A 576,716-nucleotide genomic window follows, 5' to 3' on the forward strand; every position below is an offset into this window, starting at 1 on the left:
GCAGAGGTTGATGCCGACAAATTGAGTGGTATGGTATCTCTGTGATGCTGGGATTTCCTTAGTGGTCTATTTCTGGTTCATTTCCAAAAATATGGGGTTTGATAGGGTTCCAATGACAACCATAGATTCAGTGTTAGATAGAAGGAATGCAGAAATGGTACCTTCTGGTGTTGCAGGAAGCAACATAGTAAAAGGTTTGGGTGAACAATATTGGGGTTGGGTGGGAGGGGGGGAATTACCTGGCATTTTAGCTGACTCGAAATGGGAGTACCTGTCAGAAATGCACAGGAATGTTGAGGTCCCTGAGTACATGCTCAGTGATAGTTATCATGGAGATGCTGAACATTCATGGCATGTAATGTTACACATTTAGTGGTGTTGCTAAAGAGGTCCCTTTGAGTTGAACTTGCAGTGAAACAGAATTTCGCAGCATTTCACAATATATCCTGAAATTGCTTTTTGCAAGGTTTCTTAGTTTTCCTGCGTTCAGTGTCCCAGTTTTCAGTATTTCCTCATGCCCGCTTTTCCTTGGCTGTTTTATGTGTGTCAAGATCGTGGCATAAAGAGGGAACACATGTTCCAACAAGGCAGCTAGACGTGTTGGACATGGTATTGACTGGGTGGTGGCACCATACCTAGAGGCCTACATGATGTCTAATTAACATACCAGTTATATTTGTAGAGCAAACAATTCACCTACATGGGGACTGTTTAATGCTATAGACGGTTTACAAATGTTTGTTACTAAACCCAATGGTGCTGCTCCAACAATGTAAATTACAATGCAAATGTTTGATTGGTAATGCACAGATGTGCCTAACCTCATGGCTTCTATGATTTTGGCATTGGGGGTGCCCTGACTTGCATTATTTGACCCAAGAGGACATAGGCAGTATGTAGGTGCTAAGAAATCACTGTTTTTTTTGGCTGAACTATAGTAAAGGCCATATATGATGTCGGGTTGCTCGTACCACACCCTGGAAGTGTATGTTTATCGCTCCATGGGCAGTTAATTTTACTTGTGTTGGTACCAGGAAAGACCTGTCTTATTTCAGCAGTGGGTGGAATACTCCTGCAGCCAAGTGGTGAAGTCAAGCCTGTCTGAAGTAGACATTTTCCTAACAATAACATATTTTTTTTATTTCTATAAGATACAATATAGCAAACTTGTGTGTTTGTTTCACTTATTTGTTTAATGGTTATTCTATATTACAACAATACAAAAATCCCCAAGTCCCCCATCAAATCCCCACCCTTTCCTGCCGCACGGCAGATCGATTACTAATGTTAAACAGGCATGCAAGACAATTTTCCAGTTTATGCAATACCCAGCAGGCATAGGTTCTTCAATCAGAAACACGGGCCAAGCAATGGAGCAACTTTTGCCCTAGATATTGAAAATATCATTATGGCCGACTTTGAATCAAAATCTGTCTACCCTTTGGTTCATAAATTATCAATTGGCATCGTTATTTAGACAATGTTTTCACGTTATTTAGACAATGTGTTCATGGTCTGGAGAGGTGATGATAACATCCTTGCATCCTTTCTAACCTGGTTGAATTCAATAAATCCTTATATCAGATTCACCATTGATTTCGATTACAACAGCATGGCCTTTTTTGATTTATTGCTAAACGAATCAACAGAAGGAACACTTGAAACCTCATTATTCAGAAAATCAACTGATAAGAACACTGTTGAGATATAATAGCTTCCATCCACTGTGTTTAAGAAATAACTTACCAGTGGGACAATTCTTAAGCATCCGCAGGAACTGTACCTACACAGCAAAGATCTGTGCTCCCATTTGAAACAGAGAGGTTATCCTCCTCCATTCGGAATACACGCAAACGAGCACACCATACCCCTCTGGAGACATGTCTCACCCCACGACAGGAAACCAACTTAGATAAACTTGCACATGTCACTACATTTAGCCCTTTAAGTAATCATCTCAGGAAATTGATCCTTAAAATTTGGCAGATGATACAAACACCAGAATTCATGCCCACCAAACCGAGGTTTTCTTTTAAGAGACAATGTAACCTACGAGATATGCTGGTGCACACCTATGGCGATCCAAGGAGCATCCATGAGAAAGCAACGCAGAGAACTCTGTGGGCACTTCCTCCAGTCACAGGTCATTATACATTTTGAAATTGTTCGGTATGTAACCCAACACAGAATATGAAAGAGATAGATCTTTACGGACTGCACTGGCATTTCAATTCTTTTACCAATTGCAGATCCCAATGGCTGATATATGGTATCAAATGTTCATGTGGACTGATATTACACGGCCACAGTAGTGGCCGTGTAGTTATGGTTAAGTTGCTAATCCCATTGGAAGAGCACCTTTTGGGTGGCTTATAACTTCGCTCTCCCTGGACGAATCCTCACCAAACTTTGCAAAAAAAAGTATATGGCCCACTCTGAATTGTTTTGCAAAGTTTGGTGATGTTTGGTCCAGGGGGGGAAAAGCCATAGGGGGGTCCCAAAACATCTTTTTTTCCCCATAGACTGAATGGGGGTAAAACTTTACGTAAGCCTACAGCCCAAACCGCTGGACGGATTTTCACCAAATTTGTGGCAGGAGCAGGAGCTTGGTCCCAAAAGCGTGCATTTGTAAATTTGGTGCCAATCCGTTCAGTAGTTTTCTTTAAATTGACCAAAAAGTGTCTCAAAAAATTAGTGATATCTATGTCCGCTCCGTGGTCACACTTCCCTGTTCGCTTCACGGACAAAATACCGATTGGCTAATCCGTAGCATCATGTCCGCGGACATGTGACGCGTTCACTGATTGGATGTTGAAGAGCGTGAAGTGCGTCAGATTGTTTCGATGCGCCCGCCATCTTTCATCCGTGTTTTGGTGTACGCGGACATCGCAGCTAAAACATATAATACAACACAACATTGCACTTGTTAAACTTATGAAATACTGTCTCGGAAGGTGAGGGTTAATGAGGCTGGGATGGTATGTGGCAGCAGGAAGTGAAAAAGTGGTGTTTTCTTGTCATCAAAGTCATACGGTAAATTGGAAGTTGCTGCTCAATATAGTGTCCGTAAAGTACAGGCGAAGAATTACTGTGTGTTAAAATGTATTTAAAATAATATTGCAGTCAAACTGGCGCCCTAGAGTTTGAAATCTGAGGCAGCCACCTGCAGTGTTTGATGGAAACAGCCGGTCTGCAAGTGTATGGGAGTACCACTTCTCATGAATGCGCTGAGACAGGTTGTTGAAAAGTCAGAATGTATTTGCATTCTGAGCTAAGGTCACTTGCTTTGCTTTTTGGTTGCGAGCTCAGTAGGCCCACGCATCCGACTGAACCCATAAGGGTCAATTATTTTTTGACCTTGATCGAGAGGGAAAATTCAGTAAGAATGCAGGGAGTGAAAGTTTGCAAAAAATACCATTTGATAAGGTTATGTATTCAAAAAGTTTGTAAGGCACATGTAATATCAGTTCAAGAAGATTCTTTGGTGCAAGTGCATTGCTTTCTGAGTTTCACGTAGACAATGGAGACGGTGAATATTGTGTAAGTTTACTTTTTACGACTCTACACTGGAAGGAGATTTCATTTTTTATTACCTGAACATTAATTTTGCCAATGTAACTGAAGTACTATCTTTCTGTGTAGTTGTAATTTTTTTTTAGTTATGGAGAGTGCAGATTCTCAGCGTTTGTAGGGTATCACTAGATTCACCCATGTTCAACGCTAATATTTCTTTAAAATGTCATGTATGACCACATCGATTTGTGTATCAGTTTCCACGTTCTTTTTTTCTTTTCTGAAATTGCTTGCTAAAGGTTGGGTATTGATACGTATTTTCTGTTATGTTTTCCGAACAGCTACATCCTGCCTTACTGTGATTGCCATGGATTCCAGATGCCAATTGACGTTTTTTTCGCACGCCAGATGTACGTACTCGTGACCGGCTGCCTGACCGTGACTGTTTTGTGGGACGATCGCGGAAGACCTATTTGTCCGTACGCTGCAGTGGCCATTAGGAGTAACATAGCATCTTTAATCGTGGTGTAGGCTGAAGTTCATGCCGACGTCTTGGAATTCATTGTGCGACCGAAGCAGTTGCTTTATCGAAAATGAATACTTTGTGTATGGGAAAAGAACAACGTGTGCCTCACGATCAACATTTTCGATGACGACCGAAGAAACAAAGTTACTATTTGAGTGAACATGTAAATAGTCCGATGGTCTTGGACAGTTTATTGTGAAATAAAAGTACTTTACAAATTGTAAAGTGTTAATGTTTTCTTTTAAAAAACAGTTTATTATTTCAAAATGTGATGTGCTACGTTGTACGTCTGTGTGTTCATTTTCAGGTTCTGTGTCACGGCACGTAGGTGCTTATGGGCGCATTTGGCTACGCTGGAGAGGAACGTCATCCAAAAAAGGTGTAGAATATCATTAGGGTTGGTTATGTGACGAGATGTGGGAGTGTTTTCGTATTTGAAAAGTGTCGTAATGTAGTTAAAAAAAATAGCGGTATACCTTTACTGACTGAGGGGTAGGCTGTAGCCATGGGGAGTGGGCAGAATGTCGGGGTCATGGTATAAGGTCATGATCCGCACAATGTGGCTACTGCCCATGACCATAAGGGAGAAAAGATAGGATTAAAGTGGCCATTTCCACCTGGGACTGTCTTTGTGGTAAAGTTGTTCGACATTAGGATACATTTGAAAGGGAAGAAAAAAGTGCTTGTGGTAATATGTTAACAGAGTTTCCTTTTTGCAGGCTGCCATGGGAAGCGAAGAGGGGCGCTGTATGGAACACCCACCTTCCCTTTCTATGGTGGCCATATTGGAAAAGGATTTTGTTTTCTTGTGGCGTCCCGGATTAGGACGAACAATCCTCTTTTTTAGTAGCACGGGTTACTGCTTTGGAAATCTAGATTGTTAATGGCATTAATCCCCCATTTTAAGGGTTGAAGGGGGGGGGGTAATGATCCAGAGATCGCGTTATGCACTCTCGCTTCGATTGGGCTGATAACTTGGCCTGCTGGCCCTTTATTCACCGTTCCAGTCCCTGGAACGGAGGACGAACGCTACAATATTCCCATTAGCATAACACAAACTGCAAATGGAAATGTTGGAAAATCTTATTATGTACTTTACTGAGAAATATATGTGATTTTTTAAATTTATTTTTTTAAACTGTGAAAGGTGGTTCTTAAAGGAACATTTAATTTGTTTACGGATGGCTTTTTATTTTTGGAAGGACAGCTAAGAAGGAAAGTTGCGGACGGAAATGAGCTAAGAGGCACCAAACAGTAATATGGAGGGGCAGGTGGACGGGGGAAAATGTTGTGCGTGTGTTATTTGTAAGGTAGGGGCAGTGTTTCTCATGCTCCTTCATTACAGCAGTGGTGCTGTTTCTTGGGGAGGAGGGATGGCCTTTGCTCATGTCGTTTTCAGATAAATAGTACTTTTGCTAAAAGTATGTACTGTGTACTACATTGTTAACGGCCGAGTATGAATAGGTGTTGGAGCTGTACAAGGGAAATGTTGAAGTTGAAAGTTCCTACATCAGTAAAAAATGTAGTTACACGCTGTCCACGAGGCATAGATCTTATTGTTAAGTGTGTACGAATTCTCGTGCGCCAGCATATGGTCATGTGGCATTCTCTGGAAGGTGTGGAATGAAGTCAGATGTTCGTTTACATTATGGTTACGTGCCACTACTAGAAACCTATGAACTTTAGTTAAAAAACTTTGTTAAAGGGACGTTATGGTTCCAAGTAAAACCGAAAAACCCTTGAAATTCGCCAGTTATGGTAAGCTAGCCAACCATTACTCACGCCACCACTGTGCACTGCTAAGACTAACACCCAGGACATCAAAGATGACATCACAAATGTCATTGATGACATCACTGATGACATCACATGTGCATTTACTATTCATGAAAACTCTGCACAAGGTATTCTTATTATAATGTTGACCAAAAAGTGTCACGGATCATTGGAATAAATATGAAGTGCTAATTAGTGCATTAAGCAATGCATTGATATAAATAGCATTCGATTATGAAGTTCCATCCAGTATACTAAGGTACTCATGTAGAAACATAGGCATTGCGTGCAGCATATATGATGGAGGTGCAATATTCATAAGCTTGCCATGTTAAATAGTGAAATGATAACTGTTTTCTTATTGTTTTGCGTACTGTGAAACATGTGATACGTAGGTAATGAAACCCACTTACTACATAATTGCATTATTATAGACAAAACACAAGGAGACAACAACACATACAAATATGAGTATATACAAGGAAATTGAAGTAAGAAAAAAAAGCAGCAGTAGTAGCAGAAAGTTTTCATAACCTAACTGATTACCTTTATGCAGAGACATGATTGCTCTGTTTCGAAGCTGCTACTTACCCTATGTATTTGTATCACATGATTTGACTGGACCCTAAGGGAATTACTGTAAGAACATACTTGAAGGATAAGTCTACAAATATAGTACCTTTTCAACTTTTAATTCCTGACTGTTACTGAAGAAAACCATGTGGCCTAGATATGTCAGTAAAGGAAAAAAGGGAGAGCCAGACTTGTGATGTCATCAGTGATGTCATCAATGACATTTGTGATGTCATCTTTGATGTCCTGGGTGTTAGTCTTAGCAGTGCACAGTGGTGGCGCGAGTAATGGTTGCTTAGCTTACCATAACTGGGGAATTTCAAGGGTTTTTCGGTTTTACTTGGAACCATAACGTCCCGTTAAAGATTTTTTAGTGAATTTCGTAGGTTTTTAGTAGCGCAACCTAACCATAATGACCCTTTAACCAAGTTCTTTTTACTGAATATATATATATATATATAGAAGACCAAGCGAGAGATTCAACATTCTTACAGAGACATGGTTCACGCCCAGATCTGTCACAAATTTTGACACTCTCCTTCCTGATGGCTACAAGATCCTCTCTGCTCCCAGATCCAACGTCCCGGTGGGGGTGTAGCTTTGATCTTCCCGGAGTGGGTCCCTGCCGCTACCATTCCTATGCAGGTCTTCTCCTCCTCCTTTGAATGTCTGCTCTGCAGGCTCTCTCTCTCTCTCTCTCTCTCTCTCTCTCCTGGCCGCTCTCTCAATGTGGCTACTATCTACCGGCCACCTGGTCAGGTAACCTCCTTCCTCTCAGAGTGGGCAGACCTCTCCTCCTCCCTTCTGGCTTCGACCACTCAACTCCTCCTCGGAGACCTCAACATCCACCTGGATGCTTCCTGTCCTTCTATGGACTCTTTTGCAACCTCTGTGATTCTCTTTCTCTCTCTATTCTTCCCTCTGGCCCGACTCACTCTGCAGGGGACACACTGGATGTTCTGATCTCCTCAGACCTGCCCCTCTCACCAATCCTCTCTCCTGGAGTGACCACTTTCTCCTCTCCTCTCTCTACCCCTCAGGCCGAGCCAACCCCAGCACTGCCACCCAACTTGTCGCTCATCCGACCCATGAAGCGTGTGTCAACAGAGGCTTTCACCGCCACTTTCTCTCCCCCTCCTGCACCTCTGGCTGACTCGCATCCTGATAGCACTTTCCAACCTCCATTCTTCTATCTCTGACACTCTTGATGTACTTGCCCCTGACATGAGGATCTGCTTGAAGCCCAAAGCCAGTGCAACTCTTGGTACGACTCAGACCTCATCACACTTAAACGCAAGTGTAGGGTGGTTGAGAGGAAATGGCGGGCACCTTGTGCACCCTCTAACAAACTGGCCTGCCGCCTGCTCCAAAGGCAGTATCGATTCTCTGTCCACACTAAGAGCTCACATCCAAACCCATGTCTCTGCGGCATCTAACAACTCAGCCAAACACATTAAAATCTGCAAGGAGCTGGCCAATCCTGCTGCAGTCTCTACCTCTACTGTCCCCTTCCAGGCCCTCTGCACAGCCTTGGCTTCACAATTTATCTAAAATAAAACAGGACATCCTGTCCACAATCTCTTCCTCTCCTCCTTCTTGCTCTTCCTCCTCTACCTCTGGCCTTCCTGCGGCCGCCTCTCCCTCCCATTCTCTTCCTTTCCTTTGCTCACCCCTGACGAAGTTTCTAGACAAGTCCGATCTATGAAAGTCATCAAAACAGGTTCTTCCCTGTTCATCCAAAACCCTCAACGGCCATATTGACACCCTCACTCCAGCCTTGGCCAACTTCTGCAACCACCCTTTCACCACTGGAACCTTCCCTTCCCCCCTAAAGCAAACTCTTGTGCACCCTCTTCTTAAGAAACCCTCAGCCGACCCCTCCTGTCTGGCTAACTATCGCCGGATCTCCATTACTCCTTTTCTGGGCAAACTCTTGGAAAAGCTGGCTATCTCCTAAATTAACCTTCACACTGAATCTGTTGGTTGTCTCCATGACCATCAGTCTGGCTTCAGAACGGCCAGAAGCAGGGAAACTGCTCTCCTGAACATCTGTTTAAGCCTGCTCTCAAACCTTGATACCAACCACCCTTTTGTCCTCATCCTATAAAATCTCTCTCCTGTCTTTGACACTGTCAACAATGCCATCCTGCTCAACCAGCTCCGTGATAATCTGGGCTTTACTGATCAGGCCCTGGCCTGGCTGACCTCCTTTCTCGCTTACCGACCCTCCCAGGTCCAACTTAGGTCCTTCCTCTCCTCTCTCTCTCTACCTGTGATGTTCCCCAGGGGTCTAGTTTTACGCCCTGCCTTTTCAACCAATACCTGACACCGCTCACCCATCGCATAGCTGCTCTCTGCTCCAACTTTCAGTGCTATGCGGATGACACTCAGCTTGCTTTCAGGCTCCTCCCAGCCACCTCTTCTCCCTCTCTCATCCCAGATTGTCTGTCCACAATCCAGGAGTGGTGTGCCGCCAATGAACTCTGCCTTAATGCCAGTAAGACAGAGATCCTCCTCATCGGCTCACCAGCACCTTCCTTTCCTGTCACTCTCTAGCCGCTCACTCTGGGCCCTCTTCCTGCTCCAACCTGTGAGGCTAAGAACCTTGGGTCATCTTCGTCTCCACACTCTCCTTCTCTCCTCACATGTCTGACATCTCTAAGAAGTCTAACTACCAGCTCCACCTCCCTAGGCTGGACTACTGCAACAGTCTCTTTGTAAATCTACCTGCCTCTACTCTCCATCCTCTACAACTCATCCAGAACAGGACTGTGAGCCTTGTCCTTGGCTTCAAGCCCAGGGATTGTATCTCTCCAGCTCTAAAATCTCTCCATTGGCTCCCAGTGGCTGCAAGGATCAAGTTCACGGCCCTCTGCATCGTCCACAAAGCTTTCTTGGGCCTGGGACTGCAATATCATCCTGCTAGAGCTCTTCGCTCCTCCACCTCCAACTCCTTGAGGGTCAGTCACTTCTCCAAGCAACGAGTTGGGGACAGATCTTTCTTCGGCTAGTGCATCCCTCTGGAACAGCCTCCCTGCCTCTCTGAAACTTGAACAGAACCATCCCCAGTTCCGGAATCACCTCAAGACCTTCCTCTTTGCTTTTGCCTTCTCTCTTCCTCTCCCCTGCTGATCTCCTGTCTGAAACATATTCTGGTCCCCTGGCTACCCTCTGAATTCGGGCCCAGGTCCCTTGCCTGGTCAGCTGCATACCGCACTGCCTCCTGGCACCCTCTGCACTTGTGGTCTTTATCTGTACAGTCCCCTTTCCTGCACTTATTAGACTCCTGTTGTCTGCACATCTAACACCCGCACTTGCCACCTGTTGGCTGCACTACTTATTGTGTTGATTCATTGTCCTGCACTTGTCCATCCTCCCACCCCCTCTCCCCTGGCACTTCTCCCCTCCCCTGGCACTTCTCCCCTCCCCGCCCCCCTGCATTTGCAAAATCTCAATGTCACTAGGCCTAGTAAGATCATAGTTTTTTTTTGTCCTCCCTCTGTTTCCACGCCCTTGTCTTGTCGTGCTTTGAAACACTTGTGTATAGGTGCGTTATAAATGCCATATCATATCTGTGACCATCACTCTTGCCTTAAGAATAAAGTAGGTGACAAACTCTTGGTGGCTCACTTCACCCAGCACAAGCATAAACCAACTGATATATTGTTGTTCGTGATTCACAGTGAAAGCAGCCCCTAGAGCTGGGGACCGAGATTTGATGCTGAGGAAGCTTGAACAAAAATGGATCTACAGATTAGACTGTGTATTTTTAGTATTTTTCTTTGTATTTTTGTTTTATTTGTATAGCGCAGCCAGGCCCGAAGCCAATCAGGCGCATATCTTAACAGTACGTTACAGCAATGGCATATAATCACAGTCGAAACAACATTTGTGGCAGAGTTACAGTTGACGTTACAGATATCAAAAGCAACGACGAGAGCAGTAATGTGTGGGAGCAATACAGGGTCCCAGCAGGCACGCAAAGGGTCAAGTTATGCATAATCAAGAGGATAGTTGTTAGCGTGAGGTAGCTAACCAGAGCTTAGCTTTGTGTTTGAATAGGTTGAATGTAGGTAGATTTCTGATGGTGAGTGGTAGGGTGTTCCAGAGCTTGGCCGCAAGGACTGGGAAACTAACACCACCAGCTATTTGGAGCTTGTATCTGGGGATCACAAGACCTTGAATTTGTGCGGATCTAAGTGCCCGCGAAGGGATGTGATAAGTGAATCGAGAGGCTAGATAAATGGGGGCCTGATTGTTTACGCATTTGTAGGTGAGGGCCAGTGCTTTCAGAGAGATCCTTTGGGAGACAGAGCCAGTTAAGGTTCTTCCTAGTTTCTGATATGAGGGCTGATCTGGAGATGTTGAGGGCAGCTCTAATGGCATTGTTTTGGGTAATCTGAAGTTTGTTGAGGTTACCCTGGTTAGTGCCTTGATACATTGCATTACAATAGTCCAGTTTGGACATAACCAGGGTCCTAGCCAAGGTGATGCAGTTCTGGATAGTGAGGAATGGGCGACAGGCTGTGATCAGCTTGCAAGTGTAGGCTGAAGCGGCAACCACTGCATTGGTTTGTCTAGTGAGGGTGAGTGTGGAGTCGAGGTAAATTCCTAAGGTTTTGGTATCTTTGGATACTTTAATTGAGTTACTGTCAATATTGAAGGAGCTGAACGATGGGTTCAGTTTGCTAAGTCTCTGTTGCGTACCCAAGATGAGAAGCTATGTCTTGTCATCGTTAAGGCACAACTCGTGCTGGGCCATCCAGGCTTGTGAAGAATGACCTGAACACTAGTATCGAATGGGGTCTGTTCATGTACAAGCGATACTTTTTCAAGTCGAGCGATTAGTCATTTTCCAATGCGGAGGCATGGATTATAAACATAGCTACCCATGTGGGTCTGTGACTGTTTTGCAACATGCTGATCAGTTGCAGATGGTCACTCTGTTGGTGACACTATAAGTGTATGTCATCCACTCTACCGTGAAAGCCATTCTTGAGTCCATGAACACAGCCAAGACTAAGGGCATACTGCCTGAAGCCCTGTGTCTTGATGATTTGGACTCACCCAGTCTTGTTTCATTTTTGATTCGTTTTGATACTGTTTTCATCCCCGACATATCCAGACCAATCCACAGATCACAACCTCTTGTTTTCTTTGTGGTAATAATTGGGTGTCAAAAGTATCTGTTTCGTTGCTAATAAGATCATCCAGCCATAACGTGTTTTTACAAATGTACTCAAATGTGTTCTACAAATATATTGGTTTAATTTGTCACAAATAATGAACTAAAAGCCCCTTTAGAAAATCATGGGATGGTAGAACGCTCACTTACTCTGAGCCTACATTCGCGTGAAAGCGAGTCGTGGCTGCATTGCCAGTGTGCCCAGAGCCTCGTTGTCATAATGAGGCTTGGACACAAACAGCAATACGCAAGGACCACTCGCTCAGTTATCAGCACAACGTGAGCAATGCCACGATTAAGGCTCCATCCTTCAAACAGCAGGTTGGTGATGCTCAGCCACCTTCGTGTGGTAAGTGCAACTGTTTACTCATACCGCTTCACAGCTTAAGCTTAAGGCAAGATAATAAGAAGGGGGTATGGTCTCGCCCGTGCTGTCCCTGTACATGGGGTGAGACTGGCCTTAGGCACACACAGTATGGTAACATGTGCAAAATAGATTAAAAGATTTCCTTTTACCTCTGCTTACGCAGCACTGATCCCTTTGGTGTTGTTTCTCCCGTTTTGCCATTTCTTAGGTTAACACAGGAATAACCAAGATTGATGTTCTGTTTCCAACTACCACTTCTCACTGTACAAGTAGTGCAGGTCAGTGAATTTTATCTTCTATGAAGCCATCATGAATGCACTGAGATATTATGAATATGAAGGAATACAAACAGGAACCTTGACTCTAATTGTTCCTTGTTTTTTCTTGTAGAGAGTGAAGTGATGACAGTACTCCCCTGGGGCTACTACGACCCAGACGTCCAAATTATTAGATCCTAGCCCAACCTGGACCACATATCCAGGTTATCGCACCTCTCTTACCTGCTAGTTTAAATGCCCACATGAGAATGGAGCAGTATCAAGAGTGACATTTTCCCTTTATAATTTGTTTTGTGTTTCTAGCATTTTTTAACTCAATATTGGGGTTCTCTTTTGCTCCTTCACCAAGTCCACGTCCCGATGAGGCCTGACCAATAAACGAAGCGAGCGCTAAGGGAGTAAGCGTCGTATACCTAAAGGCCGAAACATGTGTCAGTGATTTTCATAAGACTGACTTGTGCCATAAGAGATACTGTATATTAATTATACAATCAATCTCACTGAAGTATTGGGGTGTTGAAAACATCAATGTGATGCCATCAGCTTTTTGTGCACAAGTCACCCTTTACTAACCATCAGTCACTTTGAATAACACAATGCAGAGTGTATATTTGGAGTTATCCTGTCTCATGATTGTATGCTGAAGTTTTTATAATTGTTTGGAATAAAATAGGATATTTTTGTATAAACATTTTTGTCGCTCTATGATTTTGTTGACCAAATAAAGTCATTCCGAGGTTCGTAGGGTGCGCACACACACAGGTGGTAAGTGCAAAGGAAGGGGTAACCAGTTTTCTATCTTGTTTCATAGGTTCTGAGGGCACATGGATTCTCTGTAGTCATTATGTAAAAAGGTCATTACCAGACCCCAGTCTGATCGGAAATGTGCCTGGTCCCCTTGGGCTATGTAGCTCATGCATTCCAGGGCAGCAAATTGCCAAACTTTCCCCATCCAGTGCTGTTCCTCAGGGGGACCAGCCTTTTCCACCTTTGGGCTATTTGCAGTAGTACAGCTAGCGAGACCACTGTATATGCCTTCTGCTGTTGGCATGACAGCCCCTCCTGCTGTGAATCTCCCACTCCCAGTAGACAGTCTACCATTTCCCTCCTAAGCTGCGCCCGAAATATCTCCTACATCTTAGCATTGATCACCTTCCAGAATGGTGTGATCTTGGAGAAGTGCCACCAAATATGGGTCCAATCCCCCGTACCCCTACTACATCTCCAGCAGCATTTTGGAACTTCTGCATTAAATCTGTGAAATGTTTATGGAGTGAATTGCCATTTTACCATCATTTTAAGCCAGATTTCCCTCACTTGCATAGCCCCCGTAAGTTTCGGAGTGCTCCCCCAATAGCTGTTCCCACCAATCCCTTGGAAGGGAGTTTTGCAGCGATTTTACCCACCGTTTCATATATGGCCAAGTGGGTAAAGGGGAACGCTCTGTGAACATTTTATAGAGTATAGCTATCCTATTACTCTCCCCTGAATGCGTAGTGATCTATTTCTTTAGGTGGGTTAGTGGTCTAATTGCTGCTACTTTATTGATCAGGGTAGTGAGTCAATGGCTTAATTGAAGATATCGAAGATGTTCTCTTTCCCATTGCTCAAAGGGCTTCATTTCGTTATCCTGAAACATATCCCTCAACCGCCAACACCCTGCCCTCCTCCAGGGAGCATATGCCCCACGCTCAATGCCCGTTGTAAATTGGGGGATCTGATGTAGTGGTGTGAATGATATACCATGGTGTGGTATATGACATGCAAAAGGGTTAATGAATGGTATACATACAATAGAACAGGCTATTTGAGCCATATAGGTTCTCAGTACAGGGGCTACCACATCTTTTGTAAACTTAACATACAGAAAGACATTTCAAATTCACTCATGTGAGCCATTCTCCTCAGAACAGTCCCCTCTTTTCTGTTCCAAGGCCTTGCAAGAGAACTGAATTTGAACTGTTAGTAGGAAAAACCAAATCCTAACCATCGTCTTGCCCCCCCTCCTGGGCAACCATGCACCGGTCTAGACAATCTTAGGCAACCTCCTGGGGGTTATGGATCACTATTGCCCCCCCCGCTGCATTTGTATCTCAGGCCCTATGTTACTCCTAGATTACTGCTAACAAATTACCAACATACTCCTATCTTACTACTGTGGACACAAATAACATAAGCCACAACACAAAGAAAACACATGAAGCTAACACATGAATCGATTCAATTATAACAATGGAATACATTTATTTATGATCACACAGCTAAACATAATGCAGGCAATCCTAATGCAGACAATCCTAATATTATTGTGAATGTCTAATTTGCACCTTTTAAACTTCTGGTGCAAAGCAAATCTACCATGTAATAACTATAAGCCTTACAGGTTTCTAATGCAAGCCTGTGATGCAAGCCTGTGATGCTAATGCAGTCTAAATGTAAACGTCAGCATCCATCTCCTTCATGCAGGATCAAATCCACACCAATCCTTCACACTCTCTCTCTAAACAATCCCTGTCTGATTTCCGCTTCTATCAAACCCAAGGCAGTCAGTTTAGTCTAGGCCATAGACCATACTTCCCATTTGCTTCCCTTGGTCTCCAGCTCGGTTTGCCAGGGCTCTCCTCTATGCACGACTCTGCAATCAGCCAATCAGTGGCAGGCCTCAAGATCTGGTAACTGCCAACTACCAAGCTCTGCCAAGCTCTCTCTCTGGCTCATCAGGTTCTGCTGCACCAAGACACTTCTCTCTCATCGCATCTCGTACTCCATCTTGCACCATCTCCAACCAGCAGCCAACAACCTCAGCAACTAACTCCAGCAACTCCCCGCAACTAACCGCAACTCTCCTCTCTCCCCTTGGTTATACGCTTCAAATGACGCACTCATCTCTCCATGGTTACTCACATTCTTAGAATGTCTGTTTGTCAGCGTTTAACAAATGCCTGTCAGTCTGTGTTGTGTTCTTGTCACGTTCTGGTCACGACATGTGCTGTGTCAAAGTGTGTCAAAGTGACATTGGACATCATATCTCTTTCATGGCCATCTGTGTGCAGTGGAAAACACCATCTAATTCCATCTATTTCCCCAATCACTTCACTGTTAGCATCACAAAATGCTCTCTCTGTCCAGAAAATAGGCCATCTCTCTCTCATGCAAAACGCACTTCTCCCATCTCCCCATGTCGCTCATGGCGCAGCCCCAACCATTTTGCTGTCTCTGCGGCTCAAACTGATTAGCCTCCTTCCCTCTCTCCACTCGGACAAGGGTTCTTGTTATCTGCGGTGTCTGCCAAGCAAATGTTTACAAATTCCTTCTTTCACAGTGTTAACCATAACATCTTCGCGCTGAGCCAGTGCAAACAACTTCTGTGTGTCTCCATCAGAAATGGCTCATAGGCCTCGTGCTAAATGCTTCCTAGCGTTTACGCTATTCTTCTCGCAATGCAAGCGCTACATAATGCAAACTCATTCTAATTACACACTCTACATACATACATGTGTGTGAAACATATCTCTAAACGCATAAAGACTGTCATCATACTAAATGGCTCTCCATGTCATTTCAAATGTGACAGTGTGTCATTTTCAGGCCTCATTCGTTCTCTCTCCTGCAAACAATACATTTCTCTCTCAGCCTAAGCGCTATAATGCATACATAGATGCATAGCAAATCATTCTCTACATATCAAAAATACTGTGTCTCTAAAGCACTACATGGCACTTCAAAATACATGCGTCATTCTATTGCAAATGGCAAAGTGGCAGTCTAATATATGGATACTATAATGATGCTACTTCTGCAATGTACAATGGATAGCTAAACAGGATGCAATCTTTCTTAAAGGGATAATACTGGGTAACAATGAGTAATGGTTCTCTAACAATGGGCACTAATGGGTATTGGTTCTGTAACAAGGAGTACTGATTCTCTCCAATGAGTCTTATGATTCTCTAATGATAACAATCCAGGCATCTCATTTTATCAGGTTTCACAGAACTTTCATTCACCTTATTCCAGCATATATTCTAGCAACCTCCAAAGGGGGAGGAGGAGATTAACGGAGGAATCATTAAAATACAAGGGTTGTAAATTCCACGTTACCAACAATTAACAGGCAATCTAACGTGCCATACAAACACTCCAACGTGGAAGTTAAAAGGATTGCATGATTCCTAGACCTTGAATGATTTCTTGAACAACCATCCAGAATTGAAGGGTAGTTCAAATTCAGGTCTCAGGTGTGAAGTTTGCGTATCCCAATTTGCAGACTGTCCCATCATAAGCGTTCTCCCACCACATCCTAGTCTTTTGTACAAGGTGAGTAATGGCTTTAGACGAGGCAAAGTAATATGGAGCTTTGTCATTCCTCTAAACTGTATCGAGAAATAAATATAATCCTGAATCGTCAAGTTATATATTTATAAATATGTGCTGCTTTTTTTTCAAGTGGCGCACAGTAAACAGACCATTGTAGGTAAAAATAGCAAATGCAAGGAAAACAGAGCAAAATGTGAAATTAACATTATGGCAGTAAAAGAATCAAATTAGGAGGGGTAAAGAAATAAGGGTTGTGAAAGGGTTATGTGGAATGCCGCGAGTGCCTGTTATAAAGGAATCCATGTGGACAGGCAAACATTTTTCATATGGCAAACACAGGGCTGACTCACTTGCATATTTAAGTAAGTTTTATATTGAAGAAGTGTAATTTGGTGCATACAATCCTTATATAAGCGACGTTGGAAGCCTCCACACACAACCCCACCGGTCAGTAGGTCTCGCTATGCCTTTGGCATATACCTTCTTGCATGGGAAGTTAGCCAGCTATGTTCCATTACTAAGATGTGCCCCGATGCAGCATACTTGCTGTTTTACGAGAACACCTTACGAATTCTATCTTGGGTCGTAATTTTTTCACTTTCATTTTTCTTCTGTTTTCTTTTAGTCAATTCAGATCGATCAGCCTGATTAGCATCTACTGCTCTTCCACCCAGGCAATCCTGCCTTATTGGCTGTGGTCAGCAGCATTGAAGCGCCTTATTACCCAGCAGCGTCAATTCCATGCTTTCTAAACCCTTCATTGTTTTCCTTTGACTAGTTTTATATTCAACACAGCCCCATTGTCAGCCCACATGCACTCTATGTCCATCTAGTGACGCTTTGGACTCCTGGCCCATTGATTCCACATAATCCAAGGTTGGGCTTTTTTGAGTTCTTCATCTATCCATTAATTAATTTCTTCCCTATAGCGCTCCCCTCCCTCTTCATTCTTTCTTTTATGGTTGGTACTGGCTGTGCTGAATGGGGCTTGCAGGTGCGGTGGTGACAGTGTGGGGCTCACAGCTCAAAGGTGATGGGTCCCCCACACTCTTCTGTGTCTTTCCACACTTGGGTTAGCTAGTAAAGGTTTATGTCTGTTAGCTTGAGTTCTTATGCTCACGTTTTGTCTCTACAGGGTCCACAATTGTCGTTGGTCCTGAAGAAGGTGGGCATCATTTGCCTACACAGCGGAAATGCCTCTATGATTTTGGTTTTTTGGAGTTGACCCCTGACAATTATTATTAGAATTCATGTCTGTTGTACATACTGCGTTATTGTTTGTCTTTCACACAAATGTGCTTTAAGTGTCCAAGTAGTCAACATGCATCCAAGTAGGAGCATTTATGTCAAAATTAGTTTTTCCACATTTGGACTCAAGTATTCATGTTCAGGAAACATTTATGTTTTGACCAATTAATTTGATTGTACACAATAAAAACACTTTTTTAAATATAAGTTTATTCATATGTATCGGGTGTGTATCATTATCATTCAGTGTGGAATACTGCACACACTCCTACACTCTGAAAAGTGTCCAAATGTCCAGTTAATGTCAGGATTCAGTCCTGCTTTGCATGTTTCATGCAAACAAGTGTTTATTTACTGATTTTTGTGTATAGAACCAGCTCTGATCGGAACACTTCTGTTTAGTTACTTAGTTTCTCCAGCTCCCATCATAGTGGAGACTTTCTCCCTTTTGGATTACTACAATCCCCTTTTTCTTTTTACATTCTTTATTGATTTTATTTCAACAAACAACCAACCGAAATTGCAGTACTTGTTACAATTTCCGATATACAATTTACACAGTGTCTACTGCATCCCCCACTCCCTCCCTCCCTTGCTTACTCTTCTTCATGGCTTGTTTCTGCTTCCTGCGAGGAGGTTTCATGTTCTATAATTTGTTGGGTCCTGATCGCTCGACCAGTCTTGGACGGGTCCAAACAAAGTGGCAGTTAAGTGTTTCCAGGCTGTCGAGGTTTCTGCGTCCTCCACCCCTCCCGTATTGCTGGTTTCCTGCCATACTGTAGTTTCAGCTTCCCCCCTTTCTGGAGATCTTTCCACCATACTTCTATCCTTGGTCTGTGGCATGCCTTCCATCCCATAGCAATCCTACGCTTTGTGAGTATATATGCCAGTTTCTTTAATTTACTTACATGTTTAAGCTTTCGTGATTTGGGAAAACCTCCTACTAGACATGCCCACGCTGTATCAACATTTAGCTTAACCCCTAATTTCCCAACCTCTGGGCATGCCCAGAACATATGCGTCATTCCGGCATTATCCTCGCCACATTTGGGGCAAGCTTGAAATTCTACATTTTTCAATTTAGCTATCCTCTGGGGTGTCATATAGGCCCTGTGGGTTATATACAGTTGTATTTGCTGTATGCTGTAGTCTTACATTCCTTGACACATTTTTATGGTACCCTTGTGCTCGTACCCACATCCCATCACTCATGGGGACACCCACTTCTTCCTCCCAATCAGGTCTCAATTGTGCCACCTCCTTCCCCACTTTGGACATCACCAGCTCATATTCTGGATATGGATTACTACAATCCTCATATACAAAAGGTTCCCACATTAACATTTCATTAATATAATAATTTCATCCACACCATTAATAGTGCTATACTTTACTTAATTCAAATATACTTTCCACCAAAATAAATGTTTTATCCAGTAAGTGACAATCAAAATTATTTTCCAAACTATGCAAGATAATCTATTCACTGAAGAATTATCTAGAAGATTGCTCAGTAACCTCCAACAATTTTGTTATATAATTGTACAAAGCTAAAGCTGCAATAACCAACTGCTTTACCTTGTATAATCTCTATGAAAGGTCCCCCCCCCAAGTTTAAAACACCCTTGTTTTAAAAACAACCTAATATCTCAACTGAATATTGTGGAGACCGAACAACATAGTCTGGTGTCTTTTTGTCGATATTCCATGTCTAATAAAACTAAGGTTGCACATCAAGGTCCAAAAACAACTCATCCAGAATACAAATCGTAGAAGACGACAGGCCCTACCAATTAGAAGAAAAACAACAAAGAAGGAGGATGGAGCAATAGCCTCAGTCTTCGGCTGTTGCATGGCCCAATCACTTGAATTTATTTTCCTTATGTACAAAGTGTGGCAATGTTCCAAAACACAGTTCACAGCCTCTCTGGTTCCATTGTCAAAAGTTAATATCTTTCATACGGTTTCCTCTTCCTCTGGAAAATGAAGGTTTTTCTCATACAATTTCCGCAGATTCAGCTAGGTGCGTGAAACCCTCCAGTTTCTCTTTCTCTGCAGTTTTCCTCAATGAACTGTGTGGTTCCGGACTCTCCAAAGTCCTCTGACACGTTCGCTTTTTCCTGGTCTCGATGGGGCCTAAGCCAATTCAGGTTTGCTTGGGTCCCACATCTCGATGGCTCTTCCAGCCTCAAATGTTACAGTCCATTTGTTTCTTAGGGGCCCCCCAAAATCCTCCGGCTTACTATTACACTTGTTGCAATTTGGTTTAAATAGAGTGAATGAGCTCGGGTTCAAAGGCTTGTGTAACCTCATCAGCTTCCCCAGTCTTGAATGTCAGTGTTCATATCCATCAATTGGGTTCTCTCCTCAGAGCGAGCACTTCCCTTCTGTTGCTTGTCTCAGAGGTAAATGCACTTTTCGTGCAGAGCTGAGGGATTTGGGCTCTCCTCTGTAGTCTTGTCTCTGCTCACAACAGCTTCTTTGTGGCCATGCCACCAGATGAGATGGTTGCATTTCCTCCACCATCTCTTTCCCACCCTTGGCTTTTCAGTCAGTTAGGACACCAGCTTCTGGCATCCAGCTAGCGATTTGCTCGCTTTCCAGGCTACCGCCAGCTCTGCAGTCTAGGGTTACTACACCCCTGCAGGGTGTCTCCTCATGAAAGGTTCACCTCTCCATAGGAGTCTTCCTCCTCCCTGCGTAGGAGTTTCTCTCCGATTCAAAGTTCCTCTTGGTTTTATTTAAGTCATGACAAATAAAAATGGTGGGCCCTTCTTTGTTCAGGTGAGATCCAGCTTTACCTGAAGCCAAAGAGATTGAAGAAAGGTCAGTATTCAGTGGATTCAAAACAGAATGTACGCTGGACCAGGAGTTCATTATCAGAATGTGAAACCTTGTCCCTGAGAGGAGTCACTACCAGTGAGGCCTCACTTGCCCAGACACCTAGGGAGGGTCTTACTGAGCAGGCTCAACTCCCTACCCTAAAAGGAGATGGCTCCCCTCTGGGGAGAAGGGACGAAATGTCCAGATTCGTCACGCCTCCTAGATTTTTGGATCGTTGCTCCTTTTTCAAACACCTTTCTGTTAAGTGTTGCCTCCCAACCCCTTCTAGCTCAAGTGCCTAAGGGTGGGGAGTTTGCATGGTCTGGAAGTCTAGTGACTTGCTGCCCCACCTCATCTCTGTTTCAGGACATTATAGGTGGTTTCTGACAATGCCACTGTGGGGCCATTTCTTGCTGGCTGGTTGTCTTCCCTTTCCCCTCCCGGAGCAGTCCTGGAACCTCGGTGGAGTCACTCTGTACTCCTGTCAACGTCTTTATGGATGTTGCCTCCTCTGTGGGTCGTCTTCTCAAGTGTCCAGTTGCTACTTTGGGTTTCTGGGATCCTCACTGGGTCATGGGTTCCTTTCAATCGGAGGTACAAACCAGGACTAGAGTGACCTAACTTGTGTGCCCAAACTCATGTTTCTCCCACCATTTGCGGGCCAGATTTTCCACATCCATCACCAAATCAAGCACTGCGAGTACTTGCCAACCCGGTCATGAGATTGATATATTATTTGGTTTCTTCATTAGGTGTCCTCCTCGTCTTGTAGAAGAGGGGTTTTTGGTCCAAAACATCTACTGCAATTTCCATTGACTGAAGTGGGGTTGTGCACTCTCTGCAACCACCTCTTCCTGACCTGTTTGTTATCGAACCATAGATGGAAACTGTCCTTTGTAGTCCCATCAGTGTTCCTTCTAGCTTGTTGTCCCTTCCGCTGAACCTGTGGGGTAGAAAGAGAAAGTACCTTGCTTTATTCAATAATATGGCAAAGCCTATTGGTCTTGTCCCGTTCTCTATGGGAAATTGTTTGTGAACTCTGGAAACTTGCCTAAAGCGCCCAACAGGTCCTGGATAGTAACATTTTCCCCTAGGTCCCATTTGGGCCCTCAAATTTCCACCACACTATATTTTTAGAAGGTACCAGTGATTTTATATTAATTTCGGAATAATAAATCACTACAGCTCACTCTTAGTCTTTGAGTAAAATCATACTATATAATAAAAGGCCATATGTATGTTTGTCCAAAGCCGTGCTGCCCACTTCGCCTGTTATAACTGCTAGAGGGAGCTGTTGCCTTACACATACAACAAAAGACTTCAAGTTCATCTTCCAGGCACAAAAAATGTGTATTTCAACAATGATAATACACAATTAGCTGCAGAAAATGCCCAAGACAGGGATGCTGTCATGATGCCTACCCCCGGGAAGATGGACCAAGCCCATCCGCCCCGGAAGCAGGCATCAGGACGTTTGTTTAAACCTCAGAAGCCCCGGGCAGGGGCTATCTGGGTTCAGTCCTGGCGCCTTAGGTGCCAGGCTCTTAGTAGGAATCAGTCCTGGCGCCTAAGGCGCCAGGCTCATTGTCATCACTTACCTCAGGCAGACCATGCTGCACATGCATCCAGGCCAACATGAGATCTGGAAGGGACTATTTTTTCCACAAGGACTACTTTTCACTCGGGTGTGGTTCTAGGGACTTCTTACCTGGGACTACTTTCGAAGCGATTTAAGTCACGCCCGATCTACAACACACGCTTCGCGTTATTCTGCATTTAGCAGCGTAACGCTCACCGTGCCTGCAAACCTGCATCCAATCTTCTGCCACGCCTGCCTCGATACCGGAGCCCCTAGAAGAGAAAGGAAAATAGGAGAAGAGGTTAGATTACAGACTTTAGTCTGATTCCTTACCTGATTTCGGATCTTGCATCACTCGAAGCCTGAAGGGACAATCTTCCGACACGCGTCGCATCCCAGCTGCAGCGCTGCTCCATTTTCACCAGCCCACAGCATTTCCGACTCGCCGCTGCCTCCGTCACTTTTTTGGGTGAATTTCAACATCTGGGGAAAAGACAAGAAATAGCAAGGTAAGCCTAAAAAGACAATCACTTGTATTACAAGACTTACCTGATTATCACCGGAGGCTTTATCCTTCAATTCGCCACATCTTCTTATGCCGCATCTAGGAAAAAAGGGAAAAGACAATGAGCTAAACTCACACAACTTTACAGGATAGTTTGGGTGATACAGACACTTACCTGAATGCCGCCAGCAACCTCCAGACAGAATTTGTCGCCGCAAATCAACAGGGAAGTGCAAGAGTGAACATTGGACATTTGAACTCTTTAAACTTGGCAAAATCCGGACTCAATAATCATCCAGAACTCCAGCACCTAAAACCAGTGAAGTAACTGGTATCTACGCGCCCCTGCATGCCACGCAGGATGGAGAGCTCACCAATCAAAAACATAAGGCGAGGACACCGACTGGGAATATCGGAGGTGGCAAGTGGGGAGAGCGGGAGCAGGGAGGGGGGTCTGCATTCACACCCACGGGGCTAAATACCTTTCTCCATCTACAAGAGAATATTTCTACGAGTCAAGCTTACAAGACTAAGGGGGTCCGTCCAGACGGTCATCTTTGCCCTACTCTTCACGCTGGTGGAGGCCGCAGCTGTCCGGGTTCGATCTACGCCCCTGTGGGAACCAGGTGTGCGTACCAGATACCACTTTAACAGCATACTTCAAGTTGCATATACTAAAGAAAATATACATTTAAAAACAAACAAACAGAAAATAATTTGATTAAGAACTATTTCTCTAACAAAAGTTATTTGTTTTTTTACTGAATTTAATTATGTAATTTTTCATTGTAATATTTCTTGGTATGTATTATATCAATAATATTCTTGATGTACATTTCAAACTTCTACTTCAATTTTTTTTTAATGATCTCATGTCTACTTCGAATCATGCTGCACATGAATTGTATTACTCCGACATCCCTCAACATTATATATTTCAGTCCAAAACTTGTAAGTCGAATCTAAGACAATGAGGAGCAGATATGATTGGCCGTATGTACCATGTTGAACTTTCAACAGATTTTGTTTGAGGTTACTACTCCTTCACCTAAATGGAACAAGATCCTTTGCAAACACTTTTTTTTCTGTTAACATAAATTACGGTAAAATACACCACATAATATATGTACACTCTGAAATGTCTTCCTTTACGCACATTAGGCTGTCTAGACAGGATTTTCCACTAGTTGTGAATAATGTATCATTTGTATCACTTGTGCTCTGTATGGGTTTCTGAGCACACCAGGACGAGGTATGGCCCAGTTTTGTGCAACCTGCTTTTTAAGGACCGGCCATATGGTCTGCCCATGTATTCTAACCCATTTGTCCTCCCTCTTATACCAGCTGTGTGGTAATAATTCCTGGTTAGGTTTGTTTGGACAGTATATGTATACTAGGAAGAGGACCCAGTTCATCCTTTGTTTTGGCTATAATTTCATGACCTTGTTTTGGATATTATCTTACCTGTATCCCCCTGTGTCACCCTTTAACCTTACAAGGTGTAGGGTATTTTGCCACCAGTTAATTAGCCTGATAATTGCTTTGGGGGTGGGAAGGATATTATCCATATCGCTTTACTGTTTTTATAATATGCTGCGTATAACTTGTTTAAACGTAATGTTGCTTAAGTGTAAATCTATAATAAAGTGTGTATTTATTTTTCACTAGATCGGCATACTGTTGTCTCTTATGCAATCATGTGTAATCTATTGGGCAAACCATTATCTAGCCTCCAGCCAACCCCTCCTAAGAGTGAATCCTGTCTGCTCTTCTATGTTGCCAGTTGAGAAAATGTTGGTCTAACTTGGTGAGCACCCAGCCATTTCTCCCCTCCCCTATGTGCCATTTGAAGAAATGGTGCCTATGTGCCTCTGTACATTGATGATTTACCATCCTTTGAAGGACTTGGGGCTAGTGGCCATTTCAATTACACTATTGGCATGTGTCATCAAGGGTTTGTGTCATGCCCAATTGTGGTGGTGGGACTATGTTCCTGCCATGGCTCTTTGGATATGTGTGGCTACTCAGGGGGTCAGGCCCTACCACCTATGTGATGTGGGGGCTGTAGGTGGTATGGAGACGGTCCCCTGATCACCCTGCAACACATGTTTGTGCAAGCAAGGGATGATCGCATTAACCATGCAAGCCATTTACAACAGGACTGGGAAAGGTCTACTGTTACCTGTGGGACTGCGGTATCACCATTATTATCCCTAGTACAAATACCACAGTAATCAATTGCACATCCAAAACATGCTTACCATATACCTCAAGGGGATGAGGGGAGTCTTACTGACTCTGCTCGCCAAGCCTGTAGTTTGCACAGCAATATGCTTGCACAAGTCGAGTCTACATATTCCAAGATGAGGGACCATCCTCTATAGACTCTGTTCATGGCACTCGGCAGAGTGAAAACAATCTAGCACACCTGAAATAATACAATGCCGACCAGCCAGCAAATTTCCAAAACGGAAAAATCAGGACAAGCATTTGTCCCGCATTGACTCAGACATGTCCCAAATAGAGTAGGGAAAGAAAATTATCAAAGCCTGGGCAATGAAAAATAGTAGGTGCGTGGGAACTTGGAGTAGTGGAGCATGGGTGGAAGAAGTTGAAGCTGCATGAGGAATTGGCGTTGCAGGAGGAGGTGAACATCAAGGACAGGAAAAAGCAGGAGAAGTTGGAGATAAAGAAGTAGAAAGATTGGGAGGGATAAACCATGTGGAGAGAGGAATGCAGAGAAGCTGAAAGGAGAAATGAACAGTAGTTTGAGGAGAGAAAAAGCAGAACCCAACGGAAAAGGACAGCAGGACGACCCTTGGAGGTGTAGGGACGTGACAGCCAGACCCCAGAAGAGTATCTTGTCTGGGAGATTGGGGGCTTATAGAGTATGTTTTGGAATGTCACGGTGGTTAGATGACAGCCAGGTTGAGGGTTAATGGTGAGGCTGATCGACCAGCCCCTGGGCATGGGTGAGCATTGGCTCAATGAGGAGGGCCGTAAAATGGTTTGGTTGCAGGTTCAGAACCAGAGACCGGTAAGTGAGCCGGCACCTCACAGAGCACCTAGAAGCCCTCTCAAACTGGGGAAAACACAGTAGAACCTACTTAAGAAAAGCCTTAAGCTTCAAAAGAGTGCATGGAACACCTTGGTGACGCTACCAAACAAGCAGCCTATTGTGACAAGCCACTCACCCACCAGATTACCAAACAACCCCTGTTGCTAGGCTAGAGGGAAGGTTTAATGAGGGTCCCAAAGAACTTACAAGAACATGAGATGGAAACTAGCAATTTTACAGGAAGGGAGTCCTGCAAGAGACTTAAATGCAATCCGTACTATAGACTTTTCTACTTACTAAGATAGCACGGCTGATAAGAAAAGGCACCCATTTGTGGATGAAATAATCCACAGGGAGACTAATCATTTGTTTTGTTTTAGTTTATGACTCGGCCTTAAAGAGATAATTTCAATTTTTTCCTATGCCTATTTCTGACATAGCAGATCTGAACCCTGTCTGACAAACGGAAAGCAGTTTTCGGGCCCTGTACCAAAGCTTTGCAAACATTTGAGATGATGCATCCAGTAAGAGCAAATCACCTAGAATTACAAGGATCTTCTCTACATGCAGTGAGATCCATAAACCTATTCTACAATTGCAGAATTTGTCCCACCCTAGTTACCACCATGAAGAGTTAATTTTCAGATTCAGGCAAACTGAGTAGGTGACATTTTCAGGATCGCACTGCAAGGACATTTTGGCCCAGGAGGTCTAGACTATTTCGCAATGCATGAATTGACTTCTGCTAAAGGTGCCTTAAATTCCTACGTAAAGGACGATACAAAAACAATTTGTACTCCACATTGCCCCAATTACTAAGCGACAAACATGTATTACCCATTAATCATCTTCTGTGGTTTGTACCTGCTTAGCATCACATGTTTTGCATATGCCACCATCTACTACTTGGCTCAGAGTTTTTCAAGTTCAAAAAAGAGGCGTCAACAGGGGATTTATTTTGTTAATAATAATACATTTCTTATATAGCGCTACACACCCATAGGTCACAGACCGCTGAATTTAACATGCCTTTTCAGACAGTTAGTTAGATTGAGCGGTCACTGTGTCACTCCTTCCCTAATACAATTCCCAATTTTCTTTAATATTGTTACTTGAAATAATGCAGGCATTTCATTACATTTCATTGAAAAGATTTACACTATGCGAAATGTACACCATTTCCTGCTGGACTGTTTACACTATGAATTTTTGTCTGAATGGAAATATCCTGTTGGTTTGTTATACCACAGATTGTTCTCCTCAATTCAATTTTGTGACTTTGTACAACAAAATAATTTGTATTGGTTGTATTGTCTGAAAGCCTAACCATCAAGTTATCATGAATTGCCATTAGGTTACATAGCACTACCCCACTAGTCTCAAATCTATCATTAAATATTGAGACAAATACACTTGCAAGTTTCTATGGACAGTGTGTTTTGCAAATTATACAATGTCATAAAGTATGCTTTTTCTGTGAAGAATAAGTGTGTTTTAATGTGAATAAACTGGTTTGATAAAAACGTACCAGACCAGAGGTGTATTTGTTTCCCTGGTTTACCAGTGTTTCATAGACAGGAATACCTCCACATACATACATGTGCTCCTACTCCAATTTACCTGTACTCTACCCCAGTTTGGTTTTTACACCTTGGACCAATTTATTGACTTGTATCTTGTTTCTCTGCGACCATTGGTTCTCTTTTCGTCGGATTCACATTTCATTATCAGAACATGAAAGCTGCTGAATAAAACCTTATGGAGTCACAGGAATTTACTAGCATGCGTTATGAGGCAGACAGCAATCCTGTTTTCTGTTCAGAGGGAGTTTTCCAGAAGAATTGAGGTCAGGTGATAAATGAGTAAGAGACAACTGCATTGACGAAAGACTCATCTGCCCATCTTTATGAACTGCAAATTAACAAGGGGGTCTTGGGAGTCCCTCTGCCAGACATTAGTCCTGGTTACGAGAGACTTACCCAGAGTCTTTAGCTCACTATCTTTCACAGAGAAGAAATATCCCAAACACATCAGTCTTTGTCCTGCCCTGGGGCAGTCCAGCACCGAAATGCTAGGCAATTCTCCTCTGAACAAGAGTACCAACAGAAACCCCAGACACGTGTTTCGGTCTAGTTGGACCTCATCAGCAGGGTGGATCTGTGCCTCTCTAAGAATAGTGAGCAATGGGTCCACGTCTGGATTCGCCTAGTAATTTAGGGTGAGACCCAAAGTTACTTAAATATGCAAATTGACAAGGGGGTCCTGGTAGTCCCTCTGCCATCTCTCTTTCCACTGAACACCACAACCATATAACATTCAATGCATCCTTTTCACCCAGGGGAACACCTCTCCCATTACTTACCCTAGACCAACCTCTTCTAGCCCCAGCTCCTTCAGTCTGCAGGCAATTCCAACCCTGCCACAAAACAAAGACTTATTTGTTCTAATGGAGGATTTCTTTTTTTACTAAACATTTTAGCTTCCCAATGAATTCTTTTAAATACTGTGGATACACAAACTGTCGATATGCAAATAAAGAAAAAGGAGCTAAAGCTTTTCTGTTCATCTAAAAAGGAGAAACCTTTACTACAACGACTGATAATTAGTAAACTGCACCTATAATTGTTTCAAAGTAATTGTACGAAAAACTAATGAACAAAATGCTAACTTTTAGATTAAATAAACTGGACTCACGTTTTGTGGTAAGTTACTCTTTGTATGGTCATTTTTAGAAGTTGAATTGAGAACAGCTTAGCTTTTTTGATGCGTTGGTTTAAATAATTACCAGCGCCAAACACCATTTTAGCGAACACAGTAAGAATTGTTTAATAAAGGCGGATCTGAACCGTGGAAGTTGGCTCCATTATACTACAGTGGAGAACAGAGTTTGGCTGCAACATTTCATAGGAAGGGACATCATGCCCAGTGCTTATGAAGCTGCAGACATCAACATCGTTGGTCGCTTCCAGGCTGTTCTCAAGTCTGGGGCACTTTTCATCGAGAGGAGGATTTGTATCCAAGAAAGTCTATTTGGGTGGTACGAGCAAAGCAATTTAGGCATAATCCTCAATTCCAATGTCCGGATCAGATAATGGTGGTTGCCCCTAGCTTGCAAGTTGCAGAGGACCAATTCACTGACGTTTTTGTTAAAAAAACGAGGGTTCTCTCAAAAGGTGTCAGCATAAGATTCAAGTGAAGAATAGGAGCAGTGAAGGTAGAAGCGAGGAATGTGCAAATTAGTCAGAGAAGAGCTTTCAGCGGAACTGATGAAATTAGAGCAGATGACCATGATAGAACCAGTAGAGGAGTTAACAGTGTGTCTCTGCAGTTGTGGCCAGATAAGAGTGTGCATTGATCTGAGGACATTTAAGAATGTGGCAGTTGACAGTTATCCTCGCTGAACATTGGAAAGTTGGTTAGACAGATTGGACAGGTGAGTGTTTTTTTAACACTGTGGATCTAGCTTCTGCTTACCAACGGGTGAAGCTACAACCACACTGCAGAGATATTATAACGCCTCAATTGATGTTTAGGTACAACTGGTGAGAGCCGGATTGCTGTCAACCACATCAGTTTTCCAAAGAACTATGCATTCCCTGTTGGAAAGGCTTACATCTTGCTCACATTGAGGTGCTTGAATTATCATTTAGAATGTACAGATGTGACAGATAGCAGCAATACTGGGCTTGGGGCGGTGTTACTTCAGAACAAAAGGAGAAATGAAAAAGATGACTGCCTTTTCTTCTAGAATGCTTAAAGGGGCAAAATGTCAATATTCTGTGATTGAGTTGGAGGCTCTAAGCTGTGTATGGGCAGTAAGCATGTACCACACGTTTTTTTTGCAGTGAAGGAAGATCACAATGAGCCCTCATTCTGGATAAGGTGTTCACTGCCAAGGGACTAGGAGCATCAATGAGAATTGGAGATGGGCTACCTCCATGCATAGACAGTGCATGTTCATGCAAGAAACAATGTGGAGGCAGACATGTAACAAAGGAAGGCACTTATGCTTCAAGGAGATGACAGTAAATATGGTGAAACAGAGGAGGTTTCATTATAATTCTGAATCAGTCATTAGTATGGAAGCAAGCAATGGGGTCGGAGGGGAGGATTATGCCTTCAAAGGTAGTCGTGTCATTGGTGCAGAATGGATGGAAGGGCGATTGTACAGGGAGGCAGGAAGCCTTCAAGAGTTACTACAAAGGTGGGATGAGTGGAGCACATATGGCCGTATTTGTGTGGAAGAGAAATAGGTCATCTCCCCATATGGTGTGAGATCAAGATACTACAAATTTGACACGAGGGTCCTTTGGGGATGGAAGGATGTGGAGGGCTTCTGGTGGCCATGGGTTGACAGCAATGTAGAGCAACTTGCAAAGCATTGCACGCCTTTGTCAGGAGTGTGACAAAATAATCAGGTCATAAGGTCAGTCTTTGAGGCCAATGAAAAGACTGAAGCTGCCCTGAGAATGTGTTGCTCTGGATATGTTGGGGCCAATTAGGGCTAAAACTGGTCAAAGGAAGTTCATCTTGGTTCTGATGGATATATATTCCAAGTGCATAGAGATTGTAAGGTTGACACTAGAGTGATCATACACTTCCCTCTGAAATGTTACCTATGAAGAGTATCCCCAGTAAAACCCTCATTTATAACAGGGTCCAAATAACAAATGTGCCCAGGTAAGACTCTCGTGGGAGTGTGGAATAGGGCATTATACCATCCTGAGAGAAATGTTGGAACTGTTCACTGGGACTTTAATGGACGCATTGAACATGGTGGATGCAACAGGCGAAGATTGCTAATAAGAGATAGCCAATAGGGATGTGACTTAAAGATTCTCTCCACATGGTACAACGGGGTTGATTCCTTTTGAGTTGCTATACAGTAGAAAAAGTAACACCAAGACATATCCCAAGTGGTTGGGACAGGTACATGGGATTGACTGAGATGAGGACAACTTCAGAGACAAAGTTAACAAGGGGAAGATAGTTATGGCAGGCTGAAAGGGAATAAAGAAGTGAATGTGAATCTGGGCAATTTTTTGAGGGTAATAAAAATGGGATATGTACCCAAAGGGGGCTCAGTTTTTGGGTGCCCGAGAGAGTGAGGAGTGATGAGCTTTGCTAGACGCAGTTGTTAGGGCTGACAGAAAGACCCAGTTAATCGATTTCTTGTGGCACTGTAAAGGTGGGAGGAAGGAATGTACTTCTGTGAATGCATTATTAATAGAACACTGGTTGCCTTTTATTGCCCAGTTCTCTCTTTTCATACTTTCCTTTTTTTCTAGTAAAATTTTCTGCCTTTTTACAGTTTAGCATTCGTCATCCATAACCGTGTGCAACCCTGGAAGTTGGGGAGGGTTGTAAGGCAGAGGAAGGTAAGATTCCTGGGAGGACAGCTGGGTGTGGCCTGTGAAGGCTACAGCACCTCTTGCTTCTGGGGACCTGTACTGAAGCCTTTTTCTTGTATGGACTTCCTGAATAAACTATTAACTGAGCTGGTCTCAGCTTCCTTTGTATACGTGACATTAGACAACATAGAATGGATACCGGACTCTCTAAGTCAAAGAAATAACCCAATCGGTATACATACACACAACAAAGGGACATTTAGACCAATGCCGAGCGTGATATCACGGTTGGCAATGAGGTTGGTCTAGTTGTATTTCTTCTTGATATGAAGTGTAACCTTGGGGCAACAAAAAGTACTGTGTCAAAGTAAGTCTTTTCCAATTCCTTAATCTCTCTTGTTGGCGGAGGGACACAAATGGCGACACTTTTTTTTTGTTGCAAATATTTATAGAGAGAATCATATTGTTTTGTGCATTAATAATACACATCAATAGGCAATTAAACACAGCTGGCATTCTATTGTATTTGTCAAACCTTCTTGCAGAGTTTTGTATCAATTGTTGTTAAGAGAGATGCCTTCAACAGATGTTTGGATAGAAAGTCCCCTAGCCCAAACAAGAATAAGGCATTGACTGTATTTGTATTGTCTGAATGCACATCACACAGGGTTTCAACTCTTTTCAGAATGTCGGACCTGTGCTCCACTATTCTTTGCAATAACATATTTAAAAGCATTCCATTTGAGAAAGAAACAGTTTTGAGTAAATAGAGGTTTATAAGCTAATTATCCTCTTTGGGCGTGGAGAGGCAGAGAGCTAGGATGGCTGGTTTGTGACCAGACAGTGTGAAGAGTGTTAAGTATTTTAATCAGGCGAGATACCCTGATCTCAGCCTAGTATGCAGCGCACAGCTAAAATGCTTATTTTATTATCTCTATAGGTTCAATATTCTGAGTGATATACCACTCATATCACACCCCTTCTCAGAAAAACCCAGGTCACAATGGACCAGGAATCAGGCTGATTGAGAATGTTAATATTTATTTATTTAAAATTCAAATCAAACATATGCTTTTTAATAGGGAGCAGCAATCACCAATGTGGTGACAATACAGATAAGAAGGTAGGTAAGGCAGTTAAATTTACTTTTAGCAACACAAAATATAAAACAGAGAAAATAACACTTTTGGTTTGTTTGAAAAGATAGCACTTAAGTTAGTATTTCCCCCTGCAATATTCCTCAACCCACAAATAAGCAAGTCTAAACAGATGTGAGGAAGCAGCAGGAATTCAGGAATAAAGAACAGGAAACAGAATTGGAATGCAACCTTCCCTCCCCGAAAAGGAGAGAAAAACGGATTTGAAATCTTACACTTTTAAAATGACATTCAGAAATGGCTTAGCAAAACAATGAAAAGCGTGTAAAAATCCTTAAATCAATATAAATTTCTATGGGAGCCACATTGGAAAGATGCTAACAGTTGGAGCAACAGTAAACACTTTGAATCTTAATGGAAGTTTGGAAAGAATTTAAATTGAAAATCAAACGTGTAAAACCTTGCAGAAATGCGGCTGATTTGGAGTGCAGATTTTAGGTTGGGATGTAGCTGCAGATCTTAGGTATACTCCAGAGTTGAAATGAAGTCTGTAGCTATTAAATTGAGTGAGTTATGCAATGTTGAATGAGAGGCATTTTTGGAAAATAAGGTGCGAAAAAGAAAATAGAAATCCATCTTTACCAGGATAGTTTTATTCTACACTAGGGCAGTAAGGCTAGGTTACCAGATTGAAACACAGTAAACTCTAGAGTTGATCCGTGGAACCAACCCCAACACCTCTGTGCCCACCCTGGCAGACTCAGTCTGATTACCCCGAGGGAGGATTAAGGGTTTGGGATTTCACAAGACAAAATTATTTAAAGGAGTTAGCACTAGCGCAAAGAATCAAAGGCAGGGTGGCAGTAAAGATTCTGACAATGTTACAAGTTCTGAAGGTAAGGATAGGATGGTCGAGAGTTTGGGACAGGACAATGCAAGGCAATGTATGCTATGATTTCCTATGCTTCCTATTAATACTTACAGTCCACTTTAACTTAGGATTTTGAACCGTCAAGGGTTCTGGTCATCGCACAGATCAGGTCTAACCAAGGACAGCTGGGCTACTTGGGCGGAACAGGATCAGGTGGGCGGTTCTGGACTGGAGACTGCACTGGTTACTGGAGATCATTGGGATGGCGAGCTTGCTGCAGTCAAGAATCTAGTAGTAGCAATCCAGCTGGGTCAGGAAGCTTCCCTGGGGTTTTGGGATTGCTTCAGAGTTTGGGCCTAGCTGGAAAGGAGTTCAGCAATGCTGAGGCCTTCACTTTGTAAGAAAATCAGGAATCAGGAACAAGGATGGAGAAATCAGGAACAGGGCGCCACACAGAAATCAGGAAGAAGTCAGGAATCAGTGTGTGTGCGCTGCGAGGTTCCCTTATTTATCATGCCCAATGAAATTTCTAAATTATATGGCAGGGTCAATTTTACTGTCCACACCCCTAATGCTAGGATTGGGCAAAAGCAAAATCTCTGCCTTGCTTTTCGCTGACTGGATGACAGAAAAGGATGTCATGTTTATGGGATGATTTTTACAATGTCTGGAAACCTCCCATAGCTATTGGGACCAAAATCTAACTTTCCCACAAATACACATTTATGTATTTAGAACCTCTGAGAAAATCAGATGCACAGGTTACATATTTTGTGGGTTATATTTCAATCCAAATCCCCAAGTCTGTAGGACCTGGTTTTGTCTTTCTGCGACATTTTGGCAATTTTAACCATGAAAGATTTGGCCTAACATTTCCCAATTTTGTACATAGATGCGCATTTACCCCTGGAATAAGTGTACACAATGTTATGCTTGCAACATTAATACTTTCCGCACAATCGGTCATTCTTCATAACTTCTGTTCCTTATGCATACTGAGTCCTACCAAGTCTTCAAATGAAACGCATAAAATTAAATTGGAAACTACCCACTTTCAGATTTTTCCTCATTCTTGTGGCAAAGCTAAACTTTAAGGTCAGTTACAAATAGGCTTTTTAAACACCAAATGTCACTTGTCAGTTTTTTTCTCCCCTCCCCCCCCAGAGTGTAAGCAAATGTCAATCCCTTTGAAGTAGAATGAGGGGCCTCTTCCTTGTGAGTGACGCTACCTGCCCCACCCACTGGAAGGTTGAGTGTCTTAGCCTGCTATTGTCTTAGCCTGGGGGAAAGACGAATGTTTAATGCGACTTGAAAAGCCCCATTGTCCTGGGGATTCAAAGCCTCCAGCTAGCAATTAGCCTTTTTCTGTTCCAGCAGGAGGTGTCACCCTTTCTGAGGGCTAGAAACTGGAAGAGCAGGTTTTTTTTTTAATATAGTTTACCAACTCAGACTGGGTTGAGCTTTGAGTTTCACCTTTTAAATCTTTACTTTAAACCTATGGAATTAAAAAGTTTATAGGTGGATTTTTAACGGTAGCAAATCGTTTTACATTCTTAAATAATAAAGTCTTTACACAATAATATACTTTTGAAAATAGGCGATTTTGCCCTTCATTCAGGAAACAGCACATTAAACTTATTTCTTTAAATTCGGTTTTCATCTGCAGCAAATACAGCACTCAAAGATTAGAGCTGACTAAAATGTGTAAGTGTTTGCAGCATGGATAAATGTATCAAGCATTTGTTTAGAGTCTTTCTCTGGACAGCTGTTTCTTGATACTTGTTGCAAAGAAAAAGCTGTGTTTCCCAGTGGAAAATTGAAAAACAAAGTCCCTGGTTGCTTTTCCAAAGATACTTTTTGTAGGAGCCGTCCTTCAAATGAGGCCCGGTTCCTCTGAGACTCCAGACTGATCCTGGCCATTGCAGAGCCTTTTAATCAAAGTGGTTCAGTAGAAATGAATGGATTTAGCGCCAAAAAAGCAATTTTTAAAGTTGAAAAGCAGACATTTTAAAGAGGCATTTTGGGTTTACAGCAAAGTAATGCTGCTTCTTTCCTTTGCTCCATGTGAACTGTTGCAGAGCACACTGGCACATTCCTGCAGTGAGTACTGTTTTACCCCACCTGAAATGGTTGGTAGTGCAGCCATTTTCTGGTTATTGGAAAGCGCAGTTTAGGGATCTTGGTGCGCACAGGAGTTAGCGCATCCATTTTGTGTTGTTTCTGGCATCAAAGCAGCAAAGTGATGTAACATAGCTCAGCTCAGTGGGTCAAAATATCCCACAAAAGCAAATAAATCCAATTGGGTAATGCATAGGCATTTGACAGATTACCTCCCTAATAAGCCCTTTAAAACGAAGACATGTATTGCAATGTTCAAGATGTTGAATGACCAATTCAGTCAACTGTGGGACATTCAGTCATACTGCGAGAACCATGAGGAAGGGTTTACTCCTCACCTCTGCCTGGATAAGATGGTACTCCTTGCCAAGATATCAAAGGAACGAGTTACTTAACTGTAACTGTTGTTCACCAGCATGGGTCTGGCATGGATTCACATGCAGATGAATATTCCCAGTCAGGCTGGGAATCCTCAGTAAAAAGAAAGCAGACTCACTTTAAGCTTGAACACTGCCTTTCTCCCACTAACCAATCATCGTTCTCTGGGTCATACTGCACCCATCCAATGACAGTCGTCTCTCTAAGCCCCACCCCCGGTGGCCATCTTCAGATTTGAAAGAGCATGTGAAGTAAAAGTATGAACCCAGAAGAGGCACAGCTCGGAAGGAGGGAGGGTTTGCATGCTGGAGAAGGTTTAAATTACCTACCTGTAACTATTGTTCTCCAGCATGGGTCTGGCATGGATTCACATGCTCATGAATACAAATACACAGCAGTCCATATACACAACCACGGGAGACGGCAAGGCTCGACAGAAGTAAAAACACTTATCCCTCGAACATACTCGCCTCAAACAAACAGGTTGCGCAGGACTACCTTGCCGAATCTGGACTCCTCCCCCATGGGACAACATTTTGAGATATATAGGAATCTTGAGAAGCCTAAATCTAAGACTCAGTTTGCCACATCTGATGAAGACTGTAGGTACAATATGCCTTCAGGGATAATATCGACTCTGCATGTCTCAAAATAAGTACTAGTGCTAGCAGTGAGACCCTGTATATGGAAGGCTCTCACTTCAAATTTGATTCAATCACAGAAATAGAAATGGAAACCTTCCTGAAAAATATGCGTCCTACTTCGTGTATGGACGATATTGAACCCTCAAAACTTACTGTGGCTAATTTTAAGATCTTTGTTCCGTTCTTGGTGCTTTTTGTAAATGCATTGTTCAGATGGAATTCAGTACCTGATGCTATTAAGCATGTTGAGGTTACACCATTGGTCAAGAAACCAGATCTATGTCCTAGAGATCCTGGTAATCTACGCACCATTGCCAATACCCACTTTTCGATTAAAATTGGGGTTAAAACAGCTACATTCCAAGTCCATAAACATCTTGAAGTTTCAGGTATTTATAACCCAAATCAATCAGGGTTTAGGAGCAACCATGAGACTGAAAATGCCCTCCTAGATGTCCAGACTAATATGCTGGACATGCTAGTGAGAAGTGGTTCAGGGCTGTTGATTTTACTGGATCTGTCGGCTGCCTTTGATTTGCTTGACCATGAATGCCTTCTGAAAACGTAGGCCGCCTTGGGAAACTGTTCAGTAGATGCCTCAGATTGTATCTGCTCCTTCTTGAAAAACAGGTTGCCCAAAGTATGTTGGGGTGAAGCTAACTCAGAACCAGAAATAATACATTGCAGTGTCCCTCAGGGAGAAAGTTTGTCTCCTTCACTGTTCAATCTATACATCAAACCTCTTTGTGACCTGCTGACTACTATGGGAATCCATTTTACAAACTCTGCTGATACTCTGCTCCTTACGCCAGAGAGGCGTCTGTGGCGACTGTAGAAAGGTTAGAGCGTACTCCCCACCACTGTATGGCTTGTCCGAATTCCTGGCTGAGGGCAATCTTGTATGTGATCTGGCACGACCTGGAATCCAAAAACTCCTGCAGCGGTCTCATCTGTAGCCTGCAAAGCGGGACCAGGTGAATGCTGAAGGACATCACGCACAGCAGCGATTTGATGGCTAGAGCTGTCCTGTATTGAGCGCAGATCGATGATACACCTTCCCCAAAATGGCTGTCACTCTCCCCTCAGAGGGATACACCAAAGATGAAACCGTGTTAAGGTGAGTGCCCCGGAACAGAGGGTTCTGCGTTGGCACCATGCAGGACTTTAGATGGTTGATGGAGAATCCAAGCTCTGTCAGCAGGCGTATGTCTCTTCGGTGTGTTGTACTGCCAGAGTCTGAGAGTGGTACCGGATGAGCCAGTTGTCCAGGTATGGGTAGAAGTGTATGCCCTTGAGGCGCAGGTGCACCGTCACCGGGGCCAAGCATTTCGTGAACACCCTTGGTGCCGATTTCAGGCGAAAGGGAAGGGCTGTGAACTGATAGTGGCATCCTAGAACCACAAAGCATAAGAGCTTCTGATGTTTTGGGTGCATAGGGACGTGGAAGTAGGCATCTTCTAGGCCCAACATAGCCAGGAAATACCCCCCTCCTCCAGTAGGCCGAGCACATGCTGCAATGTGACCACCCTGAATTTCTGGTATTTTAAGTATTCGTTGAGGCATCGTAAGTCTAGGATTGGACCCCACCCTCTGACTTCTTTTGGACCAGAAAGTATCTGGAGTACAGTCCAGATCCCCGGTGGCACAGCAGGATGGATTCCATTGCCCCTTTTTCCAACAAGGCCTGGACATGCAAGGGCACCTGTGCTCGAATTCCAGGGCATGCCCTTGATGAAGTATTGTCTATCACCCATTTGTGTTGGTGGTGTTGACCAAGTGCATCAGTCAGCCACCCAAAGTGGTTCGAAAGTGGGGGGCCGGGTCCTGGGCCAGGTCAGGCCTGCTTGGGTGCCTGCATCCTAGCCTGCGGGCATGACACTGTGCCCCTCCGCCTAAGGCCTGCGACCAGCCCCTTTAAGCCTCTTGAGTGGTGGAACGGGAGGGCTGACGGTATGAGGTGGACGCGTAGCTCTTAGATGATCTGCTGAACCTCCTTCTAGAGGACCGAAAGGATGAAGACCTCCACTGTTGTAAGGTCCTCAGCGAGCAAGCCATCTCAATTTCCATTTTAATGGCCTTTAGCATTTCGTCCACAAACTTGCCAAAAAGGTTATCCCTATCGAAGGGCATACCTACCACCTTGGAGTGGACATTTGGTCGGAAGTTCATGGCCTTCAGCCAACTTTGGTGTCTAAGTGCCACACAGTTCCCCATTTGGTGAAAGCCGGAATCCATGTCATCCAAGTCTACCATGAAGGCATGATCTGAAGCCACCTTGCCCTCATGGAATAGAGCCAAGGCCTCTGGCAAGAAGTCTAGTATCGGGCCCAGATTAAACCATAGCTCCCTGTCATAAGGGGTCAGGATGGCGAATACATTGGCGGCCTTTACCGTTACGGCAGCAGTAGAGATGATGGCCTTGCCTATTGCATATAGTTTCTTTCCTTCCTGGTATGGAAGCACCATGGATGAGGATGGATTTGATGACTGCTTCCTAGCGGCGGCCAACACCACAGAGTCAAGTGACAGTTCTAATCGGAGGCATCTAGGAGCCGAGTCAGGCACCCTATACTTTTTCTGAAGCTTGGGGTCTTCATGAGAGCTAGACATTCATCCCAAATGTCATTCAGGAAAGGAATGGACGTCATAGGCTTCCTTGAAAAAGGAACCCCTCCTTTTCTTCAGGCACTAGGCCGAAGAGGGCAGACGTCCTTGAGATCATGGCGTGGAACAAACCCACCTCATCCAGTAGCGATGCCCGGGGGGGGGCGGGGTGGGGAGGTGTTCGTCACCCAGTGGTTCTTCATCCAGCGGCACAATCATCAAACTCGTCAGTCTGGGTAGTGACTGTCTGTGACCGTACCATTATAGGTCGGAAGTGGGTCCACTACCGGTATAGCTGCGGGGCACTGGACTCAGTGTAGAAAGACGCTTCAGCCCCGTGGGGTGAGGCCTATGCCGTGGACTCTGGGCTGGCAGTCTTTGCTGTATTTCGGACACCAACTTGCGAAGTTTCATTAGAATGTCCAGTGACCGGTCTCTAGAGCCATGCAGAGGGGCAACCGGAGTCAGCAACGGTGCAGGGCTAACGCGCCTTGGAGGAGCGACTGGCCAGTCCTCTTCCATAGGAGGAAGCTCCCCATGTATCAGGCTGGAGACCCCTCGTGATCAGAGTAGCAGCCTTCTTGCAAAGACTCTTCCGAACTTGTGTAGATTGCCACAGCAGGTTCCCTTGCATCCTCCCTCGGAACCGTTGTAGGCTGGGAAGAAACAGTTCCTTTGATCTTCCAGACTCCTTCGAAAAGGAAGAGATACCGGAGCCTTCACAGACTGGGTGGTCGAGGTAGTAGTGGTCGTGGCCAGGGAGGCAGCGTGATCCTCTGGGTAGATTTCACCATCGTTGACAGGGCAATCATCGACAGGGCTGTCAATGGTGTTGTAGAAACGATAGTCAATGGGGTGATCGTATACAAGGTTCTGGACGAAGTCGTGGCAGATAACGGTCCCTTAGAGGATTTTGTGGACAAAGACCTCGGCTTGTGAGATGTTGTCAGCGTTGTTGATGGCAATGCCTTGGATGCAGGTGTCGACAAGGTCTTTGAAGCACCCTCTTTCGGGACGTCTTTCTTCGGCTTATCCTTCGATGAGGAGCCATATTTCAATGAGAGGGTCGACCTATCCGATACCACTTCACCAACCGGCAGGCTCAACGTGGATGGCAAAGGGGAGTGTGCCTTCTCCAAACTGGGATCTGCAGCAGCGGTGGCGGCGCATGTCAGATCAGCAGCGTGCTGCTTAGCCTTTCTATGGACACCCTGTGAAGGGACATCCTCTGCAGATCCGACCTCTTCCTCGAGGGAGAAGGCTCCAGAGGCCGGCCAGACCTGGAGGAGGTTTGGGCGCACCCAGATGCAGCACCTGGCACTTTTTCTTCTTTCAGCCACACCCCTAAACTGCAATAGCGGTCTCTCTTCATCTTGGCTGGCAAATCTCAAATACATCCTCTACGTGGTCTGGATGCAGGAAAAATAGGCACTTAGAGTGCCGACCTTCAACGTAGATGTTCCAAAATCCACATCTGGTGCAGAGCTTGAACAAACTCCTCTTGCCTTCTTTGGACATGGTGAGGAGTGTAGTAGGCCACAACTAGGCCTTCCAAACTAGAAACGAAGATCCAATGTTTTAGCAGCAGATCTTCTCCGACAATGAGCACCTGCTGCCGGCAACTGACCAACGGTCGGCGAAAAAAATAGGAATTTACAAAATCTGAACAATTTATCTGAAAAAAACTTGAGAAAAAAGATATAGCTCGAAGAGCAATGCGAGGGGACTCCCAACAATGAAGCGTGCAGTAAAATACTGAAGAGGGCCATCGGGCTGGTGCTTAGGGAGACGATTGTCAGTTGATGGGTGCAGTATGACCCAGAGAACAACGATACGATTGGTTAATGGGAGAAAGACAGTGGTTCAAGCTTAAAGTGAGCCTGCTTTCTTTTTAACAAGGATTCCTGGCCTGGCGACAGGGAATATTCATGAGCATGTGAATCCATGCCAGACCCCATGCTGCAGAAGTATATAGCAAAAACATCATAAAGAGTTATGTCAGATTCCACCTCTCTCAAGGCAGCACAAAACAGAAGACTTACTTAACAGGGAAGCACTAGTGCTAGAGGGATTCCAGAATTTAGGGAGGTAAAAGGTTAAACATTATAGGAACCAGGCCCAAGGGGCCAACAAAACAGACCCTAAAATGAATCAAGCAGCCAGTACAGGAAACAAGTAGAAAAAACGTAGGCACTAGGGGTTACTGTCACACCATCACTTCCTATGCACAGAATTAACTGTAGAGAATTTGAAAAAATTACAGTTTTTGTTCTAAGGAAGAATCACTCTTGTGGAAACTAAGTCTGATTAGACTTTTAAAAATTCTCTTCTTGACACACATCCCCATTCCTATTCTGTCTTGTAATCTTTTATTTTGGGTGTTTTATGAATTTGTAGTGATGAATGAATTTCGTAATATTCAAATGCATTTTCCTGAAACTTTTTAACCTTGTAAAATGTCTGTATTTTACTACTGGTTTTTTTTATTTGTGAAAAGTTCACTTGTTGAACTTTTGCACATTAACAAAAAATAAAGAATAAACTCTCTCAGTTCAGGTTAGTCAACTAAGAGGAGTTTAAAGTATTTGCAAACGATCTTTTGTAGGAATCAATGGGGGCATCTGCCAAGGATTTTCTGCAGTTTAAAGGGAAAGCCAGGTAAATTCTCCTTTTACCCAAAAGGTGCAACAGTAGTAGAAACCACCCAGACTAAAACCCAAGAGGGGATTGTATCCAAGGGTTCGGGAACCAGCAGGCGAAGAAGAGCTGGATCCAGACAATAAATATCAATGGTAGAAAGGGGACCTCAAAACGCCACTCCTCAGGTCCAGGGACACTAGCAGACAGAACCAGACGTAGGGTCAGGACTCCAGAACCCGGTAACAAAGGCTAATGGTGCAGATTGCAGCGAATTCAGCTGCAAAATTGAAGGCGCATAGGCGGGTTTGGTGGTCGGATTTAGATCTGGCTAACTGTGGTTGAGGGTCCTGAGAAATGGCCCTTGAACCAACCACCTAGCAAGGATCCAGATGAAGGTAAAAAGGAAAACCTGAAGAGATACCCTATTATGCAGAAGAGTCAATAGCCATACACTAACAAGAGCATGCAAGAACCAAGCAAAGGTACAGGTCAGTTCATGGAAGAAGGAGGGTACAGCCAGCTAATCCCACGACTGATGAAATGGCTAGAAATTACACAAGAGGTCCACAAGAGCAACCAAGGCGGAGCAGCAGCAAGCCACACACATTTCCAAGCCTGTAACACCAGGGGTCACCCCCACCATAGGCATTTAGGTGAGAAGGATGTTGCTCGGGGTCCAGCAACTGCAGATGAGGAAAATGTCTGCGAGGACAGCCAGTCCAACTAGCTAAGAGGATGGTAAGAAGAAAATGAAGATATCTGGGTAGGATTTCACCACCAGGATGCTAGGACAAAGAATCCTGGGATCAGATAGTTTTGGGTAAATCAAGATCTTCATACGCAGCCCATCTTTCAGCCGTCTGAAGGTAAGAATCAGAAACGTGTGAGGAATGCACAGGGTCTCCCACTGAAATGAAATGATATTCGGCCATGGGCTGGCATAACCAAGTCCATCAATCACATTACAGGTAGCCACAAAAAGGTTAGGCTGGCCCTACAAATCGCCAAACACAGGCACCCCTACACTGCATGAAGATTGGGAGGTCTGGAGAACTTAAAACCAGTCTAGACCATTTTAAACCACATCCAAGGGTGCATGTGTGCTCTTGGGATAAGCCCACGTCAGTAAAGCAGCCACTTTAACCATGGCATATGGTCTACACAGGCAAACCAATGGCCAAAAATAAAATGGCCATGAGCAATGCTTAAGAAAATGCATCTAAACCATAATGGCCACCATAAGGCTTCTTTTATATTGCACTTCATGCTGGAGCCCAGCCTCTAGGCGCAGGACTGGGTATCAAACCCATGCTGCTCATTGCTGTCTTGCTTCCAATCACGTTGCCCATGAGCCATCCTCTCAGCCAATGGGTGCATTGGGCTAGTAATGTGGCAAAAGTGGCTATAATCCTGGTGTAGCCAAAACTAAATTACACATGGTACCAGCCTACTCCACACCACACTTTCATGGTGATAGAATAACCTTGGGACCCAAATAGATGCTTAAAGCACTGCCACAACAGAAAACGCCTTCCAGTGACAAAGGGACTTGTCCCTCTAGCCACAAAAAGTCGAAACGTCAGCAAAGCCAGCAATGTGTTTAGGAGACCCAATAGTTTTTGGCGTTAGAACTCCAAAAATTAATTTCTGATGTAGCACCATCCACTGCACTCTCAATAGGATTTTCATACTTTTCTGGCTGTGTTGAAAACAATGCACAGGGGTGTGGGAGGAGCTTCGCTATTGAGCAACCAAGAAAATGGCTGCTTGAGCTGGGAGCTACGGTCCCATAAAATCCTTCTGCTTAATATTCCCTGTTCTACACTACCGATTCAGCTTTAAGAGCTCTTCATGTGCAGTGGAGGGACCGAGGAACCTGTGGTTCCATTATTGAGCTGAACCGCTCAACTGGGTTGGTGCGGCACGTCACTGAAGACAGAGCCGGCAGTGGGAGGACCACACCCCGCCCTACACATTTGGACACGCCGGCAGCCTGAGCTGTACAACCCTGAGGCAATAACCCTCCCGAGCACTGAACACGGCAGCCGGCGAACTGGAAGTCAGCCTGGTGCTCAGTCCAACACCCCGTCTTCTTTGCCCCACTGCCAAACAGCAGCAACTTAACCTGTAAATGTTGCACACGCCGAGCACCTCTGAAATGTGAAGGCATTCACTCTTCTACGATTAGCTGCCATCACACACGCTGTGGTAGCCCAGAAGACCCTGTAATGCCACCCCAAACAGCAGATCACCTCTTAGCGGCCAAGAGCAACTGCATATGAAACACTACGGGCCTATTTGTTGTGCTTATCGCCCTATAAAATCTGTGAAGGCCCGGGCAAGGGCATACACAGCCCGGCCCCTGCACGTTAAGGTGCTGAGTCGGCCGAGTTGCCATCCGGGCGTAGCCAGGCTCCCCGATACACACCTGCAGAGCTGGGCACCTGGGAAACGGTGATCTCCTGGATACAGATGCTCTGGGCTGTCCTATCATCTATCCCATGAGACAGTAGCAGCTGCCGGAACTGATGACTCCGGTATAAATCACCTGCATGTTGTGCCGTGATAGGCCCCAATACAGGTGGTGGCCCATACAGAGAGCCATCAGATCCCATACTAAGGCTCCCAAGTGCTGGTGGGAAATATGACCCTGGGACCCACTACTGCTATAGTCTCACAGCACCCCCTTCAAACCGCTGTGCTATACATGCTCACATCAGTACTGGCGCATATGAGAAGATCATGGCATTGCTCTCCTGCCACTCGCTAGCGCACAGTATAATCATCCACTGAGACTTAGCAACAACCTGCGCATAGCCAGCAACCAGCAAATGTCCTTCCAGCTGGAGAGCTGTCTACACGTTTGTCCCACACCAGTCTACGAAGCTGTGGCCTCAGATCACCCGAATCCTAGTGGCGTTCCAGGGGTCAAGATAACGAAGTGGCAAAACGAGCAATCCCCCAGCTACAGAGCTCCTGCAACATTGCTAATCCAATCCTGTTACCCTTCTCAACAGTCCACTGATCCTACCAACGCTACTAGAAGGAAACATGATGAAAGGGTCCGGCAGGAAGAAAAAAGGACCAATGGACTCATTCAGCAGCACCCCCGCCAAGTCCCTGGGGACTACAGATTTGTCACCTAATAGCGAACACGCCTTAACCGCTGGAGGTATCTGCGATGACCTATTAGCGGCAGTGCAAAGTGGATTAATGGCTGTCAACATGAAGCTCGATGATAGTCCACATTGGTTCACTTAAATCTAAATTGGAGAAAAAGTACGTGCATAAATGAGGCAGAGACTAGGATTGGTGACATAGAAGACAAGGTTGACAGGCATGATCTCGATATAACACAATTGAAGTTGGATGTCAACAAAATCCGCAAATAAATGCGAAGACCTAGAGTCGCACTCGAGATGCAACAATATTTGTACAATTGGAATTCCTGAGGCAGCCTGCAAAGGTTCTGTGGAAACATTTGTCGAAGACCTGCTAAAATCTTTGTTTGACCACCCAAAGTTCTCCCCGCAATTTTTGGTCGAGAGCGCACAGCTCATCTTGGCTCCGGTCACTAAACCAAGAGCAGCTCTGCGCACTATTCTGGCAAGATTGCTCAATTACCAGGACAGAGACCAAATAACAGACTGGTCATAGAGAAAGGAATGCTCCCCAGTGAACGCGGGTGTTTTCTTGCGCATTTGGTGTGCGCAGTCGCGCCACGCTGGCCCTGGAGTGGAGCCAATGGGGGGGGCTGAAGGCAGGAAACGGCAAACCAAAACATAAATAAGAAGGCAAGTAACCTGTGATACGCCTCCCAATCATGTGACAAGATTGTCACATGGTTGGGCAGAAGGAATAAAAAGTGATGACAGACATAACAATAGAAAGTAGGCGAACATTGAAAACAGAAGGAGACGTTTGCCGGCAGAGAAGACGGTGGACGTTCCGAAGAGGAGCAGGGCAAGCCATAATTTGAATCCGGGAAAGAGCAGGAAGCGAATAGGAACCAAAGGTAAGAATGGCTCAACCACAAGAGCAATTAGAAGGCCACTAAACGCTTGAATGCTCAAAAGATTGATGTGTTGTGTCTGCTGTGTTTGTCCGTTTCAGAAAAATACATGCAGATGGCTTCCCCATAAATAATTATAGAGGACCCGACCCTGTCAGCAAAAAGACACATTGAGGGATCTGCCAATATTCACCAAGACCAGGGACCTGATAAACAAAAATACTAGGTCAGTATGAAAAGCACTGAAATATTTTGATCTGTAGTAACAAAAGCAAACCAGATGAAAATAAGTAAAAAACGTATGGCAAATAATGAATGTTTCCCATTTAGGGGCATAACCCAGTGGTTTACTACATTACATATGGTGGTGAGCATCCTTTTTGGACATCAGAGCAATCTGGAGGTGTGGACATAGGAGTAAAGGGGCCGCACCGAGACGAAAGAGAATAATAAGCGAACATTATAAAGGTAATGCATTAAGATAAACTCTAGATATGCATCAATGCATGATTTAATCATAGTGAGTGTCACAGGAGTATGATTTATTTAATGAAGGGTGACATAAAATTTACCAAGAATTAACTGATCATGTGAAGCCTGTACTGAGCTAGATAGAGTGAAGATGTCACAACAGATGTAAAGAAGGAGCTAGTTGAAATAATGACTCCCTTCTGCTGTAATTTGAAATGCAGCAGGTTGTATATAATAAAAATGTCAACCGGGATGTTATTCTAAAACTCGACTATCCCACACTTGCTTCCCACAGCTATCCGTCTGAAGGTTGGACCGTACGAAAAGACTAATGGGATTCCATTGAAAGACGATCCGTAGAAAAAACCTAAAAGAAGGCAAACACAATTGTACATTCAAAGGAATGTGGTACAATTTAATCCCTGAAGAATTTCCTGGTTAGTAGTATGAAAGTCTGAGAGGAATGAAACATGTCGGGTATGGTATGAAAGTAAGCATGGGTGATATGAACACAGAGTTAAATGTTCTATGGACTGGGATGTATTACTCTACGGGAGAGGAGAGCAAATAACAGATCCTTACTAAGATATTAATCTTATAAATTGTCAATTGATGGAGTAGTACAGGACATTGAATGTGCACAGTTAAATTGAAAATTATTGTGAAATGTCTGTTCTTTTACAAAGTGTTTGATAAATTATTCAAAAATTCTTTAATATTGTAGATGTGAAAAAAAGGTTTTTTATTGAAGATATGCTATAAAAAATAATTATTTTGATATAAACCAGTGTAGTATATGAGAATTTAATGAGTACTAATTATATACAAAATGGAAAACCAAGAATGGATTTGGGGAAGCAAGTGACCTTGTGAACATTGTATATTGTTAAACAAATGTTTCTGTAGAGGGCTGTTCACAAGTGGTCGTTGAAAAGATTACCTCTGGTCTCTCTAAGTGAGTTGTGAAAGGAATGCTCCACCACGAGGCCTCAGACATCCACATTTACCCAGACTTTTCTGCTAACATACAAGCCCTACGGAAATCATATGATCCTGTTAAGAAACTGTTGCTTATCAGACAGGTTCCTTATGCATTCATGTTTCCCGCCAAACTATGGATTCAACATGGATGTCGCTCTCATTTCTTCGAGAACCCATCCGATGCTACAGCATACATAGCAGCATCGATCACTATTCCCCTTCCTCGGCGCAACCACAACCACAGCCCGCGTCCACATAACAAATGAGACAATAACTGACCAACGCTGAAACCGACCACTGATCTCCTACCATAAGATCATACAGGGTTATACAACGCTAGCATAATTGGGAATGGCTGCAGGCACTGCAACCAGCTGCAGGATAGCAGTCACTGTTTGGGCTACATCGTCAAGTTGTGGGTGATGAGGGAGGTGGGGAGGATGTCCATCGAGTTGGGGTTAATGATGTACATGTTAACCAAAAGTTAATGGGGTTGAAAAGGTTTGAAGTTGTATATAAAATGTTCTTTGAAAATAAGCGCAGTCTGTCTCATTTAATACACACTGAAACAAAAATCTTTGTTTTACTCATGTGTGCAAATATTTATCAGGTAACACAAACAGGACGCTATAGGTGACAAGTTCTCCTTCCTGACATGGAATGTCCGGGGCCTTACCAACCCTATTAAGGCGAGGAAAGTATTAGCATACAGTAATCACCAAGGGCCAAAAGGTGGTTATGTTGCAGGAAACCCATGCCCAGGGGACAGACACTCAACGAGAGATTTGCAACCAACTGGGGTACCCAGCGGGGCTACACCAACTACTCATCTCAAGCTAGGGGGTGCTGACTCTGATACATCGATTGCTCCCCTTCCAGGGAAACAAGCGCTGTATAGACCGTCAAGGAAGATATGTGATTCTATGGGGTAAGCTGTCTGGTATAGATACAACTTTAGTCAATACATATGGCCCTAACGTAGATGACCCAAATTCTATGGGCAAGTGGTGGGAATCCTAATCTGGGGATTTCACTCACAGATTATATGGGGAGGCAACTAATACAATCCGGGACTGTGCAGTGGACCAATCGAGAGATACTCAACATGATTTGACAAATGCAGGCTGCATGATATATTTGTTGCAAATTATGCAACAAACAGAATTGGTTAACGTGTGGAGGGTCCGTAACACCAGCCTGCATGAATATACCTATTAATCGGTGCATGACGCACAGTCCAGGATTGACTATTGGCTGGTCCCAGTGGCGTGTGCGCATGAATGCAAGATATATTTTAGGACTATTTCTGATCATTCATTGGTTTCTCTGATGACGATATGAGACGGCCCATGCTCCCCTCACCCACCTTGGAGAATCCCTCCCTCATGTCTACTAGATTAAATGTTTGAGGCATTGCGGGGTGGAGTCAGAGACTTCTTCCAGAGGAACGAGGGATCCGTTCCTCAATAATCTACTTTCTGGGAAACATTTAAGGTGTGGTTGAGGAGCGAGATGATTTTAGTCTCCATTGGAAGTTTAAAAGGAAACAAGGAGAGAATTAGGCAGGGTAGAAATTGACTCGAGACAGCTTGAAAATGAATACGGTACACCACACAATAAAGCACTTTTCGGCCTCATTAAAGGGAACCTGCTGAAATGTGCAGAATTGGCAGACAGAGAAGTCTGATTCATGAAACAGCCCACCCAGGCTAGGTGAAAGGGGGAAGACGAGACCGGGACACTTCCTCGCAGGAGTGATCAGGTCAGAGAGAGGGCCTCAACACATCACTGGGATTATGGGTCAGTCAGTTAACATACTCACCACACCTGAAGAAATCAACAGAGTTCCACCAATACTGTAAGACCCTATATGCCAATTCTGATGAGTACTAATGCAGAGCTGACGAGTTACTTAACCGAGATTCGACTCCCATCGCTATCACAGGAAACACAGTTCTCAACCTACTACTCGTACTTGATGAGGTAGTGGACGAAATACTGGCTCATATAAAGAGCTCCGAATGATCCTTGCACCCAAGCTCCTGAAGGTCTGGCAAGAGTCCCTTCAGTCCAGTCATTTACCACCTACACTTTCAGAAGCCATAATTAATGTACTGCTAAAACCGAACAGGCCAGCCTCCGAAATGGCTTCGTATAGACCATTATCTCTAATCAACACAGACACCAACATTTTCACCAAACGTTTATCTGACAGTCTTCTACCTTTCATGTCAACCCTGGCTCATCCAGACCAATTTGGGTTTATTCACGGACACTCTACAGCGTTTAATTTGCACAGGCTCTTCTGCATCACGTCCCAAATAGATCCAAAAGCCAAGGCCGTAGTTGCCTCACTTGACGTGGACAAGGCCTTCGATTCGGTCTCTTGGTGGTTTCTCTTTGCAGTACTTCAACTGATGCGATTGGGGGGGGGGGTTAACTTCATAAAATATATACGTCTGTTATACACTAGCCCAAGAGCCAGAGTTCACACCAGCGGCACGCTGTTACTCAACTTCTGAATGGGCCATGGTACAAGACAGGGCTGCCCATTATCCCCTCTTCTCTTCGCATTGACGATTGAGCCCCTAACTCGTATAATACGATATAAACAGTCACAGGGGTCTCCACATAGCAGGCCCACCACAAATTATATCCCCTCTATGCCAATGACACACTGCTATATATCAGAAAACCAGCACAAAACATGACGCCGTTGATGGAAGAGATCTGCAAATTCACAACATATTCCGGTTACCGAATTAACGAGGCAAAATCGGAATTGTTCCTATTGACCGATGCTGCACACACATCCCGTTAGACTTAATGGGATTCAGATGGGTCTTACACAAACTTAAATACTGTCATGATCCCTGCTTCCAAGGGGTCAGGACTTGCCCCACGACCTTGGAAGCAGGCCCATAACTCTGATCCCAGGAACCAGCCAGTCCCGATTGGGACCTTTTGGACCTTGTCCTGGCGTCAGTGGCGCCAGGCTCATGATGGTGACCGGTCCCGGCACTGGAAGCGCCGGGCTCATATCTCATATTAGGTAAGAGTGCTTGGTGGACCTACCTGTAGCAGACCATGCTGCTTACTTACCAGCTAACTGGTCTCCTGATCCTTCTCTGCCTGGGACTACTTTTCTGTCTGGGTGGAGCAGGAGCCACTCCCTGGAAGCAGAACACAGGAACTCTTCTAGAAATCTGGAACTCTTTTCTTACCTGGGTGGGGCCGTGGAAGAAGACGCCTAAGCACTACAGAAGGCTATTTAAATCACACCCGATTGGTTTCACGTGCTTCGCGTTATTCTGCATCTGCAGCAGGACGCTCACTGTGTCAGCTCCAGGAAACCTCCAGCTCCAGATCCTGTGAATACGAAATAACCTGCTGGGATCCAACCTTCAGTCTTCTTCAGTCTTCTGCAGCTCCTGCAAGACAAGGGCACAGGTTAGGCTAAAGCAAAGGCAGCGAATCTACTTACCTAATCCAACGGCAGCATCCAAAGCGCCTTTTTCTGCCTTTCTCTTCCGGCATCCGACATCTGCAAAGAGAAAGAACATCCGTCAGTAATATTTAACTACTGAGCCTGCTTACCTGTGTTACGCCCATACCAACTCAGCTTGCGCTGCATTCCGGCACCTGCAAGGCAAGATACTTCGGTTAGTAACGCTTAGTTACAAGACTGCTCACCTGTGTTACGTTTGCTTCCAATCTGTTTGCGCGGCTCCTCGGCACCTGCAAAGACAAAAGAGACATTACGGTGCATTCTACAGCGCTAGAACAGTCTTTCTACTTACGTGCCATTAGAAGGATAATCTTCATCGCCACAGCATCTGAAAAGGGAAAAGACATAGACTTTAAAGACTTAAGACTTTTGAAAGAGAAGAGAACAATCTAAAAGGAACTTTATTACTTACAAGGCACGCTCGTGCATTAACGTCGTCTTCGCTCTCAGCAAATCCTCTATCAAGAGGCAGAGCTCGCATCCAGTGAAGCAACTGGACCCAGCGCCCCTGCACAAGACGCAGGATGGAGAGCTCGGCAATTACCTATATAAGGTAAGCGCAATATCAACCCAGTTCCACGGGGAAAGAAAGGGCGAGAGGGGCAAGGAACTTTCCAAACCTTCCAAACACTAATACCTTGGTTTACCCTTGCAGACATCTCACTCTCCAGCTTAAACTGTCGGTGGGAAGGGGGCCCAGTCCGGGAGCAAAACGAACCCTGCGCCTAACACTGAAGACAGTATCCTCGCCAGATCAAGACCTGCGCCTCCGGGGGAACCAGGTGAGCGTTACAGAACGCGAAGCCTTACCACATAATTCCCGCCCAGGCGTAATGGAAACCTCAGACACAGACCAGTTGGCCCAATTACTCGGGGAGTTGAGGGCGGAAGTACACGCTGCACGTCAGGAAACAAATGCCCTAAGGAGGGAGTTAGTGGTCTCCAAAGAGCGAACAGACGATTTGGCTAGACAATTGCTGCAAGCCCAAGCTGGACAAACTCCTCTACCAACCCCAAGTGGGGGCCACGCTCCTCCAGCTTCCTCGAATCCGGTGCAAATCAATCTACCAGGAAATATACCTTTGGCTCCGCCCGAACGCTTTTCAGGTGATCCGAAAAGGTTTGCTGTGTTCTTCAATCAATGTCGCTTGCACTTTTTGTGCAGACCCGCCGCTTTTCCAACGGACCAGGCTAAAGTGGCCTTCGTGCTCTCTTATCTCAGTGGCAGTGCCGCAGATTGGTCTGTTCCTTTAGTGTCTCAAGATGACCCCATTCTCCATAACTTCCAGGACTTCCAAGCCAGTATGGAGAAACTGTTCGCAAGGCACTATCAGGGACAGGCCTTGGACAATGAACTTCTTTCACTACGACAGGGCAATCAAGATCTTCTGACTTATATTGCATCATTTAACAGACTAGTGGTGGAAACCGGATGGCCGGAGGATAAGAGGATCACACTGTTTTACAGAGGTCTGCGTGGGGAATTAAAAGACGTTCTGGCTCAAGTGGTAAATCCTCCACAAGACTGTTCCGAATATATCGATCTGGTAGTGCAATTGGATCATCGTCTACAGAATCGGAAAGCCGATCGATCCAGATTTGAAACCCAACCTTTTTCAAGGCCACAAAGTTCTACGAAAGGAACTGATTCTGTGGAACCCATGCAAATAGGGGGTGTAAAAGGACCTTTAACCCAAAAGGAGAGAGAAAGGAGGAGACAACTGCAATTATGCCTCTATTGCGGAAACTCAGGGCACTTTCTTCGAGATTGTCCAATGAAGCCCAAGAAGAAGATAGTAGGGGCGTCTGATAAAGGTACCGAGAATTCTGAGCCGGGAAACGACCTCGCCCGGCAAGTGTAGAGGTCCGCTTGCCGAGCGTTAAAACCAGTTCTTTGACCTCGCATTTCATCATGCCCATGGTCCTCGTGAGTCCTGAACAACCTAATCGTATGCATGCCATTAAAGCATACATTGATAGTGGCGCAATCGGGAATTACTTGGACTGTGAACTGGCCGCCAGGATGAATCTATCTCTTTGTCCAAAGATGGTGAAAGACGTCATTACCACCGTGGATGGGACGGAAATAGCTTCCGGACCCGTAACTCACACCACCATGGAAGTAACGTTAGTAAGCCAAGATGGGCATCAAGAGAAGATAGTGTTTGATGTGATCAAGGCCCCGCAGTTTCAAGTCATCTTGGGAGTTCCTTGGTTGGAGAAACACAATCCTCAAATTGATTGGCGAGCAAAGACAATCCGGTTTCCAGAATGCGCTTCTACCTGCTACCCTCAGCCCTCCACCAAACTAGCTGCAACTGTTTCTGAGAGTCCACAACTGCCTCCTGAATACCAGGAATTCCAAGATGTCTTTCGGAAAGACCAAGCTAATTCTTTGCCTCCCCACAGATCATACGACTGTCAGATAGACCTGATTCCCGGATCCACTCCTCCGTGCAGTCGGATTTATGCCCTTACTGAACCTGAAAATCTCCACCTAAGGCAATATTTGGACCAGTACCTGGCTAATGGATTCATCTGTCCTTCGAAGTCCCCGGCCTCCTCAGCTCTGTTCTTCGTACCAAAAAAGGAGGGAGACTTAAGAACGTGTATAGACTACCGTGCCCTGAACCAGATTACAATTAAGAACAGGTATCCATTGCCATTGATCCCAGAACTACTTGACCAAGTCAAAAACGCCTGCATATATACTAAGTTGGACCTCAGAGGAGCCTACCATTTGGTGCGAATAAAGGAGGGCGATGAATGGAAGACGGCCTTTCGTACCAAGTATGGACTGTTCGAGTATCAAGTGATGCCTTTCGGGTTGTGTAACGCACCGGCCGCATTCCAGTTCTTTATGAATGACGTGCTCCGTGAACTCATTGATGTGTGTGTAGTTGTATATATGGACGACATTCTGGTTTATTCGTCCTCTGAGGCAGAACACCAAAAACACGTCACCGCAGTACTGGAGAGGCTCCGCAAACACAAACTTTTTGCAAAATTAGAAAAGTGCGTCTTTCATATCACTGAGGTCGAATTTTTGGGATTTATTTTGTCACCTAACGGAGTTCACATGGACTCGAGGAAAGTAGACGCAATCAAGTGGCCCTCACCAACATCTGTAAAAGGGGTTCAAAGTATGTTGGGCTTCGCCAACTTCTATCGCAGGTTTATTCCAGACTTCTCTCGGGTAGTCCAACCCATTACAGCTCTCCTCAGAAAAAACAAACGTTTTGAATGGTCTACCGAGGCAGAACAAGCCTTTCAGGAGCTAAAGACTAAATTTACCTCCGCCCTGATTTTAAAACATCCCCGCCCGGAACTACCTTACATCGTCGAGACCGATGCCTCCAGCCTTGCTATGGGAGCAGTGCTTTCACAAAGAGATCCAGAAACCAACCAGTTGCACCCCGTGGCGTTTTGGTCTCGCAAATTATCAGCCCCGGAAATCAATTACACCATTACCGATAAGGAACTGTTGGCTATTAAGTCCGCCTTTAAGGCCTGGCGGCATTATCTCCTAGGAGCCCGACACACCGTCACTGTCATTACTGACCATCGTAATCTACAGTATCTTAAATCAGCCAAAGCTCAATCCTCCAGACAACTTCGCTGGGCATTATTTTTTGCCGAATTTGATTTTATAATCACCTACCGACCAGGCAATAAGAATGGTAAAGCGGATGCCCTCTCTCGAATTGGAGTAGATGAACACATGGTTAACCCTGAGCTCGTACCTATTATTCCTGAACAAAGAATCCTGGGTCTGATCGGCATGCAATCCATTGAAGAAATTGAAGCCCAGGTTAAACAACTTGTAACTCCAACAGACATACAAAAATGGCAGCTTCAGGGGGAAGACTTCACAGTAAAGAACGACTTATTATACTTCAAGGAACGACTTTATCTACCCTGTACCAGCTTACAAAATCAAGTCATCTCTTGTTATCACGACTCCTTAATGGAAGGACACCCCGGTATGGCCAAGACCTCGGAAAAGGTCAAGTGTCACTTTTGGTGGCCATCTTGGAGAAAAGTCATCAGAAACTTTGTCATGTCCTGTGGAGTGTGCGCCCAGAACAAGAGTCCTAAGGAAAAACCAGCAGGCCTCTTACAACCAATTGAAATCCCACCTCATCCCTGGCATACCCTTTCCATGGACTTTATCACCGACTTACCTCCCTGTTCCGGATACAATACAATCCTGGTAATCGTAGACTTATTTTCAAAAATGGCACATTTCATCCCACTAAAGGGGTTACCGTCAGCAGCAATCCTGGCTCAAGAATTTCTTGAAAACATTGTTCGGTTGCATGGCTTTCCTTCAGTTTTAATCTCAGACAGAGGAAGTCAATTCATCTCCCACTTCTGGCGGAGTTGCTGTCGGTTGGCTCAAATTGATGTGAGGCTTTCCACCAGTCACCACCCACAAACCGATGGTCAGACCGAAAGGACCAATCAGACTTTGGAACAGTACCTACGCTGCATGCTGCAACAGACAGGAGGAACTTGGAAGGACATCCTTTGGATAGCCGAGTACGCTTACAATAACTCAGTCCACTCTGGAACCGGAAAGACCCCGTTTTTTCTTTTGTATGGTAATCATCCTCGAACCTCTAACCTGGATCCACCTCAGGATCTTGGAACACCAGCAGTTGACCACCTACATTCAACCATCACCCAAGCCTTCAAGGAAGCTACTACCCACCTTCAAAGGGCCAAGGAACAATACAAGAAAGGAGCAGATCAACATCGAAAGGAAGCCCCTCAATACCAAATAGGAGATCAAGTCTGGTTATCCACCAAATATTTACCCCTAAAGGGACCACGCACCTTTAACCCAAGATACCTAGGACCCTACTCTGTCAATGCCATAATAAATCCAGTAGCGGTCAAGTTGGATTTACCCCCTCGCATGAAAATGCACCCAGTCTTCCATGTTTCACTACTAAAACCTGTTCAACCAGAAACCCGATTGACTAAATCTCCTGAACCTATCCTAGTCGACGGAGAACTTGAGTTTGAAATCAAAAGTATCCTGGATTCCAAGATCTCCAAATCAAAACTACACTACCTGATTGACTGGAAAGGCTACGGCCCCCAAGAAAGATCTTGGGAACCTGCAGAACATGTACATGCACCCCGACTAATCAAGAAATTTCATCGGACATTTCCTAACAAACCAAGACCTCCGGAGAAGTCAACCTTGGGAGGGGCCTTGAGGGGGGGGTGCTGTCATGATCCCTGCTTCCAAGGGGTCAGGACTTGCCCCACGACCTTGGAAGCAGGCCCATAACTCTGATCCCAGGAACCAGCCAGTCCCGATTGGGACCTTTTGGACCTTGTCGTGGCGTCAGTGGCGCCAGGCTCATGATGGTGACCGGTCCCGGCACTGGAAGCGCCGGGCTCATATCTCATATTAGGTAAGAGTGCTTGGTGGACCTACCTGTAGCAGACCATGCTGCTTACTTACCAGCTAACTGGTCTCCTGATCCTTCTCTGCCTGGGACTACTTTTCTGTCTGGGTGGAGCAGGAGCCACTCCCTGGAAGCAGAACACAGGAACTCTTCTAGAAATCTGGAACTCTTTTCTTACCTGGGTGGGGCCGTGGAAGAAGACGCCTAAGCACTACAGAAGGCTATTTAAATCACACCCGATTGGTTTCACGTGCTTTGCGTTATTCTGCATCTGCAGCAGGACGCTCACCGTATCAGCTCTAGGAAACCTCCAGCTCCAGATCCTGTGAATACGAAATAACCTGCTGGGATCCAACCTTCAGTCTTCTTCAGTCTTCTGCAGCTCCTGCAAGACAAGGGCACAGGTTAGGCTAAAGCAAAGGCAGCGAATCTACTTACCTAATCCAACGGCAGCATCCGAAGCGCCTTTTTCTGCCTTTCTCTTCCGGCATCCGACATCTGCAAAGAGAAAACATCCGTCAGTAATATTTAACTACAGAGCCTGCTTACCTGTGTTACGCCCATACCAACTCAGCTTGCGCTGCATTCCGGCACCTGCAAGGCAAGATACTTTGGTTAGTAACGCTTAGTTACAAGACTGCTCACCTGTGTTACGTTTGCTTCCAATCTGTTCGCGCGGCTCCGCGGCACCTGCAAAGACAAAAGAGACATTACGGTGCATTCTACAGCGCTAGAACAGTCTTTCTACTTACGTGCCATTAGAAGGATAATCTTCATCGCCACAGCATCTGAAAAGGGAAAAGACATAGACTTTAAAGACTTAAGACTTTTGAAAGAGAAGAGAACAATCTAAAAGGAACTTTATTACTTACAAGGCACGCTCGTGCATTAACAGCGTCTTCGCTCTCAGCAAATCCTCTGCTATCAAGAGGCAGAGCTCGCATCCAGTGAAGCAACTGGACCCAGCGCCCCTGCACAAGACGCAGGATGGAGAGCCCGGCAATTACCTATATAAGGTAAGCGCAATATCAACCCAGTTCCACGGGGAAAGAAAGGGCGAGAGGGGCAAGGAACTTTCCAAACCTTCCAAACACTAATACCTTGGTTTACCCTTGCAGACATCTCACTCTCCAGCTTAAACTGTCGGTGGGAAGGGGAGCAAAACGAACCCTGCGCCTAACACTGAAGACAGTATCCTCGCCAGATCAAGACCTGCGCCTCCGGGGAACCAGGTGAGCGTTACAATACTTGGGCATTCTGGTCTCTCGTTCACACTGCTCAATAGTCACAGATAACCACGAGGCTTACTTAGACACACTGGCCGCTAAACTGCAGATATGGGCAAGGTTTCCGATATTGTTACATGGCAGGCTCTCAATACTTTAAATGTAGTTCCCAAAATGCTGTATTATTTTTGCAATATTCCGGTGTGGCCAGGAAATGCTTTCTTTGATGAGCTATGCTTCCTAATAATTAAGTACACATGGGGAGTAGGTATTCCGTGTATGAAATAGGAGGGATTGACCGAACCGTTCGAACAGATATCTTCCTTTTCTTCTTGCCATCCTCTTCACTAGTTGGACTGGCTGTCCTTGCAGACTTTTTCCTCATCTGCAGTTGCTGGAGCGAGCAGGGTGGCCTGATGGCGCCCGATTGAGCTCTACTATATTGTCTCGCAGGCGCAATATGCTAGCTACTGGTATGACTTTCAAGATACCACAATACACTTCACCTTGGAAACATACTGCTTCTTCCTCAAACTTAAAAACAGTGAATGCCTGTTCGAGACTGTTTAAGAGACTAGGGGTCTCATTACAAGTATGGAGGTAGCCATGCCGCTATTAGCCGCATGGCTACCCCCATACCGGGTATCGGGTCTGGGTTCCCGGAATGGGGAAGTACCGGGCAATGTCGACCTTGGAGGGCCCAGTAATTCCCCTTCCCGCGAACCCAGACCCGGTTCATCCCCATTCGAGCCCCCATGGGGCTCAATGGCAATGGGGAGAATGCAAACAATGGGCCCGTTAATGACGGGCCCGTTGTTTGAAACCTGGTCTCCTCACGGGACCCGCTAAGGACGCCTGATGAAACCAGGCGTCCTTAGCGGGTCCCGCGAGGAGACCTCATAATGGGGTGGTAGAGGGATAACGGGGCCGGCATCCCTACCGGCCCAGTTATCCCTCTACCGCATACCTCGTAATGAGGCCCTAGGTGTGATGATACCATACTGCGGATCAGTCCCCCTCTGGAAATGCCCTGGACTCCCCCGACTTATGACAAAGATACCCAAAGTATGTGGGACGCTGGAGAGGAGCTGTCTCTACATGTCCTCTTCCCTGACGGGACATTTGTCACACTGGAAGAATTCACGGCCAAACAGAGAATTACATCTCTTCATTATTTTAGAATGAGAATGGCATTTCATAGCCATTGGCCCTCGTTCTGCCCCCCAAACCTCCCCCCCTCCCCCAAGAATCATGCGCCTGTGAGCCACTGGAAATGTTGGTTGTTAGGGAGAATTCTCATTTTATGGCTAATTCCCCTCACCTAGTGAGTCCCCCAGCAGCTTTGCTGGACTTATGGAGTTCATTTCTTTCACTTTGTAAGAGTGTGAGCTTTTCCCCCACTCTTACCCATGTGTCTTTTACCTGTTTCTAGGATTGTGGACTCTGAAGTACACCACTTCAGTAGCCCCCTTCTGTTGTGTGTTACACAGAACTTTCAGTGCAGTAACACAGGGTTGTCTTTTAGACTTCCCACCAACTCCATTTCTGGGGCTGACTACAGTCCCCCAGAAAAGGGTAAAGTTGCCATTAACTTTACTTAGTCAATTTACCACAGATCCAGTACACTCCATCTTCATGGAGTACTGGAAAGGGTTACTTCGTATCACTTGGTATCTGTACCTCCTAGAGCATTGTTTCACTCTTTTAACATTTAGACTTGGCTGGTGGCAGTGATATCTACCCTAACTTTTGTACCACAATTATACTATATAAACGTGGTTTTGTTTTAGGCTATTATATTAGCCTCGAACTTAAACCCGCGTGACCAAATACTTTTTCTTTTGGCTCCGGTCGGGTTTGTTCGCCATTTCTTTTTGTTAAAGTCCTTCTTGTGTTTTACTTTGCGAGGCAAACCAGGTTTGCATCCTTTGTTCACCGTCTTTTGGCGGGCTTCTGCTCAGAAGCCCTCCTCCAGGCACCTGGGTGTCTAGGTGGGCTGAATGTGAGGGAGGGGTGTAGTCACCCCCTGCACAGGGTATCCTAGGAAACCCAAGTCGCACTTTGCCATGATTGGCTGAGGTGGTTGTCTGGGCTGGACAAACCCCCTGCTGGGTGATTGACAGCCATGCTGTGTGAATGGGGGATTTTCGCATAAAATGCAGGTCTCTTGGGCTAGAAGTCAGAGTCGTCACTGGAACTACAAGGAACCGAAGAGAAGCTGGAGAGGTTGACTGCTGCAACTATCCTGTACCGGTGAAGCCCTGCTACAGTCCTGAGCTATCTACCCTGCAATGACTAAAAGAAGATCCAGTCCAGAGTCTTCTTCCCTTGAGCCTGGTGTGGATAATCAGCTCGTCTTCTTCAGCCAGAGGAATCCCTTCGTGATCGAAATCGCTGCACACTGCTGTAGTGGTCCAGATAGCCACCTGAAGAGCCTCTCCTGTTTTTAGGGAGCGCACCTTTTATTCCTCGTCGCTGCTGCCAGCTTCATCCCTGTGTGGTGCAGACCCCTGCAGACGTCGTCCTTCACATCGAAGCTCCAGGAACCGTAGGTCTGCAGGAAACCAACAGGAACAACTGCCGTGGCACCAGCTTCATCCTTTGAGAAAGGTACTGTCCTGCTTGAGAAATTTGGGTGAATCCCTCTTTCTCTTCCTTAAGGCGTGTCCTTACTTTTCCCTCCTTCTTATAACTTTTGTTTCCGAACATTGACAATACAAAAGTACTCTTGGCTACGTTGAATCGAGAACTGTCCGACTGTGTGATCCTCGACAACAGGCACCCGGTGTCACTTAACTCTGGATCCGGCCCTTTGACGCTTGAATTCCTGTCTATGAATGTTCTTCGATTCTGTCTGCCTAACTTTAATATTGCCTATGATTTTTGCCTCCAACTCTGGGTATCTCAGGTGCTAATTGTGTTTTTGCCCCAGTAGCATTTCTTGTTACGGATATGCGTTTATTTAGTAGACCTAACTGTCAAAAAGTGATCGCAATCGTATTCACGGTAACGTGTCTTGTTTCATAACACCGGTCCATTCAAACACAGGGTACTTACCTTGAGTCACACCGTACAAAGTGAATTGGTTAGTTGTAGTATATTTTACGTGTGGTTTTGAATTTAATGGAAGTGTTGTGTTTATAACAAATGGTTTAAAATAAATGTACTTATATTTTTCTACCTGAAACCTTGAGTCCGTGTTTGCTTGAGTCACAGTAATTGTGGTCCCTTTGTGTAATCTCTGCTACTGCTCATATACTCTTGAGATAAGCCTGGCTGCTCCGCTACTGCTACCACTTTAACATAGTAGTACAGGCTTGTACCAAAGGTAAACCTTGTATTGCCACCTGTTGTCTTAATTGTGTGTAGTGGTCCCTAAGGGCACTGCACAGGATTCTGCCTAACATTGGTGACCAGTAAAGACCCTAAGAGACTAGTGTTTCCGACTGTACAAAGCATGCCAGGCCAATCAAACATCCCTCAATGGAGCCAAGGGGGAAATGGGAGAGAGATTTGGGTATAACAATACACGATGAGCAGTGGCTGCACTGGTGCCACTTGACAAGAGAGATCTCCCTAAATGCCAGATTTAGGCTAATACAATTTAAGATACTCAACCAATTGCACTACACGCTTGCGCACGTCTCGTGATTTGCGCCAGGGGCTAGGGACTAATGCACAAAATGCAGCGCAACAGCCAGACTCCCTACATATGTATTGGAGCTGCCAACGGATTTCGCAGGTCTGCCAGGCGGGGTTGGAAGCCCTATACAATATCACTGAAATACCCCCTACACCATCACCCCCTAAATACCTACTGGGGGACATTTGGAAGGTAACACTGAAAATCCATAGACTTTTCAATATGGGTTGCTTAATTGCCAAAAAATGTAGATTGAAATACTGGAGATTGGTCCCAAGATGGCCGCCAACACTAGATAGACGCGTCAACTGCGCTCCTGAACCCCCCAACCCAGCAACTAAGCGCGGTTCCATCACCCCGCAGCAGCTGTTTTAAACCAAAAAGGAGAAAGTGACAGAGAGAAAGACGGACGCAGTATCAGCCCAGAACAGCAGAGTGGAACCCATATAGAAGCACCGCCAAAGGGGAGGAGCCACCCAGCCGAGGCACCCGAGACGGCAGGCCCAGGAGAGGACTCACCACTGAGAAGCGGACCCCGGGGGGCCCAGCGAAGCGACAGAGGGAGACTCAGCAGCCCAAGGACAGGACAGGCAGGGAATTTCCTGAGGCAACGGTGGGCCAGCCAAAAAGCGGTGCGTGAGCCCGGCAAACAGCAGGGTCCAAATCAGAACGGCGAGCGGAGGGACCATTAGGCCCAAGGGAGAAGACAGCAGTCACAGGGCCATAGCGGGCGGAGCTCCACGGCCCCGGGTTCAGAGAGGAGAGACACCCAGACACTTACAGAAGGCCGCCCCGAAATCGGGGTGATCGGCCCAAGGGGAGCGAAAACAAGGAGCGGAGCAGCAAAAGAGACCCCACTGGGAGACAGCAATGCCGGGGACCAGGTGCGGCTTCCAACCTAAAAGGTAGAACGCCAGCGGCTGGGACAGAAACACGTACACGGCCACACACGCACCAGCAGACAGAGGCACAGAGAGCGGCCTCACCAGCAGTGAGAGGCGGTCACAGAGACACGGACAGGCAAAGAGTCATCTTGGATTGCAACAGAGAGCATCCGGAGGGAGGAGCAGAACGGGGGAGCAGGCGGAGAGAGCTCCTGATGGGAAAATGAGCACCGAAGGTCGGACAAGGCCCTGACAGCAAAGAAGACACGGAGAGGAGGCGCAGGGGCATTGCTGGAAGAAGCAACACAGACACGCTCACAACAGGTGAGCCACCACCCCCTCAGGGCTGGGATACCGCTGGCATCATTGATAAAGGCCCCTAGCACACACTGGCTACCCGAAGTGGCCCAAGGGCACCAACAGACCCAAGGGACAGAAGGACACACTTAAAGGGGAGCAGGGGCTCGACAGGAGGAGCCCAACAATAAAAGGACAAAGGGGCAGCACTGGGAGAAGAGACACGGCACACAAACCCGGCCACAAGTCTAACTCCTACGAGGGACAGCCCCTCCACCGAAGGCTACACACCAGGAGAAGGGAAGGCCTGGTGACAGCCCAGCTACCCCGGCCAAAGAACCCCCATAGCAGTGCAAAACTCAGGCACGAGAAGCAGAGACAAGCCCCTGCATCTCGCCCCTGCAGGGGACCGTCTCCACACCAAGACACTCAGTAAGAGACAAGTAGTCCTGTTGCCCTGACCCGGGACCCCAGCAGCAGCAGAGGAGACTTGGAGAAGCAGCAGAAGGACAGGTCACCATAAGGACCCAGAGAGGCCCTATACACAGCCACAGGAAGGGAAGAGACAAGCAACGGGAGGGGGAAAGGCAGGGCAGAGGCCTGCAGCAAGGGAAAAAGCATCAAGCTTTGATCAGGGTACAGGAGACCAGGAATCACCCGAAAGAGCTGGCTGAAGGAGGGGGGCCATAGCGAGACTCCACCCCACGAAGGGGCTCCCATTAGAACAGGGAGCCAGGTCACACCAGAGACACATCTGGACCTAAAGAGAAACCACAGGCACCCTAAAATGTCAAACAAGTCCAAAGGCAAGTGAAATAGAGGTGTGCCCCTGCCCCAGGGATACACCCCTGGAACACAACCTACAATGTGACCAGCCAGGGAGCCTAATGAAACACTCAGTGGTACCCAGGAGGGAGCAACGGGTGCAGTGCACCAGGGGAAATGGATCCATCGGCCCAAATATCACGTCAGGATTTTCACGGTGAAATGTTCTCCTAGTAAAGTCCAATCTAGTAAAGACATTTCAGGGCCAGTTTCAGCTGCTTCGGGCAGACCTCAATTCGGCCCTGGGGGGGGAACAGGAATTGGGTCAACCGGGAGAGAGGACAGATGTCCTGTAGAGGGGCCTACAGGAAGTGGACAGGGACACAACGGCGAACAGTGAGACCATCGATCGACTATATGTGGCGACATGGAACTTGGAACTCTGAATGGAGGACATGGAACTAGGTCTCGGAGGGTCAATATAAGGCTGAAAATGCTCTCAGAAAAAGTAGCGGACAAGGAGCTGAAGGGGGTCGTCCAGAGCATCTTTGCGGGCCTCATAGGGGAAGCGACCCCAAGTGCAGTAGAATTGGATAGAGTCCACAGAGTGGGATGCCTCAACAGAAGCATGAACTCCAGACCGCAAGACGTGCTTGCAGAATTCACAAAATAGGGCCACAAAGAAACGGTTCTGAGAGTGGCAAGACAACAGAAACCGATCAAGTATAAGGACCGTCAAATCAAGCTGCATCAGGACTTAACAGCACCCTAGCTAAGCGTCGTCAGATGGGTCCGGTCCTAGCGGTACTTAAGGAAAAAGGGGTCAGATACAAATGGACTTTTCCCTTTGGACTCCTCTTTGAGTGGGTAGGGGGGCAAAGGCGAATAACCACACTACAAGAGGGAGCAGACATATTACACCTCGACCTGGACCAGGAGCAAAGGGAGGACAGACCTGAGAGATCAACAGGTGCAATAAACGGAACGAGACCCAATCCATGGGAATGGACCACAGTCTGAGACAAAAGGAAAAGAAGAACTACGCTATGTGGCCCAACGCACATAGAGAGGGGTGAAAAGTCAAATGGAGAGGAGGTGGGAGCACCAAGGGGGCTTGGAGTTGGCGGGGGGGAGGAGGGGTGGAAGAGTCCTGAACAGGCAACATGGAAAAGGGGTGGTGGATGCAAAAAGGGGAAGGGCGGGGAGTGAAACATCATGGGATTAGCAAGGGCGACATGGCCAGGCGAGAGGGAAGGGAGGGGGTGGGGGATCCGCGCTTAGGAACCAAACTCAGGTATGGTATAAGGCGCGTTATAAAAAACAATTAAATGAACGTGTAATGGGAATGATAACGAGGCTGCATATGTCAGTGTAGCAACACTGCTCCTGCAATGACCATACATTATACAAAGCAATGTAACAAGGACACATCAGTTCCCACATTGATCACTGCTCACCCTTATGATGCATGCTTATATACACACACACACACACATACATACACACACACACACACGAAACTTTAGGTACAACAGATGTGCCGGTGAACTATCATGTGGCCAACCCATGCATGAGATGCATTATCACAACTGAGCCAACACCCGCACCCAGTGTGCCACCTGTGAGACACCATACATTTCGTCTGACAGGACCCACATGTCACAACGCATACAGCACCCCTTCCATCCCCCAGCTACTCTGCTCTAAAGCCATTTTGCTGTGCCAGGTAAGGTGCTCACTCCATCTAGCTACAGGCTTAACAACTGAGCAAGGACCTGAAGAACTGGGCATACAATATAGCCCCATTACAAGCGTGTCGCAGAAGAGGGGTGAAGCGAAGTTAAACTGCAAAAGCCATCCTAATCCAAGGATGATGTAAAAGACCCACATGTCACTGCTTAGGGATATGCTACTGTGGCAAGATGCTTTTTGGTGATCAAGAGGTGTCAGTAGATAGCAGTAGACATCACAAGTGACCATGTGCATGCTACTAGCATGTGTTGCCCCATGCACTACAGGATTTAGTATGCAAATGAGGTGCCTTGAACACTAAGCACGAGGGCTGGGGGAGGGGGGTGTACTGTTCCACACCCTGGCTGGATCCTGAAAAAGCAGGAGCAAAAAAAAGGGTACAGATGGTGCTGGACCGTGCAGCCTGGCCTTGGCACTACAATATTCTTCAAATTCTTCCAAGGCATTGAGGCTGAGTCACCAGTGCAGGTCAGCGAAGGCAGGTGGCTTGACCACTTCTCTACCAAAGGAACAAGATATCACAAGAAGTTACTCCTTGTGACTGTTGGGGCTAGGATGCCCAGCATGATAGGGATATGGGTGTGCAAGTAGGATGTTTGTGTCGAGGTTATAGAGGGCAGAACAACTGTATTTTGGGCTTTTACTTTGATGCTATACTTCCTCACGTACTATTAAATAATTTAAAAAAAATCACATTCTTGTGTCCGTGTCCTATTTGCTGCCTGTTCCTGCTCACATGCATGGACATGAGTTTGCCTATTATCACCCTCTATGGGGACTGTTACCCCTTTGCCAAACTACTATGTGGCAACTAATTCTGACCAGCTATGTTACCCCCACCTTCTTTTAAGGAGTACTGTAAGCCAACAGCTCAGATTTAGGCACTTGACACAAGCTTTCAAAATCCAAAAACACACATCTCACATGGTTCAGGGTTACATTGTGCAATTAATGTACTTGTCCTACGGTCTGTCTAACCGAAGAGAGTAGCCAGGGCTTCAAGGAGTACATCCTCAATCCCCTGTTCACCGCTAAAAACATGGCGATTATGCTAGGAACTACTCTGCTCGATTTGATTACATTATATCAAGTCAGCAGAATGAGCTCCATGTCACAAAGGAATCAGCTATGCCGTTCCGGTTCACCATTTTCTTTCCGATACTTTTTATAGTTTTACTTGAGTGTGTAAGATCCAGAATACGAAAACAAGCTAGAACTGAATGGGTCAGATGTACCATCCTCCACGTGACTCCAAAACCCTCAAGGAGTATGGGAAATTGTGAAGATGTAAAGAGGAGCGAGGCAGGCACAGATGGAAAAGAGACAGCACAGAGCACCATGACAACAAAAGACTGTACAGCCGGCTGGAGGGGGATGGACAAGGGGAATGATTGATGGGCAGCAGGAAGGATTGGGGAGTTGGTGGGTCCTTTTCTTTGTATTTTTAACAGGAAGCGCCAGAGGATATGAGGGGATACGAATGGGTATACTGAGAGAGATTGGTACTGCCGTGGAATTTGACCCACGTTGGGACGAAGGTACAGGTAAACAAAAACAGAGGAGGTTTTCGTTGCGCCTCGAGAACGCAGTTGAGTCAGCCCGGGATAAACACTAAAGGAGACGGTGATTGTGCAACCGCGCGCCAGTCTGCCCGAGACACAGTGAGGGGTGTCGGGCAGCATAGAAAAAGAATGTAGAAAGGCTGAGACAAACACCCACTCCCACTGGGACGCAACCATAAGTGACCACCAGAGTTGGTCATTATCCAGTCAGCCGCCCCCCACCCCCAAACTATAATAGACATGATCAGACAGGAGGAGGAGACCAGCAGGAGTCGGAGATCTTGGGTCACTGCAGCACTAACCTTTACAAACCTGCCCATTGGAGGGGAATATTTGAAACTGTTAAATAAAGGAAGTGTTCATAAACAAATCTATTGAGAGCCTGTCCTTATTCCAACACCGCACTGTGACAGATCCCTTTTACTGAGATATTAGATTCAAAATCCTGGAGAGGGGTGCAACAGCAGCAGTGACTGGCCTGCCAATATCAATTGGTCGTAGTTAGTATTTGTTCAACCCAGTGACTTTCCATTTTCACCAGTGGTTCTTAATAATCGCAACATAGTTAGCAAACTTCTGCACAAGTATGGCATCAGAGGGGTTGTGGATAGTAATCGATAGTAATGGACAAATTCTTACCAAATTTGTATTAAAGTAAAAAGACTGAAAAAAAAATATTTGCAAGATCCTGCTTTGTGAACAGATCAAAAGACAAATCACAGAACCGGATTGTCAACACTAACTCACAAAAGAGGACTACAAAAAAACACTACTTATGGGTTTAATAAATACAAACTCAAGATGCCATAGTACCAACAAAAACATCTTTATTGCACTAAAATACGTTTACAATTATTTTGCTACTTTGCTTTTAGGGCTAAAAAACGAAGATATGCTTTTCATTCCACTCTTGTCTACTTTGGCCAGTGATTTCTGAGCGGCGGTCATCTTGCCATTTGGCTGTAAATGAAGAAAAAATAGTTTAGTGTGGCAAGCATCCCCATTACAAGCTTTAGTAAATTAGTATATGTTTTAATAGAGTCAATCATAAATGCTTCATCATTTGAACTTTTAGATTTAATGTTCAGTCTTGCATTCCACTTCAAATCCTGCACAAACTAGTTATTTCATACACGTTTGCAGTTAAACCCACCCATTTATGATCGGACCACGAGTACGAATTGGGTAATTAAGTGGATGCAGAAAGTTGACATTGGCTAAAACACAGTGTAGAAAACAAAGCAAATACAAGAGTGCCTGCAATTTCTTTGGATTAAAGCTAATCAATCCCTTAATTGTCCTAGATGATCTATTTAACATTGAAGTAGCCACTGAACACCACTAAATAGAGATGTACTTCCAAAACTCCTGCAAAATAGAAAAAAGTGAACTCATTGGTTTATTCCTCACATTTTCTTATATTGCGAACTTCCAAATCACTGTGCTTGATTTAGACATCACTCTGATGTTGCAGCTAACCGAGGCATCGGTGGAGAGTGAGTCACCTGGAGATAGGATGGTAGGTGGAGAAAGGAACAGCAGGTTCAAAATGTCGGAGTAATGTAAGAAAGGAGTGAGAAGAATGGAGCAGTGTCCCAAAGGGGTGTGAGATCACTAGTACATAGAAATTAGGGGTGGTAAACCTATTGCTGCAACAAAAACTGGCCATTTAGTGCAGAAATACTCCCAGATGGCGCAGTATTCCCAAGGAGATTGCAGGTAATGTATTACCTTCACTCGGATTCTTTTCTGTCCCCCCCAAACTCCCCCGACCCCAAATCAGGTCAAAACGAGAACCAGAGTAACAGGACCAGAATGTAAAAGGGGCATCTGGGAAAAAAGCAAGTAGAAAAGACTTTAGTGCTTTGGAAACAAATGTAAATTTCAGCTTTAAAAAGGGGGAGTGAATAGACTCTTAACTGCCTACATACATGGTTTGAAAGTCCTCTAACGATTAGGGCAATCTTCATCAAGTTTCAGGTCATGGGCTATTACTGCTTATGGTGTGTGTTGCGTGGTGCAGACAGAGTCTGGGAGATGTGTGGAAGAAAGGAGCAAAGCTGCCATTTAAGAGGCCTAACTGGTTACTGTACGCCACACCCCTTTACGAATATGAGAGGCAGGTTCAGGTGTGGTAAGGAGTCTTGGTTCTGAAACAAATTAGTGGCATGGAAAAATGAAAAACAGGAGGATGTGGGGTTTAAAAGCAGGCCACAACCTTTTGTATTCCTGCCTTTGTTTGTGATAAGGAATAAGTTACTTACCTGTAACTCCTGTTCTCCAGCATGGGTCTGGCATGGATTCACATGCTCATGAATATTTCCCATTGTCATGCTGGGAATGGTCTGTAAAAAGAAAAGCAGTTTCACTTTAGCCTGAACACTGCGTTTCTCCTCTATAACCAATCACTGTCCCTTGGGTCATACTGGCCCACCCAATGACAGTTCTTTCCCTAAGCTCCACCCCTGGTGGCCATCCTCAGATTTGGGCGAGCATGTAAAGTGGCAGTATGAACGCAGAAGAGCTACAGAGAGGATGGAGGCAGGGGTTCACATGTGAATCCATGCCAGACCCATGCTGGAGAACTGGAGTTACAGGAAAGTTCTCCAGCATGGGGTCTGGCATGGATTCACATGCTCATTAATACTATTACAAAGCAGTACATATACACAACCACAGGAGGTGGTAAGGCTCAACAGAAGCAATACACTTACCCCTGGAACAGACTCACCTCAAACAAACAGGTTGTGGAAAACACTGCCTGGCCGACCTGGGACTCCTCCCAGGAATCCTGGTCAACTCAGTAGAATCTTGTGAAGGTGTGGGTTGACCTCCATGTAGCATCCCTGCAGGTGTCGAGCAGGGCAACACCAGAGAGAAACAATGTTGTTGCTGCGATGGCTCTGGTGAAATAGGCCTTCAGCCAGCCTGGAAGAGGTCTGTTAGCCAGACGATGACAGTGCACGATGCAGCCGGAGAGCCACCTGGATATGGAGCCAGGCCAACCTTGGCCAGGGAAAGCAGATCCAGAAGGAGCAGCAGAGACGTGACTCACATCAGTGTAATCTTCTGAGGCTAACACCACACTGAGAAGCACAACTACATAGAGGAAGCTTTGGCCAGGAACTTCTTGCATTCCAGTGCAGGCGAATAATGCCCAAACTCTAGGGCTGCAGGAGCCAGGCTGTGAGTCTCAGCGACGCTGGGTTGTGCTGCAGTATTGTTCCTTTTTCTCTGGAGAGAAGATTGGGAAGTGGAGGCAGTCAGATGGATGGAGCCACTGACGGACGGAGCAGGTCCGGGTACCACATCTGTCGTGGCCACGCCAGAGTGATGAGTACCATCCTGCAACAACATTGTCCCAGTGTGTTCATCACACACTAGTGGAATTGGAGGGAAGGCGTACAGGGAAGAGCCCCTCCCACAGGATCGAGAAGGCGTCTCCCAGGCTCCTAAACTGAATAGACCTGCTGACGAACCTCTGGCACCTCGAGTTGGCTGCTGTCGATTAGAGGTTGACCCCACTTGCGGAAGAGAAGGGATACTTGATCCTGATGAAGCATCTACTCATGGAAGAAACGCAGCTCCCTGCTGAGCAAGTCTGCAATGGTGTTCTTGGTGCTTCCCAGGTGAAATGGGACAAAGAACATGTCCTGAACAATTGCCCAGTGCCACAGGGACTGAGCTTCCAGGGAGAGTGCGTCATGCCCTGCTTCCGGATGTAGAACATGGTGGTAGTGTTGTCTGTGAAGATCTCACCACCTTCCCCCCGCAGTTGAAGCAGGAATGATGAAGGGCCCAGAAGCCTGCCCATAGTTCCAGGACGCTGATGTGGAGGTCTTTTTCCTCAAGGAGCCAGAGTCTTCTGGCGTGCGACGGTCTGCTGTGGGCCACCCCACCCTCCCAGTGGGGCACTCCCCACCACTGTAGAGCTTGCCGGAAGTCCTGGTTGAGGGCGACCTTGTCCGTCCAAGAGCCTGTGACTTGCAACCACTGCACATCCAGGAACTATTGAAGAGGTCTCATCTGGAGTCTGCAAAATGAAACTAGGTGGATGCAGGGGGACATTATGCCCAACAGCGACCCGATGCTCACACTGTCGTGGATTTCACTGACAACAGGCGCTGTACCTTCCCCAGGATTGCCGACACTCGCCCTCTGAAGGTGTAGCCATGCATGAAATCGTGTTGAAACAGGTGCCCGGAAACAGAGCGTTCTGCGATGGATCCACGCAGGACTTCGGATAGTTGACTGAGAATCCGATCTCCGTCAGTCTCTGCAGTGTGTTGGACTGCCAGCGTATGAGAACATGAGCAAATGAGCCAGTCCAGATAAGGGTAGACATGGATGCCCTTGAGACAAAAGGTGCGCCCCCACTGGAGCCAAGCACTTTGCGAACACTCTTGGTGCTAATTTCAGGCTGAAGGGCAGGGCCTTGAACTGATAGTGCCGTCTCTGGACCACAAACCATATGAACCTTTGATATTTTGGATGAATGGGGACATGAAAGTAGGCGTCCTCCAGGTCCAAGGTCACTAGGAAATCACCCTCTAGCTGGTCGAGCACCTGCTGCAATGTGACTATCCTGAACTTCTGGGATTTCAAATGCTTGTTGGGGCTACTTAATTCTAGGATTGGCTGCCACCCTCCTGACTTTTTCCATACCAGAAAGTATCTTGAGTACACTCTGGAGCTCCAGAGGTGCTGAGGAACGGGGTCCATCGTCCCATTTCTTAACATGGCCTGAATCTCCTGCAGCAGTTGGGCCGTGCGTAGTGCTTGACGCGCCACAGGAGGAATGCAAGGATACCTGTGTGTTGGATTTTCAGGTTGTGCCCCTGATGCAGACCGTCCAGCACCGATTTGTCCGTGGTGATGATCTTCGATAGCCAGCTGCCAACTAGGGTGTGAAAGTGGGCCCCGGATCCACAGCAGGTTCAGGCCTGTATCTGTATCCCGGCCTGTGGGAGACGACTATGCTGTCCTACATTGCGTAGGCCTGCAAACAGCCTATGTAGGCCTCCTGGGCCATGGAATGGGAGCGCCAACGATACAGGGGTGTTATACCCCTTGGAGGACCTGTTTGACTTCAGTCTCGAGGTCCGAATGGACAACAACCTCCTCTGCTGCAGCATACCCAGCGAGTGCGCCGTCTTTCGATCTGTCAATTGTTCGGAGCGACTTGTCCACAGCCTTGTCAAACAGATGGTCACCATCAAAGGGTATGCCCACCAAGAAGTTAGTGGCCTTCAGCCAGCCCTGTCGTCAAGAGGGCCGACCCATTACCCATCTGGCAGAACCCAGAATCCACAATGTCCAGCGCCACTGTGATGGCATGGTTCAATGTCACCTCACCTTCCTGGAACAGGGCCAGAGCCTTAAGCATCTTATCCTCTGGCATGAAGTCTAAAATGGGCCAGAGCTTAAACCAGAGCTCCCTGTCGTATCGAGACAGGATGGCCAGGACATTGGCGGCCTTGCCGGTGGAGGCTGCGGTGTAAATGATGTGCTTGCCCACCGCATCAAGCTTCTTCCCCTCCTGGTCCAGGGGCACCATGGAAGAGGATGGATTTGACCAGCGCTTCCTGGCAGCGGCAGATACCACAGGGTCTGGAGAAGGCTGTGATCTCAAGAACCTGGGAGCGGGGAGCCGAGTCTTGGAGTCTGTACTTCTTCTCCAGCCCGTTTCTTTAGGGGGTGGAGGGATGCAGTACTTGGCATCTTCATCAGGGATAAACCTTCCTCCCAGACATTGTCCAGCAAAGGGCTAGACATGGTCTTCCGTGAGGACCCCTAGTGTTGGAAAAGAAATACCTCTTTCCTCTTCTCCTCCGGTCCCGAATCGAAGAGAACGTAGGCGCTCAAAATCATGGTGTGAATAGAGCCAACCCCATCAGGTGGCGAGGCCCCGACGGGCTCGTCGGTACCCAGCAGCTCCCCATGTGCCGTGACAGTCATCATACTCATCAGTAAGAGCCCCGAGAGAAATCTGAAAAACGAAACTGGTAGAAACCAAAAAGGAACCAAGGTCGGAGAGAGAGTCGAGAGAAGCCGGAGACTAGCAAATATTATGGAGCGATCCAAGAAGGTTTATGTGTTGAATGAGCAGCAGAGTGAATGGAGGCTTACATTTGTGCTAGGCACATCTGCAGCCAAAGACAGAATTGTGAGTAAACCCCAAGAGGGGCCTGTACTTGAAACATTTGAGATCCATTTGGTTTGTAGAATAGGGATGGACGTCTAAAGTAGAAGTATTGAAAATGTGTGTTGGCCAAGTTGGAGACATTTTTGTGTTCTAGTTTAGGGTTGGGCTGAAGGCTAAAAAGGACACCTGGAGACTAGTTTTTAACTTTGTTAGCCATCATTTTGGAACTTTTGCTGTGAGTCTATGTCGTCCATGGAGGGTCAGAGACTTATAAAATAGGCCCAGGACTGTTTTTGTTAAGCCTTCTTTTCTACTGTTTCTCTATTCATCCCCTAGTACCTGCAAACATTCATCTCACATAAAACCTGATATTGTAACCTCTGACTAAAAGAACTGAAATCTAGTGTGTTCTTCCAGGTCATTCTTGAAATTGCTACAGAAAGCACCTCTGCCCATGCAAGAATGGCCACCAACAAAGATCTGAAAATATGAGGTGCCCAGGTCCACAAATGATGGTAGTTTCTATCTGACATCAATTGAGATTACTTTTACAAAAAATGACCCTTGGCATGTGAGCAAAACCTAGGACATTTTTTAAAAGGTGCCCCAAAGGGAAGAAGAGAATGACAGAAGCTTGAATATGAAGACAATGAAGAGTTCTTGGATTGAGGGACATGGGCTTAATTAAAATGCTAAATCTGCAATAGGAGGGATCAAGTGTTAAAAATTGGGATTGATTGTGACAGAATCGTCATATGCAACTTCATGACTATTTTCACTTTATCTTACCATTTTTGTTCATTTTGATTCTTTTTAAGAGTTAAAGAAATACAAGTTGACTAGAGCGTGAATGGGACTGTATCTGATGATTTTAAGGGAAAGCATTGTGGTAAACCTTGATGAGATGCCAGTAAATATTAAACTATGACAAAACCCAATGTAATTTCCCAACTGATACAAACTGTTCAATAATGTATTCTCTGGTGATATGACGTTGACCATCTCATTTAGGATTTAAAACAGCACCCATTACATTAGCTTACAACATTTTAAGATGCTTCCATCACTTCAGTAACCTCCAACTTGCTGTAGACGTAGAGACCAATTTAATTTCTGCTTTTTAGTCTACCTTTTAATCCTCCAACAATTACAACACAACATATGGCCATAGGTTTTCTTATATTTTCAATATTGTAGATAGGTGTATGTATCGGTCTTCGTTCAATTCACATCTGCACTTTTTTTTAAGCAAATAAAGCAAGCAACCATGCACATTTCCTGATACTTTTCTAATAAATTAAAACAGGTTTATGGGTCCACGCTAAACTGCAGTGACTTCATTTGGTGCGATTACTTCAAAACTATCCTACTCTATGCAAAAGGCAATCCTACAGAATGTACAAAAGGTCTTCGTGCTAAAGGAAAGGCTTATCTAGGAAGTTGCTATCTTTCATAGATTCACGTGCAGTTATGAAGCAATTGAAAGTGCCTGAAGATAATGTAACACATTTCCAAGAACAAATGTTTAACCTCTAAACAGCATTGGGCCTCAACTGCAATGGGGCATCATGCACAATGGACTCTAGGTAGCTTGTTGTATGCCCAAGCTTTCGAGCCTGGCTAACCTGTAATTCACGGTCTCTAGAGGTGAGGGGTGTTGGAAATGAGCATTAAGCTTTAGCCTTTCTTCGAGCCACTGCGTTTCCTTTTCTGGTTATGTCCAACTGCCCACCTCCCTGTGTGGTGCAGATATTTTGCCCTGCGCAGTCTCCAGCCCTCGCTTCATATTATGCACAGGTTCCTCTTCTTGAACCGCCTTATAATGCAAGGAGCGCATCCTTTTCTACCTCAGGATGATTCTACCTCAGACCATGGCTATCCTCTGCCACTATGCCTTTACTCCCATTAACAGGAACCCCATTCTTATGGCTACTTCCTCGGATCAATGCACAGGTTCCTCTTCTTGAACCCCCTTCAGATGCAAGGAGCGCATCCTTTTCTACCTCAGACCATGGCTATCCTCAGCCACTATGCCTTTACTCCCATTAACAGGACCTGCTGAAGAACTCCTATGCTCCCCGTGGCCTGCAGCACCACCTGGCTGCTACCAGCCTCCTCTCTAGATCCTGAGACTTGGTGAAAGGGTCCCTGGATACTTGTAGTAACTGGGTATCAGATGATCATCACTACCCCTCGCTTCTCAGGGATACCATTCCCTGCTATGACCTTTTGTCTAGGGCCGATTGCCAAGCGCCCCTCGTCTTTCGCTGGAAATCTGGAAATATCTACACATAACATTGAAAAACCATGTGGGTACTGAAAGGAGGATGTGGTTACACTCCAATTCAATAATCTCATAAGGAGTAAATGAGAAAACAATATCACACATTTATAAACTGCTGAATTCAGACTGCTTAGACTAGTGTGTGATTGGTGGAAGGAATTGGAGAATTAGCCATCTACAGAGAGATGGTCTCTGAGTTACCTTCATAAAATATTAAAATACAAACTAATCTGGGTTCATACCTTCAGCAGTAGAAGATTATTTTTGGCTTGTTGTGCTGTCCAAGCAAATTGACTAAGGTATCTCTTCCGTTCCAAGCTCTATTTTGGAAATGTGGCTAGGCAAAAGTCACACTATCACACAATGTATGTTCTTATCCTACTGTGGAACAATACTTGCATATAATCTTTGGGTCTCAGCCAGGTTCATCTTACTTAATGAGTCCAAAGATGTCGACTCCAAACATGTCTTACTTTATCCGGCTAAAAGGTCACTTGAGTTTGGCAAAACATCTGAGAAACTCTAAAGCAAAGCGGATGTTACCGGTTGACAAGTGGACAAAGTAATTTAAATGTGCTATGATGAAAGGAGATGGGGCACTTGTTATATGGTTCGGAGAGGTGCTTGGATTTATAAACTCGATAACTTATTTTAAATGATCTTAGACAATGCCTCGTCTTACTTTTTTCTTTGTTATTTTGATACTGATTTTAATTCCAGACGACCAGTCAATTGAACCGGTAAAAGAATATATATATTGCATTTTCAATGTATTCATTGCATTATTTGGGGAATCTCATTTTCCACACAATCTTAATTTAGGATATTTTTAACTGTCGATTGAAAACATGGGTAGATTTCATAACTGAGCACTGAATTTTTCTTTATATGCTCATTCTTATGCAGGTTGATGTTGCCCATGGATGTGAATTGTGAATTAAAATACAAGAAATGGTTAAAAAATAAATTGATGCCACTTGCTTTTGCTTGGGTTTGTTATCCGTTTGAACTACCCAAATAGCTATGAAGGAATAAAAGGCCAATCAGAATATAATGGACACTGTTGCCAATTTCCGAAATAACCAGAGAGGGTGTTCTTTATTTTCAGATAATAAAATAGTAGCCGAGCAAAAGATCCTAAAGGTGACAATCTTACAAAAAATGTCAAGCTCCTAGTTACTTTTCTAGAAGGATCCAATGGAGAAGGAATACTCCTCTGTGGAGTACTCCGATGGGTTTGCACGAGTGCTACACTGCTTCCTTGTGGCCAGTAAATCCACTGGCAATTCGGGAGAAAGTGGCACCATTGAAACAGGTGGGGTCCTGTCCAGACATCAGCAAGCAAGATAGAGTCCACCATTTCATGCCCAGAGTTGTTTTGGAATGTGCTTTCGCCCAAGAAATGGTTTTAAATACTGGGGGTCCTTTTTATAGCACCAATTTCAAAAGAAACTGGATAAAAAACTATAGGGTTTGCAGGAAGTTCCAAAAGGGGAAACCATGGCATATGTAATACTTCAGAAACTAGATCTGCCACAGGGTAGGTTGTGTGTAGCAGTACATCCCACTGCATCATCTCAAAATTCATCCCCACAGAAACAATGATGACACAGATGACAACTACGTGCCAGTAGAAATTACACAACTTTTAAATAGGATTTCAGTATATATAGTGCACATCATTAGTCTTGCTACAGAATGTCAACCACCAACAGAATGGTTTTAATACATAGAAAGGTGAGGGATTTCAAATATATACATGAGTATTACTTGAACATCCCAGGGTGCATCCAATAACAACAGGGTATTGATCAAACATTGTAAGGTGATGTTAATAATGCAATGCTCACTTTGCCAGCCTGCCAAGGGTAGTGCTCGATGACACCATGGTTCACGCATATATATGCTGAGTCAGATTGTCCACTATCACATTTCCATGACAGTTTCCACTTTACACAGACCTAATTATATGTACTTATTTCGGATTGCACTGATGAGCCATTTGGGATTTTATTTTTACAAAGTCTATGGCCAAAAGGTTTTAATGAAGAATGGAAAAAGTGCATTTATGTAACTGAGTGGTGGAATTAATGGCATCAAATAACCAGATATTACGTTTGTTAAACATTTATGAAGTTGTGTCCTTTCATTAATGTATTATTGTCAAAAACAGGCTGAACTGATAATTGGTATAAGAATTGCTAAGTGATACATTATTTTATCTTTACAATTTCAGGACTAACATTTTCAATTGAGAGTAGTTTCAGTTTTTGAGAAGCTAAACATGGACTGGAAATAGTTTGCAATCCCAGAACTGGCGTAAACTCGACTGTAATAACATTTCAATGTTTTTGAAATAAACGACGGATGGGAAACAGGATATTGCAGAGCCAACATGTTCGGTAAATTAAAGAAATTGACAATGTCCTGAGGTATTCCATAATCCTTGCCAAGACGCTGATGAAATGTAGGTTTTTACAGGTATGAAGTGAGACGGATACGTTGGATTTTTGATTCTGCCGTGTTTAATGGTTTACATTTTTTGTAATACGCTCTGTCAATTTGTGCTTATGCGGACACCCAATTAAGGGCAATGGCCAAGGCAAAGATTTAAACTGGAAACTAATTTGAAATGCAGTTTATTCTGAAGATATACAAAGTTTGGAAACAGTAAAGCAGTACATGCTGTTTCTGTAAATGAGAGTGCAGATATTCCGAAGCCATTTACATAATCTGATTTTGTATATAGATGCTTAAAGTTGATGAGCAAAATGTACAAGCAGTCTTAGCGTGGGGGTGAATTGGGGGGGTGTCACCAGCCGAGGAAGCGGACGGATGCCTCTTCGGTGAGCTCCATAGCCCACGTCTGTACCATGGCCCTCTGACCCCCTTAAATATGGTGGAATCTTAGCACAAAGCATCTGGTGGATGCCAGAACCCATAGAGCACAGACTTGCAGAGTTTGGTACCTACCTGCGGCCACTAGCCTGAGAACAGATCGATTGCATTGCCCTAATTGCTGAAGCAAGATGGCAGCCGCTTGGATGCAGTGACGACCGGCCTCGCTGTAAGGGGCCACGGTGGGCCCCCACCACACCCTCGCACACAACAGTGAATCTGGCCGCGTTTGGCAACTTGCAGCTCCCTCTGGAGTGCAGCGACTTTGGGAGCAGGTGATTGTGGTCCTTTATGGTGGGGCCTGGGGCAAAGGCTGCCTGCCAGGAGCCCATCGGACTGTGCCTGCATTGGAGAGCAGCCCTGTCGGGATCATGCTGCCTGGCTGTGGGGATCCAGGTATGGAGATGGATCCTCCGTTGGGGCATACGGAGCAGGCATGGGGGCCATTAAGAGTGGAATAACAGCACGATAGGAGGGCCAGGGCCTTGCGAGGGAGAACCCCTGCGAGGCAGCACTCCTGCTGTTCTTGGGAGTGCAAGGCTGGAGGAGAGTGCAGCATGTAGGGAACAGTGTGACTAAGGTATTTGAGACACATTCCCTGGAGTACCAGGCCCTACCAGTGGGGTCTGGGGTTGGTGGACTCTCGATGATGGTGACTCCTGACCAGGTGTGCTATTAATAGAGGGACCAGGATCTGCAGCCGCTGCCTGCTCCTGACCAGTTGGAACTTCCTAGGTGTGGTGCGCTGAAGTTGAGAGAATATTTTTGAATGCCTGGACGAGGCATATTTCCTGGACAGGGAGACACTGGGAGCAATGGCAAAGCAAGCGACCAAGCAGAAGGGCCCCCTCTGTGGTGATATTAAAACTCTGGGGCAGGACACTGAAACGCAACCAGGAGCTGACCGCTGCCCAGGTTCATTTGCCCATATCTGCATAGTTAGAAGCAGAGGACGCGCCTACCTGGAGGTCAGATCTTCTTGGTTTGTTAGCCGAGATAAAAAAAAGAAATGAAAAAGATTGCACAGCTACTCGATAAGTGACTTAGACAAGCATATATTGGCGCTGGAGAAATGGGTAGATTAGGTGAAAACGACTTTGTTCAAGCAGGGGTAAAAGCAGGCTGAACTGGCTAAGCAAGTGGATACTCGAGCAATAACTAGATATGGTGGTGAATAAGCAAGAGGTTGCTAAAAACAGATAAAAATCCGGGACTAAGCGCCCCCAGTTTAACAGTCATTTAATTGTGTTATATTGGCACACATTAAATGAGGAGGTAAAGCCCATGAATGATAACATGTTTCGGCTCGCTCAGAGCCTTTTTAAAATCTGGGCCGAATTTCGATTAACCAATCCGAAAGACTAAATGTCAATGTAGTAGTAACGGGGTCAGATCCCCAGAACTAAATCTTAGCTCAGCGGGCAAAGAAAATCACACGCGTCAGGGGTCAATGAAAGCATTCAGAGCTTTGATGAAAGCTAGATCGCGGTTGGAAGCTCACTTGGCAGCCCACTTAGCACAACTGATATTGCAAACTAAGAAGTCCTATCTAAGGCCTTCGACAAAGTTGATAGGGCACTCCTCTGGAATAAGATTTGGAATAAACTTCGAAATTGGGGGATTCCAGAGGGTATGCTTGCGATGTTGATCGAGTTGCATAAAGATACCATTGTGAGGGTGCAACTCGACACCCAAGGGCATTTATATGAACTAATCAAAGTGGACAAGGGAGTCAGGCAGGGGTGTTTTGGGGGCTCCCCTTTTTTCCAACGTATTTCTGTCGGATATAGGTAATTTTTGGGAGGCGTCTGCATTGGCCAGCCCGGTATTACATGGGAGAAAGATGTACTGGCTGGCCTATGCAGCTGTCATTGTGGTGCTGGATAAGACAGGAATAGGTCTGCAGCGTCTGCTAACCAAATTGGGGGACTATGCAAGACTAAATGGGTTGTCTATCAACCCTACAAAGTCTAAGACCCCAGTCTTCAAGCACCCTCAGAAAAAGATTCAGTATGCATGCTGGACCTTGGAGGACCAGGTTATCCCGCAGGTGGATGAACCGACTTATTCAGGCTACAAAATCTATGCCTCTCCAGCCTTCCATAAAGGGGAAGTAATGGGGAAAATCTTACAGCTCACTCCTCAGATGCTGAAAGTAAATTCTCTGTTCTTCCCCCAATCAGATTTTATATGGCAAAAGCAGCACCAGTGATCTTATATGGACTAGAAGCAAAGCCCCTGCTCTGGAATTTAAACTGGAGATAATTGGAGGGCCGTTTATGGAAGAAGGCGCTCGGACTCCCATTAAAGGCATGGTCCAGTAAAATGTTTTAATGTCCCTACGGGTCGGCCATGTTTTTTTAAGCCTAAGAGGCTCGATTTTAGAAAACTTTCCTATGGACCTTACCCGAGTTTTCGTCCATTAAACGCACGCGAAAACAGGCACCAGGGAGCCGCCATTTTGTGATAATCCTATCACTTGCCGCCTCGCCCTGGCTGACCTGCTTCTGCGGCACTAAATCAATTCTCCCGCCCCTGAGCCTGTCATCAGCAGACTCGTACCGCCCATTTCCCAACGCCAAAGCACGTCTTGTGTCAACATTCGCTGCGCTTCAGCTAATGACGCGTCGCCATGGAAATGGCAGGACGCCTCTTTCCTCAATAAGTATAAACACACCGTTTCACAACACACAGCAGCAGATTTTCGATTCCATTCCTCTCTCTTTGTTATTTAGAGTATTTTGTGACTCGTTTCTGTGCTCTGGTCAGCTACCTTCGCTGCTTGTAGCCCATGTGAACACCTGTACCATCTCGGTAAATTATTTTACACTGTTTTCCACACAATGGCTACAATAATGCCCTACATGTACGAGCCCGAGTATACCGAGGAGGAAGTACTGGAAAGGGAAGCACGCGAAAACGATGGGAATTCGGACGGCAGTTGGCAGGACGAATCAACAGATGAAGAGCCTGGGCCTAGTCGCCTGGACGGCGTCTCCACCTGGTGCACATGCAATCGGTGCGAGCTAATGCCAACCGAGGAGGAGAACTGCTGCTGCCGAGAAAACTCGGGATGCCTGGCCTACATTTCGGAAGGCGAGCCACGACCGCAATGCATCACCGAGCTGCCAGACTTCAGGGCAGCCTGCCTCACACGGGCTGTGTTGAGAATAATGATGGTGCTTATGCACGGACTTCGCGCAACTGTTCGTCCTCGTAATCCGAGTAACTATACTCTGCTTGTCATGCCACTCCTATTTCATGTTCTTCTACTATATCCAAAATTATATATTCATATCCTAGTAACGCATGAAAGTCATTCATTAGTGTGCATTGTCTAGATAGCATTTTTCCGTGCAGAATGCCATTAGTTACAAGAATTGTCATTGACAACAAACGTTTATTAAACTTATCTTGGTCATTTAAAAACAGTTTGTTTCATTCCTTTTCACAGGTGGTACAGGCTGGCGGCCTATCGTTCCTTTACATGGTGGCTCCACGGGAGGCTTGGACACCGCGTTCGAAGAGTGATACCCGCCTGTGCCGTTCGTGCCATTAGAGAAACGTTCCGAGTGACAGCGGTCAGTACAGGGGATTTTCTCTCGCTGTGCTGCAACCTGACCTGTATAATCTTTAAAGTCTTGTATTTTTGTGTCATGAAAATAAGATACAAAATAAAACACCACATATGTTTTAACAACGGTTGTTTCGATTTTTTTAAATGAATCAAGTGTGTCTCCACTCAAGGATGGACGTCAGACATCTGTGCTCCGAATGGGTGAAGGTCTGGTCGCTGTGAAGCAGGGTGGTCACTATCTATCTAAGCTAACATAACATATTCTCGATAATGCATGCACTAAATAACACTTGTTTAAAGTCTTTCAGTAGGTTATGTCTCTATAAATGTCACACATATATCTATACTAATAATTACCATTGGATTATACAGGCCGTAGGGTCTTGACCACTATAATACACCGGTTGAAGTGTGGGTCTGTGCTCAGAAGAATCTCCGGTATGTGGCATTTGTTATTGATAAGCAACGATATACTATCAAAGGCGGTTCGAGCCAGTGGCTGAGCGCTGGCATGGGGGGCTGTCAGGGGCGCGAAAGGCCAAGGTGCCAAACTGCATGTAGACTTCAAAAGGTATCCCACGCCAAGGGGCCATCGGTCACATGGTCTCCTCAGACCCCGTGTCTCCAGCCAGGCATCCCCTTGAAGCAGGCCGCCCCCCTGCAATCCACATAAGTGTGTCTCCATTCAGCAGTCTTCCTGTGCCTTATCTGCACGCCCCAGGCCCATCCATCCCACCCCCTCTATCAAAGGCGGTTTGCACCCGGGGATGTGCGCTGTCAGGGGCGCGAAAGGCCAAGGTGCCAAACTGCATGTACACTTCAAAAGGTATCCCACGCCAAGGGGCCATCGGTCACATGGTCTCCTCAGACCCCGTGTCTCCAGCCAGGCCTCCCCTTGAAGCAGGCCGCCCCCCTAATACCACGACATACATATGTTGTTCATTCACAAACACACCCCTGTTTCTAATACTTTATAAACCACTTGATATGTCTCATGAGAACATCTTTGAGCTTTGCAAGTCAACTCCTGAACGTGCAACCTGGCAACCACTGAGATCTACACTAATCTGCTCGTCGTTGTGCTATCCGTGAACTTCTGTGACCGCTTAGAGCAAACCCATCAGTGTGCTACCTGTGGCCACCCACCTATTCTCCTGCAACATACTGCTCTGCTTGCTGAATCCAACTGTTTGTTGGTCAAGGTAAGGCCATGTATCCTAGTCATATTTTGCAGATTTTTAAATTTCTATCTATTTGCGAGTAGAGTACACAATAGTGCTATGTTCATTGGTCTCATTGCTATTTACTTGAGTTTCCATTGCTATGCTATCAATAGATCTATTTATTTTCATCTTTGTCTATTGTCATCGAATTGCATCCTTCGGGGGTCCAGTCTATAATGTAAGCATGTTTCCTTCTCGTTCAAGACAGAACATCCAAGGGACGAGTCACATGTTCAGATTTTAGTCACATCATTTTTACATTTCTGCAACTTATGCAAATACTTAGCCGCACATAATGAACTGGTATAGTTCCTGCGGCCAAAACAAACCTTGCATTGATCATTGTATGATTCATTTACTTTTGTATCAAATCTTTATTCATGAAGATTGTATAATAATGTTGATATTTACTTTTCAGATTTATCAACAATGCCTGCCTGTTCGATTAGCGGTTGCCCTTCGAAGACCCATGCTAAATCTGAAGGCACTACAATGCACGTATTCCCGAAAACTGTTGATCGAATAAGAGAATGGGTCAGACATTGCGGATATCCACTGGATGAGCTGGAAAGTAGAGTCCAACAAGTCTTACAGGACAAGAGGGGTGATCGATACCGCATCTGCAGCCGGCACTTTTACTTGGACATGTACACAACATCTTGGGTAACAAAGAAGAATAAACGGCGAACGACACGGAAATTGATCGAAAACGCTATTCCCACTCTATTCGTCCACATTCCGCCACCGGTGAGTTAAGTGTCCGGATTTAGCTTTAAGCCTTGCGGTAGTGTGTAGGTAGCCGAATGGATTAATTGATATTGTAGGTGTTCTATCCCTTGTAATAATTTCGATATTGATATGAGTGTATAGCTTTTTGAATAATAACATTTATCAATATATTCTTTTTCGATTTCATAACCCACAAACGAAATGTATATATATGGGAACAGGGAACTGTGCTGTATTGAGCATTTTTCAAGTATCATGTCGCCTTACATGGCTATTTTTAATATTGGCATTTCATTATCAATCATTAATTTACCTTTACAACTTCTTGACTATGCCTTAAATCTGAAGCAAGAACATTCTACATCCTTGACGTGGTCGCAGTTATCAACCACTTCTAGCGCGTATCAGGTAATCTTACTAGGCTAATATGCTACAGGCTTGTTTTATGCATGTCAAGTAATAGTTTTATTCTATCGTGTAATTATTTTACCGAATGTTTGGTTAGTGCTTTCCAATTGATATACACCTTAGTTATCGTCCACTGGTGTTTGTTTTCAGTTATAATTAGTGTTATCCATACTAATGCAAGTACTGTCTTTCAGGGAGATGCTGAAGCGTCCGCCACATCTACAACATTTCTAGATGTTCTTCACCAGCAGGAGGTATGGATACTGACAGCTCCATCGAGCGTCATCATCAGAGCTGGAATTCTTGTCGTTTGATTGTTCTACACAATGTTTCATTCGTGGTTAGCCGTTGATATGTACCTGTGCTGTCGACCCCAGGTGTGTGTTATGTTTTCACTATTGTAATCCTCACTAATGCAAGTACTATGTTTCAGGCAGTTGATGGAGCGTCAAACCCTGCACTTGATGCGGAGCCTGACATTCAAGTAATTCCAGGGGAAGTGGAAGCGGGACCATGCGTATACGAATCGGCGCAACAGCTTTCGGAAGTTTGCACTACATTTGCAACATCCATAGATATTCTTCAGCAGCACGAGGTATGGATACTGACAGCTCCATCATGCGTGATCATATAACGTGATTCCATTTGCTATACTTTCTTCCCTATTAACGCAAGTGCTGTGTTTCAGGGAGACGACAGAGCTTCCACTACAATCACAACATCCCATTTAGATGATGCAGATGTAAATAAATCGGAGAAATAAGTCGATGAAATCAGCATATTTATATTTTCCTTGATTGTTTCAGAAAATGCATCATTTGTGGTTCTCTCTTTATATGTACCTGTGCGTTCGACCCCAAGTGTGTGTTATGTTCCCAATATTGAAAACCATACTAATGCAAGTACTGTGTTTCAGGGAGATGCTGATGCCTCCTCTTCAATACAATAATTCGTGGGAGTCCATGCAGAACCAGAGGTATGGATACTGACAGCTCCATTGAAATAGATCATCACTGGTCGAATACTTGTCGTTTGATAGTTGCACACAATCTTTAAATCGTGTTTGGCTATTGAGATGAACCTGTGTGTTCGTCCTCACGTGTGTTTTATGCTAACAATATTTTGATACATAGTAATGAAAGTACTATGTTTCAGGGAGACGATGGAGCCTCATTCCGTGCCGTCTTTGTGGATACAGAAAATATAGTCGGTGCAGCGCAAGAGGAAGGGAGGACATGCGGAAACGAATCGGAGCTACAGCGTGCAGATGTTGATGGTCGAGTCAAAAAAGTTGCAAAGAAAAAAAACAATTAAAGGTTAGTTACAAACAGTTCATAACTTGAAAAAAAAATTTGTGCTGGGGACTATTTTATGTTTTTTTCCAGTCAATTGGACTACACTTTATCTTGCGTTTAAACCAAACATCCCTTTTCCAATCTCTCCTCTATTTACCCGTGGGTTTCAGAACTATACATACACAGACAGTGAAGCGAATGAGAGATGTTGCTTGCCAGACCATGTAAACTATGGAGGAACTATTAATTGAGGCGAGGCGTGTTCAGGCTCGAGATGCTCATATCCAATGGCCAGAACATGAATTAACTGTGTTTGGAGAATACAGCAAAGTTGCATTGGACCATTGCTACAGTGCGACCGCACCACCCCAAGAAGATATTGAATGTATTGAAGATAGCTCTGAAGTAGTTGCAGATCAATTCACACAATCTACACCGCCAAAAATTTGCCACCCAAAAACATGTCGACATTGTTGTGTTCTCCCATCAATGTTGAAGTAATAGATGTCGAAATTACAGAGAATGAACCAGCCGCAGCATCCATAGACGCATCAGAACTTGATATCAGCGATATTACTTTCCAATGTGTTGAAATCTCTGCAACGTCACAGGCCGAAACAACGTTGACGCAGGATGACAGTCTAATGAAAGAGAGCAAATACATTGTATTCGACAGTTGTTTGATGGAAATAAGTATGCTGAAATGTGTGCATTCCATTAGAGGGAAAGTATGTGGGAAGCCATTGATTAATGTGACTCGTCAAATAAAAGGCAGTAACGTCAAAATAAATGCCGCCTGTAGATTACATCATAGGTTCTCATGGTCTGCACAAACGATGCTGGGGAAAATGCCAGCAGGCAATCTACTGTGTGCAGCTGCATCACTTTTTAGTGGCTCCAGTTTTAGAAAGTTAGAGGCTTTCTTTCAGTTTGTGGGACTCCATTTCATTTCTAAATCGCTGTACTACATATACCAACGTGATTATTTGTTTCCGGCCATTAGTGATGCTTGGAAAATTGAACAATTGTCTCTAGTAAGTACATTCGAAGGGAAACTTTTCAGGCTAGCCGGAGATGGACAGTGCGACAGACCTGGATTTTCTGCCAAGTACTGCACCTACCACTTTCAGGACATGGATAGTAAGAAAATTGTCAGTTTGGTGTTCGTGCAGGTAACACAATGTACATCCTCAGTGGCCATGGAGAAACTAGGATTTATAAAATCAGTGGAATATCTACAATCAAGGGGAATGCAAATCGACCTCATAGCCACGGACAGACACGTTTCAATTGCCAAGACAATGAGAGAGCAGTTCCCGCATATTAATCATCAATTTGACGTATGGCATCTTGCTAAATTAATCAGTAAGAAAATCTCGGCTGCAGGAAAAAAAAAGGTTTTGAAAGTATTTTGCAGTGGTCCCATTCTATCACCAACCATCTTTGGTGGAGCTCAAAAACTTGTGAAGGGTCAGTGGAAATACTACTTGAAGAATGGCGGTCACTGATGCACCACTGAACCAACGTTCACCGCTGGACAGAAAATCAACATTTCCACCAATGTGAACATGGCCTTTTGTCCCCAGAGGAGGCACGGAAGAAGAAGTGGCTGATTCCATCTTCACCGACACACAAAGCCATTGAGAAGATTGTTTGACAAAACTATCAAGAGATTTGAGAGGACTGACAGAATTCTGTCACACAGGAGATTTGGAGGTGTTCCACAATATGTGACTAAAGTACAGGCCAAAGCGCTTGCATTTTAGCTTTCGGGGCATGAAACATCGCACTCTACTAGCGGTCTTGGCACATAACAGCAATGTCGGACGTGAACAATCTAGGACTAGGGGTAAAGTAAGGATGCCTCGCTACACTAAGGTGTTTTCAAAACGAAGTAAGCAATGGGTGATCAAACCAGTCTATGATGAAATGCAGTTCGACTTTGTGAAAGGCCTTATTGTTGCTGTGTTAGAGAAGCACAGATATGGAATTTTGGACGTTTCTGTGCAGAGCAGTGATCCATTGCCACCGAACATTGCAACTGTGCCATGTCCACCCGAAGCACAGCTGGTTGTGAAGTACAAATCCCGGTTTAAATAATTGCAATACGATTGTCTTTTTGTAAATAAATGTTATTGTACAGTGTACCTGTAACCCTAACCCCTACCTTCACCATCATGGGTGGCAAACAAGCTGGGTGTCATCTGGGTGTCATCTTTGAATTCTCTCTATTCACCTCATATGCGTATGTATATATTTTTCTCATGTCTCATCTCATGTAAATGTAAATGCTGCGCACTGTAAACGGAGGGGAGGCTTGCGTATTGCAAATAATAAAACAAACAATAAATCTCACTTATAACTCAACTCTTGTGGTACTTTATACTTTCCCTGACCTTCCGCCAAAAATTAAATGTCTCCATAGTTATGATTTTTTGGGGCTGCAAAGCTCGCAGACAACGGGGACAAAATTGGGGGCCTTAGAACGCGCCAAGCGGGCCGTGGCATTTGGGAGAGAAGCCAGTTCGCATTTGCACATTGAAGTGCACTACATAGAGGGATTCTAAACTTCAAGTTCTTACAGGTGCCTTTACTACGTGATGTTGCAAATAAAGAATGCGAAGGACAGCGGCTTTGATTTTCAGCTCGCGCCCAGAAGAGGCCCACAAGTCGCACTGGAAGTATAAGGGTCTATTGTTTTTTGACCTTGAGACAGGGACCATGCTGAAAGAACTACATTTGAAGGGGGTGCGCAATAACGTAAGACGATAAGCCAGAAAATTCAGAAACTAGACGAGTTTCATTTTATTTCAGTATACGAAAAATCGTTGTCAAGAGCACAGTCCGTTTTACAGACTGCATTACGAAGAGACACAATGGAAATTTCAAATATAATGTGAGTAAATCTTTAGGCGCTTTTATACTGGAATGAAGAAATAATGAATGGATGCATGAATAAATGAATGAATGAAGAGCTAGGAAAAGCAAGGAAAACGTGTTCGTAGTTGGCACATGGGCATGCAGGTCCACTGGTCTCACCGATCTCGGTCCTTGGCACAGCCACTTTTTCCTGCACTGCCTACCTGCACTAAGGGACCGTCTCTGTATCCTTCAGCCCCTTCTCCCGGCATTTACCTTGCACTTGCCACGAGCTGGCCCTATTATTTATCTTGTATTCGACTAACCATGTACAGCACTTTTAACCCCCTCCCCCCTTCCCCATGCGCGATCTGAAAGACACCTGGCCTAGTAGGATTGTTGTCTGTCTGCCCTTATTCCCCCCCCTGCCTCGTCGCGCCTTGAAATACTTGTGTATAGGCGCGTTACAAATGCCATATCATAGATCATATCATTCCACACGCATGTAGACTAACTGTCGTTTATCATTGTGTGTTGGCCTCAATTTATTTAGTTACTTTTCGCATTGATTTTAGAGCCGAACATACTGCATTGAACTATCCTTGCAAGCAAATAGTTTCTGATCGGCCGTAATAAATAAAAATTAGTAATATTAATGAAGATCGGCTGGCGAGATTATTTTTTTTGTTTTCATAACAGGTATTTCCTCCCCTTCTGCTACTGTCATCGGTTTGAGACACCGGCAGACGGATTCTTCGTGAGACACCTGCAGCTTCGTGTGAACAACTGGAGCACACTGACAATTTTATGGGACGATCGCCAAGGGCCCACATGCCCTTACGCTGTACTAGTGGCTAGAAGCAACATATCAACCTTTACGATGGACTAGTGCCAAGTTGATGGAACAGCCTTGCGGTTCACCGTGCTTCCAAAGTGCTTCTTTTAATGAAAAGCAACACCCTGTGTACCATTGCGGATACAGATAAAAGAAAATAAATGGCTTTCGAAGTTCATATGGCAATTGCTGAATATTCTCTAAACATTTAATGTCAAATAAATGTACTTTACCAAATGTACTGTGTTGCTGTTTGATTTTAAAGTACATTTTCATATTCCGAATTGTGGCACGCTGTGTTGGGAGATGGTCTGTTTGGTTTCCGGGTTCTGTGTGGAGTCGCGTAGAAGATGACTGGGCGTGTTTGCCTACGCAGCACAGTAACGTCACGGAGAGAGGCGGGGAATATGAATGTTTTGATAATGTCAGACTCAGGGGCGGGGGAATTGATTTAGTGCCGCAGAAGCAGGTCAGCCAGGGCGATGCGGCAAGTGATAGGATTATCACAAAATGGCGGCTCCCTGGTGCCTGTTTTCGCGAGCGTTTAATGGACGAAAACTCGGGTAAGGTCCATAGGAAAGTTTTCTAAAATCGAGCCACTTAGGCTTAAAAAAACATGGCCGACCCGTAGGGACAATAACATTTTTTACTGGACAATGCCTTTAAGTACACCATCTTGGAGTCTGAGATTCGAGTTAGGCATAAAATCACTGGGCTGTTTGGCAGATTGGAAACTGGTTTAACTCTATTGGGCGACTATTACAGCACAGAACTGCACACTCTACGGGGAAACTAAAGTACATCTCGACTGTTCAAGGTCCAGGATCCTTGACAAATTGGAGTCAAGAATTAAGTATATTTTGATAAGGGTGGACTCTAATTTGGAAACAATTACTAATCACCAAAAAGTAAAAAGGGTCCTGGAACTGAATGACTGGATAGAAACAATTGCAAGTCTGCAGGACTTGGTCCCGTCTAATCAGTTTCTTTCGGTTGAAATTTTTTTTTAAAACAAATACAATAATCGGGTTGGATTCCGCGTTACTTAGTAAAGTTTCCAGATAGACAAATTAGGAAGCATTTTCTCAGAATAAGATTGAACTTGATTCATACCGGGGAAGTTTTGGCTAAGCGAAATCAAGGGGATGAAGCCAGCAAACTCTGCAAAATATATACCATTCCAGCTAACCAATCGTTAACACATCTTTTGATGGTTTATGAAGGAAATTGGTGTCTGAGATCAGCTCTTAGCAGATTTGTGGTAAGGGAGGAGGAGCTGATTTCGGAATCTCTCTGGGATAGAATGATCTCTGGTCATGCAATAGGTTTAACATCTACTGTAGTGCAAATTTTGAAATGATTTAATGTCATTATCTGAAGGTTTGGAAAACTGAAATCCCCCAATTTAAAATCATTTTTTTGTCTAATGTTGTTCATCCTGAAAGAGGTCAATGGTACACGCTGGGCCCAATGAAATTGGATTTTATTAAAGGCATTGTAATTTTATGTTGGAAGTTGGGAAGTGGCCGAGTAGTACTGTTAGGGATGGAAATTGATATCAAAGCCTGTAATTGTTTATGTTACTGTTTGAAATACATTTTATTATTATTAGCGATAAAGGTTTTGTAAAGATTTCTTCTTTTAACCAAATACAAAAAAATAAAAATAAGCCCTATTACTTGAGGTGGTAATGACAAATTGGTTTTTAGGGGCAAAGGTCCAGAAGCAGAGGGCGCAAAATCACACAACTGAGGAATAGTGAGGGGGAACTAAGCTGTGCCAAAACAGACAACATGGCATTAATGGAGGCCTTTCATGGTGGTTTGTTGATGGGGGAGGATGGATGCAATGCTTCAGCAGGCCTTCAGGGGGAGAATAAAGCTTCCTCAGGTATCAGAACAGCATAGACAAATTCTGGAGGCTCTCATTACATCAGAGGAAGTGGGTACTGCTATAAGGTCTCTGCCAAGCAATAGACATCAGGCTCGGATGGTTTTGTGAATGGTTACGAAAAAACATTTCAGTCATGGTTGTTACAGCCCCTAACTAAACTGTTTAATAAAATCAGTGAACACAGGGTCATTTCACAAGATATGGGGTGGTCTATAACATCCCCGATACTTTAACCTGGGAAAGACCCGACTGAATGTGCCAGTTACATGCCTCTATCCCTACTCAATGGCGATGCAAAACTGTATGCAGAGGTACTGGTCAGGCGATTGATGGGGGTGTTACCGAAGATTGTTCATCCAGATCAGGTGGGATTTATTCTGGGCCGAGATATGCAGAACATTCAAAGGCCAGTTGACGTCATTAACTGGGAGGGAGGGGGATATCCGGGCAGAAACTCTCGATCGCAGCCCTAGATGCCACTCAGCATTTGATAGTTTAGATTGGCGATTCCTGAGAGTGACCCTAGAAGCTTTTGGGTGTGAGCTGGAATTCAAACGCATGGTAATGGATAATTTTCAGATCCCGACTACGAATGAAGTTTGCGCTTAATGGAAGACTCTCGGGCGTAGTCAAGGTTAGGCGGGGCACATAGCAGGGAGGTCCCCTCGCACCGTTAATTTTCGCTACGGCTATGGAGCCATTGGCTGAGGCAATCAAACGGGATGAGGGAATACGTGGGTTAGTTGTTAACAATGATGCTCACAAAATGTCGTGATACGCAGATGATGTGATGTTGTTCCTGTGTAACACATCCCGATCCTTTCACACAGTTATGTCCCTATTGGAGGACTTTGCAATTGCCTCAGGGTTTACAATTATTTATTCCAAGTCTAAGTTTCTAAATAGAACAGGAATCGGAAGAGGTGGAGGGCTGGAGCAACAGCTTTCCTCTTTTCTGGGAACCAACTGGAAACAAATATTTGTGAATTAAGCTGACCAGAGACTATAGGGGAACTATACAGAGCAAATATATCCCCTTATGGGATAAAGTAACAGAGGATCTTGGTAGATGGGACCTTCGGGAATGATCATGGTTCTCCCGAATAGCAGCAGGTAAAATATATGTGGTCGGCTCTCTCCCAGTTAGGATTTCGGCCCAAATGCTGGAAAAGTTGCAGAAGGATATTCCCTCTTATTTGGAATAAACACATTTTGTGATCAGCGCTGATGAGGGGCCTGGGGGTTCCCGAACTGGCGAGGTATCCATTGGTAGCAATGTTGAATTGGTTTTCACTTGAGGGGAACTACATTTAACTTGCTGAGATCTTAATTATTTTTGGGTACCTCAGGGCATGGGGTGGGTGGCCCCTTATAGGTAATCGAATGTTCCCTACGATATTGGGACCAGGCATTATATTGGAAGGGACAGGCGCTGGGCCTTGTGCCCTTTACTTCGATGGGGATGGGATACACTAGTGATTTTGGTCCAGGATGGGGCAATATTTTTGGGAGGCTTGGGGGGGGGGGGGGGTTAGCTCCATGCGGATACTAGCACTTTGCTATAAAGGGGGAGCGCCCTTGAACTTGGACTGTAAAATAAAATTTCAGGTTGGAGGAATGGGAGAGGTTTTGCTATACTCAGATCTGACATTGGATCGCCCATAGGGCTTTAAGGATGCAAGTGCGCCATCCCCATTGGGTCTAAACTATGTGGGATGGGTTGTAGCAGAAGGAGGCTTCAAGGCTTTATCGCTTGTTGGACAGGGCATTGCCGGAGGACAGCCTAATATATAGAAGAAGGGGGAAAAGGACTTGGGAGTCACGATCCTCAGGGAAGAGTGGGGGCAGATATGGGGTAAGAGCTCATAAAGCGTCTAAATGTACAGCCATCAAAGAATCGGCTTATAAAGTGTGCCTTCGGTGGTACCTTACCCTAGAAAGCGAAACAAGATAAACAATCGGCTATCTCCCTTGTGCTGGAAGAACTGTGGGGAGGTGGGTGATTTGGGACATGTGGTGGTTCTGCCCGAAGGTGCAGACTATTTGGAAGGAGATCTTGAGTCACATCAAAGAAACAGTGAGAATCCAGCTTCAATGTACACCAACAGTATTGATTTTGGGGGCCGTCACCGAAGACCTATATGCAGCTAGTGGGGCTTGGGCTTCTCAGATCATTTATTGACAGCGGCAAGAATGACACTTGCTCATGGATGGAAAAAGGAAGAGGGCCCAGTAGAGGCTCAAGACCTGGGGGGTAGTACCTATGGAGAAAGTGTGTTTCCTAGTGGATGGGACGTGTGGCTGCCCCTCTACGAATATGTGAAAATAGGGAAAATCACTATCATATACCTCGTTTGTTGAAAAAGTTCTCCATACTTGACCGTGAATCTCATGGGATGTTAACTGGGAGGTGACGGCAGGGAGGAGGTATGAAAGGCATGAACTACTGATATGCTACATTTGTTTATCCTTTTAGGTTGCGGGTGTTGGGGGTGGGTAGAAATACTGTTTATGATCAAATACTGTCATCGTCTCCAGGTTCCCAAGGATTTTGGGGAGCAACAATGAAATGTTTGAATGGATACTGTCTATATGCTCTGAAAGCCTGTATCACAGCTTCTTGGAGATGATGCACAAATAAAAAAAGCTTTAAAAAATACAAGCAGTGTAAGTGTTTTGGCAGTCTCCAAAACACGGACATTGTGACTCTTCTTTACAAGGGTCCCAAAATATTAAGAGAAAAGAAAGTAAAAGCAGAGCCCCATTTTGTTGGAATCAAAACAGAACCTCCCTAGTTTCACAAAAAGGTCTCTAGTGCAAAAAAATAAAATGTGCAAAAAAGTAAAATGTACAATTATATTCTTGCCAACTACATGAAGCAAATCCTGCTTGTAGCACATTGGCACATGCATAAACAGTGTCAAGTGAAGCATAGTATTAGAATTGTGCAACCTGTCTTTTAGCAATGGTTTAATGTATATTAACATACACATTAAAGATAACTAGATAATGTTTAAACAAATATTCAGGAATTGGGAAATATGACCTATTTAAATATGCCTTTGTGTCTCCAACCCACAATCCATCATGAACCCCACATCAAGTATTGTACCCAACTGATGGCTGCATGCCAGGGGTGACTTTGAAAGTACTTGCCAATGCACGCTGTAGCCCGCTTATGACAAAAACATGGCAAACCAACACTAAAGTTTAGTGGACTTAGAAAATATGACCAGTGACTCGAAATAACCAAATTACAAATTCAAAAGAAAATAAAACTACATACCTTTTTGCTATTCGTCTCTGTAGAGTTGCTCTTTGAGTAGTCTTCTTCTGCTTCCACAGCCGCCCCATTTGCAGTTTTCCTTTTCTGAAATGTTAGATTGATGAATTGGTGCCGTCAAACTGTATGTTGTATATGTTCGAGGAAATACTTTCCTCCCAGGCAAAAAAAACGCATGCAGGCCGGGGTCAATAACAGGCACGCTCTGACAAAGTGCTACTTGTTACCAGCGAATGGTACCAATATTAAGTGAGAATAATTACTGGGCATACATGTTTTGCCCTCCAAACTAGGCACATGTCAACTGAGTGGTGGTTTTAAGGTTGCATGAAAGAAAATACAATATGGAAAATGAAAATACAATCCAAGTGTAAATGACTATAACATGCTAAAAATGAGGCAGCGAGGAGCCGAGAGAACTGAAGCAACAAAAACCAAAACTGGGAAATGCTGGCTGCTACCAGTATGTCATGCACGCAATCAGAAAAGGTATGCAGGATTGACGGTTGCACTTAGAACAAGCAGGTTGCTTCTGACAATATGTTTGGGTCCTGAAGATTTGAGGAATGGGGTGCAAAGTGACCGGCAAATGGCAGGAAAAACATTCAAGCAGAAATTCATCACATAACACAACAGCAAGTCTATAAATATCCAAGGAATCCATTCATGTATTTTAAATTCAATTTTTGTAAACAAAAGAACAAGAAAGCACATGTATCTATTAAAAGAACAAGGAATCCATTCATAAATGTGGAGAGATTTGTATTCGTTCGGCCTCACGGCTGATAGTTTTAGGTTAGTTTAAGGTGTTCATAGTTTGACATGTAGTCCACGCGAGGTCATTTAGGCTTTGGAATGTCTCAGTACGAAGGCAACGGCCCAGCCCAATCCTATAATCCAAGCAATTACTATACTGGTCCAACACTACATAGCATTGTGCGTCTTATTTCGCTTTCACATTCCTGGGTGATTTACAAATCTGAACACCAAGTAATTGGTGATTTACCATCATTTAATGCAGACTTCTTAAACACAAACACTAAATTCCCACTCCACCTTATTTCGAAAAGTAATTCATTCAAGAAAATCAAGAATCTTGAATCCGTGCAAAAAGTCGACTTTCCTTGTGCCTTAGTATGTGAATATTATTTTAAACAGCTTCTTATTTTGTGTAGATCCAGGACTTGCTCCACCATCTTTCTAATACCAATCATGGCTATTGACAGTTTAATTTTGTGACAAAAGAACTAACAGTATTCCAAGAGCTGTGACAAACATTGATAAGATGCAGAGCAGAGAACCAACCACTTCAATACAGAAAATTACAGCATTGTGCATGAAAATCATAGTCCTTAAAAACGATTTAAATGTCCATCTTGATATGAGAACCGTTACGGTTTATACAGAGCTCACAAGTTTCCCCACTTCCATGCATGAGAAAGCCACCCAGTCGTGATTTTCCCCCCTTTGAATTCCGGGACTTAGAATTCTGGGATTTGAAATCATAAATTTAAAATGGAAAAAAACGAAAGGAACCAAAATGGGCTATCTCGCGCATGGAATGGGAAAACTCGGAGCTCTGGATTAAAATGCATCATTGATTTCAAACGTGGTTATCAAACCACTTTCTGGACATACAATACTGCTTTAATTGCCCTGCCAAGAAATGTGTGAACCCCTGGAACACTGTGCTGGTGGTAACTGATTTTGACACTGTGGCAACTCCTTCCACCAACTGCTTAGAGCCGTTTTCTTGCCCACAGTTATATTTTTAACTTCGGATATTAAAGTGATAATGGTTTTACATACAGGTGTTCTCATTCAAACCAAACATGCTTGGCTCATATTATTTGAGACTGCCCCTCAAAAGCTCCAAGCGTTAGCAGCATGAGCTTTGGAAGTATTGGAAGATTCCAAGTCTAAACATTCATGCCTAGAGTCAGAGGCGTAGACAGGGTAGGACCTGAGCGGGCAAGTCCCACCCAAAATCTGTAAATGCCTGCTCATCAGCACTGTGTGGGCATTTGCAGGATCTTAATATCACTGCGGTGGGTCCAACTACATTAGCTTCAGGCCTCACTAGTTCGACAATCCTGGCTGTACCTCTGCCTAGAGCTTTAACTGAGAGCACCAATTCTACATTTTACATTGAACTGCTCAAACAAACAAACGATCAGTATATGATATCCCCATCCAAATGGTAATTCATCAATGCAGACCAGACTGACTCCATGTCAGTTAGCAAGGTGTTCAAAAAGGGTGACTATCAAAGCCGTGACGCTGGGAAAAATAATACATCACTGGCAGGATAAAGCAACTTCTGCACATATGCCCTTAACAAAGAACTGCAGAAATGGCTTTCTTTGCATCACATTGCTATGTGGATTAATTAGGTTGTGTGAGAGCTGGACTGAGGCACATTCTGAGCCAATCTGAGTCGGACCTTACAACATGATTGCATCCTCTCGGCAGTTGGACTTCTTAAAAATTAGAGTTTCTCATCCTTAAGATCTACAAATATGAAGCTGGGGATCAGAGGTTGAGAAAAAGGGAACATATTATAGGAGAGAAGAATTCACTGAGTTACTCCATAAACTCATTCCATTTTCAAAGTTTAGTGTATGTGGATAGCATCCGTTAGGCAAGATTTGGAGCAGTACCCTTTGGGTGCACTACAACAACCTTGACCTCCTGGCAATAGGAACCCAACCTTTGGTATAAGTCTGTACTACACAGGTTGGTAGTGTGGCTGAGCAGCCAGGCTAATCTCAAGAGGGGCCAATGTGAGCAGTAGGGGAGTTACAGAGATCCACAGTAACAAGTATCCAAATAAAACACATACTCAAGGTTTCTTGATTAATAATTATTAATTTAACAGTCAGTTTGAATAAGCCGTCTTCAGAAGTGGCAATATAATGGTAACACGCAAATGCACTCCAAAATACACTCTTAGTTTTTCTAAATCAGCAAATACCTGTTTGGGATGGCACCCACCCTCAGGTGACCCAAATAGCTAGGAACCTGGACATTAATAGATCACTGGTACATTTAGAGCAATACTGAGATGAGTGCTAAGGTAAACAGATTTCTGAATAAAACAAGAGATCACACAAATATTCTGAAGCAGGTAAGTACTTTTGAACCCCCAAAATGCAAAGTAAATTAACCCTTTCCTGTAAGTCACAAGCAGAGGAGGGAAGAGTCATTCAGGGAGCCAGGCCAGCCAATGCCAATTGGGCAAAAGTCTAGGTGAGCTGAAGCACTTCTTGCAGGTAAGTAAAAGTCTTGCACAATGTTTTAGAAGTCTTTATAGAAAAAGTAGAATCAAAGTAGGGTCACAAGCTGGGAGGCTTGTGAGAGGTAGAAGATGCAAGCCACTCTACAGAAGCAACCAAGACAAGTCTCAACTGAGATCAAATAAGGCTACAACAAGAGGCAAGTCCTCTCAAATTTTACAGTACCTTTGATTAGAAGAAATGGTTCCAGCTGGCTTCTGTTCCTGTGCAGCTCGGTGGATCCTGTTGTTCCTGGGCCTCAGTCGTGGGGACAAGAGGGAGGACGTCTGAGGACTCCTACACTGCAATGGGACAGTCAGCGGCAGAAAAGGACAAACTTCTATTCAGCAGCACTTCGCGGTTTCAGCCCCTCGCGCCTCGGCAAATGGTACCACTGCCGACTCTCGGATACCACTCTGGACTTCCTCGCATCTGGGGTCCAGCACTCTGTTGCGGTGGCTCAGACTTGGTCAGTCCTGCTTAATGGGAGTCCGGAGGATCTTCCACAAGCTCGGGTCGGACTTAAAAGTGATGCACTCCGTTTGGTGTTTGGTGTTCCTCTCCCTGGCACTCCAGTTCCAGCAGCAGCAGCAGAAGTACAGCCAGCTCTGAGAGGATGTCCGAACGAGTTCACTTTGGAGTTGATTGGTCCCACCAACTCAACGGGAGAAGTCGAGCTTGCAGGGCTTCTGTAGTCGAGGCGAATTTGGAGGTTCAGCACAGCAGCAGGGCTTCACCGGTCAAATCAACGGTCCATGAGTTGGAGCAGGCGTCTCTTCCAAGTTCTTCTTCGGATTCCTTCATCCAGTGGTCGACTCTGTGAAGCCAAAAAGCCTTGCCTTTTATGCAGGTTTCTCCCATTCATTCCAGCCTAGCTGTCAAATTACAGCAGGGTGGCTGTCCTTGCCGGACAGCCAGCCGACCAATCACCTTTGGGTGACCAAGTAACCTGTAACCAAGGGGATTAAGCACAGGGAGTTTCGGGCACCTCCCCCCACTTCCTGCCCCAGCCAGACATACTGGAGCCAGAGGCGGACTTCACTCGTGAATCCCGCCAAAGACAAAATGAACAAAGAGACCAAACCTGGTTTGGCGTGCAGAGTAAATTGCAAGAAGGACCTTTCCGGCAAGAAATGGCGAAAAAAGAAGACCGGGCCATTTTGACAAAATGGGCATTCATGGGTGCCTTACTGCAGCTGCGAAAGCAGCCAGCTGTAAAAACACAATGGTAGTAAAAAGTAAACCACTGCCACCAGCCATTAATTGTAGAAAGGGTAACATAAAATTGTTACATGAGAAACTAGACAAAGGGGATACTAAGTAACCCCTCCAGCACCCTGTGGTAAGATAGCATGTGCTGGGTCTAGAAAGTTACAAAATGTAAGTAAAGTCAATTTCACTTCACTGCTCTTGGAAACAGTTTCACCAAGAGACGGTATTTAAACCTTTGGGAAATCGAAGAGACTTCCCTGTGCCACTGCACTGAAGTTGTTGTGTGTCAGAATGCAAAGATGAGGTTTATGGAATTTGTCAGATTCCAAAACCAAAAAGAAACAAGAGTTCAAATCACAGAAAAATACTTGAGTGGGAAAAGGGTCTCACTCTCTCCAGGTTAACAATTAAAAAGTCCAAGAATCCAGAAAAAGTGCTGGGGATCTCCAAGATAGAGAGGAATTAGCACATTTCTGAGAACTCTCCCTAACACCATCAGTAAGTGTACCAAAGCTACCTGAAAGGAAGCCAACAAGGCATATATATATATATATATATATATATATATATATATATATATATATATATATATATATATATATATATATATATATAGCCCTTGTGCATGACCTAACAGCGTCCCCACCTGCATCTCATCCTCGTATGCCAAAACTGAGCTTCTGAAGCACTTTTGGAAGGAGGGGTGAAGGTTTGGTTGTTCTGAAGGGAGACATTATTAGAACTGAAGTACAGACAACTTTTACACTTCTCTCCATGTTCCTGCACTGCCAACATAGGAAGCCAGCAAATGCTGGGAATCTCTGGATATTTATTGGCACCTGTGGGCCACGAGGAGAGGTGCACATGATTCTACTCATAATTGCCAGTACTGGTTTTCAAAGCTATAGACACTGTGTAAGAACTTCCTTCATTTTGGCATGTCAACGATGTTAGGAAGAATTTTCATTTCTGTGCTAATTCCTCCCACCTTAGAGACCCCCAGCTCTTTTGCTGGAGTTGGGACTTTTTAATTTTAACTCCTGAGTGAGTGGGACCTTTTTTTTTTTACTCGCTCATTTGTTTTATCCTGGTTAGGATTTAATGTTTTCACTGCTTTGGGAGCCTGACAAACACCATAGGCATCTGCTTTTTGTATAGTGACACACAGCACCTTCAGTGCAGTGTCACTGAAGTCCTTTGGATTTCTCTTAAGGTTTAAATACCTTTTATTGGGTATACTACCGTTCCCAAGAATATTAAGGTGAAATTGATCTTACCAGTTTTTCTTTTGTAGGTCCGGCCCACAGCATCTTATGTGGAGTGTTGGGGGTTACATAGTAGCCCCTTATCCTACTTTCTTGTGTAATATGTTTTGTTACCCTCACTACTTTAAAGAGCTGGTGGCAGTGGTCTAATTTTTACTACAAGTGTGCTTTTCTACCGCAGGCTGAACCCTCAGCTGCAGTAGAGCACCCATGGGTGTCCCTTCAGCCCTAAAGCCTGCCCCTGGCTCCAGTGTGTCTGGAAGGGCAGGAGCTTCCCGAAACTCCCTTGTCCTTTGTCACTAGGAGTGCCTGAACAAAACCAGTCCTGACTGGCCATCTGGCTGTTCTGAAAGGATAGCCACCCTGCTGTGTGACTGACAACCTAGGCTGTGAATGAATGGGAAACTTGCTTAAAAAGGAGAGGGTTTCGGGACTAGAAGCAGAGTCACCTCTGGAAGAAGCATCCGAAGCAGAAATCAGGAAGAGAAGCCTGCTGCAACTTCCTGGACCTCGAAGTACCTGTGAAGCCCTGGTTCGGTACTGATCTCCTTTTTCACCTCGACAGAGAAGCTCCTGACAGAACGACTTCTCTCCTTGAGTTAGTGGGACCAACTAACCCAGAAACGAACTCTACTTTGGCGCAATCCCCGACTTGCTTTGCCTCTCCGTTGCTGCAGAAGCCCAATGCCAGGGGTCGAGTGCCCATCACAGAGTGCAACGTGTGCCGCGGACCAATCTGGCTAAAAGCTCCAGGAGTCTCCTAAGGACACCCCAGAAGCAGGAAATTCCGATCCAGAGTCCTCCCACCAGAGTCCAGGACCGAGGGAGCAAGGAAAGTCCAAGTGCTGTTTGCGAGGTGCAGAAACCGCAAAGTGCTGCTGAATCGAAGACAGCCCATAGCTGCTGAAGTCCTTGCCGAGTACTGCCACAGGAGTCCCCCAGTTGTCCTCTCTCTTGTCCCCACGACTGAGGCTCCGGAACCAGAGCCTTCTTGGCTATAGCAAGACATCTAGCTGGCCACTTTTCTTCAAACCAGAGGTACTTTTTTGGGCATGGGGTACTTACCTTCTCGCCTTAAATCGTGCTATCTCACTTGAGACTTGCACTTGCTTAACTTTCTGAGTTGATTTCAACTCCCCTTGCACATGCTTAACAGCTTGTGCCTCTTCAGTGATTCTACTTGAACTATCTCGCTTTGTGAAATACTTTTATCCAAGAAGTGCATCAGAACTATAGACTTTGTCCAATTGACTATGGCTGTCCTTGCTCCCTAAAGCCACCTTTCTGAAACCATTGACTTTGGCATGGCGTGTCCCTCATAGGTTGTAATTTGTTGAACACTTACTGCTGGGAAAGGCTTACCTAGATTTCATTGGAGGATTCAAACTGTCTTTACTTAATAAGAAAGTATGTTCTAACCTTTCTATTTTCCTTTAACTCTTCATTCCGGAAACTCAGAGTGTAAAAAGTATATTGGTGTTCTATATAAATGCAATAATATCCTTGTTATTGAAGTCACTTCAGGGTGTAGGAGAAATCTATTAGCATATCCAAAGAGTATGCACTAATTTTATTGACTGTTGAAGTTATTCCAAAGTTTGCTTGACTGTTGCAAACAATTGCCTTTTCTAAAGAAGCTCAACTAAAACTTGATGTGTAAATAAATATATGTATAACTAAAACCTTGAGAGTGTAAGTGTTACTTGGTTACTTGTATTGACAGATTTCATTTGTACAGCTCTACAGCTCACATTTACCCCTCTTGAGATAGGCCTGGCTGCTCAGTCACACTACCAAATTGTGTAGTACAGACCTACGCCAAAGGTTGGGTTACCTAATACCAAGCAGATAAGTCTCGTGCAGTCTCGCATAGTGTGACTGCACTTATTCTTACTTAAGAAAAGGGAAGGTAGTAGCTTTCAAAAAGGTCAATTGCCTGATTCAGTGCATTCAGCATGTGCGTGCTTAACAACCACCAGTCTTGCGTCCGTTGGCACTATAGAACTTTACTTGGGCCACATGGTGGAGAACTACATCTTTCACAAGAGACCCCAGCTGGTTGACAATGTTTAGAAATAACTGGGCAAGAGTTTTTACCTACAGCCTAGGTGCCAAGTTTAGTATAGTCAATGGCATGCTTTTTTGCTACACGCTTGTAAAAGGGGATTTTGGGGTTCTTTTAGTCATAAGGAATGCATGGTTATTACCAATGTATTGCTGGTAGACAGGCGTTATTACTATTTTTTCCGACTCAATGAGGTGCTGAAAAAATTTCCTGGAGGCAGGGGAGCAGATAAGGAGGTGGAGGAAAGGGAAATCACAGGAAATACTGTGAAGACCTCTCTGCAAACAAGATCACAATTTGAAAAAAGGCAGGATGTGTAACTGGATATTCTGTCTAAGTGACAGTAAAGAAGTCAAAAAGAAGTTACATCGACTTGAGTGACCAGCCAACAAACTAATGTACAAACAAAGGACTCCTCTGGGGAGTCGCCCTGTCTCCTTGGTTATGCGGGACCTTCCCTCCTGCCTTCTGTGAGGTTTTGACATTTCAGGACAGGGATCAAATAGATGCATCTCTTGACAAGGTTTCCACTGGATGGGTAGATGTTTGTGGTGAAAAGAGGGTGCTGAAATGAGGGCCCTCTTATAATTTACATGGTGAAGTCTCCAAACAGTTGTGTTGTTCGGTTAAGCATGGTTCATTGTAGTGTTACCAAGAATGGATGTGCTCCACAACCAACGGGTGGGGGCTGATGCTGCATCTCTTAACTGTGCTTAGTCAGACCCCCACCTCACTGGGGAAACTGGAAGAAAAGGATTTTTACACAGCTCAATAGCTGTTGGCTCCCGTGCCACCTCCATTGTTTTGTTTCTCAGTACAAGTAAACAGTTAATCCAGTAGTGTTTTTTATCTGTAAGACTATTGCAGTGCTGTGCATCTCATAGCTCTTAGTAAAGAGGCGCTGGTTCGTGGCCTGGTTAAAGCGCGATGGAAATAAAATATCAATCAAGCACGTTTTTCAAAATAGTCAGAAATGTGTATTCGTTCCTGCATTCAACTGGTAAAACAGCCGCATTGACTGAGCGCTTGCCCAAAGGATAGCATGCTGGCTGGGCAGATCCAGACTTCAATTCCTCCAAAAGTTGACGAAAGTAGTAGCATTTGACTATGCATTTACGGTGTTTAATATAGCATTATACTTGTAGTCATTTAAATTAACTAATTATTCCTCATCTAAAATTGGGTTCACGTTGTGGCTGGTATCAGAACTGTTAAACAGCTTTCACCAGTAAGCACAACTGAGCCCCTCTGTGCTAAAACCACACCGAGAGCGTCTTCTGCAGAGGTGTTGCTAGGGGAGTTTAGGGGGGGGGCTGAGGGGGCTATAGCGCTGGGTGTTTTGCTTGTAGCCCCGGATAGAAACTCAGGAGCTACAACCACAGGGCTAGCTAGCCTCGAGTCCTGACCGTCCCAACATTCGAGTAGCCCCAGATCTAATACCGCTGGTCTTCTGCACACTTCACCTTCTTGCTTTTTCCATAGCTGTGCCCGAGAGGGTACAGCGTTTTTGCCTTGCTCGGTAAAGCTTCCCCAATACGCAAAGTGTGGAAGGAATCCAAAGGAGCCACTTGGAGGATGAGGACTGCAAAAGCTAGAATTGAAGGAGGCAAACATTCTAGAAGATCACCTATTCAAACTAGGCATTGCCTTGCAAAATATGTCAGCTAACATTTAGTGCTTACAGAAATCAGGATAGGCCTGGAGACTCCCACGAGAATAGAGATGGTATACAACTTTGTCGAAAAACAGATGCAGTCTTGATTTCAGTGCCATGGATCTCTAAGGTGGGGGAAACGTTTGGGATGTTGTTGCATTTTGGAATACAGGGAAACAGAAATGAAAGGCTGTCTGCAGGAGGTATTGCCTCGGTGGAGCACAGATTTCAGGAGAAAGAACAGATTACTCACTGTAGTGGCTACTGTACTTCTAGTCTAGAATTCCAGTGCATCTATAGTTAGTACCTAACAGAGATGTGAATAGAGCCTATTAACAGACTACAAACCACCCGTTACAAATGCTAGTCACATGAGCTGCACACGGCTCCACCTCTACAGACTCTGGCCTCTGGCTTCGTGCGCCAGGCCTTTTTCATACTTCTCAGCCAAACACAACTGTATGCCAACTTCGAGAAGGAAACGAAAGATTGTGTGGTTTAAAGGCACCATAAACCAAGTATATTAGTCAGCTAATTCTGGCTCCTATGTCCATTCCCACCATAAAAAAGGGCCTTTACCTACTTTTGGGTGGAGTCCCGATTCAGGATTGAAGTTTTATTTATATAGCATTTATTTATAGCGCTACGAACTCTCAGTCATCTGAGCGCTGCTTATTACCCACGGTATGTGGGGCTCATTTCTCGACCTCGGAAGGATGAATGGCTGAGTTTAGCCCTGCCGCGATTCAAACCTGTGTCAGCAGGCTCTGCACAGATGTCAAAACGAGCGCTCTACTCGCTGTGCTATCTGACCTTTAAGTTGTCCAACTAAGTACTCGGTCACCAAAATACATGAAGATTTGGTACCCCATGCTGAACACCTTATTGTTCAGCAGCAAGGCCCAAATAGCTTAAAATATAACCCATTATGGGACAACCAATCGCATCAGTCTTTAGACCAGGGGTCCCAAGATGTCCAGGGCTGTTGCTCAGCAGAACTGTGTAGAGTCTGTACTGGTGGTGATGGATTACCCAGCAACTAATGAAAGGGTCATGAGGCCACCTCAGACTTGGGTAGGGATAAACGTGCATACCTATTGCCCTGTAAGTGCCCCAGAGAGAACACCAAGAAGAATGGTAGAGGGACCTTTCTTGGGGTGGAGAATGTCTGAAAGGAAAATATCCAGGATGGTGCCCTGCACAGCCCTTTAATTTTTGGGCACTGCAAAAAAACTGGAAAACATGTTTGCTCCATAGGGACCTCCTACAGACATAAATAGCCACTTGTAGTTTTTCTCAACATAAACCTTGTGGAGACAGGTTGTTGTAAAGGGGTCGGGATGGTGAAACTTGAATAGGTAACAGCCCCTCCCGAGTACCGGAGGGACAAAGATTCCATTGAGACCGAGTTCCATGAACAATCCTCACAGAGTCGAATGGGTCAGACCTGTGCCTTCATGGTTTCTTTATGGGGCACGTTGTGGAAAGTTGGGCTGAGTTTGCTCTGCTTGTGCACCTGTCAACTTATTGCCAGTTACATTGGTGTTGAAATCCTCTTAAACCCCTCAAATGAGCAATACCTTACTTGACTGGGTTGAAAAAGTTAATCCTGTGTTACTTTGCGTTTAGTCTTTAGGTTTCACCCCATTTGTGCAGGGGAAGCGTTTCACTCCATCCAATGACAGGCCAGAGGATTTTCCTCAGACAACTAGCTTAAAGTTAGGGGTCTTCAATTTCTATGCCAATGCACATTTCGAATAAGGCTGTGTCCATATAATCGACCGACGACTCAAGAAGGTCCATAGCAACTTGTTTGGAGTGCCAAGGCCTGATCAGAAGTGTGCATGTTGGCTGAGAGGTAATTAACCACTGAGGGCAGGGCACAAGGGGTCCAACAACCACCATATGTCATCTACCATAACAGGAGACAATGTGACCAAGAAACAGCCAAGAAGGCATGACCAGAGTCTCAGGGTCCAGACCTCACCATGACCAAGGAAGTGCTACTCGATCAGACACCGATTGACTATGCTAGACAATATCCAAAAGGGGACCCTCATGACCTCACTTTACATAACAGGGTAGTATATTAAATTCAAGAACAGTGGCTCTTCTAGAGCAGAGTATAAGTCTGGGTTGTTTAACCCATCCACTTTATTTTGATTCTAGAAGAGCTGCCTTCCTCAGTTTTTTGAAGGAACCTCTAGGTCCAAGTAGATTTTTCCCAAACTCATCGTTGCAATCCTTCCTATCTCGGTGTTGAGGCCTGCAGGCTGTCAGCAGACGGAACCCAGAACCTAGGCAGGAGACTGAGGTGGATGCAGCAGTTAGGTTATAGTTTTCTGAGGTGTGCAATCTTCAGGAGTGTTCATAAACGGTAAGAGCTCCAAATACCAATCTTGGTTTGTTCTGCTCTCCCCCCCACTTTGTGAAAGTCCACACAGACCTTTTTCCGATTGCAGTAGTTTGTTTCTGCTATTAGTTTTCTTATTGAATGCTTATGCACAATGGAGCTTCTCCCATATCTTCATAGATTAGCTTAGGATATTCTACAAGGTGACTGCCAGGCAGTTACTGGCCCAGTCTGCTTAAAAAGGGAGAAGCAACAAGGACCACACGCCCTGAAATGTCATTACACCCAGCATCCTGGGAGTCATGGAAGGCCCTGGTTAAAGAGGGGTGATCTTCCGCTTATTTAACGTCCGCAGTCAAGCTTGCACCCATAGGGGTCTGATTTAGATAATGCTGGAGAAGCTGGCCATGGGAACAGATCGACGTGTCGGGTTGGGGCAAGGGGACGGGGGAGGAGGGGGGGATATTATGTTATGCGAGAGCAGATGGAGCATGTGGTATCATCAGGGCAGGGTTAGGGGAATCTTCTGTGAGTGGGGGTGGAGGGGGAAGTGTTCTATTACTCTGTTGAAATACCCAGATATTCTGTGTAGGCCCTTCAAGCACCCCCTGCCAAACTATGCCTGTTAAAGAGGGGGCCAAGTAACAGAGTTCCACACAGAAGTATAAACATAATATTTATTAGGCCTAAGCACACTTGCAGGTAAGATATTACGCACTACAAAACACAAATTGTGACTAATTACTACTGCTCTGTGGGAGTACAGGGATGAGTAGTGGTTAAACTGAACACTCAGCCCCATACTATTACTAAACTATTAGTGATCTAAATCATAAATGTGAAACAGGCACAGCCCAAAAGGTATACATCCTTTGCCTCTTTTGGTAAACTGGGCAAAGGGCAGACTATATCTTCAGAAAGGGTGTGATCTGATAACAGTAGCTACCCGCACAACTCAAGTACAATGGTTCCAAAATAAAACCGGTCCATTCAAGATTTTATAAAATCTTTTTACCAATAAACATAAAATTAATTAAATCAGAAAACACTACCCCTGTAAACGAAAACACACAATGAAGACTTTTGAGAAAGGGCACGCTAGGCAGATGAGCAGGGGTGTTCAAGCAATTAGATTGGGCAGTGTTAGGGAGTTTTTCTAAAGTCCAGCTATTTAAGACTCTACTTGGCAATACAGAACTCTAACTACTAGCACAGGCCTGTACCACACAATGCTTGGTAGGTGACTGAACAGCCAGGCTTATTTTAGGAGGGAGAGAGGGCTGTAGGAAGGTACTAAGAACGTGTAACATACATAGGGTCCAAAGAAACACTTATACACTATGAGTTATGTAAAAATAACGGTTTATTTCATATATACACAGGCAAAGAGAATTCTTGAGAAAGGTACTATCATAAACACATTATAAAACTAATACAATACGTCTGGTAAGTAAACCACAGTGTATAAGACTTCTAGAATGCAGTATGCAATTCAAGGTAAAACAACTTTGTAGAATATTCTGTTTCAAGAATAACAGTTATAAGACCAACTTTCGCAGGTAAGTACTTTGTAACACGTAATATTTCCTTCACAAATGCCTTATGCTTTAGTAGTCCTTCCCTATCTAGACGAGATCTCAGAGGCAGAAGGGGACACTGGTGGTCCAGTGGCCAGCTGTAGGAAGACAGGAACAGGCACAAACTTCAGGGACTTTGTAGAAGGCTCCTCGAATGCGCAGCAGCATTGGGCGTGGGCGAACATGTATGGGCGAACTCCCAAACATATGACTCACCACCCTAGCCACACAGTAGCAACAGAACGACTCACAGTACCTTAGCAATGAAGATGATGATGCAGGCAGACGCCATCACAATGCAGCAGCTTGCAGAACCCGGTCACCAGGTCTGACGAAAGAAGGTAAACGGGAAGGGATTTTGCAGCAGCCGTCGAGTCAAAAGGATTCTTCATAGCTTCTTGTGGCTGTGGTTTTGGTGCCCTATTCAGGATATCAGATGAACAATGGTTCTCGTCCGGTCCATTTGCCTCATTTTATCTGCCCAGCACTCTGGTGATATGACTTCACGGAGTGTAATCTTGCCCCCTAGAGGTCCGGAAGGAGTTCAGCAAAGTTTCAGGAAGATCTGTTCTTCTGAAGATGATGTACTGCACTCAGGTTTGAGGTTCAAGGGTATTGGCGGGTTTCAAACCCAGGAAGGTCACAGCTAGTCGTGGGATGGCTCGGAATGCAGGTTTGTCTCATGGCCGATTGGTCCCACAAGTTTAAGGGAAGGAGACATTCTCTTTGGAGCTCCTCGGTCGCATGGAAGGAGTCAGCACAGCGGCGGTCACTCAGCAGACATCTGCAGTCGTAAGTAGCTACATGGGTCTTCTCTTCTTCCTCGTCGGATTCAGTTTCAGTGGTCGATTTGTCTTCTGCCTCAGGATCCAAGTCTTTTATCCAGGAACCCGGCCAATCAGCACTCATGCTACATTCAACCTTTGGGGGTGGCTGTCATTTTAAGACAGCCAGCCTCCCAGTTGGAACTGGTTCCAGGCAGGCACGCCAGAAGACAAACAGCAGAGATTTGGACCCCTCCCCAGCTTCTTGTCCTCACACAGTGCAGCCTAATCAGGCTTCACAAAGGATTGCTGGCATAGACAAAAGTCAAACCAGGACCTCCCCCCACACGGTCCAGCAGAAGGACCAAGAAATGACAAGCATACAAGAACTGGTGAAAAAAGAATACAATCACCATTTTGGGTCATTGGTGTCCCTTCTGTGCACTACTGGAGTTGTGCAAACAGCCTGCGTGTAAACATTACACAAAAGTTGGTAGAACATGTCTGCTGCCACCAGCCATACAGGTATACTGGTCACTAACAGAAATGTTACAGGAGCAGTGAGAAAGGGGATACAATGTAATCCCTCACATTCTGAATAAGGTGGGGTGTGCTGATCTCACAATACAAATGTAGAAAGAGTAAAAAAGTATCCCTCTACCCCTGGGAACTTGTGTTCTTACAAAGAGAATAAGAGAAAACAAAAAGGAAAGCCCCCCCCCGGTGCTCCCCACCAACACTGCACAGAACGTGTCGAGTGCTGCAAAAATAAATTACAGATGCCTAGAAAGGTGGAGGAAAGCATGACTCCAAAAAATAAAGTATGGAGAGACACAAACATGACTCTCATAGTAGAGTAAAAGGGATGCGTGGGGAAAAAAGGTTGCCACTCACTCAGGAACATAGACAAAAATCCACACGTCCAGCAAAGAGTGCTGGGGGTCTCACAGGTGAAGGTGATTTGGCATAAAAGGAAAAATCTGACCTAACAGGCAACAATGTCAATGCTCAGGGAAAAGGACAAGAAGGGGGGGTGCTTAAAGTTCACTGTGGTCCCAAAACTGAACTGGGAGGATAGGCCTCTTCACAACAACTATTCTCGTCTTTGGAGGCTCGACAATGTCGAGCAAGATTTCTTAGCACTTTAGCTACTGTGGGGTCAAGGTCGAGACTGAGTCAATGCGGTCACGCTGAGTGTCAGCATCTGTTTGATGGTGCAGGTTCCCGAAGTGACAAATCAGTGTTTGAGATGACAAGGCAATCTCTTCTAATGATTTGAGCAGCTGTGTAGTTGGCGGCAAGACGACGACTTCTGCTGGCTTCAGCAGGCATTCACAATGGCGAGCTCAATGTCTTTCAGTATGTCAAATCAACCCTCAAATTAGTTTCTCCCACAAAGGTCAAGCCTGCTCTCGGGTTCCTTGAGACAGTCTGCGACAATGGGCCGAGCCAGCATCTGGATGGCTCTAAATGCAACATGATGTGTCAAGTTCCCTTTACAGTGCCAAAAGCAGCATTGGAAGGTCTGGGGCGGAGAACAGGGAAGAAGCCACTGACTCCCACAATGTGCAGGAACCCCTACAGCACAGCAGACAAAGTGTTGCAGCGAAGAAACCCCCCCCATTCCAGGGTCAGCAGATTTTGTTCCTGGCAACGAAAAGAGACTGGCTCCAGGCAGGTCCCTCTTCATGCATAACAGCAGCTAGTGCCTGCAACGTTTTGGGCTACAAATGGAGAACTTGCCGAGTCTGAACCTCTATCTCGGGATGACGCTTTTAGCAGCCTAATCCTGGTCAGTAGGTTGGCAGTACACAGGATGCTTCTGTGATGATTCCAATGTCCGCTGACAGCACAACACTGGTGCAGGATCCAGATATGTGCATGCCGGCTTTGAAGAACCAGAACCCTTGGTTGGTAGAGTTGTGCTCTCAGATGGAGGTTAACAATATTGCAGAAGATGCCTTTTTTAACTGAAGTCGGAGTGGCACCTAAATAAGAGGCTGGTACTAGACTAAAATATGAAGACAGGCAATTTGAAGGATTGGATTGAGGCTTTGTCTCACTATCCTGCCTCAGAGGATTTGCACAGAGGATCCCTAGTCACAGCCTTACCTTAAGTCTGAAGTATTAGGTGCATAATGAGAGGTTGCTTAAATCAGGCCTCCCATAAAGATAGGTGCAAAGCCTGGGTAAACAGACAACATTCTGACCCTTGGACAGTGCAACTAGTGGTGGTGGTAAGTAATTGAACATGTGGAACATTTTGAGATGCTTTGCCTCTACATTTGCTTTTCCCCAAGATGCTACTGCTTTACTGAAAAGAGGTTTTTGGCTGATTGAAAAGTCAAGGAAGATTTTGATGTGGCTATCAATAAGAAACAGGTTTTTGCCAAACAGGGGTTTTTGTAGGGTGTAGACTATGAAATGGTATGGTTGCAATAAGTATAACATGTATTTGAAAATCACTGTACTCGCAACTTGAAGTAAACAATTGTATTCTTGAATGGAAAAATCTGGATACAAAGATCTGAATGAAGTGCCCGAAGTTCATTACTCCCAAGGCCTAGGAAAACAATGAAACAATATCGAGGTCATCCTACCTTTGCCGGAGGCTCCGGGACTGCACTTGGTAGTTCTGGAATGCTGAAAGAACAGTAACATATTTGAAATTTGTTAATATTTATATGGTTACTAAATTATACCAAACCAAAAAATGATTCATTTGCAGCCCACACTACTTAACAGATCACAATACAATCAAACCACTCAATTTAGCAAATTAACTTTGGGCTTTCAAAAAGACGGTCTAAATACACCACTGCAGCTTGGGAAGGTGTACATTGAAAAGGCCCCAAGGAAAAGCAAGCTGAAATAACGTAAACATATTGGGCCTCATTATGACCCCGGCAGTAGCCATGCTACAAAAACAGCACGGCTGCCCCCTGAGTCATTCATTTTTTTTCCCGGTGCCCGCGGTTAAGGAGAATTCTCTGTTTAGGCTGAATTTCCTAACCTAGTGAGTCCCGCAGCAGCTTTGCTGGATTTTTGGGGTTTATTTTTTTCTCCTGCCAAGAGTGAGACTCTTTTACCCTCACTCTTGGGCATGATTTGAGTGCGTTTCTTTGAATCTAGATTTGTTTAATGGGCTATGGGGTCTTTTACTCCATAGGGCTTCATGTGTTTTTGTGATGTGTGTTACACAGCACCCTCCGTGCAGTAACACAGGGGTGTCATAGTGACCCCCCCAGTATAGACTCCATACCCTGGGACTGACTACTGTCTCCCTGGGCATGTAAAGTCACCATTGACTTTACTAGTCTTAAATTCTGAACAGAACCAGTACAAACCATCATATTGTGGAGGTACTGGCTGGGGCAATTCAATTGCCCTGGCGTCTGTTAGTCGAAGGGGTACGTCTCCGTCCCCCCTGATTGAGTTTTGGCTGGTGGCAGTGGACACTACTTTTTATATTCAACCGCGAATTTTTCCTATGGGATTTCCCATTGTTTTAGGCTACTACCTTTATTTAATTATTTACGGTAGCCTCAAACATACCACCGGTTTATTTAATTAATATTAATTCTCCGGTTGGTATTTTTTGCCAAAACTTGATTCTAAAATGGCATTTGTGTTCTCTTCTGTGACTCCAACCCAAGTCGAGCCCTTTGTTCCACTTTTTGGCGGGCTTCTCCACAGAAGCCCTCCAAAGTGGTTCCACTCTGTCTGGGGTACTTAGGAGGGGTGGAGGGAAATTTAGGCACCCTGGACTGAGTTGCCTAGGCAACTCAAGTCGCACTCCATCCTGATTGGCCCAAGTGGTGAGCCGGCCGGCTCACCACTTAGCATGTTTGAGTGACAGCTAGGCTGAGTGAATGGGGGTTTGCTGCATAAAAGCAGGGCTTTGGGGACTGGAACTTCAGAAGTCGCCACAGGACCTAAGAATCCGACGAGGGAGAAGCTGAGCCGACCTGCCATGACACCACTACCGGTGGAGCCCTGCTGGACTGCCGCACCACTTTTCCCAACGACAGAGGAGATCTCCCGCCGGAGAGTCTTCTTCCTTTGACTGGTGGGGATAACCAGTTTCACCGTCTTTTCGCTTTTCCGACGTACCTCGTGGCCGCCTTGCCCGTGCCAAGCACCCCGGCAACCGGGATACCACGTTTTACCACAACTGCGAAACAAAGGTATCACCTTTAACTGGAAAACTCCGTGGCTGGTTTCTGCCCTGGTAGTGCAACGACCTTCATCTTTCCTCCAAGTCAAGATCTTCTCTTCCCCTGGACGACGCAACTTGCACCCACTACCAGGAACAACTGCCACCGCTGGAGGATCCTTCCCACTTAAGGTACCGTGTCCCGCCTGGCTTCCCTTGCTACCGACTGTACGGGATAGATTTAGCCCTGGGTTAGCCTGGGACACCCTGGCTAAACTTTCCTAAAGCCTCTCTAAACTCTTTTTGAACCGTCTGCAAGACTTTCTAAGACTAGTGTAACTGTGTGATCTTGGGCGCATTTGTGCACTGCTCTCTCTAAGAGTGGGCCCAGCCTTTGGACTTTGGCTCACCAGTGACTTTTGCTCTTCTGCCTTGCTTATAGTGTTCCTGAACCTTAGAGTGGTGTACCTTTTCCATATTCTGTCTTTCTCACAAACTTATTGGAGTGCAATCTAGTTAAGCGCTCACCTCTGTATGAAAATAAGTGGTGTTTTACTGCGACTTATCTGATAAGGGAAAAGGGGTGCATATAATACAATAGTAACTGTGTTTAGAATAATTTACAATAATTATATACTTTGATACCAAAGCTCTGGTCAGTGTTTGCTTGTATTGATGTATCTGAGTGCCTATTGTGTATACTTTGCATACTGCCTAACTCTTCTTGAGGGAAGTCTGACTGCTCAACCACAGATACCAGGTAAATCTGGGTGGTACAGACTGCTACCAAGTGGGTTTACTGCCAACACCTGTAGTCTTAAATCTTTTGCAGTGGTCCCTAAGGGAACTGCACAGGTTTCTGCCTAACACCCGCCAATGGGGTCTTACTAGGGCATTACAGCCCTGAGGGTCCCGGTAATTCCCCATTGCCGGGCACCGGGAAAAATTACTCCCCATTCAAGTCCCATTGGACTCAATGGGAATCGGGAGGACAGATGCAACAGCACTGTGTGCAACAGTGCCGGTGCATCCGTCAAGGTATGCAAGCGGGTGCCGTTCCGCCCGCCAGGACAGACCTGGCAGGTGGAAAGGCACTCGCTCGCAGAACGCCGATTATGCCAGTCTGGTAACAGCGGTGCCGGTAGCTTACCGGCACCATTGTTACCGGACCGGCATACTTATAATGAGGCCCATTGTCTTGTTGCTCCCACTATTTGTGAATTAGAATAAACCATTCCCCTATACACTACACTATTCAGAGAGCATTAAACTATTTTAGCTGCTATTTAGTAAAACTTAAAGAGTTTCAGTTAAAACCTTTTAAACTATGGCTATAGCAGATACCTCACCAGAACGGCATTAGGTTGTGGACTACACACATACTTCATACTTACTGCAAGAATTTAGACAAGTCTTCACTCAGATCCTGGGGAATGTACTCGGATACTAATCCATGGGCATATCGCAGGTAGTCCTCTGAAATAATAAGAGAACTGTTCAGGAACAGGCCACTTTAGGAGCAAAAATCAATCTGCTCATATAACAGAGCAAAGTACATCAACATTGATATTGATTGATATTTTATTTCTATCGCGCTCGTACACAAGTGTTTCAGAGCACAACAAGGCAAGGAAGGGAAAGAGGGGAGAACAAAACAGCGATCTTACTAGGCCCAGTGACATTGAGAACGCGTAAGTGCATGGGAGAGGGGGAGGGGAAAAGTGCATGGAAGGAGGGTGAAGTGGAAAGTGCGAAGCAGAGGAGAAACAGATAAATAACAATAAATAAATAATAAAGGCAACAAACAGTGGTAATGCAGCCAGCAATTTGCAAGAACTATGTTTAAGGCAGCAGACAGGGCAAGTCTGATAAGTGCAGGAAGAAAAGGGGGGGGGCTGTATGGGTACAGATACATACCCCAGTGCACGGGGTGGCCCTGAAGCAGTGCAGGAGGGTGGCAGGGTGAGCAGGTACCTGGGCCGAGAGGACAGAGGATGGCCAGGTGCATGGTGCTAAGAGAGAACAGATCAGCATGGGAGAGGGGGAGCGAAGGCAGAAGAAAAGAGGAAGGTCTTGAGGTGCTTCCGGAACTGGAGATGGTTCTCCTCAAGTTTTAGAGTGGCAGGCAGGCTGTTCCAGAGGGAGGCCCCAGCCGAAGATAGATCTACCCCCAGCTTGTTTCTTTGAAAAACGACTGACCCGAGGGAGTTGGAGGTAGAGGAGCGAAGAGCTTGAGAGGGAAGGTATTTGCGGAGGGATAGCTGAAGGTATTTTGGACCCAGGCCCCAGAAAGCCTTGTGGACAATGCAGAGGGTTTTGAATTTAATCCTTGCATCCACTGGGAGCCAATGGAGAGATTTCAGAGCTGGAGAGATACGATCCCAGGGCTTGAGGCCAAGGACAAGCCTCGCATTCCTGTTCTGGATTAGTTGCACAGGGCGGAGAGTAGAGGCAGGTAGAGCGGCTGTTACAGTAGTCCAAGCTAGAGAGAACCAGAGCTTGGGATACCATGAGCTTCTGGGGGAAGGAGAGGAAAGGCAGAGTACCTCTGAGTAGTAAATTTGACTTTTTAGAGACCTCAGATGTGGGCAGAGAAGTAAAGGGTGGAGTCAAAGATGAGCCCGAGGTTCTTAGCCTCACAGGTGGGGGTAGGAGGAGGGCCAAGAGAAGGCCTGCCAGAGAGTGAGGGGAAAGGATGGTGAAGGTGTGCCGATGAGGAGGATCTCCGCCTTCCTGGAATTAAGACAAAGATCATTGGCGGCACACCAATCTTGAATGGCAGTTAGGCAATCAGAGATGAGAGAGGGAGAGGAGGTGGCAGAGGGTAGCCTGAAAAGGAGTCGAGTGTCGTCAGCGTAGCACTCGAAATTTGAGCAGAAAGTGGCAATGCAGTGGGCGAGAGTTGCCAGGTATTGGTTGAAAAGCCAGGGCGAGAGGTTAGACCCCTGGTGAACACCACAGGTAGAGAGGAAGATAGATGAAAGGAAGGACCCAAGTTGGACCTGGGAGGGACGATCTGAGAGGAAAGAGGTCAGCCAGGCCAGAGCCTGATCAGTGATACCCAGGTTTTCACGGAGACGGTTGAGCAGGATGGTATGGTTGACTGTGTAGAAGGCAGAAGAGAGATCGAGGAGGATGGGGACAGAGGGAATGTTAGAGTCAAGGTTGGAGAGCAGATCTTCACCATTGTAAGGTAAGGTGTGCAGTTTAAAAATAATAATTCCACTAAGGAAGACCTGGTCTCCCAGTACTGATTCTTAGCGACCGATCAGCCTCCCCATAAAGAAGTGAGCAAAAGCAAGGAAGGTGAAGGGCTTTACTTACCACAGGGTGGCAGCTGGCTTGGATGGTATGGAACGATAATGCCCGATTTCTAATCCTGACTGTTGTGGACGAGATGGGCCAAAGATGCTTATTCCAAAGCCTTTCACCCCCACTTTACCAGGCCACTACTCTAAACAGAATTAGAATTGATAATTCATGGGGCAGGCAGATGAGTATTTCTGAAACATCCAATTTGATGTTGGGACTCTGGCACTACTGTCCGGTTTAAAGATCCCATTACAATTCTGATTAATCATACAGATCCCTCACTAAACCCCTGCCTAAAGTCTCCTTCCAAGCGGCCAAGGAAAGGCAGATGCTTCCTGATTCTGACCATGGGGGTGGTACCCTGTGGGAGGATCACCTGGGAGAAGACAGGGCTCAAGTGGCGAGAAGATCCTGTGGGATGAGAAACAGTATGTGTCCATTAAAAGGGAAAACCTTTTAGAGTTGCCAAAACAGATAATGGCTTGTCATTACAATGTATCTGAACCACATAGGTTGTATGGTCACAAATGCCATAGAACCTGAACAAGCGTTAACAGAAAGACCATTCAAGGTACTTCAGGATAAAAATCCTCCTTACTCTCAAAGGTATTAAGGAAAGGAATTCAGAAATATTGCCTTAAATAAATAGTCTTACTCTGTAAGAACAAATTCGAATAGTTCATCCCAAAATAACTCTAAAGGAAATAGATCTACCCTTAAAACCAAGAAGCTACTAAAAAGAACTGATTTTGTTATTGGGGGACTACAAGTCCCATAATCCCCCCAAGTACGGGGACGAGTAAGAAGGCTGAAGAGTCATGCTGTAGTAGTAGTCAGGCAATTAAGCTGGATAGCCCACATCTGAAAGAAGTGGAGAGGCTTAAAAGGCTCCCTCAGGTGCAGGCAATAAGAAGGAGCTGGACCTGTGGTTGGAGTGTATGCAGTAGTAGCTGAAGGAAGAAGGCACAGTGTTAGCAATCCCGGCAAAAGTGGGAGAACCAAAGGGATGCTAGGATTATGATGCAGCAGATTTCACCTGCTGGTCTTCTGAGGGTCCTGTTTCCCCAAACTCTGATGTGCAGAGGCTGCACAGGAAGTCCCCATTGCCCCATGTGGGCCTAATTGCAGAGCATGTAGCTTGTCGCAAACCGTGGCAAGAAGCTGCCGTGAAGCCGTGCGTCTCAGGAGCAAGAGGGGCTCCTTAATCGAGTTGCTGGACCGGAGAAGTATTCAGTGAGGAAGGGTGTGGGTCCCAAATGAAGCCAGAAGTTTTAGAAGTTGTGCAGCACATAGAGAATGGAACACAAAAGTCAGTGGGTTAAACCAGGCATTCTGATTCCTTGCGCGAGTACTCCTGGCAACAGTATCAATCATGGGCGTAGGATTAGAAGTGATACAAAGTTGATTGGTGAGTCTTTAACAAAGGAACACTTGTAATGTAGCACTCGGGTATACTCGCGTGAGAAGCAAACGCTACGAAAAGAAATAGTTAAACTTAAAACCTTGGAAAGCACATGAAGACATGGTCGCGTGTACCTAATTACGATTCTAGGAGGAAGAGTGAACTCTGAATCTTTATTAACGCAGTCAACAATTGCTAACAACGAGCATATCAAGTGTCTCAACATTGTTATTTGGAGAGACAGAGCAAGCATTCCGCAAGCCAAGAGTGAACAGGGTATTTGCCCAATTAAGACTGAAATTAACCTTTCCCAAAGCCAGAGAACAGTCTAAACAGTACTGTGAGCCAAATAGAGCCTCTTAAAGGACGGTTCAGAGGAAAAGGGCTGTGTCTACTTGAAGGTGTTGGAAGTACCCGGAAGTGATCTAGTCACAATCAAAACCTGTTTGAAGTCACAAAGTACTGAAGCTGTGGTGGCGTATTTGGTTGTCAGTAGATTTGAGACTTCAGTAGCACAAATTAACGTGCAATACTATGAGGCAAAGGGAGCAGGCCCGCATGGTAAACTCTTGTAGAAGTTGAAGTTGTTTAAGTGGAAGGAGAAGTGCTGTGAAGTCATCCTGACTTCACAGCACTTATATACCTACTGTGACTCCAAATCTTTTAAAGAGAGACAAATATACCTACTGTGACTCCAAATCTTTTAAAGAGCGACACACTAAGTGTTAACCAAGAACTGTGTTTCATTAACATTTACAGATGTATTGTCTTTGAACTGTGATAATACTTCGACAAATGGAGGTTGCGGAAAAGCATTGTGGCTGTGAATGACATTGATGCTATTTTGTTGAAGTGGAAAATGTAATCACCAAGAGGAGAAGCTTTTCTGGTATTGGAACTTTGGTTAACAAAACTTTACTTTAACATTGAAGACAGAAATAACTGAATTGAGACAGTATTACATGCATGGATTTCCTCATTTATTTCTGTTGAACATTGGAGCAGAGTTTACCTTGAATTCTGGGGAAGGGAAGCTCACCCAGGTTACTAAGAGGCTATCTAGAATCTGTGAATATCATTGTTGATGTTATTTGAATTGTCATTTTTTTTTGTTTATTTGATATTTAAGTGAGAGGGCCAAATATTTGGTGTTAAAGTATTTCCCTTTAGGTTTGATCGGCATGTAAATCCTCGTCAGAGTAGGGGGTAGTGAGGCGTTTGATAAGATTTATTATGTAATAAAATGACATATTTTGAACAATCATCCAAAGGTTGTCCCCGCCTCACATTTGTGACCCCCTCGCCCAATCCATGCACTTCCCTCCTCCAAGGCTCTAGGTCTCTATGGCCTCACTCTCTATTTTAAAAAGGAATTTGGTCCCGCATTGGGCTTCAAACTTGCTGGGGGTTTTGTAGGAAATGTTGGAGGTGGGAATACTGAGATTACCAATACGATAGGCATTGGATCGTTACCAGTTTTTGGGAGGAATATAATCAGGGTCTGGTGGTTTATAAAGGCTTTTTAACAGCATTGGTTTATGAAATAGATGTTCTCTAGCCTTCAAATTTTTGATGAAGGACCACTCAAAGATGACAAGGACCATATTTTCCATTGAGAGACCATACCAAATCTTTACCCACCAGAGTGCTATAAGTAGGCCCATAACCGTTTTCCAAAATTATACTAGCCTGAAGCGTGCTGCATTAAGTAAAGGTGCAATCAGTGATGCAGAGGAGCCAGATATGTATTGTGTCACCCATTATGATTACAAGGGGGCCAAGAACTAGTTCCACTCCCAGTATCTCCCATTTTGAGTAAAACCTCTTTGCAAAAAGTTTTCGATCTGGAGCACTTCCACCACATATGATCAAGGTCCCTTCACCAAAATTGCACCAGCAATACTGGGACAAGTCGGCATACATTTTATCAAACACAGGAGGGGTCATATACCATATAAAGCAAAAGTTGCAAGCACATTTCTTTGGCTTCTGTGCACTAGAAGGCTTTATGAGTTTCGTGACCCATGGAGGGATTAAAATGCTACATTTATGTTGCCACCTGGCCATGTATGGATGCACATTATTCAAGGAGGAATTGTCAAGCAGCCTCCTTAACTGGGTGCTATGTCTGTTCTAAATATCTTCAGCTACATATAGTTAAAACTGCAGTCAGTTCTAGCAGTGAGGGTCTCTTTATGAGAAACCCAATGGCGTAACTATATGTAGTGGAAGCATGCCTTCTCATGAAGGTTAAACATTTGTCAAATGTAGGGGGGATATGGTTAGAACAAAGATTACCCAAGTTCAGGGTTAACCATGACTCCTACGTCTTTAACGGCTGATGGATACAAAATGTGGCTGGTTTACTTTTGGTGTAAAGGGAACCAGCCTCAATGGGTCCCGAGAAATGCAGGCTCTTTCTTCCAGTAAGTTAGAGAGCATGCAGCAGACTCAAATAAAGTCCCAAACCCCAGTTTTGCCTCCCTGCAGAGTAAAGGTATGAACCTTGTTCTCTATGCTGCCACCTTACTTCCCTATGGTTTGGAGGTTGTACCAAGATCAAACTGTTTTGTGATGGCATTAAATAGCTTTTAATACTCAGGTCACCCAGGCCTACTTGAAGGGTGGCACACATTAGTAACTTGCCTGGGACTCTAGGAATATGTATCTCTCAAAATAAAGGCAACACTTGATCTTGGATGAGATTGATGATCAAAGCAGATGGTATATTAATTGGGATGGATGGATATATAAAGCAATCCGAGATCGCTTATAAATCCCAGTCCACAAAGATTCATGTGTGGCCTTTATTCCCAAGTGGCCATTTAAATGGGAAAGTTCCATAAGGCTCCACAATGTCATAATGTTCATGTCTTTTGATTTGGAGTTATTGTAAAAACCTAAATTGCCCTCATGAGATCTAGATCTGCTACTGCCACCTTGAGAGATGATCCAGCATCCCTTAATGAATTTCATCAGCAGCCATTTGTATTGTGTGGCATGCAGTCTACTCTTAATCGCTTCATTGTTACACTAGGTCTTTTTCAAGGGTTCCATAGACGATGCAAAAATCAGGGACGAGAAAGGGGCAACCCCCTGATGCATGCCCTTGGTTATCATTTTCAGCTTTGTGAACAAGTTGTTTACCCTAATTCTTTTTAATGGAATTTGAAAATGTGCCATAATTAACCTAATTTGGGGTGAAATCCAAAGGTGTCTGATTTATGCCATCCAATGCCTTGATGGCATCTAGTGCCAGCAAGGAAAACATCTGGCTAGAATGTTTCCCCAAGACCACCAAGCTTTTCACCCTCCTAATATTGTGGGCACTGTGGTTTGGTATTAAACCAGTCTCAACTTGTCATGATCTCTGCTTCCAAAAGGTCAGGGTTTTCCCCAACTCCCTTGGAAGCAGATCCATAACCCAGGTTCCGAGTGCCAACCAGTCCCAATTGGGACCTTTTGGACCCAGTCCTGGCGCCAGTGGCACCAGGCTCATAAATATGCCCAGTCCCAGCGCTGGAAGCGCCGGGCTCATAATGCTTGGGTGGACTTACCTGCAGCAGACCATGCTGCTTACTTGCCTGCCAGTTGAGCCTCTGATCCTCTTCTGTTTGGAACTACTTTTCCTGTTGGGTGGGGCAGGAGCCACTCCCTAGATTCAGAACACTGGAACTCTTCTGGAAGGCAGGAACTCTTTTCTTACCTAGGCGTGGCTGTGGAAGGAGACACCTAAGCACTACAGGAGGCTATTTAAACCACACCCAGTGGATGAATCTTGCTTTGCGTTATTCTGCATCCTCTGCAGCAGAACGCTCATCGTGTCTTCTGCATCGGATCCTGGGCCTAAGGAAAAAAGGCTTACCATCCTGAATCCAGTCTTCAGCAACACCTATAAAGACAAGAAAGAACAGGTTAGCATTCTGGCATCTGAAAGACAAAGGCTTACCTACTCTTCGTGCGCTCCGGAGGTCTTCACACTGCATTCCGGCATCTGAAAGACAAAAGCTTACCAACTCTTCGCACGCTCCGGAGGCCTTCGGTGCTGCATCCCGCATCTGAAAGACAAAACAAGGTGCGTTTAAAGACATTGGGGAACTTTAATACTCACGTGCCATTACTCCTTTCCACATCTAACCCAGTGGGTATTCCGGCACCCTGCAGCCGCTCCGAACTCGTACCTGCAAAATAAAAAGACAGTTAGAGCGCATCGTGAAGCAGGCAACAAGCGCTTACTTACGTGCTTCCAGGCGCTTCTATTCATCACACGGACTCCATCTTCAACTCACTTCAGCCCGTCATCCGCCTTCGCCGGAACCCTGCAAAACAAGAGACATCATTACTAAAGACTTTAAAGACAATAGAATTACTCGAAACTTACCGTTCGTGCAGTAAACGACGGACAGCAGTCCTCTGAAGTCAAGAGGCCTGCGCTACCTACCCAGTGAAGAAACTGGTTACAGCACCCTGCCCCGAGGCAGATGGAGAGCTCGGCATTCACTTACCTAAGGTGAGAGTGTTAACCTTTGGGGGTCTACAGGAGAGCAAAAAGGGAAGAGATAGGGACACCCCAATAACCCCAGTTCATTAATCCCATATTTTCTATCTGCAGACATCTCACTCTTGAAGTCAGGCATACAGTGCACAGAGGTCCAGCCCAAAGAGCCAACCGGGTGCTACACATCACCTTTGAAGATACGGTAGTTGCCCAGTCAAGACCGGCGCCTCTGCGAGAATCAGGTGAGCGTTACAGAACGCAAAGCCTACCGCAAAACTCTCGCCCAGGCGCTATGGAAACCTCGGATACTGACCACCTAGCCCGGTTACTTGGGGAACTAAGGGCAGAAGTGCATGCAGCTCGTCAGGAAACTAATGCTCTAAGAAGGGAACTAATTATTTCCAAGGAGAGAACAGACGGTCTTGCTAGACAATTGCTACAGTCACAAGCCGGACAGACCCCGTTACCCGCATCAGGGGCAAATCTTCCTTCAACATCCTCTATGAATCCAGTGCAGATCAACCTACCTGGGAATGTACCTCTGGCTCCGCCCGAACGATTTTCTGGTGACCCAAAGAGGTTTGCAGTATTTATCAATCAGTGCCGGTTGCACTTCTTATGCCGGCCAGCAGCCTTTCCAACTGATCAAGCTAAAGTAGCTTTTGTACTTTCGTACCTTAGTGGCAATGCGGCAGACTGGTCGATCCCTCTAGTTAATCAAGATGATCCGGTTCTCCATGATTTTCAAGCCTTTCAGCTTAGTATGGAAAAACTGTTCGCAAGACATTCACAGGGGCAGGCCTTGGACAATGAGCTTCTTTCGTTGCGACAGGGTAATCAAGACCTTTTGGCTTATATTGCATCTTTCAATAGACTAATAGTGGAAACTCAATGGCCTGAGGACAAAAGGATTACGCTGTTTTATAGAGGTCTACGTGGAGAGCTCAAAGACATTTTAGCCCAAGTAGTGAATCCCCCACAAGACTGTTCGGATTATATAGACTTGGTCGTTCAAATAGATCATAGACTGCAGAACAGGAAGGCCGACCGTTCCAAGTTTGATGCTCGAGTATTTTCCAAGTCGCCAACTCCTTCCAAAGGAGTAGACTCCGGGGAACCCATGCAAATAGGGGGTCTGAAAGGTCCTCTAACACAAAAGGAGCGGGAAAGGAAAAAACAGTTGCAATTATGCCTATATTGCGGAAACTCAGGGCACTTTCTTCGAGACTGTCCGGTGAAACCTGCCAAGAAGGCAGTAGGAGCTGCAGTTACCAAATTTACAAACTCTGAGCAGGGAAACGACCTCGCCCGACAAGAATAGAGGTCCTCTTGCCGAGCGTGAAAACCAGTTCCGTGACCTCGCATTTCGTGATACCTATGGTCCTCATTAGCCCTGATAATCCGGATCGATTACATGCAATTGAAGCTTACGTCGACAGCGGTGCCATCGGCAATTATGTGGATCATGAAATGGTTTTGAGGATGAATCTAACTCTTTGTCCCAAGGCTGTAAAGGACGTCATTACTACAGTGGATGGTACGGAGATAGCCTCCGGGCCAGTAACGCATACCACTCAAGAGGTGACGCTAGTAAGTCAAGATGGACACCATGAGAAGATCGTGTTCGATGTGATCAAGGCTCCTCAGTTTCAGATTATTCTAGGAATACCTTGGTTAGAGAAACACAATCCTCTGATCGATTGGCAAGCAAGAACGATCCAGTTTCCAGAATGTGTCTCTACTTGTCACCCTCCACCTGGTGTTGCACTGGCAGCAATTTCTTCAGAGACTCCCCAGTTACCTCCCGAATACCTAGAATACCAAGATGTTTTCCGGAAGGATCAGGCTAACTCTCTACCTCCTCATAGGTCTTCTGACTGCCAGATAGACCTGATACCTGGATCTACTCCTCCTTGTAGTAGAATTTATGCCCTCACCGAGCCTGAGAACCTTCACCTTCGACAATACCTGGATCAATACCTGGCAAATGGGTTTATTCGTCCTTCCAAGTCCCCTGCTTCTTCAGCTTTGTTCTTCGTTCCAAAAAAGGAAGGAGACCTTAGAACTTGTATCGATTATCGCTCCCTGAACCAGATCACCGTTAAGAATAGATATCCGTTACCTTTGATCCCTGAACTCCTGGACCAAGTCAGAAAAGCATGCATATATACAAAGCTGGATCTTAGAGGAGCTTACCACTTGGTACGAGTAAAAGAGGGCGATGAATGGAAGACGGCCTTCCGCACCAAGTATGGGCTATTTGAATATCAGGTCATGCCCTTCGGACTTTGCAATGCCCCGGCCGCCTTTCAATATTTTATGAATGATGTCCTCAGAGAGCTCATAGATGTGTGTGTTGTTGTTTACATTGACGACATCCTCGTTTATTCTTCATCGGAATCTGAACATCGGAAACACGTGAAAATGGTCCTCGAAAGACTGCGTCAACACAAACTTTTCGCTAAGTTTGAAAAATGTGTTTTCAACGTGACTGAAGTTGAATTCTTGGGATTCATATTATCACCTGGCGGAGTACGTATGGATTCAAAGAAGGTCGATGCAGTTCTCAAATGGCCATCACCATCCTCCGTAAAAGGTGTGCAAAGCATGTTAGGCTTCGCTAACTTTTACCGCAGGTTTATCCCCGAATTCTCTCGAATAGTCCAGCCCATCACTGCCTTGTTAAAGAAAAACAAACGTTTTGAATGATTTACCGAGGCGGAACAAGCTTTCCAGGATTTGAAGACTAAATTTATCTCTGCACCAATCTTAAAACACCCTCGCCCCGAACTCCCCTACATCGTGGAAACTGATGCTTCAAGCCTTGCCATGGGGGCAGTTCTATCACAAAAGGACCCGGTAACCAATCAGTTGCATCCCGTGGCATTTTGGTCCCGCAAATTCTCGCCTCCTGAAATCAATTACACGATTACTGACAAGGAACTTCTGGCTAACAAGTCTGCCTTTAAGGCTTGGCGGCATTATCTGCTGGGGGCCCGACACACCGTTACTGTGATTACGGATCACCGAAACCTGCAATATTTGAAAACCGCAAAAGCCCAATCCTCTAGACAACTCCGTTGGGCATTATTCTTTGCCGAGTTTGACTTCATAATTACCTATCGACCTGGTACAAAGAACGGTAAAGCTGATGCCCTTTCTCGGATGGGAGTGGAAGAACACTTGATCAACCCTAAACCTGTACCAATCATTCCCGAACAAAGAATTCTGGGTGTAATCGCCACAGAATCCATAGAGGAAGTTAAGGATAAAGCCAGGCAACTTGTAACTCCAGCAGACATACAGAATTGGCATCTGCAGGGAAAGGACTTTGCAGTAAAGGACAACTTATTGTATTTCCAAGAACGATACCTACCCAGCACAGATTTACAGAAAAAAGTAATCTCTTGTTATCACGATTCTTTAATGGAAGGTCATCCCGGTATGGCCAAGACCTCAGAAAAGATCAAGCGCTACTTCTGGTGGCCGTCTTGGAAAAAAGATATCAGAGACTTTAATGTCCTGTGGAGTATGCGCCCAAAACAAGAGTCAAAAGGAAAGACCAGCAGGCCTCTTACGCCCTATTGAAATCCCACCTCGCCCTTGGCATACGCTTTCTATGGACTTCATCACCAATCTACCTCCATGCTCCGGATACAATACGATTCTAGTAATCGTGGACTTATTCTCCAAGATGGCGCATTTCATTCCGCTCAAAGGCTTGCCAACAGCAGCAACTCTGGCCCGAGAATTTCTCGAAAACATCGTCCGACTACACGGTTTTCCTTCGGTTCTAATTTCGGATCGAGGTAGTCAATTTATTTCTCATTTTTGGCGAAGTTGCTGTCGGTCGGCTCAAATTGATGTGAGACTATCGACCAGTCACCACCCTCAGACCGACGGACAAACCGAGAGGACCAATCAAACTCTGGAACAGTATTTACGCTGCATGCTGCAACAAACTGAAAAAACTTGGAAAGACATCCTTTGGATAGCCGAATATGCCTACAATAACTCTGTCCATTCGGGAACTGGGAAAACACTGTTTTTTCTTTTGTACGGCAGTCACCCTCGAACCTCGGAGTTGGATCCCCTCCAAGATCTTGAAACACCAGCAGTAGACTACCTGCATTCTACAATCACCCAAGCCTTTAAGGAAGCTGTTTCTCACCTTCAAAGGGCTAAAGAACAATACAAGAAAGGAGCAGATCAACATCGGAAGGAAGCCCCTCAATATCAAGTAGGGGACCAAGTCTGGTTATCCACCAAATATCTACCTCTAAAAGGGCCACGCACATTCAACCCAAGATACCTTGGTCCCTATTCCATCACTACCATAGTAAACCCAGTAGCGGTCAAGTTGGACTTGCCCCCGCACATGAAGATACATCCGGTCTTCCACGTCTCTCTATTAAAACCCGTGCAACCTCAAACCCGACTAACTAAATCTCCAAAACCCATCCTAGTTGATGGAGAACTCGAGTTTGAAGTCAAAAGCATTCTGGACTCCAAGATCTCCAAATCTAAACTATTTTACCTAATTGACTGGAAAGGCTACGGCCCCCAAGAGAGATCCTGGGAACCTGCTGAATATGTCCACGCTCCTCGCCTAATCAAAAGATTTCACCGAACATTTCCTGACAAGCCAAAACCCCCGGAGAAGCCAGGTTTGGGAGGGGCCTAGAGGGGGGGTACTGTCATGATCTCTGCTTCCAAAAGGTCAGGGTTTTCCCAACTCCCTTGGAAGCAGCCCCATAACCCAGGTTCTGAGTGCCAACCAGTCTCAATTGGGACCTTTTGGACCCAGTCCTGGCGCCAGTGGCACCAGGCTCATAAATATGCCCAGTCCCAGCGCTGGAAGCGCCGGGCTCATAATGCTTGGGTGGACTTACCTGCAGCAGACCATGCTGCTTACTTGCCTGCCAGTTGAGCCTCTGATCCTCTTCTGTTTGGAACTACTTTTCCTGTTGGGTGGGGCAGGAGCCACTCCCTAGATTCAGAACACTGGAACTCTTCTGGAAGGCAGGAACTCTTTTCTTACCTAGGCGTGGCTGTGGAAGGAGACACCTAAGCACTACAGGAGGCTATTTAAACCACACCCGGTGGATGAATCTTGCTTTGCGTTATTCTGCATCCTCTGCAGCAGAACGCTCATCGTGTCTTCTGCATCGGATCCTGGGCCTAAGGAAAAAAGGCTTACCATCCTGAATCCAGTCTTCAGCAACACCTATAAAGACAAGAAAGAACATGTTAGCATTCCGGCATCTGAAAGACAAAGGCTTACCAACTCTTTGCACGCTCCGGAGGCCTTCGGCGCTGCATCCCGCATCTGAAAGACAAAACAAGGTGCGTTTAAAGACATTGGGGAACTTTAATACTCACGTGCCATTACTCCTTTCCACATCTAACCCAGTGGGTATTCCGGCACCCTGCAGCCGCTCCGAACTCGTACCTGCAAAATAAAAAGACAGTTAGAGCGCATCGTGAAGCAGGCAACAAGCGCTTACTTACGTGCTTCCAGGCGCTTCTATTCATCACACGGACTCCATCTTCAACTCACTTCAGCCCGTCATCCGCCTTCGCCGGAACCCTGCAAAACAAGAGACATCATTACTAAAGACTTTAAAGACAATAGAATTACTCGAAACTTACCGTTCGTGCAGTAAACGACGGACAGCAGTCCTCTGAAGTCAAGAGGCCTGCGCTACCTACCCAGTGAAGAAACTGGTTACAGCACCCTGCCCCGAGGCAGATGGAGAGCTCGGCATTCACTTACCTAAGGTGAGAGCGTTAACCTTTGGGGGTCTACAGGAGAGCAAAAAGGGAAGAGATAGGGACACCCCAATAACCCCAGTTCATTAATCCCATATTTTCTATCTGCAGACATCTCACTCTTGAAGTCAGGCATACAGTGCACAGAGGTCCAGCCCAAAGAGCCAACCGGGTGCTACACATCACCTTTGAAGATACGGTAGTTGCCCAGTCAAGACCGGCGCCTCTGCGAGAATCAGGTGAGCGTTACACAACTATAGTGGGAAGAACTTGTATCAGCCAGAACACCAATACCTTGCCAAAAATCTTGGCACTGCAGCTGCTTAGTGAAATCAGATGATTTAGGCACAATCCAAAGCTTCCTTGCCTTGCTTTACCAGAAGTGGTGTTGTGGCTTCTGCCATGGAATGAGAGACTTACTCTGACTTCAAGATACTGATGAATTATTTAGTCATTAGTAAAGTGATTATTACCTCAAAAGGGTTTACTTAACTCGCGTATAACTGTTATCCTAAAATAAGTTAGAGTTATGGCTTCCCTTAGTCTGTGAACTTAAAAGCAACTGTAATTGAATATTACACCCCAAGGTCCAACTCCCCGAGAATAACCTATTCTGAATCAGAGTTGTAGGTTTATACTGTTCCTGGAATAAGTGTTCCAACTGTTCTGAAAAGTATATTGTCAGTTGACTTAATATGCGATTTCTTGCAGAGAGTCACAATAAAACTGACAGTGTCTACTACCCTTGGATTACTGTAAAGTAATCTGAAAGTAACTTATGGTTTTTACCCCAAGAATAGATGTGCCCTATACTGAATGTGTATACAAAAGATCTGACTTACCATAAAAATATTGTTAGATTTCTAAATAAAGTCTATGCTTTGGTCTGTGAACTTTAAAGCATAGTGTGTTTTTATAATGTATTTATATGATCTGTAATAGTAATTATTCCCCGCAAGATTTATGTGGGCCTACTTGTATTTAAATGAACCTTTTTTTTTTTTACAATACATAGGGCCTCATTCCGAGTATGGCGGTAAGGGATAGCGGCCATCGGTAACGAGACCGGTGGCGGTATTCCCTTACCGCCATACTCCGAGTTCCCTCTGCGTCCTCGCCATTAACGCCTGCTTTGAGCAGGTGTTAAAGTCGAGGGCGCAAAGGGGCCTCCAAGCCAATAACGGTGACCGTAATGAACGGTCACCGTTATTTGCATCTTCCCCATTCCCATTGAGCCCTATGGGGGCTCATTTGGGAATGGGGAAGAGCCTTGGTGAATGGGGAATTACCGCCCCGCCAACCTTGGAATGGGGCGGTGATTCCGCCATCCACCAAGGCGCTGCCGGTCCGGGTACGGCGTCAACCAAGGCGTTAATAGCGCCATTGGTTAGCGCCGTACTCGGAATGAGGCCCATAGTGTTTCAGTGTCGCTTTGGACAATATTTGTATTACAATGTCTTTGTACTGATTCTACAGCCCTCTCCCCCTCCTAAAGCCTGGCTGCTCTGTCTATGCTACCCTGAACTCAGGTGAAGTCTTTTACTGCCTCAGCTGAATGCTTTTACCAAGCCCTTAGTTGGACTTCAGAAAAACGACACCAGGATACACTTAATGTTATATAGTCAAGGTTTACGATCACATCAGGACCTGGTGCCCTTTTTTCCAAGAAGAGAAGTAAAATCGCTGGTTATACTTCTTCCAGGGAAATTGGTTTCTCTATGTCCTCTGCCAGCCTCAGATGGTTTAGGACGGGTAACCAAAAACAAATAATGAAGATTAGCCTGGCTAGTAGTGCAGGGAGTCTTGTGAGCATTATGCTTCAACTTCTTGAATCTACAATTAAGTAGTTTCAACACTTCAAACTGAAAAATAAACAAAAAACATTGCATTTCCATTTATTTTTCCTTTGAAAACTACATTTCCCTTTCTTTTATTCAATTTGTGCAGTCCATAGTACTTCCTGTCTGTAATCCCTTCACTACATCTGGTCTCGAGCTCCAGCTCTTCTTTGAGCACTCTGACCTGTAACTCCTTAACTGTCCAACAAACCGCGGCACACTCAAACCAACAATGTCCCAGACGCATTCCACCAGGACTAATCAATGTCCCTTCCATAGGAAAGAAAAGCACTTGCAGCATCTGTAGACGGACATGTCGGACATGTCAAACCAGGCGACATCTGGAATCGTAGGTCCTCGGACTGGCATTCGTCGCCTAGTGTAGCCAAACACATGGCTCAAAGGATTCAGTAAGCCCTAGATAAAGATACCAGGGGACGCATGAGAGCAGAGTGCCCACAACCGGATCTGGCGGAGAAGGTAGCTGAAACACCTGACTCAATCAAAAAATAATTTGTCAAAAAAAGACCTTGAAAGCACTACAAAAATATACTAATTTATTAAGCCTTTAAAATATAAGCAGGTAAAGTAAAACGCAAGTAACTATCACTAGATCGGTATTTTCATTTCGAAAGTTAAAAAGACCTTCCTAAAAAGAGTGAAAAACAATGCTGAATAGAACACTGGTAAACTATTAAAACACCAAAAGACAAGCTTAAATGGATCAAACCATTAAAAGCACACTAGGAACACTAAAAAGAAGTGAGCTGCACACTTATCCTACAATGATAATCCTCCATCAATTTAAGATTTATACAGCATACGCAAATGGTATATTAGGAATAGAATATATACATGTTTTGTGCACCAATAATTTTCTTACAGTTGCTCTCTCAGCCATGGGTTAAAAAGCTTTTCATCAAAGCTTTTAATAGAGGGCAGAAAATTAATAAGTGTGTAAGACCTCCCACCGAACACACTATAGACACATATGTACACAGTTGGTGATTTCAAAGTGAGATCACCTACACTTGACATTAGAACCAGACAAAGCTGTTCAAATTATTGAAAACAATAAAATTGTAAGATGTAAAGTGATGAAACAATGCCATTACAACCTAACCCACATAAGGCCCCTACAGCTTCAGATGTCCTTTCCTACAAGTAAGTAGTCCTAGTGCCTCAAAGTCAATGTCTGAGGAACGTAAAGAGCAAGACATCAAAAGTCCCCCTAGAACCAGCTTTGGCAAAGCACAGAGGGGTACAGTTCCAGAATCAAAGCACTTGGAAATTTGTAGGAAAGTAAAAAGTATTTGGGGGTACACTGCCAATGCCATCACGCTAGAAGTTATGCTGGATAAGGACATTCTTACCCAGAACTCCACCAATCACAACCAGGCAAGGGGGATTGGGGGAGTGGACTTCCCGCCCAAACAATCCTTATAACTGGAGGGGGCAAGAAAAGAGGTATGCAGGCTTGCACCGCGAACTCTGATTTTCTGAGTGATCACTCAGAGGGTATTCAGTCACTGGGGCAACTTCTGCCATTGGTCCAGTTGCAGGGGGTCCAGAGGCCACAGATGCAGTGACTTAAGTCCGGTCTAGTTCAGGCTAGAGGATGGTTTCCGCCTTCCGGACTCCAATGAGATGGCTCTGAAGACCTTCCAGCAGGACTGCCCAGGCATTTCAGGACAGCAGCCACAGCAGGTTTCACAATGCAAGGAGACCCCCAGGACCTGATCAGGAAGCAGCAGGTAAGACACATGGTAGCAAGGAAGACTTTGCTCCAGGAAGTCTAATCTTTGTTCTAAGAGCAGCAGCAGAAGGACAAGGTATTCAGCAACAGGCTGTCAACAGGGTGAGCCCCGAGTACCAACATGGGACATTGACTGATGCAGAGGAGGGATCTTGCAATGGCTGCACAGCTAACAGGATGAGCTTGGGGCAGCAGGCTTTTCAAGCAGGGGTCAGGACTGGTTGGTCCCACCAGTCCAAGGGTCAAAGCATCAATAAGGGTCTTCTTTAATCGCTGCAATGAGAGGCAGGGCTTCACCAGGACTTGGCTTTGGCAACGCTGGTCATGCTCAGAGTCTTCAGCATGGGCTCCTCTTCTTCTGGGCTTGGCCCCAGTGGTTCATCTGAGAAATTATCACAAATTCAGGCTTGGGTCTGTGCAAGCCCACAACAGCAACAGTCTGAACCTTTCTAAAATCCAAGGGCTGTCCCATCATGGACCACCTCAAAACACACATCTGCCCAGAAATAGACATTGCTTGGTTCGAATGTGGATCGGGACACGACAGTCCCCATACCCCATATCCAGCTAGGTCATTCACACCCCTACTTTGCTTCGGAATCCAATTTGTTCCCACAAAATGGTATGCTTTATATGGCATTTCCTGACCCGAGAATGCTGGTAGAAGATCAAAGAACAAGATGGCCAGAGGACAGGGTGAAAACTACACGGCACAGCAATTTTGAGTATATGATATTTAAAATGGCATTATGCGATAAATAAAAGTGCACTGGAAAACATGTTAAAAAGTGGTCTGCTGCCCTAACGCACATCTTAGGCACATTAAAAATGGCAACTAATAATTACTACAGATAAATAAAAAGGGACACAGAGTAGCCCTGCAGCACTTCACTGTAAGGTGATGTGTGCCGCAATAAAAAAATCCTGGAATATCACACAAGCGACAAAGTCCTCCTGCACTGTTAAACGTATGGACTGGCTAGTGGCCACAAAAGAGGAGTTGAGCAAGGGAAGAAAAGCAAAAAAGTCAAGTCCGAAATGTCAGCCCACGGTTCAAGCCATAGCACATAACTGGGAGTTCCATTGATGTCAAAAAGAGGAAAGTTGAACGAAGAAAATTCTTTCCCAAGAGTTGGATTTAGAGATTCCCGACTCATGAGATTCTTATAGCAAACTTCCATTAATTTAATCATTTTCCTGTTCCCCAAAGCACAAGTGCGCCACTGTGAAGGGAAGATTAAGAATATAATTAAAACAATTTTCGGTTTCTGCAATTTAGCTACAAAAATGCAATTTGCTAATTTCCTTTAAAATGCTCGTTAGGTAAGATTTTCATATCAATGCTAAATCTTCCTGACCTGTGTCAACCCCAGAACTTTTAGCTGAACTGGTAGATTATTTTAACCAGGTTACTCACCGTAGTGACCACCTTACTCCTAGTCCATAGTCCCCTTTCCCCCATACTTATGGGACATCTCTCCGTCCTGTGGGACGGGACCGGAGCACTTTGTAAAAAAGCATCCACATTTTTTTTTCAAAAATGTGTCCTTCCTCTCTTTCTTGCGTGGGTCCCGGCACGCGGCCGTAACCCCGCCCACCTTGGCTCCGCCCCGTGCATCGCCCATCAGTCCTTCTCTATCGCCAGGGTTCAGAAAAAAGGATACGAAGGACAGCACCGTGTCAATCGTAGCCTCCCTTGGGTCCAACTGCTTTTCCAAACACCAAGGACAGAACCCGAGCCATTTACTTCTTTATTGGGATCTAGTCGAGGGTTTCCTGGGCGCCTGGATAATACGCATGTTATCCGCTGACAAATTAAGATGTTCTAAAGACTTGAACTCAGGCACCATGCCGCCAAGCTGAGCGATTGTGGGGAGGGGTGCCACATCTGATGTTCCCCCTGGTGAAGAAGATCGGGGGTCACTGGTAACCTGATCGGCGGATAAACCAACAGGTGTTGAAGTTCTGAGAACCAAAACCTGGCCGGACACCACGGGGCTATGAGTAGAAGGGAACAGTTCACCAAGTTCTTCAGCTTCCAAATTGCTCGATGGACTAGAGTCAGAGGCAGGAAGGCGTAAGCTCTCATGTTGTGCCATGGAATCTCGAGAGCATCCCCCATAGAGGAGACTCCCAGCCCCCCTCTGGAGGCATACTGAGGAAGCTTCTTGTTTACCACCGCAGCAAAGAGGTCCACCTCCGTTGTGCCCCAACGCAAGAAAATCCATGAGAGGACCTCCGCTTTCAACTCCCACTCGTAGCTGACCACTGTCCGTCCGACTGAGGGCATCCGCTGTGACATTCATCTGGCTCGGGATGTGCACTGCAAGCAGCCAAACACCATGAAGCACGGCCCACTCCCAAATCTGGATGGACAGGTCCACGAGGGGGGGCGGGGGTTGAGACTTGGTTCCCCTTGCTTCTTGATGTAATACATCGACACCACATTGTCCGTACGTACGTGGACCACCTTGTTGGCTATGATCGGTCTGAACGCCCCGAGCGCTAGGAAGATCGCCAGAAGCTCTAAATGATTTATGTGGAGGAGCTTGTCCTGAGGCGACCAGAGATCCGAGACCTGAAGAAGATCTAACGTCGCACCCCACCCTAGGAGGGAGGAGTCCGTCGTGATCGTCACCGTAGGGGCTGGGTCCTGAAACCCTGCACCCACCGACAGGTTGCTGAGAGAGGACCACCATTTCAGGTCCACTCTCATGGAAGCCGGAATCATTATCAGCTTGGAATCCGGGTCCACAGCCTGACGCCAAGAACTCCGAAGAGCCATCTGGGTCCGTCTCATCTTGAGACGAGCAAGAGGAAGAGCCAACGCGCAGGAGGCCACGAGGCCCAGAAGCCTCTGGAACCACCAGGCCGACATGCTCTCTAACTGCACAAACATCTGACAGGTGGCTAACAGATCCACCATCCTGTCCCCGGTCAGGTACACTCTGAAGTCGATCGTGTTCCAGCGAAAACCCACAAAAATCAAGTCCTGCAAGACCGTCAAGGAAGATTTCCGCCAGTTCACCGACAGCCCAAGATGGAACAGGAGCTGAAGGAGAGACTGAAGATTGCCCGCTGATTTCAACGGACAAGGGCTGCGTAAGAGCCAGTCATCAAAATACTGATACACATGGATACCATACAGACGAAGATAGGCCGCAATAACCGACATCTTCATGAAGACACGCGGTGCCGAGCTGAGGCCAAAAGGAAGCACTCGAAACTGGAAGTGCTCCTCTGCCAAAGAGAAACAGAGCCATCTCCTGTGTGGATTCCAAATCAGAATATGCATGTACGCATCCTGAAGATCCACCATGCTGAGCCAATTGCCCATCTGCAAGGAGGACCGTATCTGGCTGGGCGTGATCATCTTGAATTTCTCTTGGGGTAGGAAAAGATTGAACTGGGAAAAGTCTAGGATGATGCGCAGGCCAGCCTGGTTGGGTTTGGGCACCGTAAACGGCAGAGAATAGAAGCCCTCCCCTCGTTCCCCCTGAGGGGAACGGGTTCCACAGCTCTGAGGTCCAGAAGTTTCTGAACCTCGGCTTTGAGGGAGCTGAAAAGGGGGGTTGAAGGGTGGGGTAGGGGTAAGCGGCAGCCCGCCCGAGCGACTGATAAGACCCATCTGTCTTTGGTGATGGTCTGCTAGGCCTCCCAATGAGACGCAATGCATCCTCCCACCGGGTCGCGTGCGAGGGCGGAGAACCCTCATTTAGCAGGTTTTTCGGTGGTGTTGCCACCTGAGCCTGAGGAGGAGGCTACAGCGGTTATCCTCTGAAGGGGTATCCAGTTTGCAAGACTTCCGGTCGAGGAAGCCCCTAAAGCCAGAGGATGGTCGGCTTTGGGACAACGATCTCTGTGTTTTGAAAGGGATCTTAACAAGGACAGACAAGGACTTAGCTGTGAGTGCTATCCTTCGTCTTGGTGAGCTCTACATCTGTTGTAGAATGAAAGAGATCCTTACCATCGAACGGAAGGTCCAACACCTTGTCCTGCACTTCTTTTGAGAATTTAGTGGCATGCAGCCACACCTGCCCTGAGGTATCAACCCCCAGCATAAGGCCCCGAGCCGAGGTCTCTACGTGATGAGCGCAGCCTCCAGAAGATCCTGGGCCAAAACCCTGGCGTCATATAAACCCCCCTTAAAGTCTTCCAACTTCTCGACCGGGATGAACTCCTCAAACTCCGACAGACCTTTCCACATCCGCATATTAGCCCCCGCTAACACCAGTTCGGCATTGGCCTGCCTGAGCTGCAAGGCCGAGTTGGCGAAGATTTTCCTCCCTAAGGAGTCGAGGAGCTTGTCCTCCTTTCCCAGAACCTGAGTAGCCGTCATGGAAGAGGATGCTGCAGGCCGCAGCCACCACTGTGGAGGAGAAGGGCAGACAAGACGACAGTGCCACCTCTTCCAAAGAATATAGCCTGTATCTCGCGTCAATTTTCTTGTTGAGGAAAAGTCCAGAGTGTGGCTTTTCCCAGACCCTGCGGACCTCGGCCAGAACGTCCTTCTGCAAGAACAGGCCGGTATGCTCCAAAGGAGACAGGGTGAACGCCCCAGAAAGCACGCCCTCCTGCAGAGCGTATGCCTCAGGCACTGGAACATCTAAGAAGCACATCGTGTCCAGTACCCAGTCATGAAAAGCTCCAATAGAGCGGGGCAGGTCCTCTTTGTCCTGATCGCTTTACGTGTCCTCCGACAGGTCAGAATCCTGCTGAGCCGTGTCGGGCGCTGCCTTGTCCACAGGGGACAATGGGGGCAAAGGCGGAAGTGTTGGGCAAGGCAAGGGTGGTGCCGGCGGAACCACCGGAGGAACGGGTGGAGCCGGAGGCGTGGGTGGACATATTTCCCTAAAAAGCCCTTTGAAATTCTCCCTCATGGGGTCGGTACGCATGAGCGTTTGAAATTTACCGAAAAAAGCGTCCTCCGGGGACTGTTTTGGAACCTGAGGAGGCCCCTCATGAGGTGGACAAATCCAGGGACGTAACGGGGGAAGGGTGCCACACTGGCCCCTCCACCGACATATCCACATAAATCAAAGTTGCCGATCCCACAGGCAACGAAACATTGTGCGGAAGAGGCATACGGGTGTTCCAATCATAAACTGGCCGATAAGGATGCGCACAAGGGACTATGTTCTCCCAAGGAACCAAGTCCTACACCTGAGGCCGATGGCGTAGTTGTAGGGGTAGCACCCAAAATGGCCGCTGCGGTCGTGGCGGGAACGGGTGCCATTGTGTCATCGCCTGAGGGGCACTGCGGCATGTGAGGAAGTGAGGCAAGGGTCCCCGTCGATGGATCAGGGGTCTTAACTTTAGCCTTAACATAAGGAACCTCGGCAGAGCCGGTACTATGAGGCACTGCCGGTAAAAGAAGAACTTTCCTTCTTTGCCCCCTCAACAGATCTGGTGTCGCCACAAGAGCGGGAACGGTGAGAAACAGGCTTCACCGGTAAAGCCTTGTCAGGCCTCTCAGAAATGTTGGTAGCTTTAGCCTCTGAAAGAGGGACCTCGGACCCACGTCCGGTGACAGCCTTATCCGCGTGGGCCTCCAACATCTGTTCAGTGACAGTAAGCCCCACCAAGTCCTCGGGGCGCACCCCGGTCTTATTTTTGAGGGAAGCCGACAGAGGCCTCAGAGCGAGCTCCGGTATCCCACCTTTCAGTAGAACTGGGTCTATAAACAGCCCCCACAGGAGGGGCCTCGGAGCATGCTCCGGTATCCACAGGCCCCTTACGGAGACCCACAGAGAAAACTCCGGTACAATTATTAGGCCCAACAGGCACCTCAGGGCGAACCCCGGTGACAGAGCGATCAATGTTCCTCTCGGCCCGAGAGGAACCTGGAAACGTATCCACCGGCCAGGGTGCTCTGAAAAGTAAAGAACTTACCGGGTGTTTTTTCTTCTCGTCGATGAATACCTGAAAGTGTGAAGGAGGAGTTTGTCGGAATTCCTCCTCCCACCGCTCCAACCGACGTTGAAGTGCCCGGACCAAAAGGGAGTCGCAGTAAAAACAGGAGTCCCAACGGTGATCCAGACCGAAGCACAAGAGGATGGGGATCCGCCCTCGCGAAGCGACAGTGACACGATGAACAATCTGGAAAGTCTAGTTTGAATGGCATAGACAGACTAGTATACGATCGCTAGCGAGAGCCAGAGAGGGACAAAGGGAAGAAAATCTTCCGAGGATGCAAGTGCATTCAGTGCCGAACGAGCAGAGAAAAGGACCGATGGGCAATGCGCGTGCCGGAGCCAAGGTGGGCGGGGTTACGGCCGCGTGCCGGGCCCACGCAAGAAAAAGAGGAAGGACACATTTTTGAAAAAATGTTTTGGATGCTTTTTACAAAGTGCTCCGGTCCCGTCCCAGGGCGGAGAGATGTCCCATAAGTATGGAGGAAAGGGGGCGGAACGTAGGAGTATTCCCTATACCTCAGTGATTAATCTCTCATTTTAAATGTAACATTTATGTTACAAGGACAAACTTACCTTTAATGGCTGGTGGCACTGAACCTTTTTATTAATTTGGTGCACCTTTACAGTGGGCTGTTTACACAGTCCCAGTAAAGGCACCCATGGGTGCTCATTTTACCAAAATAGCCAATGTCCTCCTTTTTCACCATTTCAGCGTTCCTTGCCCTTTCTAGTTCCTTCTCTTGACATCCAGGGTGGGAAGTTCCTTTGTGCGATTTCTATCTTCGGCGGGAATACTGTGGATTCCCCGCCCAGGCTCCAGACTGTCTGAAGGCAGGAAGCAAAGGAGGAGTCCAAAACTCTGCAGCCTTTTGTCTTCCAGCCTGAATTGAGAATCCAGTTCATACTGGAAGGCTGACTGTCCTGAAAGAGCTGCCAACCCCCCCCCCCCTCACCCTCCCCCCCAAGTTTGAATGTTGCAAGGCTGTTTGATTGGCTAAGCTCCTGGATAAAAGTCTGATCCTGGAAGCTGAAGAGGTAGTCAACCTCTGGAACCAAAACCTTAGAGGAAGACGAAGAAACCGCAACCGAGACCAGCGACCGGAGCCTGCTGTAGCCTTTCCTTCCAATCGACCATGGGACTCCAAAAACAGCGACCCCAAGCCTGGTGAGACCCACTAGACTCAAGACGACCTGCATTTGAGCCATCCCATGTTGTGCTACGACCTTGCGGGTCTGCAATGCTCCAATACCCTAGGACCTTGAGCCATTGTCCAGTGCATGGTCTTCCGAATTCTGAATCTCGCTGAAACCTTGCGTGCATCCTGCTGGATCTCCAGAGGCATGATTCAGGTCCGAAAAGACCCCTCATCAGAGTGCTGGATCTTGCAAACGAGGAGAATCCGACCAGCGATATTCTGTCTCCTTCTGTGCTCCTGAAAAGGCGCCAAATCCACATAGAAGCATCCAGCAGCGGGTAAACTCTTGCCTGTAGTCTTCTCCCATGATGCCTGCTGCAAAAGTCCTTCCAAAGTCCTGACTTCTGTCTTCTTGACAAAGGAATCCATCTACCCGTATTTTGGCTGCAGATCCTGAAGTCTTCCTGCTGCAACTCTCTTCTATGCTGAGGTACTGTGTTGGCTGGGGTATTTTACCTACCTTAATCCTTTATGATTTCTGTATAGCTTGGAGTGTTTTCTGTGATTGGGAGGCCACTCATCCAATTCACCCAGGCCCACTGCGGAATCCTCCTAGGGTGTCTTGTCTGGACCCTCAACTAACTTTAAAGTGAAATACTTGTTTAACAGTCTTCCCCTGGAACTCTGACTTTGCCTGCAACTGAACCCTATCTCACTCTGCCTACAGCTGGCACCTAGAAAACTAGGGTGTCTCTACTGCCTCAGAGTGAACAGTAGAATAAGGGAATAACTGAATAAGAAAAGGAATAACTATGGAATAAGGGAAGGACTGAATAAGAAAGGGGTTCTGCCTTGAAAGGAATGACAAGTGGTTAAAAGTTACTTACTTATAAAAGAAGTTGGTTGGTAACTAACTCAAGAGTGCACAGTTACAAAAGCTCTTACCTTGAATGTGTGTTGCACTATTCTGAAAAGTATATATAAGGGTATGTTATTGACATGTGAATTAGCTGTGCCTCTTCCCCAAAAGTAATGATGTTGGCTTCAGTGTACTATTCCTGTTAGGATAGATGTACGAGTGTCCCCAATTGGGTCTTGCTTCAACGGACTTGCGGATAGCCTGTTCAAAATAAGTGTCTTAGTTCTTACTTACCTTTAAGTTGATGATAGCTCCTTTAAAAAGTATATAGGTTTTACTTACCTTGTGTTCGCTGTGTGCCATCCAAAAACAAGTTAAAGAGTTATTGCTTATCTCAATCTGTGTTATATTGACCTTAAAAAGCAACTTTAAGCGTATACTACAACATTAGGTCTTAAGTGCCTAGAATAGCTGTGTGCCATTCCTGAAAAGTGTTCCTTTAGGTGTAGCCTACCTTGGGTTGCCTGGAGCATTCACAATTAGTATAAAGAGGTCTTGCTTATCTTAAGCCTGTGTTCCACTCAGCTGTAATTGTATATTACACCAAAAAGGTCTTACTCACCTAGTATAACCGTGTGTTATCACAAAAGTAGTAGAGGTATATACACTGTTTCTTGAATGTGTTCCACTATTCAGAAAAGTAGATTTGCATGTTGGTTGACTATGAAATGTCCTTGTTGGTTGTCACTGCATAACTGGCAGGGTCTACTACCCTTGAATTACTGTAAAGTAATCTGAAAGTAACTTATGGTTTTACTTCCCAAGAATAGGTGTCACCAATACTAAATGCGTATGATGAGGTTGGTCTTACCTAGAAATACTGTAAGGTGTTCTAAATAAGGTCTGTGCTTTCATCTGTGTATTTAAAGCATAGTGTTGTGTTTTTTTTATAATGTGTTTATATGCTTTACAATAGTACTTACCCAAGAATCTCTTGGTCTGCTTGTATATAAAATAAAGCCTTTATTTTTTACAATACAGTGTGTCAGTGTTGTTTTGGACCATATGTATAATACAATTTCTTTTTCTGATTTTACAGTCCTCTCTCCTTCCTAAGATAAGCCTGGCTGCTCGGTCTACGCTACCCTGAACTCTGGTGGTGCAGCCTTATACTAAGAGTGGAATCTTGTACTGTCTCAGTTGAATTGTTCTAAGCCCCTCGTTAGACTTCAGAAGAACTGTCCTAACAATGCTACACCAGTTTAGTCGGCAATAAAGATTGAGCTCAGTGATCTGTAAGGTGGGCCTCTAGTTGGTTGCTGGCTATCCTTAATGCTCACAGGGCATGATGAGATCCAGAATGTTTCGGTTTTAACTTCCATAGCTCAAATGTAGTTTTTATAGACCGACGTGTTGCTTCCCTGTTGTGAAGATGGATATCCAGAAAGTTTGGAGACCCCCCATCTACAGTTAACAGGGAAGACACTGATAGGTTAGCCAAAACGTTATCAATGTAAGGTATATGAGCAGAAATAACAGAGTCCGATTACCCCTCTTTCCGTTGCCCTAATGTATCAGCGTAACGCTCACAGACTAGACACAGCCCATCTTACTACTAGAGGACATCATGAACCCAATGCAGGTACTTAATTAGAAAAAAAAAATCACTTTTAATATTTGTGTGGATAAAAGCAGGGGTCGACAAATGCCCTACAAATAACATGACAATTAAACAATTGAACAATTGAACAAGACCTAGTTTGTTAAAAAAACTTTGTTTCACTATGACTAAACAAGGTGCAAAAGTACTCATCGAACATGGGGGTGCAAACAGACACAAAACGCTTTGTTTGTATATGAATCCACAGTTAAATCATGAGGGTATTACAGATAGATGTCGACATGTTTCGGCCGTTTTTTTTGTTTCAGACACTATTTCTAGTGTCTTAGATCTCTCTTTTCTTAGGCCATCTTCAGGACGCGATTCCTTCAAAAGGTCTACAAAGACTTTATACCCCAGAGTTGATCAGCATAACCACTTTTTTGGTGATGTAAAAACACATTACATATTGGTCCCAGACCCAGATGAGCCAACTACCACTAGGGACCTTGTGTCTTTTGTACTTATTTAACACACGTATCACAACTGGGACAGTCGCTTAGCATTGATGTGCAAGAGTTTAGCACTGATGTGCAAGAGTCCACACTCTGATGGCAAGTGACTGCAATGCAAGAAGAGGGATAATGATTGCCCTAGTTCAAGTGGGTGGTTTAAACACACACTGTGCGTTTTTCCGCGCTGTCTCCCATGCTCAGTATCAGGAAGCTATAAATCCATTAGCAGTCCAGGGAAATGCAAACAAAGCTGCTATTATTCATTCTCAAATGCCGAGTGTTTCAGTGTGAATACTGGAAAGTTTCTTGCCCCAGTTGCGAGGAAAAGCTTAGTCACACCCTGTTGACTTGGTGCTGGCTGCCATTCGCAGAGTCAAGAGACTCAAGTGAATACAAGTCCTCTTCACGGAGCTACAGGGCAGGGGCAAGTATATGAGCAGCCAAGGCTTAATTTTAGGAAAAGCATGAGAGAGGTCTTGGGCGCCACTAGTAAGACATGCATTACTTACCGTAATAGCATTTCTGATTGTATCTGCTTAGATTCACATGCTGTGCATATGGTCCGACATCCAGTGGTAACCGTGGAGTATTGCATCTAGTCTTTTGGGGACCGAAAGGAGACGTCGGCATAGGCATGTCTGTAACACTATCCCTATCGTGACGCGTGTAGTACCCAAAATCCCTCACGTGCCGAGGTCCCTCCGGTTGTATTTTTTCTGCCATGAGGGAGCCCAAGGCTATAGTGAGTGAGTACATAAAGAGAAAGTAGTAAGATGTCCATCTTCCTTCCACCCAGAGCGGGGCGGTAGGGAGGGCGCATGTGAATCTAAGCAGATACAATCATCAGAAATGCTATTACGGTAAGTAATGCATGTCTTCTGATGCTTGTTAATCTGCTTAGAATTACATGCTGTGCATAGGCTAGCGAGCAGTACCCGGAGTTGGAGGTGGGTTGTGAGAAGGAACAGAGAAAAGATGTCTCAATACTGCTTGTCCCACGTGAGAATCAGACCTAGAATGAGTGTCTAGGCAATAGTGTTTTGTAAAGGTGTTTATAGAACTCCAGGTTGCCGCTTTGCAAATGGACTAAAGAGGAATATTTGCAATGAAAGCTATGGATGCCCTAGTGTCTCGCGTAGTGTGCTCTAGGCTTGAAGTGCAGTTCTCGCTTAGCAAGAGTGTAACACAGTGTGTTGCATTTGACAATCCACCTTGAGATAGTTGATTTAGAGACAGGATCCCCTTCTCTACCAGCTGCCACTGAAACAAAGAATTGTTTTGCCTTCCTTAGTGGTTTAGTTCTTTCCAGGTAAAACATGACTGCCCTGTGCACGTCTAGTGTGTGAAGGCTTCTTTCGGCCATGTTAGTAGGGTTCTGGAAGAAAGTGGGTAGTTCGATTGACTGGTTCACATGGAACTTCGAGATGAATTTAGGTGCAAACCTGGGATGTGTGCACAGAACTACCTTATCTTTGTAGACTATGCCAAAGGGGTCTGAAACCGACAGAGCCTGTAGTTCGCTAACCCTTCTGATTTAAGTGATAGCCACTAGGAAGTCTGTTTTATAAGTCAGGTCTTTCAGACTTGCTTTATGCATAGGCTCGAAGGGAGCTCCCATGAGCCTGGTCAAAACCACATTCAGATCCCCTTCCATAAAGGCTTTAATTACCGGTATTTTCCACCACGATACTTTTTGTTGTGATGTGGTGTAGGCTGACAAAGCAGCCAGATGAACCTTTAGGGAATTGAAGACTAACCCAGAGTCCAACAGGTGGGTTAGATACAGCACAATATGTGAGGGTGAGCAATCAATGGATTGACGCCCTTGGAATTGCACCAGATGACAAAACGTTTCGACTTGCTAGCATAGCAATAACGTGTATTAGGTTTTCTCGCTTCCCTGAGTAGGTCCATGCACCTCTGAGGGAGTTGCAGGTGTCCAAACTCTATGATCTCAGGAGCCAGGCTGCTAAATTCAGGGTTTGTGGGCATGGGTGTAGGGTCTCCCCCCCCCCCCGTCCTGAGACAACATGTTGTACAGGCAGGGCAGCTTGACTGGTGGGGACAGGGACATTTCCATCAGATGAGCAAACCAGGGTTGGGGCCACCAGTATCATGGTAACTGGTTCCTGGTGCATCTTGTGCACTATCTTGTTGAAAAGGGGAGCCTTGGGGGGGGGGGGGGATCAAGTTATCCAGAGACTGTTCCCCTTGGATCGGTTCTGGGGGTACCTGGAAGCGTAGTCTTGGCATTGGGCGTTCTCCTGAGTAGCGAACAGGTCGATCTCTGGGAACCCTCATTCATGCGAAGACGTTGGACACAATGTCTTTGTGAAGTCGCCATTTGTATTCTTCTGATAGAGGAAAATCTCTGCTGAGTATGTCTGCTAGAAGATTGAGTTCCCCTGGAACATGTTGGGACAATAAAAACATCTTGTGTTTGAGAGCCCATATCCAAATGTTTTGGGACAGCTTGGATAGCCCTGGAGAGCGAGTGCCCCCCTGTTTGTTCAGGTAATACATTGCTGTAGTGCTGTCGGTTAGGATCAGCACTGTCTTCCCTTGCAGTTGCACCTGAAAGGCTTTTAATGCTTTGAAAACCGCGAATAGCTCCAGTAAGTTTATATGGTTGGACGCTACTTGAGGGGACCACACTCCGTGTGCTGTCTGCTGAAGCAGGTGAGCCTCCCACCCTGTGAGAGATGCGTCTGTCGTGAGAGTGGCTTCCACTGCAGGGGTGGTGAAGGTCTTCCCCTTCAAGAGGTTTTCCCTCGACCACCACTGCAGAGAGAACGAGGGCTGGCGAGACAAATACCAGATCTTCCTATTGTCCACTGGCCTGACACCACTGGCTGTTGAGCCACTCTTGCATGGTACGCATGCGCAGCCGCGTGTGGGGAACCAAGTATATACATGACAAGTTTGCCCAGGGCATACAACCTTTTAGACTCCTTGTCCGGTGGTGACTCACCCATGGCAAGGGGTACCCCTGCCCTCTTACGAGTGGTAGTCACTACCAGCGAGTCCGGGATGGGGTGCCCTTTGATATACAGAGGGTCGGTAGGAGAAGGCCGAAATAATTTTTCGACTTTTGGGTTCACAGCCCGCGTCTGAGCAGGTGTGACCAATGAGGGAGCTACCCGTCTCTTAACAAAACTAAGGAGGGGGATGGATTGACTCGCCGGAGGTTTTTCCTTGATAATATCCTCGACGAAATCCTGCTCAGGTACTGCCTCTTGAGTGGCAATTTTGAAGTATTCAGCTGCTTTCTTAAACATGGAGTTAAAGGCCATTTGGTCATCCACAGGGGAGGCCTGGTGAGCCGGGGTGGACGGTAGAGATTCTAGGCACAAAACATCAGTGTCCTGATCTTGCTGTGTCCAAGGGTCTTGACCTTCCTGTTGGGTTTCCTCCCAGTTGTCCGTCGTATCCAGTTGATCATCTTCATAGTTTGAGAAAAGAAGCTTCTTCTTCGTTATAAATGGCTCTATATATGTGTCCATATGGACCACATCTTGTTGAACTTCATGAGACTGAACTTCTTGAATTTGGGAGTTAGGGTCTACCCGAGCCCTTTTCAGGGGAGGTTGACTAGAGGAACCGATGAACTGTTCCAGCCGATCCATTTAACCCTCAAATCTTTCCGTGGTCCACTTCGAGGACCCAAACGGGCCTACACAAGAAGAAACAATATTCTCCTCACTGTGGCGATGCGAGGAACCTCTCAAGGTGGCGGAGAGGGGCTCTTGACTATCTAAGTAACGCTCAACGGAATCGAGGATTGAATCCGTCGAAATCCTTTCCGCGTTTTGGCCCATAACTCTAGGCGGAACCGGAGTAAAGCCCACCGCCGCTGAGATTCTTTCGATGCTACTCTGGATAGTCGCTGTCTCCGATGATTTGTCGGCAGTGGAAAAACTGTCTGCGGCACTGGCAGGCCTAGCGGTAGGTTTTCAGGGTAGAGGCCTAGCCGTAGTTTTCGGGCCTACTAAGGCCCTGGAAATAGTCAAAGCGTCGGGCTCCCGAACTTCGACGCGTGTGGGTTTAGGAGTAGCGCCTTTGGTTTGTTTTGATTGCCCAGTCGCAATACGCTGCTGCGGATGCGGGGAAGGCTTTGGATCTGAGCGATCTGAGGGAACCGGAGAAGTTTTCGGCGGTCCCGCTGGCGCTTTCTTCGATGAAGGCATAGAAATTGGCGTAGGGGCTGTGTACTTGGTGTGATGTGCTTGTACGCCCCTGTCGCCAGGTGTGGTCCCTGTAGTAAGACCAGAGTCGAGCTTGGAAGGGTTAGGGACGGGCGTGGCGGACCTAGAGGTGTACGCCTCAAGGTCTATAACATCCGAGTTGGAAGTTTGGTCATCCGAAGTATCCCTGTCACTTTTGGCCGGCGTGGCAGTGGGGGAGGGAGGCTCCACGTGTGACATGCCGTACGCGGCCCACCGCTTTACACTGCGCTCCTTTAGGGTCTTGGGCTGAAGGAGTTTGCACGCCGCACACCGCTTCTCGTAGTGCTCCAAGGGGAGACAGGCGCTACACGTCCTGTGTTCGTCCTTCCAAGGGTATCTGACCCTACACTTAGGGCAGAACCTAAAAGGAGTCCATTCCATAGCAAAAGGGAAGGATGACCAGACCGGAAGGGAAAAGAGGGGAAAGTAGGAAAGACATACTAAACAATATGGCCACCCCGACCCCACTCTCCCTACTGTGTAGGTCGGCCAGAAGGCCGACCACGTGGAAATCCGGTCGCCGGATCTTAGGCGCCGAAACCCACAGCTGTAGACGATTCCCCCGTAGTCTTCGTCGAAGATGTTCTTGTTGAGTGAAGTGACTTAATGGGGAATAAACTGACAATTCGGTAAACATAAACAATGTCTCTAGTAAGAGCTCCGCTACAGGGCGACCAGTTATCTGGGCGGAAAAAAACAATCTGAGGGACCTCGCCGCGTGAGGGATTTGGGGTACTACACACGTCACGATAAGGATAGTGTTACAGACACGCCTATGCCGACGTCCCCTTTCGGTCCCCGAAAGACAAGATGCAATACTCCGCGGTTACCACTGGATGTCAGACCATATGCACAGCATGTGATTCTAAGCAGATTAACAAGCATCATAATTCAAGTTACACAGTAAATATGGCATACATTGCTTACCGTGATCATATTTCTGATGCTACTATATGCGCAGATACACATGCTATGCATAGTCCATCTAGTGGTAGTTGCGGACTATTGCATTTCTTGTTTTCAAAATGCAAAAAGGGACGTCAACTGGGCGTGTTTGGAATACTATCCCTTGTGTGATGTGTACTGTACCCATGGTCCTTCAAGCGTCAAGGTACCCAAGATTATTTTGTTTCTGACATGAGGCAGAATGAAGTGTTTGTGCGAGTACAAAAAGTAAAAGTAGAAAAGATAAAAGGTGAAAGACATCTATACATCTTCAAATCCAGGAGGGGAGGAAGGGTGGGCACACATGAATCTAAGCAGATACAAGCATCAGAAATATGATTACGGTAAGTAATGTATGCCTTCTGAGGCTTGTGGATCGGCTTGGAAACAAGTGCTATGCATAGATTAGCGAGAAAGGCCTGGAGAAGGAGGTGGGTTGTGTGAAGATACAGCAGCAAATAGATGTTTTAATACCGCTTGACCCACCTGTGAGTTAGCTTTATAGTATGTATCCAAGCAGTAATGTTGTGTAAATGTGTGAATAGAAGGCTAGAGTAGAGCAGGCTCTTGGTGTGAAAGGGAAGGATCTTTTGAAAGTTGGGTGCTTTTGACTATCCATTTTGAGATAGAGGTCTTAAAGACATGATTTCCTTCTCGACCAGCTGCTATCAAAACAAAGAGCTGATCTGTTTTCTGTAGTGGTTTAGTTTTGTTTAGGTAGTATATGACCACTCTCCTTACATTTAGAGAATGGAGACTCTTTTCTGCTGAATAAGTTGGATGTTGAAAAAGGCTGGAAGTTCAATAGATTGGTTAACATGGAACTTGGAGAGGAACTAAGGTCAAAATCGAGGATGGGTTCTAAGAACCACTTTATCCTTGTAAATAATAATGAAGGGATCATGGATTTAGAGTGCTTGTAGTTCACTGACCCTTCTTATAGAAGTGATTGCCACAAGAAAAGCAGTTTAAAAGTTATATGTCTAAGACTAGCTTTGTGCATTGGCTCAAGGGGTGGACGCATGGGTTTTAGGAGTACAACATTTAGGTCCCAAACAGGTGGTGGAGGGTATAGTCTTAACTCCTTTCATGAAAGCTTTGATTACTGGAATTTTCCACCATGACACTTTGTTCTGTGGTGTAGTGTAAGCAGAGAGTGCTGCTAAATGCACGTTGAGTGAACTGAAGACTAGACACGAGTTTAGAAGGTAAAGCATATAGTGTACTAAATGCGAAGGGTAACAGTCAATTGGATTGATGCTGCACGATTGCCACCAAATGGCAAATCATTTCCATTTGTTAAAATAGTGTCTTGCATTTGGTTTCATGCCTCTTAAGATGTCCATACAACTTTTTGGAAAGTTTAAATGCCCAAACTCTACGACTTCTGGAGCCAGGCTGCCAAGTTCAGAGTTTGAGGGTATGGATGAAATGTTGTCCCCTTGTGTTGGGACAGCATGTTGTAGGGGCATGGAAGTTTGATTGTTTTGCACATCGCTAGTTTGAGTAGATGTGGAAACCATGGATGTCGAGCCCACATTGGAGCCATTAGGATTAGAATTACTTGTTCTTGGTGCATCTTGTGCCCTTATCTTGTTGAGGAGAGGTGTTGGTGGAAAAGCATAAGCAAATTTACCTGACCAACTCATCCACAGTGTGTTCCCCTTGCACCTTGGTTGGGGAAACCTGGATGCTAAGGCTGGGCATTTTACATTTTGCTTTATTGTAAACAGGTCTAAATGTGTAAGCACCCATTGGTGGAAGATAGTGTTAAATATCTGTGTGAATTTGCCACTCGTGTTCTGCTGGAAGCTGTAGATTTCTGCTTAAAGAGTCTGCTAGTGAATTATATTCCCCTGGAACATGTTGTGATTACAGGAAAATGTTGCGTTTGAGAGACCACTTCCAAATCTTTTGCGCTAACCTGGACAGACTTAGAGTGTGTCCCGCCCTCTTTGTTGAGACAGAACATAGCAGTGGTACTGTCTGAGGACTAGAACTGTGTGCCCTGCTAAGTGTTGTCAAAGTGCTCGTAGTGCTTTTAGGGTTCCATGTAATAATGTCGGCACAAAAATCTCACCATGCAAAAATCTCGCAGAAAAATGGCCGTTTTTTGTGGCGATATTATTGCATGGAACATGCAGGGGACACCCCCGCAACCCCAAACTTTTTTTTTTCTTTTTACATTTTTTTTGCTCCTGTCCCCATATATATGGTCACCCAAATAATATCGCCACAACATTTTCCCGGCGATATTATTTACTGTGACCAGATCATATGTATATATATATATATATATATATATATATATATATATATATATATATATATATATATATATATATATATATATATATATATATATATATATATATATATATATATATATATATATATATACCCAATACCGCTTTTAGGACTGCTAGCAATTCTAGTGGCTTGATGTGGTTTCTTGCTGTTGACTGTTGTCGTGCTATCAACACCCGATGAAGGTAATGTGCTCCCCATCCTGAGAGCGAGTCATCTGTTGTGAGAGTAGCCTGCACTGGTGGGTTGCGAATGTGAAAAAATTTCCCTCTTAATATATTCTCTTTGGCAGCCTTTACTATAGTTCGAAAAACAACCACTAGATCGTACCACTGACCGCTTGCCTGAGACCATTATTTCGCTAGCCACTCTTGCAATGGGTGCATGCACAGCTGCAGGTATGGGCTAGATATATGCAAGAAGCCATCATCCCGAGCAGGCGCACTGCCTTGTGCATGGGTATCTGCTGACTGACCATGTAATCCACCTGTTTTAAGAGTGTAATTACTTCTTGCAGGGTTGTCACTCAAAACCTTTGTGGTCTCACATTCGTGTTGGCTGGACGTAGGACTAGCACATGTTGGCTGGACGCTGGTCTAACACAGGGCGCATAGTTAATGCTTTCTTTGGCACTAGGAAGTACAATGAATAGATACCCTTGTTTACCTGGTGAGCTGGAACCAGATCTATTGCACCTTTTTGAAGAAGTGACTTGATTTCATTTTGTAGTATCTTTTTATGCTGTCTTCCATTCTAGAAACTTGACCGAACAACCCCCTGCCACTGGAGATACCACCCACTGATCGGATGAGATTCCCTCCCATGCGTGGGTGAATTGACGAATGCGACCTCCGACTGGAGAGGCATGGGAGGGAACCTGGACTGGCATGTCATTGGTTAGAGGCGGAGGCGCCTCTAGTAGAAAAGGGTCTGCCTCTATCTCTTCCAGAGCCCATTTGATTGTTTGATTGGTAAGGGGTGGATTGGCTTTGAGGGTTACTCCAAGAAGAGGACTGTCCCCGATTCTAGCCCTGTGAACGTGGGAATCCCTGCCTGTGAAAGGTGCAGCGTGTATTAAACATCCCCTGTTGTATATAGGGTTTGTTGGTTATCCGACCTAAAGATTTTAGGGTTTCATGTCCTTGCTTTGCACTCTTGAGTGCATCACCAACGGCTTTACCGAAAAGAACATTGGTCTCAATGGGCATATTTAACAAGGTGGCTTGAATCTCTAACTGGAGCCCCGATTGACTTAGCCAAGTGTGGCATTTTAAAAGTGTACCTTCTGCAATGATGCTCCCAGCATCGTCTGCTGCATCCAAGTTGTTTTGAGAATGCAGTTGGCAACTTGGTTACCCTCAGACACAGACTTTAAAATCTTGGATTTTAAGGGCTCTGGAACTGCATGCAGTTGTCCTTGGACTGAGTCCCAGAAGTGGCTGTTCTAATTTACTAAAAAAGTGGTATTGTTCGCAATGCCTTTTTGGTATGCTGCCAATGTAACCACCTTCCTGCCTAGTGGGCGCTTTGAAACAGTTTTGCTAACGGTTACGTGCCTAACAAATGACCAATAAATAAAATAGATAAATAGTGTGTCTAATTTTGTACTTTCTTTTTCAGGGTGTACTTCTGCAGATGCTAGCGGGGTACCTGCTCTCTTCCTCGTGGTGGTTACAACCAAGGAATCTGGTTTATAAGTTGTCCCCTAATGTAAAGGGGATCTGTAGGAGCAGGTTTAAACATTTTCTCTATTCTAGGATTAACTACTCTGGCCAATGATAGAGTTAACAAAGATGGTTGAATGCGCCTTTGTACTGATCGAAGTACAGGGATTAACTGTGTAACTGACTTTTTATCCCCTAAAATGCTGTCCACAAAATCTGTATACTGCAGGGCTTCCCGAATATCAATTTTAAAATGTTGTGCTGCTTTAATAAGTAGCTCATTATATTGTAGCCGATTGTCTATAGGAGACTCAGCGATGGGTAGGTCCTGGTCTTCTGGTGATGCAAGACAAATGTCTGAGTCATCGTCATAACACTGATCCTGTGTGAATATTGGTTACCTTGTTGTGGAGGTTCAATAATCTGATGTGTTTGGACCATGAATAGGGGCAGAATGAGTGTAAGATGTGTCTGGGGGTGTAATGAGTCAAACCTCTGTCCCCTCCCCCCCTGTGGTTGTGAAAATTGGTCAGGGCGTCTGTTCATAAAGTCCACAAAGCATGAAATACATTTCATGGTTCTTTCAAATTCTTCCCTAGTTGATTCACTGGAGCTGGGCATATTTTGAAACTGAAAAGGATCAGAGAGATCTTCGCTTTGATGTAAAGCATCTGTTAAAGTTGAGGTGTAAGAAGTGTAATGTGTCCGTTTACTCTGCGTCCATTTTGAAATGTTGTCATGCAGTGATCACGACGGTGAGGGCCCATAGGACAGGAGGCTTTGAGATAATACAGGCTTTTCCTGCTTTCTTTCGATGCCGAGTAGGGGTTGTGTGTTTAGTGTGATGGGTGGGTGTGTGTGCCTTTGTCGTCGAATGTGGTCTCCATAACAGAACCACCGCCCTCCTTAATGAAGGCAGGTACTAGCACGTGGAATCCTATCGTGTCTAGCATCACTATGTGTGCGGTAGCTGCCTCGATAGTCGGACTCTTCGCGCTCGCATCATCAATGGATGCTTCGGTATGCATGGCGCGGTAAACCCAGCGTTTTAGTGCGACGGTCCTTCAATGTTTTGGGTTTAAAGAGTTTACACGATTTGCAGTGATCTTGAGGAAGACAATGATTGCACACACGGTGCATGTCCTTCCAGGGGTATTTATGGTTACAGGACGGGCAAAATTTAAATGGTGTGTTTTCCATCTTTAATGTAAAAGGCAGCACGAAGATACATGGAACATGGAGAAAGATTAAAAGGCACTGAGTGCAAGAGTAAAATTACCACCCCCAATCTCCTTACTGTAAAAGGCGGGGCCTGGTGTAGGCCAAAGTGAACGATCGTAGAGAGTCTGTTATCTCCCTTCGAATGTCGGAATTGGAGCTGTCCATCTAAAGCAGTTGAAAAATGGTCGTCGAAACTATGGGCGAGCAAAGGTTGGAACGGCTAGTATAACTATATATAATAAATGGTGCTGGCAAGGAAACACTGCAAATAGCAATAGACTTATGATGACGGAAAACAATCTGAGGGACATCGAAGCATGAAGCACCATGGGTACAGTACATGTCACACAAGGGATAGTATTACAAACCTGTCCAGTCGATGGCCCTTTTCAAAACAAAGTCATGCAAAACTTGGTGACTACCACTAGATGTCGCCCTATGCATCACATGCGATTCCAAGCAGATCCACAAGCCTCAGAAATAAAAGTACAGTTACTGATCATGCTAAGCATATAAAAATAACATTTAAATATTGCCACACAAAACCTTATAAAATACATATACACATTCAACATTAAGAGAATAGAATTGCTTATGAATCAATTACCAGTGCAATACAGATGAGAAGTCAGGAGCAAGGAAAACAACCGCAGAGCTCCACAGAATCCACAGACCAAAAGCGTCTCTAAATCTTAACTCCAACTCTAGGATGGTTTGGGGCTTGTGTCCAAAAGTCACCAGTTCCAAATGCAGAACTTCTTTAGGCAAGTTTATATAGAAAGGAATGCAGTGGGCTGTGGTGGTGATTAAAGCAAGTTCTCAAAGTTAAATAAAAGTTCAATAAAGTGGAGGTGGGTACTCAACTCAATCTGACACACCACCGTAGGCTAGGTCAGAGTGAGTTAGGCAGGACTTCATGCCCAATACAACCCTATGGCGGACAAGGGGGGACAAAATCATGTATGATAACTTACTCTCCCCTCTGCACTCCCCCTGCACCTCCTGACTCATTCTTCCAAAGACGACTGTAGGTGTTCTGGAATTGGTCGCGGGACACAATCTTCTGCACTTGGGCCAGTTAGGAAAGGCCCAGAGGCCTTGGGTGCAGAGGTCACGTTCGGCACCCGGATTTAGTTTTGGTCAGTCACAGTGCAGAATAATTGGTTGCAGACAGATTCCAGTGGAAGACCCAAAACAATGAAAGGTGAAGACTTCTGTAGTGCAGACCACCTCAGAACACCTCACAGAATTGAAGGAGTGATCCAACGAGAGCCACCACTGGTAGGCAGCGACAGGTGATCATACAGAGGTGAACACAGAAGCAGGCCCATCACAGCTTCTCTTGGAGCGAGACAGCTGAAAATGCAGGAGCTGGCGACTTGTGGCATACATTGAAGATGTACAAAGTTCAAAGGCTCTACTCAGAACGACGGCTGCAGCGAGGTAGCCCAGGAAAGCTAGTTATTCCACTGGATGGTCCAGGGACATAGCTGAAGGTTCAGAGGGCACATATCCTTGAGCAGGGGTCGAGGCTGGTTGTTCCCACTTGTCCAGGGGGTCGAAGAACTAACAAGGGTCTTCTTGAGATCAGGCAGAGGAGCAGACTTCATGTCGACAGCCACTGGAGTCGATGCTGGTCAGCTGCAGGCATCGTCCTAAGGTTGTCATAGGGCTGCTTTTCTTTGTAGAAGTCTTGGCTCCAAACAGCTGCAGGAGCCCTCCTTTTATCCAAGATTCAAGCTGGGAGCAAGCCCAAGCCCACCAGGATCTGCACCATTCAAACAGCCAGGGGATGTCTGATCCTGAACAGCCAATGGTTATCACATCTGCCCAGCAACAGACTTTCAGGCACCAGAGGATGTGGATTGGGACAAGAGTCTCAGTCCCCTCCTGTGGCACGCACAGAAGCATGCGTGCGCACTCTGTGGCATGGCCATTTTAGGGTGCTAACCACCTTTAGTAGCCATTCACGGCAAAGGCAAAAGTGCACAAGTAAAATAACAAATACAGTAACAGTATCACAGCTGCCACCAGCCTGTTTTAGGAACACTGCCAAACATACCTTTTTCTATAATGGCTTTTTGGTTAAAGGATACAAAGTATCCTAACAGCACTTCTCTGTAAGGTGACATGTGCAATTGTATAAATACAATTCCTAAAGAGAGGCAGTCTCTCAGTAAAGACAACTTTAGGCACTAGTCCGTTTCCCCATAAGAAAGGGTAAATGGGCAAATAAAGCAGAAGGCTTTACTGACCCAAAATAAATCCAGGACAGTGCGCAAAACAAGCAAAAAAGAAAACGTTTCCATAGAAATCTATGTAGGGAAAGGTGCAAAAAGAAAATATTTCCCATTACTATGAAAAGGCAGCGTTCAATTGACGATATCCCTTCTCAAAAATGCTTTCTTAGCATCCCATAATTCTGTGAAATTTAATAAAGTTACCACCTGGCTTTAGACTGGGAAGAGCCTACATCCTTATTAATAGGGTATGGGTACATCCATCTTATTGTATGTGCTATTTATGATGGTTACAGTAGAACCTGTCTGTACATGTACAGCATACCTTTTTATTTAGTACTGATCAATCAGTCACCTTCCGAACATAAACCTTTCAGAAGCTCACATCTGCACACAGGACTTTTTGGAAGGCGATTAAGGGCAGTGTTGTTGTACATCCTTCCGAAAGGAAGCATTGGCCATGCCCCCCAATCCCGGCTTCAATAAAGAAAATGTGTCCCCAGACTACAGCTATTGCAGGAGCTTTCATTATAGGTTCTTATCAGAAGATATCCAGACAGGGTACATTGCACATGAATATTCTGTCTTAAGAACTCGTGGTAGTGTCTTCCGTCTCCTCAGGCACGGCAGCCATCAACATTTGTTGGGAAAGCAGCATGAAGAAAATCTTTCCTATCAGACTTCTAGAGGACACCCTTTCTTTTTGTTTTGTTTGGAATTCTGACTGACTTTTTGGTTTTGGATGCAAGTAAAACCTTTGATTAACTTCACTTGTCCTTTTGCTCACGGCTATGGAAAACATGATCAGTCCGTAAGACTATAAGTCTCTCTTGGTTAATTTCTTACAACTTTTCTGTAATGGCTTTTTGGTTACTTTTACACATGTGCCTATGATGAGCTGGTGTCAGTGGGTATTTTTGTACAATGCATAATACTTTTAACTTGTGCTCTTCTGCATTTACCGCAAAGAGCAAATGTGGCTAGCAACCTAGGATGACTGTGCCAGAAGGTTTGTGCTCGTCCTTTAGCCATATTGTTCTTTGGCCTTCTTCCTACCTTCTCGGGTCAGGAAATGCCATATATGGATGCCGTTTCCCTGGGAAAGCTGCCAATTTAGCGAGCAAAGAGGCGGTTTTGAGTGTGAGCCTGGATGTGAGGGCTGGGACTGTCTAGTCCCAGTACGCCATCTGGTGCCAGAATGTCTGTTGCTGGGCAGATGTTGTGGCAATTGGCTATCCAATGTTGGACAGCCACTGCCAGTTTGAATGGTGCAGAACCTTACCACTGGTGGGCTTAGACGAGCACCTAGCCCATAGTTTGGATAAAAGGAGGGCTCCAGCAGCCATTCGACAGCACATTGTTGTAGCCAAGTCGTCTACAAAGAAGAGAAACATGCTGATGACCCCACAAAGTCCCCTGCGGCAGAACAGCAAGACTTTAGTGAAGTTCCGGTGAAGCCCCGTCAGTCTGTCCTGATCCAGGACCCTAGTCGGTGCTTCGACCCATGGACCAGGTGGAACAACCAGTTTTGAACCCTGCACGAGGATCCGTGCCTTCTGAGCCTTCAGAACTGTCCCTAGACAAACCAGTGGATTGACCAGTTGTCTCCTGGTCTCCCTCACTGCATCTGTTGCAGTTCCAAGTGCATCCTTGGTGCCTGGAGGATATTCAACTTGTAGAACAAGACTCCTGCTTCTGCATTTTGAGCATTCTTGCATCAACAGAAGCCGTACAGGACCTGCTCCTCTGTCTCTAAATGATCATCCATCGTCACCCGACTGTGGTGACACCTTTTGCATTCCAGCTTATTCACATTTTAGAGTTGTTCAGAGGTAGCCTGTATCGCAGAAGTCTTCATCTTTTCTTCGCATGGCTGCTCAGTTCAAAAGGTGTCTGAACAGGTTCCTATGCACCAGGGCCAACCAAAAATAAATCCTGCATCCGAAAGGGACCTCTGCACCTGCGATTCATGGACCTTACTCAACCGATCATCCACAAGAGACTGCCCCCACCCCAATGGATTCCAGAACCTCAGCAGTGGTTTCTGGAGAAATCTGAATCTGGGGGGCTAAATTCACATACAAGTTCCTTCCCCCACACATGTTCTCCATAGGGTTGCATGTTCGTAAAATACTGTCCTTAACTACCTTTTCCTGACTTTGGTCCGTGGAGAGCTGGTCAAGGACCCCTTCCTAGGCCTATCCTGGAGATTGGGTTGGAGTTTACACTCCTGAACTAGATTTACCCATTTGCATTCACATCCTAGACACTGGCATGTCCAAATGTCTTCATAAACCTACCTGTGAATGAAGTAGAACTTTGAAACTTGTGACTTTAGGACACACGGCCCCAAACCATCTTAGGGTTGGACTCATTAAGTGTTCAGGGAACTATTCTGGGGTTATTCACAGTGTCTCTAGTGAATTTCATGCATACAAGCACTTACCTGTATTTCACTGGTTATTGAAATAAAACTTTTTTCTTCTGCAGTTTTATAGTAGTAAGTGTGACAACATGGACTAGAGGTTTTACTTGCTTAGTGTGCATTTTAGAGGCCTAAAATAATTGTATACTTTTGTACTTACCGGTCTAACTTGAATTATTGGTTTTGTTCTGTGAGCGCACATTGAAGCTATAGACCACTCTCTCAGCCCTCCTGAGACCAAGCCTTTCCGCTGTGCTACCTTATCTTGATTGGGTTACCTAGTCCTCAGTGTCTCCCTGGTCACCATAACAGGGTGGCTTCCCCAAATCCACCCCAGGGTTAATTTCGGAAATCAATCTCAACATTTTATTAATCGAATCCCAACATGCACCTTCCAAGTTCCACTATGGAGCACATTTCTGCATATTCAGGCACATTCCAAAGTATCTTAACAATTTAGCCTTCTAGAACTAATGCAAACACTGCATGAAAACAGTACCTTGAAGCAAGCACTATACACACACATTTATGCACTGAATAAATGATCCCAAATGCACTAAACCCTTTCATTTTTAGAAAGATGTCAACATGTCAAGATCATTCATACTTAAAAATCAAATGGACCACAAGTAATTATTTTAGTGGGTATTGAATAATTACACTTCAGCGTTCCAAAGCCGGGGGGCCCTGGGCTGTCCAACCATCAACTATACTAGTCCCTTTGGCATGTGGGACAACCCCGATATCCTTTCACACTACTGCAATCCCTGGCCGTAACACTCTACAAAATCCTGCGCTTTTTTTGCTTTCCAGTTATTCTATTGCTCCCATTTTCCCCTCCACTTCTAATTCTTACATACCTTCTTTCATCTCAGAGCCAGGTTTACTCCGGATAAACGTAGCCGACTGCACACCTCCGCCAACACACACATTGTTGCTTTTTAAAACTTTCGTAGTCTGATCAACCTAAAAAAAAAAAAAAGAGTGGATGAAGTTGCCAACTGTGTAGGAAGCACTTCAGAATGTTGTGAAAAAGAAAGAAGTAGGCAGAGGAGACTTGTAAACAGAACGTCATGTAAATTACACAGTTACCACCGTAAGACTCTAGGCCAGGGGGTCTGTAACCTTTCACTGTCCAGATGTTTTGCACTACAACTCCCAAAAATCTGGGGAGTTGCAGTACAAATCATTTGGAGACCTGTAGGTTGGAGACCATTGGTTGGGGCCCATCACAATGTTGAAGAATCTTGCGATTGGTTTCAGACACTTACAGTACATGCACCGGACGATACAGAAGGAGAACACCTCCTTTAGCTTGAAGTCACTTCCTCTGGACAGTCACTGGCATAATGGTTGAACTGGCAATGAGGCAGTGTTTGACGAAACTGAGACTCAGCGTTTTACATTTCCGTACCAGCAATATGTGTTTTCAATACGTTCAAAATGTGGACAAATTAGCAAGATCGGTTTATTTATTTTAAAAAAAATCCTTTTCTTTTACCGCCTCATGTACAAGGAGTGATCGTTGTGCCAGCTTACCAGTTTCCAGACTATCAATTGCCCCGTTTTAAAAGAGGAAGTATAGTTACCCATCAGGAAAGACATTACCCCTGATGTATGAATCCCCTCCATTCAACTAAGTTCCTTATGAAACTAGGGGGATTTCAACCCTTCATTGCTGTAAATAGAAACTATTGCCTACTATTAACTACACGACAGCTGCAAAAGGGGATCTGTTGGCAGTCACAATAGTGCAGATATTTTTAGCGATTTCCCCACTAAATTCAAAATAAAAGTATCAGGCACTACACTGCAATAAGCTCTGTTAGAGTAAGGAAAAGTGGCTAGGGAGGTGGGAGACCCCCTCAAAGGTTAAGGAAAAGTTGTGCAGGGACCCCACTGACTGCAAGTAGCAATTGTCTCTTTTTGGAATACCATTTTTGTAATAAAAACTGAAAACGTATTAAACGTGTTTTATGGCTTTTGAGAACTTTGTCACAGGTGTTAAAGTAACAGATTGTAGTTGCATGTTTGCACTTTGTTTTGTGTGGTGAACGGGACCTTTTCAGTCCAAATAATGAGATTCTAATTTTTTGTATTAGCTCACAAGGCCAGTTTAACCACACTGTTTAACCTTTCCTAGTGGAGGCCTAATATTACCGTGTTGGGGGAGTCATCGAAATTGTAGAATCAATGTTTCATTAATTACTGTGCTTTTATTAGGTTAATGCTTTGTTGAGTGCAAGTAGTATACATCCCCAGATCAAACTGGTTAAACATTTTATGCATTAATGCATGTATTGTTTTGTGTTTAAAATACATTCTTTTATTAAGATTATTCAATTAATGAAGAAATAGTCAGTCTGGAAAGGTGAAGCAATTTACCATAATCATTAAAAGTTCTTTTATAGGCTAAATTAATACATTTTCGAGCACTTGTGCCAGGGTGTTACCTTGATACATCAATTTCCTGAATGAAGGAACATATAGTCATATTTTAAAGTGAATAATATTACAATAATTAAATGCATATTATTGCTACACTATGAATTTGACATTTACCACAGGTAAAAATATTTCTATGGACATCACAAACACCAGAGCTTGCATATGGTCCGATCATCACTTTGTGGAGTGCCTTATTGGTCTCACCAGAAAACCTCTAAAAGTGCCTAATTTTCCAAAAAGTATAGTTAGAAGAAAACTCTTTTTAGACAGTAGTCCAGTCTTGGTTTACTCTTGCCCTGGCCAACTTAGAAAAGACGCAGGCAGAACGGACCAGGGAGAAAAATCAAACCACTGAAAATAAATCTATTTGGAAATTGCTACAAAAAGAATTATGAAACTAAAATCTTGGAAGCAAAAATACATGTTTACAATAAGGAAATTGAGATGGCAGGGAACAGCTCCAAGAAATTATGAGATATATGGGAACCTTTCAGAAGCCATTGCTTCACCCTCAGTCCTTTGTACCATGCAGGGAAGATTGCAATATGGTTCAACAGACATTTGCTAATAAAATTGCCTCGGCTCAAGCAAAAATGTCCAATGCACTGAATGATGATAGGCGTCACGAAACCCAGATTTTGAGTAAGGAACAAGTTACTTACCTGCAACTGTTGTTCTCCAGCATGGGTCTGGCATGGATTCACATGCTCATGAATATTCCCCGTCGTCAGGCTGGGAATCCTCGGTAAAGAAAAAACCAGTATCAGTTTCGTTTCTGATCTGTCTTTCGTAGTAATAATCAATCACTGATCTCTGCGTCATACTGACCACAGCCAATGACTGCCCTCTACCTAAGCCCCGCCTCTGGCAGCCATCTTCAGATTTGGAAGCACGTGAAGTGGCAGTATGACCAAGTGAAGAGCCGCAGAGGGGTAGGCGGGAGGGTTCGCATGTGAATCCATGCCAGACCCATGCTGGAGAACAACAGTTACAGGTAAGTAACTTGTTCCTTCTCCAGCATGGGGTCTGGCATGGATTCAAATGCTCATGAATAAAGAATACATAGCAGTACACACATGCACAACCACGGGAGGTGGCAAAGGCTCAACATTAAGCATCACATCAAACTCAACATTAAGCATCTTACCTCCTCACCAGGCTCACCTCAGGCGAACAGGTTGCGCAGCACTGCTTGGCCGACCCTGGACTCCTCCCTGGAATCCCGGTCGACGCAGTAGAATTTCGTGAAGGTGTGCGTCGACCTCCACGTAGCAGCCCTGCATATGTCCAGCAGGGGCACACCAGATAGGAACGCCGTGGTAGCTGCGATCGCTCTGGTGGAATGGGCTCTCGGACGGCCAGGCAGCGGTCGGTTTGCCAACCGGTGACAGTACATGATACAGCCGGAGAGCCATCTGGAAATGAAGCCTTCGAGAGAGCCTTCCCCTGATTGACAGGTCCAAAGTTCACAAAGAGTTGCGACGTCTTCCGAAAACACTTCGTGCGGTCCACGTAGAACTTTAGCGCTCTAGCCACATCCAGCGAGTGCAAAGTCCTCTCAGCCGGCGACGAAGGCGACGGGAAGAACACAGGCAACACCAAGGGTTCGTTGAGATGGAAGTCCGACGGTACCTTGGGCATGAAGGAGGGGTGCGTCCTGAGCACTACCCTCGTTGCGTGAAAAGTCAAGTACGGGGCCTTGCAGGAAAGGGCCTGGATCTCTCCCACTCGACGTGCGGAGGTGATGGCCACAAGAAACGCTGTTTTCCACGACAGAAATTTCAACGGAGCTGAGTGCAGAGGCTCGAACGGAGGTCCCATGAGCTTCGTCAGCACCACGTTGAGCTCCCACGCCGGGGCCGGAGCCTTCACCGGCGGGAACGATCTGAACAGTCCCTTCATGAACTCTTTCACCAGACGATGAGACCACAAGGACGTCCGCCCCGTGGTCCTGGTGTATCGGGAGATCGCAGCAAGATGAATCTTGATGGACGCGTGTGCCAGTCCAGCTTTGGCCAGCGTCAGCAGGTACGGCAGTACTTGGGGGGCCGTAATCCGTAGAGGGTTAATCTTCTGTGCGTGGCACCAGACAGAGAACCTCTTCCATTTGTGTCCGTAGCATTTAAGAGTCGAGGACGCCCTGGCCTTTGCAAGAACCTCTCTGCAGTCGGCCGGTATGTCGTATCCTCCAAACTCTAGCGCTGCAGGAGCCAGGCCCGCAAGTTCAGCGATTTCGGGTCGTGGTGGAGGATGGCGCCTCCTTCTCTGGAGAGTAGATCCGCGTCCACCGGCAGCTTGATTGGCGGGGACGCTGACAAGTCCAGAAGCTCCGGGAACCATATCTGCCTCGGCCACGCAGGTGCAACGAGGATCATCCTGCACCGTGACCTCTTGAGCTGGTTGACGAGCCGGATTAGCAGTGGCAAGGGAGGGAACGCGTAGAGGAACAGGCCCTCCCAGGGGAACGAGAAGGCATCGCCCATGCTCCTCGCCTGGGGAAACCTGCTGGCGAACCTCCGGCACTTGGAGTTCGTCGCCGTCGCGAACAGGTCGATCTGGGGTGTGCCCCACCGTCGGAAGAGGCGATCCACTAGATCCTGCCGTAGCTCCCACTCGTGGCACGAGCGCAGCTCCCTGCTGAGTGAGTCGGCGATGGTGTTTATCCCTGCCAGATGAAACAGCACCAGAAATATCCTTTGGGCGATGGCCCAATGCCACAGATCCTGCGCCTCCTTGGACAGTGCTGGGGACCTGGTTCCGCCCTGTTTCCTGATGTAAAACATGGTGGTGGTGTTGTCGGTGAAGATCCTCACCACCTTGCCCTTGAGGGACGGAAGGAAGGACCTGAGGGCCCAAAACACTGCACGGAGCTCCAGGACGTTGATATGTAGGGATTTCTCCGTCGAGAGCCAAAGGCCTCTTGCGTGCAGATTTTCGGTGTGCGCTCCCCACCCTTCCAGGGAGGCATCCGTGGTCACTGTCTCCTGGTGGGCTGGGGTCTGGAAGTCCAAGCCCGCCGTCAGATGCGCGCGGGTGCCCCACCACCGGATCGCTCGTAGGAAGCTCTCGTCGAGTGTGATCCTTTCCTCGAAGCTGCCCGTCGTTTGGATCCAGCGCGCGTCCAGGAACTCCTGCAACGGGCGCATCCGGAGCCTGCACATGGGAATGAGGTAGATGCAGGAAGACATCATTCCGAGGAGGGACTTGATGGACCTCACCTTGGCCGCGTCGGCCACCAACATCTGCTGCACCTTGCCCAGGATGGTCCTGGTCCTCTCCTCCGACGGGGAGGCCAGAAGAGACACTGTGTTGAGCCTCGCTCCCAGAAACAGAGCGTCTTGCGCGGGTACCAGGTGGGATTTGGCGTAGTTCACGGAGAATCCCAGGTCCGTGAGAAGTTGGACGGTCCTTGCCGTGTGAACCACGGCGAGCTCCCTCGTCTTGGCTCGGATGAGCCAGTCGTCCAGGTAGGGGTAGACGTGGACCCCCTCGCGGCGCAGCTGCGCCGCCACCGGTGCGAGGCACTTGGTGAATACCCTGGGTGCCGACCGTAGTCCGAAGGGGAGGGCTTTGAACTGGTAATGACGCCCTTGGACCACAAACCTGAGGAATTTTCGGTGCCCCTTTAGGATGGGAATATGGAAGTAGGCATCCTCCAAATCCAACGACGACAGGAAGTCTCCCTCCTCCAGCTGACCCAGGACGTGTTGGAGGGTGAACATCCGGAACTTCTGCGCCTTGATGAACTTGTTCAGACGTCGCAGGTCCAGGATGGGGCGCCATCCCCCCAGTCTTCTTCACGAGGAAGTATCTCGAGTAAACTCCAGAGCCCCGAAGCCTCTTTGGGACGAGTTCGATGGCGCCCTTCCTGAGCATCGCTTTCACCTCCAGGAGAAGTTGAGGGACGTGAAGTTCTTTCCTGGCCACGGGGGGGGACGCGCGGGCACCTTCTCTGGAACTGGAGCGCGTGGCCCCGGGCCAAGGCGTCCAGCACCCAACGGTCGGTGGAGATGGACTCCCACACGCTGACGAAGCTCGCCAGCCGGCCTCCCACCGGGGTGCTTCGGTGGGGGCCCGACCCCACGGCCGGTTCAATCCTGCTTCGACGAGGCTTTGCCGCCTTGACCTCCTTGGCGACGACGGCGGGGTCCGCCAGACTTGCCTCGTCCTCTGTAGGCCTCCTGAGACGACGAGCGGGCCGCTTGACGGTAGGTGGAGAAACCGCCGCCGGAACCTTTGGAGGCGCCCTTGCCTCCGCTGCTCCGAAAGGGCGTCCGTCGTTGTTGCAGAACTCCCAGGGCCCGGGCCGTCTCAGTGTCCGCTTTAATGGCCTGAAGGGAATCGTCCACTGTTTTCCCAAACAGGTTGTTCCCATCGAAGGGCATGTCCAGGACTCTGGTCTGAACGTCTTGACGGAAGTCCGTAGCCTTGAGCCATCCACGCCGCCCAAGGCAAACGCCGCTGCCCAACTGGCGGAACCCAGTGTCGGCGATGTCCGTCGCAACGGTAATGGCGTGGTCCGAAGCCACCTCACCTTCCTGCAGGATCTCCAGGGCCTCTGTCCTCTTGTCGTCCGGCAGGAAGTCCAGCAGGGGAGCCAGTTTGTACCAGAGCTCCCTATCGTAGCGGGCCACGATAGCCAAGGCGTTGGCCACTTTAATCGTCGTCGCTGCCGACGAGATGACTCTGCGTCCCATAGCGTCCAATTTCTTTCCCTCACCGTCCGGTGGGGAAGTCGATGTGGAGGCCGCACCCCCCACCCCCGCTTTCTTCCTGGCCGCCGCGGAGACGACGGAGTCCGGGGTAGGCTGCGCCCGGAGGCACAGGGGGGCCGTGTCCGGGACCCGGTACTTCTTCTCATACCGGTCTCTTCTAGCTGGCGTCGTGGAAGGGTTCTTGAGGAGGGTGAGGCCCTCATCCCAAATGTCGTCCAATAGAGGCACTGAGAGGACCGTCTTCCTCTTGGCCTCGCGCCGCTGATAAAGGAAACCTTCCTTCTTCTCCTCCTCAGGGCAGAGTTGGAAAAGCTCGGATGCCCTGGTGATCATGGAGTGGAACGATCCAATCTCGTCGGGCGGAGAAGCCCTGGTGGGAGGCGACGACGGTAAATCGTCCGTACCCGTTGCTGCCGCGTCAGTCCCCGTATCATCCCCTCGGGTGGACGGGGAGGAGGGCTGGACGGGGCGCGACGGCTGAAAAGGAGGTGGAGGGTGGATCCTTCTTTTCTTAGTAGGGGGGGCACCAGAAGGTCCCGGTTCTGGGTCCCCCGACGGGAGAGGTTCCTCCGTCGGCAACGGTAGTCTCGTCCTTATCTCTGAACATAAGGACTGTATAGCCAACAAAATGGCCGCCGAGTTGTCTTGCGGTGCTGGCAGAGGGGAATCCGACGGGCGATCAGGGGCCCCGGGATCCATCCCGACGGGCCGGTCTTCTTCCACGCCGAGGCCGTGGCTTAAGACCTCGACCAATTCCTCCTCCGAGGTTGAAGCCGAATCTACGACGACGCCCTGCCCCCCCCTTTCTCTTCCCCTCGGGGGATTTCACGGGGGTCCTATCGATGGGCACAAAAGAGGACTCCCTCCGAGGTGACAGGGAGACTCTGAGCCCCGAGGTCGCCACCACTGGTGTAGCCTGCACAGGCTGAGCCAGGGCCGCCGCGACAGTTTCGATAGAGGGCTTGGCCGGATGGATTAAGGCCTTCACCACCTTAGGTGCGCTCACCGCCTTATCCTTGGGGGGGGGGGGGGGACACCGCCTCGCTCCCCCTCCGCCTTCGAGCTCGACCGGGGCCTCTCCAGGAGCTTCGCCGGGTGCTCGGCCTTCCTCTTACCCGACCCAGAGCGTTGGCTCGTGGTTGATGGTGCGCCCTGCCTGGCGCCCGTAGAGCCCGACCGTTCGCCGCTCCCGGTGCCAGCGGACTCGCGGTGCTTGGCCTTATGTTGGACCCCCGTCGCCGGGGCGTCCTCAAAGGTCTTAGAAGACCGCTCGGTTTTCTTCTTCTTCTCGCCGGACGGGCTCTTCCCTTCTAGCCAGTTGGCGAGACGTTGATGGCGGTCCTTCATGGTCCGCTCCGACATGTTGCCGCAAAACGCACAGTCCTTCTCCACGTGCGTCTTGTCCTCATGTAGGCAGTAGAGACAAAAGGAGTGTTCGTCCTCCTTGAAGACGTTCTGAAGCTGGCATCCAGGGCAGACCCTGAACAGCTTTCCGGGCGTCGAGCTTCCCTTCTCCTGGGCCATGACTGGGCCTGAGAAACTTCTGGAGTCATCCAAAAGCATAGCTCGACGAATCTTCACCCTTGAGGGGCGCAGACGAATCCGACACGGGTCCCCGTTGATCGGATAGAGAGTCGGTGGAGCTTGAGGCTCTTTTGACCGAAAAAATGAAGTTTTTGAGAAAAAAACGTGAAAAAATAGCACTAACGCTCGAGAGCAATAGCACGAGGATCCCAACACATGAACGTGCGGTAAAAATCTGAAGATGGCTGCCAGAGGCGGGGCTTAGGTAGAGGGCAGTCATTGGCTGTGGTCAGTATGACGCAGAGATCAGTGATTGGTTATTACTACGAAAGACAGATCAGAAACGAAACTGATACTGGTTTTTTCTTTACCGAGGATTCCCAGCCTGACGACGGGGAATATTCATGAGCATGTGAATCCATGCCAGACCCCATGCTGGAGAAAGTGGATTTAGATCATCCTTTTTCCCTTAAAGCAGTATCTGATGACGAAATGTATCTTTTTCTCAAATCTATGCATCCAACTTTCTGCTTAGGCGAGATTCCTCTATCGAAGTTCATCCTGGTTAACCCTAACATCTTCGTACCTTATTTGGTACGCTTTGTAAATTCCTCCTTCAGTCATGGCACCATTCCTGATGCCTTCAAACAAGTAGCAGTCACCGCCATGCCAAAAAAACCAAGCCTCAGCCCAAAGGATCCCAGTAACTTGTGACCTATTACGAACATGTTTCTTTTGAAGATTATTGATAAAGTAGCAACTTCCCAGCTGCAACTCCATCTAGACAACTCTGGTATCCTCCATCCTATGCAATCAGGCTTCCGTGCCCATCATGGCACAGAAAGCACTTTGTTTGATCTTCCGTCACACATGCTTGGGATCCTGGAGGAGGGTAAATCCGGGTTATTAGTACCCTTTGATTTGTCAACAGGTTTTGATCTGCTTGATCGCAAACGCCTTCTGGACACACTTCTCACCATCTGCGAGTGTTCCAAAGAGACTACAAATTGATCAGCTCCTTTTTGAGCAATAGGAAATATCGTGTGTTCTGTGGCAATGCTGCCTCTGAGGAGGAACTAATACTCCACAGAGTGCCGCAGGGACCCCGTCTGTCACCAGCGTTGTTTAATTTATATGTTAAGCCCCTTTGTGATCTTCTAACCATCCTGGGCATTCAATTTACCAACTATGCTGATGAGAGACAGCTCCTGATGGAATTAAGCGGTGACCACAAGGCTGATTCAGCCAGGCTTGATTACATCTATGGCTCGATAAAGGACTGGACCTCCAGGAACTGTATGTGTTTAAACTCTACCAAAACCTAACTTATGATCTTCGGTGCCACTCAGGCCATAGCCAAGCTTGGTCCAGAATACGCACATCTAAATATAGAAGGTAATCGCATAGACGATTCACACAAGGTTAAGACACTGGGTGTTTACATGGAAGTCTCCCTCAACGCTGACACTCACGTTGACGCAGTGGCTAGTAGCTCACAATACCATCTAAAAATGCAGACACATTCCAAATCTTTGTCTCTGAAAAATCACTAAATCATGGTCTAAGCAATTATCATGCCTCACTTGGACTATTGCAACACCCTATTTTTGGGAGCCAGTAAAAATGTGTCTTCAAATGCTCAAAAAATGAGGCTGTTCGCATTGTATCTGATATTCCAAAGAATGAAAACATAATCGCAGCAAGGAAAAAGCTTCATTGGTTTACAGTTTCAACAAGACTAAGATTCAAGGTCCTTTCCCTAACACACCACATGCATTTATGGCAACGCTCCTGCCTAACTTAAGGAGCGTATGTACCTATAGATACTGTCTAGGCAACTTTGCTCTAGTAGGCAAGGGTCATCTGTTCCAAGAATCAGAAAGACCTGGAGGTCCTTTACGGTCCTTCAATGTCTTTGCTGCTCAGGTGTGGAACACCTTGCCTGTAGAGCTGCACTTGGAATTACGACAACTGCCATTCTGGAAACACCTAAAAACTTGACTTTTTGAATAATCATACCCCATTTCTCATCGACTCGCTGCACTGGTTGGCAAGCACTAGACTGTTTTGTCCAGTCATTTGAAGTCCTTTGTGTTTGTGTTAAGCGCCCTGATGCTTGTGGGCTTTGCCGCTATATAAATAAATGCAAATAACAAGCAAACAGGTATGTTATGTGGTCTTCTACCCTTCTACCACCCACTTTTGCCAGTTGTGTGGTCACTCTGCGCTGTGGCGGACCTGCAATGGAAGGAGGGTTGGGGCGGGGGTTGTTAATGGAATTGGTATGGAGAAGAGGGAGAGAGCTTTGATGTGCTGTTGGCAGCTCCAGTTCAGAAAAATCAGTCACTGAGCGTTGGTTAGTTTTGGTTGGTAGCCACCATGTGGTGTTGGGCTATGATTGTGCATGGGTGATTTGTGTGTGCGTGTGATTGGTTTATTATTGGGTGTTGTGAAGTATGTGCGGTTTGTGGTGCGGTAGAGGTTTGGTTATGTTTAGCTTAGAGTTTTCAGGACAGTTAGTTAAGTGCAACACATTTCCGACTCCCAAAATCCATCTAAGTGCAGCACACAGATAAGTTCCAATAGTTCTATCGCGCTATCTAGGGGGTGAAGCTGGTAGACTGATAAACTGGTATGACGATTAGCACCAAACATTTTGCAGGTCTACAACAATTAATCCATACTAAACCATTGCATTGGTTTTCAACCTCATTAGGAACACCGTTATAAAATCTTAATCTCGCACACCACAGATGGTTTCCAGCCATACAGACATTACATGTATTACATTAGGGAGAACAAACAGCTACCTTTTTCTTCAACCATGCCAATGTTTTCTCTCTGCTATATTTGTAAAATTTCTTATTGCCGATTTCTGAAAAACAAAAAAAAAAAAAGTAATTGGCAGTGCCAGACATCATAGCTATGCTACTACAGTTTCTCCCTGGACATACAACTGGTCTTCAAAAGAAACAAAACCCTCCTTAATTTCACAGGGCACATGAAAAAGGATATTGTGGCAGCCCTCCTTACTGTGTGTGCAGGCAGCTCCTTCACGACCTGGGATGTGTATATAGTTTGATCAATTTTTTACATTTTGTATTCTTGTGACATTGGCACTTAGGTAACCTGTGGAAAGTAGCAAGATAGGGTCAGTAGTATAGGATTGTGTCTGGTCAGTTGTGACAATTGGATTGATTCACACCTATCACTTCACATCTATTGCCAATTTCTTGTTTGAATATCCTTACTCTAACCTGTTGTTAAATAAAGAAGACTTGCTTTCTTTGTGCTGTATATTTGAATACCATCATGTATAGGTCTCTGACTGTATTATAGTTCTACTAGCATGGTATGTTTGGTTTGGACAACAGGCCTTATGTGGGGTTTTATTGTTTTGCCATTCAGTTGCCTTAATTGTTTAATTTGAAAATGTATTATATTCTATTATGTGTATGTTTTTAGGACCCATGGGCCTACTGAATAAATCACATTTTTTTTTAATAACATTGTGTGTCTTCTAAACATTTATTCAAATATGATTTATGAAAGCCATGTGTTCTATTAAGGGTGAGGCAGTACAGTCAGAATCTTAAGTGGTTCATTTAGGGGACTCTCCTCTGTGTGATAGTAGTTTAGCTCATTTGTCCCCATCATGCTTTGAGTTTTTCCCTTTTCTTACGCCTTCATGACAGAGCAGCAGGGGTAGTCTGCATGTTGCTTAAATTGCATGTACAACCATCTGGTTGGCGTGAAGATTGCAATCTTGTAATCCTGCTGTATAGTGGGTTCGCAAGCAAAGAGGTTAAGATTGACCTGGTTGCCTTGCTTTTCCACATGGTGTATTCCATATGCTTTCATGTCTCTTAGTTCAGGTTGCCCTAATTCGGTTGTATTTGTGAGCTATTAGGCTCGTATTGCACAATTATCAACATTTATAGTTACACCTGTCTTTTTCAAAACTGTTAATCACGGGGTGCTCTACGTATAGTCTTGGTAGGCAGCGTGTGCATTGTTGGTCTCCCGGTTCCTGCGAGTGAACATTAATGGTGCTGGAATAGATACTGGTGCCCTCTCTGAGCCAATTGCATTGCCCTACCCTGGAAAAATGTTTATTTCTAACAGGTGGAATAAGCTTCCCTTGAATAGTTAGTTTTGCGCTGTAGACATGCTGTTGTAAGCAAAATACTGTTATCATTGGAGTTGACTATAGATTATCCATAGGCCCCCGCGGGGGGGGGGGGGGGGGGGGGGGGGGGGGGTGTGTGTGTGTGTGTGTGTGTGTGTGTGTGTGTGTGTGTGTGTGTGTGTGTGTGTGTGTGTGTGTGTGTGTGTGTGTGTGTGTGTGTGTGTGTGTGTGTGTGTGTGTGTGTGTGTGTGTGTGTGTGTGTGTGTGTGTGTGTGTGTGTGTGTGTGTGTGTGTGTGTGTGTGTGTGTGTGTGTGTGTGTGTGTGTGTGTGTGTGTGTGTGTGTGTGTGTGTGTGTGTGTGTGTGTGTGTGTATATATATATATATATATATATATATATATATATATATATATATAGCTCCAGCATTGCAACAGATTATTCTATTGGTTTGGTGGTTTAGAGATTGGATCTGCATATGCAGCCTTAGTTGGGTTGTGGCGTTAGAGTGGGTGCCTGACCAGTTATTGATTAGTTTTTACTTGTGTGCCTTTGGAAATTTAGCACTCGGGGTACTGTAGGAAGAGGGGAACGCTGCATTCTTTGATAATGCCGACCAGGTGGTACTTTCTCAGGTATGATATGCCTTGGTGTTGTACGTTTGCATGGATTATGGATTTCATGAAGCTCCGTCACCCCTTTGCTTAAAGTGTTTTTAATGTTTTTTCAAGTCTCTCAAATATATATATATGTTATATTACTCACCGTAATCGTATTTCTGATGCTTGAATCTGCTTAGATTCACATGCTGTGCACAGGCCGACATCTAGTGAAAGTTGCAGAGTATTAGAGCTTGTTTTTCGAAACTCGAAAAGGGGCGTCGAACCAGGGTGTGCCAGTAATACTATCCCTAGTGTGACGTCCCCTGTACCCATGATCCCTCACGCGTGTAGGACCCTCAGGTTGTTTTTCTGACATGAGGTAGCTTGAGGAGTAGCGCGAGTACAGAGTATTCAAGCAGATAAGATAGATAAGACTACAAGCATCCATGCGCCTTCCCTCAGAGTGGAGGAAGGGCGGGCATATGTGAATCTAAGCAGATACAAGCATCAGAAATACGATTACGGTGAGTAATGTATCCCTTCTGAGGCTTGTGGAATCTGTTTAGATCACATGCTGTGCATAGATTAGTGAGCAATGTTAGAAGAAGGCGGTGGGATGTGAAGTTTCATGAGCGAACAGATGTCTTAGAGCTGCTTGTCCCTCTTGAGTATCTGTCTTGGAACCAGTGTCAATGCAGTAGTGCTGAGTAAAGGTGTGAATAGAGCTCCATGTAGCTGCTTTGCAAATGCTGTCGGGTACATTTGCAATGAAAGCCAGAGTGGCTCCAGTACCTCTTGTAGAGTGGGCCCTTGGCGTAAAAGGCAGCGTTTTATCAGAAAGAATAGCACAGTTGGATACATCTGACTATCCACCTAGAGATGGCATTCTTAGAGACGCAATCTCCTTCTCTGCCTGGAGCTATGTTGACGAACAGCTGATCTGTCTTTCTTAGCGGTCTGGTCTTGTCTACATAGTAGGACCACCCTCCTCACATCTAGTGTGTGGAGTTTCACCTCAGCAGAGCTTTTGGGTTCTTGGAAGAAGGCAGATAGCTCAATAGACTGGTTAACATGGAATTTGGAAATTAACTAGGGCGAGTGCTTCAACCCAGTTTATCCTTATGAATAGTAAAGAAAGGATCCTGCACTGACAGAGCTTGAATTTCATTGATCCTTCGTATGGAGGTGATGGCTAATAAGAAGGCAGTTTTATAAGTCAGGTGTTTGAGACTAGATTTGTGCATGGGCTCAAAGGGAGGTCCCATGAGCTTAGCAAGTACCACATTAAGGTCCCAACCTGGTGGTGGGTTAGAAAGAGGGTGGAGTCTCTTTACCCCTTCCATAAATGCTTTGACGACTGGCACTTTCCACCATGACACCTTGTTATGGGAAATGGTGTAGGATGATAAAGCTGCCAGGTGCACTTTAAGTTAAACACCAACCCTGCATCAAGTAGGTGGAGCAGATAGGTGACAACATTAGAAGGAGTACAATCAACTGGGTTGAGTTGCTTATTCTGGCACCAAATAACAAATCGTTTCCATTTGTCACAGTAACAGTGCCTCGTGTTAGGTTTTCTCGACTCTTTCAAGATATCCATACATCTCTGGGGTAAATTGAGCTGCCCGAACTCTATGACTTCACGAGCCATGCTGCCAAGTTCATCGAGTTGGGCTGAGGATGCACTGATAGCCCCTCGTGCAGGAAGAGTAGGTTGTACCGGCACGGGAGTTTGATGCGGTCGCACACCGCCAGTTTGCGTAGGTGTGGATACCATGGTTGTCTCGCCCACATAGGAGCAACCAGAATGAGTGTCATCGGTTCCCTGTGGATCTTGTTCACCACTTTCTGAATCTGAAGGGGTTGGTGGAAAAGCGTAGGCAAACATCCCTGACCAATTCATCCATAGGGCGTTGCCCTTGGAGCCTGGCTGGGGGAACCTGGATGCGAAGACTGGGCATCGTCTGTTTTCGCTTGTGGCAAATAGGTCTATGATGAGGAAACCCCATTGAGAGAAGAGGTCTCCTACACTTCTTTGTGTAGTCGCTACTCGTGTTCCTCTGGGAGGGGATCTCTGCTCAGAGCATCTGCTAGCAAGTTGAGTTCCCCTGGAACATGTTGGGATGACAAGTAAATCTTCCGTTTGTGTGCCCATTTCCAAATTTTCTGAGCAAGCTTGGACAGATTGGGAAAACGAGTGCCCCCTTGTTTAAGTAAAACATTGCAGTCGTGCTGTCTGTTAGGATCTGCACAGACTGGTTGGATAGGAGGGGTTCGAATGCCGAAGCGCTCAGAAGACTGCCAGAAGTTCTAGCAGATTGATGTGGTTCTGAGCCAGTGTGTGAGACCAGAGATCCTGAGCTATATGGTGAAGCTAGTGGGCTCCCCACCCAGCTAGAGAGGCATCTGTTGTGACAACGGCCTGTATCTCTGGATCGTAGAAGGGTTTCTCCTTCGTAAGATTCTCTCTTGTCCACCAGCGACGACTCTGTACTAGTGTTGCCGAAACGACCACTAGATTGTCCCACGGACCACTTTCTTGAGACCACTGTTTCGCCAACCATTCCTGCATGGATCGCATGCGCAGGCATCCGTGGGGAACCAGGTAAATGCAAGATGCCATCATGCCTAGCAAACGCATAGCTTGGCGCACCCTTATTTGGCGACTGGCCCGATATTGAGGAATTTGCAGCAACAGATTTTGAATTCTTTCCTCTGATGGAAAGGCCAACCCCTCTTGGGTATTTAGGACAGCTACTAGGAACTGTTTTGAGGTGCTTGGATTTTTTTCTCGTTGATTGAGAAGCCCAATTTGAAGAGTATGTTGATTGTTCTTTGAATGTTTAGTCTGCAAATTAGGGGGGACTCCCCTGTAATGAGCCAGTCGTTCAGGTAAGGGTACACTGGGATTGCCTCCCTGCTAAAGTGCGCCGCCACCACCGCTAGTACCTTAGTGAATACCCTTGGAGCCAAGGCTTTTCCGAAGGGCAGCACCTTGAATTGGTAGTGCCGATTGTCTATCTTGACACGCAAGAATCTTCTGTGCGCTTGGAACATCGAATTATGAAAATAGGCATCTTTCATATCCAATGTTGCCATGTAATCCCCCTTTTTTAGTAGGGGGGATTACCTCTTGTAGTGTAGTCATGCAGAATTTTTGTGGCTTGACATACTTGTTGGCAGGGCGCAAATCTAATACTGGGCGCGTTGTCAAATTTTTATTTAGCAAAAGGAAGTAGGTTGAATAAATACCCCCATTTACCTGGCTGACCGGGACGACTTCTATGGCATCATTTGTTAGCAGAATGGCGATCTCCTCGAGGAGAATCTTCTGATGTTCCAGCGAGTGTACCTTCTGTCGCGGAGGATGGTCGTGGGGGCACCCTAGCAACTCTATGCAGTATCCTCCGGACACTGTGGACAGCACCCATCTGTCCGAAGTGATCCCCTCCCATGCTTGGGTGAAGGTGGAAATGTGCCCCCTAATGGGGATGCATGGGAGGGGTCCTGAAGCGGAACGTCACTGTTTGTTGGGTGGCGTACCACCTCTGGCGGGGGTGCCTCTACCCCTAGTGCGGCCCCTGCGCTGCCCTCTGGGGAAGACCTGTGAGTTTTGGGATTGTTGCCCCATGAGGTTCACTAATTCTGGTAATAGTTTGAACCCCATTGGGAATATGGCCCCGAAAGCGGCGAAAATTGTTGTTTCCCCTCTGTCCAGAGGGTTTATTGGTAAGTTGGCCAAGAGATTTAATGGTCTCATACTCATCCTTAGCTGTTTTTAAAGCTTCCTCCACTGCCTTGCCAAATAGTACGTTCGGCTCTACCGGCATATCTATGAGAGTGGCTTGGGTTTCAGGTTTGAACCCTGACTGCCTTAGCCAAGCATGACGCTTTATAACAGTGCCTTTGGCGATTAACCTTCCAGCATTATCTGCTGCATCAAAGTTTGTCTTTAGTATGCATCCCGATACAGACTTCCATCTGCTGCCAGTTGAACCAACTGGCTCTTTAGGGGTTCGGGTGCGGAGGATACCAAAGCAGATACCTCCTCCCATTGATGGCAATCGTAGCTTGCCAAAAGGGTGGCACTGTTGGCAATTCGTGACCGATAGGTGGAAGTGGAGGCAACCTTTCTACCCAGAGCGTATAGTCTTTTACTCCCTTTATCAGGAGGTGCTTCAGAAGAAGCAAGCAGTGTACCTTCCCTCTTTCTGGTGGTTGTTACGACCAGGGAATCCGGTTTTAAATTGGCCCCTAATGTACAGGGGATCGGAGGGTGCGGCACGGAACAATTTCTCGACTCATGGATTAACCGCACAAGTGAGATTTGGGGTTACCAGCGAGGGATCAATCCTACGCTGGATGGATTTTAATATGGGGATAGCCTGAGTAAGGGCTCTCTTGTCTCCTAGGATCTCTTCAGCGAAATCCATGTTTAATTGGACACCTTGCATGTCAATATGAAAATGGGCAGCTGCCTTAGCCAGTACCTCATTGAGGAGTGGTTGTCATCTACCGGCGAGTCATGCACCAGGGGGTCTTTAGGAATCGGGCAGTCAAGATTGTAGGCCTTGTCATCTCCAAAATAAGAGACCCCTGTCTGGTCTTCCACCAATTGTGGTTCAGTTTCATCACAGTATGAATAAGGGTGGTAAGATTCAACCACAAAGGAGTCTGTGCCCAAACCCTGAGCCGGGGCGTCAGAGCGGAGTTTTTTCAGCAGGGGGCTGAGAGTATTTAGGTATTGCCTTAGATCCCGAAGGGGCAGAGGTAGCCAGGGTGTTGGCATAACTATGAAAATAATTAGGGTCCTTTTCATAGAAGTCAGGCATGAATGACATCCTTCTAATGACCCTATCAATATCAGCGGAGTTCCATTCTCTGGAGCTAGGAATAATAACCTGTTCTGGTTCCTCATCAATGCCCATATCGTGAGCAGTCGGAGGAATGACTTTACTTTTAGTGGTATGGTCAGAGACCATGGACTTTATCAATTTAGGGGCCTTCTGGTTCTCTTTATGAACATGGTGTTCTGAAGATGACCTCTTATGTTGTTTATCCCACCTTCCCATGACTAGAGGAATGTTTCCCGGTGTTTTTAGGGGCCTCGGAGGGATTTGAAGCCTCGCGTCGAGATTCAGAGGTGGTATTCGAGGAAGGATGTTGAATCTAGGGTGTAGACGCTACGCGTCCTGGCTTTGTAGGATAGAGGGCGGAATCGTCAGACGATCGGGCCTCTGGGACTATTGATAGTGCGACACCTTTGTCAACCGAAGACGGTTGGCCTTTGTCATGAGGCGAACGGGAACGCCCAGGACACAGATTCGTTGGACCGCTCTCTTGGTGTCTTCCGTTGCCGATCGCTCCACACACGTGTCAAGTCACGGCCGGGGCTGATGTGTTAAGTGGAGGTAGTATGTGTAGCGCTTTTGCTGCCGGGTGTTGTCCCCACAACGTGGCCGCCAGCCAGTCCTTCGGGGTCAGGGGCCTGCGCGTGGGTGTCCGGGGTCAGGGGCCTGCGCGTGGGTTTCTAAGGTCACCCGCCTGCCCTCGCTGTCCAATTCGGCGTTGTTGCTGCCGTCGCTGAATGTCCCCTCCACTTCCATAGCCTCTAGCTGCCTGGTGTAGTGGGCCCAGCGTTTAGTGGAGCGGTCTTTAAGGGTTTTCGGCTTGAAGAGCTTGCAAGCTCGACAGGTACCCTTGGGATGGTCTTGTGGGAGACAGATTGCACGTATTGTGCTCGTCTACCCAGGGAAACTTCCTGGTACTATTTGGGCAAAATTTGAAGGGAGTACTCTCCACATGTTACAAATTGGCAGCGGGCAGGTATGTGTAGGAAAAAAGGTGGGAAGAAGCCTGTATGACCACCCCCCACTCTCACTACTGTACAGGGCCGAGGCCAGAGGCCTTCCAAGGCCCAAAGTCCGTAGTGGCAGTCCTCGACGGCTGTCTTCCTCGATCTTAACTGGCGTTGATCATAAACGTATGGTGTGAAGTGAAAGAGGAAGTATTTAACGGTAATTGTAATTATAACGGCTAAGAGCCAAGGGAACTCCGCAACATGCGTCCGACTAGTATGGCGGAAAAAAACAATCTGAGGATCCTACACGCGTGAGGGATCATGGGTACAGGGTACGTCACACTAGGGATAGTATTACTGGCAGGCCCTGGTTTGACACCCCTTTGAGTTTCGAAAAACAAACTAATACTCTGCAGCTTCCACTAGATGTCGGCCTATGCACAACATGTGATCTAAGCAGATTCCACAAGCCACAAGTTGAAGCTTCGGAGTATTACAGTTGTTGTTCTCGAAACTCGAAAAGGGACGTCGACAGGGCGTGCCAGTAATACTATCCCTAGTGTGACGTCCACCATACCCAGATCCCACACGCGTCGAGGTCCCTCAGATTGTTATTTTTCTGACATTAGGTGTAGCGCGAGTACAGTTGTATCCAAGCAGATATGTATCAGACAAAGCATTTCCTGCGCCTTCTCTCCGAGGGGGGGGGGAAGGGTGGGTCGCATGTGAATCTAAGCCGGTACAAGCATCAGAAATACGATTACGGTGAGTAATGTATCCCTTCTGAGGCTTGTGGAATCTGCTTAGATCACATGCTGTGCATAGATTTATAAATGTCTTAGAACCGCTTGTCCCACTTGTGTATCTGTCTTGGAATGAGTGTCAATGCAGTAGTGCTGAGTGAAAGTATGTTTAGAGCTCCATGTAGCTGCTTTGCAAATACGGTCTAAGGGGACATTTACAATGAAAGCCAGAGTGGCTCCAGTACCTCTTGAAGAGTTGGCCCTGGGCGTAAAAGGCAGTGTTTTATTTGAAAGGGAATAGCACAGTTGGATACATCTGACTATCCACCTAAAGATGGCAGTTTTAGAGATGCAATCTCCTTTTCTGCCTGGCGCTATGGAGACAAACAGTTGATCTGTTTTTCAAAGCGGTCTGGTCTTGTCTACGTAGTAGAGGACCACCCTCCTCAAATCTAGTGTGTGGAGTTTTACCTCAGCAGAGCTTTTGGGTTCCTGGAAGAAAGCCGGTAGTTCAATAGACTGGTTAACATGGAATTTGGAAATGAACGTAGGCGAGAACCTAGGGCGAGTCTGTAAAACCAGTTTGTCCTTATGTGGTAGTAAAGAAAGGATCCTGCACTGACAAGAGCTTGGATTTCACCGACCCTTCTCATGGAAGTGATGGCTACTAAGAAGGCAGTTTTATAAATCAGGTGTTTGAGATTGGACTTGTGCATTGGCTCGAATGGGGGCCCCATGAGCTTAGCGAGTACCACGTTTAGGCCCCAACCTGGCGGTGGGTTAGAGATTGGAGGGGGGAGTCTCTTTACCCCCTCCATAAATGCCTTGATGACAGGTACTTTCCACCACAAGACCTTATTATGGGAAGTGGTGTAGGCTGACGAGGCCGCCAGGTGGACTTTTAGGGAGTTGAACACTAACCCTGCGTCTAGTAGGTGGAGCAGATAGGTAAGAATGTTAGATGGAGTACAATCAATGGGATTGATTTTTCTTATTCTGGCACCAAATTATGAAACGTTTCCATTTATCATAGTAACAGTGCCTAGTGTTTGGTTTTCTTGATCCTTTCAAGATATCCATGCATCTCTGTGGCAGATCGAGATGCCAGAATTCTATGACTTCAGGAGCCATGCTGCCAAGTTCATAGAGTGTGGCTGTGGGTGCACTGTTAGTCCCTCGTGCTGGGAGAGTAGGTTGTACTGGCATGGGAGTTTGATGGGATCGCACATCGCCAGTCTGCGCAGATGTGGATACCACAGTTGTCTTGCCTACATAGGAGCAACTAGGATGAGCGTCATCGGTTCCATGTGTAACTTGTTCACCACCGTCCTCATGAGAGGAGTCGGGGGGGGGGGAGGGGGTTCAAGCATAGGCAAACTTCCCTGACCAGTTCATCCATAGGGCATTCCCCTTGGAGCCTGGGTGGGGGAACCTGGGTGCGAAGTCTGGGCATTGTCTGTTTTCGCTTGTGGCGAATAGGTCTATAATGAAGAAACCCCATTGAGAGAAGAGGTCTCCTACGACTTCTTCGTGTAGTCGCCACTCGTGTTCCTCTGGGAGGGGATCTCTGCTCAGAGCATCTGCTAGCGAGTTGAGTTCCCCTAGAACATGTTGGGATGACAAGTAAATCTTCCGTTTGAGTGCCCATTTCCAGATTTTCTGTGAAAGTTTGGATAGATTTGGAGAACGTGTCTCCCCCTGTTTGTTGATATAAAACATTGCTGTGGTGCTGTCCGTTAGGATCTGCACCGACAGGTTTGTTAAATGGGGATTGAATGCTTGAAGAGCTTGCAATACTGCTAGAAGTTCCAGCACATTGATGTGGTTCTGAGCTGCAGTGTGAGACCACAGACTCTGAGATGTGTGGTGAAGGTAGTGAGCCGCCCACCCTACCAGTGAGGCATCTGTTGTGACCACTGCCTGTATCTGTGGGTCGTAGAAGGTTTTCCCCTTCATCAGATTTTCTCTCGTACAGCAGCGAAGATTTTGTACCAGTGTTGGCGAAACGACCACTAGGTCGTCCCACTGACCGCTTGCCTGAGACCATTGTTTTGCCAACCACTCCTGTATGGGACGTATGCGCAGGCGCGTGTAGGGAACCAGGTATATGCAAGATGCCATCAGAACCTATTAAACACATCGCTTTCCGCACCCTTATCTGGCGGCTGGTCTGAATGTGGTATTTGCAGTAACAAATGTGTTATTCTCTCCTCTGAGGGAAAGACCAACCCTTCCTCTGTGTTTAGGATAGCTCCTAGGAACTGTTTGGAGGTGCTGGGCACCAGGCTTGATTTTTTTCTCATTGATTGAGAAGCCCAATTGAAAGAGGAGGTTGATAGTTGTTTGGATGTTTTGTCTGCAAATCAGAGGCGATTCCCCTGTAATGAGCCAGTCGTCCAAGTAAGGGTACACTGGGATTGCCTCCCTGCACAGGTGCACTGCCACCACCGCCAGTACCTTGGTGAATACCCTTGGAGCCGAGGCTATTCCGAAGGGCAGCACTTTGAATTGGTAGTGCTGGTACGCTATCTTGAAACGCAAGTATCTTCTGTGCGCTGGGAACATTGAAATATGAAAATAGGCATCTTTCATATCCAGTGTTGCCATGTAATCCCCCTTTTTAGAAGCAGGATTACCTCTTGTAGCGTAGTCATGAGGAACTTGTGTGGCTTGACATACTTGTTCACAGGCCGCAAATCTAATATTTGTTAGAAAAATATGTCCGATTTTTTTTTTGGCACAAGGAAGTAAGTTGAATAAACAACCCCCGTTTACCTGGTTGGCTGAGACCACTTCTATGGCGTCCTTTTATAGAAGCGCTGTTATTTATTCTAGAAGGATCCGCTGATGTTCCTCTGAATGGACCTTTTGTCTCGGGGGGGTGATTGCGATGACGTTGGAGAAGTTGTATGCAGTAGCCCCCTGCTATCGTGGATAGCACCCATCTGTCTGAGGTGATACCCTCCCATGCGTGGGTGAAGTTGGAAATGCGTCCTACTGGAGATGCATGGGAGGGTATTTGCTGTGAGGTGGGGTACCAACTCGAGCTGGGCCCCTGCCCCGATTACCACGACCTCTACGTTGTCCTCGTGGATAGCCCTGAAAGGCTTGTCCTTGGTTGTTACCATAGGAACCTTGGCCTTGGTTGTATCCGGATCCCCTCTGAGAATTTTGGCCCCAAAAACGGTGAAAATCGCTGTTACCTCTTTGCCCCGTTGGCTTGTTCGTGAGCTGACCCAAGTGTCATACTCGTCCTTTGCTGTCTTTAGTGTGTCTTCAACAGCCTTACCAAAGCAAACCAAACACTGTGCACGCATTGTAGGCCATGGCACTTTATATTTGAGGGCCTGCCCTTTTCCCTGAAGTATATAGTGCCCCACCACATTCTAGCAGCCAGCTGCCAAAGGACATGTAAGGATGGCAGTCCTAATTCTAGGTGCATGTCTTCCACAGGTACTGATTTTGGAAGGCCAAGTATCAATCTCCGTTTTTTCCCCCTCCATTTTGGGCAGCCAAATAACTGATCCCAAGGGCAATGTTTCCAGTGCGTATAGTATCCCTGGTACTACAGATGACATGTATGCAGTAAGTTCAGCCTCCTTGGAACGCCCCCCCCCTGCCTATCAATCATTTTTTAAAAAGTGCCATTTAATCTGGGATGAGGAGGTAACCACCCTCGCTTGATGATAGCTCCTACCCAGATAGCTCCCTTGCCTATAGACAAAATGCTTGTCTTCCCTGCGTTTACTCGAAGGCCTTTTGACTCTGCATACAGCGTCAAGCATACGCTGGAGACTCATGGGGGTGCAGTCGAATAGAACAGTGTCGTCCGCGTAAGTGACGTTACTTATCTTTTTGCCCCCATAGGTCGGTGGATGATTGTGTACTGCGTCAAGAGTTTGGGCAAAGTCTGCCACATAGAGATTGAATATTAATGGGGCGAGTACACAATCCTGCTTGAGGCAAACAGTGTAAAATGGTCTCGTAAGGGAGCCATCCTGTGCTAACCTAACTCTTACTACAGTGTCCTCATGGATCTGTCTGATAAAATAAAGTAGTGATTCATTCAATATCCAACCTGATACTTTATCCTAAAGTCTACCCCTATCTATGGTGTCAAAAGCTGAAGAGTAATTCATGAAGCACACAAAGACTAGTGCCAGGATTATGTAGCGTGTCTGATATCGGTGCGAGGAGCATCCAGATGGCGTGTTTAGTGCTTTACCCAGTCCTGAAAACCATCTCCATAGGGTTCAGTATTTGATTTGCACATGCCCATTTGGAGAGTAGTTCCAGAAGAAATCGGGAAAAGATCTTGGAACTAGAGTCCAACATAGCTAGTAGGCAGTAGTTGTTGGGGTCCATTTGTGGACCCTTCTTGTATACTGGAATCAAAATTGATTCCAGCCATGTAGTAGGATAGTCACCGGTCTTGCAATAGTGACCGTAATAGTTCTGTCCAATACTCAGGGTCGTTCTTCAGGATCATGTTGCAAAGTCCATCTGGACCTACAGCTCTGGATGATTTGGACCTGAATTATTGAGGCAATGTCTGCCTCCTTCATGTAATGTCAAACCATTCAGCCTGTTTTGGGGCTTTTTAATATGGATGTCTTGGGCTCAATTGCCATCCAATAGTTTTTATTAATATGCATGGCCCAGGTGTTTGCGGAAATGCCACAAACCATTCGTTCAGTTTTTGCAAGGCTGAAGTTTCGCAGCAGGAACCAGAATTTCTTGGGGTCGTTGGTTTTAATAATTCTGTCTATTAGATGCCAGTTATGGGCATTGATGTTATATTTATATGCACGCAGCCAGCACTTCTACTTTGAGCTTGCTGCCACGTCTGCATTTTCCATTAACCAATATTTGTTCGTTTTTGGTTATTTCACGAATGGTAACTTTATGAGATCTTTTCCTTTTTGCTATTTCCGAAGAACACAAATACCCTGGGCTAGTTGTGTTTTTTTGGTCACGTGACTCACTGCTTTGTGTATAGGTTGTACCTATCCAGCAAACGTTTCAGTTCCCAATCATGTTCGCTAAGTAATACCACATCATTTTCCGTGGTAGTTCTTAAGTTTGAGGTGAACTGGCTGATGTTGAAAGCTGTCCAGCATAGCATAGCCTGTTCCCCTGTGAGCTTAAGGATGGATTCATGCCCATTTGTGTCCCGTTCTGTTTGCGTATTGTTTGGAGGTTTATGCTCAATACAGTTTAGTCGCTTATATATATGGGACTCGCTTGCAATTGTGGCAAGTGCTTAAAAATAGCAGAGTTTATAAAAATAAAATGGATACAACTTCTATAAGTTCCATTTGACCAAATTACCATAGGGTCCCCCAAATTGTTAGTGCGCTCATCGGCCTACTACTCCAAAGTTCTTAACGCGGCCAGACCCTTCTTATCCTGCCAGAATTGCCTTACCTAGGGCAATAATTGGATCAAGGCTTGATTACTGCAATGCACTCCTCGTAGGGACCTCCTGTAAAAACCTGGCCAAGCTCCAACTGGTGCAAAACAACGCCCTTAGGCCTGCCACGGGCACATCAAGGAAAGGCCACATCTCCGCTGTGAGGAGGCAGGCCCACTGGCTCCCAGTCAAAGAGAGAATCGTCTTTAAGACTCTCTCCCTTACCCATAAATGCCTTCACGATCTGGCACCACCCTACCTTGCCCAAAGAATTGTTAAACACACATCCACAAGACCTCTCAGAAAGAGTTATTCTAACATGATCATCATCCCCAAAACGCTGAAAGTCCATGCTGGGGGCACAAGCTTCCCCACGATGGGCACCTCACACTGGAATGCTCTTCCGTCTCATCTAAGAATGACCAAATCCCACCAAGCATTCCGCAAAGCAATCAAAACCAAGCTCTTTGTCTAACTGCCTGTCTAACTCTTATATGCTCTGTTATTTCTGCGGTAATATTTATTGTTGGCTCATTTATTGTTGGCACACCTGTCATGTATGAAGTCACCTACCTGTCATGTATGAAGTCACCTACCTTTATTGCACCTGTACCCAAGAGACAGTGTCGGTCACCTGTATCCGCGTAATCAAAACTTCTTACAAACTTCATGTAACAGCGCCTCGATGCCCCTGGGCTGTAAGTTCGCTATACAAATGCAAATAAATAAAATAAATCATATTGTAGGAGAGCGGCACGCCAGTCAGGGCCCTTGACTGGGCTACGCATCCTTGCTTGCACCTTTTTCTTCCATTCACAGGATCTGTGCAGTCTACGTAAAAATCATCACTCAAAATGATACCTGCTCTGGGGTGTCTACCGCACCAGTTCAGTAGTGTCTCCGTTACTGCAGTCATAAAGCATTTGGTCAGGTGTTAGAAAGAAACCTGTGCAGTTCCCTCTGGGACCACTGCAAAAGATTTAAGACTACAGGTGTTTGGCAGTAAACCCACTTGGTAGCAGTCTGTACCACCCAGATTTACCTGGTAGCTGTGGCTGAGCAGTCAGACTTCCCTCAAGAAGAGTTAGGCAGTATACAGAGCATACATAATAGGTACAGAGGCACAGTAGTACAAGCAAACACTGACCAGAGCTAGGTGTAAAAGTATATAATTATTTATTTAAAAGACACACTCATAAATTACACTAGCACAGAAAAGGTAAGTAAGTCAAAACACAGTCACTATTACTTATATGTACATCCCTAGTTATTCGTTGGACAAGTCTAAGTTAACACCACTTATTTCCAAACAGAGGTGAGCGCTTAACGTTAGATGGCACTCCAACAAGTTAGTTAAAAAGGGAGGGGAAAAGGCAGAAGTAAGGAAATCAGAAAGGCAAAACACTTTTCAGAGATCCACAGTGAGTTTAGAAAGGCAGTCTATTGAGGAGCAAGGAAGTTCGGTTGCCAGGCCCACTCTAGGGAAAGCCAGGCGAAAAGATGCCCAAGATCACACAATGTCACAAGTCTTTACAGGTGAGTAGAAAAGGTTTTACCAAGTTTAGAAAAGTTTAGTTAGGGTGTCCCAGGCTTACCCAGGGTCGAGAGCCGAGGGCTAAATCTACCCCGTACAATCGGTGGCAAGGGAAGCCGGGCGGAACACGGTACCTTTAAAATGGAAAGGATCCTCCAGCGGTGACAGTTGTTCCTGGTAGTGGGTGCAAGTCTCGGCGTCGTCCAGAGGAGAAGATCTCGTCGTGGAGGAAAGCTGAAGGTCGTTGCACTACCAGGGAAGAAACCAGCTGTGGAGTTTTTCCGGTTAAAAGGATGTTACCCCTCTTTCGCGGTTGAGGTAAAAAGTGGTATCCCGGTTGCCGGGGTGCTTGGCACAGGTAAGGCAGCCACGAGATGCTTCAGGGCGGCGAAAAGAAGGCAGAAACTTGTTGTCCCCACCAGTCAAGGGAAGAAGACTCTCCAGGCGGGAGATCTCCTCTGTCGTTGGGAAAAGTGGTGAGACGGTTCCGCAGGGCTCCACCGGTGGTGTCGTCTTGGCAGGTCGGCTCGGCTTCTCCCTCTTTGGCTTCTTAGGTCCTGTGGCGACTTCTGAAGAACCAGTCCCAAAAACCCTGCTTTTATGCAGCAAACCCCCCATTCATACAGCCTAGCTGTCACTCAAACATGCTTAAGTGGTGAGCGGGGTGGCTCACCACTTGGGCCAATCGCACCAGAGTGCGACATGAGTTGGCAAGGCAACTCAGTCCAGGGGGCCTAAACCCCCTCCCACACCCCCTGTGGTACCCAGACAGAATGGCACCACTTTGGAGGGCTTCTGTGCAGAAGCCCGCCAAAAGTGGAACAAAGGCTCGACCCGGGTTCAGGGTTACTGAAGTGAACCTAGACGCCATTTTGGCGGCGAGTTCTGGCAAAAAATCCCAACCGGTGAATTTATATTAAATAAATAAACCGGCGGTAGCTTTAACATTGCACCAAAAAGTGGTGCATTAAAATCAATGGGAAATCCCATTGGGAAATATTCTGGTGGAATATTTCCGTGGTATCCACTGCCACCAGCCAGAAACTCGGCGAGGGGGGACGGGACAGTACCCCCTCGACAACAGACCCAGGGGCAATCTAATTGCCCCTACCAGTACTTCCACAGTATGATGGTTTGTACTGGTTAAGTTCCTAAGTTAAGACTAGTAAAGTCAATGGTGACTTTACAGACCCAGGGAGACAGTAGTCAGTCCCAGGGTGTGGAGTCTATGTTTGGGGGTCTCTATGACACCCCTGTGTTACTGCACTGAGGGTGCTGTGTAACACACATTCAAAAACCAATGATAGCCTATGGGGAAAAAATACCCCATAGCCCATAAGCACATAGCAAGTCACAGAAACACTCAAGTCATGCCCAAGAATGAGGGTAAAAGAGTCTCACTCTTGGCAGGAGAAAAAAATAAACCCAAAAAATCCAGCAAAGCTGCTGGGGGGCTCAATAGGTTTGGAAATTCAGCCTAAGCAGAGAATTCTCCCCAACATCAGGTCCCCACCCGGTGGGTCATAAAATGTCAGTACTAAAGATGGTTCGGGGCCCCATGGAGGGTTAGTAAGAAATATTGCCAAGAGATAAGTCCATCAATAAACTCCATTAGGTTGCATCCTACTTTTGCACCTATACAAAGCCCCCCTTTGGGGCGACCCATTTTGATCAGAGCTGCAAGGCTAGGAACCATGCTGTAGCCATCAAGTTGGAAAGGGGAGGTGATCCAGGTTTCCTGCAGGGTAAACGTGTCAGCCCCGGTCAAATGAACTAGCCCTCGTGTATTTCCAAGAAATGAGTTGTACCGTCTTGTGTTCCAGGACACAATCTTTGCTGAGGATGTGTCAGGTGTAGATTGTGTTCAGCAAGTAGCATACACTCAGCAACCCTCTAGTCTCATTGGAATTCCCCCGGTTGCCTTGTTCTCGTGTGCCGCATTGTAACCAGCAAGTGTGCCCAAGGCCTCAGGTCCCCATAGTTGATTATTGGGAGCCAAGGGTCGAAAAGTAGTACGTTCAAAGCCCAAGGCCCGAAATGCTAGTATGTGCTGGCATATGCGTTCAACGACAATAGGCGAATGGAAAGATGCGATGACCCAATTGGTCATACGTTAGTATCTAGACAGTTTTAGTAGAGTTATGTCATTGCTCGAAAAGGACTGCTGGTTGTTGGAGAAAGGTCGACCAATTTTATGTGTCGTACATCTGCATACCAGGTGGTGTCACGGTAGGTAGAAGCATTTGGGCTATATGAATTCCCAGGGCAATTGTATCAGGGGACTGCTGGAGTGGCCGTGGCAAGTGGGTCTGACAATGATTACTATGCAACCTCAGAGGTTATCCCATGTTGTGCGCTGCTGGTGTCCTGCTGTTTTGGGTTAGGGCCCGATTGAACTATAGGGGTCAGGACACCAGAGGATTTCCCCAGTGGGGTTATTGCCGAAGCATGAGCTGGCTGGCCTGCTCCCGATACCACCCAATTATTCAGTAGGCCTTGGAGCATGACCCACCTGACATCTCCATTAGTTAGTTCATTAATGACCAAGTAAGGCCCCAATAATGTAGATGCATGGGGAGTAATATTGAAGTTTGCATTGGTCAAGAACGGGTCCACCTCCACCAAAGGCGGATTGCCCCCGAGATCAACTTTGGATTCCGGTTGTTTCACAAGCACTGAAGTTGATAAATTCAGCATAGACTGTTCAGCACACAGAGCCAATAAGGCATGCTCCTCTGAGTCAGCAGTAACTCTTAAAGTCTGTTGCCGCCACAGTGAGGGCCTTCGGTTTGGGTGAGCCAGAGTTTGTTGCAGGTTTATTGACGATTGGGCAGGGTTGACCATCCATCCCCGAGGCGATGGTAATAACTGAGTAGTAGCTGGGCAGTGTGGTGTGATGTCACAGTTTTAACGGGGTTCTTGATGTTTTGCCCCTTCTGTTGTAACCTGCATTGTGCATGTGGCAATACTTCAGGCTGGGCTTGTGTATTTTTAGGCACCATTGTTCTTCTGCTATGGATGGAGTAGGGCCTCTACTTTGCATTCCAGGTTGTCCCGTTTGCTGGGTTTATCCAACTCACCTTGCTTTAATGGAGTGAATTTCCCGCTGTTCACAGACTCGCTTGATGAAGTCTGAGGTGGAGAGGAAGTCTTCCAGATCAGGAGCATTGGACAAAGTGGAGCCAATCACGTTGTTATATTCCGGTTTTGGAGGACCCAAAGGAGTTTCGTCGTAGGTTCAGACAATGGTTTAGTAATGAGCCATTGCTGTTGATATTGGAGAACTCAGGAGAGAGGTTCATCACAGTGTTCATGGGTTCCAGCACACTGTCCTTACGGCTGGGCGACATGGCAGTTTTTGCCACAGAGTTTCACACTTGAACTGTCTGTGCGGTTCCCGAAAAGATAGTAATTTTGGGCTGTCTTGAGCCTTGTGGCCTCTGCAGTCCTTGTCGTTTTTAGGGTGTCGAGGCCTCTCAGATCTCGCTTCCCTGCAGTCTGAGTTCTTGAGCGTTTACCTTTGCGCTGCGCACTGCTGCGTAAACCATACGTGTCCAGGTTGGGTTTTGGCATTGTGGCAAGTTTAAGGTCAAAATTAGACTGTGCCTGAATGAGGGGCAGTGGCGCTAAATTGTGTGCTCACTGAATCGGGCCACAGGGCCCACAAGGGTGCAGTGTTGACAGGCTGTGGGCACCAGCACTTGCCACCTTCAATTCCCGTTTTCACACTTATGATTGCATCTATACAACAAGTGGTCACGATCAGCCAACCCAGCCTGCATATTGTGTTCTCAAATACAAGCAATGTTCAAAGTTCCATAGTGATAAAGAAATACTAGCTTGCCAGCCATGCCCACCAGCGTCTGCCACAGTCCGCAATGAACCACTCAAGCCTATCTCTTGTCAAGCCGTGGATAGTCCAGCCCTGGCAGCAGGGCAGCAAGCTTCAACTGCCACAACTACCCTTGGATGCCCTTGGCGGCGCTTTGCACCGTGAGAGGGGTTTTATGGGTAATCCCAGCAATGCTTCCTCCACCTCAGATGCAGCGATGTGGAAATGGTAGAAGGACTACCAGTAGTTCTTTGCAGATTGCTGCTAAGGCGCATTGCTGGCACATCAAGTCTCTGTTTTCTCGAGTAGCACAACAAGGGTATTACAGGCAGTCTCTCCCTGCCACAACTGCCTATGGATGCCCTTTGCGGAAGAAGTATCAACTGAAGAAAATAATCTCAGACAAAGCTGGGAGGCTGCTTGCACAAAGGTTGAAGGTGGCGGAGAGTGTGCGGACCATCACGGCAGTGAGAGACGCCTCCGATAACATATTGCTGACTCACAGAGACATTAATGGGGTGTTCCAAGGGTTTTATGAACATTTATATGACTCTTCGACCACCTGTGGGCACGACGCACAATTGCCTCATTTTTCCAATCAGACTCAAATATCTTGGCTGTCAGATGACCTTACTGCTCCACTGGCGCTCCAATATTAGATGGAAGACATCCGCTCTGCAATTTCAAATCCGAGAGGTAACAAGACACCTAGTGCCGATGGGCTCCCGGCAGAATTCTATCGGATCTTGCCAGACTGTGCACTTCTGCTGCTACGCGATGTGTACATCGTATCGTTCGAGAGTGGGATATTATCTGTCTCCATGAGGCATGCTTTGGTTACGGTCTTATTGAAGGATACGTCTCCGACGCCATCTGCTAGCTATAGGCCGATAAGCCCGATTAACACCGATTGTAAGCTGTTGGAAAAAATATTGGCAAGGAGTTTGGAGACAGTTGTGCCATCACTGGTGTACGGGAATAAGGTTGGTTTTGTCACACGAAGGTCTGTGATGAATAACATGAGGCAGTTGCTGTGGACTATTGACCAAGGAAGTAAGCTGGAGGTTCCTGTGGCAGCTATCTCCCTTGATACATAGAAGGCTTTTGATAGGATCGAGTGGCGTTCAACATTTGAAAGCCTGAAGGCAATGGGGATTAGACCGGCATTCATGTGTTGGGTTATTGTACACGAGCCCCACTGCCAGTGTGCTCACTAATGGCCTGGTTTCTGAGTCCTTTCAACTGAAGAGGGGGACAAGACAAGGATGCCACTTTCCCCTTTGTTGTTTATTCTAGCGATGGAGCCACTGGCCATACTGTTGCGGGCAAATGGTATTCATGGGCTTGGGAGTGCTCTATGCAGATGATCTGTTGGTGGTTGTGCGCGAACCTGAGTTCAGCATTGCTCACCTGATGGATGACATCCGAGGCTTCTCAGAAATCTCTGTATATAAGGTTGGCTGCAGCTAGTCTGAAGTTCTTCCTATCACTGGATCATGCATGAGATGCATGTTTGACCATCTGGCGTTTACATGGTGTCCTGAAAGGGTGAAGTATTTAGGGGTTTGGATTGGACCAGAGGTGAAGTTGTTGCTGAAGATCAACTCTGTATGCCTGTTGGCTAAACTTCAAACTGACATAGACCAATGATATCTTCTGAAACTCACTGTGGGGCAAGGTCAATTGCATCAAAATGAACATGGCACAGAGGGTCAATTACGTCTTTTCCATTCTTCCACTCAAGATGCCCAAATGCATATTCAAGCAACTGAATGCACTTATGTAGAAATTCTCGTAGGATGGCAAGCTGCCTAGGCTTGACTGTGGAAGATGCAGCTCCCATTGAAACAGGGTGGTATGAATTTGCCACTTCACCGTGAGGCATTTATGTTGCATGATGAGTGTTGATCCGGACTTGTTGGCTGAATTCCAATCCAGCTGTGCGTCTCAACTGGAACCCAGGACTGTGTCGTCAACGACTGAGGGGCTCTCGGTTGTTGAATCCTTACTGTTTTCCTACACGAGTGCAGGTGTAACATATCACGACGTTTGAGCAGCGACCAGTTTCTATTCCCCGAGGCCTCCATTTGGCTCATTCCAGCATGGACTGTACAGGGAAAGTTATTTTTTTGGGCCATCCTGCTACCTAGGAGGGATTTGGTACATCAAAGATCTTTGAGGATGGAATCTGGATTCCCTTTACGTGTCTGTGCAGAGAGTTTGACTTGCAAGACTGGAATTATGCTGAATACAGACAGCCGAGGGGAATTGTTGCTGCTAAGCTTGCTCTCACACAGCTGAAGACTATGCAGAGTGCTGCTTGGTCAGCGCTTGAACTCCCCAGATGCAAGGAAAGCCCATCTCAACAGCCAAGAATCTGCAGCGGTGCTATTTGCTGAGACACGAGGAGCTGAAACCGCGAAGTGCCACTGAATAGAAGTTGGTCCTTTTCTGTTGCCAACGATCCCATTGTGTTGTGGGAGTCCCCAGAAGGCCTCCCTCTTGTCCCCACGACTGACGCCCAGGAACAACAGGATTTGCAGAGCCACACAGGAACAGAAGCCAGCAGGAACCATTTCTTCTAATCAAATGTACTGTACAGTCCAAGAGAACTTACCTCTTGTTGTGGTAGCCTTACCATCTCAGTTGAGGCTTGTCTGGATTGCTTCTTTACAGTTGCTAACAGCTTCTTTACCTCACAAGCTTAATCAGCTTGTGACCCTACGTTGATTTCTTCTTTTCTACAAAGATTTCTAAAACATTGTGCAAGACCTTTACATACTGATAAAAAGTGCTTCAGCTCACCTAGACTTTTGTCCAATTGACTTTGGCCTTGCCTGGCTCCCTGCGTGACTCTTCTTCCCTCAGACTTGGCGTTTGGTCTTCCTTCCAGGAAAGGGTTAACTTACTTTGGGCCTCATTACGACCCTGGCGTTAAGGGTTTAACGGCGCCGTAAAAGGTGCCGGCGCCGTTAAACCCTTAACGCCTCATTACGAGTTCCCTTTGCGGGACCCGACCTGAACGCCTGCTTTCAGCAGGCGTTAAAGTAGGGTGCCGCAAAGGGACCTTTGTGCTAAGTACGGTGCCGCAATTTGCAGCACCGTACTTAGCGCCTTCCCCATTCCCATTGAGCCCTATGGGGCAAAAATGGGAATGGGGAAGGGCCCATGGTGAATGGGGAATTACCGCCCCGCCAACCTTGGAATGGGGCGGTAATTCCGCCATTCACCATGGCGGAGCCCGGCATGCACCATGGTGCTAATAGCACCATGGTTTAGCGCCGGGGTCGTAATGAGGCCCTGTGCATTGGGGGTTACCAAAAGAACTTGACTGCTTCAGAATAATTGAGTGATCTCTTGTTGTGTTGGAATAACCTTTTTCTTTGATCTACTCCTCAGTATTGCTCTAAATGCAACAGCGATATATTAATGTCCACAGTGTCCTAGCTATTTAAGTCACCTGAGGGAGTAGGAAGTGTCTGTGTGCCATCCCAAATGGGTATTTGCTGATTTAGAGAAACTAAGAGTGTGTATTTTGGAGTGCATTTGTGTGTTACTATTATATTGCCCCTTCTGAAGAAGGCTTACTCAAACTGAATGTTAAATAAATTAATAATTGTTTAATCAAGAAACCTTGGGTATAAGAGTTTATTTGAATACTGGTCACTGTGATTCTCTGTGTAACTCTACTGCTCACATGGACCCCTCTTGAGATAAGCCTGGCTGCTTATCATGCTACCAACCTGTGTAGTACAGACTTATACCAAAGGTTGGATTCATATTGTCAGGAGGTCAAGGTTGTTGTAGTGCACACAAAGGGTACTGCTCGAAATCGTGCCTAACACTTATCAATTCAATGATATATGGGGACTGTTTCTGGATGTGTACGACTGTTGTGCGTACAGGAGGTGTACTTTGAAATAATCCCTTTTATGTGACTTTTTTATTGCCCTGCTGGTATTGTAGTAGTGTTCTGTTGTATAGATTTTCTACGTGTTTTCATGATACATGTCGTATTTTTTTTCCATCTTCACCACATGGTTTTCCTACATGATGTAACCTGATGGGGCATGTGTTGCTCTGTCATTTGATCATGCCGTTTTCACTGGTTAAATTCTCATTGTATTTTTTATGCTATATCTTACCTTTGTGGTACTGGAGCTTCAAATAAAAATGTAATATCCTAAAAGAAACAAGAAGCCCTAGTTCTAAATAACAATGTATATTTATATAGTTGTGGCACAAAACAAAAACACACCTTCACCAATTATGTTTTCTACAGCAAAAAACACTCTTGCCTAAAAATGTCATCTATACATCTCTCCCAGAACGTTATATATTTGTGCCAAATAGGATTATGAGGCATGCATGAATTCCAAAAGGGCCATAACACTCCAGATGCTCCAAATTCTCCTTCCTGTAAGATCAACCATTTGACTGATTCTTGTTCTAAATAGAGAGGAATGGGCATCTATTAGCTTTTCACATTCACAGTGAACAAAATGTCAGTAGGTTCTACCTTGATCTTCTTTAGGATGCACAAAAAACGTGCAGTATCCCAAATGTAAGTATGTGTTCTGTGGCTGTAGGAAATAATCAATACATTTACCTAAAGGTTACATTATTGATTTTGTTCTGTATCCATTGAGAATAGTTTTTACATTATTAGGATCAACTATGTAGATAGTTAGAATTAAGTTTTGTTATACATTTATCCCCCACTTTGTTACTTTTTCATCCTGATTATGTGATTCCTTACTGGCATTTAGTTTTGCTGCGGCCATTGTGTGTGTGCAGTCACGATAAGGTCATCATGCCGATGACCCCGTCGCACACATGCGCCTCCACAAGTGCCGACATCTTGGAAATTTGGCGGCCACATGTGTGGTTGTCCAGTTGCCACTTGATCAACAGTTTTCTAAGAAGTTCGGATTTCAATGCTTTGATGGAGGGAAAGCGGAGATCCATAATCCAGTGTGTGGGAACACATGTGGTACGCAAACTACATAATCTCTAAGCCCTTGGAGCATTTGTTTTAAAAAAAGAAATTGGCACTAACTGGGTATATATTTCATCTCGATCCTAGTAGATACCTCTGTACCAATTACTGAGAGGCCACATTGTTCTTGATCAAAGTAATGATCACTAAGAACTTGCAAGACCTTTTAAATTAGGAGAACCTTTTTTGGGAGCATTGTACTTTTAATTATTTGGGTATTGAATTGTTTACTCTGTAATAGTACTAAGGTTTCTATTTTTTTCATTTTGTCTATTTTTCTTTTCTAAAAGGCAAAGTTGAGGTGCAGGGGACTTGCAATTTTGTTTCTGGTCAAATCCAGCACTCAATTATCTATGTATATGTCATTGTAATGCTTCATTGTTATAATCATTCACATTTTCCCTGGTGAAGGATTTATAACCAAAATACATAGGATGTACATTTGTGCCTGTGCCCATGATTTAGAAATGTATGAAGAATTGCATTAAAGAAGCTATGGATGTTAAAATATTTTGAATTGTATTGTGAGTTTATATATGAAATTAATTTGTGGGTTACCACAATGGATCACCCAGATGCTGGTAAAGTTTGCCAGATTTGTAGTTTAATTTGAGCAACTCTCACGAAGCAATAGTTTCTGGGGTAAGCCAAATACCACTACTAATTTTCCATTATTGCATGAATACAAACTCCACACTTCTGTTGCATTGTACGGCACAAAACAAAAACACTCAAAATCCCCAGTTATGTTTTCAAAAGCAACTTACTCTTCCACCGCCATCATAAAATAAATATACTGGGCCACCACCATTCACTGCTCATGAAGTCTCATTGTGCGGATTCCCTTGGTAAATCCGGTCTTCAAATTATTATTTACAGTTATGTTATTTTTTGTCACATTGTAAGCAAAATGAACCTTACAAGTCTGAGCTACTCATTTTTTCTGAGATCTTTTTCACTCCCAAGGTCCTGTATGAAGTTTAAGTATGTGAATGTCATTAGCGTTAACATGTGCAGGCATTGTTGTGGCCAAATTATTGCTGTTTTACGAGGGTGGCGTTATGGTTTCAGTTTTGTTGTTCTGCGCTACAACCACAGAGTATATTTTAACAAAAAGGTTCATAAATTGAATAGACTTTTTTTATTATGCAGTATCATAGCTACTGTACCCACCTGGCATGGCACACTTTGCCATGGGAATGGCCTTTCAGCCATGTCTCGGGACTAGTCCAGTGCTGAACCACCAGATCAGCTTCCTGGCCATGCCCACTGGCTACTCCAACCTAACTGGGACTTTGTACCGGCCCATGGAGCTCCTGAGCCATCCAATAAGTCCATTGGGCATTGCCAGTGGTGATTTAGGCCCTGCCCTGAGCACCAACCAAAATCCATCTTAGGCCCACTCGACTGGACCAGGTCTAGTGCCCTGGGAACCACCAAGCCACCTGATGAGATGCCGGGCTGAGTAGCTACTATTGACCAGGGCTGGGCCACGCTGCCAGACCCAGGAGCCATTTCCTCTGAAGCGCCACTTGGGTTTACTAGGCATGGCCTGCGGTTATACCCAGGGGCCATTTTACTCTAGGTAGGGTGGATAATGCCTGCCCTGCATAGTGTCAAGCCCCCCACAGTGGGCAGAGACCATGATTAGTGGTCACTTTGGCTGGGGCATGGCCGAGCTGCTCGCGAGCCAGCAAGAGTCAACTGTTCATCGACAGTGGCAAACTTGTCCTATGAAGTGGTCTGTGGCCAAAGTCAATGGCTTCCATTGCTGCAGCACACTATGCCCTAAGCCTTCCAAGTTGGCCCACACCACAATTCACCCTAAAATGCCCAGTGGTTACTGTGTCGGGACATTGCTTTTGGCCATGTGCCCTTCCAAACCTCTGAACATGGCCACTGGGACTAGACTTCAGCCAATCCCAGTGGCTGAACCAACCCAAATAGTGGTGGATCATGCGAGTCTGTGGGCCACTTTCCTGATCCACATGCCACATCTCGGGCTTACGGCTGAATGTAGCTGTGGGCCGCAAATGGCCTGAGGACTTTCCTGGTAGTCCATTGACCCCATTGATGAATGCCTTTTTTGTCATTTTTGAGGTCATATTGTTCTCCTCTGCCAGCCCTTGATGTCGGGGAACCCCAAAAGGGCTACAATATGTCCCCGTTTGTGGCCTACAACAGTGGACACTTCAAAATGTGGCTCAACAGGCAGCCAACCAAAATGGCTCAGTTTCAGAAGCCTATCTGGATGCCCCATGCAGAGTTATCGGACATAGATTCACAGGGAAAATGGCCAGCAGGCCTGGGTAGCCAATAAAGTGCCCTAAACATGCTATGTGGGTCTCCCAAGTGTACCCATTGAACTCCGGCATGAGATCAAATGTACCAATGGTAAATTAATGGGCTATACATTTTGGGTTGCTACATAACTTTACCCCTCCCCCCTAATGAAGCCTGATGTAACGTTCACAAAAACATTAAGCAGTTTTTAAAAATTGTATTAAAAGATAAATAATAAGGAAACTTAAGGGACCCAGTGGCCTTTCTACTTTGATTATTTTTAAATTACCTTTCCTTACCTTTCCTTCCTACATAAGGGTTTCTTTGGGGATTTCATTAATTCATTCATATTCCGGCAAGACATTCTTCCCTAATCTCCATTTGAAAACCACCATCATACATCTTCAACACATGTATATTTCCAGAAACGTTTTAATCAATAAGATTATGGATCTTCCCGCAGAGCCTCCGCCCAATGATATAGGTGCTCTGAGGGGGCGAGGGCGGGAATAGCTATGCAGTGAGATTACTGGCAAATGCTACAGAGTCCGGGGCTTGATCCAGTCCAGAGGGCAGTCTCCCCCTCCCAATCTTGTGCAGGGGGGGGGAGGTACTAGGGTTTTCATCAGAGCCAGCCCTGCCCAAGAGGTGGGTTGAGGGAGTTGGGAGGGCTCCCGTCTGGCCCCGCTGCCCTGAAGGTGCCTTGTTGCATGTGGAAGGTGCCACAGTCATTCAATTCTGCAAGTCAATTCAGAAACCATATATGAGAGCTAACTTGTTGCAGAACTACTATTAGTATGTTCAATCAAACTATTAAGATAGTAGAAGGGAGAGCACAGGTCACTCATAGCCCAATCAAAGTTTGCTTAGAGGCCCAACTGTCATACAATAAAGCAGTAAACTATTCCGGTGATGCACATTTGCTGTTAACAAACTGACATACTATACCTTTTTCTTCAGTCACATGATGAAGTGAATTTAGGAGTCGTCCGCAGTTTATTAACATGTTGCACTTTGGGAAATCCTCATCTGTTATAAGCTGGTCTACTGGCTGAAACTTTGCTTGCTGGAAAACATACAGATAGAATTGTTTTTATGACAGTTACCACTCTTTACACATCATCAAATATAAACGGATCCCACTGGTAAAGGAAGGCACAAGAGTCAACATCAATGTATACAGCAGGAAAGCTGGCTTATTCCACGTCCCTTGTCGTGCATGCCATGCCAAAAGGACTTGAAATCATGCAAATACAATATTAAAAAAAAGCATAATTTAGGCAAATATCACAGATGACATCAATGTAGCAACCAGAGCTACCAGTTGCTGCACGGATTAAATTCAAATCCCTCTGTATCATCCACAAGGCTGTCTGGGCCATGGGACCACATCATCTTCAACTTTATCTCACTAAATACTCTCCCTCTAGACCAATACGTTCCTCTGGCACCAACTCTGTGTGTAAAGCATTTTGCTAAACAGAGAGTAGGTGATTGTTCACTTTCCTCAGTGGGCTCCCACCTATGGAATAGCCTCCCCCTCCCTCTGCGCCTTGAGCAGGATCTTCTCAAATTCCAGAAGCTCCTTAAGATATTGCTGTTTTCCTCCTCTTTCCTTTCTTCTCTCCTCTGCTAATCCCACAGTTGCTGCGATTGGTGTCCTGGGCCCGGACCTCCCACACCAATTCTGCCCAGCTCCTGTCTATCCACAGCACTTGCATCTACACACCCTCTGCCCTGGAGGTTTCGACTTACAACTCCTGAAGCCCCAGTCGGTGTAGCACTCAACATTCCTAGCACTTAATCTGTGGCTCACCCATGAGCTCGAACTCCCCAGCACTTGCCCCTCTTCCCTTTTCCTTGCTGCACTTGCACGTTCTGAATACTCACAAGGCATAGTAGGTTCGTCCCTTCCTCCCCCACCCCCACTGCTCTTAAATATTGCATTTTTTATGCATTTCCCACCCTTGCTCCCTCCCTGCCCTGTGGGTGCTTTGAGACAGTCTTTTCTTATTGTACAAACGCCTAACAAGCAAACAAATATTTAAAAAATAAAAATGGACTGAAACATGCATCACTGTCTTTCAACATTTTAGTCGGTAACATCTAGCTTTTTCTGCTTCTCCATAATTTTGAAAATTGCCAAAGACGACTTGAGAAAAATCGCTCACCAGCAGAGCTCAGATACCATTGCATATTTAACCTTCCTTTACCAAAAGAAGGCCATGCAGGGAGAACTTGCACATCGGTTCAAGACCTCTGTAGACATGTATAAAGCCTGCACTACCATCAGTTGGGAATAATTCTGTGCCACTGAGTGGTATAAACTTTAGTAGACTGGGGGAGACGTCTGTCTGTTACTCCGTGCAGGACAACCAGAAGTCCTGATGGTCCTCGACTAGTCAGCATGATGGACCATGAAATTCAACTAAAGTATTTCAGGCAGAGCTTTAACAGCAGATCCTAACACCGTTAATAAATTAGAGCCAACCAATTCTAATCCTCGCCTCATTCATTAGTCACTTCTGGTATTTCCCAGGGGCAACTACTATTGCTTTTCAATATCTTTGTGCAAGCCAGAGTGCAGATCATTGCACAATACAAACTGCAGGAGCAAACATTAGATATTTATCCCCTGTAGAACAAGTCTGTTCATGCTCTACAAGTACCCAAACTCAATCCGGATAGCATGTTCCATTATTTTGAAGTTTGAGACGAGTTATTATAAGAAGGAGGGGTTACCATTAAGCATACAGATGGATACCTTTCTGCAGAATTATTAAAATGTTTGACGTGTCTGAGTTAGTTCAACAGCAATTAGGTGGCAACCCTGGATGAGAGAAGGGTGCGAATATAGGTGATCATGCACAGTTTTTAAAACCAGTAGGCAATGTGTGGCCCATATTACTCAAAAAGACAGGTTTCCATTTTAAAAATTAATCAGCCAGTATCAATTTACAGGGACAGAAGATTTTACCAACACTTGAGTTTTACACATCTTGGAAACATATTGTATTGGTCTCAGCCAGCCATCTGGAATAGCAGATGTCCCCTGGCAGACACACAAAAAAAGGTCCTTTTAAGTACATGAAAAAATGAAGCTCAGACTTTAATAATTATCATATGAGATCCCTAATTTTGGATTTCTACATATTTGGCATACATTATTTAGCAATTAGCAAATGCGATCAGTGACCATACCCCTTGACCAGTTTTCACTAAGTAGTAAAGCACAAGAAACAAGGGGTCCAGTGGTGTTGCAAACAATAGACGGCCATCTGTAACGACAAAAAAAAAATGAAAAGCATGAACAAATATTAAACATGTTATTCTAGCTATTAATGTGTCTTAACTAAAGAAAAATCTATTACAATGTATTTTTAGGGCATATAAATGTTCTTTAGACAAACTAATTCTAGCATTTAATTGTTTATTTTTTGAAGTACCAGATTTGCATCAGTTAGGGGAGTTTTCCCAAAGTCTACTGTTAAGTAGACTTTATAAAAAATATACCAGTTGTTTGTAGATCCCCAACTCTTAGTATCAGTCTGTACTACTCAGGAACCTTGGTAGAGTGGCAGAGCAGTCAGGCTTATCATAAGAGGAAGATGTGTGATGTAGGTAAGTACACTGAACCTAGTTAGTAATACACATCAAAGAATCACTTACACATGCATGTATATAAAAATATAAAATATAGATTTATTATAATTACACAAGATTCACTTTTATACTTAGCACACTAAACTAAAACACATAGGAATACTTTTAGATACTTTTCACAGGCCACTGCTTAGTTGGTAGTTGCTGAACAGTGAATTGTTACAGAGTTTGACAGGTCTACCATAGTTTCGATAACGTGCACCCACAAAGTAATACAGTAATTGAGATACGTTAGCAAAACCATAAAAGATGGTGATTTTTAGGAGGGAAAAACAGGCGGTTACTGTAACATTAGCATAGTTTAAGGTTCAGGGGGAACTTTCTTCCCACAGCAAGGCTTTTAAAGTCCAAAACGCAACCCTAGCTAAAAGGCAGTTCAGAGAGGCTTAAAGTCCTGTAAAGCAGCAGAGCAATGAAAACTTGTGTGGACATTTTCTAGTCTCTAGGATCAAAGATGCAAGAAGATGCAACCAACATTGGAGATCCTGTTAAAGGACTCGCTAAAGGGACACAAGCAGCCACTTGGGTCAGGGGTAAGAGGGGGTTGCCTTGGACACCGCTACATGCACTCCAACGCTCTGAAGCAACTTTACGGATTAAGGTATGCACTACCATTTTCCCCACCGTACCTTTGGTTGGCTCTGTAAAGTCACACAACCTCGGGAAATGGCTCGAATGAAAGTTAGTCTTGGCAATAGTTGTTCGCAAAAGTCAAAGGGAAGAAGTTGCCCTCTTCGGAGTTCCTCTGTCGCATAGATACAGGGTCAGGATAGCAGTGGTCGCTTCACGTCTGCAGGCATCAATGGTCGTCGTATTTTTCAGTTACTTCAGTTTCCAGTGGTCGGCTTGACTTTCACCTCAGGAGTTTCACCTTTTATTCAGTTTCAACACACACTCCCCCTTCAATCTCTCTCAGCAGTTTACAGAAAGGGACGTCTGGCTGTCCAATTTGGATACACATAAGTGATGGGTGGAAGGTTTTGAATGAATCTATACCACTGGCATTGCACTGGGCAAGCTTCCACACCACCGTTTTCTAGCCCGTCTGTGCCATTGCAAAAGGGGTCCAGCCATATGCAAATCAGTCTAGGCAGACCCCAAGTGGGAGCTTTTTCCAATCAGGCACTTAGGCAGACAAAGTTTACCCTCACAGCCTAGTTCCCCATCACGGACTCCCAAACGCTGACTATCCACCTTATATACAGACCACAAGGCCCCCTAGGACCAGGCCCCCTAAGATCGTTAAAAGAAGACCCAACAACAATCCTCTCTGACAACCTAAAAAACACCTCCCATTGCTTTCTCCTAGGGAATCTAAACTTAGGGTTCAGCGACCCACTTGACCACAATGCCACGCAAATGAACGGTTCCCTTGCAGAACGTGGGTTCACCCAAAATGTTACCTTACCCACACACATCAAAGGAAGGATTCTAGATTGGATCGCAGACTACAACTGCCAGATTTCCATCACCTCCAATATACAACAACCATGGTCGGATCACCACCAGATATCCTTTACTCCAGAAGCCATCACATCCATATCACCAAACAATAACCTAGCCCCTGCCTGTCTCACCAGAAACAAAAGAAATATCACAGCCGAAAAACTCACCTCCCTTATCCTACCCACCCTGAACTCACTCCCTGACTACACTGATCCATTTATTATGGTAGATGAGTACAACAAAATAATGACTTCATCCCTAGACACTATAGCACTGCTAAAACTCAGAAAGAGCAAACCAAAAAAGCATGTGAATACGGAACAAGTTACTTACCTGTAACTGTTGTTCTCCAGCATGGGTCTGGCATGGATTCACATGCTCATGAATATTCCCCGTCGTCAGGCTGGGAATCCTCGGTAAAGAAAAAAACCAGTATCAGTTTCGTTTCTGATCTGTCTTTCGTAGCAATAACCAATCACTGATCTCTGCGTCATACTGACCACAGCCAATGACTGCCCTCTACCTAAGCCCCGCCTCTGGCAGCCATCTTCAGATTTGGAAGCACGTGAAGTGGCAGTATGACCAAGTGAAGAGCCGCAGAGGGGTAGGCGGGAGGGTTCGCATGTGAATCCATGCCAGACCCATGCTGAAGAACAACAGTTACAGGTAAGTAACTTGTTCCTTCTCCAGCATGGGGTCTGGCATGGATTCACATGCTCATGAATAAAGAATACATAGCAGTACACACATGCACAACCACGGGAGGTGGCAAAGGCTCAACATTAAGCATCACATCAAACTCAACATTAAGCATCTTACCTCCTCACCAGGCTCACCTCAGGCGAACAGGTTGCGCAGCACTGCTTGGCCGACCCTGGACTCCTCCCTGGAATCCCGGTCGACGCAGTAGAATTTCGTGAAGGTGTGCGTCGTCCTCCACGTAGCAGCCCTGCATATGTCCAGCAGGGGCACACCAGATAGGAACGCCGTGGTAGCTGCGATCGCTCTGGTGGAATGGGCTCTCGGACGGCCAGGCAGCGGTCGGTTTGCCAACCGGTGACAGTACATGATACAGCCGGAGAGCCATCTGGAAATGGAAGCCTTCGAGAGAGCCTTCCCCTGATTGACAGGTCCAAAGTTCACAAAGAGTTGTGACGTCTTCCGAAAACACTTCGTGCGGTCCACGTAGAACTTCAACGCTCTCGCCACATCCAGCGAGTGCAAAGTCCTCTCAGCCTGCGACGAAGGCGACGGGAAGAACACAGGCAACACCAAGGGTTCGTTGAGATGGAAGTCGGACGGTACCTTGGGCATGAAGGAGGGGTGCGTCCTGAGCACTACCCTCGTGTCGTGAAAAGTCAAAAACGGGGCCTTGCAGGAAAGGGCCTGGATCTCTCCCACTCGTCGTGCGGAGGTGATGGCCACAAGAAACGCTGTTTTCCACGACAGAAATTTCAACGGAGCTGAGTGCAGAGGCTCGAACGGAGGTCCCATGAGCTTGGTCAGCACCACGTTGAGCTCCCACGCCGAGGCCGGAGCCTTCACCGGCGGGAACGATCTGAACAGTCCCTTCATGAACTCTTTCACCAGACGATGAGACCACAAGGACGTCCGCCCCGTGGTTCTGGTGTATCGGGAGATCGCAGCAAGATGAATCTTGATGGACGCGTGTGCCAGTCCAGCTTTGGCCAGCGTCAGCAGGTACGGCAGTACTTGGGGGGCCGTAATCCGTAGAGGGTTAATCTTCTGTGCGTGGCACCAGACAGAGAACCTCTTCCATTTGTGTCCGTAGCATTTAAGAGTCGAGGACGCCCTGGCCTTTGCAAGAACCTCTCTGCAGTCGGCCGGTATGTCGTATCCTCCAAACTCTAGCGCTGCAGGAGCCAGGCCTGCAAGTTCAGCGATTTCGGGTCGTGGTGGAGGATGGCGCCTCCTTCTCTGGAGAGTAGATCCGCGTCCACCGGCAGCTTGATTGGCGGGGACGCTGACAAGTCCAGAAGGTCCGGGAACCATATCTGCCTCGGCCACGCAGGTGCGACGAGGATCATCCTGCACCGTGACCTCTTGAGCTGGTTGACGAGCCGGATTAGCAGTGGCAAAGGAGGGAACGCGTAGAGGAACAGGCCCTCCCAGGGGAACGAGAAAGCATCGCCCATGCTCCTCGCCTGGGGAAACCTGCTGGCGAACCTCCGGCACTTGGAGTTCGTCGCCGTCGCGAACAGGTCGATCTGGGGTGTGCCCCACCGTCGGAAGAGGCGATCCACTAGATCCTGCCGTAGCTCCCACTCGTGGCACGAGCGCAGCTCCCTGCTGAGTGAGTCGGCAATGGTGTTTTTTATCCCTGACAGATGAAACGGCACCAGAAATATCCTTTGGGCGATGGCCCAATGCCACAGGTCCTGTGCCTCCTTGGACAGTGCTGGGGACCTGGTTCCGCCCTGTTTCCTGATGTAAAACATGGTGGTGGTGTTGTCGGTGAAGATCCTCACCACCTTGCCCTTGAGGGACGGAAGGAAGGACCTGAGGGCCCAAAACACTGCACGGAGCTCCAGGACGTTGATATGTAGGGATTTCTCCGTCGGGAGCCAAAGGCCTCTTGCGTGCAGATTTTCGGTGTGCGCTCCCCACCCTTCCAGGGAGGCATCCGTGGTCACCGTCTCCTGGTGGGCTGGGGTCTGAAGTCCAAGCCCGCCGTCAGATGCGCGCGGGTGCCCCACCACCGGATCGCTCGTCGGAAGCTCTCGTCGAGTGTGATCCTTTCCTCGAAGCTGCCCGTCGTTTGGATCCAGCGCGCGTCCAGGAACTCCTGCAACGGGCGCATCCGGAGCCTGCACATGGGAATGAGGTAGATGCAGGAAGACATTCCGAGGAGGGACTTGATGGACCTCACCTTGGCCGCGTCGGCCACCAACATCCGCTGCACCTTGCCCAGGATGGTCCTGGTCCTCTCCTCCGACGGGGAGGCCAGAAGAGACACTGTGTTGAGCCTCGCTCCCAGAAACAGAGCGTCTTGCGCGGGTACCAGGTGGGATTTGGCGTAGTTCACGGAGAATCCCAGGTCCGTGAGAAGTTGGACGGTCCTTGCCGTGTGAACCACGGCGAGCTCCCTCGTCTTGGCTCGGATGAGCCAGTCGTCCAGGTAGGGGTAGACGTGGACCCCCTCGCGGCGCAGCTGCGCCGCCACCGGTGCGAGGCACTTGGTGAATACCCTGGGTGGCGACCATAGTCCGAAGGGGAGGGCTTTGAACTGGTAATGACGCCCTTGGACCACAAACCTGAGGAATTTTCGGTGCCCCTTTAGGATGGGAATATGGAAGTAGGCATCCTCCAAATCCAACGACGACAGGAAGTCTCCTTCCTCCAGCTGACCCAGGACGTGTTGGAGGGTGACCATCCGGAACTTCTGCGCCTTGATGAACTTGTTCAGACGTCGCAGGTCCAGGATGGGGCGCCATCCCCCCGTCTTCTTCTTCACGAGGAAGTATCTCGAGTAAACTCCGGAGCCCCGAAGCCTCTTTGGGACGAGTTCGATGGCGCCCTTCCTGAGCATCGCTTTTACCTCCAGGAGAAGTTGAGGGACGTGAAGTTCTTTCCTGGCCACGGGGGGGGACGCGCGGGCACCTTCTCTGGAACTCGAGCGCGTGGCCCCGGGCCAAGGCGTCCAGCACCCAACGGTCGGTGGAGATGGACTCCCACACGCTGACGAAGCTCACCAGCCGGCCTCCCACCGGAGTGCTTCGGTGGGGGCCCGACCCCACGGCCGGTTCAATCCTGCTTCGACGAGGCTTTGCCGCCTTGACCTCCTTGGCGACGACGGCGGGGTCCGCCAGACTTGCCTCGTCCTCTGTAGGCCTCCTGAGATGACGAGCGGGCCGCTTGACGGTAGGTGGAGAAACCGCCGCCGGAACCTTTGGAGGCGCCCTTGCCTCCGCTGCTCCGAAAGGGCGTCCGTCGTTGTTGCAGAACTCCCAGGGCCCGGGCCGTCTCAGTGTCCGCTATAATGGCCTGAAGGGAATCGTCCACTGTTTTCCCAAACAGGTTGTTCCCATCGAAGGGCATGTCCAGGACTCTGGTCTGAACGTCTTGACGGAAGTCCGTAGCCTTGAGCCATCCACGCCGCCTAAGGCAAACGCCGTTGCCCAACTGGCGGAACCCAGTGTCGGCGATGTCCGTCGCAACGGTAATGGCGTGGTCCGAAGCCACCTCACCTTCCTGCAGGATCTCCAGGGCCTCTGTCCTCTTGTCGTCCGGCAGGAAGTCCAGCAGGGGAGCCAGTTTGTACCAGAGCTCCCTATCGTAGCGGGCCACGATAGCCAAGGCGTTGGCCGCTTTAATCGTCGTCGCTGCCGACGAGATGACTCTGCGTCCCATAGCGTCCAATTTCTTTCCCTCACCGTCCGGTGGGGAAGTCGATGTGGAGGCCGCACCCCCCCCCGCTTTCTTCCTGGCCGCCGCGGAGACGACGGAGTCCGGGGTAGGCTGCGCCCGGAGGCACAGGGGGGCCGTGTCCGGGACCCGGTACTTCTTCTCGTACCGGTCTCTTCTAGCTGGCGTCGTGGAAGGGTTCTTGAGGAGGGTGAGGCCCTCATCCCAAATGTCGTCCAATAGAGGCACTGAGAGGACCGTCTTCCTCTTGGCCTTGCGCCGCTGATAAAGGAAACCTTCCTTCTTCTTCGCCTCAGGGCAGAGTTGGAAAAGCTCGGATGCCCTGGTGATCATGGAGTGGAACGATCCAATCTCGTCGGGCGGAGAAGCCCTGGTGGGAGGCGACGACAGTAAATCATCGTCGTATACCTCGTCGTCCGTACCCGTCGCTGCCGTGTCAGTCCCCGTATCATCCCCTCGGGTGGACGGGGAGGAGGGCTGGACGGGGCGCGACGGCTGAAAAGGAGGTGGAGGGTGGATCCTTCTTTTCTTAGTAGGGGGGGCACCAGAAGGTCCCGGTTCTGGGTCCCCCGACGGGAGAGGTTCCTCTGTCGGCAACGGTAGTCTCGTCCTTATCTCTGAACATAAGGACTGTATAGCCAACAAAATGGCCGCCGAGTTGTCTTGCGGTGCTGGCAGAGGGGAATCCGACGGGCGATCAGGGGCCCCGTCGGTACCCTCGACGATGTCGTCGTCACCTGCGTCGGGATCCATCCCGACGGGCCGGTCTTCTTCCACGCCGAGGCCGTGGCTTAAGACCTCGACCAATTCCTCCTCAGAGGTTGAAGCCGAATCTACGACGACGCCCTGCCCCCCCTTTCTCTTCCCCTCGGGGGATTTCACGGGGGTCCTATCGATGGGCACAAAAGAGGACTCCCTCCGAGGTGGCAGGGAGACTCTGAGCCCCGAGGTCGCCACCACTGGTGTAGCCTGCACAGGCTGAGCCAGGGCCGTCGCGACAGTTTCGATAGAGGGCTTGGCCGGATGGATTAAGGCCTTCACCACCTTAGGTGCGCACACCGCCTTATCCTTGAGGGGGGGGGGACACCGCCTCGCTCCCCCTCCGCCTTCGAGCTCGACCGGGGCCTCTCCAGGAGCTTCGCCGGGTGCTCGGCCTTCCTCTTACCCGACCGAGCATTGGCTCGTGGTTGATGGTGCCGGGGAGGGTGCGCCCTGCCTGGCGCCCGTAGAGCCCGACCGTTCGGCGCTCCCGGTGCCAGCGGACTCGCGGTACTTGGCCTTATGTTGGACCCCCGTCGCCGGGGCGTCCTCAAAGGTCTTAGAAGACCGCTCGGTTTTCTTCTTCTAGCCGGACGGGCTCTTCCCTTCTAGCCAGTTGGCGAGACGTTGATGGCGGTCCTTCATGGTCCGCTCCGACGTGTTGCCGCAAAACGCACAGTCCTTCTCCACGTGCGTCTTGTCCTCATGTAGGCAGTAGAGACAAAAGGAGTGTTCGTCCTCCTTGAAGACGTTCTGAAGCTGGCATCCAGGGCAGACCCTGAACAGCTTTCCGGGCGTCGAGCTTCCCTTCTCCTGGGCCATGACTGGGCCTGAGAAACTTCTGGAGTCCTCCAAAAGCGTAGCTCGACGAATCTTCACCCTTGAGGGGCGCAGACGAATCCGACACGGGTCCCCGTTGATCGGATAGAAAGTCGGTGGAGCTTGAGGCTCTTTTGACCGAAAAAATGAAGTTTTTGAGAAAAAAACGTGAAAAAATAGCACTAACGCTCGAGAGCAATAGCACGAGGATCCCAACACATGAACGTGCGGTAAAAATCTGAAGATGGCTGCCAGAGGCGGGGCTTAGGTAGAGGGCAGTCATTGGCTGTGGTCAGTATGACGCAGAGATCAGTGATTGGTTATTGCTACGAAAGACAGATCAGAAACGAAACGGATACTGTTTTTTTTCTTTACCGAGGATTCCCAGCCTGACGACGGGGAATATTCATGAGCATGTGAATCCATGCCAGACCCCATGCTGGAGAAATTGTTTACCCCACAGTTGAAATCACTCAGACTAGAAAAATGCAAAAAAGAACAAATATGGAGACAAGATCCCACTGATACTAATATGAATAACCTCAGTAAACTCTCCACGCTCTACAAAAAAGAAATTTTACTTGCTAAACAATCCTCCTTCAACTCACGAATCTCCAATGCAAATTCAAGCATAAAATAATTGTTTACCATCCTTAAAGAGACGGAAACTCCAATCCAAACCCTGGATACCTGCACGAAGGATAAAACATGGTGCACCAGCATCCAAAACACCCTAACCAATAAGGTAGCGACCCTTCAAACTAAGATTGCCAACAAAAAAGAAACCCTTCTGATAGATTCACTAGACACTCCTCCAACTGCCCCACGAGAACTGCTAATGCCAACCTCCTATCAGTGCCTAGATTCAAACGAACTAAGACGGGTGGAAACAGCTTCCCGGAGAAAGCTGCCCAATATTGGAACTCCCTCCCCCCGCCTCTGAGGGAAGACCTTCCCTACCTTCGCTTCAGGTCCAACCTCATCCATTGGCTTAATGATAATGACCAATAACCTCATCTCACCTTCTGGCTGTACATATCCTGTATATTTTGTATTTATTTATTACCTTTGTACATGTCACACAGCAATGTAACTCAAGCTGAACTCCCGTGTATAATTTTGTATAACTGCCTGTTCCTGTGACCTCGCAGCGCTGTAATTTAAGCTGAACAAACTTCTTGATGCGTATTGCGCCCTCATAACCCCGGGTATGTTACAGTAATCTTACTTAGTTGCAAGAGTAGTACAGAGAAATGACAGTGAAGATGATCAAATGCAAGGATGGTACAGACATACAGTAGAGTTACAAGTTGAAAGAGAGGGTTGGCAGTATATTCCTTGGTTACAGTGGAACAATGTTACGGTGTAAATAAGCTATTGACAGTTACAGATTAAACAGTTTCGTTTTAAGAGCTTTACAGAAGATTGTGTATGATGCTTCATTTTTGAGTGCTGTGGGCAAGGCAGTCCAGTGTTTGGGCGCTAGATGTTGGAAGCTGGAACCTCCAGCTTTAGTTCTTTTGAAGGTGGGGACGTACATCATGTATCATGTTAGAGTGGTGTGATCGAGTGGGTCTGGCAGATGCGAGAGGAATAAATCTTTTCTGATAAATAAGGAGGGGCAGTGCAGAGTGTGTGATGGCCATGGTTTTGAAAAGAATGCGCTCTTTGACTGGTAGTGTACTTCTCTCCTTGCCTGTGACAGATGTTCCCTTTTAGGGATGCTCAGAACAGCTCGAAGGGCATTGTGTTGAGTAACTTGTAACCTATGGCGGTTTTTAGAGGAAGTACCCAGGAGTAGGGCATTACAATAAAGTTCTGCCTCAACTGTAGCTCTGGCTATTGCGAGGAGGTTTGGGATTGACAAGTAAGGTTTGACTGCATTGATGATTTTTGTAATGAAAGCTGCACAGGATGAAATTACACTAACATCGCGTCATTGACAAAGAGGAGTCAATAAAACCCCCTAGTGTTTTGACTTTGGTGACACAGTAATAGGTTTATTATCAATGTCTAAAGTCTTGTATTGCGGGTCGAGTTTGTTAAGCATGTCTTTGGAGCCTACAAGGAGGATCGCAGTTTTATCTCCATTAATACACAGACCATTTGCTGCCATACATGTCTGAATGGCTGCATATATATTGTCCAAGGCTGCAGCATCCTGTTCATAGGAGCTGGTGAGAGGGAGTAGGACTTGGGTGTCGTCAGCATAGTTAATGTATGCTATGTTGCGATCATCCAAGTCATTGAAGAGAGGTAGGGTAAAGATATTGTACAGAGTAGGTGCCGTACAGGATCCTTGCGGGACACCACAGTGTATGGTGGTTGGTGCTGTGCATGCCTGGTCCGAGAAGACCCTCATAAATCTCCCCTTAAGGAGTGAGGAGATCCATGCTGTGGACTCGGGGAGAAATGAGCAGCATTTAGGAGATGTTTACACAGGCTATCATGGTCCACGAGATCAAATGCCACAGACAATTCTAGTAGGAGGAGAAGTGCCGGTTTGCCCTTGTTTATTATGTCACTTAGTTGGATCTTGAGATCCAATAGGGCAGACTCAATCCTATGGCCTGGGCGGAACCCAGATTGCCTTTTACCTAGGATGTTATTTGCTTCCAAGAAACTGCTGAATTGGAGTGTAGGCAAATGTTCAGCAGGAATGGTGCCGTGGTGATAGGTCTGTAATTGTAGGATGATTCAGGGTCTAAGCTAGGTATTTTTAGTAGTGGGCGAACTCACGCTTCTTTAAGGCAAGAAGGGACTGTGTTGGTGTTGAAAGAAGCATTAATGAAAGATGTCAGGAACGGTGCTAAGGAATCTGCACAATCTTTGACTAAACTGGCTAGACAGACAAGGCCTTTACAATTGGACGGTTTGGTTGTCGTATGATGTCCAGTACCTCCGTCTCAGTTACTTCCCTGAAGGAGAAAAGTGTTTTCTCTTTAGTGGCTGGGCTGGTAGTAGAGCAAGCAGGCACGTGTACTTTGAAAGGTAATTGAGGTGGTCCTTGATCATCTTCTGTAAGAGTTCAATTTTATTAATCATGGCTTTTTGTACATTGGTGCACTAGTCTTTAATGACTTCTTGTGTGTTGGTGACCGGGGTAGCCAATTCTTTAAAAATAGAAAACAGCTCCTTTGATTCAAAGATGGCGTTGGAGATCCTATCGTTGTAGGATTAGCTAGGACAACAGCTTTTTTGTATTGTTTCACTTGAGTTTTGTATGCGGTTAGTGTGGAATCCTGTGCTGTCCTTTGCCCTTTGCTCAAGCCTAAGCTTTTAAGGGAACATAGTTCTTGGAGCTCAGAGGAGTACCAAAAATTGGAGCATTTTTTTTGTTTTTGCTTTCTTGACCTCTAGTGGAGCAATGGCATCCACGGCTGTACTGAGCGCGATGTTGTAAACCTCAGCCAGGATGTAATCCCCTCTCCCCCGGTGGCACTTACAATAGTGTAAGTTGTACCACCTAGCTATATTCGCTAGCAACGCCGTAGGGTAGTGCCACATATGCAGCAGTTTCAGGGCCTGAGGTCTATACTGCAAGGAGGAAGTTGAGAAAGAGACTACTACACATCAACGACCATAGGGTATCATCGATGTCTCTCCCCAGATCTTGTCCCCATCTTATTCTAGCTGGGAGTGGGTCCCTGCCAACAGTTTTGCCTGGTACAGCCGAGCGACAAGCCCCCTCGAGCCCGTTTTCATGAGCAGGAACAGTTCAAAGTTCGTTAGTCCCCTCGGTAAATTCTCACTGCACTGCACATCCATCAACGCTTCCTTCAACTGTAGGTAGCAAAATACCGACAGCCTTCCCACAGCCAACAGCTCCTCCAATCAGCCTACAGAGATAAAAGCACCCCTTCCCACATTTGACTGACCCTGCTTAACACTGCTTCATACCAAAGTTGGAAGGCCAGTGGCTCTGCAACACCATCACTCAATGGAGGGGCCCAGATACAACTCAGGGGCGATGGCCATGTGGACAGCCACCTCTCCCCACCCCTCTTTTCAAATGGGACCACATGACCTCTAGGATTGGGTGGCGCAACACCCTCCTCGGGATGCGAGACCTGGGCCCCCACAACCATTCCCCCAAGGAAACAGGGGGACAGGACCTGGTTGTCCATCGGCACCCACTGCTTGTCAGTGAGCGAGTCCAGATGTTCTACCAACAGACGAAGCTGAGCCGCCCTATAATAGGTTGAGAAATCTGAAAACCCCACTCACCCCTCCTCCTGCGGCAGAATCAATGTCTTGTTTGCGATTCTATGCTCGTCCCCTGCCCAGAGAACTTCAACAAGGCTGCCTTAATGTCGTCAAGAAAGGACCATGAGATCACCACACAGAGCTTTTGGAATATGTATAGGAACTTAAGCAACACCACCATTTTAATGCAATTTAGGTGTGCCGTCCATGAGAGCTTCAACCTCGGCCATCTCTCCATAGCCTTCCGCATGCAGACCAGAGTGGTAAGTAATTCTGAGAAAATAGATTCCTGTACAGACGTGTAACCTTCATTTCCAATAGCAAAAAGAGTACTCTTGCATCTGGAATGGCAGCCCCTTAATGTATTCCCTCTCTGCCTTCGACAAGCCCTCCCCTTTCCCCCTCGGCAGCACAGCTCACTGACTTTTCCAAGTGAACTTTAAAGCCTGATAGCTCCCCATTTCTCCCTCAGCTCTCCATTAGCCATGGTACCAACTGCATTGGTTTAGTGATGTAGAGCAGGGTGACATCCGCGAAGAGACTGAGTTTGCACTCCATTCCCCCTATTGGGGACCCCCCCTATTCCCTCCTCCTTCCTCACCGCCAGGGCCCAAAGCTCCATTACCAGTGCATAAAGCAACAGGGAGGGCAGACACCCCTGTCTCGTGCCCTGCTGCAGTGGAAAGGCCTGCGACATGCCTCCGTTCACCACCACTAGCTGTCGGTTCGGAGTATAGAGTCGTGATCCATCCCCTCCATTGTGAGCCCATCCCTTTGCCCGACAGGACCTCCCCCATGAAGGCTCACCCAATCAATAGCCTTCTCAGCATCTAAAGCCAGGAGCAGGGCCCCTGTCTTCACCACCGCTGGTGTGTTGAGAACATGAAGTGTCTTGCGCAGGTTGTCCACGCCCTGCCTGCGCATGATGAAGCCCGTCTGGTCTGCGTGTATCAACCGGGAGGGCCTGATACTGTTTGTAAAAATCTTTGATGAACCCATCCTCTCCGTGGGCTCTGCCCGCCTTTAGCTATTGTATTACCTTCAACACTTCCCGCGTTATCTCCCCCTCCTTCACTGCAAGTCTGGGAAGCTGTACTCTATCAAGATAGCAACCCATTTCCTCTCCTGATGTGTTAGGCAGAAACCTGTGCAGTTCCCTCTGGGACCACTGCAAAAGGTTTAAGACTACAGGTGTTGGCAGTAAACCCACTTGGTAGCAGTCTGCACCGCACAGATTCACTGTGGTAGCTGTACCTGAGCAGTCAGACTTCCCTCAAGAAGAGTTAGGCAGTATACAGAGGATACATAATAGGTACAGAGGTACAATAGCACAAGCAAACACTGACCAGAGCTAGGTGTAAAAGTATAAACTTATTTATTAAAGGTACACTCATAAATTACACTAGCACATTAGAAAAGATAAGAAAGTCAAACACAATTACTATTACTCATATGTACATCCCTAATCATTTGTTGGACAATTCTAAGTTAACCCCACTTATTTCCAACCAGAGGTGAGCGCTTAACGTTAGATGGTACTCCAACAAGTATTACCAAAAGGGAGGGAAAAGGCAGAAATAAAGAGAGCAGCAAGGTAAAACACTTTTCACATAAGGTTAGCCAAGACAGTCAATAGTGGGACAAGGGGAATTAGTTCGGGGCCCGCGTTAGAGGGAGCCAGGCGAGAATGTGCCCAAGATCACACACTGTCACAAGTCTTTGCAGGTGAGTAGAAGACGGTTTTACTATGGTTCTGAAAAGTTTAGTTAGGGTGTCCCAGACCTACCCAGGTTCGAGAGCCGAGGGCTAAATCTACCCCGTACAATCGGTGGCAAGGGAGGCCGGGCGGATCACAGTACCTTTAGAAGTGGAAAGATTCCTCCAGCGGTGGTAGTCGTTCCTGGTAGTGGGTGCAAGTCGCGGCGTTGTCCCGAGGAAGAGGTGGTCTCGACGGGGAGGAAGGCTGCAGGTCGTTGCACTACCAGGGATGAGGCCAGCCGTGGAGTTCTCCGGTCACAAAGGATTTTTACCCTTCTTTCGCGGTTGAGGTAAAAAGTGGTGTCCCGGTTACCGGGGTGCTTGGCACAGGCCAGGCGACCACGAGGTGCTTCGGGACGGCGAAAAGAAGGCAGCAACTGGTTGTCCCCACCAGTTAAGGGGAGAAGACTCTCCGGCGGGAGATCTCCTCTGTCGTCGGGAAAAGTGGTGAGACGATTCTGCAGGGCTTCACCGGTGGTGTCGTCTTGGCAGGTCGGCTCGGCTTCTCCCTCTTCGGCTTCTTAGGTCCTGTGGCGACTTCTCAAGAACCAGTCCCAAAAACCCTGCTTTTATGCAGCAAACCCCCATTCATACAGCCTAGCTGTCACTCAAACATGCTAAGTGGTGAGCGGGGTGGCTCACCACTTGGGCCAATCACACTAGAGTGCGACCTGAGTTGGCAAGGCAACTCGGTCCAGGGTGCCTAAACCCCCTCCCACACCCCCTGTGGTACCCAGACAGAATGGCACCACTTTGGAGGGCTTCTATGCAGAAGCCCGCCAAAAGTGGAACAAAGGCTTGTCTCGGGTTCAGGGTTACTGAAGTGGACCTAGACGCCATTTTGGCGGCGAGTTCTGGCAAAAAATCCCAACCGGTGAATTTATATTAAATAAATAAACCGGCGGTATCTTTAACATTGCACCAAAAAGTGGTGCATCAAAAACCAATGGGAAATCCCATTGAGAAATATTCCGGTGGAATATTTCCGTGGTATCCACTGCCACCAGCCAGAACTCGGCGATGGGGGACGGGACAGTACCCCCTCGACAACAGACCCAGGGGCAATCTAATTGCCCCTACCAGTACTTCCACAGTAAGATGGTTTGTACTGGTTGAGTTCCTAAGTTAAGACTAGTAAAGTCAATGGTAACTTTACAGACCCAGGGAGACAGTAGTCAGTCCCAGGGTGTGGAGTCTATGTTTGGGGGTCTCTAAGACACCCCTGTGCTACTGCACTGAGGGTGCTGTGTAACACACATTCAAAATCCAAAGATGGCCTATGGGGAAAATTACCCCCCCAGCCCATAAACATATAGCAAGTCACAGAGAACACTCAAGTCATGCCCAAGAGTGAGGTTAAAAGAGTCTCACTCTTGGCAGGAGGAAAAATAAACCCCACAAAATCTAGCAAAGCTGCTGGGGGACTCACTAGGTTAGGAAATTCAGCCTAAACAGAGAATTCTTCCTAACATGATGCCTTTACCGGTCTAGCGTAGAGATCCCAATAGTATGCAGCGAACTGAGCTGGAAAATCCTCTCCACCATAGCACCGGCAGCCCCGTGCACCCTGTCTCACCCGGCATCCCTGCACCCTGTTCGCCAAAAAAGCATACCAATCGCATCACCACGTTCATAATATCTTTGCCGCGCATATCTCATCCTCTTCACCACCTCGCCTATTGACACAGAGTGGAGCTCCTGCCTCTTGTCCCTCAGCTAGCTCAGGAGCCCCTCCCTGTCGGCATCAGTCTGAACCAGCTGAGCCCTTAGGGCTTTCAGCTCCTCCCAGAATCTAGCTTCAACCAGCCCCCTTTCTCTTTTCATCTGTGCCCAATCCGCGATGAGTAGCCCCCTGAACTTGGCTTTAGCTGCCACCCATACCGTGGCCATGCTCACCTCTCCATTTTCGTTGGTTTCATCTCCGACCCCGGACCTCCCGGAACACCCAGTCCCCTCACCAATGTGTTCCACCTCCAGCGTGGCTGCCGCCGAGGAGACTTCACCAGCCTCCACTTTAACACCATTAGCTCATGATCAGACCAAGTTATTACCTCCACTTTGGGCCCCTTACCATTCCGATCTGCTCCGGCGGCACCAACATTAGGTCTATTGTTGTGTACGACTACTGTGGAGGAGAGAAAAAAAGTATAGCCCCTTGGCCCTGGAGAGTGGGCCTGCCAGACTTCAGCCCAGTAATAGTGCTGCAAGAAGTTCTGAAAGTCTATATATTATTTGCCCGCCTCGGTCCGACCCCCTTCGCTGACCACCAATCCAGTGCTGGATCCGCAACTAGGTTAAAGTCACCCCATAGGACCATAGCTCCCATTGCCCATCCTTCCATCGTCTGGAATATCTGGCACAAGAAACCCACCTGCTCCGCACTGGGTGCGTACAGCATGGCCAGTGTGACCCTCACCCCCTTCCTGCATGCCAATCATGCCCAGGAATCGGCTCTCAAACACCCTCTTGATCTGGACATCCGTCAACCTTAAGGCCTTCTCTAATAAGATACCTACCCCCTCCGTCTTACGGTCCCTATGTGAGGCCCAGTAGGTCTTGCCTATGTCCTTTCCTTTTATTGCAGATTCTGCCCCTTGTATATAGTTGGTCTCCTGGAGAAAGAGGATCGCCAGGCACAGTTTGTGAAACATATTACTGGCTAGAGATCTCTTAATTGGAGAGTTCAGCCCTTTTACGTTTAATGTGATCACCCACAACTCAGCCATAGCACCTCTTCGCTTTTCGCAGTGTTCATCCTGTCCTCCCCTGAAAAATCTACCCTCCCCTTCTGTGTTAGCCACTGCATGAAGGAGCCTCTCCCAGCCCCCCTACCCATCCTTGTAATTGAGGCCTTCAACCATGTTTCCTTATCCTCCCGGCCACACCAGCCGAACCACAAGGGATACGTCCCCCGCCCTGGTCACTCCACCCACCCCTCACTCATCGCCTGCCTCACCCCAACTCCCATAGGGCAGCCCTTGTTCTTCCCCTAGTTAAATCCCAACATAGCCATCAACATGCCCAACCCCCTACCTCCCACACCCCACCCCTCAACTTCCCAAACACCCACACCAAAAAGTAAACTCTGGGCATCACTATAAACCAGTGCCCGCTCCCGTCCCCGACCTCTTTTCAACCAGGGAAGGAAGGACGCCGAGGGCATTGTCCAGGCCCATCGAAACAGTAACAAGAGAAAAGAAAAGGATCTAGGGATACATTGAACCCTCTGTATCCCTCTTCATGTGTCAACTCTTCAGGGCGACAGGGTGTTGAGTTTGTTATTTCCGAGCCTCGTGAATGTTGCGCCTTCCCAGGACAGTCTTAGGTCCTCCACGAATGTCAGCTCCATTTCTGCCCTCTTCTTGGGGGGCTCCACTCCATACCCCCATTATGTCCTCAATGGCGCACTTGATCTGCTCCTCTGTGACTAGGTGATATCTCACCACCTTCCATTCAAATGCCAATGCGAACGGGTAGCCCCATCTATACTTCACTCCTTTCTCCTTGAGCCACTTGGTGAGGGAAACGCAGATCTTGCGTCTCAGTAGCATGTGGGCTGACAAGTCCTAAAAAATGGCCACCTTCGAGTCTCCATACTCCATGCCACTCAGACGCTGTGCCTTCGAGAATTCTCACCTTGTCACTATAGTAGTGCAATCGTGCCAGGAACGAGCGCAGACCTCTACTGCCTGCCCCGGCACCATACACTCTGTCCAGGGTTATCTGCTCACCCTCTTTGGAGTACAAGACCATTTCCATTATTTATTGGATCTTCTGCTCCAGACCTCAGGGGGAATTCTCCTTCGGTCTCTCGCAGCCCAAAGAAAGAAATGTCATCCACCTTGAGATGCAGCTCTTCCTCCCTTCTTTCCATCTCCAAGAAGTGGGCCTCTGTTTGCGCTTCCAGGATCCCCCTCGATGCTTGGTTGGCCATGACCCCCTCCACTCTCTCCTCCAGGGTAACCATCTTTGCAGAGAGATCTGCCACCTTTGCCTCTATACCCGTCTGCATTCCTCTCATCTCGTCCAGGATGGCCTGGATATCACTTAATTGTACCGATTTCCGCCGAGCAGGAATGAGGTGTCCCTTCTCCCTTGGACTTGGCCATCTCCTCACCGGCCGGATAACGATACTCTTCTAGGGTGCCTCTCCAGCTCATCTGGTTGCACCCTCCGCCGCCTGCACAGGTCCCTGAATCTCACTCAGGCTCTCCCCTTCATCGCCCTCTTGAGTCCTCAATGTCTCCTCACTGTAAAGAGGGCCCCCAGGCCACCAAGTCCTCTTCTGGACCAATCGCCACTTTGCAGGGGCTCTCAGAACCCGTCCTTATCTCGTGGCTCCTTTCCCAGTCCGACCTGCTCCCTGCCCCCTGCCCCCTCTGCTATACAGCAATATTCTGCTGCACTAGTGCCATTTGGGCTTCTTTGTCGGCTCCCACTCCCCTAGTTCCTCTTCAGGCGACCCTCTCCACTCACCACAGTGCCACTTTCTCCCATCTGCCTCCGGGGAGTTGGGGGATCTCTGACCCACACCACCGCCTCTCAGCCTGCTCCCAGGACGGCCTCTACAGCATGCCTCACAATGTCCTCCTTGTTGCCTGTAGCAAATGGACAGGGTATGCGCAGTGGTAATTGCTGACTCCAGATGAGGGAGGGGGTCATGTAGAGGGCCACTCACTGGGAGGGTGCAGCGATTTCAGTGCTCTCCTCTGAACTGCGGGCCAGCACCCTCATTCTTTCAGCCCGTTGTGGGCAGCCATCATTGCAGGATCCAGATCATCCACAACTACTCACGCCCTTCGGGTCCATCGGCCACCAGCCAGCTCCCCCAGCTGCCACTCACATGACTTGCTGCTTCAATAACTTACTGGAAGAAATCCGCAGGAACTCTTCATTATTCGCTGTTTGCCAAGACTTCAAGCCCTCTCCAAACTGCCTTTGGTTAGGGTTGCACTTTTGGACTCTAAAGACTTGCCAGGCAAGAAACAGTCTCTAGAACCTTGAACTAAGCTCATGTTGCGCTAACAGCTCATTTTCCTCCCTTTAAGTGACTTTTCTATATGTTTTTGCAGAGTAAATGCATTACTGCATGACCTGTTGAAAACCGCATGAGTGCGCAATTACCGATAATACGATAACCTTGTCTTTTCCCTTTCTAATATTACTACAATTGTAATCGCGAACAAACACAAAAGTGAAAGTACCCTTTGAAGTATTATCTATTATTTCTAAGTGTTTTCCCATAAACGTCTGAAGTATTTAAAGTGATTCTGGCGTACATATAATAAATATATATCTTTTATATAAATATATGTGTAAGTGCTTCTTTGCTGTGCCTGTCTAACTGGGATTCAGAGTACTTACCTACATCATTTTCCTCTTAAGATGAGCCCGACTGCTCTGCCACACTACCAAGGTCCTGAGCTAGTACAGACTGATACTAAGAGTTGGAGGTTCTACAAACCACTGGGATAGCTTAAGTCTTACTGCCAGTAGGACTTTAGGAAAACTCCACTAACACTCAGCTGCATGGCTTCCAGTGGTCATGAGCACTCCTCCAGACCCTGGGTGACACAGATGGACTTCTTGGCTTTAAGATGTCCAGGCACTCCTCTTCTGGACCCACAGAGATCCCTTCTCCGGACGAAAGGCACAGAGGACTGGCTTCCAGGACACTTCGGGTGAAGAGCAGGAGTTGCACGATATCCCCTCGTAGCTACGGGAAGAGGTTGCCAATCCAGGTCCTCTTTGGTTCAGTCCTTGAGTCAGCAAAGCAGCCTTTGGATTACGAGTTGCAGCCGCAGACTTCTTCCTACAGCTGGACTCCAGGATACAAGCTTAAGATGACTTTAGCTTCAGGCTTCTTGTTTCAGCTTCTGCCAAGGACGCATGTGCGAGGTCCCCCGTTATACAAAACACTCACCCAATTCACTCAGGCTGAGCCAGGCTGAGCCAGCAAATCATACACAAGTGCATTCATGCAGGCTGGACCCAATCAGGCTCACAGGCATTCAGGCCATTCACCCAAAACCAGATACCAGATTTCTGCTCCTCTCAACTACCTCTAAACTCCTTCTCTTGGGTGACTTCAACATCCATCTGGACTCCTCCATCACGGCCGCCACGCTCTTCCATGACCTCTGCACCTCGCTCTCCCTCTCCCTCCTCCCTTCTGGTCCAACCCACTCGGCTGGACACACTCTTGAAGCTCTCATCCACTTTTTTTCTCAATCCCATGTTCCCTGCCTGTGGCCTGTGGGCGCTTTGAACCCCAATGTTCTTGTTGTATAAGCACCTAACAAATACACAATAAATAAATACAAATAAATAAAATACCCATAACACAGGAGTTTGATTGGCGGCAACTTCCCAGCCTTACAGTGCAATACACTGCATTAACTCCAGTTTCAGTAAGGACTAGCTCAGGCATTGTATCACACAACCAAATCCAGACACCAACAACACAGAATGCATACCGACTACTCACTCCTTTCATACAAGTCCCACCCCAAGGGTGTACCCAAAACAAGCAGCCGCCGGGAAGGCTCCAGCCAGTCTGGAAGGAGGCAGCCATATATGGTCCTTCCACCTCATAGCCATTCAGGGGAAGAGAACAGAGCCAGGGCTTCTGGGGACTTTAAGAAAGAAGAGGGAGCGGCAAAGGAAACCAAGAGGCCACCAGTATTGCCTTTGTGTAGGAATCCATTGATTCCTATGGCAAGTCCTGGGTAGCCCAGAAAGGAAGGGTACCCAAAGCCACTGTCAAGTCAGCATGTAGCTGCCACAAGCCCATACCCTGCCCTGTGGTTAACACACATGGGCCCAAAAACATACACTAGGGGTACAAGGGTGTAACCCTACCAATAGGTACCCTAAGGGTATCCAAACAGTACTGTTCACCAAAAGGTAACAATGAAGAGCTGCACTGCCAGGTGTCCAAACTGTACTCCTGTGCAGAACACACAGAAAACACCAACAGAGAATTGGCAGGACAAGGAGGCCCTGTCCCTCCAAAAGTATTTCCAGCATCACACACACACAGACATAATCACTCCATGGCTCAGGGTTGTCAAAGTGATGTGGGAACAGAAAGTAGTTACTAGTGCAGTTGGAAACTGGCGGAGGCAACATTCGCTTTCAGAGTTATGATGCATGGGAACAAGAGCCCTTATGAGAGGTATTGCATTAAGTCCATCTTTGGAAATACTGACCAACCATGTGTTTTCAAGTGTGCAAATTCTCTCCAAAATATTGTGGTGGTTGTAGTTAATGGACTGAGTTTCTCAACTTGGGCGGAGAGCACATATCAGCAAGCAGGAGGCTCCAGCAGACGCTGGGACAGGTGTCTTTTCTGATGCAAAGTTCACCTAATGTCATCTCCATGATGGTTGGCCCACTGGAGCTATTGTTACAATATTTAATGTCCCAGGCACTTTCGGGTCGCTCTCTCAGGGTATGAGACAGCTGGTCCCAGAGATACGCACGCTTTTACCTCCATTCATATGAAGTCAAGCTTTGATAGGAAATGCCATTATGGCGACCTTGCGAGTTTGCCAGATGATCTAGACAACCCAAGGAAAGAATTAACGTGTGTAATGGATGCGCCCACCAGAATGTTGTGTTAAGGGTCTGAAAAAAAACTCTTCTGTAATGCAAAACGGAATCAGTGATCCCGACAAATTGGGGTGGGTTTGCTTACGTAATCTAACCAAAAAGGATACTTGTACCGTGCACTGTCACCGCCGGAGTGGTTCCCCAGGTGCTCTGGTGGATCTGAAAGGAGGGTGTGAAATCAGGGAATGGGGGTAAGTAGGGTATAGTGGGAATAGAAAAGTGAGAGTTGTGGTGTGCTGTTTGGCAGCTTCAGTTCTGTTTTCACAGTTCGCTGAGCATAAGTGCTATTTCCTGGTCGGTGCGGTTCCCATATGCTGTTGTGCCGGGTTTTATGTTGTTTGTATGTTGTTGCAGTTTGGCGAGGTACTATGTTGTTGCAGTTTGGCGAGGTACGTGCGGATGGCTGTGCAGAGACATGGTTGGGTGAGTTTCCATATGCAAAGTGTATGTGGAAAATTGAGGTTTTAGAGTTGAGTTAGCAGGTTGACAGATTGTTTTCACGCAGTCAAGGCTCAAAGAAAGTATGATACTCCCGAACTACAAGCACAAACAGTCTCTGGTTGTGCCTCCATTAGAGGCCTCAAACATCCAATAGCTTTGGAACTGAATATTAGGCCCCACCATTGGGGAAGATGGAATCATTTGCTCTTTTTAAAGTTTGATTATGGGCTAGGTTTGACAACTGTGCCGTACCAATTGTTATTAAAAACAGTACATTTTCCAGCACGCATACAATTTGGTTTGAAAGTTTGCAAAAAAGGTGTCAAATGAGATCTTAAGTTTAGTAAAAGATGTTTAGCACTCAGTGAATTACAAAGCTAAATAAGAATATTTTTTTAAAAACTGCTGTAACACGAGCATTAAATGCACAATAGGATACCAGTTAGCCACCTAAATCAATGCCTTTGTCCGTGACTGTTAAAAGTATTCCACAGTTTTTTCAAATAAAGTCTCCCTAATATTCATATGCTCTTATTTGACACACCAAAAAGCATTTTTTTTTAAGTCAAAGTTTCCTCTCATCCTTCATGCAGCATCCCTTTGTCAAACAATCAAAAACAAGGTTACCTTTCTTCAACACATTTTTGTTCCGACTAGCAGTCTTGAAAGTACATTTACAAAACCCACAGGCAATTTATTTTAGCCTTCTGCTGAACTGCATTCCGGTATTAGCAGTCTTCCATTCAAGGTGGGGCAAACTAACACCACAATCGCTCTCTTTTTGTTCAACATATTTCTGTAAATATGTATTTATTTGTTGGAGTACTTTGTGTACTTCATATCAACTTTATTGTTGAAAGCCAAACATGAGGAGAAGAGGTCCTGTTAGGTGGCACCGGACGATTGATGCACCAGGGTGTTAAGGAGGCGAAGCACGGGTAACACGGGGAGAGGAGCCACCCCGCAGTGCTAGACGCACAGAGAAACAGCCCTTAAAGAGATACCAGGGCAGCCTAGGAGGGACTACTAGAACTTCCCCAGAGCGACGTTACTGCTCTGCATTTCATTTTGCTGCTGCAAGCCAATGCTTCACACGTCATTGCCAGTGGCTGCACACTGACAAAGTACAGCCCTTTTTGAGCCCAGGGGAAGGCCAGGGTAAAACTTCTTCATTACAACACTAGAGTGCCGCTTCTGGGGTGGGGGGATGGGGGGACGAGCTGTCCAGCCAAAAATAAGTTCAGATTCACCAAGTGCATACAGCACGCTAAACGCCGCCAGCTACTGGGCGCAATTCTACATCCACATCAGCGCTAAAGGACAGCACAAGCGTCTTGTGCATTTAAATAGCACCACTATTTAAATGCACTGGATACCTCCTAAGACCAGCAAGTTGAAGAGCAGCCAAACACTGGATAGCTACGCCAAAAATAAACAGCTGCCATCCACAGAGACTATGGCAGTGATCCAGGACAGAGGGAGAAATCTAGCAGAGATGCACAACCAGGTTTTGCAAGCCATTGCAGACCTAAAAACCTCTTTGGGGACACAGAAGAAGTCAAGGTGGACGTGGGCCTGTTAGGCCAAGATGTAAGGAAATTTGCAGAGCGTACATCGAGCAACAGACCAAGGAACACGCGTCGATGACCCAGTACCACATGCAGACGTCCACATCTTGCAGCAGAAAGTGAAGCTTCTTGAAAACAGGGCAGAGGACGCAGAAGGTAGGGCCTGCAGAAACAACATCCGTATTGTTGGCCTGCCGGAAGGGTGAGGAGGGCTGGGACCCTACCGCATACGTGGGGAATATGCTCCTGCAGGAAATTGTTCCTGGAACCTTGTCATAGAAAGAGCACATAGAGCCCTCTCCAGAAGACCACTGCCAGGTGCCACACCAGGACCAATAATTGCAAAAGTTCTTAATTATAAATACCAGGAAAAGATACTATCCCACTCCAGGCACGGAAGTACACTACATAGAGCGTCAAACGTGGCTATCTACCGAGACTATGCTTTTCGTACAGAAAAGCAGAGCACATTTTTCGGCAGCGAAAGCTCGTCTCAGAAGAGCAGGCTTGAAGTACATGCTGATGTACACCGCACAGCTGAAAGTCCTGCATAATAATCATGCCCTGTTCTTTGATCAGCCGGAAAAAGGCGCAAATGTGGGTGGACAAAAAGGGAATAGGCCCCACGAGAGAAGAGGAATATCTGCCACCTTCAAAAAGGGGATCCACAGAGCTGAAGGCGGGCAAAGCCTAAAGTTAGGTGCATGATGCTTACACCTTGTTGGATCCGGGTCATCCCCATCGAGTCTGATTAGAGACCCCAGGACAAGCAGGTTGTTGTCCTAATGGTTTGATGTTTGGTGGCATATGGTCACTTATGTTTCTATTTGCCTTTAAAAGGTGGGTACGCCTATTACCTTGATCACTGCCATTTTGAAAGGCGGCATAGCCTGCATGGAGGCCAGCCCGCCCTCACAATGTTCTTTTTTTTGGGCACTTGTTACTGTGCCCACCCGCTGCACACAGGCCCTTGGTTCATGTGCCGGGGTGACTGCGAGAAATGGATAAGTGAGCATGAGTGGCAATGCTGGGCGATTGTTCATAGTTGGAACCGTCGGGGAAGTTAAGGGGCAGGGTTATGTTTTGCCCGAACTAGCGCCTGAAACACACTGCGGCAGGGACGCATGGAATTGCCTGTGGACCAAGATTGTTGATTAGCCCTGGACGGGGGACCCGTTCATACTGAGTATGTATCCATTGCTACTAACGTGAACTTGCTTACCTGGAATGTCAGGGGTTTGAACTCTTATGTGAAGAGAAACAGTCTATTCGTACTTGCGCAGGTGCAAGATAGATATTGCCCTGCTGCAAGAGACCCACTTAACAGCAGACAGAAATGGAAGGGGCAATAGGTCGGCTTCGCGTACTCTGCGAATGCCAGAGGGGTTCTAATCTGGATAGCGCCCCCGGTGCCCTTTAAAGTAACCAAACCAAGACTGATAATGAGGGCAGGAAGGTGCTGGTGCAGGGGCTCTCAGAAAACACTAACACTTGTCTAGTCAACACGTATGCCCCGAACCACAACACAGCGGCATTCTTTCAAACACTATATTCGAGGCTCAGCTCCTACAGAAGTAGTAATATCATCTGGGGGAATTTCAATTGTGTCATGGACCCATTGTTAGACATATCAGATACCAAGTTTCACAAGTCAACCCTCCCTAAGAGGTCCCTACGGACACTTCTGGCATCCTCTGATTTGATAAGACACCTGGAGGACGCTCCACCCGGACTCCAGACACTTCGGCTCCACACGCGGTCTGCACTAGGGTAAGGAAATATCCCATGAATTTAGTACTGCAGAGTAAAAGGGGAGGGTTTTGTCAGACCATGCCCCGCTCCTGTTGCAATGGCAGTATGCACTCCCCAGGTCCCCAATACCAACCTGGAGACTTAGGTCTGAATCTTTATATGATGCCCCATTTCTGGAACCTATTAAGAGACAGTATTACTGACTATTTTGCACATAACATTGGTAGTGTCCCCAGCGCTGGGACCTTATGCGATGCCCTCAAAGTGGTCATTAGGGGTGTCGCCATTGCTGAAGCAGGCGGCATCCAGGCTACGATTAACGAGGAGTTGACCTCCACGGAAGAGGAACTTCAAAAGGTTGATAAAGAATCACGCAGTCCACAGGGATGAAGATGCAGAAGTACTGGCGCTGAGGCAGAAATGCCTGGAGCATTGAGAGAGATTAGGAATGTAGAATCACTAGAAATATATTTAATGGCAGCATGCAGAAGGGGACAAACCGAGCAGGGTGCTGGCATAGCTATAAATTAAGGAAGAGAAACGGGTGCCCATCCAGGCAATTCACACACAACACGCATCACGTGTTACACACAAGAGGGAATAAGTGCTGTCTTTCAGTAGTTCTACCAGGCTCTTTATCATGAAGTGACTGCGACCACACAAACGAGAATAGAAGAAGTGATCGGCCTCCCCGGCTGAATGTCAAACGCTGAATGTCAAACAGAGGGCGAGTTTGGATGCCCCATTATGGTAGAGGAAATAACGGGCATAATACAGTCCTTGCCGACAGGAAAGACCCCAGGCTCCGACGTTCTACCCTGTGTATTTTACAAGGAATTCACAGAGTACTTAGCCCCACACCTCCTGGGCGTGTTCGTAGAGGCGTTTGAGGCTGGAGTCCTTTCGCGTAGTCTAAGAGAATCCATTATTTATACCACTGCTAAAACCCAATAAATCACTATTGGAATGTGGTTCGTATCGGCCCCTGTCCATGCTCAACAAGGACAGTAAGACAGTGACAGCACTATTGGCCAACAGGCTAAAGAAGGTGATTCATATGTTGTACATTCTGATCAGACGGGGTATGTACCAGGCAGGAGTATGTCCTGAAACCTGAGATGATTGCATCATGTTATAGATAGTACTGCGAATTGGGAGACCCCATGTGCGGTTGCCACGCTTGATGCAATAAAAGCATTCAACTCGGTTAGATGGGAATGGCTTTACGCTACACTGGATAGATTTGGCCTTGGCCATGAGTTCATTAGGTGGGTAAAACTGATATACGCCAGACCAATAGCACGGGCTAGGATGGGTAAATATATCGCAGAAGCTTGGGAGCTCGGGAAGGGCACCAGGCAAGGTTGTTCGCTATCCCCCTCGCTTTACATCTGAGCTACAGAACCGATTGCAGAATATATCACTGCAGGTATAACTATTGACGGTGCACAGCACTTTATTTCTATGTATGCCAATGACACATTGTTATACATTCAAAAACCGGAGGATAACAAACTAATTCTAGGAGGTCCTGGCGCTCTTTGCAGAACCTTCGGGCATCACAACCAGTGTGGCGATATCGTCTTTGATCCCACTAGCAAGCCTCTCTAAAAAGACGCCTATAGAACTACCGGTCCTGACGCTACAATGGAGCATGGACTCATTCAGATATTTAGGAGTGCATATTTATCATGACCCGATTTGGAACAAACTTCCCCTTTCTCTAATGGGCAGAGCGGCATTACTGAAAATGGCGGGTCTCCCACGGCTATTACACTATTTTGTAAATGTCTTATACTATATTCCTAAAGCCTTTTTCACGACTCTTGACACCTTATGCAGGGGATTCTTGTGGCAGAACGGCTGGAGCAGGTTAGCATTAGTTTCCCCACGTAGGCCTTACGAGGAAGGGAGCATTAGGATCCCACACTTTGAATTATACTATGGGGCAGGGCAACTGCAATTCGTAGTGGACTGGCTGGCGGATGCCCTTACCGCAAATACTAAGTTACTGCAACCGGCCGTACAGCACTTCTTTAAAGAAATCATGTGGATCAAATGACCCCGCGAATGCCAACGCTCACACTCAAGTGTAGCTGGGTGTTCACGTATGATGGGACTTCGGGACCCCGTCTCGGTGCAGATCCCATTAGTGTCAGTGGTCCCTGCAGGCTCCCAAGCACATCTAGGTATACGCACGATCTGGGAGGGATACAGGGTAGCTACAAAAGGAGACCGGCTACATAACACTTGCCTTGTGCCCTTCCAGGAGTTGGTAGAACGCACTGGATTACCACAAGGCCAGTATCTATTTTATCGCACCATCAGGGAAGAGATCACACATAGATGGGGAAGTGCTTGAAAAACACTCAGTAATTGACATCCTCGATGACATTTCGGAAGGGGGACACACAATCTCTAGGATATATGACTTGCTGTTAACCTGGGTCCCCCCACTGATCTGGTAGCCAGGCGTAACAGGGAGGAGGAACTAGGCGCCCCATTTTCAGAAACACAATGGGCTGAGATACCATAAGTCAGTGTCCTGGAATGCACGACTACAATTGATCCAACTATTTGTCATCATCATCATCATCAAACAACTTTATGCGGCCTGTAAGGCCATCAAAGTACAGCCCAACAATACAGTTCTAGTACATTATTAAATTCAATCACATAGAGAAAGATAATAAAATGAAATAGGTGGTGCCCTCTTTGAGTGCTAGCATACAGATCTTCCTCACTAGTCCAGAAACCCCCAACCTCATGCCCCTTTTACCTCCCGTAAATCCTCTGACCCAAAGGGGTGAGGTTCGCCCCAGAAAGAGTTACAAACACCTAAGGGGGGGGGGCGAAAGCTCAAAGTTAGGGGAAGAGATGGCTATAATCGCACTTCCTCGGGTCTGCTTGTGGGAATTGTAAGTTTCCAAAATCTCATTTGCCATATGAGCGTCCCTAAAGACCAGCTTGATGGAGTCAAAATTGGCAGGCAGTTCCTTAGTTAGTCTGGTGCACTGCAGCATGGAATCCTTCGACACAGACACCCCAACGGAAAGTAACCAGTGAAGGCATTTATTCGAGAGAGCATCCCTTGGTTCTTTATCGCTGGGGGGCAATTTTGTAACGCACATGGCTTACAAGACCCCATTGAGAATCGAAAGGTTCCTAGGCTCCGCTGAGCAATGCTGCCCTAGATGTGCAGCTACAGAGGCTGGTATGCTGCACATGTTTTGGGCGTGTCCTAACATATAAGAATATTTGAAAGGAGTGGAAACGAGGATGAATAAGGTTGGGCTACAGAAGAAATGTGATGCCCCCAGCTGCTTGTCTGTTGGGTCGATTTCCGCACCATAGAACCACACGACACATATATAGGATAAAAGACTTTGCGTACATACTGGCCAAGCGCAGAATAGCCATAGCATGGAAATCCTTAAGGGGTCCCAGCATAGAAGACTGGTGGCAAGACTTGAAAATATGGGCCCCAGCAGAAACAGCTGCTTGGAGGCAGGCGAAGATATCTCAGCCTGGAATGCCCAGACTCAAACATTTTCTCTGAGGGGTATGGATTTGGCTCGAGAGGATAACGCCCAACAATCGCAACATGGAGCAGTTCCGCAACAGTCAGAATGGACTCACGATTGGTGCTAGCAATTCAGGCATTGTAGGGGGGTGGGTGGTTAGGTTTCACTGTAATGGGCAGTGCAAAAGTACCCTGTATATATATGCAAGGTGAAAACGATAAAACCGATTTTAAAAAAAAAGTTGGAGGCATCCAGCTTGGGCATGGCAATGTAGTGTAACGGGGTATCCTATGTTTGGATGGTATACCTGGTTACCTTTTGTTACAAAATGGCAATTCACACAATTTAAGTATGGAAATGTACCAGTTTTCTCTTACTGTATCATTGTGAACTACAAAATCTTTTAAGATTTTTACTCCTACTATGCAAATGGAGGATTATATTTGAAAAGGCATCCCAATTGTTCATCTTGTGTGACTATAGTCCAATGTTTCTTGATTTTGGGACTATGTCATGATCTCCTAGATTTTGGGACTATATAGCGAAAACTTAGATACATAAATGAGGTCTTGGGTTTAGTTTTGTTCTCAACTTTGTTTAAAAGGTCTTGCCTTGGTTGTGTCTCTATCTTTGCCAATCTGATCAAGAGGATAACACAATCTAAAAACCTTGTTGCAACCTCACCTAGTTGTTTGGAGCATTCCTCTGGGTCCTGGACTACTCGTTAACTCGTAAAAGCCGACTATAAAAAGGTAAATCTTTCAGAGTGCTAGGTGGAGGGAAGCTCAATCGGTGCAAAAAATTGTTCTGATCAGTAGGTTCCATGTATAAATCTGTTAATCCTTACAATGTCAATTTTACAGTTATATCTAAATAGTGCACCTTTTGAATTCCAAGTTCAGCTGATGTGAATCGTATCCTACTGTCCACTTCATTAAGATATGTCAGGACCAGCTCCAATTCTTCTATATCGCCTCTCCATATTGCAAAATCAATGTCTATACAGCAACCCCAGTATTTGATCTACTTGTACCAGACTGGGTGATTCAGCACATGATGTTTTTCCAAATGATACATGTAGGTGTTGGCATACGATGGTTCAATTGTTGCACCCATTGATATTCCCCCAAACCTATAGTTAATATACATCTTACTTGGGGACACAGCCATATATTGGCAGAACAAGAATGGATAGGTTTTCCTACAGTACCATTACTAGCATTATGTGCAAAGCAAACAGAAGTATGTTCATATATGGGAAAACTGCCATATATTAGTGTAGCCAGCATGGAAGTATAGGTGCACAGGAAGTGTAAAAATGTTTTATACTGGCATATATTGTTGGCAAAGGCATCATGAAAATGTGTTGGCGAAATGCTCCTTTTTTTCATGAGTTACCCTACAAAACAAATTGCAAACTGTTTGGCTTTTTACCCAATTTTTCTAAATAATGTGCTGTAAAATGTACTATTTTAACCCAGGATTGAAAAATTGTTCTCGGGAGGGGGGAGAAACCCAATAAACCCCTCAATTGGTTCAGGCCCCGTCACTAGGGCATGTTTGGGGCAAATATTCATGTCCCCGTTGAGAGGCAAAAGAATGCGTCATTCATTACGTCTGCACCTCCCCTGTCCCGATGCTATAGAAATGGACGGTGTACATCACTTATGTCAACCGCGTCCTCTCCAACGCCATATCGTGGAAATGAGAGACGCTACTCACTGAGGAAGCCCCATCGACTTTACCCTGGATCAATCGAAGAGATACATTTGCAAACTATGGAGGACATGAACATGTTGTAACCAAAGACACAGATGCCGTCACTACTGAAAGTGACGCACCTAGGTGCATTACACACGAAGCAGATCCGCATCCACCATGAAGCTACACGAACAATAGGTCAAATTGCACTTGGACATGAAGTACACGCTTTCATCCATAGGTTAGAATACACATGCTCCACACATACACTGAAACGCAAGACGCAAAGAATACACAAAGCTTGCTTAAGAAATGGTGTCAGAACGAGTGGTCATGTTAAAGAAAAAAAAAAAAAGGATGGTTGGTGCAGCCACGTTCGAGGAATGGGAGACAGAAGCTTTGAAGCTGCAGAGGGACCTGGTACGCTGGGGTGGCAGACAATTCAGACCTGAGCAGCTCCGACAATCGTACAGCCTGTGCCAAGGTTAACATGCACAGGGAAGTGTTGGATCGGTACCCAAGTGAACAGACAATAACAGTTCCCAGACATGAGACACATTTCTCTTAGATTAAGCAAAGAACAAGCAATGCTGGAAGGTCAGATTCCCATTACCCAAGGCTTAACATTGTGACAAAGGTAGTTCAAACAAGTCTCTAGGAAGGGTAACGACATTTGCATTAATGAGGGCTACAATCCTGGTAAATGCCGAGCAGAATAATTAACAATGTGGTCTCCTCACACGTGGCCTGTAATTAGAAGATAATGCCTGTTCATTAGTTTCAGGGGCAGACAGGCTGAGGCCTTCGTTCACATCTAGTTCTCGGGACAAAAGATACAAGATGGCTAAAAGCTAAAAAACATCCCGGCTTGTGGCCTAGAGAATCAGAAATGGTAAACCTATTGGGAAAAGTAGCACGTTGGTGCCGTTCTCACACCCCTATTGTGCTCATGTGCTGGTAACATTGCAAACGACCAAGGTTGAGAAAGACACCACTGACCAATCCTTAACCACCTTTAACACACATCTATAAAATGTTGCAATGGCCAATAGTTTTGTATTATGACAACATGTTTTCACCTGTATAAGTTTAGCATGTGGTCTCAGGCGGGGCCACCAGATAGAGTGCAGCCAATGAGCGGACCTACCACTATGGAATGTATATCTACTTGATCCCCTTAACCAATCCCTTCCCACCTTAGGTTTCTGGAATTATGAATATGATGACATGTCAATTGTGATGTTAACTACTGTCAAGCCTGGAGCCATTAGAGAGTTGCAGATTTCCTTAATTTTAGTGCTGGCCCCGTCTTATATGGATTTTGTAAATAAAACCGTGATTGTCAAATTCTTTGGACTTTTCCATTTGTGGGTGTCCTCCTGCTTACACAGGGGGTATCCACCCGTCTTTTACACCCCACCACTTAAAGATTTCACCAGCCACCACAGGGATACAGCAATGGGCAGATGTGAAAAAAAGTATCTCGGATGCGGTCAGGCTATTGCGCTAAACACGTCCACACAAAAATATACTTTAGCCGGGAGTGGCCGATTTGCAGGAACTTGTGATGGTGCCGGTTATTTATCTAAACCCTGAACAAGGAAAGGTAAAGTAGAGGTGAATGAACAAGGTTTAGGACTACTGAAGGGGTTTTTAGGATGGAAAACAATGTGTTTGCAATATGAGATGACCTGGGAACTGCTGTGCTACACCTTGCAGTGTCCGATTAGCTCTAGCGCCCTAAATGCACGTCAGAACAACCTTTTCAAAAACCACATCAGAAACAGCGTAAGTCAAACACTCCAAACTATTCACATGCCCATGACTAAGCTACGGTGTAGCACGAGATATGCAGATGTCAAAATTAAACCTATTTAAACTATCACAAAAATCATGTATGCAAACTTTACAACCTGCTGCACAATTTTTCTCCATCACTAAGATCAAAGCTCAATTGACTCTTGCCCATATGTGCCAGCATTGCCTCTGCAGTCAGCTCCATTTCAGGGCTCATTTGTTGGGCAGCAGAACAATTTGTGCTCACCATGCTGAACTGTCTGACCAATGAACCAGGAATGATATTCTTCATGGAAGGCTTTGACTTCCAACAGCTTCTGTCCACAGTCGGCGAATAAGAAGAGTGCACCATCGCCTGTCCAAAAAAACACGGTGTTAGAGTTCCAAAGAAAAGAGGTTTCTGGACATCTCCATTTATAAGTAAATGGAGTCACTGCAGTTAGGAACCAGCATTATGATCAGTGATAGAAAAGAGAACCTTGATTAAAAAGATAAATAAATCTCAAACTATTAATAGGTGTTTATTTAAAACAAAAACGTTTTAATTAATGCAAATGTGAACACCGTATATTCAAGTAGTTACAAATTATTACACTACTGTTTAAAAAACAACAACTATTGTCAATGAGGGATCGCAACATATAAATCAAAGCATCAATGCCACCATAAGAAGCTAAATATTTTGCTGAACGTGCACAATTCTTTGTTATACATGTATATTCAAACCAAGCAAGCACATCATTGCCAGTTTACACTATATATAGTTATAGTCGATGCACATACCGATGCAAACCTCACAGTACTGCGCTGTTAAAAGATGCCAGCCCAAATGCCGGCTACCCACACTCTGTACAGCGCTCTGCTGCTCTCATAGTAGGTCCGTGCTTCAAACAATAAAATAAACAAATACTTGGCACATCATTGCCAGTTTCCAGCAAATCCACATAGTACAGCATTACTAGTTAATATTATACATACACACTCCCAGCTATCAAAAAGGCATTATGCCCGCTTAGCAGATAATTGTCAGTTTCGGTTATGCACAGTTGTCACATTGTTCGGAGCGTTTTTCAAAGTCACTAACTGGGGTAGGACCTGGAAAGACCCGTGTAGAGCTAGCAAGGTTACTCACAGCCCCAGTTGAGCAAAGCCACTCTCTTAAGTAGCCCTGACCAAGCAGCAAGGCTGAACTAAGAAGGAAGGGTGCACCGTTGTGTAGTACAGTTAACAATTAGCAGAAGAGGTTAGGAAAAGACCCACACAGCTAAGTAATACAAATAATTCCGGGACTACACTAGGGCACACTTTAGATATTTCAAGGCAAGTAAAAATACTTTAGCACACATGTACAAGTATAACAGAAAAGTGATGAAGGCCTCCATGTCACACAATCACCACCCAATATTACCTACCCACTCAGCTTTAGCAAAAATACATTATTTCATGCATATATCAAAAGTTTAAAACTTTGCTGAACGTGCTGTACATATTTCAACAGACAGTACATGGACAGTTAGACATATTGCATAGGTAAAAATATACTCAATTTAACAGACACAAAAACCATACTAATTAAAAGAAATCCCAGAGAAAAATTGAACCAACATGTATGTGTAAAGTGCAAAGAAAGCCCTAGCAAGTCAGGGGACACCTAAACTCTTGCTAATCCTTTTTTCTTGACCTGCCCCTTGATTGCTGAGTCTTAAATACTTCTCAAAAGTCGAAACGGAGCATCAGATGGTGCTCCTGCCAATCACAGCCTTCTTCAGGACATAACTAGTTGTTTCACGGTAGTGGCCATGTAGTTATGGTTAAGTTGCTGTTTCCATACGAAGAGCACTTTTTGGGCGGTTTATAACTCCGCTCCCTGTGGACGAATCCTCACCAAACTTTGCAAAAAAAAGTATATGGCCCACTCTGAACAGTTTGGTGAGAAATCATCCAGGTGGAGGGGAGTTATGTGGGGGGGGGGGGTCCCAAAACGTCTTTTTTCCCCATAGACTGAATGGGGGAAAAACTTTGCACAGGGCTACAGGTGAAACCGATGGATGGATTTTGACAAAATCTGCGGCAGGTACAGGGGCTTGGTCCAGAAAGCATGCTTTTGTAAATTTTGTCAGCATACATGCAGGACGTTCATTTATAATTATGAAAAAGTAGGTCAGAAATAATTAGTAATTTCTATGTCCGCTCCGCGGTCACACTTCCCTGTTCGGTCGACGAACAAGAAACCGAAGGGGCTACCATCATGACCGCGTACACGCGACATCTCTGTCCTATGGCTGCTGCGAGACGTCTTCTGCGTCAGATGGTTTGGATGTGCCCGACATCTTGGATCCGCGGAAAGCAGAGTAATAAACAGCGAATACATGCTTTTTCCATTACCCTATTTTGCTCTGGCACAGAGCATTGGGAAAGGTTCACACAGTAAGAAATGGGTGATCTATGCATTTGTTCCTAGGCTGTCATGATGTAATTTCTATGGACACCTTGTACTTACAGTAAATGGGGGGGGATAATAACGATAGCACTTCAGTCCATATAGTGGGCAGGAATTTTGTAACATTTGACTGCATGTAGTGGTTAGGGAATGTGTAACTCTTGAAAGCACACGGGTATAGGTAGGCAACATTGAAATTGACAACATGGCGTGTCCGTATTAGTTTTCATAATGCCTATTATTACAATCATTAGTATGCCGCAATGGGTGGCACATGCTACGGTGGTGGTGGCCAGGGGCTACATTCTTCACATATGCGTGATTAATGCACTTGTTTGGGGGGGGGGGGGGGTCGGCCGTCATGATCTAAAGTATATGGACATCTTGTACGCACAGTACACTTACATCTACTTAATGACGTATGTTCTATGGCCTCCTTGTTCGCACAGAAAAGGAAGGGTGCAATAAGGGCAGTATTTGAGGCCATGTATTGCAGGGGGGAGTTGTTACATTTGTACAGACACGTCTGATGGTAGGGAACATTGAAGTTGCCTACATGCTGGGAATACAGTACTGTTTCCAATGCCTTTTATTATATTCATTAGTACGCTGCCATGGTTGGCACATGCTACGGTGGTTGTGGCCAGGGCCTAGAGTCTTGGATGCATGGCCGTCGGCCGAAGACCTTACTTCCAAGACTCTAGGCCCTGGCCACAACCACCGCATGTACCAACCATGCATACACCCCTTGTGTTGCATTTTCATTGGCAAGTTGTGGAGAGTGGGTGCAGTGTTGGGTGCATGGCCAAAGGCCATGCAGTGGTTGTGGGAACATCCTGCTCTCTTGGGTGCAAGGCAGAAGGCCATGCAACAAATAATACAGTTCTACATACTTTACGACGTATGATCTGTGGCCTCCTTGTACGCACAGAAAATGAGGGGTCCAATAGGGCTCGTATTTCAGCCCGTGTAGTGCCTGGGGGAGTTGTTAGATTTGTAGGGACACGTGCATTACTGTTTCCAATGGGTATTAGTATATTCATTAGTACGCTGCCATGGTTGGCACATGCTACGGTGGTTTTGGCCAGGGCCTATAGTCTTGGATGCATGGCCGTCGGCCAAAGGCCTTACTTCCAAGACTCTAGGCCCTGGCCACAACCACCGCCGCATGTGCCAACCATGCATACACCCCTTGTGTTGCATTTTCATTGGCAAGTTGTGGGGAGTGCGTGCAGTGTTGGGTCCATGGCAGAAGGCCATGCCCCCAACAAGAAAGTGGTAAGTACTACACTTGGAAGACACTGCACACCCATCCCATGTAAGATCTACAGACATACACATAGGAGGGAAGCCTCTGGGCAGAGGTACGGCAGGATAACACACCTATAGAATAACCCCCCACTATCACACATCGCTGTGGTGGTGGGGAGACCCTGCAGTCTGGGTGCATGGCTAAAGCCCATGCATGCAATACAGAAGTCATAAGCAGTGGAGTTACAAGTTAATATGGGTGTGGTGGATTCGGCTCGTTCTTTTGCCCTAGTTTCTTCACTTCATGGCTGCAGACGATGGTCCGAAAAGTAACTTTATAAGCAGCTAATTTACAAGGACCATGTTTCACATATGCAGTGATGGTTGTGGATAGGACCTGTACGCCTTGCAACTTGTTTGTAAGGTGTAGGTGGTAGGTTACTCACAGCAGACGAAAGGCCAGCCTACAGGCACTGCAGCATATTACTACCACACATTAGGCGAGTACATTCCCATGTGTAGAAAATGCCTGGCAATATACTCACTCCTTACTTTGTTCACAATCCAGAAACTTGTTTTATGTTTGCTTTTTCGTACTTGGCGGAAGTATCACTTTTTCCACTTCTGTGATGAAAGAAAAAGGTGTGTTAATGTTTGCAGATTTTCCACATTTATCACATTGCTTAATAGACATTTATTTATTTTTTTTAGACCCTCATTTTTACTTTACAAACCAGTGTACTGTGCATTGCGCTCAGTTTCTGTTTTTGCTTATCTAATCCTTGGGTCTGGGGAAAAAAATCCTTGTCAGATGAAAAAAACATTCATTTCTTATGCATCTAAGTACATTTTTTCCTTTCAGTGTTTTCCTCATTTTTCTGATCAATTATATGTTAGTTGCCTTCCTGCCCATTTTTATCAACAGTTAGATACCTGTAGGCATATTCAAACTGTGCATTTGTTCCTACAAATGTTTGATACTCATTCATTTGTGTCGTTGTTACATCCAGTTTCCTTCATCTTTCCCATTAATGTTTCCTTTGTTGCCTTCCTGCCGATTTTTAACACTTGGATACCTATAGGCATATTCTACCTGTAAATTTGGTTCCAACGATCTGTGATAATCATTTATTTGTGTCATTCTTCCATCCTGTTGGGTAGTTAGATACCTGTGGGTGTATTCTGTTTGTAGTCTTTCACTTACTTTGTTCACAATTTTGAAGTGCACATTATTTTGTAAATTTTGGCTTCAAGAAGATTAAATACGTTAGGTTAGCTGGCAACCTCTGCTTTAGAGTAATGGTGATATCATTACATTCAAACCATCCACAATTCTTTTTAATGTATGCAGTGTAGTGACCTGCATTGGTTGTAGCTGCTGCATCGTAGATTGTTCCTACTGTTGTAAAGGTTTTATTTCCAAGTGACACTTGACCGTGTGTAAATCCAGTTAGTTTGCAGTTGTTTTTGGTGCCATCTGCATTATAACGTAGACGCATAGTATTATGTAGGCACGATGTGATTGTATCATTAAGGTAGAGCGATTGTCTGAATTGCAAATACTACATAATCTGCCATGGTTTGCATTTTGTACAAGTTGCTGAAAAGGAATGCTCTCACAATATTGTATGGAAATATACACAAAACGCTCATTTGGCATTTCTTCCTGTATCACTTTGTTACAGAGAGTGCATATATGTTTCCACATGTACGAAATTTAGAAGATTTCATTCAGGATTGGTTTTTGCATTTCTATGCAGTACTAACATTTGCAAACACAATTGGTCTGTGCTGTGCAGGTAAATATTGTTAACAATTGGTGGCAATTGAAAAAGAATATTCATTGCTACATTTGCATAGCAACTTACCCCACTTTCATTTGCAAACTTGAATGGGCCAGCAAGTTCTGTACCTGAGTGCATTGTTCGGTTTTTGTTTGTTTGCCGACGTGCCTGGTTTACATTCCCCAATAGGTTGTTGTATGTTTGTGGCAATTGATGACACTTTATTTTTTTTCTCCAGAATTTCCTGTTGCATTTCTGTTTCGTTTACTTTTCTTTTACCACGTTTCACTTTATCTGGAACAGGGTATTGTTTCAGATGAGGGGTGTACAGTGAACGCAATCTATTGTATTCTAGAATGCAAGGAATATCAGCTTTCACTTTACTTGAATCAAAGTTTATTAACAAAAGACCATCAAGTGTACGTAAGCGTGATAATGCTACGTAGCTCATGCCTTCCTTAAACACTGTCTTTCCTATATCTATCAATGCTTTATCTAGGGTCAGATCTTGGGATTCATGAATGGTAACTGCATATGCAAGAGTTAGAGAAAATTGTTCTCTACGTACATACATTTCTTTGAAGAGAAGGAACCGAGCCATTGAGCGCCCTATCCTTTTTACTTCTGAAACTTTACCAAAGCGAATGTTTACAAACTGAATGTTATCACGTGGGTATGATTGAAAGCCAACAACTGTGCCCAGTGCTCCATTAACTAGCCCTTGCTCTATGTCAAGGTTACGTTTAAGCCTTACTCTACAATTTAATGATAATTTCAATACTTTTTCCAACCCAGCTGTGTTGGAGATTGAATGTTCTAAACTATTTAGTCTTGTTGTGACTTGCTCACACATGGGTACTGTCAAACCATGTAAGTCTAGTTTGTCTGTGGCGCTAATTTCTACTATTGCTTGCCTTTCTTTCTTTAGCATTGTTTCATTGAATTTGAAACAGCTTGCAAGAGTTGGCATTAAGGCCATACAATTGACATTTTTGTGCGCCATTTGTTCCATAACATCAGTTGTGCATGCATTATCGCCATAAAGTGCATTTATATGCCGCTTTTTCAATACAGCTTGTGCTTCTTGCGCTAATACACCAACCCTAATACTTTTTAAGATGTTGGCATAAGTGAGATCTGCAGATTGCCACATGTTCTCAGTTAATTCTCTGTATTGCAAAGGTTGCCAAAGGTTAAAATTACCTATGTTACTGGTTAACATTACCTATGCTACCAAGAGTTTTCCGGCAGAGTTTGTGGCCTAAGGTTTTAAAAATCGGTTCACCTTTTACTGGTGTCAATTGTAGAAGATCTCAGAAAATGATAATGTGTTTCCCAGCAAATAGTTCTTCCTTATTACTTAAGTACTTCTTGCAAATGAGATGAATCAAAGCCAACATTAGATTGGTGACCATGCGGACTTCATCTACTAGTAGCATTTTCATTTACTTCAATACTCTGCATAATTCCATTGCAGCTTCTGCAGAAAGTTTGTAGTAGTCTAATTTATTTTGATGCTCTACTGGAAGCAGTACTAATCGGTGTAAAGTCACATCACCTATGTTGCAGGCGTGTAAAGTCACATCACCTATGTTGCAGGCAGCTAAACCTGTGTGGGCTGTTACAACAGCTGACAGCTTGTGGTTTGTCATTTGCTGCAGAAATTTGCTAATAATTTTGATTAAGAATGTTTTCCCTGATCCAGCTTCACCACTGACATACAGCAGTATAGGTTTGTAATTTTGGCAGGTACATTCTTTATTTTGGTGCTGTACGCCATGCACAATTTGTTTTGTTACCTCTTCAAAAATGGTGCGCTGATCGTTGTTAAGTTTTCCTTGTTGCACAGTTAAGTCCTCTGCATCTTGTTGATACTGATACATGGCGTTTTCGGCTTCTGCCATAGCAACTTCAGCCTCATTTGCTATCAGTGGCTGTCCCAATGGCTCATGACTTCCTGTTGCAGAAGGTTGACTACTGTTGGAAGAGTTTATCTAGTTGGGCCTGAATTTCTTCTTGTTGCTGCTCATTGTGTAACATTGTTTTGTACTACGTAAAGTTAACATCGGTGATAGTGCTTTCATTTGCTTTGAAAGCATCTTCATAGCAGTCATAATTACCTAGTATTTCTTCCTCTTTTCTCCATGGTTTAAAAAGTTGCAAAAGACATGTAATATAGTTCTTTCTGTTGAGGAGTTTTTAATGACAACTTCACATGATTAAGCTTCGTTTGTTAAGTTTCACTAAGCTCCCTTCACAATCAGTCAATCTATATCTAAGTTTACTTTCATCGGGTTTTACATTATTTTTGTATGCAAAGTTTTGAGCTATGTCATACAGACACATGCTTTCCAGAGTGCTACTCCTGTTCGGATAGTATGTGTCCAGTAAACGGTTTTTCAGAATGTCTTGGCTGTTGGGATCATTTCTGGCAATAGTTTCTATGTCTGTCCTCATATGATTTTAGCACTCTTTCTACATTTGCAGGACCAAGACTGAGCCATACTATGTTGTCTGATTCTCCGTACAAAGCAGTGCCGGTTAAACGATCTGCTGCTTCATAGGCCCCACATTCTCTAAGAGAGCATTTTTATGCCTAGGCTGTACAATTTCTGTGATAATGTTTTGTCTGATGCTAGGTCATCCCAGAGTTCTTGAAGCTCTGTTTTTTCTGCTTTTGTCAAGTAGGCTGTAACATATCGTACAACAGCAGTTGGATCGTCTGCAATGTACTGCACATCTATGTTTGCATTCCATAATAGTGCAATGATTGCATTATAATCATTGATCTATTTGGATTCTTCCCTTCTTTTTATGCAATACGTGTTTTTAGGTGATTTACCTTTAACACTATGTCAAACTGAAGACATGAAGTTGTTTACTTCACCTGTTTCTGTAACTGGTCTGGGGAAATCAAAGCGGCATTTGGTGTAGTATTTATCTTTGTTTTTGTATTTACGGCGACAATATTTGCCACATTTGTGTCTTTGAAATTGTAAACTCTGCCCATGCAGCTCACTATGACTCTGTTGTGAAGGGATTTCACATGTGACATTTTTGAATAAACTGCAAAACAGTGCCATCACTGTCGTGCCCAAATTTTGGAGCACCTTTGATCCATAACAGCATGTGAATATGTGGCGTGCCTCTCGCTTGATATTCTTTTCTCCAAAAGACGTGTTGCACTGGGGAGGAACACTTTTATTGCAAATAAAGTCTAGCATTGCAATGAAACGATGATGGAAATATCTTGAGACTTTAACTGGATCTAGAGAGCAAAGTTCTCCAGGTGTTAATATATCTATGTTGTTTTTGTTAGTGTTTGCTATACGTAGAAACTCATGCAAATCTTCCCATGCATATTCTGCACAACTTAGCATAACAAACCAAGTTGGTGGTCCAAGGTTTCTGATCATGCAACACATGTCTCTGTGCCGTCTAAACCAGTATTCCTTTGTACCGCGCATGTTTGCAAACAAATGTGTTATACTTGATTGTAAAACCTTATCTTTTTCTTGTACTTTTTGTATTAACAGCGTAGCTGACATATTTTGAAAGTGCGTTACAGATTTAAGAATGTGTGGAACTCCATAACAGTGTTGCTAATTCACTTTCGTAGAGTAGGTGGGATATGTATTACACATTTTGTCTAAATCTGGGATCTTGGGAATACATTCTTAATGAGCGGTATTCTGATGCCCCAATCTGAGTGGGTCTATCATCGTACCCCCCACCTTTGCCAGTAGGAAATAGCAGTGGAAAAGCACATGCTTCTATACTTTTTTCCCAAATACTCATTGGTGACCCTTTGGTTTGTCGCATTTGGTAAGTTTCTAGTGCATCATCTATACTTTCATTGGAATGCAATGGATGAATTGTGTAATGGTCCAAGAGAGTGGATACTGTAGCTGGATCCAGAAGTTCGAATTGTCCAGTTTCTGATGGCTCTTGAATTATTTTTGTTGTTTTGTCTAAGCTTTCATCAATATTTATTTCCTTGTAGTACTCACTGTTGTCTTTCAGATATTGCAATGCTTGTGTAACTTTGTGTAAGTCTACTAATTGTTGCCAAATTTTTCTGTCCTTTGTTGGTACTCCATTTACCAAGACTATTAAAGAATGCTCTATTGAACGTTCCACTCCTAGAGTGTGCACATTTTCCGTTAGATCTAATGGCAAGTACACAACTTTGCCACAAATGCCTTTCACCTATTCAGTGGGAGGTAAATTTGGTGTTTTTGGATGAAGGCGAATAATTGCTTGAAATGGGTGAACTGTTTGAATTATTATGCTCTCATACAAAATGACCTGTTGCAGGATTTTTGGTAATGGAAACAATTCCAAATTATTTGTAATTGCACGTGAAGGAGTGTGGTTGTTGTCTAATTTTGCAGTACAGTAAGTGCAACATATTACACGCTCAGTTACTTCATATTTGCTTTCAGCTAAAAGGTACAAAGCCATTTAGAGTCTTCATTGTTTTCTATTTTGTATGCTATGCCCACAGGTTTGGAGTTCCTTTTGTAAAACGTTATGCGGCAACATACACACACATGGTTTGGTACTTCCGCCGAAGACCTTTTAAATGTTAGCAACCTTCTATTACACTCATACAAAAAAGAAATACTAAGTGCAGAATTGGCGCTATTATGCTCTAAACCTGTTGCATTTTCTACGTGGCTCTCACTTCCAAAATACTTTTTCTGAATACGGTCCATTTCTTCTTGTAATTATTTGGGTGTACCATGCAGAAGAGTGGTATTTAAGTTGCCTAATTCTGAAGCTGGACTTTTTGCACAATATATTTTATACACTAAATTTCTTACTTTAGAATGATGTACCGATATTCTTTTGATATCATGGAAGGTACTTTTGCAAATAGGCCCAGAATTGCAGGCTAGTTAATGTCCTTTTAGTCCTGTGTGTTTTCGCACTACACAAATATCCATATTTTGCAGCATTTTGATCTTACCTTTGTCTTTACCTTTTACGTATTGATTGAGGAACACACGTAAAGATTTGAAAGCTTTATTTGGAATGGCACACATTGATGTGCACAGCCATTTGTATACTGGACGGTGTGGTTCTGCTGAATCGAGAGGTAATTCTGAGTTTTCAGAAGACAGTTTTGTAAGCAGTGTTTCTTGTTCCATGATGGTAGTATTGATTTTCTCATACCAACGTCCACTGCTATGGATGGCAATTGTGTTTGTTTGCTTCTTCATTGAAATATGACTGGTTGTTGTGTAACTCCATTCACCACCACAAACATGTAAAAAATTATTTTTGTTCACATTCCGTTTATTGCTAAGTTTCATTTGTAGTTTGGTACTTACTTTTGTTAGTGCTTTCATCCTTTTTAACACTAATATGAACCTCTTCCTTTTGAGAAGGATTGCACTGTCCACGAGTGCTTGCACAATTAACTTTCTACGGTACGTTTTAAGGGGTGAGGATGACTTTGGTCCTCTTCTTAGTAGATTCTGAAGGGCTCTATGGCGAAACATTTTTGCTAAAATATTTTTTTTACTATGGGTTCTTCTTACACTATCAGGATTATTAGGAACATTGTTAGCTAGCTGTACTGGCAACCGTTTCTTTGACATCATTTCTGTGTTTTGAGATACTTTTTGATGGAGGAAGTACAGTTTCGGCAGTTGAGACTTCTTTTATTATGTTACCCAATTGCATTAGGTGGTTTGTACCAAGATTCTCCCCTAACTCTACAACAGGTAGATGCTTACATTGGGTACCTTTATTTTTATTTGCTCTAATTGGTAGGCATTCTTTGGTGTCGGTTGAGAAAAAAAAAATTATCTTTGGTCTGTTGTCCAATGTATGTGTGCACAAGTGTGATGGGGAAACTGTTTGGCACGGTGTGTAAACGCACAGTGACCTCCAACTATCATTTGGTAAGTCTACATTAATGTTTCAGTAGTAGTACAATGTGCTTCAGATGAGAATACACAGTGCCCTACTTGTACCGAGAACCATTATTAATAACAAAAATGGCAAAAACTTGCTACCGCCACTTATTTTCACAATCTAACCTTCTACGGATTTCCTATCTCATTTCAGTACCAAACACACAGCCATTTGTCAACCATTGCACCCGTTAATCTTTGTCCTATAAATGGATATTTGTAGGCAGAATGGTTTACAAATGCCTGCTTCCTTTTCTGGCCAAAATAAACAAATAACCCATGCAGCCTCTTTAAGGAGGAGTTACAATATGAAGGTTGTACTGTACTTACATTTTTGTGCAAAATGACAAGGTTTCTTCGGATAGGTCTGCAGTGCAGATGTTGTTGAGTCTCAGGAGTGTAGTCTTCACCGTGAATTAAAAAACGATATTAATTACCTTGTGTGTTTGCGCCGTCAAGTGAAGGCCGTCACGATACTGCAGCCTTCACTTGTACTTATTTCGTCATTCGAATCAACTTTCATGTTAAAACCCAATCCACGTGCACATTTCACTTCTCTCTGCGCACTCTTTCTATACTAATTTCAATATGGTACTTCAAAGTACTTCAAAATAACTACCTTTTTCTAGGGGTTTGGAAATGCCTTGTTCTTTAGAAAGTGTAGTATGGATAGGAGAGGTTTCTAAGCGATAAGGCAACGTAGTAGATGGGCAAACATTTTGTAATTCTCAATGAAAAGCACGATGTCCAAAAACCGGGAGACCCGCCGAAGGACATGTCAGCATCACAATCGGGAGCGATTACCATTCTTATACAATCACATTGCAAGTAGCATTACTGTTGGCAGTACAGAGGACACAACTGCGGCATTTTCAGATACAAAATTAAGGTCTGCCCTAAATTATACTTCTCAACTCACACACTTTTGGTGGTTGTCACCCGCCTTGTAAAGGGCAAACTCACCCGCCAAGCCTCCTGCACGGCCATTCATTCAAATGGGCATGTCACCCGCCAAAAACAAAATCAGCTCATTTCACCCGCACTTCACACAAAAATGTTTCAGAGCTATGCGTAAATAGGCATGCTTGCAACATATGTACAGGTTATGCAGAACAAAGTAAGCAGTCATGCAATTTGTTAATGGCAAATCAGCAACCTTGCACTTTACAAGGGGGAACGTTATGTGCTTCCTATGGAAATTTACCGGTGCGCCCGCTTAGTTGTGTCCAATGATGGACTCGTTTTGGTACTGCTGTAGAAAGGGTGGAAGGACTGGGTAAGAGTTACGTGCCGCACGTAGGCAACACTTGTCCGCTGGTAGGGCGTATCACATATGGGTTTCTACAGCTAATCCTGCATGGAAACACGACTGCAGCCATCAGCCAATCAGATGTTCACATTAGTCTTTTGTATCGAAAGACATTGCGCACACTGAAAATGGCAGAGGTGCAGAGGAGCGGGGTTTTGCTGCTCGGAGACATTTTTGTGCAAGGGTTACAACACTATGCCGAGAGTAGGCATGTGGCACACCATTTTGATGTGCGTGCAGTGGAAGTGGTCTGGAGCGCTCACACCGATGCCAATGCTGCAGCAATTCTGCAAGTTTGCAGAGATATGCGTACAATGACCACTCCTCATGTGGTAATTTTGCACTATTTGCTTGCCACTTGGGATACCTGACTTCGCGTATTTTGTTGGCAGATTTGGCACAGTTGGTTGAAGCAATCATGGCCATCTTCCCAACATCCAAAGTTATTTTTTCTGCTTTACTCCCCAGACTACAATGGACCAACACTTCTGTTTTCTGTCCAGATCCAAAGCATCAGTAGGTGCGTCATCAATCGCGGCATGCGCACATTCATCCTGCGAGTTGGTATGCTTTTTTGTAGCCACGATAACATTGCTCCCAGCAATGCGCATTACTTTGAAGGAGATGGCGTTGCACTATCCTCTTTGGGAAATGCGATGTTCTTTTGGAACATAAGGCTTGCTTTAGAGAATGTTCTGTAATGTTTGCAAGAGCAAAGCAAGGACAAAAACTACAAAGAAATGCATAAAATACCACATATCTGTACGATATGTGGCCAAAAATACAAAAAAAAACGGCTCTTCTAAGAGCCTACCTTAAAGGGGAAAAAGGGGACTAGTACTTTCATGTACCGACGTCACACTCTGCTCCTCTACATGTCCGCGAACATGGCGGTAGTTAACTGCCAGCACATATCACTACCGGGGATTGAAGGGTGGAGCTGCATGTAAATGAGAATAAGCGCAGCAAGCGATTGGTCCACAAAGTTCAGTACGTGTATTCAGCCCGACGTACTTTGGTAAGCCCGTCTTTTCCCACACAGGACACCACACAGTCATGGCTTGCCGTGCTCGAAGAACAGATTGTCTGGATTGTGAGAGACTCGTGGATCCACTGGTTGAAGGTGCATGCCGAAAGCTGCAGTTTATCTACAAATCTCGGATTTCCACATGCAAAAGTGCACTGGCATGGCGTGCGCGGCATGAGATGGCTGGACTTGGTACCTCTTTGTGTTACTTCGCAGAGAGAGCATCTCCAGACATACTCATCATTCATTGTGGCGGAAACAGTTTAGGCCATGTATCTGGGATTTCTTTACAATTTGCCATGAAGGAAGGACTCGCGAAGCTCATGGACATGTTTCCAAATTGTCAAATACAGTTTTCCCGTATTGCCCAAAGACAAATATGGTTGCGTTCTTCTGCTTTTGGTCCACAAATGGAGAAAGCTAGACGCAATGTGAATAAAGCTGTGTGTGCCTTTTTACGAGATGTTGGTATGTCCTCTTTCGACAATGAAAACATTTTGTTTCGCAGCAATTTCATTTTCCGCAGAGATGGAGTCCACCTCACACATGCAGGCAATCAGATGTTTCTTCACAATATACAAAATGCATTGCACCCTCTTTTGCAATCACACTAACCTATCTGACAATCCGTTTCACCCAATCCACTGCTTTTCAACCCACACAACACCCCACCAAAAGGCTCTTTTCAGAGCCACCACTTACTCCCATTGCATTTGCTCCCTTTTTGCCCTCTACGACTGTCCGCGAACATTTGTTGAACTCCACTGGCCTCTACGGCCTTCTCTTCATAGTTCTATTGTTACACTGAGAAAGGCGGCTCTGAAAAGAGCCTTTTCTGTCATTATTGCTGTTTTTACATTCATTAAGAGCACTCCACACACTAGGAGAAGAAGCGAGAGGAGGGTAAGGAAGGGACACCAGCCACAGGGATAAGAAAGGGCAACTGAACAGAGAAATATTAAGGGTGATCTTTATTTAGGTAAGGAGCAAATCTTCTGGTGCTCGCTGACTGCAGCCTCAAAAGCACTTCAAAGACTCTCCCCCCTGCAGAGTACTGCATCACAAAACATGCACACTACTGTCACTGTCGAAAGGTAAGGGTCCACAGCATTGTGAATGGCTTGTGAAGCAGCTGGAGGGAGGCGCTCCCCCATAGGAGTGTCTCTTGTGGTGGGAGGATCAGATTCCGAGGATGCTGTGGAGGAACTTAAACGACTACGCTCTTCACATGGCACCACCTCGCGAATGTCCCCAGTGTCGAACGAAGTGAGGTGGCGCTTCATGGTTGTCGTACCAAAACTGTACACTCCACATCTCCCGCGACTCAAGCAACTCTATCTTATTTTTATTTATTTATTTAGATTTATATAGCGCGCAAGCAGCCCACGGGCATTGAGGCGCTGTTACTTGTGAGAGCTTAGTTACAGAGGTACAGGAATGGTAGCAGTTGTTGGTACATTATAAGTATTACAGACATAATACAATACTTACAGCTTCTGCGATTGGTCATTACATTCCAGCTTATGCAGTGGGTCAAAATGTATAGTATTCATGCTGATGTGAGGGACCTTATGTGAAGAGGATGGTTTTCATAGCTTTACTGCTATAGTTAGAAGGACAATGAAGATGTGCTCCGGGGGTGTGGCCTTTTGAAGGGGTGCAGGGGTGTGCCTCGTGACCGTCTTCATCCTTACAAAGTGGTTCACTCACTTTTGCACCTCATCTCCTGAGGTGGCCAATTGTTTGGGATGTGTGAAATTACATTTTACCACTCCACAATACTTTGCCTTGTGTCTAAAAGTTCATTTTTAGTGTTGCTGAAGCACACAAACCGCCTGAAACTAGTCCCCACGCTCAGGGTAGGTGCGGTCACAATATGACATCCTCAACACATCCGCCCCCTTCATGACAGTCCCCTGGACAGCAAATGCAAAGAATCACACATGCGCCCAAGTGTCCTACGGACAGTGTTCAGGTTCTCAAAGTACTTGAAAGTGTGACACAAGTGAGACGGTCAGTTAGGAACTGGCGCAATGTTGGCAATCCTTTTGTTTGTACTGTGCATGTGCTCGCATGCTATGTTCACTGTATGGACAGGTCCAGTGTCCTTAGGACAACTCCTTTTTGTTTGCCTACGACCTTGCCGCCCACCGTGCCTGTTCTACGGACGGTACCATTTTGACTGCGCCCATTACGAACCGCTATCCTGTCCTTCACACACTCCCTTTCTACTCATTTACACCCATTCCGGTCATCTTGTGCGTTCTACGACCATGTATTATCTCGTTCCCAAATGGTACGCCGAGTTAGTATATCGTTTGGACACCCCTTTCTGTTTATGTACGCACCTTGTGAAAAGATGTTGCAGTCACACATCACATCTGTCTTACTTGGCATTAGACAGCACCCACACTACATTGCTTGCGGATAGGTCGAACAGGCGTGCTGTTCGCGAACATGATACCTCTTTTTAAAAAAAAAATTTAAACACATACTCTATCTCTACAACTACTGTACAAAACCATTTACTATAAACACAAAACACACACACCGCTCTAAAGAAACAGCAGGGGAAGCGGACACAAAACAAATATGGGGGAATTTGGATTTAACAAGGGCTGGTTCTGAGAGGAAGATTTGTGAGGGGAAGAAGCGATGGATACTTCGTTGAAACGTCTATTTTCCTGTTGCAGGTTTGGGGAGGGTCACCAGGGAATGGAGACGCAGGGCAGGTGGAGCAATGGTACCGAACTTTCCCTCTCACGACGTCCTCCACAAATTTCCATTTTTGACTATCCTTTTTATTCTGTCTTCTTCTACCTCTTCTGTTGCCCTTTCCTCTTCTTTTTCCTGGTCTGTTGAAAAAAGAAACGCCTCAAGTTAAATGCCTATAGAATACTGGTCACTATTCTCCATATGCAGACCAATATGTACCATTGTTGTCACTGTCTTCAGACATTTCCCCGTGCGGGAAATACTCCTCCAGCCACTCCAAAGTACTAGCCATTCCTGAGTCAAAACAACAGAAATAAATAATTATTTCTGCAAACATACCAAAAAAGCACACCCACTTTAAAAAAATGACCTGCACTCACTCTTTTGCTGTAATCTCTCTTCGTCCAAATGAGTCCGTCCACTATTCTTCCAGGCTGGCGAGTTTGTGAAGTAATTACAGTGGTGCCATCTTTTTTTTTTTGTACCATCCTCTTCATTCTACATTGTTATTAAATGTGTCATTTCCATTTCCCACCTTCAGGTTTCCATATTCACTTATTAGAACTTACAATATCTGTATGCCTTTCTTCACCGTTTCCCACTTTTTGTGTAAGACAATAGTACATTTTCAGATACCCCCGCCTCTTTGGGTAATGTTGATCCTGTCCGCCCCCGTCCGCAAACAGGCGCTCAGTCCGTCCCTTTCTAAAGTCAATAGGGAGGGGGTTCTGCTATGTTAAATATATGGCAATTACATGGCTTATACTACATATCTCTCAAAATCACCTGATGACAGTGCATATTCTGCTCACCAACTTCATTGCCACAAATTCATGCTTCAGTTCCACCTTCCAAAAACCTAATCAATTCCCTACAAACAAAAAAAAAAACCTTGTTACGCAGACATTATGGTTAAGTTGCCCTAACAAAAACCAGTACACTTCACTACAAAAAAAAAAAAAAAAAAAAAAAAAAAAAAAAAAAACTTACCTCCTCCCTTTTGCTTCAAATTACAACCTAAAAACCCCTGAAATTCGCCAGTTACGGTACCCTGAGCCCCCACCCTGCCACCGCCCCTGTGCACTGCTAACACTAACACCCAGACCATGAAAGATGTCATCTCAAATGTCAATGACGACATCAATGATATCACTTGTTTTAGGTTGTAATTTGAAGCATAGAGGGGAGGAGGGAAGTTTATTTTTAGTGAAGTGTACTGGTTTTTGTTAGGGCAACTTAACCATAACGTCCCCTCAACAAAGTTTTTTTTGTAGATAGATTATATATATATATATATATATATATATATATATATATATATATATATATATATTGGTGTCTCGCCCACTAGTCCCCAGGGATCTGCCATCCAAGTGGCCAGGATATTTAGGAACTCAACCCCCCTCCCCTTTTTTACAACACGAGACAGCCCACTATGACAGAAAACAGACTTTCACCCGAGCCGTATACCTGACGTGTCCCAATACAATGGTCAGTCAAGGTCAGGCAATTACTGACAATCACACACCCGACTTCCATTACACTTCCCCACATGGATAAAAGGTGGAGCACGTGAGCACAATCGGAGCGAGGCAAAGCACACGAGGAAACCACATTTTTAAGATGGCGGTTTAATAAGAGTAGAAAGACAGCGAATCAGAAGGGGATCGCAAGGAGGGAAGTTCCCTTGACCTTTTCGACAAGGAACCATTACTTTCACGAAGCCTCGAGAATAAAAAACGTAAGACCAGGTAACCAGGCTGAGGAATCCTGCATTGTGGGTCGGAGGTACCCGGGGCCCCCCCCACATCGATAATCAAGGCAGGGAGAATCGCCAGCTGCTGTGGTGGTATTGTCCTTGGCTCCAACAACAAAGCATCATCAGTGAAATCAACACAGCCAATGAGTTCAGGAGATCGATACAAGACCAGTCTGTTTTGAAGCCAAGGTTTTAAGCACCAACATGAAACGTGTGCGATAACCAACGTGAGTAAAGTTGAACTGCAGATGAGTGATTGAACTTTGAAACCAAGATACAATGCCTTTGACAGAGTGGTCCGGCACCATGTGTGTGCTCAATCAAAAGTCTCTAAGGTATCCAGCTGAGAGTTGACAAAAGTAAAGAGTGGCAAAGGATTGTAAATTGAAGTAGTCCTGCAAAATCCTGTGCAAAATCGAAAGTCTTCGATGTTGATACATGTTAGACAGAGTTTGTATGCAGTACCCTCTGGGACCACTACACACAACTAGGACTACAGGTGTAAGCAAACCAACCTTTGGTATATGTCTGTACTACACCGTTTTGGTAGCGGGGCTGAGCAGCCAGGCTTATCTCAAGAGGGGAATGTGAGCACTAATGATATTACACAGAGGTCTACAATCATAGGTGTTCAAATAAACTTACACTCAAGGTTCCTTTGATAAATACTTATTAATTTATTTATCAGTCAGTTATAAAACATTAAGAAGGAGGCAATTCGGGGGGCGTGGCCAGCATGCGAGCTCGGAAGACGCGAGTCCCGTAAGCTCCTCTTGCCGCCGACAACATCCCGACAACACTATCCTGTCTGGCGGGTCGTAAGGACCTGAATTTTGCAGTATATTTGGGTGAATATGTGAAGCAGCTCCGGGTGAAGTTTCGGCCCGCAAAACCCATGTTTTATGGTTTTAAAGCGAGTAATCGTCTCAGCGCGGGAAGCACGAAGAGCGCCTCCAAGATGGCCGCCACGACGCGTCTCTGCTAACGGACGGAACCCCTTGGCACCTACAGTAGGGGAGATTGCCTGTGCTGTGTCGCAGTGAAATGGAACGAGCGGCAACTGCTACCTCCGACCGGCGGCTGATGCGCGGCGTGCGGAGCCAACTCCTCCGTGATTGTCCGATTGAAAAGAAGCGCTCTGAGGCTGCGACCGGGGCCTCCCTGGATTCGGAAGGTGAGGACCTCCAGTGGCGGCCTGTGGGACCGGAGGAGCAGTGTGTCCGAGGAGCGGAGGCAAAGTCATCCCCGCCGGCTGGGAACCGGTGCTGCCTGTCGGGCCGCGGGGGCCGGCGGTGATAGCTGTGAAGAGCGGCGTCGGCGGTGATCGTCGTGGACTGCGGCCCTGGTGGCTGGAGGGGCAGAGGTGGAGACCGGAGGTGAGAAGGATCCTCCTGGCGGAATCAGACTGACTTTCTCCCTTCCCAGCAACAAACCCGCCCGCCTAGGACCCACAAGCCATATGCAAAACAACTGGTACCATTGACTGATGAGCACCTATAACACGCCGTGGGAATAGAAGGCGCAGAGAAACACGCTGTGAGCCGCTGGCCCACGGGTTGGCGGCCAAGGCCTGGTGACGATCCCATGGCTAGCCCTACCCTCCTCCCTGCGCTACCACGTGGAGACCGGTTTGTGGGAGAAGATCGGCGAGTACACTGGAGACAACCCAAAGGTACAGCAAGTAAGTGGGACCTCCTCTTCCCCCCCCCCCCTTAGGCCCTCTCGAACCTCCTGAAAGATCAATACCCAGCGAAAGGGGGTGTTCTCCCCCTACGTAGGAGGAGGTGTGGGAAGCGGAGGGGCCCTACAGCACAGCCCGGCTGAAAGACTAGTGATACGCCGCGCCGTCTGGTGCGGGTGTGGACATCGGACCCATTACAGAGGTCACTTACAATCCCAGATGAGTGGTGTTCCTGTAACACAGACCCCACCTACCGGCTACTCCCGGTGAAAGACAAGTCACAAACACACTGCATAACTACACTGGGACTGTCCATGCGGTATTGATCCCTCCACCGCAATGCCAAACGCACGCTGAGATGGGCAAAGACAGACAAAAGAAAACATCAACCCAAAGCAGCATGGACCAATTTGCGGTCGCTGCCACACCGTCTCAGACGGGAGTGGTTGCACAATCAACCGCCCTGCTAGATGAAGCACCCCTCTCTTTACGAGACGTCATAGCTGCCATTGCTAGCTCCCGCTCTGCCATGGAAATCAAGATGGACAGCATCGCAGCGGATGTCTCCTTCCTGCGACATGACTTACAGAAACTAACATCCAGAACCGTTGAAGCAGAGCACCGTATTTCAGAAGCGAAGACAACATCAGTGCGATAAACAGACAGCTGTCCCAAGCCATGTCCCGCTTGAAAACCCTGGAAACCAGAGTGGATGAAGGAGAAGGAAGGTCTCGCCGCAACAACGTCTGCATCTTGGGCCTGCCGGAAGGGGAAGAAGGGCCGTGTCTGGAGTTATTTCTTGAACAGTGGTTGACTGACATTTTTGACCCCCACTCTTTCTCGAAGTTTTTCTCTATAGAGAGAGCCAACAGAATGCCATCTGGCAAACCGGCCCCAGGTACCCCGCCTCGGACAATAATAGCTAGGTTTCTAAACTACCGCGACAGAGACGCTCTCCTGCAAATGTCGCGCTCACATGGGTCAGTCACACACAATGGATCACGAATAGCCTTTTTCCCAGACTATACCCGAGAGGTGCAACGCGCAAGACAATCCTTTGAGCCACTGAAGAGGCAATTGGCGCAGATGAAAGTGAAATACGGCCTGCCCAACTCAAGATCTATCACAAGGGATCGACAGTTCACTTCACAGACCCGCAGGAGGCCTGGAAATGGGCCGAGGCCCTTATCGAAGGAGACTGGTCCATAAGACCAAGAACAAGAAGAGGAAGACCCAGGCCTGGACCACAACGGGCCTCCCCAAGGAGAAATCCGGAACGAAACGAACAAGAGGCTCCAGACCCTGCTGCGGAACCGGTAGTGCACTGAACAAAGCAACAATCTGCAGTGAAGAAACGGAATGCCCCACAAAACTATATAAACGCTCTGTTGCTACACCACGAGCTGTAGCATGTGAACCACCTCACTATGCAAAACACTAACATTCGGCGCTAGCAAGAGGGGCTACCCCCCCTGAAAAGGACCCTCTCCTAAAACTTATTTAGAAGCTAGTTTGAGTTACTATTGGGCGACAGATGCTTCAGTTGGAGGTGAAGTATAGGGAGGGGGGAGTTGGGTATTTGTTTTTATGTTTGCAGGATGGACAAACTCAATGAAACATCAAAGCACTCAGAACACAGAATGTAGAACGAAATGGGCAGTCGCTCCATGTCACGGCACGCATGCACACAAGGATCAGTACCAGCGGAACACCGTCGCCACTTATCCACGAACGCTTAAATGAACTCACAAGCCACTAAAACTCGGACTTTAAAACTCCTCACCCGGAACGTAAATGGTCTGGGAAGCAGTATGAAAAGACGATTAGTGTGGCAATTTCTCAACAGACACAGCCCAGACATAGCTTTCTTAACGGAAACCCACCTAGCTGGCACAACCAATGCTCTATTCAAACGATCCAATTACCGTACGGCAATACAGGCGTTTTCACGATGGGAGCCAGAGGGGTAATAATCCTGATACACAAAAGGCTTCCCCTCATACTCACGAGCACGAATCAAGACACTGGTGGCAGATACACGTATGTCACGGGCACGTTATGGAACAAAACGATCTCCCTACTGGCGATCTATGCCCCACCCGCACTACAAGCCACGCTGATAGCAGACATAACACCACTGCTGACGATGGACACGGCAGACATCCTGATCATGGGAGGAGATTTCAACGACATAATGGATAATGCTCAAGATCGCACACACTTGCGCAGTAGAGATCTGAATCGCCGGACTAACCTAGCCAGCTTTGTAGAAGCCTTTGAAATCAGAGACGTGTGGCGGGATCTTCACCCGGAAGGCAGGGAATTCTCCTACCACTCTGGGGTACATGCGTCCCTGTCACGCCTGGACTACTTTTTTATACCGGCATCAATAATTCATACAGCGACGCAGGCAGAATACCTCCCAAGAGGCATCTCGGACCACTCCCCCCTGCTCATGTCCATTGCAACATACAAACCACTCCCACCTCCAGTATGGAGATTGAACAATTACTATCTGGGATCCCCGGAACTGGTGGAACGACTACAGAACACTAGCACAACATACTTTGAAGTGAATGAAGGCACTGTGGACTCCCCCATCACTATGTGGGAAGCTTACAAAACTGTGATCCGTGGAGAAATTATCTCCTGGACCTCAGCACAAAAAAAAGCACACTTGCAATCGACAAGGGAAGCAGAAGCAACTGTCATATCAGCGGAAGAAACGCATCTAATCCAGGACAACCCTGACACGACTAGAGCCCTGACCCTTGCTCAGAAAAAACTGCAGAATATCGCTCTGGACAATGCTAAAGAGGCACACGGAGCGATGAGAGCCAGAATTTACGAAACAGGAGATAAAGCTGGGAAGATGCTAGCGTGGCTTGAGCGAAGGAACGAGGGCCACAATCAAGTGAGAGCGATCAAAACGCAAAAAGCTGAAATAAAGTCAACAGATGCAGACATCGCGGAGGAATTTGCTAAGTATTATGAGAGGCTATACAGCGCACCCCAGCTCCCCACCGAAACTTCTGTGCTGGATGGGATCGTCCTCCCTTCTCTCACTGCAGAACAAACAGCCATGCTGGAAGTGGAAATCGCAGAAGACGAGATAGTGGCAGCTATGATGCACCTTCAATCAGGAAAGACACCTGGTCCGAACGGCTTCCCCATTGAAACTTGGAAGAAGATAGGTGCAACTGAGGTGGCCCCACATCTATTTAAATTGTATCTACGGGCCCGAGACGAAGGCAGCTTACCAGCAGATTTAAGGAAGGCGACAATAATTGTTTTACCCAAAGCAGACAAACCTCCGGACGACTGCAGCTCCTATCGGCCAATATCTCTGATAAACAGTGAGACAAAGGTACTAGCGAAGCTGCTGGCCACACGACTGCAGCAGGTCATAACATCCCTAATACACCCAGATCAATGTGGCTTTATGCCTGGCAGATCCATGAGAATGAACATACGCAGACTGCACCTGGCCATTGAACGTGCCCGGACACTGGATGCTCGCAGTGGTCTTTGAGAAGGCCTTCGACTCGGTCCACTGGAAGGCGCTCTGGGCGATCATGCGTAAAATGGGGATTGGCGAACGCTTCATCACCTGGGTCCAACAGCTATATGAGGCACCGATGGCAGAGGTGAGGGTGAATGGTTGGACATCGCGATCCTTTGCACTAGGGAAGGGGACGCGACAAGGCTGTCCACTTTCGGCCCTCCTTTTCGCACTGGCCATGGAACCACTCGCCCAATGGCTACGGGATACGCGAACTTGGGATGGCATCCCTGGAGGAACAGAATGGGAAGACAGAGTCTCACTATATGAGGATGACCTACTGATATACTTCCAACATCCTAAAACAGCATGCCCTGTGGTAACTAAGCTACTGCAGGAATATGGAACATTTAGTGGCCTGAAGGTGAACCGATCTAAATCTACATTGTTCGCTTTGAATCATCTTGGAAACGAGACCCCTGAGCCCTGCCCATACAAAATCGCGCATGAACAGTTCCGATATCTGGGTGTCCAGATCACAAGAAATCTCGACGACTACACATTAAACAACCTGCAACCTATTACAGACAGGTTCACAAGGGACGTGCAACATTGGAAGTCCCTACCCTAGACCCTTTTAGGGCGCGCTGCACTGTTCAAGATGCTAACACTTCCACGGTACTTGTATGTACTACAAGCTGCTCCACTGCACATACCGACCAGGACATTCCAGGAGATAGATCGTGTGCTCAGGCAACTACTGTGGGGAGGCGGACACCCGAGAATAGCCCTTCAAACATTACAAAGGTCGATTTGGGAAGGAGGCATCGGTCTACCAAGGTTGCAGACGTACTATTGGGCCAGCCAGATGGCAATAATAAACAATGCTTTACAAGCCAACCCAACACTACCACATGTGAGAGCGTCCCGCCCCATGGAACTGTACGCAGGAACACGTAGAACAACCCCTAGAGACATGACCTCACATATACCACGCATCTGGGCAGACTCACATACCTTTATAGGCTGGGGAGACAAAATCACTCCACTGCAGCCATTGTGGAATAATAGGAACCTCTCTGAAGTAACTAAACTACCGAAATGGCCAGCGTGGAAGAGACACGGTATAGAAAAAGTACAGGACATTCTGAAGGAGGGAGTCGTAACACCTTTTGATGAACTAGTCTCGCCCTTCGGCCTTCCGGAAACAGAGAGATACCACTACACACAGCTTCGGCATGCTCTACAGCAGTACCTCCCGCCCTCTCCGACATGGCAGACTCTACCCCGCTGGAGAGGAACATGGGGGTAGACCATATCCCAGCCAAAGTCACTACTGTCATGTATAGTGTCATCACCTCCTTTGCCACGCCAGAACTGGAGCGACTAAAGTTGAGATGGGAGGCTGACGTTGGTGAAATTATGCCTGAAGACTGGGTCCAGATCCTAATGTACCCCAGGGAAGTCACCATATCAACAAGACTACGCCTAGTACAACTGAAGATACTATACAGGATTTATTATCCGAGAGCAGCTCTGTACCAGTGGGACAAAATAGCTGAACCCAACTGTCTACGATGCCGGGAGGAAGGAGGAACCTTTTTTCATATACTGTGGGAATGCCCGGTGATATGTCAATACTGGCAGCAATGCTGCGATGTGCTGTCAAGGGTACTGTACCAGACGATTCCCAGAGAGCCCAAACTCCTGATACTGGGAGTAGACAGCGAGATAGACTTGTCGAAATATGAGAAACTCTGTCTCATGACTACAACAGCAATATGCAAAAGGAACATAGCACGCCTATGGGGAGCTGCGGAAGCTCCGCAAGTGGAGCAGTGGATAAATGATGTAGAAATCTGCATCGCGATAGAAAGGAGGGTTTACAGGGCCAGGGGCTGTCCTGAAAAAGCAGATAAAGTTTGGCAGCGCTGGGAAGACACGATGTAACCTGCTGAACCGCTAATATCATGATATCAGGTATCAGGAGTTGTGGACATTACAGCAAGTAACTTGTTACTGTGCCGAAACCCATTATGCTGTGTATCGGAGGTTAAATGTAAGCATATAGTATGTGGTCCATATGAGAGTTTTTCTTTTTCCAGCCAATGTTACTTTTATTTCTATTATCGTTAGTAATGTCATTGTCTCAAGGCTGGCCACAGGGAGCCCAGCGGTTGTATGTTATAAAATCAATAAAAATGTGTTATTAAAAAAAGAAGGAGGCAATTCTATAACACACAAATATACTTCAATACTATTTCAGAATACTTTTCAAGAGGAGTAAAAGGCAAAGATTATTAGAATATGAAAGGTTACAATTATTCTTAGACAGTGCAAATACTTGGGAGTCCACCAGAAGAGTAAATTCAATTCAATAGGCTAGGCCAAAGTCAATGGGCTAAAGTCTTGGATAGGATACAGCGGTTCTGGTAAGTAAACGGTAAAGTCTCTGCACAAGTTCTCAGAAGTAGTTTGTAAAGAGAAAAATCATATGTTGGGTCACAGCCGATTAGGCCTGCGAGTTGCAAAAGTTTCAAGCACTTTCACTGCGAGAGGAAAGTACTTTCCGTCTCGTTTCACAGTACCTTACAATGAAGAAAAGGATGCAGCTGATGACTTCTGTTCCTGGCAGTTCCTGCAGATCTCACTGTTCCTGTGCTTTAGTCGTGGGGACAAGAGGGAGGATGTCAGGGGGACTCCTGCACTGCACTTGGACTGGTCAAAAAGCTCGCAAGTGGCAAACTTCAATTCCGGTGGCTGTAAGTAACGCACACAAGCTGGTGTCCCTCCCCCTCTTCTTACAGATTCCTGCAGCAACTCTGAGGAAATTCAATCAGCTCAGAGATGGGTATGCAGGTGGCTTACTTTGGAGTTGATTAATCCCACCAACTCAAAAGGGAGAAGAACAAGTTACTTTCTTACCTGGTAACGTTCTTTCGATGGGATGGTCCGACGACGTATTCCATATCTATGACAGTAATCACCACAGCTGTGCTGCTTCGGAAACTTTTTCGGCGTCTGCGTCCTGCGTCGATGACGTCGATGCGCCGCCGTCGAGGACCTCCTCCGACGTCCGACGTCATCCGATGTGATAAGTAGGACGCACGACGCCAGTAGCCTCAGTTGTAGTTTTTTCCCCCAGAACGTGTGACAATAGTCAACTGCCAGTCCGACACAAAGCCTTGCGGAACGTAAGCTGCAAACGCAACAGAAATTCTGCAGCGGGGAAGGCAGGGCGGGAGCGATATGGAATACGTCGTCGGACCATCCCATCGAAAGAACGTTACCAGGTAAGAAAGTAACTTGTTCTTCGAGGGGATTGGGTCCTCCGACGTATTCCATATCTATGACAGACTCCCAAAGCAGTACCAAATCAAGGAGGAGGGAAAGAATTTAGAAACAAAATTTAGAATAGCCAATCAAATAGCAGAGCAAAGGACCGCCTTGCCAAAGGCCAGATCCTGCCCTCTGATGGAATCGAGGGAATAATGCCGCACAAATGTATGCACTGAAGCCCAGGTGGCAGCATCACAGATGTTGCGAATAGGAACACCCCTCTGCAGGGCAGTAGATGCAGCCAAGCCCCTGGTAGAATGGGCCCGCAAGCCAGCCGGAGGGTCCTTGCCCGCCAAGCGGTAACACTCCGAGATGGCCAAAATAATCCAGCGGGACAAAGTCTGTTTCGTCACAGCTTGCCCCAAGCGCTTACCAGCGTAACCAATAAAGAGTTGATCGTCCACTCTGACCCGGGACATGCGAGAAACATAAAAGCTCAAAGCTCTCCTAGGATCAAGCCTATGGAGCCTCTCCTCTTCCTTACCAGGATGCGGAGGAGGATAGAATGCCGGAAGAACAATCTTCTGGGCCAAATGAAATTCCGTCACTACCTTCGGAAGAAAAGAAGGACGAACTCGAAGGACAACCCTGTCCTTGTGAAATACAGTGAAGGGTGGCTTAACAGAAAGTGCCTGTAACTCACTCACTCTGCGAGCGGAAGTAACCGCAACTAAAAACACAGTTTTCAAAGTCAACAGCCTCAAAGGGCAAGAATGTAACGGCTCAAACGGAGCACCCATAAGAAACCTAAGAACAAGGTTCAAATCCCAACCGGGCACCAGGAAAGGCGACGGAGGGAACACATTAGTGAGCCCTTTCAGAAACTGTGAAATTAAAGGGATTTTAAAGTAAGAACATTCTTCAGATGAGCGCTTAAAGATGGACAGCGCCGCCAGGTAACCCTTAACGGTACCCACTTGCAAGCCCCTGTGGGCCAAAGAAAGCAAAAAGGACAGAACCATGGGGATGTCACATGCAAAAGGATCCACATTCTGAACTCTGCACCAGTCGCAGAACTTACGCCAACGGCAACGGTACAGAGACTTAGTTGCGGGCCTTCGGGCCGAAAGCAACACCTCCATCACGTCTTCAGGGAGGTCCCAATCCTTATACCTCAACCTTTCAGAAGCCAAGCGTGAAGGTTGAGGGATCCGACCTCTGGATGGAGAACCTGACCCCCCTCCCGTGAGAGCAGATCGTCTCGGTAGGGAAGACGACGTGGAGGGCAGATGGACAAGTCGAGAAGGTCCGGGTACCACGTCCTCCGAGCCCACGCCGGAGCAATGAGGATCATCCGGGAACCGAACTTCCGTAACCTCCGCAGCACTTGCGGGATGACGGGGACCGGAGGAAACGCGTACAGCAGCGGGAACGACCACTCCACCACGAACGCGTCTCCTAAGGCTCCTTTTGGAGGACATTCCCGCGAGCAAAACCTTTCGCACTTCCGGTTGACACTGGAGGCAAAGAGATCCACTTGAGGGGTCCCCCAAAGGGCGAAGATCTCCAGGAGAATCTCCTGAGCCAACTCCCACTCGTGAGAGATCGTGCTCTGCCTGCTCAGAGCGTCCGCCGTCACGTTCTCGACTCCGGCCAGATGAACTGCCGAGATCGAAACTTCCTGCTGGATGGCCCAGAACTCGAGCTGCATCGCCTCCCTGCACAGAGGAAGTGACCCTGCCCCCCCCCTTTTTGTTGAGGTAGTGCATGGCCACTGTGTTGTCCGTCAGGATCAGGACATTCTTCCCTCGCACAGTCGGCAGAAAAGCCCTCAGGGCTAGCCTGACGGCCCTCAGCTCCAACAGATTGATATGGAGTCTGGACTCCGACGGAGACCAGCGACCGCTGACTGTCAGCCCGTTGGCATGAGCTCCCCATCCCGTGAGGGATGCATCCGACACGATAGTCACCTCCGGCCAGGGAAGCCAAAACGGAGCCCCCTTCATCAAGTTGCCTTCGACGGCCCACCACAGAAGGTCCCGGGCGACCGAGGGCGGCACCTGAATCGGGTCCGACATCCTGCCGGAGGACTGCGACCATTGCATCTTGAGTGCCCACTGCAAAGATCTCATTCGCAGGCGAGCCTCTGGCACCAGAAGAATGCAGGATGCCATGAGGCCGAGCAACCTCAAGAACTCGAACGCTGGGAGCGTCTGGGCATGCTGAAACTTGCGCACCATCTGCTGAATGTGAAGAGCCCTCACCTGGGGAGGAAAACACTGCCCCAGGGAAGTGTCGAGCACTGCTCCGATGTACTGGAGCCTCTGCGTTGGCGTCAAATGGGACTTCTTTAAATTGAGGGAGAAGCCCAGCCTGTGAAGGGAGTGGCAGGCGACGGACAGATGATCCAGGACCTGCTCGGGAGAGCTCCCCCTGATCAACCAATCGTCCAGGTAGGGGTAGACGTGAATCCCCCCTTGCCTGAGATGCGCTGCCACCACCACCATGAGCTTGGTGAAAACCCTCGGGGCGGAGGTCAAACCGAACGGCAGGACCCGAAACTGAAAGTGCGAGTCGCCAACCGCGAACCTCAGGTACTTCTTGTGCTTGGGATGGATCGGCACATGGAAGTAAGCATCCTTGAGGTCGAGTGACACCAACCAGTCCTGAAGCTGAAGGGCCTGGAGGACTTGAGAGAGAGTAACCATCTTGAACTTGTCCTTCCTGAGGAGTTTGTTCAAACCGCGCAAGTCCATGATGGGTCTCAATCCCCCGTCTTTCTCGGAAATCAAAAAATAAGGGGAATACCATCCCTTGTTCCTCTCCGCTACAGGCACCAGTTCTATGGCGCCTTTCTCCAGCAGGGCTTGAATTTCCTGCGCAAGGAGCGGATCCGGACACTTCAAAGAGAGGTTCCCCGGTGGATTGTCGCGAGGCCTGTGCCGAAAGGGAAGACAGTAGCCGTGGGTTATGATCTCCAGAACCCACACATCCGAAGTAATGGCACGCCACTCTACAAGATGCTGCGCCAGCCTTCCCCCAACCGGCGAACCATGGGACAAGGCCTCATGACTGAGTAGGAGCGGCTGCGGTGTTACCTGAGGGCAAAGAGGCAACTGCCCGAGCGGCCTTGGCACCACGGGTACCCTGTCGTCCACCTCTGGTACCCCTGCGTTGGCCCCTTTGACTGCCAGCTCCTCTCGCTCTACCAAAGGACGAGTAATAGCGAAAGGAGCCACCCCTCCACTGCTGTCCCCTAGGACGAAAAGGCGGAGGTTGGCGAACTGCAGCGCCCAACGACTTCGCTGCAGCTTTTGAGGTCTGCAACCTCTCAAGGCTCTCGTCAGCCTTGCTGCCAAAAAGATGTTCACCATCAAAGGGCATGTTGAGGAGCCGGGACTGCACATCAGGAGCAAACCCCGACTTCCGCAACCACGCAAACCTGCGTATCACGGTGCTCGCCGCCATGGACCTACTGACGCATTCAGCTAAGTCCAAACCCGACTGAACGGACTCACACATGGCATCCTTACCATCCTGGACCAAAGCAAGGAAACCATCCCGTTCGTCCCCTTCGGGAATATGTTCAGCCGCTAACGCAACACAGTTCCACAGAGTGTGCGTGAAACGTGACAAGGCACAAATGGAGTTGGCCGCCTGAAGCGCCATACCACCAGAAGAAAACACCTTCTTCGCCCAGCCATCAAAACGTTTGTCGTCCCTATCAGGAGGGATGGTAGGGTACGACGCCTGCTTTGCCGGGGCCGTGGCCGCCTGCACCACCAAACTTTCCGGAGTGGGGTGCCTGGTCAAGTAGCAGGGGTCGCCACTGGCTGGACGGTATTTCCGCGACAAGGATCTGCCCACTGCCGGGAGACTCTCCGGAGCAGTCCAAGCCGCCGCCACCCTACGCTGTAAAGCCATATGGAATGGCAGAACCGGGTCAGATGGGGGACCAACATCAAGGATGTCCGTCAGATCATCCTGCACAAACTCCCCTGGGGGAGCAGACCATCCCAGATACTCAGACACCCTAGCCATAAGGCGCCGGTATGAGGAATCGGCATGGGAGCTAGGCTCAGGCCGACCAAATTCCACCTCCGGAGAGGTGTCCAGACCACTAGCATCATGCAGCGACTGCCTCAAATCGTCAAATTGACTATGGCCCGAGACAATGTCATCCGGCACCTGATCAGGAACCAGGCCAACCGAATCCTCATCCGCCTCCGAAATATAATCCAAGTGGTGGAAAGGCACCTGAGAGTGCCTGCTCTTAGCCAGAGCCTTCCTAGGGGGTACACCCGAGACACGGGGCACCTCCGACACGAAAGGCGTCGATGGCGTCGAGCGAATCGGCGCCGCCGTCGAGAAAACCGGCAACGGCGCCGAGAGGATCGGCGTCGACGTCGAGGAAATCGGCGTCGACGTCAGATGCAGCGCCTCCAATATCGGCGGCGTCGACACAGCCCTCGAAGCCGGAGCCCCGAGCGTGTCCCTCGACGACCTGAACGTCGACGGCTTCGACGACTTCCTCGGAGCCGGAGCTTCGAGAAAGCCTGTCGACGCCCTCGACGCCTCAGACGTCGATGTCTTCCTCGAAGACATCACAGGTGCACACGGTCTCGATCGCGTCGAGGACCGGGACCTGGAACGGGTACGGCGAGAACGAGCCTCCTTGTCCGAACGGGACCTCTCCCGTGACTCGTGCCGACCACTCTTGCGAGCGGCGTCTCTCGACCTCACACGGCCGACCCCACTCGGGGGCGCGGACGGTTGAGTACCCTGCGACTCAAGAATCGCCAACATTTTCTTCCCGAAGGAAGCCCATTCCTCCGGCGTCGCACGGCTGGTGGGATAACCGACGTGCCGGGCAGAGTCCTCGGAAGAGGACCTGGAAGGCGACCGGTGACGGCGCTTCCGAGAACGCCTCGAAGAGGCAGAGGAGTGGCGAGACCGACTCCTAGAAGAAGACCGACGAGACCTCCGACGATGACGCGGAGAGTCACCCCTCGAATCATCCGTCGAAAGCCCCGCCGACTTCGACTTCCGGGGCTTGGACACCCGACCTACCGACAATTTCTTCTTACGTTCGCGTAAGGCCTTGGAAGTGAGCGACAGGCAGTCGACACAGTCATCCGTGTCGTGGGCCTCCCCGAGGCACCAGAGGCAGGCGTCGTGCGAGTCAGTCACCGACATCTTGGACCCACACACCCCGCACTTCTTGAAGCCCGGACGCGGGGTTGAAGACGAAGTGGAAGACATCGCTGCGAAGGAATATTCACAAACGAACAGGCTCGAAGAACCAGAAAGAACAGAACTCCAAAGAGTCGAGGCTAGAACCGAGAAACACGAAGCAACACGTTCGCGGAAAAAACGGAACTGAGGCTACTGGCGTCGTGCGTCCTACTTATCACATCGGATGACGTCGGACGTCGGAGGAGGTCCTCGACGGCGGCGCATCGACGTCATCGACGCAGGACGCAGACGCCGAAAAAGTTTCCGAAGCAGCACAGCTGTGGTGATTACTGTCATAGATATGGAATACGTCGGAGGACCCAATCCCCTCGAAGTTGTCCTTACAGGGCTTCTCTGTCGATGTGAACTTGGTGATTCGGACCTGAAGCAGGGCTTCACCGGGCAAACCAACAGTCCAGGAGTTGCAGCAGCCGTCGTCTTCAAGCTCTTCTTCGGTTCCTTCGTTCCAGTGGTTGGCTCTGCCTTCCAAGCCAAGAGACTCTCCTTTTATTCAGTTCACTCCCATTCATTACAGCCTAGCTGTCACTCACCCAGCAGGTGGCTGTCCTTGCCGGACAGTCAGCCAGCCAATCACCACAGAGTGCATTTGGGTCTCCTAGGAAACTAAGCACAGGGAGGTTCAGGCACCTCCCTTACTTCCTGCCCACACAAGACACTCGGGCGCCAGAGCCGGTCTTCACTCCTGAAGCCCGCCAAAGGCGAATGAACAAAGAGACCAAACCTGGTTTGGCACGCAGAGAAAAACTCTAGAAGGACCTTTCCACAAAAAAATGGCTAAAAAAAAAAGACTGGGACCGGTTTTAACAAAGGGGGCCAAGACACCACCTTGAAAAACATGGCTCCTGCAATTTAACGTTACCAGAGCTACGAATAGTTCGCGATCGCGAAAAATAATGGTAGTTCATTTTAAAACCACTGCCACCAGCCATTCTGGGAGGAAAGGGTAGCAATTGACTGCTACATGAGTATCTAGACACAGATGATACTAAGTAACCCCTCCAGCACTCCATTGTAAGATAGGGTGTGCTGGCTCTAGGAATTTAAAAAAGACTAGTAAAGTCAATTTCACTTTACTTACTCTGGGAAACAGTAGTTCATCCCAGAGAAGGTAGTTAAACCTTGGGAAAGCCTGAAAGGCTTCCCTGGGTCACTGCACTGAGGGTGCTGTGTGACACAATTGAAAAAGATGATGCCTATGGAGTTGGTTAGACTCCATAACAAAAGAAAACACAGAGGTAAAGCACAAATCAAAATACATGAGAGAGTGGGGAAACAAGGGTCACACTCTCTCCATGTAAAAAAATCAAGTCCTCAAAATCCAGCAAAGTTGCTGGGGGTCTCTAAGGTGAAGGGAATTAGCCCATTTCTGAGCATTCTCCCTAACAATACAATAAAGAAAGATGATGGCAAAGTAGATAAAGTTGTACCAAGCTAGAGGGAGATCAATTGAAAGCTTTATGTTAAAGCAAGTCTGTGTTAAAGTAGATAAATTGGTCCGAACCAGGCGGACGGAGAAGGTTTTCTATTAAAGTGGAGGTGCAGGGGGAGCCGAGGTGAATATTAAATCACCTTAGAAAATTGTGCACATGTGAAATACAAAAGGAAAGGAATTTTATTGTTCGTTTATTGCATCAGGCCCTCTGAAAGAAGAGACGTTGAATGACAAAGACTTGGCACAGAAGGCCATGATGTTGAAGTTTTGAACTGCACCCTCGTGCGTGAGAGGATAGAGGTTGTGCCAAGCTTGAGTGTGCCACCTTGTCCCGTGCTGAAAACGTGGGGGAAGGGAAGCCAACTGCTTGAATATCCTGACATCATTTCTTGAACACTTCTTTTGCATAACATTATTTCCCACACTATTTGTATTTAAAGCTAAGGATTGGCAATAGGTTTATTAGTATAGGCCCTTGTATTTTGACAAGACTACTAGGACGTATTTTCTTTTATTTGATGGTCGTAGCTTGCTACCATCTTTAAAATTGGGATTAGATAGGCGTTTTTGAAACCCAATTGAAGTTCAATAAACACCCTTGAACTGTGGTCACTTGTGTCCGTTTTACTGTTGATACCAAGCCTTCCTTACAATATTCTGTTAGGATGGGGTGGAGGTGTGACAAGTCTTTACAAGAGGGTGTCTAATTGCGCCATGAGCTATTCGTTTTGTAAGTTAATGTACGCTTAACTACATAACTTAAATATGTAAATATGATGAACCGCATCAATCTCACAAAAGCAAGCACTCACCGTAATTCAACCAGAGTAGGATGATCGAGAGGTGTCGGCACTGTGATCTAGTAGCAACCCTTGCGGCTCGGGGAACGCAAACGGTTGCTATTAGTGACCTATGCGTAACTGGTGCCACGAAAATGGAAGAAGGAATCTCTCCGTATGTTACCACACAGTACAAAGTACAGGAGTGGCGGTCATATTTGCATGCAAATGTTTATTTGTAAAGCGCTTCTACACAAGTGAAGCGCTTGAAGGCGGGAGTCAAACAAGGGAATACAGTTGTCATTTTTAGGCCTTGAAGATTCTGAATGATCCAACAACAATAGCTAGCATACTAGGCCAGAGGCATATCACCTAGTAATTGCTTGACAAAAAAGGAGAAAAAGGGGTGTGCGGGAGGGCGGACAGGGGGAGAAGCATACCTTTAACAATGAACTACTGTACTGGTCTGGTGACATTTCAGCTGGCTTGGTAGTAGGTCATCCAATGTGCCTATGCATGTGAAATTCAAGCAGGACCAAGCTAGGGAAGGGAGACAGAGGGAGGACCAGACAGACAGTCTTGAGAGGCCTAGAACATTCAAGGTCAAGATAGTGCAAGTGTGCAGGCAGTGCGGGGGGGGGGGCAAGTGCACCCAGTCCAGCAGGGGCCTGGAGTGGTTGCTCCTCTCATGGAGCATAATGCAGTAGAACCAAGCAGAGTGCAGAGGCCCGGAGACAAATGCAGGACTGGCGAGTGAGTCTGGGACCTGTGGGGCCCTGGAGGTGCACCAGGCGACCAGTCAGATAGCTGTGCAGTTTGGGGAGAGAAGGGAGGAGGGAAAGAAGCGAAGAGAAAGGAGGTTAACAGGGGAGAGGGAGAGAGGAAGAGAAAAGGTAGGTCTTGAGGAGTTTCCAGAACTTAAGAAGGTCTGGTTCAAAACAGAGCGGTAGGTAGGCTGTTCCAGAGGGAGGCACCTGCAGAGGATAAGGATCTATCCCCAAATCTCTGTTTGGAGGAAAGGCTCACCGCAGGGAGTTAGAGGAGGCCTAGCGGAGTGCTCTGGGAGTATTTGGGAAGAGAGTGTTGTAGATAGTAAGGGCCACAGCCACAGAAAGCCTTGTTGACTATGCAGAGGGACTTGAACTTGATCCTTGCAGCCACGGGGAGCCAGTGGAGTGATTTCAGCATTGGAGAAATGTGGTCCCTGGGCTTGAGACCAAGGATAAGTCTTGCGGTTCTGTTCTAGGTAAGCTAAAGAGGTTTTAGAAGTAGAAAGATTGAGAAAGACTGTTGCAGTAGTCCAGTCTGGAGAGAACCAAGGCTCTGGAGACAGTGAGCCTCTGGGTAAAGGTGAGAAAGGGTAGAATACCTCTTAGGAGGTGCAGTTGGTAGTGAGACTTTTTGGACATGTCTGAGATGTGAGAAGAGAAGGAGAGAGTAGAGTCGAAGATGACCCCCAGATTTTTTGCCTCACTGGTGGGTGAGGGAGCGGGGTTAAGGGAGGCCGGCCAGAGTGAGAGTGGGAGCACGGGTCCCAATGAGGACAATCTCTTGTCTTGCTGGCATTAAGGCAGTGATCGTTTGCAGCACACCAGGACTGAATTGTGGACAGTCAGGAACGAGCGAGGAGGAGGAAGAGGCAGAAGGTAGCCTGAAAGAGAGCTGTGTGTCATCTGCATAACACTGAAAGTTGGAGGTGAAGGCAGAGATCTTGTGGGTCAAAGTGGCCATACAGACATTGAAAAACCAGGGGGATAGATTAGATCCCTGGGGGACACCACAAGTAGAGAAAGTGATAGCGGAGAGAAAGGACCCAAGTTCCGCCTGGGAAGGACGGTCAGAGAGAAAGGACGCAAGCCACACCAGAGCCTGATCTGTAATGCCCAGGGTATCTCAGAGACAGGTGATCAGGATGTTGTGGTTCACTATCAAAAGCAGAGGAGAGATCAAGGATAATGAGGACAGAGGGAGAGTTAGAGTTAAGGTTTCAGAGCAGATCTTCACAGGTGTTCAGAAGAGCAGTTTCCGTGTCTCTGGATGCCCTAAAGCCAGACTGACAGTCATGGAGACAACCAACAGATTCAGTATGGAGGGTAAACTGAGAGACAGCCAACTTCACCAGGAGTTTGCCCAGGAAAGGAGGGATGGAGATCGGGTGATAGGTTGAATGGGTGGGCAGAGGGTGCATGAGCGAATACTTGAGGGAAGTGGGGAAAACTCCAGTGGCGAAGGAGAGGTTGCAGAGGTCTGCCAAGGCAGGAGCTAGAGAGTCAGTGTTTTCCTTGATGGTTTTGGAGGGGCAAGGGTCCACCTGTTTGGAAGAGGCTTTGATAGAGCGGACTAGTCTAGAAACCTCCACAGGTGTGACAGGGGAGAGGGAGGAGAGGTGGGGGGAGGGTGGGGGCGGGGGCCCAGGAGATGATGGTGTGTGTGAGAGAGTGTGTGAGTGAGTGTGAGTGGAGTGAGAGGACAGGATGTCCTGTGTTCCGGATGTGAAGTGGGCAGCAAGGGCTCAGGAAAGGCCCTGGGTGGGTGCAATAAAGGATGAGGTAGGCAGCCAACGCAAGTTACTCCTACGCAGCAAAGATTGCAACTATGGGATTAAACCCAAGAATTCAGCCCATTCTAAACAGATGTGAATAGAAGCTAACACTGAATAGGATGGTTAATTTGATGCAGTCATTGTTGAAAATAATAGCCCAGATTTGAAAAAGGCTCAGGATAGCCGAAACACGTGTTATTAATTAACGGGCACCACAAGGCAATAAAATAATGCAATAATATAATTTGGCGCAGAGTCCTGGATTTCCTTTCTCTTCCTTATATAAATTTAATAAAGGAAGAACATTCTTCATAATGAGCACCGTTGAGATTAATAGGCTAGGCAGCACCTTCTGCACAAATTATTTGGCAGAGGGGAACGGGCAGAGCAAGATCAGCAAACCTGGCTAGCCAAAATGATGCAATAGGTCACCGCCATGAACATGGATGTGTGGCAAGATGGTAGCTTGTTTTATCAGGCCTTGAGCAAACTGTATATGACGCCAAGCATTAAAGAGGAACAGATTAAAATGGGCCGATTCACAGCCTACATATATCTCCACATGGGAGTTATGGAGGAAAAATATGAAGAAAATAGAACCATTGCGCAAAACCAGTCTGAGCTCTTAATCCCAATCCAGACGGAACTAAAACTAGTAGAAGAGAAATTGCAAAAGAGCCAAGATACAGAGGTAGAATTGGAAAACTACATCAAACAGCTAAAAGAGGACTTGGCTCTACAACAAAATAATTCAGAGCAAGAGGCCCAATTAGATGCATTAAAAGTGGAGTGTCAGGAAAAGGTTCAACAGATAACATAGAACAGAGCTTGCTCAGAACAAATAACCATGTTACAAAATCAGATCAAAGAGTTGGAAGAGGAACAGCCCTCCAGATAAGGGGCGTAATGGGCCTTTTTACACATTTAATTCTTGCCAGTACGCCACATTTCACTTTTAAATGTGTACAGTTTACACAGGATTGTCACTGTAATTCTTTATTTTAAAAATTCTTCTTTCTGCCAGTAGATGGCACTGCAGTATGAACCATTAGTTTATGACCACACAGCTTTGTGAGAAGACTCCCGAAATTGCTTTGGACTTGGTGGGCTGCGTAGAAATCAGCAACATTTTCTTACTCGGCCCCAAGTACCCAACCCCCTTTTATTTTGGACTTGTCAGCATTTGTCAAGGAATACATGGTGATCTGAACTTTAAGCATTACCAACCGTCATTATCAATAATCAGCTCACTCTAACTTTTTTTTGTGTTACCCAGTAGTGGCAAGATCATCTACTGGGGCCCTCGCCCATTCACTCCCAATTGAAGGGGCACATTTTTTAAATAGATTTTTTGTGCCAGCAGACAAAGGATCGCAGAGCCGAAGCTCTCAGATCTGCTACTCTCCTGTACAGGACACTCTGCAGGGCCGCCAGTCATCTGTGTGCTGATCCCCTGCTGTTTATGGAAATTATTAAACCTGTTTGTCACAGCGATTTTGAAACCTCAATTTGTACTAGCCGGCAGTGGTCTGAAAATCGGTGTGTGGATGCAGGGGTGTGTAAGAAAAGCATAGGTGATAAAAAGCAAGTGTGCAAGCGTGCACGGGTGTTGCGCTGGTGTGGATGACAGCGGGTGAAAGAGAGGGCGATGAGCTGAAAGCGTGGAACTGAAGATTCAATCGAATTGTTGTGCAGAATGGGCAGTACCCTGCACCTAGGACAGCAGATTATGGGAGGTGACACCACCATGGCAGCAAATGTCTGACCGGGGCCTGAAGAGAGGGTTAGGTAAAGGGGCAGCATGCATGTTCTTACTGAGGCAAGTAACGGCACTACTGGCTCACACAGCACAAGTTTTCTTACAGCAAGTAGAATGTGCAGCCCATATGCAGCTCATCAGCACAAGTGTTCACACAGTGGGTTGGCCATGTTGGTGGTACATACAAAGTCCTTTCACTAGGGTGTCCTTTTATAGTGTCAGTAATGGCGTAATTGGGCTCAGGCAGCACTGATGTTCCTGCATTGGGAAATACTGGCCTTACTTGGCAATGGCATCCTCGTGTTCTTACAGTGCATAATGCACTGTGCATATATTTATACCAAGTTCGAACACTGGCCAAACGGTGCTCCAGAAGAAGTCCGAGTTCAGTGGACAGCCAGACACCCGGGGCCATGGAGAGATGCTTGGACTCCCTGTATCCCCCTTAGGTAGGGTCCCTCACTGGAGGTGTGCATTCCCCAGGTTCTGTACAAGAGGTAATTTAATATTTTCTACAACCAGTACTCTATCATTTGTTTTTCCCTGTATTTCCAGTGTATTGTATTGCTCTTCAATTTCACTGTGCATCAGTTGATCATTCACACAACCTGATGAGAAAACTATGTGGGGGTGGTGTGACAGGATTTTGCTTCAAGGTTCGTGTCTCCAGATACCGTGAGTGAGCTCATGTTCTGTAGTGCTTTTGCCACTTGTTTCTGGACACGAGACACTGTCTTTTGAGGATTGAAGCAGAAGATGTGCCCTATTGTACAGCGTTGCTCTCGAAAGCAAAGGTATTTTGAGAATCCTGCACCTGTTTGTAATGCAGTAAGACAGCTAAATTGGTTTAGCGCCAGCTGCATGCATCCTGAAGGTCGCAGGGTCTAGGCCCTCAATGCTGGCTCAGCCTTTCATCTTTCTAATCTTTGACTATTCCTATACCGCGTGTTGTTAAAACATCAGGTGAGAGACAAAGCACCAAAGTGCAATGGGATTCCTATATTAAGTGAAGCCAGCGGATAGCAGGGCTTTGTTATAAAGTCCACTTTCAGGCAGTTGGTACAACTTGGGGACCAGACAAATATGTACACTCGCAAGTGCACGTATATGTGTGTCTGTCTAGAATGGTATTGTATGCACCCTGAATACTGAAGCAGGGTACATGTTAAAACAAATGGGATAATGCACCTGCTGCAGAGATCGTTTTATCAGAGGTTTGTGTTTTTGAAACTTGGCAAGGATGAGTCTGCTTTTTATTTCCTGTCATTAAAAGCGCTAGCTTCCTCTCTGTATTGAGAAACCTCGCCTGGGTAACCTTTACACAATATTTCAAAATGAAAATCCCCTCTGGTTAGTTTGTTTTCCTTCCTCATTGGAGCTTTGCACCACACTGAAAATGTACCACAAACTGTTGCTTAAGTCTGTGTGCACAGCTGGTAGGTACAGTGTGCCCAAGCTGCACACACTGCCTTTCCATGAATTCATGCATGCTGTTGGCGCAGGAACCATTCCACTGTGCAGCTTACCACACCTCACCCCACACTCCATGGTCCAGTTACCATCTCAGTGCTGACTGATTGGTTAGTCAAAGCCTGCAATCATGCCTTAAGTCCTCATTTCGATGACTGTCTGAATGCAGGGACTGAAGTTTTATTCCCCAAATGTCTGAACATTTCAGACACATTTTACTCTCTTGTGAAAGAGTAAACACATTTGTACTCGCTTGAAATTGCATTTACTCTCCAATTGTAAAATCAGGGAGTAAAATACTCCCTCCTCAAAATCTTATCTGGAGCACTGCTCATAACGTCTAATAGCTTCATATGCTAAAATGTTAAGTTTACTTCGATGTCTTTAGTTGAATGTCCTTTAACCATACATAACAGTGGAGGTTTGTGACGAATCGCCAAACCTAAGTGAGTTTATGGCAGAACTTAATTTTTTGTGTGTGTTTTTAAAGCGCTGAAAATAAAGTGGGTAAATCGGGATGTTTTGCCTTTTGCATCTCAAAGTTTTCCATTCAGGTTGTGGAAAGTAAAAGGTACAGTGATATTATTTCGGCCCAACATACTGCTATAAGGATTTACATGTTGTCATGATGCTTTACTATCCAATTTGTTTATTTTGCAAGTAAACTCTATAGGACAGTATTATTGTAGGTCTTGACACCCAAAACTTTTGTTCCAAGTGAAACGCGGAAGAAGGTGGCTGTTCCCAAATTGAAAGAGTGGGTTAAAATCAAAGCTTTGCTGTTTAGTGCAACTGTGTGATCCTGGGCAAATAATGTGATCTCACCCTGACTTCCATTAGTTTACACCCTTACAATAGGACCGTTTTAATAAGTGTAGGGACACATTGTGTATCCTGGTGCTCCTCTGCTAGTGGCTCCAATACTGCTGCATAGAATTGCATTATTGCTGCACTGGCCCTCCCCCAGTCTTGTAACACTATTTGACAGGCCGACAGTCTCACCAGCAAGTCAGTGCACCAGAGATTCTACTATAGCGGACTGCGATAGAACCAACATTACATTTTCTCCCCTGTTGCTCCCAGCCACTGAAGTTGCTTGGGCCGTCCAGAGTACTGCCCCACACTCTGCAATGTCCTGTTTTGCTATGATATTGAGTCTTTCATCGCACACTATCTGCCATTTTCACACTTTCTAGGATCTTCAGGATCTGCAAGAAGTGGGTGTTTCAGACTCAGAGAGAGCAGTTAACCGATTGGAACATTGAAGATGCACTAGAATAGTCTTATTACAACGGTTAATGAAGGTAGATGCCCCTACACAAGTAAGTTTGCCACTCCTCCACAGTCTCTGAAGTTAGTGCCTCTCCCAACATTTGAAGGGTTAGCCCACCCCTACATTTTAGCCTAGGTGCACTTGCATTTTATTAGGCAGAGAGGTGAGCCTTTCCCCGAAACTGACAGCGCTAAAGTTTTACTGCGTTTGTTCAGAAAAATGTACTTGAACAAACGCAGTAAAAATTTAAAGCTGTTACTTTCAAGAAAGTCCTCCATCACCTCTCTGCATATTGCGCTTTAAAATATACTCATCGATAGGTGGTCCCCACACCAGACCATGGGGGGAGGTGGGTAGAACAGTGGGGGCAGAGCTTCCAAGTTTGCCCTGTCTATTTTAGTGGCCCCTCCCATCACAACTTAATCCCCCCCCCCCCAAAATGTAGGTTTTTTTGCGCCCCTGCACGGGAGGGAGGTCAGATAGGTCGGCTCATTCTCACAAGCCACCAGCAACCCGCACCGCTCCCCTCACAGTGCTGAAATAAAGTGGCGGGAGCCAACACATCTGCAATAATTCCTTTACTTGCTGCACCATGGCCCGTTGCAAACCTGTTCTGTAATCTATAATTTATAAAGTTATGCTGGCTGTACTAAGACGTGCGCTTGCTGGTGGGCTATACCATGATGGATGGGCCGTTACCCCATGCAGGGATGAACGGTTCCATTACCCTGCACCAGAGATGTGGGGCAGCCCGGGAACTGAATATATTTGCCATTAGCACATGCAAGGAGGCCATGCGGCACTGGCAAATGCAGAAAACAGATGCTCAGTTAGCATGTGCTGATAGGAGATGTGCTGCTGCATGTGTACGGAGGCTATGCCAATAACATGTGGAAAGGGAGTACGTGTTCTTACATAGCGCTTTTAGCAAAATTCCTTCAGCTTTTAAGCACTGTGGTAACAGTCATTATCCCAGTTCGAATTTTATTAGAGCAAAACCAAGCAGAATGCCAGGGGAGCACTGTTGGGCATTGTGGTGGGAGATGGTGAGGACGTGTTCGAGTCAGGCTGAATAAGGAAAGGGGAGGAGGAAAATAGGGTACATTTGGCCACAGTACATTGTGTCCATTTCCAGCACCGATAGTAAACGGTTATTCTTCATACTTGCATGTCTTGTAAGAAAGAAGCGACTTGTCTGCGGTCTTCCCTCTGTGCCACACCCATCAAGGCTGCGTCAGCCCTCCACGTAATTGGAACTTGGGAAGTGCAGGCCGCCCTCCTGCCCGGTAGCTTTCCAGCCTTTCTTTGGATGCAACGTTAGCATGTGCTTTGCCAATATTAGCGTGTGTAGAAGGGAGCCCTGCCGTTAAGACTGGCAGAGAGGAGATGTGCCATTATAGCATGGGCAGAGGAGATGCTACGTTAGCACTCGCAGAGAAGAAATGTCCCCTAGTACGTACTCAGTAAAGATGTGTCATTTGTATGTGCCAAGAAGAGATGTGCCATTAGTATGGAACAGAAGTGCAATTAGCATGCAGAGCCGAGATGTGCCGTTAGCATGTGCAGAGACAGGATGTGGAGTTTGCACATGCTAACTGCACATCCCGTCGCTGCACAGGATGTGCAGTTAGTACATGCAGGGATGGGATGTGCAGTTAGCATGTGCATAGAGAAGGCGTGTTGTTAGCATGCACAACTCCTCTGTGCACATGTGCGCAGTTAGCACGCATGTACAGAGAGCTGTCCCACTAGTATGTGTTCAGAGAAGATGCACCATTAGCAGACGAGAAGAAATGTGCCAATAGCATGCGCAGATGAGAGATTTGAGGTCACTATGAGTAGAGATATGTCCTGTCAACGTGTGCAAATATCAGGCTTGCTAAACAGAACATGTTCTATAAATACTTGAAAACAATGTCTGCCATTAGCATATGCATAGAGATGTGCTTGTTAGCATGCGCACAGTGTAAAGGTGCAATTTACACATGAAAATGACACAAATTTGCTCTTCAAATGCTAACATCACATCTCTGAAAATGCTGAAAGGAGATGTTCCTTTACCATGTGCACAGATGTAACTAGCATGTTCAGGGAGGATGTATGCCATTATCAAGTGGAGTGATGTGATGTGCTGTTACTATGTGCTCAGATGGGATGTGCCGTTTGCATGTGGCGTGAAGGGCTCTGCGCAAGCCAGATAACTTTGATCTACAACTTTTTTGGTCTACGGGTCTGATTTTACCTATGCATTGGGTATATGTGTTGGATACGTTTTACTCTCTTGCAGAGGACAAAACTCATTTTTACTCTTTTGAATTTACTCTCAAATTTGAAAAATCATGCGTAAAATACTCCCACCTCAAAATCTTATCTGGAGCACTGTAGAGGACCCAGTGGAACTCAATCCAGACACAGGACGCTGTCATTCATTCTGGACTGGAGGCACATTCAGTTAAACGTCCATATTTTGGGTCCTCACAAACATCTGCTATGTATAGTTATATATCATATGATGTTATAATGGTATGTAGACACAGGGTGGACCCGCCAGTGATGCAAAACATTTGGTAAAACACACATGTTGTCCTTCACAGGATATCTCCTATTTGCAGTTACATATGGTTAGTTCAGTACATTTAGCATCTGTGTACTGCACGGTGTATCTCTGTATCAAATGAACTTACATGTACAAACTAGATCTGTAGGACAGCTGTGTCATCTCGGTTCTTCTATTATCAGATCCCAGTTCTACATCAAAGATTAGATTGTTCCATTCAACAGAGATATTTAGGCCATGTTTGACAGTGTCCGTTGTTCTAGCGTATACAGTTGTGCTCCTAGGTCACCCACTCGCCGATGTGGCTTAACCCAGATTTGGTTTTACAATGAAAGAAAAAAAGACCATTTCAGAGATCTTCATGGATGCACTTCTTGCATTGACCCATCATGTGGCTAGAAGGCCCTCAGCAACTCGACAGTTGAACTTTGGTCGTCCTGCAGGCCCATCTCCTGGCCAAGGGCAGTACAGCTGATTTCCAAAGTCACAGCAGAGCTCAGAGGATGCACACAGAGTTCCAGCCGTTTGGATGGCTGGAAATCCTTGCAACAATAGACCACTCCTTCCGGGTTTTACAGAGCAAATGCAAAAGGTGCACTCTCATACGGCTGAACACTGGTGATATACTTTGAGTAGGACAGGTGAGACTGGTTGTTCTGAACAGTCCTAGAAGAGAGGAAGGCACCTCACAAAGGTCGTCCTTGTCAAAGTAAAGGTCGAAGTACTTCAGCTTCAGTGGTTGACTTAGTGTGGATCCAGCTTGTCCCCTTATATGGAGAAAATGGGCTGGGATGACCCCAGTCCCATAATATGGACACTCTGCAACATTCAAACTTGGAAGTGGCTGTCCAATAGTGGATAGCCAGCTTCCCAGAATCTGCCCAGTAACAGCCAAGCTCCCTGGAGGAATGTAGATTTGGGCCGACCGCCCCCTTCCCACTTCCTGCCAGAACACACAAAGTAGAGGTTAGAGGTAGGGGCGTGACTAACTAGCCATAGAATAGGACGTGCCTTCTCATGCAGCTCCTGCTGATCCGACACTGATCCTGGAAATGACACCTGAAAAATAACTCATGCGCTCAAGAAATGAAGATATGGGCGTCTGAATAAGTACCCTGCAGCAATCTCGAAAAGCAAGTGAATCGTGCCTGGTACCCGGGAGAAAATAGAATTCTAAGTATGCAGCCGCGCAGATACAATGTCGCCAAGATGGCGGACAACAAAGGGATCGCATCCGCAGTTTCGGGGATGACCGATGCAGCTGAACAGCGGCGAAGAACGAAGGAAGTCACGGAGGACAGGCATCCGATGTTCGCGCGGCTCCCTGCCGCTCACAAACGTAACAAGGGACATAGACCGCGGGCGGTGGTGAGATCTGTGGGGAGGACATCAGCCGCGAGCGGTTTATAAACAACTGTAGCGTGGCCCCAGACACATGTTGAACGTAGCGGTCGACAGTAGAAGCAATCACGAGTGCAGAGCTAACCGGAACAGAACGTTAGCTCATTACATAAACTATGGTGGCGAGCCGCACTGGGTGAGGGTGCCAATGAGACCGACAGAAAATATCCCGATTACAGCAGTGCGCAGAAAACACGGATTGGTACGCTGCCCTGTTATAATGCTATTTGGGAGTAGTGCTCCACGGAATGTAGTGATAAACTAGCGTTTGGAGAGTGCTGAAAGCCCGCTCTTCTATGATGGGGGGCCCAGGAACTGATCTAACATTGCTGGCCTTAAAAGTAGCCGGGACCTACATAAGGATACTGGACCCACACCAAAGCGCTGCCAGGTGACACAGACACTTGGGTATACTGGCATTTTAGCATCCGGAGTGAGCAACAATCCAGCCCTTCCTGGACATTTGCCGGATGCTGGTCCGGTAAGGAGAAAGGCGGCAGGCACTGGGGTGAACACATAACATTGAACGCATTATAAGCCTGAGTTGCACAGGTGGCGGAGAGGGAGGAGCACCTAGCAGCCTATGGGAACAAGTGAACGGGGTGCTGACCACAATAGCCACAGAGGGTACGTGAGAGGACACCACCCACTCGGAGGATAACATAGTGCACGCCACCATAGATGGCAACCCTCTGAAGATGATGTGCTTGGGCCCGAACTGACCTGGTGGTGCCACAGAAATACTGGGACACGGTACTAGTACGACACGGAGAGACTGGAATTGGAGACGTAGACAAGGCCGCACAATGTCAGTAAAAGGACCCAAGGCCAGGAGTAAACAACCTACAAGAGGTATTTGCTAAAACACAACAGAGCCCCACTGCTCCGGCACAAAGCGCAATAGTAGCTTTAATGGACGGTACCCCTGAAGGAGAAAACAACTCAGTCCTGGCAGCCATAAAAGAGCTGGGAACCTCATGGGCGACAACAATGGCGGACCTACGAACGGCCTTGGAGAGCAAGATCGATGCGGTTGGAATCAAAGTCACCTTGCTGTGACAAGATGTTAGAGCGCTGGCTGACGGAACAAGCAATCTAGAGAGTGCTGTGAAAACCAACACAGATAACAGCACTAATAATGCAAAGGAAGTTCATATAATAAAGCAACAGGCGGCTAATCTTGAGAACCGAGTAGAGGAGGCGGAAGGAAGGGCAAGACGGAACAACATCCGTGTGGTCAGCCTGCCGGAGGGAGACGAAGGCCAGGACCCCACAGACTATGTGGAGACTATGATCCTGCAAGAGCTAGGAGCAGACAAGCTCTCACAAGGGTTTGCGGTTGAACAAGCACACCGGGCCCTGATGAGGAAACTGCTGCCGGAGTGATCATCGCAAAGATTTTAAACTATAAAGATCGAGAAAAGATCTTGGAATACTTCCGTAAAGGTGGAACGAGAGAAAGAGCTTCTACCAACGTCACAGCGTATCTTGATTATACCATGCTGGTACAGAGACAACGATACAGCTATGTGGCGGTCAAGAGGAGACGGCGCACAGCAGGGATCAAGTACATGCTTTTGTACCCTGCGAAGCTAAAGGTCTTGCATAAAAGCAGAGCGTTCTTTTTTGACACCCCAGAGGAAGTGGCGGCATGGCTGGATTTGCAGGGTTGTTCGGAGCGAAATGAGGAGCAAGATCATGTGGAACCTGACAGGTGAGGTGGAGGTGCTATGAATGCTGAGGGGATGGGGAGGCGGGGGGGTGGGGGGTGGGGAGGGAGTCCTAGTAAAAGACCAAGGGACAATTGAATCACACTATTGTCATTTTTTGGACTTCCTATCCTGACCCTGTTGGACTAGAATATAGAGAATTAAATGCACAAGTAAATTGAATAGCGGTAGGCGTAGTGCGCTTGAAGTAATCAGGAGCAGCAAGATGGAAGCAACCACCCCCAAGAACTAGTATAAGACAGCCTCTAGGGCGCTTTTACCCTGCTGTGCCGCAAGTACGGGCTAGTGCCAGAAAGGGCTAGATGCGGGGGTGCCCGAGATCCATGGATGGAGCTGGGCAACAGTTGGGGAGGGTGTTGTTGGGTCTTGGAGGAGAGGTGGGAGGGAGGGTGGGGGGGGTTGTATTTTTAGTTAAGCGGAGTTTAAGTTGGGAAACGAGCCCATATAGACGAGTTACGCAGTTGGATTTGAACTATACAGGAGAAAGGAGGAGTGGGACTTTACTATGGCATGGGGGACCTTAAAGTAATTACCTGGAACGTTAGGGGGCTCAATAGTTATTTGAAGAGGAATAAGGTTATGCTATACCTACGTAGACAGAAGATAGATATAGCCCTACTGCAAGAAACGCATCTGATGCAAGACACGATGGAGATGATTGGGAAGAAATGGAAGGGGACGGTTGTGGGATCGTCATATTCGGCGTATGCTAGGGGAGTGATTATTTGGGTGGCGCCACACATCCCATTTCAGCTGCTACAGACGCTGGCTGAGACGGACGGGAGGATGGTCATAATGAAGGGATTGGTGGAAAACAAGGAGATAAGCATTGTAAATACGTACGCCCGAACCAAAATACAGCGGCATATATTAAGACCTTGTGTAACAACCTCAGCATGTGTGTGGGGAGTGCTGTGATCTGGGGGGGGGGAACTTTAACTGTGTTTTAAACCCTAAGGTAGATAGATCAGATGGGAAAATGGATAGACCTGCCCCAGCTGCTAAAGCGCTGCTGATATTGCTGAATGACTGGGTTTGAAGATGCATGAAGGGCGCAACACCCCCAAGAGAGGCAATACTCGCATTATTCTGCCCCACAGCAGTTACATACAAGGCTAGACTATGTCTTTGTCACACCAGAGCTACTGACAGAGATCACGCACGCTGAATATAAAGCGAGAGTCCTTTCGGACCACTCGCCTTTGATCCTTGGATGGCAATATCGTCCCCAGAGGGCGAGGATACCGACATGGCGCCTCAGAGCAGAGGCGCCGAGAGACCCCCCCTCTTTAGGGAGATATGAGAGAGGAAATTGTTAACTATTTTGAGACAAATACTGGCAGTGTGGACTCGGCGGGCACATTGTGGGAGGCCTTCAAGGTTGTGATGCGGGGGGTAGCTATAGCGAAATCCAAAGGACTGCAAGGAGGGATCCTGACTGATCTGCGGGAATCTGAGGGTGAATTGGAAAGGGCACTAGAGGGAGGAAATAACACTAAAGAAGACACCAAATTGATACTCAGGCTGCAGCAGAAATGTGCTGGGCACTGAGAGAGACTGAGTAACCTCAACTACAAATAATATATAGAGAGACAGCATGCGGGAGGGGATAAACCAGGGAGGATTTTGGCATGGCTATATAAGAGTGAAACCCCTAGACCTACGATTATAACGATAACAAGAGAAGACGGAAGGGTGGTTGACACTCAAGAGGGAGTTAACCAGGGGTTTGTACGCTATTACGGGCGGCTATATGGAGAGGATGGGGAGGATAAACGCGCGACGATTGTAGAAACATTGGAGGACATAGGATTGCCACAGATTAGTGCTGAGGAAAGAGGAGCTGGATGCGCCGATCACTTTAGAGGAGTTAGAGGAGGTGGTGAGACAGTTGCCCACCCCGGGGGCTGATGGACTCCCAAGTGAATTCTATAAAGCATTTAAAAGGAGAGGTGCTTCCCCCTTTGTTGGATATGTTGAATGAGGCATATTAGCTGGGCAGACTGCCAGAGTCACTTGGAGAAGCGATTATAATACCGCTACCCAAACCTAATAAAGTCTGGTCAAAGCTGCGGTTCAAACAGACCCCTGTCAATGTTAGACAGTAAAATACTGACGGCTGTTTTGGCAAATAGACTGAGGAGGGTCATTGGTAAATTAATACATCCGGACCAGACAGGCTATGTCCGCAATAGGAATATATCTAACAATCTTAGAAGGCTCCGCAGAGTCATTGAATATGGAAATGAGAATGATGGTGAACTGGCAATTGTGTCACTAGACGCAATAAAGGCCGTCGACTCGGTCAATTGGCCATGGTTGTTGGCGGCCCTGGCTGGCTATGGGATGGGTCCTGGATACTTACAGTGGGCCAAAATGTTATACAGTGAACCGCTAGCAAGAGTTAAAATTGGAGCAGTGATATCGGAAAGGTGGCAACTCCGTAGGGGCACCAGACAAGGTTGCCCGTGGTCCGCTATGCTCTACATATTGGCTCTGGAACCCTTAGCGATCTACTTGAGGCAACAGTATGACACAATAGGCATTGTGGTAGGGAGGGAACGACACCGGATATCCTTATATGCAGATGTTGTGCTGTTGTATCTGCGACACCCGGAGGAAAACCTACAATATATTTTGGAGGTTATGGAAAGATATCCGGGGGGGATGTCGGGTACAGCAGTGAACCCCCAGAAGTCCAGCATTTTCCCATAAGGCGGATATAAAGGGATCCCTTTGAAGCAACTGCCGGTGTTACAGATACCGTGGCTGGTTGGCACATTTCGCTATCTAGGGATAGATATATACCACACTGTGGAAGAAGAGCATAGGTGCAACACTGAGGTAACCATTAAGAAAATTGAAAATTGTATGAGGTTCTGGGTAAAGCTGCCTTTAGAAATGATGTGGAGTGGGGCGATGTTGAAGATGGTGGTCCTGCCTAGTCTTCTAGACTACTTTGGAACATCCCGTATTGGATACCAAAGAAGTTTTTCACTAGATGGACAGCATGTGTAGGGACTTCCTGTGGCACGAAACAGAGTGGCTCTCTGGAAGCTACAGAATTTTTATGAGGGAGGGGGTATTAAACCGCCTAATTATGAAGTCTACTATGTAGCAGGCCAGCTGCAATATGTGGCCAAATGGCTCTCTGAGGAGAGCACCTCGGAATCCAGGCTATTTAGTCAAGATTGAGCCCCATTTTACTTAAGAGAAATTATGTGGCTGCCCAAGGCAGAGATGGAGGGGCGTCCCAAGATGATGGTGCTTGGATGGAGGATGTGGCACAGGGCCTGCCAAATGATGGAGAACCCGTCCCAGTGTTCCACTCAAGTACCACTGGTTGCACTAGCGGGTGGAGAAAAGCAATTACGGATGATAATCAGAAACCATTGGGAACCGGTTGGCATAGCGACCATGGGAGATATATGGCGAGAGGGGACCATAATAGATTTCGAGATGTTGAGGGAGGAAACCGGGTTACATACAGGCCAGTATATCACGTACCATAGACTGGTGCAGAGAATTAAGAAAACTTGGCATGAATTGGAGGAAGAACCAGATGCTACTATAGACTTAATATATGACATAGCAGAGGGGGGCATGAGATATCTAGAATATATGAGATGGTGATGTCCAAAGTGGGGAAGGAGGTAGTACAATTGAGACAAGATTGGGAAAGAGAAGTGGGAGCCCCGATGGATGATGGGATGTGGGAACGAGCCCAGGGGTATAATAGGAAGGTGTCGAGGAATGCTGACTAAAGCAGATACAGCTGTATATCACGCATAGAGCATATATAACACCCCAAAGGAGATCTAGGTTTAAAAATGCAGGACGGCAAGCATGCCCTAAGTGTGGAGAATGTGGGCATGGTGCATATGTTTTGGTCATGCCCGGTTATTGAGCGCTTTTGGAGCGAAGTGGCACACAAGCTAGCAGAAAGAGGTATTAAGATCGCGGTGGATACAGTGTGGTCTGCTTGTTAGGGGGGTTCCCTAGGCCACAGAAACTTAAGCATGTGAGCAAACTAAAGGACCTGGCATATACCCTTGCAAAGAGAAGAATTGCTATGGGATGGAAGACATGCCACAAACCACGAGTGGAGGTATGGTGGAAGGATTTGCAGAAATGGGTGGAGGCAGAAACTATGGTATGGCAGGAAGCTAGCAATGTAGGCGGGGAGGAGGAGACTGAGACCCTGATGGCATGGAAATTATTAATAGCAGAATTATTTGGTCAATGCGTGACCCAATGGAACCTATGGAAGAGAACACCCTGGCGCAAGACGCGGAACAAAGCATTAGAGGAAATGGGCTTGTAACGGGGGGTGGGATATGGGAAGCAGTGAACACAATCAAGCGATGTATAATTGAAATATTATTGTATGCACTGCAAGTTTGGTTTGTATTGTTTGTTAAATAACTAATAAACATTTTTTTAAAAAGGTAGAGGTTAGGGGTGGGTACATCCCTATGCAAGCACTCCAAGTGAAGAAGTATACAGTTGTGTATACAGTCAGGTATCCAGTGTATTAAGGCAGCATAAACTGAGCAGTACTTCACACAGCCACATATATCATATGTATGTGTACCATATACTTGTCACTTACTAACACAATGCTCATAAGATACGATATATGTATATGTGGATGTGTGAAGTACTGCTCAGTTTATGCTGTCTCAATAAACTGGACACCTAACTATATACATAACCGTATACTTGTTCACTTGGAGCACTTGCATAGGTATGTACCCGACTCTAACCCTAACACAAGGTCGAGTGCTGCCCATCCCTGCAATCTCCAGCGTGAAGTACCCGCACGGATATTATTACTAGATAACCGACTACCCTAGATAGAACTAGCATGGCTAAAAGGCCTGTCAAACAATCATTCTTTTCCTACACAAAAAGAAGAGCATTTGTTGGCTTGTTGCAAAAAGCCCACCAAGGAGCATGAGGAAAGGGAGTCCCCACCCACCACCAGGAAATGAAGGAGAACTGCTAATAGTCCCCTTTAATGCATTATCGTGGCTCCAAAGCAGCCTGGGGCAATGCATCCAAAAAACAATGACTGCCACTATCCTGTTCAGAGGATAAATGGAGAGTAGCAAAAATGCTACCCATAAACAAAGATAAGGGCACTCAAAGTGTCCCCACAGAGCACTGAATTGAAGATGGCTTGTGCTGTCTGTGGAACCGGAGGGTGTCCTAACTTTCTTTTACCCAACATCATCTGCTCTGGTTGCCAGGGAAAGGCCATTGCTTTTGGATCCCGACCCTAGGTGTGGATATGCAAGGCAGGATCACCTGGGTGTACGAGACGTCCTTGAGTGAGACACGGTATCCCCATTTCCTTTTCACAATGAACCTTCAGTCCCAGCAGCTTTTACAGGTTGTCATCTTTCCCCTTTCCTTCCTTTCAAGATGACCCTCGGAAATGCCATCATTATACTGGAACAAGGAAGAAGTCAACTAGGAGGACAGTTCCTTATTTGGGTAGGGTAAACATACATCAGTCACCTATTGTTATTTCAGAGAAATAGCAGGTCAAAGCAGGGAAGAGGCAATTAGGAGTTGTATACACTTCCATACATTCCCACCACTCTGTTACTGAGACAAGGAAGAGGACTGTAGAGGAATACCATTGCAAGAGTCAGGCATGTCCAGTGAATAGGATTTATTATGTTCAGGCAATTGAACCCAAGGACTTGCACCTGCAACCAGTTAACTGGCCACTGGTGCATAAAAGGTGGGACCGCCAGCGGAGGAGAAACCTGCCTGGAGGACAGGACGCGGCTGATGGGGGAGCAGGCTGGAGAGGGACTGGCGGGAAAGACACCAGGTGCTGCAGAAGGGAGAAAGTGATGCTGGGGCCTGAGCGGGCTGTGAGAGGGTTGAGACACCTGCAGCCTCCTTTGCCTTGTGCCCAAGCATTACAGGCCACCGGTAGCATCCGCGAGAGAAGAGCGGAGCTACACACTGAAAGCAGCAAGGTTCGAAGAAGTGTACGCGGAGTGAAAGGAAGCCGGAAAGAAGATAGTAAGCCCGGAGGAGCAGCCGCATACCGGTGAGTGAAATAAAGGGAACACTCATACCGGGGTGCTCCTGGGGCTGCACACTGGCATATGGTAATGCCGAATTAACTGAAACCTTTGACGAATGGTTGTGGATCCCAGATTGAGGGGTTTTGAATGTCGAGCAAGCTGCACTTTGTTATGAATGCATTTAAAAATGTGAACAAGTGATATTGAATACTGAACTAAAGGAGGAATCGTACCAAAATGTTGCCATGATTGTGCCGACATTACTAATACTGCGCGTGAGCGCAGTACAAAAATCCCAACCCCTAAGGTGAGAGGGGGTGGTGGGAGTGTCCCCTGCTTCCATTACATGGAGAGCAGGGAACGTTTAAGAAAGAACATTTTTTTAAATGATTTAAAAAAAGAACCCTACAGCGCCAGCTCCGACCGACGCTAAGTGGGAGGGAACTGATGCTGCTGGGGACTGAGGTGAGTCGAGAAGGTAAGTGCGTTGGGAGGTGGGGGGGTGTGAGCGACTAGTGATCTATGTGATCACCACACCGTAATGGAGGTCGACATTTCCGAGGTCGACATTACGGGCGGCACAGTGATCACAAAGGAGAGTTATGAACAAGTGACATTGAATACTGAATTAAAGGAAGGTAATGAGCATTCATGAACTATGTGAAAAAGCAAATTATGAGCACTTACGAATATGGTGAAAGTAAGGTGGTGGGAAAGGGTGAACACCACAGAGTGAGTTGTGTGGAAAACATGTTGTGGCAAAGCCAAGAGACTGCCAAGGAGAATCATAAGTGAATGTAAACCCATGACCCAGGTACGGAGAGAGGAAACCTGGGGGTTAGTAAGAAAACACAAAACACAGAATGATAACGGAGTGCCATGGATTATCGGTTGTGTGACCTGTAATTGGTGAACTGTGTGGTCCAACAACTGAGCCTAGACCGAGTGAACCCCGTTTGGAAAGAGACGAGGAAAATACAGATAAAGAAACTACCTCTTATAACAGGATTGCTGAAGTGAGGGAGAAAGAGAGCAATCTGTATGAAATATTGAAAAGCCTGAAGGATTACAAAGTTGAAATTGAACTATTTTTGAAAGCCAAGCGATTTGAACAGATTATAGGGTTGGAAGCTGTAAGAGCTGACTTCTTGAGGAATGGAACCCTGAGACTTTGTGAACTTGGCGAAGGAGACCCCAAGACCTTTTGGAACTATTTTTAACTCTGGGAAGGGAAAGCTGGAAAGCCAGCCAGGAGCTGAAGTAGCTCTGAACTTTATCTGGAACACGGTTTCATTTGTTGCCGACATCCCTACTGACATGGACTATTCTTAGTTTCTTTAGTCAGGGAAATCCCACCTTAACATAGGGCAAGTTACGCCTTACTCCATCCTGACAAAATAAGAAAATAACTAATTTTATTTAGAACACTGAATTTGTTGTCTGTCTTGCTTGATTATGCCTTCACAGCTGCAACAGTAAAACCCACCAATCAAAAAGGGAGAAGACCACTCATGTGGGCACAGGGACTCACCAGTGAACCCAAAACAACAATGCAAAAAGAGGCCCTTGGGTCTCTGGCAGCACACACCACGAGGTGGGGTATGCCGACATAGGAAAGCATGGAGACAAAACCAAGTGAGAGGTCTCCCCCCCCTCCCTCAAAGGAACCTTGTAAGAACGGTCCAGTGATCCCAGAACAAAAGTAAATGCAGGAGGTAAGGAAGATTAAAAAAGGTTTTACTTCAAAGTCAGTGAACAGAAGCCCAGTGAGTCCAGGAGTACTGCTGGGAGGGTCAGGACAGAAAGAAAGATTTGCACACAAACAAAATCTCACCAACACACATTATGGCTGGTTACTGGTATACTCACTTTGCACACCATTGCTAATTTACGTATGCCTACTTGGCACATAATTGTCACTTTCCGCTGTGCAAGCTAGCTCATCTTGGCAAGTTTCTACTATGTTCAGCTAACCTGTCACTGCTCGAACTGGACAGCCCTCTCCCTTCAAGTCATACCGATTGCTGCAAGTGTCGGAAAGAAATTGGGTCAATAATTTAGGCCATGGATGAGCAACAGAAATACAGGCTGCTATGGTACCTACAGTAAAGACACTTGCCCACCCCACCCCCACTCCTGCTGCTTCCCCCCCATGCAATGTCTGCTTTGGTTTGCTGGATGCAGGGTTCTCTGTCTGAAAACAGCACATTGAAGACCACATACAAATAAGGCAGCTTTTTGTAGGCCAATTATGAGTGGCCTTCAACGGGCAACGTACACACTGAGAAACCTGAAGGTGCCTCACCTGCTAGTCCCCGGGGATCTGTCATCCAGGTGGCCAGGACACAGCCATCACTTTTGGATCCAGTTCCTGGGGGTGGACCAGTGCAGGAAGATCACCTGGAGGAGGGGTCTTGTGGGAGTGGGAAACCGGATGGTGAGACGTGGTATCCCCTTCGATGTAACACCTTTTCCCCATCCTACCAGGTAGGATACTTATGAGCTCAGCCCCCTCCACAACCCCTCTTTCCCGACACAAACACTTTCTTGCAGACAGCTCACCGTAAGCAAAAACAGACTAACACCAGAGCTATATACCTGACATGTACCAATACAATGGTCAGGCAATTACTGGTCATTACACACCTGACTTCCATCACACTTCCCCACACGGATAAAAGGTGGAGCACGAAAGCACACTCTGAGCAAGGCAAAGCACACGAGGAAGCAGCAGTTCCAAGATGGCAGTTTAATACGAGGAGAAAGATGGCGAGGCCAGAAAGGGTTGCAAGGAGGGAAGTGTCCTTGACCTTTTCAGACTGTTACTTTCATGAACCTTGGAAAATAAGAAACCTAAGCTGAAGAAACCTGCATTGTGTGTCGGTGGTACACGAGGCTCTCCTGCTTCAATAGCCAAGGCGGTGAGGAGTGTTTACCGCTGTGGTACTGTCCTTGGCTCTAACAACAAAACAGCGCCAGTAAAGACAGCACAGCCAGTGAGTCGGAGACACAGATACAGGGCCAGCCTGTGTTAGAACCAAGGTTGCAAGTGGCAACATTGTGTAAAGAAATCTAAAGAGAACAGTGTGTGAAACGTATGCAATGTGCAACACGAATATAATTGAAAACGAGGAGTGACTGAACTTTAGAGGCCCAGAAAGATACCGTAGACAGAGTGGTCTGATGCCACGTGGGTGCTCATTCGAAGGTCTCTGTTAGGTATCCAACTGGTAGGCAACTGTGAAAAGGGTATTTCCAGATTGAAGTGGCCCTGCAATGGGTCAAGCTAAACCCTGTGCACATTCAAAATTCTTTGATAGTTTAATGCAAAGGAAGGATCTGAGCACGGCTGAGAGGGATCTGGGGTGAACCGCGAGTCATCTGAGAAAGAATATTCTCTGAATATTGTAAAAAAGGGGATCTGAGCCCGAAAGAGGAGGATCCAGGATGAATTGAGTACATATATAAGAGGAAAGGAACTGTGTGTTTTGTTTTGGCACATCAGGCCCTCGAAATCAAGAGACTTTGAAGTAAAGAGACTTGGGCACAGAAGGTCCCGATGCTGGTAATGGAACTGTATCCTCGTGCCGAAGAAGCCATAGTGTGTGCTTTGCTCAAGTGAACTGCCTTGTCCTGTGCTGAAAACGTGGGGAATGGAAGCCAACGGCCTGAACATCCCGACATATATTTGTGAACACTACCCCACACTAATTTATTTAGCAGCAAGGATTGGGAATAGGTTTTTTTAGTATAGGCCCTTTTATTTTGACAAGACTCCACTAGGACTGCATTGTTATTTGATGATCGTAGCTTGCTCCCATCTGTAGATTTAGGATTAGATGGGCGCTTATCACACCCTTGTTGAAGTTCAATAAACACCCTTGAACTGTGATCACTAGTGTCCGTCTTACTGTTGATCCCTCTATCTCTCCAAGTTGCTTTCCCCCCCTGCCCATGCAGTGCATGCACATCTCATCACTAGCAAGGACTCAGGCCTTGTATCACACCCACATAATTACAATTACTTCCCCACCTAATATTACATACTACCCACCCCTCAAACTGTCAAAACTACACACAATAAGTCAAATGCATTTGTAGCTGGCCTATAAACTGTATCAGTCCAATTCCAAAGACATACCCGCATTATTCTTTAAGCGTGTCTGAAATGTACCACCACCACCACCACATCTTCTCTCTGGAGAACTCTTCCCTGAGGGCATACCTTTGTCAAACTACCTCTTGCGTCTGAGACAACAGTGCAAAGAAACCATGGAAAAGGCAGAAAGGTGCACTATATAAATACTGCTCAACAAAACTTAATCTCAATATATTTCCAGTTTCTCCAGTCACAGTATAACCCATTTACATTTCTCGACCGAAACCCATAGTTGTCGCCCAGTTTGACCACCCTGCTATAAAATATAAGTGCACAATGTGAGTACATTTCCTGTTTGACAGTCTCATTATACTGCCAGCTTGAGGATATAAACATATTCTGAGGTCAACCAGCCCAGTAAAGTTAATACTATAACCCCAGTATGCCTTCTGTTTGCGCTCTGCCAGTATTCTCCTAGTAATTCTGGAATTGGCATAATTAGGGTATATATTACCAAGTTGATAATCATTGTATTTTCCAATTGTGCACAGTACTCTAGTGCACAATTATAGTATGCACAGTTGACTGTACTAGTATGCACCTGCTTAGTTGAGGGACATATGTAATTTCGTGGGATTTTGAATGAAGGAAAGTTATGAATACTGGGGTACATTGCAAACAAATCATGTAATGCCAGGTGTTTTGTCTGAATTTATGGTAGAGGCCCCGTGTGGGGTCATTAATCCTAACATAGCCGCTGCTACAAATATGAATCAGAATTTGACCAATAACTCCAGAGTGATCCTATCAAATATATTGTGGGGACCTTTTCTGTTCACCATAAAAACTGAATAAACAAGGTCCTTAAGCAATATCAAATTATTTTATTGTTTAGAAGTTTCTGTTCGCAATTCATTCTTTTCATGATTTCTAAAAATCTTTGCCTTCTATTTTGTTACAGGTATTGGCAAGACAATGTGACAATTATTTAAGAGCAGTTGAAGCGTGAAATTTGATTAGATCTTCCAGTAAAATAATTTATTTCAAAAAGTGGTAGAACTTCCACCATCAGCCAAAATTAATAAAAGAAAATAATGACTTTTCCTTGTATATCTTATGTCAACAAAGAAAGAAATCTCCCCATGTTAATCCAAAATGTTATGAAGAGGTTTTAGAGTGTATTAAGAAGCGAGCTGAATGGAACAATAATGAATACTTGTCTACGATTAGGCAACTTAACACCTGAAGAACTGAAAAATGTAAAAAGCATCATGGCATTCGGAAATGCTACAAGAAATGTACTCCTAAGGCAGCCATGGATCAAAGCAAAAGAATGCATAGAGAGCAGTAATGTTAGCGAAAGCCGTCTCTCTGCAGCCATGAAGAAGAGGAAGAAGTAGAACAAAGCTACAATACAAGATCAAAAATACCTATTTACGACAGAAATTAATGCTTCTTTTGCAATAAAGGAAAAAGAAGAAATCAATTCTATTTGATAGCAACTGATTCAGCAGCCATCCGTTTGAAGAGAGCAGTTTAACAGTCCAACAATGACACCTTGGCCTGGTAGAGAACAGAGAAATAAGTATAATCAATACATAGGCCCCTAATCAGAATACAGCGATGTATTTCAGAACCCCGAGTGCTGCCCTTGGTGTGTGCATGGGAAGTGCGGTAATCTGGGGTGGGGATTTTAACTGTGTACTGAATCCGAAGGTGGATAGATCAGAAGCTGGAAAAACCAGCCCCAGCGGCACGGGTGTTGCAAGCGTTGCTTAATGATTTTGACCTGACTGATATATGGAGAATGAAGCACCCCAAGAAAGACAGTATTCTCATTACTCGGCCCCACAACAGTTGTCCACTAGGCTAGACTATATCTTTTCTACGTCAGGCCTAATAACGGAAATGGTGCGGGTGGAATATAAAGCGAGGGTCCTATCGGACCACTCGTCCTTGCTTGTAAGCTGGCAATACTGCCCTCCTAGAGCAAGGATCCCGACGTGGCTGCTCCGGGCAGAAGCGCTTAAAGATCCTGTGTTTAAAGAAGAGGTAAGGGAGGAGATCATAAATTACTTTGAGGAGAACACGGGTAGTGTTGATTCGGTGTGCACGTTGTGGGAGGCCTTTAAAGTAGTGTTGAGAGGCGTGGCCATAGCGAAATCCCGAAGCCTGCAGGGCGGTATCCTGGTTGATTTACGAGAAGCTGAGAGGGACTTGGAGGAAGCACAAAGGGAGGCTGATACTAGTTCAAATGCGGAGCGGATACTTCAGCTTCAACAGAAGTGTGGAGAGCATTGGGATAGGTTGTGCAAATTGAATTACAGGAAACGCATAGAGAGGCAGCACGCAGGTGGGGACAAAATTGACGGCTTCTGGCGTGGTTATATAACAGTGAGACCCCCCCCGACCCACCATCAGGGCAATAACAAGGGAAGACAGCAGTGTAGCGGACACCCAGGAGAGAGTTAATCAGGAATTTGTCACGTATTACAGTGAATTGTATGGGGATGCCGAGGAGGATAATCAAGAGAGGATAAGAGAGACACTCGAAGATATAGGTCTTCCCAGGATAAGTGCTGAAGAGGGGGGGAAGAGTTGGATACACCAATCACTCTAGAGGAATTAGAAGCGGTGGTGAGACAATTGCCCACTAGCAAAATCCCATGGGGAAGACGGGTTCCCGAGTGAGTTTTATAAGGCATACATGGCGGAGGTGCTCCCTCCGATGCTGAATATGCTAAATGAAGCGTTTGAGACGGGACAGCTGCCAGAGTCATTGAGGGAAGCAATTATAGTTCCACTCCCTAAACCGAATAAGCCAGGGAACAGCTCTGGCTCCTATAGACCATTATCAATGCTGAATCAAGACAGCAAGATACTAACAGCTGTTTTAGCAAACAGATTGCGAAAAGTCATAGACAAACTCATACACCCGGATCAGACTGGCTATGTTCCAAGCAGGAACATAACTCACAATCATAGGCGACTCCATCGAGTCATTGAAAGGGCGGGGGGAATTGAGAGTGACTTAGCAGTAGTGTCCTTGGATGTGGTAAAGGCTTTTGATTCTGTTAAGTGGCCATGGCTGCTGTCGACACTGGTGGAATTTGGGATGGGGCCCGGATATTTAAGATGAGCAAAGATGTTATACAATGCGCCGCTTGCTAGAGTTAAGACGGGAGCTGTCATCTCAGAGAGATGGCGGTTAGGTAGAGGTATCAGACAGGGATGCCCATGGTCCGCCATGTTATACATATTGGCATTGGAGCCTTTGGCTATATATCTCAGACAACAATATGATACTATAGGCATAGAAGTGGGAAGGGAGCGACACTTGGATTTCTTTATATGCAGACGATATGTTACTGTACCTGGAGTATCCAGAGGAGAATCTCCAGCATATATTGGAGGTTATGGATCGGTATGCGGGGTTGTCTGGAATAGCTGTGAATCCTCAGAAGTCTGTAATTTTCCCGTTGGGTAACTATAAAGGACTCTCCGTAGAGCAGCTGCCGGTATTGCAAGTCCCCTGGGCGGTTGATACCTTTCGGTACCTTGGAATAGATGTGTATCACACGATTGAACAAGAAAATAAGCACAACACGAAAGTAGCTGTTGGGAAATTAGAGAAAAGCATGCAATTTTGAGGGAAGTTGCCGCTAGATAGGATGGGGCGTAGCGCAATGCTCAAGATGGTGGTTTTGCCTAGACTCTTGCATTATTTCGGAAACATCCCATACCTCATACCTAGGAAGTTTTTTTACCAAACTTGACAGTATATGCAGGGACTTTTTGTGGCAAGGTACCAGGTGCAGGATGGCGTTGTGGAAACTGCAAAACTTTTATGAAAAAGGGGGGGATACGGCTCCCAAACTATGAGGCCTACTATATAGCAGGCCAACTGCAGTATGTTGCTAAATGGCTCTCGGATGAAAGTACCCCTGAATCCAGATTGTTTAGTGCAGACAGTGCCCCATTTTACTTAAAGGAAATGATCTGGTTATCTGAAACGGAAATGCAGGGGCGCCCCGACATGACGACACTAGGTTGGAGGATTTGGCGCCGCGCGTGCAGGATGATGGGAATCCCAGCTCCGTGCTCCCCGCAGATACCGCTGGTGGCCCTGGCTAAGGGAAATGTGCACCTGCGAAGATTGATCAGGAACCATTGGGAATCAGTGGGATTGGCAACGGTGGGAGATGTTTGGCGGGAGGGAGTCATTACGAGTTTTGAGGAGTTGGGCGAGGAAACAGGTCTACACGTAGGTCAATATATTACATATTACAGATTGGTGCGGGAAATCAAGAAAACTTGGCCCGAAACCATTCTTGAAGTAGAGCCGGACGAGGTTGTAGACACCATATATGATATAGCAGAGGGAGGGCACGAGATTTCAAGGCTGTATGACATGCTGATGCTTAGGATTGGTAGAGAACCAATGCAACTTCGATTAGATTGGGAAGCTGAGGTGGGAGCTCCTATGGAGGATGGAATGTGGGAGCGGGCTTTGTGGTATCATCAGAAGGTGTCTAGAAATGCTAGGTTGAAACAAATACAATTATATTACGTAAAGGGCGTACATGACGCCCCTGAGGATATCAAAATTTAAAAATGCAGGCAGACAAGCATGTCCCAAATGTGATGAAGAACAGGCTGATATGACACATATGTTTTGGTCCTGCCCCGTGGTTGGGTGCTTTTGGAGCGAGATAGCGGCGAAACTGGCGAATAAAGGAGTCACACTGGTTGTAGAATCAGTTTGGGCCTGTCTATTAGGGGGGTTCCCTAGATCGCAGAAGCTGAAGCATGTTAACAAATTGAAGGACTTGGCATATGTGCTGGCTAAGAGGAGGATTGCAATGGGATGGAAGGCTTGTCATAAACCAAGGGTGGAGATATGGTGGAGGGAATTGCAAAAATGGGCGGAAGCAGAGAGTATGGTATGGCAGGAGTCCAGTATGATGGGAGGGGGAGAAGATGTAGGAACCCTGTTGGCTTGGAAGACACTGATAGCGGAACCGTTTGGAACAACGCCAGATTTGGCGGATTCAAACGGAGAACGGACCCCTCTGCGCGATGAGAACACAGAACAAACTGATTTGATGGGCTCGTTGAGGGGGGGGTTTGGGGAGTGAAGGTCAAATTGTATGATGTACACATTTGAAACTGTATTGTTGCATCTTGTACTGGATATTTGATCTGCATTGTTTTGTTGGTTGAAATATAATAAAAATATGTATTAAAAAAACAAAAAAACAATGACACCTTGAATATTCGTCTTAGCGATTGTACAGATCCTGGAGAACCTCACACATAGGGAAATTGCATATCACAAGCTATGTTGGAACACACATGTAGTGAATGTCTTATGACGCAAGCCTACACTAAGCGGAAAGATGCAGCCAAATTCACTGTTTTACGAAGCAACACATGTTGAATTTGTTTCTTCAATCAGTGATTTTCTCCTTGAAGGCAATGCAACAAAAATGGGTGAAATTGAAAAGCTTTATAGGAAAATTGCAGTCAACAATGGTTTAGAAGGACAGATGAAAAAAAATCAAAAGTTACATAGAAGGGCATGAATGTATTGGCATTATTTTTAGTAATCCCAAAAGGGTAAATGAACCACAACAAGTCTCAATGAAAGTAATAGCACATGTTGCATCACAGACAAATACAACCACTACAGGCACTAATAAAAATGCGGCACACACAGCAAAGGGGGTGTGATGGTAGTGAGGGGGGAGCCCTTTTAGGAGAGCATGAGCTTTCTACACCATTTATGTCAGCATTTTATGGGTAGAGGAGACAAAGGAGCATGCCATTAGACTTGGAAGAAGTCCCTCACATACAGGGATAAAGGACCAATTATCAAGATTGCCAACAAGGTTTTAAGTTAGATAAAAGGAACCCATAGAGGAGAAAGACAGACAAGTGGTTACAAGCAAGCTAAAAAGCTGCAATAATAGTGAGGACGGAGAGAGTGATTTCACACAGGGATAATAATTAGAGAGAGAAGTGGGGGAATGGAGACAGCTCTCGAAGGGCAAGCAGACTCATTTGATAGATGGAGGTATATAAAATGAAAGGGTATTTAAAAAGTTTCATGTGGCAACTAAAAATTTAAAATAGAGACAAGGAGGGGTTGGCACCAGTGCTAAGCACTTTGTGAGCTAGTAGCATGCACAATGGTCACCCATTGAAGGAAGCAAGGACAGTTAGGAACAGAAGGGATGCCAGCGGATGGAACAACGGGGAAATAAGGGGAGAAGAAAAACACACAGTACATAAGGATCTCCCCTCACAATACCAGACAATATTCCTGTAACATGAGCATAATAACAGATTGAGTAGCGGAAAAAAGATGCTCAACTAAATATAATACCAGAGCCAAGAATGAGGGGCTGTAAGGAGAAGCACAATGTGGAGAATGGGGATACATCTGATAGCTGCAAGAAAAGAAAGGGTGTCTCAGCCACTAGTCCACGGGGATCTCTTCCTCTCAGGTGGCCAGGGCACGGCCATCGCCTTTGGATCCAGACCCTGTGGGGGTTCCAGTGCAGGAGGATCACCTGGGTGAGGGGTCTTCGGGGGAGTGGGGGAGAGGCAGCCAATGGTGAGACGTGGTATTCCTCCCTTTCCCGTACCCATGATCCCTCCCATTTCATAGGATTCTCTGATGTCCCAACTCCCCCCCCGCCCCCCCAGCCCTTTCTACACAAACGGGAAGAGGGCGACTGAGTAACAACACTAACTCTTACACATCTCATTGGGCATGTCCCGCTAATTGGGTCAGGCACTTGACTCCAAGTGCATACATCGGATACCAATTAGCACTCCTCACATGGATAAAAGGCGGAACATAGAGACACACTGAGCAAGGTGGAACATGATTAAGAGCAGAACTTCCGGGGAGAAGGCAAACCTACTGGAGCAGGGACGAGAGCCACTGGCGGAGAAACTCGGGAGTTCCCTGCAGGAGGTCATTGCCTCCGGAAGTCTGCGAAAGACATGTGGAGAAGCCCAAATCCCAAACAAGAAGGCTGCATTGTATTTCAAGGACGCCAGCAACCCTCCCGGGTGAACGGCAGAGTTGGGTAGGCGAGGCCAATCCTGTGGTACCAATCTTGACTCGTGAATTGAAAGACAGTAAAGACAAGAAAGAAACAAACACAGTCAGTGAGCTGGCAAACGACATGAGACCAGCATGTGTTGAAGAAAGATTGAACATGCAACATTATATTGCACAATTGTAGGCTACAAGCGTGTAGATGAGACACAAAGACAGGCAGAGCTGTGAATGAACCTTGAAGTAATGATAGCTGTAAAGCCAGCAATACTGAGTAATGGAGTGGTCTGGCGAAGGGAAGTAGCCCACTCGAAAGTCTCTGTGAAAGGTTTGTAGCGATAAAGTGAATGAACTGTAAAAGCGAGGTGATCAAATTTAACCCAGAGAAAACGGGAGAGTAAAAAGGTGAACATTGAACTTTGGTTGCCTAGGATAGTAAACTAACCAGACCAGGATGTACTGGGGCTAATAACACAAGAGTGTGAGTTGAAAGCTGGAAAGTTGAAGTGGTCCTGCGGAGGTCTGTAGAAAAGCCACGCACATTCGAAAGTATTAAACATCAGCAAACAATCCGATCGGACTGAGGGAGACAGGAAGTGTAATAAGTTAGGGTAAGGGGAACCCCCTAAAGGATGTGAATTGAACTTGGGGAAGGGAACCCCTGCAAGTGTTGTGAACTTATTTCTTTAAAAGGTCTGAGCCCGACTGAGGGAAACCGATGTGAACTTTTTGCTTCAAGGGGTCTGAGCCCGACAGAGGTGGACCGGCGTGAACTTGTGTTGAACTGTTTTGGAAGCTGGAAAGTGGGACTTTAACGTGGAAGGCCAAGCGGGCCTCGAACCACGTTTTGAACTGCCTTTGCGTGTTAAGAATCTGAGCCAGAGTGTGTCATCTTGCCTACGGAGACCGCCTTACTCTGTGATGTCCAACGTGGGAAGGAGAGCTGACTCTTCCACATTTATTCTTTATATTTGAACACTGGCTTTCCTTTGCATTTATATTCTCCATTACACACTTTTTGTAATTAGGACTGTTGCTTCAATATTGCCCTCTCATGGCTTTGGCAATAATGTTGACCTTTATAATTACAATCATAACATTTCCTGTTAACAACAGTTCTTATTATGCCAATTCAACTTTATTTATGGAGTGTACTGGGGTTACCCAACAGTGGCGAACTCGCCGGTTTCTGGATACGTGTCGGTTCGCTCCGCTGCCACAGTACCTTCTGCTTCCTCTTACTCCTCCTGCACAGCAAACTGCTTCGGTTTGCTTCCCGTGGCCCAACCCGGTCAGGAAAGGAGCGTTCCTTGCTCCTGAAACACACTGGTGCTCACCTGCCACCAGAGCGAAGCTTACAATTAAGAGAGCCTCTCCCTCCTGGGGGAAAGCTTTTCACCACAACACTTCCCACCACGCAGCCTCTGCATTCAAGGCCATTAAAATTGGAAACCCTCTCGGATCAGTCATCCGCTCTGTAGATAGCGGCGGCTTTGGCGGCTCCGTTCAACTTCTGCTGCTGTCACTGCAACGTGGAGAGACTGCAACCACTCCACCTCTTACTTCTCATGACAGGCACTTGGGGTCTTCTATATTCAAAAATCGCGTTCAGATGTGGGTAATTAGAACCACTAGACTTCTACTCTTGGATTCATCACATAAGGTAATCCTGTTGAACCATTCCATTAACATAGTGAGATGCCACATTATTAACCCAGCTACATTTCTCGCAGAGCCAGTGCAGGAAGGGGACCATGTATACGATTGCACTACGTACCAGGACACATCTGACAATCTCACCATGGTTCAGGAAGATCCCTTAGAAGGAGAGTTACTTTTTGCTGACGGGTCATCAATGATTGTCAGTATTCCGGGTATCGGCACACAGGGGAAGCAGTGGTACTCTAGAAGGACTGTTGCTTCAATATTGCCCTCTTATGGCTTTGGCAATAATGTTGACCTTTATAATTAGAATTATATCATTTCCTGTTAATGTTCTTATTATGCCATTCAACTTCTTTATTTATGGAGTGTACTGGGGTTACCCAACAGCGATTTCTGGATACGAAGTTCCTATCGCTCTGCTGCCACAATGCCTTTTGCTTCCTCCGACTCCTCCTGCACAGCAAACTGCTTCGGGTTGCTTCCTGCGGACCAACCCGATCAGGAAAGGAGCGTTCCTTGCTCCTGAAGGAGGTCCCGGGAGGATGTCTAAGCAGCAATGTGCTCTCCTTGGAAACAAGATGACACGAAGCAACACAGGTTCGATCCCCAGTTCCGCGCTTAGAAACCTCTGGGTAGTAAGCGCATTATAAATACGTAACTAAGAGACATATTCCTGTAACAGTGCCTTGATGCCCCCTGGCTGTGTGAGCGCTTTAAAAATGCTAATAAAAAAAAAGAATAATAAGGTGGGGTAGTTTGAGGTAATGTCAAAAGTATGATTGCCCCTTCACTATTCTGCACAAGCAGCAGAACTGGTGGCATTAATAACAGCAATACAACTGCTGAATGGGTGGTGTGTTACCATTTATTCAGATTCAGCATATGTCACATACACAGTGCACTCAGGGTTGTCGATATGGAAGAGGAGAGAGTTCAGAAAAGGTGATGGACACCAGTGCAACATGCAGATTTACTTTCAAGATTAATAGAGGTGTTGCCTCTTCCTTCATAGTTGGCAAATGTAAATGTGTAGCACACACTAAGGGGATAGCCTTAGTGTCCTGGGGTAATGATGCAGCAGATACAGCAGCTAGAGAAGCAGCCTATTTACCAATATGTCACAGAACAGGTTCCCATGCTCACTAACATTTCCCGGCAAAAGGCACCTCTAACAGACCCTTACAATGCTCTGCCCGTAACACAGATAATAGAGCTATAGGGATGTGCTCCAAAGTTAGAACAGAACGTCTGGACAAAGATGGTGCTCACTATCGCCCACAGATTTAATATGGAGATAGAACAGTAAAGAGAAGCCTGTAATGCCCCAGGAGTTGCTTACACTTGCCCTGGATCAATTACATTACCCAGCATACACATCAAAAGAGTGTACTGCAGCGGACCTCCAGGAACAATGGTTTGTCCCAAACTTACAGGATCGTGTGGCTGAATTCATTAACAACCGTGTGACCTGCCAGCAGTACACCACTGGATACACACTTAAAACAATAAAAACAACCCTGCCACGGCCTTCAGGGCCGTTGCGACATCTACATATCCACTTTGTTGATATGTCCACCAGTTGTAACAGCTTTCGTCATTTAATTGTGGTGTTGTGCCCTCCGCCCGTTGGCTTGTGGCAGGATCCTGTACCCATGCTGGTGCCAAATCAGCAACTACATTTCTAGTGCTTGAGGTGTTCCCTCGCTGGTGTGTGAGTGAGGTGTTGAGGTCTGACAAAGGCCCACATTTTTTCAACGACCTCTTCAAAGATATGGAGGAGAAAACACAAATTATATTCTGCAACACCCTTAAGCCAACGGAATTATAGAGCATCTCAACACATTGCTTAAGGAACGCCTTGCGAAGATGTGTGAAACACTTTACAAGAGCTGGCTTCACTGCTTGCTGCGTTCGCCCTGTGTAACCAGCCTGGCACTGAGCAACACTTAACCCTGCACAAGATCGTTACAGGCAAAAGAATGCAAGCACCGCTCACTCTTGCATGTACAATCTTGAATACTCAAAGCACTGCTGAGGTCTTAGGAGTGTTTTGGGGGTACTTCAAAGAACTTAGCCATTCCTAAAATTTTAATTCTAGAGAAAGGTTGCACCTCACACAAGCCAGCCTGCTGCATCATCTGCAGACATCCCCACACCACAAGACGAAGAGTCCTGTTGCAGCAGCCGCCAATGTATATAGGGGATAGGATCTACATTAAAAACTTCAACCGTTAATGGAGAAAGCCCCACTTCCTGGGTCCCGTCACAGTTACCTACACCACCCCAACAGCGGTCAAAGTGGAGAGCAGGCGGGTATTGTTCCAAGTGATGGACGGCAGCAATCCCCTTCCAGGAGAAGATCACGAGTGAAAGGAAGTATTGTTAAACTAAGTTTTTTTAACATCAATTCGTTTTTCAGAAGACCAGACTATTTTATCTCAGCATCACAGCCCAGAAGACCTGGAGGAGCACATGAACTATACATTGCATTTTAATATTGCTTTTTGTTTTTTCTCTCTTCCTTTACTTTAAAGTAGAATGGGGCTCGTTAGTAGGAAGTAGTAATGCTTTACATGTAGCACAGGAGGTTAATATGACAGTGCTCAGAAGTATAAGAGGTTTTGGCATCAGCACTCCTTGTGGGCACTAGATGGGGAAGCATCACACCGGCACAATAACATGTGGTACACCCACAGAAGCGCAGTGGGGAGGGAAATAGCAAATGGCACTTACTATGTTTGTTCCCTCATAACACACATGACCAGGCAACATCCAGGATATTTATTCCACAAGAAGTACCAACACAGACATTGTACTGTTTAGTTAATGTAGCCCTTAGCCCTGTGCAAAGTTTTGGGGTTGTTACAGAGGCACAAGGTCCAAGTACTGGCATGCAATGTTGTTTATTTGTTTATGAGGATAATTGCATCAAGCTCAAAAAGATGGCAGAAAAAGAGGAAGCAAAACATTTGGTATTGCATTACGAGACAAAGCGGTCAAGAAGGGGGGAGCTCTCCTTCAAAACACACCACATACGGTCTTGTGTAAAGGAGAGAGGGCAGACACTGCCATGGTGTAGAATTAGACCACAAATGCATATGGAGGGTGCAGTGTTCTATAGTAACGAATGGGTGGAAGTGTTGATCAGATTTAGTGCAGAAGGATTGGTAGGGATTCTGAAGAAGTAGCATTGTACATGAATAACACTTGTTGCAGTATTTGTGATAGTAATGTTAAGGCATTGACATGGATCTATGAAAACAAAACAAGCAACCAGTACAAACATAGCCACTCACACGCTCTTCTTTAGGTTTCAGATCAAAAGGGAGCACCATCCAGGGCAGTAAAAGGGACCACCGTTCTGGCCAGTAATAAAGCATGCCAGGAGTAATTGAATTCCAGAGCCTGCAGTCCTGATGGATTTCTTGTAGGCCTGTGGCACCGAAGCGTACACCCAACAACCAGCATGCTCTGGCAGACTGTTCCCTAGCCACCCTGCAGTCTCCCGCACTTGCTGCGCCCCAGTCAGGCATTTAACCAGTTTCTGAACATCCTGCTCTTCAAAGAATGCCTCCAACACGCAAAAAGAGTACCCTGGACTTGAATGTGAAGTTGCATAGGCACCACAGAGAGAACAATTATTGGGCACAAAGGTCCGCAGATAGGTTGTCGGCGATACTTATGGAACTTTGCCGTTTTAGCAAAATGGACATCTTTTTCTTTACTACACAATCAAGGGGGAATTGAGAGCAGTGAGGTTGACCACTCTGCAGAATAGGTATGGGCTAGACGTGAATACAGCAATGGAGTGTGGCGTATGTGCATAAATAAGCAGCAGATGCTGCACATTCATGCCTGCAAATAATGCCAAAAATGGAACATTATCTGAGGCAATAAATGCGCTGCACACCCTTCACGTCGCAATGGAAAAAGACACTAGCAGAGTGATCGAAGAGGACTGGTTTGATAAAGAAATATCTTGGGTGCCCGCATGGCTTTGAAACTTCATAAAAGTACTTGTCCTGATTCTCGTAATGGTTCTAGTTCCTCTCTGCACATGTCAGGTGGGGTTGAGGTGCTGCAAGGGGGGGTGGGCATAGGGGCAAATATAGGATGTGCTTACAGCAAAAAAAGACCACATGAGGACATGTCCCTGTCTAGATGTAGTCATAAACAAACTGACCTGTGGGAGGGGGGTAACAAGATAGGTGATCCAATTGGTCCATCAGTGACAATGTCTAGCCCTCCCCCAGACCCAGAAAACTACCAGGAATATTGGGTGTACTGTTATGGCGACAGTGGGTGCTGTTTTTTTACTTGAACATCAGAAGACTATGCAGCTAGCGGGGAAGGTTTACGTGGGGTTTGTAAGATATTGATCCCAAAGGATGAAGGAGCTAGGGAAAAGGAGGGGTTATCAGTTAATACATTAACTGAAAGGGGGTGGGTGAAGGTGCCGATCCAGTGTTCCACAGGGGGGCGCAAGTACAAACTATGAAAAATATTTTAGCAAAGCCTTAAGCCCAGGCAATGATGCAGTGGTCACAAGGGTTAATGACGTCACCTGGTAATTAGAATATACATATAGCTGTGCCACAAATCAGGTAGCTAGTAGGCAATGCTGAAAACACAAATGCAGAGGGGTAGGTTCAGAGGTAATATGGGTCAGTACATCTATATTAGTAAGTAGAAGGGCAGGTAGGTGGGACTTGGTTTTATTATTATATTTCTTTTATAACAAACTTAATACCAGCAATTGGTTTCTAAGCACAGGATTGGGATTCAACCCTGCGTTGTCTTGCCCTGGGCTATCCTTACTCTCCTTATGTAGGTTGAAATGTATTAAGTAGCATTGTTAGTTGCTGCAGGGAGCAGGAGGAGGGACATATTGGGGCTGGTTAGTGTAGAAAATGGGAGAGGACCACGATTTAGCTAAAGGCAGCAGGATCCATTTAATTGAATTTTATTTTCACTGCTGGGCAGAGGAGCTCATGGAGCGAAGGTCAGAATGTAAAGATGTTAAATGGAATCCAATTAATTGCTGCAAGTGAATCGTTTCTCATGTAGATGAAGTTGCTCTTTAGACAGCAGGTGCCTTCCCAGATAAATGAATACACAGTGATTGGGAAGGACACAATATGATGCACAAGGGGGCTCAAACCACAACAAAGCCAAAATATTGCATTAGGAGAAGAGTAACAGCACCCCCATTGACCAGCAGGGCATTCTGAACAGGAATACAAGTGTGTGTGATAAGTATAGGTTATTTTAGGCAGTGCTCCTTGTAGGTTTCTTGTCATGTATCCTGTTTTACTGTAAGTTCACAGTCTGTGTCTTAGTGTTGGCGCCCTGATGCCTGCGGGCTATCGGCACGGTACAAGTGAAAAATAAAATCAATGAAAATAAAATAAATAGAAGATATTCATTTGTAGCAGCTTGGCCGTACACACGTTTTTTTCCATGTAGCTGTCCACCTTGAGAAGATAACTAGAAGGTTGGGCCCAAAGTTGGCCACATGTACCAACACAAGAGGTACAGCGCGAGCAGGTACTAGGAGATCCAATCAGAAGAAGGGGATGGTGTGTTCCAAGGGCTGCAATATAGTTTTTCTCTCGCTGATTTCCACACATTGGTCTGTTTCGGTGGGATGCTACTGCCCGCACGGTCTCCAACATAGCGGTGCAATTAGCATTGACCATTTTATCACCTTGCGCTATGAAGCATGCCAGCCAGTGCGTCAGGTCTTGTGCTGCAGTGCAGAGTATATTGTCATCAAAGTGCGGTATCTCTTAAGGATGGGAACAGTGAAACCTCCAAGCGGATAATTTAACATATAGGGTTCTTTAGAGGATCGATGACAAGCAGCCAATCAACATGTCAGAATTGTACCGTAGAAATGGTTTATTCCTCTTTAAAAAGGCATAGCCCAGAAATGGCAGTTTGAGAAATGGTTTTTCAGTTCAGTTCCACAGAAAAGTCTGTCTTTTCGTCCAGCTGTTAATAAAACGTGTTGCTTTCCTTGCTTCTTGTAGACTCTTTTTTTTAACTACTTTTGGATTTTTCTTTGGATTACCTTGGGGACCGCACCGTTACAGAACTGTATGCTTAGACCAGGTGGCATACATATAATACTGGCAATGCTATAAGCTATCGGTTCTTAACTGTACTTTATGATGTAAATGTTGGGTCGAAGATTCTTTCAGGGAAGTGTATAAGGAGAGCAGTTGAAGCACACATGCCACAATACATTCTACAAAGAGCATACTGTGAGAAACCTGAGGGTATTCTCACTCCTAAACCCCCTGTACCATCTTCTCAGGTGGCCAGGGAAAGACCATGGCTCTTGGAGCCTGACCCTGGGGGTGGAGAAGCGAGGATCACCTGAGTGGAAGGTCCTCGGAGATTGGGAGTGGGGTGCCTGCAGAAAAGACATGGTATCACCCTTTCCCTATTGATGACCAACTTAACCCTCCCCCGACCTTTATGGGCTACTGCAAGACCTCTCCCCTCATTTAATATCTGAAAGTACTGGGAAAAGGTAGAGGAGACAGTAATTAACAATACACCTTAATTTTACCACTCTGGTACTGGGACGAGGAAGATGCCTGCAGAGTATGGCGAGTCAGGCATGCCCCTTCATCATAGTCCGGCAAACCTCAGGAAGGATCCCCACCTGCAACCTGTTAAGTGGTTGCAGGTGTATAAAATGAGAGCCGCCACAGAACAGTACAGAGAGAGGAACAAGGAGGCCTGTGTGGGGGGAGACCAGCAGGGGACACTTATGTAGAGGCAAGGCAGCCGCGGTGGGACTGGAGAAGGAGTCAGGATGCCAGCAAATATCCCAGACGACGTGTGGGGCCAAAGACAAGTGGCCGTGCCATTGCAACAGGTGTGGGAGTCTCAACGACAGGGAGCGAGCAGCAGGAGCTGCGTGTGAACCAGGAAAGAGGACAATGTCCGCGTCCGGAGAGAAGCATTTTGAATTGCCGGTGTGCAAAAGAAAATACATGGCATGCAAGCATGGCTCGCAAAGGTTGGTCCACCGGCCTCACAAGCAGAGAGGCAGCAAGGGGAGGCGTTGGAAGGAGATGCAGAGAGCCGGTGAGTGTCAGGGAGAGCACTTGGGAACTGGGGTGCTCCTAACAGAACGTAGATTAGTAACGGTCCTTTAAAGTAAACACAACAAATGCATATTGAATATCGAAGTGAACAGAAACTTGAAATTAAGCATAACGAATGCACCTTATACACTGAACTGAAGGGACATTTGAAATTAAGTTTAACAGATGCATATTGAATACCGAATTGAATGGAAAGCTGCAGTTAGACATATTAAATACAGAATGGAATAACACTTTATGGGCAAAGCAAATATCAGAGGACAGCCAAAGCACCCATGTGAAAGCAAACTATGGAAAAGGGTGCAAGTGTGAAAGAGTGCGATAGAAAGATCGGTATGAACAAACCCCTCCAAAAGGAACATTTATGAGTGAATGCAGTGCGGCAAGGCCAAAGACTGGCAAGTGGTGTATGACAGAAGTCGGTCTACCCTTCCTCATTCACCTCAATGGGCCTATAGCTTCCAAATGTGTCCATATGGTTTTCCATGTTAGTGGCAATTGAGCATTTGCAAGCTATGTATACGTATACTTTGGCGTCTTGCGGTTCAGCTTTGGTGAAGGCTCTGGATATATAGAGATATGTATGTGTGTCAGTCATCTACCTGCATGAGTCTTAAGCATGTTTTTCGTGTCTATATACAGCAAGCTAATGTATGTTTGTGTAACTTCGTGAATGGGTGCCTATGTACTTCATGTCTAAGGGCACCTATGTCATGCTGTCAGTGATGATGTCATTGGTTTCTCGATTTGCGATCACCCGTCATGTTCGATTGAGGACATCTCCATCCCCTCCAGGTCATCGATTGTGTATGGTTTGAATGGCTGTCAGAGCAATGTTTCTCAAATCTGTGATACATCGATGATGGCGATGAAGGGACTAAGAGTGAGGTGCATCTGTCGTTTCTCAGTCTTCGTGCTGAGAGTTGTGTAGGGGTCATGAGGGCCATACTTGGACCTATGCCTTCAATAGCATGGTACTTCGCAAAAATTAAACCGCTTGAAAGTAAACACCCAGACTAACAGAGTTTCAGAAAAGAAATAGGGTAGTAAGCAAGACAAAAGTAGTTGTTTGTGCTTTAGGTTCAGATGAAGCTCTGGACATCAAAACAGGGCTATGAACGTACTTGGTGGTATGGTTAATATTACTCAAAAGAAACAGACTCTAGCACTATTCTTTTTATCCTCACCCAAGCTGTGAAGGCCGTCTACAGAAGCAAAAACGTATTGTAGAAATCACAGATTACGAACTGTCAAAACAATCGCCACCTAATCTAAAGCTACGTGCCAAAAGGAAGAGGTTCAGATCTACAACTCGATCATGACATTGACTTCCCCTGTTAATTATGACGGAGAAATCTCGACTAGCATTTTTTTATGGAAAATTAAAAACCATGTATTTAACGTTTTTATTTTTTGAAGGACATATCAAGAATGACAGAAAAAGGTTGCCAAATGTACAACAGCTTTAAAGAAGACTGGATTGAAATCGGACAGTTGTAGCCTGTGGGCTCCAATGAAGAAAGAACGTTCAGCAGTGTCAGACACCATAGTGCAGTTGAAGGCAGATTGTTCTTTGTTCACACGTTTGCTTCACAAAGTCAAACTGAAATGGACTAGAGGAATGCTTGCTCTGCAGCACCTGTAAGAAAGGCATGGCATCAAAGCAAGACAGACACAACTGATCACAGTTGAAGGGTATTTATTAAACAGTAAAACGGGTGAGATAAACGCCTAATCTAAACCTAAATCTAAGATGGGAGCAAGCTACGATCATCAAATAATACCGTCCAAGTGAGTCTAGTGGAGTCTACTCAAATAAAATGGTCTACACTAAGAAACCTAGTGCCAATCCTTACTGCTATGTTACAAAATAGTGTAGGATAGTGTTCATAAGAAAAGAAAGAAGTGTTCACAAAATGATAAATCAGCATGTTCTGGCCGGGGTCTGCCTTCCATGTTCGAGCACAGCACACTCCTGGGCTTCTCCAACACAAGCTTACAGTTCCTTTTCTCAGTATTAAGGCCTTCTGTGCCCAAGTCCCTTTCTCATGCAAAGTCTATTCCTTCGGAGGGCCTGATACGCCATAAACAATAAAACACAAGTTGCTTCTGTTAACCTTTATGTCGGGCGATTACCATATTAATGTGTGCTGCAGTGCTGTTCCTTCTCTCGATCTTGGCACCCTTTTCGAAATATTTATCCCTGTGGCTGATTTATTGGCCCCTATGGTGGAGTTTCGGGTACGTAGTCGGCCGTCTGAGCCTTGGTTTAGTGACAACCTCAAGGCACTTCGTCTCAAACGCATACTGTGCTATCACCTCTTCATATCATTTGGCCATTACACTGGCAAAACAAACGTTCTCCACTTCTCAAATTATCACTCAGCCTAAAGAGCTTTTCAGGGTAGTGCGTTCTCTGTCTGCTAAAGATTCTGATGACTCTACATCTCCGACCCAAGAATGTTGCGATTCTTTGGCTGATTTCTTTGTCCGTAAAATAGACAATATTGGGGATCATCTCTCTGCCACTCGCAATCCAGTCGCGGTGCCGGCGGGTTTATTCTCGGCGTGGCTCCCGGGTCCTACGTTACCGTCTGGTGCCCTCTGGAACTCATTTCCGCTTTTTACGGCTGCGGATATTACTTCAGCAGTTGGGAAAATGAAGTCAGCTTCCCCTTCTGATGCTATTCCTTTGAGAATGGTGAAAGCCATCTTGCCTCCGATTATGTTTAACATCATGGCTGCAGTTAATCATTCTTGCTCGACGCAGACCATTCCCTCTGTTCTAAAATATGCCACCGATTCCTCTGACCCTTTAGTCCTTGCAGGTTTTCGCCCTATCTCACTCCTGCCGTGTTTTATGAAGTTGCTGGAATCCCTGGTCTCCCCGCTGCTTGGGCAGTTTTGTGAACACACGTCCCAGTTTGATGCTTTTCAGTCGGGTTTTAGGCCCGGACGTGGCACTGAGACTGTTCCGATCTCAGTGCTTGATGACCTGACACTCATGCTGATCAGGTTGGAGTGGCGGCATTGATCCTGTTGGATCTCGGCGTCAGATCTTTGTGCTGCTTTTGATACTCTTGATCACTCCATCCTGATCAGTCGTCTGTTAGCAGCTGGTGAGTCTGGCTCCATTCTCTCATGGTTCAACCCTTTTCTCTCTGACCGCTCACAGTTGCTATTACTTCAGCCTTTTCTCTCTCTGCTGTTTCTGCTCTGGTGTGTGGGGTCTGACTCATCTCCCACTCTTTTCAATATTTACATCCAGCCTCTGGTCGCTCTTATCCGCTCCCATGGGTTCAAATGTTACTCGCACGCGGATGATACTAAAATTCTTGTTCGGCTTTACCTTTCCCACCTGGCCCATGCCACTCAGCTGCAAGATTGTCCGTCCGCTGTGGGTTGCTGGATGAGTGACAATTGGCTCAAATTGAATGGGGGTAAGTCTAAGGTTATGGTTGTGGGTTCTACTGCTGTCCCCTCCCCTTGGACCTTGTCTTTTTGGCCCTCTTTCTTTGGCTCCTTTGTCGCTGCTGTTCCTGTGATCAAGAATCTGTGTCTAAAGCAGACTGCTTCACTTTCTATGATCTCCCAGATCAGTTCAGTTTGTCTGGCTTGTCATTTCCAGCTGAAGATGCTCAGAAAGGTTTTTTAGTTTATTCCTTTTCATCTGCGGGTTCCAGTGGTCTCCGCTTTGGTCCTTAGTTGGATCGACTATCTCTTTATCTGGGCCAGCCTGACTACCTATTGCGCTGTCTCCAAATTCTACACAAATCAGCTGCCCGGCTTGCCACTGATGCTTTCTATCGGGAACACATCTCTCCAGTTCTCAATGCTTTGCATTGGCTGCCAGTGGCCAAATGTGTGCACTTCAAATCTCTTTGTTTGGTGCATAGGTCTTTTCACGCTGCTGAAGTTTTGGCCTTATATCCCTGGCCATGTGTTACGTTCTAGGGACAGTTTTCTTCTTGCTGTCTCTAGGTTTTGCCGTTCTATAATTAGCGGCCGTTTGTTTTCTGTTAAGGCTTCCTTGTTGTGGAATGCCCTACCTATTGCTCTCCGCTCTGTGGCCGTCCACCTGCAATTCAGAAAGGCTCTTAAAACCCTACTCTTCTAAGCTCTTCTTCCTTCTTCAATAGTGCCTACTCAATCTTAGCACCAGGTTGCCTTTGGGTGTCGGTTGCGCTGTACCTCGGTACAAAAAATCCTAACATTACCCTTCACCCTTGGATCCCCCCCCTCAGCCGGGCTCCAATCCTGCTCTCAGTCGTCAGCCTCACTCAGTCGGGTTCAGACCAGCCACTCACTTGACATCCCTCAATCATGTGCAAACTTGCCATCACAATGTTCACGGGTGTATTCATGCTCACCCTAATTTGCATGCATCCCTCAGCCAGGTTTCACATTTGCCAACAGTTCAGTTTCAACAAAAAGTCCTTCTAGACCCCTTTCGTTCTTCCCTTTACCCAAGTCCGGGTCTCAGCAGCCCCCAGTCAGGCTTTCTCTAAAGCCCCTAGTCAGGCTTCACACAGCTGTAAAATTCAAATAGTCTGAATGACTTTTTAAACAACCCCTTCGGTTAAGTGAGGTCCTTCTCATCCGGGCTCAGACCTTCCAAGTACTGACCAATCTTTAAACAGAGAATCCAAAGAGAGATCTCGACTTGCTGGGTCACTGTTAAACTACGACAAGCGCAGGCTTCACATCATCACAGTTCACACAGCGTTCCATTCAGCGGGGCGCAAACACCGGTTTCACAATGTCAAAACATTCGATTGTACAAGGGATTTGGCTCGACCCTTGTATGACCACCTTAACACCTTATACCGACCTTCCCTATGGCCTCTTGGTACTAGTTTCTTTACTCACTACGTTTAATACAGTCTCTTTGTTCAGGAGAGGGGTACCAGTCATGACTGAGCGCCCACGTGGCACGGGACCACTATCTCTGGTACCAAGTTTGTTCACAAAATACCTCCTGTCGATTTATCTTCTTAATGTTGCCACTGCAACCTTGAGCCTAACACAATCCGGTCCACTATCAGGTTCTTCCGACTCACCGGCTGTGCTGAACTCGTTGGCGGTTCCTTTGCCGCTGGAGTCAAGGACGGTACCACGATGGCAACCTCGTCTACCCGTCCTGGCTGTCAGTGTGGGAGGGTGCCATGTACCGCTGATAACCATGTCACCAGCTGAGATTCATTCTTTCATCGGAGGCTTTGCAGGTCTGCGTTGAAAAGGGCAAGTGCCAGTCCCTTCTTGATGTCCTTTCCGGTCTCGCCGCCTATCTCCGCCGTTTGAACTGCCATCCTGGAATGGCTGGTTACTTGTGCGCTCTGCCTTGCTCGGAGTTGGTGCCTGTGCTCCGCCTTTTATCCCTATGGGGAAGGGAAAGGGTAGTCAGGTGTGTGTGTGTAGTTGTCGGTAATTGCCTGACTCTGCATGACCCTTGTGTTGGGACATGTCTGGTAAACGTCTCTGGAATGAGTCCGTTGTTGCTCCCGCTGTGATAAAGTGTTTGTGTTGGAAACAGGGAGGGGGTTGGTAGAGATTCTATGCATCCTACTAGGCAGGATGGGGAAAAGGTGTCACAAGGGGATACTGCATCTCAACCTCTGGTGTCCCACCGCCACTCCCTGAGGACCCCTCATCCAGGTGATCCTCAGGCACTGGTCCACCCCCCAGGAACTAGATCCAATAGTGTTGGCCATGTCCTGGCCACCTGGATGACAGATCCCCGGGGACTAATGAGTGAGACACCTTCAGGTTTCTAACACACTTCTTTCAATGTTCAGCTTAGATGGTACAATGATTAAAGCCACAAACAAAAGCAAGTTGATGAAGATACTGTAAGAGGAACAACATACAGATGCTTCTAACAACATGACCGAGGTCTCTTCATTAGTTACTGAGGAAACATTATCTGTACCAGAGCAAACATATTCAGCAGCTGTCTTTGACAGAATGGCAGAATTGCAAGAACTGCAAGTCTTAGTACTGCTTGTCCCACCTGAGAATCAGACCTAGAATGAGTGTCTAGGCAATAGTGTTTTGTAAAGGTGTATACAGAACTCCAGGTTGCTGCTTTCCATATGGACTCGAGAGGAACATTTGCAATGAATGCTATGGAAGCCCCAGTGCCCCGAGTAGAGTGTGCACTAGGCTTGAAGGGCAGATCTCTCTTGGCAAGAGTGTAGCAGAGTGTGATGCAATTGAAAATCCACCTTGAGATGGCTAATTTGGAGAGAGGGTCCCCTTCTCTACCAGCTGCCACTGAAACAAAACATTGGTTAGTTTTCCTTAGTGGTTTAGTTCTTTACAGATAGTACATGACTGCCCAGTGCACATCAAGTGTGTGTAGGCTTCTTTCTGCTACATTAGTGGGGTTCTGGAAGAATGTCAAGTCCTGCTCTGTCCCAGACAGTCTTAAAGAAGCCTGGGTGCGCCCACTTCTAAAAAAGCCCACTCTCGACCCCACGATGCCTAACAATTACAGACCTATAACAACTGTCCCCTTCCTTCTCAAGATTCTAGATAAAGTGGCACACAGCCAAATCCAACTATACCTCGAATCTAACTCCATCCTAGGCACCAGACAGTCAGGCTTCCGCAAAGGTCATGGAACAGAGACTGCTTTGCTGGACCTAAAAAACCAAATAACCAAGATATTGGACAAAGGTAAACCCGCCCTTTTACTTCTCCTCGACCTCTCTGCGGCATTCGACCTAGTGGACCACAAGACCCTCACCTCACACCTCTCCCACTCCGCACATTTCTCTGACCAAGCCACCTCCTGGATAACCTCATTTCTTGAAGGGAGGGCCATGAAAGTCTTTTCAAACATTTCGAGCGCAACACCATCCATAATACACTGCGGTGTCCCTCAAGGCTCCTGTACAGCACCTACGCTTTACAATCTATTCACTAAGCCCCTATTCGAGAAACTTGATGCACTTGGGATTGCCTACACCAACTACGCCGACGACACCCAAGTGCTCCTCCCTCTATCAGGCTCATACCACAAAGACGCCCTAGCTCTAAAACTCATATATGCCACCATTCAAGCCTGGATGGCCACTAACGGCCTATGTCTTAACGGGGATAAGACGGAAATCCTTATCCTCGGCCAAAAATCCACACTGGCCAGGCTAGACAGCTGCTATGCCAATTTCAACATCGACAACTGCACTATCCCAGTCCTATCCTCTGTGAAAACGCTAGGGGTCTACATTGATGCAACCCTGTCCATGGACAAACAAGTTAGTGCCATTGTCTCCGCATCTGCACTAAGCACTAAACTCATCAACGCCATTAAACCATTCCTTTCCAAAGAAAACTGCCTTTCAATAGCAAGAGCTACCATAGGCGCTAAACTTGACTATTGCAATGCACTTCTAGCCGGCACCTCTGAAAAAAACCTAAACAAACTCCAGGTCACCCAAAATAACGCTCTAAGAGCAGCACTAAACATCTCCAAAAGGGACCACATCTCACTGGCAAGGCAATCAGTTCACTGGCTCCCTGTCAAAGAACGCATCACCTTCAAGGTACTGACTACTACCCACAAATGTATCCACCACACTGCACCATCATATCTCTCAGACACCATTCTCAGACAGACCTCATCCAGACCTACCAGACTCTGCTACACTAACCAACTCACTGTACCACGCATCCACAAGATTACAGCCGGGGGGCTGGGTTTCCCCTACATAGCACCAAAACTTTGGAATAATCTCCCCCACGCTCTAAGAGCAGAAGGCTCCCTCACAGCGTTTAGAAAAAAACTCAAAACCTCTCTCTTTAACTAAAATTCCTCTACCTACTGCCATTCAGGCACACACTGCTAACTATTGCTACTGCCCAAACTGTATGCATGTATGCCTCTGTATGCTGTAACTAAGACGCGCTTTCCCTGTAACCAGCGCTATTCTGTAACCAGCGCCACGATGCCTCAGGGCTGATTCTGTGCGCTTAACAAATGCGAATAAATAAATAAATAAATAAATAATGTGGGTAGTTCTATTGGTTGGTTCACATGGAACTTTGAAATGAATTTGGGCGCAAACCGTGGGTGAGTGCGCAGAACCACCTTATATCTGAATTATGACAAAGCGGTCTAGTATTGAAAGGGCCTGTAGTTCACGGACTCTCCTTATAGAAGTGACTGCCACTAGGAAGGCAGTCTTAAGTGAGTGCTTTGAGATTTGCGTTGTAGATAGGTTCAAATGGAGTCCCCATAAGTTTGGGTAATACCACATTTAGGTCCCATCCGGGAGCCGAGTTAGAAATAGGGGGATGAATTCTTTTAACCCCTTCCATGAAAGCTTTAATTACTGGGATCTTCCACCACAACACCTTTCGCTGGGACGTGGTATAGGTTGAAAGTGCAGCTAAGTGGAATTAAAAACTAGATCTGAGTCTAGTAGGTGAGTCAGGTATAGTGCAATAGTAGGAGAGCAGGCAATGGGATTGATGCTCTTGGAATGCCACCAGATGACGAAGCGTTTCCATTTATTGGAGTAGCAATGTCTGGTGTTAGGCTTTCTTGCTTCCCTAAGTATATTCCTACATCTGTGAGGAAGTTGGAGATGCCCGAACTCTATGACCTCAGGTGCCAGGTCGCTAAGTTCAGAGTCTGCGGGCATGGGTGAAGTGTTTCCCCCTTGTCCTGAGATATCATGTTGTATGGGCAAGGTAGTTTCATCAGAGGAGAGAGCGTTATCTCCATCAGATGGTAAAACCAGGGTTGGCGGGCCAACATCGGGGCCACCAATATTGTGGTGACTGGTTCCTGGTGCATCTTGTGCACAATCTTGTTGAATAAGGGAGATTGGGGTGGGGGGGTTGCAAATTTCCCTGACCATGTTATACAGAGACCGTTCCCTTTGGATCGGTTCTGAAGGTACCTGGAGGCGTAATCTGGGCATTGTGAGTTCTCCAGAGTTGCAAACAAGTCGATCACTAGGAAGCCCCATTCTGCAAACTGCAAACACTTTGGGAGACGATGTCTTCGTGTAGTCGACATTTATATTCTAAGGGTAGTGGGAAGTCTTTGGTGAGCACGTCTGCCAGAAGATGGAGTTCCCCTAGAACTTGTTGAGACAGTAGGAACATCTTGTGTTCGAGACTCCACTTCCAAATGTTCTTTGACAGTCTGCATAGGCCTGGAGAGTGAGTGCACCCTTGCTTGTTCAGGTAGTACATGGCTGTGGTGCCGTCTGTGAGGATCAGTACTGTCTTTCCCTGCAACTGTCTGAAAAGCCTTCAGAGATTTGAACACCGCTAACAGCTCCAACAGGTTTATGTAGTTGCTACTGCTGGGGACCAAACGCAGTGCGCCATCTGCTGATGAAGGTGAGCTCCCCACCCCATGAGAGATGCGTTGGTCGTGAGAGGGGCTTCTACTGAGGGAGTGGTGAAGGATTTCCCTTTCAAGAGGTTTTCCCTTCGACCACCACTGCAGAGAGAGAACGAGGGCTGCCGAGACAACCACTAGATCATCCCATTGTCCGCTGGCCTGACACCATTGGCTGTTGAGCCACTCTTGCGTGGGGCGCATGCGCAAACGTGTGAGGGACTAAATAAATGCAGGATGCCATTGTCCCGAACAGTCGCATGGCCTTGCGTACCGTCACCTCTCAACCGGCTACATACTGAGGGATTAGAAACAGCACGTTTTAAACCCTCTCATTGGAGGGGACGAGGCCATCTTGTGTCCAAATAAGGGACCCCAGAAAATGCTGGACTTGGCTGGGATCTAGGCTGAACTTCTCGTTTATGGAGAATCCCAGACTGAAGAGTAGGTCTATAGTCTTTTGGGTGCTGACAGGCATGTTCCATAGGAATCCCCTGTTAGCCAGTCGTCGAGGTATGGATATACTGGGATGGATTGCCTTCACAGGTGGGCTACTGCAACTGCCAGCACCTTTGTAAATACTCTTGGTACTGAGGCGATGCCGAAGGGAATAACCTTGAACTGATAGTGTTTGTCTTGTATCATGAACCTTAGGCACTTCCTGTGTGCCGGCAACATTGAAATATGAAAGTATGCATTTTTCATGTCCAATATTGCCATGTAATCCCCTTGTGTTAGAGGGATTACTTCTTGCAGCATTATCATTCGAAACTTTAGTGGTTTGACAAATTTGTTCGCTAGGCCCAAGTCTAGCACAGGGCGCATGGTGAGATCCTTTTGGGGTCCAAGGAAGTACATTGAATAAATACCCTTGTTTACCTGTAGAACGGGGACAACTTCAATTGTGCCCTTTTCCTGCAGGATCTCGACCTCTTGCAGCAGGATTCAGGTGTTCCGGTGTTAAGCGTATGGACTTCGGTGGTCTGAATCGAGGTGGCCGGCAGAACTCTACGCAATAACCGTGGGCGACGGTCTTGAGCACCCAACTGTCTGTGGTACTCCCCTCCCATGCATTAAGAATGACGTTATACGTCCCCCGACCGGGGCGGCATGGGAGGGTACCCCGATCTGAGAGTCATTTCTGACTGGAGGCTGGGGAGCCTCTAGGGGTGGCATTGCGACCCCTTCCTTTCCCGCAGTGTTGTCCCCTAGGTGGATACTAATTTGAGGCAGCAGACCATTGTCCTGAGGACCATGTGTTACCTGTTCCATATTGGCTATGTGGGGAAGAGAATAGGAATGTCCGCAAAAGGAGCAGAAAGAACTTCCACCTCTCTGTTGAAGGGGCCTTTGAATGATTTGGTTCAAGGATTTCAAAGTCTCGTGTTCCTTCTTGGCAGTTTCTAGCAACTCATCTACAGCCTTGCCAAACAGGTTGGACTCCTCCACTGGTTTGTTAATGAGAGACGCATGTGTCTCCAGCTTAAACCCTGCGTTCTTTAACCAGGCATGCCATTTTAAAAGGGGTACCGTGGGCCAGGGTCCTCCTTGCTGTCTCCGCAACATCTAAGGTGTTTAAGGATGTTATGGTTTACTTGTTAACTCTCTGACACAATCGTGAGCAGGCAAGAATGTACTGGTTATGGGACCTGCTGCAGACCCTCTTGTAGCAGGTTCCATTGAACATCCCAATAGCTGGCCAACAGCGTGGTATTGTTGGCAATCCTGGAGGATTATGCTGCCACACTAGCGACTCGTTTTCCTAGGGCATACCGTTTTTTGCATTCCTTGTCTGGCTGTGCCTCACCTGTGGACAAGGGCACCCCTGTCCTCTTTCTTGTTTTAGTGACCACGAGAGAATCTGGGGTGGCATGTCCCAGAATATAGAGAAGGTCAGTAGGGGAGGGGCAAAAAGGTTTCTCCACCCGTGGGTTCACAGCCCTAGTCTGTGAAGGTGTCAGTAAGGAAGGGGCGTTGCTCCTTTTAAGGGAGATGCGATGCGCCTTTTAATGGAGGCAAGTAAAGGGATAGTAGGCTTCTCCTTTAGAATATCGTCCACGAAATCTGAGTCTTGCACCACCTCTTGCATGTCTATTTGAAAATGTTCGGCTGCTTTTTTCAAAATGGTGTTAAACGACCATCTGGTCATCTATAGGAGATGCTGGACGCAGAGGTGGGACGGGGGGAGGATCCATGCATATGGTGTCAGGATCCAGGTTATGGGTAGGTGACAGCCATGGTGGGTTGTCCACCGGCGGCTCATCCCCCACCTCCCCCCAATCTGGGGCTTGGTCAGTGGGCTCCTCAAAGGGCTCATCCTCTTGTAAATAGGGGTATTGAGGAACTTCCTCTTGATCTATCAAGTCAAAGAACTCTTCATGGAGTGGGCAAGAGGTTCTCTGGAATTTGGTCACTATGGGGTAAAGGTCTTCTTCACTAGGCCTTTTGGGCGTGGTGAACTTTTCTGAGTAGTCCACAAACTTTGCCAGTCTATTCATACACCCTTCAAACTTTTCCCTGGTCCATAAAAAGGAGCCAGAGGGGTCCAGTGGAGGAAAGGGCTCCTCCTGGGGGATCTACATGCCTAGAATGCTGATATTTATCCGAGAGGGTTTTAGATAATGGCTCGGGGCTCTCAGAATAGTCTTCACGCCTTTCCTGGCACGAGGATGTGACCTGTGCTTGGGTTTATTGGCCGCCGAAACTATCTTTGCAAGACTCTCGCAGATGTTCGGCATCTCAGGGAGGGGTTTAGGCTGTTCAAGCAGCTTATCCGTAGGCTTCGGCATTGCCGGAAACTTCTGCGTCGACGCGCTCTTAGGAGGCATCTCGACAGTCTTGTGACTTTTGGTGCTGGAGCCCTTGTCTGTGGAGTGCCCGGACGCATGCCGCTTACGCATGTGCGGAGAGGGCCGCTGACCGGCGGGTGTCGAGGAGCTCAGCGTACCAGTTGGCACCTTGGACCATTGACAAATCTGTTGCGGCGGTACCAGGGGTTGTGTGCTTGCGTTTATGAGTAGCAGGGGCATCCCTGTCGCTGGGATGTACATTCCCCATAGCAGTACTATCGTCCCGCCTAGTGGGGCCAGGGAAGGACAGTTCGGAGCACAATCGTTCCGATGAAAGGTCGATGGCATCCATATCAGAGCGATGGCCGCTGCTTAACTCCTCGTCACCTGTGGCGGCGGGGGAGCTACCCTCGGCCTGCATCATGGCGTAGGCCGTTCACTGTTTGACTCAACGTTCCTTGATCGTCTTAGGACCCAAGAGCTGACAAGACCAACAGGACGCCTCGTGGCGATTGCGAGGGAGACACTTATTGCACCTCCGGTGTGTGTCCATCCAGGTGTACTTGCCCTTACAGGAAGGGCAACATTTAAATGGTGTCCTGTCCATAGCTCAGGTGTATTAAAGCGACGGCAAAACCAAAGGGTCAATGGGAGGGTAGAAGGAAAGACATTCTTGAAAAAGAACTAAAGACGCCCAGACTCGACTCTCCCTACTGTATAGGCCGGCCAGAAGGCCCGGCCACGTGGTCGACAACGTCGACCGGAGCACCAACTCCCGATGTCTATTCTTCCGCCGTCTTCGGCAGTGGTTGAGAAGGAATCGTTGAAGAGGGGACAAAAAAAAAATATAAACGACCGGAGGTAATGGAAGAATATAATTTTCCAATTTGTAAGAGCTCTGCATAAGGCAACCAGCTAGCTGGCCGGAAAAAAACAATCTGAGGGACCTAGATGCGTGAGGTATTTTGGGCACACTACACGTCACGTTAGGGATAGTGTTACAGGCACGACCATGTCGAGATCCCCTTTCGATACTCGAAGGACAAGAGGCAATACTCAGCTGTTAACACTAGATGTCAGGCTATATGCACGGCATGTGATTCTAAGCAGATTCACAAGCATCCGAAATAGACATTCCTTATATGAACTTCCTTTGATCAAGAATGTTTATCAAAAATCCCACTAACCACATTTTTTAACCACCTTAAAGCTCAAAAACGAGATTAGTATCCGTAATGGAAGCCATCTTGGATTCATGACATCGCACAGGCGCTCTGCCACTAATTCAGACAAAATAGCTTGTACTATATGATTTTATGCTTCATTATCAATGCATCCCCAGTAGGCATACCTTCCCTTCATTCAAAATCCCGCAGACGAACAAGTTACTTACCCCTGGTAACATTTGTTAGGCAAGATTGTATGCAGTACCCTTTGGGTGCACTATAACAACCCTAATCTCCTGGCAATAGGAACCCAACCTTTGGTATAAGTCTACACTACACAGGTTGGTAGTGTGGTCGAGTAGCCAGTCTTATCTCAAGAGGGGTCAATGTGAGCTGTAGGGGAGTTACACAGCGATTCAGTGACAAGTATTCAAATAAAAACTCTTACACACAAGGTTTCTTGAGTAAACAATTATTAATTTATTTACCAGTCAGTTACAGTAAGCCTTCTTCAAAAGGAGAGCAATGTTAAGCAACACACAAATACACTTCAAAAATAATACACACTCTAGTTTTCTGAATCAGAAGATACCCATTTGGGATGGCTCACAGACACTACCTACACCCTAAGGAGACATCAATTGCTAGGGTGCTGTGGATATTAATATATCACTGTGTGCATTCAGACTTTCTTAGGACAGTGTCAAAGAAAAGTGGGATCAGAATAAAACAAGTATTCACACAAGGATTCTTAAGCGCATAAGTACTTTCAAGAACCTCCCAATGCAAAGTCAGTTAACCCTTTACTTGAAGGAAGGCAAAAACACTTAATCAGAGGAGAGAAGTCATTCAGGGAGCCAGATTAGCCAATGTTTAAGTTAGCAAAAGTCAAGGTGAATTGAAGCACTTCTTGCAGGTAAGTAGAAAGTCTTTGACAATGTTTTAAAAGTCTTGGTAGAAAGTAGGGCCACAAGCTGATTAGGCTTGTGAGGTAAAGAAGCTGATAGAAACTCTACAGATACAACCAAGCAAGTCTCCAATGAGGACGAGTGGCTATACAACTAAGTTCTCTTAGACTTTACAGTACCTTTAGGTTGAAGAAAAAAGTGCAGCAGAGGACTTCTGGGGACTCAAGCGCTGCAATGGGACGGTCAACGCTTGCAACCGGCAATCTTCAAACAACTGGCACAGTGTTTCAGCTCCTCACTTCTTCTACCGCAAATGGCAACACGCGGTTCCTGGCTGTCGAGATGGGCTTTCCTTGCATCTGGGGTCCCGAACACTGTTGAGGGGGCTCAGGCTCGGTCAGTCCTGCTTCCCGAGAGTCCAGAGGATCTTCCTGGAGCTCTTGGCCAGCTTAAAAGCAACACACACAAATTGGTGTTCCTTTCCCTGGCTATCCGATACCAGCAGCGACTGCAGTGGAAACTCGACTAGCTTTGAGAGGATGTCCAGGTGGCTTACTTTGGACTTGATTGGTCCGACCAACTCAAAAAGGGAGAAGTCGTCCTTGAAGGGGCGTCTGTCGATACGAATTTGGAGTTTCAGCACAGCAGCAGGGCTTCACCGGGCAAACCAACGGTCCAGGAGTTGCAGCAGGCGCCCTCTTCAAGTTCCACAGATTCCTTTGTCGAGTGGTCCACTCTGCCTTCCAAGCCAAAAAGCCTCGCCTTTTATGCAGCTTGCTCCCATTCATTCCAGCCTAGCTGTTAGTCACCCAGCAGGGTGGCTGTCCTTACTGGACAGCCAGCCGGCCAATCACTTAAGAGCGCATTCCTGTCTCCTAGGAGACTAAGCACAGGGTGTTTCAGGTACCACCCTTGCTTCCTGCCCCTGCTAGACACCCTGGAGCCAGAGGCAGGCTTCACTCGTGAACCCTGCCAAAGGCAAAATGAACAAAGGGACCAAACCTGGTTTGGCACGCAAAGTAAATCTCAAGAAGGACCTTTTCACAAAGAAATGGTGAAAAAAGAATAGCAGGGCCATTTTAACAAAAATGGCACCCTTGGGTGCTTTACTGCAGCTGCGAACGCAGCCCACGGTAAATGCAGACCATGGTAGTTAAAAGTAAACCACTGCCACTAGCCATTCAGTGAGGAAAGGGTAATAAAAATGTTACATGAGAAGCTAGACAAAGGGGATACTAAGTAACCCCTCCATCACCCTATTGTAAGATATGTAAGACAGTGTGTGCTGGGTAGGTCTAGAAAGTTACAAATGTAAGTAAAGTCAATTTCACTTTACTGCTCTGGGAAACAGTAGTTTATCCCAGAGAAGGTATTTAAACTTTTGGCAAATCTGAAAGACTTCCCGGTGTCACTGCACTGAAGGTGCTGTGTCACACAATGTAAAAGATGATGCCTATGGAGTGTCAGACTCCACAACCAAAAGGAACACAGTGTACAAAATCACATTAAAATACATGAGAGAGAGTGGGAAAAAGGGTCTCCCTCTCTCCAGGTAAAAAAAAAATAAAGTCCTCAAAATCCAAAAGTTGCTGGGGGTCTCTAAGGTAGAGGGAATTAGCACATTTCTGAGAATTCTCCCCAACAACGTTCTTTCGACTGGATGTTCCTCCAATGCATTCCTCATCTTTGACATGTAATGTTCAGCTTCGGCAAAAGAATTTGGCAGAGGCCGCCCTGCTTTGATGGCGTCGAGTCGATGTCCATCAGAGGCCTCCGTCGAGGGGTAGCACGCACGGCGCCCGTTGGCCTCAGTTCTGTTTTTCCCCTCCTCTTGCAGCAGATATGCCCATAATATGGGCCTGACAGTACTCAGCCTTGTTGGAACGAAAGCTGTAATAGCATGGGAAATTCTACAGAGTGGTAGGTTGGGAGGGCGATGAGGAATACGTTGGAGGAACATCTAGTCGAAAGAACATTACCATGGGTAACTTGTTCTTCGAATTGTGTCCAATGTATTCCTCATCTTTGACAGACTCCCAAAACAGTATCTATGAGAGGAGGAGGGTGAAGAATTTAGACAAGCAGAATTTCTATTTTTTTTTATTTTGTTTTTATAAAGGGCAGAGTAAAGGAATGCCTTACCAAAAGCAATATCCCGAGCATGGGAAGTATCCAGAGAATAATGCTTGGTTAACATGTGTATCGATGACCACGCTGCAGCATCACAGATGTTTTTAATAGGAACACCCCTTTGCAGAGCAGTCGATGTGGCCATGCCTCTGGTGGAACGAGTACGCAAGCCATCAGGATGGTCCTTGCCAGCCAGTCTACAGCATTCAGAAATAGTGAGGATGATCCAGCTAGACCAGGTCGGTTTAGAAATAGCCTGACCCAGTTTGTGACCTGTATACCCTACAAAGAGCTGGTCGTCCACTCGCACTTTGGACATTCTAGAAATATAAACGCTTAATGCTCTCCTAGGGTCCAACCTACGGAGCCTTTCCTCTTCCTTACTAGGATTCAGAGGAGGATAGAAGGCTGGCAGCACAATTTTCTGACTTAAGTGAAAGTCTGAAACTACTTTAGGTAGAAAGGAGGGTTATACCCTCAACATAACCCTGCCCTTGTGGAATATAGAAAAGGGTGGCTTGGAAGAAAGTGCCTGCCACTCGCTTACTCTACGTGCAGATGTAATAGCAACCAATAGTATTGTCTTACAGGTTAACAACCTCAACGGACATGTGTGCAAGGGTTCAAATGGGGCACACATCAGTAATTTCAAAATCAGGTTGAGGTCCCAAACCGGAACCTGAAAAGTAGATGGCGGGAACACATTTGTGAGCCTTTTAAGAAACTAAGTGACCAGTGGGACCTTGAAATAGAAGCATTCCTCTGATGAGCACTTAAAGATAGAAAGCGCTGCCAGGTAACCCTTAATGGTCCCAACCTGAAGACCTTTGTGTGCCAATGACTGCAAAAAGGATAGAACATCCGGAGATGTACACTGAAAAGGATCAACATTCTATTCTCTGAACCAGTCGCAAAACTTATTCCAATGGAAACGGTACAGAGACTTTGTTGCTGGCCTTCTGGCCGAAAGCAACACCTCCATTACATCATCCGGGATGTCCCAATCCTTGCACCTCAACCCTTCAGAAACCAAGCATGAAAATTGAGAGTCTTGACCTTGGGATGAAGAACCCGACCCTCCTCTCGCGAGGGAAGATTCTCTCTTTGTGGAAGACGTATCAGAGGACAGATGGACATGTCCAGAAGGTCGGTCCAGGTAACACGTTCTCTTGGCCCAATCCGGGGCAATGATGATCATGTGGGTCACAAATCATCTCAAACTCCTGAGTACTTGATGAATCACGGGTACTGGAGGAAACACAGTAGTGGGAATTCCCAATCCACCACAAACACGTCTCCTAGAGCTCCTCTCTGAGGAAATTCCCTTGAGCAGTACAGCTCGCACTTCTGGTTGACACAGGTCGCAAACAGATCCACTTGAGGGGTTCCCCAAAGGGCGAAGATCTCTTGAAGGACTTCCTGCGCTAGTTCACACTCGTGGGAGACTGTGCCCCGCTTGCTCAGAGCGTCCCCCTCCGTGTTCTCGTCCCTGGCTAGGTGAACTGCTGAGAGAGAGATTCCTTCTTGCATTGCCCAGTACCAGAGCTGCGTTGCCTCTCTCCACAGTGGTAGTGACCCTACGCCACCTCTCTTGTTGAGGTATTGCATGGCAACTGTGTTGTCCATTGTCAGGACATTCTTTCCCCGTACAGATGGCAGAAAAGCCTTCAGTGCTAGTCCGATTGAACTCAGCTCCAAAAGATTGATGTGCAGTCTGGACTCCGATGGAGACCAACGACCGCTGATTGTCAGCTCGTTGGTGTGAGCTCCCCACCCCGTGAGTGAGGCATCTGTCACTACAGTGATCGCCAGCCATTGTTGCCAAAAGGGTTCTACCTTCAGAATAATTTTCTTGCAGGCCCACCACAGAAGATCCTGGGAGACTCTGGTTGGAATCTGAAGCCAGCCCGACATCTTGCTGGAGAACTGGGACCATTGTGTCCTGAGAGCCCACTGAAGGGATCTTATTCTCAGTCGGGCCTCTGGCACCAGAAAAATGAGGCCGAGCAACCTCAAGAATTCGAAGGCCGGAAGACTCTGGGCACTCTGGAATTTTGTTACCATCTGGAGAATGTCTTGAGCCCTTACCTTGGGTGGCGAGAACTTTTCCAAGGATGTGTCTAAAACAGCGCTGATGTACTGGAGCTGCTGGGAAGGGGTCATATGGGACTTTTTGAAATTGAAGGAGAAGCCTAGTCTGTGACGGGAGTGGCATGCAATGTTGAGATGATCCAAGGCTTGTTCGGGAGAACGTGCCCTTACCAGCCCTGCCATCACCACCATCAGTTTGGTGAATACCCTTGGGAAGAGGTCAACCCGAATAGCAGGACCCTCAGCCGTCAACTGCGAACCTCAGGTATTTCCTGTGCTGAAGATGGATTGGCACATTAACATAAGCATCCTGAAGGTCCAATGACACCAACCAATCCTCAAGTTGGAGGGCCCGAAGGATCTGAGAAAGAGTGACCATCTTGAATTTGTCCTTCCTGAGGAACTTGTTCAAGTATCTGAAGTCCAAGATGGGTCCCATTCCCCCATCCTTTTTGGGAATCAAAAAATATGGGGAATACCAACCCTTGATCCTCTCCGCTACAGACACTGGTTCTATAGCGCCTTTCTCTCGCAGGGTCAAGATTTCCTGCACAAGGAGCAGATCCGGAATCCTCAAAGAGCGTTTCCCTGGTGGATTGGTCCGAGACTTTTTTTTTTATAAAAAGGAAGGCAGTAACCGTGGGCTATTGTTTCCAGAGCCCAAGCATCTGAAGTAATGTCTCGCCATTCTTCCAGATGCTGAGACAGTCTGTCCCCGACTGGTGAGCTGTGACTCAAACCCTCTGAGCGGTTTTTGAAGCGGCTGTAGCAGAGGCAGATGGTAAAGAGGCTGCTGCTTGAGCTGGCTTGGCACCTCCATCTCGTCCACCACAAGCACATGTTTTCGTTGGCCTTTTTGACTGGCCATTCCTCTCACCCTTCCAAATGAGGAGTCGTAGTGTAAAGATCTACTCCTCCAAGGCTGTCCGCTAGGATGAAAAGGCTGAAGTTGCCTAACAGCGGCGCCCAAGACTTGCCCGCCGCTTTTGAGGTATGCAACTTCTCAAGGCTCTCGTCAGCCTTGCTGCCAAAAAGATGAGACCCGTCAAATGGCATGTTGAGAAGTCGAGCCTGCACATCAGGCACAAAACCCACAATCATGCAAAGTTGCATATCACGGTGCTCGTAGCCATGGACCTGCTGATGCTTTCTGTAGAATCCAACCCAGACTGAAGGGACTCGCACATGGCTTTCTTGCTGTCCTTATCAATAGCCAGGAAGCTGTCCCTTTCTTCCCCTTCGGGAATATGCTCTGCCGCCATAGAGATGCACTCCCACAGAGTGTACGAAAAAGTGGAGTTGGCAGATTTCAATGCCATACTACCTGCCGAAAATACCTTTTGCGCCCGTCCATCTTGCTGGCTTCCACAGAAGGAGGGGTCGGAGCACGGCCCGGTTTATCAAAGATTTTAAGCATTTCCACATGGAAAACCTCCCATTCTGCCGGTGTCGACTTCTTGGACGGGCATGTCACCCTATCGGGGGTGTCAGCAGACGAACACAAGTAAGGCGACCGGCGGTGCCTTCTCTTCAACAAAGAGTGGTGGGAACCACTCCTAGACCTAGAGCGCTTGGCCTTCTTCCTCCAAGGAGAGTTGCCTCTCGACTCATTGGTCAAAGGCCCAGCAGGTCGGGATTTATGGGGTTTGGAAACCTTGCCTACCTTCAGCTTCCCCCTTCGTTCCCTCAAGGCCTTTTCTGTCGTGGATTGACACTTGGAGCACGTATCCGTATAGTGGCCCTCGCCGAGGCACCACAGACAGACTCGACGCGGGTCCGTGATGGACATCTTTGAGCCGCAGTCCCTGCAATTCTTGAATCTGGACCGAGGTGTCGGAGTAGAAGACGAAGACATATTAAAAAAACCAACACAAGTACGAGGTGCACCGTGGGAGGCGTGGCTATATGGCCACGTAATAGGACATGGTCCCGAGGTGCTCCTGATGATCCATTCTTAATACACATGCCCCGAGACAGCTGTGAAGGGCAAACTTGAAACTATAGAAACATGAAGTTGCAGAGCATGTTACAGTTGTAACTCCGGTGAAATTCACAGCACAGGACGTGAACTGCACGCTTTAGTAGTTTGCAGAAGTCGATCGGCAGAACGTGCAAGATGGCGGCCATTGGGGAACAAAGGAATCAGCTGTGAGACAGCTACAATAAAAGTGTTGCGCTGTGGCCAAACGAAGAAGGACCCCAACTGGCAAATGCAGTAGGTTCAAACGGAGGAGAGAGTTAACAGCTGTGTATGAGTCTGACTGAAACGGTGGCCGCTGCTGTAGCCGAGCGGAAAGCTAGTCCAAGACTAGGTGGCATCGAAGTTCTGGCTGGAGACTTGTGCAATTAAAAGGGAGGCACCGGAGTGAAGATTACGGTGTGCATGGAACTATGGCACAGCGGATAACTAACACCGGGGGCTTGCAACCTCGCAGAGCTAACTGGTGAAGAAACAAGCTTGCGAGATTGAATGCACAGCTCCGAGCGCACGGAGCATATTTGCAAAGTCAGGGGCAGAAGCATATTGCCCTGTAATGAAATCCCTCCTACTACGAAGCAAAGACAGTCTATGGCGATACAGTAGCAGGAAGGGTGGAGAGAGTCCTTCAGTAAACGTGATACTGACACGAAAAAGAAGATTGGAAGGCTCGCATTAAGAAGATGAAGTCCAAGTACCACACAGGCTGGACTGCTGTAAACACGTAATACTACTGGAGCTGGGAATACATGGAATGCTTGCTGAGGGGCACGGTCACCGGGAGGCGCGCACAATGTGTATGGAAGAATACAAAGTTGGATAAGAATACGGGACAACGTGCAACAAAGGGAAATACGGATGCCCAGCCCCAGTAAAAGTGGGAGCAGGACAAGACAGCTGAGAGACTGTGATGCAGAAAGCTACACGCGAGATGGTCCGAAACACGACAAACAGCACAGACCAAACACTGTAACTGGGCCATTTTATTATAGCTGCCACAATATAAGCCTGGGAGTGTGTGTGCCGGTGAGATAAGAGTAGCACAGGCCAATTGGACACCCACTGGTCCCCCAGCTGTATGCGACAATCGCAGCAACCACACCAGTGAAGGAACAGTAAACCCTGTGGTTGAAGATTGCTCAGGACGCTGGATGCACAGGGACTCCGGAGATGCAGAGCAGGCCCACATCAAGGGCTGTGCACACCCAGAGCGGATGACTGGAAACTGGTCCCCCAGGAGAAGGCCAAGCTAGGTCTGTCAGGAGCATGCAGCAGTCATAGCTGAACACAAAGTGCCAACTAAAAGCAAGGGCAGACACAAGAGAAGAGTACCTAGCGGAGCAGTTCAGAGGGGACTGCAAGTACAAAGCACAAATGGGTGGTGCCCGGGGGGAAGTGCTAAAACCTGTGGACTTGGAAAGTCTAATATTGTGAATCCACCAGCGGACCCAGTGGCACCTAAGGGGAAGCCCACGGACAAAAAGTGGGGTCAAGTAACACGTGCATGTAATTCAATTACCCTAAAGACTTAGGCATCTGAAAGAAAAAACAAAGTAAAAGGGATACGCGTGTGCCGGAACAGAACCCTGTATAGATGACACAGAAAGCACCTCTGGACCAACAGCGGAAGCCGTCCCCACTACTGCACCTGGGTAGATGAGGGTCTGCGCCACGTTATGCGGAGCAAGAAAGAGAGCTACAGTGGAAAGGAGTGTGACAATGTCATCTAAATCTAATAAAGGGAAAGAGTCGCCAATTGACGCATTCACCAAACCAGCACAGTTGACAGAAGAAAGAAAACAGCAACGCAAGACGCACATGAAGGGGGAAGTGCCGGAGCAAATTGATCAGCAAATATTAGAGGCCATAGCTGAGTTGAAGGCGGCGCTGGAATTTAAAATCGATGCACTCAATGTGGATGTGAACCTCCTGAGACAGGATGTCAGAGCATTGTCGGAACGTACAGTGGTGTTCGTGAAGGAGGTGAAGGAAAGCACCGGCAGCTGCAACGAAAACTCCCGTGAAGTCTCCATACTGAAACAGCAAGTGAGGAATCTGGAAAACAGAGCAGAAGAGGCAGAAGGGCGGGCGTGAAGCAACAATGTACAGATAATTGGAGGCGACGAAGGTCTGAAGCCAACCAACTACATAGAAGACATGTTCCTGCAGGAAATGGGGGCTAGAACACTCACCCAAGGATTCACAGTGGAAAGGGTGCATAAGGCTCTGACAAGGAAACCACCGCCCGGTGCCCGGGCACGGCCGATAATCGCCAAGATAATGAATTAAAAGACAGGGAAAGAATCCTAGAATATTTCCGGAAAGGTGGTACGCTCAACTGAGCATCAGCGTCCATCACAGCATATCCTGATTATACTCTTTTGGTGCAAAAACAAAGAATGAACTACATAGCTGTTAAGAGGAGGTTACGCGCCGCCAATCCTCAAAACATGTTGCTGTACCCGGCAAAGATGAAAGTCCTATATAAAGTCTGCATCTTTTTCTTCGAGGCTCCGGAAGACGTGAGCAAGTGGATGGACATGCAGAATATGCCAATGGAGAAACAAGCCCAAACGGGATGGAAGTGATAAGTGAAACCGATTTTTGTAATTAATGTACTTTGGAGTAACATGATCTGATATACGATATATTGCATGGCATTTATAACGCGCCTATACACAAGTGTTTCAAGGCGCGATGAGGCAAGGGAGGGGGAACAGAGGGAAGACAGACAACGATCCTACTAGGCCAGGTGTCATTCAGATTGCGCAAGTGCAGGGGAAGAGGGAGAAGTGCGGGGGGGAAGGGGAGGGGGACCGTGCAGTACATGGGATAATAGAATAAACGATAAGTAAAAGTACGGCCAGCAGGTGGCAAGTGCAATAAGTGCAGGCATTAGGTGTCAAGTGCTGGTAATGGGATTGTAGGGATACAGAAAACGGTACCCAAGTGCGGGGGTTGCCAGGAAGGCAGTGCAGGTGTGCGACTGGCAGGGGAGGGGACCTGGGCCCAAGTTCAGAGGGTAGCCAGGTAACCAGTGCAGTTTCAGTTTCAGCCAGGAATTCGGCAGGGGAGAGGAGGAGAAAAAGCAGAAGCAAAGAGAAAGGTGTTGAGGTGCTTCCGAAGCTGGATATTACACGTCAAAGATGAGGAATACGTTGAGGACACAATCCATTCGAATAGATTATTTTAACAGATGCCTCCCCCCCAAGTAACATGTAAACAGTATGCTGGGTGTAGGAAATTCGAAAATTGCACTAACAACTTTTGACATGCATGACAGGTTTGGCTGATATTTTCAAAACAAAATGTTTGTCGTCGATCTGCCCCCGACCCTACCCCAAGGTTGGACATTTTGGGAAAGAGTTAAAAAATGAAAATTATTAACAAGGGAAAAACCCACAGTTTTTTGGCCTACTCCCATTCATTTACCCATAGAGAAAAAATCCAAATGTGTGCGCGCCTAAGCGCAAAAAACACTGGACAGAATAAGAAATAACTTGGGTACGAACCATGGACTAATTTCCAGGAGAGGTTCCGCGTAATTTCGTCCAGTAGGTTATGAAACAATTGACTGGGAGGGAGGGGGAATTGGTTGGGGTGTGCCCACTTCTCCCAAAATTATAACTATATCTAGCCATTGGTGATTTACAGCAGAGAGCCTTTTCAGAAATGAAAAAGCTGTTATTTTATTTGCTTGATGCGAGCAACCGCGGTTATACTGGGATTATGCAAAAACGAAAAGTGCAAAAAAAGCAATTTTCAGGAAGAAAACAGGTTAAATTACATCAGGCTAGCGGTGGGAAGGGAGGGAAGGAAGAGGACACCATGTGAAATTGGGGTGGTCTTTGGAGCTAGGTACAGTTCTGAAATTTTTGCATTATTAGGGTAATACCAGGGGAACCTCGCAAGACACAACCGTGAATGAAAATGCATCACACGAAATGAAGAGTGATGGGGGTAATGGGAGAGGGCTAGGGAGGGATGAAGCAGCTGAGGTGGAGTGGGGGTGACCATGGAAAGAGGAGGGGGGGGTCATTTGGCGAGTGCCTGTGACGGTAGGGAAGACTCATTTTTCAAGCATTTGCATGTAATCTCTGAGTAATACCACAGAATAATCAAGGGTATGGGTAGTTCATTACCACCACATGTGTAGTTCGTTTGACAATACTGCGGGAATCAGAAAAGAGTTCATTTAAAATAATAATAATGTACACACCAACAGTGTGTCACTGCCCATGGCAAGTGAGACCCAAAGAAAACTATTGGTGCAACTTGTACAGTGGCCGCGGCCATAGACTGAGGACAAGGGTAGTGGGCCCCAAAGAAACATATTGGTGCAACATTAACAGTGGGCACGGCCCAAGGGCGTGGCCACGGGCATGATAAGTGTGTCCCAGAGAAACCCATTGGTGCAACATTTACAGTGGCCGCGGTCGGGAAACGTAGAGCAAATGCTTGCCATAGAATTTATTTGCACACACAAAATGCATTGCCCAATCTGAACTGGAGGTGCACGTCTGGAGATGGCTACTACGTGGTGCAGTGTGTTACTTGGCTCAAATGGCTAATTCTGTGTCGGAGGGGAAATTTCACAATTTATATTTCTCATCCCTGCTCCCTACATCTTGCCCTCATGTCTAACCTGGAACATAGTAAGCTCAATGGGCTACGGGTCTCATTGCATGGGGGTTGCAGAATATTTACTTTTTTTTAAAGCTTTGGATAAACTTGTAATTTAATTATTCATAATTGGTATGCACAATTGAAAACAGAAGGCTGAGGAGCTGCTCGCTCTGTTCTAGGGAAATAAAAACACGTTACTAATTTTATTCTATTTATGTGGCTAGGTCACAACTTTGTATTCTGGTTTCCTTTCATAAGTACTGTTGGTACCTGGTAGATTTGATAATTGCCTCATCTAGCCTCAAAGGGGTGTTGCACAAAACCATTGCCCATTTGCTTTACCTACGAAGATTCATTTAGTCTTTAGGGTTAACATTCCAGGGCTTTCACTGTTCATGACTGCAGACAGGGTTGTGTTCCGGACTGCACACAGGGCCAATCCGGCCATGTGAAAAGGCATTGCAACACAATGCCAAACCACAAAAAGGGGAACTCTGGGATACATAATCACAGTAGTGCGTGTAGACCTGACCCTAGCCTGGACTCAATACATGACCACCCAAAAGGAATGTGGGTCAGGTACAATGTGGTAAATTGCAATGTTAGAATCTCTTGTGTCCCACAACCTGATGGTGGTTGACAATGTGGCAGTACCTAAGACCTTTGCTAAAGAATTCATAAAATCTTTTATTGAGTTATCAAAAATTGACAAAATACTTCACATGAAAGCTATCGTGACTGTAACAACCCTAATCATAGAACGGTCTATTCTGAATAACAGATCAGGTGACTTATTAGATGTTTGGCACACAACTCTCTAAGGCTCAACATGTTTCTGTTCAATAATCCCATTAATGGTGAACATTCCTCAGATTTAGAGTCACTATCCAGCCTTTAGAATATTTCTTTTAACACCAAGGTTTTCCATACACAAATAGTACGGCCACATTCTCTTCTCACTAGACACTTGCAATCTCCACACTGCATTTAAAATAGCCATTAGTGCTGTATACTTTTATGGATGGGTTACTCCTAACCTGAGCGGCAAAAACTACCTCTCTAGGTGAATTTTGCGGTTTCTCCAGGGTTCTGCACTGATGTTGCAGCTTATTAGAATAAGTCACATCTCCATCTATGAAAAAAACACCAAAATTGGTATTTAGAAACCAGATCCTTAAACGTTGTCCACAACTATGGGCCCCCTGAAGATCCCCCCCCCCATGCTTCATAGAAAATAACTCACCCGCCAAGCTCCTTCTGGGCCTCTAGTTCAGTTTATAAATTAAAATCAGAAGTTTCCCTGTTTTATGCTCAGAAAATCCCCAACTTGTGTGCAGCATACTGCGGGCCCAAAGAATCTGAAGAATTAATGAGAGAGACTCTTTCAGTGCTCCTAGCATTCCGACCAATTATCCTTCGTCAGGTACAAATTACATTTTACGTCTTATTGTGGGCAAAAAAGGTTTTGCACTCACTTTAAGAGGTTAGTTAAATGAGCCTGGACAAGATCATGCTTCCGGACCCTGGTCCCGTTATAAATACCGGGATATTCTCTGTCAATTAGTATAGACTGTGCAGCACTTCACAGGCGCCTTCTGCCTGCAAAATATCATACAAGGACCTGATTAGCCCTTGTAGTAATGCTATGCAATTTAATGAATACACCCCTTTATAGGCTAATTAGACCTGCTGACTGGGGTGTTGAAGCAGTTCTCAAGTGTGGCACTTACCTAGCCATCTGCCTAGTCCCCTTGTGCCATCCTCTCAGGCGTATTAAGCAAGGACTCGCTGTTTCACCACGTTATGCAGACTCTCTAGAGCGTGCAAGCATGCATGCATGCATGCATGTCAATCATCCAGTCACACTTTATACACAGAGAGCTTCAACGAAAGCCGGCTGCCATCTTTAGATAGTCTGTCTATTTATTCCTAGTGTATGGAGAGGCGGCCTCCCCTTCTCACCACCCCGACTTACCAGTAGAATAAGGCGCACTTACTTCTTGCTACCTTGTCTTCTTTTCGCCCACAAGTTCATCACATTTTATCGCAAATGGGGGGCTTCTTTATAACTGATAAATACCTACTTGCAATCAACTATTAAAAGTTCTCAATGCATGTGGCGAGTTGGAGATACCAATTTATAGCTAACACTTTAACAGCTCCATCGACAGTGCGACTTCAAAGCCTAGGATTTACCATGCCAGGCAGCCATAAAGTAAGAGGTATAAATGGTCCTTTTATCGAACTAAAGGGTAGCCCTATCTTGGCTCAAGATAAGAGTCTTAAAGACGGTAGTGTGGACATTCTTCTTAACCTGCTCTTAATACACTTGGTGATACGGTAGAGTGATCAATGTGGCAAAGAGGTTCTCTCTATTCACTTTATCATTTGATGTTATGCCATTCCACCTCTTCATTCAAACCGAAGGTATCACTTCTAGTGAGAAAAATCAATTCCTGTTCTCTTCTAAACAGTTTTTCTTCATTCGCTCTTTTTATTAGAACTCTGGATCTTCTGCAACGCCGTCCAGTGGAACCCCTCCCACCCATGCTGCTTCTCAATGAAGCGCTTCACAATGGGTGCTTGTTCTATTCTGTTCTTTAGACAACTCCGATGTTCGAAGATATGTGGTTTCACCTTAAAAAAACCACACGGGAAAGTTATCAAATACATCATGTGGTCAGAGTTCCAATTCGTAAAGGTGCATTGTTTCCATTATTTCTATAACCCAATATCTATGTTTTTACTGGTGAGCTTGCATATTACACATTTCCAACAGGGACGGTGGCCTATTATGGGCTCAAATCCCATGTACCCAATATCGACGGTTGTTTCGGCCCTTACTAAGTTGACAATTAATGTGCTTTTCCGGTATCCAAAAATAAGACATTCCAAATGAGTTCCAGCGTTTTCAAACACTCGCCAGTGTTTGCAGATTACACTGCAGATTTTAAGAAGTTGGTAAAGGCAGATAAACTTACTAGGCGATTGCGGGTTTCTGCTCCAGAGTTATTTTACAATAAGACTTCGAGAGGATTGTTGTAGGCCCTCTTGGCTGCATTTTTAACCATTTATTTAGGGTATACTTTCTTGAAGACACCACAGGAGCCATTAGAAAGTTTGAAAATCTTTATTTTAACTTGAAGGGACATGTTCCTTTCCTGTAAGATAATGGCATCCCTGATGAGTTTCCTCGTCCCAGTCTTGATATTTAAATGCCTGGTATTTGAGAGCATCCTATGCTTTAAGGAGTTCCTCAAGGGAATGGGAGCACTTGTCCCCAAACGGGGAGTCTCTCCTGGTGAGGTCCCACTTGCTTCGACCCCTAGGGAGAGTTTTGCAGAGCACAGGGTCCCCCTTGGGAAGAAGGTACGTATTCCCTTGATTCGTAAATCTAGACAGCAAACAACCATTCAGAAGATCCAATAACTTCCGACACCTATGGTCCTGGACACCAGGGAAGAAAAGAACTCTGCCTTGAATGACAATGTTTTATGTCAGCGATTGCCTTAGTAAGGGACCATGCAAAATTCACTTTCCAGTTTCACCTTGAGCACAATCTCCCAGGGCTATGGCTTCATCCTTGGCTGATGGATGTGGGGTTTCTATTTTGGACCTTTGCAGACAGCAACATGGGCTTGTCCAGAACTTTCCATCACTACCATATTCATGTGAAGGACACTGCTGGGGTGCACTTCAGAAGAGCAGATCTTTAGGCTGCTGTGATCGACTCAATGAAGGATCACACATACAAGAGTAAAGTAAACGTTTTTCTTTAAGATATCCGGTGAGTGAGAGTTGGCCCTCTTTTTTAGTCACATCTCCACTGTTCTGGTTTAAATGTTCAGTTTATCTGTACATTCAGTCTTTAGCAGCCTATAGTTTTGCCAACAATCAGTAGTTTCTTAATTTACTCTCCTCTTATGACAATGGTTGCCCTCTAGTGCAGTCTTTCAAACAAGAACAATTATTTCCAGTGTCTCTGGACTTTTAGACTGGTTTCCCAACATGAAGTATTTAAATCAACTAACAGTTGTCGGCTCACCATGAGCATGGTTAGAGGCACTTTGACAGTGACCATGAGGCACTGTAAGGAACAAGTTACTTACCTGTAACTTGTTCTCCAGCATGGGTCTAGCATGGATTCACATGCTCATGAATATTCCCTGTCGTCAGGCTGGGACTCCTCGGTAAAGAAAAAAAGAAAATCAGTTTCAGTTTCGTTTCTGAACTGTCTTTCTACTAACAACCAATCACTGGCCTCTGGGTCATACTGCCACCACCCAATGACTGCCCTCTACCTAAGCCCCTCCTCTGGCAGCCATCTTCAGATTTGGTAGCACGTAAAGTGGCAGTAGGACCAAAAGAAGAGCCGCAGTGGGGTAGCCGTAAGGGTTTGCATGTGAATCCATGCCAGACCCATGCTGGAGAAGTAACTTGTTCCTTCTCCAGCATGGGGTCTGGCATGGATTCACATGCTCATGAATATAAGAATGCATAGCAGTACACACATGCACAACCACAGGAGGTGGCAAGGCTCAACATTAAGCAATACAACAACTCAACATTAAGCATCTCTTACCTCCTCACCAGGCTCACCTTAAGCGAACAGGTTCCGCAGCACTGCCTGGCCGACTCTGGACTCCTCCCTGGAATCCCGGTTGACGCAGTAAAATCTTGTGAAGGTGTGCGTCGACTTCCACGTAGCAGCCCTGCAGATGTCAAGCAGGGGCACACCAGACAGGAACGCCGTGGTAGCAGCGATCGCTCTAGTTGAATGGGCTCTCGGACAGCCGGGCAACAGTCGGTTTGCCAACCGGTGACAGTGCATGATGCAGCCGGAGAGCCATCTGGAAATGGAAGCCTTCGAGAGGGCCTTCCCTTGGTTCACAGGTCCAAAGTCCACAAACAACTGTGATGTCATCCGAAAACTCTTTGTGCGGTCCATGTAGAACTTCACCGCTCTAGCCACATCCAGCGAGTGCAAACTCCTCTCAGCCGGTGACGAAGGCGACGGGAAGAAAATAGCTAACACCAAGGGCTTGCTGAGGTGGAAGTCCAACGGCACCTTGGGCATGAAGGAGGGGTGCGTCCTCAGCACCACCCTCGTCTCGTGGAATGTCAGGTATGGAGGTTTACAGGAGAGGGCCTGGATCTCTCCCACTCGTCGTGCAGAGGTGATGGCCACAAGAAACGCTGTCTTCCACGACAGGAACGTCAACGGTGCCGAGCGCAGCACCACGTTGAGCTCCCACGCAGGGGCCAGAGCCTTCACCGGCGGGAACGATCGGAGCAGTCCTTTCATGAACTCCTTCACCAGGCGATGGGACCATAGGGATGACCTCCCCCGAGTTCTGGTGTAGCGGGAGATAGCTGCCAGATGGATCTTGATGGAGGCATGTGCCAGCCCCGCATTGGCCAGCGATAGCAAGTACAGCAGCACCTGAGGGGCCGTAATCCACAGAGGGATAATCTTCTGTGCACGGCTCCAGACAGAGAACCTCTTCCATTTGTGTGCATAGCACTTGAGAGTCGAGGACGCTCTGGCCTTCCCGGCGGACTGCAAGGAGGTGCTTGCGATGCCGTATCCTCTGAACTCTAGTGCTGCAGGAGCCAGGCCTGCAGGTTCAGCGACCCCAGGTCATGGTAGAGGATGGTGCCTCCTTCTCTGCCAAGAAGATCCACGTCCGTCGGCAGCTTGACTGGGGAGAGGGCGCCGACATGTCCAGAAGGTCCGGGAACCAAATCTGCCTTGGCCACGCCGGTTCGACGAGGATCATCCTGCACCGGGACCGTCTGAGTTGACTGATGAGTCGCAGCATCAACGGCAACAGCAAGAACGCATACAGGAACAGGCCGTCCCAGGGGAATGAGAAGGCATCGCCCATACTCCCTGGCTGGGGAAACCTGCTGGCGAACCTCTGGCACTTGGCGTTCGTCGCGAATAGGTCGATCTGGGGATTGCCTCATCGTCGGAATAGGAGATCCACCCGATCCTGTCGCAGCTCCCACTCGGCGAGTTCTCTTAACTTTGCTCGGATGAGCCAATCGTCCAAGTAGGGGTAGACGTGGATCCCCTGCAGGCGCAGCCACGCTGCCACTGGTGCTAGGCACTTGGTGAACACTCGTAGGCATCCTCCAAGTCCAGCGACGACAGGAAGTCGCCCTCCTCCAGCTGTCCCAGCACGTGCTGGAGGGCGACCATCCAGAATTTCTGGGACCTGATGTACTTGTTTAGACAACGAAGGTCCAAGATGGGTCGCCAAACGTCAGTCTTCTTTTGGACGAGAAAGTATCATGAGTACACTCCGGAGCCCCGGAGCCTCTTTGGGATGAGATGATGGCCCCATTTCTTAGCATCGCCCGTACCTCCAGCAGCAGTTGGGGGACGTGGTTTTCCTTCCTGGCCACGGGTGGAATATGGGGACACCTCTTTTGGAATTCCAGGGTGTGGCCGCGGGCCAGGGCATCCAGAACCCAACAGTCAGTGGAGATGGACTCGCACACGCTGACGAAATTCGCCAGCCGGCCTCCCACCGGGGTGCTCAGGTGGGGGCCCGACGCCACGGTTGGTTCAATCTTGTTTTGTCATGTCTTTGCCACCTTGGCCTCCTTGGCAACGACGAGATCCTCCCGTCTTGCCACGTCCTCTGTAGGCCTCCTGCGACGAGGAGCGGGCCACTTGGCGGTATGACGAGGAACCGCAGCCAAATCCTTTGGAGGCACCTTGCTTGCCTCCGGAGTTCCGAAAGGATGGCCGTCGTTGCTGAAGAACACCCAAGGCCCGAGCCGTCTTGGTGTACGCCTTGATGGCCTGCAGAGAGTCGTCCACTGTCTTGCCAAACAGGTTGTTCCTGTCGAAAGGCATGTCCAGGACCTTGCTCTGCACGTCCTGGCAGAAGTCGGTGGCCTTGAGCCAACCGCGTCGGCGAAGGCAAATGCTGTTGCCCATCTGACGAAAGTCGGTGTCAGCGATGTCCGTGGCCACCGCGATGGCGTGATCCGAAGCCACTTCGCCTTCCTGCAGGATTTCCAGGACCTCGGCCCACTTGTCGTCCGGGAGGAAGTCCAGCAAGGGAGCGATCTTAAACCACTGCTCCCTGTCGTAGCGTGCCATGATCGCGAGGGCGCTTTAATCGTTGTCGCAGCTGATCAGATGACTCGTCGTCCCATGGCGTCCAGCTTCTTCTCCTCGCCGTCCGGTGGGGAAATCGAAGTGGACGCCGCCGCCCCCGCCGCCTTCTTCTTGGCCACCGCGGAGACCACCGAATCCGGGGACGGCTGTGCCCCGAGACACATGGGGGAAGATTGAGAGGACAGTCTTCCTCTTGGCCTCCTGCCGTTGGTAGAGGAAACCTTGCTTCTTCTGTTCTTCGGGGCAGAGCTGAAGAGCTCAGATGCCCTGGCGATCATGGCGTCGAAGGAGCTAATTTCGTCGGGTGTGGAGGCCCGAATAGGTGGTGAGGGGAGGTCCATTCTGTCGTAGCCGTCTCTGTTCCCTTCTCATCCCTCGGAGGGGGGAAGGGGGTGAAGGCTGAAGTGGGGAGGAGGATAGACTCGTCTCCGCTTGTTTGGCGGGCTTCCCGACGGACCAGGTTCCGCTGGGTCCTCAGCAGGGGGTAAGGGCATCCTCGTCCTTATCCCTGCGCACAGGGACTGTATAGCCATCAGGATCGCTCCCGATTTGTCCTGTGGTACGGGTGCAGGTTGCAACAGGGCCGATGGTCGGGGTGTGGGCACCTCGTTGGCCCCCCTGTCCACGTGCAATTTGTCGTCATGAAGGCAGTAGAGGCACCGAGAGTGCTCATCCTCCTTAAAGACGTTCTGAAGCCAGCAACCGGGGCAGCTCCTGAACAGCTTGGATCCAGTAGGCGTCATGCTTACCTTGTCCTGGGCCATGTCGACGCAGGGTAGGCCTCAAAATCTTCTGGAATCCTCCGAGAAGTGGAAACACAACGAAAAAGTGCCCTTGAAGGGCATAGAATTTTCCGAAAATGGGTCCCCGTTAACCGGAATCGAAGACGGTGGAGCTTGAGGCTTGATTGACTGAAAAACAGAAGAGTAAACTCTTTGAAAAAACGCAAACGCAGTAAAAGCTCGAGAGCTACAGCACGAGGACTCCCAACACTTGAACGTGAGGTAAAAATCTGAAGATGGCTGCCAGAGGGGCTTAGGTAGATGGCAGTCATTGGCTGGGGGCAGTATGACCCAGAGACCAGTGAATGGTTGTTAGTAGAAAGACAGTTCAGAAACGAAACTGAAACTGATTTTTATTCCTTTACCGAGGATTCCCAGCCTGACCCAATGATGGAGAAAACAGCATTGCCAGCAATTCTTTTTGCACAATGACCAGCCCTTTAACATCGATAATGACTTTAAAGATTATTAAAGTATCATATTCTGTATGTATGTATTTTATATTGTAAATAATGGTAATGTAGAACAACTACTTTGATATCCCGTCTATATATGTTTATTTGTAATGATCAAATTGTAATCATTTGTTTTTTATACGTGTTACGTGATGCACCTACGCTTTGTTTAAATTCATTAAATATGATCGATTTATAGGATTAATTCGCTTTATGAACAAATAGATAGTCTCGCGTTTGCAGTTTTAGAGGATGTTAATAACCATTGAGCAACAAAGTGGCATATATTATCCCTGCTCTTCGTGATCTTTCAAGGATCCCTGGTGTATAATATACATGGGTATAACTATGCAGGGCTTCAAGCAAAGTGTCTGCATTCGCTACATGCTTTAATACACTTCTCAGCATTCAGTAATGCAAACAAATAACAGTTCTTCCATTTACTCTTGAAACTCACGTTCCTAGCATGCAATGTTTATAGCAATTAAAATTGGTTTCAGTTCACTCTGGGCTTTAAAATAGACTTTTCCAACACATTGTTAAAAGCAGTGCATATTGGTTCAGTTTGTTCTGGACTGCCTGACTTATTCGAGAATACACAATTTGATACACAGTTTAATGTCTTATTGTTTTTTTTGTTCACGAAGGTGTTTCAAATATCCAAACAAACTCCCACTTGCACCGTCACTCCTTGTGAGTGAGGGAAGGAGTGCGTCCGTCCATTGGACGGTCAGACTGTTGCAGGTACACGCCTATGTCAGGGTTTAGCAAAATCTCAAGAGAAATGACTGGCATGGAAGAGAGGCATGGCTGTAATAAAGTTTGCAGGTAATTACCAAAGTATTCTTATGAATTGACTTACAGTGCCTGGTTAAATGGCTTCCTAACAATGCAGAGATCATTTAGAAACCAATATATGCTGTACCTAGAACCACAATTCTGTAGCTTCTTTAAATGCAAGAGTCTCTAATCAAGCACGAGTACAAGTATGCAAACAGAGGATATGGGGAGCAGTTGGCCGACACAAGTAATGAACAGTAGTTACTGTTATGCCTGTTGTCATAGACGCACACTGTGAAAGCATGAACATGTGCAAATTGCAGGGAATCAAAAGGACAACCATTATTTAATCATAATTGTTTTAATAGTTAGTTTGATAAAGGCATGGGAGACTTGCCTGTGCAAGGATGCCGCAGTTTGGTGAAGAGAGGTCCACCATCGTGTTTCTTGGGAAGATCAGTAAGCGACTCTGGGGAGGGGGGGGAAAGCAAATTGCACGTTTGTTAAAGGGTTTCCATTCCAAAATCCCTTACATTGAAATGAACTGTAAATACATTTATGGAAGTCAGAACAATTTATGCTGAGACATGCAATATGTGCGGTCCATTTAAACCATTGTAGCCGTAATCAACAGACCAAATAGACAATGTAGCTCACTGAATTACAACAATCTTCTTATGTTATGACACTGGATTTTGTACTGCCCACTACTGCCATTTTCATGGTCTCGAGGTGCTCTGGTGGATCTAAAAGTAGAGGGTGGGTGTGGATACTGGAGAGGGAAAATGCAGGCTACTTTTGCTGTATTGATGCGTGTAAACCAGAAGTATCCAGAGATCTGCATGTTGGTCCATTTCGAGGTGCTCCGTCAAGAGCAGAGGGCAGTTTGGGTTCAGTGGGGATCCTCGTGTACCTGTAGTGCTACAATGAATTGGCCAGGACTGGGGTATGCGAGTTGATTGCAGTGCTGTAGCATTCTGTTTTTTTCATGTCAGTTGAGAGGGTTATTCAGTTGCAGTATGCAAGCGGTTTAGATGGTATGCATGTACTATGTCTGATCTTAGAGAAGCTGGGAATCTTTGTGCAGTGAGGTTAGTGGATGGCCCGCTGGGCAGCTTGTAGCAGCCATCCAGTGTGGCCATAGCAATGCCTTGGTAGGGGTGCCCATTGGGCGATGTCCCATCAGTGTGCCCTCAGTGTAAGGTACTTGTCAGGAGATTTCCTTAGGCACTCCTGACATATGTCCCCAAACACTCCTCTGGCTACCCTGAAAGCTGCCCAGAAATGCCTTATCACGGGGACTCTAAGATTGCATCATCTTAGAGACAGCCGTCACCTACAAAGCTTTAATGTCCAAGACGCCATCATACTCATCTGAAAAGATCACCATCTCAGGAGGTTAATAACACACAAGATGCTTTTTGGAATATGTTGGTAAACATTTACACAATTTGATATGATTTCTCGAAAGACTGCAGCCTTTGGAAATAGCTTAAAAACTATGCATCCCACTTTCAGAGTGAAGTATGGTTTGACTTATGTGGGCTCATGTTTATTAAAGGAATGGTCCTCCCCTGAACTTAACTTTCTCTGCGAATCATCAGTACACGCGCTCTACACTTCATAGTGATGCATCAGGAGTATGGTTTTCTATAAAGCATCAATTACATTTTGATGCACTTGTCACTGTGACCAACCCTTGTTTGCCATGGCCATCTAGTGGCAACAGACAGTTACACACGAGCGAGCCCACAGTCTGCTCTGGCGGCACAATCCAGAACACCCCCCCCCAAGCTGGCGCCACCTGTGCGCCAGAGAAGAACACACTCCTAATATATTTAAACAATCACGTGTTGCCACGCAAATGCAGAAGGCACCCTCGCTAGCAATACATATCAACATTGCCCTTCTCCATTCATCTGCAGAACGTTTGATTTTCAATAGGACTTCTAAAATAAAGTAAACCGTATTCGCAATAATTTAAGAATTTGCATTTACATAGAAAGACACCAATTTTTATTAAAAAGCCACCCGGACAGTGACCACCTGAACATTAAAGGACGATAAACATGATGTTCTTTTTTATAGTATTTAATGAAGTTGCTTTGACTAGCAAAGTACAATTGAAAAACGGGTGTTTTGTCTCTGAAGTTGTTTTACGTTCTATAGGTCAGTCATGGTGTTATGCTTCATTGCATCTCGAAGCAACATCAAAATGAGGTTATCTGCAAAACCGAGGGACGTGAACAAATTTACATTGGAATGGTAACAGGATGGAAGGGTGCGATATATCTTGGAAGTTTTTGTCTACCAACGATGGCCAATTCTTCATCTGCATTTCACAGTGGGACTAATCTCGTATTGCTGTAGATAACGGTTATGTGTGAGCAAACCGCAGTTTGCAGGTGCCTCGTGATCACTAACAGCAGTTGACAATTAGGAAGAAATGTCACCAAATGGTTCTCGAAGAACCCGTTGAATGGTAGAGTGTAGCAGGTGCAAGTCTGCAGACAGGATCCGCTGAAGACAATGACATAACATCATTGAGCTCATGGAGCCCCTTCTTGCCCCAATCCCTTAACAAATACTACACATCCCTTTTGATTAATCTGTAGCTGCATACGTTGCCATGTGTCTACCCAGAGCCACTAGGGGTGATATGCAGGCCAAGTCCCAGCATGCAATAGGAAACACCAGGACTGGCTTGAGGTGTCACATGAGGAAGAGTTCATTTGGCTGCTAGCTTCTATAACAGATTTAGCAACCCATCTTTTTTTTTAAACGGTAAGCCTCACAAAAACGGAGTAAAGAAAAAGAAAATTCCCCTATTTGATAGATTAAAAAATAAAACAGAACACTATGTTCTCATTCTCCTCCCTCTTCAGTCTATCGTATTCAAAGAAAAAGCCCACCCATCCCACAACTATACCGACATGTAGCATTTTGATCAGCTGTCTTATAACATTTCTACAGATCGCAAGTCAGTAACAGTCTTCCTTCCCTCTCATTATGCTTCTCTCCCCCCAACCCCACGCTTATGACCCAGATCATCTTCAACCTCCGGATGAGTAGATGTGCCCCCTTACCTGCTTTTTAACTATTACTCCTCAAATTAGTTCCTTCCTTCTGTTTCCTCCCCCTGCTCTCCTGGCCACTTCTTGCCATATCCCGTTTCGGTCTCATGTTTTTCTTTGTTCACTTTTCCTGCTTTGTCGTACCTTCAATATCCCTGCCCTGGTCAACTGATTCCAAACAAACACCTGTGTGAATTTAATTCTGAGCGTTTGGGACAAACTATAAATAAGACCAGGACACAGGTATATGACATTTAAAGCAGAAAGCGGTCAAACAGTTTACAAAAGTATATGCTTCCATCTTATGTGAAAGTTAGATTTGCGGAACGCTATGTACTAGTTCCTTGTTCCCTAGTGGTAGCTCCTGGTCACTGGTTGATGTTGGATACCCAGGAGCTGCTTTTAGCTTGTGCTTATCCAATCTTAATTTAGAGCCTTGTAGCCACGATATCATTCCTTTCCTAGAATGTGCTACAAAAATGGCCTTCGCAAAGTTTTGTGGGGACTCATACATTTGCCCTCATGTTTGGAGTCTAATATTAGTATAATGAACAAAAAATGTGTCAGCGGAAACCAAATTCAAGTTAAGGAGGTAGGTGACCGGCAATGGGTTGGGGAGAGGGGGCCCCCTAAGTTCGGGATTACAGATCAAACCATATAAACCAAACAGTAATTGGAAAACATGAATATTTTATTTAAATTTCATTTGTTTAAAACATGCATATTACATTTTATTGCAAGCTCATCACTAAATAGCAGCATTTTGTTGTTAAATAAAGTGCATAATAAAACAACATGCTAGTATAAAACGAGACTGAAAATTCAGTCAGTACTGGCTTCATGTTGCCGAGCTGTCTGGACATCAGACGGGTTGAAGGGGATCATCCGGCTGATGATCAGAGGCTACGGCCACATTTGACAATGTAAGGAAAACCACAATTATATGGACAAGGCAATAATGGTTCCTTCTAACACAAGGTTAAAAATGGGGTGCTGTACGTCGACTACTGTGCTGTCATGACCGGCTATGTACATTAGGTCTGACATATAAACAGGAAGTAGTTTCGATGGTGCCGAGCATCTAAGCTGTTTCACGGTTGATGCCCATCTTCTTTAGGACGGCTCACTCCCGTTATATATATATTAAAATCTTCAAGTGGCAAATATTCTAATATAGCAATAGGGCAATAATGCATACAGAGGTAAAGACTTAGGCAATCCAAATCCGTAATCTTGCCAATATCTCAACCTTGAGGCTGGCCACTTATTCCCGAATGTATGTCCTGTGAAATGTGTGGAGCTGCGGGGCAAGTTCAGTCGAGTAGAACTAAGTGAAAACAAACCACGAACATTGGAGTTCAATCACAAAATTATGTCGCGGTCAACAGGTCACGATAAGGCATCTGGAAAGGTGTGTCCTACCGGAGCCTAGTAGTGTTCAATGCGTTGTGATGCGTGCGCAAATAGCTTCAGTCTATGCATGAACCATCCCGCCTGCGAACTCTGCGTTAGAGCCTCAATAGCTCTCCCTGGAGTCGAATATTAGGCCTTTAATGCGAAGATAGAGGAAGATCCCAAACTTCTCGTCTCCCAGCATCTTCTTAACCCCCAATTAATGGATTCTCTCGAGGCCAGCGTAAAGTCCAGGCCTGTAAATCCTGTCCAACTTTCCCAAATCTATGGGATAGGACCATACTCAATTTAACGGCAATGGCCATGTAGATTGACAATCCTAGGGCCCTCCCTCGTTCCACACTTCCAAGATCAAACCCCCAAAACTGGGAAGCATACCAAACAGTTGATCTATAGGCACCAAGAGGACTACAGGTAATCCTCACTTTCTTTGGGTGTGCTGCACAGTCTTCCAAAAAAGCCTAATAGTCCTCAAGCCATCTCTCAGATATTCATGGAAGATACAGCGCTGGGCTGCTTTATAATAGGTATACAGGTCAGGGAAAGCGAATTTGCGCCGCCGCCCCTCACCAATATCTTGCAATTTCGTAATTGTCTTCGAAAAAGTATGGCGTTATTACTGGGAGCATCTTAAAGAGGAACAAAGGCCTAGATAATGGGTTAATTCTGATGACTGTCATTTTACCCAGGAGGTAAATGGATAGCCTTGAACCCCCTGTCAGTCTAGAAAAATGGATACCTCTCATGACTGATGGCAAACGTATTTTGGTGGCCGTGGGCCAACCGTTTCATGCACGATACGATAGAAATACAGGTTTCCAAGTTAACCAATGAACGGCCATTTTGATGTAACAAGGATCGCCATTTTGTTTTCTAACAATTGCTCATTGCTTTCCTGTTCAAATTGCTTCGCAGCACATTTTCTGCTTACACTGCTCGACTGAGAATATTGTTGTCTGAACATGAAAGGGCAAGGCCGCAGAGCCGCGATGCTTATAAGAGTTCTTTGAGACACAAAGTAGGCAGCGCCGGGAAGGAATGCCCAGCTCCCTCCCGAATGTAGCCTTGAAGCAGAGCTGCAGGGCATTTAATCATTTCACAGCTGCCAGCCAGTCTCGTTATATGGTAGAATATGTTAGAATAAAGCAGCTAAAGGCTTGAATTATGCTCTTCTTACGGCCCCCTTTACCGAGCCCTGTAGAGCGTGTCGGGTCTCAGGACACAAATAGCACCTCATAGATAGCAAAGTCTGGAATGTGACTCTTCCCCCATATGTAGCTTGCTTCCAAGAACAGAAGCACTGTGTTCTGTTCAACAAGTAAAAGATGTCTCTGCACATGCAAAGTGGCATATTGTTACTAGAATAGATATTTGAAGGTGTCATATTCGTAGAAAGTGTCCATCATCAAACCGAGTTCAAAGAAACCCAATAAAGGGGGGTGTTAAACATGTCGCAGCTGATTGCATGATATGCATTTTGTATATATGTAACTGATGTACGTAATTCGCTCTCTTGCGTCCCTCGAGGTCTAGAGATACACGTTGCGGGGCGTGGGACCGAGTTGGCCAACTGAGACTATTTGCTTTGCAATAAACCCTAGCTTTGGGAATTTAACTTTGTGTCTGGCGTATCTATCGTGTGTGGGGACTTGCCTCATTTCCAAAGACATAGGGACCCCTAGGGGCCCCTTTCGAGATGGCGCCCGAACAGGGACCCTCCCCCACTTGTTCCATCGTGTACGTTGTAATTGAGTAAAGGCGGAGAACGGCGAGGACGGGACGATCGAGCCGGGATCAAGAGGTGTTCGGGGCGCCCTGTAGAAGTGGAGAGATTCCTTTGCAGATCTGCACACACCTGATCGACGTACACGGCTAGAGAACAAGGAGGCGAGGGTCCCTAAATGAGGCGGAAGCCAAGAAACGCAGACACGACGTCATTGGTTGCGTCAGTATACAGACGACTTGTGTCCTGGAGGACAAATTGATTTATCAGATGAGTCATTCCCCGATTCAAAGTAATCCTGATATTGGTTGAGAGTTGACTTTGCAAAATCAAACGCCCTAGGTAAGGTTGATTAACCAGGGGGAAGGTTGAAACATGCCTGGGGTATTGTCCACCCTAGCAGGGTTTTTCTGCTGTGGTAGACAATCTTTGGAAGATGGCCAAATTGCACCACCTGGAGGAACGCCGATGTATGTAAAGTATGGTGTGGGAGCGATAATATTCTGTGAGACTTGGCATAGGCAAACCAGAAATCAACAAGACCATCAGTGGCCGATAAATGGTAGTTTTGAGATAGCGAGAATAGATAACCTGGAAAGGGTGTTAAGAAAGAAAGCGTGTCCTGCAGCATTTGATATCGTTAAGGACTGGAGAAGGGAAGCAATGCCTGACTTAAGTAGAGCAAAGCATGCGCGCAGGCATAAATCGAAAGATGAAGTAGTGGAAGAAAAAGAGGAGGAGTGGACTGCGAGTCTAAGGAGGTCAGGTAGACGTGACCAGTTGAATATAGAAAAAATATACCCACAACGAGAATTGCACATAGCAGATGAATTCATAGAAAACATATTGATCCATACAAAACAAGACCTAAAATCAGAAGCGAGGCCAAACACGTCAGTAAGTATTGCCCAAACCCCTCCCGAAGCTCAAACTCTCCCTCCCGCAGCCACAGACCGCGCACGTAACACTTCCTATTAGCCAACCAGGCCCACAGCAGACACTCCCCGCTCCTGTTGTCCCATCCGCACCTCCCGCCTTAGATACAGACTCGGTATCGTCCGTCCCTCCCGGGGTTGAAGTTGAAACCGTGGGGGCGAGAGGCGGGCCTGAACAAAGTGGATACACTAGGGTAACTCGCAGCGTGATCAGCAAGGAAAGGAAGGTGGAATTGCAGCAACAGGCAGAGATGTATATAGACGGGAATGAAGGGACGGCAGCATTGGCCTCGATGTATGATTTCCGAAGAAGCAACGAAAGCAGGTAGTGTTGGAATGTATGGGTGAATATTTGGTGGAGAGATGGAAACAGTTAATTGGGAAATTAACACCGCAGCGATTGTTAGATTTGAATGCATTAGCACGCTGTAGAGAAAGAGATGAAGTAGTAAGGGAACATGTATATGGACTTTAACTTAAAAATGAATTGGATAATGATTATGCTGAAATGTTTACTGTACCTGGGTACCGGGGTAGGGATATCGGGAGAGATAGGAAGGAAGCGGTAGAGCCATATATACAACGACGACATTCAATGTCGTCAGTACAAAGGGGCGACAAATTGAAAGTATGTATACGAGAGGCGTTAAAATGGATGTTGAATCCCAGTATCCCACAATGTACATACATGAGATATTCCATGCCTATGAAAAGGAAAGCATTGCAGTCGATGGCTGAACATTTAATAAATAAAGATACAAAAAGCGACAAGGCCAGCCCCCCCCCCCGAAATAATTGCAATATATAAGAGCACTAGAACGAGGGACAGGAGAAACAGCCCCATCGCTTGATTTAGGAATATTGTTGCACATGAGAGAAGGGGGAGGGACAGTGAGTGCGGCATTTCCTATGAGAGAGGTCCCACCTACCTTTGTGCCCAAAGTAGAGATTCCCGCAGCGGGCACCGTAGCAGCGCAGGTAACAACAGCCCATTATACTGCTCAATATGTGCATGTCCCCTTTTCCAGACAGGAGGTGAACAACATAAAGCAGACGATTCCCGATATAAGAACAAATCCTGCAGGGTTTTACAAGGAAGTAGAGTCCTGCCTACAATCATCCATGCATACCCTGGGTGACATAGACCCAATATTCCCAGTGATCCTGCCAACAGACATATGGAAGCAAATAAGAAAGATGGATGACGTAACGACCTTTGGCGCCACATGGGCGGATTTGGTAATAGAAGACAGGAATAAAGCGGTTGGAGGGACACCGGGAGCGAACCTGGTAGCATTACCAGCACGCATAGTACAGAAATTAAAAAAAATTGTCCCAGAGAAAAGAATTCAAAGGGACAAATTGACTGCATGTGTATAAGGCAAGGATGAGCTAGCTACAGATTATTTTAATAGGTTTGAAGAAGTATTTACGGACTTCAGTGGGCAGGATGTGTGCTCGGAAGCGGGGAAGAGGCTATTTGTTGATAAATATGTGAGAGGGTTAAAACTTCCAATCCAGAACCTAATAATGACATCAGAGAGTGCATGGCAAGCAAAAACGCTGGGCGAAGTATTACACATGGTCCAATATTATGAGAATAGAGTGAATGCAGAGAAAGAGAAAGAGGAGAAGGATAGGGTAAATCTGAAGACACGGGTGTTACTGCAGCAAGTAGCACGACATAATAGAGGGAGAGGGAATGCACAAGGAAGGAGTCATATGAATATGCATGGGGGACCATTGGGACCAAATCAGTGTGCGTACTGTAAGGAGGAAGGACACTGGCGAGCGCAATGTCCACATCTGCAGAATAGAAATGGATCTGGTCACAGAAGACCGCACAGAGGGCACCAAGGAGCGAATGGACCAAATAGGAATAGCATGCAGCAGCAGCAGCAGCAAAATAATGGAGGTAATCAAAACCAAGCCCAAAATCAAAGTGCTCCTAACCAGAATCAGGGCCAGCAAAACCAACAGTATGGAAACCAGAGTGGGGGGAAATAGAGGGAAGAGTGGAAACGTTTTCGATACACAGCCAAATACGTATTACAGTAATAGTAGTGACTACACATCGGATGATGTGTTATTTCCCCAATAGGACAGCCCAGGGCAGGGGTCGGAACCAGTGTCTATTCCCGTGAATCAGAAAGGACCCTACGTAGAAATGAGAGTCGGGAATGAGGAGCACCGTTTCCTTGTAGATACAGGAGCACAGAAGTGTTCAATAGATCATCACTTGGTTCCGGATATACCACTGTCGGGGCAAAAGAATGTTTCCGTAGGGTTCGAAGATAGACCAGTCATAAACCCTGTGTCCCAACCAGTCCCAGTTACCATAGGACCATTCACTGAACATTGTCCTTTTCTCCTAACAGAAAATTGTGGGGAGAACCAGTTGGGATTAAATTTGTTGAAAAAGTTAGGTGCAGTTATACATTGCACGGCAGGTGGGGTGTTTCTAACGATTTGGCCACAAAATGCCCCTGTGTCAGAATACATGTCTGAAGCTTTACCAGGGGAGTTGAGTAAAGTGCCAACCTGTATATGGGCAATGCATGACAACGATGTAGGATGCTTGAAGATAGAGCCAGTGAGGATCATTTTGAAAGAAGGAGTTACACTGCCAAGAATTCCCCAATACAGAATTTCGGCTAACGGAGAGAAAGGATTGAAAAGTATTGTTTCAGATTTGGTGAAATTAGGGGTAATTAGGGGTAATTGAAGAAATTACAGGTAGTACATGTAACAGCCCGATTCTTCCAGTGTTTAAGAAAAGAGGCAATGAAGTACCATACCGTTACATAATTGATTTGCACGCGCTGAACAGTAGATCCACAATTTCCTTTAGTCCCAGACGTCACAATATTGACAGTGATACCTGTCTCAGCAGAATACTTTAGTGTAATTGATCTAAAAAATGCGTTCTTTAGCATACCGGTGGACAAGGACAGCAGATATTTGTTCGCGTTCACATTAGGAGGACAATCATTTACATTAATGCGGATTCCACAAGGATGCACGGAAAGTCCGAGTATTTACAGTAGAGCAGCTAGACATGCTAGAATTACCATTGGGTTGCGTACTCTTGCAATACATAGATGATCTGTTAGCTGCTGACACAGAGGAGATTTGTAAAAAAAAGCACTGTATTACTATTGTCACACCTAGCGGCACATGGCCATAAAGCTACTCTGAAGAAATTTCAATATAATCGAAAGGAGGTGGCCTATTTGGGCTACCTACTTTCGAAAGACGGGAGAAGGCTAACGCCAGAGCGGATAGAAAGTATTTCTTGTATGCCTATTCCAAAGACACAGAAAGGAGTCAGAGCCATAATAGGCATGGCTTCGTATTGCCGACAATGGATCGGTAATTTTGCATTAAGTGTGAAACCGATGGTGAACTTGACTAGAAAGGATGCGGTCATGCCTTTACAGTGGGATGAGGAATGTCAGAGAGCATTTGATCAATTGAAAACTGCATTATGTTCTGCTCCAGTTTTGGGCACACCAAATTATGAAAAGGTTTTTAGACTGTGTGTGAAAGTGAAGGATGTGCATTGGCGGTTTTGACACAGGAACAAGGTGGAAGAAATAGGCCGTGTGGCTATTTCTCTTCCGCGCTGGACCCTGTAGCGCGCGCACTACCACGATGTTTGCTATCGGTCGCGGCGACTGCTGCGTCGGTGAAACAAACGGAAGGGATGGTATTGGGGCATACTTTAATTCTGATGGTGCCACATGCCATAGACTTTCTATTAAATAGGACACAGATACAACACCTAACCTCAGCTAGACTGACAAGATATGAGATTATCTTGTTCGCGCCCCAAATCCAAATTATGAGGTGTAGCACTTTGAATACTGCAGAATTAATGGCACTACCCACAGAAGAAATTGGTGACAACGATTCACCCCCCCCCATGATTGTTTAATGGTTACTGAGGAAGAAACGAAGGGAAGAGTTGATTTGACAGACACAGAAAGAGCCGGACGGAGAGTGATTTTGTGACAGCTCTTGTTTCAAATTACCTGATGGCACGACAACTGCTGCCTACGCTATCACTACCCTAGAGAGCATTGTAGAAAGCAAAAGAATCCCCTACAACTCGGCACAAGCCGCAGAAATAATAGCATTGACCAGAGCCTGCGAGATTTCTGAAAATTTGAATGTGAATATATATACTGATAGTCAGTATGCTTTTGGGGTGGTTCATAACTTTGGTCGACTCTGGGCGCTGAGAGGTTTCTTGACATCACATGGGGCCAGGATTCAACATGGCCCTTTGATTGTACGATTGCTGTCTGCACTTATGTTTCCAAAGCGCCTAGCAATAATGAAGTGCGAGGCACATAAAAAGATATGTAAAGTGGGAGAGGGAAACGCATTTGCAGACAGAATTGCGAAACAAACTGCCACTGATTTGAATAATAAAATGATGACAATTCAGACTGAGGAAGTACCCTATATGATAGAAGATGGAATTGCCACTGTCAAAGAAATGCAGGCCGAAGCCACGGCCAATGAGATACAAGGATGGGCTGAGGGCTCTGCTGAATTAGATCTGGAGGGTTGTTGGGTGGACAAGGGAACTAAAAACTGGATGTTGCAAAATTCTTATGTGACTGCAATGGTCACAATGGCTCACAGCCCTACTCACATCTGTGCGAAAAAAATAATACAGCACCTATCTACTGTATGGCAGAATGCAAACAAAGAAAAATGCAGAGAGGTTAGTGCAGAACTGTATCACGTGTTTACAACACAATATAGGAAAGGGAACAGTGACTCCAATAGGCAGTTTTGGCCCGCCCTCTATGCCTTTTGAGGTAATCCATTTTGATTTCATAGAGATGGAGAGGTGCCAAAACTTGAAATATGTCTTAGTGGTGATCTGTGCATTCAGCAAGTGAGTGGAGGCATATCCCTTAAAATACTGCACAGCAATGAGTACGGCAAGAGTAATGCTTAAAGAATACTTTTCCCGTTTTGGCTTGCCCCATGTCATATGGTCAGATAATGGTCCACATTTTGTGGGCGCAGTGGTGTTACAGATATGTGCAGGTCTCCAGATTAATAAGAGATTTCATAGTTCAAGACATCCAAGTTCGGCCGGTCTTGTTGAGAGGCACAACGGAATCCTCAAGTAAAAAATAAGCAAGATATGTGCAGGAAGCAAGTTGAGTTGGGTGGACGCATTACCAATAGTGCTATTATGCATGCGTACGTCTGTACAGGCTAGAAATGTGGTTCTCCCCGTATGAGATCATGATGGGGAGACCGGCGAATGTTTGGTGCGCACCTCAGCCAAGGCAACTGAGTGAAGTGGAACATCCTGTACTTAACACTTATTGTGGCCTTTTAATGCAGAAATTGCCTTTGATTCATCAGCAGTTGCAGGAGGCTCTACCAGTGAGATACACCGGTCCGGGGCACGCGCTGAAGCCAGGCGACTGTAACGCTCACCTGATTCTCGCAGAGGCGCCGGTCTTGACTGGGCGACTACCGTATCTTCAAAGGTGATGTGTAGCACCCGGTTGGCTCTTTGGGCTGGACCTCTGTGCACTGTATGCCTGACGTGTAGAGTAAGATGTCTGCAGATAGAAAATATGGGGTTAATGAACTGGGGTTATTGGGGTGTCCCTATCTCTTTCCTCTTCTCCTCTCCTGTAGACCCCCAAAGGTTAACGCTCTCACCTTAGGTAAGTGAATGCCGAGCTCTCCATTTGCCTCGGGGCAGGGTGCTGTAACCAGTTTCTTCACTGGATAGGTAGCGCAGGCCTCTTGACTTCAGAGGACTGCTGTCCGTCGTTTACTGCACAAACGGTAAGTTTCGAGCCATTCAAATGTCTTTAAAGTCTTTAGTAATGATGTCTCTTGTTTTGCAGGGTTCCGGCGATGGCGGATGACGGGCTGAAGTGAGTTGAAGATGGAGCCCGTGTGATGAATAGAAGCGCCTGGAAGCACGTAAGTAAGCGCTTGTTGCTTGCTTCACTATGCGCTCTAACTGTCTTTTTATTTTGCAGGTATGAGTTCGGAGCGGCTGCAGGGTGCCGGAATACCCACTGGATTAGATGTGGAAAGGAGTCATGGCACGTGAGTATTAAAGTTCCCCAATGTCTTTAAACGCACCTTGTTTTGTCTTTCAGATGCGGGATGCAGCGCCGAAGAGTAGGTAAGCCTTTGCCTTTCAGATGCCGGAATGCTAACCTGTTCTTTCTTGTCTTTATAGGTGTTGCTGAAGACTGGATTCAGGATGGTAAGCCTTTTTCCTTAGGCCCAGGACCGGATGCAGAAGACACGATGAGCGTTCTGCTGCAGAGGTTGCAGAATAACACAAAGCAAGATTCATCCACCGGGTGTGGTTTAAATAGCCTCCTGTAGTGCTTAGGTGTCTCCTTCCACAGCCACGCCTAAGTAAGAAAAGAGTTCCTGGTAAGAAAAGAGTTCCTGCCTTCCAGAAGAGTTCCAGTGTTCTGAATCTAGGGAGTGGCTCCAGCCCCACCCAACAGGAAAAGTAGTTCCAAACAGAAGAGGATCAGAGGCTCAACTGGCAGGCAAGTAAGCAGCATGGTCTGCTGAAGGTAAGTCCACCCAACCATTATGAGCCCGGCGCTTCCAGCGCTGGGACTGGGCATATTTATGACCCTGGTGCCACTGGCGCCAGGACTGGGTCCAAAAGGTCCCAATTGGGACTGGTTGGCACTCGGAACCTGGGTTATGGATCTGCTTCCAAGGGAGTTGGGAAAACCCTGACCTTTTGGAAGCAGAGATCATGACAGCGACTGGGTGCTGCTTAAACATTTTGAAAGAAAATCATTGTTAGCACCCAGGTGGCGCAGCCCCTCTCAAGTACTCTTGGCAACGCAGACAGCGATACGGGTGGATGGACGGAAGTTGTGGATCCATGCCACCCATGCCAAAAAGATCCCATCTCCACTGAAAGATTTGCCCAATCCAGACGACCGTAAAGAGACAGCGGTCCCAGAAACAAAAGAAACTGCTGCCAGTCCACCGCCGCTAAAACTGTCCGAGCGGAAAGTGAAATTTTTGGCAGAGATTGCCAAAAAGGGGGAAGGGCAAAGAGTGCCCCAACGTTGCCCAGCAGAATCTATATCACTGTTGGCTGACACAAAATCTGCATTGCAAATACCGGCAGACACTAAACGTGTACCCCTTTGGCGCCCACCAGCACTTGCCAGCACGCCAAAGACCGAATCTGCATCACTGGCACGGCGCACACCAGCACCTGCCGTAGCGCCACAGGCTGACTTTGAGCCTGGATCTGGAAGTGCACCGGCACTGTTCACGGATCACACAATACCAGGAGTGAGGCAATATGATTTGCGGCAGAGTGATCCACAGTTCTTTGGTGTTTATGCTAACCTCTGGTTCCGCTCATTGACGGAGAAGGAACTAGAGGTGTAGAGGAGAGAAGCGCGAGAATTGTGCAAATCGGACAATTCAAGACTCGCGGCTCCTCGATGCGATCATAAAAAGTACATGTGTCCTGAACCAGAGCGGACAAGCTGGGCGCACATGGTACTAAGGCAATAGAGAACTGTTCAGAAGTCCTCTGAGCAGTATAAGAGAGAATAAGTGATCTTGCCTAGAACGAATAAGCAAACCAGGCTGCAAAGGGCTGGCAGACTAAACTGTTGACACTTCCTTTGAACTTATTGACATCCGGACAAGTGCGACGAAGAAAGATAGCCACGACGAACGTTGTCAGGAAGAAGAAGGATGGCGAGAAAAATGTCGAGACCGGTTTCAGCCCCCTCCTTGCCCGCTGCCGAGAATGAGTTAGTTATAAAGACTGTAAACTTAGGGAAAACACATGGTAAAAAAAAAAAATTGTATGCTGGCTTTGACGATAATGATGTGCTTCATGAGTGTGGTAGCACCAATAACGACAACGTTGGTGTTATGGTATGTGGAATCTATAGACCCATTGGGAATGTTTTTACCAATAGTTAATATATCCACTACCGGAAGCCCGGTTCAGGTGATTACTTATACCTTGTCCCCAATGGAAGAAAGACACAGAGAAGGGTATGGGAACAATACGCGGTTACTGATTAGAATTGCATGTGTCATATTCATAAAGAAAAATAATTGTTCGGTATGCGCCCATTTACCGCAGCATGCTGGGAAAGGAATAGGTTGGTATGTACAACCATTGCCATTAAGTTCTGCATGCAGTGCATTTTAAGTGCAATGTTCTATGGGAAATGGAATAAGAGTGGTACGGGTCAATTAGACAGAACAAACATGAATGAGTTTGAGGAAATAATTATGAGGCCTGTGGGTTGTTCCATATTCCATAAAGCGCGAGTGATGATTCCAGAACCTACGGCTAAAAGTATGCGAACAATAACACGACAAAATAGACAAGATAGATTGTCCCCTCCAGTGAAAACATCTGTAATGATGTTTCGTGTAAGAACAGACGTGAACAAAGATGCAGTTCCCCCTTCTTACGCAGTGAATTATAACCCGAGAACTGTCCCTTTTTGTCTAAAAAAGGGAGGCTCCTATTCAGTAGGAACATTTACTGGATGCATGAATACAGTGGTATTAAAATGGGAAATAGAACCAGTATACGTGGGAGATCCAGTCTATTTTATATGTGGAGAGAAAGCATATCCTTGGTGGCGCAGAACTGGGGAGGTACATGTTACCCAGGTCTACTGTTCCCGGGAGTGTTCCTCTTAGAAACAGCAGACATGGCCAGACTATCCAGATCTAGAACCAAAAGGAGTAGCGAAGGCGTTTTGATAGCGACTGACATAGCAAAATCATTCATTCCATTCTTTTACCAGATAGTGAACTCCTATAACATAAGGCAGCTGTCCAGAATACTAAAACGCAACGACAGATATACTATTTAACATGACGTTGGAAGAAAAAGGAATCAGGTTAATGACTCTGCAAAATAGAATGGCTCTCGATGTGATCCTGGTTGATCTTGGGGGAATTTGCAAGATTGTGGGATCAGCGTGCTGTGTACTTTTAGATGACTATTCCCCTACGATTTTTGAAGCAATAAAGAAAATGCATGTCCTAAGCTCCGAACTCCCCACTGGAGAAGGGGGCTGGAGAATAGAGTCCTGGTTTTGGGGAATACTGCGTTCTTGGGGATGGAAGTGGATCTCGATATTAGTAGTGTTTGGAATATTCATAACGTGCTGTTGTTGCATACACTGCCTACCGTTAGTTTGCACTGAGGTAACTGAGGGATGTATGCATATGATAACAAAAAGAAAACAAACTTGTGGCCGGGATGACAGAGACACATGAAATAAAAACAGTGAAAGGATTAATGGCTATGGATATTAATGAAGATGATGCTTATAATAGCATGCAAGATTCCGACGTAAGTGCTTCGGACTTATCATCATCACAGGACACAATAGATGAATGAGACGTTTGGCATACGGCCAAAGGAGGGTTTGTCAGTCTAGAAAAATGGATACCTCTCATGATTGACGGCAGACGTATTTTGGTGGCCGTGGGCCAACCGTCTCATGCACGATATGATAGAAATACAGGTTTCCAAGTTTACCAATGAATGGCCATTTTGATGTAACAAGGGTCGCCATTTTGTTTTCTAACAATTGCTTATTGCTTTCTGTTCAAATTGCTTCGCAGCACATTTTCTGCTTACACTGCTCGACTGATAATACTGTTGTCTGAATGTGAAAGAGCAAGGCCGCAGGGCCGCGAGGCTAATAGGAGTTTGTTGAAACACAACGTAGGCAGCGCCGGGAAGGAATGCCCGGCTCCCTCCCGAATGTAGCCTTGAAGCAGAGCCGCAGGGCATTTAATCATTTCACAGCTGCCAGCCAGTCTCGTTATATGGTAGAATATGTTAGAATAAAGCAGCTAAAGGCTTGAATTATGCTCTTCTTTCGCCCCCCTTTACCGAGCCCTGTAGAGCGTGTCGGCTCCCAGGACACGAATAGCACCTCATAGATATCAAGGTCTGGAATGTGACTCTTCCCCCGTATGTAGCTTGCTTCCAAGAACAGAAGCACTGTGTTCTGTTCAACAAGTTAAAGATGTCTCCGCAATTGCAAAGTTGCATATTGTTACTAGAATAGATATTTGAAGGTGTCATATTTGTCGAAGGTGTCCATCATCAAACCGATTTCAAAGAAACCCAATAAAAGGGGGTGTTAATCATGTCACAGCTGATTGTATGATATGCATTTTGTATATATGTAACTGATGTACGCAATTCGCTCTCTTGCATCCCTCGAGGTCTAGAGATGCACGTCGCAGGGCGTGAGACAGAGTTGGCCAACTGAGACTATTTGCTTTGCATTAAACCCTAGCTTTGGGAATACAACCTTGTGTCTGGCGTATCTATCGTGTGTGTGGTGACTTGCCTTGTTACCATAGACGTGAGGGACCCCTAGGGGCCCCTTTCACCCCTTCCTCCAAATCTGGACATATCCCCCTTCAGTGTGTGTGTAAAATAGGCTCAACATTCAGAGTGTATAAGGCGTTCAAGTTGTAGGCTACTACTACAACTACTACTACTACTACTACTACTTCAATAGTAGGTACACTAATGTCTTCTACATCCCTTCCCTTTGCTCTTGTTTGTGCGAAGAAAGTAACACTGTATCACTTCATGCCTGCACAGCACAAGTCTGGCCAGTGTATTTCTTTTTGTCTCGTAGAATCTACAACATCAGCAATCCCAATATGATAATCAGCGAGGACCCAGAGAAAGACCAACCTGAGCGAGCAAGATGAAGGACAATGCGTGTAGCAGCCTGAAGAAAGTAAGTCGCTAACCGAACCGCCTCAAATTGAACACTACAGCGAGTCTGAGCATGGAGCACTCCAGTCAAATCGACCCAACCAGAGACAGCAGCCTGTGCCAGCACCACTTCAGCACGCATTGGGGCGTCATTGCTGGAGATCAACGGTCGTACAGAATTAAAAGTTGCAGGGTTTAAGACACTTTTGAATGCTCTTGGAAAGGACAGGTAGCCGTTGGCCTGGAATCCAGGAGAGGGAGAGAGCCAATGGAGGGGGCATGAAAAAAAAGGCAGGGTTGGAAGCAGAAAGGAGTGGGTTGTTCAGGTGATATCCGTGGAGGAGCAGGAGGACCAAGCAACCAGGTGGAGGGAGGGCGGGGAAGAGGAGCATGGAGAAATAATGTTGAAGGAGTTTTCAAGGGGAGGTTCTGGTTGGTGGGAGAAAGTGTTACTTGCGTTTGAGTCATGAGAAGTGCGAGGGGAAAGAAGGCAGTGAAAGAAAATGGTGACTGGGACAGTGAAAGGAGGGTGACTGAGGCAGAAGGTGTGGGTGGAGTAAGAAGTGGCAGTCTGTAGACGGAGTAATAATGTGTAGATAGGGAGAGTAGAGGTGGTGGAGGTGGGAGGGAGTATAGTGGGGAGTAATATCAGAGGGTGGAGGTAAAGACTACAGAGGAACACCGGATGTACAGAGGGGGAATTGTCAGGGGGAGAGGTGGTAGGTGGTGTGAGAAACCTGAAGGTGTCTCCCCGACTAGTCCCCCGGATCTGTCATCCAGGTGGCCAGGACATGGCCATCGCTATTGGATCCAGTGCGGGAGGATCATCTGGATGAGGGGTCCTCTGGGAGTGGAAGTGGGACACCGACGGGTGAGACATGTTACCCCCTTTCCTTCAACACCTTTTCCCATCCTTTTGGGATTATGTTGTTTTTATTGAAACCACGAAGACCACAAGGCCTTAGGAGAGGCTACTATAAAGTGTCGAAGTGGTCCTACGAGGGTTGAGCAAAACTCCTCGTACACTCGAAAGTCTTTGACACATGAGAGAAAGCGGATTGACTTGTGAAAGCTGGCAAGTGGGAACCTGATCGAGGGATGCCTGTGAATTGAGAGTCACTAGTGATATGTCCAAGAACATTGTGACGACAAGCGTGAACCCGGCTGAGGGAGGTCTTCAATGGATAGTTGGTGAAGAGAACAGTAAGACCATTAAGTGATATGTTTTTTGAGTGAAAGACCTGCATTGAACCGGACTGAGGGAGGCTAATGTTGCAAAGGACCAGAGCCCGGCTGAGAGGGATCCAAGAGGCGAAGAATAGTCACCAAGCGACAAAAGATTGCCAAAAGGAATGTTTGTTTATTGTTTTTGGGTACAGCCGTCCTTCTAAGGTAAGAGACTTTTGCAGGGGAGAGACGTGGCCCTGGAAGGTCCTGAAATCGTTAAAAGGAACTGCAACCATGTGCTGGTGAGGCCCAGGAGTGTGCTGTGCTCAAAGGTCCTGCCTTGTCCCATGCTAAAAACGTGTGGGAGGGAGACCCAGCCATACCCAGCCAAAAAGCCAAGTGCAATTCCTGGTATGACTCTGACCCAGCTACACTTAAACGTAAGTGTAGGGCAGCTGAGAGGAAATGGAGGACTTCCTGTTCATCCTCTGACAAACTGGCCTGTCGCCTGCTACAAAGGCAATACCGACTCTCTGTCCTCACCAAGAAGAGAGCCCACATTCAAGCTCGTGTTTCTGCAGCATCTAACAACTCAGCCGAACTCTTTAAAATCTGCAAGGAGCTGGCCAACCCTGCTGCAGTCTCTACCCCTCCTGTTGCTTCCCAGGCTCTTTGCAATGCTCTTGCCTCTCACTTCATTCCAAAAACACAGGACATCCAGTCCACCCTCACTCCTCCTCTTCCCTCTCCATCTGTGCTTGCTGACCCTCCTTTAGCCACCCTCCCACCTTCCTTTCCTCTTTTCACCCCTGACGAGGTTGCTAGACAAGTCCGATCTATGAAAGCCTCTTCAAAACAGGTTCATCCCTGTTCCTCTAAAACCATCAAGGACCACATTGACACCCTCGCTCCAGCTCTTGCTGATTTTTGTAACCACTCCTTTGCCTCTGGATCCTTCGCCCTCCCCTCTGAAGCACTCCTTTGTGCATCCTCTTCTCAACAGCTGATCCTTCTTGTCCAGCTAACTATTGCCCAATTTCTATTACTCCCTTTCTTGGCAAACTCCTGGAAAAGTTGGCCATCTCTCAGCTTAACCTTCATTCGAATTCTGTTGGCTGCCTCCATGACCACCAGTCTGGCTTCAGAGCTGCCAGAAGCACGGAAACTGCTCTCCTAAACATCCGTGAAGATCTGCTCACCAACCTTGACTCTAACATTTCCTCTGTCCTCATCCTTGCCGATCTCTCTTCTGCCTTCGACACGGTCAACCATACCATTCTGCTCAACCGTCTCTGTGAAAACCTGGGTATCACTGATCAGGCTCTGGCCTGGCTGACCTCTTTCCTCTCAGGACCAACTTGGGTCCTTCCTTTCATCTATCTTCCTCTCTACCTGTGGTGTTCCCCAGCGGTCTAACCTCTCGCCCTGGCTTTTCAACCAATACCTGGCAACTCTCGCCCACTGCATTGTCATTTTCTGCTCAAATCTCCAGTGCTACGCTGACGACACAACTCATTTTCAGGCTGCCCTCTGCCACCTCCTCTCCCTCTCTCATCTCGGATTGCCCAACTGCCATTCAAGATTGGTGTGCCGCCAATGATCTTTGTCTGAATGCCAGCAAGACAGAGATCCTCCTCATCGGCACACCTTCACCATCCTTTCCCCTCCCTCACTGGCCGGCATCCCTTGGCCCTCCTCCTACCCCCACCTGCGAGGCTAAGAACCTCGGGGTCATCTTTGACTCAATCCTTTCCTTCTCCGCCCACATCTCTGAGGTCTCTAAAAAATAAAATTTCCGACTGCACTTCCTCAGAGGTACTCTGCCTTTCCTCTCCTTCCCCCAGAAGCTTATGGTATCTCGAGCTCTGGTTCGCTCTAGCTTGGACTATTGTAACAGCCTTTCTAAATCTACCTGCCTCTACTCTCCGCCCTCTGCAACTAATCCAGAACAGGACTGCAAGACTTGGCTTGGCCTCAAGCCCTGGGATCGTATCTCTCCAGCTCTGAAATCTCTCCACTGGCTCCCAGTGGATGCAAGGATTAAATTCAAAACCCTCTGCATTGTCCACAAGGGTTTCTGGGGCCTGGGTCCAAAATGCCTTCAGCTATCCCTCCGCAAATACCTCCCCTCTCAAGCTCTTCGCTCCTCTACCTCCAACTCACTCAGGGTCAGTCGTTTTTCTAAGAAACGAGCTGGGGGTAGATCTCGGTCTTCAGCTGGGGCCTCCCTCTGGAACAGCCTCCCTGCCGCTCTAAAACTCGAGGAGAACCATCTCCGGTTCCGGAAGCACCTCAAGACCTTCCTCATTTCTTCTGCCTTCGATCCCCCTCTCCCCTGCTGATCTGTTCTCTCTTGGCACTGTGCACCTAGCCACCCTCTGTCTTTTGGGCCCAGATACCTTCTCATCCTGACACCCTCCCGCACTGCCTCCGGGCCACTCCTTGCACTGGGGTCTGTATCTGTACCCATACAGCCCCCCCTTTTTCTTCCTGCACTTATCAGACCTACCCTGTCTGCTGCCTTAAACTTAGCACTTGCAAATTGCTGGCTGCATTACCACTGTTAGTTGCCTTTATTATTTATTTATTGGTTTCTCCTCTGCTTCGCACTTTCCACCACCCCCCCTTCCATGCACTTTTCCCCTCCCCCCCTCTCCCATGCACATGCGCGTTCTCAATGTCACTGGGCCTAGTAAGATCGCTGTTTTGTTCTCCCCTGTTCCCCTCCCTTGCCTTGTCGCGCTCTGAAACACTTGTGTACGAGCGCGATAGAAATAAAATATCAATCAATCAATCAATACCATCCTGCCTCATCATTTGGTGAACATTATCCCACACTATGTTTGTAACTTAGTTGTAAGGATTGGCAATAGTTTTTTGTTAGTATAGGCCCTTTTTATTTGACAAGACTCCACTAGGACTGCTTTATTATTGGATGGTCGTAGCTTGCTTCCATCTTAGATTTAAGTTTAGATTAGGTGTTTTTTCTCACCTATTATACAGTTTATTAAACACCCTTGAACTGTGTGTGTGTCTGTCTTTACTGTTACCACCAGGAGTTCCTTACAGCGAAGAAGGGACGAGAGTATGAGGTGGTAAGGGAGGGGGGACAGGTAGACATAGGGAGAGGACTAGTCAGATGTGTAAAAGGAAGATCAAGTGGGACCAGAGTGTCTGCAAGGCAACATTTTGGGAACCTTCGAGCAGAGACCACTTGGTTCTTTAACTGAGTTATATGTGGATAAGAGGTTCTGCCTTTAGGCCATCACGCTTAGATAAGACAGTTTTAGATAGTAGAGATTACTGATCTCTAGCGGCCCTCCCGGGGTTGAAAGATGCTGGGGTTAGGGAGGGAACGCCCGGTCTCTAGACGAGATAGAGAGGGCCGGCCCCTAGAGGGCCCCTTGTCTACAACAACAAAAATCCTTGAACTGTCTTCGAGAGTGGGTGTGTTCTTGGGGCGATCTGCAACAGCACTGAGGGCCGGAGGGCATTAAGGCGACTGTGGCAAGCCAATAACTGTGCTGAAGATGAACCTTCTTAGATATTAAAGAAGTCAAGTAAATGTGTTTTCAACTGCTTTTAAAAATCTGCAAAAGGATATTACGCTCTTAGAACAGAAAGAAGACTATTCCAAATCTATGCACTAGCCAACTGTAGAGTTGGGTTAGATCTCAGGACCCCAATAAGGGTAGATGAAGATCTCCGGGATCTAGTTGGAGTATATTGTTCATCTAGTGAATTAAGCTAAAATGGGGCAACGCCCAATAGTTTGTCTAATAGTTTACAAGCCAGAAATGATTTTTTAAATTGCTTCTGAGGCAGTGTAACTTCTGTACAATACGAGTACTGTGAGCAGAGGTAAGGAAGGGCAGAGGCAAGGAAGGGCATCAACTACAGCTCAACCACATGGTTCTGCAAAACATGTAGTCTGTGAATGTAAGATTTAGTAAAGCCAAGTAGTAGATAATTGCTCAGTGAAGCTTAGAGTCAATGATGGCTGCAGTGATGTGGACCAGGTGTTGTTCCCGTATGAACAGGCATTTTTTTAGGTTCAAAATATCTTAATTTCGATGAACAAAGCCAAATGTAATGCAGTCAAGACATCTACTATAGTGTCAATTGAAAATCATTTTACATTTTCGTTAACCCCAAAATCCACCCAACAAATTAGACAACATTCAACTTCAGTAAATAAAGGTAAGCATATACAGTTCAAATAATAATACCCGGTACAATTCCATCAGTGGCTTGAGCAAGATCTCCATGTTCCCAACCACTCTAGGCCGTCCCTTTTCCCGTTGCCTCAGGTGCTCTCTCTCTCTCTCTCTCTCCACAAAAGATGTTAATATCTGCTGTAAGTGTCTCAAAGATTGCGGGCGGAAGAGCCTCTGTTCCCAGTCTTGTACAAAGTCAAAGAATGGGGCCCAAGTGCAGGAAAACCGTGTCATTTCCCGTTACATGTGCTGATAGTTTCTCCATTGCAACGATTTCACAAACTTTGATCCACCAGTATGATGACATCGGCCCCTCCCTTATTTTCCAAAATCGTGCTCTATTGAGCTTTGCTGCCAGTAACAGCTGAGTTATTAAATCTGCCCTAGATACTGAGGCTGGATATTCGCCATCTTATGGTACCTCCCCCAGGAGCAACTCGGGGGCACAACAGGAGCAGCGCTCCAGTAATGTCCTTTAGTCTTGACTTGATTTCTTGCCAGTACGTTTGTGAAAAAAAGCTCCCCAATTGGCCACACCCATGCCAGCAGCTAACAGAATATTCTATTGATATTGCATGCAGTGTCATGAACCACCTTAAACAGAGCTTAACCGCACATTCTTTATACCCCGTACACCTGGAGCTCCTATTGGTTCGGGCCCATATACGTTGCCAAGAGTCCAATGGGATCTCCGCCCCCAAGAAATCCTCCCACTGTTTCATGTATGAGAGTTTATCCTCCAGCTGGGCTTTCTCTAGTAACCTGCAACACCGAGTGATCCTATGGGTGCTTTGCCCCTCAACTAGTTGAATTTCGATACCTTTTTGCGGGCGTGTCCCTGCCTGCTTTATTTTAGGATTAGAAACCCAGTGTCTAAACTGACAATAGCGGAAGCGCTCCGATTCTGGGAGAGTGAATTTGCTTTTGCATTCTATGAATGCGAGGGGGAGGCCATCTTTATATAAGTCTTTAACTCGCAAGAGCCCCAAAGATTCCCAGCAGCTAAATTATTCTTGCCAGGCCTGGAGAGAATTGTGGGTTCAGTATAACCGGCGTTAGCGGATCTATATTGGCTTTGATTCACAACCGTGCCTTATCCGAGGTCGTGAGCGATATTTGTTTGGATTCAAGCAGGCCAGCCCTAACCCATCAAGCTAAGAAGAGCAGATGGGTTAATGGAGCGTCAGTCATGCCCTGCTCAATCCCCATCCACTTCAGCTTCAGCTTCAGCTTGTTTTCATCCATTGCCCAGTCAAGCATTGGTGCAATCTGGGCTGCTTGATAGTACCTGTGCAGAGAGAGAAATCCCAAACCCCCTAACTCTTTTGTTCTTAGGACCGTTTGCAGCAGAATTCTAGGACGTTTCCCTTTCCAGATGTACTGCCATACTGCCCCTTGCAGGTCTGACAGCTCTTTGTCGGAAATACTAATCGGTTAAGGCCTGAAAGGTGTATAAGAGTATGAGCAAGATGGTCATTTTGACTGCTGTCACCCTTCCGAGCCACGATATTTCCTGAATTTCCCCGGCTTTTTAAAAAGGTGGCTTTTGTCTCTTTCCATAGTTTCGAGATATTGGCCCCTGGGAGGTCTCTATATGCATGGGTGATGTTTACCCCCAGATATGTGAACTCCCTTTCCATCCACCTGAATGGGAAAGACGATCATAATTCTACCTGGGCGTCCGGCGATATTCCCATTGACATGCCTATTGACTTTTGATGATTGATGTTGTGAAACTCCTCCAGAAGGTCCATTAGTAGGGGGAATCGAAAGTATGGTGTTTTGTAGGAAGCAGATGACATCATCCGCATAAAGCACCACTTATGTGTGTTCCCTGCCGACTCCAGGCCCTGTATGATGGGATTATTTCCAAATTCTTTGTGCCAGCGTCTCTATGGCTAGTGCGGAGACCAAGGGTGACAGTGGGCACCCTTGTCTTGCTCCCCTGTGCAGAGGCATTGGCCGAGAATTAATCCCATTAACCCTAACCACGGTGGAGGGGATTCAAAGGTTTGCCAAAATTAGCTTGATGATACTCATCCTGAAGCCATATGTTTGTAAGAGGGCTTGTAGGAAATCCCAGGCCATGCTGTCGAATGCACAGTGTGCATGTAGGGAGAAAAGGGATATTCCATTCGGAAATTTCACAGCTAAGGCTATTGGACCAACTACCCTCCTGATATTATCATGGGCCCCTCGATGTTTGATGAACCCCATTCGGTCTACATTAATTATATGTGGGAGGATTTCCTTCAGTTTAGCCGCTATAATTTTACTATATAAATTTGCATCTGTATTCAATAGGGCTATTGGACAGTACGAAGAACAGTCCTCCGGGTCCTTCGCTTGCTTCAGTAGCAGAGTGGTTATTGATTCAGCCATGGAGTCGGTCACCTTTCCAGAGGCTGAGAAGGAGTTAAAGAGTGCTGTGGGGTCAAGCTGCACGCAAACTTTTGTAAAATCTATTAGTGAAACCATCCGGTCAGGGGGCCTTTCCCCCAGCGAGAGACTGTATAGCTTGGATGACTTCCTGGGCTGATATGGGTTTTTCTAGTGCGTCTCACGCTGCCTCCGATATCTTAGGGAGCTGTGCTTGTTGAAAAAAATCCCAAATGCGGGAGGGGTCCCTCACATGTGAGGTAGAGGCGTGCTTAAAGAAATCCTCCATGACCTGCAGCTTCCCAGCTTCAGTTGTAACCCTCCTCTACCATCCCTGCTTTTCAGGGCCCCTTTATAGTCGCAAGTCGATTTCTTCTTGAGCTTCGCCGCCAGTAGTTTATTCGCCTTATTGCCCCTAGAGTAATAAAATTACTTGGTCATAAGTAATGATTGTGAGGCCTTCCCCATCAAGTGGGCTTCCAGGGCCTGTCATTCTAAAAGGTCTCTTAGCGTACAATTGCTGCCTTTTCTCATATGTGCTTTTTACTGTCTCCTCTAGTTGACTGCGGATCAGTCACGGATTCCAACTCCAGGAAATTGTGTGACCTATGAAGGCCCCCCCCCTAAATACTACTTTCCCCGCATCCCATGTTGTGCAGATGTCTATCCCCTCCGTCATATTTTCTTGAAAATATTGGGTTATTGCTTCACCCATCGCCGCCCTCGCCACTGTGTCTCCAAGGATGCGTTTGTTGAACCTCCAGGGGGTGTGGGGATTGACGTGGGGTCCCTAGTCCCAGGTCGATTTATAATAACACAGGGGAGTGATCCATAAGTGCTTTCGGCAGGATTTCTATAGTAGTGACCAATGATATGAGCGTGGGGGAAGACCAGAAACCTAGAGAAGCACCCCCATGTACTGCTGAAAAAAAAGTGTATCCCTTTTCACCTGGGTGAGCAAAGCGCCACACCTCTGAGCGATAGCTCCCTCAGTAATGTGGGCATGGCGTAAAAATTAGATTTGTCAGTTTTAGTCAGGGCCAGAGATTTATCCATCGTTGGATCCACCACACAATTGAGGTCCCCTCCCAGTATTACATCACCCTCCATAAAGCTCCCCACGGTCCCAGTAAGACCCTCCAAGAACTCCCCCCTGTTTTTCATTCAGTCCATAGATCCCCACAAGAGTGATTTTTACGGTCTCCCTTAATCAGAAGATCCCTCCCTTGCGTGTCCCTCAGCACACCCTGTGTTCGCAGTGGTAAACCCTTGCAGACCAATATGGACACCCCCTGTTTCTTCTGACCACTATTTGCAAAGTATGCCCTTTGTTTATAACCCTTACCAATCAGACGCTTTTCGTCCTCTTTTAGCAAATGGGTCTCTTAGAGGAAAGCTAGATCTATCTCCATGGAGGAAAGCTACATCTATCTCCATGGAGGTGAGCCGTTGAGTGATAGAGGTCTACTTCACTGGCGAGTTTAGCCCCCTCACATTAGGGACAGGCATTTTATATAAGGGTTGTCAGTCATGGAAAATGTCCGTTGTGCCAGATCTACCCCCAAAGCGATGCGATACAGGCGTGCTAACCAGAAGCGGCAAGTAACAAACCTCTTGCTCAGGAGACGTAAGAAATGCTGTGGGACTGTGAACCATACCCAATAACCATGATAACCAATACACCAGGAATTTATGTTTCCAACCAAAACCTAACCCATATTTTCACAGGTCCTTCCTCCTGTGCTCTAAGAGATGCCATCTGCCAATTGAGATGACATTTGGTCGGACACCAATCTCATTATATCATCTTTTCCCCCCCACCCCTGTGTCCCCTAGTCTCCGCTTATGTACAGCAATTGCCTTTCATAGCCCGGGACTGCCCTCTGTATTCCACAGATCCTGATATTATTCCGCCGAGAGCGATTCTCAAGGTGCTGCCGTTTGGCCCACATCATCTCCAGTTGCTCTTCTATATCGAGGACTCTATTGGTGAGTTCTGCCTGGTCATGAGCCTGCTCGCAGAGTGGGCCTTCAACTTCATTTACCCCAATTTCCAGTCCGATCATGTGAGAGTTCAGGTCTGCCACAGTTTTCAGCAGTTTCTTTAGTGGCCTTGATCTCTTTAGTGAGATATTGCTTCAACAGGGAGAGCATCTCCAACAGGTCTTCTTTCGTAAAGGATGCTGGTGTCAGGATTCCAAGTGGGGGTGGGTGGATCTCGTACTGCATTTCCTTATCTCCTACTCCTTTTCTTGAATCCCCACTAGCGCCTTGATGTCCCCTGCCCCCCTCTTGGGCCTCACGCCTACCTTTGACATTTCCCTTGGTGTTTGGATGCTTGGCAGTGCTTGGATCCCCTCTTCTCCCCGCAGGCCCGGGCTGCAGTGCAAACTGGGTTGGCAGGGCTAAGCGCACGCCTCAGTGGTCTCAATGTTGCCTGCTATATGACTAAGGAGAATCACCGTACTGAAAGGGCTCCCGGTCACTGCCCCCACTCAGGGCCACTCAAGCCCCTATTTCACATGTCATGGCCTGCTCTTTGCTGGGTTCTCCCACTGCTGGGTATCCTAGGTTCCTGTGTGTTTAGACATGCTTAAAACATTCCTACCAGGTGTGTGTGGTGCCACCCATGAGTTGGCTTCCCGTTTCCACGGTCATGCGTTTCCACTGTCCTTCGCCCTAGCTGCCCGTTTCCTCCATGAGGCATTCCCCGCTGTTTGTTTGTGACTTTTCTTCCCAGGCTGCCCTCTTCAGCAATGGGGCCGTCATTGGCATATGCCTTGCACGCCTCGCACCCAGGCTGCCAGCTTCTCTGTGTGACAATCGCCGCCAAAAACCTCATACACTTTCTTTCACCCAGGCTGCCCGCTTTATCCCTGGCCATCATCAGTGCCTCTCTCGAACGCCTTTTGCCCAGGAGGCCCGCTCCTAAGGCGAGCCAATCACTGCCGCGGCCACACGGTGTTCACCCCATCCTCCGGCCTCATCTCCGGCTACGATCTTGGCTGCTAGGGAGCGAGCCCACGCTGTGCACTCCCGCTATGATCCAGACTGGTGCCTGCTCAGCACTGCGGGGGCTCGCCACTGGGCTCTGGTCCTCCCAGGCATTTCCTCTCCTTACTTGTGGACGCCCACCAGCACCACGCACACGGTTGCCTCAGCGGTCTCCTCCGCATTCCATTATCGCCTGGCATCCTCTGGTGCCTCCAAAGCACAGGGCTTTCTATCCTGGCTGCCTCTGGCTCTGATCTTCACAAGCCCGTTGCCACTTGTCATCCTGCACTTCTTCAGCCCCAATTCCATTAGCTCAGCCCAGTATCTCCGGCATACTCCGCCATTAGGTCTATGGGGGATAGTGGAGAAAATAAAATAGGCGGCCATTTCTCTGCGCCCCCTGGCGGACTTCCCAGACACAGCTAAGGAACTTATGATGGAGCTAATGTGGGCTGCCATGTCGGAGGAAGGAGAAAGCTATAAAAACTATTTTTTTATTTTTAAACACGCCCAAGATTTTTACTTTTGAAAAAAATAATTGGAATGGTCAGGTATTTAAAAATACATTGGGATGTAGAGATAGTAAATTCAGTCTTGGCTGCATTTAGGCTTAGCCAGTTGCCATTCATCCAGTCTTTTATAATCTATAAACACCACAGAGTGACAGCATTGTAAAAAAGGTTGCCTTGTGACAGTTTCAAATACAGCTGGGTGTCGTCTGTATAACAGTGAAATCCCACGACAATGGCAGCCAGGCGATCAAGAAAAGATTTGACGTACATATTAAAAAGAAAGGGTAGGAAGTTGGGGGTGGGGATTTGGAAGAACAATTGCAATCCTTGTGGGATCCATACACATCGAAGGGTGTTTGTGAGTTTTCTGGTCATTGATGGACAGACACACAGATCTGTTGGTTGGAAACAAAGTGAACCAACACAACACAGTTGGGCACCCTGGCCACTGATCACCGTCGACCAGGGTATCAAGGCGGCAGATGGGTCCAACATAGTCAAATGGGCGATTTCCGGATGGCCTCCATTGTATAACAGATTTTCTTGCACATTCAGAAGGTCACGTTCCTTGCCCCCATTTCAACGAAACCCAACTGTGGAATCAGGCAGCCTCTTGGATGACCACTTTAATTATATTGGGCAGAAACTAGAAGGTTGGTTTGAGTCAAGGGAAGTTTTTCCTTAAACCAGGAGTGATCCAAGACGTTTTAAGAGCACCAGGGACCAACCATGTGACAGAACATTTGACACATGCTCTGAATAAGGGCATAGGATAATGAAGCAGGTGTATACATTTCACGTTGCAAGCTACTAGCCAGGCATAAAAATCACTTGCCCCCTCAATTATATATATATATATATATATATATATATATATATACACACACACACACACACACACACACACACACACAAAAATGTATCACAGGCAAGTGGCTAGTGACCAGAGCAAATTAATAATCTGAAGAACAAAAATGTTAGAAGTTCCCAAAGTCACTTTCATAGAAATAATTGTTCATATAAAATCTTCACAAGAGGCCTGCTGGAAATGAAACTAGGGAGGGCTGTGCCCAAGACCAGGGCTGTTGCAGGGGAATTTGCAACTATGGGTATGTGAGATACAAGGTGCATATATAATTTGGCTACGAATGGTAACTACTGTAGAGTCAATTAAATCATGAACGGGCTGTGGTCAGGGCAAGGCTAGTCAGTGCCTTATTTTCCAGTAGTCTACGAGTTGATTTGGGAGGTAGAATTTGAGAAGGCGGCGCTCACGGCATTTATGTCTGTTGAGCAATAACAGGAGCTGTTGAAACAGAGTGGCAAGTGAATGACAACTGGAGTGGTGGTCGGGAATGGTTACAACTTTGAGGGCACTGAGAGGGAGAAAAAGCCAGTGTAAAGTGTTGCAGAAACTCAAAAGCATGTAAAAGACTTGTGGTTGTGCATTTTTGTGTACCATGGGCCCTCAGTGTTCTCAAATCAACAAAATCATCGCTGTGTTAGCCAAAGAACATGTGAATGTTACATCTGTGAAGGGATCGTAGGTGGCATTCATCAATGATGGGCTGTAATTGAACTACGTACTTGACTCACCTCACCTTAGCAACAGATTGGTTTAAGTTTATCTTGCATTGACAAAGTCCTTCAAAATCTATGACCCATTTCGGTGAACACAATAGAAAGCTCCTGAAGTACTATCCAGTATTCGAGTACTCCCGATTGTGAGTTATGAGAGCTAGTAACAGAGTGCAAGGGTTTCAAAATATAGAATAATGTCCTGAGGAAGGTGGTTGAAAAAGAGCTGCCGAAATGTCAGTGTATGAGCAGGTGTTTTATCACCCTGCTGTCCTAAATTGGGGACAACATCCCTTATCCATAGGTTTGGAGATGTAGACCTCGATTGAAAACCTATGTTACGTGGGGACCCCAACTGGAAATATGAGTTACTTTGTGCGTTTAGTGGTTTTCACAGCATGTGGTGTTTTGCTTTGATGTTTTTGTAGGATATCAATGAGCTATTGGTCATTACATTACCAGAACGATGATTTCATGTCCGTTTCAGTATTATGAATATTAGTTTTTTTTAAAGCAAACAGCAAAATTAATAAAATGTGCACTAAATGATTGCTCCGAATAAGAAATAAATGAACCAATAGAATGAACAATTGGGGGATAGCAAATTGTCCTGAAGAGTTATTCAGAATAAAATGCTTTTGAAACCATAATCATTATATTGTAATAGTGAATATGTTGGGTACAATGGTGCACTAATGTTCTGACAGACCCCCAAGTACTCAACATTAGGGGGTTCCCTCATGTATTGCTGAGGCAAAAAGACTATCATGGCCAAGAGAATGACATCTTCATATTGCTTGCTGGCTTCTATAGTTTGGTCAAAATAATGCAGAGGTCTGGCATGTACCACAGTGGTGATTTTTGCTGCTTTTGACAGTATGGTATTTTTTCTGATGGGTGAAAATTTGGCAGCAATTGAAGAAAGTTTACGATTAAAGTCAGCCAATAAGTGGTGCAGATTCCTGGGGAGAGAAGAGCTTCGATGGGCTGCTTGAATTAAATGGTGCAAAATATTCACGGTTGTTTAGCTGATCTTTGGGAAACGGAAGAAGGCAGTGGGGATGAAGATGTATGGGACTCAGGGTAGAAACTTTAAACCGATAAAAATGGTTGGTCCAGTCAAGAGGTTGAATGATTGGATTTGTCACAAATGTTAAACACAGTGCCCGGCAGTCGAAGGGTTCCAGTGCACTGCATTCTTGCCTACGAGGACCCTCATGGGCTTGACTGATGACGAACAGTGTTGGGACGATCACTGGATTTCTTTCGCACCCATCCTTGGTGGAATTAAGGCTGCAGTCATGGTCATGCTCCCAGCAAGCCAAGTACGGTGTATTCAAATTCAAAGGGGTATCTGGTTCCTCCTGTACCATAGTCTGGGAACCTAGCCCTAAGCAAGGCTTGCTCCTTTACTTAACGTTCTCCCTTTTCTATTGACCGCGTTCTGGCATATGCCAGGATCTGTGATAAAGCCCCCAGCAAGGCATGGTTTCCCTCTCTCTGAGGCCAAAGCTACCTCTCAGGCTCAGCCTCTTCCTCACTCCTTGCGGTCTCCCTCCTCCTACTCCAAATTTTTGACAAATCACTATATTGAGACCGGATATCAATAGAGGTTTAAACTAGAAGGACATGCTTTCTTCTCCAACTTGTGCAAGCAGGGAAATAAGAGAAGAGGACTGTTCTAATTGCGCTCCTGAAAGACAGAGCCCAGGAAAGCAAGAAATATGCCTAGCCAGTCTGGGCGTTTCCATATGTGTTTTCTGAATTTGTTTTGCAGCTATGACACATTGGTGAACATACCCAGGATGGAAAGCATCCTTGTGTGTAAAGCAAAGTTTCTTGTTTTCTGAATTCTGTCCTCTACTCCCACTCCTGCAACCATATACTATGCATTATACCTGCGCTTCCAATCCCCTTCCAACATCACTTACTATGGTCTCGGGTGCGTCTCCCTTTATATTGTAGATCGGTCCCAAATTCACCTTTTTCCCTGTTCTCTATGTGAACGGTGTACCTGCCTTGTCATTCTCATGGACCCACATAATGGTGCCGTTCATCATTTCCACCCGCTTCTATAATTTCCAGGTAGTGGTGCGAGCATCCAGCTCCATTAGCTTCATTTACATAATTTGCCATATGGCGAGATGGTTGCCCTCCTAGAGTCAGGCAGCTTGTAGTGGCACGCACCAGATTCTATAATGCAGATTGCCCGAGTGCCTTGATGCGACTCTGCAGGGCTGACACCCATGCCTGCAGCATCTCGCGCACCTACATGCCTCCTCTCTGGTGCTGGACTGCCTCCGTTCTGGTATTAATAAGCAGATAGCCCCAAAAACACACTTGTGTACCATGCCTTCTGTAGAGGAGCAGACATGTATGTCAATGATAGACCCCATCCCCTCACCTCCGACCTACTGAATGAACAACAGGAAGACACTGTGCATGACACCAGGTATTATTACAATATGGCATCGAGTGTATTAGAGATGTTATGCGCTCAGACAGCCATACCCAATGTACCCCTGAACTGAGGTGGTAGCAGGAGATTTTCAGACACCACTGAACATTGAAGAGTTGTAAAGAAAATCTGACAGGTGCAAGTGACGTCATAAGGAGAAGATACAATGACACACTGAAACGATATAAGACAACTTAAAGAATAGAGATGTAACTGAAGAAATAAAGTGTACATGTAAATTAGTGAGACGAAACCGCATATAGACGAAGAAGATAAGGAACCAGATGAGCAGTAAATGTATATACGCAGAAACGCAAGGTAGATGAGTCACATAGAAGCTTGTTGTAGTAGAAAACATAGCATAGGTAAAGCGGCCATGTTGAGAAAAGGGCTTTGAATAATAGTAAGCAAAGAGCTCTAAACAGAGAGACCAGGGCTGCAGAGCTGACAGATGCTGAAAATTGATTTGCACACCAACAAAGAAAATCTGTTGGCCAGAGATCAAGGATGCCACAACTGTAGGGTGCAAAGGGAGTCAACGAGGATAAGCAATGTAAGCAGGACATATTTCTCTTAGATTAAGGAAATAAGCAAATATTTGCGAATGCCAAGTATTGACAATTAAAGATGCAGAAAAGCATATGTGGGACGGAGCAACCAAGTCTCCAGTGGCCGAAGAGGGCAAGGGCACTTGACATAATTGAATTAAAGAACACTAAATAGAAGGCGAAATGGACAGAATCATGATCTCCTCACATGTAGTGTAAAACGAGAAAAAAAGGCTTATTAATAAAGTCCTGGACGAAGATAACCATGTACCTTAACTCCCCTTAAAGTTCCAGAGAAGAGAACATCCAGCAAGGTCCAGTACAAAGAAGAGGCCTTGGCTGAAGGCTTGGCTGATGAGATGGTAGACTAATTGGGTAAGTGGGTAGTAGTCTGACGTTATTCTCCGTACCTGGGTTTCAATTTGCTTACATGCTGCTAGTGAGCCGAATGTCCAAGGTTGGGAGAGAATGCCAACCAATAGTAAACGCCTATGCAACGAGTATACAATGTTGCAGGGGCCTATCCGCTGCCATTCTACTGTTATAAATCTGTTTTATACATAGTCAGAGGGAAGTTTGAGGCTTGCCTGCCAGAGGAGGGGCAGTCAATAATGTTACTAACCCTTAAAGAACCTATAAGTAGATATATTCCCCTAACCAATCCCTCAGTCGGATAGGTTTTATTTGCCACGTAGGATGACATCATAGCTGATGCACATCGAGGTATAAAAGCCTTTGTGTACCTGAAATGTAACTGAGTGTGTGGGCTACGACTTGTTGCTCACCAAGTTTCCCTACTTTATTGAGCTGATAATAAAGCAGTAGATTGCCATATTCTTTGAGTCTGTCCAGTTATCTGGGTCCAAGATTATTTGTTATGGTAATTCCATTCTGCGCATAAAAGAGCTCAAATGTGCTAGTGCACACTGACAAACTCCTTTGTGCTCTGAAGGATGCTCACGTTTACACGTCACTGACTGCAATGCTTTTCCAGAGAATTGAGATACTTGTACTTTCCTAATGGTGGTGTAAGAATGTGGTTTGTGTGCAGAGGCTGAAAAGGAGTAATAGGCCTGCATATACCACATCCAGGGTCAGTGGAGTAGTTGGCTTTCCCTGGCACCCAATGTCTGAGACCCCCCTACCCCCATTCCCTATGCTGCTATATATGACTTTGTTACACACCACGGACAACTAGATTGTTCCTATAAGTTACAAGTCCCTAGTCAGCCATAAAAAGTCACTTGCCACCTCTGTTTTATACACACACCACTTCTTACTCACCAAAAGATAATTTATTACTATTCAATGCCTACATTTTTCACCGTGCCTGTCTGTGCTAAGAAATCTGCCCTGTGTTTCCTGAAAAAAGAAGTACGCTCTTGTGATGGATGGACTGATGAGATGTTATCCTTTTGTTATTAGAACTCTCCTGTAGGAGATGTGATCAATCTTTAGATCAAAAACGATACTTCAGAGCAAACAGAACAGTCTAGTTGTGCACACACAACCATCAGTGTCTATTACTAGCATTACAAATTCATGCAGGCCTACTTGCGTTATATGGAAGATAAGGAGTAGTGTGTGTGGCAAACCAAAAGGCGGCATACCAAAAGAGGACATTTCAAAGAGGTTTATTTTTAAATGATAAAGAAATGCTTCAGTATCTGTACTGGCACGAGGGTATTCCCTAGCCATTAAAGTAAAATAAAGGGTGCTTGTCTGTCCTATAAAGAAATCACTGGCTTTGATGTCCAAAAGCCATTCTTAGGTCCATGAAAGTCAAAAAAGTGTTCATTAGAAAGATATCACAAAATTTCCCTCATCGGTTCCAGACAAATATGTCTTCATCCATTATCTCATAACAAATATCTATAATTCACCCCATTCACACTCCCCATGAGCTGCATCAGTTCTTGATTTTATTTTTTAACGCACTTAATCCTGTGGATCCGGGATTCGAACATCTGTTGCTCTGCGTGGTCTTGCTTCCAAGATTAGCACGTTGCCCCGTGCTATCCTCCATTCATAAATAATGGTTTAAACTTCAAATTCATTTAAGTCGCAGGATTCTTCTTGTCTCCTTTTCCTGTCCAATTGTACGGTTCTACTTGCATTTCATATATTTGAACCCTCGTGGTTCGCTCTCACTTGTTACTTCAATGGGATCCTCCAGATCCTGTTGCTACTTTATATCGAATAGAGTAGGATTCGGGTTTCTTGGATTCCCAGAACCATTTTACTTCTCTCCGTTCCAGTCTTCTTCCCCTTTCCCGAGCAACCCAGCTACCTGCATCTGCGGCGGGTCTGCTCTCTGGGGTTGGCGTCTCCACGGGACAACTTTCCCTTGGCTGCTTCGCTCTTTTCGGCTTGCGAAAACTTTTGCACTTTGCAGTACTCCACGACTCCGCCCCTACTGGACACAGTGTTAGAGGCTGGTCTCTGCGCTGGATTGATTCCCTCTCTCCCTCTCAGTCTTCTTCTTTTTATGCTCGCTACATTGTTTCAGACAAGGGGCGTGTCATTCCTCCTTCTATTCAGAATATGCTCCAGCATCGCCCTAGGCCAATGGAAAGGGTACCAGGTCATTGCGTTGTACGTACAATATAGTGGTACTATTAGGTTTCTCAATTCCCATTTAAGCAGATACTGTCTTCCATTGAAAGGAGGTCCTTATGGGAATCGGGAGTCCTTGTACCCTGGAGGGGAGTCTCTCCCAGTGAGGTCCCACTTGCCCAGACCCTTAGGGAATGCCTTGCTTAGTGGGCTCACCTCCAGGCCTCAAAGGAAGGTGGTTTTCTGCCTGGGGAGAAGGGACGAATACTTCAGATTCGTAACAAATGGTAACTCGGGTCCAATCACATGGTTGCTTGCATTCTTTCAATCCTTTGGTGTCCACCCAATCATTGGGGGCCCTTCTACGTACGCTGGCTTCTTCCCTGGTCCTTGCCTTAAAGTGTGGAGTCAGGCTTGAATCGAGACACTATTCACAAACTGCCTGCCTTAAAGAGAACTTTAGCTTCAGTAGGCATAACCACATATAGCAACACAGACCCCACTTCCACCCTTTGCTAGGTTGTTTTAAGGGACACCCCCAGGTTACATCTTAGCAGATACAAAAGAAAAAGCAGCCACCTATCAGGACAGCCCACATGGCCAGCTGTCTAAGGAGACTCAAGCTGGTTCCATTGGGGTGCCCAATTACTGAGGGACTAAGTATTTTTCACAGGGCGCAATCATTACATTTTGGTCTCGCAAAAAACGGAATCCCATTTTCACAGTACATAACATTGTTGATTTTAAAAAAGGACTTGTTCTGCGACAGTGATTTGTGGAACCATATGTTCTAATGCATGTTAGAATAACTGGTAGATTTTCTTTACAGCATTTGAGAGGTTTCCACAACAAAGCGATGTTGAAGTTTAAGTGCAGCACGGTAGCTTTCAACCAACTGACTGCTATAGTGGTTCTTCATCAAATGAGAGGGCCAATGGATGCGCAGAAGAGAGCTAATTTACATGTTATTAGTCAAAGCATGATTTAAATGGTTAGTAAGCAAGAGATCGCTAGAAATGTACAAGGGATGGCCACAGACAATGTAAACACTGGGAAGCAGGTGTGAGGGCTCAGAAGTGTAAGGCACACCACACTGTGAATTTTTCTTAACAAATGCCATTTTATTAGACTAGAAGGCTGGATGAACACCTCACTTTCCCTACCCTGATGAGAACTTCTCTGCCTAGTTGTATAGGTCTCCCGAACTTTAGAAGGGTTTTGATTTCGCTCTAGGTCTAGGAGTGCATGAGTGAGTTCACCCCTATTTATATGGGTATCACGTGGGCCAACCAGATATTTATTACTACAAGCTATTACAGACTTCTGGCATTTGAGCCATCCTCCCTAGAGGGAGATGAATACCATGTTTCATCCCATGGATTCCTTTCACTCCCTTGGGCCTTTTCTCCTCCCAGGTGATCCTCCCGCAGAACACCACCCCCAAGGTCAGGAGTGTCTGCCTTTCCCTGGCCACGTGGGAGTAGACATTGGGCAGGGAATTAGTGGGGGATCCGTAGGATTAATCACACAGGGCATACCACGGTGACAGTTGTTGTACATGTCGCCACTGCATTTAAGCAAGTCTGGTTAGCCGCCAATGGGTCGATTTTTCATCTTATTATAGGACTTGGGGAGGGGCTTAAGAAAATGTACTGTTGTAAGTATCTCAAATATAATTCATGTACATAAAGCCTCCATAGTGCCTCCTAATGAAAGCACCCTCATGCAAATGCCATGCAAGTATGGCTCCAATACCTTTTTTCTCACCCTCTTACACCCCTTACTCAACCTCATTACCCTTTCTGGACCCCCCACCCCCCATTCACTTCTCATACAGCTAAAATCAGCACTGTCACCTGTGATGGCAGACATGGCACCCTCAGACAATTCTGTGGGGATTAGAAGGGCACCAGTAAAACACTGCTTGACACACTTGGCCTCCACACATCAAGGGTTGCGAAGGAGATCTTAGGACCATCACACAACAAGGTTATCATTATCTCTAATAATATTCCCATTTTCTGCGACACTAAAAACGACTGTTACTGGAAATTACTTGCCAACATGTTATGTGGCATTTGTATAGAACCTGCTGCCATTGGTATAGCCTGAAAGCTCTTTGAGGCTGAAAGCCCTTCGGAAAACCATAGTCTGAGTTGAGAAGCAGTGAGAGGAGTGGTAAAACGCATGTGTGCATTTATAGCGTAATCGTAGGTAGGGGATGGCCAAGTCCCTAACAGCAGCCCATAGTAATAGGTGTGTGGACGGGTGCTGTGTCAAATTGCCAAAAGAGTCAAGCAATGTGAATAGCTGGACTGAATTATGTGTAGGACTCCGCCGTATGCTATGAGTGGTGGCATTTGGGTCAGGGAGGATGTACGTTTAGGGCAGGTTATAGTCAAATAGTGTGCATGTCAAATGTGTGCGGCTATGTGAACAGCTACATTCAGAACACGCAGAGGCAAATGCAAAGTGGGCAAAATTGTAAACAATGGCGAGACTCACAGTAGCAGAACTACAAATTGAAACACCCTGGGAGGTACTATACGGTAGTGGCAAAATACAGCAGTGGTGAGATTCACGGTGGCAAACCTACCTTTGGAATTTTCTGGGAAGGGAAACGGGAGTGTTGCAAAATATAAACAATGGCAAGCTTTAAAGTAGCAACCTAAACTGGGAAACCTAGTCAGGCAAAATTTAAGTGTGACAAAATATGAACAGTGGCAGGATTTAATGCAACAACCCCACAGTTGAAAAAAATCTGTAACGCACTATGCAGGTGTGCCAAAATACAGTAGTGGCAAGATTCAAAGTAGGCATCCCTTACCTGAAATTAGCTGTAGATGGATAGCGAAGAGTCTGGCAGGGCTAGAGTGCCAGATAAACAGGGACGAAGGCGCCTTAAGGAAGGCACCCTAAGCCTCTGCCTTTCGCCAGCTTCGTAAGGGTGCCCTGAGGGAAAGCTTGAAATGTGGTGTTCCAGGTTTTGTGACCTGTAGAACACCAAATCAGATCCAGAGCTGCCTCAGAGTGACCGAGGAGCACGATGGGGGCACTTGGGGCTGCACCAGGCCCAAGATGGGGCAAAGGGCTACTCATGCCCTGGGTCCTGTGCTCGTCCTTGCAGCGGGGGAGGGGGTGGGGGAAATGAGTGAGTTTGCTCTCCATCACTGCGTCTTCTTAGTGTTCTGGATCTCATGACCTGGAAGCCACCAATCAGATGCAGCGACGGCATGTAGTGGGAGGTGGAGATGTCTCTGAGCGGCTGGAAAGCACGGTGGGGAGCTTGTGGCCACACCAGGCCCAAGATGGGCAAGAAAGTGCTAGCGACGCCCAGGGTCCTGTGCTCGTCCTTACAGCAGCAGTGAAATGCAGTGTGAGCGAGTGGGGAGCATTAGAGAAAAGGTTGGAGACGTGCATGAGCACAGTCTCGGTGGTGCATGTTCTATGGTAGCCAGATTGAAGGGGGATCTCCAAGGAGGCCATTATCCTCAAGGTGTGATACTGTTGAAGACCACCTGCTCAACGGCTTTTGAATAATGGATAAGGAGAGAAACTGGGCCATAGTTTGCTGGGACGTTTGCGTTAGCAGGGGTTTCTTCAATTGGGGTAAGGCAGTTGCAGATTTGAAGGAGGCAGGGAAGAGTCCAGCGGAAGGAGAGAGGTTAGTTTACTCAAAAATGTTATGGTTTAAAAATATTGCCCATAGTTAAAAATGTATGTTGACATGATTTCTAAAAAATGTTCCTATGAAAAATGTGCCTCCAAATCCTGCTTTGCAATGACTCAGAGGCATCCATTTTGCATACAGAAACAGTTTCATCAGTTTTTCTCTGCTCTCACAGCAGTAATCAAGCAGGAGCCCCCTACAGGGTGCCTAAGCTTGTTGCTGCTGGAGAGCAGAGAATTAAACAACACGTTCACAGGGCAGTCAGTCCTATGAATGGCAATCCTAATACAGCAAACAAAACCTTTTCAAATCTGGAAAAAATCTGTTATTTAAAAGGTCGTGTTTGCCTTGTTCTGTGAAAGGGACTTGTGTGGTCAAGTGGTTAAGGGTTATCCCGGGTTGGAATCCCTGCCTGTATTGTTTCTGGATGCTTAAAATTTTGTTTAAAAAAATATTTGAAGCACCCAAAAAAATAAAAAATAAATAAACACACTAAAATAAAAAATAAAAAGCAGGGACTCCCTCCAGGCAGTGTGACTGAAGGAGCAAGGCCTTCATAACTGGATCATAGGAGTTTCATTGCCATGCTGTTATACAACAATGAGAGCCTTGACTACCATTTCACAGCTAATGAAATAACTACACAAGTCCCCTCATGTAGTCCAATTCCTTAGCTGCTTTCAGAGAGCTCTTTGTCATTCTGTAAAACACAGCAAGGAACGCTATGAATGACAGGGACTCTTGTGATCCAGTGGTGAAGGGTTTCCCATTCCACCACTGGACCAGACTGGAGTGCCAGTCTGCCTTTCTTACAGTGCATCAAATATCGTTTTTAAAACAAAATTGATGCACCATAAAAAAAGTGGCGATTCGAACTCTGGTCTAGTGGTTGAAAGGGCTAGCACTTACCCACTGGGCTAAAAGATTTGGTTCTTAAGAGCAAGGCAAACAAGCCCGGTTACATAAACAGGACGCGTTCTTGTTCACAGGACAGACATTCTTATGAAGGCCATCCTAATACAGTAAACAAATGCTTTATAGATTTTTCAGAAAAGTGTTTGCTGTATTAGGATTGGCATTCATATGAATGCCTGCCCTGTGAACAGGTTTTCATTCTCTGCTCTCCAGCATTAACAAGCTAGGGGGCTTCAGCTTGATTACTGTCACAAGTGCATAGAATCCAAATAACACAGAAAAGCGTTTCTGCACACAAAAGGGATGCCTCCAAGTCATAACTTGGAGACACATTTCCAGCGAATTTTTCATAAGAACTTTTGTTTGAAAAAAAATGTAATGTAAATATATATTTTTGACTATGGCCAATATATTTTTAGATAATAAAACTTCCCCTTTAAAGAGTTCCAAGAGAATACAGCAAGTGATTGAGATCAAGTCTTTGACCATTTGGGGAGCAAAAGGGCAGATATGAGCGCAAGATGGGCTAGCACTGCTAAACATGGGTCATAATTCAATATGAGAGGTAGGGGAGTAGATAGAAGAGTATGGGGATGAGGTGATGGACAGAAGGAGGGAGGCAAGAGAGGAGGGCTTAGAGTGATACTAATTTTAGAGAAGTCACGTGCAAGGTCATTAGCAGAAATGGAGGGGCGATTGATGCTAGCTTTGGAGGTGTGAGCAATGATTGGGGGGGTGGAAAGTTTGTGGGGTGAATGCCAAGGGAGGAGATTGTGTTTGTGAAGTATTTGGCAGTGTCCAGAGCAGAGGTTATGGCAGGGAGTGAGTTTTTGTAAGCTAAGGGTAGGAACGGCATCTAATTTGTGCCAGCATAGTAGGTCACGACGTACGTTTGTTTTGAGAGACTGAATTTTAGAGGTGAACCAAGGCTGGGGACGGAAAGGTGTGCATCTACGAGCAGGAGAGGGGTGGTCAAATGGAGTCATAAGTGCATGGTGAAAGTCAGAGAAAGCACGGTCAATGTAGCATGAATAGAGTAAAAAATAGAGTAAAGGCGAGAGGTGCTCACATCAGGAAGGTGAAGGGCAAGAGAGCCATGCCTGAATTTACCCTTAGTCATTGAAGAGGAGGAGAAGGTGGGAAAACGGATAATGCTAGCAATGGAGTGATTAGAAGGAGAGCAGTCAATAGAGAGATCAGAGGATGAGAGTGTGTTAGAGAGAAATAACAGTTCAAGAGAATTTCCACCAGAGTGGGTGACACGTTGTGAAGGGAGTAGAGGGAGTGGTCCGATAGGAGGGATTGAAATACAAGACAGGTGGCTGCGGAGGGCTTGGAGAGATTAAATTCTTCCAGCATGACAATGGGGATGTCGGTAGGCAGGGACTTAAGGAGAAAGGTCAGATAAGGGAAGAAGAGGGAGGAGTTGAATAGGTCCAGTTGATGTGGGAAGGGGTAAATAAAATCCTTACTGATAAGGAACACAACTCTGCCGCCCTTCCCAAAAGGGTCTGGGATAGTGGGAGAAGGTAGCAGAGGCAGTGTGGAGAGCTGCTAAACTACAATAGTCATTAGGGGGGGGATCCAAGTTTCTGTAATAGCAAGTAGTGAAAGTTGAGGGTGATAAGAGTCGAAGTGTAGGAAGACTTGTTGCAGAGGGACTGTTCATTCCAGAGACCCAGTGTGATAGGAGGTGGGGGAGAGGAGCAGGTGTTGTGCGGTAGGTGAAGGGGATAGATGAGGTTGGAGATCCAGGGAGCATGGAAGAGTCTTATTTAAGGGGTGCAGGTGCAAGGGGGAAGATGGGGAGGCCCGAGACCGATGGCGATGCCTATGAGAGAAGGGAAGGAGAAGAGCGAGTAGTAGGAGGGACAATGAAGAAAGGGTTGTGTCCAAGAAAAGGCAAGTGAAAAGGGAAGGGGCAGATGGCCAGCTGCCTAAGCTCTAGATTGGGCAAGAATGGAGCCACAGGCAACCAAATGGCAGTCCACAGTCACAAAACAGCAACATTCCTTGGTCCCGTGAGGGAACAGAAGCTCTGCAGTAAATGGATAACCAATGGGTGGAAGGATCCCCACGTGCCAAAGCTGAAATCGGGTAAAGGTTCTATCCATAGGCCCTTTCCGGCCCAAAGCCGCCTCTGGCACCCTCTGCTCCAGACGCCCAAGTGAGACTGAACAAGGAAGGCAGTTTGTCCTATGTTCCCACGGGAGCCAGTCACATCAACCCAGAAGGACTCTACACCCACAGGCAGAGTCCAGGCATTGAAAACCAATTCTCTCCCTCATTTAAATCAACATCTTTGGGATGCCATCTCCAATCACACGTGCATCCTTCCTATACATACATGGTCCCTCTTTCCCAATCCCACTGGGCACTCCAATTAGACTACAACCAACAGTTGTGTCTTTTACTTCCTACTACCACTTTTCCTTACTATTCTGTAGAATAACTTCCTCGCCTCATTTTCCTCTTTGTTGGAATAATACAGCTTCCCTTTGTGTACAATTCCACTCCCAGGACAATTTGTTTTCACGGACAATATTTTATAGTCCCCAGGGCAGGTGAATAGTAGATAAAGTCTAAATAGGTTTTTGAGACTTTCAAATTACTTGGTTTGAACAATTTTGTACCTGGGAGTGCCATGGCTATCACGCATGTGTTAATGACTGTGCATTGCTCCAGCAACTGTGGGTTTGCTTGTTGTGGGTTTGCTTGTATTGTGGTGGGCAAAATCTATTGCCAGATTGAGTGGGATTGTCAAATGTCTCCACCTTTCTAAATTGCATCAATCTAATTTGATGCTGAAATGCTGGTCCAATTGCAATTGTCCATTAAAATGCACTAGAGGGCTGAAAACAGATCTTGGATGGCCACAGCATGAACAGACCTCTGGTCAGGGTAAAGGAATTTCAGTTGAGTTGTTTTTAATAGGAGGAAGAAGTGGCTTTAGCTCAGTGGGCCAAGGAGGAAGAATGAAGGTAGGTTTGGTCCGAGTTCTAAAACCGCAGAGAAGGGGTCTGGGCTTTTCATAGCTTATTGGGAGTGGTGGCAAATATGCAATTATATTTTTGTGCATAGAAATGTGCTATAAATGCTTAGTGAATTCATGTACCTCCTCACTTTTTCTATTAATTGCCCATCATCTAAGGGTCTTCCGTTTTCATGAAGTAAATTACTTCGTAATAATTTACTTTGTGGAAAGGACTTTGAATTTGTATATGTATTTGTAGGTTAAGGGGTTGGGGAGGTGTTTGGGGGTATGGGTGGTAGTGAAGGGCGGGGGGGTAGGAAATCGGATGTGTGGAAATATTCTGCACCCCATGGTCTGGTTTGCCTCTGGTGGAGGCACAATTCACTGTCATAAGACAAGGTCATCAGTACCAATCATAACCTAGCACTGCAAGTTAGTTTGGAATGGAATCAAAACAACGGTCATGGCCCTAACAACAACTAAGAAAAGACTGTGGATGGACCTGGAAGCAAGCAGATGCCAGGACAAGAAATACTTTTTTTTGATAGAAGCAAAAATCTGTCTATATTCACAGGGATGAATCAACACCAACTCTATAAGCATCTTCTATGGCTTGTCTTACATGTAAACAGGAGTAGGTGCACCCACTCAGGAGTGCTAGACTGGTAAATTACTTTTAAATAAGCCAGCTTCCTTAATTCCTGCTGAATGAATCTACGAAAGGAGCACATCTAACATATTAACGGCATAACATTCATTATCAACTTTATTTTATGGAAGAACCTTTTCAGATATCTTACTACATTTCTGAAAAAAAGACTGTTGGTATACCACTCATTGCTTGGACTGTCTCTGCCAATCCCAGAATATCCAGTAGGAATATCACATTTATCCCACAAAAAACTACACGTTCATTACATTTATTTCCAACACACCAACTATCACACAATAAAGTGTTTTGGGTTACTGTTTTTCTTCTGCGCCCTTATGGATAGAAAAAATGTATACCAAACGTTTTTCTTGATTTTATAATTCATAGATATCTTTTATTCAAACATAATGTTATGTTTGTTGAATTGCCCTCTATGATAACACGTGTTTCGGCGAAACCATCGCCTTTTTCAAATCAGGGCTAGCTAGCAAAAAATAGATAGTGATTTTTTGAAAACATAAATTGACAATCATGAATCAGGTTGTTGAAACATTAAAGTACATGAGGAATGAAAACATTTTTGTTATATTCATGCAATAATTAAATGGTTCAAAACATTATAAAAACATTTGGTTGGCCATTGGGGAGGGGTGAAAAGAAGGATTGGTAAGGGATAAAAATAAAACAGCAAAGAGAGAAAGAAATTTGCAAAAAAATAAAAAGATTAATGAAAAAGTTTTGAAGTACATTGTATTTGAAGGTAATTCAAATATTTCATTTAAATAGTTTCATCAGATTTCTTACCTAATGTTTTAATTTGGATATTCATAATATTTGAAACGTTCATTACTGTGGACTCGAATAAGTCATGGGTTAAATCCCTGTAAATTCACACAAAAGGTAATGTTAAGCTTTGCAGGTTGATTTCCCTTTTAATACTTAGATACCTCCGCTTATTTTTTACATTGCGTCAATGTTCCTGTACACACTACTGGTACATTAAGGTGCTCAATTTTAGTATTCGTCTACGGACTTTAGGTCCTCAAAAAATGGCCTCGGCTTAATTTAAATGCTTAGGTTGGTTTTACCTTGCTAACATTCTGTTGTCACTTTAAAATTGCAAATGTCAAATGGGGTAATCTTTATGCCTCAACGTTAATTTCTCACGCATCTGCATGTGGACTTGCATGTTTGCGCTAGTTCCTAATGCAGCCCCCTAAGGGGACCCGCCTGTACGCTTACCTTCAGCCGCGAATACGGTGTCAAATGGTCCTTGCGGTTCTTTGTTGTCTTCCTATTTACTTTCAGCATGATGTTAACTAGTCCTATCATTGTGTTTACTATGCTCTCCATGTTGGTTTCCTTGCCTCACTTATGGGAGGCTAAGGACCACTTTACAACGTTCTTTTTACATATTAGCATGAAAAAATGACTTTTATATGTACGTATATTTGAACCAATGTGAAATACGAATTAAAAGAAAATATTTGTTAATCTCATAGTTACGCACCAATAGATACTACGTGTTGCTAAGAAGTTGTTTCCAACCTTATGTATTCATATTCATGATGGTATTCTATGCGGGTAAGTAATTACGTATCTATTTTTGATCATAGTGACACTCTGAAGTGTGTTGTTGTTGTCTGCCCCTGATTTAAATGGAGCTGAGACAAAACAATTAAAAAAATTAGAAACGTGCTGGTCTGAAACGAGCCTTTACAGGGAAAGAGAAAATTTAAATTCTTTCAAAATATGTGACAGCACTAATGTTTAAAAATGGTCAATTACATTAAGAGAATTCTTACAAAGTTCCTGATTTTTGAAAAAGTCAATTTCATAAGAAAGAGGCCATTTCATGGTCTGAATTGAGACCCCTTTCTATTGTCTGAAATTTACATATCAATTTTGCTTCCTCTTGTCTGAGTTTCGCTTCATGATCACCTCCTCTTGGGCCCAAGTCACTTTCTTAAGGCCTAGGAATTTTAATTTTTGTTTATCTGTTAATTGGTGATTGCTTTGCCAGTGTTGTGCCAATGGTAGATTAATGTCCTGGCTTCCTATAGTTGAAAGATGTTCTCTTACTCTGGTTCTGAGTTCCCTAATTGTACCATTTTCTGACAGTCACAAACAATCGCATAGACCACAAACTTCGTTTTACAGGTAATGGAGTCTACAAAGATTGAGCAGAAAGAGTGACAGGTTGGACCCCTAAGGCATTGGAATGGATGGGGAAAAAATAATAAGTTCTACCTGGACTGAGATTTGTCATTAAAAAACACTTAGAAAATATTACATTCTGAACAAAATCCCCCTCAACCCATTCACCTCACTAGAATAGCAAATAAGTGTTGTGATGCACTGTGTCAAACCACTGAGCGGTCATGAAGGGCCAGTAGACAAGAACATCCATCCTCAGCTGTCCTAAAAGCGTGAGAGCACGGGAAAGCCAGAGCCAATGATGGCTGGAGTCTTCTGGGGATCCTACCTATAATTCCAGATTTTTGACAGTCCTGGCAGTTCAGTAGCAGGGGACTGATGAGGGAACGAAGGAGAAGTTGAACAGCTCTTTACCTGTGTACCTGTGCCCCCAAAGCAATGCTGCTGAGCCACCATTGGCACCTCCCTGATCACATAGTTTTGGTATTGCCCCCCGCAGAAGACTTTGGCTGGGTCGAGCAAAGGATCAGGGAGGTGTGTGGGAGAGCTGATGCTGCAGTCCAAGATAGAACCAGAATCACAGAAGAGATACTAGTACCAGGGCATCTGGTTGGTTGGAGTGGAGCGCTGGGAGAGGTAGATTGCTTCCTGAGCCCTGAGAGTTTGGAAAGCCTGTTCAATCCTATCCTTAATAAATTAAAAAAAACATAGTAGCTATATCGTTTTAAGAATTAACAATGGCAGACAGAAAGGTGCAGAGAACAGGATGGAGTTTAAGCCTAGGGGATACACTCTCCAGAAGTGACAAGTTGTGTCAATGGGAGAAGATTGCAGGGTTTAAAATTGGTAGTAGCTATATAATCCGGGTTATGGCATAGCAGGCCAAAACATGGCATACTGATTTCTCTTTTGGCAACTTTCCCCACCATAGTTTCTGTGGACTCCAATCATTTTACTTTGTTTTTGAACCTGTTCCGACTTTGAGGAGGGGGAAGTAAAGCCTTCATTTTCACTTACTCAGCCGTTAGCTCATTTGTTATGGGGAAACCGACCAGACTGTCAGCACTGGGAAACTATTCTTCACTGTGTGAGTGTGTGAGTGTGTGAGTGTGTGTGTGTGTGTGTGTGTGTGTGTGTGTGGTGTGTCCAGTGTCATGTGTGTGGTCTGTCCGGAGTGTGTTTTTTTTCCATTCCACATCTGTGGAGCCAGAGAGTCTAGGCGTGGGGCGTAGGCAAAACCAATAGTTATCCCTGAATAGACAACTACTGGCTGTTTGGATGAAGACGTTCCTTACCAGTGGTGTGCTTCCAGGCTGCATTTTGGATAAGCATAGGACGATGCAGCCATTTCTTCAGATCAGCGTTGTAGCCAAGATTCTCTCATAGGCAGACAGCCGAATGAAGATCTGGAGAAGACTCCCGAAGAGGCCTGGAATATCTTCCTGCGTCTGGCCTGGTGAGTCCCTGTTGGGACTATCTGATCTCCGAAGACCCTGAGACTAGAGAGACCAACTGGTTGCATTCCCTGCAAATGTCAGCATCCTAGCCTTAAGGGATCCCGTCATAAAGAAGCTTCTTCAGCCATGACTGGATGGACGCCTGACGTCTGTGTACAGTGCCTGTCATTGGAACTCGCCTTCTTCCGTCCTGTGAAGTGTCCTGAAGAGCCTGCACTAGTGAATCTTGCGTTTCTTCATTGCCAGGGGTTGCACCTGAACCAGACCAGAAGAATCCTTGCAACCACAGCTCCTGGGCACCTCTCACTGCAACCAATGGTGGGAAATTCAACCTCCAGTGACCCTCCCCCCCCATTCGACCCATCAAGTCATCTGGGAAAATTGGAGTCAGGGGGTTAAGTAAAGTCAAAGCATTTGTCTCCCCCTGTACTCCATAGGATAACATTGAGAACCAGCCTCTTTTATCCCAACATTCCATTCCACTGCCTTTTGGTCATCGAACCTGGAAGTACCATCTGAAAGATAAGACCGCAATTTACCTACCCCTTGTTGAATATCTTCTTTGAACTCACCAACACAAGAACAATTATAACTTACCTACTACAGATACATTCGGAGGGGGGCAAGCATTGTAGCTCCTGTGACCTTTGGGCACAAGGCTCCATTCTTATTAGGGATGGGATTGGACTAGTGAAGTAAGGGAAATTCACTTGTGACTTGGGTCCATCTTTAGGTGAATTGTGTCCATCTTTATTGCATTCATTTACTTACCTCTGATATCAAGCAACTTGAACGCATTTTAAGAACCTATTGTGAATGCATACATCTTAATTATTGAGTGTTGTGCGATACTATCACCTGCTACTTTCATTTTTTGAGTATGTGAAGGTCTAGAATAAGCATTTGTATTTTTATACATTCCTGTCTAAATGTAATTATTGTGCGCTTCAATGAAGGGACTCATAGTAGACCCCCGACCCCACGGACATACTGAGAATAGCTTGGACTGCTCCTCATGTTTACCTTGATTGGGTTTTGGCTAATTTCTCAAGAGTGCATGGTTCACTAGAACTAGGGTGGCCTCCTAAAATAGGTCCACCACGCCATATTCTAGAAATCCATCTTAACACATACAAACAACTATATGACAATGACACTGTATTTGGGAATTTGTATAAAGGAGCACTAGGACACATCGAGAAGACATTTAAATCATTGGGGAGCGGGGGTGGTCACACAAACATAATTGACAAAAGTTATAACTTGCATCTTGTATGGGAGTTGCATTTGTAGCACAACATAGAATAGCTCTTGGTTCGCCAGAGGCAGCACTTCACTTGGTGTCAGATATCTAGACACTTATTTTAGATCCTGCTCAGATATCCGGGCACTTATTTTAGATCCTGCTCATCAAATCCTTATTTTGATCCTGGTTTCTGTACTCTTCTTGGCAACACGCCTCAAACGTTGTGCACTCCAGAAGCCTTGGTCACCTCGCTGACCAAACCATCAAGAAGCAAGAGCAACAACATCAAACATGTAGACGACAGCAACTAAAGACTTGCAGCTTCTAAGACTGCTCTGAACATCAAATAATTGATCCACGCACTTTGACACGAGAATAGCACCCTTCTGCACAATTCTGTAGTGTAGCATAACTTTTGTAGGTCTGCTTCATGGCTTCTAGTTGCCCCTACATTGTAAAGGACCCACCCAAGCTGATCCAGATGCTACTGAAGCCTTGTATTCCATGTAACTGCCTCCAAACCAGAGCCAAGCACATCACGGCTCCGATGGGAAATGCTCAAAGACCCCTGACCACAAAAGTCTCAGGTTTTTTACAGCTACTTTAAAAAGATCCATGGACCTTGCAATCGCAGAGAACTGAAGCAGTTCCCAGTTCTTCAGAAAGGGTCTGAGGAGAACCAACTGCAGGTCCCCTTTCCTCAAATGGTAAGGACTTTGCTTTAGGAACCAGACAAATGCAGCAAACCATTATTGACGAAGTTACAAGTCTGTAACCTGAGGTAACTCTGAACATACCCGAGTGAGCACTAGAATCACAAATGATCGACATTAACGGTTAGAACAACAATGCCTCCAACCTAAAGATTGGCATTTTCTACAAACAATGATGCCTTTATCTGGAGAAACAATTTGCTTACTGTGACTTTACAGGGTGGTGTCACGTTTCCCCAGGGGGAAGCCCTTTTCCATGAGGCTATGGAGGTGCGGCCACTACAGTCCCCTTAGGGGTGGTTTAATGCAGGAGGACCAACACCACCTCTGGGGGATAAGGACGATAACCTGAGGTACAATCCAACTGAATGTGGTTTCTCCTCGACATTCCTTAGCCCTCCCTAATGTCCAGAGCCACTACATTGAAAGCAAACCTATGTATTGCTGTAACCTAGAACCTAAAAGAAAAAAGTACTAAGGTGAGGAAAAACACAGGGGACAAAGATCATTTACTGTGAAACACTGGTACGGGGTGGCCTCAAGGAGGCATGAGGATTAATATTGGTCAAAAAGAAAGACTTGTGCAATCCGCATGGGAGGAACTGGATACAATGTATAAAAAGGAAAAAAAAGGGACTACCAGATGTCTCAAGCCCGGCCATGCAGCCAAATCCAGCCGTACCAAGAAGAATAGTGGTGGCAGACATAGCGGTATCCAGTCCTGTTGGGGAAGCAGCCGGCATCTGAGTTCTCCAGTGCAGGAGATTCAAACGCTGACCGACAGCTGGAAAAAAGTGGAGTGCACAGAAGAAGTTCTCGCCTGCCGAAGTGAGGCAGATGGAATCCCGAAGCTTGGAAGACGCTGCAAAGCCATGATTGCAGAAGAGAGAATCCCACGGCCGGAGAAGTGTGCCCTTCATCAAGTGTGCCCTACATCCCAGGAAGTGCCAGCAACATACCAGAGCCCTGTAAGCGGAGGTTCACGAGAACCGGAGGGGACCCGGGGGTTGACACAGAGGCCAAGGTGGATTTTTTCCCCGGGCCAGTATTAGCAAGGACGTTAATGGGCAGTACGAGAGAAGGGGTCAAGAGTGAGAAAGCTAGCATCAGAAAATCTTCCTCAGCGCAGTGCTAACAAGGAAACCACTGGCCAACAGAGAAGGATCTGGAACTCCACAGTGAGAAAAAGCATCAGAGGAGCCATTCTCCTGGATGTGAAATTGCATTAAGACTGGGTGAAACCCAGAAGCCAGGGGAAGAGAGTCATTCCCCTAGCATTTATGTTGTAAGAGAACATTCTTTGGACACTGTTCAAGAAGCAGGAGAATGGAGCCATTATTCTGAAGGAGAAACTTTCTGTTAGTTATCCTTTAGTTATAGTGTGAGCGTTAGAGAAGGATTTGACACGGGACAGTGGAACTTTGATTTGACTCACATTCTGACAATTGCTTAGTTTGAGGCAGGGGACCCCCTCTTAGAGATAGGGTACAATAGGTTTTTCTATTCAAGAAATACATTTTTATAACCAAAACCATGCCACCTTTGTGTCAGCTTCCTTATACGACACCCTCACATTACCTTATACCACTTATAAACTGTACCTTTATATGGACATTCCTTTATTCAGTGATAACTCCGAATCTCATTCACCTCTTTCTGAGAGCTTGGCTCAGATTGCTGGACCACCGCTAGCAACAAGCAAACCAAGGGAAGTAAAGGGACCCAGCCTGCTACATAAAGGACCTAAGTGACTGTGGATAAGGCTGTTGAAGACTTAACATCTCAGTGGTTTAAGTGGGGACAACCCCATGCGGCTAGGCAAAACCAATGCAAAATACTTTACGGGGTTCACAGAGCTACCTGGACAACCCCAAATGGTAAGTTTCTGAGATTAAAAAGTAATTGTAGTGATGAATCTGAATATAGGAGCCAAGCCAAATTACTGCAACATAGATTTCTACAGCAAGGTTATATAAAAAAAAAGTATTACAGCAACAGAGCGTTTTGCCTTCACACAAACTGGGAATTATCCATGATCAGCGAAAAATGGCTTAGCTGGGAAATCTCTAGACATCGTAAGATTTACGCAATTCATTGCAGTCACGTAATATTTAGAATACTGGAAAAACACTAGCAGGTTCTTGTCTCGCATGATATAAGGGAATATTGAGAATAAACCAACACTGGTTTATTCTAGACAACCAACTTTAAAAGAATGGTCAGTCCAACCATTCTTAAGAAGGTTACTGATTCACCAACAACTTCTCCAACAAGAAGATCGTAGTTTGTGTGCACATACAAGAAACAATGCGGAGACACCCTCAGTAAATCCTCAATGGAAATGCAAAATCAATTCCTTTATTAATTGTGAAACTAACTTTTCCATCAACTTGATTCTTTGGGTGGGCAATAAAACATACATCGAGAGCATTAATTAGAGCCATTCACAGAATTATGGAATCGCAGGCAAAAAGAAACCCTCTACCCAAATCATTCGTAGTAAGCGGATGAGCACAAGAAGAGTATCAAGTTAAGCAGCCTACAACATATGGCATCATTACCAAAAGATGGAAGCAGAGAATTGAAATTGCAAATGGAGAAAGCAAAGTGTATTTTTACTGTTCCCTAAAAGTCTCAATCAAGAACCAGAGACATATCAGTCTTATTTACAGCACTTCGATAATATAATTGATGTATTATTGGAGGACAAATACACATTTAACAAAAAACGTTACATTATATGCTTATAGGTCTACACATTTCCGATATTGTATAATTTTTTGAATCAATTAGAAAGGTCATGGGTTGTGGTATTTAGTTTATCCTGGAGATAATGTATCAAGATTCAACAAGGTTTTCAGACCTAACAGTCGCTATTAAAAATAATATATTTTTTTAATTTTAGGTTCATTTTTTGAAGGTTACTAGACTCAGGACATAATAACTATTCATAACCCAAAAGAAGCATAATGAAGTATTTACCACCATGAAGCAGAAAAGACCCGAGATTCAAATAAGTGTTAAGAGCCTGCACAAAAGGGTTATATTGAATAGTAGGTGACCAACACCAAAATTAGTGGTCCCTACCCAAAGGTCACCTATCACACAATAGAACCCAATGGAAAGTTACTACAAACACTATTAGAGCGAGCTTGTGAGGGAGATGAGGGAAAGGAAATCCTCACCAAAGGCTCCTGTGATCGAGCTTGCCATATCGATTGCCCAGTGGGAAGTGTGTACACATCACCAAGGGAAGCTTGGAATGCAGCCTTTACCCCATGGGGCTAGAACTGAAAATAGTCAGAAAAAGTAGAGGCATGGAATGCAGGCTTAGAGCATACATTCTAAACGTGCTCTAAACAGAAGATAAACATGATCCAATTGCAAATAGGTCATCTTTAAATAGCGATTTATGTCATGTTGCAAAAACGCTAACATTTGAGAATTTAACACCATTCAAGAGCAACATTATATAAAAATATACACAGACACTCAAGGGTTTCAAAATAGCCATATTTCATTGTGGATTCCAGCTCGCGTTAAACTCTTGGCAAAAGCATGCAAGGTCATTACGAACTTCTATTAAGTCCAGCATACAAGCATTAGGACGTGATTACAGTTATACATTCAAGCACCATTAATAATTCTGCTTACTTGACCAGAAAATGCCACACACTAAAAAACGTTTATTAAATAAATGTGGCCCAATACACAGGTGTTGTATTTGTAATTAAATAAGTGGAATCAGTGCTCCAGATAAGATTTGGAGGAGGGAGTATTTGACTCTCCATTTTTAAAGGTAGGAGTACAAATGTAAGTGCAATTCCCAATGAGAGCATTTCATAAGCAAGTAAAAATATGCATGAACTGTAAAAAGGAAATGCTCTGTAAGAATTATTTCTTTGTACCTAGTAAATCATGCACATTGAAAAGATACCGGTTTACTTCTTCCGATCAGGCAGTAATAATAGGGGTTTCTTCCTGTGGTATTACGCGCACTAGTGGTCCAAACATATCCATGGAGCTATGTGGGTGAAAGGAAGGGCACAAGATTCTATGGTTTACATTCTTTGGGGAGTATTTGCCTATTTTTAGGAAGTAAAAGTGGCTGATACATCCGTTATCTGTAGGGATGAGTGGATTCCATTCAGAACATGACTTAAGTGTATGCAATGCTTTAATAATGATTCTAATAACATTCACAAAAATGACTCATTTGAATGTATTCAAAAACTGAACATAGGCTTTAAAGCAAAATCTGGACTGAACACATTTGAATTTCGAATTGAGCAAGATGTGAACGCATAAAATACAATATTTTGTCTTCTAAGCAACAAAAAGGACAATTTCTGCAAAGCACACTTAGCGTGCAAGAAAAGTAATGTTTCATTGTGGTTTTTATTTCCGCAGGCATTGGATTTTATCAACGTACAGGCCATGATAAGCAAACATTGGATCCATGTGATTATTGCGAAGGCCGAAAATGCCAACTTTTCTCTTTAAACCCCTTTACACCACATATATATGCGGGGGGAGACCCCCCGCATGACCCCCCCCAATATTATTATATTATATACCCCACACATATATATGTGGTGTAAGGGGGGTCATTTTCAGCCGTCGTAATTGTGAGGGCGACATTTTGGTACGATTCTGCAAACATTGGGAAACACCAGTCAGCTTTAATAGCTAATGTGATTATTTGTGAAGACACACCAATTAATACATTGGAACAAAATCTATGACATCTGAGGGTTAATGTTTTTTTTTCACTACAACAGTTTGTGGACAAACTATTTTGTGCAGAGTCAAAAAGAGGATTTTGAACAAAATGTTCCAGGCAATGGGATTAATCATTTGGGATAAAAGTAAAGGAGCAAAGTTCTCAGGGTAAGCTTTTGTTGGGATGCATGTACAAGTTACCGCCCCTCCCAAATGATTTTGCGTGCGAAAAATGGATTAACACGTGGAGAATGCAGAGAGTATGGTGTAGGAGATATGGGGACACTTTATGGCTGGAAGCAATTGGCAGGAGATACATATATTTTGGAAGTTTATACAGGGGAAAACTAACCAATTGCTTTGTGATAGTGTCACGTAGTATACTTTGTAAAGTGTGCAACGATTACAACATGAACTAACACTGCATTTTAGAATAGGCCTGCATCCTCGCAGGCTGTGTTGAAGAGACAGGACAACGAGGTCTCAGCTCTTGCTAGATTATCACAATCCAATTCTCGGGCACGATAGGGAACATGTACTTACACCCACATATAGATCCATGAAGCCAGTACTTTGAACAATTAGGTAAGAATGCGAGCAGATAAATGGGAGAAGGGCTGCAGCCCAGTATGAAGGGCATATTCATGGGAGCCGGGGCAGATACCTTGATCTGCCAAAACATGAGCTGAGATTTAGGACACTAGCGCCCCCCAGGATAATGGCAATTCAATTTCAACTACTAGATGCATGGGAATAATACTCTTAAATCCTTCATGAAGTAGATGGTTTAGTGGGACACCAGGCTTACTTCTTGGGAGGGGGTAACTGATTCTGGGGGTAGCAGAGAACAAAACAGTCTGTGATTTGTACCAGGGAGAGCAAAGGGTGATGCCAATGCTGATAAAATTGCAGTGGGGAGGTATGATGAGGCACCTGCGTGTCTGGCATGAGAAAATAGTTGCTTTGTTTGCAAGGACCAGGCTGGCCTGGAAGTTATCTGCAGAGTTCATATTGACAACCAGGTGCACATCACGTGGGTAGGAGTAAAGACAGGGTGTTGTCTTTTTGAGTTTAACTAATTGCTTTGCAGTGCCTTGAGGTGAAGAGGCTGTTACCCAGGTGTGGAGAAGATGGAGGAGAAGACCACACAACCAATTGGAGAAGGGCCTATACGTGTGAATAGGCAGCACCCAGTGAGGGTGCAGGAAGAATACTGTATATTGGGTGCGTCATGAATGACGGTTTTCAACATTTACAATGTGAGGTTCACACTTTGAAGAAGGCAGAGAGCTCCTTGGCAGTGGACTAATACCCTGTTGCAACTTCCGTTTATATACAAAATAAAAGCTCTTGTTCTTCTTGAAAAAGGGTGTACCTAGCCTTTCCCCCCCCCCCCTAGCGTGTTATTTCTATGTCTGGATGTTGTGGAGTTATCCTACATTATTAGTGACCCCAACGTGATCCCAGACTCCCCTGCAAAGATGTAGGATTCCTGGCTGCTCCTCTGGAGGTACCGTGCCCACCTACAGCGACCAGTCTCCTTTTTGTGTGCACATTTAAGAGGATTACAGGAGCCGTGTTATCAGAATTCCTGTCTGTTCTTTGGAGTGGGGCGGTGTGCCTGGTTTGTGTAGGCCATTAACGGGACTCTGTGACAGAGGACTTGGGTGAACATGTAGATGTTAAGTGGACCTTCTTCAGAGAAAACAAGTGGGGCACGGGAAGGGAGTGCGAAAAATGGTGTGCGCGTGTGGCATGGTATGGGAAGATTGTATCTAAGGTTGGAAAACCATGTGGTGTTTTATACAAAAAATTTTATATAGAGGATTGTGGTGTAACAGGACCCTTTTTTAACGGTAAATGGGAAGATGACAGCGCTGTGTAACGAAGGAAAAAGGGTACGGATAAAGAACCTATATATATTTAGTGGGTTTGGGATCCCTCTGCCCTGTATAAGGGGGCATGAGAACAAGAAGTAGTTGTGATAGAGGTCCTCGTGGGACTGGGATCTCATCACCCGATATAGAGGAAGTGTTGGAATGAAAAGTAGATTTCATGGTGATTTTTGTAGTTGTCGATTTTTGTTGCGATTAAGCATAGACGAGGCAAGGCCCATTGTGTTGTGTAAAATAAGGGGTGTGAGGAGTGAATGGATGTGAGTGAAGCGTGAAAGGTAGCAAGTATTGATGGGAGGGGTGGGTGTTGCGGGGGAGAGTGATAAATGGGGAAGCAGTATTGGGGAGGGCTACGGCTTTGTTGGGGTGGGGCAAGGGTGTTTACAGCAGGGTATAGTAATATAGGGGTGGCTACAGTAGAGCCAGCGACCCCATTTTTGTATCGAGAAAAAAATTCTAAGTATCATAAGGAATGGCTGGCTGAAACAAAAGGGAGGTATGTATAAACCATGGCCGAAACAGGGAACAAATAACACCCCCACAATTATTTAAATTCACCCAAGTATCTATAATAGAAGTGGAAAAAAAATCATAGCTTCACTCAAACCCTCTAACTGCCAAGGAGGTGCCTGTCCTGCATCAACCATTAAAGAAGCTGCCAGTGAACTAGCCCCCTTCATCGCCATGCTCATCAATTCATCCTTTCGCACATGTACCGTCCCCACCAATCTAAAATATTCATGGGTACTCCCGCTTCTAAAGAAACCAGAGTATCCCCACCAACTTTAGACCATTCTCAACAGTACTCTTTTTATTAAAGAATATCGACAAAGCAGCATACATCCAAATACAAGCCTACCTAGAATCCAATAACTTACTAGGACTCCTATGATCTGGCTCAGATCGCAACATGGCACCGAAACAGCCCCGATTGACCTGAAGATCGAAATTGATGCCCTGAAAGACAAAGGAAAACCTACCCTCTTGCTTCTACTGGACTAGTCAGCTGCTTTTGACCTGGTCGACCCCAAGGTGCTCTGCAAACACCTATCATCAGTGGCCCATTTCTCAGTTGAAGCAACAGCATTGGTCCAATCCTTCCTCTAGCCATCAGATCAAGGAGTCTTCTCTGCCTCGGCAGCAGTCGACCCCATCCCTCTAACAAGCGGAGTCCCGCAGGTTTCATGTGTTTCGCCTACCATGTATAATGTGTTCACCAAACCACTGTTTGATGACCTAGACCATCTGGGCGTCACCTACACCAACTATGCAGATGACACCCATATCCTCATACCCCTGACAGGCAACTATGAGAAAGATCTAGCTCGGGTTAACAAAATCTATCTGGTCATTCAGGTGTGGATGGCCACACATGGCCTGTGTCTGAACAACGAGAAGACGGAGCTGCTTCCACTAGCCACTACCTCCAACCAGAAGAAACTGGGCTTTCAATACCTCTCTTTCAATATTGATGGCAATGACATCAAGGTCGCCAAAGAGGTAAAAACCCTGGGCTACTATTTAGATTCCTCCCTGAGCCTGCACAAACAAGTCAGTGCCACGGCATCGTCGACAGCTTACACATGCAAGCTAATCCACACCTGCAAGAAGTTTCTCTCCACAGATAGTTGTATCACGCTGGCCAGAGCTCTCATTCTCTCTAAAATTGACTATTGCAATGCCCTCTACATAGGAGCCAACAAATACATCCTCAATAAACTCTGGATCCTCCTAAATCATGCCCTTAGAACAGCGCTAGGCATCTCCAGAAGACAACACATCTCTGTATTCAGACAGGACAACAATTGGTTACCCTTTAAGGACATAATTCATCTCAAAACTGACTCGCAAATGTCTCAATAATGCAGCCTCCCAGTACCTTACCGAAAAAATTAATTAGGAACATTCCCGCATGGCACACTAAGGCTACCTGAATTAGTGGTTCTATAGTCACAAGGTTCAAATTTATAAAAGCTGGTGGCAGTAGCTTTCCTGTCAAGGCAGCCCAACTTTAGAACTCACTACCCACTACCGTAAGAACGGACCAATCTTTCTACAAATTTAGGAAGAACTTCAAACTCTGGCTGGCCGCCAAAGAAATCCCACCTTGTTAGCTTCCTCAACCAGAATAACAAAGCTAACCCACTCCTGCATCCCTGTATATTTCTGTACATTATCTGTCAACAACTGACCTCGGCTTGTATTTTATTGTATTATAACCTGTAAACTTTATGTACTATACCATTTTGTATCATATCCTGTAACTGATTATATTGTAACTAAGAAACTGCATAGCCTTGTAATGCGCCCAGATACCTACGGTTGAGGAACACTTTATAAATAATAAACAAACACACACCAGGACAAAGTGTTGGACATCTTCAGTCCTTTAACAAATATGTTTGCCTTGGCTGAGGATTCCATGGAGAACGGGGGCACAGTAGACCTTGTCCCTCTTTGTGAGTGGACTCAAAGAGCGTTCTTGATTAATGCCAATACTGCCATTGCACCCGGATGCAGGAAAGGGGTTCGCCTGGCGTTAGATCCTAAATTATCAGATTTTGCTCCTAGAGAACCAGATGCCGATACAGGGCCACTGTTAGTGGGCCAGTGCTTAATAAAGGACATTTGAAAATATGTGGGCCTTCTTCACTAGATATGGCTCAGGCTTTCCTTATAAGAGTTTGTTGGGGCAGGGAGAGGGGATATATATATATATTGCCATTTCAAGGACACCAGAAACAGGCACTTCTTACCCAACATGCTCTGGAGGATGTCTAACCTGCTTCTACTCTCAGCGTGGAAGAGGGTGGCGATCTAGGAATAGTAGGGTTTCAAACAAAGATGTATTACAGAGGCACTTTACTTCAGTTTTCTTTAAAGAAAGAAAGAAAAAAACAATAGTGCACAGTTAAGCTGAGCTTTTCCAATTCTTGGACAGCATCACTCGAGACCCATTAATTCTACACACTATCCAAGGCTTTCACTTTCTATTTGAAAAGACAACAATTCAGACCCCTTTCTAGCCCCACTGCCTCCCCACTGTCTCCTGCCTTCACCCCTCCGCCCATATAAGAAAGAAGCTGTTCACTGCAGATTCCCATGGATATGACATGGTTTATGAGCAACATCTCCTTGGTGAAGAAGTTGGAAAGATTTAAAATGGTTATCAACCTCAGACTTTTCAATGGGTCCCTACAATACAACCATTCATTTCAAGATGGAAAGGATTAATCTATTGAGAGAACACTGTTTCCAGGAGACTGGATGACCAGGTTGAACCTCAAAGATGCACATCAGACCTTTTATATATCTACTGTAATGGGCATTATAATGATATATGATATGGCATTTGTAACGCGCCTATACACAAGTGTTTCAAGGCGCGATGAGGCAGGGAGGGGGGGGGGGAACAAAGGGGAGACAGACAACAATCCTACTAGGCCAGGTGTCATTCAGATCGCACACGTGCAAGGGTAGAGGGGAAGGGAAAAGTGCAAGGGGGAAAGGGAGAGGGGAAAAGTGCGGTACAGGGTTAGAATGCAGGATAAATAATAAGGGCCAGCTGGTGACAAGTGCAAGGTAAGGGCAGACGAGTGCTGGGACTGGGGGCTGTAGGGATACAGAGATAGCCCCGCAGTGCAGGGGTTGCCAGGGAGGCAGTGCAGGGGAGAGTGGCTGGGCCAAGGACCGTGATCGGTGAGTGGCCCAGTTGCAGATTCAGTGCAGTTTCAGTAATTTAGCAAGGGATAGGGGGAGAGAAAGCAGAAGCAAAGAGGAAGGTTTTGAGGTGCTTCCGGAACCGGAGATGGTTCTCCTCAAGTTTCAGGGAGGCAGGAAGGCTGTTCCAGAGGGAGGCCCCTGCTGTGGAGAGAGATCTACCCCCAACTTGTTGCTTCGAGAAGCGGCTGACCCTGAGGGAGTTGGTGGCGGATGAGCGAAGAGCCTGAGAAGGAAGATATTTAGGAAGAGAGAGCTGAAGGTATTTTGGCCCCAGGCCCAAGAAGGCCTTGTGGACAATGCAGAGGGTTTTGAACTTAATCCTCGCAGCCACTGGGAGCCAGTGTAGCGATTTCAGTCCTGGAGAGATACGGTCCCTGGGCTTGAGGCCAAGGACAAGTCTCGCAGTGGGGCAATCTTCACTACAACTCCAGATCTCCTCAGCTGCCAGTCTCCTGTCCAGAGGTGCACGCTGTGGCGCTCTGTCCGTGGGAATTACTCCAGTTTCTTTGGGACAGTAAGAAATGGAGGTCCGTTGTCCTTCCCTTCGGTCTCTCATTGGGTTTGTAGACAAGGGTGTGAAGGCAAAGATTTTAGCACAAAATGACTAAATTCATGAAGGGGTCTTGTAAAAAGGCTTTGAAGGATGCCGATCAGTCACTAGGGCCCTTGGAGGCAGACCAAGAGGTCAGGACCAATTCAAACACCTTCAGTTTCTCGACTTTGGGACAACAATATCTAGCACAGCTTCTAGGCGCTTTACTGCAGTCATGCCGGTGTTGAAACATTTGAGTTGTGCTTTCTCAAAGGTGAGTAGGCATCAAGGTGGTTTGAGGTGCAGTCTCCCAGTGGCTCAAGTCGGGATTCGGTTCGAGTCGCCAGTGAGACAATGGTTCTGCTGGGTGGAGTCTGCATTCGAGACAGGTGAATTGATGGCTCCCAGCAGGTCGAGTCGAAGAGATCCACTTCAATGGGTTGAGTCAGCTTTTTGAAGAGCAGATAAGCAGTTCAAAATAATAGGATTTACAAAGTGAGCAAGATAGGCCCCGTACTGCCTCGAAGTATGTATGGCCCAGTCAAGCTGGCTTGAAAAGCATCTCCAAGAGGAGAACAGACTTTTGGCTACCTCTTGGGCTTTCCAATCATTGAGACCAAGTCTACGGTCCCACCGGCAAGATGTGTCCTTTCTTCTGCCATTCAGGGAGGTTCCATCAGTGGGCAGGCACCAGAGTATCAGTGCTTCAGTTGCATTAAGCTTTGTCCACTCTGCAGCCACTGTGCCCTAAGGGTGGGTAGGGAGAACCCATTTCCCCTTCCTTGGAGCCTTCTGTCTTCACCTCTAAAGCAGAGGACTTTGGCATAGTCTATATCCCCAACAGAACTCCAGGGGAATCATTTTTGTTTTTAAGTCCAAACAGGAGTCCACTTAAGGGGATGTTTTCTCAGTCTCTTACAGAGGCATAATGCTACAGCAGCTTGGTCTACAGCAAGCCCGCTAAGAGGTTCAATGCTGGCTACTGTAACAAGTGTCTTTTGCCTGCAGAGGTCATACCCAGAGGGCCGTGTTCTGTGGGAAGTCAAGAGGGGGCAGGAATTTTGAAAGTCATAGCAAAATCCAAGATGGTGGAAATCTTTCTTGGACTAAACCGCTCCTCTGGGCTACACTACCTCCATCATTTGCCCATTTCAAACAGGACTCATGTAATCAGCACCCTGGAATAGGAGGGTATTTTTCAAATCAGGATAGGATGACCAGACATACCAGTTTTGCCCACTATCCTGAGAGATGGTTTGGGGGGGATAGAGCGGGTGACAACTTATCAGCAGAGAGTACAGTAAATAGCAAGGCCTGTAATATCAATCAGGGATCAAGCTTTGAAGCACTCGTTTTGTGTATAAGAGCTTTATAAATAAGCAATACAAAAGTTAATTTGTCATTTACATGCTTACATCCAGTCTGAATTGCACAGTGTATATGCAAGGCAGTACTGGAACTACTGTGGGATGACTGGGAGGGGTTCTTGTTGAGGGCAGGAGGAATGTGGAGGTTTGCGGGAATAGTCCTTTTATGCGGTTTCTCGTCCCTGTTTTGTTTCTTAAAATTCTGCTCACCCTTAGTCAGGACTATCTTTGAAGCACCAATTTCCAAGGCACCTCCCGGGAAAGGTTCTGGTCACCGGGAGGAAGATGTTGGCCCTCTGGAAGGGAACCAAGGAGAAACATCCTGGGCAGGGTCCCACATTGTTGTTGTGGGTACACCCAGGGCAGAAGGCCAATATACATCTAGCCCTTTCATGAACAAGCCCCTTCACCAAGCCGACAATAAGGCATCCAAATGACTTCAGAATTGTGTGATCCCAGTAGCCACCATTTCAAACCAGACATGGCTTCTATTTAGTTATTAACATGCCAAAATGCTGCTGAGGAGCATAGTTATAGGAATTTGACATAGGTGCAGATGATTAAAAAGCCACCTAACTGTTGAAGCTCTGTGTTCCAGCAGCAGTGTCCAAGAATGCATAAATTACCTTAGATGCGGCACTGCTGATGAAGGCAAGTGGCTGGGGGAGGTCTGTGGACTGTCCGTGCAAAGGGACATGGGACACTAGATTTTTGGCATGAACATTATGAAGGGGGCGCAATTAGCAGGTGGCAGGCCTCTTTTAAAGAAACAAAATTACCCATGTCATCTTAGTTTAAAAAAATATAAAAAAATGTTAAGTTCCGGCTTAGCGCCTTACCAGATTGCATTTTATCACAGCTGGGAACATAGGTCTTAGATATATGTTCTCAAATGTGCGCTTTTAAAGCTTTAGCAGTCACCACGATTTATAATGCCACTGGGGCAGGTAATGCTAAAATAGACAACTCGTGTTTTGGAGAAGCTACCCGTTAATTTTGTGGTACTCAAAGGAAGTAGACTAATAAACTTGCAAGATCTACAACCCACACAAGAATGCGGGTCCTTTAACTGGAATAACTAAGAAACTGTAGGTCGCCTTTTATTCCTGCAGTGTAAATGAGACTGGCTTTGATTTGATTTGATTTATTTGTAAACGCGCACCTGACGAAACTAAAATCGTATCTGGGTACCGATTGTATCAAACAATAATAAATCTGCTTCCATAACAATGTTATCAGGTCAGAATAATTCTCACAATCCAATAACTAACCATCAGTATTCCCTTAACAGAATAAATGGGTATTCACAGCTTTTCGAAATGCAATGAGAGGTTTAAGTTCTTAGACAGTTCTCGGGAGGCTATGGCTTGGACCATAGACTCAATCTTCTATCCCCTTTATTCAGGTATCTTAACCGAGGCACCTGTAGCAACTTCTAACCACATGAGCGTATTTGACGGCCAGGAATAGAAGTCTTGATTTTGGCCGACAAATAACTTGTGGCTAGCTGTTTCACACATTTAAAAACAAAACAAAGGATTTTAAAATCTACGAGTTCCTTCACAGCCAGCCAATGTAATGACCGCCTTAGATTGGAAATAGGGGATGATCTTGCCACCCTAAACATGAATCTGACTGACGCATTTTGTGCCACTTGCAATCTACGCAATTGGGATACTGGTATACCGGTCAACAGTGCATTACCGTAATCCAGTCACGAGTTGATGAGTCCCCACAACCGTCGCCCTGTCCTCATCTGCTATGAATGGCAAGACCTGTCTTAGCGTTCGTAGGGTGTAGGGTGTTTAAATGCTTTCTTTATTTCAAGGCAAATATCGGTTTTGCTCCTTGAAACAAGATGGCAAATTTTTTTTTATGGCTAGTTTAATTTGTAGTTGATAGATGTGCCATAAAACAAACATGTCATCTAGCTTTTCCAGCCGATCGCATTTGTTGATAAGCTTTGGTATGTATACATAGAGGTTTCAAAATGAGCCATTTAACATTTGCGAAGTTTGGAGCAAAGCCAACAGCCATGGCACTTTTGGTTTGAAGAAGATATGCACCATTGTATGCAATGTACGTTTTAGAGATTTCCTAAAGATCACTAATGAATTTTGTGCGTACACAATAGCTATATTAGATGTTATGACTTGACTCAAGATTGTGCCCTTGTATATACAAACATTGAATATTAGGTAATTTCAAACTTTATCTGACATTTGTCTAGGTTACAGTTATATAACAATATTTCATCAAACCTACAATAAAATGGCTGATCGTATAAAAATTACAACACATTAGTGACGTTTTAAGAGGCTCCCCTCCCCCTCTCCCCACCACCACATTTTGTGTGCCGGTGGGACTAAAAAGGATCAAAACAATACGCACATCAAATACATAGCGATTCTGTGAGATCTTGATCAAAAATGCAGTCAAAATGTTACCCTCAGAAGCAGTATGCTCCCCCAGAACGTGTTTTTATTTCCATTCATCCGATTATGATATGGGGGGTAATATTATGGTATGGGGGGGAGGGGTAATATTAAATAAAGAGCAAAATGCTGCTTGAGCTTTAAAGTGCAGATTCAGTACACAGGGAAAAGTTATGTCATTAATAATCAGAGTACCAGGCAAGCTACTGTGTCAAAGTGATTTACAGGGGTTATTAATAAAAACCTTCCATAAGCATTTTTAAAATCTAAAATGAAAATAAAAAAAATACTCGCATAGAGTGCATTATAGATCAATAAAATCATGAACAGAGGTAAGCCGAAAATTAACTTTCAAGAGCAACACCCTTTCTATTCAGGAGTTTCGGCTGCTCCGTCATAGTGCAGTTTATATTCTTTCCCCAAGAGGGTGTACATTGAATACAATAAGCATAGCTATGCTGTTTAAAGTCAAAATACTGGGTGTAGCTGTTGATTCAAAAACGTGGTAATATTAATCTTCCGTTGAAATAGCAGGGTGAGGAGTTGGGCTGCTTCTCTGCAACAATCCTTGCCTTCTCATCCACGCCCTGTGTAGATAATTTGCAACAGCCCAGACCACATACCTAGATGGAGTTAGCTAACATATGGCCATTGCACTGCTTATATCATGGACATTATAGAGCCCGAGTACTGGTTTCAGGAACTTCTGCCTAATATTCAGGACTAAAGAATAAATGGATTCCAAGATGGCCGCCAGGGTGGTGAGACGCGAGTGAAGCGCTCTCCGCCCTGGCCGCCTCATGAGAACAACAAGCGAAGCAGACACGAACTGAAAAAAGGCTTGAACTGGCCACAATTCTTCACGGGCCCCTGGGGTGTAACTACAGAGAACTAGACTGGCAGACGAGTCCAAAGAAGGGCGGCAGATTGCTGGGAAGGAGAGACAGCCCCGCCCCCATCGAGAAGCGAAGCGGGCACCAGCCGGCAGAGTCGGGGTGACAGAGAGGCAGAGGCCCGAACTGAAGGCGGACAGCGTAGGGGCAAACCACAAAGAACCCACAAGTCTAGGACCCCTAGGCTAGAAAGGCGGAGACACTCGGGTCAAGCAGACGCTGCACCGCAAGGATGGAGAACGGGGAAGGAGATGCGGCCCTTCCCCCACCGAACAAAGCTGGAGACACTCGCCGACAGAAAAGGCTGGGGGGGGGGGGGGGGGGGGGGAGTACTGGGAAGCAGTGGTATACCAGCGAGCAGTGCAGGGGCCCCCCCAAGCCTACAACATACAGCAGCGGAGGAGGCACGCATGGAGCAGGGGGAGAGAACAGACAGCCGAGGCCCTGCGAGAAGTGCAGCCCAACAGCCCGAGGTGAGGTGGCGGTGTGGAGGGATCCGTGTCCCAGGGACAAACAGGCACGGCGGCTGGGGTTTAGGTGGGGAGGGCGCCTGTTCCCTCATCCCCCATACCCTCCACCGAAGTAAGGTCTTCCGGACCGAGGGGGAGAAGGCCAAGGGCCACAGCTGTGGGACACTGGCCCTCCTCCACGTGAGTGGCGGAGGAGGCGCAGCGAGGTAAATCGGAGACCACCTGCGGTGGGGAGGCCAACCCGGGGACCGGACAAAGCAGGCACAGCCCATCGGATCACACAACACAGCGGAAAAAGGGGTACCCCTGAGGAGGCAACACACCCCCCACTCCCCAGGGGGGAAGTGCCGGAGCAGACAGACGGGCAGGGACCCCCTCCACCTGCAGAGGCTAATTCCCAGGCGCTGGGACGACAGAAGGGGACCAAGTAGGGTGCCTCACCTCCCCCTTCAAGTGTGGTGGAAGGGTGTGACAAAGAAGGGGGACCCGGAACAGAGGGGCAAACAAAAGGAAGAAGGAGGAAGGTCGCAGTGGAGTAAACAAGGTGTCCCAACAGACATCCACCAATTCAAACCACAGCAGCCCCCCCACACGTCATGGAGCAGGCTGAGGCAGCGGGGCCATCAGAGAGCATAAACGGGAGGACACCCCCGGCGAACCCAGGGATAACTCAGCAAACCCCCAGGGACCATGTTAAAGGCCAAGGGGAAAGGGAACACGACGCAACAAGCCTCACAGAACACTAAACAGGATGCCAGCATCCTTCTGATGTGGTCAGCGGACTCCTCAATGCAAACCAGAGGAAAGGGACAAGAGGACCTCCCCCAAGGTGAAGGCAACGCCCATGGGCCTCACCATCAGCTACCCTCCAGAGAAGACATGCAGACGTGGTTCATGGAACTTCAGGAGAAATTCATGTCAACAGTACTGGAACAATTCGCAACGATGAAGGACGACATGAAGCAAGTGGTCCAGGACCTGAAGCTCAACGTGGCCAAGCTAGAGGAGAGAACCGATATACTCGAAAGATTCAAGGTATTGAAGAAGAAACTCAACAAGTCAGCGAGGCACACCTGGTGAGACTAACCCAGAATCTAGAGATCCAATGCGAGGACTTGGAGAACCGCTCGCGTAGATCCAAAGTATGCATTCAAAATATGGCAGAGTCAGTTCAGGACAAAGATCTCAAGATGGCGGTCAAAGAGGTGTTCAGAGACGTCCTGGAAGCGCAAGATGCGGAAGAAATAGGGATAGACAGAGTGCACAGGGTGGGCCCAAAAAGATCTGGAGTGCCGGGGGAGAGGCCGCAAGATGTCCTGGTGGCCCTCTCCTCATATCCACAAAAAGAGCAAATCCCAAGGAGGGCAAGGGAGATGGACCACATACGTATGAACGGGGAAGACATTCAATTGCATCAGGACCTGGCCCTGGTATCGCTGCAAAAGAGAAGAGCGATGGCCCCCCCCTAGTCAAAGCACTAGTGGTGAGACAAATCCGATACAAGTGGACCTTCCCGTTTGGGTTATTGTTCACATGGGAGGGCAAACAGAGAAGAGCGACAACGCGGGAGGAGGGCCTCAACATGATGGGGTTACAGACAGAAGAGGAGGAAGGAGATCCCAAAGCAAGGAGTCAAAGAAAGCCGAGAGGATGGGAAACAGTCAGACAAAGAGAAAAACACAGGGAAGGAAGGCCGCAAGATGTCGTCGTAGAATGAGCAAATGGGACATGGCCAGCGCCGGAAGACTCCTTCTGGGTCTTTCTGCGAAGACCCAGACACGACAAGTAACCCGGGGTCCGTGCGGAGGGGACTCTGAGGCATCGAGAATCGTTCAACAAATGGTGCCTGGGGCGAAACCCTGGCCTGGGAACCGGTAACAGTGTGAAATGCGGGGTTTTCGGATTTCCTGCGATGTCTAGTGGGGGTTTGGGGGGGGGGGGGGGCAGGAAAATCGGCATGCTCAGCAAGTAGGTGGAATCTTGGGCATTGGGCCTGAACCTGACATCATGGGGAAAATTTGAATCCTAACATACAACCTCAGGGCATCAACCACCCAGTGAAGAGGATAAAACTCGGGAAGTTGCTTAAGAGGGAGAAAGCGGAGGTATTACTACTCCAAGAAACGCACATCAGAGCCAGGGACAAGCAGAAAACACACATAAGGGGATATAAGATCTGGGCGCAGGCAAATGCACCTGAAAAAAGAGCAGGAGTGTGATAGCGGTGAAAGAAAGATGCGACGCCAGTCTGGTGGACAAACATAGACAAAGAAGGAAGATATGCATTTGCCAATGCGGTGATAGAAGGCCACCATATCACCCTGGCTTCTATCTACGCCCCCCAATGCAGGTCCGGAGACACGCTAAGGAAGCTCGAAGAATCTGCAAAGGGAGAGGTGGTCCTTTGGGGGAGATCTTAATATGGCATGGCACCCACAAGTAGACAGAAGCTCGGGGGGGGGGGGCTCCCAAGGGCAAGGGGCACCATCGAAACGTCTCAAGCAACAGATCGAGCAAATGGCCCTGTGTGATGTTGGAGGGCACTTAGGGGGGGACCAGAGGGGTTTCACATACTTCTCGCATGTCCATAATACTATGTCGAGAATTGATTATTTCTGGGCGTCAGTGGGACTAATGGGTATGATTCAGGGGGTGGAAAAAGGATCAATTTCATTGTCTGATCATGCTCCCCTATGGATGGAGCTGAAACTACCAGGAAATAAAAATGACTATGGAAGTGGAGGCTACCCCAAGACCTACTCCAAGATCCAGTAATGGGAGAGACAATAAGGGAGATGGTGGAGGAATATTTTGAGCAAAATGACACAGGGGGAAGTCTCCCTGGGAACGGTATGGGAGGCGTTTCCAGCGGTAATCCAAGGGAAACTGATCGCTCTGAATGTTACGAAAGACAAGCAGAGGCAAAGTTGGGAAAAAGAGCTAGAAAGCACAATAGCAGACATCCAAGAGAAAATCCTGATACAGCCCACACGTACATTAAAAAAATCCCTTAGACACACACACAGGGTCAACTAGAAATGCTTTGCACTAAAGGCGCAGAGAGATCTCTACTGTACCTCAAACAAAAATATTATATCAAGTCCAACAAAGCAGACAAATTACTAGCCAGACAACTCCAGGCAAAACAGAGGAATATGACGATCAAAAACATTCGAAACGCGCAGGGGGAGCTATTGATGCGTACACAAGACATGGGAGAGGCATTATTCTATCAGAAGCTTTACTCCACGAGTTTCCTGGATAGTGATGCACAAGACACATACCTACAGACCCTCCCCATCCCACAAATATCGGAAGAAGACAGAATAGCCCTGGAGAGCCCGATAAGGGAAGAGGAGGTGAAAAAGGCAATAGCAGATCTCCCGCTAAAGAAAGCACCAGGCTCAGATGGCTTCACGGCCTCCTTCTATAAAAAATATGCGGACACTTCAACCCCCTTTCTCACCAGACTCCTAAACTCCTTTAAAGAGAGCGGGAACGTGACCCCAACAATGAATGAAGGTAAGGTGCTAGTTTTCCACAAACCAGGGAAAGACCTGACATATCCCGCGTCGTACCGGCCAATATCCCGGATAAATTTAGACTCTAAAATCTACACAAAAGTCCTGGCAGCAAGACTGTCCCCGCTCCTCCCAGACCTGATAAACCCAGACCAATCAGGCTTTATTCCAGGTAGACAAACACACGACAATATCAGACGGCTCACACATCTAGTGGAAAAAACATGCATCACGCACACTCCGGCAATACTGCTATCGGTAGATGCCGAAAAAGCATTCAACCGGGTGGAGTGGGCATTGCTGTTTAAGATCCTAAGATGCATGGGCTTTGGGGAACAATACATAACAATGATCAAAGCCAACTATAACTCTCCTACAAGTAGGATAGCCATCAATGGCGAGGTCCCAGGAAGAGTAGTAATCTCAAGGGGAACAAAGTAGGGATGCCTGTTGCCACCGCTTCTATATGCCATCTTGAAGAACCGGAGAGGTCACTGGCGGCAGTTACCGGGGAACTAGAACTATACGGGGCTATCTCAGGACTCAAAAAAAATAGGAGAAAATTTGAAATTCTGATACTGGCTGGAGATCGTGGGGAAATAAAGGAAAGCAGGAGAACTGGACTTAAGATCGCAGAACGCGGGATTAAATATCTGGGAATTACACTGACACATAAGGTAGGACTGCTATATGACAGGAATTAACCCCAGCTCCTAACACACATAAGGAGGGACCTAGAAAGGGGGAACCCATTGTTGATATCTTGGTGGGGTAGAATACAATCGGTTAAGATGACCATCCTTCCGAAGTTACTGTACTACTTCCAGGCACTCCCAATTAGGGTCCCCAGATCCTTTTTTAAAGCACTCAACAAGGTGGTTACATTCTTTATATGGAAAGGGAAGTAAACCCCCCACCCTGAGAACAGCCAGGGCGGTCCCGACAGCACCTATTTGCGACGGGGGGGATGGCCCTCCCCACTTCCAAAAATACTATCAGGCGGCACAACTAAGGGTGCTTCGGGAATGGATGGGGGAAGATTCACTGCCAATATGGGCGAAACAAGACAGGGCTGTTGCCAGAAGTCCACTAGTGGAACTGCTCTGTAAAGCAAAACACAGACACCCCAACCTTCGCATAAGCGAAATTACGAAGCCCTCACTGGAGGCCTGGGACAACCAAACACGTAAGGGCACAATGTCCACTGCAGAAAGCCCCTTTACACCCATATGCCGGAACCCCCAATTCCCACCCGGAATGGAGCGAGGGGCGTTTGAGAAATGGGAGCTAGCGGGGTGCACGAAAATAGGGGAAAGGTTTGTGGCCAAGAAAATTAGACCATTTGAGGCGTGCAAGTCCCTTCTACACGAGAAACCTCACACCGTTTGAAATGTATGTCACCAATAACTCAGGGGCGACGAAATGGGTCTCGATTCTATATTCCTTCATAAACTCCCAAGACAAAGAAATAAAGTGGGCATATATGATCAAGTGGGGGAACACCCTATGGGAGGAACCAACGAAAGTCCAATGGGTAGAGTTGTGGACACAGATCCCCAAAATGACCCGCTCAGCACAAAAGGGAAATGTGGGTCAAAGTAGTAACACAATGGCACTATACCCCAGAGAGACTTCACACAATGTTCCCTCAAACTTCAAATCTATGCTGGAGAGGGTGGGAACATAGAGACATATTTGGAGGGACTGCAAGTGGATCAAAAGCTTCTGGGAGGAGGTAAAGACCGAGATGGGGAAAATATTCCCAGAAGTGGGACAATTGGGTGAATGGATATGGCTATTGGGAACGAAAGACAAAGCAGCCAGGAAATACAAAAAGCCACAATGATAAGTATAATGGGACTGCTCATTGCGGCATGGACAACAATTGGCCAAAGCTGGAAAAAGAAAGACACCCCACTGATATACACATGGCTACAGAAGGTGTGGGCAGAAATGGCAATGGAAAAAGTGACTCACACAATCCAAGGCACGGGCGATACATTTGTAAAGGAATGGGGAGCAGTCCAAGACTACCTGCAGTCAGACTTTATGGAACAGTAGTGCCCTCATAATATCAAAATAATGGACATTTTTAGTGGCTGAGGGGTTCCCCTTCAGAAAAACGATAATGCCCCAGGGGAGGGAGGGGGGGGGGATGTTGAATTATGTTTAGTGTTATGCTGTATTGGAAAACAAACATTTAAAAAAAAAAAAAAGAAGAAAGAAATGGGCAATCTCTTCTATGCGGTTACAATTCAGGCAGTACATTTCATGTGGCGGACGCCGGGATTTTGTGAAAACAGCAAGAGGGAGGGTACCCATGCGAAGTCTGTGGAACAGGGACTGAGCAAGAGGTGGAGTTATGTAGTCCAAATATTCCTCATATCCCTGCTCGGGGGGTGTGGCTAACGGCCCTGTGAAGAAGACGTGCTCTGGGTGCGCTCCGATCGATGCGACCAACATAAGCTGTTTTTCCATATAATTTATGAACCCCAGAAACCCGTGAACCTCCTCACCGAACCCGGATACCTTCCAGCACATACAGGCTGCTTTCCGCGCCCGAGAGTGACCTGCTTTGACTGAAAGGCTGCACGGCAAGATACTGCGGACCTGAGCCAAAATGGTGGCTCCCCCACACCAACCTACGTGGCAGCCCGAGCACTAGAGCTGCATCCGGGCCGAAACGCCGAGCTGATCAGACACCCGTGCTCATACACAGTGGCCCAACGGTACCTGTGGTCCAGTCTGACCTGAGCGGGGAGCCAGCAGAGGACACACGGGGCTGGGTGCGCGGATGAGAGGAGGAGCTGCCGAGATTCAGCGCCCAGCGGAGCCCTTGGAGCTGCTGCTGAGACGAAGAGCAAGAGCCCAGACGTCGCAATATGCAATACCCACGAGGTGAGCGGGGGGGAGGGGATAAGCGCAATAACAGCTGGTGCACCGGCGGGTGTCACAAGAGCGGCGCCTGCAGTAACCCCCCCCCCCCCGCCAAGCCTAGCATAATCACTGGGACCGCCAGGGAAGGCACAACACGCGCAAAATCCATCGATCAATCGGCAATCCTGGAACCCTGAGGGGCAGCCCCAGGTGACACGGCCTGGCCCCTGCACATAAGCAGCCCATCCTGCGGGACATGAGCCAAATGGTGGGTCCCCCCCACACCAACCTATGCGGCTGATTGAACACTAGAGCTGCACCCGGGCCGCACCGCCGAGCCGGCTGAGCTGATCGGACACCCACGCTCATACACAGTGGCCCAACAGTACCTGCTGTCCAGTCAGACCTGAGCGGGGAGCCAGCAGTGGACACACACGGCTGGGTGCGTGGACGAGAGGAGCTGCTGTGACGCAGCACGGCCTGCCGCGAGCGGAGCCCTCAGGACTGCTGCTGAGACGGAGAGCCCAGGAGTCGCAATACCCACGAGGTGAGCAGGGGGGAAAAAGCCCAATAACAGCTGGTGCACCGGAGGGTGTCACAAGTGCCGCGCCAGCAGTCCCCCCTCCCCCCTCAAGCCTAGCATAATCACTGGGGCCTCCAGGAAAGGTGCAACACACGCAAAATCCACCAAACAAACTGCATGCCTGGAACCCTGAGGGGCAGCCCCTGGTGAAACGGCCTGACCCCTGCACATAAGCGGCCCATCCTGCGGGTCCGTCATCGGACCGGATACTAGTGAGACGGCCCACCATGAGGTACGGAGGGCCCACAGGGCGTACCACGGGCCCATACCACGGACCTCTCCCCAAAGCTCCCAGCACGACCACACGTACTGGACAAGCTGCTCAAGAAGCCCTACCAATAACGGTTGCATAAGAGACCATACGGCTACTCAGCCTCGCCACACTCTGGCCACCCCAAGCCCACGCCAGGGACAGCAGAGCGCCAGCAGACTAGCCGTTATGTCCACAAATGGGCCAGTTCCAAGCAGCGCCAAACCACTATTGACACCTTCACACCAGGGGGGCCCATAGTTTCCGAAACTATGAACGGGACAATCACAGAAGCGCAGCCTGACCCCCTGGGAGCGGCTACTGAACCCAGCAACACCCAGATCCTCGAGGCCATTAGACTGTTCCAGACAACTATGGAGCACAAAATTGACGCAGTGGCCATAGACCTGGGCCTCCTACGCCAGGACGTCTGCTCCTTGGCCAACAGGACTGATACTCTGGAAGCCCAGGATCACGAAAACACTGAAGCTAAAACTTCGCTCCTCAAAGATGTTGATGCGCTACAGCAAAGAGTGAAGAACTTTGAGGACAGGGCCGAGGAGGGAGAATGGCGGGTACGCCGGAACAACATCCGCCTCCTGGGCCTGCCGGAGGGCATCGAGGGATCTGACCCCACGAACTACGTGGAGAACCTCCTACTACAGGAGATAGGCGCTGAGAAACTCTCCCAAGGTTTCACGACTGAGAGGGCCCATCGATCCCTCACCAAAAAACCTCCACCTGGCACCCCGCCCAGGCCAATGATAGCGAAGGTACTTAATTACAAGGACCGGGAGACCATCCTGGCCTACTCACGGTCAGGCGGCCAGATCCATAGAAACTCTGCCAAAATATCCATCTACCCGGACCACACCTTCCAGGTCCAAATGAAGAGGGCACAATTCATACATACCAAAGCCAGATTGAAGACCGCCGGGCTGTGTTAAATGCTCCTATATCCCTCCAGATTGAAAGTAATACGTAACAACAATGCCCACCTATTCGACAACCCGACTGAAGCCCGGGACTGGACGGACAGGGAACAGATCCCTGACATTGAAGAAAAGGAGATGACAACCACGCTGAGCCACACCCCACAATGGCAACATTCAGGTCCAATGACCCACAGGGGCCCTTCCACACAATAGCTAAGCTCAACACAGCTGGAATGATTCCTCATGGCGAGACACCAGAGACGAACATTCTTCTACCCCCGGAAGTTTTTTTGGGGGGGATATACATACCCGCCCGTAGTGCACCAGGCGACTGGTGTATGGTCTAACGGAGCAGAAACGGGACAGTCACAACGACCTCGCTCGACCTGTTTTAAGTTTGGGGTGTTCAAAGTTACAGGGGGGGAACAGGAGTTGGCACAGAAGTTACGTGCTGGAAGGGGGAAACACCAAGACCACCAACGTTCACTACATACAGCACGGAGAAAACCCTGCCCCTATGCTTGGGAAGTTCACAGTTATTGGGGCGAGGGACACAGGGAGGTGGCATTAAAGTTGGGAACTTCAACCAAAAAACACCAAGACCATGGAAAAACTCCACACACCACTCGCCACTAACAAGACCTCAAGACAGGCCAGAAACGGACGCTAGATCTCCCGATACCCATGGCTGACACGATAAAAATCATGACGTGGAACGTCAGAGCCATGAATAGCTTTGTAAAACAACGCCGCATCCACGCTTACTTGAAAAGATGCAAAGTCGGGATTGCCATGCTCCAAGAAACGCATCTAACTGCGGACAAATTGAAGGCATTGGCCAAGACATGGCGAGGGACCCCGATAGGATCCTCCTACTCCTCTTATGCCAGGGGAGTCTTGATTTAGGTTGACACGACCATCCCCTTCAGACTAATAAGCACGGAAACGGATGATGAGGGTAGGATGGCCCTGGTGTGCGGCACCTTTGAAGGCAGAGAGATATGCCTAATCAGCACCTACGCACCCAACCACAACGCAACAGCTTTCTTCCACTCCCTATACTCACGACTCAGCCCGTACAGAGACAGCGTTATGATCTGGGGAGGCGACCACAATTGCACGTTAGACCCCCTGAAGGATAGATCAGATCACAAACATACCCGCCCATCCCCTCCGGCCAAAATTTTATCCAAACTGACACATCAGCTACTACTCCAAGACTTGTGGAGAGAACAACACCCAGAACAACGCAAATTTTCATTTTACTCCCCACCTCACGCTGTCCATACTAGGCTAGATTACTTTTTTGTAAGTCAAGAGCAACAGGCTATGTTTAGCGACTCCCATTATCTGCTCAGGGTGCTGTCTGACCACTCCCCGCTGTTGGTCACCTGGGAAGTATCCCCGCCTAGACCCCCGGTTCCTACCTGGAGGCTTAGTGCCGAGGCCCTTCACGATACGGTTTTCCGGGAACACATAAGTGATAGTACTGAGGATTACTGGGAAAGAAATCTGAATAGCATTAAATATATAGGCACTGCGTGGGAGGCATACAAGGTAGTCATGAGGGAGGGGGGGAGGGGGAGAGGATTGCGTCCATAGGCGGAGCCCAGAGATCCATCATATCCTCTCTAGACACTCTGAGAAGGAGCTGGGAGAATTGGAGAGCAGGGCAGACTCGACCCCTGAACTCCTACAAAAAATAACCGACCTAAAGCAAACCTGTTTAACACACTGGGAATCCCTGGGGAAATCGAGTTACGCTAAACACACTGAAAGAACCCATGCCCTGGGAGACAAACCCGGGAAACTCCTAGCCTGGCTGTATAAAAGGGAGAATCCCCCTACACCCATTTGCCAAATACTCAAGCCAGACAGCACCACTGCACATACCCAAAAAGGATTCAACATTGTTTTTTCAGATTTTTATCGCAACCTGTACTCCGAGACCCCGCCCGTAGGCGATACCGGGATTGATGATGTCCTGGAAATCACTGAGCTGCCTAAACTGGACTCACAGATGGCTGAAAAACTAGACGAGCCAATCACTCCCGATGAAGTAAAGGTAATCATTAGATCCCTTCCATCCGGAAAAGCCCCTGGTACTGATGGCCTCCCTGGAGAGTTTTATAAGTCTTACGAAGAGACTCTAGCCCCACTGCTGGCTCAGGTGTTTAAAGAAGCATAGGAGCGCGGTACCCTCCCCGACTCCATGAGGGAAGCCGTAATCATCCCCCTCCTTAAGCCCGGAAAAGACGGTACGGACTGCGGCTCCTACAGGCCTCCCTCCATGCTAAACGTTGATAGTAAGATCCTAACCTCCCTGCTGGCGAATAGACTGCATAGGGCAATACCCCAGCTGATCCACCAGGACCAAACGGGCTATGTGCCTGGGCGCTCCATAACCGAGAACCTGCGTAGGTTGCACCACGTTATATACAGTATGGAACAGAGGCCTCAGAAATATGCCGTCGCGTCACTGGACGCCAGCAAAGCCTTCGACTTAATGCGATGGGAGTGGCTATACACCACCATGGTAAAAATGGGGATAGGACCAGTCTTTTTTAAATGGACCCAATTGGTTTACACCAACCCAACCGCCAGGGTGCGAACAAACAAGACATACTCTGATAAGTGGTCCCTCCACAGAGGCACCCGCCAGGGATGCCCACTGTCCCCGATGTTATACATCATCGCCACCGAACCCGTGGCCGCATACCTTAAGACAGGAATACGGAGTTGGGGGCAATCGAGATTGACGGGGTGACCCACCTTGTTTCCATGTACGCCGATGATACCCTATTATACTTAAACAATCCCGAACATCTCCTGCCTTACATCCTTGAAACCCTAGATGGATTCTATAAACACACGGGAATCCAGATTAACAAGGACAAGTACTGCCTCTCCCCGCTAGCTGCACTTTACAGGGAAGACTTCAGATCCCTGCCCCTCTTAGATCTACAATGTCAGGTGACCTCCTTTAAATACCTGGGAATCACTATACACCGAAACCCATATACAGACGAGATCACTACAGACACCAGACTACTCCAACCAGCTCTACCCAGTTTTACTCAGAGACCTACACTGGGTCGAGGAGGGAGCCCTAAGGCGCTACCCTTACCTAGCCAAGCTTGGAACACAGCTTTCGAAAAGGGCTTGCAGAATAGTGGGGTCCGTAGATCCATATTCCCCACAAATCCCCATAGCGGCAATCATGGCCAATCACCCATGGGGCCAACTGGAAACGCGTGCCCAATGGGAACCCTTTGGTGTGGCTACCGTAGGAGACCTGGTTCAGAACCAAGAGATCCTAACATTCTCCAACCTCAGCGAGACCACGGAGCTACCGGCAGGTCAATTCTTACTACACAGAGCAGTAATACAGGCTATGAAGGACAGATGGCCTGTGGCTGCCATCCTGGCGATGGAAAACGAGGTCATAGAAACAATGTTAAACACTGCCGAAGGAGGCCATGAAACCTCGTGACTCTATGAAGCCTTAATGCAAGGCACGACCGGGAACGAGCTCAGAAGCAGGGGAAAGTGGGAAAACGAACTAGGCCTAGAATTCGAGGACAAAGAATGGGAGAAGATAACCCACTACCACAAAAAAAAAATCTCCAGAAACACCCGCTTACTACTCATCCAACCGTACATCACCAACAGGGCTTACCTAACACCTGAAGCTATATCAAAATTCAAGGGTGCTGAAATCCAGCTATGCCCCAAATGCAACGAGCCAAGGACGGGAATGACTCACATGTCCTGGGGCTGCCCAGCGATACGCATCTTTTGGATACAGGTACAGGGTATAGTGGCAAATGCAGACATTGAATTGGAAGTGCACAATCCAGCGGTCTGCATCTTGGGCAGATACAAGCGTAACCACAAAAACAAGCCTCTAAACAGACTCAAGGACTTAATTTACATCACTGTGAAAAGACGCATAGCCATGGGATGGAAGAGCCCCAGAGGCCTGATCGAAGCACAGTGGTTGGGAGACCTTACTAAGTGGATAGCTGCTGAGACCGGAGCATGGGAAACCGCAATCCACGAACAGAGGCTGGACTCCAGTGAGGAACTACACCGCTGGGTGGCGCTGACAGTGCCATTGCTTCAACCTAAAGCATCTGACGACACCTCTGATGGCTCGGACAGCCCTAGCCATTAAACTGGTTCGATAAGGACAGTAGAGTTGACCGTGGTCTTGGGGAAATGGGGGAGGGGAAGGGGGAGGAGGGTGGGAAGGGGAAGAATTGTAGATGTGTGTTACATATGCAGCATATGTTGTTTATGGTTTGTTGAATTGTTAAAAACCAATAAAGAACGTTTTAAAATTAAAAAAAAAATCCCTGCTTCAGTTTACTCAAAGACTAGGCCTGCCCCAATGCGAAGCGATCGCATTCAACCTTGCAACGCGCTTATGACATGTATGATCTCTTTACTGGGCGAATAATCCCAGTTGTCATGCCTTGGGGTAGTGCCACAGATGCCTAAATAATCCTAATTGGTCGCTTGGTCTAAGAGGGCCTCGCCGAATGTCAAATTAAGTTTAGGGTTCTTAGGGTGGAAAACCAGAGCTTTAGTCTGTTAGGTTAATTTCAAGACCCATGTTAGAGCACCACTCAAAGGCAATGTTTTAGGTCACTGGTCGTTGGAGAGTAGAAATGCATTATCGGCAAAGAGTAGGATAGGTATACAGTCGGCACCCAATTTCCGGTTAGGGTGGCGGGGAGGGGGGAATCTGTTTTAAGGATAAGTAGGGGTTTTAATCACACTGCTGATAAAAAATACCAAGGAGGATCAGGCCAGCACACAGCCTTGCCTCACACATCCCTGTACCGGAAACGTGTTGGTTGTCTCACCCGTTTAGCTCCAACGCACAACTGCCTTATTATTTGTATAAAGGCTTTGTATTGCCTTCAAGAGTGGTTTGGCTATGCCAGCATCCATAAGTATGCCCCAGAGAACTTCCCTGGGCACTCAGTCAAACAATGTTCTTAGGTCAATGAATACAGTGCACAGACAGACTTTCATTTTCATAATATTGACAGCAACAGATCTGTGTGTATTCAATTGTGTTCTTTCAGCAATCTGAACTATATGTCAAGTATTCGTTAGGAAGGAGGCTTGAGAGGATGCTCGAGGCTCGAGAAAACTAAGACATTTAAGAAGAAATTAATCCAGGAAACCCATTGACAAACACCATAATTGCACTTTTTAAGTAATCATCAAAAGAATCACAGGGCCAACTATATTAAGTTGTGTTGCAAATGCACATTTAAGGACAAAAATGCATATGTTATAGGCCAACAATTTGATAGATACAGGGCCTTACAGAATCTACTATACCACCCGCATTGGCAAGGATTTTTTATGAAAGGAGAGTAGCAAATGCATGCAAGTATTTGCCCTTGCTGACTAGTATGGGGATGTTTGAAACGTTTGACATTTACTGCAAATGAACTTTGTTTGCAGTAAATGTCAAGAAAAGTTTCAATATGCATGGCTGCCCTGCACCAAATATTAAATGTGCTTATGGGGACATTGGGGATTGAAATTATGATTGGTTTTCCAGGAGCAAAAAGCAGCTCCAAGGTATCAGCACCCCCCGCCCCATGTTAGGCAGGAGCTACCACATGCCGCGCAAGATGCAAACTCTACTTTTTTGCACATTACACATTAGACAACAAGCTTCAGATGCCCATTAGGTGTATCCTTAATGTTCTTATATACACATTCCGAAACCTACACAGTTAATATTTCATGGCTGTGGCACCCCTTTCATGGGGAGTCAAAAGTAGCTCCTGGTGGTAATTAGTTTCCAGCTAACCAGGCTCCACTTGGCTATAACCAGGAGCTAAATAGCTCCCAGCTCCTCCTGGCAATGTCGAATCCTGTGACATGAACCCTTTTACAGAAAGAGTGAGTAAAAATGACACCCGTCACCATGTGGTGGGTGCCTTTCTCTTGGTGGAGTAAGTAAACCAACAAACTCACCATGCAGGTCTAGCAGGATTCTTAAGAATGTGTGATGCCTGAACAAAGGGGCTGATGGGTCAAATAAGCACTGAAACAATCGTGATATCTAAACAGCAACACTTAACTCACACCAAAATGAGGGGAAACTGGCAAAAAACTGGTGTGTGTTCCCATTGTAGCAAACCAAAAATAAGCACTGTACCATATTAATGGGATGTTTATTTAAATAAAAAGAAAATATCTATTTTACCCTACTGCTATGAGGGAAGTCCCCTGTCTAACCAACTAAAAGTAAGGGTGCTTGTCAAAGTCCAAATAAATAGCCGTTAATCCAAATCCTATTAGCTAATTGGCCCACCCTGTGGGGAAAAAAATAAATGTAAAAAAAATTAGGCCGGAGTTTATCGGTCCATGGCTTCTGCCTGGCCCAATCACCCGCAACACAATTCCATATGATTCTCTCTCTCCAGGAAGAAAAGATTTTCCTAATACAATTCCACCATTTCCGACTTGGTGCTTGACAATGTTCTTGTTTTATACTTTAGAATTGGAGAAAGAACCTGGAGGGTTCCAGTCTTTTTCATTCCATTTAGCTCAGCAGCTAACACACTTCTCGTGCGGAGCTTGGGGGCTCTCCGCTGCAGTCTGGCCTCAGCATCAGTGAACGGGCCCCACACCCACCACGGCTTCCATGTGGTTGCGCCACCAGGTGAGACAGTCACTTTACCGTCTCCATCTTGTTCTTGATCTTTGCTTCTTCGCCGGTCGGGACACCAGCCTTGTAGAGTCTTATGAGCAATGAATCTGCTCTACACACTTCCGCTGGCTCGCAGTCTAGCATGGCTCTACCCCTCCAGGAGGTTTTCCCATCAGAGGCTTGCCTCTGCGTATGCTTGTCTCTCCTCCATTCAAAGTTCCTCATCTTTTTATGTACGTCATTACAACAAAAAGGGGGCGTCATTCTTCTTTGACTGTGGCATTCAGGCGGAATCCAGCATTACATGAAGACAAAGATTGTAGAAATTTCACTATTCAGTGAATCCAAAACAGGGTTGACAAGGCTTTTCGATTCCCATGTAGGCGGCTAGGGTGTTCTGGACAGGGAGTTCCTTGCAAGAATGGGAGTCTTTGTCCCCAAGTGGGGAGTCACTCTCCCCTTGAGGTCCCACTTGCCCAGGCCCCTAGGGAGGGCCTTGCTGAGCTGACTCACCTCCCTAGGCTCAAAGGTGGCGGTTCCCCTGTGGGGAGAAGGGACAAATAGTCCATATTAGCCTCACCAACTTTTCTAGATACACAAAACAAACATTGGGTTTCTCTGAAGAAGAAAAGAAAAATCCACTTAAACCCATCTTTGTGCGTAAACAATGAAAACATTTAAGCCATCTTGTTCATGCAGGAAGACAAGATACAATGACACTGCATAATTTCTGAATTATTTTGGCTTTCTAAAGTTAAAGGACACTGTACCTGTGGGGCAGGAGAGAGCCTATAAGAGTTATAAATACAAAAAAAAAAAAAAAAAAAAAAAAGTACTTCCTTGGAGTACTACATTAACTGGGGAACCCTTCCACCAAAGCGATATTGGGTGCGCCGGTGATAGTCTATATTATAAAGGACTGTCAAAGCAGTAAATGTGCGATTTGGGGAACACCGATTGAAGATATTATTACAAAAACAAGCCCCTTTAATTTCTATTGCAGGTTAAAAAGTACTTCCTTGGAAGGACACAGCGACTGGGAACCGGGCCAACACTCCAACTTCATAAGTTATTTTTAACATTCGGTGCCCCTTTAACATCAAAACGACTACAAAAAAAGTAAATGCGTAACTTAGAGAACACAAATTAAAAAGAAATAGGACCAAAATATCTACAAGCCCATTTAGAAGAATGCCACTCAGCCACAGGCTTGACCCGTTCTCCCCAGATTCCACCTGCAAGAAATACAGCACATATATTGCTTAGGTACATATATTGATTATTTCAATGAGGCCATTAAGTGGTAAATACTTTCAACCCAAAATAAATTAAATATACATCATATAAAACTCAAAACGTTGATGGCACATTGGCCCTAATCTGTGACACCACCCCACATTAGCAACCATATAGTAAATAGTATATACATATCTGTTTTGGCAAATAGAAAATCCCTTTTTAGCCGGTATCAAAGCTAGTGCTTAAGAATGGTATCTGGTGCACCCATCTCTCTTTCAAATTACTTGAATTCTTTCCCTGCTCCCAGCATCTACCCCGCACTCCCTGTTCTCATTTGCACCCAAGTAATAAAATGTTTGTAAATATTTCATCTAAATGTATGTGTGGGCTCAGCCACAATGAAGACCTGAGGTACTTTTTGTTGATCTGCCAACGATACCTAGCACTTTGAACGCTTTGTTCCTACCTTTTTTTAAAAAAAAAAAATAAGCTGAAAACATGTAAAGAAGCAATTCACTTTGTAGTCACCTATGGAGAGCTGATATTAGTCCATTTGTTGTCCTGCCTCTGTAGTATGTATTTTGTCATTAAAAAACGGTGTCATTACACCTGAAGTTCTTTTGCCATTTCCTGACCTGGAGTGCAGTCCACACTGCCTACAGCAGTTTTTGTATGTTTCTGTACTCCGCTGATGCAATTTCAGTGTTAGGTTGCCCTCTGCTGTCCAAATGGCAAACTGCACCTCTGTGTGCTCTACCACTTCCACACCAGCTATCATTTTAACAAACAGGATAAGCATGGTTCTACGCGGTCACCTTCACCTTCCGCTATCACAAACATTCAGAATAACTTAAAGTTACTTCTTTCCAACCCCACTTCTCTTCACACACGGCACAGCGGTACCAGTATCAATTAACAGTTAATTGCTAGCTCAACGTTTGTCTCTAAAGAGCTAAATGCTATAGGACGAATGCCTATTCACAAGCTTAAACTGAAAGTAGGTGCTGTAATTATCCACTGTAATTATGCTACTACGCAATCTTATGCCATCACCGGGACTCTGCAAAGGACACTCTGCAATGGAACAAGGTTCACAATTACGCCTCTACAAAAATACATCTCGATGGATTGAACTTGGATACTGTTCTTAAACCGTGCATACCCCTCATTCCCTCTGATGCAAATATGCCTTCCAAATTCAATAGAAAACAGTTTCCTATACATATAGCCTTTTCAATGACCATTAACAAGTTACAGGGACAGACTTTTGAGAAAATCTGCTGTTGGGAAGGAGATGGTCCTATCCCACCCCTCTTGACTTTCCTGCGGTAAATAGATCACGTGTAGGCCAAGGGAGGAGAGACACCCACCCTGAATATAACAGATTTATACGAATAATGTATCTCACAGCCCAGAGTATGGACACCATTTTGTATCAGAGCAGACGCCATCTTTTTACTAGGCCCAAAAATCATCCCTCTAAACTCAGCTCTCCCATCCCCAGCGCCTCGCACAAAGAGCCCAAGATATCGCCATCCTCTGCGTGAGCCCTGTTCTCACAGAAGTTCATCCGTTCCCTGTTCTCTGAAATGTTACAAGACTCGAGTATCATTGTTGTTTCGAATGTGCCCAGCGAGGAGCGCGAGACAGGAACAGGCTGCAGCACATACGCCCATCCATCTCCACTAACCTGCCCGTGCCCCCTCGCCCTGCACCCCGCCAGATCCAAGCTTGCCTACCCAAGCTTTGCCATCACTTTCATGATACGTATCTGACCCCCTCGCCTCTACCATTCCAGAACACCCACCATAAACCCTTATCTTACCATATATTCGTCCCAAATGACAACCCATGTCTGCTACGTCACAAGGATGGGTGGTAAGAGTGTGCCCACAGGAGAGGTACAGAGTGCAGGAGGTGCAGTGTCAATGAAAGCCTGAAATGTGGAGGTCGCCAGGCCTATATATTATTCCCAATGTACAAAGACCCCCATTGCATGAGAGGTCCAGATATCTCGGCTATTCAGTTCCTGTTTAGTTTAGATAGTGAGGAATGCAGCACCAGCTCGACCTGACCTTCACAGCTGAGAGGAGCCCCACAGACCCACGTGCACCACGATTGACTGAAATGTATTGGCCAATGAATGCCTAGCATTGCCTATGTAATATATGTTCCCCACCAATCCTAAGTAGTGGACCTACCAAAGTCTAATGATGTCACTGATGTTGTATTTGTCTGTTGTAATGTGCTGCCTGTGTAATTTTTAGCTGAGCGCTCGGGCAGCAGAGTTCTTTGCTGGCAAGTTTCTATATAAAACGTTGTCATCCTTGCAACTCATCTCTTGGTCTTATTCCCCGATGGGGGATATTATTATGAGGACACATTTATTATTGGGTGCCTTTTCTGCCTATACCTTCCGAAACCTGTATTCAGTCACAGGCAACTATATGTTGCTCTCTCAAGAGTTCTATCATTCGGCTCATGAATGTGGTATCTGGGAAGAATTGTTAATTGTGTTCACAATTAAATATATGAGTGAATAAATAAAAGTGCAATGATATTTAATTAATAAACTTACAAATATGTTAGAAGGGCATATGCTACGCCAGGTGCAGCTAGTTTATTGATAATCTCGTGTAGTATATAGCGGTAGCTTTGAAACTGCTAGCTCAATACCGATAGCACACTAGGATTTTTTAATGAGTGTTTTAGCCCGAGTGTATTGCTTAACCTAAACCCTAAGTTTCCTGTAATGGTTTAGGAAATTGCACTTTTTTTTATAAAATTATGTTTTTCACCGTGGGATGTTTGGTTCGTTTTTAACCATTGTGTTTTTTGGGGTGTTTGGTTATTTAGTGTATACTGTGTAGTTTTTGTCAATGGAGAAATTCGAACAACTTTTAGTCTTCTATACAGCTACATTGTTAGCTATTACAATTAAGATTAGTGGTTTAGAGTAATGTATACACTCATGGAAGTGCCTTAATCTCCTACCACAAGTGGAACAGACCTTTCCAGTATAAACTGCTAAGTAAAACCAAATGGGTATATATTGCTGAAGGACCTCAATTGAATCCACACAGCCTTATTAATTGTTCTTATCGATGTTAAGTCACATTTTAAGAAACCTAGCCACTGTGCACCCCAAGGTTTCTTTGGTACTTGCGAGGACACAATAACAAATAACTATTCATCCAAGCTGAAACTACAAATCCCTGAACCACACCACTTTATGCAGTGGATTATCCGTGTTTAAGGTAATGTGCTGCGTATTTACTGGTAGTAAGTGTGTAACCAGGTTCCCATGGTGTACCAAGCAAATAACATGTTGCCGAGACATTGGTATTTGAGCGAACCTGTGCACGCTTCCTAGTATGAAAGTTCACGCTTCAGGTGACTCACGTTAAGTGAGAGATAACGGTTTACTTATCAGTAATTTTCATTACTCCTAGTCCTACTTTCCTCATCACAGTACTTACCTATAAGGCTTCTTCTCCGGCCAAGCCTTATCTTATGTCTCCTCCCCTCCCTGGGGGGTATACCTTCGTAACTTACCCGTTATTCTATTACCCGAGTCGCTGGACCCTTCCCCATGTGTGAGGGTGAGGAGGGACGTCATTACTGTGACAAGGAAGAGTAGGACTAGGAGCAACAAGGTTTACCACACTGCCAGTCCCAAAAGGTGACTGGTCAATTACCAGATTTCCTACTGGACTCAGTGTGTCTCAGATACGCTAAGACCATTATTTTTGCATCCAGGCAGTGCTAGTCCTGCTCCAACTGGGATGCTGGGTTTGGGAAAAACACCAGGAGTACAATCTCTTGTGATTTGTAGTATTTGGATACCACCTTGGGCAGGAAAGCTGGGTCACAACGCAGAACAATGGCATTCTGCTTGATTTTTTAGAAATGGGGGCCTGCACAGTAGGGCCCCAATCTCCCGCAACCGTCAAGCAGACATGATGGTGTGGGATGTATTTACCCATGCATCCGAGCCCTACCTCAAAACTGTGCAGTACTGACATGAAAACATCATGATGGCCAGAGCTTCCCAGAAAATGCACAGGGAAATGCATGAAGAATAGGCTGCCACCCATTTTTGCCGATGTTATGGGCACAGAAGGACACTGCCTAAAACCACCATTGGACTACCCACACAGTAGTCTGAAACCATTGGGAATGGCAATGCTGATTGCCAAAAGCAAACCCATAACTGTTGGGAATTCATTTTCTTAAATCCCAAAAATGGGTGCAGTACCAGTACTCACCACTATCCAAAAGCCGGCAGTTTAAAACCACCCTGTGTTTCTCTGAAGGCAGGCTCAAACTGTCTATTTTAAACATTGCAACACATCTAAAAACTCACTGGACACCAGCAGACATTTGGTAGAATGGAGTGTTGTGTGCCTACAAAATCTGGGAAATGAAGAGCCCAGAACAATGCTTATAACAAAACTGGCTGAGCTATGGAGTCAGCAGTTTAAGTTGCACTGGATTTAAAGACACTAAAATCGAAAATGTTTAGATTAAATGAGTGACCTATGTGTGGTGTCACATGCCTTTGTAACTGTTGAAATGTCATAGTTTTGCACTTAGAATCAGCATTCTAGCTGCATATGTAAAAATGTTTAGTTTATTTGAATGCAGGAACTGGGGAACAAAAAGTGACATTTTATCTGAAACCTGGCTTAAGGAACTGAATTCTGCCTGGCAACTACCCCCATCAGGAGTGAAACTTGAGTCACAGCTGTGTTCCCAGGCCTAGCTGCCCTTTTGCTGCTCACACTAAGGATATGCCATCTATCTGATAATTGAATTACCTGTGCTCTGCAGGAAAGTGAACAAAGCCCTGTCCTTGCTCAGGCAAAGGTTTTATTGGCAGGAGTCGTAAATGGTCGTAAAAAGTGGCTTCCTCCTGAGGAAAGGGGAGGAGCACTGCCTGTGAGAGCAAGCTGGCTTGGCAGAACTGGAAAAACCAGAAATTCAACCTTGTGCTGAGGGTAAACCACACCCCTTTGGAGCCAGAACATAACTTTAAAAAGATGAATAACTCATAGAGCGGACATGTGAAAATTTTATAAATGATACCATAATTCTTGTGATTTTTCTGCCCACAGTTTAAGAGGTTTTTAGAACCGGTGGTATGTTCAGGGGGGTGTCAGCGGAAAAGTGGGGATAACTCTAAATGTATGCATGTTAAAAATCTGAAACTTCATCAGTTAATGTCCGTACTCCCTGCGCACATGTATGTAAAGTTGGGTCAATGTCAGAAATTGCAAAATCAGTTAAAAAGTGAAATATGTGCCATTTCTGAATGCAAGCTCCCAGGAAGAGCAGAGTTTGAACAGGGGATACCTCCTGTAATGCATGATGGGTGCATATGATTTTAAAACAATATGTACCTCTGCAAACATGTATTTGTTTCAAATCTAGATTTGTGTGTAAGTTGACAGGAGGAGTGGACTTTCTGCAGGCTGTAAAATGACATCACTCTGACTCACAGTTCATTCCCCAATCAAATGATAAATGGAAGTTTGACCAATTAGAAGCTGAGAGAGAGGTAGGGTCAGTGATGCTAGAACACACCCACATTCTAAACACATAAAAGCAGACAGACAGGACAGATAGAGACTTTTCAATTCCATCTGCAGCGGGACGCTCTGCCGGAAAAATCCATGCTTTACCTCCATCAAATCTCCAGAGAGCCAAACTAGAGACTTCAATCTATCCAGAACTAGAGACCCAGACCAGAGAACCAGAGAGAGCTGACCCAGATCACTGTGAAGTGCAGAGACCAGAGGCGAATTTAAAACCCTGACCAGATCCGTGATGAGGCCCATTTCACTCAAGAATATAGTGTGAGTACCTAGAAAACTGTGCAGAACCAATCTCCTAGTTAAAATAATATAATTCAATCCATTTTTTATCTAAGTAGAACTGCAGCTTAGCAATTGTGTTATCCTGCCATCATTTTTAAAGCTGAAAAAGTGTGCGTTTAAAATTTCAAATCTGAAAAACGACCTTTATTCAATCGCTCATATCTCTGCAACCGTTTGTGCTAGAGACTTGCAGTAACTTTTATTTGGAAGCTGAGATCCTAGGCTTTCCTAGGACCCCAAAACGATAGAGATAGTCCTTGTGGTTCCTCTGTAATAGCGCTCGGCGCATCCGCGAATTTTACCGCGATTTGCAAATTTCTTCACATGTAAAAACTGCTGCTGCTTGCCTTCCATTTGCCAGAATTTCGTTTAACCTGCTAATCATTCCTGCATCATTGCTAGTGTGAGCCTGGACTAATATTAACTAGATACCACTCACCCTGAACCTCTGAAAGGGAATTAAAAGCATTTCCAGCATATTTCTCATCCATTGCTAGCACATATTAAAGCAATTTGGGCCTGTGTTTTCAAACTTCTATAGTCTAAGCTTGCTGGGGTGAACTGATTTACATTGATTGCATTTCTGAGAACTGTGTGTTTTCCTTCCATTTCCTTGCATTGCATAAAAGGGGGGAGGGGATTGCCAGAGAAAAGTGATTACATTGTTTTGCTGAAATCATATCAAGTTGTTTTCTATACTGCATTTCATTCATTCAACCTTGCATTTCCTTGAACCTTATAAAGCATTCTCTACCACATTATACTTCTGTACCTATTTACCAGTGTGCTACCTTATCCATTTCATGTCAACTCCTTATTGATTATAGAGAAGCGTGTTAGTGCCAGATTCTCCGTTGTTGATCTTTATCATATCAGATTAAGTGTGCTATTCAATTATTAATTTATTATAAAGTGTGATATATATATATTTTAAATTATCAAATAAACCTTTTAAACTTGCAAAACAGAACTACTTCTTGGCTCAGTGGGGTCAGGGGGATTCCAAGAGAGGGGTGTTATATAGGGGTAGTCATCCAGAACGCATGAACTGGACATAAAGATATATCAATCAGGGTTTTCATTCAGTATTCTAGACTAGGCGTTAACTTAGCTGTAGTGCTGAATTGAATCCTCTTACAAATTGGGGGCTCGAGCCGAGACGTTGGGTTAGATTTACCATTTGTGCAGCTTAATACAGTGTGCGAACTGACGGGATACATACATCCGGTCGGATCACCACGCTGCATTACGCTGTGAAGCATTCCTCAAAAGGGACACTCCAAGAAAAGTTCTGTTCTGCAAAAATAAAAAACAAAACTTCTGTAAGTCAGGACAGAGACCAATCTCTAGAATGACGACCTTAGTAGACATGAAAATAGCCAGAGAGCACCTCTTGCATAAGCTATTTGTGAGAGGTGAATGGACCGAACAGGGCCAGGATGTGTGGTTGCAGGCCATCACACAACAGGTCACTGAAACAGGGTCAGATATATATAGAGATCAGGGTCCATTACATGTGGCCCTGAGTGAACTATATATGGCTCCTAAAGCCAAAGAGGAACACAATAAGATTGCCAGGATAGCAGCATACCTGTACCTATATATGGGAGACATGCAGGATAGATGTGCTGAAAGCCAAAATCTGGCAAATAGGCAACAGATGGCATTACAGAAGGCCCAATCTGATCTGGACTCTTCTGAGCAGAGGCTGCAGAGGAGCCAGGAGGCAGTAAATGATAGTAGGCAATATATCATTAAAATAAAAGAGGATATGGGCATCCTACAACAGGAAAAGACAGACCAGGATACCAGATTTCTGGCCTTGCAGAAGGAGCACCAAGACAGTTTGAACTCCCTACTGCAGAGCCAGAAAAAGCTGGAGCAACAGATCAATTTCAACAGGGCATGCACAGAGCAGGTAGCCACCCTGCAAATCCAACTAGACAGAGAGAAAGAGGAGAGCAATAAACTGATCCTGAAAGACCTGGATACCCAGGCAGAGTTTGATCAGGAGCGCCAGAAAGCTGGTGCCTTCCAAAGGCAAAGGGACGACCTGGCGGCACAAATGCAGGCTCTTAGTCAGGAAAGAGACGCCTTAGGCCAGGAAGTCTGCCATTTAAAAAGAAAAATGGAAGAAAATCACCTGGCCCTCCAGGGGCTGGGTGATCTCCAAAAAGAAAACCAGAACTTGGTAGAGCACACCAGAAGGGTGGAAGATGCTCTAGCAAGAAAGGAGCAGGCCAATAGGGACATTGCCCAGGAGGTAAACCTCCTGCAGCAAAGACTGGCCCAGTTCTCCAGGACCAACCAGGAAGCACAGAGGGAGAATGAGGCCCTCTATCAACACAATGATAGGCTCCAGCAACAGGTAGCGATGCAGGAGAAACTGATCAGAGTCGAGTAAGGCCTTAACAGAGGAACTGAAGGCACAAATGCAGGCTCTTGCATTGCAACAGGGAGCAGGGGCGGATAGAGATGAGGTTCGCTGGGAAATGGAAACTCCGGAGCATAACCTCAGGAGCCCTAGTACCAGAGGCCCTCATACCTCTCAGTCCCTGGACTCTGCCACCCCCATGTCCCCTGGTGCACATGAGCACAGGGCCACAGGGATGGCAGATTACTATCCAGCTAAAAGTATGGGGCTCATAGGCCAGTACCACTCAGGAATGGAGGGGTGGGCATCCGGGTATGGGCACCCAAGTACAGTACAGTTCAGTGGGGAACCCCAGGAGAGTAGGCCCATTAAGGGCATCCTGAAAACCTCTGCCCAGTTAGGTCAGTGGAGGGGGTACCCATCAAATCCTGGCAGCAAGGAGGAATCTGAAGACTCCTCTGAACTGCGCAGGACACAGGAGACCAGGTCCCCACATTCTGCCAGCCATTCCCAGGCTCGCAGAATCCGGGAAAACCTGGAAGATCAGACGGGAACCTCTGGGAGCAGTGCCTCTGAGTCCGAGGATGAATGGACAAGGGTTACCCGAACCAAAAAGGCCAATAAGGCAAAAAGGGCCTTGCTTAAGGACCCCTTAAAGCAGATTAAGGCGATCAGGAGCGTCATCACGCCTTACCATAAGAACGCTAAGTATTCTGTTTGGGAGCACTTAGAGTTGTTTGAACAAATGGAGACTTTCCATTTGAAGGACAGCCAAAGCTGTATTCAATATGTAAAGTGGACATTCTCCCCGGAATACTCCAGTTTCTTTGCGGGGCTGGAGGATCAAAATCATTTAAGATGGTCCACATATAAGGCGGCCATCCTGAAACATTTTTCTGTTCACAGAAATCCTCAAGAGGCTCGCAAGGCAGCCTACAATTTGCAATGTGGGGAGAATCAGGCCCCACAAGAATTTGTGCAGGAGTTAAAGCGTGCTTTTGCACAGACCACAAGAAGGGTGCGCACAGATAGTAGAGAGTTCATAAATACGTTTTTCCATGCCTTGCCCAAATACATCATGACCCAGCTCGTGAGGGATTTTCACGAGAAAAGATCCTTAGATTGAGTCATTGAACAGGCTACCCGGATCTATGAGGTGCAGAAACCGATAGATAGCAAAAGTAATGCCCAGAAAAACCCCAAAGCCAACAGCACCCCTGCTGCTGCCAAGGTGGCAGAGGTAAAGGTCACCCCCGTTTTAGATTTGGAGATGGGGGGGCCTAAAAACCTACCTGCACCTAATAATGCTAGGCCCAGAAGGTCCTCGGGCCAGTCACAGACAGGGAGCCAGGGAGGCAGCCCCACAAATGGGGTCCCTCGCTCTCCTGATTATGTAAGTCCCCGTTACAAGGGAAACAGACCCATCCTGGGTTATGTGTGGACTCCTCCAGCCCAAGGGGGGGGATCCAGCCAAGCACCTAACCCAGGGAACTTCCCTCCTAACTTCCCACCGGAGGGCAGAAACTCTCCAAATCCTGGGCAGAACTTTTTCCCCAGGTATCCACCCAACTTTCAGCCCCAAAACCATCCATCCTTCTTTCCCCAATTCCCTGAGCCCAGACCACTGAATCCGGGAGAGGGGAGGCCAAGGGTGGAGGGGTACCCAAATCTTCCCAACCCGGGGTATTACCAGAGGAGGGATAGCTACCCTTCCCGGGATCAGCCCAGGGGAGAAAACAGGGCCCCGTATCAGCCTGAGCGGGTTTCCCAGTTAGAGCGCCAGGTTCAAAACATGGCGCGGGATATGGGTCATATACTGAGGGCGCAGCAGAACCCTCAGATTAGCATGCCGGCGCAGAACGCACCCAACTCTGGACCTGGTGCTCCAGAACAATGACGGGGGCAGCACCCCGATAACTCACCGGTTCCCAGGGAGGAGGCACAAAGGGAAGGGGGGTGTAAAGCCTTGGAGGAAGCTTCCTTCCTCACTTGTAAACAGCCCCTGGAAACCCAGGAACCGGAAACAAAATCTCTTGCCCCTGAAAGTCTGCCTCCTAAGGAGCAGAGGGGGGGTAGGAGAAACAAAAGACCCAAACAGACTCAGTTTGAGGAGGAGGTACAGATCTTCCAATTTGAGGGAGAGGGATCCTCAGAGGATCCTGGGAAAAGGATCTTCTCCTTCAGAGAGGGGGGAACTCCTCCCAAAGAAAAATGGGTCCCTAGGGATGCAAATCCAGACTGGGGAGATGTGGAGACTGAGCTACCGCCGCCCACCATCTCATCCCAGAACCAACAGCAAGACAATCCACTGGTTCAAACACATCCTGGTGACTGCCTCCAAAAAGGGGGGGGCGGACCGGAACCGGAACCAGGGGAACCCACAATGGCTCTGATCTCCAGTTGCCAAAATTTTCTTTCAGATTCCCAAGGCTCTCCACAGAATTCTGCCCAAATCTCTTCGCTAGCGATGTCCAAAACCAGAAAATTAGCCCACCAGTTGTCCAAAAATGTACATTATCTGTGCCCCCTTGAGGAGAAGGAGGGAAGATATTATGCCCCGGTACAAGTACAGGGGCAGGGTACAATCTCGGCACTGGTGGACACTGGATCTCAAGCTACCCTTCTGTCCAGAAGGGCCTTTGACGAACTGAATGCAGGAAGGGGAGAGAATTACCAAATTCCTCTCACCTCTCTTCCGGGACAACTACAGAACTTTGACGGGAAGGAAATTCCCGTTGAGGGGACTGCAGACTTGGACATTAAAATTGGGCGACATAAGTTGAAACACCCGGTCATAGTTGTGACCCCAGAGGGCACCCCTTGTTTACTAGGGAATGACCTCCTGAGAAGGTTGTCACCCCTAATAGATTGCGTAAACAGGGTCCTCTGGACCCAGACTAGCCGACCAATAAAATTAAAACAGAGTGTCAACCATGTTAGTTTAAACGGCACCTGCCACATGGTTGAACAAAAATCTGACCAAGTAGAATTTCACTTCCAGAATAACCAAATTCCAGACGTGACAGTAATAGCAGTAGGACAACAGACTGGTGATGGGGGGTCCTCTCCATTTCTGAAAATCAACCTTCCTTCCAGTCTAAAGTGGTATTCCACGCTGGAAGGAAACACTCTGAAATTCTATACTAATCCACAATCAGAAACTCCCACTCCTATAGTCCAGAAAGATGTGAAATCAGCTCAGAGCCTGGCTGATATTCAGCAAATTGGAGAGCAGTTGTTCATCCCAGTTCAGTTAAATGATGGGAAGGACTCTGTTCTCGCTCGAGTGTGTGTGAACAACGGTAAGAGCTTCATCAGCGAAGCCATGTTTCGCCAACTCCCAAAAGATCCAGCCATTCCCACATTCAAACTGATAGACAAATGGGAAATGGACCTGGAAGCACCTAATTCCAAACATCTCCTGCCAAGCAGGTGTATGCTCAAAATCTCCATTGGCAACAAGAGCATAGTCCACAATTGTTGGGTCGTGCGAGACGTCCCTGCCGCCTTTTACTTAAGCAGTGACATTCTCAATCGCTTTGCCATTAGTTTGGACCTAATAAACTTCAAAGCTTGGTCCCGATTAGCGGATAATCCCATGGGCTTTGATGATCCAGAAAAAGCATTTAGGTCAGCTCAATTGCTACCTTATGCAGTTGAAATTCAGGTTAAAGAGGAAGTCACCATCCCAGAAAGGACCCGACAATTCTCCCTGGAAGTGAAAGTTAAAAGGGGACAAGAGTTGAAAAACCCTGATGCTTACATACATCTAAATGCTTCTCTCCAACAGCAAGGGTTGGGGGTAAACCCAACACCATTAGTCAACATAGAACATGACACCATTCCAATAGAGGTGGATAACAGCGACTTAAAGAGTATTACTCTAGCCGCAGGCACCATTATTGGAATGGCGGTTGATGACCGACATTTTTCCATCGACTTAGTAAATGAACTGTTAGGACCAATCCCCAAGGACTGTTTTGACAGTGACAGTGATGACAATACAACACCAGACAGGATCTTTACCCGGCATGGGGGGAACTTCCTGGTGTACACTTCCTGCCCCTATGGTAAGGAAGATGTGACTTGTGACTTCAGGAGGGATGAGGTGATTTTCCAGATCCATGAGGGCTGCATTTCCCACCTGAAGCCTCCGGTCCAAATCAGCACTCTAACCAGGGACTTCTCCACCCAGCTGGAGGAGGCCGCTGAAATAGCCAAACCAGAAGTCTTTCCAGGCTTCAGGCAGATGGTGGAAGAGAGAGTCAACCTAGCTGATGCCTGTGTGACTCTGGAACAAAAGCAAAAGTTGAAACAAGTTTTCTTGGATTTCCAAGATCTCTTTGCGGTAGACTCATATGACTGTGGTCGCACTGACATCCACACAACAACAATCCCCACGGACCCTGGCATGACTCCTGTGTTTGTGAAGCAATATCGCTTGCCTCTCGCCTCAATGGAGTCCCTTACTGAAATAATTAAGAACCTTGAGTCCCGGGGAATAATCCGTCCAGTCCACAGCACCTTCAATAATCCGGTGCTGGGAATATTGAAGCCAAACGGCCAGTGGAGACTCTGCACCGACCTCAGGGAGCTCAACAAACGGGTCCATACTTCCCGATGGCCTCTGCCCTACATTGACCAAGGTCTGGCCCAGATTCAGGGGTCACAGGTATTCACTGCAATAGACCTGACCAATGGATACTGGACCGTGCCTGTCAGCAGGCAGGACCAATACAAACTGGCTTTTACCTTTGGGGGCCAGCAGTACACATGGACCCGGACTCCCTTCGGATACCTCAACTCCGGCAATGAATTCAACATTTTCCTACATAAGGCCATGCCCGACCTGGGTGCGAGGGGTAACCTGGCTTATGTAGATGATGTCCTCATCAAAAGCTCAACTGTTGAGGAACACATAGCGGAGATCCGTTATGTTCTAACACAGTTGAGGGCCGCCGGAGCAAAACTTTCCTTTCAGAAAGCACAGTGGTGTAGAACCCGTGTTAATTTCTTGGGGCATGAGATTACTCCTCAGGGTCTCTGTCCCCAGGAAAAGAAAGTGGAAGCACTTCAGAAACTGAAAGACCCCACAACTCTGCGGGAACTAAGGAGCCTCCTTGGACTGACTAATTACAGCAGAAAGTTCATTGAGGGCTACGCAGAGATCACCAGACCCCTGATTCATCTCCTGAAGGGGGGGGTCAAGTGGGAATGGGGTCCAGAACAAGCCGAGGCGGTAAAACAACTCAAGAGAAGCCTCTCACAAGCGCCTTGCCTAGCTTACCCTGTCAGAAACAAAGAGTTCTTCCTGGAGACAGGGTTCTCTAATACGTGCTTGACGGCAGTATTATACCAAAAGCATGACAAGGTCAATAAAGTAATCTCCTATGCGAGCAAAACTTTATCCTCTGTGGAGGAAAAATTCAACGATCGTGAGAAGGCACTCCTGGCGACGGTGTGGGCATTGAAGAATTACCGCCCGTTTATCCAGGGGGAACACATTATAGTGGAGACTCCACACCAGCCTCTTCAATATCTCCAAAGTGACAGAATCCGGGCTGGAAATGTGAGTAATTCCCGAATTACTTCCTGGATTCTGTCAATGCAAGGCTTTCCTGTGGAGGTCAGATATGGCCAAAACAAGAAGAGTCCCCTCGCGCAAGGTCTGGCTGACTTGCATGATTGTGCCAGAGAAAACTGTCTCGAGGACGAAAGTCTGAAAATCAAGGACAACATGGAGGCATACCTTAATTCCCCACACAAAGTCTTTGAAGAAGACAAGTGTGAGGGAATGCCCACTGTCTATGTGGATGGATGCTCTTACCATGTTGACAACGACGGGGAGAAAGAACTGGTGGCTGGCGTAGGGAATGCATGGGTGAATGAGTCCCCAGAACCCTCCGCTGGATACAAAATTGGTCCCCGAAGTAGTCAGGTGGCAGAATTGATGGCTGTGCATCAGGCCATCCTCACTGCTGTCCAGCATCAACTCCACGAACTGGTCATAATCACAGATTCGGATTATGTACGGAACGGGTTCGTGGAGCACCTGGTTAATTGGAAAACCAGAGGCATGTTATGTGCTAACAACAAACCCTTGAAACATGGGAAGTTGATCCAAAACATTGATGATCTGGTCACATCGAATGGGATGACCATCTATTGGAAGAAGATTAAGGGTCATTCCAAAGTAGAGGGACCAGACAAAACTGGAAATGACTTAGCTGATCAGCTGGCCAAAACCGGGGCCATCCAAGGGGATCTAATTGAGATTGAGTCCCTGTTGGGGGAAATCCAGGTCACTGCTATCACTAGGTCCCAGACAAATGCTCACAACGACCTTTCAATTGCACAATGGAGTAAGGAGACCCCTGATGCTGATTTGATTACCGCTCAGAAGGGGGATCCAATTATTGGTAAATTTTACCAGCACCTTGAGGACCCTGAGAACTTTCCCCTGACGGATACCGATTACATTGGGAAAGAGGACCTAAGAGTGTTGATGAAATGTCCAAAAATGTTCCGGATCCAAGACGGTTTGTTGGTAAGGAAATCCAAAGCTGGCCACGATCAGTGGGTGGTTCCTACCTCATTCCGAAGCCTGATGTTAAGTCACGCCCATGATGCGGCCACTGCCGGTCATAGGGGGTTTCACACAACATTGGAAATCTAAGAGAGGTTGCATACTGGCCACACATGGGGCAGGACCTCGACCAATACTTGAAGGGGTGTCTTGTGTGTGCACAATTTCAGCCATCATCCCTCACGCACCGTGCGCCTCTCCAAAAGAGGGGGATGACACTGCCATGGTCAGATTTACAAATCGACTTTGTAGGCCCTGTGATTCGCTCGGCTAGGGGGAATAAGTACATGTTGACTGTGACATGCTTGTTTACCAAGTGGGTGGAATGTCTCCCAGCCCCAAATTGCAAGGCGGAAACTGCAGCTGCCTTGATGATCAACCACATCTTTTCCCGTTTTGGTCTACCTCAAAGGATTGAGTCAGACAGAGGTAGCCACTTCACCAGTGAAGTAATGACAAAGATGTGGGAGATACTGGGGGTCAAGAGAAAGCTACATATTGCTTATAGACCAGCTTCTTCTGGGGCAGTAGAGAGATATAACCGGACAATTGTGAGCATCTTAAAAAAGTTTGTGGCAGATTCTGGGCCAAGTTGGGATATCCGATTACCTCTGGTCCTAATGGCCATCAGATCTACCCCTTCATCTGCAACCAAAATGTCACCATTTGAGTTGATGACTGGGCGCAAGATGGTGCTTCCTCAGCATTTGCTCTACAGGACCCAAGAGCAGACACTGATAAATGCCTCCACTACTCATGAGTATGTGGAGAATTTAAGGAAACACCTTCAACATGCTTTTGCTTATGCTCAGCGGAATCTAGAAAGATCAGCTGATAGCATGAAGACCCACTATGACCTGAAAACTTCCAGGAAGGAATATCAGGTGGGGGACCGGGTCTATCTATACAACTTCCAAAGGAACCAGGCCAGGCAGCGCAAATTTTTGCCTACATGGAAAGGACCCTATGAGATCATCGACAAGATCTCCCCTGTGGCCTACAAAATCCACATCCCCAAAGGTCCTTTGGCAGAGGGGGAAGACAAGTGGGTCCAAATAAACCAGTTGAAATGTTGCCATCCCAGGCACACTCTGCAACAACTGGAGGAATCCTCTGGAATCCTAGCGGGTACTGTCTCAGACTAATTCAGTTCCAATCATAAAACATACCACATCTAGGTCTCTAAAATATTGTGATTTGCATGAAACTGTCTCTTAGTTATACTGTTTTTTTTTCAAAATAAGAATGTAATGTTTCGTGATGATGAAATGCATATGCTGCCCCACTATCTCAACGGTGGTGGAAAAATGTCTATGAATAGGTATTGCCGCTCTTCCTTTGTCGTCCTAGGAGAAAGAAAACCTGAAGACGGGCCAAGGAGGACGATCCGGAGACCGGGAGCTGAGACGCAACGGGCTCGGGGTACCACCCAATGTTCCCATCAGGACCGGCGAGGAGAACCGATCGATCCGACCGGATGGAGGAAAAGATGCTGAACTGTGCCATCTATTGGAAGAAGATGAGGAAACATCCCAGATCTTGCGAGTCCCATCAGTGAAACCGAATGGCCATCGCAAGAGGGGGGCTTGTGGGATGTATTTACCCATGCATCCGAGCCCTACCTCAAAACTGTGCAGTACTGACATGAAAACATCATGATGGCCAGAGCTTCCCAGAAAATGCACAGGGAAATGCATGAAGAATAGGCTGCCACCCATTTTTGCCGATGTTATGGGCACAGAAGGACACTGCCTAAAACCACCATTGGACTACCCACACAGTAGTCTGAAACCATTGGGAATGGCAATGCTGATTGCCAAAAGCAAACCCATAACTGTTGGGAATTCATTTTCTTAAATCCCAAAAATGGGTGCAGTACCAGTACTCACCACTATCCAAAAGCCGGCAGTTTAAAACCACCCTGTGTTTCTCTGAAGGCAGGCTCAAACTGTCTATTTTAAACATTGCAACACATCTAAAAACTCACTGGACACCAGCAGACATTTGGTAGAATGGAGTGTTGTGTGCCTACAAAATCTGGGAAATGAAGAGCCCAGAACAATGCTTATAACAAAACTGGCTGAGCTATGGAGTCAGCAGTTTAAGTTGCACTGGATTTAAAGACACTAAAATCGAAAATGTTTAGATTAAATGAGTGACCTATGTGTGGTGTCACATGCCTTTGTAACTGTTGAAATGTCATAGTTTTGCACTTAGAATCAGCATTCTAGCTGCATATGTAAAAATGTTTAGTTTATTTGAATGCAGGAACTGGGGAACAAAAAGTGACATTTTATCTGAAACCTGGCTTAAGGAACTGAATTCTGCCTGGCAACTACCCCCATCAGGAGTGAAACTTGAGTCACAGCTGTGTTCCCAGGCCTAGCTGCCCTTTTGCTGCTCACACTAAGGATATGCCATCTATCTGATAATTGAATTACCTGTGCTCTGCAGGAAAGTGAACAAAGCCCTGTCCTTGCTCAGGCAAAGGTTTTATTGGCAGGAGTCGTAAATGGTCGTAAAAAGTGGCTTCCTCCTGAGGAAAGGGGAGGAGCACTGCCTGTGAGAGCAAGCTGGCTTGGCAGAACTGGAAAAACCAGAAATTCAACCTTGTGCTGAGGGTAAACCACACCCCTTTGGAGCCAGAACATAACTTTAAAAAGATGAATAACTCATAGAGCGGACATGTGAAAATTTTATAAATGATACCATAATTCTTGTGATTTTTCTGCCCACAGTTTAAGAGGTTTTTAGAACCGGTGGTATGTTCAGGGGGGTGTCAGCGGAAAAGTGGGGATAACTCTAAATGTATGCATGTTAAAAATCTGAAACTTCATCAGTTAATGTCCGTACTCCCTGCGCACATGTATGTAAAGTTGGGTCAATGTCAGAAATTGCAAAATCAGTTAAAAAGTGAAATATGTGCCATTTCTGAATGCAAGCTCCCAGGAAGAGCAGAGTTTGAACAGGGGATACCTCCTGTAATGCATGATGGGTGCATATGATTTTAAAACAATATGTACCTCTGCAAACATGTATTTGTTTCAAATCTAGATTTGTGTGTAAGTTGACAGGAGGAGTGGACTTTCTGCAGGCTGTAAAATGACATCACTCTGACTCACAGTTCATTCCCCAATCAAATGATAAATGGAAGTTTGACCAATTAGAAGCTGAGAGAGAGGTAGGGTCAGTGATGCTAGAACACACCCACATTCTAAACACATAAAAGCAGACAGACAGGACAGATAGAGACTTTTCAATTCCATCTGCAGCGGGACGCTCTGCCGGAAAAATCCATGCTTTACCTCCATCAAATCTCCAGAGAGCCAAACTAGAGACTTCAATCTATCCAGAACTAGAGACCCAGACCAGAGAACCAGAGAGAGCTGACCCAGATCACTGTGAAGTGCAGAGACCAGAGGCGAATTTAAAACCCTGACCAGATCCGTGATGAGGCCCATTTCACTCAAGAATATAGTGTGAGTACCTAGAAAACTGTGCAGAACCAATCTCCTAGTTAAAATAATATAATTCAATCCATTTTTTATCTAAGTAGAACTGCAGCTTAGCAATTGTGTTATCCTGCCATCATTTTTAAAGCTGAAAAAGTGTGCGTTTAAAATTTCAAATCTGAAAAACGACCTTTATTCAATCGCTCATATCTCCGCAACCGTTTGTGCTAGAGACTTGCAGTAACTTTTATTTGGAAGCTGAGATCCTAGGCTTTCCTAGGACCCCAAAACGATAGAGATAGTCCTTGTGGTTCCTCTGTAATAGCGCTCGGCGCATCCGGGAATTTTACCGCGATTTGCAAATTTCTTCACATGTAAAAACTGCTGCTGCTTGCCTTCCATTTGCCAGAATTTCGTTTAACCTGCTAATCATTCCTGCATCATTGCTAGTGTGAGCCTGGACTAATATTAACTAGATACCACTCACCCTGAACCTCTGAAAGGGAATTAAAAGCATTTCCAGCATATTTCTCATCCATTGCTAGCACATATCAAAGCAATTTGGGCCTGTGTTTTCAAACTTCTATAGTCTAAGCTTGCTGGGGTGAACTGATTTACATTGATTGCATTTCTGAGAACTGTGTGTTTTCCTTCCATTTCCTTGCATTGCATAAAAGGGGGGAGGGGATTGCCAGAGAAAAGTGATTACATTGTTTTGCTGAAATCATATCAAGTTGTTTTCTATACTGCATTTCATTCATTCAACCTTGCATTTCCTTGAACCTTATAAAGCATTCTCTACCACATTATACTTCTGTACCTATTTACCAGTGTGCTACCTTATCCATTTCTTGTCAACTCCTTATTGATTATAGAGAAGCGTGTTAGTGCCAGATTCTCCGTTGTTGATCTTTATCATATCAGATTAAGTGTGCTATTCAATTATTAATTTATTATAAAGTGTGATATATATATTTTAAATTATCAAATAAACCTTTTAAACTTGCAAAACAGAACTACTTCTTGGCTCAGTGGGGTCAGGGGGATTCCAAGAGAGGGGTGTTATATAGGGGTAGTCATCCAGAACGCATGAACTGGACATAAAGATATATCAATAAGGGTTTTCATTCAGTATTCTAGACTAGGCGTTAACTTAGCTGTAGTGCTGAATTGAATCCTCTTACAATGGCAACAAGGAAGGCAGCCTTAAGGGTCAGTATCCTCAGATCCAAGCCCTCAAGGGGTTCAAATTGGGCTCTCCACGGCATTGCAAGGACCATGGGGATGTCCAAAGGAGGGGTTCCATGTGTTAATTCCACCGCGAAAATATCGCGATGCAAAAAGATTGCCATATTTCTGCGGAGGAATTCACACAGACCCTACGGGGGACACCCCCGCTCCCACATAATATCCCCAACAAAAAAAAAAAAAATCACCTGTGGCGAACCAAACGGCCATATCTACGGCGATATTTTTGTTGGAGATATTATGTAGTGATACCAAAGGAGGGTCCCCTACATGTTCATGGCCCTAGAGATAGCAACACTCTTAAGGAGTCTAGTCGCCAGTCAGCCTCCTTCATTTGTGGACGCCCAATGTTCTTTGAAGGCGTTGCTAGGTGACGACGGAACCCTAATAAGGAGACCAATGAACCCTTTTCAGACCCTTCCTGGAGAAAAGGTAGAATGTCTGGGAGCCTACACTCCAGAGCTGGTAGTCACAAAATGTGCCCAGTGTCTGTCATATGCACGCAGAGTGGAGGCTCTCCTGGCTCCCGGGACCGAGGCGGCAACTTTGGTAGACAACGCTAATCGCAGTAAGCCCCTCCTTTCAACTTCCACACCGATCGTGTCAGGACCTGTGGTTCTTGGGACATAGCAGTGGTGATGGCCACCTGTCACTGCAGCAGGGGTGGAAACCAGCTTCGACTTGGCTAAAAAGGCACCCCCAGTATTAAGCCCCAGTGCCCCTGGTTTTCCTAAATAAGTACAGTATCAGAGGCAGGAGCATGGGAGGAAAGGCAGATAGCAGTGCCTGGGTCCATTCAAACAACATCACATCTGTCCCCCATTTGCCAGGCAATTGGAACCTGATAACATGGGCAGGCATTCTTATACGAGGCAAGTAGGTCTAACCAAGAGGTCCAAAACGAATGACAGATTTCCAAGACGACCTGACCCCTCCCCTTTACCTGGGAAAATCCTGTTGAGCCTGTCTGCCACTACATTCTCCACCCCCTCCTGATGTGGACCGCTTCTATGAACTCTCAGCCAACACAACAACTTCTGTTGCCAGAATATGTAAGGCTGACGTTCCCCCCCCTGCCAGTTTACATAGGAGAGGGCTGAAGCATTGTCTGTTCATACTACCACTGCCTGGTTCCTCACAACACCCTTGAAGACGTTTAGGGCCCTCCTTATAGACACATGTTCCTGGCAGTTGGAGGATCTGTGGAGTTCTGGGCAGAGGGCATTTTTCATGATGAACTAGGTCATGCACAGTGCCCCCACCCCCATCCTGTGCCACTGGTGTAGTTAGTAAGGATGATCCTTAGAGACCGAGTCAAGCTAACACCCTTCCTGATGTGAGACAAGGACCTCCATCACCTCAGGTACTCCCTCAGGGCATTAGTTATTGGGATAGATTGATGAAACCATTGAAAGGACGGGTCCCATTGTCGAATCAGTAGGGGTTTCAGGTGCAGTCTTGCCCAAGGAAGATACATGATGCCACGCAACCCTTGAGTCTCAGTAATCCCCTGCCTGTCCCCATGGCCACTTTCAAAACCTGCTTCCGCAGACGTCACTGGCGAACCACCCTGTCCAGGGGAAACTGTGCTTTCCCTTCAAATGTAAAGAATTGTAGTTCAATGAATTGTAGAGATCTGGGAAGAGTCAAATGGGACTTGTCCGTGTTGATCAGAAACCCCCATTCACCCCCATATACAGACACTGCGTAAGTGTAAGACTCCCAGTTTCCTCAAAGTAGCTTTGAGCATAGTCATCCAGATATGGGAATACGTGTACACTGATGAATCTGGACACATTTTCCCTTCTCAGCAGAGGGGAGCCACCTCCTTTGAGGCTAGGGAGGTGAGCCCTATTAGCAAGCACCTTTCTAGGAGTCTGGACATGTGGGACCTCACAGGGAGTCACTCAATGTACTGTTTTGATCCAACAAACAGTGACAACAGTGACATTTCCTCAAACTTGTTGGCTTCAGGTAATGCTGGATCTCGCATGAACCTGACAGTTTTAGAGGAATGACACACATCCCTTTCTTTCTGATGACATACCTAAAACCACAACAAACTTTGAATCAGAGCCTCTGGTGGAGAGACGTTCTGGAGGGGCAGAGCCACGTCAGAACACAGAGCCAGCAGTAGTGTGGAGAGTTATCGAAATGCTCACAAGATGCTGGAAGGCTGGAGTCCGGACTGACAAAGAAGCCACGGTCACGAGAGAGACAGAGAAGGTAAATAAACCATCTCGTCTGGTGGTACGACCACATGGAAAGCTGTGGTGGGGCCAGAGCTCAGAAGCCTGTTCTCTGCACGAGAAGCAAATTAGCTGCCGAGCCAAGCAGTGGAAGGGAAGCAAATGCTCCCAATGAGGTAAGTGGCATTGAGAGGGGCGAACAGAGACATTTGAGGATGGGAAAGCCACAAAGGTTACAGGAGCCTGATAAACCCTGAGCGGGCCGACACCCTATCTAAGTGAAGATGAAGCAAGTCTTTTAGAGAGGGTCAGAGATCTTTAGAGAGCCCAGAGAAAAAAACTTCAACCATTGAGGCTAGGAAAGCCACAAAGGTTACGTGAACGAGCAGATGCCGTACCGAGAGTGACAAAGTGAGCCTGTCAGAAGGCCAGAGGATTTTGCCAAGTCAAAGAGCCACGAAATATAACAAACAAATGGGGTGGAAGAAGGAGAGAGAAAGGAGACAGAGGAAAACAAGTCGAAATTGGAATTGTATTAGGAAAACATCCCCCCCAGACATTTAGAACCCACAAAGAGGTTATGAACTGTTTTGCGACATACGTTTTAAAACATATGGAAAAGAGATCCACGTGATTGGGCCAGGCAGAAGCCAAGAACAGAGGCTATTGCTCCTGGCCTCCTCCTTTTTGTTTAGTTTTCTTAAGTGGTAGGGCCAGTTAGCTGAATAGGATTCGAACTCAGGACTATTTCTATGGACTTTGATGAGCACCCTTATTTTTTGTTGGTTAAGCAGGGACCTTCCCTCATAGCAGTAGGGCTAGCTAGGCGTTCTTTTTATTTGAATCAAATACCCCGTCAACATGGAACACTATACTACTCATTCTGGTTCGCCACATTCCAGATGAAGGATTGCCGCCAGAATGGCCTGGAGCTTGGTAAAGACCATGGGGTCTGATTTCAGCCCAAATGGTAGAATCCTGAACTGAAAATGGCCCAGTCCTACATTAGAAATCTCTGGTGGATCCTGCTGATGGGAACAGGGTAATACACATCTTGGCGGTCGACAAATCCCAACCAATCCCTCTTCTGGACAGCCGGAATGATCTTCCGAAAAGTCTGTTATGAATGGACGAGTCTTGATGTACTCGTTGAGGGCCTTCCGGTCTATGATCAAGCAAAACTGGAGGTTGGGCTTCAGAATTAGAAACGTCCTTCAATAGGAGCCTTGATCCAACTATGTTCTGGGAACCCTAATAATCGCCTTCTTCACCAGGAGGTCCTGGCTCACTGACCCCATTTCCTCTCTTTGTATTGTGTTTGGGACCCATTGTTCGAATAGTACCAGAGTCTTGGGAGGTGACTGAGAACTCTTGTCCGGTATCCCAGTTGAACCATCTTCTCGGCCTAGACATCTGAAGCCTGCTAGGCCCACACTTGAAAAAGAAGACCGGTCTGCCCCCTACAGGCAGACTGTAATCGTCAGGGTTTCTGACTTTTGAGTGATTAAGAATGAAGAGCTGGTAGAGAGGAAGAGGAAGAAGGGACGAGAGGAAGAAGGGACAAAGGTGACCCCCGCACTTTTTCTTTTTTAAGACCCCTTCTGGTCTTTCAATATTTCGGCAAGAAAGTCATTCAACTGTTTCCTAGAGACCTTCACTTTCTTGTGCTTGCTGGCCTGGTTGTTCTTCCCCCGTGCCACCAAATGCATGCTGCATTCTTCTGGAAGAGGATACCTCCATTTCCTCTAGATGCTTCCTCTTTTCGCGTCTTTTACTCATTGCGGTTCCACGATACATCTTCCTGCCAGGAGAGTTGCCTAGCAACCAAATCCAGAAGAGCTGGAGTTAAATAGCCACTTTTTTTTCCATTCAACATTGGCTTCCCTGGCACAGAGGCCCTCACCCAACATGGTGACCATGCCGAGGACAGAACAGAACCTACCAGTAGGAGGGTTACCTCCCCCAACCTGTAACCCTCCTCCTTACCCGACACCCAGGCACAGGCACGAAACCGGCCCTGGGAGAGGATTGCAGCAGAGCGCACCCACTTTTGCACGCCATCCACAAGTATTGTACAGCCTGATCCGACCCCCCACCAGGGACCATACTTCCAAGCATCTGGATCGCTGATCCACACCCACAGTGGATTGCGAGCTGGCAAACCCCCCCTTGCCATCAGGGTGGCAAGTAAGCATCCTACAGCCCCTCCACACCAGGCCCTGCAAGGTGACAGGACAGGAGAGGGACCAGAGCCGTTCCTCTCATACGGATGAGAAGCCTGGAGAAGACCTCTGTCACAGGAGAACAAGAAAAAAAACGGAGGATTAAGTAGGAGGCTTATACCTCCCAGAGAGAGGCTGAGCCAGGAAAAAAAAAGGTGTGTAGAATAGAGTTCCTGGTAGGAGGACAAGCCTCCTAGGTAAGGACTGAGACGAGGAAGAGGGATGTTGAGGTAATGATTGATTGACAAGCATTTAGGGAAATAAGAAGTTGTCCTCACAAAGACAGAGCCTTCATCCTTCTGAGGTCGATAAAGGAGCACCACACACACAGGAGTAATAATATGCATGTGCTGATGCCCGAGGGTTTACATCTTGCCCCTTACATAGATTTTACTATCAACATAGCTCTCAATTCACACGCTTTTGGCTGGTGTCACCCACCTTGTAAACAGCTGTAACACCGCCCATTCGTTTCAATGGGCCTCTCACGCACCAAAAAGAAAATCGGGTGTTTTCACCCGCCTTTGCAACACAAATAGTTGAGAGCTATGCTATTAAGGTGCGAGTTGCGACAAAGGAAACAAGCATCACAGTATTACTTGCTAAGAAGGGATGCTTGCTTGAATCACTATCACAGACATATTTCAAATATAAAATTCTGTGGTAATTCTTATGGGAGAACCACAACATTTCAAGTGTACCTTTTTTTAGTGCTCACATGGACTTGATATGAAATTATAAGGTAATAAACGTACATAATTATTTTATTTAGCCATCAGTGTTGTTCAAGAATGGCAACTGTATAGGTTGTATGTGCCTACCATCTGTGATGCTATGTAGTTCACAAGAGCTGTAACTTATTCTCATGATATATGTCGGTTTGTTAAGCTATAACACACATGTACTCTTATCATAGACCAGGAGGTGTAGATGTATCCCAAAAATCCCCACCTCCATGGTCGGACTGGGGCATAACATTGTCTCGGGCACCAATGAAAAAGTGGCGCACCGTTACAAACGGCAATTCAATCCTTCTGTGACAGACAAGGGGGGGGGGTTTGATAAAATGTGATACACAGTGTGCATTTTAAAGAATATGTATTCAGCAACATTAGTCAAAACTACTATCCGCATGCTGAAGTAACTTATCAAGAAAGTGTCCCACTTTGAGCAAAAAAAAAAACTGGGTCACACTAGCGTAATAAAAACGCTATGCTTTCATACAATTATGTAATACATCAAAGCGTTTTTACTACAGAAGTGCAACAGTTCACCAGTTCTCCCGTTACAATACTCCTACCAATAGGGCAGAACACAAGGTGCGAGTAACCTTCGTCCGCTTTCTGTGTCCGCAGCTACAAGCGTACACTTTTCCTGGAAATAGAAACAGTAACAATACCGGGTGACTTCTAAAGCTCCGGTGTGCACGGCCACTGCCGGCAGTTTACCTTGCCCAATAAGTACCCACTGGTCAGGCGGCGTGTCTGTCTGACGCTTCTTCTTGGACAGCATTGCCAACTTCAAAACAAGTTCAAGCAGAAACACCACTGAGCGGTCCCTGTTCTGCGCTCCTAGTGCTCCCGCGAGAAAAGGAAGAACACTGTTTTGGCGGCAAACCGAACTAAATAATGCTTGAGATGGGGTATTAACCTAATCTGCGTCTTGCTTTTGCACCACACATGACATTCCTGTTCAATTTGATCACGTAGCGTAATATTTTAGTACAGGCATTAATCACGAGTACACCATACTCCTTTAAAGAAGATTTCCATGGTGCGATCATTTTTTTTAGCTCCCCTAGTTTGTGCGCGCGTTGGTATGATCCAGCGGTGCTGAGCTTTAAAGGAAACGAAACCAAACATCGGCTTTTAAAGGAGCGGCACTGATTGCCGCTCATAGATAGAAACATTTGTATCAGTTGGTGGTTGTAGCGAGCCGATGTTCCAGCCTTTTAACAAAGAAGTGATACTTCTTAAAGTCGTAGAGAATAGCTTGTGTTGTGAAAAGTTATTGCTTGTTTAAAATTCGAGGCACCTTGCAGTAATGCGCCCCCAGCAGCGCTGGTCAGTGGGCTGGCTCTTGCCGGTCCGAGATCTGGCGTCAGATGTCTCCCTGGATCTCGGACCCAGCCTGCCTCAGCCCTGACAAGTCTTTGCCGAGCCGCCAGCTTCCCTGTGATCCTTTCTCCAGCCATCGTTCGTGCGTTTACAGTTCTATTTGCCTGACCTGTTTTTTCTTCTGGCCTGAAGGGGACACCATGGGACCTGTTTTTTCTTCTGGCCTGAAGGGGACACCACGGGAATCAATGGATCAGTGGGCCATGACTATCATTTGGGTGGGAGCCATCAATGTATAAAGCAGGCTTTCTACATGCCGGGCACACTTATTTTTTATTTTTTTTATTTGTTTTGGTTTTAAAAAACCTTTACAAAGAAAAATTCATTTTCGTTACATAGATACAAAAACAAACATTACATTGTCAGAAAACACAATTAATTCAAGTTTATGTTACATTGTGAAACTTATACCAAAATTCATACAATTAATTTTCATCACAGAATGTCAGGAAGTTACCTAATCAAGATCACAATTCATCCTTAGAGCTCTTACATAATAGAGAGAGAAACTAACTTAAGTAAGCAAAAACAAACGTGATTACATTATCCAAAAACTCAATGAATTCACATTTATGTTACATAGTAAGACTTATACCAAATATTCATTCAATTAATTTTCATATCAGAATTTCAGGCAGTTACCAGATCCAAATTCATCCTTAAAGCTCTTGAATAAAAGATAGAGGACCAAAGTTAAATAAACCAAAAATTTGGCAAATTAAAAATTATCTGTGAAGTTTTAAAACAGAGCACAAATATTTCTCAGAAATGTTGCCACCCTGAGATTCAAATTGCCTTTGCTGTTATGTAACATTTTGTACCAAATGAATTATCTATCCACATCTGCTGTGTTATGAACATATTGGGCAAAATAAAGAAGTCTTTTTTTCCCTCAGCGCCGAACATACCAAAATTATATGTTTCAGGTCTTCCACCATGCCCTCTATACAGCAAAACCTACACCACGGCAATGGTAGTTGAACAGTTGATCTAATTGAAATTGTTTGGTTAGTGGGCACTACATTGAATCTTAAACGCATAAAATCATTACGGATTGTTTTATTTGGATATTTAATTAAGTAACTTTCCATCACGGGGAACCATTTGTTATTGGCACACACTTGTTGATACAATTTTGAATTCAGTATCACATTTTTTGTATGCATCCAGTCGAAACCCAAGACACTTTCTTTCACCCTTCCAGGGTTGTTCCTAAGAGAGGTAACTGAAGTACCTATTAGCTTTAGACTTTTTAGAATTTCTCCGTTCAATTCCACTATGAATGGATTACCTGTATCTTGACCTGCATAAGAGTTCTTTGAGAAGGTCTCTAAAGAATTGCATTTCCTCCATAACATCATTCTTTTCCAGGTCACCAATACCTGGAGTGAATTTAGACCCATTTCATATTTGATTAGGTTATACAGAATACATTTCGGTAAGTAGTACATTACAGATTTCCAAATGTAACTTTCTATCAAGGACCACTCTCCTTCACAGTTTAAAGATTGAAATTCAGCCCCATATATTAAACAAGGAATTATTTTTTTCGTGTAATATTCTCTCAGAGGGGTCATTGAAAATTTCCCAAATTTGGCATCTAATGCACGCATCTGAGAAATGGCAATATCTGCCTTAAGTTTTAATTGTGTCCTGAGTAGGGGTCTAGAATGTGCACCTGCTATTGTAAAACCCAGGTATTTAAATTCCGATTTTGCTTTATGTCTGATATTCCCTGATACTCATGATAGCATATTTGTTTTCTTATTCTTCCTCCCTAGGCGAACTATCACTGTTTTGTCGGGATTAATCTTTAGAGCTATTGAGGCGATGAAGCCCTCAAAGGCTCTAAGCAACCCTTGGAGTCCCACCTTGGGGGTGTCAATAAGGAGAAAATCATCCGCGTAAGCTAGCCAGGCAATTCGCACATTCAAAAGTCTGGGTGTACCAGACCCCTGTTTAATGGAGCCAGGTAAGCGCCACTAACATATAGGTTGAAGATGGTGGGGGCCAGTCTACACCCTTGGCGCAATCCATTATGAATGGTGAATGGATCCGAAAGAGTGCCAGCTGAATCCAATCTGTCTTTCACATCCGTCTGAGAGTAGATTGCCCTTACTATGTCTAACAGGATTGCCGGCATGTTTAACTTACTTAGTATTGTCCACAAAATATTCCTATCCACCAAATCAAAAGCGGAACTTAGGTCCATTAAGGCGACAAAGGCCGAGGCATCCGCCTTTTTCATTACTTCTGCTCTCAAACAGTGGAGGATCAGACCCCCACATTCCGTACCCATGTTTTTCCTGAATCCAAAATGTCTAATATCCAAAATCTGTTTATCTTCAATCCATTTCTGGATATCTCTTAAAACAAGTGAAGAGAATAATTTGGATTCCGGGTCGGCAATGGCTATTGGCCTGTAGCTCATGGGGCATAATCGGGAACCCTTTTTTGAATATAGGTATAATAATAGATACCCTCCAAGACAATGGGATAGACTTGGTGGATAGTATATCGGAAAACAATGTAAAAAGTATTTTTGCCCATAATTCGGGATCAGACTTGAGGATCTTATTAGACAAATTGTTGGGGCCCGGTGCCCCTGAGTTTTTGGATTTAACAATTAAGTTTTTTATGTCCCTTGTGGTAAAGTTCAAGAGCCAAATTGGTTCATGTTTCCATGGAACCCCGTCTCCATTATTGTTCAAACGGTACATTTTGGAAAAGTGACCCTGCCACATTAATTCATTAATGGGATTCAGAAGTAACTCTTTCTGGGGTTTATCCCAATTATTAATTAGATGCCAGAAGTTTCTTAAATTAGTGCCCCTTAGGGAAGCCAACATTTTCTCCCTCTCAATCTGACCTCTGTTTATTCTATGTTGTATGGACCAGTTTTTGTACCTTTGTTTGATTTTTTTTAATCATATCCACCATGTTTGATAGAGTAAATCCCGATTTCTTAATTGATCTCATCTCTTTCCTCATACTCCGCTTTTTATCTCTGATTTCCATATCGAAATTATGGGATCTTTCTTTCCTAGGTAAGTTGTCCCTAATATTAGTATCGCCCAGTTTAGCCAGAGAAGTAGAGATATATTCTGTATACTTATTTGCCAAATAGGTCTTTTTCCTCTGTTGTTCTGAAAAGTTATCAAGATCAGCCACCATCAAGGCAGTAAATTGAATACTTTTTTTCCCCGTCCATAAAATTCGGTTCCCTGTGTGATTGACGTTTAAATTATAGTTGAGCAAGGTTTTTGGTTCAATGGGTGCAGTAATACATATGTCCAGAGACAAGATACAGTGATCACTAAAGGTGGTCTCAATGATGTCAAGTTTCCCTGAACGATTGAACAGGTCCCCTGAGCATATGATGTAGTCAATTATTGAGTGACAACCTCTAGCTTTCCAGGTAAGAAGTAAATTTACCAAAATTTCCAAGCCCCACATTTCAGCGAAATGGGACCACATTCTCCCCCTGCACATTAAATTAACAGTCCGGGATAGTTCCCCCAGCTTACTAATCATAACATCCCCATTGAAAGAATCATCTTGAATGACTGCATTGAGATCACCTGCGATGACTATCTGGCCCCCTATGTTTATTAACAACCAGTTCTGCAGTAGAGACCCTAAATTGCATAGTTCCAACCATAATTGCCTGTCCGATAGTTCAGCCGGGTTCCAATATATATTGACTAGCAGAAAGGGAGTCTCCCTATTATTGAACAGCAGTAAGAAACCCACAGCCAAAAAATGATTCACAAATGCCCATTCTCCCATGTTTTTGGGATTCAAGTGGTTTTTTACTGCAATTAAGAGGCCTCCTTTGGGACGGCCTCTATATCCCCCTTGTGCACATAAAGAACATACCGTAAAACCCTCCCAACATAAGGGGACCTTTTGACCAAGTTTCTTGAATGAAGAGAAGATAATATTGTGCCAATTCACTCATTAAGGGCAAATTATGTAGGAGATTAACCAAACCTCTTGAGTTCCAGGTTAACAATTTCAATGTCGCATTTACCTTTACTAAAGTGGCTTCACTAATTTTTTCAGACTGTCAATAGACTCTCTCAAAGTCAAGGCAAGCCATCTCCAGTCCTGTTTCTCCTCATTTTCCCTCACCTCACCCCTTATTCCTTCCTACTTGTTCACAAGATCTTCCTTCTGCAATCTAGCTGAATTTCGTGATGTCACTGTTGGATGGGATTGAGTTCGAACGTATTCAAAGATATCGAAGCCCCTACGATAAAGTTCTTTCGGCTTCTTTCATCATTACATTTCTGACCAGTGGGGAAGGTATCACTAAACGAACATAATGCAGCCTCTGCCTGTGTATATAATCGACCAGATAAATGTCAGCTGATTCTATCAGACTTAAATTAGGAATCTGACCCAATAAAGACAACATGTAGGGTCAATTGAGGGATATGTTATTCTTGTCTAAGAATAGGGTTGTCAGAACTAGGGCTGGTAGATCCGGTCTCAGCGGGTCTTTTACGTCAAGTATCTTGAATGATTGGAGCTGCTCCTTCTCATTCATCTCCTTTTCCCTTCCGTAATCCTCTCCCCTCCTTCCTGAGCAATATTCTTCATATGTGCCCTCCCTCATGTCACTCTGGTGCAGTTCGTTCCCACTTTTAGGCCCCACCTGCTGCTGTTTATCCCTTAACACTCTGAGGATGTTTTGGTATAGGGCCTCATCATTTAAGTCCTCATGAGTTATCCCATCAAATTTCTGAATATCCTGCTGCAACAGGTTTCCCCTCTGTACTTCTACCATAACTTCCGGATTCAATTCACACGGGTTATCATCAGGGTTCCCAGACCCAACATTGGCCCCTGACCCCAAATGTGACCATACTTGCCTAACCGGTGCAGCAATTTCACTATTGGCAATTGATCTCACTCTGTTTAACTCCCTATCAACTCCCATATCTTGAGTACAAGGATTTTATTTGCCCGTGGTCCGGTTTGAAGTATTTTTAAGTTCATTTACCTGAGGGATATTCCAGTCCCTACTACCCAAACCCTTGTTGTCTACGATGGGAATCATATTCCTTACCGGGCCCTTATCTGAGAGTAGTTCATTAGTCCCCTTCCTGTTCCTTTTAGTCATGGGTCCGTTCCTTGGTGTAGAAAGGTTTATCTCTTTATCCTTTGCAGGCCTCCCTATATCATCCGTTAATTCCTGCGGAGGTGCCGCATTGAAGATTTCATATACATCATCTCTTTGGTTTTTATTTTTCATTACTTCACATAGTTGTTTTTCCCCCTCTACATATACACTTAGGGTAGCTTGATCCTTCACCTTATTGGCAGTCCGACCACCCACCTCTAATAAGGTTTTGTTCTGCTGTTGTGTATTTTCTCTAGGTGGAGATTCCTCATTCTCTTCCCCCAGGTTAACATTTCTCAGAAATGTTCTAGATGTTTTACCTATTCCTCCATTTTTATTACCATTTTTCTTTTTTTGTTTTGCCATTTTTTTTACCTGTCTTTTAGACAGTTTAAATTCTGTCATCGGATCCTCTGGCCCATTTGTTCTTACAACTTGACAACTTAGGTCGGTATCCTCCAACGCAGTATTGGCCCCCACCCCTACTGAGTCTTGCGCCTGTTCTTGTGAAGCCTCTACCAGAATTATCTCATCAGTGAGAGGAGCCTTGGTAAGATCCACCGGCCTGACCTTCTCTTCCCACTCATCTGATAGTATTTCAGGTAACATTCTAAAATCAGAGGTTATATTGGTCAGAAACTCTGTTTGCTTACGTAATTCAGACAAGATAAGGTGGTTAAAAATTGTCATCATTACTGTAAATTCTGAAGGAGAAGAATCTGAACTAGTCTTTAACGGGTTCAACTTTCCAAAAGTGGAGCCATTGGAAAAATCCAACAGCTTATCATAATTCAGATTGTCCAAATACCATATCATATCCTGTGCATCATTATCATTCAATTTATGTGAATTATCATACTCAATGTTTGTATTCGTTACCATTGCATTAGGCTGAACAGGAGGGATCCAAATTGGCCTCCATCTGTTTTTCAAACTGAGAACATTGTTGTGCACATTGAAGTAATTCTTCCTCATTCTGATTTGCCTCCGGCAGCGGTAACGCCGCCGCACAGGCGAAGCTGGCCCTTCTAGTGCTTACCGCAATAAAGAAATCTGCCCTAGCATCTTTCTCGGGGCGGAAATTTGACTTTCCCCATTTCTCACTTACAACAGGTTACACCCCGTGAAACAGCACACACTGACCTCTTATCCGTAATATGTTAAACAAAGTAGCCTCCTACCCCCTCCACCCCCTGCCAGCCAAACAGCCCAACAGCCACACTTCCAAGCACTTCAGGATGTGCGCGCGAGATGCGCGTGCACCTGTGCTTTTAAGGAAGTGACCGTAGCTGAGGGCAGGTGGGCGGGCAAAAGGCCGGTCCAGTGGGCGTGGCTAGAGGTTTTTGTGGGTTGTGTTTCTCCGTTGTTTTGATTGGTCTGTCATTGCAGTAAGCAGTTTTTGTTGCTTGATTTCCAGTTTGTTTTTCTTTCGAAAGGTCTCTATTTTTCTTGCCACGTTACAAAAGGGGAGATGTGGGTAAACATATGTTTAGGAGCTTCCTCTTTTTCATACTCTGTAAACTTTTCCTCTTGATTTTGACGTTACGATTCTATCAGGCTATTGTTCTCATACACTTATAGACACAGTAAGGCAGCTTGATTGCTGTCAATCGAGTCATTCGTTACTGAATCCCCAGTGGGAATGGGTGTCATAAATTCACCTACTCCTCCATGTTGTAATTTCTGGGTCTAAAGTCTTGTTCTTTTGTGGGTGTTCACTTAGTTTAGCTTCAGTTGTCACATCTTCAAATTGTTTAAGATTCTGAATGAAGTTGCGAGTTCCATCATTCAATGCTCCCTTAGATTTTGGCACATTTTAGGATTTTTTACTTGAGTTTTCACCTGCTATTTTGCAGGTTTTTTTGTTGTTTTGATTGTCTGTTTTTTTTCCTGGTTCCCGTGTCTTTCTCTTTTGTATCGTTTGGATTTTCTGTATTGAAAAGAGGAAACATATCTTTGGTTTGTCTGGTATTTTCTTGTGCTTCCACGTGACCAGTTAACGGATTAATCAGGATGGGTTGCTTTCCGTTGCCATGTTTTATGTGCACTGGGGAAATTGTATCTTCCCTTTCTACTCTTAAGTGAGAATGCTTTAAGTTTTTTATTGCCTTTGTGGTTTGATTAGGTTTGAAGCATATTGCATCACTTTCATTTCCACACTTGGGGTCCTGACCTGATGCTCCCTGTTGATTTCCATGGAAGTGCTTTTTTTCTTGGGTCGTGTTACCTTGTTTATAGGTTGTCATAGGTAAACCTACTCGGGCGAGACATCATGAGCAGACTAAACATGACTATTTCATTCACTGACAAAGGCATAGTCTGCTCAACACTAGGCATACACATGTTGTATGTAAAGCAGATCGTCCAAGAATATTGTGGACGCACAGTACAGAGGAGGGTGCCAGTGGACCCTGAGATCTTTCAATATGGGACTGACATCACCATTGCATGGATGCCAGGCATCACGGAGAAGGTGTGGCGATTCCCAAATGAGTCCCTGTTCAGGCCAGAGACACCATTGGATGAGCTAGAGGGAACGATTGTGTCCATAGAGATTGAGGCAGTGTTGGCAAGAGAGGAATGGATTGCAGTGCATGCAGTTGATGACACAGGGAGAGCATGGCAAGCAATAATTGCAGCTGCTGAGGGGTGCAGGCTAACAGTGACAGATGAGGAGTTGTTCAAGGAAGAGAGATTGGAATTGGAGATGGTGTTTGAAATGAGTGTAACATTGTGGTTACAGATCCATTACAGGAAGGTGCCACAGAGGATGGCGATGGTTCTGAAGGCGCTGCCCTCATTCTGGGAGGAGGACATGGCTAAGGTACCAGACAGCCTGTGGACTACAAGTCCATATGACCTAGGCTGTATAAAAAGCATAGGGGGAGTGAAGATCAAACTGTAACTAGGAGCGATCCTGCGAAAAGTAAAACAGTATCCCCTAACTAAGGAAGCAGACAAAGGCATTTTTGAGACAATTAACACCCTCATTCAAAGAGGCATCCTTAGTACCATTGGAGTCTCTATGCAACATAGCAGTGTATTCTGTGTGCAAGACCAATGGGGGAGGGGTCATGGCATTTTTGTTCAGGATTTAAGACCTCTTAACCACATTGTAGAAGCAGAGTATCCTGTAGCAGCAAACCCGTCATCGGTGTTATGTGGCATTCTAACAGAAGCTACATGTTTCACGGTCATTGACTTAAAGAATGCATTCTTCTCAGTGCCACTACACCCAGACTCACAGGACCAGACCAGCTTTATGTACCGAAACCAGAAGTGGAAACATACTTGTTTACCACAAGGGTACTGCGAGTCACCATCCATCTGTAACAGAGTGATCCAGCTGGATCTAAGCAACGTACAGACAGAAAGCATGGTTCTGCAGTATGTGGATGACATTTTGATTTGTAGCGAGACAGAAGAACAGTGCAGAGACGACTCAGTACACATGTTGACAGTGGTAGCTGACAAAGGGTACAAGGTGGACAAGGCTAAACTGCAGTACTGTCAGAAGGAAGTACTATAGATTGGACAGATGATATTGAAGGACGGCCGACACATTGCCCCAAAGCGAGCAGAGACAATACACAACACACCCAACCCAAGACAGTAAGGGGGATGCAGCAGTTTCTGGGGTTGTGCAATTACTGCAGAAAATGGGGCTTTGACTACAGCACATACACAAGGCCACTACTGGACACACTGAAAGAAGCACAAAAGGGAACAAAGACACCGACTTGGACCGAAGGAATGGCCGAGGCCTTTGAAGAGCTGAGGGTAGCCATAAGCACAGCTCCAGTGTTAGGGACCTCAGACTACAAAAAGGAGTTTTTCCTGTTCACACACACTGATGGTGTAGTGATGAAGGCAGTACTGACATAGAAAACAAGCATGGGCCATAAGCCACTTGCTTGCTACAGTGGGCAACTTGACCCAGTGATGAGAGGACATTATCCATGCGAACAATCATTGGCTGCAGCCGCCTTTGCAGTGGAGAAATCATCATCATCAGCAGTAGCAATGGGGTGCACTACCACTTTGTATGTGGCGCACACCCTCTTTGCGATCCTACCTAAGCCAAAGAGCACACTGACCCCACAGAGAGCATCAGGTATGAGGTGATACTATCCAATGTATGTCTGAAGATAGTGAGTGGCAGAACTGTAAATCCAGCACTATTTCTAGCAGACGTTCTCAAGGTAGGAGAGTATGCACCCATAAGCAAATGCGGTGTGTGAACGCTTGAACGGACTCCTAAAGGAGTGCTTTTCCAAAACTCAGCGAAGCACCAAGAAAAACTGGCTCCACTGCCTGCCTTGGCACTGTTTGATCTGGGCAACAAGTCAGGGTCCGATAACCATTTAACACCCCATGAGGTGGTGGCAGGATGGCGCATACATATTCACCTGGCTCCTCCCATAAGAGAATTGAAGGATTGTGAGAACAGTGCAGAGGTGTTAGGGCAAGAAATGTTGGAATATATTACTTCTCTGGCCTCTAGTGCTTCTTTTATCATTCACCACATACAGCAGACCGAGGGCAGGCCTCAAGACAACGAAGATAGTGACTGCAAGGACACAGCACCAAACAGTGAACAAGAACATTTAGTGAAGGTGGGGGACGTTGTCCTCCTCTGTAACTTTCTGTGGTGCTGGAATGTGCCCCGATTTACTGGCCCTCATATAGTAGAGGCAGTGACTGATAAGGCCATGAGACTGGTTGGAAAAACTGTTTTTAATCATCTCCAGGACGTCAAGCCCTACAAAGCCATGTCCTCACCTGGCAACAGAGTCTCAGTGATCGACGAGCTACAAGTGCATGCTGAACCTTAGGGAAACCAGGCCACCCCATGGTTCGACGACCCCAAACAGCAGAAGTGGCCACATGAACACTAGTACAAATTGATGATGAGGGCACTACTGCTTGAGATTTTTCTGGTTCCACATACATTGTATGAAACACTATCCGTTTATTTTTATTTTCGCACATGCAGGTCTACGTGAATGTAGAGAGGGATGTGTAGAGTGGTGTCCTGATGTTACCTCCCATTGAACACCCTGCAAGCTTCTCCAACCAATTTGTACATTACATAAGGAGGCCTAGACGATTTAGAGCCTGATCCCCGTAAGTATACTTCTTTGTTTTCGTAAAATACTTGGCCCAAGCTTTTCCCCAGCTGGAGCACAGCAAATTCCCAGCCCTGACCACATTGAGAAACCCCTCTGTAAGAAAGGTTTGGGAGGAGGTCTTTGCCTTTGCTATCATTGATTATTTAGTTTGCGTAGCTTGAGGGTACTGAACAATACACAATAATAGGGTTTCTATGCAAATTTCAGGCGGGCAACTTTATCTCCGAAATCTTCAGGCTGCAAAGACAAGGCAGCATAAGTGGTCATGACAGGGGCAATAAAGAATATTCTCATCATGGTGTGTTTATTAATTCCAAGTGGCATAATGGGAATAGTGTTCTGGCAGCTCTACATGGCTGTTAGCAATAACGCTGTACCCTCTGCTAACATTACCCTTACCCCAGAAGGAAGGCCGACCATGTCAGGTGGAGGAGAAGACACTGCTGATAAGGTAAGGAGAGATAAGCGCAGTGTTGACCCAGGCATGAAGGGAGTTGACCTGTATCTCACTGACACGGACCGGGTATCCAATAACATGTGGTACAATGACATGACCAAAGTGGGGAAGGAAACCACCAGGGAGAGTTGTTATGTCTGCTCCTTAATCCCCTACACCATTGGTGCTTCTCGAATGTTCATAGCAATACCAGCAGCAAGAGCCCAGTGCCTGATGTACCTCGCAATGGTGCAAATGCGAGGAAGGTTCCATGGGAAAACTACAACACTAAGATGGATGTCCAAGGGGACCTTCCCGTATGAAGACAATTACATAAAGACTTTAGACATGATAAACAATTACTGGCAGCTAGATGAAGGGTTGCAGTACATAACTGATGGTCAGAGAAACGAGAGACAAAGACAATAACATTGAAAGAACTGCTGTGTCCTTGGACGAGAGGCAAGGAGATAGGAGGAGAACCAGGGTGTTGGGAAAGATCACAGATATTGGTGTATATACAGGTATACATTAACAATGCATGGCAGGATGGAGTGGTGGGAAGCAAGGCACTGACATTCGCTCAATCGGCAATGAAAAAAGTTCAGGAAGAAAATGACAAGTTCCTGAAAGAATGGGATGTGAACACAAAGTAGCTGACATGGGTGGAGAACGAAGCTGGACCGATGCCAATAATTCCCCTGAAGACCCCGGCCCTGTGCTATCTGAATAAGGGAAATGTTGATGTTCGTGAGAATGTAGGATGTAAGGCAGTGGAAAAACTGGAAGCAATGAGAGCAGGAACAGCAGTGCTGATGGACCACTACTGGGCTTGTGGTTCAAAGGCATACAAGGTGCTGCCACCCAAGTGGGGAGGAGTATGCTAATTGGTACACATCAACATGCCTTTCATGGTGGTACCCAAGAAGGATGTGAAGCTTGACGAGTTTCAGAAGATGAATAACAGACGAAGGAAAAGATCAGTGAAAATGGCCCCAAAGGCCCAGGTTGAGAAGCTGGCTGCATTAAGTGAAAAGAGGGGAGGGACTGCTTTTCAGAAGCATCTGAAAAGGTACTGGATAAAATGCCAGCCAAACACAGACTGTTTAGCAGAACACAGATGTTCTTGCATCGATAATACCAGGAATACAGACATACAAAATGCCAAATGGTTACCGATCACTCGTTGGGAGCTGATGATAACGCTTAATTCTACAGTAAACGGGTTCAAAGCAATAAAAGAAGAGCTCAGAGCAATAAGGTTGATCGCGCTCCAGAATAGATATGGATCTCCTCACGGCCATGGAAGGAGGAGTGTGCGCAAAGTTAGGGAGTTCCTGTTGTACTTTTATCCCAGCTAACAATGAAGATAACAGAACTCTCTCGGATGCAGTAGCAGAGTTGGCTTAGATGCATTTGAAAATGGAGGATGAAGTACGAGGAACAGGAAAAGACCAGAGCTGGTTAGCATACATATGGTCATGGATGCCATCATGGCTGGCAGAAGGGCTGAAGGTGATAGCTGGAGCACTGATACTGGGAGCAGCGTCAGTGTGTGGGATCAAGACCCGAGTAGCAAGGTGTTAGAAAACAGCGGAAGAAGCAATTGGAATGCAGATACTGATGCATGGGAACATAGGAGGAACGAAGGATGAGATTGTTGCTGAATGTGACCGTTTGAGACAGAAGATAACGCAGTGTGAACTATTCTCGACAGGTACAATAAAAATTGACATTCCCCACAAACCACGATTCTATGAAGGAAGGTGGGCCTGATGCAACCCCTAAGGAGTATGCTGTTGCATGCACTGACCATTTGATGATCACACAAATTATTACAGACACCTTTGGAGGAATAACAAAATCATGGCAGCCCCGGGCAAAAGGAAAGTTTTATAGGGATGTGGTCGACAGGTTGAACAGAGGGGGGAGACTGAAGAGGGATGGGTCAAATCACCACCTCGGCGCCCTCCCAGGAGATATATGATGCGGAAGAAGAATAGAAGATATCGTGAACACCTGTACTATTTTGGACCAATTCCTAGTGCTCCAATGATTGACAAGTTTGTCGAGAGGTACCCACTCAGCCAGCCCTACAGACCAGAGTGGACAAAGACCCTCAGGCTACAACAAAGGAGACCAGAAATTGAAAGTATTGACTAAAGCGCCTAGAAGCAAAGCCACTGGCGTCATTAGAGACATCACGACATAGCAGCGTTAGACAGGAAGCACACGTGCCATCCACACATCGGGACACGAACACACACCCGAATATACAAAGAACATGTGCATAACAGCTCTATAAGTTAGAGGATAGATACATATACATACCGTCATTGTTTTATTATTTTGTCATTAGCTTGCTGCAGCAATGCAGAAACCGCAAGAAGCAAGAGATCCTGAATTAAGCTTGCAGATGCTTATGTGCAATTAACCTTATGGAAATGCAAGAGCACCTATGGGACCCGACTGTAATGCTCACCTGGTATCTACAGGGACGTCACTCAGCCTGTTCTGACCTCTTACGACCTCAAATCCTTCCCTGGAGGCTATTCGGCTGGATACTGGGCCTGAAACACAGGATTGGTAGAGTTTAACTCCCTATTGTCTCTGTGTGCTTGAACCCCTTCTTCCCCGGGGTCCAACCCTTCCCTTTAATCTACAGCTCACCTTGTTTTCTTGGATAGTGTGCTCTCCGTCCTGCTTTCAGCACAGGGGCGCGTTGATTGATGCAGGCTCGTTGCTGCCTAGTTACTTCACTGGCAAGAGTTCGACAGGTAAGTATAATGAGTCTTTTGAACAGTTCTCTAACTTCGTTCCTTTCCTTCCTTAGATGAAGGCCGTGCTGCTGAGATGAGTAGCGCTGAAGGTGAGTGAGAGCGCGGTGCGCGATGCACCCCTTTCGTATTTGCATTGAACTGAGTTATTTTTCTGTGTTTTTTAGGTGCCGCAACATTTTCAGCTTGGATGCCGGTTATGAAGAACAAATGCGGTGGGTAAGCACGGTATGCAGCGCCTCTAGATGTTTCCATGCTAACCTGGAGTGTCTTTTTCCTCTTGCAGATGGATGAGAAGTTCCGGAGACAGAGTTCCCCCCACGCGGCTGGAATTCAGGTAAGCGTTTGAAGCTCGTACAGTATTTAAAAATAAGTGAAGATTTGCAGAATGCTTACTAATGCCTTTTTTCTGTTCTTTTCCCTTTTCCTTAGAAGCGGCGTGCCGGGATGGAATGACACCGCCGAAGATGCCCGCAGAACAGAAGGAGCGATGAATGATGGGCAGAAGCGCTGCAAGGTAAGGCTGTTCCTAACAGTGTTCTTGTTCTTGCAGGAGCTGAGCGCAGGAGAAAGATGCAGGCCTACTGGAGACCGATCCGAACACGGTGAGTGTCACGCTGCAGGTGCAGAAAACGCAAAGCATGTTTCTCAGCCTGGGTGTGGCTTAAATAGTCTCTGGATATCCCAGGTGTCTCTGGGCTGAACCACACCCAAAAAACTAGACCACACATGCAGTTGTGGGAACCGAAATATGTGGGGGCATCCATCATGTCCCCATCAATGCACTACAAGTCCAATCCCCAATGTTATCCTATGGGAGTGAGTGATCCTGGTGCCACAAGCGCCAAGTCTGACTCCAAGTGGGTCTTTGGAGGGATGGAGAGGACCTTGAGGGCCATGTAGGTGATCGTGGCCTGGCTCCAGCCTGACATCTTGGAGGGCTGGGGACATGAGGGGCAGGAATCATGACAGCACTCCCCCCCCAAGGCCCCTCTCAAGGTGGCTCTTCTGTCTGTTCCTGGTTGGGTTGATGGTTTTGATGAAATCGTCTAAGCAAGCGAGGAGCATGGATGTACTCACAAGGCTCCCATGTCCTGTCTTGTGGACCATACCCCTTCCAGTCTACTAAGTAGTATAATTTGGATCTGACGTACTTTGAATCTAGGATGTCCTTGACTTCGAATTCTGGCTCCACGGCGACTGCTACTGGCTGCAGTGGCATTGCTACCCGGGTCCCAGGTTACCCTGGTCCCAGGTTGAACAGGTTTAAGGAGAGACACGTGGAACACAGGATGAATCTGCATGTTTGACGGCAAAGCTAGTCTGACCGTCACAGGATTTATCACAGAGGTGACAGTGAATGGACCCCGGTATCTTGGACGGAAAGTTCGGGCTCCTTTAATGGACCCGTGTTTAGCCGCCAGCCAGACTTTGTCTCCCACTTGGTAGTTGGGGGCCTTTGCACAGTGTTGATTAGCAAACTTCTTTTGGTGATTCTTAGCTTGAAGTAGGTGTTCAGCTGCCCTTTTAAAGGTTTGAGAAATGGTTGTGTGCAAGGTTTTGACTGCAGGCATTTCCAGGGTTGTAGGAACTTCCATTTCATAAGTACGTGGGTGCCTGCCATAAATGGTATAGAAGGGTGTCTGCCCAGTGCTGGTGTGTAGGGAATTATTATAAGCATATTCAGCTATCCATAATAGGTTGAACCAGCTTCCATCAGCTTGGTGTAACATGCAACGCAGATACTGCTTGAGCGTCTGATTTGTCCTCTCAGTTTGACCATCCGTTTGGGGATGGTGACTGGTGGATAGCCGGATGTCGATCTGGGCCATAGAGCAGCATTTTCTCCAGAAGTTAGATACGAATTGAGCACCTCGGTCTGATACCAAAACTGAAGGAAACCCATGGAGCCGTACGATGCCTTCAAGAAATACCTTTGCCAGAGTGGAAGCATTTGGGAGCCCCTTAAGAGGAATGAAATGTGCAATTTTTGAAAATAGGTCCACGACCACAAGAATATTGTTAAACCCTTGACTGGGTGGTAAGTCAGTAATAAAATCGAAGGACAACGTGTGCCAGGGTGCTGGTGGGATTTCCAATGGTTGTAATAGCCCAGCCGGTTTCTGCTTGGATGACTTGTTTTGAACACACTCCACAAGATAGGATGAATTGGATAATGTCTTTATGCCACATGGGCCACCAATAATTTTGTTTTACCTTGGCTAGGGTTTTAGCGATTCCGAGGTGGCCCTCGATCAAGGAATCATGATAACCGGACATGACTTGTTCTCGTAGTTCTTGGTTTGGTAAGAATAAACGATTCCTGAAGTAGAGCAACTGATCTTATATCATGTAATGTTCTCCTTGTGCACTCCACGCTTGTAATTGCTCCGGACTCATCAGGTTTTGGATTTCTTCATGTAATTCTTTCTGATTTATGGTTGCTGTGATTCCTAGGAGCTTGTCACTCTGGATGATTGCTATTGTGTCAGGGGTCTGATACCCTTGCTCTTCCACCCCCATACGGGAAAGGGCATCGGCCTTCCCGTTTTTCACCCCTGGTCGAAATGCAATCACGTAGTCATATTCGGCAAAAAGAAAAAAGAGCCCAATGTAGTTGTCGTGAGGATTGGGCCTTTGCCGTTTTTAGGTACTGGAGGTTCCGGTGGTCAGTTATTACGGTGATTGTGTGTCTGGCGCCCAAGAGGTAGTGCCACCATGCCTTAAAGGCTGACTTAATGGCCAGGAGTTCTTTGTCTGTGATAGCGTAATTGAGTTCAGGGGGTGTGAATTCACGCGACCAGAAGGCAACAGGGTGTAACTGGCCCATTTCAGGGTCCTTTTGTGAGAGGACGGCTCCCATAGCCATGCTTGAGGCGTCCGTTTCCACCAGGTATGGGAGATTAAGGCGAGGGTGGCGTAAGATTGGGGCAGATGTGAATCTTGCTTTGAGTACCTGGATAGCCTCCTCGGCTTATGTTGTCCACTGGAACTTTTTGTTGCTTGTCCTTAGTAATGACGTGATGGGATGCACGATTTGCGAAAATCCTGGGATGAACCGGGGGTAGAAGTTTGTAAAACCCAGCATACTTTGAACCCCCTATTATGAATTTGGGGATGGCCAGTTCAGGATAGCATCTACCTTGTGTACATCCATTCGGATTCCATTTGGGCTGAGAATAAAGCCCAGGAATTCCACCTCGGAGACGTGGAATGAGCACTTTTCGAGCTTGGCGTAGAGCTGGTGTTGACGGAGTTTCTCCAATACAGATCGGACGTGTTTAACGTGGTCCTGCTTTGATGCGGAATATACTAGGATATCGTCGATGTACACTAGAGCACAGACATCAATCAATTCCCGTAGGACATCGTTCATGAAGTATTGAAATGCAGCAGGCGCATTGCAAAGGCCAAAGGGCATTACTTGATATTCGTACAAGCCGTATTTGGTGCAAAAAGCGGTTTTCCATTCGTCCCCCTGTTTTACGCGAACAAGGTGATATGCCCCCCTCAGGTCTAGTTTTGTGTGGATTTCGGCATCTTTGACTTGATCAAGCAATTCAGGGATCAGGGGGTAGCGATTTTTTACGGTAATCTGGTTCGGTGCGAGATAGTCGATGCACGTTCTCAAGTCCCCCTCCTTTTTTGGTACGAAGAATAGAGGACTGGCTTCTGGAGACTTCAAGGGACGGATGAACCCGTTGGCCAGGTATTTGTCAAGATAGGCCTTTAGGTGCTGGTTTTCTGGTTCCGTGAGTGAGTAAATTCGCCAACAAGGGATTTGTGCGCCGGGTATCAGGTCGATTTGGCAATCGTATGGTCTAGGCGGTGGCAGGGTATTAGCCTGTTTTTTCTGAAAGACATCTTGAAAGTCCTGGTATTCACTTGGTAGGGTGCCGATTGCCACAGTCGCAATCGTGGAGGTTCTGGTGTCTATTGGTTGTTTCTCTTGGCGATAACATGTGTGGGCGCAAGTCTCGGGAAAGGCCAATTAATTTGCTCGCCAATCGATTCGAGGATTGTGAGCTACCAACCATGGCATTCCCAAAATCAACCGGAACTGTGGTGCCTTAATGAGGTTGAAAACGATAGATTCTTGGTGTCCATCCTGGCACAGGAGGGTTAAAGCTGCAGTGCATTGGGATACTGGACCAGAAGCTATATCCGTGCCATTGTCATCGGTAACAGTGTCGGTGGCTGATTTAGGGCGTAACAGAAGCCCCATCTTTGCCGCAAGATCCTGGTCGATGTAATTCCCAATGTCTATGTACGCTCTTACTGCGTGCATCCGAGATGGTTGTTGGTGATTGATCAAAACCACAGAAAATGGGAGGTCTGTAGTTCACTTTCTTTGCTCGACAAGTGGACCCCTACACTTGCCGGGCTGGGGAGTTTTCCGATTCCTTGATAGTATCTTCCTTGTCCGTGGCCCCTACCGTCCTCCTCGGTGGCTTCACAGGGCACTCTTTAAGGAAATGACCTGACCTTCCACAGTACAGACATAACTGCTGCTGTCTCCTTTTATCCCTTTCCGCTTTAGTCAAGGGGGATCTGACCCCCCCGATTTGCATTGGTTCTCCTGAACCTTCCGTTGTGCGGGCAGTATTGTCCTTTGAACGCACATACATAGGGTGAGGATCCGGTCTGGTTCGATCTGCTCTTCGGTCCTGCAACCTATGATCCAGTTGACCAACAAGGTCAATGAATTCTGAGCAGTCTTTCAGGGGGTTCACTACTTGTGCGAGAACATCCTTGAGCTCCCCCCGCAACCCCCGATGAAATAATGTGGTTCTCTTCTACACTGGCCATTCTGCTTCAACTACGAGTCTATTGAACGTGGCTATGTATGTTAATAGGTCTTGATTCCCTTGGCGTAGGGACAGAAGTTCGTTGTATAATGCCTGCCCATGAGTACGACGGGCGAACAGCTTTTCCATCTCCTGCTGAAATCCCCTGAAGTCATGCAGCAAAGTATCATCTTGGGCCACAAAGGGTACAGACCAGTCCGCAGCGCTACCACTCAGGTTGGATAGAACAAAAGCCACCCGTGATTGGTCATTTGGAAAGGCCCCTGGCCTATAAAGGAAGTGCAGGCGGCACTGGTTCATGAACGTTGCAAACCTCTTGGGATCCCCCGTAAATCGTTCGGGCGGGGCCAAAGGAACTGCCCCAGGAAGGGTTATCTGAACGGGATTGGCTGATGGCGCTGGCATCGAGGGCATGCTTCCCGGCAATGGTGCATGCCCTGCTTGTGACTGGAGAAGTTGCCGGCTTAAATCATCAGTGCGTTCTTTGGCTACTATCAGCTCTCTCCTCAGGGTGTTGGTCTCCTGCCTGGCTGCATGTACTTTGCAACGTAGCTGCCCCAACATGTGGGCTAACTGGTCGGTTTCTGATGTTTCCATGATGCCCAGTTGGATTTTGATTTGAGGCTTTGCGTTCTGTAACGCTCACCTGGTATCCACGGGGACGTCACTCAGCCTGTTCTGACCTCTTACGACCTCAAACCCTTCCCTGGAGGCTATTCGGCTGGATACTGGGCCTGAAACACAGGATTGGTAGAGTTTAACTCCCTATTGTTTCTGTGTGCTTGAACCCCTTCTTCCCCGGGGTCCAACCCTTCCCTTTAATCCACAGCTCACCTTGTTTTCTTGGATAGTGTGCTCTCCGTCCTGCTTTCAGCACAGGGGCGCGTTGATTGATGCAGGCTCGTTTCTGCCTAGTTACTTCACTGGCAAGAGTTCGACTGGTAAGTATAATGAGTCTTTTGAACAGTTCTCTAACTTCGTTCCTTTCCTTCCTTAGATGATGGCCGTGCTGCTGAGATGAGTAGCGCTGAAGGTGAGTGAGAGCGCGGTGCGCGATGCACCCCTTTCGTATTTGCATTGAACTGAGTTATTTTTCTGTGTCTTTTAGGTGCCGCAACATTTTCAGCGTGGATGCCGGTTATGAAGAACAAATGCGGTGGGTAAGCACGGTATGCAGCGCCTCTAGATGTTTCCATGCTAACCTGGAGTGTCTTTTTCCTCTTGCAGATGGATGAGAAGTTCCGGAGACAGAGTTCCCCCCGCGCGGCTGGAATTCAGGTAAGCGTTTGAAGCTCGTACAGTATTTAAAAATAAGTGAAGATTTGCAGAATGCTTACTAATGCCTTTTTTCTGTTCTTTTCCCTTTTCCTTAGAAGCGGCGTGCCGGGATGGAATGACACCGCCGAAGATGCCCGCAGAACAGAAGGAGCGATGAATGATGGGCAGAAGCGCTGCAAGGTAAGGCTGTTCCTAACAGTGTTCTTGTTCTTGCAGGAGCTGAGCGCAGGAGAAAGATGCAGGCCTACTGGAGACCGATCCGAACACGGTGAGTGTCACGCTGCAGGTGCAGAAAACGCAAAGCATGTTTCTCAGCCTGGGTGTGGCTTAAATAGTCTCTGGATATCCCAGGTGTCTCTGGGCTGAACCACACCCAAAAAACTAGACCACACATGCAGTTGTGGGAACCGAAATATGTGGGGGCATCCATCTTGTCCCCATCAATGCACTACAAGTCCAATCCCCAATGTTATCCTATGGGAGTGAGTGATCCTGGTGCCACAAGCGCCAAGTCTGACTCCAAGTGGGTCTTTGGAGGGATGGAGAGGACCTTGAGGGCCATGTAGGTGATCGTGGCCTGGCTCCAGCCTGACATCTTGGAGGGCTGGGGACATGAGGGGCAGGAATCATGACAGCACTCCCCCCCAAGGCCCCTCTCAAGGTGGCTCTTCTGTCTGGTCCTGGTTGGGTTGATGGTTTTGATGAAATCGTCTAAGCAAGCGAGGAGCATGGATGTACTCACAAGGCTCCCATGTCCTGTCTTGTGGACCATACCCCTTCCAGTCTACTAAGTAGTATAATTTGGATCTGACGTACTTTGAATCTAGGATGTCCTTGACTTCGAATTCTGGCTCCACGGCGACTGCTACTGGCTGCAGTGGCATTGCTACCCGGGTCCCAGGTTACCCTGGTCCCAGGTTGAACAGGTTTAAGGAGAGACACGTGGAACACAGGATGAATCTGCATGTTTGACGGCAAAGCTAGTCTGACCGTCACAGGATTTATCACAGAGGTGACAGTGAATGGACCCCGGTATCTTGGACGGAAAGTTCGGGCTCCTTTAATGGACCCGTGTTTAGCCGCCAGCCAGACTTTGTCTCCCACTTGGTAGTTGGGGGCCTTTGCACAGTGTTGATTAGCAAACTTCTTTTGGTGATTCTTAGCTTGAAGTAGGTGTTCAGCTGCCCTTTTAAAGGTTTGAGAAATGGTTGTGTGCAAGGTTTTGACTGCAGGCATTTCCAGGGTTGTAGGAACTTCCATTTCATAAGTACGTGGGTGCCTGCCATAAATGGTATAGAAGGGTGTCTGCCCAGTGCTGGTGTGTAGGGAATTATTATAAGCATATTCAGCTATCCATAATAGGTTGAACCAGCTTCCATCAGCTTGGTGTAACATGCAACGCAGATACTGCTTGAGCGTCTGATTTGTCCTCTCAGTTTGACCATCCGTTTGGGGATGGTGACTGGTGGATAGCCAGATGTCGATCTGGGCCATAGAGCAGCATTTTCTCCAGAAGTTAGATACGAATTGAGCACCTCGGTCTGAGACCAAAACTGAAGGAAACCCATGGAGCCGTACGATGCCTTCAAGAAATACCTTTGCCAGAGTGGAAGCATTTGGGAGCCTGTCACAGATTAGACAAATTCGTAAAGGATACAGTCGTGTAAAGGATACAGTCGGTATTCACTTTCAGGGGGCCCTTCCGTTCTGGGGTATCTTGAACGTGCAGCGAACCAGATTTTTCCGGGACACCTTGCGCGTGATGCTAAACAAGACTTCCCCCCCCCAAGAGCGTAGCCTGTAGGAATTTTAATAATAACTAACAGGCCAGGGGCTTGGGCGAAAAGGCAGGAGCAGCGACAACAGAGCTAAGGGAACAAACAAAAAACAATGGTTCAAGAGAGCAACTAAGTTTACCCGAAATGCAGCAACCAGCCACCCACAATGACCCTCTCTTACCTGCTGAGCCAGAGAGAAATCCCACAACCTTTTTGTGGGTCCAAGGCGCTCTACGACAACCAGGTGATGCAGGAGAAAGGTTTCCAGTTGGTAAGAGTTAGTGTAGATGTCCACCTAACCCGAACGGCAAGAGGGCGCAGCTAATGTCCAAAAGCAATCCCTGAAAGTATACAGCAAAGCGTCCTTGCAGTGAAGGTGAGTGATCCAAAATAGTGACCAGTAGAATCAGGAGAGCGTCCATATGGTCACGTTGTTGCGTGGAAAAGGAAGGGGAAATAGGAAGTCCGTGAAGAAAGGGATAGGGATCAGATGGGACAAATGGAGTTTTATCTGGAAATTCAGTGGTGAGGAACAAATCCGAAAACGTCACAACAAACAGGAGTAGGAGAGAGCAGTCCGTTATACAAAGCCAGGAGTTCGAGTACCAAAGGGAAAACAGGAGGGGGTTTTGTCGCCAGAAATAGTAAGGGTTGAGACGTATAGGATAATCCTTAAAGCATGAGCCGGGTCTGGGAGATTCAGGAAACAGGATAACATGAATCGGGCGCTTAAACTAACTGCTTAGTTTTAGGAGCACCTATTGCATGGACCGGCTTAGTTAAATACGATTAGCATTCCCAGGACGTGAGACGCGTTGCCGGCGTGTCACGTGATCGTAGGAAGTGGGGATGCTGGGAAACGTAGTGCGGCGTGTCCCGCGGCTTGGATTTAGTCGCCAAGGCAACTTCCACCTGGAAACGGACGGCCCTAGTCGTCCGTGTGCAGGAAAGTGGGGCATGACAGTACCCCTCCGCAAAGAGCGACTACCCCGATAGGCACGTAACCTTTCCAGAAAAAAGGCACGCAAAAGCCGGGGTGCATGCACATTTGAGGCCGGCTCCCAAGTTCTATCTTCGGGGCCGTAACCCTTCCAATCAATCAGATAAGATCGTACTCCGTGGCGCAGACGAGTGTCTAGTATAGCATGTACTTCGTATTCGTCTTCCCCTCGCACATTGATGGGAGCAGGAGCAACAGAAAGTCGAGTGCCAGGTACAAAGGGACGGAGAAGGGAAACATGGAAAACAGGGTGAATCCGCCAATGAGATGGAATGTCCAAACGGATTGCAACAGGATTGAGACAGTGCAGTACTCTATAGGGACCTACATATCGAGGCAAAAGTTTTCGCTTACCCCGAATGTTAAGATGCCTGGTCGAGAGCCAGGCACGATCACCCGGTGCATAGGAAGGGGCAGGTGAACGATGCCTATCCGCTTGTGTTTTCGTCCGAGACTGCGCAGCCAATAGATGAGACACAATCGAGTCGCGTATCGCAACCAGCGTGTCTCTTGTAGATTTTGCAGCAGGAATCTGGTCCAGTGAAGGTAGGACATGTGGAAGAATCCTTGGGTGTACACCATATAATGCGTAAAACGGAGAACAACCTGTTGAAGAGTGCCGAGAGTTATTGTAAGCAAATTCCGCGGTTCCCAGAACGGACAACCAGTCGGTCTGATGTTGTAAGCACAGACAACGAAGGTACTGTTCCATGGTGCCATTGGTGCGTTCGGTTTGACCGTCCGTTTGAGGGTGGTAGGATGACGAGAGCCGTGCATCTATGCCCAAGGAATGGGTAAGGGCTTTCCAGAACCGTGAGGTGAACTGGGTGCCCCGATCGGAAATCATGATTGTGGGAAGACCAAAAAAACGCACCACATGATCAAAGAATAATTTAGCCAACAATGGAGCAGTAGGTTGTCCGGAACATGGTATAAACCGTGCCATTTTTGTGAAAACATCCACAACCACAAGTACAGTTGTCATCCCTCTGACCGAAGGGAGTTCCACCACGAAATCGAGAGTAACCGTATGCCACGGATGTGGTGGGAGAGGCATTTTCATCAATAGACCGAACGGTTTCCCAGGTTGTCTTTTGCATTGAATACACACCGCACACTTGGACACGTACGTATTAGAATCATTCTTCATACCCGGCCACCAGCACCATCGGTGTAATAGGTCATATGTTTTCAGCTGACCAGGGTGCGCAGCCAACGGGGTATCATGTGCCCATTCCAAGGCCTTCCGTCTGGATTGGTCGTCAGGTAAATACAAAAGCCCACGAACATAAGGAAGACCCGTAACGATTTGGGCATCTAAGGTATTGAGAAAGGAAGCATGATCTTTGGTCCACTGTCGTACTCGGTCAAGGAAGGAGGCGGAGACCGAACAGACACATACCACAGAACCTGAGGGCAATATAGGCGATACCGAGTCCTGGGTGTTAAAATCAGTACCGACACGGGATAAGGCATCCGCCTTCCCATGTAGAAGGCCAGGGCGATAAGTAACTGTGAAATCGAAAAGTGTGAAGAACAAATGCCAACGTATTTGACGGGCATTGGTGCATTTTGCATGCGAAAGAGCTTGAAGGTTCCGATGGTCGGAGTACACCGTGATGGTGTGTCGAGCACCCAGGAGATGGTGTCTCCACTCCTTGAAAGCCGCTCGAATGGCCAGAAACTCTCTCTCCATGACGGTGTAGTTGCGTTCAGCCGGAGATAGTTTTCGAGAGAAATAGGCCACCGGATGTAACCGTTGTGTAGCAGGACAGATCTGAGATAAGATAGCCCCCACCGCTATCGCGGAGGCATCCGCCTCCACTATGAAAGGGAGAGAGGAGTTTGGGTGTTGCAGAACAGGAGCTGTAGTGAAGGCCTTTTTTAATGACTCAAAGGCCGACTGGGCTTCGTTGTCCCAAACAAAGGGGACCTTGGGACTAGTGAGACGGGTAAGAGGTGCCACTATTTCAGAGAAGGAGGCAATAAAACGTCTATAGAAATTGGAAAAACCCAGAAAAGACTGGAGCGCTTTTACTGAGTCCGGAATTGGCCAGTCCAATACAGCTTTGACTTTGGAAGTACACATGAGCACCCCTTTTGCCGAGATCTGAAACCCTAAGAATTCGACTGAGGTGGCGTGGAACACACATTTTTCTAGTTTAGCATAGAGAGAGTGAGTCCGCAAACGCCACAAGACGGAGCGAACATGTTGGATGTGTTGAGCGAGTGAATCCGAGAATATCAGGATATCGTCCAAGTAGATCACCACATAACAATCCAACATGTCTCCAAAGATGTCATTAACAAAGTGCTGAAAAGTGGCTGGGGCATTACAAAGCCCAAAGGGCATAACGCAGTATTCGTAGAGCCCAAACTTAGTTTTAAAAGCGGTTTTCCATTCATCACCGCTTCGCATCCTGACCAAATTATATGCCCCTCTGAGATCTAATTTGGTAAAAATGGTGGAGGATGTCATTTTATCAAGTAGTTCCGTTATGAGAGGTAGCGGGTACTGGTTCTTGATCGTTATTTTGTTCAAGGCCCTGTAATCTACGCAAGGGCGTAGGTCCCCCTCCGTTTTTGGGCACAAAGAATATGGGAGAGGCAGCAGGGGACCGGGAAGGTCGAATATGACCCAGACGCAATGCATTCTCCACATACCCTTTTAGATGTTCCTCTTCTTTGATGGTTAAGGAGTAGACACGACCGTGAGGCACCACTGCCCCAGGTACCAAGTCAATGGGGCAGTCGTAACAACGGTGTGGGGGCAATATTTCCGATAGTCCCTTGTCAAAGATATCGGAGAATTCTTTGTATACCATCGGCAGTTCGGGCGTGGGATCCTTTAGCGTGGCATTAATGCAGGGGACATTAGACAATAAAGCCAAACAAGGAGAAGCAGGCGACATATCCAGGTTTTGGAAACCATGTTGGTTACAAAACGTGGAAGAAAAATGCACCGTCCGTTGGACCCAGTCAATTACAGGGTTGTGAGTTCGAAGCCAGGGAAGACCAAGAATGATTCCGAATTGAGGGGCCGAAATAAGGTCAAACACTATATGTTCAGTGTGGCCTTCTTGGGTGGACATGCAAAGCGGGATTGTCTGTTCCGTTACCCATCCGGATACCAGACGAGAACCGTCTACAGCATGCACCTCCTCAGGTCTAGCCTTAGGGACTCCCGCTACACCATGGCATCGAGCTAACTGTATATCCATGTAGTTACCGTTAGCCCCCGAATCAATCATGACTGGTTTGGTGAAAGGCTCAACACCCGGGAACACAAAAGACATTGCCAGATAGATGTGCGAGGAGGGAGGACATTGGTCCGAGCCGTCCCTTTGGTGACTCATCCTTAGGGCTCGGCTTAAGGACGAGTCTTGGCGTTTCCCGCCGTCTTGACAGGTCGCTTAGGACATACACGGATGAAGTGACCGGACTGGCCACAATAGAAACATAAATTATTAACCATACGCCGTTCACGTTCGGCTTTGGTTAACGGACCTCTGATAGCCCCTATTTGCATCGGTTCGACTTCCCCTGAAGAGGTAGAAGGGGGGCTTTCTGCCTTGGCTGAAAGACGAAGATCAGGGAAACGCCTTTCGCCACGTCTCTGCCGTAACCTAGCATCGACCTGCAAAACCAAGTTTACCAGTTCCGGAAAACCGGACGGTAGAGCCGGTACCACTGATAAAGCGTCTTTTAATTCTTCTGAAAGTCCCTTATAGAAGACGGCTGCTTTCTTTTGTTCTGGCCAGGTAGTTTCCGCTGCCAACTGATTAAAGTGGGCAAGGTAGGATAAAAGGTCTGATTTGCCCTGGCTGATAGCAAGGAACTTGAGATCGGAAGTCTGTGCTTTGTAACGCATATCGAATACACTATTCATGGACTGAATAAGGGTATCGAAATCATACAAGGCTGGGTCATTGGCTTCGAGCAACGGGTTAGCCCAAGCTGCTGCTGTTCCTCCCAAATGGGAAAGGAGGAACGCTGCTTTAGTAACAGCGTCAGGAAATGCCAGCGGCCGACACAGAAAATGCAGACGGCACTGATTAATGAAGGTCCGATATGTTTTCGGATCTCCAAAAAAGCGTTCCGGAGGGGCCAAAGGGAAGGGTCCTGGAAGGACAATGGGGGCTGAAGCAGGAGGTGGAACTTGGGGCGAAGGAGGGGCTGCTGCAATAGCATCACCAAACTCCTCATCGGGTGGTAGTGGCTGCACGAAACTCTGTAGTACATCCATGCGTTGATGGAGGGTCGCATGTGCCGATGCCATGTCGGTACGCAAAGCCGCAAAGGCTTGCAGCAAGGCAGCCATTTGATCGGCTCCGGCTTCCATGACCGACAGGCAAAAAATAGGCTCCTAAATCTGTCACAGATTAGACAAATTCGTAAAGGATACAGTCGTGTAAAGGATACAGTCGGTATTCACTTTCAGGGGGCCCTTCCGTTCTGGGGTATCTTGAACGTGCAGCGAACCAGATTTTTCCGGGACACCTTGCGCGTGATGCTAAACAAGACTTCCCCCCCCCAAGAGCGTAGCCTGTAGGAATTTTAATAATAACTAACAGGCTAGGGGCTTGGGCGAAAAGGCAGGAGCAGCGACAACAGAGCTAAGGGAACAAACAAAAAACAATGGTTCAAGAGAGCAACTAAGTTTACCCGAAATGCAGCAACCAGCCACCCACAATGACCCTCTCTTACCTGCTGAGCCAGAGAGAAATCCCACAACCTTTTTGTGGGTCCAAGGCGCTCTACGACAACCAGGTGATGCAGGAGAAAGGTTTCCAGTTGGTAAGAGTTAGTGTAGATGTCCACCTAACCCGAACGGCAAGAGGGCGCAGCTAATGTCCAAAAGCAATCCCTGAAAGTATACAGCAAAGCGTCCTTGCAGTGAAGGTGAGTGATCCAAAATAGTGACCAGTAGAATCAGGAGAGCGTCCATATGGTCACGTTGTTGCGTGGAAAAGGAAGGGGAAATAGGAAGTCCGTGAAGAAAGGGATAGGGATCAGATGGGACAAATGGAGTTTTATCTGGAAATTCAGTGGTGAGGAACAAATCCGAAAACGTCACAACAAACAGGAGTAGGAGAGAGCAGTCCGTTATACAAAGCCAGGAGTTCGAGTACCAAAGGGAAAACAGGAGGGGGTTTTGTCGCCAGAAATAGTAAGGGTTGAGACGTATAGGATAATCCTTAAAGCATGAGCCGGGTCTGGGAGATTCAGGAAACAGGATAACATGAATCGGGCGCTTAAACTAACTGCTTAGTTTTAGGAGCACCTATTGCATGGACCGGCTTAGTTAAATACGATTAGCATTCCCAGGACGTGAGACGCGTTGCCGGCGTGTCACGTGATCGTAGGAAGTGGGGATGCTGGGAAACGTAGTGCGGCGTGTCCCGCGGCTTGGATTTAGTCGCCAAGGCAACTTCCACCTGGAAACGGACAGCCCTAGTCGTCCGTGTGCAGGAAAGTGGGGCATGACAGTACCCCTCCGCAAAGAGCGACTACCCCGATAGGCACGTAACCTTTCCAGAAAAAAGGCACGCAAAAGCCGGGGTGCATGCACATTTGAGGCCGGCTCCCAAGTTCTATCTTCGGGGCCGTAACCCTTCCAATCAATCAGATAAGATCGTACTCCGTGGCGCAGACGAGTGTCTAGTATAGCATGTACTTCGTATTCGTCTTCCCCTCGCACATTGATGGGAGCAGGAGCAACAGAAAGTCGAGTGCCAGGTACAAAGGGACGGAGAAGGGAAACATGGAAAACAGGGTGAATCCGCCAATGAGATGGAATGTCCAAACGGATTGCAACAGGATTGAGACAGTGCAGTACTCTATAGGGACCTACATATCGAGGCAAAAGTTTTCGCTTACCCCGAATGTTAAGATGCCTGGTCGAGAGCCAGGCACGATCACCCGGTGCATAGGAAGGGGCAGGTGAACGATGCCTATCCGCTTGTGTTTTCGTCCGAGACTGCGCAGCCAATAGATGAGACACAATCGAGTCGCGTATCACAACCAGCGTGTCTCTTGTAGATTTTGCAGCAGGAATCTGGTCCAGTGAAGGTAGGACATGTGGAAGAATCCTTGGGTGTACACCATATAATGCGTAAAACGGAGAACAACCTGTTGAAGAGTGCCGAGAGTTATTGTAAGCAAATTCCGCGGTTCCCAGAACGGACAACCAGTCGGTCTGATGTTGTAAGCACAGACAACGAAGGTACTGTTCCATGGTGCCATTGGTGCGTTCGGTTTGACCGTCCGTTTGAGGGTGGTAGGATGACGAGAGCCGTGCATCTATGCCCAAGGAATGGGTAAGGGCTTTCCAGAACCGTGAGGTGAACTGGGTGCCCCGATCGGAAATCATGATTGTGGGAAGACCAAAAAAACGCACCACATGATCAAAGAATAATTTAGCCAACAATGGAGCAGTAGGTTGTCCGGAACATGGTATAAACCGTGCCATTTTTGTGAAAACATCCACAACCACAAGTACAGTTGTCATCCCTCTGACCGAAGGGAGTTCCACCACGAAATCGAGAGTAACCGTATGCCACGGATGTGGTGGGAGAGGCATTTTCATCAATAGACCGAACGGTTTCCCAGGTTGTCTTTTGCATTGAATACACACCGCACACTTGGACACGTACGTATTAGAATCATTCTTCATACCCGGCCACCAGCACCATCGGTGTAATAGGTCATATGTTTTCAGCTGACCAGGGTGCGCAGCCAACGGGGTATCATGTGCCCATTCCAAGGCCTTCCGTCTGGATTGGTCGTCAGGTAAATACAAAAGCCCACGAACATAAGGAAGACCCGTAACGATTTGGGCATCTAAGGTATTGAGAAAGGAAGCATGATCTTTGGTCCACTGTCGTACTCGGTCAAGGAAGGAGGCGGAGACCGAACAGACACATACCACAGAACCTGAGGGCAATATAGGCGATACCGAGTCCTGGGTGTTAAAATCAGTACCGACACGGGATAAGGCATCCGCCTTCCCATGTAGAAGGCCAGGGCGATAAGTAACTGTGAAATCGAAAAGTGTGAAGAACAAATGCCAACGTATTTGACGGGCATTGGTGCATTTTGCATGCGAAAGAGCTTGAAGGTTCCGATGGTCGGAGTACACCGTGATGGTGTGTCGAGCACCCAGGAGATGGTGTCTCCACTCCTTGAAAGCCGCTCGAATGGCCAGAAACTCTCTCTCCATGACGGTGTAGTTGCGTTCAGCCGGAGATAGTTTTCGAGAGAAATAGGCCACCGGATGTAACCGTTGTGTAGCAGGACAGATCTGAGATAAGATAGCCCCCACCGCTATCGCGGAGGCATCCGCCTCCACTATGAAAGGGAGAGAGGAGTTTGGGTGTTGCAGAACAGGAGCTGTAGTGAAGGCCTTTTTTAATGACTCAAAGGCCGACTGGGCTTCGTTGTCCCAAACAAAGGGGACCTTGGGACTAGTGAGACGGGTAAGAGGTGCCACTATTTCAGAGAAGGAGGCAATAAAACGTCTATAGAAATTGGAAAAACCCAGAAAAGACTGGAGCGCTTTTACTGAGTCCGGAATTGGCCAGTCCAATACAGCTTTGACTTTGGAAGTACACATGAGCACCCCTTTTGCCGAGATCTGAAACCCTAAGAATTCGACTGAGGTGGCGTGGAACACACATTTTTCTAGTTTAGCATAGAGAGAGTGAGTCCGCAAACGCCACAAGACGGAGCGAACATGTTGGATGTGTTGAGCGAGTGAATCCGAGAATATCAGGATATCGTCCAAGTAGATCACCACATAACAATCCAACATGTCTCCAAAGATGTCATTAACAAAGTGCTGAAAAGTGGCTGGGGCATTACAAAGCCCAAAGGGCATAACGCAGTATTCGTAGAGCCCAAACTTAGTTTTAAAAGCGGTTTTCCATTCATCACCGCTTCGCATCCTGACCAAATTATATGCCCCTCTGAGATCTAATTTGGTAAAAATGGTGGAGGATGTCATTTTATCAAGTAGTTCCGTTATGAGAGGTAGCGGGTACTGGTTCTTGATCGTTATTTTGTTCAAGGCCCTGTAATCTACGCAAGGGCGTAGGTCCCCCTCCTTTTTGGGCACAAAGAATATGGGAGAGGCAGCAGGGGACCGGGAAGGTCGAATATGACCCAGACGCAATGCATTCTCCACATACCCTTTTAGATGTTCCTCTTCTTTGATGGTTAAGGAGTAGACACGACCGTGAGGCACCACTGCCCCAGGTACCAAGTCAATGGGGCAGTCGTAACAACGGTGTGGGGGCAATATTTCCGATAGTCCCTTGTCAAAGATATCGGAGAATTCTTTGTATACCATCGGCAGTTCGGGCGTGGGATCCTTTAGCGTGGCATTAATGCAGGGGACATTAGACAATAAAGCCAAACAAGGAGAAGCAGGCGACATATCCAGGTTTTGGAAACCATGTTGGTTACAAAACGTGGAAGAAAAATGCACCGTCCGTTGGACCCAGTCAATTACAGGGTTGTGAGTTCGAAGCCAGGGAAGACCAAGAATGATTCCGAATTGAGGGGCCGAAATAAGGTCAAACACTATATGTTCAGTGTGGCCTTCTTGGGTGGACATGCAAAGCGGGATTGTCTGTTCCGTTACCCATCCGGATACCAGACGAGAACCGTCTACAGCATGCACCTCCTCAGGTCTAGCCTTAGGGACTCCCGCTACACCATGGCATCGAGCTAACTGTATATCCATGTAGTTACCGTTAGCCCCCGAATCAATCATGACTGGTTTGGTGAAAGGCTCAACACCCGGGAACACAAAAGACATTGCCAGATAGATGTGCGAGGAGGGAGGACATTGGTCCGAGCCGTCCCTTTGGTGACTCATCCTTAGGGCTCGGCTTAAGGACGAGTCTTGGCGTTTCCCGCCGTCTTGACAGGTCGCTTAGGACATACACGGATGAAGTGACCGGACTGGCCACAATAGAAACATAAATTATTAACCATACGCCGTTCACGTTCGGCTTTGGTTAACGGACCTCTGATAGCCCCTATTTGCATCGGTTCGACTTCCCCTGAAGAGGTAGAAGGGGGGCTTTCTGCCTTGGCTGAAAGACGAAGATCAGGGAAACGCCTTTCGCCACGTCTCTGCCGTAACCTAGCATCGACCTGCAAAACCAAGTTTACCAGTTCCGGAAAACCGGACGGTAGAGCCGGTACCACTGATAAAGCGTCTTTTAATTCTTCTGAAAGTCCCTTATAGAAGACGGCTGCTTTCTTTTGTTCTGGCCAGGTAGTTTCCGCTGCCAACTGATTAAAGTGGGCAAGGTAGGATAAAAGGTCTGATTTGCCCTGGCTGATAGCAAGGAACTTGAGATCGGAAGTCTGTGCTTTGTAACGCATATCGAATACACTATTCATGGACTGAATAAGGGTATCGAAATCATACAAGGCTGGGTCATTGGCTTCGAGCAACGGGTTAGCCCAAGCTGCTGCTGTTCCTCCCAAATGGGAAAGGAGGAACGCTGCTTTAGTAACAGCGTCAGGAAATGCCAGCGGCCGACACAGAAAATGCAGACGGCACTGATTAATGAAGGTCCGATATGTTTTCGGATCTCCAAAAAAGCGTTCCGGAGGGGCCAAAGGGAAGGGTCCTGGAAGGACAATGGGGGCTGAAGCAGGAGGTGGAACTTGGGGCGAAGGAGGGGCTGCTGCAATAGCATCACCAAACTCCTCATCGGGTGGTAGTGGCTGCACGAAACTCTGTAGTACATCCATGCGTTGATGGAGGGTCGCATGTGCCGATGCCATGTCGGTACGCAAAGCCGCAAAGGCTTGCAGCAAGGCAGCCATTTGATCGGCTCCGGCTTCCATGACCGACAGGCAAAAAATAGGCTCCTAAATCTGTCACAGATTAGACAAATTCGTAAAGGATACAGTCGTGTAAAGGATACAGTCGGTATTCACTTTCAGGGGGCCCTTCCGTTCTGGGGTATCTTGAACGTGCAGCGAACCAGATTTTTCCGGGACACCTTGCGCGTGATGCTAAACAAGACTTCCCCCCCCCAAGAGCGTAGCCTGTAGGAATTTTAATAATAACTAACAGGCCAGGGGCTTGGGCGAAAAGGCAGGAGCAGCGACAACAGAGCTAAGGGAACAAACAAAAAACAATGGTTCAAGAGAGCAACTAAGTTTACCCGAAATGCAGCAACCAGCCACCCACAATGACCCTCTCTTACCTGCTGAGCCAGAGAGAAATCCCACAACCTTTTTGTGGGTCCAAGGCGCTCTACGACAACCAGGTGATGCAGGAGAAAGGTTTCCAGTTGGTAAGAGTTAGTGTAGATGTCCACCTAACCCGAACGGCAAGAGGGCGCAGCTAATGTCCAAAAGCAATCCCTGAAAGTATACAGCAAAGCGTCCTTGCAGTGAAGGTGAGTGATCCAAAATAGTGACCAGTAGAATCAGGAGAGCGTCCATATGGTCACGTTGTTGCGTGGAAAAGGAAGGGGAAATAGGAAGTCCGTGAAGAAAGGGATAGGGATCAGATGGGACAAATGGAGTTTTATCTGGAAATTCAGTGGTGAGGAACAAATTCGAAAACGTCACAACAAACAGGAGTAGGAGAGAGCAGTCCGTTATACAAAGCCAGGAGTTCGAGTACCAAAGGGAAAACAGGAGGGGGTTTTGTCGCCAGAAATAGTAAGGGCTGAGACGTATAGGATAATCCTTAAAGCATGAGCCGGGTCTGGGAGATTCAGGAAACAGGATAACATGAATCGGGCGCTTAAACTAACTGCTTAGTTTTAGGAGCACCTATTGCATGGACCGGCTTAGTTAAATACGATTAGCATTCCCAGGACGTGAGACGCGTTGCCGGCGTGTCACGTGATCGTAGGAAGTGGGGATGCTGGGAAACGTAGTGCGGCGTGTCCCGTGGCTTGGATTTAGTCGCCAAGGCAACTTCCACCTGGAAACGGACGGCCCTAGTCGTCCGTGTGCAGGAAAGTGGGGCATGACAGAGCCCCTTAAGAGGAATGAAATGTGCAATTTTTGAAAATAGGTCCACGACCACAAGAATATTGTTAAACCCTTGACTGGGTGGTAAGTCAGTAGTAAAACCGAAGGACAACGTGTGCCAGGGTGCTGGTGGGATTTCCAATGGTTGTAATAGCCCAGCCGGTTTCTGCTTGGATGACTTGTTTTGAACACACACTCCACAAGATAGGATGAATTGGATAATGTCTTTATGCCACATGGGCCACCAATAATTTTGTTTTACCTTGGCTAGGGTTTTAGCGATTCCGGGGTGGCCCTCGATCAAGGAATCATGATAACCGGACATGACTTGTTCTCGTAGTTCTTGGTTTGGTAAGAATAAACGATTCCTGAAGTAGAGCAACTGATCTTATATCATGTAATGTTCTCCTTGTGCACTCCACGCTTGTAATTGCTCCGGACTCATCAGGTTTTGGATTTCTTCATGTAATTCTTTCTGATTTATGGTTGCTGTGATTCCTAGGAGCTTGTCACTCGGGATGATTGCTATTGTGTCAGGGGTCTGATACCCTTGCTCTTCCACCCCCATACGGGAAAGGGCATCGGCCTTCCCGTTTTTCACCCCTGGTCGAAATGCAATCACATAGTCATATTCGGCAAAAAGAAAAAAGAGCCCAAAGTAGTTGTCGTGAGGATTGGGCCTTTGCCGTTTTTAGGTACTGGAGGTTCCGGTGGTCAGTTATTACGGTGATTGTGTGTCTGGCGCCCAAGAGGTAGTGCCACCATGCCTTAAAGGCTGACTTAATGGCCAGGAGTTCTTTGTCTGTGATAGCGTAATTGAGTTCAGGGGGTGTGAATTCACGCGACCAGAAGGCAACAGGGTGTAACTGGCCCATTTCAGGGTCCTTTTGTGAGAGGACGGCTCCCATAGCCATGCTTGAGGCGTCCGTTTCCACCAGGTATGGGAGATTAAGGCGAGGGTGGCGTAAGATTGGGGCAGATGTGAATCTTGCTTTGAGTACCTGGATAGCCTCCTCGGCTTATGTTGTCCACTGGAACTTTTTGTTGCTTGTCCTTAGTAATGACGTGATGGGATGCACGATTTGCGAAAATCCTGGGATGAACCGGGGGTAGAAGTTTGTAAAACCCAGCATACTTTGAACCCCCTATTATGAATTTGGGGATGGCCAGTTCAGGATAGCATCTACCTTGTGTACATCCATTCGGATTCCATTTGGGCTGAGAATAAAGCCCAGGAATTCCACCTCGGAGACGTGGAATGAGCACTTTTCGAGCTTGGCGTAGAGCTGGTGTTGACGGAGTTTCTCCAATACAGATCGGACGTGTTTAACGTGGTCCTGCTTTGATGCGGAATATACTAGGATATCGTCGATGTACACTAGAGCACAGACATCAATCAATTCCCGTAGGACATCGTTCATGAAGTATTGAAATGCAGCAGGCGCATTGCAAAGGCCAAAGGGCATTACTTGATATTCGTACAAGCCGTATTTGGTGCAAAAAGCGGTTTTCCATTCGTCCCCCTGTTTTACGCGAACAAGGTGATATGCCCCCCTCAGGTCTAGTTTTGTGTGGATTTCGGCATCTTTGACTTGATCAAGCAATTCAGGGATCAGGGGGTAGCGATTTTTTACGGTAATCTGGTTCGGTGCGAGATAGTCGATGCACGTTCTCAAGTCCCCCTCCTTTTTTGGTACGAAGAATAGAGGACTGGCTTCTGGAGACTTCAAGGGACGGATGAACCCGTTGGCCAGGTATTTGTCAAGATAGGCCTTTAGGTGCTGGTTTTCTGGTTCCGTGAGTGAGTAAATTCGCCAACAAGGGATTTGTGCGCCGGGTATCAGGTCGATTTGGCAATCGTATGGTCTAGGCGGTGGCAGGGTATTAGCCTGTTTTTTCTGAAAGACATCTTGAAAGTCCTGGTATTCACTTGGTAGGGTGCCGATTGCCACAGTCGCAATCGTGGAGGTTCTGGTGTCTATTGGTTGTTTCTCTTGGCGATAACATGTGTGGGCGCAAGTCTCGGGAAAGGCCAATTAATTTGCTCGCCAATCGATTCGAGGATTGTGAGCTACCAACCATGGCATTCCCAAAATCAACCGGAACTGTGGTGCCTTAATGAGGTTGAAAACGATAGATTCTTGGTGTCCATCCTGGCACAGGAGGGTTAAAGCTGCAGTGCATTGGGATACTGGACCAGAAGCTATATCCGTGCCATTGTCATTGGTAACAGTGTCGGTGGTTGATTTAGGGCGTAACAGAAGCCCCATCTTTGCCGCAAGATCCTGGTCGATGTAATTCCCAATGTCTATGTACGCTCTTACTGCGTGCATCCGAGATGGTTGTTGGTGATTGATCAAAACCACAAAAAATGGGAGGTCTGTAGTTCACTTTCTTTGCTCGACAAGTGGACCCCTACACTTGCCGGGCTGGGGAGTTTTCCGATTCCTTGATAGTATCTTCCTTGTCCGTGGCCCCTACCGTCCTCCTGGGTGGCTTCACAGGGCACTCTTTAAGGAAATGACCTGACCTTCCACAGTACAGACATAACTGCTGCTGTCTCCTTTTATCCCTTTCCGCTTTAGTCAAGGGGGATCTGACCCCCCCGATTTGCATTGGTTCTCCTGAACCTTCCGTTGTTCGGGCAGTATTGTCCTTTGAACGCACATACATAGGGTGAGGATCCGGTCTGGTTCGATCTGCTCTTCGGTCCTGCAACCTATGATCCAGTTGACCAACAAGGTCAATGAATTCTGAGCAGTCTTTCAGGGGGTTCACTACTTGTGCGAGAACATCCTTGAGCTCCCCCCGCAACCCCCGATGAAATAATGTGGTTCTCTTCTACACTGGCCATTCTGCTTCAACTACGAGTCTATTGAACGTGGCTATGTATGTTAATAGGTCTTGATTCCCTTGGCGTAGGGACAGAAGTTCGTTGTATAATGCCTGCCCATGAGTACGACGGGCGAACAGCTTTTCCATCTTCTGCTGAAATCCCCTGAAGTCATGCAGCAAAGTATCATCTTGGGCCACAAAGGGTACAGACCAGTCCGCAGCGCTACCACTCAGGTTGGATAGAACAAAAGCCACCCGTGATTGGTCATTTGGAAAGGCCCCTGGCCTATAAAGGAAGTGCAGGCGGCACTGGTTCATGAACGTTGCAAACCTCTTGGGATCCCCCGTAAATCGTTCGGGCGGGGCCAAAGGAACTGCCCCAGGAAGGGTTATCTGAACGGGATTGGCTGATGGCGCTGGCATCGAGGGCATGCTTCCCGGCAATGGTGCATGCCCTGCTTGTGACTGGAGAAGTTGCCGGCTTAAATCATCAGTGCGTTCTTTGGCTACTATCAGCTCTCTCCTCAGGGTGTTGGTCTCCTGCCTGGCTGCATGTACTTTGCAACGTAGCTGCCCCAACATGTGGGCTAACTGGTCGGTTTCTGATGTTTCCATGATGCCCAGTTGGATTTTGATTTGAGGCTTTGCGTTCTGTAACGCTCACCTGGTATCCACGGGGACGTCACTCAGCCTGTTCTGACCTCTTACGACCTCGAACCCTTCCCTGGAGGCTTTTCGGCTGGATACTGGGCCTGAAACACAGGATTGGTAGAGTTTAACTCCCTATTGTCTCTGTGTGCTTGAACCCCTTCTTCCCCGGGGTCCAACCCTTCCCTTTAATCCACAGCTCACCTTGTTTTCTTAGGTAGTGTGCTCTCCGTCCTGCTTTCAGTACAGGGGCGCGTTGATTGATGCAGGCTCGTTGCTGCCTAGTTACTTCACTGGCAAGAGTTCGACTGGTAAGTATAATGAGTCTTTTGAACAGTTCTCTAACTTCGTTCCTTTCCTTCCTTAGATGATGGCCGTGCTGCTGAGATGAGTAGCGCTGAAGGTGAGTGAGAGCGCGGTGCGCGATGCACCCCTTTCGTATTTGCATTGAACTGAGTTATTTTTCTGTGTCTTTTAGGTGCCGCAACATTTTCAGCGTGGATGCCGGTTATGAAGAACAAATGCGGTGGGTAAGCACGGTATGCAGCGCCTCTAGATGTTTCCATGCTAACCTGGAGTGTCTTTATCCTCTTGCAGATGGATGAGAAGTTCCGGAGACAGAGTTCCCCCCGCGCGGCTGGAATTCAGGTAAGCGTTTGAAGCTTGTACAGTATTTAAAAATAAGTGAAGATTTGCAGAATGCTTACTAATGACTTTTTTCTGTTCATTTCCCTTTTCCTTAGAAGCGGCGTGCCGGGATGGAATGACACCGCCGAAGATGCCCGCAGAACAGAAGGAGCGATGAATGATGGGCAGAAGCGCTGCAAGGAAAGGCTGTTCCTAACAGTGTTCTTGTTCTTGCAGGAGCTGAGCGCAGGAGAAAGATGCAGGCCTACTGGAGACCGATCCGAACACGGTGAGTGTCACGCTGCAGGTGCAGAAAAAGCAAAGCATGTTTCTCAGCCTGGGTGTGGCTTAAATAGTCTCTGGATATCCCAGGTGTCTCTGGGCTGAACCACACCCAAAAAACTAGACCACACATGCAGTTGTGGGAACCGAAATATGTGGGGGCATCCATCTTGTCCCCATCAATGCACTACAAGTCCAATCCCCAATGTTATCCTATGGGAGTGAGTGATCCTGGTGCCACAAGCGCCAAGTCTGACTCCAAGTGGGTCTTTGGAGGGATGGAGAGGACCTTGAGAGCCATGTAGGTGATCGTGGCCTGGCTCCAGCCTGACATTTTGGAGGGCTGGGGACATGAGGGGCAGGAATCATGACAGCACTCCCCCCCAAGGCCCCTCTCAAGGTGGCTCTTCTGTCTGGTCCTGGTTGGGTTGATGGTTTTGATGAAATCGTCTAAGCAAGCGAGGTGCATGGATGTACTCACAAGGCTCCCATGTCCTGTCTTGTGGACCATACCCCTTCCAGTCTACTAAGTAGTATAATTTGGATCTGACGTACTTTGAATCTAGGATGTCCTTGACTTCGAATTCTGGCTCCACGGCGACTGCTACTGGCTGCAGTGGCATTGCTACCCGGGTCCCAGGTTACCCTGGTCCCAGGTTGAACAGGTTTAAGGAGAGACACGTGGAACACAGGATGAATCTGCATGTTTGACGGCAAAGCTAGTCTGACCGTCACAGGATTTATCACAGAGGTGACAGTGAATGGACCCCAGTATCTTGGACGGAAAGTTCGGGCTCCTTTAATGGACCCGTGTTTAGACGCCAGCCAGACTTTGTCTCCCACTTGGTAGTTGGGGGCCTTTGCTCAGTGTTGATTAGCAAACTTCTTTTGGCGATTCTTAGCTTGAAGTAGGTGTTCAGCTGCCCTTTTAAAGGTTTGAGAAATGGTTGTGTGCAAGGTTTTGACTGCAGGTATTTCCAGGGTTGTAGGAACTTCCATCTCAGAAGTACGTGGGTGCCTGCCATAAATGGTATAGAAGGGTTTCTGCCCAGTGCTGGTGTGTAGGGAATTATTATAAGCATATTCAGCTATCCATAATAGGTCGAACCAGCTTCCATCAGCTTGGTGTAACATGCAACGCAGATACTGCTTGAGCGTCTGATTTGTCCTCTCAGTTTGACCATCCGTTTGGGGATGGTGACTGGTGGATAGCCGGATGTCGATCTGGGCCATAGAGCAGCATTTTCTCCAGAAGTTAGATACGAATTGAGCACCTCGGTCTGAGACCAAAACTGAAGGAAACCCATGGAGCCGTACGATGCCTTCAAGAAATACCTTTGCCAGAGTGGAAGCATTTGGGAGCCCCTTAAGAGGAATGAAATGTGCAACTTTTGAAAATAGGTCCACGACCACAAGAATATTGTTAAACCCTTGACTGGGTGGTAATTCAGTAATAAAATCGAAGGACAACGTGTGCCAGGGTGCTGGTGGGATTTCCAATGGTTGTAATAGCCCAGCCGGTTTCTGCTTGGATGACTTGTTTTGAACACACACTGCACAAGATAGGATGAATTGGATAATGTCTTTATGCCACATGGGCCACCAATAATTTCGTTTTACCTTGGCTAGGGTTTTAGCGATTCCGGGGTGGCCCTCGATCAAGGAATCATGATAACCGGACATGACTTGTTCTCGTAGTTCTTGGTTTGGTAAGAATAAACGATTCCTGAAGTAGGGCAACTGATCTTATATCATGTAATGTTCTCCTTGTGCACTCCACGCTTGTAATTGCTCCGGACTCATCAGGTTTTGGATTTCTTCATGTAATTCTTTCTGATTTATGGTTGCTGTGATTCCTAGGAGCTTGTCACTCGGGATGATTGCTATTGTGTCAGGGGTCAGATACCCTTGCTCTTCCACCCCCATACGGGAAAGGGCATCGGCCTTCCCGTTTTTTACCCCTGGTCGAAATGTAATCACGTAGTCATATTCGGCAAAAAGAAAAAAGAGCCCAATGTAGTTGTCGTGAGGATTGGGCCTTTGCCGTTTTTAGGTACTGGAGGTTCCGGTGGTCAGTTATTACGGTGATTGTGTGTCTGGCGCCCAAGAGGTAGTGCCACCATGCCTTAAAGGCTGACTTAATGGCCAGGAGTTCTTTGTCTGTGATAGCGTAATTGAGTTCAGGGGGTGTGAATTCACACGACCAGAAGGCAACAGGGTGTAACTGGCCCATTTCAGGGTCCTTTTGTGAGAGGACGGCTCCCATAGCCATGCTTGAGGCGTCCGTTTCCACCAGGTATGGGAGATTAAGGCGAGGGTGGCGTAAGATTGGGGCAGATGTGAATCTTGCTTTGAGTACCTGGATAGCCTCCTCGGCTTATGTTGTTCACTGGAACTTTTTGTTGCTTGTCCTTAGTAATGACGTGATGGGATGCACGATTTGCGAAAATCCTGGGATGAACCGGGGGTAGAAGTTTGTAAAACCCAGCATACTTTGAACCCCCTTGAATGAATTTGGGGATGGCCAGTTCAGGATAGCATCTACCTTGTGTACATCCATTCGGATTCCATTTGGGCTGAGAATAAAGCCCAGGAATTCCACCTCGGAGACGTGGAATGAGCACTTTTCGAGCTTGGCGTAGAGCTGGTGTTGACGGAGTTTCTCCAATACAGATCGGACGTGTTTAACGTGGTCCTGCTTTTATGCGGAATATACTAGGATATCGTCGATGTACACTAGAGCACAGACATCAATCAATTCCCGTAGGACATCGTTCATGAAGTATTGAAATGCAGCAGGCGCGTTGCAAAGGCCAAAGGGCATTACTTGATATTCGTACAAGCCGTATTTGGTGCAAAAAGCGGTTTTCCATTCGTCCCCCTGTTTTACGCGAACAAGGTGATATGCCCCCCTCAGGTATAGTTTTGTGTGGATTTCGGCATCTTTGACTTGATCAAGCAATTCAGGGATCAGGGGGTAGCGATTTTTTACGGTAATCTGGTTCGGTGCGCGATAGTCGATGCACGTTCTCAAGTCCCCCTCCTTTTTTGGTATGAAGAATAGAGGACTGGCTTCTGGAGACTTCAAGGGACGGATGAACCCGTTGGCCAGGTATTTGTCAAGATAGGCCTTTAGGTGCTGGTTTTCTGGTTCCGTGAGTGAGTAAATTCGCCAACAAGGGATTTGTGCGCCGGGTATCAGGTCGATTTGGCAATCGTATGGTCTATGCGGTGGCAGGGTATTAGCCTGTTTTTTCTGAAAGACATCTTGAAAGTCCTGGTATTCACTTGGTAGGGTGCCGATTGCCACAGTCGCAAACGTGGAGGTTCTGGTGTCTATTGGTTGTTTCTCTTGGCGATAACATGTGTGGGCGCAAGTCTCGGGAAAGGCCAATTCATTTGCTCGCCAATCGATTCGAGGATTGTGAGCTACCAACCATGGCATTCCCAAAATCAACCGGAACTGTGGTGCCTTAATGAGGTTGAAAACGATAGATTCTTGGTGTCCATCCTGGCACAGGAGGGTTAAAGCTGCAGTGCATTGGGATACTGGACCAGAAGCTATATCCGTGCCATTGTCAGTGGTAACAGTGTCGGTGGTTGATTTAGGGCGTAACAGAAGCCCCATCTTTGCCGCAAGATCCTGGTAATATGTAATTCCCAATGTCTATGTACGCTCTTACTGCGTGCATCCGAGATGGTTGTTGGCGATTGATCAAGACCACAGAAAATGGGAGGTCTGTAGTTCACTTTCTTTGCTCGACAAGTGGACCCCTACACTTGCCGGGCTGGGGAGTTTTCCGATTCCTTGATAGTATCTTCCTTGTCCGTGGCCCCTACCGTCCTCCTCGGTGGCTTCACAGGGCACTCTTTAAGGAAATGACCTGACCTTCCACAGTACAGACATAACTGCTGCTGTCTCCTTTTATCCCTTTCCGCTTTAGTCAAGGGGGATCTGACCCCCCGATTTGCATTGGTTCTCCTGAACCTTCCGTTGTTCGGGCAGTATTGTCCTTTGAACGCACATACATAGGGTGAGGATCCGGTCTGGTTCGATCTGCTCTTCGGTCCTGCAACCTATGATCCAGTTGACCAACAAGGTCAATGAATTCTGAGCAGTCTTTCAGGGGGTTCACTTCTTGTGCGAGAACATCCTTGAGCTCCCCCCGCAACCCCTGATGAAATAACGTGGTTCTCTTCTACACTGGCCATTCTGCTTCAACTACGAGTCTATTGAACGTGGCTATGTATGTTAATAGGTCTTGATTCCCTTGGCGTAGGGACAGAAGTTCGTTGTATAATGCCTGCCCATGAGTACGACGTGCGAACAGCTTTTCCATCTCCTGCTGAAAGCCCCTGAAGTCATGCAGCAAAGTATCATCTTGGGCCACAAAGGGTACAGACCAGTCCGCAGCGCTACCACTCAGGTTGGATAGAACAAAAGCCACCCGTGATTGGTCATTTGGAAAGGCCCCTGGCCTATAAAGGAAGTGCAGGCGGCACTGGTTCATGAACGTTGCAAACCTCTTGGGATCCCCCGTAAATCGTTCGGGCGGGGCCAAAGGAACTGCCCCAGGAAGGCTTATCTGAACGGGATTGGCTGATGGCGCTGGCATCGAGGGCATGCTTCCCGGCAATGGTGCATGCCCTGCTTGTGACTGGAGAAGTTGCCGGCTTAAATCATCAGTGCGTTCTTTGGCTACTATCAGCTCTCTCCTCAGGGTGTTGGTCTCCTGCCTGGCTGCATGTACTTTGCAACGTAGCTGCCCCAACATGTGGGCTAACTGGTCGGTTTCTGATGTTTCCATGATGCCCAGTTGGATTTTGATTTGAGGCTTTGCGTTCTGTAACGCTCACCTGGTATCCACGGGGACGTCACTCAGCCTGTTCTGACCTCTTACGACCTCGAACCCTTCCCTGGAGGCTTTTCGGCTGGATACTGGGCCTGAAACACAGGATTGGTAGAGTTTAACTCCCTATTGTCTCTGTGTGCTTGAACCCCTTCTTCCCCGGGGTCCAACCCTTCCCTTTAATCCACAGCTCACCTTGTTTTCTTGGATAGTGTGCTCTCCGTCCTGCTTTCAGTACAGGGGCGCGTTGATTGATGCAGGCTCGTTGCTGCCTAGTTACTTCACTGGCAAGAGTTCGACTGGTAAGTATAATGAGTCTTTTGAACAGTTCTCTAACTTCGTTCCTTTCCTTCCTTAGATGATGGCCGTGCTGCTGAGATGAGTAGCGCTGAAGGTGAGTGAGAGCGCGGTGCGCGATGCACCCCTTTCGTATTTGCATTGAACTGAGTTATTTTTCTGTGTCTTTTAGGTGCCGCAACATTTTCAGCGTGGATGCCGGTTATGAAGAACAAATGCGGTGGGTAAGCACGGTATGCAGCGCCTCTAGATGTTTCCATGCTAACCTGGAGTGTCTTTATCCTCTTGCAGATGGATGAGAAGTTCCGGAGACAGAGTTCCCCCCGCGCGGCTGGAATTCAGGTAAGCGTTTGAAGCTTGTACAGTATTTAAAAATAAGTGAAGATTTGCAGAATGCTTACTAATGCCTTTTTTCTGTTCATTTCCCTTTTCCTTAGAAGCGGCGTGCCGGGATGGAATGACACCGCCGAAGATGCCCGCAGAACAGAAGGAGCGATGAAAGATGGGCAGAAGCGCTGCAAGGAAAGGCTGTTCCTAACAGTGTTCTTGTTCTTGCAGGAGCTGAGCGCAGGAGAAAGATGCAGGCCTACTTGAGACCGATCCGAACACGGTGAGTGTCACGCTGCAGGTGCAGAAAAAGCAAAGCATGTTTCTCAGCCTGGGTGTGGCTTAAATAGTCTCTGGATATCCCAGGTGTCTCTGGGCTGAACCACACCCAAAAAACTAGACCACACATGCAGTTGTGGGAACCGAAATATGTGGGGGCATCCATCTTGTCCCCATCAATGCACTACAAGTCCAATCCCCAATGTTATCCTATGGGAGTGAGTGATCCTGGTGCCACAAGCGCCAAGTCTGACTCCAAGTGGGTCTTTGGAGGGATGGAGAGGACCTTGAGAGCCATGTAGGTGATCGTGGCCTGGCTTCAGCCTGACATTTTGGAGGGCTGGGGACATGAGGGGCAGGAATCATGACAGCACTCCCCCCCAAGGCCCCTCTCAAGGTGGCTCTTCTGTCTGGTCCTGGTTGGGTTGATGGTTTTGATGAAATCGTCTAAGCAAGCGAGGAGCATGGATGTACTCACAAGGCTCCCATGTCCTGTCTTGTGGACCATACCCCTTCCAGTCTACTAAGTAGTATAATTTGGATCTGACGTACTTTGAATCTAGGATGTCCTTGACTTCGAATTCTGGCTCCACGGCGACTGCTACTGGCTGCAGTGGCATTGCTACCCGGGTCCCAGGTTACCCTGGTCCCAGGTTGAACAGGTTTAAGGAGAGACACGTGGAACACAGGATGAATCTGCATGTTTGACGGCAAAGCTAGTCTGACCGTCACAGGATTTATCACAGAGGTGACAGTGAATGGACCCCAGTATCTTGGACGGAAAGTTCGGGCTCCTTTAATGGACCCGTGTTTAGACGCCAGCCAGACTTTGTCTCCCACTTGGTAGTTGGGGGCCTTTGCTCAGTGTTGATTAGCAAACTTCTTTTGGCGATTCTTAGCTTGAAGTAGGTGTTCAGCTGCCCTTTTAAAGGTTTGAGAAATGGTTGTGTGCAAGGTTTTGACTGCAGGTATTTCCAGGGTTGTAGGAACTTCCATCTCAGAAGTACGTGGGTGCCTGCCATAAATGGTATAGAAGGGTTTCTGCCCAGTGCTGGTGTGCAGGGAATTATTATAAGCATATTCAGCTATCCATAATAGGTCGAACCAGCTTCCATCAGCTTGGTGTAACATGCAACGCAGATACTGCTTGAGCGTCTGATTTGTCCTCTCAGTTTGACCATCCGTTTGGGGATGGTGACTGGTGGATAGCCGGATGTCGATCTGGGCCATAGAGCAGCATTTTCTCCAGAAGTTAGATACGAATTGAGCACCTCGGTCTGAGACCAAAACTGAAGGAAACCCATGGAGCCGTACGATGCCTTCAAGAAATACCTTTGCCAGAGTGGAAGCATTTGGGAGCCCCTTAAGAGGAATGAAATGTGCAACTTTTGAAAATAGGTCCACGACCACAAGAATATTGTTAAACCCTTGACTGGGTGGTAAGTCAGTAATAAAATCGAAGGACAACGTGTGCCAGGGTGCTGGTGGGATTTCCAATGGTTGTAATAGCCCAGCCGGTTTCTGCTTGGATGACTTGTTTTGAACACACACTGCACAAGATACGATGAATTGGATAATGTCTTTATGCCACATGGGCCACCAATAATTTCGTTTTACCTTGGCTAGGGTTTTAGCGATTCCGGGGTGGCCCTCGATCAAGGAATCATGATAACCGGACATGACTTGTTCTCGTAGTTCTTGGTTTGGTAAGAATAAACGATTCCTGAAGTAGGGCAACTGATCTTATATCATGTAATGTTCTCCTTGTGCACTCCACGCTTGTAATTGCTCCGGACTCATCAGGTTTTGGATTTCTTCATGTAATTCTTTCTGATTTATGGTTGCTGTGATTCCTAGGAGCTTGTCACTCGGGATGATTGCTATTGTGTCAGGGGTCTGATACCCTTGCTCTTCCACCCCCATACGGGAAAGGGCATCGGCCTTCCCGTTTTTCACCCCTGGTCGAAATGTAATCACGTAGTCATATTCGGCAAAAAGAAAAAAGAGCCCAATGTAGTTGTCGTGCGGATTGGGCCTTTGCCGTTTTTAGGTACTGGAGGTTCCGGTGGTCAGTTATTACGGTGATTTTGTGTCTGGCGCCCAAGAGGTAGTGCCACCATGCCTTAAAGGCTGACTTAATGGCCAGGAGTTCTTTGTCTGTGATAGCGTAATTGAGTTCAGCGGGTGTGAATTCACGCGACCAGAAGGCAACAGGGTGTAACTGGCCCATTTCAGGGTCCTTTTGTGAGAGGACGGCTCCCATAGCCATGCTTGAGGCGTCCGTTTCCACCAGGTATGGGAGATTAAGGCGAGGGTGGCGTAAGATTGGGGCAGATGTGAATCTTGCTTTGAGTACCTGGATAGCCTCCTCGGCTTATGTTGTCCACTGGAACTTTTTGTTGCTTGTCCTTAGTAATGACGTGATGGGATGCACGATTTGCGAAAATCCTGGGATGAACCGGGGGTAGAAGTTTGTAAAACCCAGCATACTTTGAACCCCCTAGAATGAATTTGGGGATGGCCAGTTCAGGATAGCATCTACCTTGTGTACATCCATTCGGATTCCATTTGGGCTGAGAATAAAGCCCAGGAATTCCACCTCGGAGACGTGGAATGAGCACTTTTCGAGCTTGGCGTAGAGCTGGTGTTGACGGAGTTTCTCCAATACAGATCGGACGTGTTTAACGTGGTCCTGCTTTGATGCGGAATATACTAGGATATCGTCGATGTACACTAGAGCACAGACATCAATCAATTCCCGTAGGACATCGTTCATGAAGTATTGAAATGCAGCAGGCGCGTTGCAAAGGCCAAAGGGCATTACTTGATATTCGTACAAGCCGTATTTGGTGCAAAAAGCGGTTTTCCATTCGTCCCCCTGTTTTACGCGAACAAGGTGATATGCCCCCCTCAGGTATATTTTTGTGTGGATTTCGGCATCTTTGACTTGATCAAGCAATTCAGGGATCAGGGATAGCGATTTTTTACGGTAATCTGGTTCGGTGCACGATAGTCGATGCACGTTCTCAAGTCCCCCTCCTTTTTTGGTACGAAGAATAGAGGATTGGCTTCTGGAGACTTCAAGGGACGGATGAACCCGTTGGCCAGGTATTTGTCAAGATAGGCCTTTAGGTGCTGGTTGTCTGGTTCCGTGAGTGAGTAAATTCGCCAACAAGGGATTTGTGCGCCGGGTATCAGGTCGATTTGGCAATCGTATGGTCTATGCGGTGGCAGGGTATTAGCCTGTTTTTTCTGAAAGACATCTTGAAAGTCCTGGTATTCACTTGGTAGGGTGCCGATTGCCACAGTCGCAAACGTGGAGGTTCTGGTGTCTATTGGTTGTTTCTCTTGGCGATAACATGTGTGGGCGCAAGTCTCGGGAAAGGCCAATTCATTTGCTCGCCAATCGATTCGAGGATTGTGAGCTACCAACCATGGCATTCCCAAAATCAACCGGAACTGTGGTGCCTTAATGAGGTTGAAAACGATAGATTCTTGGTGTCCATCCTGGCACAGGAGGGTTAAAGCTGCAGTGCATTGGGATACTGGACCAGAAGCTATATCCGTGCCATTGTCAGTGGTAACAGTGTCGGTGGTTGATTTAGGGCGTAACAGAAGCCCCATCTTTGCCGCAAGATCCTGGTCGATGTAATTCCCAATGTCTATGTACGCTCTTACTGCGTGCATCCGAGATGGTTGTTGGTGATTGATCAAGACCACAGAAAATGGGAGGTCTGTAGTTCACTTTCTTTGCTCGACAAGTGGACCCCTACACTTGCCGGGCTGGGGAGTTTTCCGATTCCTTGATAGTATCTTCCTTGTCCATGGCCCCTACCGTCCTCCACGGTGGGTCCACAGGGCACTCTTTAAGGAAATGACCTGACCTTCCACAGTACAGACATAACTGCTGCTGTTTCCTTTTATCCCTTTCCGCTTTAGTCAAGGGGGATCTGACCCCCCCGATTTGCATTGGTTCTCCTGAACCTTCCGTTGTTCGGGCAGTATTGTCCTTTGAACGCACATACATAGGGTGAGGATCCGGTCTGGTTCGATCTGCTCTTCGGTCCTGCAACCTATGATCCAGTTGACCAACAAGGTCAATGAATTCTGAGCAGTCTTTCAGGGGGTTCACTACTTGTGCGAGAACATCCTTGAGCTCCCCCCGCAACCCCCGATGAAATAACGTGGTTCTCTTCTACACTGGCCATTCTGCTTCAACTATGAGTCTATTGAACGTGGCTATGTATGTTAATAGGTCTTGATTCCCTTGGCGTAGGGACAGAAGTTCGTTGTATAATGCCTGCCCATGAGTACGACGGGAACAGCTTTTCCATCTCCTGCTGAAAGCCCCTGAAGTCATGCAGCAAAGTATCATCTTGGGCCACAAAGGGTACAGACCAGTCCGCAGCGCTACTACTCAGGTTGGATAGAACAAAAGCCACCCGTGATTGGTCATTTGGAACGGCCCCTGGCCTATAAAGGAAGTGCAGGCGGCACTGGTTCATGAACGTTGCAAACCTCTTGGGGTCCCCCCTAAATCGTTCGGGCGGGGCCAAAGGAACTGCCCCAGGAAGGGTTATCTGAACGGGATTGGCTGATGGCGCTGGCATCGAGGGCATGATTCCCGGCAATGGTGCATGCCCTGCTTGTGACTCGAGAAGTTGCCGGCTTAAATCATCAGGGTGTTGGTCTCCTGCCTGGCTGCATGTACTTTGCAACGTAGCTGCCCCAACATGTGGGCTAACTGGTCGGTTTCTGATGTTTCCATGATGCCCAGTTGGATTTTGATTTGAGGCTTTGCGTTCTGTAACGCTCACCTGGTATCCAAGGGGACGTCACTCAGCCTGTTCTGACCTCTTACGACCTCAAACCCTTCCCTGGAGGCTATTCGGCTGGATACTGGGCCTGAAACACAGGATTGGTAGAGTTTAACTCCCTATTGTCTCTGTGTGCTTGAACCCCTTCTTCCCCGGGGTCCAACCCTTCCCTTTAATCCACAGCTCACCTTGTTTTCTTGGATAGTGTGCTCTCCGTCCTGCTTTCAGCACAGGGGCGCGTTGATTGATGCGGGCTCGTTGCTGCCTAGATACTTCACTGGCAAGAGTTCGACAGGTAAGTATAATGAGTCTTTTGAACAGTTCTCTAACTTCGTTCTTTTCCTTCCTTAGATGATGGCCGTGCTGCTGAGATGAGTAGCGCTGAAGGTGAGTGAGAGCGCGGTGCGCGATGCACCCCTTTCGTATTTGCATTGAACTGAGTTATTTTTCTTTGTCTTTTAGGTGCTGCGACGTTTTCAGCATGGATGCTGGTTATGAAGAACAAATGCGGTGGGTAAGCGCGGTATGCAGCGCCTCTAGATGTTTCCACGCTAACATGGAGTATCTTTTCCCTCTTGCAGATGGATGAGAAGTTCTGGAGACTGAGTTCCCCCCAGAGCGGCTGGGATTCAGGTAAGCGTTTGAAGCTCGTACAGTATTTAAAAATAAGCGAAGATTTGCAGAATGCTTAATAATGCCTTTTTTCTGTTCTTTTCCCTTTTCCTTAGGAAGCGGCGTGCCAGGATGGAATGACACCGCCGAAGATGCCCGCAGAACAGAAGGAGCAATAAATGATGGTCAGAAGCGCTGCAAGGTAAGGCTGTTCCTAACGGTGTTCTTGTTCTTGCAGGAGCTGAGCGCAGAAGAAAGATGCAGGCCTACTGGAGACCGATCCGAACACGGTGAGTGTCACGCTGCAGGTGCAGAAAACGCAAAGCAAGTTTCCCAGCCTGGGTGTGGCTTAAATAGTCTCTGGATATCGCAGGTGTCTCTGGGCTGAACCACACTCAAAAGACTAGACCGCACATGCATTTGTGGGAACCGAAATATGTGGGGGCATCCATCTCGTCCCCATCACTGCACTACAAGTCCAATCCCCAATGTTATCCTATGGGAGTGAGTGAGTCTGGTGCCACAAGGGCCAAGTCTGACTCCAAGTGGGTCTTTGGAGGGATGGAGAGGCCCTTGAGGGCCATGTAGGTGATCGTGGCCTGGCTCCAGCCTGACATCTTGGAGGGCTGGGGACATGAGGGGCAGGAATCATGACACCGACAGAACCAAGTGTGACTAACATATGGAGAATATAGAATGGCATGAACAGGTAGAAGCCATGCAATGGCTTAGGAAAATTACAATAGGCCACAGACTCTCAGCCAGAGCTGAGTGGAGCTGAATTCAGGCTGGACAAGAGAGCACACGTGTGAGACTGGACCCACAGCCACGGCCAACAGATATGAGTGACATTCCAATCCCTGAACAACAGTAACACCAGCCGTAATAAATGCGAATAAATCCTCGTAATTCTGAGTAATTCAGAGCTCCAAATCACAGTGTCCGAACACGTGACCTGGCCGACTCCGATGATGAACCGAAACCACAGCTGAGAAAGCAAGCCGATCTTAAGCCGCCAGACAGGAGCTTGCAACAAAAGTGTTACAATAAGAGTTTTGCATGATATGAACGGCAGCTCGCATAGACTAAGGTGGTGAACACAAGTTGCAGACACAGAGTCATTCTTATTACCTTGAGAAGGTACACAGAGAGCTGAGAACCATTTTAAATCCCAGGCCTGGGGAGATCAGCTCTAGCCAATCACGATTCGGTCTTCTAGGAGTATCTTAGTTGCGTATTTATTTAGTTGCATATTTATAACGCACTTAATACCCAGAGGTTCCTAAGCCCGGACCCGGGGATTGAACCTGTGTTGCTTCGTGTTGTCTTGTTTCCAAGGCGAGTACGTTGCCGCTTGAGCTATCCTCCCGGGAGTGGGTAGCAATGGACACGAACCAGTGGTACACTGCAACATTGTAGAAGTAGCAACTTTTGGGGATGGGTCAGACCAGCCACCTGACATGTGAGAGCCAATGAACTAACATGTATAGGGTCCTCCATATGTGGACTAACACTCAGCTCCCAATCCAATAGCATGATAGGTTTGCTGGAGAGGGGCCCAGGTTGTGACACAATTGGGATACAAAACTGGCCTGCGAGCCAGAAGTAGCTGAGAAGTCCATGGATTATTCCTGTCGCAGCACTGATCCCTGTTAGGTTTGGCTGTAATAAACCGCAGTTTGAACTTGCCGTCTGTCTGGGCCTATGTTCCTTTTGGGAAGGGAGGGTGTTGGGGCCTTCCAAGAGTCTGAGTCCGCAAACTCCTAGTAGCCTTCAAACCTACCTGGGAGTTTGTCCCCAACACTATAAATAACTGAGTCACCGCTGAGGATCTCATTTCCTTAGTCATGGACTCATAGGTTAAAATGCATCTCACTGTACATAGTTTAGGTTGCTCTGGAAATGCTTGAACAAATATTGATCTCAACCAAGTTTTTATCCTTTGCACAATATCAAATTTTATTCCCTGAGGGGATAAGGTTTTCCTGTTGATCTCTTGTGCTCTGACATCTGATACCCTCTTGCATGACAATAAACAAAAAGCATAGCTGGTTCATAGTGATAATTTCGACAACAAAAATGTCGAAAGTCAAAATTTCGAAAAAAAAATGTCGAAAAAAAAATGTCGACTTTTTTTTTCAATGCATTTTTTTTTTAAATGGGGGTTCCCCCCTAACCCCCCTTTTTTTATTTTTATTTTAATTTTTCCCTTTTTTTAAACTCCCGAACCCCTAAAATAAATATATAATTAAAAAAAACGAAAGTCGACATTTTTTTTTTCGACTTTTTTTGTCGACATTTTTGTCTGTCGACATTTTTTTTTCGAAATTATGACTGCCCACCAGCATAGCTAAATTGGCTGGTGAAGCCTTCTTTTCAGTTCGTCATTATCTGCCCATGATATAAACATTCTCAGGACTTTATCTACGTCCCGTAGCTGATCATATTTTTGTCTTGGGGACTAATTATTCTAACCCCTTTCAAAAGTCTGCAAATTAGAGTATATTCCCCCACTTTTCTCCCTTCTATTCTCGTATGTCCCACAGATAACGCTGATTGGGCTGTGTTGATCGTCATGTATGCTTTGACCTGTGCTGCTAACTTCGCAAAAAAATTGGCTATGTGATCTACATCTGTTCCAGTGGGATGTACGTTCATTTCCGCACACCAATTGTGCCAGCATGACCAGGCTGTTCTGTATGACTTCCTGGTCCCAGGCTTCTTCAATAATCCGTTCAGCCTCGTGTGATAATCATGGCCTAGCCCAGGATCCCCTGAAATTGCCCATGCAATGTAGTTGAGGCTGCCTGTCCTTGCCAGAGGTTGACCCCCACTGTGGGGTCCCTCACTATTAGGTCTAACCTTGGTAGTGCTACTGGGTTGTCATATGCCATCTCTAGCAGGTCCGGAACCATGCTTGACCCCTCCAATGTGGCATAATCGGTTCCATGGATACTCGCTTTCTCCTCACCTGTGCCAGAGTCCTGCCTATCATCGCAAATGGAGGAAAGGCATATTCCTTGCTCAGACGCCACTGTTGCAGGAATGCGTCTATCGCTTCCGCCTCAGGGTCTGGTCTCCAACTGAAGAAACAAACAATTTGATTGGTCAATCTCGATGCAAAGAGGTCTGTCCTACACAGACCCCATCCCTACATCAGTGTCTGGAAGACTCCTTCGTCCAGCTTCCAATCGCTGGCGTCCCTGATGAATCTGGAGTTCCAGTCTGCTACCTCATTCTGACAGCCTGATAAATATTCTGCTGTCGCTGATATCCCTCTCTGCAGGCAAAGGAGCCAGAATTCTTTCGCTAGACCTCTAACATTCTTGACTATGTGCCTCCTAGTCAGTTTATATATCGGACTGCTGACAGGTTGTCCATCTTGAGGATCACACAGCATCGTGCTCTCTCTTGTGTCCAACATTTCACCGCAAAGGATCCTGCTAGGAGTTCTAGGCAGTTCATGTGAAGATTCAATTCTTCTTGTGACCATCTGCCCCCTGTCGACAGATCTTTGCATCTGGCTCCCCAACCCCACCTGCTGGCATCGGATTCTATCATTAGGTCCAGGGGTTGAGCCAAATATTTCCCACCCATTCCCAGCATCCATGTGGTGTAACCACCATTCCAGTTCCTCCTTTGCTTCTATAGAGAGGGGTATCCTTTGTTCGTAAGATGCACCCTTCCTGAGGTGTTGGATTTTCAATCTGTGAAGGGCCCTGTAGTGTAGTGGACACAGGAAGATCGCCTGAAATTGATGATGACAGGCATCCCACTAGCCTCGCTAGCTCTCTCAGAGATATCGTCTCTGATGCTTATCTGCTCCTTGTCTCTTTCTTGATATCATTTACTTTGTTCAACAGTGGTGCCAGCATTGGTGTGGACTCTTTATTTTCATTGTCGATCAATTTCTCAAACAAAGCCACAATCTCCAAGTTCCATCGCCTCCCATCTTGTGTGCATACATGATTGGTACCTCTTTGTATCGCCTTCATGGGCAAACTGTACGTTGACCCTGTCATCTGGTCCTTGTGAGGCATGAACATATTTCCGTAGTCTCCTTACTCTACTTCAGTCTTTTTTCCTGCCCTGCAGTGGTCATTCCACCTCTTCATGTGCTCATTGATCATCTTGATTCTCCACACCACCTCTTGCATGTTTATGGAGTTATCCTGTCTTACTTTTGATACCAGCTTGGAAGCAGCCCTTCTCTCTGACAGCATATGGAACAGTGATACATTGCTGGTCCCTTTGGGTGTCAGTCTGTGGGCAGCTACTACTTCTTTCACCATCTTGTGGGGGTCCGTGCCTGAGGCTGTGGCCAGTTACAAAGCTCCCTTGATTAACATATTTGCCCTTTCCAGCAGCCCATTGGCTTGTGGATGGTATAGAAATGCCTTAATCTGCTTGATGTTGTTGTCCCTCATAAACCTCTCTATCTCTCTGGTGTAAGGAAGGCATGGTATCAAGAATAGACAGACACAAGTGATCACAGTTCAAGGGTGTTTATTAAACTGTATAATTGGCAAGATAAATGCCTAAATCTAAGATGGGTGCAAGCTACGACCATCAGATAATAATAAGGCAGTCCTAGTGGCATCTTGACAAATAAAAGAGCCTATACTAAAAAATACAAAATTGACAATACTTACAGGTCATTTCAAAAGAGTGTGGGATAATGTTCACAAGAAAAGAAAGAAGTGTTCACGAATGATAAGTCAGGATGTTATAGCTGGGAGGCTCCCTTCCCCATGTTTTCACATTTTTGGCACGGGACAAGGTAGGACCTTTGAGTACATCACAATCCTGGGCCTTGCCAGCACGAGGTTACAGTTTGTTTCCAAAATATCGGGGCCTTCTGTGGCCAAGTCTCTTTCACCCAAAGTCTCTTGCATCTGAGGACCTGATGTGTTACAATCCACAAAAACAAAAGTTCCTTCAATAAATCTTCATGGGGCGATTTACTCTTTGCCTTAGGATTCCCCTCTGCCAGGCTCTGATCCCTCATACAACATGGGCCTCTCTCCGTCGGGGTTCACTACGGCCTTTCTTTCACAATGTAACATTCCACAGACTCAATGTATTTTTAAACAACCATCCACTGTGGACATCCCTCAGCCCTGTTCACGCTTGTCGACACTATGTTCATGGGTGCGTTCCTATTCACCTTGATTCACAGGCATCCCTCAGCCGGGTTCACATTTGCCAAATATATCACTGTTCACTTAGTTTCAACACCATGTCGGACTCACTTCCCTTGGTTATCTCTCGGCATCCCTCCGTCGGGTTCACATAGCCATTCTTGTACAGTTAATGATTTGCTCATTCTCATCAGAAAGCGTGGGTTCCCTTCCCCTAGCTTTCTTTCAGGATCCCTCTGTCAGGTTCACACTTGCCTTGGTTCACAATGTTCACAATTTCATCAGAGACCGGGGTTCCCTTCCCCTAGCTTTCTTTTGGCATCCCTCTGTCGGGTTCACACTTGCCACAGTTTTCACAACTCACGTGGTGTTCACCCTGTGTCGAAGACTTTCTACTGTATGAGAGATTTTTCTTGACCCTCGTATGACCACTTTGACACTACACACGGCCTCAATTAAGGCCCCTTCATTTTTTTAGTTTCGTTAGCAATAAAATGTTCTCAGTTCAATACTTTCTCTTTCTTTCATCAGTGGAATACCATATAGAGTCATTCGAATGAGCACCCACGTGGGACCGGACCAATCTGTCTGGTTCCAACTTCACTCACAAAAGACCTCTGTCTTTTATTTTACTCCTGTATATACAATGTTGACACTGCAACCTTGGGCTCAACATAGTCTGGTTTGCTCTCACTTGCTTCCGACTCACCGGCTGGGTTGAACTCATTGGGGTTTCCCTTTGTCACTGGAGTCCAGGGCGGTACCACAATGAGAACCTTCTCTTCCCGCCTTGGCAATCAGTGAGGGAGGGTTCCATGTACCGCGGACCTCTGATACGCCACTCATCAGCTGCGACTCTTGGTCTTACATTTGCTTTCACAGAGGCGTCACAGGTGTGGTTAGAAAAGGTGAAGGGTAATTCCCTCCTGTTCATCTTTTCAAATCTTTCTTCCTTTCTCCTCCTCTTGATCTGCTGGTCTGGTATGGCTGTTTCCTTGTGTGTTCGGCCTTGAGAAATCGTGCTTTCGTGCTCCTCCTTTTATCCCTGCGGGGAAGGGAAAGGGCCGTCAGGTGTGCATAGTTATTGTTAATTGCCTGACTTTGTCTGACCTTTGTGTTGGGACATGTCAGGTAAACAGTCCAGGTGTTGGTCCGTTGTCTGTCTCGGTGTATGAAAGTGTTTGTGTTGGAAAAGGAGGGTAGAACCTAGGAGTATCCTACGAGGTTAGATGGGGGGAAAAGGTGTTATATGAAAGGGGGTACCGCGTCTTACATGTTGGTGTCCCGCTTCCACAACTGGATCCAATAGCAATGGCTGTGTCCTGGCCACCTGAATGAAGACCTTGTACCTCGAAACTCTTTGTGTGGTCAAAGTCGACTTGGACTTTTCCAAAATCGCAAAGACTGCATGCTCCACATACAATGTCACCGGGCAACCCTTGATAATGGTGAAGACCTTTGAATTGCCGCTAAAACCTGCGCACAAAGGAACTGTCCCTGCATCACTGGGTCTAGAAGTCCGCTATAGTATGTGAAAGATTTGTGGCCTAAAAATGTTGGCTGGGTCAGGACTGCTGTCATCCCCCGACTGTTCAAGTGAGAAAACAAATAAAATGGTTTCTTGTCATTTGGGGTCACCAAGCCCACAGCATTACTGATCGCAGCCTTGAGTTACTGGAAGCAAGTCATCATTTCTTCAGACTATTCTGTCGGACCCTTCCCCTTCTGAACTTCCTTAAGTCCCTGCAATAAGGGTTCATGTAACTAGAGTAGTAAAAGATCCATGATCTACAATAGTTATAGAAACAGCTGCATCTATTTCACCGTGACTGGCTGACTGAGGCGTGTTCTGAACTACGGTGGCTCTCTTGCAATACCTTCCTTTCTGTGAGTGATATCACTTGCCCCAAATATACTACCTCTTTCTGGCAATACTGCAAGTCTTTGTCCACTTTGTACCCCTTCTCCGCAAGCAGGGTGAGGAGTGTTATGTGATGAATCCTACAGAGTCCTCATGAAAACCCTACCTAAAGTCTTGTCTCCGGGCGCCACGGAAAGGCAGACGCTTCCCGATCCTGATCCTAGGGGCGGTGTTAGCCAGGAGGATTACCTGGGAGGAGAAGGTCGCAAGGGCAACAGGAGGACTTTGTGGCATGATACGTGGTATTTGTCTCCCTCAAGGAAGGGAATATCATAATCCAAGGACACGTAATAGCATGTTGTCTAAAAGAGCTGTTATTCCCAAATGTTAATTATCAGGGCACACCCTGAAAATTTACTTTTGGGAATAACAGCTCTTTTGAGTTTGCATTACTCTACGCAAGCAGCAGAACTAGTGGTAGAAATGAGTAAGGGGAAGGCAGTCACTATTTATTCTGACTCTGTGTATCTAACATCCACTGTGCATTCAGGATTATCTTTCTGGCAGGGAAGAGGTTTTAGGAGATCTGATGGAACCCCTGTCCAGCAGGCTGTGCTGCTATCCTATGAGTGAGTGAAGACTATCATAACTGGTCATGTAGTACGAGTGAGGGAGAAAAACACTTGTGAAATGTATAACACTCCCAGAAAATCTGATTATGTTTAAGTTGTCCAGCAAACCCTGTAGTTCTCGTCCTTTAAATGGGGGCCATCATCACTCTTAAATTTGTTCGGTATGCCATGGATGGCGAACATCTTTTCGAGGGCGGTGATGACTGACCTTGCATCGGTGGACCGGACAGGTTCGATTTCGGGGTATCTGCTGAACCCATTCACAGCCACTAGCACGTATGCTTTGTTGGTCACAGAGCAAAAGTCTACGCTGATCGCGACCACCTCTGCTGGCTGCATGGGTGACTTGCAATCGGTTCTGGGGGCCTTTGTTGCTGGATTGGTTGGCATGTGGTACACGCTCCTATGAGTGCCCTCACTTTTGTCTGCATGATTGGTATCCACACACGTGATTTGAGAAAAGCTTGAGTTTTGATGATGCTTTGATGGCCTTCGTGGGCAAACCTTGAAGCTCGTTCTTCGATTGTTGTTGGCAGGACAATGCAGTGTCCCTTCAATATGATCCCTTCTGGGGAGACTGAGAGTTTGTGGCGCACTCCAAACAAGTTCTGTAGCATCTCCTGGGCTTCTTGTGTTCTGTGGGTTGTTCCTGACAGCAGATTCCTCAGGTCCCCAATACAATGGCTTCTTTTACTAGTTGAAGGCAGGGGTCTTGCACTGTCTGTCTGGTGATTTCTTCTAGCTTCATGTGTTTGGGGCCAGTGCATGTGATTACCTGACAGATGTGTTCATCTGTTCCCTGTGTGGTGTCATGTTCTGCGGTAGTTGCTGGCCGTGGGTGCTGGGACAGATAGTCCACTGGATTGTCCCCTCCTGCGCGGTACAGCCCTTCAATGTCAAAAGGCTGAAGCTGGAGCATCCATCGCTCCAGTCTCGCGGGTGTGTCCGATTCTGAGCCTTTGAAAATCAGAACAAGTGGTATCTGATCTGTGTGAACTGTTGCATGGTGCCTCAGAGGTACACTTGAAAATGTCGACACCCCCAGAGGATAGTGAGAGCCTCCCGCTCAATGTGAGTATAGGTCTGTTCAGTTTTGGTCAGTGCCCAACTGGTAAATGTAATGGGGTGTGTGGTTCCTTCGTGGTCCATCTAAGTGGGGACAGCTCCCAGACCTACAGGGCTGGCATTCACCAGCAGTTCTGTTTTCCATGTGGTGTTGAAGAATGCCATGGTGGTGTTGGTCATGAGGGAGTCTTAGATCTGTCGGAATGATTCTTCCTGTTCTTGTCCCCATGTCCAGTGTGCATCTTTCTTGGCTAGCTGTCGGAGTGGGGCTGCGACTTGCTAGGTCGAGTATGAATCGGCTGCAGTGTGACGTCATCCCCATGAAGCTTCGTACTTCAGTTGCTGTGGTTGGCGGATGGGCGTTCTTTACATTTGCAACCTTGGCCGAATCGGGGTATACCCCGTTCGCATTGAATACGTATCCGAAGAAAGGTAGCTCAGATTTGCCGAATTCACATTTTTTGGCATTGCATATACATCCTGTCTTAGTTTGATTTGTGATTCCCATTGTGTGAACTCATTGTGAACCCTTTATAAGCTCACCACCTCTGAAGAACTTAGCCTAGACCGCCTGTCACTGCTACCTGAACTGGTTTGGCTACAGCTGCTTAATAATGATAATGGTATCACCACCTTCCCTGTGTTTTCTTCCCACCATAGGGCATCTGTCGGGAACATAGAACATTCCATTCTCTACCATAATTCCTTTTCTTCTCTATGTGCGGCTCCCTGCAATTTCATAATCTGTGTCACTGGTAGTTTGTTAAACCCATCCTTCAACACCATTGTTCGTATTTGGATACGCGCCGGGGATGGAGTGTCCATTTCTAGGATGTCATTAAAATATGTGGCACGTTTTGCTTCTGCATCTGGTGCCTTGTTGCCCCTGGAGATAGGATCCTCCCCGCTCCTGTGGGCCTGGCACTTTGCAATTGCTATGCTCAGGGGGAGTTGGAGTGCTTTTAGAAGTCTGCCCAATAGAAGCGCATGCTGCACCAGTGATCCATCAGCACGTCTGAAGCCCCTCCTCAGCCAACGTGACAGCCCAGAATGCACTGTGGATATCACATAGGCTGAATCTGAATATATTGTCACTTTCTTGTTTTGCTTTGCTCCAGTGCCAATATTAGAGCTACCAACTCATCAGCTTGTGCCGAAAAATGTGATGTTAAGCATGTGCTTACTACCACCTCACTTGTTCTGTCCTCTTTTAACTTCAATACTTCCATTCTAGTATGCCTTTCTCCTGTGGTCTGGTCTATTGTGGATGACATATCAATGTAAAGTACTTCTCCTCCCGCTAGTGAGCCCTCCTTTACCTTTGGGATGTCGTCATGGCTTTGTACGTTTGTGGTGCAGTCGTGTACGTAGTCATCCCTCTCTATGGGTTCGGCGACAAATGTCGACGGGTTCACGAGTTGGCATCTCACTACCTTGATAGCTGGATTTGATAGTATTACCTCATATCCAGAAGCCCTTTGTGCTGTCAGTGTACATTTTGGTCGCTCCAGTATTGCAAAGAGAGCATGCTCCACAAAAAGAGCGGTGCTGCATCCCATGGTAATACCTGCTGATTCCTTCACTGCGAATGCGGCAGCAGCTAGTGCCTGTTCTCACAAATAGTGTCCACTCATCACTCGGTCTTATTTCCTGCTGGAATATGCTAATGGTTTGTGGCCCCTGGGTGTTTTCTGTGTAGGTACTGCAGTCATTACTACTTAGTTGAGTGTGAGAATAAGTAAAACTCCCTCTGATAGTCTGGGATCCCGAACACTGGACTGATGAATATTGCTATTTTGAGCTCTTTGAATGCATTGGTGATTTCTTCTGTCCATTGCAATGTGCCCCTTCTGTGCTTCTTTCAGTGTACTCAACAAGGGTCTTTTTGTTACGCTCACCTGGCTCCCACAGAGGCGTAGATCTGAACTGGACAGCTGCGGTCTCCACCAATGTGACGCATAGGGCCGAGATGACAGACTTCACTGGCCCACCTAGCTTTGTTTGCTTGGCCCGTAGGAATATTCGTCTGTAAATGGAGAAAGGGAATTAACCACCCGTGGGGTTGAGCGTAAATCCCCCTACCCCGCTCTTCTCCCCACAGATCACCTTTGATGTCCCATCTTATAGTCTCACCTGATGGTTTGAAAAGATGAGCTCTCCATCCTGCATTGAGCGCAGGGGCGCGTTGATAACCAGTTGCTTTACTGGCTCGAAGGAATTGGTGAGTTCCAGAACCATATTGACTCTGAAAAGTATGTAGTTCGTAAGAGTTCACATGTCTGACTTTCACTCTTGTCCGATTCCTTGCAGTTTGCAGCTTGACCCCAGCGAAGAGTTCCTCGTGGTAGCTGACGAAGTTCAGGTAAGGATTTGGCTTATCCTACACAGTTCAATAAAATATGGCCAGAATGTAACCTGTTGCTTGCTCCCTTATTCAGGTGTGGAGAGAAAATATGAAGTTCAGGGAATAATGCCTCCGGCGGTAAAATTAGGTAAGTCTATTGTGGTGAGAAGAGTTCCCCTTGTTTGTCCCTTCGTCTCACCTTGTTGTCCTTTTGTTCCCCTTAGGGGCCGGGGTATGGCGAGGATGCAATGGAGACTGCACTGACCCGTGAAGAGGAATAGTACCCCCGGTGGTAAGCAGGTAATTCTATTGGGGGTAGTTGCTATTGCCTCTGTTTCTTCCCTTTGCTCAACTTTGCTGTTCTTGTGTTGTCCTTAGGTGTCAGAATGCGGCAGGAACGTGCAGAAGGATGCGGTGGATCGTGAGGATGCTGCGAAGGCCGGTGAGTTCAGCGTGGCGCTGCAGCAGGTGAGGCGGCGCGCTTAAAATGCTTCTTTCTTCCAGCTCGAAGGTGCGGTGGATCCGGAATTCAGGTAAGGATCGAAGGTTTTGCTCTTATTCTAACTTCTTCTCTTTCTGTTCCTCCCTTTTTCTAGGAGCTGCTGACTCTAGGCGGGCGTGGCAGAAGACTGGATGCAGGCTTGCAGACACGGTGAGCGTTACGCTGCTGGATGCAGAATAACGCAAAGCGTGTGCTGCTCTTCGGGCGGGGTTTAAATAGCCTCCAAAGTAGTCCCAGGTAAGTATTCCTCCCCAGCCCCACCCGAGTAAAAAAATAGTCCCAAGGTAAAATAGTCCCTTCCAAGCCTCATTTGGCTTGGAGCTCTGCAGCATGGTCTGCATCAGGTAAGTTCTACTCTATGAGCCTGGCGCCTACGGCACCAGGACTGACTCTCCATATGAGCTTGGCGCCATAGGCGCCAGGACCGCACCCAAACAGCCCCTAGCAGGGGTTTTTGGGCTTGCTCAAAATAAATTGAGGCCTGCTTCCGGGGCTGCTGGACCTGGTCTGGTGCCCCGACGGTAGGCATCAGGACAGCACTCCCCCCAAGGTACCTCCTAAAGTCGTTCTTCCCCATGGTTTTGGTTTGTCTGGGAAATTTCGGTGGAATCTTTTCACTAATCGAGGTGCATGCACGTGGTCACTAGGTTCCCAAGACCTTTCCTGTGGTCCGTAACCTTTCCAGTCGATTAAATAAAAAAGTTTTGACTTCACCATCTTGGAGTCCAGGATGTCCTTAACTTCAAATTCGGGTTCCCCGTCTATAAGGACGGGGTCTGGTGGCTTGGTTAGTCTTGTCCCTGGTTGCACTGGCTTCAAAAGTGACACATGAAAGACGGGATGAATTTGCATATTAGCAGGTAAGTCCAACTTGACGGCCACCGGGTTGATAATGGCCTTAATAGAGTAAGGTCCCAAATATCTAGGGTTAAAGGTCCGCGTTCCCTTGAGAGGTATGTGTTTTATGGCCAACCATACTTGGTCCCCTATCTGGTACTGTGGAGTATCACTTCTATGCCAATCAGCATCTTTCTTATATTTCTCCTTCGCCTGTTTTAAATGTGCAGTTGCCTCCTTCAAGGCTTGTGTAATCGTAGCGTGTAGATGGTCTACTGCGGGCATTTTTTTTTTTTTAAACGTGTTTATTTTAAACAGCCAGGTTATGGCAATACAAAGCTTAATCACTTGCTACATGTAGCATACAGTAATACCATTTGACGCTCCTCCCACCCCACCCTTCGGTCTCAAGTTCCTTCTTCACGTCCTCGTAGGGGATCTCCATCCTGAATAGTTCTCCTGGCCAGTTGGGGCTTGAAAGTCAGGGCTGGGAACCTTTGGTCAAACTCCAATACCGGACCCCAGATGTTGCGAAAGCGATGCAAAGTGCCTGCCCCGGCAGCCGTTACCTTCTCGGCGATTAGGATGTCCCAGACTTTCATCCACCAGAAAGGCATGAGAGGGCCTTACGTCGTTTTCCAGGTGCGGGCTATCTCGTTCCTGCCCGCAAGTAGGCATTGCGATAATAGTTTGGCCTTGGGGCCAGACCGTGGGTAGATCCTGGGGATCGGTGCTCCAAGGAGGATAGGTTCGGGGGCCAAGGGCAGTTGCACCTGAGTGATGTCCGCTATCGCCGCCAGGCATTTTTTCCAAAAGGCTTGGGCCTTGGGGCAGGACCACCACATGTGGAAGAAGGAGCCTATTTGGCCGCATTGCCTCCAGCATTGAGGGTTGATCGTGGAGTTCATGTGATGGAGTCTTAAGGGAGGGTAGTACCACCGGAGGAGGATCTTGTAGGCGCACTCTCTATTCGTGATAGATGATGAGGAGGTGTGACCCCGGGACCAGATGTCAACCCACTGTTGGTCTTCAATCGGATGGCCCAGGTCCGGCTCCCATAGGGCCATATTAGGAAGTCAGTTTGGAGGCGCTTGTATAGAGTGGAGATTCTTCCTTGGGGCGGGAGCTCATTAAGGGTCAATTCGATGGATGTGGGGGGACGAGTAGCCGCCTGGCGAGTCTGTGGGTGGGTGCACCAATGGCGTAGCTGGGTATATGTGAATCTATCTTGTTCCTGGATCCTAAAGAGTTCTTTGCATCGCTCAAAGGTGCAGGGTTGGCCCCCTTCAAAAAGTTGACCCATGGTCTCTAGGCCTCCTACAATCCAGGCCTTAAAATTCCGGGGAGACAGACCAGGAGAGAAGGTCGGGTTCATAAACACTGGGGAGAGGGGGCTGAGCCCTGTCGGGATCCTCTTCTGTTTCAACGCCTTGTCCCACACCGAAATGGTGTGTTTGGTGGATGCCAGAAGATTCCGCCACTGTCGCCGTTCCAGAGGGGGGACATGTGGGAGAAAGCGTAGCGAGAGGGGTAACTGCGCTTGTTCGAGGTCCGCCCATCTAGGGCGGTTGGTGAGGACTTGCCATGATTGGATACAAGACAGGTGAGCCGCCATTTGGTATTTCTGCAAGTCAGGGACCCCGAGCCCACCCAGTTTCGCGTTGCCCAGCATCGTGGATTTAGAGATCCTGGGCTTTTTCCCCCTCCAAATAAACTGCAGCATTTTTTTCTGTAAGCGTTGAAGGGCTGGCGCTGGAACCGCCACCGGGAGTGTGGAGCATGCATACAGAAATCTCGGTAGTAAGTTCATCTTACAGGCTGTAATACGGCCCATCAGCAATATCTCCTGTGTCGCCCAGCGTCTCAAATCTGCCTCCAAGCTTGTAAATAATGGGGGAAAATTAGCCCGATAGGTCTCGCTTGGGTTGGCCGGGATCTGAACTCCCAAGTAGCTAATTCCCTTGGTCGTCCATTGTATTGGGCACAGCGGAACCAGGGCTTCTCGGTCTTCTCGGGTCAAACCCACTCCCATGGCGACTGATTTCAGGTAGTTGACTGTGAAGCCTGTGACCCTGCTATAGCTCATTATCTCAGCCAGGGCTTGAGGGAGGGAGGAGCGGGGTTTCGTGATAGTCAGGAGGACATCATCTGCATAGAGGGCCAGCTTGTGGTGTGCCGGGCCTGATTGAAAGCCTTCGACTGGAGGGTTCAACCTGAGACTGCGGGCATTTCTAAGTGTTGGGCTGAGTCAAGGTCTGAGGTTCGAGGGTGGTGCCCATATAGGATATAAAAGGGGCTTTGTCCAGTTCCAGAATGTACTGAATTATTGTATGCATATTCGGCGATCCAAAGAATGTCCTTCCAATTACTCTCAGTCTGATGTAACACAACGCAGGTATTGTTCAAGAGTCTGGTTGGTCCTCTCCGTTTGACCATCGGTCTAGGGGGTGTGACTGGTCGATAATCTCACGTCGATTTACGCCAATTGACAACATTTCTTCCAGAAATGTGAAATGAATTGACTGCCCCGGTCAGAGACCAACACAGACGGAAATCAATGTATGCAAACAATGTTTTCAAGGAATTCTTTGGCCAGGATTGAGGCTGAAGGTAGTCCTTTTAAAGGAATAAAGTGGGCCATCTTGGAAAAAAGATCCACAATAACTAGAATGGTGTTAAACCCATTACAAGGAGGCAGATCGGTAATAAAGTCTAACGATAATGTGTGCCATGGTGTAGGTGGAATGTCTAAAGGTTGTAGGAGTCCAGCTGGTTTTTTCTTTTTACTTTTGTTTTGGGCGCAAATGCCACAAGACATCACAAATGATTTAATATCCTTTTGCCAGGTGGACCACCAGAATTGTCTTTTAATTTTAGCTTCAGTTTTTGCAATACCTGGGTGCCCTTCCATTAGGGTATCATGATAACGGGAAATGACTAGCTCTTGTAGTTCCTTGTGTGGCATAAATAGCCGCCCTTGGTAATAAGGCAGATCATTGGTGACAGAGTAGTCCGGGCCTTTCTTTACCCAGTCCTGCAGGGCTGTAGGATCAAGGAGTTGCTGGATCTTTACCTGAATGTCCTCTAGTGTCTGTAGAGTAGTCATTCCAAGAATCCTTTGTTCAGAAATTATAGGTACTGGTTCTGGGTTCACTTCTGCCTCTCCCATCCCTATTCGGGATAAGGCGTCTGCTTTACCATTCTGTAAGTGAGAAAAAGAGTCAAAGCTACCCTAACCAAAGGCGTGACATAGGGTCACCAGGTTTGCAGAGGAGCTAGGTTTTAAATGACAATACATTCAACATTCTTTAACATTTCTTTTTTTTTTTTTTAAATATTTTTTATTTTCAAAATAAAACATTACAAACCAAACTTGCAGCATTATTCATTACACACTGTAAACATCAATTAATGCCATGTTACTGCACTTCAAACCCTCCCCCCTCCCCCCAAGAGCTTATCAACCTTACAGTTCTGTGTACAATTGGTGGGGCCGGGCGTCGCCCCTCTCGGAAGCAGCAGGGTCCATCTCCGTGCCAAACAGTCCCGTAATTAACATTCTCCAAGCCGCCAGGTTGCCCACTTCTTCCTCCCCACAATTACCACACGCTTCCTGCCATACCACCGTTTCAGCCTCCGCCCACTTCTGCAGGTCCCGCCACCATATCTCTATTCTTGGCCCATGGCGTTGCTTCCAACTCATAGCTATCCTTCTCTTAGCAAGTACATACGCCAGGTCTCTCAGTTTCCCGAGATGTTTGGTGTTCCGTGGTCTAGGGAACCCTCCCAGGAGGCAGGCCCAGGCCGTGTCAATGCGTAGCAGAACACCCTTATCTGCTAATTTCTGTGCCACTTCCCCCCAAAAGCCTTCAATCACTGGGCAGGACCAGAATATATGTGTCATACCTGCGTCTTCTTCATCGCATTTCGGGCATGCTTGTCTACCTGCGCTCGCAAACTTGGCTATTTTCTTCGGGGTCATATATGCTCTGTGCGTGATGTACAGCTGTATTTGCTGCAATCTAGCATTCCTAGACACTTTCTTATGGTATCCCATGGCCCGTTCCCACATCCCATCAGTCATCTGTGCCCCCACTTCCGCTTCCCAATCGAGCCTCAAATCCATCAAGTCCTTCCCCACCCGGGTCATCACCACCTCATATAATCTGGAGATCTCATGCCCGCCCTCTGATATATCATATATTGTTCCGATCAGTGCGTCCGGATCTTCCGCTAGCACCGTCTCCGGCCAAGTCTTGCGGAAGATCTGTACCAGCCTTAGATATGTAACATATTGGCCCCCGTGCAGCCCTGTTTCTTCACCCAGGTCTACAAATTCTCTAATGGCCCCATCCTGCCATATGTCTCCCAATGTGGCCAGCCCAACCGTTTCCCAATATGTCCTGATAATTTTCCTGAGCTGGCTGTCCCCCATAGTTAGGGCGGCCAGTGGCACATGCGGGGAACACGGGCACGGGTTCTCAATCAACTGACACATTCTGCGCCAAATTCTCCACCCCAACAGCAACATACATGGGCGTCCTTGCAAGTCCGACCTAGGGACCCAGACGACCTCCTTTAGATAAAACGGGGCGCAGTCCCTCCCAACCAGCCTAGACTCAGGAGTTTCCTCATCAGAGAGCCATTTGGTCACGTATTGCAGCTGGCTGGCCACATAATAGGCCTCAAAGTTCGGCAGCTTGATGCCTCCCCTATCGTGGAAATTTTGCAGTTTCCACAAGGCCACCCTGTTACGGATGCCGTGCCACAGGAAGTCCCTACATACACTATCAAGTTTGACAAAGAACTTCCTGGGTATCAAGTATGGTATATTGCTGAAAAAGTGCAAAAGCCTGGGCAGGATCACCATTTTGAGCATCGCCCCCCGGCCCACCATTGCCAGCGGCAGCTTCTCCCAAAACCGCACACTATCGCGGATTTTCTTTACCGCCGCCTCGGTATTGTGCAAGTGTTCTTCCTTCACAGCATGATATACATCAATTCCGAGGTAACGGAAAGACTCAGTTGCCCAGGGCACGGGCAACACCGGCAACCGTTCCAGAGGGACCCCAATGAAGCTCCCCAGCGGGAACATGCTCGATTTACTGGGATTAACCGCTATGCCGGACAGTTCTGCATACTTTTCCATGACCTCTAAAATGTACTGGAGGTTTTCCTCCGGATACTTCAGGTACAACAACAGGTCGTCAGCATATAGGGATATCAAATGGTTCTCTCCTCCCACCTCAATGCCAACCAAGTCATATTGTTGTCTGAGGTACACCGCCAGGGGCTCCAGGACCAATATGTACAGCATCGGGGACCAGGGGCATCCCTGTCTGGTGCCTCTGCTAAGTCGCCACCTTTTGGATATCACAGATCCCGTGCGCACCCTGGCCAGTGGCTCGCTGTACAGTAGTTTCGCCCACCTCACGTAGCCAGGCCCAAACCCGTACCCCTCCAAGGCCGCCAGCAACCACGGCCACCTCACTGAATCAAATGCCTTAACTGCATCTAGGGACACCACCACCATCTCTTCATCACTTCTGTTCCCCTCTTCAATCACCCGGTGAAGTCGCCTGTGATTGTGAGTTATGTTTCTGTTGGGGACATAGCCCGTCTGATCCGGGTGTATCAGTTTACTGATGACCCTTCGTAGCCTGTTGGCCAGGACCGCCGTCAGGATCTTGCTGTCCTGGTTCAACATCGACAGCGGCCTATACGATCCACAGCTTTGTCGGGGTTTATTAGGCTTGGGGAGCGGCACTATCAGCGCTTCTCTGAGCGTTTCCGGTAACCGACCCTTCTCGAAAGATTCATTGAACATTTCTAGCATCGGGGGGAGTATCTCTGCCCCATACACTTTATAAAACTCACTCGGGAGTCCGTCCGTGCCCGGAGTCTTACAAGTGGGCAATCCCTTCACTACCTCCTCCAGTTCCTCTAGTGTGATAGGTGCGTCCAGCTCCTCTCTTTCTTCATCACTAATCTTGGGCAGCTCTATGTCTTCCAATGTAGTTCTGATCTCTGCCTGATATTCTCCCCCTTTGTCCTCATACAGTGCTCTATAATAATCAAGGAAGGCTGCATTAACTCCTTCCTGGGTGTCTACCTCCTCTCCGTCCTCTCCAACTATCATTCTGATCGGGGGCCTAGGGGTTTCTCTCTTATATAGCCATGCCAGTAGGCGGCCAGTTTTGTCTCCACCCGCATGCTGCCTCTCAACATATTTCCTATAGTTAAGGTTACAGAGCCTTTCCCAAAGCTCCGAACACCGCTGCTGCAGCGCAAGTATTAGGTCTGCGTCCCCTCCTGCTTCGCTACATTCGCGCTCCAATTGTCTCTCCGCCTTCTCTAGCTCCATCAGAACCCCACCCTGCAGGCCCTTCGACTTGGAAATAGCGTCCCCTCGTAACACAACCTTGAATGCCTCCCAAAGTGTACCAGCCGAATCTACACTGCCCGTGTTAACCTCAAAGTACCGCTGGATCGCCTCCCTGATATCCTCCCTAAAAACAGTGTCCCTAAGCGCCTCCGCACGGAGGCGCCATGTAGGTATCCGTGCACGAGGGCGGCCATACTGCCAGGTCAACACTAAGGGCGAGTGGTCTGACAGGACCCTCGCTTTATATTCAATTTGAGTGGTCGCCATCACCACTTCTGACGTGGCAAAGAAGTAATCCAATCTCGTGTGTAGGCGCTGTGGAGCAGAGTAGTGAGAATACTGCGAGGTATCAGGGTATTTCAGTCGCCAAACATCCGTCAGCCCAAAGTCGCCCAGCAACGTCTGTAATACTCTGGCCGCCGGGGTGGGCCGATCAATCCTATCATCGGACCTATCTGCCCTTGGGTCGAGAACACAGTTAAAGTCCCCTCCCCAAATGATCGCTCCCCCCACGCATGTGCCCAGACGGGTGCATAGGGTCCTGAAGTATGCAGCAGCATTTTGATTGGGGGCGTATGTGTTAATAATGCAAACCTCTCTATCCTCAACCAGGGCTCTGAGCATAACCAGCCTGCCCTCAGTGTCCACCTCCTGCCACGTGACTCTGAACGGAACGTGCGGTGCTACCCAGATTAGCACTCCCCTGGCATAGGCAGAGTACGGGGAGCCCACCACCATGCCACTCCACTTTTTCTCAACCAGTTCTAACTTGTGCCGGTTCAGGTGTGTTTCTTGCAATAGTGCAATGTCAATCCTCTGCCTTTTGAGGTACAACATAACTTTATTCCTTTTTAAATAACTATTAAGTCCCCTGACATTCCAGGTGACAATCTTAAGGTCTCCCAGGGCAAGTACGTTCCTCCCTGCCTCCCATGTAGCGACCCCCAGCCGCCCACATGACACAGATAGCGTTTCGGTCCAGTAACTCCTCATATAAGCTCAAACTCCCTTCAACTATATACACAACTAAACCCCAACTTCCCTCCCCTCCCCCCACCCGTGCCTTCCCCAACATCACACACCCCAACTGCTGCCCAGCTCCAGCATCAGAGCTCGGGCACCCCCACATCTAGCTCCGCAAGCACCGGTCGGTGAACGGAGCCCAGTAGGGTGAGGTCACCCTAACGGCCACCCAACTAAAACTATTGTGGGGTAGAGAGTATCGCCCCGTAGGGCTCCCGATCAGATAAACATTCACAGTGGCTTGACAAAATAGTGCAATCATCTGACCTTCTTTACCGAAGGTGTCACACCGACTATATTCAAGTCCCTCGAGCCACGCCATCTTGCGACGCCATTTTACGATTCCCGTATCTCTTCAGAGCCCTTTCTGGGCCGAACTTCCGATTCCTGGGGGCATCCTTGCGCATCGAGCATAGCATCCTCCGAGGTTTCAAAAAACAAAGTTTTATGTGCATGGAAGACCTTCAATTTTGCTGGATAGAGTAACATATATTTGTGGCCCGCTCCTCTCAGCCTTCGCTTTACAGACCCGAAGTTCATGCGACAACGTTGTACAGTCAGAGTATAATCTGGATAAGCCGTGATGTTTGCCGCTCCTCTTTTAACATTCTTTAACATTGTTAAATGTATTGTCATTTAAAACAATACTTGAAATATATACTGTTTGTCACTCTGCCTACTAACTCACAAAAACGCAGATAGAAATATGCTCAATAATGCATATATTCAGCGCCACGGCGCAGCTTGTAAATTTGTTTTGTTCTCTGTTAGTGTAAAATAAAAAAACCCTTTTGTTGCCATTCCCGCATCCTTGGGTTTTTTGTCTATTGAGCTAGCAGTTACCTAGCTCCTCTGCAAACCTGGTGACCCTATGTCACGCCTTTGGTTAGGGTAGCTTTGACTCTTTTTCTCACTTACAGTATCTCCCACCCTCTTGAGTCAAGCCCCCTTACAAAAAAAGAGGGTCGCCCCTTATATCTCTCTTCTTTTTGCTTTACCATTCTTACAACCTGGTCGATAGGTTATCACGAAATCGAACTTGGCAAAGAACAATGCCCATAGGAGTTGACGTGACGATTGGGCCTTGGCTGTTTTTAAATACTTTAAGTTCCGGTGATTGGTGATCACAGTAATGGTATGCCTGGCACAGAGAAGATAGTGCCGCCAAGCCTTGAAGGCGGATTTAATGGCTAATAACTCTGTGTCGGTAACCGCATAGTTTAACTCGGGTGCCGAGAACTTTCTGGACCAAAATGCTACTGGGTGAAGCTGGCCAGTTTCAGGGTCCTTTTGAGACAGGACAGCTCCCGTGGCTAGACTGGATGCCTCAGTTTCCACTATGTATGGAAGTTCAGGGCGCGGGTGCTTTAACACAGGTGCAGACGTGAATTTTGCTTTCAGCTCTTGGAAGGCTTTTTCAGCTTCTTCAGTCCACATAAAGCATTTATTTTTTCGCAAGAGTGCTGTGATGGGATGTACGACATGTGAAAAATCTGGGATGAATCTGCGGTAGAAATTGGCAAAGCCGAGCATGCTTTGTACTCCTTTAACTGAACTTGGTGATGGCCACTTAAGGATTGCGTTGCATCCACCCTTCGTGAGTCCATTCAGACTGCCTTTAGGGTCAGGATAAACCCAACTTCTGTGACATGAAAAACACATTTTCCTCAAGGACTGCTCGGACGTGCTTCACATGGTCAGATTCTGAAGAGGAGTATACTAGAATATCATCGATATACACGACAACACAAACGTCAATGAGTTCACGAAGGACATCGTTCATGAAGTATTGGAAGGCTGCTGGTGCATTGCACAACCCGAAAGGCATCACCTGGTATTCGAATAACCCATACTTAGTGCGGAAAGCAGTCTTCCATTCGTCGTCCTCTTTTACACGTACCAGATGGTATGCCCCCACGGAGGTCTAATTTAGTGTATATACAAGCGTCCTTCACTTGGTCTAGTAGTTCAGGGATCAGAGGCAATGGGTATCGGTTCTTAACTGTTATCTGGTTCAATGCGCGGTAGTCTATGCACGTTCTGAGGTCACCTTCCTTTTTGGGCACGAAGAACAAAGCTGAAGATGCAGGGGACTTGGATGGGAGAATAAAGCCATTGGCAAGGTACTGGTCTAAGTATTGTCGTAGGTGAAGGTTCTTAGGTTCCGTAAGGGCATAGATCCTGCTACAAGGGGGTTGTGCACCGGGTATGAGATCGATTTGACAATCGTACAATCTGTGAGGAGGTAAGGTGTTTGCCTGTTCCTTTTGGAAGACATCCTGGAATTCTTGGTATTCTGGAGGTAGTTGCATGACTGCTGTGGTTACTGTGGCCAGGCTTGCGTTCTGATTTTTCTTTGGGTAACAGGTTTGTGCACAATCCAGGAAGGTTATTCTCTTCTCTTGCCAATCAATACAAGAATTATGTGTTTCCAACCAAGGTATCCCCAGTATTATTTGGAACTGTGGGGCTTTGATTAGGTCAAACACAATAGTCTCTCGATGCCCATCCTGACCCAATAGTGTCATCTCTGCGGTGGAATGAGTTACAGGCCCAGAGACAATTTCAGTTCCATCGACTGTGGTGATGACATCTGAGGTGGTTTTTCGGCAGAGAGGTAGATTCATCCTGGAAGCCAATTCATAGTCCACATAGTTTCCTATGGCCCCGCTATCAATGTACGCCCTTACTGTGTGCATATGCGATAGCTGCCCTGGATCTACGAGGACCATTGGTATGATGAAATGCGAGGTCTGAGTATCCTTCTTCAAGCCCGGCAAGCGGACCTCTACGCTTGTCGGGCGTGGTCGTTTCCTGAGTCTGACTCCATATGGCTTTTATCAGCAGCTCCTACCACCCTTTTGGGTGGTTTTATAGAACAATCCCGTAGAAAATGCCCAGAACTTCCACAATATAGACACAATTGCATTTGCCGTCTCCTTTCTCTTTCCTTCTGGGTTAAGGGTCCTTTAACCCCTCCGATTTGCATGGGTTCTGAAGCATCTGCTCCTTTGGGGTAAGCGTGGGTTTTGACCAACACCCGATTCTCAAACTTGGCTCGATCAGCTTTTCTGTTCTGAAGTCTGTGATCTAACTGGACCACTAAGTCTATATATTCAGCGCAGTCTTCAGGTGGGTTCATGACTTGAGCCAAGCCATCCTTGAGTTCTCCTCGAAGCCCTCGATGAAATAACGTGATTCGTTTTACCTCAGGCCATCCAGTTTCCACTATCAACCTATTAAAGGTCGTGATGTAGAATATAAGGTCCTGGTTACCCTGTCGTAGGGACAAAAGTTCGTTATCCACGGCCTGTCCTTGGGAGTGCCGGGCATATAGTCTTTCCATGCTAGTTTGAAAGCCCTGAAAATCCCGAAGAATTGGGTCATTCTGAGTAACTAGTGGAATTGACCAATCAGCTGCACTGCCGCTGAGATATGACAATACAAAGGCTACCTTGGCTTGATCGTTTGGGAAGGCTCCAGGTCTGCATAAAAAGTGCAAGCGGCATTGGTTCATAAACACAGCGAACCTTTTGGGGTCTCCGGCAAAGCGTGCGGGTGGAGCAAATGGAACATTGCCTGGTAGGTTTATTTGCACAGGGTTACTCGATGATACAGGAACTGGATTTCCCCCGGAACCAGGTATGGGTGCTTGTCCAGCCTGGCTTTGCAATAGTTGCCTAGCAAGGTCATCAGTTCACGCCTTTGACAAAATCAGTTCTCTCCTAAGAGCATTGGTTTCTTGACAGGCGGAATGCACTTCAGCCCTCAGTTCCCCTAGTAATTGGGCCAATTGGTCAGTCTCTGAGGTATCCATAACGCCCGGGTGGGAATTTGTGGGTAGACTTCGCATTCTGTTACGCTCACCTGGCTCCCACAGAGAGGTCGATCTGAACTCGACAGCTGCGGTCTCCACCAGTGTGACGCGTAGGACCGAGATCACAGACTGGACTGGCCCACCTAGCTCCGTTTGCTTGGCCCGCAGGAATAGTCTTCTGTAAATGGAGAAAGGGAATTAACCACCCGTGGGGTTGAGCGTAAATCCCCCCACCTCCACTGTTCTCCCAACAGATCACCTTTGATGTCCCCTCTTATAGTCTCACCTGATGGTTTGAAAAGATGAGCTCTCCATCCTGCATTGAGCGCAGGGGCGCGTTGATAACCAGTTGTTTCACTGGCTCGAAGGAATTGGTGAGTTCCAGAACAATATTGACTCCGAAAAGTATGTAGTTCATAAGAGTTCACATGTCTGACTTTCACTCTTGTCCGATTCCTTGCAGTTTGCAGCTTGACCCCAGCAAAGAGTTCTTCGTGGTAGCTGACGAAGTTCAGGTAAGGATTTGGCTTATCCTACACAGTTCAATAAAATATGGCCAGAATGTAACCTGTTGCTTGCTCCCTTATTCAGGTGTGGAGAGAAAATATGAAGTTCGGGGAATAATGCCTCTGGCGGTAAGATTAGGTAAGTCTATTGTGGTAAGAAGAGTTCCCTTGTTTGTCGCTTCATCTCACCTTGTTGTCCTTTTGTTCCCCTTAGGGGCTGGGGTACGGCAAGGATGCAATGGAGACTGTGCCGACCCGTGAAGAGGAATAGTACCCCTGGCAGTAATCAGGTAAGTCTATGGGGGGTAGTTCCTATTGCCTCTGTTTCTTCCCTTTGCTCACCTTTGCTGTTCTTGTGTTCCCCTTAGGTGCCAGAATGCAGCGGGAACGTGCAGAAGGATGCAGTGGATCGTGAGGATGCTGCGAAGGCCGGTGATTTCAGCGCGGTGCTGCAGCAGGCGAGGCGGCACGTGTAAAATGCTTCTTTCTTCCAGCTCGAAGTTGCGGTGGATCCGGAATTCAGGTAAGGATCAAAGGTTTTGCTCTTATTCTAACTTCTTCTCCTTCTGTTCCTCCCTTTTTCTAGGAGCTGCAAGCTCGAGGCGGGCGTGGCAGAAGACTGGATGCAGGCTTGCAGACACGGTGAGCGTTACGCTGCTGGATGCAGAATAACACAAAGCGTGTGCTGCTCTTCGGGCGGGGTTTAAATAGCCTCCAAAGTAGTCCCAGGTAAGTATTCCTCCCCAGCCCCTCCCGAGTAAAAAATAGTCCCAAGGTAAAATAGTCCCTTCCAAGCCTCATTTGGCTTGGAGCTCTGCAGCAAGGTCTGCATCAGGTAAGTTCTACTCTATGAGCCTGGCGCCTATGGCGCCAGGACTGACTCTCCATATGAGCCTGGCACCATAGGCGCCAGGACCGCACCCAAACAGCCCCTAGCAGGGGCTTTTGGGCTTGCTCTAAATAACTTGATGCCTGCTTCCGGGGTTGCTGGACCTGGTCTGGTGCCCCGGGGGTAGGCATCATGGCACTTTTATATGTGCTCTAGTCGAACACCCATGTGTTGCAGTAATTACATAGTCAAAACAATGATGCATTTGTCGTATGGTCATGGGTTTTGGGGTCTTGTGACTTGCCTCAGCCCTTTGTGGGGTCCTTTTCCGTCCTTCTTTTGATATCAGTTGCCCAATGTATAATACTTCTTCCTGGCAACATTTAAGTTTTTCCTTGTCTACCTTGTACCCCTTATCTGCTAATACTATCAACATGTGCACCGAGTCATTTCTACATTGTGCTTCTGTTTTGCTGCAAATCAAGATTCTGTCTACGTATTGTATAACAACACTCTCTACTTGCACGGTGCCTAAGTTCATCTGGAGCACCCTGTTGAGTATAGACGGGGATTCGCAGTACCCTTGGGGAAGATGAGTGTGCTTCCACTTCCTATTTCTGTAGAGGAACGAAGTCAAATCTTGTGAGTCTGGGTGGAGTGGTATAGAGAAGAAGGCATTCTTCAAATCTATAACCATGAAGTGGTTTACTGCCTCAACTATATAGTTTAAAGGGAGAAAGTCCTGTATAAAATGCTGCAACCCCCCTGTTGCCTTTTTTCACAGTGTATGCTGCCGTGTTATATGATGATCCTGATAGTACTAAAATTATTTGCTTAACTAGGGCCACAATGGTTTCATAAATGCACTCATCTGCCTCTCTCGACAGAGCGTTTTGCCTTGCTCTTGGTAAAATGGCTCCTGGCTTGAGTATTATCTTTACTGCTTCTATCTCTTTTGGAAGCCCCACGTCATAGGGACTTGTGGTCTATAAGACCCTGGGGACTTTGGCCAAGTCTTCTTCGAGAAATAACAACAGAGCTTGCAGCATCATCGCCATTCTCTGCGGTACCCCCCTGTAGTGAATCTTCACCCAATATGTAATACTGATGTCGAACACGACCTCTTGATCTGAGCGGTTGTCTTTGAATAGCTCTTCATCAGTGACTGTAGTCAACTTGTGCCCTTTACCACTGCGATCACTGTCCTCCATGCTTGTCCAGTGTTTTTTTCTGTGTAACGTTATTCTGTATGCGCCCACTATTACTGCCTCTAGCTCTAGTGAAATCACTGCCCCTCCTCGTTTAATGGTAGTTCTGGTCTGAATATGTATTCATTCTGAATGTGCCAACGTTTTCCCTGGATCCCTGGGAGCAATGCTATTATCACTTCAGCTCTGTATCAGAATGACTCTTCATCTGCTGGCACCCCCCTCTGTATCATGCGTCTGCAGTAGACTTGACTAATTTTCCTCATGTTTAGGTGGTGAATCCCCGGTGTGGAATACACTATCCCTTGGTCAGTGAATGAGATGGTCATGTTGAGTTTGCTTATAATGTCTCTCTCATTATTTATTTTTTATTTGATTTTTTAATGACATATTTAGTTTATTACAAACCTTTTAAGTCACATTTTTGTGCTTAATTCATCAGCATGAAATCAGTCAAATAAATCATAAAATCATATAAAAACAGTCAAGGCCATAAACTATGGTACTCCAGTATCCTTACAACATTTACGAGGTACTAATTACTCTCGCAGTACGTATATGCCGGCCATTTGTCAAGATGACAAGTTTCCTTGTGCCTTAACCAATGGACTTTTCAAAAATCACTTCTAGAAATTTTACAAGTGCGTATGTCATTCTTTGGTTTTTGCCTTTGTATAGGGATTCCCACCAGTTCTCAGCATCCAGCTTGTATCTCTCATACATTATTCTGTGGAGGTGTATCATTCTTAAATCTCTCAGATTGGGGCAGAACCGGGTTAAGTTTTGCAAGGATTCACTGGTAGCCTTCCAATATCTACACATGTCACTGTCCGTGTTATATCCATATCTCCATAATACAACATATTCGCTGGTTCGTATTTATCAAGATAGTGTTCCGGACTGATCTAGTTTGATCTTTATCGAAGTGTCTGAGTAGAGGTCTTTAATAGCTGAAAGCAGATCTTTCGGGCAGCCTTGAGATTTCAGTTTCTGCCACAACTGTTTGTTAACTAAGTTGTCAAAAGCTTGCTCTAAATCTATGCACGTGAGGTAGATTCTTTTCCCCCTACTTTTGTTACTCATGCTTTCAATAGATTGATTAAAAATAGATTCAGATTGCATCCGACCTCTTTCACAAAACCAGTTTGTCGTGTGTCAAAGCTATTCGATCTTATGATCCACTCATTGAAGCGTTTTCATAAGATATTGGCAAAGACCTTTCCCAAAACATCTAGGAGTGCCATTGGTCGATAGTTTGATGGTACCATTCTATCACCTTTTTTGAAAATCAAACAATTACAGTGGATTTCCAAGAAAGCTGGACTTTTTAATTGGCTATAATTTTCCAGAACAAAACCAAGCAAAAGTCTGCCCATTCTTCAGGCACTTTTTTTTATCATTGCATTGGTTAAACCATCCAGGCCTGGCGCACCAGAGATACTTGCTTTTTTAATTAACGACAGGATTTCGTCCCTTTCAAATTCAATGTTCCATGACTTAACATTTTTGTCTGTTGCAGAGATTTGTTTTGAAGTTGAACTGTCAAACAGTTTTTCAAAATGCTGTTTCCAAATTTCTTCTGCAATAGGGTTCAATTGGATCGCAGCTTGAGGTGATTCTAATTCATTTAGAATTTGCCATAAGTTCTTACTGTTTTTCTGAGTGAGAGCTTGTAAGATGCGCTCTGCATCATTTTGGATAATTATCGTTTTATGTGATTTTTTCCAATTCCGATATATCTGCTTCCTTTTCCTTATCAATTCGTCTTTATTTGGTAGTAGTGTTTTTTTTAGCTTTCGCAGCTCTTCGTTGAGGAGTTTCTTTTGTGCTGCTACTTTGCAGTCATCATATGTGTGGGTTTGCTTATGCATCGCATAGTAGTCTGTGTTTTTAAATTCTCTAAAGGCTGTTTCCTCCCAAGTTTATAATGCTCTAGTCAAGTTTGGGATTTTGCTCGGCGAGATCCGCAAGCGGTTTCTTCCTTCCACTACTTCTACCACTTTATTTCATCTCCTTTCTTTCACTATCTGGATTATTTACATCACAGCAGGACAGGGTTGTTATCGCTGAAATTGTTTTGAATCACATTTAGTGCATGGATTTCAGGCAGAAGATTTCTCGACACAAAGAAGTAGTCCAATGTTGTTCAAGTGGACCATTCCTCCAAGTGGGCAAACCAGGGATGTCTTGATTTGTTTGCCCATTTAGCATATGAATGTCTCTGTTTGACATTTCCCCCAGCCATTTTCTTCTTCTATTAATCTTTGAGAAACTTTCAGTGCGACTGGGTGACAAGCAATCGATGTACAAGTCGCCACAAATGTCCAGTTTTGCATCTGCGATGGTGCTGTGCACTTTGTCCAACCATTCCACAACTAAGTCTATGAAAGAGAGACATTCTTCTGCTTTTGGGTTCCACTAAAGTTTGAACAGGATCAGCACGTCTGTTATTTTTGGGGCTTACTTCTAATTGTAGTATCACAGATTGAATGTACGAAATTGGGTTGAAAGATGTGATCACACGTAGTCCTATATCATTTTTGATTATTGTTTGGATCTCAGAAGTAGGTCTTCCCAGAAGCCTTTTTTCCACTTGATATAAACAGAGGGTACACCCATATAGCAGAGGGGTTTTAGTGAGCCAGGATTCTTGTATGTATTTGTATTTTGTATTTTATTGTTTATATAGCGCTTTAATCCAAAGCGCTTTACATTTTAACAACAAGATAACATCAAACATAGAACATAGAAGCAATAATAATATACATTAATCAAACCAGAAAAACAGCATGTGGAACAATTTGCATTTGAGAAGGAAGAGAAAAGGAGGGTGAGGGGAAGGAGAAAAGGGAGAGAGAAAAGGGAGTAAAGAGAGTAGTAGGGGGGTGGAGATCATAGGGGAGACAGGGAAAGATAAAGGAACAGGAAGATGGTATTGGGAGGAGAAAGAAGAGGAGGAAGGGGAAAGGCGTCAGGGAAGGGGTGAGGGAGTGATTTCAAGGAGGAACAGAAGGAGGAATAGGTGGAAATGGAGCAGATAGTGAAAGGAAGGGATTTCCAATGTAGGAGGGCAAGGAGCTGAAAGGAGCGGAAATGAGAAGAGGCACAAGGAGGTGGGGGAACAGAGAGTAAAAAGAGATCAGCAGAGTGCAGGGAGCGTGAGGGGGTATAGAATGAGAGAAGGGAGGAGAGGTAAGGAGGGGCAAGGTCATGAAGAGATTTAAAGACAAGACAAAGGAAGTGAAATTTAAGTTGGGAGTGGAAAGGAAGCCAGCCTAGGTTGGAAAGTGAGTTGGAGATGGAATCATGGGGTGAGAGAAGACAGAGAGTACGGATGGCGGAGTGGTAGAGGGATTAAGGGGGGCGAGATGCGAGGCGGGGAGACCGAAAAAGAGAGACGAACAGTAGAAAAGGCGAAAAGATGAGGGAAGAGATTAAGAATTTGGTATCATGAAGTGAGAGAAGAACGGACTTTACGGATATTAAAGAGGTGATAGCGACATGTGCGAGTAGTAAGGGAAATATGGTGAGTAAATGAAAGGGACAAGTCAGAGTAGATTCCTAGATTCCGGGCATGGGTGGAAATAGGAAGATCTGAAGGGGGGAAATGAATAGAAGGAGGGAGCAGATTCAGTGGAGTGTTTGGGGCAGAAGCCAGATTGAGAGGGGAGAAGGAAAGAGAGGTTAGAGATAAAAGTCGAAAATTGAGAATAGGCAAGGCGTTCGAGTAATTTAGAGAGAAAAGGTAGAAGTGAGATTGGGCAAAAGTTAGACGCAAGAAGGGGATTAGCAGAAGGCTTCTTAAGGATAGGGATAATAGTGGCATGCTTGAAGGCAGTGGGGAAGGTGGCCGTAGAGAGACAAGTATTGAAGAAGGAGGTTAGATAGGGAATAAGTGGGGGGTAAACCTTGGGAATAAGAAGGGTAGGGATGGGATCAGAAGGGGCGGCAGTAGGGTGGGATTTAGTTAGGAGGAGAGAAATGTCTGAGGGAGTGATAGGAGAAAATTCAGACATGCAAGCCGAGAGGGAGTGCAAGGAGGGAGGGGGATGGGAGTAAGAAGGAGAGCAGATAATGTTTTGGCGAAGAGAACACGTGTTTTCAGAGAAGTTAGCAAAGTCAGAGGGAGAAAGAGGGGATGTAGAAGAGAGGTCAAGAGGGGGCGGGGAGAGGAGGCGAGAGAGGGATTGAAAGATACGACGAGGATGAGAGGCTTGGGAGTGAAGGTTAGAAAAATAGGAGCGTTAAGTAGAATTAAGGCAAGAATCATATAGCGAGTGATAAGAAAAGTAGGAGATTTGGTTAGGGAGAGTGGGGGATTTGTGTCAGAAACGCTCAAGACGACGGAGGAGACGCCACATGGCTATGAGGTGAGGGGAGAGCCAGGGCTGAGAAGGGTTACGAGTAGGGCGGAAAGAAGAGAGGGGATAGAGTCGATCAAGACTAGAGGTGAGCAAGGAGGCCAAAGAGGAAAGAGCAACGTCAGCAGGGAGAGAGGAGAAGTCAGAGAGGAGTGGAAGGGACGAAGAGCAGGTATCAAAGAAGAGTGAAGGGTTACAGTTCCGGAGGTCACGTTGAGTGAAAGAAGTGGAGGGGGGTAAGGGAGAGGGAATAGGGGAGCAAGGAGTAAGAGAGAGGGAGAACAGAGTATGATCAGACAGATAGGTGGTAAGAGAGGAAACAGGGGTGGAGGAGTAAGTAGAATTAAAGATGAGATCAAGTGTGGAGCCGGAACTGTCACAAGAGTGACTGACTCTGCATCGCACACAGAGCATGCTCAGGCTCCAGCAAAAGCTTTTGTTAACTTGACCTCAGAACCCCCCAAGAAAGCCATTAAATTGGTGCCGATATTCTGCAGGTGAAAAAAAAATACAACCTCTTTACCTCTTGTTATGGGCCCCGTTCCATCAGTGCTGCCGACACCTGTTAATTCTGAATTGGAAGTGCACGGAGTACCTGAAGTGGTGAATATGGTTGTTTCTCCCGTGGTGCAGCCAAGAGAAATTTCTGATGGTGGGGTTGGCTCTTGAGTAACTGATATGGCTGGAATGTAACATATGATCAGGATTTTGTCTGCTTCCCTTATGACTCCAGATTAGATTTGGTGGAATTGGGACTGAAATCCCGTTTAAGGGTTGGAAGCCTTCTGGGCTGCTGCAACACAGTTGGAGAGTTTAGGTCTTGTAATCTCCAACTCTCTTCCTGGAAACATTAGGGAATGTGAGCAAAGCCTAGTACATAACCAAAGGTGGGCGGGTGCAGCGGATGTTAATTCGAATGGTTCTAGGAAGAAGAATATTATGGAACTTCGTCAGTGAATTGGATTGTCGGAGGAGAGGCTCTAGTAAATAATCAGGTTAAACGGATGAGCTGGAATACGCAGGGTTCCAGTAGTTTTAAGAATCCCAGTATGGAACAGAGGTTTCGATTTGGTTGCAAGAGACCTGGTTGTTAGGCTCTCTGGTTGTTGATGGTTTTACTATTGTGGAATAGCTTGCTACCCACTTGAACAGTTGCCGCGTGACAGGTGGGCTCGTAGTAGCAGCTAGAAACTCAATCTTTTGGAGTTTGGTTAAAATACCGATTGAAAACCAGGGAATCTGATCCACTAGGGCAACATTTTGGGAGAATGGGCGTACTAGAACCTTAGTTCTGATTAACATATATTGGAACCCTGCCTCTTCCCGATCAACAGTGTTTTTTGAAGATCTATCTTCTCTCCTCTGTACAGTACTGAATGATTTTGAGAATACAGCCATAATCCTAGGGGGTGACTTGAACTCTGCGTGCATATAATTCACAGATAGGAACATCGTAAATATGACATGATATGATATGGCATTTATAACGCGCCTAAGTGTTCCAAGGTGCAACCTTGTCCCTCAGTGAGGAATGATGAGAAATGGAGGGAATCTTTGACAGATTGGAATCTACATATGGTGAATGGTTCTATCAGAGGAACGAGAGAAGTGAACTCTACTTGGATGAATGGTTTGTACATCTCAATGATAGACTATTTATTTCTGTCAGAGCCCTTAATATCATGTTGTGACAGATTTGATATCATTGACACAGAGAGAAGTGATCATAGTATCTTGACAGCTAGGTTATATCTGGGTACCTGCTGTGCCAGGCAGATATATACTACCCCTCTGGAAGTTAACCAAGGTGGAAATAGAGCGGTGGAGTTCCACAGAGGCGACAATCCTTAAATTTAAAACTGGAACGTTAGCTTGACCAGGTCGAACAAGTTGGTCTCTCGTGGGATTGTAACCCTTTTAATTACACTGAACTCATATGGGGCCTTGAAAATCCAGACTCGATGAGTGAGAAGGGTGTGATCAATCATCAACATGAATTTGACGAGCTGACCAGAGTTTTTTTAATTGAACATAACTTACACTCCCCACATTTTCAGTTGCATGTGTGTGTCATAGTATTCATTACATGTTTTTGCTCCTTAATGTCTTCACCCCTCCCTTCCCCTTAAACTCGAGCTCTCCCCCTTGTACATCCGTCTCCCGTTACTCAGGATTAGTTCTCTTCCTGGTTCTCGGGCAGGTCGTCATCAGTGGGGTCACTTTGAGTGTACCCGTGCAACGAGGCTATCATTTGTCTCCATTCCATCAGTGCTCCCACTTCTTTCCCCTCCCCTCTGTTAGCCGCCTCATACCATGCCATTGTCTCCGCGTCTGCCCACTTTCGGAGATTCTTCCACCACATCTCCAGTCTGGGTCTATGAGCGACTTTCCAGCTCATGGCAATTCTCCTCTTGCCCAGGGTGTATGCTACGTCTTTGAGTTTACATCCATGTTGCAAGTTACATGGCCTGGTGAATCCCCCCCGCATGCATGCCCATATGGATTCCACGTCTAATTTAATTCCCTTTTCAGACAGCTTGTGTTTAATTTCCCTCCAAAACCTCCCAACCTCCAGGCACACCCAGAACATGTGGATCATCCCGGCTCTCTCCTCTCCACACTTAGGACATTTTTGTGCCTCTGCGTTTCTGAATTTTGCTATCATTTGGGGGGTCATGTATGCTCTGTGGGTAACATATAATTGGATTTGTTGTAACCTGGCATTTCTGGACACCTTCTTATGGTATCTTTGAGCCCTCTCCAATTGCCCATCTTGGATGGCTTCTCCCGCCTCCTCCTCCCAGTCCCGCCTTAGTTTGAGCAGCTCTTTTCCCACTCTTGACATTGATAATTCGCCTATCTTGGATATTTCATGCCCTCCCTCTGAGATGTCATACATTGTTTCAATGGAAGTATCCGGTTGCTCCGCTAGCGCTATTTCGGACCATGTTTCTTTCACCCTTTTGACTATTCTGTTATATGTGATATGCTGTCCCAGCTGTACCCCGGTTCCGTCCACTATTGTTTGTAAATCCATGGCCTCCCCCTCTTGCCAGATATCCCCCAGAGTGGCTAGGGCCACTGGCTCCCAATATTTCCGGATCGTTTTTATTAGTTGGTTGGTCATCTGCTCCGCATAGCGCTACAAGTGGCGCCTGCGGGGAGCACAGGCCGGGCCTCCCATGGTCCGGCACACTTTGTGCCAGACCTCCCAGCCCAATGTTAACAATCTCGGTCTCCCCCGCATCTCTGGTTTGGGTACCCATATTAGTTCTCGTAAAAAAGTATGGGGCACTCTCCTCCTTCAACAGTCTGGATTCTGCTGCCTCGTCCTCCACCAGCCCCCTGGCTACATATTGTAGATGCGCCGCTAGGTGGTATATCTCAAAATTCTGTAAATGTATCCCCCCTCTGTCGTACGCATTCTGTAGTTTCCACAGGGCCACTCTGTTTCTTGTGTTATGCCACAAGAAACCTCTGCACAGGCTGTGCAATTTAGCAAAGAAGCGCCTGGGCACCATGTATGGGATATTTGTGAAGAGCTGACCAGAGTTAGGAAGAAAGAGCTGAGAAAAGCTATTAGAGCCCTTATGAATGTGCATGTATGGGCTATGGCCAAAATGCGTAAATCATTGCTTAGTGGTTATAGGAATTTGCCTAAATCCCACTGGCTCTTAGACTTCAATGTGATGGGGAGACCATGTTGAGGAGCTTATGTAGCAATAACTTGAGGAACTTTTGGGAATTGGTCAATCAAAGTAAGAGATCCCAAGGGGGTTGCAGTTGAACACTGTTTCGAAGGAGGCGTGGTGCTCCCATTTCTTGAAGTTGTACGGTCCTCTGGCCACTGAGAGTAACATCTGTTCTCCCAAATCCCATTGGGTATTGACCATTACGAGGGAGCAGGTGGAGGATTTGATAGTGAAGGCTTCTCCCTTCAGATCGGCAGGTCCAAATGGCCTGTTGAACTCTATATTGAAATTCAATGACCCTGTTTGGTCAATGATCCTTTATAATCTGCTTGAGAATATTCTGCAGTTTGAGGAAGCTCCCCCCTCGTGGAGTTCTGCCATCATTGTTCCAATCTTCATCGAGCGGAGGCGGTCAACAACTGCCCGATCGCTCTTCTTGATGCAGATAGTAAGATCTTTAAGCAGTAATCCTGGGTGAACTGGAAGCTTGGGCGGAGGGTGGTGTAATCCTGCGGAAATTTCAGACTGGTATGGGAGAGGCCTGTCAACGTCATTGAATGGAGTTGTACTACAGACTTTAATAGCTACATCCTGGTCAAGGGATGGTCTGGTTTTATATGCTGCTTGGATCGATTTGCCTTTGGCATTCGACACAATCAATAGAAATAGGCCGTGGCTCAAATTACAGCAATGGGGAATTCCTCCAGGGCTGTTGGCAATCATCATACATCTGTACACGGACACTGAGCTCTGTGTCAGATTAGATGGGAGGGGTTCCCTGTCTGTTTCTATCTGAACAGGTCGAGAAGTTAGGCAGGGGCGTCTCTTGGCCCCCTGCCTATTCAACCTCTACCTTGCTGACTTGACCAAGACCTTAGTGCATTGTGCCCTTGCCGCTCCAAAGATTGGGACCCAACCTTTGTCATGGTTTGCGTATGCGGATGATTTGACCCTGATGGATTTTATACCAGTTGGCCTCTAGCGTCTCATAAGGGGGTTTGAGGAATATGAAGTGACAAACGATCTAACAATTAAGCCTGCTAAAACAAACATTGTTTGCTTCCCTACTCCTGGGTGGCGCATTCCACATTTCAACTGTCACCTGAATGGTGTTTGCATCCCGGTGATGCGGCATGTAAGGTATTTTGGCCTGATTTTGTATGCAAATCCCTCAGTTATGAGGGAGACAGTGCGCCGGGAAGGTATACTGGACCAACTAATCTTCCTGTGAAGTATTGTAAATTCTCGCTGGTCCCCCTGATTCCTTTTTATAAACGCAAGGTGATCCCGAAGGTGCTATATGGCCTGGACTCAAATTCCCAGGCATGGTCAGTTACCTGGTCAAGGTTGGAGGGGAGACTTTGGAAAAAAGGTACTAAACCTCCCCCAGTCCCTTCCAGTCTTTAGCATAAGGTACGAACTGGGCTTGAGTTCTACGGAAACGCTGTTGGAACAAAAAATAGTCTCATTATATCAATCCATTCTGGTTTTGAAGGTGGGCTGCCTGTATCAAGATGTGGCCATCCATATGAATCAGGATAAATCTCAATATTTGTTGAGATTGAAAGATCTAGCCACAAATATTCTGACCCGCATAGATAGAGCCACTGAAGATTTGGTGGTGAATCCTGAAGGTATTAAAAAACACATTTTAATCCATGATTGGATCCTAATAATAAATTCTGTTCGAAAATTGAAATAAGCAAAACCTCTCTCCACCCTGGACAAACCTAGAGGTCTTCCGAGATACTTGATTAAATTCCCGGATCCATATGCGAGGCACGAATTTCTCAGGTTTTGATTTAATCTAGTCTTGATAGGAGAAATAAAGGCGTCTCGCGACAACGTGCATCTGGAAAGGGGTTTTGTACTCTATGAGGGAATGGAGAATTGCAAACCCTTAAACATATTGTGATTCATTGTGTTGCTTTACAAGATAGGAGAGTGAGACTTCTCTCCCAATTCGTCCATAGGGAAGCAACACTTCAGACGGTTGAGTTTTGAGAAAGAGCAGCCTTTGGTTATGAAACCAAATTAACCTTGGGGGTACTAAAACTGTTGAAGACTGTTGATTTTATTTAATGTCTTGGAAATTTGCTTTATATCTCTTTGGTTTCTTTTCCAAGGAATATTTAGTCGTAAATTTAAAGAATATCAGGTAACTTATTATTACTACTTCCATGTTCATTACATTTATATTACAAGCTACTTGGGGCACTAATTTATTTCCTCAACAATAAAACACTATCCTTCTAGTTGAACACATCCATGTGTTAATAGCCTTCTAGACCCCGTCTTGGGTGAATGGCCCTGCCACAATTTATAACTTGTGCAACAATTTGCCCTCATTTGGTCTAAAAGGCTTAATTATGTACACTCAGTGAAATGGGTAAAGAACCCTTGAGGTGTATGGGTGATTAACTACCTCTTCAAAAACCCTGACAACATTTGGAGGTTTTTTAGTATATAGTGCTCACAAAGTTTGTAAAAGCGGGAATACGAGCAATGATGTCAGCAATTGATCCCAGGGACTTTTCCAGCTGAAATTGGCCTTGAGCATGGTGGGGGGGGGAATTACTGGGAGAGGGGGTGGCGAGCTGCTGCCCCCATGTTAGGAGTCTTCTCACAATGCAAAATAGTTCTTTATTTCGGTATGTGCATTTTGCATCGTGCATGTTACAAGCAGCCTTTGCTGGCTCCCACAGGCCATTACCTCCTTCAGACCTTGAAGTATCCAGCAGTGTTCTTATCACCTTGTTGTCTTTTTACCCGGTTGCGACTACATTAGCACCTTCCTGACAAAAAGAGCTAAATTGCTTTTCAGTGGACATTTTGTGTTTCACCTTCCTGCTGGCTTCCATTATTTGTTTTTTGCAGTGGCCAACAAACCTGACCCAATCCGAACCTATTCACCAACTCCATTTGTTCCTTTATGTCTCCATTATAATTTAGGCTACGGCCTTTTGATGTTAATTTTGTTTACATTTCAATCTGTATTTATCTATATTTATTTTCTTATCAGTCTATCTGCTTTTAATTGCATTTATTTTTTCTCTTGAAAAGAAATGCGTTGCGCCAAGCATTTGTGCACATTTCTTCAAATGCAAAATTGACATAGCGCTTGAATACCGGTTGTGGGACAAGCACAGAGCTACGCTAATGAAGAACAAGGCAAGGTCTTTTCCCCTCTTCCATACAACTGCCTATTTGATTGAACCACTTGATACCCCAATAGATATGAACACCTCCAGGTCAAAGCAAGTCCTATTCACACTTTTGCACAGATGTCTGCACCTTCAAACAAGATGTCAGCACCTACAAATAGACAGCACTTCATTAGGTCCTTTCAAACCGGGGCCTTCATAGAGCTGGACCCCAACATATCCACTCACACACGCATACGAGCACACACAAGTGAACTTGCACATCAAACCAACCTCCCTTTTCACCTCAACAACTAAATTATGTTTTTAATACAGATGATCGTGCATTAATGCAGACATGAGACGCACCCCTGTAAGTATTTAAATCATCTCATCTATGTACACTTTGCATGCTCGCAATTTGTTCGCCATTGCCCTGCAATGCATGAATGACTGCAAAGTGGAGATGAACAAGATGCCTCGTTTTTCAGTTTTTATATATAAATACTGATAGGATCAGTGCAATTTCAGTCTGTATTTATTTGTGAAAATCACATACTTGCCAACCCTACAGATTTAGGCAGTAGGCTACTTCTTTTTAAGCAGTACTACCGCCTACAGATTTCGGTAACAGATCCTACTGCTTTTTACAGTGGCAGGTGATTTATGTGACTTAAAGGCAGGCTCCAGGACAAAGCATGCAACACATTAATTAGTCTGTCTGTACAGTGGGCTGGCAGGTGATTACTTTGATTGGGCTCAGACCAATCCACTGACCTGACAGCTGCGTGACTCTGTGCTGCACTCTTGCCGGGGCAACCCTTAGGTGAACCACCTGTGAAGGCAAGTGGCAGAGCATAACAACATCACACTGCATCTACCTATCAGACTGAGGGGGGTATTTAGTCTCCATGCCAATTAGTGTTCAACTTGCACTGCACGAATACATATGTATTGCCCGAGCTGCTGCTACAGAGCAGTAACAAACGTTGCCTACCAGCTCTGTGTGATTATCTTCTGTCAAGTTAGGTAATTGAATTTGGTGTTAACTTACCATTCAGAATTATGCATTTGTAACATTTGAACATCTTTCCATGTTGTGCTGTTTGATGGGTTGTGCATTTTAGAATGCTCCAGTGGTGCCCCTATGATGTAATTGTTATGCAAATTATTATTTTTGAAACTTGAAAAATCCTACATCTTTTTGGTCACAGAATGTTGGCAAGTGTGAAATCAGTAGAAACGGAAAATGGGAATTCTTAATGTTTTTCCCAGATGTAGGCGAGCAGGTACCCCCGCCCCCCAACATCATTTTGAAATGGGCCCCACAAAACCAGACCCCTCTTAAGCCAGCCCGACTGTTCCCGCCATCCGGCAGTTCCATGGATTCGGCTGATATCCTTTCTCGCAAGCTACAAAAGTACCATTTTAGTTCCGGGGCAGATTGGCAGCAGTGTCCTCGGAATCCATACTTTTGAAAGCCTTGTGACGAAGTCTTGGGAAATATATTCTTAATCTTTGTCCATGCGGATGCGCCAGGAAACTGTATGTAACCCGTTACATAATGGTCTCGAGCTAGGAAATCTAGCCATATTGAAACAATATCTATTTCCGGCATTGTTCACCAACATTGATGAGTGAGAGAGGAAGAGACCGGAGAGGAATTTCGAGCACACCTAAGGGAGTCACCTCACTGATATGTGCTGCAATCGAAAGAATGCTTGGCCTGTAATTATAGTGCGGGTGCAACATGGAATGGCTGCCAAATCCTAACATTCAAGCCTGGCAGGTTTCTGCGTTGCAGCGCACGCAGAAACATTTTCACGTGGACAGATAGTCACAGCAATATGACTCTGAGTAGTTACTGTGCTGGCTTCTTCCGCTCCGACTGCAAGTAAGGACACTCGTGATAGCAATAATAGCGTCCGCATTCTTCGGGATTCCTCATGCACCATGTTACATAAGGCAGCCATTGGTTAGTTTCTGGCAATGTAATGTCTCCGTTTTGGAACTAGCTAGAGAATTTGCTACATCGTGGGTAGGGAGGAAGAGACTGTAGTATAATCTCGCATTTTGCATTTTAAGACTTAAAAACAAATGGTGTAGTTATTCAACATCCTGGCTCCTGTAACAAAAATTGCACCAATAACTCAAGAAAAAAGTGTTTAGTCCTTGGAAAATTTGGATTTACAGAAGTAGGCACAATCCTCACTAAAATGGAAACTTTGCGCTCAGCGGCATTTCTAGCATTAGATGAAATGCGCCAGGTACTCCTTTGAGTGGGAATTTCAATTTTTGTTAACTCCTAATGGGGTTGAAGGCGGGGCATAGGGGTCTAATGAACCCCACAGCACCCCAGGGCCATTTTAAGCACTTTTGTGGCCCTGGGCATAGACATCTTTGGGTCCCCCATCCACCAAACTAAAGGAATTAAGGGATCAAAAATACTGGTCGCGCCCCCTGCCCCCGACCCGTCACGGTCACAACATGTATGTTGATATGCTGTCTCGTAGCATAATAAGCATGTTTATTCCCTTTAAGTCCCCATTACCCTCTTCATTCTTGCTCTAATCAGAATGATAAACAAGTAGCATTTGAAGACCAACACATTACCAAACATGACCTTTTTAAACAAAATATTATAAGAGGGTGTTATGCAAAATGGGAATGATTTTAGCTTCTTATCTCTGTCATCAAGGGAAGTATATAAGTACCAGCATACCAATCGATGTGATTTAACACATTTATCTGGGTTTGTCTTTTGTATTTTAAAGCTTTAAATACTTCCAAAACAATGGCTTGTGACATTTTCATTTATATATGTGCATAAAAGCCTTTGACATTTACCAAAAAGCATACCGTTTCTTGTGTCAAACAAGAAGAGCGTACCATATGCTTGCCTGAGGCCTGCAACATCTGGGCCACTCTCTTCTGTCTACCAGCCCTTCCACCCAAATGGCCTACATGAGAAAAAAGAACAAGTAATGGGCTATGCGATACCAGCAGCATACAAGAAGGCAAACCTCACAGAAGACAGCACAGTAATGTAAGATATATTAGAAGTTTTGACTAGGATCATTGTATCGTTTGCTGGCAAATCCAGGATACAAGCATGAACGCTTTCGTTCCATAGTCTTGAATTTGGACACTTATTCACCTCTTGGACTAACAGTTTATGCCATTGTTGGAGGCGATTGCCTAGGTTTTACGGATCATATGTTAGTTTTTATAGCAACCCCTATCTGGTGCAGGTACATTGCTGATAATAGCAGATGTTGTTCTGCAAAACCAAGTACATATGCAGGCAGGTTTATAAACTTCAGACATAGGAAAGGCTCAGCCAGCCTTGCCGGAATGTGATATTCTAATTTTGCATATGAACACATATCTCTGCAATGGGTGCTTCACACACTGATCTAACCTCTGAACCATTGTGGCACTCAATTGATCAATATGAAATTCACTGTTGCCTATCACACATGATCAACATAATTCCCACATGAAAGAAAGAATGCTACACCCCACTACCGATGACACTTTACACACCAACCCCATGAGTATATATGTATATATTACCTGCATGAGCCATAAATATAGTTTGCTTTATTTGTAGATATAATTTCAGGATTCTTTTTGTATATTACTGTACAGCAATGTAACCAAGCTGAAAATGTCCTTTTTGCCCTTCTGCGCCCTGGGGCGCAATACAAATATTAAAACAAACAAACAAACAAACAAACAAACAAACAAACAAGCTACAGAGTTGTGCCGTAAGGAACAAACAAACTATGTATACCACAGTGAATACAGAAGGCATTACAGGATGAATTGATCAGGAAGAATGTTCTTGTCAAAACAGAAAGGCAATGGGTTTAGAGCCTCAGCAGTACCCCATAAAATATCCTGACGTGTGCTATTTAAGACTGGTGAACCATGGAATCTTACTTCTTCAGATCAGGCAGCCCTGTAGGCCCCTCCAAGGTGGGGGCCCTGGGCAAGTGCCCCTTTTGTCCTCCCATAAAAACGTCTCTGCAGCACCCCCCTATGAGTTCGCAGTTAGTTACTGTAACACCTCTAGCAAGGGGTACCTGCACGGGATGGAGAGGTGCTTGCACTGTCTAGGAGTAACATTTGCCGGACGCTGTGCTAAAACTTTGTAGTTTCTGCACAGCTTAACGAATGTGCGCTGTCATAGGGTGCACTGGGACAGTTCACGAATCACGCACTATACTGACATGCGCAGGCGTGTGCATCGGGTAGAGAGTCTTAAACTAGGCCTGACGCAAAAGCTGCCCTGGAGGTGAATTATATATTAAGGCCTGTTCGGTAATCCCAGCGGTCTTTTAATTTCTTCTTATGAGCATTACTTTACTTTTTCAAAATTTGATATCAGGGTATGAATGGATGGATGAATGAATTGATGCAGGAGGATTATCAGCATTTCCCTACGTCATCTGAAATCTTAAGAAGACCCTGGAATGTCAGAAGTAAAATCGATATTCATTGTAAATGAAGAAGAATACGTCTTCAGACTTCAGGACCCTACTGTGATTTCCAAGTCACAGCGTGAATTTGAGAGTCACCAAGACTGCAGAAACTCAGTAGCTCTGCCTGGGAGTCCAAGCTGAAAAATAACGGTAAAAAAATGAACGTGAACTTACATAATACATTGTACATGTTAAATGAAATGAAAACTACACACGTGTTATATTTTAAGAAGGATGCAGGGTCTTTGTAATTTGATTCCAACCTCTTCTGCACCCTACCATCACCAAGATCCCTTTGATGATATTTTCAAATGTGCAGCTGTAAATAATAGTCTTTCCATCTTGGCCATCTTGCAAAAGGCAGTCTGTCCTTATCACCATGCTATTTGGGCTAGACATCTCCTTTCCAGGATTATCGTCTACATACATTCACAAACTGCAACTTATTTAAAATCATATAGCTCGCGCTATCTATTGACCCACTATCCACTTCATCAAACTGAGGCTCTTTTGTCTCTCTGTTGGCCCCTAAAATACAGTTTTGACTGATATGCCTTGTTGTTCAATCTATTCATGGAAACTCTGTGAACTACATCAAAAGCCAACAGAGCCTATACCTGCCTGTCTCAACTGCTTCTCATTCCCTGGTTTCTGTTACACCCACCTCTTTGGAACCGCTATCCACTGAACACAGGGCCATCTCCAGCCGCTTGGTTTTCTGGAACCTCCTTTCCACTCGCTTATTTGCTACTGATTACTGGCTTTATGCTTCTACTTGGTACGCCTCTTGTGAAGTGCCCTGAATCAGTCTTGTCACGCGCTTGCGCTACACAAAGTCCCTAATAACTAATGAAATATCAAGAAAAAATATTTTATTTCCGCTTTCTATGCTCATTCATTCAATACTTTATTTTGGTTAAAAACTAAAATAAAAGTTAAGGAATAATACATCAATAAAATACATTAATAATATCACAATATGCACACCACACCATAACATAATTTAAATCAGAATACAAATGTTAAAACACATAAATGAATTGCAAGTCTTGCATTTGATTCTGGAAGCAGCTCCTAAATGTTGCTGCGTGGCCCAAACAACAATGGGCCCACTTAAAAGCTGTAAATAAAAAGAGAGTTGCTCTGTCTGAAACCTCTAGCTGTAGTCCTATGATGATGAAAATGATATTTTGGACAGACGAAAAGAAAATCAAAAATACTGTCTTCCAACCGTGTACAGTAAGGGCACATGTTCAAGTCATCAGAGTTTGCTGACCACCTGTAAATTGTACTTCCAATAGGTAAGAGATCACATCTTACACTAGTCAACCACTTTCTCCCATTATCATCATCAAACCATATTAAATAGGGTTCAATCAGCTCATGGCAAAGATGTAATCTATTATTATGTTTGCCAAATTGTACCTTACTTCCTTCAGACTGCTGAAAAAGTCACTTCTTACAAAGCAAACTATCACTCTTTTTATTCATCGTAGGAAGCAGGAACCAATGCGAGCAGTTAATCCTTGGGAATGTTTTTTTTCTAATATAGGCCACATGTGGAATATCAAACCCACAATCAGGTAAAGGAATGTCACTTAAAACCTTTTACAAAAGTGAGGCTGATGGATTCAACACAGACCCATGCTAAAACTGGTCTACTACAAAAACGGTTGGAAACATATCCTTACTTAGCTAATTTTGAACTGCAAGATTGGGCGCTGACTTGGGAAATAACAGAAGTCTCTTGGAATGTCCTCTTCTGTGATTTGTGGTCAAGAAGGGATTTCTCAACTCCATAACCCTGAGCCACAGGAGACTAAGGCATGGGATGTTGCTTAATAGACATAGCAAACTAACAATTGGCTAGTTGCCAAGACTATTTGCCAACTGTAGTACGACATCAATAGTTTGTTTTATCGAAGAAAGGTATATTGCTACAATGGAAATCAAAATCAGTCCCAACAATACGGGATTGGCAAAGGGAGTTGACTTATTACACGAATGAGAGGAGGGATATATTGGGATAGTGATGGCAATGAGTAGACCCAAGGATATTTGGGGACCATTCCGGGATTATGTGAGAGACACAGCTATAAAATGTGATAGAATGCAATTTTATAATTGAAAGTATAAGTGTAAGATACACCTGAGAGAAAATTGATAACTGTACTAATGTGAAAGAATGAACGTCAACACAACTTGTTCGCCTGTTACCTAAATGAAGTTTTTTAAAAAAATGTTGTTTTACAGACATTAATGGTTTCTCCTGATGTGAAAAACCTCATATCTATTCAGAAAAAGTAACGCATGAATAGTAAAACTGCTTAACTCTTTCTAATATGGAGCCATTTACAGTGAATGATTGATTTGAATTAGTTTTAGCTCCAGTGATGAGTATTTTATATTCACCATTGTTGATTGTTAAGTCTGTTGGCAGACATAAACAAATAATATCGGTCAATCAGCCAGTGTAACGCAAATATGCTTCCTAATAAAACTTGAGTTGTTGCCGTAGCTCCAGACTGGCATTGGCTTTTCTCTTACCTCTGGAATGTATATCGCAACCAAAGTAAGAGCTTCCTGTTGTTTATTGATTTAAATATTAAAGAAAGGGGCAGCCAGTATACAACTCAGCCGAACTCCACTGATGACTGAAAATCATGGACTCCAAATGGAAAACACTGGCTGTACTGTCTCAATGCAACAGTTGAGTGATGAACAAAAGGTGAGGGGGAATTTGCTACTCTGCAAAAATCACCCACAACTTATCCCTATTGACAATATTAATTGCTGATGTTAAATCCATGAACACCATATAAATAGCGTTATTGGAATAATAGGACTTTCCAATAAGTACATTAAAAACGTGTTCCATTATACCTAGACCATCCCGAAATCAGCCTTTTCTGAAACTTATATTTATTGAATTTTTACATAAGACAACACACTGTGGCCAGTCTATGCAGATAAGCACATATTTCATTACAAGTTCCCACACCCGTCCTCCCCACCCCAAACAATATACGCTCAGCAACAGCACACCTCGAGCCCTCTTCCCCACCCAGCATTCCGTCCAACTCAGTTCCGTTACTGCTTGTCTTATATTGTCTTCATTTTTGTTCAATACCTTTAGAACGCCTTCCCTCTCTCAATGTATACATATTATCCCCTTTCGTACACATCTGAAACTGTCCTTCTCATGGGGGTTTCAAATCCAGTGTGGACGCCAGTTTGTTTAACAATTGTCCCCAGTCCATTTCCACACCTTCGTCTCACTCAGCAGAGGCTTTCTTAAGTATTCCTCTTCTGCCAAACCCTATCGCTGTACCTCCTGGAGAAATCGCCTTACTGATGGACCATTTACACTTTTCTGCGAGACTGCAATACTTCGCTTTGCTAAAACCATCTTAAATTGGGCTATTCTATTCTGTGTTTTGCACCTCTTATTTACTGATAGTAAGCCCCATAGGCAAATGGCGGGTTTGCACATGTAACTACTACCCAGTAAGGTATTGAGGCATCCTATAACCTGTTTCCCAAAACCCAATTATCACTGCACAGTCCCCAGCCATATGCCAGAAAACGGCAGAGCCTGCCTTGCAAGGTGGACATTCAAATGATATGAAGGGATTTATCATATGCAATTTTGCTGACATCAGCTATACTCTGTGCAGATAATTAAATTGAATTAGATGAAACTGCGTGACACCTTTTTCACCTAGTCCCAAATCCTAACCTATTTTTTGTCCGAAATTGAGAAACCTACATCTGTTTCCCATTTATCCCTTACCACCAATTTCTCATTTCTTTCTAGTGGCCTGTAGGGCCACATATAACCTAGAAATGCTTTTCCTTCCTATAATGTCAGTAAGGTCTGTAGAATTGCACATCCTTCCGGCTCCTCTGGAATACAGTCCCAGAGTTCTAGCAATCTTCGTACTACTTTTGCGTATATAAGAAAGTGGCCACTCTATATGTTAGACGTCCTCCAGTCGTGAAATGTCATTACTTCCCTGTGCAAAAAAGCTTGTCAGCACTGTGCAATGCTAAAGCCTTCAGGACTGCCAAACCTATACTCTTAAAAGCCACCGTAATTTTAATACCGAATCCTATCGGTATATGCACCCGATATAGCTGCTTAACTTTTAACTATGCCAAAAGCTTTCTCCATACTTCCCGTACTAGACTAAAGACATTCGTATCGCCTTTACCGCTTACAGGATTCCACAATAATTCCATACCCTGTCTATGACCTGGCATACCTCCCAAAAGACTAATAATGTCACCCTCTGGGGACTCGTCCCATTGGGCCACTGATTGCAACTGTGCTGCCATAAAATAAAGCTCAAAATCTGGCATGTTAACCCCCCCTCTAAACCCACACATCGCTGCGTTCCCATAGCCACCTTGCACCTACTTGTATTCCATAATAATTATCCAATGTCCTATCCAACATCTTAAAAAAACCCTCTTAATGATGTATGGGATGTTTGTAAAGAAATACAGCAATCTTGGGAGTACCACCATTTTACATTAAGCCACCCTGCCCATTAGCGAGAAAGGTAACTTCTTCCAAAATTGTACCATGTCTCCGATCCCAGACAGTGCCCATCCTGTATTGTATACAAATGTCTCCACAGGCTCGTGAAATATCTGTACTCCTTAATATTTAAAGGACTTCCGCTCCTATCTAATGTCCCAGTCTGGAAGAGCTTCACGCTCCTTTTCACGGAGCCGGGCCAAGGGGAATAAGATACATTTCTCCCTGTTAATTTGAAACCCTTATAATTTCCCAAAATTGCCCAGAAATTCTAAAATTATCGGTATATTTACTAGGGGATCATTCACATATAATAAAATATCGTCCGCATACAATGAGATGTTATGCGTCACTCCTCCCACTGAGATGCCCGTCTCGGGAATGTAAATACGAAAATACCTAGTTAAATGCTCCAGAGCCATTGAAAACAGAATAGATGATACCGGGCAGCCCTGTCTTGTACCCCCTCCCACAAACATCCCGGTTCATGTCTTTACTCTAGCCATTGGGCTACTGTATAGGAGTCTCAACCAGCTCATGATCTTGGTTCGGAATCCATAAGCCTTCAGAACTGTAAACAGCCATGTCCGTTCAAGCGAATTCAACGCTTCAACTGCGTCTAATGCGGCCAGTGCCATATCCCACTGAGATCCTTTGACCTGGTCCATCACATGATGCAGTCGACGTAGGTACATACTGATAGTATGCCTTCCTATAAACCTGCATTGATCTGGGTTTACCAAACCCGGTGCTATCTTGGCTAGTCTGGTTGCTTGTATCTTCCCCAAAATCTTTGCATCCACATTTAATGTGTATATAGGCCTGTATGAGGCACATTGATACGGGTCTTTGTCCTTTTTAAGAAGAACCGTTATTATCGCTTCTCTAATTGTTTCCGTTAATATCCCCTTATGTAGTGCATTTTCATATTCCCTCTTCATTTGCGGAACACGAAGGTCTGCAAATGCACAGTAAAATTAAACTGGAAACCCGTCACTTCCCAGGGCTTTATTAGGTGGATTGTAGGCATGTACAATTTCCCCCTTTTCTATCAGGGCCTCCAACCCATCACTAATGACTCTCTCTAGTTTTAGCAGTTTCCCTAAATTCACCATATCCGTGGCATCTAGCTGCAAATAAGTTCCCTCGGTTGTACAGAGCTGCTTATGATACCTTTGAAACACTTCATTTATCCTTTGCTGCAACAATACCAAATTACTAAATCTGCCTTGCGTGGGTGCAATGGTATTTTTGGTGGCTAACCATTATGAATTAGTCTGCCAAATAATTTAGATAATGGGACCAATAGAGAAATTGGACAATAAGATTTGGAGGAGTCTTTAACCATGATTCTGAGATCAGACCAATCACTCAGATAGAATTGAACAGCAACATATATATATATTTTTTAACATGCTTTTTTCTCAGCCTGCACCCACTTTATGAGGTCCCGCCACCAGTCCTCCAAGCAAGGGCCCCCCTCAGACTTCCAGTTTATTGCTATCCGTCGCTTGGCCAATATGAACGCCAGGTCTTTCATTTTGGATGCATGGCGCAGATGCCTGGTCCGTGTAAAGCGGCCAAGTAAAGAAACCTCTGGCAAGAACGGGCTTATAACAAGACCTCCCATTAGCATTCTCTCCGCAATCTTCCCCCAAAACCCTGATATACTGTGACATGACCCAAACATGTGCATCATATCTGCATCCGTGGCTTTACATATAGGACTACCTTGTGCCGCGGCCCCGGGAACCTTGATATATTGAGAGGGGTCAGGTACGCTCTATGCATTCCATACAATTGGATCAGTTGCAGCCTTGAGTTCGGAGACACTTTCTTATGGTACTGCAGTATCTGGGCCCATTGCACATCAAGAAACGTTGTCCCCAAATCCTCTTCCCACCGGGACTTTATAGGTATGTTCCGGGAGTGACTGCTCTCCAAGAGGAACTCGTACAATCTAGAAATCGTGTGAGGGTCCTCAGCTATGTTAAACACGATGTCCATTGATGCGAGCACCTCTGTTGCTTCCTCAAACGTTGGCCATCTACGTGTAATCAGATTTTTAATGGTGCAATACAGCAGGTACTGGCCTTGGTGGAGTCCAGTGGCGTTAACCAATTCCAGAAAGGGTACAAAGGAGGTGCCTGTCAACAGGTCCCTTATCGTTGCAACTCCCTTAGGTTCCCAATGGGCCCGTACCCCCCTATGCCCCTGAGTCACCTCTGGGGTAAGAGTGGCCAGAGGAATCATAGTGGAAAATGGGTCTTTAATTTTTATTAACGTTAGTGCCCTATCCCACAGCTGTATCCCCAGTGACACCAGGTGTGGCTGGTTGGCCACCTGCAACCTTTTACACCACAGCAACTCCTTCAAGAAGGAACGTGGTGCTGCCGGCTGTAGGAGCGTAGTGTCCCACGTGGGTTCGTCCGCCAACCAGCCCACCACAAATTGAAGCTGTCCTACCAAAAAATACAACTCAAAGTGCGGGACCCTGATGCCCCCTCCTCATATGGTCTCTGCAGTCAGACCAAAGCAATCATACACCTACTCCCATGCCACAGAAATTCCCTACACAAGGATTCCAACTCTTTAAAGAAGGCTTTTGGAATATTATATGGGATGTTCGCAAAGTAATGTAGGAACCTAGGGAGGACTACCATCTTTAACAGTGCCGCTCTCCCCATTACTGCCAGGGGAAACCTCTTCCAGAATTTCATGGAGTTCCTTATTCCTTCAAGGGCCCTTTTATGTTGTTTCCATGCTCCTTGAGCGGTTTATGAAAAATGTCTACCCCAAGGTAGCGAAATGTAGTAGTGCTCCATTTCAGGGCCAGCACAGGCAGGTTATTTGGTTGAGTCTTCGCTAATCCGGCCAATGGGAACAAAGAGGACTTGTCCATGCTAACTGTAATCCCTGAGATCTGGGCGAAGCTAACAAGGGCTTCAATTATAATGTCTAAATTGTCTTTGGGGTTTTGCACATATATGAGCATGTCATCTGCATACATGGAGATCAGGTGATGCGTTCCCATGATAGATATACCCGCTGTTTCATACTCTGCTCTTTGGTACATGGCCACTGGTTCCATAGCAAGGATATACAACAATGGGGATAATGGGCAGCCGTGCATAGTGTCCTTCTCTACCACCCACGGTTTAGAGAAGTATCTGGCCATCCTTACCCTTGCTACTGGGTCCTTATATATGATTTCCACCCACCTCCGGTAATATGGGCCGAATCCCAACCTCCGTAGGGTGGCATGTAACCAGTTCCATCTGATGGAGTCGTACGCCTTTATGGCATCAAGGGCAGCAATGGCGCATGGTGTTTCCCAGGAAGCCGTACTAAGCATGATGTGATGTAGGCGTCTAAGGTTCCAGGACATGCTCCTGCCTGGTACATAACCTGTCTGACTGGGGTGCACCAAAGCGTGTATCACTTTCTTTAATCTATTAGCCAGAGTTTCTGTCAACATTTTGCAATCCTGATTAAGCATAGACAGGGCTCTATATGAGCCACATTCTTGCAGGGGTTTATTGGGTTTCAGCAATGGGACTTTTACTGATTTCCTCATACTAAGGGGGAGGAGATCAGACTCATGCGCTTCACTCAGGGCCTTCGGAAGGTGAGGAGCAAGTTCTGTTGCAAACTCTTTATAAAACTCACCAAGAAAGGCATCCGAGCCTGGGGTTTTCTCTGTGGGTAATGCCTGTATGCTATTAATCGGTTCCTCTGCCATAATGGGGGCATCTAGCTCTCTTCATCCAATCTGGGAAGATTAATCTCGCCTAATATCTCCTCGAAATCCCGGTCCTCGGGGGCGTGGTGGGTGCCTGATATAAGTTACGGTGAAAAACAAAGAAGACTGCATTAATACACACCTGAGAATACCACCTGGTGCCCTGCGATGTCTGTACCGAGAAGATAGATGTTAGCTGTTCCTCTGTTTTACAAAGCCATTCCAATAGCCTCCCCGGGTTTGTCCCTTCCACGTGCTTCCCCCATACATAACTCGCGTAACTATGCTTTCTTAGTCGTTCCCAGCAGCTCAAGCATTGCTGGCGCAAAGCCCTTTCATTCACCCCACCCTAGCTGGGATTTGTACGAGATTGAGTCAGCGCCTGCAATGCTTCCTCCACAGCAGTCAGCTCCCTGCAGAGCAGAGCCTGAATCCCCTTTGACTTGGCAATTGCAGTGCCTTGGACGACCACCTTCAAGGCCTCCCAGAGGGTAACCGCACCAGACACACTGCCCTCATTATATAGGAAGTATTCCCGAATACAATCCCTTAGGTGACCACGAAAACCTAGGTAATGCATGGCCTCACTTCTCAATTTCCACACATGTATTGGAGGCCTCGGGGGCACATATCGCCACTGCAACTGCATGGGACGTGCCCGGACCGAACTGTGATTTTATACTCCGCCATTATGGAGTCATCCATGATATCCTTCCCCACAAAGAAATAGTCCAAACTGGTGTGGACTGTGTGAGCAGAGGAGGTGTGGGATTAGTGCCTAGCTTGTTTGTGAAGCGCTCGCCAAATGTCAACCGGCTCAAATGATGTCAGCAATGCCTTTAATGCCCTCGCATGCGGGGATGGTTTCAAGTCTTTGGTGTCCGACCTGTCCATACTAGATGTCAGGACACAATTAAAGTTGCCTCCCCATATCAATGCGCCCCCTCTATGAGGAGACAGTCTGGGGTACAGTGCCTGGAAGAAGGCTGCTGTTTTATGATTAGGTGCATATGTATTTATCAAACAAGTGACTACGTTTTCCAGAAGCCACTGAACAAGCACCATTCTGCCCTCATTGTCCTAGACTGAATCAACTTGAAAGGTACTGTTGGCGCTATCCAAATTAGCACCCCTCTGGCATACACTGAGTAAGTAGAGCCTATGACTCTACCCCCCCCCCCCATTTTCTGCAAATTAATGCTTGCCTCTCTGTCGTGAGGTGCGTTTCTTGTAATGGGCTATGTCTATTTTGCGTCTACAGAGGTAATTATGCACTCTGTTCCTTTTAATAAAGTTATTCAGCCCCCGGACATTCCAGGTTAACAATCTTGTATCACTAGCCATCTTCCCACAACTGCCGCATCAGAAACGTGTACATTACCCCCCACTTAACCTATTGGCAGGGCTACTAACCACAGCATAAAAATGACTTCCAGAAACACCTGTTCCCTTATAATTTCCACAACAACCCCCCAAAACAACAGTGGTCCAGCATTGATGTCCATGCTCATGTGTAACCGCTCATCGCTGCCGCCCACGGGAAGCCATCCCTGGGTGGGGTGCAGTGGCTGGGCCCAAAAAACAAGTGCCCAAAATAACCCAAGGGAAACCAAACTGTGAGGGCGGGCTAGTAACCGCCAAGGAGCGTTCTCCTCCCTCAGGAGGTTGGGCGCTACTATGATGAGATTGCCGCCATTAAGCACACTAGGCAGTATCTACAAACTTAAATGGTAAGCCGCCTCGTCCACTGTCATCGGAGCCCTGGAGACCCTCATTAGAAATCTGTTGCCTGTCTCTGTAGCCTGAAAGCACCCTCGCCATGTTTACTGTCAAGTTCCACTCGTGCCTGCTTCCGAAGCATCCGTGTTCATATGCAGCGGGGGAACGTTCCGTAGAAAAATCCTCTCTCTATCCATCCAGTCTTGCACTTCTTCGGGCTGCTCAAAGAACAGGGAGCAGTTTTTATGCAGGACCTTAAGTCTAGCGGGGTACATCAGCAAATACTTTAGGCCCGCTTTACAGAGCCTAACCTTGGCTGTCGAAAACTGCGCTCTGCTCTTCTGAACCTGGAAGGTATAGTCTGGGTAAACCGCCAGTTGTGCTGATGCCCTTTGCAATGTACCCCCTTGCCTGGAAAAAGACAGGATCTTCTCCCTGTCTCTGTAGTTCAGAGGGTTTGCTATAATATGGCACGGAGGAGTCACTGGCGGCTGTTTTTGGACAAGCACCATGTGCGCTCTTTCAATTGTGAATCCTTGAGAGAGATTCCCTGGGCCAATATTGTGCAAAAATAGATTCTCACTTGAAGTCATGGGATCCGCGCCTTCGTCCCCTTCCGGCAGACCGAAAATACGCACGTTGTTTCTCTGGGCCCTTCCTTCCGCATTCACTGCTCTGTTCTCCAGGAGGTTAACTTTCTGTTGCAAAATGTGGATCTGGGCGCTGTTATCCTGTATCTTTAGCTTGTACTCTTCCAGTTGAGTCTCCATTTCGGTGGTTCTTTCTGATAAATTCTGCACATCTTTTCGTAACAACCCGATGCCAATTTTAGCTTTGTCGATCTTGGTACTGAGTGTTAACTTCAATTCCGCTATGGCTGCCAGTATCTGATTGTTGACTTTCTCTGCATCCCCTTCTTTGTCGCCGATCGCAGCCATCTTGTCCCTTGTTTTTGGGGAGGGGGTACAGCGTAACTGTCCAGTGTTTTTTGGTTGCCCTTCTGTTTATTAGCTTTAGGAGGCATCCGACACAACTCAGGTGAGCGTCATCACTCCCTCTGTGCCCTTGAAGTCATAGTGTCGCCACCCTTCTACCTGGCTTTACCTCCACTGGTTGACTACCGGCGGTTCCTGCCAGATCTGTGTAATGGATCCCCTGAGCGTGATGCCCTAACAAGCAAGCTGTCGAGTGAGTAGCTTAATGGAATGCTATGCCGTGGATATGGCCTTCACCACGTTACTTGGGACCTTTCACTGCACACCAACCTTTCCCTCCTCCATAGGGGTTTTCCTCCGCTCATGTACCCACCGTGTCCACCGCTACTCGTGGGTCCCGGACTCCTCTGTGTATGTGCAGGGGGGTATACCCAGGCAGATGGGCCTTCTGCTGCTAGTGCTGGCCTTCTCACCGGCTCCACTCTAGCATGAGCTACCACTGTGGCTTAGTTCCATTGTGAGTGCTCTTCCACGACTCCTCTTCCCAGCTGTCACTTGTCTGCTTTGTCTTGGCATGATTCTCACACGCCTGCAGGTATGAAGGCTTGCGCACCCCGGCTCAGACGCAGAGGAGGGTGTCCATTATGCAGGTTTTAGGGGGTATGCCTCTAACCCGCCTATCGAGTTTGCAACACCTCGAGTGCCTTCCAGGGCCAGAGCGGACAGCGGTTCTCGCTCAGCCGCTCCTCCTAGTAATCGCCTCGTTCTCCCATCCCGATCCGTCTCAGCTGATATGTGAGCCGGCAATATGAAGCACCCTGGGAGCCCCCATTCATGTTACACTGCTGCGCTTGAACTGACATTCGCAGCGCTCAGTTTCTTCTTTTTGTTGCCACAATGTTGCAAGGGAGTTCAGCACTTCAGTTTCAACAGTAAAGGGGCGTACCATTCACATATGGCCGCACATCTGCTGATACTTCTACTGCACAGGGGCTGCCTCCACAATCCTATGCCTACAATGGCGTCTCCTGATGTCTCTGAGTGCTCTCCTCGCCTCAGTGATCCCGTTCTTTCAGACACCCATGTACGCCATTTTGCTCCTTTGTTCTCCGAAAGCTCGTAGTTTTGAGAGGCTTTCAGGAGAGTGTCCACTCGTGTGAGATCGTTCTGGCACACAATATTCTTTCTATTGTACATCAACTATGTTTAGAGGGTCCCTTGCTTTTTTAGGCTGTCACCTTAATCGTTCAACCTTCTTGGCCAGTTCTCATTTGTTCCAACACAGAAGCATTGTAACCACTAACATTTCAATAAATGGGTCCTGATTCCTTTATGCAAAAAATATATATCTCTTTATTTTTTCACCATTAAAAATACCACAGATATTATCACAATAAATGTTTTTCACCATTTTTCAAATTTGTTTTACCACGAGAAATACAATTTTTCTCAACTAACGGCATTACTCTATATTTAAAAAAAAGTAAGCACAATCAATCTACAAAGTTCTGTACAAAACTGTTTCTTGTATCAAAGCTTTGAGCTGAATTCATCAGATCTTATTTGCTGTTCCACCTCACTCTCAGATAGGACACAGAATAGTCCTTACTCACCAATAATGTTTGTGAAAATGACTCATTCATCTCCTTATTCCACATTCACCTCATCACCTGACATGTTTCATTCCTCATTCATCTTTCAATCCCATATCTTCAGGAAATTCATCAGGGGTATACAAACAATAAATTGTACAGTTTCCTTATGCAAAAAACAGTTTCCTTATCTTTGGACACAACAGAGTAAATGGTCCTGCTCCTCACTCCCTTCTCTTTGACATCTGAGTCAGTGTAGGCGTGAGCCTCTGATGGTCGACGGCTGATCTCCTAGAGCTAAAAACAGCCTTCATGTAAACCGCGTAGTAGTTCTCTGCTAGTTTTCTGCTAGTATCTCTATGTTAGATCGCGGCATGAAAAAACACTTTCCATATAATGCTCCTGATCATATTTCTTGCCCGCAATCCTGTCTTTAAGGTCATCTACATCACAGGGCTTCATTCTTGTATCCTGTCTCAGCTGTCGTACATTTGCGCCGCACTAATTCTGTGCTCCACCGATACGTCATGTATTTCGCTTCTCACCGGACGTGTAGATACTTCTTTCCACGGCCTCATGGTATCTCCTCTTTTTCTGCAGGCGACCTCTACACAATATTCTTTCACCATTCCTTCTCCTAGTTCTAGACAACAGAGCTTGTGCAAATCAAAGGTATATTACTGCCTTTTAGCCGAATTGTCAGTAGGATCAGGCAGGAGGTCCATTCGTAAGCAGCCTCACTCCAGGTCTGTTAGCCATGCCCCCAGAATTGAACGGCAACATAAGGAGTGGTGCCCAACATTTCACATTATGTTTACACAAATCCATTGGGGTTGCCTCAAACCTTGAATATTTTTCAGACAGTTGTGCTATAATAGTAATTCTTATCTCTGAAAGGCTAAAATTCTGGTTCGTAGTCTAGTTAAAAGTTATCTATGCCCCTAATGACTGCATCAACCTGATCCTGGGTCTATCACCCTCCATATGAATTACCTTTATTTTTGGATCAAAACTCAGGTATCTTATCTAAACTTAATACTCCTAATAATCTTACTAGGAGACTTCAACAAATGGATGGGTAATCCTAATGACCCGGAAGCCATTGAATTAGAAAAAATACTGGGCTTCATTACGAGGTGGGCGGAATGGGATTAACAGCGCCGGTAATGGTGCCAGCGCCGTTAATCCCATTCCGCCCTATTACGAGGTTCCCTCGGAGGACCTGCTCTGGACGTCTGGTTTTACCAGCCGTCCATAGCGGGTCCCGCGAGGGGATCAGGGAGCTAACAACGGGCCCATTATTAACGGGCCCGTTGCTAGCTCCCTCCCCATTCCCATTGAGCCCTACGGGGGCTCGAATGGGAATGGGGAAGGACCGGGTCCGGGTTCCCTCAAGGAGGAAATACCGGGCCCTCCTAACGCGGAATGGCCCGGTATTTCCCCATTCAGGGAATCCGGACCCAGACACGATTTTGGAGGCAGCCATGCCCTTAATAAGGGCATGGCTGCCTCCAACATCGTAATGAGGCCCACTGGGTAGCTACGACTTTACCATCTTGGGCAATGAACCTACACATGAGCAGGGCAATGCGCTTGACTGGGTTACAGTCAAACATCTGAGTACGCACAGCATTGACATTAAACCATTTATCTGGCCAGACCACTATACCTTTGAAGTTATACCTACTAAGGTACTTCAAAAAGCTAACATAACACAAGTAGTTACGAGCAGAAATCTCAAGAAACTGTCATCAGACAAATTACAGTTATCCAGGAATTGATGGATACCACGACTGATCAGGATACACCCTCTTCTCTAGTTTTAAAGTACACGAAAAATATATGTGAACTTATAGATCAAGTCGCACTGTTAAAAGAGAAGAAAATTAGACTCAAAGATAATAACCAGAAATGGTATACGCCGCAACTGACATCCCTAAAACAAGAGAAGAGAAGTGAAAGACAGGACAAGTATGGATGAAAACCCAGCTATTAGTGGACAAAGAGAAATAGAACTTTTTAGAAAAAAACTATAGCTCACAAACCCTCCAAGCAAAAAAGGGCTTTTATGACACCCACATTCCGAATGCAACTAATGACATTAAAAAGCTGTTTGAGATCGTCAAATCATTAGAGAAATCGAAGGCCCGAATTCAACAATTCACCCCTAATAACGATGACTGTGAAGAGGTACAAAAGACTTTCTCAGATAAAATACATAAAGCACAATCCTTAATTGAGAGTGCAAGAAAGACACACAAGGATAGTGAGACACAGAACTCCACTAGTCAATTAAACATACCTATCAATCCACCATTTTCATTGGAACCTATTTCGTCATAATTCTTGATCAAAACGTTGAAGAAAATGCATCCAACTACTTGTCAAATGGACATTTTACCATCAAAAATGGTGTTACAAAATGTGGAGATTTTTGCGCCGTTTTTAACTCATTTTAGAAATGCTTCTTTTTTACACAATGAAGTACCAGACTTATTAAAAAGCGTTACAGTCACACCATTATTAAAAAGTCTAACCTAGACCCCACTACATTTTCTAATTACAGGCCTATCAATAATGCACAATTTATACTGAAGATAGTGGATAAAATTGCAGCCACGCAATTCTAAGACCATGTGGAGAAAACTAATATCCTACATCAGCGGCAGTCTGGATTTAGAATTGCACATGGGACAGAAACCGCCATGGTAGACTTACAGACCCAAATGTTGGACATTGTAGATGAAGGTAAAGCTGGTCTGTTCTCCCAACACAGTTAAATGGTTTCGCTCATTTTTAAGCAATAGGAAATCAAAAATAACTTGGCAAAATGCCTCTTCTAACATGGAACAGATTACATGTGGAGTACCGCAGAGAGCCTGCTTGTTTCTTGTTCTTTTCAATGTGTTCTGTAGATCTCTGTGTGACCTACTAGAGTCCATGGGACTATACTTTAGTAATTATGCTGAGGATAAGCAGCTTTTATTTAGACTCAGTGGCGACTATGAAAAAGACACAGAAATGATCTCTTCCACATACCGAAAGATTTATACCTGGATGATGGACAAAGGCCTTTGTTTGAATGGCCAGAAAACAGAGCTGTTAATTTTTTCCTCTGGTAAAGCAAGAGATATACTAGGAATTGCCTATGAAACATTGATCATTGACAAACACATAATCCGTACAGTTAGCAAAGTGAAAACACTGGGGGTGATCACTGAGGCATCACTCAAATCAGACGCTCAAGTTGCAGATGTGACAAAGAGTATACATTACCAACTGAGGCATATACGCTTGATAAAACCTTATATTTCTGTAGCCAACTGTGCCATGCTAACTAGGGCGCTAGTTTTATCGAGATTAGATTATTGCAATGCACTTCATTGCAGAGCTAGTAACTGGTGTATCAAAAGATTACAAACTTTGCAAAATGATGCAGTGAGAACAGTAAAAGGTGTGGTGAAGTCAGAGCATATCTCGCAGCACAGGAGAAACCTTCTTAGGCTCCCTGTGGAAGCAAGACTTGAGTTTAAGATTAATGTTTTAACCCACAAATGCTTGTTTGGAGATGCACCGAGCTACCTCAAAGCACATATCAATCTTCATACCTCTATTAGAAACACCAGATCTAAAGATACTATGTGACTACAATGGCCTAGAGCCCGTCGTGTGAAGGGGAAAGAAAGTTCTTACCCAGTTAAAGCAACGCTAGCATGGAACAAGCTACCGACAAACTTACAATGTGAAACAAATCTTGTTACTTTCGAAGAAAACTATGAAAACCATTCTCTTTTCATAAAGTTACATCTCTTGGGCTCCCCTGCATTTTTACCTTTTACTTTGTTTTGAGAGCTGTTCTTTGTGCCCTGATGTCCACGGGCTTTGGCACATTAGAAATAGATAAATAATCATTAATAATAATAATGATACACAACCCAAAAAAACAACTAGTGGCCAATTGTGAAATATTCAGCTCACAATCTCCATCATAAATATTTGCAAAATGATTGATCCAAATTCTAGGGATTATAGTCGCTTCCCAAACTGAGAGTTTAGCAGAATTAAGCAGTCTGGAGATCCGTCATTGAATTATTGTTTCAAACCCTGCCTGTTTTCTGGGCTAATTACTGACGCTGTCTTACATTGGTCTCCCTTTCTAGGCTTTTGTCACATACTGGCCCAGTCTTCATTCTGCTGTAGGGGTCTTCCTTACACTACTCAAAACACCCACAATTTTAGTCACTTTTTAAATAAAAATCTGATAGTGTGTTTTAATTTAATAAACCTTTCACAGTAAAATGGAATTTCATATACAAATCATACGAATACATATACAAAATGCATTTTACAAAGATAACAAGTTCCTGAAGATCAAATTCATTAAGTTCACAATGATAAATCTTTCAGTAAGCCAGTTAACACACTCCAGAGGTTTTGAGTAGCTAATATTAGTGACGTTTGGTTGCCATGTAGAATTCTCCGCAAAACATTTTCAGTTTTTAAAACCCTAGCCTCTCTCACAAATCTGCTTAAGCACTACTGTTGTAAACCAGTTGTCTGAATCCTATGTATAAATGGTCACTTTTGTGTTGGTGTGACGAACCACAGTAATTCAGGGTAAGCCCCTCCCTGTGAGGCTAGGGAGGTGAGTCCACTTTGCAGAGGGTAGAGGGAAGTGGGACTTCACCTGGAGAGACTTCCACTGTGGGGACAAGGACTCCCGTTCTTGTGAGGAACTCCCTAAAAGATATTCTGAAATAACCTCCTTAGGAATACCCTACAGACACTTATATGAAGAGAGAAAGACCATATGTTACTGTCAACCAGAAACAGTGCCTGTCACTTTAAATGGAAAGCACCATTTAACTGAGACAAGGAGGATCGATAGGAGAGAGACGTAGCAAAAAGCGGAGAGAGACACACACAAACGTCCGTCAGGGAAGCCTCAAGGCAGCGTACTATCTGAGAGGGGAGGAGACTGTCAGAGCAAGAAAGCCAGCGACTTACAAAACTGCTCATGGCCAAAAAGCAGAGTGCTGGATGCGCAGCGTCCTGACAAATAGAGAGAAGAAGAACCCGATGGTGGTGGCATGACCACTGAGAGCTTCTGGTGTATCAGCGGTCCCGAAAACTACACTGAGACCACTATGCGGTTAAGACTGCATACTGTCCAGAAGTATACCGCAGAGTACGGAACATTGAGGGAGTCAGAGAACAGGCGAAGAACAGAGCAAACCCTGACTGAAGAGAGGCTGCAGTGACGTTATGCCTGAGAATACCAGGTAATGGGGAAAACGCGAGAACCGAGGGGCAGCGAGAGGATCGCTATGGGACTGCTCATACTTGTCCCAGTTAAGTCAATACAAGTATAGTACAGAAAGCAAGAGAGTTGAATGAGGATCATTATGGTACTACTCATGCTCGTCCCAGCCAAGTTAATCCAAGTACAATTCGGAAAATAAGAGAATTGAATTATGGAAATGAGAAAAGCCTAGAAAGCATAAAACTTACCAGAGAAAACAATTCTACAGGAGAAGCGCCTGGGAACAAAGGCGGAGTGACATGTATGGTCAAAGAGAAACACTATACATAGAAATAATGTTATGAAATAAGCAGAAAAGAAGACAATATCAATGAAGAGAATTGTAGAGGTTGAATATCACTAGCCTGGGAAAAGGGAAAATTACCCGTTTATGATAAGAGGAGAGAAGGGAGCAACAGGCAAAATACAAGTATATAGTTAAAGAGACATGAGGTTGAGAAGAAACAAAAGTACAATAAAATACTGAAAGAGTTATGTGAACTAATCAAGGAAGTCCCAAGAGACTATTTAAAAATCAGCTATTAAGTATAGCCATGCAGAAGAAGCTTGCGAGATGCAAAACCCAAGAGAAGGGAGTCAATCTCCTGTCTTTAGTTGTTAGAATAGTGGTAGGGTCAGTTAGGGTTAGTTTGGACTGTGGACAGATGTTTTTTTACATTCACAGACGATTGACAAGCACCTTGGTTGATTTGCCAGGTAGGGAACACCCCATAGCAATATGGAAAGTGTCCTTCTGACCCGTCACACTGACTACATGCCCCCTATTGATTCCTGTGTTTTCAATTTCACATTCTATGCATGTTGTATATGTGTTCATTCTTACACGCCTCCCCAAATTCTGTCATGATACCTTTATTTTTTTAAGTTATTATACAAGCACTTTCTAAATAAAATAAAATGAAAGCACTTCTTTGCCATTGTCTTCATATGCAGCCTAGATTTAAAACACTTTCAGATAGAACACTTTCTTACCTTTAGAAAGACATGAATAGAGATGGTTTATCCAGGTTTGTTTGTTACAAGGTTGGGCTATACTAAAAATTCCCCATAAAAATCTAACAACAGGATGTCTTCTCCTTTTAATCCAGAGTTCAATTTCTGTCGAACACCAATCCGGGTTCCCTTCCTGGGATAGACAATACTGAGGTTTTGACTGTCACCTCATTTCTTTCTTGACTCTTCACCTGGTGGATTCTGGTTGCCAACATCTTGTCCCCAATTTTAGGGAGATCCTTTGGCCTTGGCCTGTGAGCCCCACATGCATCTAAATGTTAGGGTACAAATTTGGCATGGCAGTCGTTAACTAGAGCCCCAGAGCCTCGACCATGAGCTTGGTAACCGGATCTTGTCCAGAGGCATTTCCTCAGCCCCATCACCACCCCCCTCTCTCAGGGTCCTTGACTTTCCCCCACACAACTCCCATCTTCACTTTTCTCATTGACGTGTCTGAACAGTCTCATTCCTAGTGTAATCTCTGCTGCAACTACTGTTCTCTCCTCTAGCACCTGCCTCTCCTTTTAGACCTCACTGTTCTGCCATGTTTTTATACCTCCAGCCTTCCCAGACTAACTCTTGTCTAGTTCACCTCCTTCTGATACCCACAACTTCTGTCTGTAACAGTGTCATCCTGTATTCACCTGCTTCTTACTAAGACACCTGCCCTAACTGCCTTCCAAATGTTCTCACGAACTTCCTCCTTGGACCTCTTCCCAAGTTCCACCCTGATGATCTCCTCCACAACTACCCTGTACATACATACCTCTCTTCTGCCTCTTAACCTCTCCGGTGGTTCGGCCACTCCTCCACAGTAATGCCCTCTTCTCCTCCATTTTTTCTACTCCTTCTTCAAACCTCCTCTGTGTTCTCAACCTCCCCGATCCTCCCTCTCTCTAGTCTCCTTTATGTTCTACGACACTTAATTTCTCCTGCTTTTTTCCACCACCTCCTCTTTTTTCCTTCTGCTGCAGCTTCATCACATGTCTCAATTACCGGTACCTCTGCCCCTCACTTGCCAACACCAATCACCCACACCCCACTCAAACCCTCCACTTCTCTTTCAGGGGCCAGGCTCCTGCCATGGGGCTGCCTGATCTTGGAGTAGAGACACTAGTGAAATCGGGTGAGGGATTCAGTTATCTCCCGAATTACAAGCAAGAGGAACTGGGCTGAGGAAATGCTCCACACCAGCAATGTGACATATTTTACTGTTTATTGAAAGCTTTTGGTAAAGGGATCAAGTTAATGGACAATAAGCAATTCTCCAATACTTTCTCATTGTTTTCAGTCTTGTCACAGACTTTTAAGGGCCTGTGATGTCACCAAATACAAGGTACATTGCCAGAAACCTAAGGGAACATGGGATTGGTTAGTGAGGTAAACTATACATAAAGTACATAGGGGGTAAGTAACCCTATTGGCTAGGCATTATATGATGGCTCCTCCTGCGACCACCTCCTAAATGTTGCAACTATGGGTATGTCAGGTTAGCGTGCTATGATTGGGCCTTGCAACAAAGTGTGAGCTAGCATGGAAGGTGGATAGGGATTGGTCAGCAAGGGTCTTCTCAACCTTGGTGCCTTTGAAGTTTGCCAGACCATGAGGAACTATTCAAGGTGGTGCGAACAGCCACATATGTGCTGCTTGTACCTAACAAGTTACTATCTCCGATCCTCTACGCCTTGAGACAGAACATTAAGTTTTCATCCTGGTATTACTTTGTATCATCCTGCCTTCAGTTGGATGGGAACGATAGTCTCCAACTGACTCGAATGAACAGGATCGGACTGGCCTATAGGGCAATAGGCCCATGGCCGAACCAAAAATGCAAAATGCTGCTGTGGGCCTGTTTTTTTGGTCAAAGTGGGCCACTGTTTTGTTGAGTTACTTCACTATGTGGCTAATAGTTTTGGCCAGTGTTTCTGAATAAATATTCTTTAAAATACTCAATTTGCATCACATGTTATTAAAAAACTCCCCCTTGGGTACTATTCAAACAGTGTCATAAAAGGAAAGAATAGCCATTTGCAACCGTGGGCCACTTTTTCAATGTTGCCTGAGATAATGTTATGGCCCAGTCTGACCCTGCAAATGAATAGGCTCTGTCTTGCTGGATTCAGGTCACGTGTTTAGATACCACAAACATAATTTCCCAGGTTGCATTTATGAGGATTTTTGGCTTTTATTCTTGCAGGTGTCCTTTCTCTTCTGTTAACTTGAAACTTTCTCTCCCTCTGTGTCCTTGGCAAGGCTTTGCACAATAGCTGCACTGATAGCCTGGTCTGCGCGTCTAAGCAAAGTCAGGCTGTCAGGTCTCTCACTTCATTCTCGGCCCCTTCCAGTGTCTTCTATTAATTTCAATGCTGCTTTGCTTTCCATCTTTATTTACATGGTCGTTCATGTTAGTTATGTTAGTTGCATTTAAGCGTCAACAAGCAGTTCCTATGTATTCTTGTGCAACTTGTGGTTACTGCATAGCAAAGGTGTGTCCGTCCTCTAGCTAAGTGAGTCATAAGCATGTTCTTTGTGTCTAAAAGCAGTGTGGCCTAAGTGTCTGCGTAACTTCATGCAGGAATGCTTGTGTGCTTCTTGTCTAACGCATCAACGTCATAGTCATAGTAGTGAAGTCATCAGCTTACTTTGTGGTTACAGTCTGTCTACTTGCTCCATTGATTGCAGATGTATCTCTTCAACTATGTCATCAGGATAGGGTCTAAATGGCTGTGTAAGTGAATAACATTTCTCACATCTGCAGTATATTGATGATGGGGAGGAGGCGGGCGGGAACGATGTACACCTCTTGTTTCTGTGGCGTTGAGATGATGGCGGGACCGGTGCAACGAGGGACACATTTAGGTATCCCTCTTCAATTGTGTGTGTGTCTGTTATGCAATTGGTGCAGAGGTCCTCCCGCACTTGATTCAGCTGAACCTAATGCAATTCTGTTACAATATGCAGTGCCGCAGATCAAGCCTATTGAATTCATAGATTTTTACTTTCTCAATCATAAAATGTCACTCATTCCAATGCAAGTCAACTCACACTTCCAGTTCTCCCAATTTCCAATCAAAATCTAAAAAAATATTTCCATCATTCAGAACACTAGCATTCTAGTACATTACATTTACTGCGGGATATAATTGGCTAAAAGATTAAAGTAGTTGACAAGCTAACTGTGACCCAGCTCGTATATATGCTGTTCTTTCTTCCTGGGATTATATTTAGAAAATGTGTGCCCCGCAACAGGCTATTTGAAGTGGGTTCATAAACCCATGTACATGGGTAACTTAATCGATGGCATCATCAATTTTTGATTTCAAGTACTTACATGAGACATTTACTGCAGGACAATTGTCAATGTTAAAAAGTTCCTAACAGAGGTCATCAAAAGAATTGGGGCAGCAGTGAATATGTACTGTTGATGTTTTATGCGTATTTTAAAGCACGTTATGTACATTTGATTTTGCTGTTTTGGCCTGCAGGGTTGACAAAAAAAACAATAGGTGATTCCGATATCACCATTCTGTATATAATTTGTACTTTCCCATTTTGGATAGAAGGCCATGGTGCGGAAGGATGGTGCATGGAGACACAGTGCAGACTGTGGCCTACACAAGTTTTTCTGGATCATCATGGAGATGATTTGAGGGTTAGGTGGGCTAGAGGAGAAGTAGCTCTGAAAGGTGCTGGAATTAAGTTCACTAAGAAATAAATCTGTGGAAAAACATAGATAGAACCATGGTGGTGGACACAACTCTTTTGCAGACACTGAGAAGCTGAGGTCCTGGTGCTAGAGAAAACAAATGCAGAGTGTAGGATGTTAAAGGATAGTTCCGGGACTTTTTTTTTATTGTTCCTATGGTTCGGCCATGTGTTTTTAAGCATAAATCGGTAGATCGTAGAAAACTTTCCTATGGACCTTACCCGACTTTTCGTCCATTAACGCACTCGAAATCAGCCGCCATTTTCTGATAATCCTATCATTTCCCCCCATCGCCCTGGCTCACCTGCTTTTGCGGCACTAAATCAAATCCCCCGCCCCTGAAACAGACTTGATCAAAACATTCATATTCCCCGCCCCTATCCGTGACGTGACTGAGCTGCGCAGGCAAACGCGCCCAGGCGTCTTCTACGCGACTCCACACAGAACCAGGAAATCAACACAGATGAGCTCACACAACACAGCGCGCCACAATTGGGAATATGAAACTGTACTTTTAAATTAAACCGCAAGATTGTAAATTTGGTAAAGTACATTTATTTGACATCAAATGTTTTGAGAATATTCAGCGATTTGCATTTTTATTTGCTCACGTTCCAAAAAGTTTGTTTTGAGGCACACGATGTTCCTTTGCTGTACACAGGGTCTTAGATCATCTCACAATACAGCGCCACAATTCGGAATATGAAACTGTGGTTTAAAAGCAAACGGCAAGATTGTACATTTGGCAAAGTACATTTATTTGACATCAAATGTTTTGAGAATATTCAGCGATTTGAATATTCCGCGGTCGCACTGATAATCGCATGGCTGTTCCAACAACGAGGCACTAGGCCACCACAACGGTCTGTATGTTGCATCTAGCCGTTAGTACCGCGTAAGGGCATACTTGTACTTGCCGATCGTCCCATAAAATGGTCAGGGTGGTAACGTTGTTCACGCGGAGAAGCAACTGGCGGTTGAAAAACCCATCCGCCGGTGTCTGGTACTCGTGACACAGACAATAATGGATGATGTACCTGTTTGACAAACATAAAAAATGAAATTAGTCTCACCATCAGATCTTTATTAAAATTATTCATTTTATATATTAGGTCAGGAAATTATTTCATAGCTAGGACAGTGCAACTGGGTATTATACGTCAAGGGGGGGCTGTAGGATACTGAGACAGTCCACCCCGTTGCAGGGGTTGACAGGGAGGCAGTGCAGGTGGAGAGTGGAAGGGCCCAGGACCGAGGTCGCAGACAGTGGACCAGTTGTAGCAGGGGAGAGGGAGAGAGAAAGCAGAAGCAAAGAGGAAGGTTTTGAGGTGCTTCCGTAAAAGGAGATGGTTCTCCTCAAGATAGTGCGCGGTACAAAACAATATGCCACATAGAACGAACAAGTACAACTTAACCCGTCTTTAAAGCTACTGTATAGTAATTAAATTGCGGTATAAACTCATCTAAAGAGTTACTTACATTATATTTGCATTTTCCATTGTGTCTGTGCGTAGGGCAGCCCCGAAATACCACTCCTTCTATGCCGACGTTATTTCTTCTAATGAACGAACATTAAATGGCTTTCGTTTCTGAAATTATATTCATTATCGTTTCTTACGTTATTGCACCACACCCCCAAAAAGAAGTCTTTCGGGATGGTCCCAGCCTGTCAAGGTCAAATAACAATAGAACCTTATACTGAGTCGTGGGCCATTCCGGCACCCGAGCAAAAAATCAAAGCAGCTGACCTTCACTTTGAACGAGCAAACATTCCTAGTTAGCTACATTCAGTGTAAGGCCATCTCACAGGACTTGAAATTTACACTCCATCTTTGCATTTCCATCTTTGCAGCCCCAGAGAACCATAAATACGGAAACATTCTATATTTTTTGAAAAATGATTTATATTGCTGTTTGGTTGGATAGACACATTGCATGTACACTGAGCAATCACTTTTATTTACACATTACATAGATACACATATTCAATGGGCCTGCGACATGAGGAGACTCGAGAGAACAGACAATCAAATTACAATCATTTAAACCGTGATGTGTATTTCTCAATGAGCTCTTCTTTAGGTGGACATGGAACAGAGGCAATGTTGGGTGGCAGTTGTCCCCTGCACAGGTTCGTTCACAACTCCATTTATGTGCCTATCTAGGACGTCAACAATAAGTCTCTCAATAAACTCATATTGCATATCCTCAAACACTGGTTTGATCACCCATTGTTTACTTCTTTTAGTGAAGGCCTTATTGTAGCGAAGCGTCCCTAAAGTTCCGGTCGTCCTACTTTGTTGACGGCCAACATTATGGTTATGTGCCAAGACCGCTAGAAGAGTCCGATTTATCATGCCCTCCATGCCAAAATGCAATCGTTTTGGCCTGTACTTTAGGCACATATTGTGGAACACCTCCAAATCTCCTGTGTGGCAGAATTCCGTGAGTCCCTTCAAATCTCTTGTTATAGTTTTATCAAATACAATCTTTTCAATGGCTTTGTGAGTGGGTGATGAAGGAATCAACCACTTCTTCTTCCGTGCCTCCTCTGTGGACAAATGGCCATGTTCACAATTGTGGAAATGTTGGTTTGTGTTCCAACGGTGAGCGTTGGTACAGTGTAGCATTACTGACCGCCATTTTTCCAGTAGAATTTCCAACGACCCTCCACATGTTTTTGAGCTCCACCAAAGATGGTTGCTGATTGACTTGGACCACTGTGAAATACCTTGCATTTCTTTTTTTTTACCTGCAGCAGACATTTTTTTATTGATTGTTTTTGCAAGATGCCAAACGTCAAATTGGTGATTTATATTTTTATACTCTTCTCTCATTGTCTTGGCAATTGAAACGTGTCTGTCCGTGGCTATCAGGTCGATCACCATTCCCCGCGATTGTAGTTCTTGCAATGATGCTACAAAGCCAACTTTCTCCATGGCCACTGAGGATGTACTTTGTGACACCTGCACGACCACCGAACTCACAATTTTCTTACTTTCCATGTCCTGAAAGTGGTAGGTGCAGTACTTGGCTGAAAATCCTGGGCCTGAACCGTTTGCCCGCGAATGTACTATCAATAGACATTTTTTCCATTCTCCAAGCTTCGCTAATGGCTGGAAATAGATAATCGGTTTGGTATTTGTAGAACTGAGTTTTCGCAATGAAATGGATTCCCACAAACTGAAAGAAAGACTCTAATTTTTTAAAACTTGAACCACTAAAAAGTGCAGCCGCTGCACAAAGTAGATTGCCTGCTGGCAGTTGTCCCAGCATGGGTTGTGCAGACCATGAGAAAGGATGATATTTTGTACAGGTGGCATGTATTTTAAGGTTAGTGCCTCGAATTGCACGAGTCACATTAATCAATGGCTCCCCACATACTTCCCCACCTACCGAATGCCCACATTTCAACCGAATAATAATATCAATCAAACAACTATCGAATACAATGAATTTGGCCTCTTTCCTTATACTGTCACTCTGCATCCCAGCTGGTTCGGCCTGTAACGTTGAGGACATGTCACTCACATGAAAGGTAGAATCTCTGATATCGTCTTCCGCTATGTTAAGTGATATTGATGGTGTTTCATTGTAGTCCACTTCATTCTCTTCCATTGCAACATCTGTTCCTTCTCCGGCGATGGGTGAATAAGACAATTTCTTCAACTTTCTCGCGGTCTTAGTTTTTGCGGGTGTGGATTCTGTGAATTGATCTCCGACTGCATCCAAACTACCAGGAGGACATTCACTATCAATGGCTGGTGGTGGTATAGCTCCGTTGTCAATCACTTCATATTCTTCCCATTGGCACGATGCATCTCCAGTCTCAAGTCCCTGCCAAAAGGTTTGACAAGCAACATCTCTTGTTCGCTTCACTGTCTGTGTAGATCTAGTTCGTACACCCACTCGCAACTAGAGGACAGATTGGAAAAGGGATGTTCAGTTTAAACACAACTTACAGTATTGAACTATTAACAGTGAAAAACAACATAATATAGTGACCAGGACACTAACCTTCTTTTGCTTTCTTTTCTTTGAAACTTTCTTGCCTCGAACTTCAACATCAGGACGCTGTTGCTCCGACTCGTGTGTGCATGTCTCCACTTCCTCTTGCGCTGCAACGACTATATTTTCATGATAAGCACATCCATCACGCACTGACGCTCCATCGACTCCCTGAAACATAGAACTTTCATTAGTATGTATAATAATATCGAAAACACAAAATGTACTTGGGGACCAATACCCACGTACATCTCAATAGCAAAACATGAATGAACGCTTTGTGTAGAACATTCAAACGACAATTATTCACGCATAGTTGATCTAGTTAGATGGAACTGTCTCGATCCATACCTCGGGCTCCTCATAGACTTCCATTGATGATATTATTGAAGATGATGCTTCAGTAACTCTCTGAAACACAGTAATTGCATTAATATGGTTATCTATTTTGATAAAAAGAACAGAAACTTTGTGCAGGCGTCAACGGCTCATCTAAATAGACCTGCACAAATGATCAGTTGTCTAAAATAAATAATGGATATGTAAATATGATTCGATATGCTCGATCGTTGGGAGTGTCACCACCCAGAGATCTGCATCAACTACTAGGGGTGATGTTCTTGTAGAAGAAGCTCCGTCATCTCCCTGAAACATAATACTTGCGTTAATAAAGAAGGAAGTATAGCGGATGTAATCACGTCCTATGATTTCGCTTGATCGAACTGTCAGTATCCATACCTCGAAATGCATAAGAACATCAAGGGACGATGTAACTGCGGTGCACACTTCTGCAAGCTGTTGCGCCGACCCGTAACTGCATGCTCCCGCTTCTTCTTGGACTAATGCTCCATCGACTCCCTGAAACATTCGTTAGTAATGAACACAATATTGAAAAAAGAAGAGACATAGGAGGGCGACGACAGAAGGACATATCAATGGCTAAAAACGAAAGAAACATTGTGTGTAACAATCACGCTACAAGAATGCAAGATCTGATGATCTCCATCGATGGAACTGTCCGGAAACGTACCTCGAGCATCTGAGTGACATCCACGGTAGTCGTCAATACGTTGGACTCCTCAGCATCTCCCTGAAAGACAGTACTTGCATTATTTTGGATAACAATAATTATAACTGAAAACAAAGACTAGAGGACGAGTACAAGGGTGTGCCATTAGGTAAAATAATTACACGATAAATTAAAACTATTGATTTACATGCATAAAACAAGTCAGTGGCAGAATAGCCAAGTAAGATTACCCGATAGGCGCTTGAAGTGGCTGATGACTGCAATAACGACACGGATGGAGAATCTTCCGCCTTCATATTGAGTGGATACATAAATGGGGAAATTATTGTTAGCTAATGCTACACACTACCGCAAGGCCGAGAGATAAATACGTAAACTTGACTCACCAGTGGAGGGATGTGGACGAATAGAGTGGGAATAGCGGTTGAGAGCAATTTTCGCCTCGCTCGCGGTGTGTTCTTCTTTATTAGCAATGATGTGGAGTACATGTCAGAGGTAAAGTGCCTGCTGCAGATGCGGTATCGATCACCCCTCTTGTCCGCAAAGACTTCTAGGACTCTACTTTCAAGCTCAGACGGTGGATATCCGCAATATCGGACCCATTCTCTTATCTGATCTATTGTCTTAGGGAAAACATGCATTATAGTACCTTCAGATTTATTATGGGTCTTCGAAGGGCAACCGCCAATGGAACAGGCAGGCATTGTGGAAAGTTCTGAAAAGTAAAGATCAACAATTCTCTATGAATACCAATGTGTTAAAAAATTAAATGACACATAAAAGGTTCAATGCAAGGTTCGTTTTGGTTCTTGTAACTATACACGTTATTCACATGCGGATAAGTATTTGAATAACTTTAAAAAAATAGAAAAATAATTTGACTAAACTCAGAACATGTGACTAGTTCCTTGCATGTACTGTCTTGAACGAAAAGAAATTGGACGCAAAATGATTATGGTACATGGCCTTACCTTGACGAACAAACAGTTAGATGCAGGGATCAGAGTAGTTTCTTGTCGTAGAACAGGGAGCAGTTCACAGGTTGCAAACTGAGGAGTTTCCTCGAAGTGGTCACGGAAGTTCACAGAGACGAAGAGCAGATAACCAGCTCCTTCACGGGTTGACTAGCAAAGCGCAAAGAAGTGCTCATTAGAAATATGAAGTGGGTTATAAAGGATTCGAAACAGGGGTGTGTTTGTGAATGAATGATGTGTATATGTCGTGGCATTATGCGGTTTGCAGGGGGGCGTCCAGCGTGAGGGGGGGATGCTTGGCAGGAGACACGGGGTCTGGAGGTAGACATGGGAACAACAACCCATGCTCTATAGACCACTTTGAAGTGTACATGGTCTTTGGCACCTCTTGGCCTTTATCGCTCCCCGACAGCTCCACTTGGCAGCGCAAGTACCCCGGTGCGAACTGCCTTTGATAGGGCGGGGGGTGGATTGGTGCGGTGGTCGTGCAGACAAGACACAGGAAGACTCGTGAATGGAGACACACTTATGTGGATTGCAGGGGGGCGTCCAGCGTGAGGGGGGATGCTTGGCAGGAGACACGGGGTCTGGAGGTAGACATGGGAACAACAACCCATGCTCTATAGACCACTTTGAAGTGTACATGGTCTTTGGCACCTCTTGGCCTTTATCACTCCCCGACAGCTCCACTTGGCAGCGCAAGTACCCCGGTGCGAACTGCCTTTGATAGGGCGGGGGGTGGATTGGGGCGGTGGTCGTGCAGACAAGACACAGGAAGACTCGTGAATGGAGACACACTTATGTGGATTGCAGGGGGGCGTCCAGCGTGAGGGGGGATGCTTGGCAGGAGACACGGGGTCTGGAGGTAGACATGGGAACAACAACCCATGCTCTATAGACCACTTTGAAGTGTACATGGTCTTTGGCACCTCTTGGCCTTTATCGCTCCCCAACAGCTCCACTTGGCAGCGCAAGTACCCCGGTGCGAACTGCCTTTGATAGGGCGGGGGGTGGATTGGGGCGGTGGTCTTGCAGACAAGACACAGGAAGACTCGTGAATGGAGACACACTTATGTGGATTGCAGGGGGGCGTCCAGCGTGAGGGGGGATGCTTGGCAGGAGACACGGGGTCTGGAGGTAGACATGGGAACAACAACCCATGCTCTATAGACCACTTTGAAGTGTACATGGTCTTTGGCACCTCTTGGCCTTTATCGCTCCCCGACAGCTCCACTTGGCAGCGCAAGTACCCCGGTGCGAACTGCCTTTGATAGGGCGGGGGGTGGATTGGGGCGGTGGTCGTGCAGACAAGACACAGGAAGACTCGTGAATGGAGACACACTTATGTGGATTGCAGGGGGGCGTCCAGCGTGAGGGGGGATGCTTGGCAGGAGACACGGGGTCTGGAGGTAGACATGGGAACAACAACCCATGCTCTATAGACTGTTTGAAGTGTACATGGTCTTTGGCACCTCTTGGCCTTTATCGCTCCCCGACAGCTCCACTTGGCAGCGCAAGTACCCCGGTGCGAACTGCCTTTGATAGGGCGGGGGGTGGATTGGGGCGGTGGTCGTGCAGACAAGACACAGGAAGACTCGTGAATGGAGACACACTTATGTGGATTGCAGGGGGGCGTCCAGCGTGAGGGGGGATGCTTGGCAGGAGACACGGGGTCTGGAGGTAGACATGGGAACAACAACCCATGCTCTATAGACCACTTTGAAGTGTACATGGTCTTTGGCACCTCTTGGCCTTTATCGCTCCCCGACAGCTCCACTTGGCAGCGCAAGTACCCCGGTGCGAACTGCCTTTGATAGGGCGGGGGGGGGGTGTGGATTGGGGCGCTGGTCGGGCAGACAAGACTCGTTTGCCGCAGGGCCTCACCAAGGAGAGGCCATCTAACTGCATGTAAGAGGCAGGCTGAAGGATCTAGTACATGGAAGGCAGGGGGGTGAGTTGTGCAATTGTGGTGGCAAGGCGGCACGGGCCAGAGGGGGTCATCTTTGTACCCGGTGCCCAAAAGGATGATTTATTATGATCAACCATATTGATTATTTACCTATAACCATGTTTTGTGTCAATAAAATCCAACGGCCTTCCTTTTATTGCCAACGCTTGAACAAAGTGGTGTGGTAAGTATTTTTGGGGGAGGAGGCAAGGCCGGGAGGCTTGATGCCAACCCGCAAAATAACATATGTATGTCTGCTGCATATGGGTTCAACGGTTATGTGGATTGAAGGTGGGCGGCCTGCGTGAGGGAGGATGCTGGCCGGAGACATGTGGTGTGACAAGACAAGGCACAGGAAGACTATTCAATGGAGACACACTAGATTCATTTAAAAAATCAAAACAACCATTGTTAAAATATATGTTGGGTTTTATTTTAGATCTTAATTTCAATTGAACATAAATAATAAACATTACACATTGTAAAGTTCCGGTTGCAGCACATCCAGGGAAAATCCGCGGTATTGTCCACTGTCGCTGGGGAAATGTTGTCTAATGGCAAGTACCGCACAGGCAGGTATTACTCTCCGAACGCGGTGTCCGAGCCTCCCGTGAAGCCACCAAGTGAAGCAACGATAGGCCACCAGCCTGTACCACCTGTGAAAATGAAAGATGCAAACTGTATTAAAATGACAAAACTTTCGTATCACTGTCGATTCAGGTAAAAAATGTCATTCTGTATGAAAAAAATTCTATCTAGAAAATGCACAATATGGAACCAATTTACATGCATTCGAATGATATGTAGATGTAATTTTATATGTGGGAGACGACCATGACATAGTAGTGGCATCACTGACATCACAACCAGAGTATACTTACTCGTTACTCAGATTACGCGGACGAACAGTGCCGCGAAGTTCGTGCATAAGCACCATCATCATCCTCAACACGGTCCGTGAGAGGCAGGCTTCCCTGAACTCTGGCAGCTCGGTGATGCATTGCGGACTTGGCTCGCCTTCCGAAATGTAGGCCAAGCACCCGGAATTTTCACGGCAGCAGCAGTTCTCCTCCTCAGTTGGCATTAGCTCGCACCGATTGCACGTGCACCAGGTGGAGACGCTGTCCATGCGACATGGTCCAGGCTCTTCATCCGTTGACTGGTCCTCCCAACTGCCGTCCGAATCCCCATCGTTTCCGCGTGCTTGCCTTTCCAGTAGTTCCTCCTCGGTGTACTCGGGCTCGTACATATACGGCATTATTGTAGCCATTGTGTGGTAAAGAAAGTAAAATAATTTACAGAGATGGTACAGGTGTTCACAAGGCCTAGAAGCGGCGAAGGTAGCTGACCAGAGCACAGAAACGAGTCACAGAATACTCAAAGTAACACAGAGAGAGGAATGGAAACGAAAATCTGCTGCTGTGTGTTGTGAAACAGTGTGTTTATACTTATTGAGGAAAGAGGCGTCCTGCCATTTCCATGGCGACACTTCATTAGCTGAGGCGCAGCGATTGTTGACACGAAACGTGCTTTGGCGTTGGGAAATGGGCGGTACGCGTCTGCTGATGTCAGGCTCAGGGGCCGGGGATTTGATTTAGTGCCGCAAAAGCAGGTGAGCCAGGGCGATGGGGGGAAATGATAGGATTATCAGAAAATGGCGGCTGATTTCGAGTGCGTTAATGGACGAAAAGTCGGGTAAGGTCCATAGGAAAGTTTTCTACGATCTACCGATTTATGCTTAAAAACACATGGCCGAACCATAGGAACAATAAAGAAAAAGTCCCGGAACTTACTCTTGCAAATAGAAAGTCAAAAGAACACAACACACAGCACTGTGCCCAACATATCAAACTCTTTCAGGTATGATATTGTAGAAAAGGGACACAAAATGTACTAGCTAATACTGTTATCATAATAGGGAAAGGGAGAGACACACTAGACAGGAGAGTCATTAATAGAAGGGAAGCAGTAGATATATATTTCAATACACGCAGTTCTGACAAAATGAACATCTACACGGATGATGAGAGTATGCTCGCCAAATGGGCCTGTGTGGAAAAACACAGACAGATGATCTCAGTTAAAGTAGTAGTAGTAGGAGCGGTATTTTGTCATTTATATAGTGCTTTTATCTCATTAGTATCGCCTCAACGCGCTTGTCGGGGTGAATACTGTGACAAAGCCTAGATGGCAAGAGGTAACTGTGAGAAAGGAAAGATCTTTAGGTTGCTGGAGGGAATAACCAGGTTTTGAGGGCCTTTCTGAAGAAGATATAGTTCTCATTGCGGCAGATATTCAGTGGAAAGCGGTTCCAGAGGGTGGGAGCTTGGACAGAGAAGAAGGGTCCTCCATTTCTGGTGGAGGTGAAAGGGGAGATCACAAGAAGGAGTGTAGAGACAGATCTAAGGTTTCTGTTGGGTTGGTAGCGTGTAAGCTTGTCTTGGAGGAATTCTGGGCCAGTCTTGTGCGGGGCACAGTGTGTGATGCACAAGGCCTCAAAAGTCACTCGTCGCATGAAAGGAAGGCAGTGTAGTATTCTAAGGGCAGTGGTGATGTGCTCTCTGGGTCAGAGGGCAAGGAGGAGTCTAGCTGCAGCGTTTTGGATTCGCAGGAGTTTTCAGACCTGATAGGCAGGATCGCCCAGATAGAGGGAGTTGTCATAGTCTAAGAGGGGGAAGATGATAGCGAGGACTACTGAGACTCTGCGAAGTTAGGAGAGATAAAGGAAGATACTCCTGAGAATGAGCAGGTGGAAATGACAAGTTCTGGACAGAGTGTTGATGTGATTTGAGAGTGATAGGTCTGAGTCCAAAGTGCATGCCAGGTTCTTTACAGAGGTGGATGCTGCAGTTGGGGCTCATGGGGAGGGTGACCAGGGGCTGGTTGGGGACAGTGGCGTAACACAAAATGTGGAGCCCCCCTGTGAGCCATGCTGAGGCCCCCTCCCCCAACTCGGCTACAATTCACAGGTCGCCCCACTCTCTGGACTAGATTACCATGCTTGCATAATATGCACGAACGTGCTGCTGCAGGTGTACGCCACACACTGCACTAGGAAAAATATATAAATATGTGTTTCATTGCATTATACAACACACTTTCTGAGTAAAATTGGCTAAAAGGCCACCCCGCCCTTGGCATTTTGAGCTATGTTGACTCGACCTGGCCTACCAACAGAGCCGTTGTCGGACAGAACAGGACACAGATGTTAAACAGCACTAGGGTTTCGCTGTTAATACAGGCCCAGCAATTACTAACGTAAAGCATTTCACTGTTAGTACCTGCATTCAAATGCAAATGCTTTAGGCAATTGAAGTCTTGATGTGGGTTTATTACTTGCATGCCAGGGAAGTGATTGGAAAGGTAGAGATGGGACAGGTGACTGCTTATTCTCACAGCAGTCAATAAGTGGGTGCTTTCAGACTTAAAGGAGAGAGTTAACTACTTGTAACATTGAAGCTGCACTAGAATAGTCTCATTAGAATGCATAAAGAAGTTAGATGCCCCACACAAATAAGTTTGCCCCTTCCCCACTGCCCATGAAGTTAGCACCTCTCCCAACATTTGAAGGTTTAGCACCCTGCCCCTGAAATGTAGGTTTTGTTGCGCCCCTGAACACAAGCACCCACACAATTCACCATACACAAACACACACAGAAACACCCAGCCACCCATACATTTAAGTGTGTACCCTTTGACAAAAGAGGCACACCCAGGCAGCCAGCCATACATTTACGTGTGCACCCTTTCACCTTACAGGCACACCCAGGCAGCCACCCATACATTTAAGTGTACACCCTTTCACTATACACTCGGCACGCACACCCAGCCACCCATACATTTAATTGTGCACCCTTTCACCATACGCTCACACAGGCAACCAACTATACATTTAAGTGTAGCCCCTTTCACCATACAGTCACACACACAAACGTCATGGGGTTGAGAGACGCCCCATTACTTCAAAAAGAAATTGTTTCTTTTTGAAGTCACCCTGACTTCATAAATAAATTATTTCTGTTAAGGACCGAACCATTTCTTTTTGAAGGCAGTGTGACTTCAAAACTAAACGATTTCTTTTTGAAGTCATAGAGCTCCCCTACCCCATGACATGGAGGCCTCCAGCCTAGATGCTTCCATGTCATGGGCTCGGGGAAACCCTCGGGCTTCAAAACAAAATTGTTTTTTTATAGTCACTCTGCCTTCATAAAGAAATAATTTCTGTTACTCAGGGGCTGCGGGGGGTGAGGGGGGCGCCATTACGCCAGTGGTTGGGAAAAGAGAGATGCTTTACCGCAGATTAGGATTTCAGTTTTACCAGGGTTGTGGAAGAGGTGGTTAGCCGTCATACAGTGGTCGATTTCAGAGAGGCAGGAGGCAAGGTCAGGATGGGGGAGGCCGGCGACTTGGCAATCTTGAAAAGGACCTGTGTGTCATCTGTGTAGTTGTAGCAGGTTAGGTTATGAGAGCAAATGAGTGTGGGGAGGGGGCTAAGGTAGCGATTGAAAAGGAGGGGGGACAGGGAGGCTCCCTGTGAGATCCCTTTGGGGACAGTGCGGGGGAGATAAGGAGGGATGGTTTAGCATGATTTGAGAGTGTTTGGAGAGGAATGAGATCATCTTGGCAGACAAAAAACCCACTTCTGGCTGCACAACCCACTGAAAATCTTCCTGGAGGATGTGGTGTGGCCAGCGCAAAACACACTTGATGGATGGCCTGAATACTATAGCTCCTGGCAGTAAGCATGGTGCGAATGAGTGCAGGAGGGGGGCTTCAGGCACCTAAGTTGTGCATCCAGTTTGAGGGAGGGTTTTCACCGAGAACAGAGGCCTCTAATAGGGGAGGGGGGCAGATCGCCATTCATCTCTTAGTCTTTTTTTTTCTTTTTTTCATAACAACATTTTATTGGGTTTTCATAGGTGAGCATTACATAAGATATCAGAACAACAGATCAACAATCGTAAATCAAAATGAGTGCCAATGTCTCTTGCTAGGAGCAGCGAGTGTTCGCATTCGAGGGCCGTAATGTTCGTGTTTGCTGTGGGGGGGGGGCTTCGGCGGGCCGGGTTGTTGTGGTCCGCGGCTGTTGATTAGTGTAGTGGGTTCATTTGTAGCCATCTGGTTAATGGGGGTCTTCTGGTGAGGGCCAGATAACTGGCAGCATAGTCCATGAATGGGTCCCATTTATTTAAGGCCCTGTTCAGAGAGCCAGAGCGGATTGCTGTGATTTTTCGGCGACCGCTATGTCCCAGCATTTCACCCACCAGAGTGCCACTCAGGGCCCATCTTTGTCTTTCCAAACCCTGGCCATAGCGATTTTCGCCGCTAGGAGAAGGTGAGAGCACAGCCGGGGGATGCGGCCCGAGAGTGGGAGAGCGCACTCGCCAGTATCGCCCAGTAGGATGATTCCAGGGTCCCAGAGAATGGATAGGCCAGAGATATCTTTGATATGTTTAATTACTTCTCTCCAGTATCGTTCGGCTTTCGGGCAAGACCAGACCATGTGAAATAGAGAGCCTGGCATCGCACACCTGCGCCAGCATGAACCAGAGATGTTCGGGTTGGCCTTGTTAATTTGAGCAGGGGTGATGTAGTACCTATAGCAAAGTTTGTAGCCCCCCTCCCTGTCTGTGATACATTGCAAACCTATATGCAGCCTAGTCCAAATTTTTCCCGTTTTCAATATCGATTTCCTTGCCCAGGTCCTTTTCCCATTCAAGCATTTGCCTTTCTTTTGTGGAGGGGTCAGCCCTATCTAGGAGTGGGTAAAGAATCGAGGTTCTGCCTTTGTTAGTGGGGGTTGTGAGAGATAATTCCAATGCTGTTAGTTCTCTGGAACATTTCTCTCTAGTCGCTCTGTGGGATAGCCAATGTCGGATTTGGGCATAGCGGAATCTCTCTCGCTCGTTCACCCCAAATTTAGTTTTACATCTTTCAAATGAGATGGGTGTTCCTGCCTTAAGGAAGTCACCGGTTGTTCGTAGGCCGCCCTCCCTCCATGCGTGGAAGTTCTGTGGGGACATTCTGGAGAGAAGTCTGGGTTATTCCAGACGGGGGTAAGGGGACCCAGCGAGCAGCGGACCCCCCATCTGCGGGCCGCAGCCTTCCAGCATCGAGCAGTAGTACTAGTCGCGATTAGTGGTCTTTTTGTGGCTAGGCCTGGTAGGTTGGGCAGGTGTGATAGAGCAGGGGGAGGGACAGGGCACCAGACTTCCTCGATATTCGTCCATTTCGGTGGGTCTGAGTCTTGGTCCCAAGCGAATGCGTGGGATAGCTGCGCCACCATGGTATATCTAGCCAAGTCAGGGACTCCCAACCCCCCCTGTGCTTTCCCCCTCATCATTATTCGTTTATTGATGCAGGGCTTCTTCCCCCCATACGAATTCTTGAATTTTCTTTTGTAGCGCCATTAGTGCTGGGCCGGGGATCTGAATTGCTAGTGCTGTGCAGTGATATAGCCATCTAGGGAGTAGGTTCATTTTGACGGTGGTAATTCGCCCGAACCAGGAGATCTCCTGCGGTTTCCACCTTTTCAGATCCTTCTGGAGCTCTCTGATCAGGCTTGGGAAATTGCTGGAGTATAAGCGTAATGGGTCATTAGGGATCTGGAACCCTAGGTAAGTGATTGGGCCTGATGACCATGGGATCGGCATGAGGGGGCTAAGAGAGGCCCTTTCCTGTTTAGTTAGGTTGACTGCGAGTGCGGCGGATTTATTGAGATTAACCCTGAACCCAGATAGTGTCTCGAATGCCGTGATCTCGTCCCATAGGGCGCCAAAGGATTCTACTAGATTTGTTGCGGTTATTAAAACATCGTCAGCATATAATGCTATTTTGTATTCCTGGTTTCCCACAAGTACCCCCTTAATTCTCGGGTTTTGTCTAATTTTTGCTGCGAAGGGCACCATGGATAGAGCGAATATTAGAGGTGAGAGTGGACAACCCTGTCTAGTGCCCCTGGATATATGGATTGTCTCAGACCTGGAGCCATTGACTCGTAATTGCGTGGTGGGAGACTGATAGTTGGCCATTACCCAAGTGATGAAGTTTGGGCCGAAGCCGAGGTGTTTGAGAACAGCCCGAATATATCCCCAGTCAACCATATCGAAGGCTTTGTAAGCATCTAGAGAGATAACCGCCATTCCCACTTTTAGTCTATGGGCGCTCTCGATTATATATATCGTTCTTCTGATGTTATCATGGGTTTCTCTCCCTGGTATAAAGCCTGTTTGGTCTCGATCGATCAGTGATGGTAGGATCAGGCCCAGCCTAGTAGCCAGTATTTTGGCGAAGATTTTGCCGTTGTTATTAAGGAGTGAGACTGGGCGGTATGAGGTGGCCATCTCGGGGTCTTTCCCGGGTTTGTGCAGCAAAACCGTGAGCGATTCTGCCATTGAGCCAGTGACCGATTTCGAGAGTAGGAACGAGTTGAATAGGGCAGCCATGTGTGGTGCTAGGATTCTGGCAATTTTTTTATAGAAGTTCGCTGATAGGCCATCAGGGCCCGGGGCGGTGTTCTTTGGGTTTTTTATCACTTCCATGATTTCCTCGCTCGTGATATGGGATTCTAGAGCTTCCAGCTGGGACGGGTCAGTGGAGGGTGTTGTGCGCAGGTAATCTGGCAGATTGTCCAGTGTGGTGGGATCCCCTGCCATGATAGATTTGTGGTGCTTGAGTAATACTTCGATTTTCTCTGCCTCAGTGTAGTGCAGGCGGCCATCTTCCCCCCTTAGTTTCAGGATGTTGTTCCGGGAGCGGAGCTTTTTTAGTTTGTGCGCTAGCACTTTATTTGCCTTATTACTTCTACTGTAGTAAAATTGCCTAGTAAACGCTAATGATTTGGCCGTGCGATCGGCATAGTGCATTTCCAGTGCCGTTTCGCTTTCCTCAGAGCTCTTTCTGATTTCCTGGAGTAGTGTCGTTTCAGTTCATTATCCAGATGTTTTACTTTGTCCTCCAGCCTGTCCGCCATGATGTTTGAAATTCTTCTCTGTTCTGTACCTGCGCTGATTAGCGTACCTCTGACAACAGCTTTCATGGCGTCCCAGATGATATTTATGGGGGAGTCTTCGGTCGTGTTTTCTTTGAAGTAGTTAGAGATGGTTTCTTCGGTTTCTGTTCTGATACATAAATCTAATAATAGTGAGTCATTGATCTTCCAATGTCTGTGAACTGGATGCTTTTGTCTTGAAATGGATAGAGTAGTTGAGACTGGGGCATGATCCAATATCATCTCAGTGTGGATTTCTGCTTTGCTAAGACAGGGGTATATGGCTCCAGAGATTAGTATAAGGTCTATTCTCGAAAATCCTTTGTGGACCGAGGAATAATGGGTGTAGTCTCGCGTGTTGTCATTGAGTAGTCTCCAAGTATCAACCGTCTCCGTTTCTCTGAGCAGCTTTGCTATAGCCAGGGCATGCGTAAAGTCTGCGTTTGTGGGGGGAAGAGTCTTATCCATTTGTGGGTTTGGAATGCTATTGAAGTCCCCACCCATGATGAGGTGCTCTTCACGGAATGCTGTGATGGTGGACGTTAGGTTTGTTATGAACTTAGCTTGAGCTGCGTTAGGGCCGTAGATTGAGGCGATGGTGATCGGGAGTTCTTCACGAAGGCCCTTTAGGAGGAGGAAGCGCCCCTCTGGATCCCTTTTTATGGTAAGTTTTGACAATGTGATTTTGTCGCTTAGGAGGATTGCCACCCCTCTTTTCTTTAGCCCCGAGGAAGAGAAATATCTTTTTGTGTATCTGTTAAATCTAACCCGGCCTTCGTCTTCTTGCAGCAGGTGGGTTTCTTGAAGTAGTATAATATCTCCTGACAATTGACCCAGTTTATGTTCCACCGATTTGCGTTTGCGTGGCGAGTTTAGGCCTTGGACATTCCAGGTGAGGATTATTATATCATTAGCTGCAGACATTGATTTTTATCTTTGGTGATAGATGTGCCATTGTCCATTATCCCCCATCGGGATCGAGAGACTGATGAAGAGATGCTGAAGAGCGATTGTTGCTTTGAGCTTGTTGAGATGATGATAATGTTACGTTGTTCTGTTGTCTTGAGTACAAGAACATGTAGGAGAACTGTCATCCCACTGCCACCGGGGAACTGGTGGCCCCAAAGCGCCTAACCATGGCCGACTGGGCCGCTGATAAGAAATAAGGTGGAGCTTGGGCGGTTCTCCCGCCCTGTCGGTGAGACTGCATGCAGTGTTCTTGGTGTGCTGCCTCCCTCCTGGAATCATGCTACATACTCTTATAGATCAAGCGGGGTCCCTCACCACATGCGTGGCGGGCCGCAAAGGCGGCACACAGGAAGCCGGAGAGCCGGGGAGTTGCCAGGATATTAACGGATGGTCATCCCGGTTTGCTATCTTTCTTCGGGGGGCCTCTGAGTCTACGACGCCTGCCTGCCCTTGCCCATTCCCCTATTGAGGGTTTGTCCTGCTGAGGTTGATTCGGTTCTTCAGGGCTGGATTCACATCCCGAGTCCCCCAGGCCCATGAATTTCATGGCTTCTTTGATTGTGCACATTTGCCTCCGAGATCCGTTCCATTTGAATCTAACTGAGTAAGGGAATCCCCATTGGTATAGAGTTTGTTTCTCGCGTAGCCATTCCATTAATGGGCACATGATTTTTCATTTCTGTAAGGTGGAGGGTGCCAAGTCCTGATAGAAAGATATTGTGGCACCCCTGAAAGTTATCTGTCGCACTTGTCTTGCCTCCGGTATGATTTCTTCTTTTAGCTGAAAGAAGTGGACCCTGGCCAGGACATCTGGAGGAAAGTTGGATTCCCGTCTCGGGGATGTTCTATGTATTCGGTCCAGATCCAGGGGGGAGGCATCCGGGTGGGTGATTACAAACCTGAAGAGATCGGAGCCGTAGAGTCTTAAGTCTGCATCTGTGATGGAGGTAGGTATTCCTCTCAGGCAGATATTATTCCTCCGGGAGCGATTTTCGGCATCTTCCTGTTTAGCTTCTAGGAGGTTACATTTTGCCTCCAAGGCCGCAATCCGGTCCCTGTCTAATTCCCCTTCAAATCTTTGGTCACAGACCTCGGATTCCAGTTCGGCCGTTCGGTGTTCTATTTCGCCCATCTGCTTATCCAAGATCGTAATTTTCTTTGTGACCTCTTCTGCGCTTTTGTGTATTTCTTTAGTTAGGGCTGTTAGGAGGTCTTGTAGGTCGGTTTTCGTGGCCAGTTGAGAGGGATCTGGATGTGGCATAGGGGCTGTGGTTATGATGCTGTTGGTGTGTTCCTCAGTGGGGTCCCCCTTTTTTGATCTATCGGCTCCTGAGATAGCCATCATGGAGACAATGTCCGCTTGCTTGGATGCTTTGTTGTGCTTGGACATACTGATGCGGACAGGCCTCTGCGATCAGGATTATCCAAAAGAGAGCTTTAGGTGTGGATTTGCCAAAGCCGAGTTCCGGGACTCCGGCAGCGTGCTAGACCCAGCAGAACCCGGAGTCAGGAGGACAGCAGTATGGGGGCCGAGGTAGGCGGAAGCTTTCTGTACCCGGATGGGCCAGAGGAGCCTCCAGGCCTGCTATTATAGGCCAGTGGAGATGGAGGGGGAGAAGTGGTGAGTAAAGTGGCTGAGTCCCCGGGAGGTGGATGGGATCGGTGCAATCGATCCGGGAGAGGCCAGTGGGTAAGATGGGCCGAAGCCCGGATAGCTTGGGAGTCTGGGTTGAGGCCACGGAAGATCCACTCACTCCACCCCGCTCCTTACCTCGTGTGGTCTGCTATGGCGGAGGTGGCAATGAAAGTTGAGGCATTGGGGGCTCCAGGAAGCGAATGATGCTGTGGGCCAGCGTGGCAGGCCAGGAGACCCCGGCCCCGGGTCCATAGCTGCAGTTGAGGGTTGTTGGATTTTACGAGATGAGGGGCCTCCTGTGGAACTGTCAAATGCGGATCAGGGTGCCGGATCGGGATCAGGATGGTGAGATGAGTCTCAGCGAGGTTTCCTTCCCTCTGCTCGGGGCCCCGGCTGATGTTGGCTGATGTTGGGACCTGTGTCCTGCTGGCAGCGCTCGCTGATGGAGGGGAGCCGTGGGCGCTACGGTCCACGAGCAGGGAAGAGGGAGGAGGGAGCGCGGAACTCCAGAGATCACCCGCGGAGACTGGAGCAGAGCTGTCCCAGGAGCAATGTGCCTCCCCTTGTCTTCACAGCAGGGTGCGTGCCAATGGAGGAGGCTCTGGATGTTGCCGGGCGAAGGGCCTCCCGAGCAGCTCTCCTCCGAGGAATCAGCGCCGATCC

At 46.3% G+C, this 576,716-nt stretch overlaps 1 protein-coding gene across 3 annotated transcripts; it reads right to left on the bottom strand.

Annotated features, from left to right (window-relative positions):
- Nucleotides 1-66,785: 66,785 nt before the first annotated feature.
- RNASEH2B (ribonuclease H2 subunit B) lies at nt 66,786-443,701 on the bottom strand. Of its 3 annotated transcripts, XM_069639894.1 has the most exons (11): nt 443,520-443,696; nt 336,280-336,351; nt 229,058-229,165; nt 196,578-196,654; nt 194,325-194,442; nt 166,854-166,918; nt 156,217-156,322; nt 113,120-113,201; nt 110,170-110,212; nt 93,408-93,491; nt 66,786-66,935 (listed from the first exon to the last, which is right to left on the bottom strand). In XM_069639894.1, the coding sequence occupies exons 1-11, from the start codon at nt 443,581-443,583 to the stop codon at nt 66,828-66,830; spliced, it is 927 nt and encodes a 308-aa protein (XP_069495995.1). In that variant the 5' UTR covers nt 443,584-443,696; the 3' UTR covers nt 66,786-66,827. The 3 variants fall into 3 exon arrangements, with proteins under 3 accessions (XP_069495995.1, XP_069495996.1, XP_069495997.1); XM_069639895.1 differs by lacking the exon at nt 196,578-196,654 and having other exon boundaries at nt 443,520-443,701; XM_069639896.1 differs by lacking the exon at nt 196,578-196,654 and having other exon boundaries at nt 443,540-443,673.
- Nucleotides 443,702-576,716: the final 133,015 nt, after the last annotated feature.

The sequence above is a fragment of the Ambystoma mexicanum genome, chromosome 7q (assembly GCF_040938575.1).
Source record: "Ambystoma mexicanum isolate Mex_15411 chromosome 7q, UKY_AmexF1_1, whole genome shotgun sequence".
In the NCBI taxonomy this organism is placed as follows: Eukaryota; Metazoa; Chordata; class Amphibia; order Caudata; family Ambystomatidae; genus Ambystoma; species Ambystoma mexicanum.

Coding starts and splice junctions, on each gene's coding strand:
- RNASEH2B (XM_069639894.1), bottom strand. CDS start 443,583: ATGCTGTCCAAGAAGAAGCGTCAGACAGACACGCCGCCTGACCAGTGG. Junction 110,213..113,119: donor GACTTGTCTAAATTCTTGCA/GTAAGTATGAAG, acceptor CTGTTCTTTCAG/CATTCCAGAACTACCAAGTG. Junction 66,936..93,407: donor CAGAGACGAATAGCAAAAAG/GTATGTAGTTTT, acceptor CTTCATTTACAG/CCAAATGGCAAGATGACCGC.